The sequence below is a fragment of the Perna viridis genome, chromosome 6 (genome assembly GCF_037379345.1).
Source record: "Perna viridis isolate PV_CMFRI_1.1 ecotype Kerala chromosome 6, ASM3737934v1, whole genome shotgun sequence".
NCBI lineage: Eukaryota > Metazoa > Mollusca > Bivalvia > Mytilida > Mytilidae > Perna > Perna viridis.
Window position 1 is genome coordinate 45,986,701 of NC_142450.1, and position 518,550 is coordinate 46,505,250.

General features: G+C 32.6%; 20 protein-coding genes, 1 long non-coding RNA gene and 1 pseudogene across 64 annotated transcripts; 11 read left to right on the forward strand and 11 right to left on the reverse strand.

The window, feature by feature from the left end:
• Positions 1 to 951: 951 nt before the first annotated feature.
• Positions 952 to 4,142, reverse strand: LOC148615262 (uncharacterized). Its single transcript, XM_088590016.1, has 6 exons — positions 4,125 to 4,142; positions 3,825 to 3,951; positions 2,995 to 3,126; positions 2,117 to 2,230; positions 1,536 to 1,652; positions 952 to 1,173 (listed from the first exon to the last, which is right to left on the reverse strand). The coding sequence occupies exons 2-6, from the start codon at positions 3,931 to 3,933 to the stop codon at positions 1,007 to 1,009; spliced, it is 639 nt and encodes a 212-aa protein (XP_088446142.1). The 5' UTR covers positions 3,934 to 3,951; positions 4,125 to 4,142; the 3' UTR covers positions 952 to 1,006.
• Positions 4,143 to 28,979: 24,837 nt separating this feature from the next.
• Positions 28,980 to 32,053, reverse strand: LOC148615263 (uncharacterized). Its single transcript, XM_088590017.1, has 5 exons — positions 31,869 to 32,053; positions 30,810 to 30,941; positions 29,977 to 30,090; positions 29,766 to 29,882; positions 28,980 to 29,227 (listed from the first exon to the last, which is right to left on the reverse strand). Exons 1-5 carry the CDS (start codon positions 31,975 to 31,977, stop codon positions 29,043 to 29,045), a joined length of 657 nt encoding a protein of 218 aa, XP_088446143.1. The 5' UTR covers positions 31,978 to 32,053; the 3' UTR covers positions 28,980 to 29,042.
• A 13,477-nt stretch (positions 32,054 to 45,530) lies between these two features.
• LOC148615264 (UBX domain-containing protein 11-like) lies at positions 45,531 to 69,158 on the forward strand. 8 transcript variants are annotated; one of them, XM_088590018.1, is made up of 17 exons: positions 45,531 to 45,805; positions 47,701 to 47,736; positions 48,818 to 48,874; positions 50,245 to 50,282; positions 52,948 to 53,106; positions 53,949 to 54,026; positions 54,927 to 55,021; positions 56,385 to 56,445; positions 56,737 to 56,810; positions 58,151 to 58,280; positions 58,837 to 58,973; positions 59,907 to 60,074; positions 61,272 to 61,461; positions 62,196 to 62,299; positions 64,285 to 64,352; positions 66,109 to 66,258; positions 66,488 to 69,158. In XM_088590018.1, the coding sequence occupies exons 1-17, from the start codon at positions 45,750 to 45,752 to the stop codon at positions 66,627 to 66,629; spliced, it is 1,743 nt and encodes a 580-aa protein (XP_088446144.1). In that variant the 5' UTR covers positions 45,531 to 45,749; the 3' UTR covers positions 66,630 to 69,158. The 8 variants fall into 8 exon arrangements, with proteins under 8 accessions (XP_088446144.1, XP_088446145.1, XP_088446147.1 ...); XM_088590019.1 differs by having other exon boundaries at positions 52,951 to 53,106; XM_088590021.1 differs by lacking the exon at positions 53,949 to 54,026.
• Positions 69,159 to 74,425: 5,267 nt separating this feature from the next.
• On the reverse strand, positions 74,426 to 88,338 carry LOC148615265 (uncharacterized). The gene is made up of 3 exons (XM_088590028.1): positions 88,256 to 88,338; positions 83,799 to 86,488; positions 74,426 to 76,765 (listed from the first exon to the last, which is right to left on the reverse strand). Exon 2 carries the CDS (start codon positions 86,394 to 86,396, stop codon positions 83,805 to 83,807), a length of 2,592 nt encoding a protein of 863 aa, XP_088446154.1. The 5' UTR covers positions 86,397 to 86,488; positions 88,256 to 88,338; the 3' UTR covers positions 74,426 to 76,765; positions 83,799 to 83,804.
• Positions 88,339 to 89,468: 1,130 nt separating this feature from the next.
• Positions 89,469 to 102,642, reverse strand: LOC148615266 (U3 small nucleolar RNA-associated protein 14 homolog A-like). Of its 2 annotated transcripts, none has more exons than XM_088590029.1 (14): positions 102,563 to 102,642; positions 100,655 to 100,717; positions 100,023 to 100,084; positions 98,426 to 98,490; positions 97,374 to 97,504; positions 96,838 to 96,915; positions 96,347 to 96,424; positions 95,374 to 95,496; positions 94,976 to 95,070; positions 94,243 to 94,366; positions 93,816 to 93,893; positions 90,972 to 92,155; positions 90,371 to 90,470; positions 89,469 to 89,756 (listed from the first exon to the last, which is right to left on the reverse strand). In XM_088590029.1, the coding sequence occupies exons 2-14, from the start codon at positions 100,700 to 100,702 to the stop codon at positions 89,496 to 89,498; spliced, it is 2,427 nt and encodes an 808-aa protein (XP_088446155.1). In that variant the 5' UTR covers positions 100,703 to 100,717; positions 102,563 to 102,642; the 3' UTR covers positions 89,469 to 89,495. The 2 variants fall into 2 exon arrangements, with proteins under 2 accessions (XP_088446155.1, XP_088446156.1); XM_088590030.1 differs by lacking the exon at positions 102,563 to 102,642 and adding an exon at positions 102,362 to 102,501.
• A 625-nt stretch (positions 102,643 to 103,267) lies between these two features.
• Positions 103,268 to 110,529, forward strand: LOC148615267 (uncharacterized). Of its 5 annotated transcripts, XM_088590035.1 has the most exons (3): positions 103,268 to 103,347; positions 103,946 to 104,194; positions 108,738 to 110,529. In XM_088590035.1, the coding sequence occupies exon 3, from the start codon at positions 108,778 to 108,780 to the stop codon at positions 109,840 to 109,842; it is 1,065 nt and encodes a 354-aa protein (XP_088446161.1). In that variant the 5' UTR covers positions 103,268 to 103,347; positions 103,946 to 104,194; positions 108,738 to 108,777; the 3' UTR covers positions 109,843 to 110,529. The 5 variants fall into 5 exon arrangements, with proteins under 5 accessions (XP_088446161.1, XP_088446162.1, XP_088446159.1 ...); XM_088590036.1 differs by lacking the exons at positions 103,268 to 103,347; positions 103,946 to 104,194 and adding an exon at positions 106,087 to 106,210; XM_088590033.1 differs by lacking the exons at positions 103,268 to 103,347; positions 103,946 to 104,194 and adding an exon at positions 106,094 to 106,206.
• A 1,859-nt stretch (positions 110,530 to 112,388) lies between these two features.
• On the reverse strand, positions 112,389 to 137,000 carry LOC148615268 (24-hydroxycholesterol 7-alpha-hydroxylase-like). Of its 2 annotated transcripts, XM_088590031.1 has the most exons (13): positions 136,769 to 137,000; positions 133,015 to 133,150; positions 132,383 to 132,529; positions 130,776 to 130,870; positions 129,707 to 129,792; positions 129,423 to 129,513; positions 128,652 to 128,747; positions 123,035 to 123,125; positions 120,408 to 120,538; positions 118,317 to 118,412; positions 114,844 to 114,932; positions 113,544 to 113,634; positions 112,389 to 113,102 (listed from the first exon to the last, which is right to left on the reverse strand). In XM_088590031.1, exons 1-13 carry the CDS (start codon positions 136,961 to 136,963, stop codon positions 113,031 to 113,033), a joined length of 1,416 nt encoding a protein of 471 aa, XP_088446157.1. In that variant the 5' UTR covers positions 136,964 to 137,000; the 3' UTR covers positions 112,389 to 113,030. The 2 variants fall into 2 exon arrangements, with proteins under 2 accessions (XP_088446157.1, XP_088446158.1); XM_088590032.1 differs by lacking the exons at positions 120,408 to 120,538; positions 123,035 to 123,125 and having other exon boundaries at positions 136,769 to 136,999.
• A 405-nt stretch (positions 137,001 to 137,405) lies between these two features.
• On the forward strand, positions 137,406 to 157,839 carry LOC148615269 (protein OSCP1-like). 2 transcript variants are annotated; one of them, XM_088590039.1, is made up of 11 exons: positions 137,406 to 137,601; positions 139,815 to 139,969; positions 141,060 to 141,227; positions 142,321 to 142,401; positions 146,913 to 147,016; positions 147,394 to 147,522; positions 147,891 to 147,908; positions 148,935 to 148,998; positions 149,850 to 149,980; positions 151,860 to 151,932; positions 153,592 to 157,839. In XM_088590039.1, exons 1-11 carry the CDS (start codon positions 137,490 to 137,492, stop codon positions 153,694 to 153,696), a joined length of 1,140 nt encoding a protein of 379 aa, XP_088446165.1. In that variant the 5' UTR covers positions 137,406 to 137,489; the 3' UTR covers positions 153,697 to 157,839. The 2 variants fall into 2 exon arrangements, with proteins under 2 accessions (XP_088446165.1, XP_088446166.1); XM_088590040.1 differs by lacking the exon at positions 147,891 to 147,908.
• Positions 157,840 to 159,772: 1,933 nt separating this feature from the next.
• Positions 159,773 to 161,210, reverse strand: LOC148615270 (enoyl-[acyl-carrier-protein] reductase, mitochondrial-like). Its single transcript, XM_088590041.1, has one exon. It carries the CDS (start codon positions 161,162 to 161,164, stop codon positions 160,049 to 160,051), a length of 1,116 nt encoding a protein of 371 aa, XP_088446167.1. The 5' UTR covers positions 161,165 to 161,210; the 3' UTR covers positions 159,773 to 160,048.
• A 65-nt stretch (positions 161,211 to 161,275) lies between these two features.
• Positions 161,276 to 195,111, forward strand: LOC148615271 (sperm-associated antigen 17-like). Of its 9 annotated transcripts, none has more exons than XM_088590042.1 (42): positions 161,276 to 161,423; positions 165,218 to 165,358; positions 165,572 to 165,763; positions 166,312 to 166,347; positions 167,381 to 167,546; positions 168,085 to 168,273; positions 168,715 to 168,747; positions 170,032 to 170,216; positions 170,397 to 170,547; positions 170,940 to 171,130; positions 171,553 to 171,690; positions 172,220 to 172,496; positions 172,630 to 172,842; positions 173,407 to 173,427; positions 174,883 to 175,029; positions 177,368 to 177,562; positions 178,029 to 178,216; positions 178,396 to 178,550; positions 178,910 to 179,085; positions 179,724 to 179,914; positions 180,722 to 180,844; positions 181,261 to 181,372; positions 181,563 to 181,730; positions 182,137 to 182,304; positions 182,587 to 182,717; positions 183,057 to 183,189; positions 183,518 to 183,696; positions 183,870 to 184,005; positions 184,346 to 184,372; positions 185,291 to 185,481; positions 185,663 to 185,804; positions 186,209 to 187,079; positions 187,297 to 187,460; positions 188,014 to 188,219; positions 188,497 to 188,635; positions 189,636 to 189,737; positions 189,990 to 190,136; positions 190,404 to 190,511; positions 191,677 to 191,822; positions 192,739 to 192,999; positions 193,637 to 194,152; positions 194,770 to 195,111. In XM_088590042.1, the coding sequence occupies exons 1-41, from the start codon at positions 161,331 to 161,333 to the stop codon at positions 194,141 to 194,143; spliced, it is 7,239 nt and encodes a 2,412-aa protein (XP_088446168.1). In that variant the 5' UTR covers positions 161,276 to 161,330; the 3' UTR covers positions 194,144 to 194,152; positions 194,770 to 195,111. The 9 variants fall into 9 exon arrangements, with proteins under 9 accessions (XP_088446168.1, XP_088446176.1, XP_088446169.1 ...); XM_088590050.1 differs by having other exon boundaries at positions 193,637 to 193,922; XM_088590043.1 differs by lacking the exon at positions 184,346 to 184,372.
• Positions 195,112 to 202,989: 7,878 nt separating this feature from the next.
• On the forward strand, positions 202,990 to 205,820 carry LOC148615272 (uncharacterized). Its single transcript, XM_088590052.1, has 4 exons — positions 202,990 to 203,380; positions 203,659 to 203,782; positions 204,346 to 204,824; positions 205,119 to 205,820. The coding sequence occupies exons 1-4, from the start codon at positions 203,226 to 203,228 to the stop codon at positions 205,582 to 205,584; spliced, it is 1,224 nt and encodes a 407-aa protein (XP_088446178.1). The 5' UTR covers positions 202,990 to 203,225; the 3' UTR covers positions 205,585 to 205,820.
• A 2,049-nt stretch (positions 205,821 to 207,869) lies between these two features.
• Positions 207,870 to 354,422, reverse strand: LOC148615273 (uncharacterized). 11 transcript variants are annotated; one of them, XM_088590056.1, is made up of 22 exons: positions 354,219 to 354,422; positions 344,367 to 345,028; positions 308,287 to 308,491; positions 305,588 to 305,690; positions 304,576 to 304,666; positions 293,591 to 293,636; positions 290,418 to 290,487; positions 289,828 to 289,930; positions 247,503 to 247,613; positions 242,796 to 242,909; positions 236,652 to 236,743; positions 231,629 to 231,740; positions 229,971 to 230,035; positions 228,822 to 229,013; positions 225,557 to 225,632; positions 224,553 to 224,630; positions 222,313 to 222,382; positions 218,997 to 219,170; positions 215,049 to 215,212; positions 214,570 to 214,841; positions 211,951 to 212,279; positions 207,870 to 211,740 (listed from the first exon to the last, which is right to left on the reverse strand). In XM_088590056.1, exons 2-22 carry the CDS (start codon positions 344,940 to 344,942, stop codon positions 208,877 to 208,879), a joined length of 5,907 nt encoding a protein of 1,968 aa, XP_088446182.1. In that variant the 5' UTR covers positions 344,943 to 345,028; positions 354,219 to 354,422; the 3' UTR covers positions 207,870 to 208,876. The 11 variants fall into 11 exon arrangements, with proteins under 11 accessions (XP_088446182.1, XP_088446179.1, XP_088446181.1 ...); XM_088590053.1 differs by lacking the exon at positions 354,219 to 354,422 and adding an exon at positions 353,359 to 353,563; XM_088590055.1 differs by lacking the exon at positions 354,219 to 354,422 and adding an exon at positions 348,889 to 348,980.
• Positions 232,757 to 242,802, forward strand: LOC148615274 (uncharacterized). The gene is made up of 3 exons (XR_015923857.1): positions 232,757 to 233,199; positions 239,960 to 240,377; positions 240,868 to 242,802. It is a non-coding gene; the product is annotated as an uncharacterized LOC148615274 (long non-coding RNA).
• Positions 265,373 to 272,122, forward strand: LOC148615275 (uncharacterized). Of its 2 annotated transcripts, none has more exons than XM_088590067.1 (2): positions 265,373 to 265,786; positions 270,580 to 272,114. In XM_088590067.1, the coding sequence occupies exon 2, from the start codon at positions 270,599 to 270,601 to the stop codon at positions 271,886 to 271,888; it is 1,290 nt and encodes a 429-aa protein (XP_088446193.1). In that variant the 5' UTR covers positions 265,373 to 265,786; positions 270,580 to 270,598; the 3' UTR covers positions 271,889 to 272,114. The 2 variants fall into 2 exon arrangements, with proteins under 2 accessions (XP_088446193.1, XP_088446192.1); XM_088590066.1 differs by lacking the exon at positions 265,373 to 265,786 and adding an exon at positions 268,035 to 268,215 and having other exon boundaries at positions 270,580 to 272,122.
• A 2,878-nt stretch (positions 354,423 to 357,300) lies between the features above and the next one.
• On the reverse strand, positions 357,301 to 364,064 carry LOC148615276 (adrenodoxin-like). Of its 2 annotated transcripts, none has more exons than XM_088590069.1 (4): positions 363,858 to 364,064; positions 360,810 to 360,916; positions 359,553 to 359,685; positions 357,301 to 358,804 (listed from the first exon to the last, which is right to left on the reverse strand). In XM_088590069.1, the coding sequence occupies exons 1-4, from the start codon at positions 364,028 to 364,030 to the stop codon at positions 358,711 to 358,713; spliced, it is 507 nt and encodes a 168-aa protein (XP_088446195.1). In that variant the 5' UTR covers positions 364,031 to 364,064; the 3' UTR covers positions 357,301 to 358,710. The 2 variants fall into 2 exon arrangements, with proteins under 2 accessions (XP_088446195.1, XP_088446194.1); XM_088590068.1 differs by lacking the exon at positions 360,810 to 360,916 and adding an exon at positions 360,363 to 360,475 and having other exon boundaries at positions 363,858 to 364,063.
• Positions 364,065 to 367,118: 3,054 nt separating this feature from the next.
• On the forward strand, positions 367,119 to 377,472 carry LOC148615277 (radial spoke head protein 3 homolog). Its single transcript, XM_088590073.1, has 8 exons — positions 367,119 to 367,237; positions 368,417 to 368,574; positions 370,461 to 370,548; positions 371,014 to 371,301; positions 371,470 to 371,673; positions 372,036 to 372,198; positions 372,880 to 373,127; positions 376,434 to 377,472. The coding sequence occupies exons 2-8, from the start codon at positions 368,468 to 368,470 to the stop codon at positions 376,533 to 376,535; spliced, it is 1,200 nt and encodes a 399-aa protein (XP_088446199.1). The 5' UTR covers positions 367,119 to 367,237; positions 368,417 to 368,467; the 3' UTR covers positions 376,536 to 377,472.
• Positions 377,473 to 377,600: 128 nt separating this feature from the next.
• LOC148615278 (uncharacterized) lies at positions 377,601 to 386,148 on the forward strand. Its single transcript, XM_088590072.1, has 3 exons — positions 377,601 to 380,642; positions 384,599 to 384,839; positions 385,219 to 386,148. Exons 1-3 carry the CDS (start codon positions 380,469 to 380,471, stop codon positions 386,064 to 386,066), a joined length of 1,263 nt encoding a protein of 420 aa, XP_088446198.1. The 5' UTR covers positions 377,601 to 380,468; the 3' UTR covers positions 386,067 to 386,148.
• On the reverse strand, positions 384,684 to 397,177 carry LOC148615279 (uncharacterized). 4 transcript variants are annotated; one of them, XR_015923859.1, is made up of 6 exons: positions 397,083 to 397,177; positions 396,164 to 396,309; positions 393,545 to 395,272; positions 393,068 to 393,202; positions 391,915 to 392,661; positions 384,684 to 384,823 (listed from the first exon to the last, which is right to left on the reverse strand). XR_015923859.1 is itself a non-coding variant. In XM_088590070.1 (5 exons), the coding sequence occupies exons 3-5, from the start codon at positions 395,001 to 395,003 to the stop codon at positions 391,991 to 391,993; spliced, it is 2,265 nt and encodes a 754-aa protein (XP_088446196.1). In that variant the 5' UTR covers positions 395,004 to 395,272; positions 396,164 to 396,309; positions 397,083 to 397,177; the 3' UTR covers positions 391,458 to 391,990. The 4 variants fall into 4 exon arrangements, 1 of the variants encoding a protein (XP_088446196.1); XR_015923860.1 differs by lacking the exon at positions 384,684 to 384,823 and adding an exon at positions 386,080 to 388,934; XR_015923858.1 differs by lacking the exon at positions 384,684 to 384,823 and adding an exon at positions 388,989 to 390,125.
• Positions 397,178 to 401,397: 4,220 nt separating this feature from the next.
• On the forward strand, positions 401,398 to 412,489 carry LOC148615280 (uncharacterized; annotated as a pseudogene).
• Positions 412,490 to 419,974: 7,485 nt separating this feature from the next.
• Positions 419,975 to 451,933, reverse strand: LOC148615281 (uncharacterized). Of its 4 annotated transcripts, XM_088590076.1 has the most exons (3): positions 422,801 to 423,026; positions 422,342 to 422,389; positions 419,976 to 421,967 (listed from the first exon to the last, which is right to left on the reverse strand). In XM_088590076.1, exons 1-3 carry the CDS (start codon positions 422,818 to 422,820, stop codon positions 420,806 to 420,808), a joined length of 1,230 nt encoding a protein of 409 aa, XP_088446202.1. In that variant the 5' UTR covers positions 422,821 to 423,026; the 3' UTR covers positions 419,976 to 420,805. The 4 variants fall into 4 exon arrangements, with proteins under 4 accessions (XP_088446200.1, XP_088446202.1, XP_088446201.1 ...); XM_088590074.1 differs by lacking the exons at positions 422,342 to 422,389; positions 422,801 to 423,026 and adding an exon at positions 451,086 to 451,933 and having other exon boundaries at positions 419,975 to 421,967; XM_088590075.1 differs by lacking the exons at positions 422,342 to 422,389; positions 422,801 to 423,026 and adding an exon at positions 433,260 to 433,575.
• A 5,456-nt stretch (positions 451,934 to 457,389) lies between these two features.
• On the forward strand, positions 457,390 to 468,354 carry LOC148615282 (ADP-ribose glycohydrolase OARD1-like). 4 transcript variants are annotated; one of them, XM_088590078.1, is made up of 4 exons: positions 457,390 to 457,514; positions 457,675 to 457,739; positions 458,484 to 458,637; positions 467,988 to 468,354. In XM_088590078.1, exons 2-4 carry the CDS (start codon positions 457,719 to 457,721, stop codon positions 468,260 to 468,262), a joined length of 450 nt encoding a protein of 149 aa, XP_088446204.1. In that variant the 5' UTR covers positions 457,390 to 457,514; positions 457,675 to 457,718; the 3' UTR covers positions 468,263 to 468,354. The 4 variants fall into 4 exon arrangements, with proteins under 4 accessions (XP_088446204.1, XP_088446205.1, XP_088446206.1 ...); XM_088590079.1 differs by having other exon boundaries at positions 457,393 to 457,466; XM_088590080.1 differs by having other exon boundaries at positions 457,399 to 457,462.
• A 29,285-nt stretch (positions 468,355 to 497,639) lies between these two features.
• LOC148615283 (bombyxin F-1-like) lies at positions 497,640 to 502,430 on the reverse strand. The gene is made up of 3 exons (XM_088586226.1): positions 502,286 to 502,430; positions 501,841 to 501,983; positions 497,640 to 500,272 (listed from the first exon to the last, which is right to left on the reverse strand). Exons 1-3 carry the CDS (start codon positions 502,422 to 502,424, stop codon positions 500,066 to 500,068), a joined length of 489 nt encoding a protein of 162 aa, XP_088442352.1. The 5' UTR covers positions 502,425 to 502,430; the 3' UTR covers positions 497,640 to 500,065.
• Positions 502,431 to 518,550: the final 16,120 nt, after the last annotated feature.

Consider the following 518,550-nt stretch of genomic DNA (forward strand, 5'->3'; position numbering starts at 1 on the left):
GTATTATAGTTGAAAGTTTTGAAAGAGGTATGGTGGTACATTTTGCAGATCCAGCTATGTAACTTTGCTTGTATTGATTCTTGTGGAATTTAGGAATCCAGTACATAGACGGTAAATCACAATCATCGTCTTTGGTAGAGAGACCAAAAGAAAATAGCACAGAGTTATGGTTTTCCACAATCTCTTCTTTGGAGAGTGTAGTAGCAGTATAGGTCTTATCACTGCTATTTTTTTCTACGTCTACCTCTGATAATATAATTGGATGTAAAACGTTTTGCAGACAAAAGCAATGTTGTTTTGGGCTCTGTCTGCAGGTACGACAGCATATTTGTGTTGTATAGTAGACAACGTTTTTGCTTCATCGGTCTGTTTGAAAACTGAAGTAGCATTGGCACTCATTGACCTACTTAAAACTTTCATTTGTTTCCAAAATTATAGATTTTCTTAGATAAATGTTTTTCTCTCCCTTTCCTTCATCAAACGTTTCAAAATTGTGAAGCTGAAATAAAAGGAAAGGACAGTGTCGATATACGTTTGTTTTGTTGGAGTAAGTGGTGAATGTAACATACTTTATACGATTGGAAAGCAGAGGTGTAAAGTTGGTGGCTTAAATTATAGCTTTGGCCTTTTAACAGCCCCATGACGCAGACAGCAGCGTAAATAATGTCAAGTTTGATTTATTATGAATTATTGTCGATAAATTTGCTGTGGATGAAGAATTGCTTTCGAACAAAGAAGCTGTTGTTTCTCTAGAGTTTACAAATTCATTTTTGTAAGGTTATTTTTTTTTCTTTTTTGTCAAATACTAATACGTAAATATATAGTCAAACCTGTAATCGAGTTACAGACTAGAGATTGTGTAAAACTTTGTGTGATCGATGTCGAATCCACTCTGTATGGTATTACCTATTTCAACAACTTATTACAACCATTTAAAACAAAACAACACACTTTGAAAGTGACAAGATTTGTTATGCGCCATAAAATTAATCCGATATCTCTATTATCAACCAGGCTCCATTCCTCTACCACCGTCTACGGTACAGCACTTTAGACCAGCACAGCACTCAAAACCAGTGGCAGAATTTACCTCAATGAAGCCCGTGGTGCATTCAGTTGCACAAGCGCCGGTGGATTGAGTATTATTTGTACAAGTACCTTCTGCTGTAACACCTAAATGCAATAAAAAAAATCAAATAATCATGTTTGTTTGGTATGTTATATGAATTGTCAAGATTTTACTTGAAAGTACAAATAACGACAAACTCTCTAACAAAATCAAGTGTGTCAAAGTAGCATAAAGTATAATATTTAGTTAAATAACAAATTATATTAACTACCAAACAAGAAATTTTTCACCGTATTAACCTTTTTTCTAACCCGTTCGAAGACATTTAGAAAACAAACGAAGTAGATAAATATTTGCATTTTGTGGATATTCTGGTTGACATAATGAACTATTGATATTTTAAGATCAGGCGAGTTTCATTAAATTAATAAAAAGAAATTTCCTTTTTATTTACTAAGATACTTACATGTTTCTTTCTTACAACATACGTTCCCATCACAGCATGGAACATCTATTGTATTATTTCTATCACACTTCTCTGCTTTAACACACTCACCATTAGCTGCTAAACATGTACTGTTATCTGTAAATAGCAAACAAAATATCAATCCGTTTTTACATTTAAAATATATCAATAATAAATTTCTCTTATATAACTCGATGCAGAGATAAGAAGTTACTAATAAAAGGGAAATGGTGGATACCAATCACATCGTTTATTTTAAATCCATGTTAGCTACTTAAACTCCTGAATGACTTAAAATACAGATGCTAGCTCCATATTTCTTGAAAGGTACTCGATGAAAGCTTCAAAAACATTCATATGATCAGCGTAAATAACCTTAGTATTTGAAAATATCAAATAGATTAAATAATTCTGATTTCAAATAGGGAACCTTTTTCACGTCTGTCGAAAAAGTATATATCTAGTTTTATAGAGAAATTTTAATTTATTTACAAAATTACATTTAAAGTTACATTAACCAAAAAGTCAAAGTTTAATATTTGAAAAAAAATCAATACGATATTCGTGATGTATATACATACTTTCATCGCTGCATGTTTTTCCCCTACATCCGTCAGGACAACAACATGACGGTGATCCATCTGCTTTAATAAGGCATTCTCCAGTATTGCAGTTATAGTTCGAGCAAGGATTCTCTAAAAACAGAATAATTTTTCGCATTTAAATACATTAACAGATTTTTATTATAGTTTTTTTTCATTATTTCCAACTATTAATTGATTTGATCAATGCTTTTAAATTTAACAAACCATAATTTTTTCAATACATTGACCGACTTATTTTGTAAGGTAAAATTATACCCTCTCCATTTTGAAGCGCCTTATATATATATATATAGTTTTTTTGTGAAAAGAGAAAACTAAATTAACGTGTTTCCATAACTTTAAATTCCTATTTCCGCTGTGTGAATTTTCATGACAAAATCTACGGCATGAGACATAACAAGTCCGTTTTCCTGTCAAATTTGACCCAAACTAAGTAATCATTTTTATGTCACCTACATTGTTTACCGATTGGACACCTATGTAAAAAGAAACTTCAAACAACAGACACTCTAGTGCAAGATTTATCTCAGAATAATTTGGGTAACGCTTAGCTCTCTAAAATCTCCTTCCTTGAAAATCATATTCATGGATTAAATTTGAAAATTATATCAGGCTATCACGTAAAATAAAAATTTAACGGTTTAGGAGAATTTGAGCATTTCAGAGATAAGAACACAGTAACAGACGGGCAAACATGCAAGTTGAGTCCTATACCATCAGTTGCGGTGGTAATATTTCATACAGCTCCAAATCAGAATTTGGTATGAAACACTTTATTTGTATGACTGTATTATCACAGTACAATGCGATATTCATTTCTAATATCTGATATTAATTGAAATGATAAAACGTACCATCGCATCGCTGTCCTCTCCATGAACCAGTACATTCACATTTTGGTATGGTTCGCCTCTTTCCATGTAGGTCACAGTGAGCAGTGGCGATGCATGTGCCTCCATTTGAACAATAATAGTCTTTACATGGATCTGGAGATTGAGTTATAAAAATAACCATCGAATTTAGGTAGAACAAATATATTTATGTGCTGAGAAATGAGAAAACTACCATATTCGATAACTGAGTCACAGTACACCATCGCAACTTATGCATATAGATAATTTGAGAACAAGTAACAAGTCAAACAAGTAAAGAAGACAGAAACGTTCTAAAACAAAATGATGACGGAAACACCAAAGAGGACAGATAAACAGCAAGTCGCAGAACTTGACGAATATTAACAAAATCGCCCCGCACAAACACTACTAGTCTCTTTCGTTGAAGACAAAGTCCGCAGAATTAAATTATATGTAATATAAAATACCGTGACATCAATAAAATGGTTAAATAAAATATATAACGAGAAGATTGTGATATAATCAATACAGTATAATATTTTCATCAGTACTATCAAGTATGACAAGAATCATTGATAGTATGGAACCTGATCAGTTTTGTGTCATTTCTTTCATCTAAGTGAAAGCTGACTCTTGTTTGGTTTTGTAAATAATTAAGAATTTAAACAGTTATTTTGCTTGTTGACCTCCCATAGGAATGATAACTGCAAAACCAAATGTCTGTTTTACAAACCATGGAGAAAAATAACTGTCAAACTTTCCAAAGATTTCTTAAGATCAAATATCGTACATAGACTTGTTTATTGACAAAACCAATTGAAAATACATACCTTTGCTGTACATTTTGGTATTCAAACGCCTTTCGTAAGGATACTTCCATGAATCAACTGTCATTAGGGTTACCAATGCCAACAATACAAATCTATAGACATTAAACATCCTTGGCAACCCTTTAATCTGTGGAACATGAAATAAAGACTGTTTGAATTTAACTGACAAAATCGATTACGAATATTCAAAAAATCTAAACTTGTACAAGACGAATATTTTTTTCTACCTTATCTAACCAACTATTAAATGAAGATCAGAGATGAAATATAACATTTTAATTGAAGTGTGCTTAGACCAACCAATGATCTTCTGCGCAGGTTTCGTTTTAGTGTTTTTTTTTCTTGTTTTTTTTTGCATATATAATTTAGTCGCTAGAGCGTTTGAATGACTCCGAATATGCAATATGTTGAAGAATATATTTTAAATCAAAAAGGTGTGTGTGAAAACGTTAGAAATGATGCCTTCTACCGCAAACCAATATTCCTTCATACTAGAATATTCAAATTGAAATATGAAAATGATCTCTGTCATAGTAAGGCTAACCAATCACCTTGCCAGTTTTATAACATCTTAACCTTTTAGAGTTAACAAAATATACTTTTTTGTAATTTCTAATAAGATTTCAAGCTTTCTGTTTTCATTTTGTAGCTTTGTTCAGCATATGACTCTATCCAGCATTGAACTGTGTTTAACATATAAGTTTGTCCCTTCGTGTTACAGTATGAGTATTTGTGTAACAGTAGTTGACTCAAGCTGTGCCCGGTAATGCTCTTTCATCAATATAACTCATCTTAATTTGATATTTGGTAACCTAATTGAAAATTAACATGATTTTAGCCATAATAAAAAATATTTCAATGCCTTACCCTACAATCATTAAAATATAAAAAAAAACTCGGTGAACTTCTCTGAAAATTTGTTAATTGTTTTGCATATGAATAGTCCATATATTAGCAGTTTTATACGAAAATTGAATTTTGGATTTTTGGCAAAATGGAAGTTTTTATATAAGAAAATAGCTAAAAAAATTTACCCCCTTGTTATTTTGGTAACGTAAAAGCATGGTATCTCTTCTTTAAATAAATAGAATGAAATTTCTTGTTTAGTCTGATGTATTTATCCTTTTAAAGTGCATTTGACTTAATATTCAGTTATTTATTTGAATACATTGTCAAAATGACCCTAAAATATCAGATATGGTTCAGTTTGGCCAATGATTCAGATTTCTAAAAATAAAAAGCAATATTTTGGGGGTACCCAAGGTCTACTATAAGTATATGAGTAAACCGGGGACAATTTAATTATCGACAAGCGTAAAACCATGAAGTTAACTCACTTAGTATTAAGTAGTCATAGAAACGTTCTTTTTATTCTGTGTAGATAATTCATAAGTTCCAATTAATACCCTGCGTTATATTGCATCGTTTTCAGCTGAAGGTCCATTGTTTTTTTATTTGTTTTGTTTTGATTTGTTTTGTTTGTTTTGTTTTTGTTTTTGTTTTTGTTTTTGTTTTGTTTTTGTTTGTTTGTTTGTTAGTTTTGTTTTGTTTTGTTTTTTTTATGTTAAGACTATCATTTATAACATGTAAATTTGACTTAAATTGGTCATTGATATATTTAAACTTTACAAGTTGAACTAAACTTGATACCAATTCCATCCGCCTTTGATCAACTTCTGAATAAGTCCGTTTTCTTTAAGATATATATTTGTCTCTAATCAGTTAAATCTTTTTATCTCTGAGGAAGTGTATTACATATCGGCAAGATAGAACAAATCAAAAATATCAAATTACAATACCTGACAAAATATATTTAATAATACCTGACAAAATATATTTTAAGGATCGCATACTTGAAAAATAATTCATGGAGGTGGTAGATTTGTCCTCATTTTAACATGGGTACATTCAATTATTTAACACCGAGTGATAGCGAGGTGTAACATGAGAATATAAATGCCAAAACTATGTTAAAATGAGTACAAACTACCCCCTAGACCACTCGGTCAGCTAGGCTATATATAATATAGCTTTCGCTGACCGGGTCATTCCTCCTAGTAGAATTAATATAGGGATCTTACTTGGTACACGATGTATGGCGCTGGACTTTGTGCAGGCGGTGTTGCCATAGATGTCACAGCGGTACGAGTTCGAGTCCCGTGGAGGGAACGGCCAAAAATTTGCATCGCAAATTTGACAGTTCTAACATCGTTGGGAATTTTCAGACCCTTCTATAAGTTTATGTTATCTTCCCTGTATCAATTTGATCCGATGGAGCAGTGTAGCGAACAGAGTCGTCACATTTTGAGACGTTTGTATAATATTGATTTGTTGTGACATGCATCATTAATTTGATCCTCTATCCTACATAATAACACCTAGATGAACTTACAATACATCGTGTACCAAGTAAGGGCCCTAGATTAATCCTACGAGGAGGAATGACCCGGTCAGCGAAAGCTATATTATATATAGCCTCGCTGGCCGAGTGGTCGAGGGCACTGGACTTAGTGCAGGCGGTGTTGCCATAGATGTCACAGCGGTACGAGTTCGAGTCAAGCGGAGGGAACGACCAAACATTTGCTGCGTTGGGAATTTGTCAGCCCCTTATATCTATATATACTTTTTGCACTCTAAATATTATTCTGAAATATTTCAGCTAACACATCAATTACTTGATGGCTCAAGCTCTCACACACTTTACCTTGTAATAGCACCGATCTCTTAATATTTCAGGTCGTTGGTACTCAACCTTGTAATGGCAACAATTTCTTCTTCATATTTGCCGGGCACTAAACTTTTAACGACCAGGCTAATGCGTTCTTCTAGGATAGGGACTAAATTATGGACATTACCTTTTATTGTTGTTGAGGAAAACAGAAGTCAAGTCTTTTCGTCGTTTTCTGTAATCAATTTAGGACGAAAATGGCTTTTGCTTTGGTAAATGTTGCATTTCTGGTACAACTGTTTTGGAATGAACTGTCCGAAGTTATTTTTCTGACCAAATCGCTCGGCCAAACAAGATAACAGGTTCTTGTATATCACAAAAGTAACATTGTTATCAAGTCACGTTTCTTTTTTATTATTTGGAGTAAAATCTCGAACCTTGTGTGAGATTGCAAGGCAAATATTCACTTCGTTAATAATAATGTCTCTGACTTCCAGTTTTTTCTGGTCAGTACATGTAAATATGTAAGTTTTATGGAGTTTTTGGTATATTTAATCCTTCAAATATTTGAAGGATTAAACTTAATATCATAATAATTAATTAGGAAGAGCAAATACCCAAAATAAAATCACAAGTGCCAAAAAATGTTAAAATCAAGTGTCAATGGATCAATTGGGAAGCCACAAAAACATAAACTCGCATGGGTTAAAAAAAAACTCATTGACACACATGGTTCTTATAATGAAGAATTACCAATGACGAATAATTAGCTTTTTTTGTTGCAAAGAGTATTCAAAGGAACCAAGGTTATAGCGGTAATCAAAAGAATGCAATCCATGGACAAAGACCAGGCATGGAAAACAGACATACACAACAAAGAACACAAAGCAACAAACATCATACACACAAAGAAAAAAAAGCAAATGACCAACTCGGACTCGACTAAAATCTGGGAGCAGGAACCAGGTGCACCGGTAGGGTAAGCGTCCTCTGCTTTTCTATAAACACCAGCCGAGTTGCTAATATAAAGTCAAATCCGGGGTAGACGAAAGAGGAAAAGAAAAGTATGACACGTTGAACAAATCAGTTTTCATGGTGCAGATGGATACACCATAACAATCCATGATGACGACCATAAAACCTCTGTATTGATGACTTAAATTTTGTAGCAACATAACCCTGTTCCAGAAGCCTATTTGTTAGAATTCTAGTGCGATACAAAAAGTCTGCGTAGTTTCGGCGGCAAGATCTGGCATAACATATGAGTTGTGATATGAACACTCCATACACAGGTACTTAAGGGATGTTGCTACAGATGAGAGGAAAGTTGACAATTCTGATTGAAAAGTCATTACGTTTGTCGTATAGTTTGGTCAATAGTTTTCCTTTACCATCGATTTCTAAGTGTAGGTCAAGATATGAGGCTGACTTCAAAGTGTCTGTAGAATCCTTTATCTCAAGTTCCTTGGGGTAGACGCGATGTATCAAATCAACAAAATTAGGATTGTTTAAAGATAACACGTCATCTATATAACCGAAACTGAGATTTAAGGATCTAGCTAAACGATATTCTTTCTTCCGTATCAGATCAGTTATAAAGTCAGCCTCATAATAGTGAAGAAATAGGTCCGAAAGTAGAGGAGCACAATTTGTTCCCATTGGAATGCCGACAGTTTGATGGAAAACGCGTCCACCACACTGGATAAATATAATGTCGATTAAAAATTCCAGATTTTGTAGCCATCTTCTTCTGTGTATTTGGAATATGATTTGGAATTATTTCTTACAAAGTATGAGGAATCTCTACCAAGAACTATATATTTGTATCTAGTTGTACCATCTTTTTTCGAAAAACAATGATGTATTATGTTATTAAATCGGGATTTTAACTGAGTATGGGGAATATAAGTATACAGTGTTGAAAAATCCAAGCTTTCAATGCTATTACATTCTGATAATAGCCTTGAATTTGTTGTTTCCAAAAGATCTTTCGAATTTTTTACCAGTTTTTTAATTAATACCACTACGGGAGTAACACGTGTTGTGGTAGGACTGCAGACCTTCTTTGACAGCTGTGATTATAGAAGTTGACCATTTTGAAAGGGGTTTGGTGGTACATTTTGCAGATCCAGCTATGTAACGTTGCTTGTATGGATTCTTGTGGAGTTTAGGAATCCAGTACATAGACGGTAAATCACAATCGTCGTATGTGGTAGAGAGACCAAAAGAGAATAGCACAGACTTATGGTTTTCCACAATCTATTTTTGGGAGAGTGTAGTAGCAGTATAGGTCTTATCACTGCTATTACTTTCTACCTCTACCTCTGAAACAAACATTGGATGTAAAACGTTTTGCAGACTAAAGCAATATTGTTTTGGGCTTTAATTTGTCTGGTGGTAAGGCAACATATTGGTCATGTATTGTAGACAATGTGTTTGGTTTGTAACACCGGGGTCTTTGAACTTATGTAGCATTGGCACTTATTGACCTACTTAAAACTTTCATTTGTTTCAAAATTTAAGACCTCATGGCTTTTAACCACTCTGACAGAGAATCAATGTCTTCTTGTTCTCGTTTTATCCATTTTCTTGTGTAGTCCTCCACGGCATTCATAAGAACTTTAAAGTTATAATTCCAATTTATGGAGCGTGGTTCACGGTACTTGGAACCTTTAGAAAGGATATTACGCAGAGATTCGTTTTCGATGATGGATAAGTTTCCCGTAACGACGTGACCGGGAGGACCATATTTGAATGGAGAGTTTTTGCAAGAACAGTCAGATGGTTTAGCCTTGATGTCCTCAATCTCAAATTTCTATATTAGCATTTTATAAATGAAAATTTTGGATGCAATGCGTGAAGTATAGGAATATAAAGCAATATGGACTTGTCTTTGAAATATGTAGTCATTTGCTTGTAACGTTTATGGGATGGTTTATGCTACCTTTGTTGACAAACGGTAGTGACAGAAATGATCATTTTTCTTCATCTCGACTTTTCACACAAATTGGTTTAAAGAGTCAGTGGAAACCAATGTCCAAAATGAAGGCAACAAGTCTGTATAATGATAAGGTAGGGTCAGAAACAGGAATGTCAAGACTTGTTTTGTAAAGGGAGTGTAGTAGAGTGAGAGGTATAGAATAGAGTTTGGTTCTAATGTGAAATCAATGTCTTCTTCTTCTTGTTTATAGATATGATGTTCCGCTACACAACCACGAGATGTTTTGTTTTTCATTTCGAAAGTGACAGCTGTCTTAACTTCATGTTTTACTAATATTTTTTGTTATTTCTGTCCACGAAAAAGTAATTTCAATCATATATTGCATACTGAATAACCTGCAATGAAGTAGTTTAAAGAAAGAATGTACCACAGTCAATGAGTTAAAAGGCATACTTAAGTTAATCAATACAGAAAGACAACTCAGAGGCATCGGATAGCAAAGACATAGGAAAATAACGTTAAAAAGAAACAGAGAAGATCAAAATACACAATGTAGACAACTGAATAAAACACAAGTATATATAAAAACTGAAGATAAGAAACACAAAACAGTTAAAGCATTTGATATCGTATTGAGTTTTCATATCACAACTCATACGTTATGCCAGAGCTTACCGAAACTTTGTGGACTTTTTGCAACGTGCTAGACTTCTTGCCATTATGCTTGCTTGTTGAAACAATACTAAAGTCATCAGTACAGAAGTTTTATGGTCGTCATCGTGAATGGTGTGTCCATCTGCAGTATGAGAAAAGATTGGTTCACCACGGCATAGTTTTCCTTATCTTTTTCATCAACCCCAATTTGACATTTTATCAGTAGTTTAACAGCTGTTTTAAGGAAAGCAGAACACCGGTGCACAAGGTTCGTACTCCTAGTTTTAGTGGAGTCCTGGTCGCTCATTTACTTCTGTTACTTTTTGATTTCTGCTCGAATCTTGATTCCCTTGATTACTCTTTCCAGAAAAGGGATGATAGCAGGTGATTCGGAAGAGTACACTTCACTTCTTTTTTTTTGACATCTTAACATTTATATACAACAGGAATTAGTTCTAAGATTTTGTATTACAGAAGGCCCGATTACGGCGGGTATAGCGTTACAGTAAAATAATAAGAAATAAGTTGTATGTTAATACATGTAACAAGTGAAATGTATGTTCATTAAACTACGTGTTTGCTTATAAAATTGAAATGTATGCTCAAACAATTAAGTTTAAATGGGCCAGTTCCATAACTTTTTAAGGGAAATTCATAATCAAAACTTGTGTGAGTCAAATGCTTCATTTTGTTTTGTTTTGTTTTGTTTTTTATTTTGTTTGTTTTGGTTTGTGTGTGTATATTTTATTTTATTTCTTATATCTGGTTATTAAATCCAGAATTAATTTGTTTTCATGATCCTGGTAAATTAGAAATACATTACTGTATACGTATTTAGATAAATCTCTTCTTACACAACTATGTTTAAATGACAAGACGGAAAACTTTATATAAAAATGTTTTTGTCTACATATTCAAAATGTATCTATGAATAGCAGCTTGCACGTTTGGAGAAAAAACAAACAGATATAACGTATGTGGTCGATTGTTGACATTTGAGAATGATTTTATAGCAAATATTCATATTGAAACTTATAGAAACGTTTGTGTCTAAAAATGAATTTTAAAAAAATCTTTTTTTGTCAAGATCATTTGTTGCTTTTATTGCGGAAGAAATATTTACAAATATTGCTCCCCTGGATTTATTGCCATAGAAAGATGTGGATGTTTGTTATCAGCAATTGTAAATACGAAAAATTATGTCTACATTGAAAATGCACAAATCATAATGGTGAATATTTACAAATATATAGGAAAAAATGAATCCTTTTCAACATGTCGAGAATATAGATAGTCTTTACATAATACAAGAAGTTGATTTTCCTATATTGTACTTAATTATTTAAGTAGAGAAGGTAGTTGCTCTAAATCCATGGTTATAGGGGACAGCCATCTTTGCTACAAGATAATCTCCCTTACTGCAACATTACCAGATGGCAGCACTAATTACGATGTAAATGTAGCACCTTATCTAAAGTAGTATTGAGTAAACAACCCTTAAGCTGTGAAGATTGCACAGTTTGTTATAAATGAAATTGATGAAATTGATAGTGAAAATTTATCTTACATGTAAGTGAAGTTTACATTTCTTTTAAATGGAATATACATAAGATAAAAATGAAACGCTGCTATATGCTTACATTATCTCTCCTGTATCAATTTGATCCGAAAGAGAAGTATAGCGAATAGAGTCGTCACATTCTGAGACGAATATATATAGTGTTGAATTCATCAAAATTTTATGTTATTATACTTAATATTATATGCAGATTTCAAATTTGGGGTTCTGAGACTATTTGGGGAACGTGAGGGGACTTTTGTGACTTGCTTGCAAGCACAACTTATAACTTGTTATTATTATTATAATCCTCCTGTCATGAAAATTCATTGAATTGTCCGCACGTTTTCTCAAAAAATGCCTCATTTAATTGAGATGAAACTTCACATAAAGTTAGAACTACTCTTCGAAAGATGCAGAACTCAAAAATTTTTATTCCAGATGCTGCCATTTTTTTTCAAAATGGCCACCGGACTGGACGTACCCATTTTTTTACACCGAAAATTGGAACATCATATATCTCGGAAACTGCTGATCAGAATTTGACGAAACTTGGTGTATATAATGAGCTCAATAGTCCAAACAAAATTAAGAAAACAATCGCGTACATCTCGCTCGCCATTTTCAAAATGGCCGCCACCGCGATAAAAAATTCAAAGTTGTTCGATTTCGATGAAATTTGATATCCAGGTTCTTTACGCTGTCTCGATCAACAAAAAGCAGTTCATCTGACGATATGTTTCTCAAAAGACAGATCATGAAATGGGAGGCGACTTCTACACTGTCATATAAATTGTTGAAAGTGTCCGCCCTTTTTCTTAAAAGTGGCTGGTCCGATTGAGAGGAAACTTTTCAAGAAGTTAGAACTGCTCATCGAAAGATGCAGAATTAAAAAAAAATTTCCAGCGGCCGCCATTTTATTTCAAAATGGCCGCCGGACTAAAGTACCCATATTTTTACACCGGAAATTTGAACATCAAATATATCAAAAACTGCTGATCAGAATTTGATCATACTTGATATACATGGCCGCCAACGTGGTCAAAAAGTATAGTTGGAGTTTTAGCCTTAGTATTTTTCGGGTGATGCACCCCAATGCGCATGTGGACGGGAGTGACTGATAGAGGGCGGGGAACCGGAAATGGACCTTGGGTGGCCGGAAGTGGACTCAGATGGGGGACCCATGACCAATAAAGGGAACATGGGGACCTTTTGAAGTAGGGAAGAGGGCCTTAAAGGTTAGGAGGGGGAAATGACCGCCATAGGTATCCTCATTAAGTGTCTTAATTAGCGTCATTATATATCATGATGTAAACAGGCAAGTATTTACCTATCTTTGTTCATATTTTTTTTCTACATTTTCATTTACGTTAATTCTATTTTTTGAATCGGCATTTTGAATAGATGTTGAATTTTGATTTTATTTTATTTGTGTTCAATGGATTGTGTATTTTGAATAGATGTCTCACAGATTAGACAAATGTTTGAAACTTCCCATTTTACTGGTGATTTCAATAGCCCATGTATTGATTTTTAACCGTTTTTATTGTGCTTTATGAATACATTACAGGTGTAAGGACGTGTTGTGCAATGTTTATCTCTCGGCCATTAATTTTTATTGTTGTAATTATTTTTGTTTAATTATGTTTAATATTTTTTTTGTATTCAGTTTGAAATTTTGACTAACCACTAATGATTATCCTGACAATTGTAAGGTTTATAATTGATGTTTACATTTGGAACGTTAATAGTTTTTGAATTGTGTACTGCCTTTCATTTTCATTAAAATTAGATTTTTAAAGTCGACCATATCATCACCTATTACAGACACACTCAACCTTTTTCATCGATTTTATACGTGTTATGGGGCTCTAACGGGTAAACCGATTACTTTTTTTCAATATATATATGTTCAATGTTTACATGTTGCGTGTACTTGATTTGACCCGTTATGGGGTTGTATTGGGTAAACCATTGATTTGTTGATTTATATATTTTTTATTCATGTGTAGTTTGTTTCCTACGCCTTTTGTTTAAGTTTGAGACTTGTGTGCTCGTTTAATGTTTTTCTTTTGTTATTATAAGGAGATTGAACTTTTTACTGCTATAGTATTTTCGATATTTCCATGTCGCGTACACCCTTTGAACGTGTTATGAGGCTCTCCCGTTATGGGGGTAAATCACTGAACTACGGAATTTTATTTTTCTCTCTATAATTTCATCCGTGGTTTGTTTTCTTCGCCCCTTTTTTTATGTTTAAGTATTGTATGTTTTTTATAAGGAGATTGAAATTTTTACTTACACTCAAATTCCTACCCACGCTATGAGGCTCTGATAGTAAATATATTTGTTATGCTGTCGCTAACGGTTTTAATAGGTATCATCGGTTTTGAGCACCCTGTTTTGTGAGGAGGACTTTCTTTAGTATAGACTTATTACACAGCAAGATTTTTTTTCTGTTATATTTTATTTACAATTCTTTTTTATTGATCCATTCGTCGGGGTGTCGTCTGTATTTCAAATCCGGGTCCTGTTCAATGCACTGTTCCATAAAGTGTTCTTCTTCCCCTTTAAATACCACTTCACGATCCGATTTTCTTATGATTCCGTTTTAGTATGAGGCTTCTTGGCGTCCGAGTATCATTGGCAGCAAGGCCGCGTTTTTTTTTGTTTTTTGTTTTTTGTTTTTGTTTTTTTTTCACTCTATTTAATATTCACTTCCTTATTTGTTTACATTACTTCTGGTCTTTGAACTAGGTTTTCATTGTACATCCCATCTCATCGTATAAGGTTCTGACATCGTAGATCAATATGATTCATGTAGTTGAACTTTTGTAACTTTCTTGATTTATTAAGGTAGTTGTTTCTTATACGAGGATGCACGATACTCCGCTCAGGTTTCCACTAGTATTCTGACGTTGTACATTTTACGTTCTTAATACATCTGAACGATCTTTGTTCCGAAATCCTCTCTACACAGTTCCATTTATAAGTATCACATCTGTTTTCTGGTCGACTTTTTACCTTTCCTCCAGCTGGTCTACCACGAGGTCTTTTCGGGGTCTCACTTTCTTTTGTCAGTTTATTCCTTGGTTTGCATTGTGCACTTTCTTTCGTCAATTGCACGTGTATGGTATTACGACTGGTGACCTCTTCTAATTGAATCCCTCGACAGGGAACTATCTTGTAAATCTTTATTGCTCCGAGTGTGTTCATCTCCTTTGCCAGTCGGCCAAGAAGTGACCACACATTCTTTTTCATTTCTATTTATACTTTTTTTCATCCAAGAACACATCCTGAATTTCCCATGTGAAAACGTTGCCTCTCAATCTCAACTTGTCGGGAGTGCCCTGTTTCGTGTCGATCAATAAATATCCGTGGGGTTTGGCGGTGGCATACTCGTACGATTTTATAAAGTAGTTTGTCTTTTTTGGAAACATGTTTTGTTGGGCCACGGTCATGGCCTGTGATACGTCTCTGGGATTTTTAGACAGAACCAGGTAATGGACATTCAGATTGATGGTCCTGTGATACTTGTTTTTGTTGAACAGATTCTGGACCAACAACATGACACTTATATTTTTATAGTGAGAATATTTCTTGAAGAGATGCGAGTTAGATTCGGTGACCGAATTCATCATATCGTCTAGAACAATGAAGTGTCTCTCTCTGGGATCCAAGGTGTCAAGGTCCGGGAGTCCTTGTTCAAAGTCGACATCTTCCATGGATCCATAAATGGTCTGGTACACATCGTAACACCAAGTTGTCCGATCGGATCTAGGCATCATCATGTGTTTCACGTTTTGTACGAATCGACGTACAAACATTGTTTTTCCACTTCCGATGGGGGCTGCTATGACACTGGTAAAGGGATGGGCCCATGACATGAAATGGTCGTCCAAGTATCCTTTGGGTACGTCGAAAGCAATGGGGATCGCCTGTCGGGTCTATGAAAATGTTTTCGCTAGCTGGGTCCTTGGGCAAGCTTTCTCGAGTTTCATCCTGGATCGATTGGCGTAGCCCTTTCGTATGAGGGTCTTGGCATAGTCCATTCATCAAAGTATCTTGTTTTTTTTTTTCTTTTCTCAAAGCATATTGGTGTAGTTCTCTCATCAAAGTATCGTAGTCCAATAAACCAGTTTGCATCGATTCTGTCTTCCTAAGGTTGTTTCTTGCTGGACAGGATGCGTATGTAGACTGTATTGGTCTGTTTGCATGGTTCTCGTAGCGTGATAGACGCAGTGATTTTTGTGATGGTCTAGAATAAGGAGAACACCTGGTTTCATTCCGATGGGTTACATCAATTAAAGCCTGGTATCGTCCATGAGTTTTTCCTAAAATGACGTTTCATATTATACCTTCTTGTAAAGATCATCTTGCATTCTGGACAGGTCGTGGACATCTTGTAAACGACGACCTTCTTCTTCGACAACTGAGAACAAAATGATAACAAATCTTTTTTACATTTATTTTTAAGACTATTTTTGCAAGTCTTCTCGCTGATATTCCTTTCATACTCTAACCCCACCTTTTGAGGCTATGTTTGGTTCTTTACTCCCCCCTTTCTTTCTTTTGACCCCCTAATATTGACTCTTGACTCCTACTCTTGACTCTAACGACTCTTGGCTCCGACTCTTGACTCCTATCCCGACTCTCACGACTCTTGACTCCAACTTGACTCCGACTCTTGACTCTAACGACTCTTGATTCAGATTCTTGACTCTAACGACTCTTTACTCCGGCTTTTGACTTGTACCCCCGACTCTAACGATTCTTGACTCTTACGCCCGACTCTAACGACTCCCGACTCTAACAACTCGTGTCTCTATTCTACTGATTCTAATCACCTACAATTGTTCCTTCACTCGTCCTAACCTTAACTATGTCTATCTTTAACTCTAAACCTTTAACCTGACATGAGGTTTAACACTAGATTGTTATTTTCTGCCGAAAAATTAATCATTTAAAAAATAAAATTATAATAATAATTAACTTCACTTTTTGCATTGGGTTCGTGATTTTATTAAACATCCAGGCAGTTTATTTTGTAAAAGAACAGTTTCTAGACGAATTTTAGTCGTGACTAAAGGCAAATCTTTTCTAGAGATTGTAGCAATAACGTGAGCAACGTGAATGTGATCTAAAAATAATGGAAAGGGCAAAAATACAAACTATCACAATAAAGTGATGTGTAATGTATCTTCATTATGTAAGGAAAATAGATTGGTGAATGATATTTTAACTGTGCATTTCCTCATGACAAATTTCTAGTTTTGATTATTGCGATACTTACAGGAGGTCTAGTCTTGTATTCTTTGCCCCATAGTCTTCTATAGTATACTTTAAATTTTCATGATTTTTATCAAGGATTGTTATAGTATTCCACTGTAAAAAATCCTAGTTTTTACTCTATTAACCGATGTTGTTGTAAAGGTATGCATAAAATATATTAATCATATAATCATAAGTCGTTCAATAGAAAAGGCAGTAAGTACATTTGATTTCTAACAAGGTTTCCTAATATATTAAGTAGGGTTTTTTTTCATTTCTGTATCACATATTTATATACCCAAAGGAAGGAAAAAAATTCCACATACAAATTATATCTAAAGCTTATAATAGATTATAAAGAAGGAAATGATAGTCATATTTTTGAGTTTATCATAAAATTGTATGTAAAATTAGCGATTGTTAAGTAACGCCAAATAGCTCATAAATATGTGTGTTCAGCGACGATCGAAACAAGGTTAGACATAATCAAAGTAAAACATATATTATTATGTTATGTCCGGATAAGGTGCTTAAATAACACCACGCGACCTTTATGCAAATATGAATAACATGTATCATCATAATGTGTGGTAGATAATCTACAAGTAAATGTCCTTAAAATGTGATACGATGAAATCTAACATCGTAGTAAACTTAAAATCTACATGAATAGGTAAACAAAGATATACACAAAATTACTGCCAACTAAATTAAAGTGTTATCATTAAACAATAAATAATTTGAAATTTTATCTAAATTAAATTGCATATAATTTTTGTTAGATTTCAAGTTTCAAGGTTTAAGTGAATTTCATTAAACCCGGAGTAAAATCGACAGTAAACGTGCAGTAAATTTTTATATCAAAGGAGAAAGAAATTTACTTTAAAAATAAACTTAATTAAACGCTAGCATTCATGAAGTGTTTCTATGTGTAGGTCATGATATGAGGCTGGCTTCACAGTGTCTGTAGTATACTTTATCTCAAGTTCTTTGGGAGGTGGATGCAATGTATCAAATCCCCAAAATAAGGATTGTTTAAAGATAATACGTAATCTATATAGCGAAACTGAGATTAAATGATCTAGCTAAACGACATTCTTTCTTTCGGGTCAGATCAGCTATAAAGTCAGCCTCATAAGAGTGAAGGAATAGTCAGCATGTAGAGGAGCACAATTTGTTCCCATTTGAATGCAGACCGTTTGTTGAAAACCGCGTCCACCACACTGGACAAATATGTTGTCGATTCAAAATTCCAGCATTTTGTAAACATTTTCTTCTGTATATTTGGAAGATGATTTGGAATTATTTCTTACAAATTATGAGGAATATCTACCAAGAACTATATATGTGTATCTAGGTGTACCATCTTTTTTTTCGAAAAACAACGGTATATAATGTTTTTAAGTCGGGATTTTAACTGAGTATGGGGAATAGAAGTATACAGTGTTAAAAAATCATAGTTTTTAATGCTATTATATTCTGATAATAGTCTTGAACTGATTGTCCCTAAATGATCTTTCGAATTTTTCAGGATCCACATTGAATTAATACCACTACAGGAGTAACAAGTGTTGTGGTAGGACTTCAGACCCTCTTTTTAACAGCTGCGAGTATAGAAATTAAAAGTTTTGAAAGAGGTTTGGTGGTAAGTTTTGTAGATCCAGCTATGTAACGTTGTTTGTATGGATTCTTGTGGAGTTTAGAAATCCAGTACATAGACGGTAAATCACAATCAACGTCCTTGGTAGAGAGAGCAAAAGAGGATAGCACAGATTTATGGTTTTCCTCTTCTTTGGAGAGTGTGGTAGCAGTATAAGTCTTATCACTGCTATAATTTTCTACGTCTACCTCTGATGATAAACATCGGATTTGAAACGTTTTGCAGACAAAAACAATGTTATTTTTGGGCTTTGTCTGCTGGTACGACAACATATTTGTCATATATAGTAGACAATATATTTGCTATCTCGGGGTCTTTGAAAACTGATGTAGCATTGGCACTCATTGACATACTTAAAACTTTCATTCGTTTCAGAATTTAAGACCTCATGGCCTTTAACCAATCTGACAGAGAATCAATGTTTTCTTGTTCTCGTTTTATCCATTTTTTTGCGTAGTCCTCCACGGCATCCATAAGAACTTTAAAGTTATAATTCCAATTTATGGAGCGTGGTTCACAATTGTTGAAATAAAGAGAAAATACTTTCAAAGGTATGGGTGCTTTGAACATTCCATGAACTTAATTTGATAGGAACTTATTGCGACACATACACGATTTAACAAGTACACATTAATGAGGAAAAAATCATTTCCTTTACCTTTTTTGACCTGTAGTGTAGAATCTTTGCTGACTGAAAAAAAAATACATATGATATTGTCATTTTAATGTTTTATATGCACATCGAGTAAGCCATAGCATATTTTATGTATTAAAGTATGCATTAAATAAACACAAGAAATAACGATAAAGAAAATGCAAATAAAGCACACAAAAAAACAAAACAAGAACAGGTATTACTCATGTTGTAAATCTATAATTTCATTAACTCCTACATATAGACGGAATATATTTTAAGATTTTGACATTCTCAATAGGCTATGGTTAAAACTTGAGCATCTGAATAGATTCGTAATGAATTTAATGCAGATTAATGAATCATACAAACTGACATAAATGATAGCGGGAAGTACTGCCCGTTATCGTACTATATTCATTATCTGTCGTTGTCTCTATATTAAAAAAACAAAAGAATGTCTATTTTGACATAACATGATAAGTATTGTAAAAATTAAAGTCCAAAACGACCAATGAAAATTTGTATTACTGTATATAACCTTCTATAACTACTTTTCTGTGTTGGCAAAGAATGACAAAATTGATAAAAAAAAAAGCGGTGATAGCAAGCCCCATTACCCATTTAAATGTCCGTCAATGAGGTTTTTATGACAAACAGGAAACATGTAAGCGTGATAAATGTGGAACAATTTGATGCTTCGTGTAGAAATAAATGTCAAAACCCTCATTATTTTCGTTTTGAACTGGAGCTGTAAGTTGGATCCATTGTAAATTCACCTTAAAAACCAGGAAGTTCTATAATTTGATTGTTGTTCATGTCAATTTACCTTCCGCAATTTATGAACAAATGGTAATGCGATATTTTGGCTTAAAGTTCAAACATACTACAAAAAAATGTATATAAAACTATGAGAATATGTCCTCACTTCACAATAAAGTGTTATTCATACAAAATACCGATCTACGAAAAGTACCTAGTACTTACATGTACGATAAATATACATAAAGATATTCTGTCAGTACACAGACATGCCAAATAATATGAGAATGCATGTCCAAATGTCCAACCCGGACCCTGTTAAAACTTTAAAACTTGTTCCGGCTAGACTTGTTTTCGGTATACCAAAGTTCAAAGATATAACGGGACTAATGATAGCTGGTTTAGCTATGTTTTCGGACTTGTAAGGATTCGGTTCAGACATGATTTACTGAAAATAAATTGTGCTCTTACAAACCTTCAGTCGTTGTTAATTTCACACATCCAAACACGTGATGGCATCTGCAACAAAACAAGAGGTCGGTACATATAATAGCAACCAAAACAAAAACATGTTTTACATATTTTTGTAGAGAGAGAGAGATTATCAAATGAAACCAAAATTGAACTTTTTTAAAGTCTTAAACAAAGATTTTTTTATGCGCATAAAATGTTACTGTACTTAAAAAACGAAATTAGATCACGTATTTTTGTTTAATCTGCTGTCGAAAATATCATATATGTAACATGTTTGTTCCAAAATAAAAAAAATAATTCTAAATCATCTTCCAAATATACAGAGGAAGATGTTTACAAAATGCTGGAATTTTTAATCGATTTTTGTCCAATGTGGTGGACGTGTTTTTCAACAAACGGTCGGCATTCCAATGGGAACAAATTGTGCTCCTTTACTTGCTGACCTATTCCTTCAATCTTATGAGGCAGACTTTATAGCTGATCTGATCAGAAAGAAAGTATTTCGTTTGGCTAGATCATTCAATCTCATTTTCCGCTATATAGATGAGGTATTACCTTTAAACATTCCTAATTTCGGGGATTTGATACATCGCATCAACCCAAAAGAACTTGAGATAAAGTATACTACAGACACTGTGAAGTCAACCTCATATCTTGACCTACACTTAGAAATCGATGGTAAAGAGAGCTTGCCGAAAGAATGCAGACTTTTTGTATCGCGCTAGAACTCTAACAAATAGGCTTTTGGAATAGGATTATGCTGCTACAAGATTGAAGTCAGCACTTTAAAAAATTTATGGTCGTCATCATGAACTCGTGAATGGTTATTGTGTATCCATGCACCATGAAAACTGATTTATTCAATGGGTCATAGTTTTCCTTTCCTCGTTTGTCTACCCCGGACTTGACTTTTTATGAGCAACTCGGCGGGTGTTTCTAGAAAAGCAGAGGACGCTTACCCTACCGGTGGACCTAGTCCATGCTCCCAGTTTTTAATGGAGGCCGAGTTGCTCATTTGCTTTTGTTACTTTGTATGTATGATTTTAGTTACTTTATGTTCTTTGTTGTGTATGTCTGTTTTCTATGTCTGGTCTTTGTCCCTGGATTACATTCTTTTGATTACCGCTATAACCTTAGTTCCCTTGATTACTCTTTCTGTTCGTTTGCATATAATATTTATCTGGTAAGAATTGTTTTTGGTGTTTGCGCATACATGTAACACATTTTTTGGTTTATTTCTAAATTTTGACCAAAATGTTAAAAATGAACAGTAAAAGTTTTGCTAATAAAACTTTACAAATGAGCATCGCTGAGTAAAATATATCATGTGAAATAATTATGTCTCAAAGTTAAGTGTCATTATTGGAAAAAAAATATTTAATAAATCTGCATCATAATTTGAAATTATATTTAGATGCTAAAATTTAATAAAAAAAATGGAAAGGAAATCTTTGGCATTTTTATTTATTTTCATTTATTTTAACAGTTTTACGTTTTATTGCAATAAAACAAATAGTTCAAATTTCAAATATAGAATTTTCCTGGCGGAGATATTCTGCAAAATTCTGATTTTGTCTTTTAACTGTTAATCATACGCCATCCAGTGTTTTTGTAATTGAAAATTTTGACCCAGGTTTGAAAGGATATGGAAAACTGGTAAAGGTCATAAAAAGTGGCCATGAAACACAATCACTAATTACACAAAATGGAATTAAATGCAAATTAATAGGTGCTACTAGTTTTTAAATCTACAATTTATTTTACTTTGAAGCTTATCCACATGAAATTATTTTATAATATTGCATATTGATATATATAAAAAAGAAATTGTAGTTAATAACTCTTAGTAAAAAAATCTTTAAACCCGGGCATCCTTACTATTTCAAACCTTATATTGATATATATATATATATATAGCGGGGTCTGAAAAATCCCAACGATGTTAGAACTGTCAAATTTGCGATGCAAATTTTTGGTCGTTCCCTCCGCGGGACTCGAACTCGTACCGCTGTGACATCTATTACAACACCGCCTAGACCACTCGCTGGCCGGGAATTTTTCAGACCTTTTTATACGTTTACATATCTTCCCTGTATCACATTAATCCGATGGAGCAGTGTAGCGAATAGAGTCGTCACATTCTGAGACGTTTGTGTGTGTGTGTGTGTGTGTGTGTGTGTGTGTGTGTGTGTGTGTGTGTGTGTGTGTGTGTGTGTGTGTGTGTGTGTGTGTGTGTGTGTGTTTTCTCTTCTAAAAAGGTTTTGAATTACCTTTTTTACAAGATTAAAGAAATTATTATTCTTGAATTTGAAATTCTAATTCTATAGGCAAACGAAGAGAAAATTTAACTTTTTTTTCATATATTAATTTTCTCATTTTTGTTTTTGTCATAAACAAGTGTATTTTTATTTTATATCACTTTTTGTCTGATGACCTGCTCTGCAGTCTCAAATGATATTGAATTTTATAAGTATTTTCAATTCTGAGTTTTCATTTATTTTTTTTTTACACCTCATGTTTTTAAAAACAATTTCAGTTAATTGGGACTAATTAGTGAGGCTTTAAAATTAAAGAAACAATTTTTTATGCATGTTTAATTAGCGTAAAACTCTTTTGAGGTTCCTATTCCCTTTAATTTCAATACATTTCAACCCTGCCTTATTGTACATCCAGTAGTTCTAGCATATCTCCACAAGTACCAGATACCATGTATACAAAATAACAAGTATGTATTACTTTGTATTTGCTTGAGTTGATTTGTTTTATTTATTCTTTTTTTTTAAGTAACAGCTGTACAACTTGTTCCAAATTAACAAACGTAAAATCTAACCAAAATAAATCAAAAGTGGTCAGTTTAACAAAATTGTTGCTGTATTTTGAAAATGCAAAAACTATACCTACTTTGCATTATTTTAAATACATTTCTATACATCATTTTAGATTACACACCATCAAATCAACTGATGAGCATTTGGAACGTACTTAAAAAAGTTCTACTGAAATATTGCCGCCTGTTCTCAAAGCACTGTGAAAAAAGTACTCATTTTGTTTTTTTTTAAATGAAACTGTGTCTACATAAAAGAGTAATCAAGGGAACCAAGGTTATAGCGGTAATCAAAAGAATACAATCCAGGGACAAAGACCAAACATGGAAAACAGACACACACAACAAAGAACATAAACTAAAATCATACATACGAAGTAACAAAAGCAAATGAGCAACTCGGACTCCACAAATAACTGGGAGCATGGACCAGGTGCACCGGTAGGGTAAGCGTCCTCTGCTTTTCTAGAAACACCCGCCGAGTTGCTCATAAAAAGTCAAGTCCGGGGTAGACAAACGAGGAAGGGAAAACTATGACCCGTTGAATAAATCAGTTTTCAGCCTTCAGTTTTCATTTTTTTTATGCATATCTATTAGCACAATTATCTTCTTGTGCAATTATACTTCCACTTATAATGATTTCTGAATATAACCCATATCATGAGTTAAAAAACTTGGTTTTCCCATGCTATTTTTAATTTTTCACTTCCGATGACAATGCCTCTCTCCAAGTCCCCGTGCCATTAAGAAGATTGTGAGCTGAAACATGCAGAATCATGCTAAATATTTGGTCGTCTGAGTCCTGAGATGCCAATTTTAAAATTTAATTTAGCATTGAAGCCAATCGGAAGTGAGATATTTTTATACGATCATAGGTTTAGATTGAAAAATAGTGTCACGTGTACCGAGCGTTTATACTAAAACATATTGTTTCTCATTTCTAAATTTCTCAATGGGTTCTTTTAAGGATCTTCATTCACTCTTAAGTTAAACTGTCCTCGACGTCAGAACAGTAAAACTTATTTATGTAAACACAATGATATATCTATTCTCTATACTCAAAATTAATCTAACTAAATCATAATCAACTCGATAGGTTTTACCTAAACCCTTAATAGAAACTTCCCATTGAGTATGCTCAGTGAGTTACTCAACTGAACATTTATTGAAACAAAATGAGCAAAGTATCATATGTAACTCTATTTTTATTTAATCCTTGTACATGTAAAACACGATTAACTTAATGGTACTTAGACGATTAGCGCGAGACTCGCCAAAAGATTACTAAATGAATAAACTTTATATCGCAATTAAGACGATGTCGATCGCTATGCGAGACTTCCGTCTAAGCTTTGTGACCACCAGATCTAAAAATAGAACGCATTAATTAACTAACTAAGGGGTTTTTTAACGTCCTTGACTACCCTGTCGGGTCTCGCACGGACGAAAGAGCGCATTAATGATGATAGAGGTTTTTTAACGAACTTGAATACCAATACAGGCCTCTCATGGTCGATGTTGGTGGGTTAGTAGAACCAACTGGTGTTGGTGGCGAAGCCCAGCCTTCGGTGTACCTGACCGAAGAACTCAGTCAGAGTTATGACCTACTAGCGACTGGGCTGGTCTGTTGACGCCCTGGCCTACTTCATGACCCCACGTGGGCTCGAGAGCGTTTCCCCATTCTAACTGTTTGGGATTACGTCAACGTTAAGAGTGTTTTTTTTTCGTTTCTATGGACGATAATTATTAATAATCTCGATTTTCATTTTTTTTTTTTTCATTTCAAGCTAAATATCAAATGGTTTATCATGAGTATAAGTTCGTAGCTTTTTAGGCAACTTAAATCTATCGATATAATATAATGAATGATCGGTTTATTTGAGTCAATGCATAGAAATACACATGCACTGATAAGAGGTTAGAGGTCAGCTATTTTTAATTGGATCGTTAATAAAAACCAAATTAATTAGCATATTTAATTCACAGTAAAAGTTGTTTATTGGATTTGTTTATTGGCTTACATAGCATATAATTAAATATGATAATTAAAAATACTTATAAAATGGCTCTAACAATCTGCATTTGAAACTTAATGGGGTATGCCAGTGATATATATTTTCCCTGCGGTTGTGGAAGATAATTTCAGATGCTAACAGGTTTTACAAACCTATTAAAAGGTTCTGGCGACTGCTATATCAATTCTGATCTTCGATCTAAATTGATAAAAATGATTTATTGTATTTCCACGGAAATATCTTGTATATATGATGCAGAGTGCACCACTGATCTGTGTATGGGTGCAAGAATCGTGTTAGGAAAGTAAGAGGACTTAAGTTCTTCTCGTTTTCTGTCAGCATTACATTTTCGTTAGGCATACATCCCCGCTTGGTGAATATACAACTACTTTGCACACCATTTTGAGGACTTGAAATATAGAGTTGAACAAAAATAGTGACACTCTGTGTATTGTTCTTTCTTTGCCGCTGGGCTATATTAATAAACAAGTCCAGTAGACTTCATTATGACCAACAGATAGCGTGGGTGGCTTCTTTTATCTTTACATGGTTCGGCGACCCATGACATAGGTGTCGACGCAGATGATGACTTCGATAATGATTGAAATTTAATTGAATTTCATTTGTTTTACGGATTTTTAAATAAAACAATTTACATGGAGTATTTGCCACAATACAGAGTATATAATAGGTGACCCTAGGTGAGTATAAAGGAGCTTTTCTAATTCGGACAATATTTTTATAGGTCAGTTAAAATATTTAATTTTCGCAAAAAAGATTTAGAACACGAGGAAGCTTCAGCACGAATCCCTTATGGGTTATCAATTAAAATTATTAAATACCAATTTAAAAAAATAAAATTATCGTATTATCCTCTGTACTTGCAGGGACTTAATTTAACACTTTCTGGTACTGGTACACTTTTCATGAGTAGCGTTCCGGAAAAAAGGGATGAAATCAATAGTTTCATTAAAGATCGAGATCGGAGCAGTTTAAATCTAAGAATATGAATTTAATTTACTTTATGTTTGTTTGTTTGTTTGTTGGGGTTTAACGTCTGAGCAGCAATATTTCAGCTATATTCAGACGATGAACATGAAATGAAAAAAAAAGGATGGGACACAATGACAATAGGGTCGACAAATTTTGATTGCCACTGGAAAAAGGGGGGGATGGGTAAGGTCGGGCAATTTAGCCTCCTGTGGCGGAGCGCAAAGGTTCCTACTCCTATCGAATACCACAGCAGGGTTCTTTAACGTGCGAGGAACGTGGCATCTTTCCCAACACGGTGCACCACTATGGTTTGCGGTCAGGTTTTCCGTATTATAGCCTGACAACCCCAGCATGTAACACGCCAGGGGTACCCCATTCCACCGCCTGGGGCACACATCCCAGTTGCTCTGTGGGCAGAGCGCCTAGCCCCGGCTAGGTTTCTGAGCACTATTTAGTCGCCTTATACGACAAGCTTAGCGCTGCTGCAGGCCTATTCTTTTAACACCCGGACCTGCACGGGGCAATTTACTTTATGTAAAAAGTTCAATCTTACATGACAGAACATAATGAAATATATCTATTTAATCAGAAGTGATGTCGTCTCACTGTGGATAGTCTTCATATTTGTAATAGTTTAATAATTAAAGCATTGTAGTTTTATAACTGGGATAGAAGAAGTTTACATAGAAGATTTTGGTCGCCCGTTTTTCTAAATTATTATACTTCATTTCAATTTGCTGAATTTTGATTGGTTCAATACGAGGGTAATAAAATGCTCCCTCACATGTCAAATTTATGCCATTATTGATAAATTTCTATACAATGCATTCTTGACCTTTTTTTGTTTTATTTTGTTGTTGTTGTTGTTAATTATGCTTGGTAAAAACTTAACAGTTTGACAATAACAGACGGTAACTGTTTGTTAGAGGAGAAAAGGTCCGTCACCGATACACTGAATTTAGGTAAAAACGGGGGCGTGACCCAGTTCACGTTTACAGTTTCCAGTGAATGGAAACTTGAAAGAACATATGACAATTTTAATTAAGAAAATGAAGACAATAGGTAACCATAAAAAACTGGCTACGCCTCAGGGTGACAACGATTGTCTAGGGGTAACAACCTGCTCTATCACCCTCTCAGCTATATGTTATTTATGTAATATCACATGAAGGGAAACTGATTGACGGTGAAATTTTTGAAGTTAATAAGTTTGCCATGAGATTTTCTGTTTTTTTTTTTTTTTTTTTTTTTTAGTAACAAGCTCCATAACAATTATTTCTGAAGATCTCGATATGTTTCATATGCAATTGATCGTATTGAAATGATAAGCTGTTTTAAGTTTCTTTATACATCAAAGTTCGAAAATTTTCCCGTGCATTTTGATACTGCTTGTGAGATTGTGCACTCCGTTTAGGAATAAGTTCAAGTGGTTGAATTTTAAAAGTTCTATGTCGTAATTATGGTATTCAAATGATAGTATCCGGAAGTTTTGTATTTTTTGGTCTTCCAAAACAATAAAAATTTTATGAAAATCGTTTATGGAGAAACTGGTGGTCTGACCTACGTACTGGATGCCGCAATTAGGTTTAGGTCAAGCTTTCAAATAGACTAAGTTGTTAGTCTTCCATGTAAAGCAAATGAGCACGTTCTTCCACTAACAGTTGGCCTAACTTTACTTTCAAAAACTAAACAAGGTAGGAAAGTTAATTCCTAGCATTGCACTTTGTGATTGGTGGGTAGCCAAATTTGGAAGCATTAAATATTTTTGCAATTACTATTATTATGATATTAGTTGTAAGGGTAGAACCTTTCAATTAGATCGAGTCAAAGATTGTGACCAAAGGAAAGAATAACCTGAATACAGACTTCGTGTCGTTATTTGACTTTTTAGTTTATTTTGAAGTCGTCCCTCTGCTGCCGTGGATTTTATTATTTTGTTTATTATTATTATCCAGGCCTTTCGGAGATTACTCGAAGAAGTGCTTACACTTATGAAAGATCTTTTGGTGTAAGTACTTGCTATTTTTATAAAGGTTATACGATGATGTATTTGTTGCATTTCACCATATCTGTTCCTTTTTCTACTACATGTATATAGTTTGAAGGGCTGCTAATTATAACTTTTAAAAACCGTCATAAAATTCAAAGAAAAGACATAGGAATAAAACAGCACCAACATACAGAGACAAAAACAGGGTTGACTTCAGGATAAATGAAAGTGATAATGGTAATAAACATTGAAGGGCAACATAGATCAGTGAAATCATTGAATAGTATGTATGATTGGAAGGAGAGAAGAAATTACATTTGTTTCAACTCCAACTCAGTTAAATTGAAGACCATACACCTCAAGCGTGGGTTTACAGTTTACTGGTTCGCGCAACACTACAGACAAACCCTGTATACAATAAAAAAGAACGGATATGATGAAACACAACAAATGCAGCAGCGTATTTTAGAATCTTCAACGATTTTAAACACGCATTAAAGAAAGCTCTGAAAGGCAAAAGTAATAAAATTCACTGTAAAAGAACGATGTGTCACGTTTATTTATTGAAATTATAGCTTTTTAAGATCTCCGAGTTTTTTTTACTATTCAGAACTATTAGACCTATTTCTCTGATATACTAGTAAGATTGGTGTGAACATTCATTTTTCTTTATACGATCAATGCTATTCTGTAAACGTTTCAAACAAAAACTATATTTATTTATTTTATTATAGATTGCCAAATTATCGATAAACGATGATGCATTTTGGGTATTTATCCGATATTTGTCCATCCCCACCCACCCCCATCGGTATCTTTGGCGCTTCCACAGCACTGAAGACCAACACAGCACTCCATGCCTGTGTCAGATAGTATATCAATCAAACCAGTGGAACATTCAGTTGCACAAGACCCGATGAACTGATCGTTATCTGCACAAGGACCTTCTGCTTTTACACCTGAATGCAATAAAAAAAAAAAAAAGTCATATAATCATGTTTGTTTGTAATGATATATTATTTTTTACAAATTATCATAATACTATTAAAATATTAACTGAAATCTCTAAAATAAACCATTGTGTAAAGTTAACATAATATATTCTATTTAGTTAAACAGCAAACTATATCATCTACCAAACCAGATACACCATTCTTCATTGTGCTCACTTTAAAGGCATTACAAAACGAACCAAGTGAACCATTACTTACATTACATGTATTTCTAGTTAACATATTTTTTGTAAATGTTCATTCCCAAGTAGCAGGGCAGATTTATTATATATATAATTATGTTAACCATAAATTTACCAAACTGTAAAAAAAGACTTTTCAAGAGAAATGTTTCGATTATGGATAAGAACAAATAAATCTTTGAAAGTGAAAAATAAATATTCCTGTTCATTGTATGCCTAATTTCAAGAGCGAATAATGTTTAAAATTCTGGCGTGATTTATCAAACAAAAAATCCTTACTATTGATTTACTAATATTCTTACATGTTTCTTTCTGACAACATACATTTCCATTACAGCATGGAACATCTATTGTATTATTTCTGTCACACTTCTCTGTTTCAACGCACTCTCCATTGGCTGCTGAACACGTACTGTTATCTGTTATTACAAATAAAATTTTTAATCAGTTTTTTTTTTTTTATATTTATCATTACTACAATTTTCTATAGTAATACGTCATGTATATACATACTTTCATCACTGCAAGTTTTTCCCATACATCCTTCTGGACAACAACATGACGGTGACCCATCTGCTTCAATAAGGCATTTTCCAGTATTGCAAGTATAGTCCGAGCAAAGGTTCTCTGAAAGTCAGATTAATTGTTTGCATTTAAATGCATTGACAGATTATTTGTCATAATTATATACCACGTGTAGGCAAAGAATAATCAAGGGAACCAAGGTCATAGCGGTAATCAAAAGAATGTAATCCAGGGACAAAGACCAGACATGGAAAACAGACATACACAAATGAGCAACTAATATTCCTATATCATCTTTGTGAAATTTCCTTATAAATTCTACAGGTCGAAATAGAACTGTTTAATAAGGCACACGCTTGTCAACTGAGTAATTGTATTGTGTGACCTATTAATGGGGTACCTATGTTAATTAAAAGTTTTAGCGTTAATAACATCAAAAAACTTTTTGGGTAAACCATGCTCTCTTAAAACCTCTTCACATTGGTTTAACCCCGCCACATACTTTATATGCCCGTCCAAAGTCCGGAAAATGTAGTCATTTGGTTGCCTTTATTATTTAATGTGCATTGTTATTCGTTTTCCGTGTTTTTTTCCACAGATTAGGTCGATTTTCATTTTTATGTATAATTTTACTTCATTTATTTTGGAGCCTTTTACACCTTGCTTTATGGTATGGGTTTTGCCCATCATTGAAGATCATGTGGTGAGCTGTAGAAGTTTAATTGTACGTTGCTTGGCATTTAGTTGATAATTGTCTCATTGGTAATCATACCATATCTTCTATTTATAAAGTGATATTTATCTAAAACAAAAAAACTTACCATCGCATCGCTGTCCCCTCCATGAACCAGTACATTCACATTTTGGTATGCTTCGCCATTTGCCGTATTGTTCATAACTAACAGTTGAGATACATTTGCCTCCATTTGCACAATAGTAATCCTCACACAGATCTGGAGATTGATGATTAGGAACAATTGAAAATAGCAGGAAATTTGCAAGAAATATACCATGAAAGTCTTTTTGAAAACTGTACGATTCACACATCGATTTTTTTACTTCGAGGAAGTTAACTGTAGAAACCAACATCGATCAAAAATCACCTATCACCAAATACATTTGCAAAATTGAAATCTGCTCTAGCTAATTAACTGAGTCACAACACTCAATCAACACTTATGCTCAAAGGTTATATCTGGACTGTAACACAATTAAAACACGTAACTAAGGCAAAAGCGAAGTTCTAGGACAAAACAATGACTGGAACAGACAGACAACAAGCCACTGAACAAAAAGAATATCAACATTAGAAACACGAACAACACAAACACAACCAAAACCAGGGGTAAATCAGTTGCTCCGACACAAACCACACAAACACAACCAAAACCAGGGGTAAATCGGTTGCTCGGAAACGACTACACAAAATGAACAAAACCGGGGTTTAATTCAGTTTCTCCATGCCAAACCGCACAAACACCAGTAAATTAGATACTCCGAATTCGAATTATACATGTGTACGCTGTTTACGCTGCGAAATACCGTGACATCAACACAGGGGTAATTCAAACTATGTAACGAGATGATTGTGGTATAATATGATTACAGTATAATAGTATTTTTACCAGTATTATCAAGTATGTAATGAATTCATTATATAGAATGAAATTCCAACTTAAGTAATTTAGTTAAACATTTTGTTTTTAATTTTCTGAGTTTTGTTTTTGGTTGCTGCCTTCCCCCGTTACAATGACGATAACGGAAAACGGAAAAACAAATGGCTGTCATACAAACAATGGATATTAACTGCCTTAAGATATCTTAATATCAAATGTCGTACATAGTCTTGTTTATTAACAAAACTATTCGTAAATTCATACTTCTGTTAAACATTTTGATATTCCAACGCCTTCTGTTTGGAATCCTCCTTGAATACACAGTCATCAGGATTACAAACACCAACAATACAGATCTACAGACACCATACATCCTTAGCAAACCTTTAATCTGTAAATCATAAAACAGATACTAGTATAATATGAATGATAAAATCAACAAACATTGAACATCTAAACGTGTACCAGACAAAATAAGTGGCTTATCATACCTTATCTTGTCTACCAATAAATGAATACGCCGGATGACAACTATAGTCATTTTGTTTGAAATGTGTTTGACGTGCTAAGACCAACCAATGATTATCTGTTTCAGTTACCATTCGTCAGTGTTTTCTTGGTAAACATTATTTACAGTATTACGCCTTCTTCTGTTGAAAGATTCACGATATATTGTCAATACACTACACTAAATGAACCTTTCGTACGATCATTTTACTCCATACAGATATCGTAAAAGGAACATTACACACGACATGTACAGTTATACACCAGACAGTACAACTTTCAAGAAACAAAAAAAGGAACGAAGAAACAATGTAAACACAATCAAAGATATAAAATCATATATGATGTACCTGGGTTTAAGTCACTCTTTAGGCATATATGAATTAAAGCAATTTTTAGTAGACTCGGAGTTGCTTATTTACTTTTGTTACTTTGTATGTATTATTTTAGTAATTTTATGTTCTTTGTTGTGAATGTCTGTTTTCCATTGTCTGGTCTTTGTCCCTGGATTATATTTTTTTTATTTCAGCTAGAATTTTGGTTCCCTTGATTACTCTTTGGAACTTATAGAGTATACGTATAATGACTAAACGAAGTGAGTAAACCTCACATTGTATACTTCTATTGATATTTCGATTATCATCATACGATTAAAGAAAAAATACATTGTCATCAAATACTTGGTGACATTCTGTCATTTTAACTTGTCACCGCGTAGGCTCTAAAGGGAAAGGATCCAGTAGCAAATCCCGTATAATTATGTTACGGTGCATCGTAAATTAAAAGTCAACATGATCACTAACAAGACACTCCTGAAGGATAACCCTGTCTATAAATCGATATTCATAAATAAAGACCTTACTACAATGCAATTTAAGTTGTTTAAGTATGACTTTGTAAAGAATATCTTTTTTTTAATTGCGACGATAAAATCATTGTTTCACGAAAAAAAAGATTGTAATAGAAACACCTGACGACTTTTCCAAGATCAGCGTGGATTAGGTGGACTACAGAATTTTTGGAATAGGGGTTCTCAACGATTACAAGAAGGCCTTTGGAAGCACTGGGTTCGACAGCTCAGATATGTAGTGATATATCGTGTCATTCTAGCTTTTGTGTTGAAGTCATTACAGGAAGTGCAGTCTGTTTATTATTTAGTAATGAAAATATCAACATTACAAATTAAGGCATTGCCTATTTGTAACCGTTGGAAAGGAAAAGCAAAAATCTGGTAAATATTGCATTTGTGAGTGAAAATTAATATGAAAATTTAAAGTGCTGCATAGCATTATAGTTTGTTGCAAATGTATTCAGCAAGAATGTACTTTTTGGTATATATCGCCAGGACATATCTATATTGTAGTCCATACTGCTGAGAAAGACCACAACGCTTGTCTAGGGGTGATTTCAATGCTCGTGGAGGCATTAAAACTGATTTTATTCTACTCTACTGGACAAATGCGTGTGTAATTCTGTCCAGTTAGAAGACTTTACGTAATAACTTAGATAACAATGTTGATATGTGTGATAATGTGCTATTACAATTATGTAAACATTTTGAAACTCTTACAGTTCAATGGTAGATTAGGAACAGATAAGAAGAAAGGTTCTTTGATATGTAAAAATTTCTACTGTTTATTATTGTGTAATATTACCTGATTTGTTTTCTTTTGATTCTGACTTTCATGTTTTACATTTAATCATATGATTAGTGACATGCATATTACTTTACACATAGAATTTTTATGTAACCATATTGTTACATGTGCCATTTAAAATATTGATGCTGACTATATTGTAACACCTAAATGGGACAATGATAACTGTTAATTGTTTAATGATGCATTTAATGCTGATGGTATCAATGACTTGTATGAGCGACTTGATTTTCCTGATGTTACATCTGTTACCAAAGTCATGTTTAATGATCTTATTGTAGAATGTAATGATATTCATAATGCTACCGGTAGTACTAATATGTTAAAAGAAATAAATGTTTCTGAAAAACTTGCAGGAAAAAACTCGCTTAAGCAGATGGTAAAAAAAAGAATAAATATCAGAAAGCCAATTGTTACAATGGGCTTGTCAAAACTGTCTATAGTATTAATAATTTTGTCAAGAAATTACGAAATCTTAATCGGAATGATCCAAAGTCTTCCTTGTCGTTGTTAAATAAGTCAGGAAAATATTAATAGTAAAAAAAAGTAATGAAAAGGTGTCGAGTGTTAGTTATCTAATGCTGTTATCACTTAACAAGATGTTGGGTTCTAAATGCAATGAAGAGTTGGAAAAATAACAAATCATGTGGCATAGATTTAATTTTGAATGCATTTCCAAGCATTTAAGTGATAAAATATTTCTTATATATTTGCAAAGCTGTTATGTTATTTTAGAAGTTGGTATTTTGCCAGATTATGGTCAGTTGGCGTAATAACATCCCCAATTAATAAAAGAAAACAAAAAGGTGATGTCATTGACACTGATAATTACAAGACTTGCTTGGTAACCTTTTTACCGCTGTATAAAAATAACATACTTAATTTTTATCTTAAAGTATTAATTTTTTTCTGTGAGAAACAGGCAGGTTTTAATAAGAGTTATCGTACGGATTTTGATTCCATTAATAGAAAAGAGTAATCAAGGTTCTAACGGTAATCAAAAGAATGCAATCCAGGGACAAAGACCAGACATGGAAAACAGACATACACAACAAAGAACATCAAGTAACTAACATCATACATACAAAGTAACAAAAGCTAATGAGCAACTCGGACTCCACTAAAACTGGTAGCATGAACCAGGTGCACCGGTAGGGTAAGCGTCCTCTGCTTTTCTAGAAACACCCGCCGAGTTGCTCATAAAAAGTCAAGTCCGGGGTAGACAAACGAGGAAAGGAAAACTAGGACCCGTTGAATAAATCAGTTTTCATGGTGCAGATGGATACACCATAACGATCCACGAGTTCATGATGACGACCATAAAACTTCTGTAGTGATGACTTCAATCTTGTTACAACATAACCCTGTTCCAGAAGCCTATTTGTTAGAGTTCTAGCGCGATACAAAAAGTCTGCGTAGTTTCGGCAAGCTCTGGCATAACGTATGAGTTGTGATATGAACACTCCATACGCAGGTACTGAAGAGATGTTGCCACAGATGAAAGGAAAGTTGACAATTTTGAATGAAAAGTCATCATGTTTGTTGTAAAGTTTGGTCAATAGTTTTCTTTTACCATCGGTTTCTAAGTGTAGGTCAAGATATGAGGCTGAAATCACAGTGTCTGTAGTATCCTTTATCTCAAATTCTTTTGGGTAGATGCAATGTATCAAATCCCCGAAATTAGGATTGTTTGAAGATAATACGTCATCTATATAGCGGAAACTGAGATTAAAGGATCTAGCTAAACGACATTCTTTCTTTTGGGTCAGATCAGCTATAAAGTCAGCCTCATAAGACTGAAAGGAATAGGTCAACAAGTAAAGGAGCACAATTTGTTCCCATTGGAATGCCGACCGTTTGTTGAAAAACACGTCCACCACACTGGACAAATGTGTTGTCGATTAAAAATTCCAGCATTTTGTAAACATCTTTCTCAGTATATTTGGAAGATGATTTGGAATTATTTCTTACAAAGTATGAGGAATCTCTACCAAGAACTTTATATTTATATCTAGGTGTACCATCTTTTTTTTGGAAAAACAACGATGTATAATATTTTTAAGTCGGGATTGTAACTGAGTATGGGGAATAGAAGTATACAGTGTTGAAAAATCATAGATGTTAATTCTATTATATTCAGATAATAGTCTTGAACTGATTGTTTCAAGATCCTCATTGAATTAATACCACTACGGGAGTAACAAGTGTTGTGGTAGGACTGCAGACCCTCTTTGACAGTTGCGAGTATAGAAGTTTAAAGTTTTGAAAGAGGTTTATGGAGGTTTAGAACAGCTTCATGGAATAAGTTACTACAAAATTTTATTTATGCTGTATGAAAGTACTAAATCTGGTATTCGACAGTGTTCGTTCTCAAATGTTAGATTATCCCCAAAGTAATTTTAAGAAAATGTTGGCAGTTGCTGGTCATATCATAATTTATACATATTGTCAAGAACAAACGCGTTTAGTTTTCCATTCATAAACCATGTCGGATGTTAAAGAACACCATAATGGCAAATATTTCTGAAATTCTGATCACACTGCAAGAGTACAATCTGTACCATATGGAATAATAACGTTTGGCTTCATAAGTCTGTAAGGGTAATCAAGGGAACCAAGGTTCTAGCGGTAAACAAAGAATGTAATCCAGGGACAAAGATCACACATGGAAGGAGTAATCAAGGGAACCGATGTTATAGCGGTAATCAAAAGAATGTAATCCAGGGACAAAGACCAGACATGGAAAACAGACATACACAACAAAGAACATAAAAAACTGGGAGCATGGACCAGGTGCACCGGTAGGGTAAGCGTCCTCTGCTTTTCTAGAAACACCCGCCGAGTTGCTCATAAAAAGTCTGGGGTAGACAAACGAGGAAAGGAAAACTAGGACCCGTTGAATAAATCAGTTTTCATGGTGCATATGGATACACCATAACGATCCACGAGTTCATGATGACGACCATAAAACTTCTGTAGTGATGACTTCAATCTTGTTACAACATAACCCTGTTCCAGAAGCCTATTTATTAGAGTTCTAGCGCGATACAAAAAGTCTGCGTAGTTTCGGCAAGCTCTAGCATAACGTATGAGTTGTGATATGAACACTCCATACGCAGGAGCCAAAGGGATGTTGCCACAGATGAAAGGAAAGTTGACAATTCTGAATGAAAAGTCATCACGTTTGTCGTAAAATTTGGTCAATATTTTTCCTTTACCATCGATTTCTAAGTGTAGGTCAAGATATGAGGCTGACTTCACAGTGTCTGTATTATCTTTTATATCCAGTTCTTTTGGGTAGATGCGATGTATCAAATCCCCGAAATTAGGATTGTTTAAAGATAACAAACATACACAGCAAAGAACATAAAGTAACTAAAATAATACATACAGAGTAACAAAAGCAAATGAGCAACTCGGACTCCACTATAAACTGGGAGCATGGACTAGGTGTAACTTTGGCGTTTTGAATGACAAATCCATCCTTGCAAAAAACGTGGATATTATGCCTTGCGAGTCTAAATATCAGCGTTTTAAAAGATAAAAACGATAATACGACATCTTGCTGCTCTATAAAGACTTCATCATAAAGAAAAATAATATTCCATCTTGTGATTCTGTAAATACCAGCGTTTTGGTGACAAATCATGTATCATAAAATGATAATGTTGTGCTTTTCGGGTCTGTAAATGTTGGTGCTTTGAACGCCCCACCAAGTATCATACAAAACATGCACTTGACAGGCAAAATAATTATCGCAATGCACAATAAACCTGCCCTTCCTCGATGTTACGCTCCTAGGCATCCGTTCTTCTGGCGACTAAATCTGTTCTGGAATACTTGATGTGATAATGTGTAGTTATAACTAAACATATAAGAAAACAACGGGATGAAGGGAGGGTGTTAAGAATCATTCTTTATTCGTGGTAACAGATGAATGACATATATATTATAAATCCTTGTCGAAAACCGGATTAAAATTCTGAATCTGAATCAATGTTACATGAACATGATTTGAACTTTCACTAATCTCGCTATATTGTTTACCCGATAATCAGTTCTTAATAAAAGATTCAATAAAATGTTCCTATGTGCATTGCTAAGCCCAATACCCAAAAAAGCACGAAAAGAGAGCGAGATACACCACTAACAAAGACAACTTATATTTTTATCATAGTACATGTATGTTACTGATGTGTGTCATTGTTTTAAATTTCATTAGCAACCGAGTTTACCCGCTTTTCGAGTTTTTTTTCTACTGCTACAAAATATATTTTAGCGCGCATTAATATCTAGGCTGCTAAATGAAAGTATAAATGTTTTGTTTGTTTCCATATTTCACACTTCTGTAAAATATGTTTTGTTTGTTATTCCTTAAATTACTGAGTAAAGTCGTTTTTTTTTTAAGAGTTTTCTCTACTATATGTTTTGTGCAGTGCTAGTATTACCATTTCTTCTTGATAGTATCTCTCGCACAATGTCACTGCCGTGTTAGAAAAATAAAAATAAAGACCGTTCTCCATTCATTAACAACGATAATGACTTAACAGATGAATGCCATTTATATATATATTATAAAGGTCCAACTCAGGATTCAGTGTTACATGTACGTGAATTGAACTTTCATTAAATTTGCTTTATCGTTTACCCGATTGTCAGTATTATATATTTCCATCTTACATATATTTGGAATTGTTTATAATGTATATATCTTAATTTGTTCATGAATCAAAGTTTTTGTTACATTATATTAATTTATGTTCCAACTATTTGTTCACATACCATGGTCAGGGGTCTTGAGAAATAAAATCTGAAACTTGGAACTTGTTCTACGTTATAAAATAATAGTTTTGGACACTGAATTCCAAAAGTGATTATCTTTCGTACCCAACTAAAATATATTGTCTCTTTGTCATAGTCGCTATAGCAATTCTCTTTATACTGATATTGATTTGATGTTTGTTATTTGGCGTGAAATCACGAACCGTGTGTGAAAACTTTTTTATAATAATGACACTGACTTCCAGTTTCTTGTTTATCAGTAAATGTGTAAGCCTCGATTTCGTGCTTCCGCCAAAATCTCGTAAATAACAGCTGTCGTATTTATATTAAAGTTTTCAATATATTTTTTGTGTGTGTGTTTCATGATATTAGATTGCAGACATTAGTGGATGACAATGACTTCGAAGGGTATAAATTGTTTTGTTTTAGACTTTTAAAGAAAAAAAAAACAAAAATAATAATAAGTATAAATTGGGAATCGCGAATAACAAAAATAATCACGAATGTAGAAGAATCAAGAGGCATTGGATCAATTTGGAAGCCACAAAAAAACAATTAAGGACATGATAAATAATTTTAGCTTGTTTTTATTCTAAAAAGAAGTCAAATTATTGTTGAATATAATTTTATGATTTAGAAATTATTGATGGAACTTTCTCTGTTAATAATTACATAAACTAATGTATGGAATACAATTTTACATGAAGAAAAAGTGGGTAGTTTTTCATGTTTGAATTTATTTGTCAGTTAGTCCCGTCTCTACTCTTTGTACATTCACATGTACTATTTTTTTCAAACACGTTAAAACTTAAGTTTAACTTATTCTAAACTCAGTTAAATCTCTCTGATTTTAAGCAATGTTCTTCACATGAAAGTCCCAGGAGTACTTCAACGACTTATAATATTAAATCAATGTCTTTTTCTCTTTTTTTATCAGTAGGATGTTCCACTTAACAACTGTGACGTGTTTGCTTCATTTCTTCGAAAGGGACAGCTGTCTATACACAATTCGAGTTTATTTCTGTCTACGAAAAAAATTACTTCAACCATAAGGTGCACACTCGATAACCTGCCAGTTGTTTATATCAAGTGTGCACCATAGGCAATGAGTTACAAAAAATACCAAAGCATATCAAAACAAAAGAACACTTCAGAGGCACCATATTGCAAAGACATAACAAAAACAGGAAAAAATAAAACATGAAAGATCAAAATACACAATGCAGACAACAGAATAAAACGCAATAACGTGTAAAAATTGAAGACAAGAATTGCAAGATAGAACATAATAAAAAAAAGGTGTAGCATTTGCAATAAGATTTCCAACAAAAAAGCTGACAGCAGATGCTTCAGAAGGGTATTTCTTCTTTTGTCTTTGGCATCTTCACATTCATATGCAAAAAATTGGTTCTATAAATCTTCATGCATCTAGTAATATTAGTATGTAAAGGAGCATATTTTCAAGAGTTATTGATATTAGGGTGATGAAAGTATAAAATAAAATAAAAATGCGTCATGAATACTAATTCTATTGGTCATATCCACTAATTATAAGGTACTTGATATCCCGTGAAACATATACCTTGATTATTATTTCACCGACTATGACCTTTTTAGATGATGGTTCAATTGTAGGAGTTAGTTACTCCTTACAACGTTCTTCAAGAATTAGAAAACACTTGACCCCGACGGGTTTAATTATTAAGAGACCAAAGGTTTAAGTACAGTGGCCTAACCCAAGTTCTGGTAGACTTTAGACCGTAAGCAGAGTTGTTCCAAATGATCAGATACGAAAATAGCTTACTTTATACTCTGTTTGTTTTATTAGGAACTATTCGGTCGTTTTGTTTGCCCTAAAGCCACCAGTCCCGGAAAATTGCACTAGGTGTGTAATTTCCTGTCATTTGAAGTATTATATCAACTTTATAACTTTTAGGAATCGTATTATTCTGTTGATAGCTTTGACTTTCCAATCCTAGAAGAAGATGGTCTTGAATGGGTTCTGGATCTGCGTCGGGCAAAGGGGTTGACTCTCTTAAGCTCAACGAAAATTGCAACGAGATAATGCATCGACTATGCTATTTTCAGCCGAACTCAAATGCCCAGCTTTGAATAATTGATTAATTGATTGATTGATTGATTGATTGACTATATTTATTTCCTCCATAGTTTAAGATTTGATACTTATGAAATAGAAACAAATTTCATCTTGTCAACAAAACCTTCTATAGACCATAGGTCATAGGCCTACGTTTGCATTACATGATTCTATAGGAATCCTTTTTGAAATATTTTAGAATACATCTTGTGAAGTACCTTTGTGTTACTTGTGGCAATACCAACTCATATTTAGTAATTGGACCCCAAATTTCACATGCGTTAGGTGCTGTTGGTAAAATGGTGCGATTCCATGTCGAACAGTTTGTTAGACAATTTCCGTCCACAAAAAAATCTGATACACCATTAAGCATACACTCTGGAATAACACTATATTCAATGGTAGAACGTTGTAAAAGTATACATAGGACCTTCCCTATTATTTAACAAAGGAGCTACCTTCAGGGTTTTTTTTCGTAAAAGAGTAAACAAGGGAACCAAGATTCTACCGGAAATGAAAAGAAAGTAATCAAGGGACATAGACCAGACATGGAAAACAGACACGCACAACAAAGAACACAAAATAATCAAAATTATACGTACAAAGCAATAAAAGTAAATGAGTAACACGGCTCCACTACAAACTGGGAGCATGGGCCAGGTGTACCGGTATAAAAAGTCAAGTCCGGATTAGACGAAAAAGGAAAGAAAAACTATAACACGTTGAACAAAATCGGTTCTCATGGTGCAGGTGGACACACTCATAGAACTTATGTAGTGATGACTTCAATCTTGTAGCAACATAACTCTGTTCCAGAAGCCTATAAGTGTAAGAAGTCTAGCGGTACAAAAAGACTGCATAGTTTCGGCAAGCTCTGGCATAACGTATAAGTTTTGATATGAAAACTCCATACACAGGTGCTGAAGGGATGTTGCCACAGATGAAAGAAAAGTTGACAATACAGAATGAAAAGTCATTGCGTTTGTCGTATAGTTTGGTCAATAGTTTTAGGTTTAACGTATTTTATTCAGTAATAATACAATTCAAATAATAATAAGTAAAATAATTATATGACAATGATTCAGAAACAAGCAGAGCTTAAAACATGGACGTATTGAAATTACGTAGTACATTGGCACGCTCACAAGTTTTTTTTTTAAATATGCTTTCCATAGAATATGATATATGGGGGAAAAGAAGATTGAAATGTATTATAGGTACAATGGTTGTATTTAGGTGTTCATAAATCTTTCATTGTCTATTATTTACGTTTGTACATTTGTAAAAAAATGTTTTGTTCTAAAGGAAGAGCATATTATCAATAGTTTTCCCTTACCATCGATTTCCAAGTGTAGGTCAAGATATAAGGCTGATTGACTTCATAGTGTCACTAAAATTATTAACGACAATACGTCATCCATATAGCGGGAACTGAGAATAAACGATCTGACTCACGTTCTTGATTATTAACAGTATGGGATTAAACCTACCAGAGTAAGTATCCGATAGACCAGGCTGTTGGAACACATGTACTGCCCCTGCATTATACTTGTATCGATTTGGTCTATTACACTACAGACATCCTCAGTAACTGATGCTGAAGTTGAGGAACTTGGAGTTCTCTCCTTCACTAACTGGTGATCGGCACTGCTTTGAGCGTTTGGCATTGATTCAGCGCGGCGTGTCTATGATTTCCCCAGTCTGTCTTCTTCAGATTTCCCTTTCTTCCCTGTATTTTCTGTGTTGAAGATGCCGTTCTCTTCCTGTTTGTTGGCTTCATGATATTTACCATATAATAACTCTAATGTTAGGGGGATACAAAAAGTTCTGACCGTAACAATATTGCCAAATTATCTACCTTTAGGGAACGTGAGTTATCTTGTAACGATAATCCTTCTTACTCGTTAAGGATACGATTTTCAACTATTGTCTATTCTTTGAACCTCTTTTTTCACAAATTGAGATATTCGACCCCTCATTGCATCAATTCCTACGTAAAATCAAAGTCATTTTTTTAGTATTGCACTATCTTGTCTATTAATTAGCACTCACAAAGCTAGTTTAATCCCGCCGCAGACATGCGCCTGTCCACAGATGTTGGTCATTAATGTGTCTTTACGCCTCTATTTCACTTTTTAGTTTATTTTGATGTGACATCGTCCTGTTAGCGTGGATTTTATTACTTTTGTCGTCGGGACCTTTCAGAGATTACTTGAAGGTGTTTTATACTTTTAAGACCTTTTGGTGATCTCTGAAAATATTAAGTTAATGGGCTGGTGTATTTGTTGCCGTTCACCATTTCCAATCTTTTTGCTGCTAGGGCGTTAAACCCCAACAATCAATCAATCCATTCTTGTTTCTATTGTCAGGCTGAAATTAGGCTCTCAATGCTTCTCATGTTATATCTTAAGATATACGTCCTCTCTTGGTTATTTTAAACAATGATCTTGTCAGAACTATCAAAAATATTGTTTTTTACAAACTTCGCGTGTTACTATGTGCCCTTCTCTTTCCTTCTATGCTGCTCGGGCGTTAAACCCCAATAATCAATCAATCATTGCTTCAGTCTTGTCTCACTTCTAACGAGCCGAACCGATGTTTTAAGGACCAATTTCTGCCTCATAAAGTATGAGATAATCTCAAAAAATATTTTACTCTTGAGTTTTCTTCTAAAACTTGGCTCCAGTACGTTCTAATGTTATGGCATCTGTGGTTATTCTTGTTTAGTTCGTTCCTCGTTCTTTTCGGCAGTCTAACCTTAGCCAGTTGAGTCACTATCGTGGTTGAGTTTCATTGAAATTGTAGGCGTGGACAATAGGAGCGATATAGGTTCTGCCTTTCCTCGGTGACCCTAACATTCATCTCGGTTAAAACCTGGCACTGGTCGCTTCCCTGTGAGTGGTATGGCCTGGTACGGGTGCGAAATACAGTACATGTATGTCACTCTAGCATTTAGATAGTCTTCATATCTGAAATTGTACGAGCTTTTTTATATAAAGTATCAATGTTCTAATGTTAATTGTGAATTTTTTTTTTTTTGTAAATCTAATTTCTGTAATATTTTATAACGTTGTAATGAGCCAAACAATTATTTTTACTTCTATTTCACATTATGGTTGATAGCATTCTAAATTATAGAATGAAAAAGAATGTAAGATATGTCTTTATATACTATCTTTTTTTTTCTGAAACCATAGAATTTTTGTAACAGAAGTATTTAATATGCTTTGTAAACACCAGTTAAATTATATATTACTATCCTTACCGTTCCATTTCCAGTAGTCGTAGATTTAAATATTCTGCTTTTTGGTTAAAACTCTCTCTGTCGAGAAAAACAAACAGATATTTTTGAAAGTACAAAAAAATCATCATTGAAAGTAAAAAGTTTCTGTAATGTGCACTTCACAATATTGTATTAAGCTTAATTGTAATACGTGTTTTTTTTTTCTCTCTCAAAGTTCCTTCTTTTTTCTTTCACTGTTATTAGTTATATTATATGCAATTTTTCATTGTCATTATTTATTAGTTGGGCAAACTATAGTATATTTGAATTGTTTAACTTCATTTTAATATGGAGACGGAGTTTCATAAGCTTTCTTTGCTTGTTCCGAATCCTAGGTCTGTACATGATGTGTACTTTTTGGTATAATAAAATATATTTAAACTAAATTACGTAAAAAAGATACCCGAAATGGTTCTGTCGGAAAGGGTGTGTATGTATTTAGGAAGCTGTGTCATAGCATTGACACATAGTTCGTTTCATATATATGTCCCTGGTCACAGGAAGCTCGCCCATACCCACTAGTCGAGTCATAACAAAGCCGATATTTGAGTACAAGAAGCTCCGTTCCTCATAGACAAAGCTAAAAATCATACTATAAATTTTATGTATACTATTGGCTCCTACAGACACTTGGGTAATGTTTTTTTTTTATCTCTCAGCTTCCCCATTCAGCTCATTTTTGTCATTCTTTTTAAAATGTTCAACTTTGGCTTTTGTGACTCAAATTGTTTAATTTTCATCAATCTTTATTACTGAAATTACATTGTGAATATCACGTCAAAGCAAAATCAAAGCAAAAGGTTTTAATGCAATGTTAGGAATAGAAAAGGGAGAATTTAACTATTATAAGTGTCTAGCTGAAAATCCATTTAGACAGATATTCCCATCCGTGCGCGTTGGGTTGAAGTGTGAATAAGAAAAACGGGTGGTTAAAGGGTTTAAATACTAAATATGGAAACATGCATGAGTTTCCATTCAATTGAATTTCTTAAATTAAAAAAAAACGATTTTTTAATATTAGAAATTGATTTTCTAATATTAGGAAATGGATTTGTTGTAACCAATTACGATTTTCAGTATTAGAAAATCATTTTGTAATTATATTTCAAAATATGACTGATCGTGCAAAGTGATTTTTTTAAATATTAAAATTCCTTTTCTAATATAATAAATTCAATTTGTAATATTACAAAATGTGTGATATTTTATAATATTACTAAATCAGGAAGTTGCAATATTAGAAAGCTTGTTTTAATTACAGGTCTATGGTTATAGCAAGGATTTATATATAGCATATTTAACTCCTTGGTTATAGGCATGAACAACGCAGTACAGTACGGGACATTGCAAGATTGAAAGATGTATATGTTCACAAGGTTCTTCTATATTTAACTCATTGATGTTCTGTTTAATTAAATTTCTAAGACTCGCTCCATATGCCCATGCAACCCAAGATTTAATAAGCTCTTTGCACATATTCAAGTACCAAAAGAGTAATTAAATGATAGTAATACTGAAAAAAAACCTTGTATTCATATTTTTTTTTTTGTTATTGTTCAAGGATATACGGATTTTTTTTTACTCCGTCTTTGAGCTTCTTTGTTACACAATATCCGGTGGCAAGTAAACAAACAAGAAACGTGATTAATCGATTTCAAAGTGAATATTTTTGTTTTTATTTAGTTTCAGTGGGCATATTTTTATTGCAAATCGTTATGTAACCAGTAAAGGTATTTGCATAATCAGGTGTGAGGACCATTTTAGCCAAAATTTTAAGAATAGAGTGAATTAAAGATGAACAGTGTCGACAGGAGAAGATGAGCTCACCACTTTCCAGTTTGAAGAAACCACACAAGCAACCCTTACTCCCTGGGTAAGTTTAAAGTCTTTTCTGATAGCAATGCCACTTGCTTCCAGTGAATAATTTTGAAATGGCTTTCAGCAGAAGGTGTTGAGTGTTTATATACCTGATTTAATTTACATGTTAATTCCCCATTTACATCAAATCTGGAAGAAACTGGTTTACCATTTATACTATACAAATAAAGGATATATGTTTCCAAACATAAAGATGTCATAAATGCTTCTGTGATTGATTTATCATTGATGAATTCTTCGTTATAATTGAATCAAGTTTCTGTTCTGTTGGCTCCTATTGAAGTGTCACCCAATCTTACATCTGTTGACCATTGTTAACCTCAATATAATTGAAGAACTTTTCTGGGATGGAAGTGAATAAGAAAGTGATCTATTTTGTTCATGTTGGATCCAAGCTGAATGGGAATGTGAAGATTTAAAAGCCAAGTAATGCTTATTATCAAAGGCAATGACAAAATACTTAGTCTTGCAAATGGTTTGATGCTCTGCCCTCAAAACTTCATAAGTGTTTACCCCTAGACTTGTACATGGGGTACATGAACAAAAATATTCGTAGCTGTAACTTGAGGCAATCCTAACGCTTACATGTACAGTTGTTTTGATTTCTATGTTCTTTTCTTACATGTACTAGAATTCCAGGATCAACTTAAGTAAATGAAACCAATACTTTCAAGGCACATTTTTTCAATAATTTGTTTTTGTCCTTTAAATATTACCGGTATTATTATTGTTATTATTATTTGGATATTAAGAGTCACAGTGAGTTTCATTTACTGACATGGCCAGTTTCACTGAAGCATGCAAACTATAGACTCTGACAGTCATGGAGAGTTTTATTGACGCAATGACATTAACATTGGCAGACTTCGACAATTTCGTTATACATTGGCTTTATGCTTAGGGATTGGGGTTTGGGTGTCAATATAGGAAAATGTTTAGGGTTAGAATAAGGAATTCATTTGCATGTAGATTCATTACACATTTTGTACATGTACATGTAAATGTAAACATCCTAACTGCTTAGTAGGACTGTAGGCTGTTTTGGAAATGTCAATATCCTAACTGCTTACTAGGACTGTAGGCTGTTTTAATGTACATTTATAAAACATATCAACAATGCCACTGTGCCATCTTAACATTATTATAGGCAGCATGTCAATAAGTCAATGTCACATTATGTAGTCTACATGTCAGTGCATGAATATTTCAATATGTTGAAACGTTTGAATATATGTCCATTTCACCATTCTTTCAGATGCATGTAATATCATTGGTACATTGTATATGATTACCTACAATTTTATTATTCACCCAGGGAGTACTTTATTCTTTATCCACTTGAGAATTATGTTAAAAATAAATCGTGATACAGTTTCTTCATCCTTATCAGTGATAAGGTGATTGAGTAAAGGGAATTAATTAAGCCAGAAAAAGGTAGTCATTGTTGTTGATAAGATACTGCTTGTAAGTATAAAAGCATAACAGATTTTTCAGCTGTAACAGTATCATATAAACAGCCTTAGATGGTCCAATAATTCTATTCACAGTGTATTTCAGTAGCTCATGGCCTCTTAAATAATAGCACAGTCAGTTGACCTAAATTTTTTTTCCACTTTGAAGATTACCAAATTATGACTATCTCAACTTCAAATCTGCTCCTCCATCAGTTTAAGGCAGTGTGTCATGTGAGAGTGCTCACTAAGTTCTTTCTTTTCACTTAATACATTGTACCTGATACTACTTAGAAAGTATACAGTGTTGTAATTATATTGATAACTCAAAATTGAGTAGAACACTAGAACGCTTTAATATTGCAATTTAACATTAATATTTTTCTTGGGTAAAACTGTTTTGATGGAAAGTAAGAAATAACTTTCTATATGTTAAAAGGAGACCAGATATGGAGCCTCTCAGTTTAACAGACAGGTAAGGTATTTGTTGGTATGGTACACATGAGTGATTGGAGGGGTTATATAATTCACATGTGTTTGATGACAGTCGGTCAGAATAATTAATATTGTGCCTGTAAGAAGTTATGGCCCTCTTTTAACCTGGTAGATTAGTCAAAATCGTCTTTATAAGTTAAGGGGCAAAGCTTAGCAATATTGGGTCACCCGAACATATTGAATGTTAAGTATGAAGTTGCCAAAGCTATATTTTCATGCTGAGCTATTGTCATAATTTTGTCTCAATTGTGCAGTAATTATTTGTAACAGAAAAAAACATGTCACTGACTAATTTTATTTTTCTTTTACTGACTGTTTAAATCAGATGACATTTAAGTAATTCCGATAAATGGAAACTAACTATGTGTTCAACTAATACCAATTTGATGTTTATTGGAGATTGAAGATGTCTTTGCAATGTAATTTTTTATTTTTAATTGTAATAAGTTTGATGTTACAGTATAAACTAATTTTATAAACTAACTGTTTATTTTGATCTTAGGTAATTTGTACTTACATATCATAGTTTGTGTTAAAGTATTGCCATTTAGGGGGGTGGGGTGGGGGGGCATTGACACAGTTAAAATATAGATCTATTTCAGAATCAGGCAGTAATTACTGTGTGTAGTAAAGTAGGTGGTTATTGGGAATTTTTTATCATTTCATAATATTGTTTTTTAGTCATAAATTCTATTGAGAAAACAATACAAAAGTATGCACTAGTAAGGAATTTAGAAAACTCTAATTTTTTTGCTTTTTTGTTTGTTTATTTTCCAACTATTTGACAATGTCATGATATTATTTCCTGAATGACAATATAAAAAAATGTATCTGCATTACTCTATGTGTATCCAAGCGCTATTATTTTGCTGCAAAAGGAAAGTTTCTACATATTATGAATGTATTTCAGAAACTGCAAAAATAATGTTAGTAACCGGTAAGCACCATCACCACCTACCAGATACTTAACTGAACATGTATTTATGTGTCTTATTATTTATTATAAGACAATGATAAACAAGACATTGTTGATAACCCTTTGATTCTTTGTAAATGCATAGGTCACCAAAGCCTTTGAAGTTAGAGGAATTGAGTTGGTTAAAAAAACCCAGGACAAGGTACATTACATGTACATGTGATTATATGTGGTGTTTGCATGCACTTGTAAAACAATTCATGATGTTACATTTGAGTGGTCCATGGGTATGTTTTAATTGTTTCACAATGAATTTGGTCATTATTGGTCTCCTAGGGAAGCCAAAGGAGACTATAGGTTATGGTTTTGGTCTGTCAGTCTGTCAATCTCTCAATCTTTCTACATCATTCACTTGTAGAAACCTCTAGTGAAGTTTATTTAAATCTTTGAAGTCTTTATACTAAATAGAAAATTTAAGGGGAATACTTGCTAAATGCTAATTAAAAATAAATTTTGCTAGTAGAAATTGTTATCCCTTTGCTAAAATTTGCCGGTGGAATTCTATATGTATTTAAGTTCAGTTCCGAAATATCCCAAGAAACCTAAATTTAGCGAATGTAAATTAGAAAAACTTGCAAATTTTATTGAGTAGAAAAAAAATTCAAAAATTCAATCCCTGAATATAAAAGGAATGACACAATCTGACTGTGGATCTGCTAGTATCAGGAGAAATTGACCTGAAGGTAATAAGGCCTCATTTTGCCTGTTAATGGAGGATTAAATGTTATTGCTGCAGTAAAACATTTCTAGATAGAACTGTATACAACACTCTTAGTTACCAAATACTCTTCTCATAATACTATAAGGAATTCATAATTTTCACCTAAAAATAAAGTGGAGAATCAATGATATATTAAATAGCTTGAAGTATACATGTACATTTAAACTGATTTATTTTGAATATTATCAAATTAAAGTACCAGTAGTATTGACTTACTTTTGATGTAAGTATTTCATTAAGATATCATTTGCATTGTACTGAAGTACTTTGATATGTAAATCTTTTGTTTTTGTGGATTTTTAAGTCAGATGAAGTTGAGATTTCTGTAAGTTACTCTTATCAGTTTAATTGTATGACCTACATGTACCATATTTTTCAGATTATTAGTTGATAATTTTTTTTTCAACAGTGTTCAATCATGACTTATTTTCAACTTCAACTTTTGTAAGAATTCTTTAAGAAAGATGTTTATTTATACAATTCATTCAGTAAGATCTTGGTGTCTTTTTCAGATTTAACAGATGTATACACAGAACTGCTTACTAAATAAATATTGTATGAGTCTTCATTCTTCTACACTATTGGGTCATGTGTGCAACAAGTCCAATATGTAAATCCGTAAAATTACTTTTAATCAAATATTATTTGAATCAGCTGCTAATGTGAAGCATACAAAAATGAATAAGGATTATTTATGATTTCATGTTAATGATGTATTAGTAACCACTGAAACATTAACTAACATGAATATAATACAACTGATTTATAATAGTATGGTATCTTTATTTCAGGTCCAGATCATTACCATTTAGACATCCAGAATACAATGGTATGTTATTGCTGTTGGGTACTTGTGTGTCTGCTTTGTTTTTTTTTATTTTTGCAGGGGTTCAAATTTACCTTCAAGAGTGGTAGGTCTAGCACTTTCCAAAGTTCAAAATCAATTGTCCTCATGAGTTAAATGAATAGTCTACAATTAAGTGTCAATGAAAAAGAATGAAGGTCCAGGACTTACGTAATTAGATTACAAAGGTCCTATGGCAGATATTGAGGGTCCTGGATCTCAGACCATCACAATTTTGAATCCCTGTTTTGTTTTTATTTTTTGGTGGTCCTGGGAGGGAGGAACCTTAAGACAAATTGTTGATAAGTTACCTTCAACATTTGTTTTTTTTTTGTCGTAATCTTTAAATACTATGAAAAAGGTCATTCATTTGGACTGACATCCCTGGACACCAGCAGACATTATTTGTTCGATTACTAATTGGTATTTATTATATGGCTAATGATTCTTGGATATGTGTATTTGTACACTGGGTGAAAAGTAGTCAATGTCGTGAGACTTTAGAGATTCTGGTTAGATGTAATACTTAAGGTGGATGACTAAAGGAATCATTATTACTACATGTATTTTGTTTATGATGATACATGTATTTAATCTCTTTAATTGATTATTTGAAATAGTTAAGGAATTGCTGTTATAACTTTTCATTCTACAAAGAAATAACCTCTGTCACATGGTTGATACAAAATATTCTGCATAGCAGGTTATTTTTAAGTGTGCAAAAACGAGCATTGAGGTTATTTCAAATAGGCCAAAAATTCATGAATGTCATTCCTTATAATTTAATTTTAGTATTAAAATTTAATGGGTAAATCACCAAAAAAGGTTGATGACATCATTGTCACATAACAAAATTTGGTCTATGAGATGATGGACAAATTTAAAAAAAAAAATCCACTCCGAAAGCGTGTTGCATCTGAAATTGAATTATTATATATGATTTTATTGTGTAGCCATTCAAGGAAGGAGAAAAGGTGGACACAGATGTGTGTTTGGAATAATTTTATACGTGTATAAATATTAGAAGCCCTCCAAATAATGATACCTATATAAACTCTAAAACAGTGCATCCATCCATCACACATTAGAATATTTATATGAAAATTTGCCTTTCCCACATAACAAATTGACTTAACCTACTGATTTATATACTTTTAATACTCTACCAGGCAGATGTTGACAGGACTCTTAGAAATGGTTGTCATCTTTACTTCAGTATGTTATTTTGGTTATTGTAGGATACTTGCAAGGGGAAGTAATCTAAATATGAGATAAACATTGACAATTACAGTATTACCTCTACTGTAGTGTACCTTCTGCAATTGTTTCTGGTTAATTTTCAGTGGCTGTATGATACTATTTTATTTAAAGTTCCTACAAATGTATTTCATTCAATGATTTGAGAATCAATACATAGAAATAGGGTTCATTTATAAATACAAGTGATCAGCTGATCTTACTATATCAATGAGCTGCTCACAAAAAATATGAGCATGTAAAAACACATTCAAATAATATAAGGCTTTTTATTAAACCAATATACCTTTATCTTTACATAATATCACATTGCAGATCAGAGCTGTGTTTGAATTAACTATAATTTTGAATAGATTTGCCATGGATTAAAAGGTCCCTGATTTATCCTGATATGCATTGTATTAAAGCGTCTCTGTACTTGGTAAATTAAAAAGTTCAACATTGATATTCATTCAGTATTTTGATAGATGAAATTAGAGCTTCACCAGACCTGCTCTACTTGTTCTGTTAATGGAAAATATACATATGATATGACACATTAGAAAGGATGGATTAAGGAAAGAAATTTGTGCATTGAACTCTTTTCTAAGTTCTTTGTTGTTTCCCTCTTGTATTAAATATTCTTATGATAGCATATTTAAATTACTTCAAATAAGATAACTGGTATAAATATATGAGATTTTATTGCTGTTAAGTTTATAGTGGAAAGCTTAGAGCTTTTGCACTTTATACTTCATATTCATATTAAATGCTGAATATAAAATTCAAAATAGAATAGTGAACATTTATAATTGAATGGATGAAAGCTTATATATATTGGATTTCCAATGAGGATGAATATAAATTGATTTTTAACAACAATATTGGTGATAGAATTATTGTTCATCATAATAAATGTTTGCTCTATAAAGATTTCTTCTATAAACCATGGCTTGGATCTTAGATAGATGGAAATATTTTGAATCAAGTAAGTTTCATAAATAAATGTAATTCCTAATGTTTCTGATCTTGTTACTTTGTTATCTTGCATTTGCAAATTACAACAGAGTACTGTAAACCCACTGTTTATCTGCCCAGAACCATTTCATGTAAATTCTAGAATCAACATCTGTTGATTGATTTTTACCTTAACTTACATGTACTACTACTTACGAAGGGAAAACTTATGTTTTACACGTTCAAATGTCCAGACCACAGTGGCCTCATATTATTTTTGCATGGCCTTTGCTGTTGTTTTAAAAGTGTCTCTTCCTTTGTTGATACAGTAATGGGAAACAAAGAGTTAAACTGCAGTTTTTAGGTTCTGTTTGATTTTTTAATAGTTTTGCTGTTTCTTTACCAAATATTTATAAATATGAACATGATGTAATTTGATCAGCTGCTTGTTCTTCAGAAGATGAACACAAACTTCTGGAAGAGATCACTACTAACATGGCTACAGCCAGGATGAAGATGAGAGACCCATTCATTGGAGGTCTACCTAAACTGGACACGTCACGAGGCTTATTGTCAAACCAGAATACACCAAGGATGTCTAATACATCTTCTTTAGGTAGGTTCTGTGCTATCTTTTAGGATTAAAGGGGACCATATGGCAGCTATAGGGTAAATATAGCTAAATAAACTTTTTAACTAGTTTTAGTTACCCACAACATAATAGCCTAAAACAGAATTGTATGAGTTCTATTTATTGTATTTGATGATTTTATTAAGTAGCTATCTATTGGTTGTAACTAGGAAACATCCCAGTCTCAAAACCTGATTGATCTAAATTCAACTGCAAATTAGAAGTCAGTTTTCTTAAAATCAGAATTGACTTTTGTACTTTCACAAATGTGTTTAGATCTTTACTGTAGGAGCTTACACTTGGATATCTGGCATAATGTAATATAAAAAACTACATGTAATCCCCAAACAACACTGCCTAATGATTTGGTAGGGTAAATGAATGTTGAAATACTTGTAGTTTGATGAAAACATGATTGTTCATGCATGTAACTGATAGTGAGTTATTCTCTTTTTATCAGCATTATAACAAAGATACATGTACTTTGTTTGGTATATATAGCATAGCTAGGGACTGAAGTAGAAAACAAAATAATTGTTAATAAGATTTACATCACATGTAAATCTCTCATATCAACAGCTCTCACAAAATATCAGACCTAATAACTGGTGATGGACACAACATGTGATGGTGTTAAGACTTTTCATGTATTTATGTACCAATATAGAAAAGCTGATAGCTTGATAAATGTTAATTCCATCATGAATTTTTTCCTCAACTTTTGTGGTCATTGATATACATTTAAAGTTCTCAAGAAACAAGGAAATACACATTGTATAGGAATCATAATAATTGTTGTGGTGATGGGTTTCATTGTAATGTTGTAGAAAGACCACCAAGTGCTTCATCTTCGTATGATCGTTACACATATGATACACACCATACACATAATACATTTTTAACAGGTAATACAGCTACAGCTGCGTAGTGTCTAGCAATGATCTTTCAACTAATGACCCAGTTACTGACAACTGTATGGAATTCTGCTTCTAGTTTCTCAATTTAGAATTTCCTTTCTTTCCAATGGCTGTTTAAAAACTTTTTTTGTTTTTATTCAAATCAAGTATTTGCTGCTTTTATTGAGATAGTCATGATAATAGAGCTTGTCTTAATTTTCAGAATAGAAATTTCAAATTTTAAAGCTTTTAAAATTGTTTCAAATTTCAATGGCAGTGTCTTATTTAACTAACTTTATACCATTCACTCTTCTCACTGTGTGCTGTATATTCATGTGTGAAGTTAGTTTGCTAACCCATTTAGATATTTTGTGGTGTGTTTTTACAATATGTACTGGTATATACATGTATACATGTGTCCAGTGCACTTACTAATAATATGATCAATTAATCTACAAACTAACAATGAGGAAAACATTTCTAAAAGATATGAAGTATCCAAATTTTATGGATATGTACTTAATTATCATTTATATTTTAGGATTTTTTTTCTTTTATTTGTTTGCATATTATTGAAGTAAACCAACTTTCTTTGAATGCATTTATAGGAATTTAGCAGTGATATGTTACCCATTTTTTATCATGCTTCCATAATACAGTTAATTAAATGATAATATAGTTTTACTTCCCCCAGTTCCTATTACCTGTTACATGACAATGAAATCATTCTGAGGCAAAATTTCTGAATTCTAGAAGAATGGTCAACCTTTGCTCAAATTTTGAATCATAAAAGGAGATCCCTAATTTGGTAACAATAAGAATAAGGATTTTTTTTATTAAGTTTATAAATTTTTTTTTCCTTAAATGTCTTTTTTATTTCATGTTTTTATGGTTCTTTTTTTTTCTAAGCTCCAAGTGACCATGACCTCATGTCAGCCATGATGAGTAAGATTACAGCATTGGAACAGAGGGTTATGTCACAGAGCAAGGAAATAAGTGAAAAGGTAAAGATAAAAGTCATTGTGTTCTAGGCAAAGCTGTGCCTAGAACATATGAACTAGGCAAAAATGTATCTTGAACATGTGAACTAGGCAAAAATGTGCCTAGAACTGGTGTACTTGACAAAGGTGTGTCTACAAGAGGTAAGCTGAATAAAGGTATGTCTACAAGAGGTAAGCTGAACAAAGGTATGTCTACAACAAGTATTCTTTACAAAGTTATCTCTGCAACAGGTAAGCTGGACAAAGGTATGTCTACAATAGGTAAGCTGGACAAAGGTACATGTATGTCTACAACAAGTAAGCTGGACAAAGGTATGTCTACAACAGGTAAGCTGGACAAAGGTGTGCATAGAACAAGCGAACTAGGAAAAAATGTGTAAAACAAGTGAGCTTGAAAATTTTTCAGAAGAAATTCTCCTTTTGGCATCCCAGTTATTTTTTAGTGTATTAGAAATTGTGTGTGTAGTTGCGATTGTTGGGCAAAGGTTTGTTTAGAACAGGTAACTTGACAAAGGTGTGCCTAGAACAGGTGAACAGAGCAAATGTGTGCCTAGAACAGCTGAACAGATGTAACATGTACAAATGTGATAGGTAACTCTGTCTAGAACAGGCAAGCTGAGGCCAATGCTTGGCAAAGATGTGTCCAGAACAGGTTAGTTGTGGCTCATGCATTTTATTCTGAATAATATTCATGTTTGCTTGCATTTACTAATATAACATATAAAAATAGGAGGTGCGATATGATTGCCAATGAGATAGTCATCCACCAAATTCCAGGCAACAAACAATTAAAATTCTACAGGTCACCACATGGTCTTCAATGATGGGCAAAACCCATACCATAAGGCAAGCTGTAAAAGGCCCCAAAACAAATGATGTGAAACTATTCATGAAAAATGAAAAAGTTGACCTAATCTATACAAAAAATGTAAAACAAATAACAATGAACATAAAAAACAACAGCCTCTAGGCTACAGGTTCTTGGCTTAGGATATGCACATAAAGAATGTGTTGGGTTTAAACATGTTTGTGTTTCAACTCAGCTCTAACCTAGGACAGTGGTGGGAAAATACAGCAATGAAATGAACTATAAAATCGGTAAATTTCAAATTTAACCTCTTTAGATTGATGCAGAATACTAATACCTTAACATATAGAGCTGTACCTACCTTGAAAGAATACTTACTGTTTCTGTAAGCTAGTTCAACATCCAAAAGCAACGGTATGATGTATAGTGTATGGTACTTCTAATACAATGTATGATACAATGTAAATGTTATCCCTAGGAACCACTAACTTGGTTATCATAAAAAGTTAAGGTATACTAATTATAAGTATAAAATATTCTTATTATTTCTGATTAAAGGACAAAAGAATCAGAATTTTAGAAGAAAAATTACAGATAGTACAAACAGCTAGAAATACAGGTATATTCAAACTTTTTCTGAATTAAATTTTGATCTTTTTCATGGCAGCATTTGTTTTACTTCCTTAATTTCAGTTTTACCCAAAATATCAATTTTGAAATCAGATTGAAACACTCCAGCTGTTGTTTTATTACCTTATAGGGAAGATAAAGTTTCTGTACAAGTATATTACAGGAAATCATTTTACACAACAGTGTTTTTATTAATGTGATTTGAATTCCATTGCTTTAGTTATTGTAACTTTTTCTTGTTTTACTGAGTTGATTATTATTTTATTTGTTCTAATTACAGAAGAAGATGAGAGTAAAACACAAGCTTTAGAGAAGAAATGTCTGTTACTCCAACAAAATGTTCATGAAATGGAGGTAAGTAGATAAATGATATGGAACAAAGAACATTGCCTGTAAGTGAGCACATTGTTTCTTTTTTTCCAAAATATGTTTATTTAATGATAGGTTTTACTATAAGAGATCAATACTGTAGACACAAAGTTCAAAAGTTCAAAGTATTTTATTTTACCAATCATAAGCCAACAGGGGTAATGACAAAACAATATTTATGATTAAATACACAGATACATGTGTAAAGACAATTCAGGACTCACAATAAGTGTTTTTTTAAACAGTCATGTATAATTTTATCATTAAAACAACAAAGGATTATTTGTATGATAGTGTATTTTGTCAGACCAGGGAAGCAGGGAAACTACACATTGTTTTCTAGAATAGGAAGAGGTAGTTGAAATTCGTCATGAGCAGTGATAAATTTCAAAACTCATATTTCTGCATGTTTCAGACATTTCTAGCAGACTATGGTATGGTATTGGTATTTTACCAAACCTATATTTCTCCATGTTTCAGACATTTCTAGCAGACTATGGTATGGTATTGGTATTTTACCTAACCTATATTTCTCCATGTTTCAGACATTTCTAACAGACTATGGTATGGTATTGGTATTTTACCTAACCTATAGTTCTGTTTGTTTCAGACATTTCTAGCGGACTGTGGTATGGTATGGGTATTTTACCAAACCTATATTTCTCCATGTTTCAGACATTTCTAGCAGACTATGGTATGGTATGGGTATTTTACCAAACCTATATTTCTCCATGTTTCAGACATTTCTAGCAGACTATGGTATGGTATTGGTATTTTACCTAACCTATATTTCTGCATGTTTCAGACATTTCTAGCAGACTATGGTATGGTATTGGTATTTTACCTAACCTATAGTTCTGTTTGTTTCAGACATTTCTAGCAGACTGTGGTATGGTATGGGTATTTTACCAAACCTATATTTCTCCATGTTTCAGACATTTCTAGCAGACTATGGTATGGTATGGGTATTTTACCAAACCTATATTTCTCCATGTTTCAGACATTTCTAGCAGACTATGGTATGGTATGGGTATTTTACCTAACCTATATTTCTCCATGTTTCAGACATTTCTAGCAGACTATGGTATGGTATGGGTATTTTACCTAACCTATAGTTCTGTTTGTTTCAGACATTTCTAGCAGACTGTGGTATGGTATGGATATTTTACCAAACCTATATTTCTCCATGTTTCAGACATTTCTAGCAGACTATGGTATGGTATGGGTACTTTACCAAACCTATATTTCTCCATGTTTCAGACATTTATAACAGACTATGATGTGGTATGGGTATTTTACCTAACCTATATTTCTCCATGTTTCAGACATTTCTAGCAGACTATGGTATGGTATGGATTGGAGATAAGAGTGATCCTAACTCTGATGTATATAATGATGATGATTTATTATCTTCACCCACTGAAGGGTCTGATGATCTCAAACTTTGGAGGCAGGGTAATTAAAGAAATTTTTATATCACTTGATATCTACTCCACTTATTTAAGTAACAAGCCTTAGTGAGTTTATTATTTTTGTTGATTTTAAATAATGTGAGGTGATACCAAACAATGATAATTAATTTCTATTTTTTTTTCTATGCTTTATTGGAGATTATTTCTTTGTAAGTAAAGTAAATAACCTCAATGTAGGAATATTCTTTAATTTTTTTTCCTAAAGTAAATGGCTGTCAGGATGCACATGATAGATAGAAATAGATATTACTGATTGACCAATAGGATATCAGTATATATGGTATCAGTGAAATAAGTAAACTTATCAAATGCAACCAATATTGGCATTTTTAATGTAATTCAAATAGATACTTAACACCATTATAATAGAATATCAATATATGATCATGTTTCCAAATTTTTTTTCCTGTATCATCTACACATTACTTTACCAAGAGTCAGCTATTTTTAACAAGTAAGAATTGATGATATAAAACAATCAAAGTTTTGGAAATATCAGTATTTTTAAATGTTTTTAATGTTTCAATCATTTATTACAGATACTTCACTGGTAGGTGAACCTGAACCTCCTGCCATAGACTTTGATAAACTGCTGGAAAATATTAAAGATCTGAATGTATTAGCTGGAGAAGGGATATCCAGAATACAACACACCACTGATGGTGCTAGACTGAAGGTAAGGGATGGGGTAGGGTAAGATATGAATGTGTTGGCTGGAGATGGGATATCCAGAATACAACACACCACTGATGGTGCTAGACTGAAGGTAAGGGATGGGGTAGGGTAAGATATGAATGTGTTGGCTGGAGATGGGATATCCAGAATACAACACACCACTGATGGTGCTAGACTGAAGGTAAGGGATGGGGTAGGGTAAGATATGAATGTGTTGGCTGGAGATGGGATATCCAGAATACAACACACCACTGATGGTGCTAGACTGAAGGTAAGGGATGGGGTAGGGTAAGATATGAATGTGTTGGCTGGAGATGGGATATCCAGAATACAACACACAACTGATCGTGCTAGACTGCAGGTAAGGGATGGGATAGGGAAAGATCTGAATGTGTTACATGGAGAAGGGATATCCAGCTGATGGCTAGAATATAGTTTATAAGATGAAAATATAGAAATGTTTCTTTGATCTTTACAGCACTAGTTAGTAATGTAATAGTTTGTTACAAGAAGGAAGTATCATATATTTAGGCTGTAGTTGGTGGTGTTGTACACAGACTAAGATTCTACTCTGTGTTTTCCATAGGAATACTTATGTCATGACCGAGTTATGATCTCCTAGCTGATATAATTTTCACACTGTTAAATTTGTTTTCTTTAAAAGATTAAATAGGTTATTAGTCTAACCTGTAGCGCTCTAACCAAGTATAATCAGCCTGATTTTCTAAAGAGAATTGAATGTATCAGTAGTGATATCATTGAAAAAATACTTGTAAATCCTTTTTTTTTATGAAAACTAAAATAAAGTGTACATTGAATTATGTTGAAATGCCATGCTATAATTGAGTTCAGTGATGATGGTTTATCCATGCACTATTGATAAGTGTTACTTTTAGATTTTGATTAAAGACGTAGTTTTATTATCTTACTGTAGATGCCAGACCCTGTAGATTTGGCAGTGTATGCCAATGGTATAATGATGTACAGTGGGCCATTCCGTCCATACACAGACCCACAGACACAAAACCTTATAAAGGATATTATGGATGGTTATTTCCCATCAGAGCTCCAGTCACGATACCCAGATGGTATTCCGTTTATAGTAAGTACTTTTGTCTTCTAAGGCCACTCAAGAACAAGTGACTTGAAATTATAATTTTTATCCACTAATCCTGAAACTTGTTTTTACATTTTGCACCACTTTAAAGATAACTTGCATATATTTAGCACCTTGTCTCCAAATAATAAAGAAAATATAAAAAAAAAACTGCACCTCAAATACATATATGTGCACTGAAATCTGTCTTAACTGAACCCCTTTTGGACTATAATTGGTTCTGTTTAGATAGGTTTTAAGTTCCGTTCTTTGTAGCAATCATGCAAATTCAAATAAAATTGATACAATAAGATTTTAAAATATAATGATATTTGACATATTTTGATAGAAGAAGTATAAAAATGAGTATTTCAACTTACATTACATTTTTTGTGACAGGTAATTTATTCTTAGCCTTTTGAATGTTTTTTTTCAGTGGGTTTGTACAGAAAATTTGAATTTAAATATTTTATACATTTAAATTGATATAAATGAACTTTAAAATGTGTTTGGTTTAGACAGGTTTTGGGATTATTCAGGGTTTGGTTTAGACAGGTTTTGTGATTATTCAGGGTTTGATTTAGACAGGTTTCCTTGCATTACAAAAACAAAATATTGATTTTGAAAAAGCTTATTTTCTGAACCTATATTTCTATGTATGAAGTAATTATATTATTTTTATAATCAAGTTTTAATATGACAGCAACAAATATTTTGCAGTTTTATAATGGTATTACCCCATTGTTGTCATTTGAGGAGGCATCCTCTATGCCATCTGTTAATTTTTGTTTGAGTAAAACTTATCTGATCTTTTTGAAATTTTGACACATTGTTCCTATGGACATGTGGGGCCCTATAGTATTTTGCACAACCCCCATTAAAAATAAAGGGCTAAAAGAGGAAATTGGCGTTATCATTAGAAATGGTAGAAAAAGTTTCCTCATGAAAACTTCTGCTTGCATTTATCTATTGGAATTAATTTCTTACTTTTTTGTTGTACATGTAGGGATCGAAGGCAAAGATTTTTGATTAGCACCTTAAAAGCAGAACTTTTTTTCTGCAGTTAAACAAGAACTTATTTCGAACCATTAAATACTGAACTTATTGTGAGTTGTTTTTTTCCATCTTTATATAATACCTCTTCTCTTCTACTAGATTTTATGAATGTACTCAAACTTTATGTTTATTTTGTGATTATTGTAGGTAAAAGATTTCAGACATACTCATTTTGAAGTTAAAAAACCATTGAAGGCATTTAAAGGACCAGGTCAAACATTGGGAGGAGAAACTAAACCATCCAGACTGGTAGCCTCCAATAAAACTACTCAAAAACCTAACACTCCTGAGGAACCAGGCCATACTATTAAGGTGTCTGTTACCAGTAAACCTCCAGGTGGGCATAACCTTTATATTATCTTAGAAACTAGGGAATGCTATCCAATAAACCTCCAGGTAGGGAGGGATAACTCTTGTATCACTTGTGAAACCAGGCACACTATCAAAATCACTAGTTTCTAGTAAACTTTCAGGTAACTAATTAATCACCAGAGGAACCAGGGCATACTATAATGGTTTCTATTGCTGGTAAACCTCCTGGTAGTGGTAACTATCTCTGAGGAACTTTGGAATGCTCTCAAGGTGTCTGTTACCAGAAAACCTCCAGTTAGGACGGGATAACTCATGTATCACTTGAGGAAACAACGCATGCTTTCAAGGTGTCAGTTACCAGTATATGTCCTGGTAGGAAGGGATATCTCTTTTATTCCTTGAGGTAACAGGGCATGCTATTATGGTACCAGTTATAAGTAAACCTCCAAGTGGGGAGGAATAAATCTTGTATAACCTGAGAAACCAGGGAATGCTATCAAGGTGTCTGTCACCAGTATATGTCCTGGCAGGGAGGGATAACTCTTGAATCACCTGAGGAACCAGGTCATGCTATTAAGGTGTTTGTTACCAGTAAACCTCCAGACTTGTTTAAAAATCAAAAGTTTTAATTGGAAAAATCCTGTGTCAAGATTTACTAGTTTCATCATATTTTTTGTGATCAGAATTCTTTGATCAGGTACTGTTGGAGTAGATATAAAGTGTTAGTAGACTTTTTTTTTATATTTATCTTTTTTGCAGGTAGAACTTTATCCAAAGACCAGTTCCTAAATAAGCTTCCTAAGTCTGTTGTAAAAGGAGGCAAGATTGTAGATATAAGAGGTACTCTGAATGACCATTTAACAGTAAGTACCTTATTCCTAATAACTTTATACCAACTGTTGTCCACATGTTCAATAATTTATTTTCAAAAGGGAGATAATCCTGTCAATGACATCAATTAGAACTCCTCAACCTTTCTAGTTTCACAAAAAAAAACCTCGGAGGCACTAGGTGGGAGGATCTGTTCAGAATTTGACAGATCAGATTCTAAAATTATAGTTTTACTGGTTGAAATTTTTACCATTACTTTTTTTCCTAGCTCCTTGCTTCGTGCCAAAATTCTTAACAAAATTCTGGCAATTTTTTCAAGAAGAAATTCTCCTTTCTGCATCCAAGGTTATTTTTTAGTGTAGCAGAAATGGCAGAGTACTGTAAACATATTAATTTTCGCGGTTGCTTTAAGAACACGAAAATTAGTACCCACTGTTATAATCATGGTTTTGACAATTTTGAATAGAAACATCGTTTTGTGTAAGGGTCATATCATTCAATGCAATCAAGTATGAATTTATACCAAGTTCATTATAAAAATGTATACGGTAAAAGCATGTGGGTTATAATTTCTAAATTTGTGATCTTGTTTTTATAATGGTATGTATCAATGACCATAGAGTACCTGTCAATCAAAGAACAAAATGTCAGTGTCAAACTCACCCTTCAGGTAATAACCAATAAAAGGTAACCATTAAGCCCTACAAATAGCTACGGCTTGGGCAATTAAGTGAGTTCTTTTTAGTTTTAGAAGTTTAGAAGAATATATACACTGTTAGATTAAAATGGCCATAGGAAACTATATGTGTACTTGTCAATTTGTTAATGTTGTATTAATGGCCGTTATTAATTTACTGAAACATTAACAATAAAATAGCTGATCAAAAAAAGAATCACACACTGCCAAGACTATTGAAAAACTTTACTTTTTTCAACCTTGAAAACTGCAAAAATTAATATCCGCGAACATGTTGACTTTTCAGAAACCACAAAAATTAATACCTTTACAGTAGTTCAGATTGTCAATGATATATTACTGTGAAAGTATTTTTATTGATGGTACCAATTGTCTTGCCCTGTGCAGGTCCGGGTGTTAAAAGAATAGGCCTGCAGCAGCGCTAAGCTTGTCATAAAAGGCGACTAAATAGTGCTCAGAACCCTAGCCAGGGGCTAGGGCGCTCTGCCCACAGAGCAACTGGGATGTGTGCCCCAGGTGGTGGAATGGGGTACCCCGGGCGTGTTACATGCTGGGGTTGTCAGGATATAATACGGAAAACCTGACCGCAAACCATAATGGTGCACCGTGTTGGGAAAGATGCCACGTTTCTTGCACGTTAAAGACCCTACTGTGGTATTCTCCCGGAGTAGGAACCATAGGGCTCCGCCACAGTAGGCTAAATTGCTCTACCCTACCCACCTCTCCCTATTTCCAGTGGCAATCAAAATTTGTGGACCCCATTGTCCTTGTGTCCCATCCCTTTTTCATTTCATCATCATTTCATGTTCATTTTATCATCAATTTCATGTTCATCGTCTGAATATAGCTGAAATATTGCTGCTCGGACGTTAAACCCCAACAAACAAAATTTTCTTGGTTTAGGGAAAAATTTTTGGTTTGTTAATTCTTAAATTTTTTTATTTGACAACTTTATCATACAAAGTAATGCAAAATTTCCTATCTGTTGGGAACCAAGAAAATTGGTACCCAACAAACAATAATACTTTCACAGTTAGGTCTTTGATCATTATACAGGGAAAGTAAGCTATTCGCCAGCAGTAGTGGAACATTTGTAGCTGTTTAGATATAAGTCGCATAGATATGAGAAGAAATGTTTATTACTGAGAGATAATAGAAACAATATCCAATAATGTTTAGAATATGGCATCATTTACCCTGCATTACTTTATAATACAAAACATGCACCAAATATCAAACTGGAATAGATGAGACATTTGACCCTGTAGGTCGTTTAGATTTTTTTTATGTGACATGCTATTATTATTTTATATTTTACAGGGAGATAAGAAAGAGAAGCAAGCAGTCACAGTTGTAGAGACAGATACTGTTAATGATTTGAAGAAAAGGTAATCCACATAGTTTTACAGCACAAACAATAATAATGTTCATTGGATACAGTTTGTTTTCTTTTGATTTAATAATCTGTGTTAAACAGTTTACAGAATAACAGGGATTTCAACTTTGTATCAAACATAGATTCAAGACCCCTTTAAATGATAGAAAGTTTAAATCTCCTTCTCAGTTAATCAAATGAGGACAAACTATCTCCCCAGAATATCATCAAAAAGTTCTGTATAAGTTTTGGTTAAAATAATGGTGTTTTTATTAGCCTTACAGTCTTCTTGTTAGTACTTCTAGAGTGCTTTTCAGACTTGCATTAGTACTCATTCTTCAAAATTCATATGCTGTTGATGGAAAAGCTTCAGAATTTCCAACAGGTATACTGTCTCTGTAGGATCATGGAGATGTAACGACTTAAAAATTCCTGCAGTAACACATTTTGTATTTTCTAATATGAATATGTTATATTTTATAATTTTCAATAATTTCTTTTATAATTTCTCCAAAAAAATGGAACTATCATTGAAGTCTTTGATAATTATTAGCTCACCTTGCCAAGTGAGCTTATGCCATCACTTGGTGTCCATCGTCGTCGTCATTGTCGTCGTGGACAAATTTTCAAAAATCTTCTCCTCTGAAACTACTAGACTGACAGATTTTAAACTTGGCATGATTGTTTCCTAGGGTGTTCTGCACAAAATGACTATTGGGATTTTCGATCCATGAAAAAACATGGCCACCATTACTAAAAATAGAACATAGAGGTCAGATGACAGTTTTTTGCAAATAACTCAAAAAGCGTTGCCTTTAGCAAATTTCTGTCTGGGTAATATTGTTCAGCATCATGAGATGGATCTATGCTGAAATTTTCAAAGTGATTTGTCAACTGATGCAGGAGTTATGGTCCCTGAAACAGCTTTTTTTGCATTTTGCATGTGCAACTTCGAAAATCTTCTTCTCAAAATCCATTGCACAGAATTCAATGAAAGTTAGCATATATGTTCCTTAGGGTATCCCACACAAAATGACTTTTGGGATTTTTGATCCATGAAAAAACATGGCCGCCATTACTAAAAATAGAACATAGGAGTCAGATGGCAGTTTCTTGCAAATAACTCAAAAACCGTTGCCTTTAGCAAATTTCTGGGGTAATATTGTTTAGCATCATGAAATGGACCTATGCTGAAATTTTCAAAACGATTTGTCAACTGATGTAGGAGTTGCGGCCCCTGAAACAGTTTCATTTTTGCATTTTTCGCATGTGCAACTTTAAAAACCTGTGAATAGATATGGCTGCCTATACTAAATATGGAACTTAGGGGTCAGAAGATGATTCAAAAATTGTTGCCTTTAGCAAAATTCTGGTTCAGGTCATGAAAATGCTATTAAAAGCATTTTGATTTTAACTTAGCCTGTTTCATTCCTTGAGTTTTTCAAATAAGCAAATGGTTAACCAGGTGAGCGATTCAGACTCTCTTGAGCCTCTAGTTATATTTTATGATGGTATGAAATCCATAGAAGTGGAACAGAGTTACTATGGAACTTAGTTCTATTCATTAAACTATGTATTGATAAATTTTTAGGGCATCAAATCCCAGATAGTTTGACATGAGATACACATGCCCTCTTTATTATGCATTATATGTACATGTACCATCAAATGTAACTGTGTCATCTACACAGACAGTCAAAATCATTAACATAGGTCATTGAAAGCATTTAAAACATTCAATATATTCTTAACTGTATTGCTATCTACAGGTTGGAAATGGAAGAATCAATGAGACCAGAGACTCCGAGAGATATAACAACCCTTAGGATCAAATCAGAGACTGGAAATAATACATATGTGCTAAAAATGAAGTTTACGGAAACAATTGCTGATGTTAGGAAGTACCTAGATTCTCAAAGGTAAGATTTAGGGGAAATATTAATTTCTTTTTTTGGGGGTTCTCACTTTAATTTAACAATATCATGTAAAACTCTTCAGAGTGGTGTATATTTTTTATTTAGATTTAGTTCATTGTGTAAGATAATACAGAAAGAATGGATGGAATTCTTTGCCTTTGTAAACTGAGTTGTCTATAAGACAAGACATATGATCTGTAATATTTATCTAGTTTTATTTCTGTTTTTACAGAAGCCCTGCTGAATCAGGATACCATATATGTTCAGCTTACCCCAATAAGACCCATGGTGATAATAGTAAAACATTAGAAGACAGTGGGCTGACCCCTAATGCTGTCCTACATCTCCGTCCAAAGAAAGGCTCTATTACATAACTACTGCTGATATAGAGTAGAATACCATAGAATGTTCTGGCAACTGATTGTTCTTTGATAGACTAGCCATGTAATTTGTCTTTCTGTTCAGGAAGACCATATGTGCATTCAGAATAGTACCAATGATAACTCTGACGTATTGTTGATATTATTTACCACAGTTAGACCATAGGTTATGGTACCATTGTCAACCAATATTTTTGGTTTTGTCTATTTGGCTATCCATTCCAACATGCAATCCAGATTAGGGTTAGCTTGTTTAATAACCAAAGGAACGAAAGGTCATAGGTCAATGGTTATTAATGGTATAAATGTACCAAGGACATTGCTACCTAGAGCACTGGCTTTGGCTTACTTCAGTGTATAGTTTATAAGGTTTAGTTAAGGCTATGATATGCAATAGTGACACTTCTGCATGAAATCAATTGCATTTCATTAAGGCCATGTAAAGTTAATTCAGACCTTCCGTGTTCTCATTTGAGACTGTCACATTTCTCTATTTTATTGCCATAACAGTAAAATAAAACAAAAAAAAACTTCCCTTACCACTATTTCTGGCTATGAACAATGTAAAAACATTGTTATCATTTTTTTGGGGAGCAATAAAAAGATGAAAAGAAATGCCTCCTTCCTTCATTTTCTTTTATGAAAAACCAACCTGAGAACTAAGCAATTAACTTTGCATAGCCACAGCTGCTGTATTTTACTGCTGACATTGTATCACATGACATTACTGTTGAACCAATGATGTTTCTGTTTTATTTTTGGTTGTGTGTTAGATCATTGGAATAATTTTTAATGTTCACTATTTCATGGTGTAAACTGTACTCAATTAATTATACCCCCACTCCCCTATATTGTAAGTCTGTCCACCCATCAGTCTGTTTGTTACACTTTTTTCCTAACAGATTTTTATGCTTCTACTGGACGGAATGCTAAGATATTTGATATATTGCTTTCTTATGATCATTTGTACAGTGTCTCCCCTTTTCAGGTTCATCACTCTCCTACTTCCTGTTAACCAATCAACTTTATAGTTTTCTAGGTGCTGCATATTGGAGATTTTTGTTACAGAATTCTCAGCTTCTACTGTTCAAAAGGAATGCTTTGATATTTGGTTTATTGCTTCTGCATGACCAATTGTACTGTGTTTCCCTTTCCCAGCTTTGACTGAAATGGTTGAGTGGGGTATTCTTAGCACGATGTAGCATGCAACATTTTGTTTTATGTTTGATCTTCCTTATATAGCACTCTATTTACCAAGACATTTTTGAATTTGTGCTTTATTATGTTTAACTTTTTTGAAATCATTTGTGGTTACAATTTTCTTCTCATTTAGGATGCAATAACAGTTTTTATACAACCAGAAAAATTTGCCATCATATAATGGTATCATTCTGTCATTGTCATCCAGCATCTGGGGACAGTTTGGTTGATAAAGGTATTTAAGTGTATGTACCTCTTTCAAATTATACCACTAGGTGCGATGCAACAAAAGGAAGGGTTTGGATTGATTTTAAGGGGTATGACTTGAACTTCTTATGAATTAGGGGCCAGTAACAAGTATTTCCTGTTGTCTGGATATTAACTTGTCTTTAAATGAGTGGATCCTATGAAATTGTACATTATATTCCCATGAAGGAAGGATGGGATTCTTTTTGGGTTTTAACTTGTACTGTTTATGAATAAGGGGCCAAAAAGGGGCTACTTTCATTCTGATGATTTTTTATTTTTTTGTCAAATATTTATTTCCAGTCAAAATTCAGAGTTTGAATGGTGTGTCCGTATTTGTCTTAACTGTTAAATGTGTACTAGTAACTGCTGATACTTCATGATTTATTTGTTATAATGTGGTGTTAATATGTTTTGTTGTGTGACAACATCTACAGTGCTGGCATGCCATTACATTTTTTACAGATCTACCACGTCTCACATTGAGAGTTTTTAAGATTACTTACAATTATTGATCATTCACATTTTAAGGCTGAATCTAGTCATTTTAAGCTTATAAAGTTATCACTAGAATTTATTTGACCAATGGCTTTCATTCAGTGCCATTAAACTTCAATGTTTAACACCTGAAAGTTACACTCAGCACATTTGATTACATGTAGTCATTATTTTATGCTTACTTCACAAAAAGCACTATTGAATTATACTAGTATGATACTTAAGTGGAAACTTATGGAAAAATGTTAAAGAGTTTTGCTTTTGTTATTGAATATTTGATATCTTTCTTAACACTTTATGTGTGATATTGTTTTTATGTTGCAAAAAAAAAGTGAAATGAAATAAATATTGTTGCTTTAGATTAATGCATGTACCATGAAATCCTTGAAATTTTAGGTAGCACTATTAAATATGTGACAATGTAGGTTTCTTTTCTTTGTGTGAGTTAAGCTCTTTTTTCATTTATATTGTGAAAACATGATTTCATTACTTACCGAGATATTCTGTAAGCTGTGATCAAAGTTTTGTAAACTGTTTTTAGTTATAGCCTCATTAAAGGAAGTAAAATAGTGTAATAAATGTTTTGTAAGCCTATACACTAAAAAAAGCCTTGAGCAATACTATTGATACTTGCTGTTACCTATCAGACAACGTATAATGACTTTGAAAATCCTGTGTTTATTAAAGGACTTGATAAGGACTGCATATGTACCAAATTGATCAAAGACCATCAAAGAATCTAGAATATGAAAGATTGTTTGTGTCATTTACGTGATATTATATGGCCTTACATGTACTTAAAATAACACACTGTTTTATTTAAAAAACACATCACTTTGTAAAACTAACATGAATTTTATGTTATGGTCCATGTCGAAGAACAGATAGTGCCCTACTTGGATAATGCAATAAATTCTTTTTGTTTTTTTCTTCATATGCCACATTTTATACACATTTTGCCAGATTCTTAGACAGAGAAGTACTCAGCAACTGTTTGGTGCCTGTGATTAATCTTTATAAGGAAGTTTAAAATTTACTCCGATTACCTCCCTTTGAGTATCAAAATGACTTGAAATTGCATAAATTCTTGTAGAGCTTTATTATGGACATAAAATGGGAATTCTAGAACCTGTGCTACTTATCAAAATTAAATGCAAAATCATCCTTTCCTCCCACCATGCTTAAAAATGGTAATTTGTTTTTTAAAAGAAATTTGTGCAGATCTCATAGTGTAACTTCCCAAATCAGTATCTGGGATGCACACATGTACACATTAAATTGTTAATATTTTTATTATTTTATTTAAAAATGAATGGAAACCTTCTGATACACTTGGATACAATACATACTTTTCCATATATTTCTTCTTTTTTACCCAAAATATATGAAAATATGGTTTTGGGGTACATTCTTTATCTTATTTAGGATTTGTTTAAAAAAAAAATACAGGCAAGTCAAATGCATTTTCACAGTAAAATGGATGTAAACTTCCCCCATGACATTGTAATGAGGTCCTCCCAATGTTGTATTGATCAAAATGTAGAAATATTTTGATTTTTCTATGTGTTTCTGGGTCGAGGATATGCACCCTACTGCACAAAAATCATTAATTTCACATTAAATGTACTGGTACTCCCCCATAAAACCAAGATTAGGAGGACCTCCAGAAAGAACAGTTTACATGAACTTTGGAATAAAATTTCCTTTTCCCATGTCTGTATAATTTTTTTAATCTAAAATAACAGAAAAATGTATCTGCAAGGAAATTCATATTTTCACATATTTCAAGAACATAAAAAAATGTGTGATGAAGTATGCAAACTATCCAAAATATTCCAGTTTAAAATGAATTGAAATGAATAAATTGACAGTCTTGTGTGTGTCCTAGATCTTGATTTGGCAGAACTTTAATCTTTTTAAGTTTTTGGATTTTTTTTTTATTCCTTTTTAGGCCATAAACATGTATTTTTTTCATTTGATTTTTGTTAAGTTGTGTCAATCAATTTTCTTGACCATGTTTTTGTCCTTTGGTTCTTCCTTTTTTTTTTGTTCCAAGAAATTCTGTAATGTGAAAATACAACCAGAAACTCTTCTATTTCAATGACTTTAATAGTTTTTTCTATGAAACAACAACTGGTCAGCAGTAACAATGACTAATACTGAAAAGTTTATCACAGACAATATAGCAACAGGATCAGATAGAAACATACATACAGGTACATCACTGATATGTGTTGGAACAACAGTTAACAAATGCCACGAAAATAACAATTAAAATAACGTAGAAATTATTAGGACAGGATAAATGAAAAAAAAAAGAACTCTACAGAATGTGATGACAAAATATTATTCAACTTAGTGTCGGGCTAATAAAATTATCACTACATACTTCAATAGAATAATTTAAGGAGGGAGACCTAGGATAAGGGACATAACTCATGAAATCAGTGATTTGTTTGCATCATACTCAATTTCACCAAAGCCTCTCAAGCTTTCGTTGGAAGCATAATAAAATGAATCCAAGTTAATTAGATGCTTACATAAGATTGATGTAAAATGCTGAATACAAACATTCCAATGATTTTTAAGAGTTGTGTCCCTTACCCTAGGTCTACCTCCTTAAATTACAAGTCTTTGTAAGAATGAGGAAAGAATGGAAAAAAACCTTAAACATACATTGTGAAAACCCATTGATCTTAAAATATACTTTCACTCAATGAAGTACCAGTAATCTCTATTTGAAATGATCACTATTCGATCTCAGCATCATGGCAGCCAATGTTCATTTATAGTGTATTTCAATTGAATTATAAATCATTTTACCAAAATAATACAGATTCTTTTTTTACTTTTTCTTCATTCTGATGGTACAAATATAGTCAAATATAGTTAAATTTCAGCTACTGCCTGATTCTTACTAAGACTTGTAATTAAATATAGCACAGATAATTAATAAACTTAAGTTGACATGGGTATCTATACCTATCAGTGGGACTTTAAGTATAGTCAAAAATAAGAAAAAATGTTTTGATTAAAGCCTATAATATTGAGAAAACAATTTTAGATACTGATTTCCGTAGAATAAAGGAGGCAGTATTTTAGCAGGAGCTCTGGAATTTCCATCTTTCTGTAATTCAGAGCAAGTGAAATATTTGCTCCAGAAACTTAACCAACTATATACCATTCTCTTTTTAACAACAATTTATTGCAAGTCAGGATTGAGTAATCTATAGTTTTTACTTTGAGTACGGGGAAAGTTACTTGCACATGAAGTATTTTCAAGAAAATTTGATATCTAAAATAGGATTTTTTTAGTCTTTCAGAAGTTGCTGAATATAATGGGATGCAGTTAAATATTGGATAAAAAACATTCACTGAATAAATATTTCCTTACAACCGATTAGTTAAAACATTTAGAAATGGTTTATTTTTAATTAAACAAATTGTGTTTATACTCAAGCAGTTTCTTTCCTTATTAGTTTATCTCCCTTACCATTCATTGAGCCAAAATAAAAATTAAAACAGCAGTTTTAATTATTTTCGCGCAACTAGAGTCTCTGCCTCTTAGGTGTCATAATGCAACTTATGATATATCACAAAAAACATAAATATCAGAATAAATAAATTAGATAGTATTTACAAAGATGGTTCCTGACCACTCAGAGTATGTTATTATATACAATGTATAAGAAAACTTCAAATCTCTATAACGACATTAACAACAATCAACAAAAATGTAACATGTATACAGTAAAACGAAACATGTATACAGTAAAACGAAACATGTATACAGTAAAACCAAAACATGTATACAGTACAATGTAACATGTATACAGTAAAATATAACAGTAAAATGTAACATGTATACAGTAAAATGCAAAAAGTAATGCCTTAAATGTTTATATAAACTAGAAGCTAAAAGAATAGAAAATATTAAAAAAGGGAAACCGACTACAGGTAAATATTGAACTAAAACTATGACAAACAAAAACAGGAATTTGATAAATCTTGTCCTAATATTGACAGAACTTTATTTTAAGGTTTCTGTGTCATTAAGTTTGTAATATTATAATTTAAAACTGTGAGGGAAATTTCAGAAGTTTTCCAGCTTATCAAAGTTACTCCATAGAGGCAACGTTATGGTAATATTTTCAAAATTGTAATTTAAGGTTATAAGATATGACATGTTGATCTGTATCAAATAAAACATTTAAAATATCATTAAATATCAACTTCCTTAAGCCTAGAACATTCAGCTAGAAGTGTTTATAAAATTACATTGTAAAGAGATATGAATGTTTTTCTAGGAACTTTAAAAGAACCTCAAAGGATTTTCCATGATGTTAATAGCCCAATGCATGGCATATTTAGTATTTCCAATCCATGCCATGGTTACAATGTATGAGCAACTGTAGACAAGATACACAGTACCCATTAAAATGATATACACTTGACAACCCCCTGCAAGGTTGTAGACAAACTCAAATGGTGTTCAGGTTAAAAGGTCTCCTTTCTTTAAAAGTACAAACAATTCAAATATTCTTGAAATGGTCATTGAAATCTCATTGATCCTAGAGAAATTTTCAAGTGTTTTCTATTAATATGCAAATACACTTTAAAATGTAAATATATTAATATAGCAACCCTAATTTCCCAGATCAGATCAATATTTACTACAAACATCCCTGTAACGAAGTGCATCTATCATAATTCACTGTCACAATAACCAAAATACCTAAAGTTTAAACACACTAGTCCAAATAAAGGTCTGGTAGAGAATCAATGAATGAAAAGTTAATCTAGTGTGAGGGTATAAATTATAAAAAAATAACCGTTTCTAATAATCTGTGAAAGAATTACAGAACTTTGGAAAAATTTTGGAAAAGTTGCCTTTACATTGAGTGTTATGTAGAAGTTTGGGGACTTAATTTAAAATAATTGGAACTTTCAAATTGGTTACATGTTGTTAAAATTTCAGTACAGAAAAAAATTAAAGAACCTTAGTGAGCGCGCTCACATATCCCACGCGTTTCAATGTTGTATACTCAAGTAAATTTGTTTGTAAGAGATACATGTAGAAAAACCCCGATAAAAAAGAATAAGAGTGTTTTTTCAGACCTTTATCTTCTAACTAAATTCTGTTACTCAGAATGGTAGTTTCAAACTCCAGACTGTGATTTCTTTGAGTTTTTGTTAATCCAAAGTAAATCTCATCACAGCGGAATAAAATGTTCACTTGACCTGTAATTTATCGTGGTGAACTTATATACCAAAAATTATGTCATGATTTGCAAGCGTTTAGAAAGAAAAGTCTGAAAAATGGATATTTCTGTGAATTAAGCTAAGTTCAAGGCCTGTAATTTCAGTAATCATCAGTTATCATGGTGAACTTATATACAAAAAAAAACCATGACAACATCTCCAAGCATTTAGAAAAAAAAAGTCAGCAAAACTGTTAGTTCTTACTTTGTTGTGTTGGGTATAATAATTTAGCTACTGTGAAAGTACTTATATTTGTGGGTATCAATTTTCATGCGTAAGGGAAAAGCACAAGTTCATGGATCCTTGACTTTGTGGCGTTGATGTTCCTGTCATACTACAATTAAAAGTACATAATCTTTTTCATTGGGTACCAAATTTCGTAGTTTACCTTACCTACAAAATCCACAAAAATTGGAACCAAATAATAACAGTAGTTTAAAAAGGGAAGGCTAGTACATAGTCAAAATTAAGATTTCCTTTTCTGCATTCTGTCCATAAGATCTTCAATAACATTAAATGTATAAAATGATTGAATAATGCTTTATATTTATTTGTTTTTGGATGAAGAAATTTGGAAACCAAACTGTTTATTGGAAAATTCTATTGCTGGTCACTGCTGATAACTTGGCTTGATTAAAACTATACTCACTTGTACAAAAACATTACAATTTTCAAATGATCTACATTTGTGTCTCTTAAACCCCTGCCTATCATTAATTTGGAGCTGTATATAGATATCTATAATACCATTAACAAGATAGAAGGATAATTTAAGTACAAACATTTCCTAACTGTTAGATAATACCTTACAATGTTGACATAACGATTTAAACAGTCTCAACAAGACATGTTTGGTTTTTAACAAGAACTTCACCTCCACAGTTTTCTATACCATGGTCTAAAATGATTCTGATGTTTGTCACAAAATTGCGTAATATATAATTCCTATGAAAGGTTTAAATCTGCTTTGATTTGAAACAGATTTCAAAGAATTAAGATCTCTTCTCATAACAAATCAATAATGAGTAATTTCTGTCAATTTTATAATTGGTGGTGCATTTAAAAATTTCCGGAGTTGGTCTACCTTTCATTCCAGAGTTATATCTGTGATCTACCTTCATGGAGTTTCTTAAAGTAAAGAAAATTCTCCACAATACAAGGTCTTCCTTTCCGATTGACACAAGACATATCAGGGCCTGCAGTTTCTCTATTTTTTTTAATCTTGAGCTTATCAAAATTATTGTTTTATAATTAAACTGATATGTATTGAATTTGCATGGTAAAACTTAGAAATTTTACTTAAATGATGAAATGAATAAATAACAATGATATAATAAAAAAAAAAGTAGAAACATTTACATAAAATACAGAAAATCAAAAAAATTATGAATAACAAAAAATAATTAAATGACTACCCGGTATGACATTGTATATATAATAATTAACATAGTTAATTATTTAAAGCAAGCATGTAATATGTACTAATTGCAAATATTACAAATTTAAAGCTCAATCATACAAATGAATAATCTTAAAAAGAAGGCAGAAGATTCATGACACAGTATGAGATACTCTATACAGTATAATGCAACCAATCTGTGCTTTGAATTTAATTTCAAAACTTAAATGGAAAAAAGAACAGTGCAAAAATTTAAGGTTCATGTCATCTTTGAAAGATATGATGAATGTTGTTTATATATCTCCTTTAAATACTGTCAGAATCACAGAATACATCTGTAGGTGTTATAAACAACACTGTGTTTAATGACAATACAACTAGATATACTGTTCATAGAACAAATGGTCATTCTAAAAATTTCCAAAAGTAAAAAAATTTTATTACTTTATTAAAAAAAATTGGAAACAGTTCTTTAAATTCTACATTCAGCAGCATCACTATCTTATTTTAAATACACATAACCCTGAACAAGTTGGCCTGTATGACTCCTGAACAAGTTGGCCTGTATGACTTTATACAAATTCTTAACACAAACAATGAATTTAAAGCTCTGAGGAAACAGTGAAAGACATGCTAGTCAAGTATACATTTTATATACCAAGTGGGATCACTGGTGAAACTTACACAGTACCCTGGCAGACACAAATGCGCAAGTATTATTGATGCTAACAAATGTATTAAAGATTAGGTGTGGGGTTCCAAAAATCAAAGAAGTGACCTAATAGAGTAAGGCACAAAAAATATAATTTGTGAAAAATCAAGATTTCATGCAAAAAAATCCAATTTCAGGGCTATTGTTTTTAGGTTGGGTGCATCCCCATCTGAATCAAAGCCTGACTAACTTAGAGGACACTCTATAGTTTAAAATGAGAAATAGTTTCTATAAACATAAAGATGCAACAGCAGGTTTTGCCAGGAAGTTAAATTAAAACTTGCATTGTGAAAAACTACATATAAAGACCTATAATGATAACTTATAACAAATCCTCAGAACATTTCTGGATGAGTTGGCACATCTGACTTTTTAAATTGATATCTTCTATTTTTTTAGCTTTGTGAGTTCAGGTTAACCATAATTTTGTTTTCCCTACAGTGAAGCCTTGAAAACTACATTCTTTTATTCAAATAACACTCCTACACCTTGAATTATGGTGAATAAACTTCAAACTCTCAGAATGTCATAAAGTAGTAGAATGTTTTTATTTGAGAGTCAAATGTCGACCACTCAATGTCATTTAACAGCAGAGATACTGTCATAAAATATCTATAAAAAATGTACTCTGCCATTAAATTTGTACAAACTTATCCACTAAAAATACTTAAATATTTAAAAACTTTCAAAGTTGTCAAATTCAGCTTGAATCTACAGTGTAGTAAGTCACCAGGCACAATGGTACATGTAGTCTTTATAGGCTTAGAATGAAATCTCAAAGGAACATCTTCGTGGATATCAACTACATCTAACCTTAAATACAAAAAATAAAAAAAATATAAGTCATGAAAGTAACATTAATTTACTGACAGCTTATAAAGTCTGCACTTTAAACATGAGTCAATACAATGTATGAAATTATTATCCACCAGTATTAGAGATAACTAAGATCACAGCAAAAAAATCACATGATCTAAAGATCACAGCAAAAATCATATGAACTAAAGATCACAACAAAAATCCCCTGAACTAAAGATCACAGTCAAAACTAACTGTATTACAGGTCCCAGCAAAAACCAACTATATTAAAGGTCACAGCAAAAAACACATGTATTAAAGGTCACAACTAAAACCATCTGAACTATGGGTCACAGCCTAAAGAATCAAAACTAAAGGTCACAGCCAAAACCATCTGAACAAAAGGTTACAGCCATTACTATCAGGACCTAAGATGACACCCAAAACCACTTGTACTCAAGATCATAACCAAAACCACCTATATTAAAGATCACAGCAATAACAACCTGTACTAAAATCACAACCAAATTCACCTATATTAAAGATCACAGCAATAACAACCTGTACTAAAATCACAACCAAATTCACCTATATTAAAGATCACAGCAATAACAACCTGTACTAAAATCACAACCAAATTCACCTATATTAAAAGTTGCAGAGAAACTGCTTGGACTTAAGGTCACAGCCCGATGAAGCTGTACCAAAGATCAAAACCAAAACCATCTGAACAAAAGGTCACAGCCATTACTACCAGGACCTAAGATGACATCCAAAACCACTTGTACTCAAGATCATAACCAAAACCACCTATATTAAAGATCACAGCAATAACAACCTGTACTAAAATCACAACCAAAATCACCTATATTAAAGATCACAGCAATAACAACCTGTACTAAAATCACAACCAAATTCACCTATATTAAAGATCACAGCAATAACAACCTGTACTAAAATCACAACCAAATTCACCTATATTAAAAGTTGCAGAGAAACCGCTTGGACTTAAGGTCACAGCCCAATGAAGCTGTACCAAAGATCAAAACCAAAACCACCTGAACTAAAGGTCACAGCAAAAACCACCTGAACTGAAGGTCACAGCAAAAACCATCTGTACTAAAGGTCACAGCCAAAACAACTTGTATTAATAGTCACAGCCAAAATTAACCATCAGTTCATAAAGGTCATGCCCAAAACAAACCACAGTACTAAAGGTCACTCAGTATTTAATGCCACTGCAGGGAAACCAATTACTGGTACCATTACTTTTGATCACTTAAATTATTAAAAAATATCTTTGATATCAAAGTTACATTTGTTTAATAGCTAGCACTAGAAGTCAACCACAGTAAAAATAATTTTCAAGTTTGTCAGATCAAATACATATTAAGTCTAATTTCTTTGAATATACAACTGATTTCAATACATTAAAAAAGTATTTTGACCAAACTTTTTGGTATGAAAACCTTTCAATACAAATGAGATCTGTTACAAAATGGAAATTTGATATGTATCTAACAGATCACTGCAATGGCTCATTGACTTCTGACATGTGATTGAACAGTTTGACCCATCAAGATCTAAAATTAAATATCAATGCACTTTAAGGCAATGTGATCCATAACCACTGACGAAACTTTCATAGTTGTCACAAATTTGTATCATATAATAAAAATAAAGGATTTTGTTTACATTGGTATGATTCACTTTGTTTTCTTTACAGATTTGAAATAAATCCATTGAGAGCCAAAATAATTGCAACATAATTCAGACAGACAGACAGACAGGCAATGACAGACAGACGGAGGGAATGAAGGATGGACAAGGTAATTCCAATAACTCACCCATTCCTTGAGAGTATAATTAATTTGAAGACAAAATATAAGACCCCAAAGGAATGTACAGATATGATAAAATAATGTCCTGCATGGTTTTGAGAGGTTGCAACTTGCATACAAAATTATGTATAGACATTTATATGGGCAGTGGTGGATTCAAGGGGGTTATTCCAGGGGTCGGAATTCTCCTTTTGTTGATTTTGGACAAAATTTTGCCAAAATTCTTTCCAAATCAATGGATTACTTCTGACGCCTAGGTTGTACCAAATGATTTGCATAATATCAAAAAATGGAAATAATAAACATTTAGTACATCATTTTTTAGATGTACATTTTTAATGTAGGTTTATATACGTTTGTTCTCCCCTTCCTGGTTCCTCTAACTTCACAGTTATATTTAGATAGACATGCACGAGTCACATGACTTATGCATGATGTCATGGAATTTTTTAGGCTGAGGCAGTTGGACCCCAAATAAATTTCAGTGAATTTCACTTGATGGAATTTAGCTTTCAAACTTAATGTTTATTCAACATACCATTACTGTTTAATTATTATTTTGTGCATTTTTTCACAGCATGTGTTACGTAAATCACATAGTATTTTATTATTATATACGTACTATGCCTCCAAAGGCAAGCAACAGGGGTTGCAATGTGCATCGTATTTACCATATAATTTACCAGAAAATTGGACTGCTGATCAGCTTAAAACTGAACTTTCAAGTCAGTAATTTGAAACCCTTACAGATATGCCATAGAAAGGTGCATCATTTTCTATTTTATGGTAACAAATCATGCATAGGCCATTGAATAAATATATCTCCTCAATTTGTGCTGTACTGGAGAACAAAATATTGATTAATCTAAGTACCGAATATTAATAGTAAAGACCAACATTCAAAAGACTAAAATATTTAAATGTACATTGAATAAGGAGATTACTTCAATTTGTCACCAATCTGGGTCAATTTATTACATGTATAAGACCTTAAAAATGAAAACTAAAGCAGGTTGTGTGTGGTGAATTAGTCAAGCTCCAGTGGGTTTAAGTTGGTACAATGTATAATCTGTCAAAGTTTGGAAAAAAAGATACTTATAATTGCCATAGCTGACAAAAATAACTTAAGATCGTGTTACCAATATTGTATCATGTTACATTGGTATTTTTATTAGAAAATATAATTTTTCATTTTTATGAATAAATATCTCAATGAACCAAGTTAAAAATATTCCATTCAAGGAAAAAAATTAGTTGTCTTATAATTATGTCATTTGGCTGGAATCTTGTAAGGAAAATTCAAGATATGTGTAGCAACATCTGTTACCACTCAACATCTATAAAAACAAGATAGCTACATGTAGCTATATGTCCCCCGCCATGGCAGATTAAGGTAATGAAATATAACTATACACTTTTATATAGAGAAGAAGCTAGTTGTCACAGTGGGAAGAGTAAAATATTGAAATGCAGAAGTAATGGATAAATGATATAAAAAATGTATATGGTTTAGATTTAGATATTAAAGTTTCAGACGAGTTGTGTCCAAAACATCTAGATCCCATAAGGTCTTCAACTGTAGAACCATGCTGAAAATATTGTAAGGCCATGTCCATCTGTTGCTAGATGGCAGAGGACAAAAAACACAAAAATTGAATCATACAAGTTTACTTTATAGATCCTTGATCTAGCAAGCAATTTTAAACCATCATTCACCAATTTGGCATGCATCTTTAATTGTTGTTTACAGATTTGAAATTAAACACTTTCTTACAATATTTAAAATAATTATGTTCCCTGCAGAACAAACTGGTTACATAAACATCACTAATGAAAACATCAGGAGAGAAAAGTTCATTTGTGTGGACTCATACACATTATTAGAATAAAACAAATTGATGTCAATCCTCAAATAAAAAAAAAACCATGCTTATTAATATTTTATGACACTAAATGTTTTACTGGCTGAATGACAGTTTTTACTGTTCCCACATTTTGTTTTATTTGTTTCATATTTCAGTACTTTATCTCTGTTGTAAAGTCTCTCAGAAACAACTATAATATCAAGTTCCTTGCATCCAACTTTCTGAAGCTAAGAAACCAAAGCAGTTGCAAAACAATGAGGAATTAGAATGATAAAGAAAATTTAAAGAATTTCTGATAAATTGATCATAATATTCTAATAAAAGTTTAGAAATTATACACAGTACACAGATATCACGATCAGAGTGTCACCAGTTAAAACAAATCTCTGCAAATGACAAGTACTGCTGCACTGTCTGCAGTAAATTAAGTTTTCAGATCTGACAAGTCATACATGTCTCCCTTTAAATAGGTACAGCTAGCTGAACTGTTTGAACATCATGAATGATGTGTCTGCCCAGTTCAAGGACAAAGTCAGGACACAAAACATCAAAGCAATAAATCAGAGCATTAAGTTCTGCATACTCTAACCTAATCCAATGCCAAAGTCAACTAAATGCCAAAATTTTAAATTTCTCGAGAATATAATATGCAAGGAGCATACAGAAACTTACAAGTCTAATTCAAACTCATTGAGACATGTCCTATTGTGAATTAGTTTATGACATCACAGATTGAGAATCAGTGTTAACTTGACATACTATCAGCTGATCTGTTGATCCTCATACAAAACAATCTGAAGAAGCAGCATACAGGATTTAACTGACACCTGATCTTTTATCTGATTACCTCCCCTGGTCAAAACCTATATGATAAAATTGAAGCTTAATCTTTGATGAAAACAGCAGAAAGAAAAGACAATAATTCAGTGACCAATCTGACAATATATATATATGCTTTACTTGCTGGAAAATGTTTTTGGTTTTGTATTAGACTAATCCCTAGGGTATATTGCTTACAGGTAAAATTCCATGCTTCAAAGACATCTATATACCCCGGCTTTCCCTGCCGTAATCTTAATTTTGGACTAACCAGCTAGAGTCTCTATTTCTAACCCTGAGTGTATGATTGATTTAGAAGTCATTACTTGGCCGAACTGCATGATGCAAGGATTAGACAAAATACTGCCATTTCACAATGTACTTGAGGTAAAAATAGTCTCATCAATGAAGAATCTTCAGTATACCAAACAAACATTAATCATACAACCTTCAATACAGTGACAATGCTAAAATTATTAAGCATGATCTGTTAGTCAAGTGGAAACTCAGGAATGCATCATTCTAGAACATCATCCATTATTTTTTTATACATGTGTATATATACTTATGATCAAACCAAACAGTTATACTGGGTATTAACATACAATGTAGAACAAAAACATAAAAATACAAGAAAGAAATAAGAAGGAATACTGTCATAACCTTTTTCTTTGACATAAATTATTGATATCATCTGTCAATACCAAGCTAAACATGAAAGTCCTAACAATTAACAAATCAAACAATTCTATATTGAATTATGTTATGTTGCATGACCATTACCATTGACATGCAATGCATATAACATTCAGACCAAGTTATTAGTATATTATATTATAATCACTATAGAAACATACATAAAATGGATTACTGGTTATCATTTTCCTTTTTACTTGTAACACTTTCACCATATTCAAAAGTTAGGAAATTGCTCATGGTGCTTGGTAGTACATGTACATGTATAAATGTAGGACGGACCCAATGTTTTTTGTTAAAAGGTTTTCCAGCCTGATAAAATTTGTATCAGATGCTTAGAATCACTGTCTACATGTAATCTGCATGTGCATGTATATACATGTAGTTTTAATAACTGATGTCCTAAATAAACTTCTTGCCCATTTATTACAGTCTGTGATAGACTCAAAATTACAGTACATGTACACTGTATATCTACATTTAAACTGATGTCATTTTGAATATCAGAAACTTTGCAATCTCTACCTGTTGAAGAAAATATGACTGCAGGGTCACCCCCATAAAAACAGTATTATATTACATGTACATGTACATGCATACAATGTATGTATACTGGAGCTAATGTTCAAATATAATTGACATGTATGCACATGTACATGTACCATGTGTGGTTCTTATCATATTGAGCTATTGTCATTAGACATTATAAACTCTGGCCCTCAATACTGAAAGGCACCTTAATTGCAGATAACACATGTACAAAATGAAGGAACATTTTTCCAAAGCATTAGAATGTTTTAATAGAATATATCACAAGCCATGTGAGTATCTTGCCATACTGTGCTCACTGTGATATAATTCTATTTAATTCCAAAATGCCATGATTCTTCAATGACTAACCCCATAAAGGTCATGGTCTTGTTTTGGCCCAGTGCCCTCAATGTCTGTTACTCTTAATAAGGATCTATACAACCATTTCTTGCCATTGAAGTCCTTGAACACGGGTCTATATTTGCATTTGTATTTCACATTACGAAATTAACAAGAACTCTTCAAATCATTAAAAGAAAATTATTATTGATAAGACATCTGTACACTGATCCAACCTTTCAAAGATATGTATTCATGGTAACAATGGACTTGTCAATATCACCTTTAATAAAATTAATAGTTTTTATGGACTGAATAAATACTTAAACTTGCATCAAAAGACAACCCTGAGAAAATCTGGTAACCAAAATATAATCAAATGTGTATCAATAGACAACAAAAAATGGTACTGAGAAACTTCAAAGAAATATTTATGTCATCTTAGGTAGGTAATTAAGTTCTTGACAAATTTGAAAACACAAATAAATGTTTTCTTTATGGTTCAAAACCATATATACATGAACTATAAAAGCTGACCTTTTATTCATTTTTAACAAGGTATAAGATTCAAGCAGTTTAACTTTCCAAACAGCACTTGACAATTGTGTTTTATTACTTACAATTTTAAAGGTACATGTATAAAAAATGCATATTTACATGTATGAACTCCTGAGTTACAATGCATGACTATATATCCCTTAAATAGACAACTGTCCAGTACTGAAATTTGATTCCATACTTTTTATATGGTAGATATTTCATGTCAATTAACCTTAAGTAAAACTTCTGTTAACATGTACAGTGTACATTTGTACATATTTTACACATTCAAATAATTTGGGTTTAGCATTTTCACGACTATTCTTTTAACTATGTACAGAGACTGTCATGATACCCTATTTAATTTTACTACAGAGATTTCTAGTCAATCTATATCAATATAGTACATGGACTCACCTATTGTTAACTGTTATTATCTTGAGGCTTGATAGGCCCCCACAATCGTCTCTCCCACTCCAGGGCCCCCAGAGGTAGATGGCCACTTGTCTTCCTATCTCCTGATACTTTATCAACCTTAAGTAAGGCTTCTTTTAACAATCTCTGTGTTTCCTTCACAACAATATGAGGATCGAGTGTAGAGTTAGCTGTCTTTAACGATACGTCACTAAATGGAAAACAAAGAAAAAAGTCACCAATGATGGGAGCAGGTCCTTTGACTCTTGTTCTACCAACCTGTTTGATAGAATCTCTTCGTATACTGAGGCGGGATGGGTTTGTATTACGTTGCCCAGTTTCACGTCCATTACCCTGTTGTAGCGCCCTACTTGGCTGCATATGAGTAGGAGAATTAGAAACAAACAGGTCAGACCTGCTAAGACGACCATTTTGTCTTGTTCCATATTTGCTGTTATTGTTGTTGTTAAATCTTGAAACATTAGAGTTGGGATTATTTCTAGAAATATTTCGTGCAATATTGCCTTGTTGTTTTGGAGACATTTTAGGCATAATAGAGTTATGAGTTCTGTTGTAGCTGGGCATATTGGTAAGAGAGCTACTGACTTTTCCATCATTAAGCTGCATCCTACTTCGAGTTCTGTTAGGCAGATTTGACATAGATTGTGAGTTTGGATTGGCACTAACCCCAAGAGCAGATATTTTACGAAATGTTGATGAGTTTCCAGTTGGTCGAAGAGATTTAATTTTAATAGTTTGACTAGTTTCAACAGTTTCTGGCTTTTTCCCAACATTATTCATGGTGCCATTGACATCTACTGTTCCCAGTCTCTGCCTTTGGGAAAGCATTCTTGATGGATATCTTTTAGAATCATTAGGAAGTGAAACCAAATCAGAGTTTTCACTTGACCCAGAGAAACTTGAAATTGCACTATCTGAAGTAGCAGAACTCTTTATCGAACCCTTTTCCTGCCTGAAGGTCAAAGATCCCTCTGACCTTGCAAAAGATGATGATGTTGTTTGTCTCTCTGTCCTTGGATACCTTGAGATAGCACTACGAGAAGTTTTATTTATACGCCCTGAAGAGTTAGCTCTTAATATGCTGTTGTTGTTGTCATCAGGATTTCCTATATAAAACTTAACTTTCTCTTTAGCCCCTGTCTGTCCATCATAATTTATTCTCGTGTCAGCACTTTTTGAACGTTTAATGACATTTTTTGAAGCTTTAGAAATGGAATTATCATCAATAGAATGTGAACTAGATACCCCAGAACTGGCAGAATTTGGTCGACTGTCATCTTTGGTAGATACAAGAGGTAAGCCTAAACATTCATTGGATTTCATTTTAGACCCTTTATCATCAGAGTCCTGTTCAATGTATGGTAGAGTTTCTCTTTCCTCTACAGTTGAATGCTTGCTAAGAGTAGTAAGATTTTTATGGAATGATGTCCCCCGTTGTACCCCACTTCTGTGACTAAGCCTGCTACTGGAAGCATACCTATCAATAGGATCACTATTCTTAACCCTGCTACTTTGTCTCCTCATTTTCTCTCCACCTCTCTGGACATCTGTATCCTTAAAGTTCATCATCTGTATGATGTCATGTAAGAGAGGTTTCTTGACTAGCATGTCTACCTGAGTATCAGCATTGAGAGATGGACTAAAGTTAACTTCGAGTAGCCATGGCTTCAGATTTTCATCTATAAGAATGTCAAATCCATACAGCTCAAAACAATTAGAACTTTTAGGCACCTGAGGAGCTTGTATTAATGTGGTTAAAATGACAATATTCAGAATTCTTATCCACAATACACTATCATTGATGTTGTTTTGATGAAAATAATGTCTTAACTGAGTTAATGTCCACTTACAACCTGGTCCAATATACTCCTTGTCCGTGGAATAGGACGGGCTGTGCTTGTTGATAGAAGTGTTTGTCAAATGAGCAAACACATTTGTTAGAGAGTTAACATCATATTTCTCTGTACTAAATCTAACAATGCCCTCTTCATAAATGTAGATAGAAAGAGGATGAAAACATGGAACTGTAACATAAATACGAAGATCAAACTTATATCCACCTATCAACATGGGATTGGAGATATACCTCTGTACTACAGCATTGCAGTCATACTGCAAATCTGAGATGTCACGGAATATAAAGATTCCCCTTCCTCGTGACATGTCAGCTGGTTTACATATCCACAGCAATGGTTTTGCATCATTCTGTTGCTGTTTGAGTCGACCATACTCAGCAACATACCGGGTATAATCATTTGGTAAGTTAAAAGCAATAGGACTGAAGTTATATACTCCTGTACCATGAACGCCTTTCATACGCTTCAGATTCCTTGCTAGACAATCTTTTTTAGTGATGCCAACTGACTTCGGATAATGATTCAATCTCTGCCATGGTTGTAAAAAGTCATAATCACAGTTTCTGAATCTTGATGTTCTCCACCAGATATTCCAATCATCATCATCTTGTTCATCCTCATTAAACTCTATCCAACCCCTTTCCAAGAACATTTGACGGATGATTTCTGGTCCCTGACCATGATCATTCAGTCTAAATACCAGGGCTTTAGGTCTGTCTGACATTCCTCCTAATTAAACAATTACTGGACAACTTGGTTTATTTTTTCCCATTTTAGAATCTCCTGTATGCCACCATTACTAAAGTACTTTCAGCTCTTAAAAAAAGCAATAAATATTCAAATAATGCAGTGTACACAAATTGGTTTACAGATCACCAGACTGAATCTCAAAATTTACATTTATCTATACCAAAAGCCTAAAAAATATCTTTTTTTTCACCAGCCTGAGGCAATTTTCACCTGGTACATATACATGTAGGTCCTCCTAATTTTCTATTTACTGAATTGTTCCTTAGCTGACTATTTTGAAAGATGTAATAATTTTATTAGAGTCCAAGTTGATACATTGTATATTATTATTAAATGAAGTTACTTTTATAAGAAAAAAGTAATTGAGATATTAGTTTATTGTTTCATGATACCATTTCCTACATGAAAGCAACATATCCCTCCTAAAATAGCTTGTCTCTGTGCTATTACATCAATATATATATATACATGTAGATGTCAAGTTTCTTGATAAAAGAAATATTCTCTTTTCTCAATATAGAGTCACCTAAAATTACTTGTGTCAAAAATTAAGTTGTTAAATTATAAGGAATATTTATTGTCTTCCAGCTCAATTTCAATCTTCTCAAAAAGTACATGTTTTATGGTATGACAATTTTGTAAAATGTAAAAAAAATCAAGAGAAGGCCTTGTGATTCACATATGAGGAGTGCTAGAGAAAGCAAAACTTTCATCTTTGAAAATAAGAAGAAGGCATGCCATGGCTGTTGAATGTTTAGAAATTTTATAAAAATTGTCACCACTTTGTCTTAAATTGATTTTCTAATATAGTAAGTATACCAAGGGTATGAACATCTACCTACATTAATAAATAGACAGCTATTTTTATACAATGTATGTGATGACCAATCTTACGATATAGAATTAATTTCTAATATTAATTAGTTTAAGAATATTTTGAAGTCCTGGAATGGAAAATAGTGTAAATGAACAGTTTGTTCAGATTTTTTAACTTTCATCTAGGTCATTTCCAGTTTTATCCAATATGCTTTCATAATTTCGACTTGGGCTTATACAATCTGCTTTTAAGTATACTAAGCTTCAATTATATGCTCTAATACTAAAATGAATCTTAGCTTCAAACAAAAAACGATGTACATCTGTTAATTAATGCTTAACTTGAAACTCCAGCTTTCATATGCTTTTGGCTGTTTGTAGTGCTCACATATGTGCTGCATGCTTTGTTATTTATTTTTTGTGCCAGTATGTTGATAAAAAGATCAAAATACGAACTCTTAGTAAAGATGATTCATTTGTTTATAAATTTATTAATTCATTTAGAAAAAACCTTCAAATGTTCAAATTATTACAAATTCAGACCTTTTAAAATTACCAAATTATTCCACATAGACAGTGAATGGATAAAATGTCAATTACAAGGACTTTGATAGCAGTATAATATTTTCATCATATCCGTAATAAGAAGTGGGGAAGTGGCAATGGCCGGCAAATGCTTTCAAATGGGATGAATTAAAACGTACAACATAATTTGATAAAAATAAATCCACCAAAGACATGTACTAAAATCAAAAATTTTAGCTGTGTTATAACAGAATTAAGTCACTCATTTTTTCAATACTATGAATAATCTTATTATAAAACTTTCAATGGTTAATCCGATTGTTACATTAAAAACAGTATTGTACTGTCAAATAATAATAATAATATTAATAGTCATGTTCAAAATGGTATATCTTTGAATCTAGCATGTCTATTTGAAATTGAGAGGAGACAATTTCGGAAGAAAAGTCATCATTCATTTAAAAGAAATGGAAAATGGTATATTTTTCTTACCTGTATGAATAGCATTTAAACTGAAACACATGTTTCAGGATCCAATTTTTCTTCAAGTCCCCATTTTCAATGTTGACATCACGTGACATAGCGACATCCAATTAGAAAATTCGTTCTAAATACATTTTGGTAGAATATCTTGGGGCACCTTGAAGGGTATATTTTTCAGATGATGTGCTTGATTCATCGTGAATTACATCAAATATAGTAAATCAACAGTTTGTTTCTATGTGATACCAATGAAGTGATAAAAGAAATTGATAAAGAGTTCTTTAATATTTCAAGATAATGAAGAAATTAAACTAAAGAGAGGTAACTCAGAAAGAAATAGATACCTTCATGAAATCATTCTTAATTAGCCATGTATTCTGCTTAAAAAATGTTTGTGCATATAAAGTGAATTACTGAGTAAATTCTGGCATCAATTAAAATAACTGAGTACACAATTTTGTAGTACTTTTCAATTCCTTATAAAGCTGTTCATTTTTGTTATTCATGAAATTATGTTTTATTCCATTAAGAAGTTGGTAAATTTCATTTCAAGATTAGAGTAGTTTGTACACATTTTCAGGACCTGCAACTAAGATGAAGAATCTAGCTCCGATAATTTATTTTTGTACTGGTAAACAATGTATATTTTTGTTCTCCATTTTTCATCTTTACCTTTCATTAACACAGGTTCCATATGATGTATTTCTATATGATACTACACATTTTATTTCTTTCTTCTGATTTTTTTAGGATTATTTGTTTGCTATTTCATTTAGTCAAACAATAATTTGTTGTGGGTGGTCTTGTTGTAGCTGTTGTTGTATATCTGATGTTGTTTTAATGTATCTAATTGTTTTTGTTTACCTCTGAGTGCTCACCAAGGATACATCTGCTTGTAATTTGTTTATGTCTTGTGTACATTCTTGTGTATCTTTGTGTTATAACCTCTTTCCTGTCTGGTGTTTATCCCTGGATAACTTTCTTTTGTTTTCCGCTAGAATCTTGGTTCCCTTGATTATTCTCTACAGAGCTAGTGTTTACTTCATAACACTTTCAAATAAAGTTTACTTGACTTTCAAACATGTTTTTCTTCATAATATAAATAGAAATCACAATACTAAAGTTCTTGATTCAAATAAAGAATAACTATACACCCTTTGGACACAACACAAAACATATCCATTAAGACAGCATTAGTGAAATAAAAAAAAACGTAACAAAATAAAATACAGAATTTATTAGAATTCAGTCATTTCCTCTTTCTATTCTTTGAGTTAGCTAATCCATCAGAATTCTGACGCAGGTCATTTTCCGCTTTCCTTTTCATTTTCTCCTTCTTAAATGTTTCTTCCTTATCAATAGGGGAGATAATTGATCCAAGTTTTGTCACTACTTTGGGCTTCACTAACTGCTTATAGGCCATTTCGGTGTTCCATGTTTTTCCTATAGGTGCTCGTATACTCTCCTCAAATTGCTTGACATTGGTATATGGAAAAGGTAAATCACTGACCTAGTAATGAAAACAATAATATAAAAAATTTTTAAAAATTTCAGATCAATATGGATGAGAGTAACCAACTTTTGAGCAAGCACAGTTGAATACTGGCATTGATGCTTGGTTGAGTATTGTGTGCCATGTTCATTCAAGTATTGTCTTACATAAAATAGGGCATTAATGGAACATTAAATGATACTCCACCATGTAATGATGAAAAAAGGGGATGGCAAATTGTTCAAAATGACCTAACTCAAAAACTCTATTTGGATTTTGCTGAATATTGAACTTATCTTGTATTTTGTGTCACTAAACAACAGTGAAAAGTTGAAAAAACAGATGAATGGAAACACAATTTTTTGGAGGGTATCACATAATACTTTGCCACTTTGTGTGCTGGGGGTTTAAAAACATAAAATGAGTACTCACAAACCAAAAGCTAAGTCTAACAATGGCATACACAGATAAGTATCTCAATAATATACACAGATAAGTATCTCAATAATATACACAGGTAAGTTTACCAATAACATACACAGGTAAGTTTACCAACAATATACATCAAACTTGGTCTAGTACTAGCCTATATGTCCAACATAAAGTGCAGTTGAAAATTGTTATACATATACCTGATACTTAGAAATGGCAACATCTTTCTGCTCACTTATAATAACATTCCCAAGGTTACTGTCCTTTCTTGGGGGACCTGGAGGAGCTTTGATGATGAATCTAAAACAAAAAATGTCAGCTTAAAAACTGAAAAGAAATGTTATCATCATTTACTTAAAGACAGACTCCTCAATTTTGCATTACATTCTTAACTGATAAATATGCCTATGATTGTAGTATTGTGATATGATAGTAAATACAGTGAAAGAGAAGAATCTCCACTAATATTGAAACAAATATTTACCTTCTCTTACTCTGCAGTTACAATTTTGCAGCACATCTTCTTCAAATGTCGCTTGACAAACACTTTTTAAAAGTCATTAAAGTCACTAAAATTCCCTTCTTATGATTTGGAAGCCACAACTATGTATCAAATTTTGAAATTATAGTAAAGAAGTTCATTTCTTTACTTGTAACATTCCAGACAATTTTTCAAGACTAAAAAAGCAGTAATTGGGAGTAAAATGAAAATAGTTGTGCTTTGAAGCAATAATAACAATACTGGATTCCTTTCTTATATCAGACATTTGTAATGAAAAAAATTGCATCCAGTTTAATTACCTTTTCTTTTTACGTTTTGACATTTTGACCCCTGTGCCTCCCCATTCACCCCATCCAGGCAGAGTAAGATCAATGTCTTTAGGTTTGTCTCTATTTACTATTGATTTCTTCTCTTGGGCAAACTCAGCAACAACATCATCATCAGCGAAGGCTTGAGCTATGGTCATCCTCTGTTTAGCGTCTTCGTCAATATCATTGTCATCTTCCACTATATTTGGAATATTTGACTTGTCAAGTTTGGATTCTAAAGTCAGCAGTTTCTTAGGATCTACATACAGATCCTTTTCTTTCTGGAATTGTTTCCCTTCACCAGACATACTTTCACAATTTCTCTTATTATTTGATTTTCCTTTTCCAGATTCTATTTTAGGTTTTCTCTTGTTAACGGTTTTGAACACATTATCTGTATCTGACATGTCATTTTCAAAATCTTCTAAATTCATTTTCCGTTCTCTCTTCTCCACAATGAAAGTTTCTTCTTCCGCAGAATCTATTTCCTTCTCCTCATTCTTACACTGCTCTCTCTCTTCACTTTCTCCATCCTCTATGGTGCTTTCTTTTTTCTGTTTCTTCTTCAGCTTTTTCTTTTCATGTTTTTTCTTGTTTTTCTTTTGTTGCCTCGTTAACTTCTGTTCATCACCACCCATTATCTTTTCATGAATTGTTTTAAGTTTTGTATTTTTCACAGTTTTTTTCTGATTGTTCTCAAACTCTTTAAATAAGTCATCAATATTGTCAATGTCTACTTTCATTTCCCCTTCACTTGGTTTGCTTGTTTGAACATGTGTATCTAGTTCCACTTCCTCGGAAATACTATCTTCATCAGAAACATCTGTTTTTGAAAAATTCTTTGCTGTTACATCATCATTATCTTTGTCCTCAATTATAACCTTTTGAACAACATTTGACATCAAAAATTGTTTTTCATTCTCAAGTTCTTCATTTTCAACATCAATTTCATCCTCATTTCTGATTTCCTCAACTTTTTCATATCCTGTAGGTCTGGGGAGAGATAGTGCTTTCATCCACGGATTATCTGATGATGCCATGGCACTATCTATCATATTTATCTCATCCTCAGAATCCATACTGACACCACCGTCAGAATCACTGTCACTAAACACCTCGGTTTTCTGAGTCAATTCTTTGTTCTTTTGTATCATGTCTTGCACAGACTGGCGAGCCTGACAAAAACAAATTTCAAATAAAAACAAATTGATCTCATTTCAACAAATGTGGTTTTCAAAAAGTTTTGATAAAACATAAAAAAGTAAAATCAACAACAATTATACATCTGGTAACGTAAACAGTTGTAATAATGTCATATATTCAAAATAAAAAAAAAAAACAGATTATAATTTCATTAAATATGAAGTAGATGTCTGAAAGGCCTGAAATCAGATCCAAAGATATGGAACTCATACTTGATGCTGAATATCAAATATCAAGAGGCTGCAATTAGTAGTTGCTGAGAAAAGTGTTATAAAAAAAAATCCTTGCCTGCCAAACCAACATTCACCATCCTATAACCCAATTTTCACATGTGAAATTGGGCTAAAATATCCCCTCGGTTTACTGATACACAATGAAGCAGTTTATATTTAAATTCATATCAAGTCCATAATTTCAACAGATCATTTCAAGAGAAAGAAGAGCACCCAGTTTTATAGTGATGTTACCATGTCTTCATGGACAAAAGCAAGAGCTTAACAGTAGATAGATAAATAAATAAAAAAATAATAAATAGGTCTCTCTATTTATTTTATGGGACAAAATCAATGTTGAAAGATTATCATATACTATAGAGACTTTTTGGTACATGAATATAGGTAGTCTAGACATTTTATAAACAGGTTGAAAGTTTGAAGACACCAAAGGTGCTTTCCATTATATGATTAGTTTCACTTGAACCACAGATTAATATTCCATTATTGATTTGTATGCAGTGGTTCGTCTCAAATGACAAACCAGATGAACCAGAAGTAGAATCAGAGATAGTTGGTTCGTACCCAGTGGTTCGTCTCAGATGACAAACCAGATGAACCAGAAGCAGAAACAGAGATAGTTGGTTCGTACCCAGTGGTTCGTCTCAGATGACAAACCAGATGAACCAGAAGTAGAATCAGAGATAGTTGGTTCGTACCCAGTGGTTCGTCTCAGATGATGAACCAGAAGTAGAATCAGAGATAGTTGGTTCGTACCCAGTGGTTCATCTCAGATAACAAACCAGATGAACCAGAAGTAGAATCAGAGATAGTTGGTTCGTACCCAGTGGTTATTCTCAGATAACAAACCAGATGAACCAGAAGTAGAATCAGAGATAGTTGGTTGGTACCCAGTGGTTCTTCTCAGATGACGAACCAGATGAATCAGAAGTAGAATCAGAGATAGTTGGTTCGTACCCAGTGGTTCGTCTCAGATGACAAACCAGATGAACCAGAAGTAGAATCAGAGATAGTTGGTTCGTACCCAGTGGTTCTTCTCAGATAACAAACCAGATGAACCAGAAGTAGAATCAGAGATAGTTGGTTCGTACCCAGTGGTTCTTCTCAGATAACAAACCAGATGAACCAGAAGTAGAATCAGAGATAGTTGGTTCGTACCCAGTGGTTCTTCTCAGATAACAAACCAGATGAACCAGAAGTAGAATCAGAGATAGTTGGTTCGTACCCAGTGGTTCTTCTCAGATAACAAACCAGATGAACCAGAAGTAGAATCAGAGATAGTTGGTTCGTACCCAGTGGTTCTTCTCAGATGACGAACCAGACGTAGCATTAGAGATAGTTGGTTCGTACCAGTTACTGGAAAACAAGTCAATTAAGTGTCCAATATGTAACAACAAACCTTGTCACTATATTTGCCATAAATCATCTGTTTTCTCATAAATTTACTTCCTCCTCTGTGTTTCAAACTCATTCTCTCCTAAAAAAAAATAACAGCTTATAACTAGAAAGAAAAACAATGACACAATCCAATAGTCCACAAAATTAAATAAATGGAACAGTCTGTTTTAAATGGTTATGCAAGTTTAAAAAAAAAAATTCTGGGTGGTGGTCAATTTTAATAATATGTTTCCAATAAAATTATACTCATATGAAGACCATGAAATATATTGTAGAGTTTATATTGAATAAATAAAAACACTAAAAGTCTACACCAAGCAATAAATTTTACATTGTTCAACATGTAATACATAACTACACATTGAGATATATGGAATAAAGAAACAATCAAACCTAATACTTAATAATATTAGTACTGTATATTTTACCTCAACCCTCTGTTTATCTACTGTATTAATTTTTTCCATGTAAGCCTCTGGATCTGTTTTCTGTAGTTCTTCCAAAGATTTCTTCTCATTCTTCATTCTCTCTTTTTTCAATACTCGATGATATCTATATTAGAAAAAAATATGTTAAATTTCTCTTTTTAGTACTTTGCCAATACAACATACCTAGGTGTTAGATAGTCTTTGTAGTAATGCAGTCTTTATGAAATAAATTTGTGACCAAAACCAAAATTTGTATAAGCAGTCAAAAACTTTCAAATTTCTGTCCGACTTTTTGTCAGTCATGTCCATTGTCAGATGGTATTTCATAATGACTGGTAAAGCATATGGAAGTTTTAACTATTCAAATTAATGTGAAAGCGTAATCAAGGGAACCAAGATTCTAGAATATGAAAGTAATGGTAAAAACCACAAGAGATTGTTAAAAATGGATACAAAGTAAATACTTGATCAAAATTTGTTATAGTCAAATATATTTAACTTTTTAAATTACAGTAATTCAATCCAAGGGGTTCAAATTTATTTTCAAGACAGGAATGTCCTGGACTTTCCCAAGATTTAAATTCAATTGTCAACTTGAGGTATACAAACAGTCCTCAATAAATTGTTGATGAAAAGGTTCAAGGTCAAGGACTAAGGTAAATGAGACTAGTTTGAACTCCTGAATCCAAACTGATTTTCTTACTTTCCTATATAATTAAAGATTTCCACTTACTTTTTACTTTTAATTCTTTTCTGCCATTTTGCCTTAGCTTCTTTATAAGACAGTAATGCTCTATGTTTCCTTAGTTCTGCTAGTCTTTCCTTAGCCTGTAAGTATAGTTCAATGATGAAAAGTGATTATTAGTTGTTTCACTATTGTTTAGTATTCATAAAAATGAATTTAAATTGGAACACCTTAAGTTATGAGCTACATTTAAAAAAAATGGGTACTGTACCCCTACCATCTATGTAAAAAGGATCAATGTGCACTAATCAAAAAATTATATTTTAAAAGAAATCATCTTAACTAAAATAAAAAAATGTTAACCATGTAAAAAAGTAATCACATAATCACAATCTTCAATGTTAAATATTGATTTATAGCATTATTGCCCAAAACCTACGTCTCACCTCCTCTATACTCATTGCCTGAAGTGCCTTCTCTTCAGCAGGAGTTAACTCCCTTTTATTAGATACAACATTCTCACTGCTCCGTAGTAATGCAGCTACCTCCATCTCTAGAGATGTTCTTGGCTGAAATAGAAGTATTATGTTTAATAAATAAATTAGAGTACAAAACATTTATATTTGGATATTGTTTAGGCCACTGGAATTTATAATTAGTTATTGTTAGGTCATCAGAATTAATAATTAGATATTGATTAGACCATTGGAATTTATCTGTGGATATTGTTAAGGCCATGAGAATTTATAATTGGATATTATTTAGGCCACTGGAATTTATATTTGGATATTATTTAGGCCACTGGAATTTATAATTGGATATTGTTTAGGCCACTGGAATTTATAATTGGATATTGTTTAGGCCACTGAAATTTATATTTGGATATTGTTTAGGCCACTGGAATTTATAATTGGATATTGTTTAGGCCACTGGAATTTATATTTGGATATTGTTTAGGCCATGAGAATTTATATTTGGATATTGTTTAGGCCACTGAAATTTATAATTGGATATTGTTTAGGCCACTGGAATTTATATTTGGATATTGTTTAGGCCATGAGAATTTATATTTGGATATTGTTTAGGCCACTGGAATTTATAACTGGATATTGTTTAGGCCACTGGAATTTATATTTGGATATTGTTTAGGCCACTGGAATTTCATTTCTTGATTCTCATGTTATTTTTCTTGTCATGAAAAACAATTGAGGAGAATGCATCCATATTTAACATTTTATTGCTACCAAAAATTGTTGAGGTTACTTTTACATTGGTAATTTATAGCAAGAAAAAAATGATAATGGAGGCAACTTATTATTTTATTGATATTGTGATAAAAATGGATATAAATGAAGCTTTCTTCAACAGATATGTACAATGTGTTGATATTCCTGATATGTTTGCCATATTTACACTTACCTTGACAGATTTAGCATGTGATTCAGTAGTATGGACCTTCAATGTTGGTCTGTCTAGTGGAAACTTCATCTGGTCAGCCTAAATAAAGTAAATAAATAACACTTTTAGACTTAGAAATGAACATTGCATTGTTATTTTCTCCAAATTAAAAGTCAATCTGATATGTAGCCTATTAATATAATATTGAGTCTGTGCAATATGATATTGATGTTACAAAATACACCAAATACACACAAAATTTAAAAGTTAATAAACTGTGAAAGTACTGTTGTTCATGGGGTACTAATTTTCATGGTTTTTGTGGGAAGAAAACTTGTGTTTCTTCCCTAGTCCACAAAAAACTGGTATCCACAAATTAAAGTACTACACAGTAGTGTTTTACAGGTCAATAAATATTGCAATGAATGAAGCATTTTGAAACCAGAATGATAATTAGTTTATCTCTGTAAGGTCAGTATCAACAACAATAAGAATTATCTCCCTTATTTTACCTGTCTATTTTTGTTGACAATAGAATCCCACTTTTTAAGTACTTCTGACGTCTGTTCATAGGCTACACTTCTTTCTAACTGAAAATATAAATGATCCAATATTTTAAGCACAGAAAAAGTGACAGATATAAATTACTTCCACTTTTCAAATATATTATTCAGAATTATGTTTGGTAATTAAATGCAGAAAGTAAATATTGAAATTATAATGATGTCTTTTTATTACTACTTTCTTACTAGTAGCGACTAGATTGTTTACCGACTGAGGATTTGTGTATTTTATGATTTAGGTTATTACTCATGCATTTGTTATGTTTCAACATATCCCTTCTTTTTAACACTCATACTGCTCAGTGCTGGTCTTTTTCAAAACTACCCAATCCTCATTTTATAAGGAAAATAAGTCACCTAATTCAATCAGGAATTTGAAATAATGAAGTGTATGTTCAAAATAATAATGACTAAATTACAGGGATCAAATGGTCTTAATTTAGTAATCAAGTACATTAGTGATCTGATGTGATATAAGAACAAACCTTTTCCTTCTCCTGTCTAGGGAGTGGTACTGATACAACTTGACCTTTTTCTTCTACATGTTTCAGTTGTTTCTTCATGGACTTGGATGAAACTGTTCCCAATAACTCAGAAATGTTTACCTTGTTTGAGTCTAGAAAAAAAGTTTATAAGTAGATCTCTACATACACCACTATGTTCTGAATTGAACTCTACCTAATTCAACATCATAATCTTACATAATGTTATTACTAACTTTGCTCTCATCATTATTAATAGGGTTTTTATTTTCATGATTTTGGTGGGCAGTATGGAACCATGAAATCCAGAATTCAACAAACATTTATCTCCATGGATGAAAGTCAACTCAAATAGAAATACTTTAACTATTGTCATAGTACATGTGCCATTGAGGCAAAAGACAAATAAAGCAGGCCACTATTATCTATTACACGTAGCATATTTTTTTTGTTATTTTGCAAAATCATAAAGACATTTAAATTTTCTATTAATTAATAGTGTTTGAAATGATGTAAAAAACTATTTTAAATTATTTTATTACATAAAAATTAGAATGATTTTAATTAAAAATAATGTGCAGTAAAATTATTTCAAAGGGGAGATAAGTGGCATGAAAACGTTCTGTTGAAATGTTTAAAGAATTTTAGTTTTTTTAATATTGCTAGAGAAAGAGTTTGGTGACCCCCAATTTTCGTTTTGAAATATGAAAGAATGTCGGTTAAGTATTCTTTATATAAAGTTAAAAGAAATTTTATCCACCAGTTTTTTAGAACTTTTCAAAATATTGAAAATTTTGTACTCCTCAATAACACTGTAGTTAAAGGTTTATGAGAACACAGATCATCATCTCTCTTACATTTGACAAGTATAAAAGTTACCCATGAATTATTTCTAAATATTAAAATATATGTACAATAATAACATGTCTTTAATTTCATGAAAAAATTACACATAATATTGAAACATATTTTTAAATATCACAAAAAGATCCTAGATTCAAGTCATAAATCAATCTTCTTTAAAAACACACACAATGCATTAAATTAAGTATTACCATTCTGGGAAAAGTTGAATTCCGAGATCTGAGAGGCATGGACTGTTCTCTCAAACAACTTCTGCCTGCAATAAAAATACTAGACAAGTACAAACAAAATATCAGGCTTTTATTCCACTGTATACTCTAAAAAAATTTAAATCTTATGATGGCAGTAATATTAATTGTTTATGCTTCATATACTTTCTAAATCCAATTATTATACAAACTAATTACTTTTTCGTGAAAATATGTTTAACTATCTTTTGAAGAAAAAAACGTTTGGGGGTAATCTAAGATTTTGTTTTGTTTTTTATTTAACCATAAAAACGGAATTGCGTAATGGCTCTTCCATCAAAACATATGAGGTACCCAGGAAAGGTGCTTTAATTTGCTTCTATGGTAGGTTATTTTTTAAAAGTTCAGTGTAAGAATTCAAAGCATGAAAAATCTTAATTTCCTTCTATTGGTGGTTGGTGCCTTCCCTGGGTACCTCATATGTTTAAATGGAACAGCCCTAACAATATCCTGGTGTTATCGGTTCTCAATAGCATAACAATGTTGTTTACCTATTTGTTGAATTCCTTATTAAATAGTTACAATTTTTATTATTTTCATTATAAGAACTGATCTTTCTTTTTATTTTTGCAGAAGATTGGCAAGATTGCATGTTTACATTGTAAGAAAAACACATTTTAGTTAGGTGACCTATTAATGACTTTATGGGTACTATGTCATCAGTGCTCGATAGGGATACAAATTTTTGTATGGAGGGCATGAGAGACGTAATTGGAAAGCAAAAATAAAGAAAATAAATAATTCAATATATTTTCATAGATATTTCATATTTTCAGGGTCCACATATTACTTCCAGTGAATGTTATATATTGATTAACCAGTACTGCGCACCACACAATTTTTATACTGACATAGCCATGCTTATATCCCAACTGTGCATGACCGCTGAATATATGACCTACCACTTTCAATAAAATTTGTTTACATTCAAAATGTGTGTTGTGAGAAGTGGGCGCTTAAAATATAAATTTTTTGGGGTTTAAGAGAAAGGTAAAATAAAGGTGCACTAAAGTTTATTGGTATTATAAATACCTTTATATGCAACATAGCGAAATCAAAACCTGATAGAAGCGAGGAAGTGTTCAGTAGGTTAATTCTTTGTGAATAGACGACACCTGCGATTTCGGGTTTTATGTCATATTGCCTATGTGCATTACTATCGAGAACTCATAACTATCAAGAACAGATGAATGCAAGATACTTAATCTAAATAGTTTCATAAATTTAACATAAATTGCCCTATTTTACATCATAAAGTATTGAACTCAACTATTCCATTTACTGTAAATGTTTTAATTTTCGAGGTGTACTAGTTTTCGCCTTTTTCTTGCGGTGGGATAAAACCATGAAAATTTGTATCCATGAAATTCATTTTTAACACTACAGTATATATAAAACTAATCATTTTTTGAAATTGTGAACATTGACATCCACAAATTTGTTCACTTGACAGAATCTGCAAAAAAATTAGCAACCGTGAAAATTAATATGGTTACAGTATTCAAGAAATTATTAGCAAAGTAGTACATGTAGATATTACCTCCTCTTCCCATCCAATGATGTAATGGCATCTAACAGTTTCAAGTGTTTTTTGTCATCATCCTAAAATAAAATCATCATGTAGAATATGGTTATATTAACATTAACAAACATACATGTATTACAATAAATTGGTGAAGCCAGTCCAATAGTTCAAGGTTCACATGAAAGGACTACAGATATACTTGATTCAAAGATGGCCCCTGGATCAACAATAATTTGCATGACCATCTTCAATTAAGAATACTAGCAATCAACAATTTAGCATGATTTTATGGGAAACTTGCACATAAAAAATTATAGTAAAAAGGGAGTCATTGAGAAATAATGTAGGACTACAAAATTTGTAACCTTGCTAAACCCAGGACAGTTATTTATCTTTTCTAATTTTTTTATAAAGCAATTAGTTTTATATTTTCATCTTACTTTTTGGATAGATAGGTCAAAACCATATTTTGATTTGTCTTTAGTTTTGCTAGAAATTATTTTTATTTTAGTATCTCACATCAACTTGTAAGGCACTCATTTTAAGAAATCATTTTGACTTGGTTTGAGTGACAGAATATCATAAATGCAAAAACAAAGCTTCATATGTAACATTGTAGCAGTAAAAGTTTTAGTTAATACATGTACCTCATCTTCACTGGCACTGATATCAGCTTGATTGTTCAATTCCTCCATGTCTAAGAGTAACACCTAAAATAACAACTCACTTCACTGTTTAAACTATTTTTATTATTTTTCACATCATAGTTTAATGTTTCAAAAGGTAGGGTTAAACGTAATGCAAAATAGTATGGTTTGTGTAATGTCCTTTTTAAAAATTAAACATAGCACCAAGCCCATATGAATTCATTTTACAGAAAACTAATTTTCATCCTTCATTGTTGTTTTTTGTAAAATTCTGAAATCAGTCACATTTCCAGTTGAGAGTTACACACGTCTTTTTCCACTTGAGAGTCACACACATCTTTTTCTTCTTTTCTTTTCATTTTTGTTGCCTCCAAAAGTCACTTCGAGCTCTTAGAATATAGTTATAAAGAATGAGAGGATTTTATTTCCATTCCAGCCAACTAATGCTATCTAAGTGTGTTTTATTTAATTTTGACCTCCTGTTCACTAACATGATTTTTAAGGTCAAATTTGACACTAAACCCAATTTTGTAAAAATGATCTACATGTAGAAAATCCAGAATTCAAACTTCAAAATAAGTGTTTCAAGACCATTCCTTCAATTTAAAAAAAACAACATTAAGTCGAATATGCCAGATAAGTCAAGGGTAAGACATGTGCATTTATATTGTAGGTGTCATCAGAGATCCGAGTTGAGGTTTGTTTTTATAAATACATAAACAAACTCTAGAAGATACATGAACGAAACTCTTTTTAACTGGTAAGACATTATCGAGTGTTGTGGAGTTAATGGTCTTTAATATGCAAATTTATACCCATTTACAGTATGTCATAACACATTCGCACGTGGCTCAAATTATAATCAATTAAAATGTTATCTAAATGGCTAATTGCAACCAAATTTAAGGTAACATTTTTTTTTTTCCAGGTAATTTATTGTTTATTAATTGCTGCACGTAATTATGACCTATTCATCAAACTGATTTCCCACTAATTTGACACCTGGGTCCCCATGCTTGACATTTTAACCATTTTGTATACATGATGATCTAAAGCTTCAGAGCAATTGACACGCAATTCAATGAAAATAATTGAACTCACAGACAAAGTACACTTAAACAAAAAATATAAATATTAATTTAATTCACAAATTCTATACGAAGTAACATCGCTGGAATTATATGCTATGAAAAATAAATTGCTCAACTCGGATCTCTGCTGACACCTACGATATAAATGCATACATCTGACCGTCAACTTATCTATGTTCTTTCGTTGATTTTAATCAAAATTAGACAATGTGATTTAAATTCCACATCGACTTTTAGTCTGAAAAATACAGTACTTGCATTCATCTATGTAACACTCGAATCTGAACCAACCTAACAGACTTGTACACTTTGCGAACATGATTGTTTCAGGAGTCCATGTGACATGTCTAGAACTAGATTATAAAGGTATTGTGTCACCATACAGAATCAATTTATTTGAAGTATTACAGGGATCAACACCATAAAATAGAACAAATTACACATTTAAGGTCCAAAAATATGTCAGGTTCCTGCTAACCTATCTACCCTGGTTTTTTGTACCTACCCTAAAGTGCTAAATATTTTATGGTCATTTCAGCACAAGCACTGTTAAAGTCTATATAGTTCCCCATTAACTCAATGTAAGATATTAAAAAAAAATAATTTCCATACCTACCTATCTTATTTTTTTCATGTTGGTAGCTGGAAACAAGACTTCTATTATTTATTTGCCTTTGCCTTGTTATAGTTATGTATCAATTCCTTTAGTTTTGCAGGTTCCATGAAAAGGTAAGCATCTGAATGGTATTGTTTTTTTTTGTGGGGGTGAATTCTTAAATTCTTTTAAGTCTAAGTATTCTAAACATATTGAACAAACCTGTAGGTTGGGAGGCAAGTTATCAAAAGTTTATTCGTAACCGTTTTCCATGTGGCGGAAATTTAATGCCAATATTAAATTATAACCAAATCAGGAAAGACCCCGATTCTTTTCCGGATTTTCGAATATAATATATGATGGTGGGTTATTAAGGTTGTCTTTTTATTTGTATATGATATTTAAAAAAATTAAACTTACTTAAATGTTATATCTATTGCATAGAAGGTGTACGACTTCTCAGTCTTTTTGTCGAAAGTAAAGTTACCTTATGCAAGGGTTTTTTTTGTGTTAGAGTTTTCGTGATTCACATTTCATGAGTACATTCACCTGAGTACAATACGACAGAATTCTTCTAAGTGGCAAAGCTCTAATCTTCCGTATTAAACCATTTACGAACAACCCATGGGGTATTTCTAGAAAAGCATAGGAGACAATTTAAGCGAATCCAGGTCCTGAGTATTGGCTCATTTTTTTTACTCTATATTGTATTAACAGTTGTGACACGAGATGTTTGGGTATATTGCTATAACAAAAATGAAACACGTGATTTCATTTTTGTTTTGTCTTTGGTATTGCTTTTAAAACCGTAGCCAGTTATAAATACGTGCATGATTCCAATTTTGAGCATAATAATGTGACTGACAAGATAGGATAACCCTTTAAGTAGCACGACTAGTATATACTGGTTAATGTGTGCTGCTTATTTGATTGTTGAACCTGGTTTGTTTATTTTATTGGTTGAAATCCTTTCTTGTTTCTTCTTTGTTAAACCTGGACTTGAATAAGTAAGTATGCTAGAAAGGCAATAGTTAAACATGGACTTGAACTAGTAAGTATGCTAGAAAGGCAATAGTTAAACCTGGACTTGAATAAGTATTCTAGAAAGGCATTAGTTTTCCCATTTGTACAGAGTGTTAGTTAAAGAATCTACTCGTAGTCCCTGTTTTTTTTTCTTTTGTTTTGTTTTCTTGTTTTTACCGCTCTTTTATTGAAATTAAATCACCGCATTTTTTTCACTAACAAGATATGTACAAGAAGATGCATACATGATAGATTCATGAAAAACATCTAAAAGTTTGATATTTTTGTCAGTGCTGCTTTACTTGTATGTTAACGATAGGCATGTAATGTGTGCATTTAAGTAAATTTATGAGTTGACAGTTCTGAAGTATGCAATCAACAGATCTAAGTACAAACAAATAGTCAGAGAATTTCTTTGACAAATGCGATTCAGTTCCTCAATTCAAAATAAATTACATTTCGTTCGGGACCGGAGACAATAAATATCTTTTGAGATTATTCAGTGTCATTTAATTTATCTCTCTACACTTTAAAAAGACAATATACAAAGTATATGAATTATAATTTGTATTTACTTAACAGAGCGAGCCTACGTATTGATTGGGAGTAAATCACAGTAACGGTGGAACAGGTATGGGAGATCTCGACACGTTTCCCCGCTACAATAGCCCCCAACCTAATACAGTATTGACCGAGACTATGTTAAGTCCATATATCGTGGGGTTATAATCGCTAATATACTGTGACAAACTGATAGATTATCGTGACAGATCGGGATTATCAAATAAATATTGTAGTAGGGGGTTGTCATTCTAATCATCTGTAAAAATGGTAAGTGCTTAAATTCTATCACGCTATTTAAGACATAATATTTCATTTTTAAAATCTTGATTTTATGTCAGTTTTAAAATTGTATTTTTTTCATGGTACCGGTATTTGTCAATGATAAAAACTGCATATAATATGGTTGTTGCGCTGAAGTATTCAAAATGTCGAGACAACAATCTTTTGCATTGACGACTTTGCGATGAAATATTCGAGATTCATCGCAAGTGCACTGGAGTATTCATTTCACATTCTATTGAATAGCTCATCAGTTTGGATAGGAGTTATAAGAAAGAGTCACAACCTACATGTATATAAAAGGAACATGGGAACTAGAGTCTAACGGACAAAGTTATATGACAGCATGGGGATGCAATAAAAAATAATCCTTGGTGTGAAGTTTCATATCAACATAGGAGTGCAAAAAAAAATTACCCTTTGACGTGCCAAAGGCGAAATGGGAACAATTAAGTGTTACTATATGTTTTTTTTAGCAATTAAACCATATAGACACTTGTATATGTCGATTTTTTATTGTTTGTTGGTATGTTAGTTTATATCATTTAATTTTGTTTTGTGAATAATTAAGTGAAATAATTTGGGTTTCTCTATTAGTATTTTTTCTACGAATGCCCTTTTTATTTTTAGTTTATTCTCGATTTCAATCACCTGTTCCTTTTTTATTTGATGGATACTATGAATAAAAGCTGTGAGGGATAAAATTCAAATAAAATATGATATGAATTAGCACTTTGATAAAAAATTAACTCGAAAATTATGTACCAATTTTTATAAACATACAGCAATGAAGAGGCAAAGATGGTGATGCTGCATCTCCAAAATAGATGCGGTCCTTCTCACTGCAGTAGTAAGACTGAAGATGGCGAAAAGATCTTGTCATGACACTACATATTACTCATAACTACCCCTAAATGCCTTTACAACGGGGGCACCTACTACAAGGGTAAAAGTAGTGGCGCGTCTACAAACAATAAACCGGACTATATACATGTAAACATTTCCAAAACACGCTGCATACATTGAAAGATCATCTTTAAAAAAAAACATTCCTGGAATCGAAACAATCCTTCAAAACATCTTTTTCTATACAATCGTGGAAAAGGCCGACATCACCACTACTAAGCTAGCCGATGTTCCCAATCAGAAACTGCATCTTAGCTCCTGCCAACAGATCTGCAAAAGGAGGTTTAAATTGCTCTCAGCTTTTGCTTTTCAGGCGTATATCATTATACGCTGGGCAATCAAAAAAGACATGTCAGTGTGAGAGTGTAACAAAAATTGGTGTGAAGTTTTTATGTCAGTGTGAGGATGCGACAGTTTTTATGTCGGTATGTGAGTGTAACAGAAACCTTGACAAAAAACTTTAATTATATCAGTATGGGAGTGTATACATAAAAATAATATTGGTGTGAAGTTTTTATACCAGTATTGGACGTGAAAGCAACATCAATATGATATTATGGGATGGTAAACACTGAAGTCCATATATACATAATATAATACTCTTGCTTAGAAGTAGCAATTCAACTATTTAACTGAAATTTTTTTTCCTCTTATTAAAATTGTCCCCACAGACGCATGAGATGGAAAGATGGCAACCTTAATTGAAGCGATAAGACACATAAGGTGCTGTAATGGGCGCCTCTGGTGTTAACATCGTCGCTAGCTTGTTCTAAACAAGTTAATAAGGATCTGTGTGATCATTTTATTGTATTTAATACTAATTTCTTCCAAAGAATTAAATGACGATATCATCAGTTAGGTATAGATAACAATGGCTGGTCAATGATACATGTAAAGTTATTGTCTTCACAGTAAATCTCCTACACTATAGTTAAGGTTACAGTTCTAATGTAATATGATTCTTTACTAGTTAACCAACTTGTCATTTGTGTAATGGCTTTAGGTTAGAATATCATTTTGTCGAACACGAAACAATTGTAATAGGTTTATATAGGAAACTTGTATTGTTGGAAACTGGATATTTCCATATAGACGTAGGTACATGTACACCTTAAGATTTAACTTTTCCATTTGAATAAAACGAGTTTTCTAAAACTTTTGATAAACGTGTTTGTTTGCTTGCGTATTTGTTAGTTAATTTTTAAAGTAATATTTAAAAAAATTTACAGGAAGTAATTATATTTTGTATGTGTACGGCAACATGGAATGGGACTAGCATGGTTTTTAATTTCTTGAAAGTGTAAGAACATATTGACTTGTAATCTATTTTCATAGAAAATCAACACCCATGTACAAGGTAGCAAATTGTACTCTTAAGAAAAATTTTGCTGATTTACCATCGTCTTGAATATAATACAGGAATCTAAACACATGGAATTTTAACCCGCAATACTTCTGGCAAAATTAAAGTAACTGTTTTGATGGTATTGTCATTCTGTGGTTTGTTCTGAGATAGCTTTCTTTAACTGTGAGCATTCTTTAAGTGGAGATCTCATTTTTGCAATACACATGTATATGATTAGCATTTTATTATTTGTCTATGTAGTGTATATTGAGGTATTTCATGGAGAGAATCGGACTTATTATTGAGTAAATATTATGACTTGCAGTTTTTGACTTCATTGTTTACCTTACAATAAAGGGGGGTTAAGGCTTTATAAAACTATTTTAACCCTATCGCAGATTTCATGAGCCTATCCACAGTCTGATTTCGGTAATTAATATTACTTTTTAGTTTAAATTCAAATAAGTGTTATATTTCTGTTACCATGGATTTATTACTTTTGTTGTCAGGGCTTTTCAGGGATTACTTAAAGGTGTGTGTACACTTCTTGATGATGGTGATCTCTATAACTATTAATTCTTTTTTATCTAGGCTATACTAAGGTGCGTTTGTTGCGTTTCAAATCATCTTCCAAATATACAGAGGAAGATGTTTACAAAATGCTGGAATTTTTTATCGACAACATATTTGTCCAGTGTGGTAGACGTATTTTTCAACAAACGGTCGGCATTCCGATGGGAACAAATTGTGCTCCCTTACTTGCTGACCTTTTCCTTCACTCTTATGAGGCTGACTTTATAGCTGATCTGATCCGAAAGAAAGAATATCGTTTAGCTAGATCCTTTAATCTCAGTTTCCGCTATATAGATGATGTATTATCTTTAAACAATCCCAATTTCGGGGATTTGATACATCGCATCTACCCCAAAGAACTTGAGATAAAGTATACTACAGTCACTGTGAAGTCAGCCTCATATCTTGACCTACACTTAGAAATCGATGGTAAAGGAAAACTATTGACCAAACTTTACGACAAACGTGATGGCTTTTCATTCAAAATTGTCAACTTTCCTTTCATCTGTGGCAATATCCCTTCAGCACCTGCGTATGGAGTGTTCATATCACAACTCATACGTTATGCTACAGCTTGCCGAAACTACGGAGACGTTTTGTATCACGCTAGAACTCTAACAAATAGGCTTCTGAAACAGGGTAATGTTGATACAAGATTGAAGTCATCACCACAGAAGGTTTATGGTCATCATCATGAACCAGTCGTGGATCGTTATGGTGTATCTATCTGCACCATGAAAACTGATTTATTCAACGGGTCATAGCTTTCCTTTCCTCGTTTGTCTACCCAGGACTTGACTTTTTTATGAGCAACTCGGCGGGTGTTTCTAGAAAAACAGAGCAGGCTTACCCTACCGGTGCACCTGGTCCATGCTCCCAGTTTTTAGTGGAGTCCGAGTTGCTCATTTGCTTTTGTTACTTTGTGTGTATGATTTTAGTTACTTTATGTTCTTAGTTGTGTATGTATGTTTTCCATGTCCGGTCTTTGTCCCTGGATTACATTCTTTTGATTACCGCTATAACCTTGGTTCCCTTGATTACTCTTTCACCATATCCGTTTTTTTTTTCATTGAATAAAAGCATCACTATATCTTTTGTTTTCGAGAAGTGATTTTTTTAGACGATGAAATAAAAACTTGTTTTAAGCGCACTTAACACTTCAGCATGGGAATATTAGAATTATAGGCACACAATCTGTGCATTATGGTTGCGTGATAACCATGTGATCATATTGTATGTATCCAAAGCTAATCAGTTTAAACCTAGTAATAAGATGGTATCAGGTTTGGGGAATTCATTGGGTAACTACAGGGTCCGTCCAATTGTGTTGTATCAATCTATCTATCACAATATGTTTATAGCGTGTCCTTTACAGGTACCAATTTGTAAAAAACTGTTTTATTATTGAGAATAAACGGCGATGATAAGAAATACTATACACCAAATAAAGACTTAAAACTATTTGTGGTCAAAGGTTGTTTTCTTAAAATTATGTACCTCATAAACCCACTTTCCAGATAGAAAGGATTATTCCTTAATAAAGGGAAGGTGAAATATTGGTACTGAGGTAGGATTCAAGATTCCAGATAATTGAAGCGAATTCCCAAATGACATCGCACGATCCTTCATTTTAACGTTGATATTTTGAAAATCAATATTGTTTTGGTTACTCTAACTGATTAAATTAAATTAATCTTTTTTTTTCAGGATCTGGAAATAATTTCCCGTGTGTTGTGTTTTAGTAAACATGAATAGCGAAGTTTACCGTCTGAATAAGGCCAGCAAGAAACGCAGTAAAATCGAAGAACTCCTCCTCGTCGATCACAGTGATATTTATTTTGAAAACGAGAAACTTGGTGACCGACTTAACAGATATCTCTTCGAACTTAGAAAAGACTATCATAAAAACCTTCTGCTAAGGGAAAGTGAAATAAAAGATCTCATCAATGAAATTCAGACATTTAAAGCAGTGTTACAAACCTCTGAAATAGGGAGAAAACTACGCGAAGAGGCAGACGAAACGAATGAATCTGAAAAAATAGTTTATCATTCAGAGACAGGTGAGGAGGAAAGAGAAAACAACCTGAAACGCAGACTGAGAGCACTAACTCCTGACGCTTCAGATTTCCAATCTTACAAAGAGCGTCATCACGTACGCATTAAAAGTAGCCTGGAAATTTTCCCAGAAGAGCCAGAAATCCCCAAAACAAGGACACCTTCTCCAGAGAGTGACAAGGAGACAAAGAAAACTAAAACCAGACCACAGACTCACCCCGGTCTAGGACCTCGTTCTAAGTCTAATCTTGTTAGCTTCAAACGTCGCTCTTCTAATATTCCAGACGTTGACATTACCGACTGTCCACAAGAGTGGTTCACAACTGTCGTTCAAGCCTCAGACGCCGTACTTGCACGAGTGCGCCGTCAGAAATCTGCTCCGCTTCATCAACAGCTCAAAATGCTTCGGAGGAAGATAACAGAAGAAAATGAGGAAGAAAAAGAAGACACTGAAAGTAGTGATGAACCACAAGGATTAAAGGTAATTTGTGACACACCGGTTAGGCCTGTTGTAATGTCATTGAGACAACTGAAAGAAATAGCCAATATTGATAATCTTGCCGAGAAAGTTCCGAACAAATATGAGATAATTATGAAAGACCGACTGGAAAAGTCAAAACTACAGTTTGAAAGACTTGACAATAGATGTAGATCATTCGTTGAACGAATTCGAATAAAGGCCGAGGAGGACTTAGCTAGTGAACCAGATGAAGAAGAAAACGGTTCTAAAAAGGTGACTTTACACGAACCTTCATGACGTCAATAGTAAGCCACATTACTTCTAGACAGCAATGGGACAAGATGTTTAGATATTGCTCACATTTAACTTATATATGTTACCGAGAAATATATTTTAATGGAAAACAAAATTCAAAGACAAGACAATGTTAATCATGAATCATGCTTCTAACACAGCTTAATTGGCTTTCCTAGAAACTATCGGTGATCCCCTTGCTTCCATTTTCTGAATCGTCAATTATCATTCCTACAAAATTTCAATAAAATCTCAATCTTATTGGGTTACAAAAATAACAGATCGTTGTATTGGTTTCTTAAATAAGAAAAAACAAAGTAAAGTCTTAACTTCAAGGAATGTAGCTACAGACGTATATAGAGCGAATAGAAACATAAAACATATTCGGGTTTACAATTATATTTCATCTTATAAGATATGCCTACCTATGTCAGTAAGTAGTTTGTTATTACATAATACTGAAACTATGTAAATTTGAAATTACTCATTTTTGCAAATAATTTAGTAAAAGTGGGACATATGAAAACATAGTAATATGGAATAATATGAAAATGTTTGTTTACGTGCGTAATAAAACCCATAAAAATATGATATCCAAAATCACTCTTTTCATATAAATGTTCTTTGAAAAAGTCATATAATTATCATGTGAATTAAATTTACTTGTTTTAATAAAATAATCCACTAGTCCTAATACATTTTTTAATGATGGTCCTAAACACAGAACAAGCATATGTTTTCTGTGTATTTTTCAAAATGTATGAAAAAGTGTAGCAATCTTACCAAATAGAAAAGGATTCTTAAAATCTCAAACCAAAACATGCTATACAAATAAATTGTTACAAAATTATCTATTTATATCAAGTGGCACAGTTCTACATCAAACAATAACTTTGAACCTTTGTAAATAATTAATCATGCCCAATATCAAGTGACAAAAAAAAGTTTCTGTCTCTTGTAAGACCAATATAAGTATTGCTACTATAAAAATGTATTATAAATTCAAAAGCCAATGCTAACTTACTTGCTTGGGAGTCAAAAATGCCATTCAACTACACACATATTTCGTTTTAACTTACAAAAAGACATTTGTGCACAGGCAACAAAGTTACCTTCCTGAAACTACAGGTTAAGGGTATTAAAGATTTTTCTGGTACTTTAGTTGTTAAAGTGTTTAAGGCAGTAAAGTATTGTTCTTAGTTTGGAAGTAATATAAGATTTTACCCTTGTAATTCTTAATTTGGAAGTAGTAAAAGATTTTACCCTAGTAACTTTATCCAGTTCCAAGCAATATAAGATTTTACCCTAGTAACTTCTTAATTTGGAATACCGTCTTAACTTCTTAGTTTGGAAGATATATATACGATTTTACCCTAGCAACGCTATCCAGTTTGAAAGTAATATAAGATTTTACCCTATCCAGTTTTGTAATATGTATGAATGATGCCATTCATACATTACTACTTTTTGTAGGTTAAAACTGGTCTGGAGCTGGTATGTCAGTTATCTGTTAGTAGTTCTTTGTTTGTTCATTCATGTAACATACAGTTTCTTTATTTCTGTTTTAACAAAGCACTCAACCTTTTTGAACTGATTTTTAGGTGTGTTAAATTAAGTAATATTTTTTCCCCACAGTGGCCAGATTTAGAAAGGGGAAGGTTGTGATCTCATCAAAGTACTTTAACCCTGCCACATTTTTTGTGCCGGTACCAAGTCAGGAACTTCTGTATGTATTGTTTCGTTTCCTTTTTCAGTTCACTTTTATGTTGCTGGAGTATACAGGGGCAACTATTTTGCTGTACCTGTGTATAATGTTGTTTTGGGTTATCTGTAGCCTGCCCTGTGGTGTGAGGGTTCCCTTGTCCTTCATTGAAGCCCATGGGTGGCCTTAATCTGACATTTTTCATGGGGTAGTTGTCTCTTTGACATAATCACCATTTCCATTCTCATTATATGACGTCCTTTTATTAATTACTGAGATATGACATGATTATAAGTTTATCACACGTTTACTGAACTTTACATCAGATATGTTAGGTTTAAAAAAAAAACCACTTACTGTTAAATGGCTGGACTAAAGCATTGGTTACACTAAAACATTTTAACAATTAAAGTACCAGAATACTGTTACTTAGAAAATTAATAGTTTCAGATTCCTAAGAACAAAAAATGTACCATGTTTTGGTTAAAACCAATTCTTGATGGTGCACAAATTGGTAACAAAAACTGATTGATGCTCTGAAATATCTTCTCAAAAGCATTAACTATTGGTTATGACGGTACTATTTTCAAGGTAATAAAATTCCTAAACAAGAGAAGTGGGATACCTGACAACTCTCTTCGAATAACAAACTTGACTTTTGAGATATAGTTAAAAAGTTAATATTGTTTTTCTAAGGATCATATTTGGTTAAAATAAATTGAAGGATTTCCAATCTATATTGTTATCTATGGATGAATTGGATGGCACTGCCACATTATAAGCTTGATGGCTGATAGTAAGTAAAAGTACAAAATGGTTGTCATCAAGAAAACAACACAAAAATATCTACATTTTTCAATTTTTTTTATTACAAATATATATAAATAGTTGTATCACATAAATATGATGCATCCATACCAATGAGTCAGTTGACTTTTAATACTGAATAAATAAAATAGATTAAGTTCAATTACACAGGTCTTAGTTCAGTCATAGAACTGGGTTTAAGTAGCGTAGGTCACAGAACTAAGTTTAGGTAGTATAGGTCACAGAACTGGGTTTACGTAGTATAGATCACAGAACTGGGTTTAGGTAGTATAGGTCACAGAACTGATTTTAGGTAGTATAGGTCATATTGAAATGTAAAATGACATTTTACAATCATGCTGAAGGAGAAAGGTGTTTTATTGTTACAGAATGAATAAATGGACACATTGGCCCTTCCTTTTCTAATGTGGGTTTTCAATTCACAAACCAATTTATTTCTATCATTATTTAACAAAAGCTGACTTGTGTTTTCTCCCATAAATGACAATTACCCAGGAACTTTAGTGCCATATTAGGTAGTGTAATAAAATCATGGCATCATTTTGGGCAACTTGAAAAAAAAAACCTTTAATTGCAAACTAAAAACTCTCTAAACACTAATGAACCATGAGCAAAAATTACAATATAAGAAAAATGAAAAAATGAGCATGACAACCCCATTTCATGTCCTGAGTCTGTACTCTGCTGGACATGGCCCATCTGGCTGTTGTGTTCCAACTACATGCTTTTTACTCTAAAAAATCAAGACAAAAAAAAGAAACCAAATATGAATTTAAGTGTTAAAGTAACCACATACATGTACATTATGAATTATTTCATTAATCAGAAATACTTATTTACCATAAGAACCCACTTGATATTTATTCACATATCACAAACCTTGATTAGTCAGTATTAACTTGATACGTCAACAGTATTAGTCCAAGCCTAGGTAAACGGAAAGGCACTGTGTTTCTTGAAATTGAAGTATTAAAATTTGGGCCATGCTAATAGCTAAGAAAGGTTTTCGGTACATACTGCTCTTATCAGACCATGTTGTTAAAGGTATGACTGGAAAATTACAGATGTTCTCTACTACTCTTTATTATGATCTTAGACACACTTTTTCATCTCAATATAATAACAATAAACAGTTAATAATAGAATAATGATAGTAACACTACAATGGACTTACCGGTTCTGGGACTGACTTCACCAAAAGTTTACATTCAAACATCTGTAAAAACATGGCTACATACATCTGTATCTCTAGAAGAGCATACCACCTGAAAATAAAACAAAATAGAGCTGATATCCTTACAGTATTCTACTACAAATTAATCAAACCTTATTGTATTCAGGTAATATTGTTTATTGTCTCCACCTCAATGCAAACTGTAAAAATGATAAAATTCATTCATCATACTTATGAAGATTCAGAAAAATATTTTTATAGAAATGATACATCAATACTTTATAAAACCACACTTGTTTTATCAAATAAATAAATTATATTTTCAAGGTGAGATAATTTGAATAAAATGGACACTGAAAAATGTAAAAACCCATTATTACTCCATTGACTTAAGATGCATACTATCTCTAATATGGAATCAAAGCTATTGACTCCTTTCAATTTTATCAAACAATATGTTCGTCTTCTGTACTTACTTTTATATAAACAAGAGACACCCAGGAGCCTGATTCACTCACCTGGTTGAATTCTGCCTTTCAAGGGCAATAAATTTAACAGAAAGTTGCCCAATTATTTTGACTCAAGAAGTATTTGGTAGGACTTATCATAAGGATCATTTCAGCCATTGAAAGAATTGGCTAAACTTAACGGTTTTGGAAATATATGCAAAAAACTACTGTCTGACCCCTATGTTCTATTTTTAGAAACATTCATACCAAGTTTGGTTCCAATTGATCAAACAGTGTCAGAGGAAAAGATTTTTGAAAGAAATAACATTAAAAATAGCAAAAAATGTTGAAAAAGGGCAATAACTCCAACATGGATTAAAACAAAAATTTGAACACAGATAGACCTCATCATGCTGCACACTTATACCCATTTCAGAATTCAGCTAAACCTAACGGTTTTGGAGATATATTCGAAAAACTACTGTCTCACCCCTATGTTCTATTTTTAGTAACATTCATACCAAGTTTAGTTCCAATTGATCAAACAGTGTCAGAGGAAAAGATTTTTGAAAGAAATAACATTAAAAATAGCAAAAAATGTTGAAAATGGGGAATAACTCCAACATGGATTAAAACAAAAATTTGAACACAGATAGACCTCATCATGGTGCCCACTTATACCCAACGACAACAAGGGCGATGCCGGACGCCAAGTGATGGCAATAGCTCACATGGCCTTCGGCCAAGTGAGCTAAAACACTTCTTATTTTATGTTCAATATTGATCTTAGATGAAAATTTTTTTTAGTTATCATCATTTTTAGAAAACATGATTTGTAGTATTTCACCAACCTGCCAGGACATTGATATCTTCCACTACCAAAGGCAACAAAACCATCCAGGAATACATTTTTTTCTATATCAGCTTCTTTCCACCTCTCCTTAAAATCAAACATTCATTGTAACTGTAGTTTTGTTCCATTTAAAGATATTTTTATCGTATCTTTTATTTAAAAAAAATAATGAGACAGCAATTTAATATTGATTTCCTTCATTTAGGATTCGTTTAAACCATTTTCCTACTCGAGACAGTAAAATTTAAATTGTCAACACAAGAGCTTTGGTAAGCATGTTAAGAAACCAGTTTTTTACAAGGAGAGTGGATTCTACACTGTAGATGTAATATGCTGGTTGATCATGACTTCACTAAAAGGAGAATGCATATGCAATAATTTTAATAAAAATGAGAGAAATATTTAATCTCAACAAGGCATCTTATTTTCAAATAAACTGAAAGCAAAGGATCACCAAGCCTTTTATAAATGTTGCCTAAAGATTCTGTTTCACTAATGTCTTTTTTTTATTTGCCTTATTTTGGCCCTTGTTAAAAAAAGTTGTGCTTTTTAAGTTGAATGTAAAAAAAAAACAAATTGTTTGATGATGTTAAAATGAATTTCAAATCAAATATTTACAAAAAAATTTAACAAGTCTCCAAAGAAAAACACATTATCTCAGGAAATGTGAAAAATAAGCAGAAATTAGAAAAAGGTAGGTGCATTCTATTTTTCTTTTTTATCATGATTCTTCAAGAACTTGCCTTCACTACCGGTACATTTTTGTCGAGTTAGTGCCAAAGAAGAGTAAACACATCTTTTTGTTTCATTTTTGTCAATGAAGCCACGACAGTGCCTGAAATCGACGTAGGCATCACATGAAATCTTGCTTCCTTAAGCTTATATCATATTTTACAATAGCACTTACAAGCATCCGCAATCAAGTTTCTAGGTACAGACCATAGTCAATGGAATAGAGTGAAACGTGAAATAGAAAGGATTAAAAATAATCTTAAAATACAAAGTTTATCAAAACCAGCATGCAAGAGAAATTTTGCATCTTTCATTTCATTTAGAAGTCCGTATAATAAGTTTGCACTATTTTACGACTTGTTTCATTGGACTGTTTGATCATGTGGTGGCAGTCGAACAGTTGCCAACCATCCCATGAGTATTAATTTTTTATGTGACCTTAGGAGAAAAGTAATTTCACTGGTTCCCTGCAGGTCAATAACATAAGTGACCCTAGGATCGCTAAATATATATGTTTGTGAGAAACTTGTGAAACAAAAATATTACTGGGTTGCCAGGTTAAGGAGAAAAGTTGCTGAAGCTAAAGGGCACCCATTCGTGAAACAGTTTTACTACTTTTTTAAAGGTGGGTAACTTCACAAAAGCATCCCCTAATGCACACATCATTCTTTCTACATAAATCCTGTATGAGCTGCGAAAAAATTTTGATTATCTTTAGTTTTTTTTCTACACCTGTGGCCGTTAATTATAATCAGTACCAAGGCATCACCCTTCACCAGATGATCATCATGTCAAGTTCTGAATTTTTTTTTTTTTTAATTTGCTGAATTATTCCAAGATGTAGATGTTAAACAGCCTTAAACAAAGGTTCTTATGCAGAAACATAACATTATTTCAGCAAATATGTAATGCTACATTGTGGAAATATGGTGCAGCATATATGAATATAACAAGTTTTGTTTTATATATACCATTTAAATAATTGTCTGCTTCTGTAAAAAAATGTCTACTTCACTAGATAGTACTGTTACATGTATTTGATACTTTTGAACAAAATTTCTTTTTTTTTCAAATACCTTGAAAGAGAACATCAACTTATAATCATATGTAATACTATGAAGTACATGTATTATTTCAGGCATTCTACATTTTAAATCAGATTTATATTATAAAATATTGTAATGTAATAATGGGAAACTTTTTAAATCATCAATGTACAATAATTGTAGTCTTCTTTATACTGAGTAACATTATGATAAATAGATAAAAAAAAACTATAATTAACTCTTTTCTAATGCTTTGTCCTTTTTTTACTGCTTACAACATGATTATAGTTGTGTTACTAACTTAAGATTTGAACATCAAATATATAGATATTGTATGCCGTACATATGTACCAACCAACTCTTTTCTACATATTGCTACTTGTAAACAGCATCAAAATAATTGTACATGTAACAAGCTCAGTTTCCATAATTATATTCCTATTGTTATTTGTTATCTTAACACATAAACACATAACAATTAACAACACCAGTTGAAATATATGTAATATATCAGTTCTTGTCTTAGTTTGTTGGTAAAGATTTTATTCACCAAAAGTCTTCAGTTTATGTCCATTTGGAATATTTCACACCAATGCAGTTAATTAGAATGGGACTTGCTAATTATCTGATTTAGCCATCAAGTATATGGAATCCAAAATACTGAAAGATACAAGCTGTTTGAATACCCTTTTGAGTCTCTCAGGACTGAAAAGATGAAAAGTTGTGGGTAATTTTTCTCCCATTTGTTTTGTCTAGGTGTCATGACTGCTCAGTTTATAACTTTCTTTTGAAAAAAGCTTTGTGTCTAACAAAGTAAAAATTCAGCAAGAAATCTGTGAGCGATGGCTCACTACTGATACCCCCGCTTTCAACCACGTTATAAGGAAAATAAACAAAGTCTTAGGTAAACAGGAAGCTGTTGTCAACTTACTTTTTCAAAATGGATCCTACCATATAGTTAAAAGAGGGAAAAAAACCAAACTCCTCAGTAAACGGGAAGTTTTTGTCGAATTTTCCGAAAAATGGATCCCAATATAAAGCATAACTATGGAAAAAATGTGTTACAATTTCAAGCCACTGTGATGAGTAGTTGCTGAGAAAAGCACCACAAAAATGTCAATTTTCAAAATATAAAGTCTAAAATAAAGTCCTCTATTAACATTATCGTACCATATGACATACCTAAGTACGAATACAATGTGCTTAAACCTCAAGCTACTGTGATGAGTAGCTGCTGAGAAAGTTCGACGAAAAAATTTCAACTTGCAAAATATAATGTTAAAATAAGCAAAGTCCTCAGTAGAGGAATTTCTGAAAATAGATTCCACCATATGGCATAACTACAGGAAGAATATATTAAAATTCCAAGCCGCTGTGATCAGTAGATGCTTAGAAAAGTGCTACAAAATTTCAACACAGACAAGGGTAAAACTGTATACCTCTCTGATTCAAAACAGAGGTTCAAAAATTACTTTTCCTATTTAAATAGTATACAATCCAATTTTTATGATATGAAAAGTGAACAGAGCAAACTATGAAGGCCTTCATTGACTCAGTACTTCAGTACTTTGATTTAATTTGTTAAAGCTTTCTGAAAACATTTATCTCTAATTGAATAGATATATATCTCAAATTTTTTTTCAATCATTAACATTTTAAACAAAAATCATGTGACTTTTCTGGTATGTCTTACAGGATTGTATTTCCATGGTTCTGGGAAATATTTCTCATTTCTGTGAGCCCAAAATGGTGACAGCATCAACATGTCTCCTTCAGGTATTTTCATATCCTGTAGAATAATAAGTAGTTAGACATACAAAATTCATAAAGCAGATTATATCATTAGCTACATCCTAAGAATATCTAAAATAAAAATGTATTTATTGTGCTGTGTAAAGTCCTCAAACACAACAAGAAATAAATCTAAATCATTTTCTGTAATACATGGAAAAACATATTTAATATGAAAGTGCTAGACATAAACATTTTTCCTGTTTTGCAATGAATTGGAGAATAAAGAAAAAATGCAAAATACTTAAATGGTCCACAGGCATTTTAGCAAAAACATCAACAGGAGTCAAAATTACTATAAAATATTATGAGAATGAACAATTAAAGTAGTTATCACAATCACACCAAAATATGTACATAAAGAGTAACTAAAAAGCATTTCCATAAATGTAAAATTTGAATGAAAGGTCAATTACACTAACCTATCCCATGGCCAATATGTAATAAACTTGTCCCAGGGTGCAATTAAAAATCTGCATATAGAGAGAGATGTACATTATAAAGTTCCAATATCTACAATCATTTTTGGAAAAGATCTAATAAGATGTCTAAACAGTAACAATCTGAATTTTGGATATTAAATGAATGTTAATAGATAGCTTAAGTGTAATAAAGTAAAGATTATTTTACAATAAACTTCCTTAATTAATTAAAAAAAAAAACATTTAAAATAAATGTTGAACACTATATGTATGATCAGAAAAAGTAAGAGTTATGCAGCTATATAATGCCATAAAATAATAAAGTATGAAATTTTATTACAGGAAGTGGATACGACCAAATGTACTGGATACTAAACAACATGGGTGCAACCTTTTGCAGTTGACAAACAAAAAATGTGTAACATACAAGAAATTCACCATAGCCTCTTACATGGTATTAAAAAATTGAGAGGAAACACTTATTTGCCCCTAACATATAATGCATACCCTTAGTTGGGACTGAGTTGCTAGCCCTGATAAAATGTCCCTCAAGGTCATTTCATCTAGCTAAATGGTTGTTTCCCTTGCCCTGGTTATCAATTTTCCAGATTGTTTTCCAAAAAGGTTTCACCCTAATTATTAGTATATCTATGGCTTTTTAGCCTAAATTATCTACTCTCACAGATTGTTTCATCCTAATTAATTTTTATTATTGGAATATTTTGGCTGTAGCTTTATTTTGGTAACATTTTTTGAAAGTGCCAAAATTAAACACACTACAGTAAAACAGATGGGGAAACTTAGAAACCTAATATAAATCAATGTATTGGTCACAATGGAGGTCAGTGATTTTTCATATTGTAATATGTAAGCAACAGACAACAGGTGTCCGACACAACAATTAAATTCATCCTTCATTTATCCAGGTAAACAATAAATCTGTTGCTAGTAGTATTAGATTTCTTTCTTGATGATGAAGGATTTTTTGCAAAAAATAAAACACTTATCATTCAGAGCCAAGCAAAATTAAACAGCAAAAATATTACACATGCATATTTTGAAAGAAAACCACAAATATATCCCAATTTACAGTATATAATATGTATATTTCTGATTATCTATTCCCGACAGGTTGTTTCACCATGGGTTAATGTTCTACCAGCTTGTTTACCACTGATTATATATTTCCCAAAAAGGTGAATGGATATTAGGCTGGTCTGGGAATAGGGACAAAACAATCTCAAGTTGAATGGCATTGGGGCCAAACAACTTCATATATATATAGCAAACTAAATTTTTGATCAAGACGCCCGATTCCCCAATATAAAAATTGAAAGTATATAGTACAAAAGAATCATTGCTTTTTATGAATCTGTTTAATTGACAATGTAAACCTGTTGACCCCTAATTAGAAAGAACTGGTAAACAAATACTGATCCCTCAAAACGATTGAACCTTCATTGACCCTTAACATATTCACTGTATGTTCACTTGTGGGTTCTCACCCCATTAAAAGATTGTTTTTGAAAACAATTTTAACTACACATTCTTGCTTGAGAAACCTAGCTCACCCTCAATGTAAATGATTTGACAACGCGCCGAGTGATGATTCCAGTAGGCCGTAATCTCACAGCTTCTAAAACACACCATTTTAAATAGGGTAATCTTCTTAGGTCGTCTTCTTTAATGGTTTGTGAAATCCCTTCATGAAAGATAATGATTTCTAGAATGTTATTAAATATAAAAGCTTCAATCATGCAAAATATCATTGTTACAGTCATGTCTCCATTGGACAGGACCATAACCCTTAGCTATCAAAGATAGAAAATATTACTGTTTTCAAATAGCTATGTATAAATGTGAATCCAGAATTATGAAAATGTGCTATACCAAAATATGTCTCTATCAAACTTGTAGAACTTGTACTGAAGAATTAGTTTAAGTTATATATACAAATGTAACAATATTTTAACAAAAGGATGAGATAAATTAATTTGTTTTACAAATTTAATCCCTTTTCTGCATTCACAAATGATCATTTCTCAAGTCCTATTGCCAAAAAATATGAGGTCAATCAGTTACTCATATAAAACTAATTACAATCATAAAAAAATTACTCTGACCTCAGACTTTTCTATTTGGCAAATAGAAAATTGAGTATGCACCCCTGTGATACATATAGCAAATGTTAAAATTGGTACTGGGTGTAAACTAACTTAAATCCATAGCAACCAACATGGCTTCTCATGGAAGACAAAGATTACCAAAGAAAACAGGGTATCCTCAGGTCATTGTGTCAATAAATACTTTAATGTGTATCAAATTTAGCTAAATAAACTCACATTTTCCCTCACATCAATAAATTAAGTATAAATGAAAAGAACAGACAAAAGGATTGATGTTTCAGTGACCCTTCTTATAATCACTCCTGGTGATCTCAATCTTATACTTTCCAAAATACAATATTTCAAATATCGGCACTTTTTCAAATTTATTTCTGTTGTAGCCAAAGATGGACCTATGTAAAACAAAGAAAATACAATTCTTTCCTATATATGGAATAAAAAAATCAAACCATAAAAAAGGTACATTTGTATTAAAAATATTATATAAGATTGTGTTAGAAAAGACTTTAACAAGTGATCAAATTGAAGTAAATATTGTTGTATCAAGAACTTACTTCATTTAAATTTTCAAAATATTTCCACCACTTATTTTTCAATTCTATCAATGATACTGTTATAATAGACTGAACAGATAACAGTACATGTAAACCACTTCTTACTAACAAACATACATGTACATTTCACCCAAATTGAAAGAGGTGACACATTTAGGTGACTACAACATTCAACCCTGTTTTACTGAGTCCAGTTGTTCAAAACTTTACCCGCCAGATAACTTTTTATCCAGTGGACAACTTGTATAGGTTGTACTGGACCTATCCAGTGGATAAATATTTTGAACATCTGGTCTTTTACAAAGCTAACACTAACTTTAGACTGTAAGTAAGGAAACTGCTGCTCACACATTAAATATCAATTAAACATGAATTACTCTATCTTGAATCAAATTGTTACCTTCATATCTTATAATGAAGAATAAAGTTGATCATACTCATTTCTTAAAACTCACTAATTTGAGTAAGGACCAACTTAGTAACATACAATGATAAAATAATCATCAGTACCCAATGTGTTATACACAAGAAAAGAAATCCAATTTATTATTTATGGCCACAAACTATTATATTTCACACTTGTTATAAAAGTTAAAAATGCATTCAATAATAGTTCAACCTATTCTGTAATAATAAATATTTTGCCCACTTCATATCTTGATGAAACATGGTATGATTTAAATTTGGAATTATTTTGGAATTTAGAAAACGAGGGAAAAAATAATTTGAAAAACTAACTCTTACTCAGAGGGTAAGTCATGCAGGCATGGCTAAGGGGTAAAGTTATTTGGATAATAGAAGGCAAAGAAAACTTGCTAACCCCCTTACATATGGTGGCAGGACTAACCCCTTAGTTGAGGCTAGTTTTACAAATTATTTTTTATTTGTTTTCCTAATGCCATAATAAGACCTAATAATGGGAATCAATTAGAATTTAACTTTTGACCTTAGAAGCACTGAGAGCCTGATATCGGTCTGACAGGAAGTTAACTTGTAATGGCAAGGTAATATAAAGCAAGGATCTTTTTTAGTTTCGTATCTTAAACAACATAAAATGTTTATGGCTCAAATCTTAAAGTGTTGTTAAACTATGAAGAGTTGATTAAAACTGTAAAAGACATTATTATGTATAAATATATCAATATATTTTACTTCGTCCTCTTACAGGTTACACATGCCTCATATTATACAACTATCAATTATTGAACATTAAAGGACTCACATCATAGAAAACAAAATATCTGTGAGCAATAGGTCACAATTGATACTCCTGCTTGCACTCTGACATGATATCAGGAAAAAAGTGTTACAGAAACATGGAAACGCAGACACATGGACAAGGATAAAACAGTATACCCTCCAATCCTTTGGAGCAGGATATAAAAATAGTACTCACAAAGAGTATAGAATAACTAATAGCTACTAAGCATTCCAAATTGGAGGTGAAATTTAGTGCATTTCCTGATTAAGTGCTAAAAGGAAAACCAAAGTGAGAGCCAAATTAGCTAAAGCCCATACCAGGTTGTCCAAATACTTCAGTTAACTCTGCTCTCAGTTTTTTCAAGACCCTTTCATCATGCAGTATATAAGCTAAGGTCCAAAATGTAATCTGTTTATCAAATAGAGTAACACACAATCAGATATTGAAAACATTTACAAACATTGCTTTTTTTTTATTTAAGTACAGCTCTGCCTAAAAACCTGGCAGATGCTTATAAAGGGTGCTTCATGCATTTCTTTATACCAAATATTTTTTATTGCAAATCTTTCTGTAGGCCCCATAGAAACTGTATTTGCAAATATAAGTAGTCAACTGGAGATATTAACACTTAAATTTTAGTTATATTCTACTACAGAAAAAGTACAGGAAAACTTCCCACCAGAATTTCTACACTACAACCAGTGAAAAAATATTTCACAATAAGTAGCAGATCCAAGCACATGAACATATTAAGAGTTGTTTTCAGGACCTAACAAATGGATTTATACAGTTTCATTGATTATCTTAAGATATGATGAATCACCCCCTGCCTGGTTTTTAGGCAGAACCATACTTAACAGCTTTTTATGAGTGTATTCAAATCCAATAATACACACATTAGGGAAAAATAAACTTTCCGTGAAAATCAAACTATTGTAACCAACAAAATTCTAGTGAATTTTGTAACACATAAGAACATGATAGCTGATATTTCAAAACAACAATTTATATAGAAAATCTGTAATTAATTTAGTATGTTATTACATCTACTAACTGGTATATCATTAGCTAGTGAGGCCTAAAGTAACAACATCCGTAGTTCGTCTACTTACAGGTATAGAATTAGCTAGAGAGGCCCAAAGTAACAACATCCGTAGTTCGTGAGGCCTAAAGTAACATCCGTAGATCGTGAGGCCTAAAGTAACAACATCCGTAGTTCGTCTACTTACTGGTATAGAATTAGCTAGTGGGGCCCAAAGTAACAACATCCGTAGTTCGTGAGGCCTAAAGTAACAACATCCGTAGTTCGTCTACTTACAGGTATAGTATTAGCTAGTGAGGCCCAAAGTAACAACATCCGTAGTTCGTGGGGCCCAAAGTAACAACATCCGTAGTTCGTGGGGCCTTAAGTAACAACATCCGTAATTCGTGGGGCCTAAAGTAACAACATCCGTAGTTCCTCTACTTACAGGTATAGAATTAGCTAGTGGGGCCTAAAGTAACAACATCCGTAGTTCGTCTACTTACAGGTATAGAATTAGCTAGTGGGGCCTAAAGTAACAACATCTGTAGTTCGTGAGGCCTAAAGTAACAACATCCGTAGTTCGTCTACTTACAGGTATAGAATTAGCTAGTGGGGCCCAAAGTAACAACATCCGTAGTTCGTCTACTTACAGGTATAGCATTAGCTAGTGAGGCCTAAAGTAACAACATCCGTAGTTCATGGGGCCCAAAGTAACAACATCCGTAGTTCGTCTACTTACAGGTATAGCATTAGCTAGTGGGGCCCAAAGTAACAACATCCGTAGTTCGTGAGGCCTAAAGTAACAACATCCGTAGTTCGTCTACTTACAGGTATAGAATTAGCTAGTGGGGCCCAAAGTAACAACATCCGTAGTTCGTGGGGCCCAAAGTAACAACATCCGTAGTTCGTCTACTTACAGGTATAGAATTAGCTAGTGAGGCCCAAAGTAACAACATCCGTAGTTCGTCTACTTACAGGTATAGTATTAGCTAGTGAGGCCCAAAGTAACAACATCTGTAGTTCGTGGGGCCCAAAGTAACAACATCCGTAGTTCGTCTACTTACAGGTATAGCATTAGCTAGTGGGGCCCAAAGTAACAACATCCGTAGTTCGTGAGGCCTAAAGTAACAACATCCGTAGTTCCTCTACTTACAGGTATAGTATTAGCTAGTGAGGCCCAAAGTAACAACATCCGTAGTTCGTGAGGCCTAAAGTAACAACATCCGTAGTTCGTCTACTTACAGGTATAGAATTAGCTAGTGGGGCCCAAAGTAACAACATCCGTAGTTCGTGGGGCCCAAAGTAACAACATCCGTAGTTCGTCTACTTACAGGTATAGAATTAGCTAGTGAGGCCCAAAGTAACAACATCCGTAGTTCGTCTACTTACAGGTATAGCATTAGCTAGTGAGGCCCAAAGTAACAACATCCGTAGTTCGTGGGGCCCAAAGTAACAACATCTGTAGTTCGTCTACATACAGGTATAGCATTAGCTAGTGGGGCCCAAAGTAACAACATCCGTAGTTCGTGAGGCCTAAAGTAACAACATCCGTAGTTCGTCTACTTACAGGTATAGAATTAGCTAGTGAGGCCCAAAGTAACAACATCCGTAGTTCGTGAGGCCTAAAGTAACAACATCCGTAGTTCATCTACTTACAGGTATAGAATTAGCTAGTGGGGCCCAAAGTAACAACATCCGTAGTTCGTCTACTTACAGGTATAGAATTAGCTAGTGGGGCCCAAAGTAACAACATCCGTAGTTCGTCTACTTACAGGTATAGAATTGGCTAGTGGGGCCTAAAGTAACAACATCCGTAGTTCGTGAGGCCTAAAGTAACAACATCCGTAGTTCGTCTACTTACAGGTATAGCATTAGCTAGTGGGGCCTAAAGTAACAACATCCGTAGTTCGTGGGGCCCAAAGTAACAACATCCGTAGTTCGTGGGGCCCAAAGTAACAACATCCGTAGTTCGTCTACTTACAGGTATAGCATTAGCTAGTGAGGCCCAAAGTAACAACATCCGTAGTTCGTGAGGCCTAAAGTAACAACATCCGTAGTTCGTGAGGCCTAAAGTAACAACATCCGTAGTTCGTGGGGCCCAAAGTAACAACATCCGTAGTTCGTCTACTTACAGGTATAGCATTAGCTAGTGGGGCCCAAAGTAACAACATCCGTAGTTCCTGAGGCCTAAAGTAACAACATCCGTAGTTCGTCTACTTACAGGTATAGCATTAGCTAGTGGGGCCCAAAGTAACAACATCCGTAGTTCGTGAGGCCTAAAGTAACAACATCCATAGTTCGTCTATTTACAGATATAGAATTAGCTAGTGGGGCCTAAAGTAACAACATCCGTAGTTCGTGAGGCCTAAAGTAACAACATCCGTAGTTCGTCTACTTACAGGTATAGAATTAGCTAGTGGGGCCCAAAGTAACAACATCCGTAGTTCGTCTACTTACAGGTATAGAATTAGCTAGTGGGGCCCAAAGTAACAACATCCATAGTTCGTCTACTTACAGGTATAGAATTAGCTAGTGGGGCCTAAAGTAACAACATCTGTAGTTCGTGAGGCCTAAAGTAACAACATCCGTAGTTCGTGGGGCCCAAAGTAACAACATCCGTAGTTCGTCTACTTACAGGTATAGCATTAGCTAGTGGGGCCTAAAGTAACAACATCCGTAGTTCCTGAGGCCTAAAGTAACAACATCCGTAGTTCGTCTACTTACAGGTATAGCATTAGCTAGTGAGGCCCAAAGTAACAACATCCGTAGTTCCTGAGGCCTAAAGTAACAACATCCGTAGTTCGTCTACTTACAGGTATAGCATTAGCTAGTGAGGCCTAAAGTAACAACATCCGTAGTTCATGGGGCCCAAAGTAACAACATCCGTAGTTCGTCTACTTACAGGTATAGCATTAGCTAGTGGGGCCCAAAGTAACAACATCCGTAGTTCGTGAGGCCTAAAGTAACAACATCCGTAGTTCGTCTACTTACAGATATAGAATTAGCTAGTGGGGCCTAAAGTAACAACATCCGTAGTTCGTGAGGCCTAAAGTAACAACATCCGTAGTTTGTCTACTTACAGGTATAGAATTAGCTAGTGGGGCCCAAAGTAACAACATCCGTAGTTCGTCTACTTACAGGTATAGCATTAGCTAGTGGGGCCCAAAGTAACAACATCCGTAGTTCATGGGGCCCAAAGTAACAACATCCGTAGTTCATCTACTTACAGATATAGAATTAGCTAGTGAGGCCCAAAGTAACAACATCCGTAGTTCATGGGGCCCAAAGTAACAACATCCGTAGTTCATCTACTTACAGATATAGAATTAGCTAGTGAGGCCCAAAGTAACAACATCCGTAGTTCGTCTACTTACAGGTATAGAATTAGCTAGTGAGGCCCAAAGTAACAACATCCGTAGTTCGTGAGGCCTAAAGTAACAACATCCGTAGTTCGTCTACTTACAGGTATAGCATTAGCTAGTGAGGCCCAAAGTAACAACATCCGTAGTTCGTGGGGCCTGAAGTAACAACATCCGTAGTTCGTCTACTTACAGATATAGAATTAGCTAGTGGGGCCTAAAGTAACAACATCCGTAGTTCGTGAGGCCTAAAGTAACAACATCCGTAGTTCGTCTACTTACAGGTATAGAATTAGCTAGTGAGGCCCAAAGTAACAACATCCGTAGTTCGTCTACTTACAGGTATAGAATTAGCTAGTGGGGCCCAAAGTAACAACATCCATAGTTCGTCTACTTACAGGTATAGAATTAGCTAGTGGGGCCTAAAGTAACAACATCCGTAGTTCATGGGGCCCAAAGTAACAACATCCGTAGTTCGTCTACTTACAGGTATAGCATTAGCTAGTGGGGCCCAAAGTAACAACATCCGTAGTTCGTGAGGCCTAAAGTAACAACATCCGTAGTTCGTCTACTTACAGGTATAGAATTAGCTAGTGGGGCCTAAAGTAACAACATCCGTAGTTCGTGAGGCCTAAAGTAACAACATCCGTAGTTCGTCTACTTACAGGTATAGAATTAGCTAGTGGGGCCTAAAGTAACAACATCCGTAGTTCGTGAGGCCTAAAGTAACAACATCCGTAGTTCGTCTACTTACAGGTATAGCATTAGCTAGTGAGGCCCAAAGTAACAACATCCGTAGTTCGTGGGGCCCAAAGTAACAACATCCGTAGTTCGTCTACTTACAGGTATAGCATTAGCTAGTGGGGCCTAAAGTAACAACATCCGTAGTTCGTGGGGCCCAAAGTAACAACATCCATAGTTCGTCTATTTACAGATATAGAATTAGCTAGTGAGGCCCAAAGTAACAACATCCGTAGTTCCTCTACTTACAGGTATAGTATTAGCTAGTGAGGCCCAAAGTAACAACATCTGTAGTTCGTGAGGCCCAAAGTAACAACATCCGTAGTTCGTCTACTTACAGGTATAGCATTAGCTAGTGGGGCCTAAAGTAACAACATCCGTAGTTCATGGGGCCCAAAGTAACAACATCCGTAGTTCGTCTACTTACAGGTATAGCATTAGCTAGTGGGGCCCAAAGTAACAACATCCGTAGTTCATGGGGCCCAAAGTAACAACATCTGTAGTTCGTCTACTTACAGGTATAGCATTAGCTAGTGGGGCCCAAAGTAACAACATCCATAGTTCGTCTATTTACAGATATAGAATTAGCTAGTGAGGCCCAAAGTAACAACATCCGTAGTTCCTCTACTTACAGGTATAGTATTAGCTAGTGAGGCCCAAAGTAACAACATCTGTAGTTCGTGAGGCCCAAAGTAACAACATCCGTAGTTCGTCTACTTACAGGTATAGCATTAGCTAGTGGGGCCTAAAGTAACAACATCCGTAGTTCCTGAGGCCCAAAGTAACAACATCTGTAGTTCGTCTACTTACAGGTATAGCATTAGCTAGTGAGGCCCAAAGTAACAACAAACTGTAGTTTGGTTTGTAATCATCCTGTACCAACTGTAACAGGGTCTGCAGTAATGTCTATGAAAAACATGGGTTAATTGGGTTTAGTTCTCAGGCTATAAATCACAATGTTGTATGGATTTTAGGTTTTATATTTTTACTGGTGTTTTATGTAGCATGTGTAGCTTTTAAAAGAGAGAGGGGGTACATTACTTTTGAAATTGAGAGGCCTGTATTCTATATGCTTACAATATAGAATCAATTAGTGAGCAATATGAATAAAATTAACACACTACAGAAATATAGAGATGAAGATGAAGTACTTGATATTTACATAGTAGTATTGAAAGTTTCACTACAACAGCAGAATAGCACTGAGACTATTACCTGTGGTATCAGGATATCTGCTCAAGGAGACTAGATAGTAGCAACACACCTCCTCTTTAAGGACATTTTGTTTCAATTTCATAGGCTTTTAAATCTAATTTTTATTTTAATGCAAATGCATCCTAAACCTTTTTAACATTTTAGAATAGATGAGTTGTCTATATATTGTACTTCAACTTATTTAAAAACAAAAACAAAAAAAACACTAAATGCAAATTACACAGGTTTTAGTAGTACTGTTAATGTATCTGTACTGTTTTAATTATACCAGAATTACAGACTTCAATTTACATTTTAAATGTAATTGAGACTTGAATTGATTCTACTCTTTTCTAAACTATTCCAATGTTATATTCAAAACCCAACCTCTTCCTCATCCCTGGCTTTAGTTCCTTGTAACTTCTGTACCACACCACCAAACAAAGTCAGCAGGTACTTCTTGGCTGTACACCAGTCCCTGAAAAAAAATCTTAACTTTGATCTAGGTTTTATATTTCAGGAATTGGATATCTTTAAAAGTGACCAAACATTTGCACTTTAGTATTTATTTTCATTATGGCTGTTACAAGGATAACTAAAAAATTCTAGTGAATCAATATCAGATTGTTGATTTATACAATTGTGTGCATTTTATTATTTTTTTTACTTACTTTAGAAAGAACGGGGGTAACCTTGCCCCATACTCAAAGTGATCATCAAATATGACAAACATCTTCTCTAGTTTCTCAAATTCCTTCTGTAACAGACATTAACAAATCTTCTAATTCTTGTAAACAACACTTTGTTGATAGATGGTTACAATCCTATAGGCTTTATGACTGTGGTTACAATCCTATAGGCTTTAGGACTATGGTTACAATCCTATAGGCTTTAGGTCTGTGGTTACAATCCTATAGGCTTTATGACTGTGGTTACAATCCTAAAGACTTTACGACTATGGTTACAATCCTATAAGCTTTAGGTCTGTGGTTACAATCCTATAGGCTTTATGACTGTGACCACAATCCTATAGGCTTTATGACTGCAGTTTCAATCCTATAGGCTTTAGGTCCGTGTTTACAATCCTATAGGCTTTATGACTGTGACCACAATCCTATAGGCTTTATGACTGCAGTTTCAATCCTATAGGCTTTAGGTCCGTGTTTACAATCCTATAGGCTTTATGACAGTGACCACAACCCTATAGGCTTTATGACTGTGACCACAATCCTATAGGCTTTATGACTGTGGTTAAAGGTGACAATTAACCATACACAATTGGCTTCGTAACAAAGTTTATATGTAGTTGTATGTACTAGCTCACTTACCTACAGTTAATGTAGGCCATATACACCTTAACAAGTTATCAAACCAATATTGGATTAGGCAAGAACTCCAGGAAAATGCAAGGCTGTGCCAAACATTTTTTCCAGTTTGAGCCAAAATTGTATATCTATATCATGTTTTTTTTTATCAAGTCAATGTTTCATTGTTGACTTTATACTGCAAAAATAATTTCAAAAGAAAGGATTATTGACAAGAAAAATCCAATTAAGTCCTGGAGCAGGTTACAACTTGGTAACTTTAAAACACTTTCACATTTGTGACACCAAAATAACTATATATCATATGTTTAATAATACTATAATGCATTTTGACTGCTCAAATAGAAGACTGAAGTATAAAAAATAGCCTTATACCACAGAAATACTCAATACAATACAATGCTGACAATTTTACCTCATTATCAACAGGTAGCATATCCTTTCCAAACAGATTGTTCATCACAGATGCATACATTGTCTTTCTGACCAACAAAAGAAGATCACTGCTTCCTGTAAAAAGACAAACAAAAAAACTACATTAAACAGCAATTACTAGGGAACTAATTCCTTTTAAAATTCCAATATGGTCATCTTTTCTATTCATAACAGAGGAGTAAATGAATGAGAAGTTATATTGCTCACCTAGAAACAACAAACAAACTTTTCTTGACAGTTCAAAGGCAAAAGTTCTTTCATGGAGATTTGTACATTATTCAGCAATTAATGACATTCAAAAGTATTCAGAAATGAAGGAAATTATACGATTAAAAAAACAAAAACAAATTGTTAAATTTCACCTTCTGTGGAATCTATACTCAAGAACTTTATATCAAGTTTAACCTTACATGTTGTTCTATACCTTGTCATAAGAATAATTTTATTAACTAAAAGTTCCTTAATATAAATTAATACAGTTTTCAAGATACTAGTATAAGCAACTTGAAGTTGCATGTGTTGTTGTGCTAGGTATATCCCCACTAGTAAAGGAAGTTGAGAATGTAGAGAAACCAAAATCACATAGAACATATGCCCTATCTATATGATGTAACACACTAAATTTTAAATCAATCTATTTATTGTGAGTCAAATTTTTAGTGATGAACATTTCCTCTATCATTCCATACAGTGAAAAGTGGCTAAGTCCCATGAAACAGGAATTTGATATCCGACAGCACCTAAAATGGCTGACAATGTTTGCCCCATCTATATGAAGTTAAATGCCAGATTTGAAATTAAACCATCAGTTGGGAACCAGGAAAGTTGCTACAAATGATAGATGGACAAAGTGATTCCAATGTACCACCCATTCATTTAGTGGGAGTATAAAACAAAGGAATCAATAGAAGAAACTGTACAAATTCATCCCTATAAAGACTTCCCTAGGTGTTGACAGTCATTCTATTGATTGAAAGTTCCTTCCTTAAACAACAAAAAGTACCAACTAATGACCTGACAGATAGAAGTCAATTTTCAGTTTCCACAAGGTCCTTGTGTTTAATAAGATGTATTTTGAAGTTGTTTTCTACGAAATTTTAGAAAAATGAAATAAAATAAAATCCTGTCCTACCAACCCTTTTTTTCTGACTTGTAACAGGAAACAGAGGTATAATTTTATTTCGTGTTATATATCCCAAGAATGCTAGTAACATTTGTAATGTACTGACTGGTTTCAGAGAAGAAAATTCTTAGGCAAAAGTAAACATGTCTGAAGACGATGAATGCAAAGTGATGGCAATATCACCCTTATAAATCTTTGGTCCAGGTGGGCTCTTTATGTGCTGCTGATTGTATTTAAAGAAGATAAAACATTATCAGTACTTTTACTCTCGATCAATGGCACATGCATAGTATTAAATTAACAAATTTTAATCCTATGTTGGTGCTATACTTTCTACAAGAAACTTATTGTCTTTCAACTGTTTTTTTTTCAATTTCCCTTAATGCTACCCAATGTGAATGTCAAATCTTACATTTTTGCAAATAAAAAAAGAGCAGCAGGTATCTAAAGTTTCAGGATAGTACCTTGAGGGCCAAGTTTTGCCAGCTGATCATTAAACTCCTGACAAAGCCCATCACAAAAATAAACTAATCTGGAAGAAGCCAATCTCCCCTTCACTAAGTCATGTATCTTGGTATGATAGGTAAAAAAGGAAGTTTTGCTGACAGAGGCTGCAATAAAAAAACATTGATGGTTATAAATGTATTTCTTCTCAACATTGTATGTATTTCCTATTCTTATGTGTTTATAACAGAATAAAAATAAAAACAGCAAACATTTTTTCATCAATGATCATATGCAGTTATGCAGTGCTATATTTTCATCATTCTGCTATGTAAGCACTGGATGAAACTCAATGTCCATGTTTCATATCGAAAAATAAAAACATAATTAAACTTTGTTTTCAGTGATTTTCATTGAGATCATGATTCACCCAATTTTGGCATAAGACAATTAAAGTTCCTAGAGAGCACTGTACACAGAATACTTCAAGAAATTAATTTGGGGTAAATTAAAATCCAATACTAACATTGAAAGTGCTGATTGATATTTATGGTAATAGCTTTAAAAAGCAGGTGATATTTCTAATAAAGGGAACTGATCAAATGATCATTCAAACCTTATTTTTTTTTTTAGTGTATGAAAATAAACCTACCGACATTTAAAACAGGATCTTGCACTGCTTTTTGAAAGTCCACAAAGGGTGACTGGAAAAAATAGTGGAAATCTTCCGCCTCTGTTATAAATGTTAAACGTTCACCAGCTACATACAAGGTAAATATAGGTCCAAGCTGTAATTAAAACTACAAATTATTATATTTTTTTTCGAACAAAATTGTGTTGTCTATGAAAACAAATGTATTAAACATTAAAGGTAAACAATATTACAATATATACTTAAAGACCCTATGTTTCTTATACAATTTAATAACCCATTCCATACCAAGCCTTCCCAAAATAGGAATGTTTGATACATATGTACTGAGAAAATTATAACAACCTATACAATAATATTTATGTATATGACCTGTACAATAACCACAATTCAGTTTGATTTCCAGTCAATTACTGTACAGCAGAAGTTTTTTTCATAATTTTTATCCTTTTTATTTATACTACTGATATAACTGTGCTGTAATCCTTGATTATACATAGTATTATCTGAGCTTTTTTAATTATTTTATTTTAAAAGATTTACAATAAACATAGACCTGTATTCAAAATAGCAAGAAATCAAAATCCTGCTTTATCACATGCTCGAGAGTGGATTTGATTATATCAGATTTGTAAATAAAGAGTAATTACTTTTAACAACAGGGACTTTATCATACATCCTCTGAATTTATGAAATACTGGTGACATTAAGTAAAACTCTGAACTTCACATCATTAATTTCTTTCATAGTTAAAAAAAGTTTTTTGCACAGAAGTGCAAGACATGGCTGTGTTAAGTTGCCACAAAAGGATAAATTGATAATACCCCAATGATCAGGGCATAAAAATATAACTCCAGTTGGTGTAAAACACTTCATTTTCTATTTTCCTACCTTCCGGCACCAAGTTTAAGCACAATAATTCAGTTTTCTTAGGGAACTTCAAATTTATTTTCATGAATGTATAAAGGATGCCATTTTTTACAATTTATTTGTAACAACCATTTGATTAAATGTGGACTGCAAACCCTTTGTTTTCTATTTTCAAGCTTGTATGCAACATTATGGCAAGCCAAAGTGGACAAAAATAAGTGTTTTCTAATACTAAAAAATGAATTTTTAATATTACCAATTCATTTTTTAATATCACAAATTGAATTTCTAATATTACAAAACCCTTTTTAAATATTAAAAAAATCATTTTATATATTAAAAATTCAATTGAATTTCTAATATGAAAAAATGATTTTTTAATATTAGAAATTGATTTTCTAATATTAAAAATGGATTTGTTGTATTCAATTACGATTTTTTAATATCAGAAAATCATTTTGTAATATCAAAAAATGTGACTGATTTTGCAATATTGCAAAATGATTTTCTAATATTACAAATTCATTTCCAATATTACACATTCAATTTGTAATACATGTATTACTAAATCAGGAATTTGTAATATTAAAAAATGAAATTTTAATATTACAAAATGAATTTCTAATATTAAAAAAATATTTTCTAACATTGAAAAAAATGATTTTGTAATATTAAAAAATGATTTTCTAATATTACAAAATATTGATTTTTGTCCACTTTGGCTTACCATACAACATTTTAAAACATTTTCCTTGAAAGGTTTTAAAGTTTTATGATACAAAAGTTAACTTTTTTTTTATTTGTTCTAACACATTTACATAAATGGTCATAACACAAATAATAGAAACAAAGTATGTAATTTCTGACACCAACAACAAAGAAAAAAGAAAGATATAAAGTTTGATTAAACGTAGGAAGTTGCACAGTGGTGACTCAACTGTGAAAAAAAAGTAAATAGACATCATAGAAAGAGTGCTTGTAAAAAATTACAGTATAATTTGGGGTTTAAAATTAATTATTTTGAAAACCGAGTATCTTAACATCTCATAATCTCAACAATTTAAAATTAGGGGTCTTGACATTTACTGATATATTCAATGAAAGCCATTTTTATAGCGACATTTCTCTATTGCTAGAGAGTGGACACATTCCATATTTACAAATTGTTGACCTATCAGGCGTGTATCTACAGACATCAACATAGGAAGGCCTTTGGTTTTGTCTATAGATAGTTTTATAGAAAGATAATTTATTGCTTTCACCTAAACTACTATTTTGGTTTTGTAAGGTTTGACCATGGAGTCTTTGTTTGATAATAGATAAGATATTTTTCATATTGCTATTATTATCAATTAAGTAGCCAAAACCAAGTTTCTTTATCCATAATTTAATTGTTGTTATCCATTTATTTGAATCTGGGATATTTGTATATATTTTGTTTACCAAAGTATTCGCTGAATTGGAGATATATCCTCAAAATTTTATTGTTAGTATTTTTACTTTCTGTTGTAAAGGGTGTCTATTAAGCTCAGTTAAGCATGCAACATTTGTTGCTTTACTATGTATTCCTAAAATTTCTTTAATAAATTTGATATGTAAGTGTTCAAATGGGTCAGTATCATTAAGATTGCAATATGCACCCCAAACTTCACATCCATATAATGTAATTGGACTTACAAGTCAAATAGTTTTTTCAATAAACCACTAGCATTATTAAGTCTCATGGTTTTCTTATTTTAAACCAGGCTTTGCGACCCTTTTCCATTCATAGTTTTGTGGACACATTTATATTACAGTTGTATTTAAAAGTTATTCCAAGATAGCAGTATGTTTTTACAGTTTCAATATAGGTATTATTGATTTTAAAACTGTTTAAATGGGTTTTCCCATTTGAATTGAAGACCATAATTTAAGACTTTTGTTCGTTTGCATCTAGTTTCCATGATGAACAATTTTTTTCTAATACATCTAGAGATTTTTGTAGACCACTTTCGGTGTTTAACAGTAAAATAATATCGTCTGCATACAAAAGAAAATTAATAGTAAGATCACCCAGAACAACTGGATCAGTCTGAGATTCATTTAGATTTGTAACAAGATCATTAATGTATAGATTAAATAAAATGGGTTTAAGAACATCCCCTTGTTTTACTCCACATTTTGATACAAATGTTCTACCTAGGCCTTGTTTAAACTTGATTTTTCAACTAGGGTCTCTCTATACATAGAATATAACATATTAAAAATTTGGGCAGGGAATTTATTTTTACAAAGTTTATAAAATAAACCTTCTCACCATACTGTGTCGAAAGCCTTTCTTAGATCTATAAATGCTGCAAAAACTTTCTTTTTCTTTGTTTTATATGCATCGATTATTAACTTGATTGTTAAGATGTGGTCAGTAGTTCTGCACTTTTCTTTAAATCCGATTTGATTTTCGCATATGAGATCATTATTATTTATGAATTGAATGATAAATGGACATATGACACATGTCCCTTCACTATATATGGAAATGAATATTTTCCCTTTTTAAATTTTCAATAAGATGCAATGAACAAGAACATCCATAAATACGTTTATTTATCATTATTTTATAACTTAAAATCATACACATTTTATACATACATGTAATTTGATAGTTTCAAAGAATATTGATTATTATTATTATGCAGCTCAAACTTGTGAAAATACTTTGGGATTATAGTTATGTCTAAACTTAAAAAAAAACCAATTGGTTTTAGTATACAAATCATATTTTTAATTATGTTATCTTCCATAGCCATATACTATTGATAATTTTGTGCTAATTCAATATTGTATTTTACCTGAGTACCATGTATACTGTATTTTAATGCATATGTATAATTTATAGACTTTGTACCTTTCGTTTCTGAGCGATGTAATTTAAAGGGCTCTTCCCAAAATCAATTGCACAGCCCAACCATGGAATCCAGCCTTTACAAAGCGGTGGAAGGGGTTTAGATTTTTTCCGTTTCGCTTGGTAAAAGCAAAACAAAAGGGGAATGACCAAAGTTAAAAGCAGACCAAAAAATACTGGTGGTAGTTCAACTATCATTCTGGGGAAGCTATAGGTAAAAATCCGAGGTGTTATGGACGACTATTTGGGTTTCTCGGTAAAGTGTTCATTTCTTCACCGAAACACAACGAAACAGAACACAGTCATAGTGATACATTTACCAGCACACTACTAATCTAATAAAATAAATATGTATTCATTTTATCCATAAATCTGTCTTCCAATATACCTGAAAAAGGTTAATTAAAAATACAACAGATACTTTATTTAGTACAGATTACTTGATTTTTTGGCTCTGGGCTTGAATTTTTCAGAAATAAATTAAATTGCAGACTTTACAGCCTAACGCTTTTTTACTGGCATAAAAATATAGCACAAGAACCATATGACTCGCTTGTGTAAAATATTTAAATCCGGATTTCTCTCATCTCCCTGGATATTGGTTTGTCTATTATAATTTTAAGTTCCGAACGTCTCTTGACAATGTCCTTGACATTCTAAATAAACGAGCACTGACAGATTTCTGAGGAACATTATACTGCATTTTACTGATTATACTATTAAGATGTCTTGCAAAACATTGCCATTGCTTTTCATAAATCTAGGTGGCGAAATGATATACATTTTAGATCAGCGTCTTCGAGCCCAAAATATAGCGGACGAGAAGGCTAAAAAAGGTACGAACTTCTATATTTGTAATAATAGTACAATGCCACATGTGTGTCAAATTCTAGGATGACACTTTTAATATATTGTTTTTTGATGTCATTTGTCTAAATTTTGCACAAGGGTCATTTCCATTGGCATAAACTTAACTTCGAAAAGAACTTAGCATTTTCTCTCTTCTTTTGAACAAGGATTTTAGAGTAGACAGGATTGGAATCGTATGCTCTCTCGTTGTATCTCACCACACAGGATTTAATCATACTCTTCACTTATATTTTCATGTTTCTTGTAATTGTTGCTTAATACTCTCGATATATGGGATAAAGCACGGATGGTTTTTCCGAAAAAATGTCTTGTATTCATTGATCAATACCCCAGGCTCAGTATCAGAAAAATGTCAACTTTAAGTCAAAATTCGAGATCACAGAGAGTATTTTGAAATTCAGATTAGCATTGTAGCCTTCACTTACAGGATGTCACCATTTTGAAGTACATATTCAATCTGGTAAAATCTCAATAAATGCAGATAAACTACATGGTTTTTAAAAACATTTTTTTTATATACATCAATAGTTACCATACTATATGAACAAAATTAGCTTTAAGTCAGTATATGGGACCATAAGGGAGGAGTTTTAATCTTTCAAATTAGTTTTCCTTTACATCTAGACAAATTCATGAATAGTCAAAATTAGGTCAAATAAAAGCATTGACATCAGGAGAGAAGGGAAGGCTACTGCTGTAAAACTCCTTATACATGTATACATCCTTGGACCAGTTCTGATCAATTTGAAACAAATTTTATGATTATTGTTTGGGTTTTTGAAGAAGGAGTTTGAATTTTAAATGAGGAGAGAAACTGAGGGGATGGGGTGGGGTGGGGGAGAGGAGGGGGGTACTTAGCCATCTAGAGTCAAAACCAAGGTATATAAAAATGATGCAACAAAAGCAGGGACAGCTACATGATAAAACTCCTTTTATATACACCCTTGGAAGAAAGACTGCACTCGAAGGTTAGACCAGGTTGAAAATTTGATAAGAGATTAAGGTCTGGAATAAAAATATTGATCAAAACAGAACATTGAAATAGTCTGGAGGCAACTTGAGGTGGGATATTTAAAAAAAAATTTCAAACCATTTGGGTCAGAATACTTATATCTATCAAGATGAAATGTTGAAGCAGTGGAAATCATTGGCTATTAACAGGGCACCCTCAGCATCAATGAAATGCAACATGGGTAATCTCACAGTTAATCACTCCACACATCATATTAATTAACATATTATGTTAAAGTGTGGAACATTCCAATCCTATATTTAACTCCTTGCTTTGAATATTAGACATGCACTGCCAGGAATGCTCCCAAAACCAAAGGACAGGAAACTTAACTAATCTAACAATCTGCAAACTTTAGCCTTTTATACAAATCTGGTAATGGCCCAAATTGTTGTGTAGTCCTTAAAAATTGCAATATTAAAATAGGAGATGTGGCATGATTGCCAATGTCTGAGACACTCACCCACCAAATACCAAGCAACAAACAAACTTCTACAGATCTTCATTTGTGGACAAAACACATACCATAAAGCAGGCTGTAAAAAACCTAAAAAACAAATGAGGTGAAACTATCCATAAAATACCAAAATCAACCTGTATTGGTGAAACTGAAGACCTCATTGAAGTAAACACTTTGGTGCCATCATTTGTTTCTTTTGACTGTTTTGATACCTTGGATAATGATACGATTCAGATTGTTTTTAATCAACAAATCTAGCAAATGTTTTCAAAAACTGGTTTGGTTCCCAATCGGATTTACAGTAATTGATACATGTAGCAGTACTTTTGGTATGTTTCCTTCATTTTTATATTAATTAGTGTATTAGAACCAAAATTTTCATTGAACTATTTTGGACTTCTCTATCATATAGGCTAATTAGCTCCCATAGGTAGCATATTACTACTGTACATGTTAGTGATAATTTATTTACAAAACATGGTGCCTAGTGTTGAGCTTTAATCATCAAGCTAAATATGTAAATTGGAACATTAGGTCCAGCAATATAATATTGTTGACTTTTCTTTAACTATCCCATCCTCTTTTTGTAGCGTTTGTACCATTAAAACTAAAGTAAAGTGCTCCGTTTTTTGCCATAATTTTTTTGCTGTAGCACTGGATTCTGTTGCTTGTTATATTGTGTTTGTGGATTTCTTCATTTTTTGTAGTACTACATGACATTATAGCAACAATGTTCCATAAAAGGTTCATGGATGAATTGTTTAAACCACAACCATTATATTCCAAGAAGGCGATGAGAACTGTATTTGACAGATTAGCTCATGCTTCCATAATGAGACTTAATGCTGCTAGTATGGACAAGGTGGGTATTTTGTAGAACATGATCAATATTTACTACAACTAAACAATTCATCATTTTAATCAAGTCATAGCCTTCTTAGATTTAAACAAGGTAAGGGGTTTTCTCTGGGTTGATAGTTTTTTGCACCAGCCTTTGAGCCAAGCCTAATTTTTTTTAGGCCACTTAAAAAGATATTTTGATCCAAAAAAGATTTTTTGCAATGAAAATGCCTTTTTGAAGCATCATTTAATTAGTATGGTATTTTTTCTTGCTACCTGTGGGTTAAATTTAAAAATCAAAGTACTCATGTATCAATCAATTTATATCGATTGTTTGAATATTTACACCTAAAATAATCATCAAATTGCAAAAAAATGGATAAGATAAACAGAAGAAACCAGGATTGACTTCAAACTATCTAAACACCTCAGGCTTCTTGTTATTAACAATAAATTTGTTGATTTTAATTCACCATGATTCTGATCAGGAATGACATTAAACTCATCTTTAAAATATTGCACAAAATTTCATGTGGTATTGGAGCACTGCACCAGTTTGCATTATATTAGGTTCATTGTTGGTTTACCTCGATCGTGGGTCCAATGTACATTGGTTTGAAAGAGGTTGTTTTGGTTTGAGATAGACAAGATGGTGGACAAGAATGAAAAATATGTTGTATAGTACAGTGTTCTAGGATTTCTATTTCCTGTAACTCAGCGCAAGTGAAATTTGGGTCAGGGAAAGTTAGGTACATTTGTACTTTGTTACACTTTCCTGTGACAAGTTGGAAACTTCATATGCTGTAAGGATTTGTTTTGTTAGGAAAGCAGTCATTGACTATGGGAAAGTTGATTTTATATGGAATCTTGAGGAAACTTCAATTTCTGAAAAATCTTAGAACACTGTAGTAGCTACATTCTATGTTGTTGTCAGCTTGTTATTGAAATGTACACCTAACCACATCATTTTGGCAACTAGGTTATCCATTCTTTAAAATTGTCCATACATGTACTACTGGTAGTTACTGAAGGGATTTATCAGAAGCTTACTGTATTGAAATTTATATTGCTTCATTATTCATACTGTGCTTATTCAATTTTTTCCATTTCAGTTGTATGATTTAATGACGATGGCTTTCAAATATCAAGTTTCAATGTGTTTAAAACCAAGGGATATAATCTTAGTGACCCTCAATCATTTAGATGCCATGAGAGGATTTGTTGGTGAGAATACAGACATAAGACAACAGCTGGAACATGTATATAGACTTCTTATGGAGGTGAGTACTCAGATAATTTGGTTAGATGAGTTTATTTAGAAAGTAAAAAGAGGCTACATTGTATCTGCTGAGATGAGTACTTTCAGAATATTTATAGTCTGCTTTTTGATAATGTGAATAGAGACCTGCAATTTGATTGGTCAGCTTGACAGGGGATATGAGACCATATTCATGTGATAGACCAGGGGATATGGAAGTGGGTCTGGAAATGTTATGTTTTTTTATCAAAGTGGAGGTAAAAATAACTGCACAGTCATAATTTGGTGGGGAGTCAATGTCTTTTCAAATAGAAAGTGTGAATAATTCAGGAAAAATAACATTTTCTTACATAATATATGTGTAACATCAAAAACAATGTGACAATAATGATGATAGCCTAACAATGTGACAATAATGATGATAGCCTAACAATGTGACAATAATGATGATAGCCTAACAATGTGACAATAATGATGATAGCCTAACAATGTGACAATAATGATGATAGCCTAACAATGTGACAATAATGATGATAGCCTAACAATGTGACAATAATGATGATAGCCTAACTAGAAAAGAAATACAAAAATGTTACTCAAACATTTGAAGACACTCCAGTAAAATATATTTGGATATTCAGATAGGATATGGTCTAATCTTTTCTGTCATTTTCTATATACTCTTCGCCTACTTCTCGGGGAATATGAGCCCATATCCCTGTGATACTCCAAATACTTACAGTCCTGCTAGAGAATGAATTTGGTGTTTCCATTAGTACAGCATGGGCTTTGCATTAATTGACCTAGATACATGTAGTATAGGGTACTCATTTAGTTTCCTTTAAAAAAAAAAACTTATTATTGATGCTTTCAAGAATAATTATGAGGCAATGCCCTTTTGCACATACATGTACTTATTTAAATTTTTTTATTGCACTGAATTTGGTGGTTTTATTTAGCATGACAATGACTCCAATAAATGGTTTTGGGGTACTTATTTATAGTCAGATCTGTAATTTTTCCTATACTGTTTAGCCTTACTTGGACAGCCATTACAGTGTACCTCTGATGGGATACACATTCAGTATATTACTCCGTTTCTGTTTTTATTTCAGAGTTTTGCATCATTAACCTTAGGAGAATATCAGCTAATTAGACAAACATTACTTAATTTTTTCCAAGATATGCACATTAGGGTAAGTGTTAATGTTATCTCAAGTAGGATGGAAACTTTAGAGATAAGGATCACAAAAACTGGTCTTCAGTAATTTTTTCTTTAGATTTTTTTCCATTAGTTCTTGATATCTACTACACATTATTTATCAAAAAGTTGATTTCAATGTATATGCAGATGCGGAGTAACAATAGCCTTTCTGCGTCTTGTGTGATGGAAAGTGACCATTGATTATGATATATACATGTACTATTTAGTATACCTAATAATTTCCAGTCTTTGTTCAGATATATGTAATGGAGTTCCTTTCATGACTTTCTTATGAAAAAAAAAAGATCTGAAAGAAACAACTGGAGAAGTTTGACAATTGATATTAACTCCTATAGAATCACAATCAATGATAACATTTCTCCTTTTATACTCTACTTTCTCACATATCAAGTATAACATATTGATCTAAGAACTAAAACCTCTCATAAACTGTTCATCAATACTCTTGACAAACCAACCATAGAAAATAATATTGGCAAATAAAATATCTCGTTCATTTCTTTGTGAGTATCCCATAACTACTGAGGATGGTCAATTATTGGTATTTATAATTAATGGACAAGAAAAACCATGTGAATTAATGAGCTATTAATATATCAGTTAATGGCTTAGATGGTAAAAATCTGAACAAAGGATATCCTCATCTTCAGCAATTGATTGTATTGTTTTGTTTCTACTCAATGATATTTGTCAATAATATTCTTACTACTTTTATATCATTATTGCTGTGATTGTATAAATGTGATGTTCAGTGAAGTTATGTGTTCCATAAACATTTTTAGTTATTAACTGATAAAGGACTCTGAAATTTTCCATTTACATGTACAAACCTTTTCATGCCTGAACTTTAAACACAGTTTCCCTGATGGAGCTTGCTTTAGTCTTTACTTTATTGTCTGTCTCTGAAATGAAACAAACATAAAATCAATAAGATTTACTGTAGTTTACTTTTTTAACCCAAAGACAAACTTGAGTGAATCTGGAAAGGTAGAAACAGTTGAAATTAATGAAATGTCAACCTCGTGTATTGCAAGTTTAATATTTATCAACATTGTTGTTATATATTGAATTTATTGGTCTTGCTGAAGGTTGTGCATGTTCTCATTAATTGTGTGATCCTGGGTGATTCATGGTAAATACACTGCAGGCAGTAACTGTTTTATACAGGAATCTGAAACTTTCTGAATGTTACCCTGCTTGCACTTCATTAATGAAGAAAAGATGCTTTCTTAACACACAACTTTTTATTCTTCTTCAAGGTATTGTTAACCTCCATTAAACTTCTGGAGTCATAACTTAAGGAGATGAGTTATTTGTGTTTTGGGGTATTTTATAAGAAAAAATTTACTGTCATTGACACAAAAGAAATATTGCTTGTGTCAAATTTTGATCTGAAATGGAAACCTCTGCCAACTTTACAAACTAAGATTATAGGATCTCATGAAGAAAAAATGTAAATACTTAAGTACTATATGTATATCAAGTTAGGCTGAGGATGATTGACTTTAACAGGTCACTACAGATCCAATAGTTATCCTTATGTAGGTTTTGTAGTTTGTAAACGTTATGTATTACCATGAATCACCCTTGATACTGGACTATGATCCTCATCCTTTAAATTACTGAAAATGTACATCAGATTTTATTAGATTTCTTTAATTTAGAAATTATGGCACGGATTTAAAACTGTTGGATGGTAGTAATTTATGAAATCTTGCACTTGAATAAAACATATTTGTCTAAAATTTAATTTCATGAGAAGTGCCTTACTTGTATGGTTTTCTAATGGTTGAAGGAAACATACATATAGTTAAGTCAAAGCTAAAGAATGTACTCGTATGTTAATTTAACTATCAACATGTTTCTCTGTCAAAGATGGCATCTTAAAGAGGACAATTTTGGTTGGGAATCATTTAAGTTAATTCCATAATAATCCACCCATCACTGACTGGTTTTACTCCTTATGTTATAGACGAATACCTGCATGTTGATATTAACTCCCTTATATTGATCCAAGGTCCTGGTACTTAATGATCCAGTAATTTAACCTTGATCCAGTAATTTAACCTTGATCTTTTGTCTTCAGATGTTTATATGGTACATATTCTTTTAAGATTTAAATTTACCTTGGGGGTTTATTCTTTAAACACTTTAATTAGATAGCTTACATGTAAAACAAGCAAGGCTAAGAGGTATTACATATTGATATTTTGAATCAAGTAGAAATTTAAGATAAGAGAATGAGATGATGTAGACAGATCAAAGCAGGGGAGGGGAGAAAAGGCCTATGCCATCCTTATATTCTGATAGATGATGTAGGCAGATCATCAAAGGAGGTGAGGGGAGAAAGGGCCCATGCCTTCCTTATATTTTGAAAGTGTGGTTGGCGACTGATATGTAGGGAAAACTAGAAATCACAGACCCCTGTTTGGGAATATTTGGATCTGCCACCGCTATGACTACAACCCTCATTACTATTTAGTTATACAGGTTTGGGCCAATGCTGATCCAAATAATCAAATGATCCTTACAGAACAGATTGACTTAAAAGCATGCTGCATTTGTCACTTGTTTTTTTTTAACAGCAGATTTACTGCCTTTTCTAGATATCAGTATTCGTTCAGTTAATTGGTCTAAATTGATTTTCAAAAACTTACTTTTTTGTAAGTAAGAAAGCTTTAAATTTTAGCCATTTACAAAATCCTATAGTATCTGTAATGCTTATATACAAGTACATGTATATGCTCTGAGGGAAAAAGATGATTTATCCCAAGTAAGGAACCCAAACAGAAGACATTTACAAGTATAAAAGCACCAAATAACAATTTTATTGACAGGTTATATAATTACCATGAGACATTTAAATGTTACTGTTCCTTAAGATTTACTCCAGGTGATGAGTGTATTATTGATCTGTTCCTTGAGATGTGTACATTAGTATCAGTATTCCATTACAATAAGTTCCCTGTTCAGATAAGGAATGAACAAGAATTGATTTCTGGTAGATCATATCCATTAAATGAATCCTCTCTTCATGTAACAAAATAATGTTTGGTATGATTAGGCTAGCACCTAATTTTTTTACTGATTTTATTCAAACTTTGGTGAATGGTTAGAAGCTTTAAAAGCTTAGACAGAATTGATTGTCACAGAGATCAGTAAAGGGGGGTCTGCGTTTTTGGAGGGAGACTGCAGTAAGTTAGAAATACTTTATTTACGCTTGATGCCTGCTTAGGACATCCACTTTTGTTTCAATTTCCTTCAAACTACAGTGAAGGTTTAGTAGTTTATAAAGCTTAGATAGGAGTGATTTTTACCAGATAAGTCACTTGTGGGAGGAGAACAAGAATTGAAGTTTGAAGCATGTAGCCTGGATGTCCCCTCCATTTTTTTTTATAGGTTTTGTTTGAACTTTGGGGAATAGTTAGTAGTACAGAAGCTTTGATTGGACTGATTTTAACAGAAATTGGTCCAGTGAGCCACTTTTTGGTATGGGGAATTAATTCTTCCAAAGAGGGCAAATATGTGCTTGTGGTGTATTGGGAATTTGTTCACTTAGGTTCTTCAATTTTCAATATTTATAGTCTAAAGTATGGTCATCAAATATCATTTCTCATAATTCAGAGAAGATGAAAATCCATAGACCAAATATATTATAAATGATATACCTAAACTAACTCTTGGATAGAAGATGGCTGCCAGGTTAAAAAGGGACATGTAGAAATAAGAGAAATAATGTACTCATTGGGCAGGTTTCTACTCAGCTGTATTAAGAAAAACTTACAGTTAGTTTAGGTTTATACATTGCATATATGTTTGTCTTAAACCTATAGTATAAAGTACATGTAGGTTATGATGTTGAGGTAACTCATCATACTCATTGATCATCTGTTCATGTCTGTTGGTGTATAGTTCATGGATGCCAGAATTCTGTTGATGTTGTTTTATAATGTATCAGTGCTTGTTTTAAAGCACTTCAGACCCTGAATTATTTACTGGTGTATTTACACAGTGCTATAATCCTATTCTCATTGTTGTATATACCATATAAAGTGTTGGGCAATGCATGTATTGATTTATTTTAAAGTTTAAAACTACATGTAAAGGAAACTTGAATACCAAATATTGATTCTTTCGTTTCATTTAATGTGGTTTAAATCAAAGACTTCCGATTTTAATCCATTGGCTATTGCCAGTATTTGTTTCCAGTCAATAATGTTGACTAATCATTTTGTTATTGTGAAGACTTGAAATTTGTTACATTGAAAATCAATTGAAATACAATTTTTTTGCTGACCTTATAGTGAATATGTTTTAAGGTTAATTAACATGTGAAAGTGATATATTTTTAAGGGTCTATGTTTTCTAAAAAAAATGACGTATTGGCATAGATATGATAGCATTAAAGACAATTTCAGCCAAGTGAGATAATTGAAACTTGTGTATGTTTACAAATTTTTTATCTGTTTTCCTTTTTTAAAGGTTTCTATTTTTTTGAAAGACAAAGTACAGAATAGTAATGGTAGATTTGTATTACCAACATCTGGAAATCTTCCTCATGGAACAGAAAATCCTGGTCTCATCCGGTTTGTTATTTTCTGAATGTGAGGTTTATTGATAATAGGTACACACAGGAATTGCATACTACTCAATGAAACTGATATTAAAAACTCAAAAGATTACAAACAAAAGCGTCATACTAAGTTGTTGGTACAAAGGAGTTTACAGATAGCCTTATTATGAAATAATCAGGAAAAAAATCATGATACAATATTGACACATTAGAACAAAAATAATATGCCAATGTTATAATATCATAAAGTTTGATAACCAACATGAAACAGAATGTTGGCTTATCCTATTATCATTTCAGTTTATTGTGCTATATAATGGTATTAACATATCTTTACCAAGATACAAGGGTCAGATAATTCATTGTCTTCTAAAAATTTGTCCATTTAAGATACTACAATGAAAATGGCAATGAAATTAAAACAATGCAGTTCCATCCAGGAGGGTCATACCAGGGGTCAAAAGGTGAAGGGTCATTTGACATGAAAGGCAACAGAGTCACTAAATTAGGGACAAATATGTAAGTTGTATAGAAATATAAGCATATCTCTGCAAAAATTTTCCAAGATATGGACCTTATTTGGGTGTAAAGTACAAATTGTGAATGGATACAAATTCCTGTACTCTCTCAATTCAAGGAAATGAAAAAATGAACAAAACAAAACATTTCTCCTTTTCATATCAAAGTTCATGTAGAGTTCAGAATTTTTTGGTTACATTCAGATTGTTACTTCCAGCTACATCGCTGGCTGTACTCTTTAAAGAACAAGCTCTTTTCTAAATTAATTCTCTTCAAGATTTGATGATCTAAAGAAACTTCTTCTGGTAAAGTACACTTAGTTTGTTTTTTTGTGTGAGTGGTGAGTTTTTTTTCCCTGATATTCCAAGGTGTGACTCCTATAATAGGTAAGTGAAAGCCATAACTTGTTCTTATTTGGTCTATTTCCTTTTGTTTATGTATATTACATGTAACTTGTTTTACCTAATTTTGGATTGTATTTTTGAAGTTAAGAGTTTTTAAAAGTTTTTTTTTTTTTTTAATATTTTGTGCATTTCTTGTAATTTTTAGTGACATCAGAAATGTCTTTTATTATTATTCAAAGTTGAAATTGCACACATATTATGCAGGTTAATGAGATTAGATGTGAAAATTTGAATTCATTTTAGATAAAAAATAAGTTTGTGTTCATTACAATATAAAACTTTTTTCATATCAAGTTAAATGTGAAATTTACATTTTAATGAATATAAATAAGGTCAAATTTTTACTATTTTCTGCTGTAGTATTTAGTCATTTCAACTTTAAAGTTAAAGAAACATTTTTTTTAGGAATGGTATATATCTATAATTTACGGAAAAATTGTGTAATATCTGAAATACATGACAAATTCAGAAAGGATTCATGCTTCATATATGTTGTTGTTGTACTCATTTATATATGGACTGGGTCATTAGATTATTCTGAGGGAAATACTAGTATCAAGACCAACCAGTGTATAAATGAGTACATCACCATTATATATGTAACCTAACATGAATTATTTTACACAACACATTCAAATTAATGGAGTAATTAACCATGTGTATATTCACCATTTCAACTTTTTATACTTCTTCTTTACACAGTTCAGAACCCCATCTTTTTATATAATCAAATACAGCAGAAGTCACTATACAGATTTTAATTTGATCTATGATTTCTGCAGAAGTTTGGTGAGGCAGGTGGTGCTATAATTGAATAGGTCCCTTTCTCATAAATATTGCACACCATAATTTTCATTATAAATTTAACAAGTTTTGCATTGTAATTTACAGTAGAAAATTCCATGTATAATATAGTAACAGTTATTTTTTATGTATTATATATGCTGATGTGGTTTTTAGGATACACGCAAATTCTATATTGTATCTTTGTTATTTATGACTTTGTAGGTATTCGGTATCTAGACCAGTAGAAACAACAGGATCATCCAGAACAACAACCAGTTCAGATTTAGTATGTATCAAGACTTACTTCTGTAAATGTTCGTATTTAGGATAATAGGATGTAGTGAAATATTTGATTAAACGATACTACTGCAATGACACAACTCAATTCAGTTTGTGGGAAAATGATTAGATATTTGTGGGGGATGTTGATTCCTATGATTAGATATGTGTGTGTGGGAGGGGGGGGTTGATTCCTATGATTAGATATTTGTGGGGGATGTTGATTCCTATGATTAGATGTGTGTGTGGGGGGGGGGTTGATTTCTATGATTAGATATTTGTGGGGGATGTTGATTCCTATGATTAGATATTTGTGGGGGATGTAGATTCCTATGATTAGATATTTGTGGGGGATGTTGATTCCTATGAGGTTTCCTCATTGTTAGTGATATCATGGAAATTTCTTTTAAATAAATAGTTGTGTACAAAGCAGATATTTATTTATTATTCAATTAAATATGACCTGTATTTTTTATCTTCAGTATAACTTGGCATGAACTTTAGATATTGCAAAAAATAAAATTGCACTCAGCCTTACAAAACCAAACCAAAGCAAGTTCTAGATTTCTATATTTATACATGTATGGATGTTATTTAACATCAGTATTATAACTTAAAAAATTCTAAAGCAGGAAACCTCCTTCTTAAAATTTTCTTAAAGCATGAGATTTACCCAGTTTTTGTATTTGTGACATGTTTTGTCAAGAATTGAAGTAATTCATTATGATTTTAAGCTGAAATTCAAATAATATAGGCAAACAGGAGATTGTTGAATTTTTCATGAAATGTCCGGAGGCTACCTCTGAAGACGACAGACTTGGGAACACACTTTGATATATAAACTTAATACCATTGCAGGAATCAGCGACCCCAGACCCTAATGCTAAAGCACAATTAGACTTATTAGCTAAGTTAATAGGAGGGAACAATAGAACTGGTAATAAAGCTGACATCAGGTTAAATCTGTTTAAAAATGATAAAGAAGAGGAGTAAGTAGATAATTTATTGAGAATTATTTATCAGCTACTGTATCTGTTTTTCATTGTTCTTGCTGCCTAATGTTTTTTATCTTGGACAACTGTGGTGATACAAAAAATTATTGGCAATTTCAGATGAAAATGTTACGTAAAACAACTTTGACGTCATCAATAAACAGTTATGACAGTTTTGAATGTCTAAATATAAAGTTCACTGTGATATTTTCTATCTTGACTTCAAACCTAGTTATTCTGTATTTAAGTAGCAGTCTTTATAAAAATCAGACAGAAGGTGATTCATGCATGCCAAAAACCCACCGAATTCAGTTTTATTTCTTGCTCAGAAACAGTTACCAATCACATAACCAGTTTTAGTTTTTCATTTGGTTGTTGCACTTTTGAGATAAAAATTGCATAGATTATACATGAAATTTGCACTTTGCAAGAGTTATTGTCCTTGATTAGATTTCATTTGGTTGATTTTAGTGGAAGATAAATGCATGATTTTCTAAACAGAACAGATCTGAATGCATAAATGATTATCATTATGTGAATGTGTAGCATTTATAGACTGAAAAAAACATTGTTTGTTCGGTGGGTTTTTCTACACCATGAATCACTATACCATTGATAGGGTTTGAATTTCATGTGGACTGGTACTTAACAAGTACCTAATTATTGTATGTAGGGGAAAGTGATCAATTTCTCAGTTACAAGATCTGAGTGATATGGTAGTTGAGGTAATTAGGAAAATGTTGCCTTCCAAACAATGTGAAATTCACAAGAATAGTGATAATACCATAACTGTTGAAGTAATATTCCTTATTTTTGAACATGTTATCCTAAATTACCTAGTTTGCAGCAGTTAACACTTGCAGTTTATAACCTAGGTTGTAACTTGTTTGATCGATGGTAAAGGAAAACTATTGACCAAACTTTACGACAAACATGATGACTTTTCATTCAGAATTGTCAACTTTCCTTTCATCTGTGGCAACATCCCTTCGGCTCCTGTGTATGGAGTGTTCATATCACAACTCATACGTTATGCCAGATCTTGCCAAAACTACGCAGACTTTTTGTAATGCGCTATAACAAATAGGCTTCTGGAACAGAGTTATGTTGCTACAAGATTGAAGTCATCACTACAGAAGTTTTATGGCCGTTATCATGAACTCGTGGATCGTTATGGTGTATCCATCAGCACCATGAAAACTGATTTATTCAACGGGTCATAGTTTTCCTTCCCACGTTTGTCAACCCCGGACTTGACTTTTTATGAGCAACTCGGCGGGTGTTTCTAGAAAAGCAGAGGACGCTTATCCTACCGGTGCACCTGGTCCATGCTCCCAGTTTTTAGTGGAGTCTGAGTTGCTCATTTACTTTTGTTACTTTGTATGTATGATTTTAGTTACTTTTTGTTCTTTGTTGTGTATGTCTGTTTTCCATGTCTGGTCTTTGTCCCTGGATTACATTCTTTTGATTACCTCTATAACCTTGGTTCCCTTGATTACTCTTTCTAATGGATTCCTGCCTCAATGTATAGTATTGGTTTGTATTGTTAGTAAAACACCATTTAGTTTGGGATTATTTGAATCACAGACTAGACCAGTTGTTAATGACATCGCAGTACCAAACCAAGTTACATAAAATTTACTGGAAGAGACCAAACAAATTAGAAGGCTCGTTACAAAAAAATTAAATTATGGATAGGTTACTTATTTTGGCTCTTGAGCAGCACTCAGTTTGATCTTGTATCAGTGTTTTGCACCTTTCATGCAGTGTGTGATTTTTTTTTATCTGAATTTTTTCATACTGTTAAAAAAGATACCAAAACATGTTTGACCTTCTAATTTTATTTTGAATTTCTGCTTCTGTTTTTTTTTTACAGAGAAGCTGAAGCAGCATTGATGAAGCCATTAGAACTGTCAGAGTCTAAAGTAGTCAAAATAGATGCTTCTAAGGTAAGCAAGCTGTGTCATGTAAACATGTTAACTTCATATATTGTTTATATATACAGAGCTGTCATGAGTCAAGGAGACTTGTTAATTTCTTTATACATTAATTCAAATATGAAATTTAGAATTTCATTACATCAGATGTGGGTTTCCTATAGAACAATGATTTTTTATTTCACATTAATAGAGAAGTGTCAGTACAACAATGGTAATTAATCACAACAGAATTAGAACACATCACTCAGCTGGCTTATAATTGTTCAGCATGAATATCTATTTGTTATTAGAATTATATTGCATGTTTAATATTGATTTGAATTGCAGTGTGATTCATTGAAGTACATATAAGTAGAGGAGGCAAAAGAGTTTTTATGTTATTTAAAAATTGTAAATTCCTTGAGTGACTTGTGATGTTTGTCTGTTTGTGTATGCATGCTTTTTTTGCATAAACTTCCAAAATATAGTTCAACTCCTATTCTTAGTGATTAACAATGTATGCAAGTTTTTAATCAGAAGTGGTAATTTAAATTCCACATACTGTTTGTCTTTATTTTATGGTTTTTTTTTCAGTTTTACTGATTTTTTTAATTGGAAGAAATTCCAAGATTTAATATGGAGTTATACATGATTCTAGATACTTAATTTTACTACCCATATCTCTAGTGGACACTCCTCACTGAAGGAAACTCTATGTTGATTCTAGATACTTAATTTTACTACCCATATCTCTAGTGGACAGTCCTCACTGAAGGAAACTCTATGTTGATTCTAGATACTTAATTTTACTACACATATCTCCAGTGGACAGTCCTCACTGAAGGAAACTCTATGTTGATTCTAGATACTTAATTTTACTACACATATCTCCAGTGGACAGTCCTCACTGAAGGAAACTCTATGTTGATTCTAGATACTTAATTTTACTACACATATCTCCAGTGGACAGTCCTCACTGAAGGAAACTCTATGTTTATTCTAGATACTTAATTTTACTACACATATCTCCAGTGGACACTCCTCAATGAAATTCTATGTTTATTCTAGATACTTAATTTTACTACACATATCTCCAATGGACACTCCTCATTGAAATTCTATGTTTATTCTAGATACTTAATTTTACTACACATATCTCTAGTGGACAGTCCTCACTGAAGGAAACTCTATGTTGATTCTAGATACTTAATTTTACTACACATATCTCCAGGGGACAGTCCTCACTGAAGGAAACTGTATGTTGATTCTAGATACTTAATTTTACTACACATATCTCTAGTGGACACTCTTCACAGAAGGAAATTCTATGTTGATTGACACATTAACTGTGTTCTACCTAATCATCAATAAAACAGAGGACACTATGAACCAAAAAAAAGTTTGTTCCCTCTCACCCTACCTACCCATAAAAATTGGCCCATCCCGAATAATTTTATTACCATTCTCAGACAATTTTTTTTTATTTTCAAAGCAACATTTTTCACTTCTTTGATTATCATTTTAACAGAATCATATAAACTTTGGGGAGGGGAATTCCCTACTTACCTACCCAAGGTCAGGAGCAAGGGTTGAAAGGGAAACAAACACTTTTTAGAATGGCCTTAGTTAACAAATGTCAATGATAACATACTTACTTCTATTGTCTGCAGTATTAATTTTTTTCTCCAGAAACAGAAGAATGAAGAGTTGAGTAAGATTATGGGAGAACTAGCTGTTAATTCAAGTTCATCTAATGACAATGATGATCTACTAGATCTGATGGACCAAGCCTAATACCACCTGCTGTTTGTGATGATAGTTGGAAATATTAACAGTGTGAAAAAGTGTACCATGTATAGTGTATGAGTGAATCATGTATGATGGTGACTGTTCATTATCAATATGCAGAGTGAATGAGAATATGTTCTCATTTAGATTTATCAGATGGTTGTTACTAGGCTGAAAATCTGCTTTGTGTTTTTGAGGGAGTGTGACAATATGATTATCAGCTCTGTTGGAAGTCAGATCTGTTTGAAACATGACAATATGATGATCAACTTAGGAAATCAGATCTGAAAACAATTTGACTGCTTTCATGTGATATATGCCTTTACAAAATGTTTCCTTTTTTATCACACATGATATCATTCTCTATTCTTCCTATTACTATAGAGTCATTCATAACTACATTTCAGATGTTTATCTGTGATGGAACTAAATATTCATTTTGACTATTTTTGGCACAAACGATAATGGTTTTCATGGGACAGTTTGTCCCATTCAAGTGCACATGTACTTGAAAGTGTAGATGTGTGAAAAATCTATTTAAATTTGAGAAAAATTAAATAAATTGATATCCAAAATAAAATGACTCCCACAGAGAATCCTATATATCATTAAACTGTGTTTCAGGATCTAGATTAAGATAACCTGCTTATAGATGCAAGATTATTAGATGTCTTAAGGAGCTTTATAAAATAGGGTTTTTTATGGCATCCATGGGGAAATATTTTGTTTCAGGAACAACTGTAACATAAATAGAAGGTTTCTTGGATTAATTAAATATATTTTGTTATTTTTGATTCAGTTGTACTAAAAAGAACTGTATATCAAAAAGTTCTGTGAATGAAATGTGTCATTTGTGATTTTTTGAGTAAATTAAACTTGTTCGTTTACAATATACCAATTTCACATTCGCCATTTGTGTCAAATTTACTTGAAATGTATGTAGTTAAATGCTATTTTCAAGGAACTGTTTTGGATTATTATCTTAAAATCACTTAACTCTCTGACAGGACATTTCTGCCTTGTATAATCTTGGGAAATCTGGCTGTTTATAAATTTTGTAGTACTAGTTAGGTGACCAAAATTACTTAGTAGTATCTTTTTTCATTATGAACAAGTATTATTAGCGAGCTCTACAGTTATTACCTGTGCTATCAGTATCTTAAGGTTCCCCAATATACCAACAGAAAAAAAGTCCCGGAAGTAACAATAATAGACTGCCCTTATGGAGAAAATTCAAGGTTTCCATGAATCAAATAAATGAAAAATATAGGTTAAGAATAAGTTTCAGTAAAAATTACTTCATCTTTTTTGATAGTTTTTGAGCTTTTTCTAATTCATTTTATTTATTAAAGAAGTGAATATGGTAAGTTTCAAAAAAGTTTGGTACAAACGTGGATGTACGTTCATGTATCTCCATTGTTCCAGTTGTCAAGAACCTAACACTCCTCGGAAAAAAATATATTACTCAAATGTATTTTCCAGATCAAAGCATAGTCTTTCTAAGATAGGAAAGGTAATCATTTTCTTTTTTAGAATTTACAGCTGTCAGTTGTGTCTGAATATAGTTTACATCACATGATATGTGTAAAATATTCCCACCATCTGTGGAGAACCATTCTATTTCCAATTACTGTATAAATTAATCTGACCAGCTAAAACTAAAAAGTGATGTTGCTAGTAATGCCCTGAAGGATTAAAATTAGTAAAGTATGGCAAAGTGCTACTAAGTCATCAACCATTTTGAAAGCAAGGGGAAAAATGGGGCTGGGATCTTTTTAAAAAAAAAATAATGTTCAAAATTTTGGAAATTAAACATTTTTTTTTACTCATTCGTTGAAAAAATAGTAAACCACTTCCCCCATTATTCTACAAGGCAGATTTTCAAATGAAAATATTGATATCACTTTTTGCTGAAAATAAATAAAAATATTTTGCTTGGAAAAAAATCTCATCCAACACCAACCCCACCACACCCCCTTTATGGCTTAAGGGTTTTAATGTCTTTGACTATTCTTACTTATCTCACACAGACAGTGCAAGTATGGTAAAGGTCACAGTGCTCACTGAAATAGGCAATGCCTATGCCATATAAAAAAAAATGTATAGGAGTTTTGTTACTTATCAGTTGTTTGTTAAGTATTATGACATATTCCTTTTTTTTCATCACATCAAATTCTTAAAATATACCTGGTTTGTCCTGCTCAGCTTTTTATCTGTTCAGAGTATTTTTTCAGTGCATTATGTGCCAAATTATTTAAGAGCTTATATGACTGAATAATTTTTTCTTCATTATTACTGTTGTTTTTCCCTGATATTTGGTGTCATATTGTGGTATATGACTTATTGTGGGATCCGTCCATATAAAACATATCACCAGTGGAGCTATTGTTAATCTGTCATGTTTGTATCATTCATTTTATATTTTTCCTGTCTGAGCATTTGTTTTTTTTTGTTTTTTGTTTTGTTTTTTTTATTATTTTAACATCTAGCTGTCTGTTATTCATTCACCCCAATAAACTTGTTACTTTATTTTATCCTCGTTGACACGTTATTTTGAAGTGTTCTATTGTTTAAGTTCTCATTTTCTTAAGAGTTTCAAGTTTTACATGATATTGCGTAGGACATTATGTGTTAAAAAAAAGATGCATGTTCTCAAATTTCATTATGTACTCTTAAGCAATATACTTCTTCGACATAAATATAGTTTTACTTCGATATCTTAATTGTGTGTTTACTTTTTTCTGATACTAGCTTTTTTCGAATTTGTACAAAGTGCACCTAAAAGTTGCCATTTGATAATGGTGTGATATTTTGTATCTCACTCATGTACGTGTACATGTATAAAATGGCTAAGGATTAAAGTACAGTTACAAAATATTTTCATTTGTTGAATATGCACACCATTCTTCACTATTAAAACCTTCACACCAGTTATTGTCTGGTACAGTTTAAAACAAAACCATATTCAAAAAGACAGTAGATGTATCGGTACAAACTGTGTATGATGTTTATATTTTTTGAAGTATTGATTTGAGTGCTTTGTTTTACTTTTAATGTCACCTAAATTTAGTGGACATCTCGACTTTTTCCTTTTTTGTGAATTCTTGACTGATGACAGTATTGTTGATCTGTCAATCTAAGTACCTTGTAAACTATTTGTGAACAAATCAGTATCATACTACAAATTGGGATAGATCAACAAAGGTTTGGAAAATCTAGTTATCTGTTTTGTCACTAAAGGGGTAAATTTACTAACTCAAGTTTCAGGCCTACTATTTTGCCAAAATTTCAAATTACTATTTGAAATTTTCTATTTGCCTATTTTAAAGCTAAAATACTATCTGAATACTAATATACAGAAAATATAAGCTGTTGTGTCACAATTTAGTCACAAGGAGGGGACAAAACTATGATTGTACAAGATTTTCAAAGAATTTTCATAAAAATGAGAGGATTAGGGATAGTTTTTAAAACAAAAATATAGAGCACAAGCTATGAACAACAAAATCTTTTGTCAGGAATTTTGATAGTACACAAGGCTATTTTAGTATAAATATCAAAGAGTTTGACATGTGTGCTCTATATTTTCTACATAAAAAATGTCTCGTGAAATAAAGTATTGCAACATAATTAGGCTAAATTCTCTTATTTTGCTTTATTTCAATCTACAATTATAGTGCAACACATGCATTAACAGCAGTGAAACTTTGTTTTAAACAAAGTCACATATTCAACTAGTGAATTATGCAAATTTCATATTTATTTGAAACACTTTTGTTTTTGGCACTGATTTTGATATTTTCTGAACATACTCCTTTGCGGGTATAACTTAAGTACCAATATTCTGTAAAATGTATATTGTGATACCTAAATATTATACTACATTTTTAGCATTTTTTATTAAGATCAAAGGTTAGTTGCCAATTGGTTGTTTTTATTTTTCATGTAAAGCTACATTATTTATTTTATGTACTTCTGAGAAAACAAATAGAAGTTGATAAGAAGTAGCACCACCATCGTTGAAAAAATAATTCATGTGTAACTTACTTTGTTTTACTTCTAAAGATACATTATTTTTGTTATATTTTCTTGTATACTGCAGTTTATTTATGGTAATTCTTATTTCTAATAAAATACAGAAAAATAGTAGTTCCTTCTTCAAGAAAGAGGTCTTGTAAAATGAAATTAAGTTCACTAAACAAATTGTCTCCCCTTAGTTACTAATGGATAGAGTTAACATGAAGTTTTGTTAAGTCAAATAAGAGTAATTTTAGGGTCAATACTCATATGTCATGGGTCAGTGACTATTTTTCTTTTGTGAAGCACCATCAAATGCTTTGAGACTTCTGCTTTTTTATGTTTGAAAATCCTCAATTGAAATGCCACTATTGTAGTTAGCTACATTATATTCAAAACTCCTTCACATATGAAAAATAAAAGCACACTTTACAATTGTACTGTACCTTATATAATTACATGTACTGTGCAATTATTTTCTCAGCTTTAGAAATACTTAGCATATGTGTATGTAATTTTTGTGTCAGGACAATGTCATAAAGTGGTTATAATTGTACATGTACATGTTATGTTGCATGTGTGCTTAATTAACTTATGGGATCTATTCTTTAAAGACAGATAATTTTTTACTCCTTTCATGTGGTTTTAGAGAAAATTCTATGAAAAATTTAATTAATGCAACAGATTCCAAATATCAAGACAAAAAGATGTCAAGAAAAAAAGTAACATGTATAACAATATCTACCAAAAACTAAAAATAATCATGGAGACAGAATAAAAGAAGAGTGAAGCAATATAATGACTATTAACTGAACATAGGGCAATAAAGAACAAACATAAGCTAGATTGTAGGAAGACTACAGATGGATATAGGATAGGTGGATCCTACGGATGCCCCTCCTTTATGCTTGCTAAGTTAAGATTATATAGTAAAAAAATGGAAATCACTTGAACTGTGAACCCCTCAAGGGTCTGGTTGGCATGCTTGCCTCAAGTGCAGGAGATCATGGGTTCCATCCCCACCTGAGCCACAGCAAAGATTTTGAAATTTGTTATGACTGCTTCTCCAAAAGAGCCCATATTGACCACTGAATTGGCTTGAGTCAGAATTAAGATACCACAATAAAGATTCAGCTCATCCCATCAAAGCAGGCTCTGTTCAATTTGTCAATGGTTTTGGTCCTGAAAGGCATGAAATATCTTCATGTACTTCAAGACATTAATTAATCACTGGAGTGGGCCCCCTCCACTTTTGGAATTTCTGGATCCACAACTGGAATTAACTAACTATAAAACAATGCATATGTAGCTTGTGAACTATTGTGCAAAACTCATTTTTAATTAAGGCTATTGTAAATAAATTACGATTTGTGTACGGCCACAAAAAAAAATTGCATTGCCCTTAAGTTAGTGACTATATTGGTGGTTCATGTTTGCTTGTGGCCAGGCTATGACTAAATGTCTTCCAATATATTGGTCAGATTTTGATATTTGACATGCACTGGTTTTATCCCTAAGGTGATATGTCAAGTGCCAAGATTGGTGACTTGTGACCTACAATGTATGGTTGAATTTTGCGGTTTGGTTTTTTAATGTAACACATCATGATTTGGTTGTGACATATTTGTTTATTAAAACTATAGGATTTTGACATTTTACATATGGGTAAACAACCTGCAGAGCGTTTGCAGGGTTGAAGACCTTTGATCTTTAAGCTAAAAATAAATTGTGCTTCTCTTTAATCAAATAAACTGGGTCTTGGCCGTTGCAATTTTATCTTTGAAATAAGTTGTTTGATTGGCTTGTAAGGTGATCACTTCAAATCACTATGGTTGGTTACAGTACTCCTTTAACAATGCTACTTTTGCCTTTGATTAAAAAAACTGGGTTTCTAACAGTCTGTCTGTACAAATTTTCACCAGACACAGAGATGCCTGGATCGCATCACATAATATTCAGTTTCTCAAGCTGATTAAAATCAGCTGTTATGATATGCTACACTGCCTTACGTAAGATTGTTCAGTTTCTATACCTAATTCAAGACATTAAAAATTTAAAAATTAGGAATAATTATACTTTATTTCACAGATTAAAAGTATCTTATACACTGTATAATAGCATCCTGTACATGCACATGAATAGTTAAAAATTACTTTGTTGGTTTTTTAACATGAGTGTTTTAAATAAGTATACATAAATGTCATGTCATTTTTAAGACGTGTCTAGTCCATGGAATTTGTGACTTTATAAGTACCTTAGCATTTCATAAGGAACAAAATGCACTTTTGCAAATTGTTTTCAATTCCAAAACATGGTTATAATATTGATTCAAGTTTTCTATTCATTGATTTATTTCAAGAACTTGCTTCCTATCTTGAAATCCTTCCATAGACTTCTGAATAGCTTCACTGAAGTTTTCCAAAGAAACTAATTCACTCTTTGGAGGTAACAGTTTACAGTTTCTTATCATGGAACACAAGTCTGTATACATTTTAACTTTTGCAATACTGTTTTTATTCAATACATTCCACTGAGTATTCCAATAACCAACTAACTTCACTTCTTTAAATATCAATGCTCCTGTTGGTATTAAAACTGGTTTCTTTGACATACCACCATATGTGACCATTGTTCCTCCCTGGTTCAAAAATCTTATTAATTCCGTTGCACTTTTACCACCAACACAATTCAAAGCTAACTTTGGCTTATGTCCATAATAACTGATTAACTCCTTCATTGCTGGAGTACGAACAAACTCTTCGGTAACAACTTCAGTAGCACCCAGCTCCTTTAAACTAAATGAAAGATCGTCAATATCTGGCCTATCTCTGATGATATTTATAGTCTTGATTCCCCACTCTTTTGCAAGCTGAATGACACACTGTCCAACAGCACTATTTGCTCCATTCTGAATGATTACATCACCTTTTTCTAGATGTTCAAAGTCCTTCAACATGCGATAAGCAGTACAAGGGTTAACCATTATAGTAGCAGCACTAAGAAGTGGTATGTCATTGTCAATTTTCTGAACTTTACTTTCATCTGTCACAGCATACTCTCTCCATGTACCCCAGGCTGCTTCTGATGGAATCACCCAGTCACCTTTCTTCAGATCTTTAACATTATTCCCTACTTCAACTACCTCACCGACCCCTTCATTACCAACAAAAGCGGGTAGTTTTGGTCGTATATGATATGTACCTTCGATAGTATTAATGTCTGATGGATTAATAGGAGCCATCAACATTTTTACAAGTACATTATGTTCTGATGGAGTAGCAACTTCACATTTTTCTATTGTTAGTACTTTCCTTGGATCTCCAAACTCTTTGAGTATTACCGCATTACATTCTGCTATATGTCCAATATTCCGTGCAAAATATTTCTTTAATAAAAATGACGGTTTTGATGTACATTGCCTAATTATATTAATTTTTAAGGGTACCTGACAAGCCATTTTTACGGGATAGTCCGACTTTACTATCACACAAACGTAAAGTCCCGAGAAGTTAAAACAAACGGAAGTTATCTTCTGTTGTCGGAAGTCATTCTTGCGCAGGTGCAGATTCTTAGCAACCCTCAAACAGCTATGGCGGAAAAAGTCTGATTATTTACCTTTCAGAATGTCTAAGGCAGGAAAACGAGCTAAAAGTGCAGCTGGCCAAGGAGGGGCTGCGAAGTGGGAAGCGGCATTACTTGCTGCACCTTTTGAAGAGGTTAGATTGATTGATGTGCCACTAAAGTATAGTTAAAAAACAACAACAAACAGCATTGAATACATGCATTGCATATCATCACCAATGACACCATGTCAGTAATTTGTCAAGAGTCAAAAATAATACGAGACTGTTGAAACCTATAACGCTTAAAAATCTTCCTTATGATAAATGGTTTGAATTGTTCTAAAAAAAATGTTATGTCAACTTACGGTTCAAAATGTTTTGGGGCTAATTAATTGTCCAGCATTGGTAGTTATAGTATACTGGGGAACCCCCATTCTGTTGGTCAAAATAATATTCTTCTGATCCAGTTACCAATTTGACCAGACGACGCTAATATTATTCAGAAAAATAAAATTCAGAATTCTACTTTCCACTTCTGTAAATTATCTTATGTGCATGTCTTTATTTAATTATTACACCTGTGACTTAAAGTCAAATGTCAATCATCTGCCATTATTGTTGTCGTACCCCAAATCCGTGCATTTCTGGTTCAGAGATTAAACAAGTATGGGGAGCCAAATGGGATACGATTCCACTAAATAAATAGAAATATGCAAGTATTGGATTTATTGAAAAAATATAGCACTGGACAAAAATAACTTTATAAAATATATTTTTTAGTCTATTTAAAGAGAAATATTTATATTTGAGAATTCAAACACTTCATTCTTTAAGGCAAATTATTTCAAAAAGATATTTATCTTATTTCATTTCCTATTCAAATAATCATTTGATTTAAATTGATTAAGAATTGAAATCATTTAGAATATTTTAGATTACTTAAAATTGATATACTAGGTGATCTCAATCATTAGATTATTGAAACTGGCTAATTTTTAATTGATAAATATTTAAATATTATTATATAAGTATTTCATATACCATTTTTCATTTGATAATTCTAACTTGGAAAATTAAATCATTTATACATTTGAACAACTTTAATAAAATCATCAAAAACTGTAAAACAAAAAATATCCATTCTGTATTGCATTGAAGGCAGATTTCTAAGCATCAAGCTGATAGCTTAAATTTGTTAATTGTGAAAAATTTCTAGTATTAAATACTGTTTAACTATAAATTTCCATTGAATTTTTCTAAGCACAATGTTTTTAAGGTGAGGGAAAATATGTTTGATATTTTAATTTGTCAAATCCTTAGAAAATGTTCATTTTTTGTTAATCTGGCTTTTTATAGTTAATTAGTATGACACATGACGTATTTTGGTCACACAGTGTCCTAGCTAGGACAAAATGGAGGAGTGCTGTGCCCCTATCATGCCCGTGCCCCTCTGCCCCTATTGAGTGCCCCCTTAGTGCCCATTTACAATTATCTGAATGGCCCTTTAAGATTTCCACTTGTTAATAAATTACCCCAAGCCAATTAAGAAGTGTCACATTCGTTAACTACATCCTGTCATAATTAACCCTCAGGTAATTATCGGTGATCAATCAGCTGACCAGGGTTATCGGATAATGATTGACTAATAGAAAATGAATCCCGATTGGATCTATAACAATTTTATGGACAGCCAATCATTGGTTAATAATTAATTTTTACTGCACAATTAATTGTACAAATACACGTATTTTCAAGTTAACAGGTCTAACTTTTGTAAAACTACTGGTGTAAACAATTGCATGATGCAAATGTTTGTATATTCGAAATGTCAGTTACTTCCCTTATAATTTCAATATTTTAAAAAAATTTTCTATATCTTCAACAGTAAAGGACATATTCCATAAGTTGTAATTGCAATAGTTATAGGAAATAATATTCCTTCTACTCACTTTTCATGGTGCTGATGGATACACCATAACGATCCATGAGTTCATGATGACAGCCATAAAACTTCTGTAGTGATGACTTCAATCTTGTAGCAACATAACCCTGTTCCAGAAGCCTATTTGTTAGAGTTCTAGCACGATACAAAAAGTCTACGTAGTTTCGGCAAACTCTGGCATAACGTATGAGTTGTGATATGAACACTCCATATGCAGGAGCTGAAGGGATGTTGCCACAGATGAAAGGAAAGTTGACAATTCTGAATGAAAAGTCATCACGTATGTCGTAAAGTTTGGTCAATAGTTTTCCTTTACCATTGATTTCTAAGTGTAGGTCAAGATATGAGGCTGACTTCACAGTGTCTGTAGTATTCTTTATCTCAAGTTCTATATAGACAGGTCTTTCAATACAATAAGGATGTCATGCATATCTGAATCATGCAGTCAAATTTACTCGGTTTGCAAATTATGATGCAACCCTCATTTTCAAAAGTTGGCAGGCAAGCAATAAGAATACAAATTACTGACTTAACACAGACATACAAAATCAATGATCCTTTTTTGTTGAAAAAAAAAACAATCTGTGCATTAAAGTGCACTCTTTCCTGTGCCCCTCTATTTTCAAATCCTAGCTAGAACACTGTCACATGATTGTTGTTTGGGAAGCTTTACTTAATGGCAGACGAAAAATCAATATCGATTGATTGGTTTCATGCATATTTTCTACTTTTCTAAAAGGGATTAAATAATATGGCATACACAGGTTTTGGAAAAGTTGGAAATACTCTATGTTGTTCTTAAAACTTGGAAGTTACCTGGAATACAGGCAATTTGATCTTTCTTGTTGTCTTCATGAAACAGGTCTGGTTCAGTATCTACAACCTCTGACCTGTGACCCAAGCATGTGGAATCAGTTCCATACAAAAAGGGATATTAATAATACCACGGAATTAGGTATACATCGGAAAGAGGGTACAGCAGTATACCTATAAACAGCCATACCATTGAATATTTTGGTCATCTCTTATTGTGGAAAAAGCTATATATGATTCAATTTGAAGCTACGGAAGTTTTTCCGAGTCTGGTTTGATTCTCAATTGCATTTACAAAGTATATGAAAATGAAGCTGCCAGGATGCTTTTTTCATGGTCCTGAAATTACGTGAAAACTGGATATTGATGCTTTTTCTTGCTGTTAGCATAGTGGACCTTTATGATAATACAACCATGTATTAGATAGTTTAAACCTGAAAGCTAAGGAAACAAAAGCAACAAGAGAATCCTCAGCAAAGTCTCAGAGCTGCTTGGTCCTTATCAAATTTTATTTCAACTTTCACATGTTTTGCTGTGATGTCATGATAATATATTCACACTTGCGGATACCCATCAATGAAACTAATATATTTTCATGTTCTTTTGATATTGAGCTCGCCTTCAACTGATAGATTACTGACCTAACAAAGTAAAATTGCATTTTTGTCTCTGACGTCAAAAGGTTAATCGGAGACAGATCTGAATTAGTGTATTCATGTGCTGGTAACCGCTCTTCTGTCGTCTTAAAGAATTTTTTTTTACCCACACTATTTCATTTTACTATTTTTGGACTACTCTACTATTTAGCTCCTTGTGGGCACATATTATGAAACAGGTTAAACATGCTCTTGATGAAACAAAAGTCCATACCCTATCCCCAAATGAGTCTCAGGGCTGCTAGGTTTAATCAAATCTTAGTTTAATGATTTACATGATCTGTTATGAAGTCATGAAAATGCAGGATATAGAGTAAATTCCAGTGACAAGTTCTTTTTTTGGCATCTTGAAAATTTTGTTTACCAATAGTGTATATTAGATTAATTTTCATTTTATTATTTTTGAATTTCTCTACCATTTGACTTCCTTTGTAGAACAATAATTGATAAATAGAACTTAAACATCAAAGAAAAAAAATACTGATCCAAATGTACTTATATTTATTTGTTAGTTTGTAATCCTCTTTTATTTATAGGAAAACTGGAAAGCAAACATAACATTTGTAGTAGGTAACAGAGTTGAAGATTATACATGGATAAACATACTAGGAGAGACTGTAGCTGCTGGTTCCAGAAAACTGTTCAGTATCATCTCAAGGGATGTGCTTGAAAATGAGGTAAACAAGTCATTTGCTTTAAACTGTAAGAAAAGATACAAGATACTATCTAATACTTTCAAATTAGAATATTTATCAAAAGGACAATGTAACACTTGTGACATTCAAAATAGTATAAAAATTGGTAAAGACAAAAATGAGGTTTTGCTTCATAACAATTCTTTGTTTTGATGTAAGTTTACACAATGTACATGTACAATTGTATCTTTTAAGGTTAGAGAATTGGGTAATCCTAAAGGAAAGAAGCCTAAAGAAGTACCTCAACATTATGAAGTGACAGAGCCAGTCAAGACAATACTGGATAATAATGATGAGATCCCATTGCCTCTCCTGGCCAAACTTCTCAAATTTAAATTATTGTGGATAAAATCAAATGACCAGAAAAGAAGAGAACAAGAAAGGAAGGTATGAAGAGTTTTGTTTTAAAATCACTATTTTAACCCAAAATCTCCCTCTTTATAAATATGTATGTACCTTCAGTTTTTTTCACTTATTAATTGATTCACAGGAGAATGGCATATTTAAAAAAACAACTTTAAAAGTAGTGGAGCAGATGACTTTTAACATTTAACAAATTAGGTATGTCATTAATGTATAGATAGGATAATAAGTGTGTTTAAAATGAGTATATATGTATACTTCCATATTTTATCTTTCTGTTTAAACAACACATGCAGGTTGATCTTATAATAGAGGAGGGTCCAAAATTAACAAAAAAGGTGAGATAGTAGAAAAAATTGTCCTGATGCAATGGTAGATTGAATATTCTTTTCAAGTCAACATTTTATTTCTTCCTGAGTTTTTTTTTCTGATTGCAGGTGTAGATAAATTCATTTAGGTACTATGTGGTACACTCCCTTGTTTAATAGATTTTTTGTTTATGTTTTGTTTGGTTGATAAACTTTAGAGTTCTTGAAAGTAGCATTAACATAGTGATGTCAATTTGTTTGAAGACAGAGATTTTGAGAAATCAACAGATAAATCTGGATGTAAGATCAGTGTTTTGCTTAGTGGTGCTGGATCTGTCAAAGACACATGCATACATTTAGATTGGACACAACCAGTCTATACTTGTTTCAAATTCCGAGAAGCTATTTTCAAATTGCAAATGCATGGAAAGAAATACAGTGTTTTGTGGGGCTTACAATTTTTCCCTTCAGGATGTGACTTGCTTTTAGAGCTATTTGCTTATGTTTTCTTACAAAAAAATGTCAAATTGTTTAAATTGCAAGTTCATTGGTATTTAACTAGCCTCATTTCATTCCCTACCTTTAGCAGCAAAAATAAATATCATTTTAAAGTCATTCATGTTCTTTGTAATATTCCTTATAAAGTTCATATTGAAGTTAGTGTATCTTTGACCACACCATTACCAATAGAAAATTAAAGGTTGGATAATAGTTTGGTAAAATTTCTTTTGTTATTGAAATTGTTTAGGTTTAATTCATTGTATTTCTTCAGTTTCTACAGCATTGTCTTAAGAATTAATTGCTAATTATTTATGGAACAAACTGTATTTTTGAAGATTTGAATCTCACTCGTGTATATTGCCAATATCCTTGTAGAAACTGAAAGTAGAAACTGTGTTACCATTTGTCATTTTCTGTTAACATTAGTCATCTTTTGCATGGAACTGTTATATTTCACCATATATACATTGAGTGATGCATGTTTCATAGATAAGCACCATTTAAGAAAGTGTGTTTCTTCATTGGAAAAAGTTTGATGAGTTGGTATTAATCTATCTGATGGCACATAGTATTATTTTGTCAGTTTCAATTTATGCCCTTTCATTTTCAGTGATGTTTTCCATATCAGGGAGTAATTTTTAAAGCCATTTTAAATGTTATTAGTTAATACATGTTTCTGTATCTGAAAATCAATTTCTGTTTTCCATTCAGTTACAGTTCAATATAAACAGATTATAATTTTCTTCTTAACTCTAATGCTAAAAATAGTTTGAAAAAATTCTCTGCTGTAATTGAAATACATGTAATTTTAAAAACTGTTCATTCATTTTAGGCAGCTACAGATAAAGGGAAAGAAAAGAAAGGATCAGCCAAGAAAGATAAACCCAAGTCTGCTGGAAAAGGAAAAGGAGGAAAAAAGACTCCAGAACCACAATCTGCCAAAGAGGGATCAAAACTGAGGAAAAGAGGAGAAGAAGATGATACTGGAAAATATATTGGTAAAAATTCAGGGTTTATTTTATGGATAAATTTTCTGTTGTTGAGGTTACACTTGGATGCTTTATCCAGAACAGTGATTTAAAAGAAGAAATAAAAAAGAAACATGCATTAATTATAAGTCAATGAAACACTAAAAATCTGAAAAGAAACTAACAGAAAACTTGATATAAACAATAGAAGAATTATAACGAGAATAGGTATGGTGAATATGTCAGAGACAACAACCCAATCTGGATGAAAATGTCAGCCCAAGGCCACCCATTGGTCTTCAATGAACGACAAGGAAACCCTCGTACACCTGCTTTCTTAGCGCTACTTATGTATATACAGTCTTAGATTCTAGGAGATGGTATACCACTGAATGATAACACCACCCAGATAAACTTAAATAAAAAATATCATTTATTTGTTTGACTATCTTGATTTCATTTTTGACATTTCTACTGTGATGCTAGATTGGTTGTGATTAAAAGTTACCTCATCCTAAACCATAGTGGTTTTCTGAATATTTTACTGTATATTTATGTGTATTTATAGATGATGAACCTGATGATGGAGCACAACATTATATCATAGTATACGGATACAACAACCAACATCTGTTTAAAGAGCTTGCTGAGCTGGGAATAAATGTTGAGTCTATTATGAAAATAAACTCTCAGGATTATGATAGATTTGAACCAAAAGAAGAAGAGCCACAAATAGAAAAAGATGAGAAAACACTAGGTAGAATCACAGTTACTTCACTATATTATAAGATCTGGTTGGATTGAAATTTTTCTCCAAAACTATTTTGTTCTTTTTAGTTTGAAGTGAAACTATCAGTTATCTTCATATTTACAAGCAGTTTATTTTCTCATTCCTTATTCCACCTGTGTTTTGCTCTGTCAACAATTAATGACTGATGGCCTTACAGATTCTGTAAAAAAAAATCATCAATGAACTGGTACATGTATCATAGGACCAGTACAGGTTAAATAAGTGATTTTCTTTACGATTTATCTTTAATATCAATCATAAAACCTTGGTATAAATATAACTAAACAGTTTGATCAGAGATAATATCAGTATTTGCAGGATATGTAATAGAAGAGTTTTCATGCCACATGACACTTTTCCATTCAATGTCACATGATCATTATCATCCATATCATTGTTCACTTTTAGCCAGATCTAGGTCTCCATGTAAAAAACAGATGGGTAGGTAGATAATGGTTTGATGTTGCAAGTGTAAGCTCCAAGTATTTACTATATGTTTATATTGCATTTGTTCTTTTCTTACTTTACAGTATACTTTTTTTAGGAATGAATTTGTGATAATTGCTTTATTTTTTAACCTTTACTTAAAATTTATTTTGCATGAGGAATATTCTATACTTAAACCAGTGATTCAAACATTCAGTTCCCTATTCCATAGGTGTACTTTACTCAAATTATCAGTAGGTTGCCGAATCACAGATTGCAAATTCCCATTTTGCGGAATCCCAAATGACCAACTAACCACTTATAAAAAGTAACACTACTGTTACATATTAGTATTTATCAGATATTTGTTAAGTTAGTTTGGATCCCATTAATTAAGACTGACAAAGAACAGATACTATACTGACAGCCTTTATTGATCAGTTAATTGTTTTAGATTGATGGAACTGTGAATACATGTAGGTTAATTTTTATTTTAAACTCATCTATGCCAGAGTAGTGTTGAAACTGATGTTAAATACAGAGTACATTCTAATGTATATTCTATAATGTTAAAGCCTGTGACCTTTTCCTCAAGATGTTATATTATATCTTTTTTCACATTTTTCAAGTCAGAAATTTTGGAATAGGCAGATTTGACTTAGTAATCTGGGATTTGGCAATTTTGGATGTACCCTTTATAGAAGGCATGCCTTTCATTAATTCAGTATCCCAACATTTAGTTGAATGTCATTTCCCAATCATTTTATTGACAAACACATATCAATCCCAGCATTTCTCATTTACTTGCAAGGTGTCATTCCCATACACAATATCTCATTTATTTCTGTAGATCATGAGAAACAGTTTAAAAATATTATTCATGTTAAGTTGTAAACTTGTTGGTATATACTGGTAATAGTTGGTTTGCACAGGTTTTGGGAGTTTTTCTCATGGAAGCTAGAATTATTTTTATGGCACTAGGATTAGAAGTGGAATCAGTATTATTGCAGCAACTATACATTTTTTTTCTGTGGTTGTAATTCAAGAATTTTATTTGGATCTCAGTGATAAAACTAGGCATAAATTTCTCTGACTTTACTTTTTATTTCATTCATCATGTAATTAAAAAAGTCAGCTGTTTGCAAAACCTTATTGAAAATGTTATTTATTTTTAGTGTCCTTAGTAAATGAATGACTCTTAATTCCAAAATTATCTAGAGTTTTTAATGCTTTTAGTTATCTACACATCTGGTAAAATGTAATACTGTTGAGAAATTATTTACTTTTTTTCTTCCACAGCCTTAGAGGAGGAGGAAAGGAAAAAGAAACAGAAGATGAAGAAACAATTAAAGATATTCTGGAAGGATGTGTTATTACTTCTACAGAGACCACCTGATGAATCTAAGCTTCACAACATTGCTAGACTTGATTATGAAATTAAAAATCTTATTGTTCCTGAAAACTTAGAAGATGCAGAACAAAAGGTTTCATTCAGTTTAATTTAACAGATTCACCAATTATTAATGACATAAATAAGAATTACACATATTTAAATATTAATCATGAATGGGATGTTATGCATATCATTAGCATTGAACGATTACAATAAATTGCAATATGTTACCAATGTCAAAATTGTATTTTGACCTATGATTTTATTTTAGGCAAACTTTGGGACAGCTATATATGAAGACATTGCTTGTATGATATATGACTTGATTGATTCCAAGAGACAGTATGGCAATTACCTGGAAAACCTAAAACTTATAAATGTTCCAGTTTTTGGACAACCCTCTCCAGCATCTCCTGGTGGTGGTAATGTTTTCTTTTATTAGATAGCCAAATATGGATATGTATCTTATTTTAAAAGAATAGAGTATTTAATTCTAAAAACGATAACTTTAATAAATTGAAATTGAACTTTCCATCATAAAAAATTGTTCAATATGTTTCATAAGTAACCACAATAGATCATTTCCATGTCAAAATTTGAAGAAAAAAATGTCAGGTTTTAATTGTTTTTTTTTCTGCAATTTTCTTCTATTGGTTCCTTTTATTCTCCAAATTGAATTCTCTGTTGTACACCAGTTATTCTCAATGTGTGATTCCCTATGTATTCCAAAACATTTTTGTATAGTTAACTTTCTTTGAATTTTTATTTCAAAATTATGAGAAAGATGAGTGAAGATTTCAGTTATCTATTACAGATGAAGCCAAGCCAGTGTCAGGTGCCCCAACTCCTGCTGCAGATAAAGGTGCTGCTCCTCCATCAACATTGGTTATACCAGAACAGGAAACTGTCACACAGACAGACATGAGATTTTACAATGATCTAATGAACTGTATACCCCAGGAATCTGTCACAGTACCCCTAGTTCTACACTGTATGTTGGAACAGGTCAGTACATTCCCAACCCTGGGGATTTATTACAGAAACATGAGAATATAATGATTGAATGAACTGTATACCCCAGGATTCTGTCACAGTACCCCTTGTCATACAGTGTGTGCTGGAGTAGGCCAGCATCCCTTCCCTATTCTGAGATACAAAGGAATGGGATATTCCTGTAATTTACGAAATGTTGAATTATGATGTGAGTTTTGAAGCATCATTTTACAATTTCATTTGAATTTTATCATATGATATATAGTATTAATTGATTTTTTTTGCTCTGGTTTTAAATAACACCATTTTCTTTTATTTATTTTTTCCTCTAGTTTTCAGTAAAACCAACACACTCTACAAAGCATTAGTTTGATTGGACAGTAAGAACTGGCTATAAATAAGATTTTCTAAGTTTAATTTGTTGTTTTTTACAGGTTGTAGCTACAGAGAGTAATACAGACCCACCTACAGAACAACTTCCTCCAAAGAGAAAAGATGGTCTGAATTCTGAACTGGCTAAATACATCAGTGGGATGGCATTTAAACTTGCTCTTACAGAGGAAGAACATAATGTAAGTCTCGGAGAAATATGATATACATCAAATAGACGGTAAATTGTACCTTAGTAGGAAATTGCCAAGATCAGACTTGATTGTCATTAGAATAGCTGTACCTCAGATCATCTGTTTTAAAGAAAAAAAGAAGTTATAAATCAATTGTGACAGTTTATATAAAACTCAATTACTGCCATTATATTAGCTACAGATATGAGAGGGTAAAATCTTAGGCTTTAAAAAAGTTTCATCTAACAACACCCATATAAAAATAGGAGATGTGGTATGGTTGCTAATGAGACAGTCATACACCGAAAGCCAAGCAACGAACAATTAAAATTCTACACAATCTTCAATGATGGGCAATACCTATACCAGTTGTAAAAATACCCAAAATAAATAAAGCAAATCTATTCTTAAAAGACAAAAATTGACCACATTTGATAAATATTAATTCTATTAATCTGCACTTTAAATGCACATAAATTTAGCTAGTTTGACTAATTCAATGAAAAGACTAGTTTTGTTTTTTTTTTTATTATTATAGATTCTGTCTGATGTATTTGATCTACCAGAACGTCCCCCAGAGAAACCAACAGGCCCGCTGCTGATCAATGTTAATGATAAAATCTCACAGAACTGTCAACATCTTAAATCTATTTATGGATTTGATGCTCAAGCTGTTGAGAAGGAAATGTTAGAGAAACTTCCATTCTCAGCTATGTTAGACCTGCCAAGGCCGACATCAGCTGTAGCCAAGGAACGTGCTGCTAGGTTACAAGAATTAGTTCATTTCTGTGCTACTGGTGGCCTTTCACAGTCAGGTATTGTACTTTTCTGTGTCATTGATTTAAATAATAATATGAAGTATTATTTTTTTTCATAACATATCTGAAATTTTTGAAAAACTTTCATGTGCCATAAATTAATGTATTTATTTATCAATCTTCATTTCAGAGATCGACAGAGCCTTTAAACAGTTTGTATTTGAATGTATGGACTGGTCTACAACTGATCCTAATGGATTTATTATGAGTAAGACCAGTGAGGGAGTTGTCCATTCGGCAATCCCTTGGGATGATCCATACCCATTTTTCAAAGGAATGATACCACATCATCTGAAGTCTATAATGAAAGAACCAATGTCAACTCCCTCTGAGGAACGATCAGGTAAATATAGTCTCTGTATCTCTATAGTGTTGTTGTGTGTGTGCGTGACATCTCAGATAACAGCGGTATTGATATTTTCACCTGTAATTCACAAAAAAATGTCCACTACTCTCCTAGGTTTTATGTAATGAAAAAAAAATTATAAAATGTTTGTTTTATTTGCATAATTTTGCAACAAACTGTTAGCAGGAAAAGTTTTTGTCATGCTCTGTCATGATGATGTATGAATGCTTCAATCAGTATATCATCACTAAATATATGACAATAAATGACTATGTATGATTTGCATGTAACTTCATAATCAGGCAGTTTATCTATTGATGAAATAAATAATATCCTTTAAAACCATATGACAGCATGGTAGGTAAAACAGACATTGTATGAGCATGCTCTGTTATGAGTAACAGTATTAATAAATTAAGAAACACTGTTCATGTATTAATTTTTTGCTCTAAATCATTTTGCTGAGAAAAATAAAAGCAGGCTATAGACATAAGCTGGATAATATCACTGCTTTACTTGACATGGGCATTATAATGGTTGCTTTATTTTCTGTGTGTACAGTGAGAATTGATCCAATTCCTAGTAAGTTTTATCATATCATTAATACTGCATAATTATCTCTAGTCAACTGAATTACTGTAGTAGTCTGATATCTACAGTATTACCTTACAAAGAACTGTCCAATATTGGACCTGAAAAGATACTGCTCAGTGATTTAGTTGACTTCTCTGCTTCATAAAAATAACACACTTGTATGGATCATTCATATGGCTGAAACTTTAACTCAATTTTGAATAATTTTTTGATAAACTTTAAGAGACATAGTTATGTTTAAATTATATTATAAATTCTGTAATCTTTATTTTTTTTAACAATTTAGTAGCTGAATGATAAGTATTTGCTTTTCACATGTGATTAAGTAATTGTATTCAAAGTAACTGTAAAAGAACCATATTTTATTGATTTTGTTTGTATCAACTTATTCAGTGATGAAAAAGACAGTTTAAAGCCATAGAACATGAAATGATCCTTAACTGAACAAAGCATGACTTATAAAAACATCTTTACTTCTTACCTTTGCACATTCCATGTTATTCAGAATTCCTGCTTATATTTATATTATTTTATTTCATTCAGTTTATATGATCACTTCTTTTAACATTGATAGAACCCACACCTTACAATTGTATTATAGTAGGTTTTTTTTCTAAATTTTATTTTGAACATTAAATGATAAGAACTAATTTTTTGGTGGTAGAATTTGATAATTATTTTTCTATATTTAATCCATACATTATTTGTTGAGAAAATTGATATATATAGCTTTAATATTTTATTTCTTATTCTTAGGTTATAATAAAACCTTTTATTGTTTTTTAGGAATGTTGATTTATTGTTATAGACCCTGTATTGCTTTTAGTATTTGTTAGCTGCATAGAAATATATCAGCTTTTATTATTATGCCATTTCTATAGATCCACTGGTGGTGAACAGGGTTTTATCCTTGTCTGTATGGTATTGGAGTGTAAATAATTTACACGATGACTTTATTTACTATACATCTAGTAAAATGTTCTGTGAAACAATATTCAAACTTACATTGACATTGATAAATTTAAATATAAGTTCAACATCAAAAAACTTATCACTGTCAAAAGTCTCAAAACATGCATTTTCCTTAATTAAGTTTGATTCAGTTTTTTTGTAACCAATTTTGTAAAAAAAAAAGACAAGTGCTTTTATATGAAGAATGAGTACATTGTTCTATTACAGTATACTATGATTGAATTATAGAGATTTATTTATATGTATGCATTTATGTGCAATCTGCCATATTTCTAAGAAGATTGTTTTTCCCTTTATTCTGTTTTTTTTTAACATTGATAAAGATTCTAATGAATTATACTGTATGATTGAGATACCTAGTATATGCTCCATTTCTTAATGTCATGTAACATTTGTGTACTGGTACATTTTGTTTGAACAGGGATATATACTGACTGACTAATTATTGGCAACACTTATATTTTTTAACAGGAATAGATTCTGATTTAATTGATTACTCTATATCTGGCACATCTTCCTCTGATGCTACTCCAGCTGTGTCGCCTATCCCACCAGCCAAGCATGTCACCGATACCAAAACCAAAAAACGTCCCTCTCGATCCAAGAAGAAACCAAAACGTAACTTGTGATTTGCTTGATGTAGTATCTGCCCAGCATGTTGTAGTCTATGGCTTATTATATCCATGCATATAGTCAGTGTTGCCCTACCTTTCCAATCAAAAGCTTCCTTCCCCATCATAGTATCAAAAACCTCCTTTCCCCTCCTAGTATCAAAGCATCAACTCCATACCTAGTATCAAAGCATCATCTCCATACCTAGTATCAAAGCATCATCTCTGTACCTAGTATCAAAACATCATCCCCCTAACTAGTATCAAAGCATCATCCCCCTAACTAGTATCAAAGCATTAACCCCTTAACTATTATCAAAGCATCAACCCCCTAACTATTATCAAAGCATCATCCCCCTAACTAGTATCAAAGCATCATCCCCCTAACTAGTATCAAAGCATTAACCCCTTAACTATTATCAAAGCATCAACCCCCTAACTAGTATCAAAGCATCAACCCCCTAACTAGTATCAAAGCATCAACTCCATACCTAGTATCAAAGCATCAACCTCTTAACTAGTATCAAAGCATCAACCCCTTAACTAGTATCAAAGCATCAACCCCTTAACTAGTATCAAAGCATCAACCCCTTAACTAGTATCAAAGCATCAACCCCCTAATTATTATAAAAACAAGCATTCCCCAACTTGAATCAAAAGCATCATTCCCCCACCTAGTCACAGAAGCATCATTCCCCTGCCTACTAGAATCAAAAGCATCTTTCCTCCACCTAGAACCAAAAGCATTATTCCTCCACCTTTTATCAAACATTATTCCTTTACCTAGAATCAAAAGCATCAATCCTTTACCTTGAATCTAAAGCATCATTCCTCCACCTAGAAGCAAAAGCATCATTCTTTTACCTAGTATCAAAAGCGTCACCCCCTACCTAGTATCAAAAGCGTCACCCCCTACCTAGAATCAAAAGCATCATTCCTTTACCTAGAATCTAAAGCATCATTCCTCCACCTAGAATCAAATGCATCATTCCTTTACCTAGTACATTTTGTATCAAAAGCGTCACCCCCTACCTAGTATCGAAAGCATCATTCCTTTACCTAGTATCAAAAGCGTCACCCCCTACCTAGTATCAAAAGTGTCACCCCCTACCTAGAATCAAAAGCATCATTCCTTTACCTAGAATCTAAAGCATCATTCCTCCACCTAGAATCAAATGCATCATTCCTTTACCTAGTACATTTTGTATCAAAAGCGTCACCCCCTACCTAGTATCGAAAGCATCATTCCTTTACCTAGTATCAAAAGCGTCACCCTATACCTAGAATCAAAAGCATCATTCCCATACCTAGTATCAAAAGCGTCACCCCCACCTAGAATCAAAAGCATCATTCCTTTACCTAGAATCTAAAGCATCATTCCTCCATCTAGAATCAAAAGCATCATTCCTTTACCTAGTATCAAAAGCGTCACCCCCTACCTAGTATCGAAAGCATCATTCCTTTACCTAGTATCAAAAGCTTCACCCTATACCTAGAATCAAAAGCATCATTCCCATACCTAGTATCAAAAGCATCATTCCTCCACCTAGAATCTAAAGCATCATTCCTCCACCTAGAATCTAAAGCATCATTCTTCCTCTTAGTTCTCGTAGTATCAAAAGCATCTGTCCCTACTTTTTATAGAAAGCTTCCTCCCCCTAATTAGTATCATAAGCATCCTTCGACCAAAGTAATTCATATTGTTATTGATGGTGCCTTATGTATGTTGTTGTACTTGATACATACTGTAATTTCTTTTACTTTTAAAAAATGCACCTATACTTGATACATAAAATCATAGAGAGATGTTCTTTCTTTGAAAATTTTAAGAATGTAAAATTTTATTAGAGATTTCCATTAGTGGCCACTTAGTAATCAGAGATAGATCAGCTTGTAAGGCATGTTATACCTGGACAGATTGAGCTAGAATAGAATACATCAGAATGTATTTAAAAAGTTATATAGATACATGAATGTATTTATAATGCTACATAACATAACCAGAAATATTGACCTTTCTTCTGTTACTTTTGTATAAAAACTAAAAACAATCACAGTGAACGGATTGATTCAGTATTCTTAATGTTCAATACGTAATAGAGTGTATGAAATTTCATGTACTGTTATATGTTAAGTCAGATTGTTATGTTTGCCTTATAAAGGACAGAATCAACACACATTCCTGTGATAGTTCTTAAGGCTTGTTTTTATAATTTTCATTTCAGGTTATTAGATGTACCTTACATGTTTATATTGATAATGTTATATTTGATGTATTACTTCACTGGTAGGCAAGTCTAACTACTAGTATTAGATATTTACTTTTTAAAATGTAAACATTACAGGAGCTGCATCCCCAACCCCTCTTGAGGAGATGGGACTTGTGCAGAGGAAAAGTGATGTAGGTGTACAGAATGGTATGTCTCCTGATGGATCCCGACCAGGGTCAGCCGATAGTGGTAGGAGTAGTAGGAAGGGTATATTACGTCCATCATCACGGTCCAGTACACCCGAGAAGAGGAGGTCCAGAAGTAACTCAGGTTAGTTGTGTCACCATAGTAATCAATTATACTGGTAATATCATCAGTCAAACGTTCTACATATGGCAAAATTATTTTTCACTGGCTCTCACTCTTTGAGATCTTAGTAGACTCCATGTAATCTGATATCTGCCAGTTGAATATATCGGTCATTGTAATATTATTTCAAAACACAAAACCATTTCTCACATACTTTGAACATATTCTATTGTATAATTGACTTTTGTAAAATAGTAAAATCAGCAAATGGGATTGTAATTCCTAAAAAAAAATGTCAAAAATGATACATAACTGAATATGAAAGGGTCTAATTCAGTAAAGAAACTTCTTTCAAAGAAAAACTTTTTTGTTTCAAAGATATTTGAATCAGTAATCTTTTGTTGCTTGCAGGTTTAAAAAATACTGTTTCTATTTGTATGACTTATTTTGAAGTTATAATTAACAAAGATTTTATTCTGTTTACCAGTCGTACATTTTGAAAAGGATGATGCTGGAAAGCCAGTACGTCACATAGAACAAGATGATGAGGAAGTCATTGAGCCAGAACCAGATAAGAGCACAGAGGATAGCATGCATGAAATCGTTGATGCACAACAAAGACGACTGGATCAGTGGTGCTTTGCTGAACATCATGAGAAACATTCATTGCTACAGGTGAATAAATTATTAGGTTACACAAGGAATCTCTTTTTGTCATAAGTTAAAGCTTCATAAAGGTATACTCTTGAAGCAATCATTTTCAAAAGTATTTTTCCCTTTTCTTTTTAAATTTCTTGTAGATTATTGGAAAACAATATATTTATATATAAAAATAACTTGATGTTCTACTTCAGATTTTGCGAGAGGCTATATATTACTTGCCATTTGTGGATACATATTACAACAAGAGAGATCACTCTATGATGGTAGTTCTTCACAATCCTTACTCTCTAGAGCTGCAGAACCATGTAGACTGGCACACAGAATTACATTGTAATTTGGGGTTCAGGTGAGTACCTGAGTCATGTAGACTGGTACACATTTAGGATTCAGGGACTTACTCTATTGTCACCATCGAGACAATTTTTTGTTTGTTTGTTTTTGGGTTTTTTTTATATAACAAGGGAACACTGCATCATTTGAAGTTTTTGAACATTTTAATTTTGTGTTAATTTATTTTAGACAATACATACACAGCAACAAATTGAAAGTTAAAACAATGAATCAGTGTGTAAATTTTCCTTCCTAAATAATGAAGAACAGAACAGTTCAATTAGATACCAGTTTATATAAACTTCTATCTAAATTGTTTTACACAATCCATCTTATTTATTTTTTTTACTCTGTATATGTCTGAATTTTCTCCAGGAACTACAAGGAATATATGGAGGAGTCTATAGCTGATTGGAACAAAGAAGAGGAAGCTAAGTACCAGGCCAAACTTCTCTCACAGGAACTAGATAAAATGAGGTCTGATGAGGAAGAGGCAGCTAAAGCTGAAGCCAAGGCTGCTAAACGAGGCAAATCTCCTGGCAAATCACCCAGTAAGTAGGCAATTAATTCATATTAATAAGGTAAACCTTGGAAAACTTTCTTTTAAGTTGGCAACAATTTAAGAGTCAATCAATGCTGCATTACTGTAAAAAAAAAATTGAACATGTGAAAGTAAGAACAGATACTTAACATGTATAAACTGATCGTCAGTGATGACTTTTAACTAGATAATAAGTAGGATAATTAATTGGAAAGAGTGAATAACCAAAATATTATCACAAGTGCCGAAGAACGCCTAGATTTAACAAGGGCTTGGAACTTGCTCCATGCATGAGTTAAATCCTCAAGTATTCTTGGCAGGAGTGATCATATTTTGGTTATTCACGATAACCAATTGATTATCCTATTTATTACATAGATTTTCTTCATAATTTATCAATATTTTCAACATGAATTTTAAATTCTGTGATTGGTTTATGATATCAAAGTTGTGACGTTTTGGCGGGAGAAAGTGTGTGAGTGAAATTACAAAATTTATTTAACAGTATAAAATATTAAAATTTATTGCACTGGGAACATTCAATAAAACACTGCTATCTATATAATAAATCTTAAGTATTAGTCATTTTTCTGTTATATTATCCTAGTAAATGTTACCAATAGTAACCTCCTTTGATCTGTTTCACAGGCAGATCTAAGAGTCCAAAAGCTGGATCCCGAGCCAGTAGTCAGGAAAGGTCATCATCTGCTGCTAGTAACATTCTGGTCAGAGCTAATTCGTTGAAGGCTTGGAAGGATGAGCAGGATAGAATTAAGGCAGAGGAAGATGAGAAGGAGAGAGCCAAGAGTGCTAAAAGGTCAAAGTCACCTGGGAAAAAGGTAAGAAAAATAATTTATAGGTTGTTGTCAGAACTTTTTTGAGCTACAAGGTCATTCAGATTTTGATGATGTTAAAAAAAAATAATAGTATTAATGAAAATTCAATAATGAGAGCTTTGAATTCTTGCATTGTAATCAAATTATATTTTTCACAATGATAAGAAAATGACAATAGTTTTTGATGATACTATATCTATAGATTCTCCCTTTGTAATAATGAGTTGTTTATTTTATTTCTCTACTTATGATAGTCAAATCTTAATTTTACCAGTGGAGTAATCCAACAATGGACTGACAGAGAATCACTTTTCTATTGAAATCTGTAAAAAACTTGATAAATGTTAATTGGAGGGAGCTCTGTTTGTTGTAACTCAATTAAAATGTTCAGCATGATGAGAAATATCCATAGCCAAATTTCAGGAAATTCTGGAGTTATTGCTTATTGACCTTTTTGCTGAATTTGATTTTTTTTATTTTCTAAAATCTTTTCCTCTGAAACTACATGACAGAATTCAATGAAACTTGGTAGGATTATTTCCTAGGGTTTCTGCATTAAGAATTTGCTTTTATTTTAAATCCCTCAAAAACATGGCCACTGCTAAAAAATGTAGGGCTCAAACAACTAGAGTGATTTTCTAATACCTCTAGTTAATCAATGGCTGAGAATGGGAGAATTTGTTTTTACTGTCAACTAAAAAACAAGATAATGCATACATATTGTGATATGATGGTAGATGCCTGTATAAGTAATAGCAGATTAAAATTATGTCCATATGGCTACTTAAAACTATCAACTTTTTGATTCAGGATGATAAGGATAAGAAGAGACCAGGTTCTAGAGGTAGTGCAAAGTCTAAATCATCCCAGGAGAAGGCTGCTGAACCAGAACCAGTCCAAGTCTCTACTCCTGTTCCTGATGAGTTCTGGCCTGTAAGTATAGTCTTATGCTTAGGCATATTTATTTCACTGGGGTTCAATTTTTTCATATGAATAGTACATGGTACTTGCATTGGCAAAGAACATGGTTAGAACAAGAAAATAAACCAGTTATATTATATTTCCAAGGACTACTGATCAGGATGAAGTGAAAATACTGATGAAAAGTAAAACATATTACAATGACAACACACAAAGACGAAACCTATGATTTAATGAGTGTGTTTGGACTCCATGAAAAACTGTGAGCCAGAAATTGATACATAGTTTCATGACATAATCTATCTAGGTGTAATAACTTCTTCTGTTGTCATGGATACTTTTGAACAAATGTTTTCAAGCAGAAGATTTCTTTCCCTTAGAAAAAATTAAAAGTTTTATCTTGAACATTTGATATATGTATATTTCAGTTTACTGGATATGATGTTGGTAATAAATTGATCCATGTTTCTGGTATAACTACTACACTGTTCCCATCAGATGGCGGTCAGATCAGATCAGAGAGAACAGATTTTGTCCAAGGTAATTTTGTTAATTTAGATATTCATTCTGCATAACCATTAATTTGAGTAATTATTATTATGATGGATTGGTTTGTGTTGAAGCTTTTTTCCTATGATAGTAAAGGATAAAATGATCATGAAATATTCCTTTGAAAATATAATTCATTTTCATTTTTTAACAAATCAATATTTTTTTTTTATCCTGATAGGAACATCCAGTGTTAAAGCTACTTTGTTGAAGGATGGACATTGTTTCTCTGTACATATCTTGGATCCTAAAGAGCCTTCAGAGGAGAGCGATGTAGATGATGATGATGATGATGAATCAAAGAAAGATGAAAAGGAAAAATCTGAATATGAGAAATCTGAGAAAGATGGTAAGAAAAAAGGCTACATGTTGGGTAGTTAAATGAACCCTTTTAGTAAACAATGAAACATTCATTCTGTGACACAACAATTTTAGCCAATTGAAAAAATAAAACTTTCAGTAAAGGACTAATAGTATTATAATGTTGTCATTTTTGTTTTTATTTTTTTGGAAAAGGTTGTGGGGGGGGGGCAATTGTTGTTTACATAAATAGAACTTTTTCAGACTTAAAACTGACTTTACTTCATCTCATAGGTTTTAATTGCAATTAGAATATTTGATGTCACAATACTTGAAATGAAAATGCATTGTCCATAAAATAAAGGCAAAGAAAACTTTATGATCTAACACAACATTATACCTTATCTATGTTTTATACACCCCTCCTTGTGTTCATACCAGTTACATATTTACAGATAAATCTATGAAAGATACAGAAAGTGTTGGAATCAGAACTAATATGTCGACTAAGTCTGAGGATAAGAAAACAGCAGTTAGTGCCTTTGGGTCTATAACAGCTCAGTTGATGGATGGAATGACCCTGGCTCTCAGTCAGTATGGAGAAAGTGGGGCATGTCAAGATGGTAAGAAATTCAGATTTAATTGAGCATTTTCAATTTATCATTTAATTCCACTGGCCCTTTGGCAGTCATTTTTTTTATTATAATGGCCACTGTATAGGTAACTATTGTATATCTGCTGCATTCAGTTTCCATTATACTTTTGTGTGATCAGAGAGAAAAATCTGGCTCATTTTGTTGATGAATAAAATGATTAATAATGACTATAAATGTGGCACTTAATTGAGACAACTTGTTTTATGGCAAGAGTACCATGAATCTCTATTCTTTTAACCTATATTATAGGTAAAAAATATGAGCCTAAAGAGTATGTACCACCACCAGCCACTCCAGTTCCTGTTCCACCACCTTCACCTAGTAAGAGTAAAAAGGGAGATAAAAAAGGATCAACACCTGAACCTCCACCTCAGGTGCCTGTAAGTATAAGATTAACTTAATCATGGAGCTACATGTTTGACTTGTTATGGAAAAGAAGAGGAACTGTTCTCAGGCAGTTTTCTGTGTGTACTTTTTAGTTCTTTTGCTTTTTAGCCATTTGATGTACATTTTTTGTACCTTTGGTGTTCTCAGGAATGTTTTATCTATGGATTTCTCCTTGTTTATATCCCTCTGTATTGTTACTTCATCATGGCGTGTTTCTCTAACAATCTTGCAACAGAAAATAAAATTGAAGCTTTCACCAAAGAATTGATAAAATTTGTTGGCACGTTTAGTGTTGTTTTATATTGTACATTTATGTTTGTTGCTTGTTTTAGCCACCCGATGAGGATGAAAAAATAGAAGAAGAAAAGAAAGATGAAGAGAAACCTATCACACAGCCATTCCAGCAGTTATATGTCACCTGTCCAGATGGCCTTAATGTCAAATATCTTCTGGAGAGTTCTATTGGTCAGTTTTCTATATGCAGTGTGGCATAATTCCTCAATATCCATAGCAATCAGGCTGTACTACATATTATTTATATTGTCTTTATTAATATGAATATTATATAACATAAATAGACAAATTTACAATTTTGGAAAATTGAATTACACATTTGATAGGGTATCAGGGCATATTTTTTTTTCAAATAAAAAATGTGGAATTGCAATATACTTCATAATAATTACCTTTTGATATATATAGTTTCTAAAAAGTTAATCACTAGGTATGATTTATAATTTGTAATAACGTTTAATAAGGAATTTTGAATGACTATGGTATAATTATGATTTAGGTATGAAACCAATGTCAGATGATGACAGAAGATTACTTGTAAAACAGAGTTATCCATTTAAAACCTGCTGTGACCAGGAATGTGAAGCCTCAAGAAAGAAATACATCCAGTCTGAAGTATCAAGGGTTATCACTTCAGAAGGAACTGTCATTAAAAACATGGTGGATGGCAGTGTTGAGGTATTATGAACTGGATAAATACCACTATGTTATGTCAGTAATAAACTTAGTTTGTACAACATTCTATTTAGTTGAATTAAAGGATATCCTTTATCCCAGAATCATGCAACTTAACCCATTCATTGATATTTTTAAAATATTTCATGACTTAATCAAAAGGAGTAATTTTGTAGGTGTTGTATGCAGATGGTACAATAAGTATCCATACTGGTCATTGGCCACTTCCTCTTAAAACTCCCAGTTCTACACCAAGACGTGCTGACAGTGCTCGCAGCCAACAAGAAAGAGTAGAAACACCCACCAAGAAGAGTTAGTATAATTATTTAAAAATAGCATGTTTTTTTTAAATGAGTGGAATGCCACTTGTGTTGAGTTTGATTCTAAATCAAGTTTGCTATGATTTGAAATGCACTTTAATTGCAATTGTGGCAGTTTTTGAATGGCTAATTGAGTGAATTATAAAGATACATTTTTGGTGCTATTTTTTAATTTGATCATTAATTTGCTGTGGTGTGGGATGAAGATTAAATCAATAAAACAATTTTTCTCATTTTTATACACTTAAATAACTGATCTGCATGCTAGTTTGAGTAAAACCCTGATATTGGTCATTACTTTATTGTAAAATACTTTCTGACGCTGATCGTAGGTGATTCTGAAAGTAATCCTGGAAGTGGTATGTATGGAGTTACCTCCCTTCAGTTTTTTCCTTTTAAACTTAATTGTGTGCATCATCTGATTGTTGCTTGAAATTTAAATATATCTGAAATTTCTAAGAGAGAGGTAGCTTTATGTGTTTTCATTCTTTAGTTTGATTTATTTGAAAATTCTCACATGTTGTGATACATGTATATACAGGGAATGATTCCATTTGACCTTCCCTTTATTTAACTGTTTACCCTAAACCTATTTTTAACCAATTACTACATGGGGTAATACTGGTAATTAAATAACTGTTAGGCTTATAAATTATGGTTTGAATTATGAAGTCTTATAATAATATTGGATGATTAACTGTCTCTAAATTCCCTTTTAGGATTTATAAGTAAATTATAAAAGTTCAGTTTTTTTTTGTTATGGGCCTTGTTGCATGAGAAGACCATTCCATATTATCTAAAGATTTTTCCCATAAACTGTTTTGTTCAGACTAACTGTTATTTTATTTGTTGAATTTACACTGATTTTGCTTTCAGAGTTTTCGTTGAGTTATTTTGATTATTTTAAATTCATTTTGTAGCACATTTTTATTTAACCTGGCTATGAACTTTGTGTTTAGTATTTACCAATATATAAAAATATTTTAACACAGATTTTTTTAGGCTGTTTATATAATATACACTTAATAGAATAATAAATAGTTAGCTGTATAACAAATCCATGATTTTTGTTTATTTTTAAAGTACATGAAAAACTTCTCTATGATGCATAAATTCAAATGTTATCCTTACTATAACAATTTTTAAAATATATGCATACCATAATGTACAAATATAACAAGAACTTAACCCTTGTAGTCACATACTTCTGAACAACTGATAGTGCTCAGCATATATTTTCTTATTGTGTTGGTGATTATGATTAATTTCTATTACAGCAGCAGGGAAAGCATCGAAGGGAAGTAAACCAGTGCCAGAAAAAACTGAAGAAGAAAAGGAAGAAGAGAAGGTTGGAATATGGACAACTACATACCCCAGTGGAGAGAAAATCCAGTCAAAAGAAGGTGTCGACACAGAGGAACTTAAATCTGTCATGATCTGTGTAGCTACTGACCCTGAGACCAACCAGGTAATATATCATATGAAGAAAGTTTTAAATCATTGAATCATTTAAATCCACTTACAGAATCCCAGAGCATTTTTAAGACACTTCTTATGTATCTTACATATCACTTTATCAGCATTTATAATCATAACTGTTATATTCTGTCTGTAAGATTATAACTAAAGTAAAATATCTTTATCTACAGACAATGGCCTCCAGAGATGATCATGTTATCACTATTAGTTACCCAGATGGCACCACTATTGTAGAACATGCTGATGGAACTCGTATAACAACATACTACCGTGAGAACCAGATCACTAGAAGTGGGGAAGAATCTTATGAAGGTAATGTTGAACAGTGCTGAAGTAATAAAACTGTATATGTTGAAGGACCAATCAGATCTTGCTGTTTAGTCTTGAGTTGAACTCCATGTTGAAGGTTTAATACTGTCCACTTGTTATATTAGCTATTGAACAGTTTGTCATATCACCTCGTAGGTCCTTGTATCATAGGCATTCCCTCTGTGTCTTTGCTTCTCTATTGTAATTCCCCTGATAAAAAAAATTTAAAGCTTTAAGAAGCTGGGATATGTTTTTTTGCTTTTTCACATATGAAGTAGAATATGAAATGTCTTACATTCTTTTGTAATTTATTTATAGATGTAATGTTCATTTTTTTTAATTATTTCTAATTAGTGTGTTCTATATGCATTGGTGAAATTATAACATTTAAGTTGATTTAATTGCAGGTGAAGAAAAAGAAATAGAGTTACAGACAATAAAGTTTGTGAAAGTTGAATGTCCAGCCTATGCTACAGTAGAATTCAACAGTGTTACAAGTGAAAATCTGACAATATTTGGTAATGGAACAACTATTAACGTGTTCCCTGATGGATATTATATGTTACATCATTACGATGGTGGACGTGTTGAGGTAGATACTGAGGGGATGGTGACATATTACCCTCGTCCTAATAAGATCACAGAACAGATGATACCAGAGAGAGATCTCCAGTATGTCATGAGGCATAATGCTGACATAATTGTAGAAAGTGTTGATCCTGAGGGAAATGTCTTCAATGTTAAGTCCAATGGAGATTTTGCTGTAATGCCCATCAATGAAGATGATCTATCAGAAACAAGTCAGGGCAGTGATAGGAAACTGATGACATTCAAGGAACATGCTCCAAGGTTCTTTATTGTTCATGCTGATGGCAGTGGTACTGAATTGATGAGGTATCAGGACGTTGCTGAATACCTTAATAATGCCGAGCAGAGTCCAGCTACAGCTGTACTTCGTGATGATCTGCCTGACTACCCAGGTGTCACCGGCATTACTGTACTCAAACCATACATTGGTGGTCTGTCAGATATCTGGTTCAAGAAATACGACCAGGAGTCTATCATTCCACAAGGCATTAGAAGTCGTGATTTGTCTTCACTGCCACCTAAAGAGTTCAAAACACCAGGACCTAAATATGGAACCACCTTGGGCCAAGGGCTGAATGTTGGCACTGTGTCTAAACAGCAGGCCAGAATTCCTATACTGAAATGTCCAAACAAATTAGAACTCAGACAGCTGATACAATATAAACCAGTTTCTAACCAGCTCAGGGATCAGTAAGTATTGACCATTTTATAAAAAGCAATTTTTACAGTTTATAAAACATAATAATATCTCCTTATTAAAGTTAAAGAAAACTATAATTCATAAGTTTTGTTCTGAATGAATAATAACTACACATAGTACCAATTTAAAGAAAAATCTTGTGTATTTATGAATTAAAAAAGACTTTGTATGCATATAATATAATACCAATATATTACATGCTTACAGACTGCAGGCTGGACTTAAGGAGTATGCTGAGTTTGTTATCAATAGAAATAAAACAACTGAGTTTATCCAGCCAATAGACCCCAGGACTGATGAAGAGAAAATACATGCTGCAGACCTTCAGGAGATGGGTCTCAATGCTACTTCCTCCCCTATATTTGAACCAGGTATGAAAATGCAGATTACAAAATACCTGTATGAGCATGAGTGAAATTTTCAGGAATTGTTGATTTTTTTAAATGTTTTAAATACAGAACAATGACATTTTTTAATTCAAAACCGAAAATAACACAATGAGTTTTATATGGCAAGATGTGATGTTCTGTGGGGAAGTTCAAAGCTGGCAGTATTTTGTTTGTCAATGATGTCACTGTTGATTTTATGTAACATACTCATACACAATTGTAGATATTTTATGGTATCACACCATTAGCATGAAATTGAAAATATCAGGCAGTAAGAACACTAGAAAAACGATAAAGTTGAAGTTAAACATTTATAATAATCTAGCTTGTTTTCTGTAATCAGTACAAACTTTCTCTAGTTCTACCTCCAGTTCATGGAGTTGCTTGTCTGAGACTAACCACTGGGTACAAACCAAAAATGGAACACAAATCTGTGGAACAAACTGTGTAATGGAAAACTTCTCCTGTCTTTGAATTTTTTGAAATCATCATTTCACTATTTTATATTTCTATAACCACAATTGTCACTTTATAGATAATGTGAAGGACATCTATGAGAAGGCAATGACTCCTCCTGCTCCCAGTCCCCCTCCAACACCCCAGCCAAAGAGGACCAAAGCTGACTGGGAAAGGGACCAGAGAGAACTAGCCGAGGAGCAGGAAGGGAGAAACTCACTCAAAAATAAGAAAATACCAGCTTACTTTGACAGTGAATTTGGAAAAGCATTTTTACTATCACAGGTATATTAATTTCACATACAATTCAAGTTGAAATTGAAAGTTGTTAGCAGGAACAAAAATCTGATGTAAACTCTTCACTACTTGTGGTAATTAAGTACAATTTATCTACATATTTGATATTGAAATGTTGGTCTTACATTCCTTTTATAGTGTAGTAGGCTTAATACCAATAAATCTTTGAAAACAATACCTGGTTTCAAGAATGATTTAAAATCAAAGTTTCTTGTTTAACACTACTTAACAAAATAATTGACCTCAATTTCCTTATTTGTTCAAGGCCAAAGATGTAGATGACATACTGCAACAGTTATCTGAAGATCCACGTAAAGATGGTACAGAGGCTGTCCGTGGTAATTCCTCTAATCAGAGTAACAAGGACCAGATCAGCCCTGTCACTAGTGCACATCCTGCTAGGTGTAAGTTAAATCTTGTCAATATACAAACACTGGTGCACATCCTGCTAGGTGTAAGTTAAATTTGGACAATAAACATCAGTCCAGTCACTAGTGCACATTTTGTTAGGTGTAAGATAAATTTTGGCAATAAATAAACACATGTTGCACATACTGCTAGGTGTAAGTTCTGAACACTAAATAAACCCTTTTGCACACCCTGTTAGATGTAAATTTAATTTGGACAATAAACACTAGTTCTGTCACTATTGCAAATCTGGCAAATAAACAAACTTGGGACGATCCTTTTTTTATGCTTAGTATCGAGAATCTTCCTTTTACTTACCCCATGTCTAAATATTGAGAGTTTCTTCATATCAATGTGAATTATATGTAATTTTTTAAGCTCCTATTTAGCGTTGCCAGACTTTTGTGTATGTTGATGGGCCTTACATGAGGAATATCAGGATCTGCATGTAGGGTTCAGCATTGTTATCACATTCGAAGTTTAGTTCCAATCTACACATTTTGTTAATCCTTATTCTAATATGGCATGCTTTAGACCACAGCCATGGTAATTAAATGATAAACATATGTCAACATCATAGACGTATGATGCTCTAATTTTAACCAATTTTACAGACTCACAATGGAATTTTACTCCAAAGCAGTTGCCAATTCATGCAACATGGTTGTTTATATCCCAAAATATGGAGATACTAGTCCTATTAGAATCGAAATAAATCATGGAAACTCCATACTATCATTGATATACCACAGGCTGGCAATTTATGTTGTTATATAACCCCACGCTATCACTCAGGGTAAAACAATACGATCTAAAATTGGGCAGCCCATAGTAAAACAATGATAAAATAGGAGTGTCCATGATTTATTTCTTAAAATATACATCCCTTATTTTAGTCCTTATCAGCTATGTTAAACCTGCTATTTCATATTTGCTTTGTACACATTATATACTGGTGGATGGAATATTATTTGCACATTATATTTTGATTTTTAGCACTAGCTGCAGTCACATCTGGACAGAGTGATCGGTCCAGTGCTTCCCCTGGCGAGCCCCTTACACAAAAACCTGCTCCAGGGACCCCAATGTCTTACTCAGGTAATCATTTCACATTTTTTCATTTCTTTAAGTCTTGCATAACAATGAAAAATAAGATTTTATAACAGTGTTTCAAGTATTACATCAAATTTTGCATGCAAGGACACAATGGTTATACATTAGTCAGCTTTTCTTTACTTGTTTTGTATTTGTTTTATATTATCCATTCCTATTTTTTAGTAATGTAAACATAAAAACTAGTGTCCCCCTTTTGGTAGAGAAGATTTAAAATGATACTGCCTTGATTTACAGTATACCCTGAAACTGTGCCTTCTAGAGGAGGTATACGCCCAGGTAACCCCACCCCAGCACATGCAGCAGGTCAGGGGTCACCAGCACCTATCAGGCCAGACAATCCTACCCCAGTACATGCAGGAAAAACTGTTGGTGGTAGGCCTAGTATGTATTATTGGAAAAAGCATTGTTATCAGAAGCAAAACTTATTATTTACTTTTTATATTGTTATTAGGTAATTTGAACTGGATGCTTAATGTAAATGATGGTAGATTCATATTTACAATATATTTCATTGTAAAATAGCTTTTTGCATAACTGCACTGCTTTTTAAATATACAATACACTGAGCAAACATATAGATGCTGCTTCTTTACTCATATTGGTACGGGATTTAAAATTGCACTATGTCATTTATTTTCTCCATTTTAGCCAATCCTACACCTAAGCATGCTGGAGGTATGGAATCTCCCTCGGATCTGCCATCTCAAGTTGACTACCCTGCAGTAATAATGGAACATCCCACGCTGGAGGAAGGGTGTAAGTCTGAGCATAGTTTCTTTCTCAAATCACTTATGAAATTATGTAGATGCAAAAGGCAATACATGATGATATAAACTTTCAAAGTTAATTTTGTAATTTATAACTCTTTTCTTAGGAAAAAAGGAGGACGTTGTTACCATTGGACTAATTGTGACATAGGTTTTTTTAATCTTTTAGAATAGTTTACAAAAGGATGAAATTTTCTTTATGAGGGTCATGAAAATAGAGTCTAAAATAAATTGTATTAAATGAAGTTAGAAATAAAGTGAGTACCATATTTTGGTGTGTATAATGCACATTTATGTATTGTGTGCAGTGCAATTTTGAAGGTCAAAACATGTGAAAAAAAGTTTTTTTAGACATAGATTGCAGTAAAATTTTGTAAGACAGAAGATCGATATTTTGCACTTGATCGGTCAATTTATGTACTTTGATCAAGTATTTCCTACGTAAATGTGAAGGAAAGAAACTTATTTTCACACTTTAACATCATGTTAAGATCAGTAGCTACATAAATTGGAAAATTTTAATTTTGAAGCATGATAAAATTGACACAGGATGCATGAAATGGCTTATAAAACAAAATCAAAGGTCGGGAAAATTGGACATTTCCAGTTTTGGTTGTTACTCAAATTTTGTAATTTTTCTTTTCAAAACATACTTAAAAGAAAGAAAATTGATAGAAACAATCAACATAAGTTTCAAATTAGCCATTTTTAGCTGCAAAAGCTTTCAATAAGGAGGGTTTGACAAAAAAAGGACTTTGTTACTTATTGGTTTTCAGTCGTTTCATTTTAATCTCTAAGCATGTTTTAAGAAAGAAATATTGTACCACCTATATCTGAAACATGTTATTAATACATTCAAACTTGATTTGAAGACAATATCTTTTAAAATTCAATTCTTAAAGATGTTTTTGATAATTATATAAACTTTCTTTCAGTAACTTATCACTTCCAGTTTGTTTGTTTACATTACGCAATCTCTTTTCTCTTATAAAAATCTTTTATTTCTTGGCCAAATCTTACATATTGAGGCATAATACAAACTCTCATTGACTGGAAATTAAATATGCACATAATACACACCAAAATACAATTCTTCAGATCATGACAATATTGTAGAAATGGTTGTATATATAGTATGTTTTGTCTGTCTACAGATACCCAGGATGAGATTGTTACTGGAGGGGACCAGGATGATAACATGATCCGAAGTCTGAAGATGGATGTTACAGGACAGCCTCGTAGGAACCCAGTACCTGTACCTCCTAAAGGTGGAAAACCTGGGGCTATACCTAACACTAGGGTAGGTCATATATAACCTGGTGCTGTATTTAAAACTAGGTTATGTCACATAAAACCTGAGGCTATACTTAACACTAGGGTATGTCACATAAAACCTGGGGCTATACTTAACACTAGGGTATGTCTCATAAAACCTGGGGCTATACTTAACACTAGGGTATGTCACATAAAACCTGGTGCTGTATTTAACACTAAGGTATGTCACATAAAACCTGGGACTATACTTAACACTAGGGTATATCACATAAAACCTGGGGCTATGCTTAACACTAGATTATGTCACATAAAACCTTGGGCTATACTTAACACTAGGGTATGTCATATAAAACCTGAGGCTATACTTAACACTAGGGTATGTCACATAATAACCTGGTGCTGTATTTAACACTAGGGTATGTCACATAAAACCTGGGGCTATACTTAACATTAGGGTATGTCACATAAAACCTGGGGCTATACTTAAGACTATGGTATGTTACATAAAACCTGGTGCTGTATTTAACACTAGGGTATGTCACATAAAACCTGGGACTATACTTGACACTAGGGTATGTCACATAAAACCTGGGACTATACTTAACACTAGAGTATGTCACATAAAAACCTGGGGCTATACATAACTTACCTTAAGGGGCATACTTAATCACGTATGATTTGCATTGAGAAAACATACCACATTCTGTCTTTAACATGGCCAGACAACTAATTTAGATTAATTCTGAAAAACAGAACCAACAACAACAACAACAACAGGCATTTAGTATAAAATAAAGGACCTTGAGTTATCAATGATATCCTGTTTATCAAGTTCCCAGATACATGGCTAGAGAGAATCATTTAAATATTTGTTCTTAGTATTAATTGTGTGGTTTGAATGTAATACAAAACTTTAGATTTGGTTTCTGTTTTATTTTTAGTTTCAAATGGTTGAAGATCCAGTTAAAAGAAAAACAAAGAACTCTCTGACTGTAGGCTCATCAGTCAAAGGTCAAATGGAGTTGAATCAGATGAAAGGACTTATACTGCTGCCCCTGGAGGCAGACTTTGGAGTGTTGAAGGAGGGCAATACATACAGCTATACTGTCAACTTGAAAAATACTGGTGTAGAGTCATGTCGGTTCAAACTAAAACAACCACCCCCTTCAACTGGTCTCCGAGTGGTATATAAACCAGGACCAGTAAGTGTTAATATATAATGACTTAAGGTAGATCAAACCTATCACAGCATTCTTTTCTGTTTTCTTGTAAAATCATTCAGAAGTATGTAATGAGCAAATAGTGTTTGAAAAGATGCAAAAAACTTGTCTTCAAATTATTCAAATAGAATTTTTTGGCATAAACTTTTATATGGTAAAATTACAAACATTAATTTTATTAATCTTCTTTCAAGGCGAGATAATTGACATAAATATTTTCTGTATAAATATAATGAGAATTTTAGTTTTTTTAATATTACAAAAACAACTACAGTGACCCTCAATTTTCTTTTTGAAAAATGAAATAATGACAGATGACTGTTCTGTATACAAACTTATAAGGAATATTATCGACCAGTTTTTAGTATCAAGAGAAACTGTGAAAATATATAGAATGTTGTAAAAATTGCATTAATTTAGGCTCAATTATCTCTAACATTGAGTTTAGTGTCCTATGTTTTTATCTTAAAATTTAACAGTATGCTTGTTCAAGGTCAACTTTGAGCAAAAATAGAAAAATCTATCTGTTAAAATTATTATGTATAATCTACAGAAAGTTTCTGATGAATTGAATAAATATGAAACATTGCTGGATATATATTTGTCAACATTTATTTAGATTGCAGCAGGAATGAAGAGAGAGTTGAATCTAGAGATATATGCTATAGCTGTAGGAGTTGAAGGTGAATCAGGGGTTGGTTCAGTAAGTCATGACCTTGAGATTGTCACAGAAACAGATGTCCTATTCCTACCAATATCAGCAACAGTTCTAACAGCCTATGAGTATGAGAACAGAGAACCCAATAGTCCACATGGAGTTCAGTCTCCTGGTACCAAACTGGTTTCTCTCAGACCCCCAGCTACAACGGGTATCATCAGACCTAGGAAGGAATCAGTTCTATCAGGTAGGGAACCAGTACGACGACAGGAAGTCATGGCTGTTCAGAACACCCTCAGACCTGTAAGGCCACCACCTTATAAAAGTATTGTACGTCCAACAGAGGAAGATTTGATGTCTGGTCAGAATTCTTTTAGGCACTCTCGACCTCCAGCTTACTCTGGTATCCTGCCTCACACACAGGACCAGTTAATGTCGGGTCGATCCTCACTTAAACCATACTATTAGGTTTTGGTGGTAAGTGGGTGTAGATTTTTTGCTGGTGCTACAGTGATGTCTGTAAATATGTTGTTGGTGTTGGAAATAATAAGTTGCTAGTATTTTTTGTTATAAGCTACAGTTAATACATATGCAATGGTGCATTAGTTCCATGCATGAATTCTGTACAAGAGCTTAAACTGTTAATATTTGCCAGATTTGTTTTTTGTTTTTTTTTGTTTTTTTTGTTTGTTTTGGTTTCCTAACCATATACACTAGTTGATATATAATGTGGTGACTTGAATTCCATTGCCATTCTTATGTCTGTTGTTCAGTATATCAGTAACTTATTAAGGGAATGCCATGCTTCTTGTTTGGTGCTATAGATTTGAAAATAGATTTGCTATAGAACACATGCATTTTTTTGTTCAAGATCTTTATTTATAACTATTTTCATCTTTATTTGTTAAGTGTAGAAATTTTAGATGTCTTTATTAAATAACATAATATTAAAAAAAATAAGAAAAAAAAGCAAATTGCAGATTGATTGTAATTTTTACAGTACTTCATCCTTACAACATTACTATGTAAGATGAGAGACTTTTCTGATACATTGTATTTGTTATGGTATATAGTTTTTGTTCTTCCATTTTCAGGCACAGTGTAGTAAAAGAAATAGAGTGTCTGTTACATGTGATACTAGAAGATAATTTCAGTCCAAGTTGCCTTGGGACTGTGATATTGAGCTGTCCAGAGTGATTTATTAATTGTGATGCGGTCCATCTATTTTATATGATTGTGATTAGTAATTCTGTGATATGAAACTATTTACACATTTAATATATTGTAAAAGTACTGAATTTTTATGTGATTGTTTGATGTAAATTTTCATCGAGATTTTTTTCGGCATTTGTTACCTACTTTTTAGATTTATTGAAAAAAGGGTGGAAATTTACATCACAACTTTTGCTGGATTTATTAAATTATCATGTCTAAAAGTATTGTTTGTTTTTTTCTATGCACCCTGTAGCAAATTATAATATGGCTATTTTTAGGCAAAAAGATTCTAATTTAAGCAGATGTTATAAATATATAGATAGATTTATTCAGACATCAAGTATGTACTTTACAACATAATATGAATACAATAAAATATTAACAGTAACATCATAAAACTTAAAACCAGTTACAAAATCCTTATCATATAAAGACATGACTTGATAGATAAAGTTAAAATAGCTTATTTCCAATGGGGTCCCTTGTTTAAAAATACAAAAAGGAAAATATAATAATTGATAAATGAATATCAGGTTATATATACATATAATAATTGTAGTTGTAGTTGCAACAATATTTTGCAAAGAGTCACATAAATCTAATACATTACAGAATCACTATTTTCTCTGTTTTTGGTTTCTTCATGTAAAAAATGTCTTTACTGCTGATTTAAATGGAGATTTGTTGGTAATATTCTCTATTGTTAGGCCAAATATAAAATTCCTGTTACATGTCTGAAAAAGAAATGGGTCAGTAGGTCAGGATTTTTTATTGTATTTTATTTACTTATTTTTTCCCAAATTTCACTCACAGAAATCATCTTATTAACCACCTGGATTGTGGAAATCGAAAATTGATTACCATCTGTAAAATGTGGGGACTTTTGGTGGTACTTTTTATTGTTTGTTAACCTGAAAATAAGTCTGTCAAGGCACGAGTTCTTCAGGTAAAGGGTAACTTAGGTACAATTTTATTTGGCCTTAATGGTAAGCCATTCCAGTCATGTATAGCATTATAAGAAAAACTTGTTTGGAGTTTTTAGAACGGAATAATTAAAATTTGAAGCATTTCTTGTATTATTGTTATTCAAACTTGCACAGAGATATTCAGAAGCTTTTCCATGAAAAATATTAAATACATGATTATTTTTAAGTTGGATGACTCTGTTACATACAATATGTTTATTTTTTCTAAAATCTAGATTTCTTGCACCAATATATAATATTTGATACAATTTGTACACAGTTTAAGTATTTATCTATATATACCAGTACACCAAGAGATTTAACAAAATTAGTTGAATCAATAACATGATTATAACAATTAATAACCCAAAATTGGCACCCTGCAAAAAGTGTTTACATAGCAAATCAAGCTATCAGTAGGCTTTTGTTATACATTGGTCTATCAATCAGTAGAAAATATATAATGCATTGGTCAAGTAATCAGTAGGCAATATGTAATACATTGATCAAGTAATCAGTAGGCAATATGTAATACATTGGTCAAGTGATCAGTAGGCAATATATAATATATTGGTCAAGCAGTCAATAGGCAATATGTAATACATTGGTTAAGTAATCGGTAGGCAATATATAATACATTGGTCAATCAACCAGTAGGAAATATGTAATACATTGGTCAAGTGATCAGTAGGCAATATGTAATACATTGGTCAAGCAATCAGTAGGCAATATATAATACATTGGTCAAGAGTAATCAGAGAACCAAGGTTATAGCGGTAATCAAAAGAATGCAATCCAGGGACAAAGACCAGACATGGAAAACAGACATACACAACAAAGATCATAAAGTAACTAAAATCATACACACAAAGTAACAAAAGCAAATGAGCAGCTAGGACTCCACTAAAAACTGGGAGCATGGACCAGGTGCAGCGGTAGGGTAAGCATCCCCTGCTTTTCTAGAAACACTTGCCGAGTTGCTCATAAAAAGTCAAGTCCAGGGTAGACAAACGAGGAAAGGAAAACTATGACCCATTGAATAAATCAGTTTTCATGGTGCTGATGGATACACCATGATCCACGAGTTCATGATGACGACGATAAAACTTCTGTAGTGATGACTTTAATCTTGTAGCAACATAACCCTGTTCTAGAAGACTATTTGTTAAGAGTTCTAACACGATACAAAAAGTCTGTATAGTTTCGGCAAGCTCTGGCATAACGTATGAGTTGTGATATGAACACTCCATACGCAGGTGCTGAAGGGATGTTGCCACAGATGAAAGGAAAGTTGACAATTTTGAATGAAAAGTCGTCACGTTTGTCGTAAAGTTTGGTCAATAGTTTTCCTTTACCATCGATTTCTAAGTGTAGGTCAAGATATGAGGCTTCACAGTGTCTGTAGTATCCTTTATCTCAAGTTCTTTTGGGTAGATGCGATGTATCAAATCCACGAAATTTGGATTGTTTAAAGATAGTACATCATCTATATAGCGGAAACTGAGATTGAAGGATCTAGCCAAACGATATATTTTCTTTCGGATCAGATCAGCTATGAAGTCAGCCTCATAAGAGTCAAGGAGTAGGTCAGCAAGTAAATGAGCACAATTTGTTCCCATTGGAATGCCGACCGTTTGTTGAAAAACACGTCCACCACATTGGACAAATATGTTGTCCATTAAAAATTCCAGCATTTTGTAAACATCTTCCTCTGTATATTTGGAAGATGATTTGAAATTATTTCTTACAAAGTATGAGGAATCTCTGCCAAGAACTATATATTTGTATCTAGGTGTACCATCTTTTTTGGAAAAACAACGATGTATAATGTTTTTAAGTCGGGATTTTAACTGAGTATGGGGAATAGAAGTATATAGTGTTGAAAAATCATAGGTTTAAAAGCCATTATATTAAGATAATAGTCTTGAACTGATTGTCTCCAAAAGATCTTTCGAATTTTTCGGGATCCACATTGAATTAATACCACTACAGGAGTAACAAGTGTTGTGGTAGGACTGCATGCCCTCTTTGACAGTTGTGAGTATAGAAGTTAAATGTTTTGAAAGAGGTTTGGTGGTACATTTTGCAGATCCAGCTATGAAATGTTGTTTGTATGGATTCTTGTGAAGTTTAGGAATCCAGTACATAGACGGTAAATCACAGTCATCGTCCCTGGTAGAGAGACCAAAAGAGGATAGTACAGATTTATGGTTTTCCACAATCTCTTCTTTGGAGAGAGTGGTAGCAGTATAGGTCTTGTCACTGCTATTATTTTCTACGTCTACCTCTGATAATAAACATTGGATATAAAACGTTTCGCAGACAAAAACGATGTTGTTTCTGGCTTTGTCTGCTGGTACGACAACATATTTGTCATGTATAGTAGACAATGTTTTTGCTACATCGGGGTCAAATATGTTATACATTGGTCAAATGATCAGTCAGCAATATATAATACATTGGTCAAATGCTCAGTCAGCAATATATAATACATTGGTCAAATGATCGGTCAGCAATATATAATACATTGCTCAAGCAATCAGTAGGCAGTATGTTATACATTGGTCAAGAGGTCAGTAGGCAATACATAATACATTGGTCAAGAGGTCAGTAGGCAATATATAATACATTGGTCAAGAGATCAGTAGGTAATATGTCGTACATTGGTGAAGAGGTCAGTAGGTAATATGTAATACATTGGTCAAGAGACCAGTAGATAATATGTAATACTTTTTTTTCAGTAATATGGCAGGTTTTTCATGGCAGAGAGTAAATAAAGTCTCTTTTTAAAAAACATCCACACTCACTGTAGTGTCCCGCGTAGCATTTGGCAAAGCGTTCCATTGAAAGGCAGCAAGTCTATCAAATCGTCTTTCACCGTATGACTTTGTTCGGGTAGTTGATGTTTCTAACAAAGATTGAGATCCCGATCTCAAAGATCTATAGATTTTAATCAGTTCTTGGATGTAAAACGGAGCTTTGCTTGTAAGAGCTTTGAAAACGTACAGCAACAACTTGAATTGACAACGGTAAGAGACGGGGAGCCAATGGAGAGATTTCAGCACTGGGGTAATATGACCTAATTTCCTTTTCCTTAATATATCTAGCGGCGGGATTTTGAATTCGCTGTAGCCTTTGAATTTCACCACTTCGGAGTCCATATAAAAGTACATTCCCGTAATCAAGTCTTGATATTATCATCAAGCAAACAGGACTTTTACATGCGTCTTCTGTGATGTAACGACGAATAAGGCCAATATTGCGAATCTGATGAAAGCAAGATTTTGATATTGCACTGATCTGTTTTGTCATCGAGAGTGTTTTGTCAAAGTAGACTCCTAAGTTCTTAACATAATCAGTATTACTTACGATGTAAGTAAAACGAAGACTACAGTTCGAGAGGTCTTTGGCTTTATGTTTTGGTGCGAAAATAATCAGTTCGGTCTTATCTTCATTCAGCTTTAGCATATTACTACACACCCAGAAGCTTATATCGGAAAGGCAAGATTCAAGTCGCTCAGATATCTTGTTCCAGTTATCTAGCGGTTGTACAACTAGATATACTTGCGTATATAAGTTCTTCTTGGCATGTGGTGTTAAATGTGGATTTTAGTCTTTCGAATTGTCTTCTGCGCCTCTTCCTTATGTTATACTTTCGCCTTCTAATCTGATCTTGTCTGGTTGGCACGGATATCTTGATCTTCAATTTAGCCAAGTTGATGATCGGATGCTATATCAGCATCTCGATAAGCTCAAACTGCTGTCATGTTTTTTCACCATCTCCTGGTGACTGTAATGTGGTCTATCAGATTTCTAGTTTTCATCTCTGGAGACATCGGGCTGTTTTATGTATATGCTTGTGAGGGAGTTGGAATGTCGTGCCTCCTAGGACCAGATCGTTCTGGGAGCAAAAATCTGCCTTCTGAGTTCTCCATTATCGTTGATGTTACCAATTCATTACTTCCCCGTGATGTGTTCTCTCCCTGTGTTATCTTTTCAAACTTTGGCATTCATTTCACCTATTACAATCGAGATGCCCCAAGTGTTGTTCTTGGGTAGCTTGGAGCTGGTTGTAAAACTCTTTTTTGTCTTCTTCCTCTGCTACGTTGGTAGGAGCGTAACATTGAATGACTGTTACTTTTTGTATCTTTGACATAAATCTTGCCACGATAAATCTTTCACTAACAGAATTCCATTCGATGAATGGTGATTTGGCCTTCATGTTGAGTGAGATTTCTACTCCATGTTGATGGTTGCCATCCTCGTTTTGTTGTCCAGAGTACGTACAGTCGAGTTAGTATTGAAGGTAGTATGACCGCTCATGATGATGTCTATCTAACTTCGTCCAAAAATATCAAGGTTGTAGCGCTCCATTTCTATTGCAGCCTGAGCAGCTTTTCCGGTGTCGTATTGTGTCTCCATGCTCCAGCTTGCAATCATCGAGGTAGTCTTACGGGATAAAAGTTTCATCGGCGAATGAGAAATTATAGTTAAGTGAAATCGAATGTATTTTGTAATACATTTACACATATCACAAGTATATTTCAGGAATGCTGCATTGGTTTCAGATCATATAGTGAAAATATTAATTAGTTTCGTAATTAAATGTATTATGTAAAAGATGCATATATAAAGAACGGTATATACATGTGATGTATTATCTTCAACAGATATAAAGTGCTATGGAGTAATATTTACAGTTTAATTTTTTCTTTCTTTTTTTCTACCTAAACTTTTTCTCATGAAAAATAGAATACAACATTTTTTTTCATCATTAAGCAACTTCATTTATATTTTTTTCTTGTCACAGCAAATTTTTTTCTTTTATTTTTCTTTAAATTAATATATTTTGTTTTCAAAAACATCCAAGCCCCCCCTCAATATGAAAATGGTCGTTGCCTAATCAGTAGGTAATATGTAATACATTGGTCAAGCTGTCAGTAGGCAATATATAGAACATTGATCAAATAATCAGTAGGCAATATGTAATACATTGGTCAAGTAATCAGTAGACAATATGCAATAAATTGATCAAGTATTCAAAAGGCAATATGTAATACATTGGTCAATTGATCAGTAGGTAATATGCAATACATTGGTAAAGCAATCAGTGGGCAGTATGTATTTCTTTTGTCCAGTAATCAGCAGGCAGTATGTAATATATCATGCCTTTCATTAAGAGGTGGTACCAGGTACTCTTACCCTTCTAAGCTACCGGAAGGTTCCTCCAGAATTTCAAAATTTCATAAAATTTTAAAAAAGAGAATGATGAAAAGGAACCCCTCACAAAATAGGTACCTTAATTGCAAAACATTAATTAAAGTCCTGAATACATTGATCAAGTAATCATTAATCAGTAGGCAAAGTATAATACATTTGTCAAGGAGTCAGTAGGCAATTTATATTTTAAAAATTGGTCAAGTAAACCGTTTGCGATAGGTAATACATTGGTCAGCCAATCATTGGGCAATATTTAACTCTGGACAAGCAATCAGTATCATATCCTACTGGTCAAGTAATCAGAAGGCAATATGTAATACACTGGTCAGTCAATCACTAGGCAATATGTAATACACTGGTCAGTCAATCACTAGGCAATATGTAATACACTGGTCAGTCAATCACTAGGCAATATGTAAGTGTTGAAGCAATCAGTAGACAATATTAAACACTGGTCAGGCAATCACTGTACATTGTTAATATGTGCATTCATTGATATTTACATTAAGCAATATGTAACAAAGGGCAATCACAATTTGTAACGTAAATGTTTAGCCCAGAACAAGCAACAGTCGAAAACTGTAAGTGCCACACAAGGCAAGCATTGATAGTATTATATTCAGGGCAAGAAATTACAGTTGATAGTTAAGCAAATAAGACAATCAATGACAGTAACAACAGGCAATACAATATATACCATTCACAGTCATAGGTCGTATGCACTTTATAACAAAAAGGGCATGCTTAAAGAACTAGCAGAATGTTACCTTTATAACAGGGCCAAGCTTTAAGAAATAATAGAATGTTACCTTTATAACAAAAGGGGCAAGCTTACAGAAATATCAGAATGTTACCTTTATAACGAAAGGGGCAAGCTTTAAGAAATAGCAGAATGTTACCTTTATAACAAAAGGGGCAAGCTTACAGAAATAGCAGAATGTTACCTTTATAACAAAAGGGGCAAGCTTACAGAAATAGCAGAATTTTACCCATTGGGCAAGCAATGAAAGTACATGTAGTTAATATGTTCCACTCACGACAGACTGTTACCATTCACACATAAGACTAGTTTTGTAGATATGTAAAACACATGTCAACTTATAACATCATTACACAATGTGGTACACTGAACAAAAACAGCAAAATATTTAACTGACTGCACACAGCATGATGTTGCGCTAAGACCCTTTGAAGTTTTTTTTTTTCAAGTACTTTACGGTGAAAAGTTAAAATCGTCCGCAGAACTCCTAACGCATTATAAAAACATTTAAAAAAAATATATTAGAATATTCTTTGTTATATTAAAGTATAATTGTATTAGGATATATGGTATTCGAGCTTAAGTACATTGTACGTCACCGTTCAACTTGGGTTTTTAAAGATAATTTTAACATAAATTTGATGTATCCAAGGTAATATCTTATTATACTTTTAGGTTTTAGGTTTTTTTTTATCAACATCTATAATTCATTTTAAAGTTGAAAATGAATTTTATGTGGTAAGAAGTACTAACCACTTGAGCTGTATCCCGCTTAATCAAATCGTCGGTGTTCTCTAAAAGGTAAATAGAGTTAAGCATCAGCAACTAAAACTGACACAATGAAGTTACTAGTATTTAAAATAGGAAATTTTAACCAAGTTGAATATATAAACTAAAACTTTTTATTATATACGACAGGCGTGTCTTCCGTTTGTCAATAGATGTACATTTTATATATAACTGTAAAATGTATAATACATGTATTTGAACGCCGTGAAGCCTCCATGTAACAGGGGTTTACAGATATAACTACTGTCTCAAACGTGAAGCCTCCATGTAGCAGGGGTGTACAGATATAACTACTATCTCACTATTGTTATCAACTATATTTCACGTGATTGATATTATCTCTTCAAATCCTTAGATAAAAATATTTATACATTGTCAATAAATAGCAGGGATGTACTGAGATAAAACTACTGCCTCCAACGTGAAGCCTCCATGTAGCAGGGGTGTACAGATATAACTACTGCCTCCAACGTGAAGCCTCCATGTAGCAGAGGTGTACAGATATAACTACTATCTCACTATTGTTATCAACTATATTTCACGTGATTGATATTATCTCTTCAAATCCTTAGATAAAAATATTTATACATTGTCAATAAATATGGAAGAGGAAGGAGAGTCCAGACAACAAAAGAAAGTTCGGATATTGGCCAAAAAGTTCGTCAAAAGATTCTCAAAAGGATTCGGCAGTGGAGTCGTATTGTATACTGGCGTTAAAATTGTGTCTGCGTTGTTACGAAATCCGTTTCGGGAAAGGTAAGTGCATTCACCGCATGACCCTAGAGGGAAAGTTTTTTTTTTGCTTTTTTGTCTTGTTTTTGTTTTTATTATTTTTTTGTCTTGTTTGTTGTTGTTGCTTGTTGTTATGTTTTCATTGTTTTGCTTTGCTTGTTTTTCTGTTTCTGTTTTCTCCATTGTGGTTTGCTGGAATACGATTGATGATCCTTGTTAAAAATGTCACGTTTAAAGCAACTCAGTTGTTTGTGTTTTTCTTGACTTCATTATTTTGTGTTATTTGTGAATCTTTACTTCAGATTTCCTGCCGTTCTGAAGGAGATAATATCTACTGACTGCCTTAAGCTAGCATCCTTTTTTGGTCTTTATCCAAGCGTTTACGAATTTGTCAGAGAAGTTCTTCAGTTAAAAAGGAATAAAAAGGTAAGCTGGTGGTGTATTTTTTAATTGTTCAAAAGGTTCGAGACCTTGGCTAATGTGAACATCCTGATGCATCATACCCACACAAACAAGAAAAACTAAAAACGCAAACATAAATACGACAACCCCAACAACCAGAGAACGGTAAAAAATGTCGCTTCGTCACTTGAACACGTTTCATAGTTCAGTTTATAAAAAACAGTATTAAATTGTATTTTTGTCAGCTAAAATTTTCAATAATGATGTGAATCATTTTACGGTCGCAGAGGATACGCAGCTTTGTTTGCATCATTACAAAGACTAGAATTGCGAGAAAGATCATTTATTCAATATTTGATTTCTAGCAAGAACATATTACACAATAATGAATAACCATATGAATAAATGACATTACAAGATGCAAAGGTGGGGCCTAAAAGTGACAAATATCCCTGCAAAGGGACCCCCCACCCACAAGTATTAAAACTGTATATTGATTTATAGTGACCCTGTAGAATAGTCGTTGTGTTGTAAGTTGTACTAGATCTTTCTATATATAGATCTCGATAGATATAATCTATTTTTAGGATGGATGGAATAACTGTATAGCTGGTGGCATTGCAGGATTAACTATCATCATAGAAGATCCCACCAGACGACAAGTGGTGACACTGTTTGCCATCGCTCGTGCATTCGGTGCACTTATATCTACCTTAGTTACCAGAGGACAAATTCCATATATACAGTTCAGTGAGACTGCTCTGTTCTCGCTGTGCTGTGGTTTTCTAGTGTATGCCGTGGCCCTGAACCCACAGCTTTTATACACAGGATATTACTACTCCGTCCTTAAGTGGTCCAGAGACTATACAGACAAGAAACTCAATGTCTTATTCAGAAACCCTGGGCCTAAGTTCTTAACCTGTTCTGAGGTTGGACTACACGAAGACAGCTGCACGAGACATGCTTTTAAAGATTTTTTTCAGAGTATTCCAGCATTCGCTAAGTTGTATTTTCCAATTCACGTAACACCGGTTGTTATCTTCAGAAGAAAATTACTATTGGAGAGGTGAGTGGGTTTAGTAAACCGCAATAAACTTTGGCATTGCAAACTGAAAAAGAAAAGGAACATAGCGACAGTCAAAATATTTTTTACCACACTAAATACCATTGTACTCAATTCACGAGTTTGGTGCCGGTCCCAAAACGCACAGTTCACTTTTAAGAAAAATAAATTTGTGACTAACTTAGGTTTTCATGTGATACTAACATTTACTACGTGTATCCCTTTTAAGTTTTAAAGCTTCTGTTTTGGGAAACGTAATAGTTGTCCACATATAAAAATTGTGTTATTTACTTTTAGACCAAAGCGAGTTCTGAAGTCGCTGGTGAAGAACACAGTATTCTCGACTGCTTTCCTCGCCACAATGGTCATGTTGGCCAAGTACGTCATCTGTTTGCTGAGGAACTTACAGCACCAACCTCCACCATTAAAGACCCACATTCCAGTTTTAGCCGGTTTTGCCTGCGGGTTGAGTGTCCTCTTAGAACGGGCAAACAGGCGGAAAGAATTGACACTATTTCTCATCCCACATACACTGTACGCGTTATATCAATGGGCATTACAGAAGAAAGTCATCAGACATATACGATATAGTTCTGTAGCTTTATTTAGTCTTTCTATGATTTCTATCATGCACGCTTATGAGCGAGAACGAGACTCACTTTCTATGTTATTGAATGGACTATTAAGGTACTTCGTTGGTGAGAGTGAAAATCGGATACCAAGACCCCAAAGAACGAGGAACTTAAGTGACATGGTTGGATAGGCATTTGAAAACATAGTGATCATCACATTTCTCTTAATCAATTTGTAAGAAACACGGCTTATTATTTTATGAAATATTTTGAAATGTTAACAATGCATGGATTTATTACGTTGTTGTTGATATTTTTGTTGTTTTCTTTTCTTCTTTTTTTTTTGTTATAGACTATTGTTGCATATATGCTTTCTCGTTTAATTGTCACATAAAATCTCACAAAATAATAAAATACTCAGTTTTAATGGTTTGGATTGAGTTATTCCTCTTAGTTCATATTTTGGATATGGCTTCCAAACCACTTGACGAGTGACTGGGGCACAAAGAATAAAATTAAAATAGTGGTAACATAAGTAATTTAGGTTAGGGACCCAGAACGTTCAACAATCTTAGAATATAATCTAAGAACAACGACCAGGTGAAAAAAATAACCAAAATAACACATATATTTAAACAAAAGTCAATGAGCAACATGGACTCCACTAAAACTTGGAGCATAGGCCAAGTCACGGGTTTGGAGTAAGCACTTTTGCTTTTCTAGAAAAACCCACCAACGGGATACACAAAGGAGTAAAAGAACACTATGGCAAAATGAACAAATTGTTTCTCCTGGTGCAAACGATTTACGAGTTCACTTTTGTAGTGATGACTTCGATGTTGTAGGGACATACCATTGTTCTAGAAGACTAATTGTAAGATTAGCACGGTACAAAGAGTCCGCGTAGTTTCAACAAGCTGTGGCATAGCGTCTGAGTTGTGATATGTGATGCAAGGAACAGATAGGCAGTGGTGAACACTGAAAATGTCCATGCTTGTGTACTACAGAATTCGTTCAAACTTTGAAGGTGTTTATTGAGATGTTATGCAAATTTTCTCAACGGCATGCTAATTTTTTTGCGATCTGAATAAAGTGACAGTAAGATTTGTCAGTGGTACTTTGCTTACGCAGCATCTATTCTACTTCTGTTTGGCGTATATCTTTAATTTAATTCGCCTAGAATGTTTTTGGGTGTACAAATGTTGTTTTTGTTTTTGTTTTTTTATAAAAATGTATATCAAAGTTATTTAAGTCCCGTCGACCTTTATTGTATTTGGCGTTTGCTCTTGCTCAATACCACTTGTATGGTGATTCTGAACTGGCAAGGACCAACGAATTCACAGATCACCGTCACTTGAACTTAGTCAGAAATTTAGACCTCAAATCAGTTTTTTTTTCTGTCATTTACGATTACTCCTTTTCGCGTGTTATCAGCTATTGACGTCAGTTGTACATAATGTGTTTAAATTGGTGCGGTTCTTTTGCTGATGACGATAAAAACAATCTTGGACCATCTTAAGCCATTTTATATCATTTCTGTTTCTAGATCATTAGCTTTAATTTTCTACATAAAAACATGGGGACATTTTTTTAATTAATCAAATTATGGTATGTTTGTTTCGGTAACAGAAACTTTGAAAACCAGAGCTTTTACCCTCCCGACGAGAGCTCACTTGGATATAAACGTGTTATAAGAATATTGTTCTGATTATTGAAGTCATTCGCTGTTCTGCCTAGCCACATGCTGTAACGCTTTGGTATCTCTTTAATACATGTTTTTGTCCATCACCGTCTCCAGTGTTATTAATTGAATTGGAATAAAAACAATATATACATGTACTCTTGCTTCCCTTTACTATTCTTGGACAAGAAGCCTTGACATGAAAAATCCATTAGGATCTTTCTTAAAATTAAATTCTTATATGATACTGTATCAGATATATATATTTGATGTCAATGTCTAAATGTCTGTTGAGTAACATTATGTCTCTGATAATACTGAATTGCAGAATGAGATTGCTGAGTACTGAATTGCAGAATGAGATTGCTGAGTACTGAACTGCAGAATGAGATTGCTGAGTACTGGATTGCAGAATGAGATTGCTGAGTACTGGGTTGCAGAATGAGATTGCTGAGTACTGAACTGCAGAATGAGATTGCTGAGTACTGAACTGCAGAATGAGATTGCTGAGTACTGGATTGCAGAATGAGATTGCTGAGTACTGAATTGCAAAATGAGATTGCTGAGTACTGAACTGCAGAATGAGATTGCTGAGTACTGGGTTGCAGAATGAGAGTGTTCAGTTTTTGTCTAGATTTTTGTTTTATTTTTGGTTACTTCATGTTATTTATGTTGTCTTCTACTGTTTACAAGGTAAATAATGGTTACATTAGATACTAATGAGTTCCAGCAGGGACTCCCTGGTTTGGGTTATTCTGAATAGCTTTGTGAAATACCAATATGATAACAAAGATAAATGTTTTATATTATTTTATTTTGACCAAGTTATGGGTTTATCATGACTTGATACAACAGTATCAAATGTATATATATAATAATAATAATAATGTTCAGTAAACAACCCTTTGCTGTCTACAGCAGTTCCCATGGCAACACAATAGTTACCATGACAACATTGCAGCAGGTTAATTGCATAGATAAACATACAGAATTTTGTACATTTTCCTTCATTTAGAGGTGTCATAAAAGAGTTCACAACCTATAGGTAACCTTTATAATTGCATAGGAAGGAAATAAACCCTCCATTTATATTAAACAAGAAAATCAGCTATTTAGAAGAGGAAGTGTAAAATAAAAAAAATAAATAAGTATAAAAACTATACGTAATAGCACTTTCAATAATTACTTCTTTACATCTGATTGACAATTAACTGCATATTCTACCAAATATAACTTGGCAAAAAATAATTTGTTAATTGTTTTAATATGTACAATTTAAAATTTTGATTGACAAGAGAAAGACTAAACAATTTCTTTTCTAAATTCTTAAAAATGTACAAAATTACAAATAAGACATAAACAATATACACAACATGTATTTTACACATGTTTAAGACAATATCTACACATTTATTTACACATTACACATTTACAATTTGAGTATTATATCATTTATTACATAAAATTGTAGATATACAATTTTTTTCCACAGAGTATATCAACCATTTTACGAGGTATTTTTCTAGTAATATATTAAAATGATCATTTTAAAAATTCCCACCACAGAATTATCCCACATTCAACCATCTTCTTTAATTCCAAGCAAGTTCGCTAAATTTGGTTAATATTCAATAGATTTTTCATATTAAAAACAGGATTTTTGAATCAACAAAATTTCTGTTTTAATATGAAAGGCTTTGTTAAAAGATATAAAAAACAGTATTTTTATCCCAAACTTTGACAGAAATATTCCTATAACAGACAGACAGACAATGGAAGACACAACCAACATATATCACAGTTTATACAAATGTAACCTCTGTATCAACGTAAGTCCAGGATTCATGATCTGACGAATGATTTGGTGAAATCTGTACGTTTCCTGAACTTCGACTAGAGGCATCAGAGTCATCACTGAAACTGTCTCGTGCTTGGGGGCCACCCAAACGTCTGTGTGAAACAGATGACGTAGTCAAAGGAATGTTTGCACTATTTTCAGTATTTGAGCTGCTACAACTACTGTTACTTGAGGAGCTCATACGAGCATTGTCGCGACGAAATGGGGGAGGAGGCTGATAAGGTGGAGGAGGTGGGCGACTTTCTGTTGCCTGAGAATTACTTGGCGACATTTGTCCTGATCTGTCATAAACAGATCGTAAGTTTTTGACACTCCATGGCAACTCAGTATCCCTTTTAGGGGTATTATCCCTTGACAAATTTTGTGAGCTTGTAACATCCCTTGATGCTGATGGAACTGAGTCTCTTTTTGATTTCCATACAATAGTATTCTTTGATTCAAATTTGTTGGTTGCACTACTGCTTTGTTGAGCACTACTTCCCCTAGCACCACCAAGATAACGAGGTTTGGGAGTTATATCTCTTCTTTCAAAATCTCTGGAGTATGAATTAGAACGATCCTGAGAAAGTGATGAATCCCGAGATTTGATAGAGTATCGTGACTCAACCGATGTATCTCTACTCTGTTCATTTGAGCTTCTCCGTGATTGAGCACTATAACTTTGAGCAATACTGTCTGAAGTTTTGGGGAAGAAGTGTCGACCAGTGACAGGACTGGAATCTGATCGATCACGACGATACGGTGGAATCTGTTGGTTTTCTGTAACAGTGTCTGATGAACTATTTGATACACTAGATGATGAATAATTTAATTGTTTATTTGGAGCTGTATTCCTATTAGCACCAGTTGAAAGTCTATCATTAGCAAGTGGTGATTTTTCTCTAGTTGGACTCCTATGAGCCCACATACCTGCTTTATCAGATGAGTCACTGTAACTGCGATGTAAACTACTTGGGGACAACAAATGACTGTCCTTAGAAGATTTACTGTCAGGCACGTTATTAGTACTTTTTTGTTCATAGGCTTTCATTGACTCCTCGTAAATCTTTTTTGGATCTTTTTTACACACTATTAATTCCTCCTCACTACTGTCAGAAGTCTCACCTTCACTCTCCTCCTTTTCATCAATTACCTCCTCCTTTCTTGGAACATCTTTATGTTCCATGTTTTGAACACTAGGGCTATTCAAATGCTCCTCCATGTATTTGCGTAGTGATTCTTCATACAATTGTTTTGCAAGTAAACTTGCCTCTTTCTGCTTTTGGCTATCTTGTTCTGATATTTCCAAAGGAATTCCATGCTTAATCATAAATGTTCTCTGACAAGCCTCATCATAAGAAGGCGGTTTTTCTGGTCGGCTTGGAGAACTTGATAGTGTTCTATTGATATCACCATCACTGTCACTTTTAACTAAAGGAAATGGATGTGTAGTTAACTTTGGGACATGAAGTTCTGAATGATGGTAGTCTTGGTTTCTCTGCTCACTCCCAGAGCTACCAGAATCAGTACTATTCCTGCGTACTTGAGATAAAATGGCACTGTCATGACTTGCACGCATTGGGGCTATTTCACGTTTATGCTGTTTCTGATGATTTCTTAAAATGACGCCAGGAGGTGGCGATGTACCAAGTCCATATTTTGTAAATGCCTTCATGGGCATATTTTGTCTAATGTCATTAGTAGAAGCACTAGAACCATTTTTCAACATAGGTGAGTAATGTTCACTGTCTTTTTGATCGTGAAATTCACAAGCAGTAAGCTGATATCTGGGTCTGATTATGTCCTCAGCTTCTTTAAAACTGTCTGATCCTGAACCCTTACTTGCATTAGAATAGTCCAGAGGAAAAGATCTTCTAACAGAAACATTCTGTTTAGATGAGTCAGAATTGAACACTTTATGGGAGGTTTTAGGTGACACTGGTGGTGACACAAGGTAGTTGGCACTTTTCTTAGAACTGTTTGACCTCTTTGCACTACTCAAATGACTACCAACTGATGCATCATCCTGACTCTCCTGAATTCTGTTGCTACACGCACTCCAAACCGAGAATTGTGATTCATGTGAAGGTATAAATGATGAACATGATGATGAATGAGGAATACCACTGTCAATTGAACTACCGGTAGAAAGTCTTGACTGAGGTGACATTGGTGGGTTACTTTCTGTTACAGAAGATTGTCTTGTAAGTTTCCCACTGTTACCATGACGCTGAGTTTGGATTTCACACTCAGATACATAGTGTTTATTGCTAGATTCCTTATTCTCATCGAAATACAAATGAGCACCACTAGAAGATTTGGTTAATGTTCCAAAATCTGCATTATGCACATGTAAAAACTGAGTTTCTCTTTCTATATCTACCATATCTTCAAGAGATCGTAAAGACTCACAAGAGGCCCGTTTCAATTTCTGATAATTCTCAGCACTATAACTTTGGGTCATATGATTTCTAGCACCTTTATCAATGTCTTTTTCCATTAAATATTCACGTTTCTTATTTTTTCGTGGAGGTGGCTTTGGATTTTCAAATGCAGTATCGTAACTCCGACTCACAGTATTTTCTGTATATTTCAATTTCTCAGAATCTCTTTCCATATATTGTGAAACACTTCTGTTATAATTTTTCCTTTCTGACAAATTTTCAGTACTACCATCCTCATCGTAAAGCTGAGCATCACTCAGCGTTAATCCTGAGTCTCTACTAAGATTTGAAGGAGATAGATGACTTTTCACAAGGTTAGGACTATGATCCAGATCTCCGATGTATAAATCACTATCTATAGATAAGTTGTCTGGTCTCATACCACCTGTAAAAAGTAATATATCAATGTACTATATAATTAAACACACCTAAAATTTGGAGTTGTACCATATATTTCTTCTTTTTGTTGGAAGTAACATACATTCCTATAAGCAATTAGAGTTACCTCCCTTACAAAACAAATCAGTTAAGGATGTTAGTTTTTCAATTTCATCTTTTTTTTCCAAAAATGCAATGAATTATGAGATAAACTTACTTCCTGAGTCCTGTGCACTAAGGTAGCTATGCATGCTGTCTGAGTCTGTACTTGAATCTCTACACTTCTCTTCACCAAACAGATGGAGTGTCTCGTCACCAAATACTGCACCACAATTATCTATGAGGTACATTATTGCCTTATGTGGTGTTTGATTTGCCATTGGATCCTTAACTTGTTCCTTTGACCAAAGAATACTTGGAGTGATGCACACAGCTAGATTGTATGATGTCATCATGTTCTCACTGTGTTTATCTTGTATGTGGTGTAGAACACAGATTAAATGGCGTAAGAGGTCAAAATTTGATGGTGGAATTTTGAACAACAACCTGCAAAAAGGAAAGATGTTCAGCATCATCTATATACCTTTCTATCATTTAGATAGCAGTGTTTTATCTATGTTCCCAGTGTGATACCAGTAAATTTCAATAATTCACAATGTGAAATAAATTCGGGAATTTCACTCTCGGACTTTCTACCGCCAAAACATCACAACTTTGATATAAATCCGCCTACCGCAAAATTTAAAATTCATGTTGAAAATATAAAATATTATAAATAGGACAATCCATTGTTTATCACGAATAACAAAAATAAGATCACTCATGCCAAGAACACTTGAATATTTAACTCATTTGCGGAACAAATTCCACAAACTTGTCAAATCTAAGTGTTCTTTGGCACTCATGATAATATATTTGTTATTCCAATTAATTATCCTATTATTAATGAGCAAAGTTACACAATTATGCAAGTCGAAATTTGCAACAACAGAAGTTTTGATTTTATTTTATTTTGCCTTAACTTTCTACTATCAGAGCCGTTACCCTGATTCAAAGTATACACAGAACTCATCAATTCTCTTTAGTTTTCAACTATTACATCTTATGTAAAGGTCCATTTTCATTCAATCTCAAAGTTAAGTGTTAGATCTAGATGCAGACATTTTATTTTATTTATGACATTGTTTGAAATTTTTTGTCTCTTTGTAGTTACTACACCTATAGAACAATAATTATGTGATAATTACAGGTAAGCCTGAAGGATCCTAGATAATATCTGGTATTCAACAGGAAAAAGAGAAATCAGATTTCTGTGATAACAAAAAATCTCTTTTTATCATAAGCTATAACTCCAGGCATTTGTATTAAATAAGTAAAATCATTTTATCCCTTTCTATTTGTTAAAGCTGTTTAAATGTAAATTTTATTCAAACATTGTAATTTTGTGTAATGTTATTTTACACCTGAAATAACTTGCCATTTACCTTGACAAAGGGAAATAGTTACACATTATTTTTTCCTCCCTAAAAATTGTCCATAAAATTGAGTTATTAATGTACACCTGTCTTTCAAAAAGCAAACTGAAATGTCATATTCAGTTGAAGGGTTTCTGTTTCAAGTTTTGATAAGAGAGAGTCACATTAACATTTTCTTAACATCAATTAATACTGTATGTAATTATTTGCAGTATAATCTCTTCATTAAGTAGAAAGAATTTCAATTCGAGTTGATGAAAGACCAATGTGTCCTAGAACTGACCTTAAAAGAATGGTTTTCTAGGTGTGGCTCTTATTGGAAGTTTTTTTTTGTGCTTATCATTACAGTAACTAAATTCTCACACTAAAATAAACCATGCCCAAAATCTTATAACAGTAATCAGTCACAATTGTGAGAATTAATTTTTTTTGTAAAGACATAACTTAAGTGTCAACATCCTTTAAAGGTAGTTAAGTTTTATGGATGCTAAATATAAAATCAGATATGGTCTAATAGGTAGTGACATCAACAGTTTTTATTATTTTAAGAAGTTTATGGTGATGAATTAAGACTGGTGGTACTTTTATATAATGTAACTTCACTCCTTGTATTAGGTTAGATAAGTGGGAACATAAAATGCCTTAAAGCTATCGTCAAATAGATACTGATCTAAATGTCCTCATGTGTTGAACCTTTACCTTTAATTAAATCAAAATTAAACTTGGAAATTCACTCCCCTTAATTACTGTGATTATACTAATTGAACTATTATATAGGTAAGAGTGAGGTCACATCGGTCAGGTCGTAGGTCAAGCAGGTCAGATTCACTGACACTTATGAATGTTAGAACAAATTTGACATACCTCAACAAGGACACGCTTTTTTAACACCAATTTTTTTAATGTTAAAATATTTTACACATATAATTTCCTTTATATTTTATTATAAAGCGGAAAAGGTCATTGGATATATTTATTAACGCTTGGTAAATTTAATAATTACAATTACTATGAACACACTTTATTACTGTTATTACCGTAGTTTGAGGTCAATGACCAAACATTTGTATGCTTTTTACTGAAGAATTTCTATACTTGCCTTATTGTTTAATGACAATAGAAATTTTTGGTCTGAGTGCACTATACCTAAATAAGGAGTTAAATACTAGACTTATCTTATACTTAAAGAAGGGTGCTAGAATTTATCTTATTTTATCAGATACATCAGACAGACAGTAATCTGAATTGTTATAAGGAGTTTGTGAGACTCTATCACCCTTTGTATGAGTGCCACTGTAAATGATTAACTAGTTACTTTCTTGGTATTCCCCAGTCCTTACAGTATTTCTATTGATACTTACTGTTTAACTTTGTTCATCTTGTTTGGAGAATCATCCTGCTCACTGAGAGCCACCCATTCATTATAATGATCCTCCAACAGAAGGCAGTGAGGTAAACTACGGAGATATTCCTTCAGGACAGCCCCAACAACCAACGTCTGAAGGTTGTCATCCAGAACTTCCTCGCCTTCATCAAGTTTATCATGTATTTCCTTACACTTCAGCTGGTTAGCTGATTTTCTCAGAATACCTTTTGTGTAAGGGCCATCACGGTACATAATTCGAAGCAAGTTCTGAAAAGATCAAGAAGAAACCTTCAGTTACAAAGTACTAAGTAGATATTATTTCAACGTAAAAAATACTTTTCTTTGAATAAATTCAATTTCAATAACTAAATTCTTTAAAATGTTGTTTAAAACATGAGCCTTTGCAACTTTACACTACTTTGCAAATATTGGATGATTTAATATACATTGTGTATGATCTTTTATGAAGCTTACCATCACTGCTTTTGGAAGACCCTCTTCCGTCACCAAATCTTCCAGAGGCTTTCCAAACAATTTCCCAGTTGGTGAAGAATTATTATTCTTATCATCCTTTCCTCTACGAAAAATACTGAAAGGGGAACGCCGAGATTTTTTCATACTCTTCCCAGAATTTTCATCTGTAAAGAGAAACACATTGAATAGAATCAGTTATTCTGAAATGTATAAATGTAGCAAGTTCAAGTTACAATGAGAGTAAGTAATGAAATACATGTACTTACAATATCGTACAAAATCCAAGTCATCAAGACTTTTGATTTTACGAATTCTAATATGCTTGGAACGCATACTTCCTCACAAAAACAAAACTTGGCTTTCAATATCCAATTTTACATTGTAAATAGCACAAAGACGAATCAGATGAATTCCTAAGACATTCAGAATATTTCCATCTTCACAAAACATAAAAGAGACAGGAAATAGTTTCCTCTTTCCTGAACATTATTGGGTACATGACTGGGGTATATACAGTGAATCATGTACAGGTCTATGATTAATTGTAATTCTACCTGTATCTATCAATCAAACCAAGTCAATTTGTACCTGAAGGCTACCTGCTGAACACCTACGTAATAAATACAGGTAAATTAGTCCCCTATCATGTCAAAATCATAAAAAATACACAACCTCTGGACTAAAACTGACCCCTATTGGTATTACATGTATATAAAGTTTACATGTACATGTTTGCCACCATACAAATGTTCATGTACAATGTAGGTATTACAGGAAATCTGTCACTGCAAAGAAAATATGGTCATATGACTTGTTTAGTGTTTTTTTCTTCTTTTTTTTTTCAGGAGGTACGGGGAGGTGGAAGTTCTATCTTATCATACATATATCATATAAAAGTGTCAAGTTGTGTTTATTTGCAATAAATTTAACCCTTTAACAAGTTATGGCTATAAAATGTTTAAACAGCCTTTTTTGGAGACCACAAAAACTCATGTGGAGGTACTGTTAGAGTTGACAATTTTCACCTCCTGCCATTGGCTATGTTTACTGTTAAGAGTTGACAATTTTCACCCCCTGCCATTGGTTATATTTCAATACAATCCCATCAATAAAGAATTACATCACAGACACCCTGATTACTTCCCTTTATACCATGGCAGTATTGTATAACACAACACAATTATCAATGAAATAGTTTAATCCCTATACCCCCCATTCATACAGAAAAATAAGTGCTAATTGTCGTCTAATAATATAACCACTTATTCAGGACTAGAGAAGAAAACCTTGAATGGCGATAGATCTGAGAAACTTTAAAGACGTTTAGATATTTCCTACGTAATTATTTGGATAATTTTAAACAATTAAATTGTATATATTGGATCTCACGCGTCAGATTTTCTAATTTGGTGCACAACTAGATCATGATTTGCACTTAAAAATCTTTACAAAGATTAAATCTAGATTCAACCTACATGTTCCCTTACCTTAATTTGTTAACTTGTGGTAGAGAATTGCTAGTCAATTCATACAGAATCCCTAGTGTTATATACTGAGAACATGGAACTAAACATGTGTGTATTACCCATTACTTACTAAACATGTGTGTATTACCCATTACTTACTATAGATAGTTCTATTTTTTTTCCTTTAAATTTTACATGTCAAGTTGGGTCGACTTATCTCCAGCTTAATATCAGTGTGTCACTATTGTGGTTTTTAACATGTCTTGTTCAATTCCTAATTACTTATTTCTGGTTAAATGAAAGTCTCCAAACAATTACTGTTTTTTACAAACCAAACATGCAAATTTTGACATTATTGAAAAACAAGTAGTGGCCTTTACACATGTCATAACATCTATGACACAGTGTTATCTACGTCAATCATCTCTCCTCAAGTAAACAAAAAAATGCTGTTGTTTCCACAAACTATCACTTTAATTATAAATCTATCAATATGAATATTAATAACTGAATATGATTATTTTTTGGTTCTATTTCTGTCATGAGATGTCTTGCTATTAGGGAACATGAATACTAATTTTTATGTCAACAGATTTTCTATTTACCATTAGGTATGTATAAACAATTCTGACTAAACTACAGTGATTTTAATTTATCATTTACCAATTGTCCATAATCTAAAGTAAAAAACATCAAACATTTTTCCCTTAATTCTTCGAGTCAAAACTGTCAAGATACATGATGGGACATGCATGTAAGTGGACTTTTCCATGGCTGACATACAATTGGATAAAATCATTCCAGGTGAGAAACTGCTAATTAGATTTGTATGTTAATCAGCACTCAGGTGATTAAGCATGTAAAGTTTTTCCTTTTATCTTCTGTCAACACCAGATTATAGATTACCTTTTATCTTCTTTTTGTTTAAAATTCCTTCTAATCATTAAGAGGATTAATTTGGTTTTGACTGACATGAGAATTCATGGTACATGAAACATCTTATTATGGATAGGTCAAATTTTAAGGTCAACTAATTTTCTTATTTATAAGTAGGTACTATAATCCTAGCTGTAACAACTCAAGGATGATATTACTATTAAATTAAACATACATGTACCAGTACAATATAGAAACTAAACATACATGTACCAGTACAATATAGAAAACCTATAAAAATGATCAGTTCAACAAGTTTTCCACTGGATTCATTTTTATTCAATACATTGGGGTCATGACCCTTTAAAAGTATGGGACAACAGAGATCAAAATTAATTCACAAAATTCCTCCACATTGTCACATAATAGAAATAAAAAAAATTGAAACAAAAAATGCAAGGGTCCTGTCAATAAAGTTAAACATGTTATTTAATCACCAGTAGTATTTGTTTGAAGTAAGAGATTATCTGTTAAAAAAGATTAGAAGACAAAAAAATTTTGATCATGAACAAATACTCCAGCTATATACCAAATATTTACAGAGAGATATTACTAACAGCAATCACAGAAATCTAAAATCTCTTTACTTTTGTTTAATTTTTACACTAATCTGTTAAAAACTTGACATACCATGATCTAAGTGACTTTCAAAAGCTAAACACGACAGTAGAAAGACAAAAAAAATGAATGATCGCCAAACACTCTTACGTCACAACGGTAGCTAGCATTTCACTTTTTCTATTCTCATACTAACAGCCGAAAGTTTCTTTTTATGTTCCATGAGCCGTTAAAATGGTATCGATTAATAACAATTATATTGGGCAATGAAGACAATAGAACTGAAAGGACAAACTTAACAGTGAGGTTACGAAGGATATGCTATATTCTGTTAAAACAATATGGTGGAATATAAATCTTAACTTAATGACTAAGTACAAATTAGGTTTGTTGATAAAACACAATGTAATTAAACTATAAATTATCAAATAGGGACCATTTAATTTTGACAATGTAACACACTTGAATGCCCTGAGTAATAATAATCTTAGAGTCGTTGTTGCCAACTTATTTACTATGTTACTATAATGGTTATTTCAGTGGTTTTTAGGATCTTCACTGGAAATACAGTCACATTTAAATGTTTCAAGATTTGCACCCTAAAGCAACCAATTACTATAATCCAATGCATTCTGATATTAATCACTCCAAAAGAAATTTTTTTTTTTTTAAATCTTCTAAGATTCAGCAAGCTGGTAAAGTTAAAGAAACTTGTTAACATCCATCAGTGAATGAATGGTATAAAACATTTGTTCTTGTTGACAAAGTTGAAGACTCCTTTACATAGAGTTGTGGAAGGCTGACCATTTCTGTGACATTAAAACATTATGTTGTGACAGTGTGACATGATATGGGATGATATATATCCAGTATCTTTACTATAGTAATGCTACTTGGGAACTTTAGTCCAGAGGTTTTTTCCTAAAGCACGCATCAAAATAAGCTTATTTCAAAGCATCATAACATCAATGAAAACTGTATACATTACCTAGTGTGTTCTTTTTGTTGGATTTCCGATGTTTCAGTATAAATTCAACATTCGTTGGCGAGGATGAGTTATGGTCAAGAATTTCTTCATTGCTTGGCAAGGAACCATCACTTGTCTTAGACTGATAATTGTCTCTCAACTGACTCATTTTAATACTGTATGGTAACTCATGACCTGCAATACAAACAAGTGGTAATAAGTACTAGTCTGTCAATAACTGGTAGTCCTTATGCTGTAGAAGCAAAAAAAAAATCAGCTACATACATCTCAATAATAAACCAATGCATTCTATTACTTTGTAGTTGGTGACAAAAACTGTATTATTGGGATGCTGATTATAAATATATTATAAATATATTGTAAAAATGTTTTTACACCAAGTTTTAGCCCTTCACAGTTGGTGTACGTTTCCTACCTTCATTCATAAACAGGAGCATTGTGTCATTAGAATCAATTTCCAAAGAATTTTCACAACTTAGTATCAGCATTTCACGTAATCCAAAATCATTATGATTTAGTTTATATCACTTTCAAAATGTGTATCAAATCCAAAAAGAAGCAAAATGTGTAGCAACTAAAAATACTATTTCCACTACCAAATAGTTTACTTGTTAATACAATAACTGATCCAAAGTTACCTATTATCTGAAATGTAGAAGTGGGTGGAGCTAAAGATTCAAACAGCCAATCAAAAACCATGTTAACCTGTCAATCAATGACCCCCACAGAACTCAGGTAACAAACAAGTGATTAAGTATTACACAATATATCAACCCCATTATATTTTTGTCAAAATATTTTTCGTTTTAGGACATAACAAGAGATCACAGGTTACTCCTTTGTATTGTCATTGAAATCCCCACACAAGAATTTACTACAGTTATTTTAATTGATATTATGTTACATGACAATTGTAGGAATTTGTCATTATTTATTTCCAAAAGATGTAATGTACTCCTCCAAGGTCACCCTATCCTTTTTTTGAAAGTCTTCTGGTAAATTCCACACCACGAATTAAAATGTACAATCAAAATATGAATTTTCAAGAACTTATGAGTTTTTGCTTAAGTTCACCTTCATAATGTCACATCATAGTTCCCCAAGTCCATATGTTTTTTTTCAATTAGTTTAATTTGCATAAAATTAATTAAGAGAGTACTTTTACTGGAGACCTTTTCTAGAGAATTCTTTTCATCTTTAATAAATGCTCAATGAAATGTCCATATTTGTTATGCACAAAACATCTGTTGAAATGAACAGAGATACATTCAACAATAAGTATGTAGCAGCACTTAAAAAATAATTTGTTACTTTCAAACAGAAAAGTTTCCTCAAAATATTTGAATCATAAAAGGAATATTTCCTGCTTCTTGGATTACATATTTTTGTATACTGCAATTTATTTTTATATTGTCCCTTTGTTTAAAATAAGATCTAACCATATAAGGGTACCCCACCGCCCATTAAAAATATACATGTTATTATAATGAAGCAGACAAACACAACATAATCAGGACCCTATTTATTTCTATATGTTTACTATAAAATAATAAACAACAATGTTTAGTAGTAAACAAACAATAATAAACAGGTATGTGTGGCATTTTTACTCGCCGTGATATCACGAGAGTAGATAAATCATAAAACCGCCCTTCTCCTGTCGTTGTTAATATCTATAGAGTGGCGAATACCTCATTTATTATGCTGGATTCATATTACTATTGAGATCTTAACAGGTGAATTTTGAGCCCTGGAGAATTTTTTTTTCAAGAAAGGCACTAAATATCTTCTTGTGATTCTGTTTCATAGGTTTCTTCAGGATTCTCAATTCAGTTTTATGAACACAGACCAAAGATTGTGTGTTGGTGGCTAAAATGAATCAAAATGTTTTCCCTCTGTGAAACAAGCTGAAAATGAAGAATTTCCACAGTTGTATTTAAGTATGAAAGGTTAATAAACTGAGATGTAGGATTTTTTACAAACATTGATTTGGCCAGAATGATTTTGCTTTCAGTTTAGTCAGAGTGCAATAAAACACCTTTAGCAATAGAGTCCATAAACTTCTACAGTGGTCTTCTCATGTGGTTGTACCAAGCATGTTAAGGGTTTTGAACTTAAGGGTAGGTTTGGGCAACGATACATTCCATCCCAGCATTCCTCTCATCCACCCTGTCTACCACTGATACTTATTAAACCCAACAGTAACCATTATCTTGACCAAATTCTTATATAGATCTTCTATGTACCTAATTTTAAGATTAGTGCCAAAATCTTCTGGAATGGAATCTGTAACACTGCCAATAATTTGGTATTCTGTACAATACAGACCCCCCTAATTAACGTTACTATTGACTTAAAGGCCTTAGACAAGATACAATCACAATATAACTATATTCTTTAGGACAGAAATAAGACACAGTGCCTATCCCTAGGTCAGAATATACATATATGGGTCATTAGGTTATAAAATTATATGCATATTGTGGTTTAAATTTTGACCTGCTTATAAAGTGTCAACTTTAAGAAAAAAACATTGCAAAAAAAAAACTGCTACTTTCAACACAGTTTTAATTTGGAGACAACTTCCTAATTTTCAGTCTCCTTAACCGTGATTACATGTTAACACATGAATGATAACTTGTGACATTGGTCAAGTTTGTCTTATGGTTATTACCATAAAAATAGACCTTTATCTTCTATCGTCATTTGTTGACAAAATGATATGAAGAGTACAAATATAATCAGTAAAAATTTGTTTCCGTGAAAATATCCCCTAGAGAATGTGTCAAGTACAAAACTGATAGAAATTGTACTGCAATAAGAAGACAGTCAAACACTTCAGTGGGAGTTAAATCAACAGTAATCTATAGTATCAATTCTATTGTCAATAGTACATTTAGTCTGAATCATTTTCAATGAGAACTTGATTGTCACATTTTTAAAGATGACCAATTGAAGTGGCTGACCAGGGTGTTTGTATAAAACAACATTTTTTCAAGTGAACTAGTAATAAACTTCAAGATGTTATTGTTAGAACATAAGGTGAAGGTGGTGACAGACCAACAAACCTGTCATTAATGGGGGGAGGAGTGTAGTCAGATGGAAACTGACCTTCTGCAAACTTATTCATACATGAATGTTAAATGTATTCCAAACAAAATCCCCTTTTATGCACTTTATAACAAGTATTACAAAACAATTTAAAATATATAATCTAACACTGACTAATTTTTCCCTTATACTTCCAAATAATTTGAAATTACTGCAAATAGAAGGAATATATATGCCCATACAGATATGATGATATTTTACTTACCAATTAAAGGATAGGGACTGTCTTCCTTGTTACAGCGTACCCATAATTGATAATCCTTGATATCAGAATCCTGTCGAAAGAAACAACATTTCAAAGTTTCACGAGAATCCTCTACATCGTTAACAATATATTTACCCCTTCTACAGAAACAACAAGCTGGAAACTCTGGGTTAGTCTGATCCTTAACTGAATTCACCACATATTTACCCTTTCTACGCATCACCGAGTCATGAAAGGAGAAATTTGAGGAATCTTTATAAACATATAGTGCTTTAATATAGATGGTAATCATAAAACCTGATGAAATGTGTGACAGATCCAGCATGAATAGAATGGAAAGTTAATTGATGTACTTTTAATTCACAATAAAAGCACAGATTTCTATGTTTGTACATTTTATGTATTAAATCCTTGTACACCAGAACATGAAGAGGTAACACACTTTTAATTCCTAGAATAACAATCCTGAAGAAACTTATATGAGTTCATATCTAAAAGTTAGATATTCTTTGAATAATACCAAAAAAAAAATTCATAAACCACCAAAAATTTCCACAAAAATGTAAATTTATCTAAAATAACATTAAACAGTGTCTCAGTATCATATCCTCTGCATATTTAAATCTGACTCACTAAGGTAATGCAGAAATAGCCTTAAAACAATTCATAGTTCACAGGAAAAAAATATCTCCATACTTGGCACACAGTACAAAACTTGATTTCTCATTTTTAGATAACAAAATTTTTAATTAGAATGTACACTAAACTACACAACAATCTCACTGATCAAAGATAAAGGTTCATCTCTGACTAGATAATTTATATATCTCTGATGTAATTCTCGGCAATTAGTCAAATCTTGTCCTCAATATAATGTGGTAAGATCTTGTACGTGATCGGCCAAGATTAAAAATATGCAGAAATGGCAAAAAATTACCATTTCATTTATCTTACTATTATAACTTCACTAAGGACATTTACATAAAGATTTGATCTGTGTCCTTACAATCTCCTTCTATCATACACTAAATGTAACAAACCCCAAATCTAAAGTGACATTTATAAGTCAGAATCCAACATAATAAAATATTGGAAAATATTCAGGACAAAATTTGTCTCTGTCAATTTGGATATGATGTACACATAAACATGCTTTCTATACACCACACAAACATTCTGACATGTTTTAGTACAGAGACATCACAGGAATGTTGACATTCACAAACTTACCATGTTTGTTTTCCTTAAAAAATTACTATTCCCCAAGACTATGTCTGTAATTCATTGTGACACTTGTGGGTACAAGTAGTAAAATTGTAAACTTAATATGACCTTTTAAGGGTCATAAGTCATGGAGGATCCTACACAGACTATTGCAGTGTCAAACTTATTTAGGGATGCACCCATCCTAACTTAGAGAGGCTTCGATGAGTGTTCCTGACTCATTCACTCTTTGGAAGTGAAATATGTCCATATTTTGTAATTATTCAAGCAACCTTCACATGTCAATCCACAAAATAAACAAAAAAACATGATCATTCTCATAAATTGTGCTAATTACAGAAAAAAACTGTGACCTTTATTAACAACCTTTACTGGACATACTAATAAAAGCTAAAGTGACCATAAACACTGGTATATTATTACTGGAATCTTGCCAAATGCTAAACCTGTTGGATGAGATGATGGTATCAGAGGAGATACAAGAAAATTTACTGATAACTCAAATGTTTACATTTAAATTAGGTATAAATAGTCTGAAAAAAATTATGGCCCAAAATCGGGTCATATTTCATTTTATAAGAATTTGAACATACTTTTGACACAAATCCAGGGATATATCTTGTGTCAAAAAATACTAAATATAGCTTACAAATATAGTAACAAAGAAGAATGAAAAATTACTTACTAGTGTGGCTTATTATATAAAAAAATTTGGACCATTTAAAAATAAAACCCTTTATAAACATTGGTAATAAGACAGTATAACAAATCAATTGTGAATAAAAAAAGACAACGAAAATTTTTTAATAGTTGATATATACAGAATCAAATATCATTATCAGAAATAGACTTAACCTATTTCTGATGCCACCTGAAATTAAATTAGGTCAACTTTTAAATATAAGTAGGAAATAGCCATAAGATATATAAAAAACAAGAACAAAAAAAACAAAAAAAAAAACATATCATAGAAAAACAGCTATAAAAGTAGGGCTCAAAACAGTGTTCAAACTTACAGATAGATGTGACTGGTCCATACATTTCCTCAGGACAGTTTGGGCCTCCATACTAGACTCAACATCAAGGGTGCATGGCTGTAAGATGACAATATATAATCAATATTATCTTTTAGCAAAAACAAAAAACAAAAAAAAAACAACAATTTAATTTCCTATTTTTAGAACATTTAACATTATCGTATATTGTATATTTTATTATAGTGTCATATACCAATAATTACAGATCAATTAAGTATTTCTCCATCTAAGAAATGGGCAAAATGTGTACAAGGTGTGGCACATGAAGGGAAAAAAACCCACAGATTTTATTGCATTACCCAAGTATTTATACCAGATAACCACCAGAAATAAACATCAAAGTGTTTGTAAAATTTGCCTTTTTAAGATATTGGTAGGTCAAATTTTGTTGAAATGCACTATGGAAAAATGACAGGAAAATTTTTCTGCACTTTTTCCTTATACAAGCAGTAAAAAGATATGTCAACAATGTAAATAGCTTTTAAATTCTTTTCTAGATGTATTGAATGTATTTGAGACAAAAAAAGACATAGTTATGAATTATGATGTGCCACCTATTGCTTGATTCTTACACAGAATGGTACTTAAATTTGTATCTGCCCATCACTGAATTATGAGAAAGTTACAAATAAAGATATATAATGCTACATTTAAACAAAATAGAACAATAAAAACGGCAAAGTAGTGTAATAATAAGGTCATATTGGTCAACACATTTAAGATGTTGACCAATGACCACTTACAGCATCATTTCTATGAATAGTACTAAATATCCTATTTAAAAATCCAAGTCCAGAAACTGAATGCATTATTTCTTAACCATCCTAAATTATCAAATCATAAAATATATGTAAATTCAAAGTCTTTTTCATACAGACCCAACACCTTCACTAATTAATATCCATAATTAGTATTTAATTAAGTAAGCACCTGTCACTCTGTCCAGGTAAAAATCCTTTGAAGTCTACCTGTAATTAACTCACCTCTGATATCTCTCGACTGACAACTTTTAACTTGATAACCTGTGGTTGTTCTTTAACTCTTTCATTTTCTATTTGTCTAAATTAGAAAAAAACACAAAAACAAATACATCTTTGGAATAACTTAAAAAATTATAGTGTGGAATATTAAATAGATACTATAATGACATTCTTACATCAGAGCTATTGAATTTAATAATTCATCTAAATTTTACAACTTTTTGTATCATAAAAATGCCATCATTTATTTTACCTTAAAAAAAAACAAATAAAAAACAAGAAAAACTTTTATCATTGTGTCGTTGATACATCATGTTATAAAAAGTTTAAAAAAAACCCTTAAATATGAGGTACAAAGGTGAAATAAACTATTGTATGTCTCTATCACACCAATAAGCTCATATCTTTACAAATAAGTCACATTATGTTATAAGTATAAAAAAAAAGATAATTTATAGTCTGATATAACCCTTATAACCTATGGAAACATTTGTAATATAGAACACTCCTGTTGTAGAAATGAAAATTCCCAAACATTGCAAAGACTTACATTGAATTTTCAGAACTCAAGAGTCCAAAACTAAACCTTATATCGTCAGTGAAATTACATTTTACGTTGCCACAACCCAATCCCTTAGTCTGAGAGTAATAATAACACATGTAATGGGTTTTAAACATGGAGTGGTGTCACAAGAGGAATTACATGGTCAATATTTCTGTACTGTCTATTGTACATACCATTTCAATAATATTTTGTTTCCTGTGTTTTTATTCCTCATTAATGCATTATTAACCTTATCTATTCCTCTATACCACAGGACATTTGTCAGGAGAATAGTTTAAAAACAAGGTAAGTATCACGTAGAATATCTCTCCCCCAACCAACACCACAAGTACAATCATACTATTTGTTAAGATATTCACCTTTCTGTTAATTTCACTGGTATTTTTTCACCTCATGTGTCTTATTAGGTTAAAAACATAACAGGTTGTTCCTGGGCAGATGTATGTTGAATTATTTCAAAGCCTTTCAACCTCTGCCAAACATAGTACTAAACCCACCTTATCATTGAAACTTAGTAACCTTGGAAGATCAATGCAGCTTCTTGATGAATAGCAAAGCTAATACAATAATCATATACGTCCTTCACCTCTATATTAAAGTATATTACCATGTTCACCTCTAAGAGAGGTCAATGCCAATGGTGTTTATAAAGAATCCTTTTCATGTTTTTATTTCGCATTACAATGTTTGAACCAACTTAGTGTTTTTAAATTAAAATAATTTGGAGGCATTGATCTTGCTGACTAGAATCATATCTGAGGACACCACTATGGTTACCCCACAACTATAGTCATAATTGTTTACAGATTTTGTTCCCTGTTGGTAACAGGTAAGTATACAACCATAGTCACAATAAAATATTAGTATTACTGGAGTGGTGCATTGTTTGGAACAGGATATGTTTTATTTAAGTTTAATGTACAAGAGTAATCACGGGAACCAAGGTTATAAGAGTAGCCTTGAGATAGAAGCCTGATTTCCCACAAAAGATCACAACAATTTTTGTAATAGAACATAAATGATCAACAGAATCTACAAATTAAACTAGAGATGTTTCTTTATAAGACATTCACAATGCAGTAAAGGTTTACATGACTTCCCCTGACAATCTACTAGTTAAACTAGAGACGTTTCTATATAAGACATTCACAATGCAGTAAAGGTTTAAGTGACTTCCCCTGACTATCTACTGCGTTTTATTGTATTATAACTTATTGTTTCATTCATCACATTCCCGTCTAAGTACCAGTATGTATGTAATTATTAGTGTAGTATTTTAGAGAGATCCTACTAAGGACCAAAAACTAATGGTGCTTTGCTTAGCACAATTGACTTGACACTTTCTTTGAAATAGGTTTTAACATTTCTATACATCTCATATTTCTAACAATTTCCTTAAACTGGACCAAAACACTAACAAATTCAGTAGTACTAAAAATGTCATTTCCGATGATAAAGCTCTTTTCCAGTTTTGTTCCTCAATGTAGTACAAATATCTTATTTACTTCTTTTGAACATGGGCCTTCCTTATTCGAACCCAACTAAAATTATGTAGAAATATTTAAAGCCCAAGTTTTTGTTCCCCACCTGATTCCACGATGTCATTGTTCACAGAGGATTTTACACCCAGCTATAACTATTGATAAATGACAACATGCTGATTGGAAAGTATTTTTTTTGTGTTTTCAAGGTCAAAAGTGGCAATGTCAAAGTGACATATTGAGGTAAATGAAACAGTAAATCATGGTGGCTGCTTCAATCCCTTTATTTCTCATAACAACAATCTGAGATTGGAGTTAGGTATACATCATTATAGTGTATCTAGGTAGCATTTGAAGGTTTAATAATCTACCAAAAATAGAAGATGCAAAAAAAAAAATGGTTACACATTCAATGTCAGGGTCAAGACATTTGTAGTTAAAAGTTTTGTTAGATTTCTATTATGAAAAGTATTTATCTTCAGTGTGAAGTCACCATTAAACACACTACCTAGCACCAAGAATAAAATCACTCATTTTTATCATGACTAAAATTGCTTTTCATCAACTTTTCCTGTATTTTTACAGGACAAGAGACCCTTGCCGAAAATGGTAGGTCCTGATGTTTATTTCCATCCAGATTATATAAGCAGACATTATAATGACATTTAAAGCCAGGAGTTACACCATAGAGGTGCAGTGATTCACCGTAGCATGATTTGACTTCTGACTTCCTTGTTTATTGTTTGCTCCTATTAAAGTCAGAATTTACAAGTTTTTATTTGGCATTGTAATTAGGAAATTATTACTTTCAACATTAATATTAAAGGTTAAGTGGTTCCTGATGGAGTCACAACAAAAAATGTACTATAATAAAATCAGAAAGGAAACAATATTTGAACCAATACATTTTCTAACACTATGTCAAAAATAAGGAAATGTACTCTCAAAGACAGTCGTAGATTTCTACAGAGAAAAAAACTAGAAATAAAATACAAATAGAATGCCTATAGACTTTTCTACCTATTGACAACATTATATTTCATTATATTTTTACCTCTTTGATTTCTTAACAGTTAGTACTAAGGACCACCATAATGTTTGTCAATGTGAGAAAAAAAATGCATACAGAAATATTGATAGTACCCATCTGTTCGAGACTTGAAAAGCTAGTCAATGATGCTAAAACCCCTTTGTTTTTTATTGACAGTATATGGGTACTTACTCCTGCAGTTTTGACAGCCACTGTTGTTTCAGATCCAATGTTTTAAATGTTGCTACATAGTTACACAGAGGCCATCCCATAACAAACGATAGCTCTGTAGATCTGGTTAGTTCTGTAACGTCAGTAATACAGTCGGAAATCCAGATCTCACAAACTCTTACTCGATGCTTCAGTTTAAATGATGTAGATGTTCTGAAAAATGGTAACATATTCATTGAATGTTACTTAAACTGGTTAAAACGAATAGTAAAAAAATGTGAAGTAAAAACGACAAATAAAAGAGAAATATTTTTAATAACTTTGTGGGGAGGGGGGATACAATGCAAGAAAACAGTCACAGCAGAAGAAATTTGGGATCAGCAGAACCTTTCAAATACTACTTAGTTTCATTAAAGAAGTTCTATGTTGTAAAATATGCTTAAAAGATTTTTGCCACGTTTTTTTTCATATTTGAATAGTTAACATAAGAAACACTATACCAGGTCCCTGAACAGAATTTGTTTGGTCTATATACACTCAGAGAGAAACAAAAACAAACAGAAGCCATATGCTTGGCTGAAGGCCATGGTAATGTACTATAAACATTCCAAATAACAGTAGCTCTGTTCTAGTATCTATAATAATATTGACTTTAGATAGGACCATACAGACTTTCACCCATGCAGTAATGTATGGGATATCGTATCATTGACCTAATTATAATTATTATCATTCACGATATAAATATATGGCTTGTATATCAGAACATGAACTTGAAATCAATGTCATGTTTAACATTGTAAGTTAGGATTATTAGCCTACAAGGATAAATCTTCTTCTAAATGCTGGGCTATGAAAAAGGTCAAGAACACATCTGATACCATAAAGAGCAAACAGCATGTGAAGTTAAAATATATATCTTTCTGGCCTAACAGATAAGTTTTGTAGAAGGATGGTTTTAACTTCTACTGTTCCTGTCTGGATATCAATAATAAATGCCTAGTTAATTGATGACAGGCTTTATGACTGTCTTTTTTAAAGACTTTTCCATGTTTTACAACTGAAAATTTGCATAATATTACAAATTAAAATTTTTGGTTTACCCACAAAAATACAAAAAACATATATTCAAGGTAAAGTTCAAATTAAAAAAATTTAAGAAATACTTACTTCTGTTTAGCGACAAGCAAGAGGTCATTAAAAAGGAACATATATCTGTCTTGTATCTGTAAACCCTGCAAAAAAAGGAATCCTCCATTAAAATTCTTTCTAAATATAAACCCTGCAAAAAAAAGGAACTCGCTATTAAAATTCTTTCTAAATATAAACCCTGCAAAAAAAAAGGAACCCGCTATTAAAATTCTTTCTAAATAACATTCTATTAATCTTATCGTCTGACTCCATTAACACATGTATGTAAAACATGTCTCACCAAAGACCTCCATTTTTCACAACTTAAGTGGGAAGTCTGGGTCACATTTTTCACAGATATTCATGTTTAAATTCTCCATTTAAAAAAAAGCCATAACTGTCGGTAGAGGCTACAGTACTTATTTCTCTCGCTAAGGGTTGGAATGATTGTACTTATTTCTCCAGCTAAGGGTTGGAATGATTGTATTTTTGATGATGTACAACCTAACAGTACTATCAGTTTAAGAAATGGAGTCGTTGTACCTACCAGTATTAGAAACCACTGGGATAGTTACACCATATTATAGAAAATAGCACAGTAAGACCACTTTATCTTTAACAGTGACAAACGATAACAATATAAACTGTTAAAAATCTTCTGTCTTTTCATGTACCTACATTCCTACTGTGCAATAAGGAGGGCATCACAAGTTTAATCTTCTTCATGATTTATATACAAATCCCAAGATCAATATTCATATGACCTTGAAATATGAATTTCACCCAAATACCCTTTAATCATCTTTTATTGTGGTTAACTTTATAAGCATCATAATGATGGAATGATTGCCTGAAAGGAATTAAGTTGATATATATTTTCCAGAACACGTCCCATTCATGGTTTAGTTCCTGTAATCTATGACTTTGGAAAAGAATACAAAATACTGAAATCAATCATCTCTATATTAAAGGCATAATCAATGGAACATTTGTGTCCCATGTCAACTATACGAGCAGTGATACTGAAATCAACCCTCATAGGTTTGACAGGGCCTAGTATTGAATTGACCCAAGGAACAAAAGAGTGAGGTATCACTGGACTAGGATAAATAACAGCTAATCAGGTCAAATGGTTAACATATTAAGTTAAGGCACTCATCTGTAAATAAGTCAGTGATGACTTTAGCTGATACCACCTCACAGAGATAATTAACACATCTTAACATGATTTAAATCTTGCCACAGAGAAATTGTACACATATTTTAAGCGTAAATGCGGTTCCTTATTTTAATTTCAACCGAGATAATTTTTCATCAGAAGGTGTGTTTAATACTTGTCCAATTGTTTTACAATTGTGTCTTTGACATTTCATTATATTGTAATGAGGTCTAGGTTTTGTTTTTGGCCAGGTGTACAACCACAAAAATGATGTTTTTTTCCATTTTATAATATAACTACCTTGTCTTAATACTCTATCAATAACACGTGAATATATAATGTCATGTCTTCTTGGGACTTATCAATACTCCTTCGACAGAAACAAGACCAGACCCACATGCCTTGTATATACTTTTTCAAGAGTCTATAAACATTGTTATGGTATTTATAGAAATATATGACAGAATGTATATTTAATCAACCAAACTTTTAATATAAAATACTAATGTGTGTTTTATCCCATAAGAGTATAACTTACTGTGGCAAATTCCACTTGTCCTTCCATAATAAACTGTCTGTTCTCCTGACTCTGAATTCGAGAGGTGGGACTGGCCAGATCAGACTCTTTTTTACCCATGTTTGCACCAGCCCTGAAAAGTAAAATAATTATGTTCCTTAGATACATCTTCCAGAAAGCCTATGATGAATTGCCAAAGGCTTTTGAAGTTACAACCAATAGACCCTAGCTTTAGTGTTAATTAAGAGGTCACTGAGCATGCCTAATATATTTTCCATGAGGATGTTTTTTCTACCGTAAAGCCCTACCTCCTCAATGAGTATGTCATACAAACTCATCAAATATCCCACAATTAATATGAAAGTTGGAGGGAATCAAGACACTTTAAAAAGTAGGGGTGCCAGGCAGGGTTTATCAGAAAAAAGGGGTGCTAGGACATTATTTACCATTTTTTGTCAATTTTACTCATGAAAAAGACAAATTTTCCAATAAAAAGGAGGCAAGAGCCATTTCCCTGCACCCCCTGGATCCACCACTGGAAATGATCTACTGCTGAAATAATGCTTCTTTGATAAAACTATCTCAGCCATACCAGAATGCATTTCTTCTTTAGTAATAGCCTTTAGAAAATTATTTAAAATATTTATTACAATATTCAGTTACTCATGAGGGAGTTACTAAGATATCAGAACTGAGAACAGACAAAGCTATATGTTTCCGGAAAAAAAAATGTCCTCATGATTTCTTGTTGAAGAACAAAAACAATCTTCAAATCAACCTTGTAAACCATCATCCGTCACAATACTAGATAGGTCTTAAAACCACAGAAAACAATTCTAACAAATAAGACCATCCATTACCTAGAAGTACTCTAAACCATACTTATGTACTTCAAAGAAAAGGTGTTCTCCATTGTGTGAAAATTTCATTCATTAAGCTAAAAGAAGAGGAAAACAAGATATTAAGTCATTGAGAGCTGAACCTTGTGACATGCACCATAAAAATTCCATCGATCTTCATGATTCTTCTTACAGTATAGACGTGAGAAAACAACAAAGTGGCGTAAAAAGTTTTCATTCATCAGTGTGTTTTTTTTTAGTTTAATGTGACTATTTTTATTGGTCTAAGAAGGTGTGACATTTCATTATTCCTAGCCCATGTTTTAAACACAACTATTTTATATCATGTGAGAAAGTTTGGTTGGTCCTATATTTTAAACAGACAATAGTTTGATTTTAGACCATTAATCTAGATTTTGTGAAAACTTCATTGATAAAATTCCTTCAGGTTTGTGTAGGAGTTCCACTGAAAAGGAGAGGAGAGTTCATTCATATCCTAAATCATTTAACAAAATATTTCTGATTGGATAATCGTTTAAAAGCCTGTTGTACAAACACCGTAATACCTTTGTTATCGTACAAATCCAGGACATATTTTTCTTAAAACTTTCAAAGGAATAATACACACTTGAGAGATGAATGAATTAAAGAGGAGTATGTGTAAGAAAAAAAAACATGTTTTATCATTGTGGTGCAAAGCTAAACAATCTCTGGACTGGATTCCTTATCATTCACAATAGTAGCAGGATTTAAGTAACTAAAACGATGAGTATATATACGGTATAATTAGGTAGAGAGTCAGTCGTCAAGATTATCACAAAAATAGGATTGATGATATGAACAAATGATCCGATGAAACCTTTCTAAACCAAACCCTGAACTGTCTATAAAAAAGACTTAACAAGAGTCATTTCTTATCAGTTTCAATGCACCTTGAATCTGTGTAAACCAAACATCCCCCAAAAAATCCTTCAGTCTAAAAGTATAGATATACTAAGAAAGGTTTGCTTGTATATGTAAAGTTAAGAATATATGAAGAATAATATTAATTAACACTGAAGTACTGCTACAGACCAGTTCTTTAATAACATTACTAAATATACCAACAACAAGTAACAAAGAATTGCAGATTGTCACCTGCCTTAATCACTTAGCTCATATTAGATACACATTGATATCGTTCTAAACCACCAACATTTCACTGTACATTCTCATATTACATACACACTTAATCACAATGAAGCTAATGAGAACCACAACATTAAAACTATAATGAAAATATTTTCTGAAGAATAAAATGCAGATCAAAAGAACAAATCGGTAAGGTTCCAGTTTGGCGGAACCTTGATATAAACATGGGCAATTATCTTCACTTTAACTTTATAATTAGAAAATTAATCTGTCCAAAGACGGTTAAAGTTGTTACTCTGACCTAATGAGATTATGTTTATAAAGAACAAAATCTATTCTTTAAGAGGTGTTTTGAGAAGGTATTATGTACTGGTAGGTAAGAAGGCTTTTTATATGGGTAAGCCAATAAATTAATCTATATCAGTACATCAAGTTTATTTTCTGTCAACACTTTCTATTAGTAAAAGTAGGCCACAAAGAGGAATAACCCAATATATTATACCAATCACTGTAAACTGAAGAAATAACCCAAATTATTATACCCATCACTGCTCATGTAAACTGAAGGATCTCACAATATTGTACACTAATAGTAGAGAAGTCTAAGAATGATAAAAATATAGTTAAGGATCTCATATACTATGGGCCTCCAAAAATTCTGCAAGATGGGAGAAAGGGATTTCCTGGACATGAAACTGAAATATATCACATTGTCAGAATGGAAGATGAGAAAGGTCAGCCCGAGCAGAATAATTTGGGATATGAACTACGTTGCTCTGAGAGCTTTTCATCTACCACACATTATGGAGAAGTAACAAGCAAAGAGAATATGGAATTTCTCAGTATCATGTACAAGTAATGTACTCTTAACATGTTGAGTGTCAAGTATACAAAAACAGCACAATTTTAGTCCTTTCCAACAATGCTTCAAAGGTATACATAATTAATTCTGTTCACTAGTTCTCCCCGTTGAAAAGTCAATTTATTAACCAGTCCTTTCCATTTGAGAAAGTTAGTACCTTTAAAACACATCACTTAACCTCCAAACCCTCATTAACACAGAGCGAGTCACTAAAACTACAGCTATATATGCTGAGTAGGCAGTAATTTGCTGGTGAAAAATGGTCTATTTTCTCCAATTATTTTTACCACAATTCAACTAAAGAGCTTGAAATTAAAACTTTGGTAATTCTTGTTTTAAATATATAAAACAGGAGAGGTCTATATTGTGATGTTTAGAACAATATCTGCTGATCAAACAGGACAGAATTCCCTCCATCAATAGATAGTGTACCTACAAACAATAACAAGCATATAAAGTTCTAAGGTCTTGATCTATACAGATCATGTCATCCCAAATTTTGTTTCTCCAGTTACAATACAAATCCATTAAAGAAATCAAGGCCAAAATATAAACGCATGGTTGTAGTGGGATAATTTTATAAAATTACCTTAAATATTAACTTACTATCAAATCTGATAAAATAACCTATAAACAATGTAAATGAAATATAAGTAGCCCTAAGGTCGCAATATTTAATCAAATAATATAAAATTGAACACATGTTCTTAAATCTGAGTTCAATATTATTTCTAAACGGCTGACTTATATTTGCATGCAATATAAAATATTTCTGTAGATCAAATAAGTTGAGCTTTGTACTCAAAGTTATAAAACTAAGTAGTTGTCATAAGACTGAATTTCAGTCCATTGTAAATTCTATGAATAAAGTGAAACCATTTAATTTATTAATTGGCATCAAGAACATAATCAACTATGAATTAACAATGTGGTCCATTTAGCAGCAATTATATAGATGTCTAATGTAGGTAAGATCCATTCAATGTTGATATGTTAATTCTACAACTAAAAATGTGAAAGGGCCAGATGTTCAAAGTCAAAGACTGATGGAAGACAAAACATCATACTTAATACAGAATTTATAGTGTAAATGTTTATAATCATTCAAGAAAAGAGATATCTAATTCAGTTCACAAACAGCAAAGTCATCCCAATTATCTATGGTTAATAAAAGTTAAAATGGTGAGACAGAGAAAATAAATACAAAAGGAATAAATACCATTACAGAGTCAGTTATCAGTAGTATTAAGATGACCAAACATGGACAAAGGTACAGGAGCAACAACTTAGCACTACAGGTATGACTTTACTGGATGTTAAAATAGTAAGTGTATCATGGGATTGACAGCATAGTCACGATTCTAGGTAACCACAAAGTCTGATTGCAGTAAGCTGGAGATAGTAAAACTATACAAATCAGAGTGATTCAATTTATTAAGCCCAGTGGAACAAACCATCAACTATACATTAGGATGATGTGAAAAATTCCACGGTCTTACAGCAACTGAACACATCCACCCACCATTGAAAAGCTGGGATTAGTCTGGAGTAGATTTTGATTAAGTTTGCAGAACTTCTAACAGATTGTCAGTTTATCCTTACATCTTTTTGATAAAGTCCAAACATTTATGGTGTGTAAGGACTGATGATTATTTTGTTGACATATTTGGTCATCACCTTTAATTCATTGTAAATATTTATGTAAGATCATCCTTTGAACCCTTTACAACAGACAGGTTTTGGGATCATTTAGGATTTGTCTTCCTTTTAATAACTCTTTAAACTTATGAATAAGAAGATAAAAATGATGTAATAATCCAAGATTCAGTAAGTACGAAATGTTTTAAGGTAAAAACTTGAAACTAAGGAAGAGCACATCAGGAACAATTTGATACTGGTATATATATTGTACAAGCAAGGGTAAACTATGATGAAACTTGCTGCTGGCAAAATTATTTATTGGTTTTTGATGAGGTGAGAACAATAAGTTGAAACAAAAAATTAGGTAATCAAACGCACCCTATCCTGTTTGATACATAAAAAAGAAATGACATGCATTAACTAAATTTCAATTTACTTTTATCTGCTAATTTCATGGTTTTGTTGGCCTCAAGCTATATAAGTGTAGTTCATCTTTACCATTGAGTTAGAAAGCTAATTGGCAACTACAGTTCAACTAAACACACCCAAAATACTAATTATAAGTACATACCATAAATTACTAGAACTTTTAGATTTTCCCAGTGTTTTAAGAAGTACAGCACCTGGTGCAGATCTACGTCGCTTTGTTGAAGATGTCCTCTTCTGAAATATAATAAGGAAAATAACAGCACAGAACAATATTGTATCTTCTCTGAACTACTGCTATGACTGTCTTGTCATGATTAAGCACTATTTACATGGGAAAGCAGGGAACAGACAGAAAGACACCACAAAAATCCACTGCTTAAAAAAAAAAAAAATGTCAAAAAAATTGCAACAAACAAACTTAACTCATTCACTCGAATCATCAATATCTAACACATTTTAATTTTAATCCATACATGTACATCTAGTATTGAACCAACATGCTGCAACCGTTTCAACTTTACCATCCTAGCTACACATCAATAATGACACAGTGATAACATATCCAAAACACACTACTGAATACAATTATTTTTTTATTCAAAATAAAAATGTGACCTTAATCCTTTCTTATCTCCCTTACACAACAGTTCTACAATTAAAATCGCCCATAGTCAAAATCAACACCTACCCACTAACAATTTAAACTTTTTTTTTACAAAAATTTGTCAAAAAATCTGATTAACTTGAATCTGTTATCTTATATTTAGTAGATAATGACCATCTTACCTCCATTGTAAGAGAAAGATTCTTTATACTGAGGTAGACATTATGAACCAATGACCCGTTTACTTTTTACTTAGCCCTGAGATGTTTTGTTTAAAGAATCTCAAATAGTGATGAAATTGTGTAGGTCCCATCTTAAGCATTCTTTTTCCATTGTGTGGGACAACAAAAAAGATTTGAACATTAGAAAGAAACCCAAATCTACTGTTTCCATTTATAGTTTTAGAAATGAAATACAGTAACCAGTCTGGAATTTCAGTTTATGTTTTCAGTTGGAAGGAACAAAATATTCTTACATATTTGTAGGCTTATTGTTAAATATTCTATCATACAGAATGGTTTGAGAAATAAATATTGGTCAAAGTACAACATTACCGGTCATTACCGGTACATTAAATTGCTTCAGTTTAATGATGATGACTTTAAATACATTCAATGTTATTTTTATAAAACTATTCATGTGACTTCAATAGAATAAAATTTGGGATCATATTATACATCTGAATTGAACATTTGACATTGTTTTTTGCTGTCCAGGCTGAAATTGTGCTGAGATGATTATCTTTATTCTAAAATCTCATCAAGTTGAGCAGCCATATTTTCAGTATAAGATACAAGGTGTATTTCATTTTTCTAATTTTCAATATTCATCTCAATTTGCTTATACAAATGTCTTACAGGCTCATCTTTGCTCTTCAGTTTGCTAAGAACGTACAGTCATTCCCGGACTCTGTCCATCTACACCGACAGTGCTTCAATCTGACACTCATCCCCACTACAGTTACAGTGCTATGTGCTGACATTCAGTCCCTGACTCTCTGTACTGCTACACTGACAGAGCTTCATTCTGACAGTCAGTCCCTGACTCTCCATCCTTCTACACTGACAGTACTACTTGCTGACTCCATCCCTGTACACTGACAGAGCTTCATTCTCACAGTCAGTACCTGACTCTCTATCCCTCTACACTGACAGTGCTACTTGCTGACTCCCTCCCTGTACACTGACAGAGCTTCATTCTGACAGTCAGTCCCTGACTCTCCATCCCTCTACACTGACAGTGCTTCAATCTGACAATCAGTTTCTGATGGTCTGTCCCTCTGTACTGACAGTGCTTCACTCTGACAATCAATTTCTGACTCTCCATCCCTCTACACTAACAGGGCTTCATTCTGACACTCAGTCCCTGACTGTCTGTCCCTCTGCACTGACCGTGCTACATGCTGACATTTAGTCCCTGATTCACGTCCGTCTACACTGACAGTGCTTCATTCTGACACTCAGTCACTGACTGTCTGTCTCGCTGCACTGACAGTACTACATGCTGACATTCAGTCCATGACTCTACGTCCCTCTACACTGAACTGACAGTGCCCTATAGGCTCCCAGGTTCTTACCTTAACTTGTGTATGATATAATCCTCTGTCTATAGCTACGTAAGTTTTATTAGTATCTGTCCACATAATAGTTAAACCCATACCAACCAACAAACACAGAGACATTAATGTAATGTTCAGAAACTATTGGAGTATTCCATCTAAATCTATCTTTGTCATCATACTGAAGAATTGCTGAACCACTATGATAAGCTGAAGCCCACACACAACAATGATATAACACATATCAAAGAATGTGACAAAAAACTGGCGTGCCTTCGTAAGAGATAAAATAGAATCAAAATTCTTCATTGATTAACTTGTAGCAAAGATATTCACACAATTAAAAGTTACAATCATATAAATTCTAATACAGTAAGATATAAGTGAAATTCTTTATGCCTTCAAAAGAGGTATAAAAAGAATTCAAGCATCTGAGCACCAGTCAAGTAACTTGGAATGTCTTAGTAGAAAGTATATGTACAAAAATTCAAATACTTCAGGAGCTAATCAAAAACTGAAGTTACGAGTGAACGTTTTAATATTTTAATCTTGTCAGTGTAAAACCAACAAAGTAATGAAGGTTACAGATAACAGCCTATCTGAAGGAGACAATTTGTAGATTTGTCACTTGATGGTACTAGGTGTTGTTAGACAATCTTAATGTCACTTGATGGTACTAGGTGTTGTTAGATCCTCCTAATGTCACTTGGTGGCAGTAGGTGTTGTTGGACAATCCTAATGTCACTTGATGGTACTAGGTGTTGTTAGATCCTCCTAATGTCACTTGGTGGCAGTAGGTGTTGTTAGACAACCCTAATGTCACTTGATGGTACTAGGTGTTGTTAGATCCTCCTAATGTCACTTGATGGTACTAGGTGTTGTTAGATCCTCCTAATGTCACTTGATGGTACTAGGTGTTGTTAGACAATTCTTATGTCACTTGGTGATACTGCATGTTCTTCGACCCTCCTAATGTCACTTGGAGGTACAAGGTGTTGTGAGACCCTCCTAATGTCACTTGGAGGTACATGTACTAGATGTTGTTAGACCCTCCTAATGTCACTCGGAGGTACGTGTACTAGGTGTTCTTAGACAATCCTAATTTTATAAACCTGTAATACAATCTTAACTTTGTAGCATCATCATGGACTGGTCTCACAACTTGAACAAAGAACAAGACCATCATAAAAAGTCCTTCTAAATTGTGGGGGACAAGTTCTGGTGCATCTAACATCTCACAACTTGAACAAGGAACAAGACCATCATTAATAGTCCTTCTTACTTGTAGGGGACAAGGACTGGTACAACTAACATCTCACAACTTGAACAAGGAACAAAACCATCATTAACAGTCCTAGGACCGGTACATCTAACATGTCACAACTTGAACAAGAAACAATACCACCATTAATAGTCCTTCTTACTTGTGGGGGACAAGGACCGATGCATCTAACATCTCACAACTTGAACAAGGAACAAAGCCATCATTAATAGTCCTTCTTACTTGTGGGGGACAAGGACCGATGCATCTAACATCTCACAACTTGAACAAGGAACAAAGCCATCATTAACAGTCCTTCTTACTTGTGAGGGACAAGGACTGGTACAACTTGAACAGGAACAAAACTTTCATAAACAGCACAAGAAACAATGGCAGGTGTATCAAACCTAAAGCATAAACAACCCATCATATCAGCCATTGAAAGGTAGAGACACAAAATTATCAGTGTACTAGAGTGTTTTACTTTGCCTCTCGATGGAAAGGTGACTTCTAAAACCATCAGCAATAATATTTCTGTTATTCTTTTTGCAATAATATTTCTAGGCAGGTAATAGAGTTTAAAGTATTGTCCATAAGAGGACAACTTATACTCACATCAAACAATAGAAAGAACTATATGACAGCAAGCTAGCTTATACAAAATTATGATTTATAGACTAAAAGTTTATTTTTACTGAATGAACTTAAAAAAATGACAGTCAATCATAGCAACACCTTTAGAGTACATCCCAATACCACAAACATAAATATTAGCAAGTTGGCAATTATATGAGGCAGGTACAACCAATATTACTTGGACATGTACTTTTTTTATTCCATTCAGATGTGTGTTTGGGGGGGGGTAATGATTTGCTTCTTCAAGACAGTCTTAGATCTCTAGATGTCAATTATAATCCTTTAATTCCAAATTACAGATAGCACTACTGTCTAAAGCTGTCTTAATGGTAGTACATTGGAACAAATATGCTTAGCCATACTGGTTGATGTGTAAAATAACAAAACAAAGAACTTGAGACTTCAAACATTGAATATACTGATCAGGACTAACAAGGAATCAAAGGGTGTATTCAGAGGCTATCACTGAAATACCAGGTTCTCAAATCATACTGAATGACCAAAATAAGCTAACATATATCTGACACTGTACTCTGTTAGTTTACAGAATAAGTCATATACAACAGAAACTTTGTGTAATAAGTTTATATACAGACAATCTAAATGTCATATTATCACATTATATTCCATTGTTATCCATCACACTCTTAGCCTTAACAGTACCTTGTTTTGAAATCATTTCTTAATCACAAAAAATGTTCTAAAAATACATGGCTATAAATCATAATGAAGCCATGAAGAGCCATAACATCAATCATGGAAGGTTTCACAGAAAGTGTAGACATTAGTTACAACTCACCTTTATACAATTACAGCCTTTGTTATGTCACTAAATTCATTCTTAATCCAGTAATTGAAACAATTTTCACTTCTTTCTGTTTACCAATGGTACAATTTGTCTTTGAATCTCACCAACATTACCAAATAAAACACAACAACCAATGAATATCCGATTGACCTTTTGACAAGGTAGGCCGAGACAACAGTGTTTACAAAGGCACTATAATATTCAATATAATTTGAGCATTTAACGGTACATATTCAGTTTTGATGAATATCTCTGTACTTCTTTAAATCCTAAGTAAGCACTCGATCATGAGGTTTTTGAAATATGATGTGACAGCTATGGCCTTCAATATTTAATTTCTCCTATCACAAAACATTCAAGAAAAATGTTTTATTAGATTGAATTATTTCTCCAAGATGAAGTTACAGATAATGGAGTCTGTCACCATTCAATACCAAATCCATTCTAAATGAACTATACATCAAACTTATTGTAGATTATAAAAACTGCATTTCCTTGAGCCAAAATACACATATTAATCCATTTAATATGAAATCTTACAGATTAAAATTGGTTGGTATTCCATGTAACCTTTAAACAAACGATTCTGAGACCATAAACAATTAGTTCAAGTGCCTCGTGGCGGCACTTTAATGGATTAAAATCAATTCTTTAATTTGAACAAATGAAAACTTAAATTGAAAGAATTATGGCAATATTATTCCGAAAAATTTCTGCTATTCAAAACGTTCGCTACTAAATGTATAGAACAATGAAGAAAGTAGTCATTGAGAAAGAATTTACATTTTCTATAGGACTCAGGCCCCTAGTCATGTAGATATTATAATTGATATATGGTAGAAAGTGTCAACATTTTATGACAATAGCAATATCTTGTAAATACAGGATTTCCATACAAAATATAGTTTAATTTTATGCTAACATTATGCTATAAAATGTTTTACATTAAACATTACTTTCTTACCGACCAAAGCATATAACACAACTACACTCCAACAATAAATCATAATTCCTTTGTTTTATGAAGATTCTGAGAAATGATTGACTTTACCTATCTTTGACCAAAACTATATCAAACACTGGGTATAAAACTAAGGACCAACCAAAGTGACCAGATATGTCCTATAGGGCTATAAATACAACACTCAAAGACTACCACATCAATCAGGATCAGTAAGATCAATACTATTAACTCAAACATCATTAAGATCTACTTTTGTTTTAACAATAGCATCAGTATTAGTTGCTTTGTTTGTAGCAACTCCTATAATCTTAGTCATTAAGAAACTATATTAATTAACAGTAATTCTAAATGACCTCTTTAAAGCATTTACTTTTTTAAATTATAAGTTTTTTCCCCAAACCCCTATTGACTGTCCCACCATTTTGGATTAACTTTCCGTTACCATGGAAACCTACCTGTTGCTTTTCGTCATTGAGCTGTAAGTCATCGTTAGGAAACCGTAACTGAATGCTATCCATCTTTGTTTGGTTTTCAGTGGTCCCCAGTTCATCCTCATGTTCTTTTACCATCTAAAAACAGAATTTATAGTTCTAAGGATATCATTAACTTCTAAGGCTCTACTTGACATATACTGTACTGGTCAATATAATTCATGTCAAGAGGATGATATTAACCTTGGATATTTCCCTCCATCAATATTGATTGTTATATATATATCAAAATAATAATTAACCCACTTTTATCACAATTATACTTAAAAACAAAATCTTAAAATGTAGCTTAAATAATTTACCATTCTGTAAAAAATGTCTGCCCAATAAAAATTTATCCAAATATTTATATATTTATCATTGTGACTTCATTGCGACATTTAAAAATTGACATTTGACATTTATCATTACAAAATCATCCGTAATTGGACAAACAAAAATATTTTTACTGATCTGACCAAACAGGTGTAAAATAGAGAGGTACATTTCACATGATACTGTTCCATAAAATTAATGGATGTACCCAACAGGTACATCACCATGAAATAATTCGAACTTGTGAGTTCCGCCAAAAACTTAATGCCTAAATAATTACAGAAGTTATCCAAAAATATAGGGTTATTTCAACCTCGTCACAGACATTTTGTTATAAAAGTTAGTAATAAAAACATAGAAGCATTGAAAAAGACCAGCAAAAACCATAAAAAAAACAACAAATCAGAAGTTGATATTCATAAATGCATTTCTGCTCCAAAAATCAAGGGTCACTCTCAGTGACTATATTTGTAATGACAGTTGCTGCTCAGTAAAAGGATATGGAAGATTCATAACTGATAGAAGTGCAAAATAAAGTTTGTATCATTACTGGAAAGAAATTGAATCAACAGCTTCAGATGACAGTGAAAATAGAAATAAAAATATAAAAGTATCTATCAAAATAACAAAACAAAAAGCACCCCATCCCTGAATAAATGTACTTCTTTGTTATCATAGAAATCATAACTGATATCCAAGAATTCTAAGGCTTTCAAATACATACAAACTTGTGACAGCAACATATTCATCAAATAAAAAAAGAGACCTAACACCCCAAGAGGAACATGGAAATTCTTCTACTAAAATAAACATGTTAATTACTATGAATTAGAAGAGCCTCGAGAGGACAAATACACAGAATACCAACCATCAGATCATACAACTTGAGGACTGTTCAACAATAAAATTAGGACAATACCCATGTCACAACTTCACTGACTATGTGACTAACAGGATATAATCTGGACATGTTGACATCAGACTGAAACCTGGCCAAATAGAGTACCAGGTGAAATGACTATGTACCATCATATAAGGGATAAACCCTGGTCAAATACAATATAATACAGACCAACAATAATTTCCACAACATACACAATACAGACCTCCAATAAACAAAGAGGATAATCTGACAAGGTGCTAACAGTGATTCAGCCAAAACTACAGACACCATTAGATGTAGGGTGAATGACCAAAGATAAGGTATGAATATGACACCTCTTTTCTATCTTAATCTGTTTAATAATTATATATACAGTATACTAATCTGTTATGGACAAACTGATCAGTGAATGTCACTTCATATGTGGTCCATACATTTTTCTGGTGGGATCTTGGTATTTTAATTGTTGGACACTGTTCAATTCCTTATCAAATTATATTTGGAATTCACAAAAACATGCATTTATGAAACTTATGGCTGAGCTTAATTTGCAATTAAATATTTTGCCAACAGTTTGACCAGTGCCTTAACATTCATAGCAGTCATAATGAAACCAAATATTTTTGTTTGTGTCAGGTGATAAATCCTATCTGGGAGCACATGTGTAATTACAAACACTCACTTCTATGAAGACCATATAAAAGTTTTTTTCTTAGAAGACTAAGAAGACACTAAAAGTTTTTCCTGAAGCGTATTTGGCATGCCACAAATGTTAACAATGTTTATGTTAATGAAACATGATTCTTGGAAGATACATTTTGTGGTCAACTTTTTGACTATTAATTGCTACTTATCTGCAGTAAGCTATGTAATGCAACATTGTTCAATAGGAGAAATTTATCAAAATAAATAAACATTTTATCAATCATATTTCTGGAACATTAACCAGCCAAGGACCACCCTACAGCATAAACAGTTTATTTCTGTGACAGGCCTCTTTGTAAAGTATCAGTATTAAAATGATATTGCCATTTTGAAGTATACATAAAGAGTTATTATGTTGTTAAAGATTTTTTATGAATACTTTATGAATAAATCAATAAAGGGCATGCCCATCTCTATTCACAACTATGTGGCCGTGACTTTGAAAAATAATATGCTCATCATGGACGATTTTTTGTGATGCTATGATGATAGTAACAGATTTGTACATTCATGATTCAGCAACACAATTGTCTGACACAACTACCCCCTCGATGAGACAAATGGACAAGACCTGATTGGTAAAATTTCAATAAGTCTTGCCAAATATTATACCAAAATATGTTCATCAATTCATTTAATTCATTACAACTTAGTTAAACTACCAAGTCAGGTGGAAAATCATCTATTAGGTGCATTGTCATCAGAAGAATATGGAAGAGTACTTAGTAACCAAAGTCCAATGGTGTAGAACTTATTCTCTAATGCATCACATCCATCACGTATACCATACAACTTATCAGAATATTATCAGCCAAAAAAAAAACCCAAACATTAGAACCATGGAGTTCAATATCCTCATAGATAGAAACAATAACTAATATAGACCACATCATTGGTACTCTGTTGCTGATCTTAACCACTAAATCTGAATATCAGGGTTCATGGATTACTTATTTAAAACCACAACACTTTCCTGGGCTGATACAAATAACAGATTTTTGAGTAAGGCAGTGCAAACTTCATTGTGAAAGTAAATCACCATTTTAGAACATAAACTTAACAAACCACCATGTAACTTATAGCCTTACGGTTCAACAACAAATCATTGACCTCCCATCAATCAGAATTATATAACCACAAACTAAAGGCATTTTTTTTTTATAGGATGTGGTTTCATGAGTCAAACCAATTTTATAGAATTCATTCCTTGATAAAAATTTCTCTCTTTGCCACAAATCACTTTAAAGAGCTATCACACCTCCATGATGTAGTAAAAATCTTGCCAATTCTTTACTTGGTATTATAAATCAAAATGAAGGAAGGAAATATTTGACCAAAGAGGAAGAGATTGTTCATCTTTATTTACCATTATAAAGTAGCTTTGATAACTTATACTTATTTTACTTCTGAGGAAATAGAATCATATTATATATTAACATGTCCATGTAGAACAGTACTATTTTCCCCATCAACAATCTAAGTGAAACTTAAAAATACACCCTTTAAAACAATGATGGAGATATAAACTGACTTTTTTCTACTTTTCCTAACTAAAAGTCTGACCTAAGTTTAGCTATAACTGTTTACTTTTTTTCCTATTTTAAGCAAAGATTAAAAAAAATCATACAACTTACATAAAATTGTTTTCAAAAAGCATAATGCAATTTTGACAAGTAGAATAATGTTTTTAAAAGTCTGCAATTAATATAAGATTTTGAATATCAGCACAATGTGTCCACTCCTAGTGTCAGGAAGTATTTACCAATGCATGGTGCAAAAAAAACCCAATCTAAAATAATGAGAAACAGTACCCATATCAAAGAAAAATGCCCTACTTAAAGCTTTATAAATATGAAAGTTCAATATCATTAGGATCAACACTTTACACTTAAGTCCAAGTAACAATGTTCAACATATAATATAGCAGTTCTCATTAAGACTTCCAATACTGACAATTCATGGTCAAATTTCAAAAAAATTAAAACTACATAGCAAGAGAAGCAAGTTGACTGACTCTTCAGTCATTTGTATAAAACTTTCATTGTGTGTGAAATAACATTTTCTTAGGACAAATCTAGGGGTATAAAATTACTGTCGGCAATATATGTTGGTAAACATTTAAAGGAAAATAGGTATACAGGCTGGATACAACATACATCATATAAATATAATTTCTTAATTACCATAACGAGTCCAATTACATGCCACAGGCCTTGACAATATCATAATGAATGAAAGACACATTCAATTCTCATAGTTATTTTAAAAAAAGAAAAGGTTTCAAAAATATGTTTACATCAAGCGTAATGAATCAAACATAATGAGAGAGTCAATGAAACAAAATGATTTATTTGTCACTAGCCAATACAACAACAATTTCTAGCATGAAAAAAATGATGAACATACATGACAAACAACAACTTTTCACTGCGAAGAAAAACCAATTTGGTAAAGGACAAATTAAAGAGGTCAATGAATGCAGATACTATAATATGATAATAAAACTGGAAATTATATATACAATCTTAGGATGCATGACCTGATTTGATGAAGATACATGATAACCAAGAAAAAAAAGTTTGCATAGAGGCTGTCGACTATCTAGACCAGTCCATTAAACCCTATTCCAGTCCTGGAACAAAATTTATCAACCAAACAGGTGTTATTGCTAAGTATTAAAACAATAGATTTATCAAATTGTACTTATAATTTTAAAAAAGTAATTTGTGACTTCAATACAGTTTTTTATTGAAATAAAATAATCTTACATTTTTTACACGTGTGGATGCTCGACTGAGTTCCTCATAATCTGGATGTCCAGCGTCTGTTTCATCGAGGAGATCATTCAAGTATTTATCATATTCAGGGATTCTCTGTACCTGCAAAACAAACAACCATAATTCAGTAGTCATATCTCAATACATGTAAGAAAAGAAGAAAACAAGCAGCCAATGCTTGCCATGCTTGTGCTGCTGTTTTTTCAACAATCTGCAACCCAGAGGTGGCAAGGAGAACTGTTAAAAAATAATCAACGGTGTCATGAACTCACCTACTCCCTGCATTAAGGCAAATAAATAGTGATTAAGATAAAGTTAATTTCAGACCAATGTCCAGTGTAATATCACTGGCCACTGATGGCCAACCAAAAAAACAAAGAGAGGAGAAAGCAAGCGTTTACCATTGTTTAGATGAATTAATGAACCTTCTATATGCAGGTACAATGAGGTCTGCAGGTCTTCTTAATCTCTGGGTTACAGGTATGAAGACTAATCATGGCAGGGAACTCAATCAATAATAACATCACTAAGGGTTTTGAACATTTTATGATTAAAAAATTAAATTAGATTCATCAGACTGAACAGATTAAAATTGACAATTACTGGACTTACCGGTACTAATTAGGAACTTTAAAACAGATTTCCTCATTTGTTTACAATATTTCTACCTCCAATACAGAAGATTTTTTAAGGGATGAGTGAATGTGAAAAGAATAGGATATTTCAGGATTGGTATAGTGTGACAAAACCACTGAATCAATTCCAGTTTTTACCTGTAATTTTTGAACAGGTGACATATTTCATCACTATTACTCCAGTGCTAAAAATCTTTTGTACTAAAGTTGTAACAAATATTTTGAGGAAACGCAAATACAATTTACTGTCTACCTCTAATTAGACTTGTATATAGAGAGTTCAAACAGGTGAATGGGGTGATCCTTGAGATATTATTTAAATGTTTGTGAGAAAATAAGTCAACACTATAGATAAAACATGTAAGAATCGAATGGCCCTTGAATTAAAAAAATAAAGCCCTTCCAACAACAAGAACAATTCAGGATTAACATGGCCCTACCATGAATCATCTATCCCAATAAAATCAGATTATAATCTCTTGATCAAATTTGATTAAATTTGAGAATATTTTTGGGAATAAATATGGGCTAAAGACCTAGGCTGCCCTAAATTAAAGTACAAAGATATTGATAAGAACTACTACAATGAAACTGCAAGTTTCCCAGGCTGTATGTTACACATATTGCAATGACTCCTAACCCTCAATGCTAAGCAGTATATTCAGCAAATCTAATGTTATTTCAATAAATTCAGTCACTTATGAAACAATTTACCCAAATGAGGCTATGAAAATAACCTTATAATGAGCTTTCATGGTATAATTATACCTGCATACTATTTATTACAGTTTTTATCAATAACAAATACTGCTGGTGTTCTCATGAAGCTAAATAGTTTTATAAACAATCCTACCATGGATTTTATATCCTGTCAACATTAAAGAAACCTTCCTGTCATGTAACTGATCTAGGAATCAAGGACTTGTCCTGTCTCTGGGGACAGAACTCTTCACGTCAATAAAATATAATCAGCCAATTTTCTCTTTCATCTGTACAAGAAAACCCAAATTTTCTCGGATATAAAGTGGTAATAGCAATTGTCCATTAATAGGTTGATGATAGCGACTATAATAAGATTACAGGCTCAACCCATCACCTTCACCGATAATAATTGTATTACTGACGTCACACGTCACAATACATCAGAAAACTATTCCAAATTCATGCCTATAAGAACCCTATATTTATTACAGAAAGGATAACCAATGAATTCAAATTTTAATCGTCAGGTTTGATAACTTAGTAAGGATTTGAATTCTATTTGTGAAATTGGTAATTTAGATTACTTCATGTGGTATCTAGCACTTTAGGTATATTTTATAAGATATGATTTTATTTTCTCTCGTCACTAAGACACCAATCATCTTAAAATTGTGTAGAATGAATTCTTAATATAGGGTAGGTTAGATAAAGTGGACAATTTCTTCCCTACCATAATCAAAATTTAATCTTTATATATCAAGGAAATAAGAAAATGTACTAAGTCTACCAAAAAGAAAAGATTAGACTAAGTAGGTACCAAAGATAGCCAATAATACATTAGTAACAGTTCTGTATCTTGGCAGACAGTTTTCTTATGAACATTTATCAGTACTTTTGCTGCAAGTACAAAAGTGTTATGGTACGTCATAAAAAAAAACAAGGCCCAAATTTCAATAATCATGTAAGCACATTTGAAAACATGGATTAAAATAATATTTTGCAGTATATAAAAGGATAATAGTTCAAATGAAAGTTACCCTACAATGAACTTAGGCCAAGTTATCTCCCACAGTAACTTTTATTTACAGATATTGTGCCATTGAGAAATGTCTGGTACACAAAAAAACACAGATTCTTAATCTGTTTCTCAAACAGTATATTGCATATTATTGTTTACAAAGTGGGTGTAACATATATAATGGAATTCAACTGAATATGTCTTAGATAAACCGATATAACCAATCTGATATTGACTGAACCTCAAACTTCTGAGCATCTTCTCTGCAGAGAAATAAAACCAATATAATATTGTAAATACTCATTACTTGTTTGATACGTCAACAAAAATGGTATATTTTTGTAATTTCATTTTTAAAGACTCCACATTGTTGACCATTTCCCCTTGTCTATGACCCTGTAGTATGTACCATTAGGTACCATGGTACTATTTCAGATCATATAATTGAATGGTTTTTTTTTCTGAATGTCATTAAAGACAATAATATTTTTTATTCTCAAATCTTAAGGTCAATGGCAGGTCAAGGTCAATATTTAAGAGATTCTTTTACTAATCTTAATACATGTACATTGGAAATTATTTCTAAGTTCAAAGTCAGGTCACAGTTATCACTTTTTTTTCAAATTCTTTAGTTATATATTTAACAGGTAATATTCACTCCTAGACAATGTCAGTTTACAAGTAAGAGGAGTAACTCTTTAGATCAAAATATTTTTAGTACCTCAATGAAACACTTACTAATTACCTACAAAACTACTGCCATAAATCCTTTTGCCAGGTAGATTTCTTTCAAACTTTATTTTTTACATTATACAAGACAAAATAGGGAATGCTGAAGGTAGAAGGAAAGAAATAAGTATAATATTCAAAACAGAGAGGGGGAAATACAGCTATCACATTATTTGGTAAAATGATTTATCATGAACTGTAGAAGAATAATTTCAAAAAATTTAAACAAGGGATTACCAAGTTTTTAATCATTACTTTTCAAACTTTCAAGATAATCATAAAATATACACACATATGAAGCTTTCATGTACCATCCTAAAAAAAATTACTAATGCATGAATAAGTTGAACATCAGAAAAAATATCGATCATAATATGTTTCTATTTAGGATAAAACTTTGACCCTCTATAAACCATTCCCTCACATAAGTCCATATCTCTTTCATTTCATTCAAAGATGGGGATATTGAACCATTTAAGCTTGAAATTTGAGCATTAGAATATGTCTACCTTCTTATAACCACAATCATTCTAAATATCTCATTTAAACTGTCATAACTGATGAGGCTCTGAACCAATCCTAGGACCACTAGTAAAACTTGACCTAATTTTTTCTCATCTCAGGTAACCAAGATACCCACCACCCAGATAAACTTGTAACAGAAAATATTCATTCATTCAAACTCTCAATATTTTGTCATTTTGCCATAGACTGTTATAAACCACATGATAATTCTTATAATCTTATAAAGTTATTTTTATAAATACCTTTGTTTAAGAATGAAATAAAAGGGGAGGTAACTCTAAAAGTAAACATCATTTAACTTTACAGAAATATAATTACCACAACTCATGAATTTTGTTGACGTAATGTTGTAACATGACATTTGAAAAGTTCTTTTCATAGAAATCTTGTCAATTTGTGTGTTTTGACTGTCAAATTTTTTTCCCACCATTATAAAGTATAAGTTCACTACAATTAAACAGTATATGCACCAGACACAACTGCAAGAACTAGATCATGTAAAATGGACCATTACTTATTGGTTGCTAAACTGATTTTTATGACTTGATGCTTATAACTAAATGCAAAATAGATTTAAATACATTTACATGTGTATTGTAGGACTAAAACTGACACAATTACGTCAAATATGTGTATTCTGTCATAATTTTGTCATAATTATGTCCATATTAACACACAGTTTGGACAAATAAAACTGTCCATACCATATCCCTGTCACATGACAACATTAATGTCTAATACTGATTTATTGTGACACAGAAGTGGTCCTTTACCATAAATACTTTAAATCAGAAATTCATGACAGAAGTTCTAATCACTTAATATAGTATAGAAGGTGGAAGTAACTCTGTAAAAGTGAAAAATGTACTTTTTAGCCCTCAACTGCTTACTGAAAATGTTAATTTAAACATTATTTTCTTCAAAACTTTAAACTTTTAAAATTTCATTTAAATATTTTTTCAAAAAAAAAAAAAAAGAATTCTTCATACCATCAAAATTCTCATTGTTCAAAGGTAATCCTTCATAAAAATGAATATCGTTTTCTAATTTAAATTCTATGAACACCACGTAAAATGACATAAAAGTTTAATAAGAGATGTCACCTCAGAATGGTGGGATAGGCTTTGTACAATATGGACAATTAATGAATTATCATATGTTAAATTGGTATACCATGGCATGCTCTTAAGAATAATTACTGTGTGATTTTGTCTGATTACCTATCTGTCAAATCTCTTACAGGTACAGTAAATCGTCATAGAGACATCAACAGACAGGTGGAAAGAGAAAATTGACATAATTTTACAATGTAGCCATCATTAGTTTGGATTATGACATATTTTAAAATTCTACTTGAGGAAATAATTAAATATTGACATACAAATTCTCTGCCCTTCATAGTGAAGATAAAAATGACAATATTTATCTTATCTTTAACTATCCTTAATGAGCTTTTTTAAATAAACAGATAAATACTATAGATGAAAAATAAATATATATATATTCACAATTTGAAGCAATTAAACTTTTCTAAAGGCTTTCTCACCTTCAGTGGTTTACAATGAGATTAGGATTTATATCCACAATGTACAATATTCCTAGTCTCATATATTGTAGGAGAATTGGGTATAATAAAAATACCACTTTTCTATGTAGGTTATTATAACCCAACTGATGCTGGCAAAATCAAGTACCACTTTACTGGGACACACAGGTTCCTCCTAAATTAACAAAAATAGCTCAAACTGAGGTATGAATTATTATTTATGATATTTTAAATGTTTCTCTTCTTTTGATAAGAAAGACATGAAAATTTTCTTCATAGAAAAGTTTGGCAAGTTTTCCAAAGAATCTTCATTTCTATTAGGTATAAAATTTCATGCTATTTGATTGTTTGCATTAATTTACATAAATTAACCAACAATTATGATACTGAATGGTTTCTATAACTAATAGGAACCATGTTTCTGAATGAGGATACATTAACAGGATCAGTTATTACCAGGTGTTGATTTATATTCTTACTCATTTTTTACTCATAAAAAAGAAAACTGGGTTAATATATTACTTATAGTTTATTTTGATAAAAAAAACAGCAGTTATAAACAACAAAATTGTTCTACTTATCAAAATATTGTTGGTAGAATTTGAAAAGTAAATATAAGAGTAATCAAGGGAACCAAGGTTATAGCGGTAATCAAAAGAATGTAATCCAGGGACAAAGTAACAAAAGTAAATGAGCAACTCAAACTCCACTAAAAACTGGGAGCATGGACCAGGTGCACTGGTAGGGTAAGCTTCCTCTGCTTTTCTAGAAACACACGCAGAGTTGCTCATAAAAAGTCAAGTCCAGGGTAGACAAACGAGGAACAGAAAACTATGACCCGTTGAATAAATCAGTTTTCAGGGTGCTGATGGATACACCATAACCATCCACGAGTTCATGATGACGACCATAAAACTTCTGTAGTGATGACTTCAATGTTGTAGCAACATAATCCTGTTCCAGAAGCCTATTTGTTAGAGTTCTAGCGCAATACAAAAAGTCTGCGTAATTTTGGCAAGCTCTGGCATAACGTATGAGTTGTGATATGAACACTCCATACGCAGGAGCCGAAGGGAAGTTGCCACAGATGAAAGGAAAGTTGACAATTCTGAATGAAAAGTCATCATGTTTGTCGTAAAGTTTGGTCAATAATTTTCCTTTACCATCGATTTCTAAGTGTTAGTCAAGATATGAGGCTGACTTCACAGTGTCTGTAGTATCTTTTATCTCAAGTTCTTTTGGATAGATGCGATGTATCAAATCCCCGAAATTAGGATTGTTTAAAGATAACACGTCATCTATATAGCGGAAACTGAGATTGAAGGATCTAGCCAAACAATATTTTTTCTTTCTGATCAGATCAGCTATAAAGTCAGCCTCATAAGAGTGAAGGAATAGGTCAGCTAGTAAAGGGGCACAATTTGTTCCCATTGGAATGCCAACCGTTTGTTGAAAAACACGTCCACCACATTGGACAAATATGTTGTCCATTAAAAATTCCAGCATTTTGTAAACATCTTCCTCTGTATATTTGGAAGATGATTTGGAATTATTTCTTACAAAGTATGTGGAATCTCTACCAAGAACTATATATTTGTATCTAGGTGTACCATCTTTTTTGGAAATACAACGATGTATAATGTTTTTAAGTCGGGATTTTAACTGAGTATGGGGAATAGAAGTATACAGTGTTGAAAAATCATAGGTTTTAATGCTATTATATTCAGATAATAGTCTTGAACTGATTGTCTCCAAAAGATCTTTTGAATTTTTCAGGATCAACATTGAATTAATACCACTACGGGAGTAACAAGTGTTGTGGTAGGACTGTAGACCCTCTTTGACAGTTGTAAGTATAGAAGTTAAAAGTTTTGAAAGAGGTTTGGTGGTACATTTTGCAGATCCAGCTATGAAACGTTGTTGGTATGGATTCTTGTGAAGTTTAGGAATCCAGTACATAGACGGTAAATCACAATCATCATCCTTGGTAGAGAGACCAAAAGAGGATAGCACAGATTTATGGTTTTCCACAATCTCTTCTTTGGAGAGAGTGGTAGCAGTGTAGGTCTTATCACTGCTATTATTTTCTACGTCTACCTCTGATAATAAACATTGGATATAAAACGTTTTGCAGACAAAAACAATGTTGTTTTGGGCTTTGTCTGCTGGTACGACAACATATTTGTCATGTATAGTAGACAATGTTTTTGCTACATCGGGGTCTTTGAAAACTGATGTAGCCTTGGCACTCATTGACCTACTTAAAACTTTCATTCATTTCAAAATTAAAGACCTCATGGCCTTCAACCACTCTGACAGAGAATCAATGTCGTCTTGTTCTCGTTTTATCCATTAACAATCTGTCTAGGTTTTTACTAGGTTTTTACTACCACATAGAGGGATGGTCATTTCACCCTTAAATAGATAACCCTATTAAAAATTTACTCCCCTAAATACTTAGTTAAATGTCATTTAATTCTATCACCCCAATAATTTTGATAGAGGGAGGCATTTGGGTGTATACTGAGCTTATACTCCCTTTCTTTGTTATCAATTAAAATCACCCAACCCCACTTCACGAGGATTCTCTAAAATTACCATGTAATAGAAATTTAGGCCATGGTAATTTAGGTCCCTCAACGTTCAATACCTTTAATATAAAAATTCACAAAATTACTCATAAATTTGTCTGTATTAAAAAAATAAGATTCAGAAAGGCTGTTATAAAACCTTTGTTCTTCAAATTTGATATGCTTTTAATATGAAATATTTGATCTTAATTCATGTCTATTCAAATGTGAAATGATTTGATTGGGCAGATAAAACTAGACTACTGATGGAGAAACAAAACTAAACTGAAATTCATTTGACATAATTCTGACACTACCTTGCCAAATAAAAGTCTTTTATTAGAAAACTTCAGATTATATCTAGTAAACTTTTGAGGAAGTATGTCATACCAGTGTCACTCTGCCAACATTGACCCTTAGTTAAAGTGGGGGGCTTGATGTATGAGTGTGTATAAGGGGAAAGGGGGGCAAGATGCTATTGTGCTGAAGAATTTTACACCATACAAAAAAAAATCCTACAGAGAACATGTCAGATTTCATGACAAGATTCACCAGTGGGTGCACATATGCTGGAATGCAATCTTGGTCAACTGATTCAAGGATTTGCAAAAGGTGTGGTGGACACGTTTTTCCACGAGCAGTTGGCGTTCCAGTGGGAACGGGTTGTGCTCCTCAGCTGGCTGACCTGTTCTTTCACTATTGTGGGGCTGACTTTATAGCTGATCTGGTCTTAGGGAGGGAGTATCATTTGACTGGATCTTTTGGTCTCAGTTTCCGCTGTATTGGTGACATGTTGTCTTTGGGCGGTCCTGGTTTTAGAGATTTGGTGTGTCGTGTCTACCCCGGAGGGGGGGGGGGGGGGCTTGGGATGAGGGATGCTGCAGGCACTGTGGGGTTGGCCTCGTGTCTTGACCTGCACTTGGAGATCGATGGTAAGGGAAAACTATTGACCAAACTTTACGACAAACATGATGACTTTTCATTCAAAATTGTCAACTTTCCTTTCATATGTGGCAACATCCCTTCAGCACCTGTGTGTGGAGTGTGCATGTCACAACTCATACATTATGCCAGAGCTTGCTGAGACTGTGCTAGAGTTCTAATAGGTGGGCTTCTGGAGCGGGGTTATGTTGCTACAAGATTGAAGTCATCACTACAAAAGTTTTATGGCCGTCATCATGAACTGGTGGATTGTTTCAGTGTATCCATCTGCGCCATGAGGACTGATTTGTCATAGTTTTCCTTTCCTCTTTTGTCTGCCCGGACTTGACTTTTTATGAGCAACTCAGCGGGTGTTTCTAGAAAAGCAGAGGATGCTTTCCCTACCGGTGCACCTGGTCCATTCTCCCAGTTTTTGGTGGAGTCCAAGTTGCTCATTTGCTTTTATTACTTTGTGTGTATGATTTTAGTTACTCTGTGTTCTTTGTTGTGTATGTCTGTTTTCCATGTCTGGTCTTTGTCCCTGGATCGCGTTCTTTTGATTACCGCTATAACCATGGTTCCCTTGATTACTGTTGCAAAAGTGTGAAAAATGGTACCTTACCTGCAGAATTGATTTTTAATGCTATATTATGCTTATCATTTTTTTTAAATAGCATATACATTCATTTGACAGAATCTATGAAAAATTAATATGTAATTAATATTTGCAAATAATGATGAATGTGATCTAAAAGTACGCAATTGATTGTTTTAGATAAGTTAACCTGATCAATTGTTTATCTTTTTTTTAATTTGTTGTAATTTCTAATTTCACTTATTAGAAAAATAAAATAGTTGATGCACATTTAGGGAATGTAAAAAATATGATTCTGAACAGGACTGCATGTACTTATTATTTATGTAAGGTATATTTCTTTCAATGTCCTTTTTGCCCTCAATATTTAAAGCCCTTCCTTATGAAACTGACATGCTAAAGTCTGTGTAGGTGAAAAGATTTTGTAAAAAATATTCCCAGTTTGACATTAATAGTAAAAAAAAACTTCCAGAAACATGAAGCATGTTGATTTATCTGTTCCAGTATTCCACAATGGACTATATTTAAATCTACAGTAATATATTAATAACTGTTAATTATCATGCCTTAAGGATTACGTAAGGAGCATGTCGAGGGCATAAGGTACACAACTTCAGATCTTACAAACTTATAGAAAGCTATCTGTCAGATCTCAGGTTACAGAAATACAATTCTTGTAAGGAGTACAAAACATGTACTGATGCTATTGTGCTGAAGAATTTTACACCATACAAAAAAAAATCCTACAGAGAACATGTCAGATTTCATGACAAGATTCACCAGTGGGTGCACATATGCTGGAATGCGCTCTTGGTCAACTGATTCAAGGATTTGCAGCATTGAAAAATAATAGAAAGGACAATATCCAGAAAGATATCAAGGAGGAAAAAAATGCTAGATGTTGCTGACTAAAGGGCAAGATAAAAACTTTCAAGGACTACTAGTTAAATCAAACTCTGATATGTCAAACAAACAACCAATTTATAGAAATTCCAAAATAGGAAAAAACGTTTCTCAGGTTGTAGTTAGTAACAGCATAATGGTTATATTAGATAGCTGAATTGTGGCAATTTGAGAATGCTCCCCACCAACCAAAAAATATAAATAACTCTCAAAAATGACTTGCACTTGGTAATAAAAAGTACAGAGCAAAAACTTACAGAGACTTTCTGTATCACATGTCCCATGATTCCTGAACACTCAAGCTACAAGTTCTTATAACTGATCATCATATAAAATTCCATAGTATTACACAATAATTCATCCAGATTTGGCAGTCTCCCATTTTCCCAAATGTAACTTTCATTTTCGCCTGTACTGTTTACAGTGTATGACTTCACCAGTATCTACAGTATATTGCTCAAACAATTTTCTCATATTATGCCCATGTTAAAGACATAATCTCATATATCCAATTGTTTTCTAGTAGAAAAATTACAACCTGTAAATCTACACAATATGTACACAAATACAATTTACTATAGTCATAAACATCCATTCACCTTCTATTGTATCGGAGACATTTAAAACTTTATTGTCATGTCCTTTCTTGTCTTATAGAACTATATAAGGTCTACAGTGCTCTGTTCCTGCTTCTAAGAACAATCTCAGGTCCACTGTGCCTGCTCTTCCTTCTAAGCTACAGACCACTTGAAGTTTTTGGAAAGATCGATTTTTGAAACTGCCTAGATACAGAACCAAAACATTCTACATGAAATCTTCTATCACTTTAATACAACTATTTTTTCACACCTTCTAAAGACCAATTGGTCTCAAAATGAAAAAAAAACCTTGGGTAGACACTTTTGTTACCATGTAATAAGTCTTGAACACGTTTTCAGCATGTCTATATTTACAGAATATTTGCAAATATCTCCACTGTCTCTCAGAAAAACAATATTTAAATTATATAACATTATTGATTCATCTGACACAGACACATACAAATATGAGAATATATGTTGTCACCAGGACAAATATCATATCCATTCAATTAAACCATCAGAGGTCAAATTCTCCTGCTTCTCAATAGTTTAAAGGTCAGTATTCAATGTGATCAAATTTCGCTGCCATAAGAAATCTTTTAAAAATTAAATGATGAATGGAAAGTCATAAGGATCAATGGATCATGGTATAAAGTGTGTCAATATGGTCTTTATAGACTGTACTAACTCTCTATGATCTACTGAGCCTATATCTCCAGCAGTACAATGGCAAAACAGCTTTTGTAGACTTTCCTGCTGAACAGTCATCAACTTTCTCCTCATCTTCGTCATTATAATGGGGTCATTTACATTAATTTTACCCCAAAAACAAAATTTATAACAGTATGAATATATCAAAGGACTAAATATAAAAACCTTTATGAAGCATGAAGCTTAAGTTCTGACTTGTCTGACTCTTTATTGTCTCAGTGTACAACGATTACTGTTAATGTAGTTTTTTTCGCTATTTTCACGATGGATAAATTTAGTGATAAAAGTAGGTACACATGATATTGACTCTAAAGTGCTAATGATTTTTTTTTAACTGCAAAAATTGATACCACTGAAAATGTTCAAACTACAGAATCTATGAAAATGATCAATCACAAAAATGAATATGCTAACAGTATTGGTTATTTGAAAAAGAATTTAAAATACGATAAACATTTTATTATTATATAACTACATTGGTTAAAACCTGAGGACTGTCACTGCTATAGATTCAGGTGGAAAATACAATTATCTACTTATAAAACAATGCACTCCAGTACAAAAAATCTAGTCTGACCCAATACACTTGTCAATTTAATCCTTGTGAAAAGATATTCATTGACATAAAGTGTGTACAATCATTTCCTTAAAATTATAAATGACATGGTCTCCTGCCAGTTCTTGTCTACATTAACCCCAATACACATCTCAGGAAAAAGTACTACAGCACTTTAATCTGATATTAGGTTTTTTAAGGAAAAATGTTATTACCAAAGTCATATGACCTAAGAGCAAATATTTCAAACAATAAATGTAAAATGTTGGAATCAATTAAACTCTTTTTTTCAATATTAGAAGTACTTGCCATTCAATTCATAAGGATTTTCTATTTAACATGCACATATTCATGTGAACAAGTCTGACCTACCAAAAAGGTCCTGAAATCTCCCACAGAGCAAATATATAACAAATTGGGTTCACTCACGTCAATAAAGTACAAAAGTGCATATATAGTAAAGGGGAATAACTTGTAATAGAATAAAGATCAGACAAAGATGACACGTAGAGACAAATTATCAATAAAATTTTAATGGAACCAAGAAAATATTTAAGAACAATTTTAAATGAGTAACCTTCAGTGTTTCAAATCCTCAACAGATAGCAAAAAGTATTAAGAAAACTACATAAAAATCTGTGAAAATGATCTCCTCCCTCACATCATCCTAAATAAACAATTAACCAAGGACTACTTTGTTAATAACTTATGAATCAATCTTCATTTAAAAATATTACTTTGTGAAAATTGCTATATGCCAAAACTAGGGATCCTTGGAACTATACTTCACTCAATCTATTTATAGATTCCAACGCTTAAGGATGTCATTATTTAATGTTTACAGTAAAAGACACTTTTTAGCAAGGAATCTATAAAATATATAAATAAAGGAAGAAAACTTACCATACTTAACTACAACTAAACTAATCTATAGGAGTTTTCTTAATCTTATTCAGAAAAAAAACAATATCCGTGGGAGAGACTACCAACAAGAGAAATTCCCCTTTTTAGTAATTTAGATTCAACTTCAGTTTACTTAAGCATTTCCGATTAGTTTTCAATAATGTAAAAAAGGCAGATTATATGAATGTTTGTTATGACAAATAACTATAATACTTACAAAAGGATCTAAGAAGACATCATCGTCATCATAAAATTGTCGTAAAAAATCATCCATACTCATAACTAGTCAGATTTTTAACATTATATCCATGAAATATTGTAGATATCAAACTATCACAGTAGAAGTTTAATCCTTCCTATAATTATCTAAAACCTCAGGAAAAAGTACTATGATTTGATCAAACATTAATCATTATTATTTTGACGTAATTCTGAGTTTTATAAAATGATTGATCATACAACAAACCATAAGTCTAAATCAACAGATGGATCTGTTATGTTTCCGACATTTTATCTCAAAATTCACAAATCATAAGAAATTACATTGCTGAACAGAGTCCGGTAGAAAAACATTGTAAGATAATCAGATATAAAATCCAAGCAGGTAAAATATCAGATTCTAGGCAAAACTGGTCTTTCCTCACCAAATTGTAACACACTTTAAAAGTTCCATAATGACCTAAACATACCTATAAACTCTAATGTTCAGTGTGATCTACATACCAAGTCCAGTGGACACACAACAAAATATATTCTACACTGACAGAATTATGTTGTTATAAGCTGTTCATGAACTCAGTGCTCTACATCTTTAAAAAAAGATGGAGGCAGACATGTTGGTTTATCATTGGTACATTAAACTGATCAACACCCAGAACACAATAAGAATAAAACTGTACATGTGACACTAGTCACACGAGAAAGCCCGCAGACAGATTTACCAAACAGACTCATGTCAAACATTAACACTCTCTGGTCCAGTAACCTTATTCTATTTTCCTTAAACTCTCAGCGTGAGGTAATGAGACAATCGGATAAAACATTCTAGTCCACTACCAGCTTAATGAGGGTATTCCATTCATCTTGTATCCTTTCAAGTCCACGTTGTCCTACTTAAGTAAGTTGCTTATTCATTGTGCACTTTATTTATGGCAGATCTTATGTATTAACCTTGTGAGCATGTTAGCACTACATGTATTAAATTCTTGAGCATGTTAGCACTACATGTATTAACCTCTTGAGTATGTTAGTACTAAATGAAACCTTTAATAACCTTTAACATTTTCTCCTCAAAATCTCAGATCTTTTTTTTTCACACACATTTAACAAATGACATGTTCATTGCCAAATACTTTTAAGCCAAGATCCTTTTTACGGTCAAAACAAATGGATGACAAAACCCATCAGTTGTAAACCTGGCCTATACCTACAATTATCCTTACATGCCCATCTATTTTATATAAAGTAGATAGCTAATCATGATGACAAAGCATTTCACACACTCTACAACCATTTCAATACTTATGGCAAGTAAACCTTACTACCATAAAATATTAAATAACAAATTCTGTGTTTCTTTGCCAATCTTTTCTATCATTTTAAAATCAGTTCTGCCTTAAGTCAAGAAACATCCAAATAAAGCAAAAAAAGATTTGAAAAAAACCCCAAAACTACTATTTGATCAAGACTTTTTGTAAAACTGTCAGAGCACACACTACCGACAATGTAATGTAATGGACTCAATGACATGTAAAACTGTCAGAGCACACACTACCGACAATGTAACGTAATGGACTCAATGACATGTAAAACTGTCAGAGCACACACTACTGACAATGTAACATAATGGACTCAATGACATGTAAAACTGTCAGAGCACACACTACTGACAATGTAACGTAATGGACTCAATGACATGTAAAACTGTCTGAGCACACACTACTGACAATGTAACGTAATGGACTCAATGACATGTAAAACTGTCAGAGCACACACTACTGACAATGTAACGTAATGGACTTATTTTAGACTCAATGACATGTGAAACTGTCAGAGCACACACTACTGACAATGTAACGTAATGGACTTATTTTAGACTCAATGACAGGCTAACAGTACACTACTGACCATGTAACCTAATATTCAAACAAAACACAAGTTGGAGTTTCTTTTTTGCATACTAAAATCACATGTATTATTTCTATTTATTACCAAATGTTTAAGGAAGTTTTCTTTCTAAATTAAAAATCTGTTACATAAATATTCAGGATTTCATACACCTGCAGCTTTCCATGGTTCTATCTAATAATATGAAATTATGACAAGAAAATATTGTTTTAATATCATTTTGTCAAAAGATTTAATTTTGTGAAGTGTTTTAGACACCTCATATCTTTACAATTTCATGACGTCAGAAATGCTGTACTTGCAATTTGTTAAAACACTACCATTGCATTAAAATTTAATTTGTACAACAAGGAATTTAATTTTTCCCACAAAAAACTGGGAAAAAACAACAAAACTGACAAGATGATGTCTCAAGTTGGTCACAATAACAAAATCAGTCTGACAGGGAACTAGTGGGTTTCAATAAAACACCCATGTAACTCAGATATGTGGAGGTGTACAACAAAACAGATTCTGACCTCTGTATCTTTTTATAGCAACAAATATTTAGCCTGCACTGCACTTATGAGTCCTGCACCAAATGACATAATATAAAACCTACTGACATCCACCTTAAAACAACATTAAGATATTTGCAAACTAAATGCAAACCAATAGTTAACAGAGACAAATTGTGCTATCCAGGAACAACTTTATTCACTGATTTATGCAGAACATGGACACTACATGGATTGATGACAGATTTCTATCTGTACTTGTGCATACCTTGAACATATTTACATACACATTTTTTTAAGCATATCTTTCAAATACAAATGCACTGAAATTCTCATAAGTTTTCAATTTTCATATTTTCTTTCTAATGGATATCAATAAACATAAATATTATTTACTGAAGTGAAATAAGGTAAAACATGTTATAATCGGTAACTACTACCTCTGTATACACACCAAGATAAACAGCAGAACAATCTATAGAGTTTAAAATTCATAATAGTGACATTTGTTGCAGTAGAAATATTTGTGGTTTTGGTAAATGGTATTATCATGGATTATGAATGGCGTGCCATCTCCTTCCACAAAAAAATAACATTAACAGGATAGGAACGTTAAGGTTAAGGTCACATGCTGAAAGTGTAACCTTGAAGTGTTATTGAATGACAGTACAGGCTGGTTTAGCATTTTTCAAAGTCTAAATTGTGGTGTTGATAATTTTGATGAATAAATCTGAACTTTTTTAATATTTTGGTCAATATTTTAATCTGACAATGCATACCATTTCAAAGTAACCTTTACTAACATTGTCCCCTTCCACAGATATTGGTTTGCAACCCAACTAAACTGGTCAACCATTATCAAACTCATATTTTGTATTCGTGTAATAGTTCCATCTTTTCACCTGCCCCAAACACACTTATCATTTTTAAATGGCTTAATATGTATGTATAATAATCTATAAAATCTTGCCAAAAATGTCCTCTGTATTTGTTTAGATTGTAGGTGTGACATCAATAGCTGATCACATTAGAAAGTTCATACACATGAACAAAACCAGCATATGTCTTAGTTTTTGACATAAGACACTACCAAAATTGAGACTGACACTTTGTACCATGCTGTAACTAGTGTTTTAAAATCAAATATGTATTGGTGTCTTACAACATATTGTTTGCAGAAAAAGTTTTAATTCCTTTCAAAACCAGCATTCTACCTATATGTGTATGTGTTATAATAACAGTAAGAAAATTTAGTCTAAATATGCATATTATTTAAGAAATATATTAGTATAGCTCACTGAAAGCTTGCCAAATATTTCACCACCAACAAACAGGGTACGGATCAACACGACCCGTTAAAACATCTTTAGAAAACAGGCCGTCAATAAGGAAATTTCATAGTGTTATATTAAACTATAATTTTAATACATTCAACTTCAAAGTAATGTTAAATGTCATAACAGCCTATGGAATGCAGGAAAACATATGGTAAATGAATTGAAGAAAAAGACAACCAAAAATGACCAAAGCTCAAAATTTAGCTATTAGACTGATAGCATAGGGTAAAAACAATATTTCATATAATTTTTGTTTCCAAATAACAATTACTGGTCATTCAATTGCCAATGACAACATGTTGCTACTGCAACAAATCTAGAATTTATCAAAGGAATCAACTTTAAGAGATTTGTAATAAATCCAAGCCATGACTATAAGTTTTGTTACACTTCAATTGTTTCATAAATTTTATTTCTATGAAAAATTATGCCAAATAGTTTACATTTGGTAAGATAGTAAATTTTGAACCTCATACTACCATGAGACTTACAGTAACTTGAACCAGGTGTAAAATACCTATGTTTTACCTTGACAGGTACTAAACAGGTGAAAAATTCAGTGGAATTTGTATTAGTAACAAGTGATAATTCTGTATAGGCTTTGTTCTGTAAAGATTGTGTAAGGCTATTGTAAATCATCCAAAATAAACAATCAGTAACAAACACCATCAAAATGTAGCAATAGTGGCATGTTTGCACAAAAATAAAAGACAACATGCATATTTGAGGTGCACCTTACGTGTTGGTAAGTGGTGTGTAATTACATTCCAATTACCTTGGTTATACAACACTCAAGGGTGGAGATTATAACAAGTAATACTACAGTTAGATAATGCTGGGTAGCCAGGAATTTAAGTGTTCTAAAGCTTTGTTCAGGTTAAAAATGTAGTATAAAGGGTTGATGACACTAGCCAAATTCATGTAACAATTTATATATTTTTGAGGATTTAGTTTTTCCATTTTTCCCTTAGAAGATTCAATTTATCTTCTACAAATATCTCACAAACCAGGAGCCACTATATGAATTTGAAGCAAAGATCAATTGTTGAAACCAGGAAAACCCATCATTTTCTAAGTCAGCAAGAAGTTGTTCAGAAAAATTTGCTACTGCACACTAATGAATTATAATGTCAGTATTATTATTGGTACTTATCCTTGAACAAATTCTGCAATGTGCATATTCAATCAATGTAAATACAGGACTATTGAGAATCTATTACTTGAAGCATATCTAAATAAGAAAGAATTTGAGAAGTAATCAATATTTGGCCCCAATAAATCATATCTATCAAAGTTTGTGTAAACATTGGGTAATAACTATACTACAACACTGGGGGTAGAATCTACAAACTGATATAAGGCCCAGCAATATCTACTACAAGTCCTGAGGGGCCAGGATTATGAAAGGAATTATGAGAGGTAAGGTCAAAGTGCAGATTAAGGTAAGTGCTGGTAAGTCTCTATTTAAGGTAGGCCCTGGTACATTACAGACTTATCAGGTTATTTGGACAAATTGTTTTTATGACACAATCCCAAATCTTGATGACAGTCTGATATTTCAGGTATTTTCAAATAAGTGGTGTATGGTAAGATTTGGGAGATGTTTATGTAATGATAGTGTAGTTGAACTCCAAATACTTTATATTTTTTTAACTAGAAATTTTGAACTTTCTTGCAAAATTTTTCCGTCTTCTTTGGTCTTGCAAAAGAAAGATAATATATTTATGTAAATTCTGTTACTGCCACATTTTTTTCCCTACATGTAATTATCAGTATGCCCACCCAAGGGCAAAATATGAGACCTTAACCAAAATGGGCCCAACCAAATACTCTGATCTCCTAGTGGTTTAAATCGGTTGGTGTTGTCTTTCAAAGATAGATCTAAATATAAAGTAATAATTGACAGTTTATAAACTAAGAATGAATACATCAATGGATTGATTTCTAATTTCAGTATTCTATAATGCCATGGTTCTATCTAACATGGCAAATGTGAAACACTGATTTTCTTTAAATATCATACGAACTCATTCTGAACTACATTTTAAATCTAGGAACTTGGGAATAAATGTTTTAATTACTGGTCCATGTGGTTTCAAATAATTTGATCATATGTAACTCATAATTAGGAACAATTATACCTGGATAATTTGATCATATGTAACTCATAATTAGGAACAATTATACCTGGATAATTTGAGAATAGTGGCGACACAACTGAGTATTGATATTCACAGGATTGGCCGATTTTCTTTATCACCAACAATCTTTTATAAGACACCACTTGATCATAAGGGGATCAATAAAAGATAATTGAATGAATTTGTAATTTGCTTTATGAATGAATATCTAAAGATTATAATTTCTTACATTGATTTAAACTTAGCCTTGGATTTCTCAGATGTGTGCCAAGTGGGGGAGGTAGTCATGATCTTATTTCTGTTGCCTTTGTGTCAATAAATATTTGGTGATCTAGGAGCGAAACATAAAACATGGCAAAGTAAATTGTAATGAACCTATAGGTTATATAAATAGAAATATAAAGAATCAAATTTAAATGAATGAAAAAAATGTCAACATGGTGATATTTATTTTGGAGTTGTACTATGACCATGCAGAGAAATTATTTGCAATTCAAATTTGCAAAATCATGTTCTAAACTTTAATTTAAACTGGAAAACTTTAGTTCAGCTGTTTGCATAACATTTTAAAGATGCTTAAATAATGTTATAAAAATAAACATGTACTAAAAAAATGTCAAAAAAAAGAATTTAATTAACTGCAATATGATATGATATCAGTAGAATATTTAAATATCTTAGTTAACTTTTTGTAAATCATGAATCCCTTATATCAGATTTATTGCAATTGGAGTTATCTCCCCTACCATAGGAATTTATTTTCCTTTTTCATGAAAAATAGTTCCTACTAATGCACAATTTACTTCATATAAGGCAACAAAAATTCTTCTAAACAGTGAACTTAAAAAGATGGCCCCCTTAAAGTATAACTCCATTTACCAAAGAAAGTCTTCCTGTAGATATTGAGTTTTTCTAGTGTTAAAAGTTTTAAAAATATCAATGAGATTGGATTCGGTAGAATAAAACAGAGAAATAAAATGAATAATGAACCGATGGTCAATTTCAATATTTTAGGAGGCAAAAATGCAAGTAAAAAATCTATTAGAACCCCAGTTATAGATACATTGTTAATATCCTAATCTTGTGACAACGTACAGTACTTACATTCAGACTCAGTGAAGATAGGAACCTTATCAACATCATTAATCACATAGAATCAATGCTTTATAATGCAGATACATGTATAATTCATATAAATTTATATAAATATGTTATTTCATCTCTAAGTATAAGTCATTCTTTCATTGTTTCAAATTGAGGCCCAAGAAGGAACAACATCACAAATTTTAAACACATTGATGTTTTAATTTCCCTTTTTCTGTGCATGTAGTACTAAAATATAACAAAATATTTTATCAATAAAAAAATTAAATTCTAATTTTAAATTTTTGGCCTTTTTTCTATTTGCCCTTCAATGGGCCTCTGCAGACACATGACACTATATTGACATACAAATTATGATTTACAAGTTTATAATTTAATGTAGAAAAAAACAGCACAGTGCCTTCCAGACAATTATGTAGTAATTTGTCAAAAAATTAAATAATAACTAAAATATTATTAAACTTCAGAAAAAAAAAACATCAAAAGATTTGAAAATTATTAACAAAATAATAAAGGGAAAAATGAACAACACAATGTCAACAGTTTATTAGCAATACCACATTTGATTGTTATGAAAGGGAAGACAATTCTAAAAGGTTTGGGGTAAATAGTGGTCTGGAGTATGTAACTTCAGTCATCATACATTTCTTACATGTATTTCAGTATTATCACTTTCAGTTATAATCTAATTTTAAGGAGATGGAGAGATGTCTAAACACAATAACTAACAACAAAACCTCAATAATGACTGAATATTTTAACACAATTTAGCCAGTAATTCGATCACGAGTAAATGTTACCGCATTTAAGATTTTGTTTGTTCCTGAGCTTTATTATGTAAGCTCACGACCTCAACAAATGTAATTTCATCTAAAAAATGGAACAAATATAAATTTTTTGTCACGAGTATGACACTACACATTTATAATAGAACCAAAATATGTGACCTAAATTTTATTCTCCATGTTATAAATGAATTATACCCACATTCTACTTAAGAGCATATCACACACCAGCTAAAAAAATAAATGAAAACTGGACAGTATCCAAAGAAGAGCACCACCAGATTGAATCAATTTACCTGAAACTTAATCAACTTCTAGCTAACCAAGACAGATAGGAGTAAGAAGTCATCTAAAATATATATCTTCAAATATATCCATATTTACAGGAAGGGGAGTCAATACTGATGTTAGAGTTGCCAGGTTTACTGTAAGACACATTTTTAAAAATGATTAAGACGACATAAGAAAAAAAGTGGCATTCACAACAAATATATTTACAACTAAATCAGACATATATCAACATATATTTATTTCAATTAGTCTATGTAACTCTATCCCCTCTTATATCACTCAACGACAATATACTGGACAATAACTCTATCCCCTCTTATATCACTCAACGACAATATACTGGACAACAACTCTATACACAAGTTTATTTCTATTTTTTAACAAGTTTTAAGACTGATGGCTCAATGGTCCAAGTTAAAGGTGAAAAGTAATGGTGAGGTATAATAGGTGTATCTAAAACTGAGAGGAAATACATCATCTGTAAACAAGATTAACTCCTCTCCCCTGTAATTATAGGTTTCATATGAGAAATGTGATATTCTGTCAACATTTTTTATGGTTGACACCTGTTTACTTACTATTTTAGTGTTGCCATTTCTGTTATAGATTGTCATCTACAGTCACTCATGAAGCTTCAATATTTACTATTCATGTATTTTTATCAAATAAGAAAGACCTTGAACCTGGAGTAACCTTTTTTTTTTTTTTTTTAAATTTCTCCATGAAAATAGTATATAAAGTCAAAGGTGAAGGTCATATCAAAATTTCATAATTCTTTAAAATCAAAGCACCAAAGGTGCTGAAATTTGGAAGTTGCTTGGTGTGCAACCTGCAAGATAGGTTCCCGATGTTTATTTTTTAAGCAATGTGTTAGAGTGTCGGTCATGACATGGGCTAAGGTTTGAGAATGTTTTGGTGTTGAACACATATTTCTCTTGCAACCTGCAGCAAAACAAAACAAAGATGTACACAAATATCGTGAAAATAAGATATGTATTTGTTTACGTTCTTGAGACCTTAAACTTGAAAAAAGGCAGCTGATGACGTTGATTGTGACGCTTCTTGATAAAATGATTTTGATTATAATACCATTCACAGGGCATAGTTAAAATCCAACACCACCCAAAGAGAAATAACTTCAATTAAATTGTATTGGTTATTATTTATCTTCTTTGAAATTACTACGCGGCCAAGCGCAAAAAATAGTTTGGCGTCTCGATTTACCAGTTCGACAATACTTAGCTGAAAATTAACACTTAAAATGTTTGAAATATCATTCATTTGGGATACTGGTGAAATATCTAAAGTTTAAAAGAGAATCACGCACTAATTTGAAGAAAGCATTTCTGTCCGTGAAGTTATCTGCCGGAAGCCCTTATGTCATTCTTATACTAACAATACTCGAAGCCACTGACGTGACTTCCGAGTAAAAAGAAAGAAAATAGAACCAAGAGCAATAACCCTTGTCTACTGACCAAGAAAATCTATTAACAACTCATTAAACTGCATTAATAGCCATCTATTTGTACTTGATCTATAATGCAGAACCAATTAAAGTGGAATAAAATTTCCATTTGGTTATGTTCTATTTTGATTCGTCTGCTCTTGTCCCCTAAGTAGTGAAGTCCTCATAAGTATGAATGAAATAATTGTAATAAACCACTTTCCATGGTGTACATCTACTCAATTTTATGCCAGGAATTCATAATGGGGAATTCTTTTATATCCTACAAGTTATTTTATTGCTTGGTATTGTATAAGTTTCGTTGTACTAGGAGTTATGTTATGCATAATAATTTATATCCAAATTCACTACTGTATGGATTCCAAAGAATTCTGTTGTACAATTCATTACTTTATACAAGTAATTAGCATTAAATCTCCATTGTAGCTTATCTTGGTTTTTGTATATGACTTTGGGGCAGTTCTGGAACATTTCTGAATTAACAATAGACAAACCTACATCAGAGAGCTATATCAAAGTAACATCAGAGAGCTATATCAACGTAACATCAGGGAGCTATATCAACGTAACATCAGGGAGCTATATCAACGTAACATCAGAGAGCTATATCAACGTAACATCAGGGAGCTATATCAACATAACATCAGAGAGCTATATCAACATAACATCAGAGAGCTATATCAACGTAACATCAGAGAGCTATATCAACGTAACATCAGGGAGCTATATCAACGTAACATCAGAGAGCTATATCAACGTAACATCAGGGAGCTATATCAACGTAACATCAGAGAGCTATATCAACGTAACATCAGGGAGCTATATCAACGTAACATCAGGGAGCTATATCAACATAACTGCAGAGAGCTATATCAAAGTAACATCAGAGAGCTATATCAACGTAACATCAGGGAGCTATATCAACATAACTGCAGAGAGCTATATCAAAGTAACATCAGAGAGCTATATCAACATAACTGCAGAGAGCTATATCAAAGTAACATCAGAGAGCTATATCAAAGTAACATCAGAGAGCTATATCAACGTAACATCAGAGAGCTATATCAACGTAACATCAGAGAGCTATATCAACGTAACATCAGGGAGCTATATCAACATAACTGCAGAGAGCTATATCAACGTAACATCAGGGAGCTATATCAAAGTAACATCAGAGAGCTATATCAACGTAACATCAGAGAGCTATATCAACGTAACATCAGAGAGCTATATCAACGTAACATCAGGGAGCTATATCAACGTAACATCAGGGAGCTATATCAACGTAACATCAGAGAGCTATATCAACGTAACATCAGGGAGCTATATCAACATAACTGCAGAGAGCTATATCAACGTAACATCAGGGAGCTATATCAACATAACTGCAGAGAGCTATATCAACGTAACATCAGGGAGCTATATCAAAGTAACATCAGAGAGCTATATCAACGTAACATCAGGGAGCTATATCAACGTAACATCAGAGAGCTATATCAACGTAACATCAGAGAGCTATATCAACATAACATCAGAGAGCTATATCAACATAACTGCAGAGAGCTATATCAAAGTAACATCAGGGAGCTATATCAACATAACTGCAGAGAGCTATATCAAAGTAACATCAGGGAGCTATATCAACGTAACATCAGAGAGCTATATCAACGTAACATCAGGGAGCTATATCAACGTAACATCAGGGAGCTATATCAACGGTAAAAACAAACTATGATCAAATTGACAGGAAGACTTCTATATCAAAGAACACCTAATAGAGAACACATTAGGGGTTATGTTCTTGTTTTAGCACTATGAAAAGCAATGTCTAAAGCTTAATCAATTACATTATTTGTAATGAATGATAATTCTTTAAGAAATTCTGCATACCATTGTTCAACTTGGGTTATATCACAATAAAGATATATATAGAAAGTAATTTTGAGTTAAGATCTAACATAACAGCATACATTTGTCTACAGCAATAAGAAATACATGAAGGGAAACTCAAGTCATACACAAGAAACAGTCAGGACAAATCAACAACTAAAATCTGAACAATTATCCTTGGCCTTTCAGGACACTTTTAAAGAGTAAATATTTATGAGGAATCAATGTTTTTTTTCCAAATGCATAACAAACATGTTCACTAATGCCAAAGTACTATAAAGGTAAAAAATATAACCTTTCAAACCACTGAATAATAGGAAGTGATTGGTTAGTTCATGGCTAGACCATTTTAATTTACCACTAATACTAAACATTTCTATATAAGATTACCATCAAAAGTTGACACCTCTAGAAACCTTTTCTGTTAACCTATGTGTGAACTTTGTTTTACAAAAATCAGAGTACACCATTTTTATCAGGGTAGATAGTATCTGTCCATTTAGATTGTAATCAACAGTAGCTGTAATAGAGTGATGGATCGCCTGTCAGTTCACTAAAACCAAAGTATATTCATACATAAGTTAATCCATAGAGTGACACTTGTTGGTCTCAAAATACTGTTTACTTTTTGAGTCCAACAATCAGGCCAGTTTAAAGTTAAAGTACTGTGGAATGTTAAGTTAGGAATTCAAAACATACACTGATAAAGGTCAAAGATGTTCAGAACTAATAGTCCTGCAAGAATTTAATCTGTAGAGACAGCTTAGACAACCGGTTTTAGCACTTGACTTTATATAGAGAAGTCTTGGGGATAGGGGGACTTGAACAATTGGTGGCACTTTACATCCAGGACTGATACCACTATATCTCTATGTCCAGCTAGTTTTAGCATTCTTGTGGGACTACTATGAGTGTTAGAGGTTTCATTGATTGTGTAGCATGCATCCCCAATTACCAACAAAGTCTTAGAACAGTACTCTCACTAGATGAATAGCTTATTGTCTTATAGAATAAAGAAACTGCCTACCTATATTAAGTTGAGACAGACACACAGACAGACAGACAGTATTACCATAAGGTGGTCATTAAATAGTCATTAATTGGCTTTAACTAAAAGTTTGATGATGTAATGGGATAATATAATGACAGGCACAAATATGAATTCATAAAAGAGCTTCACTAAGTACAGCATAATACGACTGCAGCATGCTGAACTCTGTTAAATTAGAGCAAGTTTGGACACAATATTAGTTTTGAAGAACTCAGCATCTTGACTAACAACCTGGTAAAGACAGATCAAATTTCTTCTCTAATCTGGTTAAGACATATTGGAATTCTTTCGTAACCTGGTTAAGACAAATTGGAATTATACCCTAACATGGTGAAGACAGACTGAAATTCTACCCAAACCTGGTTAAGACAGATTGGAATTCTTTCCTAACCTGGTTAAGACAAATTGGAAATCTTTCCTTATCTGGTTAAGACAGATTGGAATTCTATCCCAACCTGGTTAAGACAAATTGGAAATCTTTCCTAATTTGGTTAAGATAGATTGGAATTCTATCCCAACCTGGTTAAGACAGACTGGAATTGTCCCCTAACCTGGTCAAGGCAGATTGGAATTCTACCCCAACCTGGTCAAGACAAATTGGAAATCTTTCCTAACCTGGTTAAGACAGATTGGAATTCTACCCAAACCTGGTTAAGACAGATTGGAATTGTACCCTAACCTGGTTAAGACAGATTGATGTTCTTGTCAAGTGAACACAACAAAATATCATTATCTATACATCATAACACATTTAATGGATAAATTATGATAATTTTTGACAAACATCCATATTAAAGTAAATACTTTTACCAGACGTAAACAACACTGTATTCCACTGTTAGTTAAAATATACAATGTATTTATTCTATAAAGACAGGAAGAGAAGAAAATGTAGGATAAAAATGTAAACATATAATGCATATAATGCATCTGCAAAAATGTTTGATATATATGCAAAATGATCGAAAATCAATTCAATATTTATTTCTCAATTGGGTCCAAATTGAAATTTCAACTATCAAAAAATATTCTCCCACATATGTGAGCAAACTTAAGTTCTAGATTAATGGAAACTTTCACAGATCCTAAGTAATATGGTGAAAGAGAGGAATAACCTTTCATCCACATATTATAGAAATCCTCAAAGTCTGAAAATAACTAGAAATATTACAAAATATTACCATTATTTCTTCACAGCCACAGTCTCAATTGGGTCCAAATTGAAATTTCAACTATCAAAAAATATTCTCCCACATATGTGAGCAAACTTAAGTTCTAGATTAATGGAAACTTTCACAGATCCTAAGTAATATTGTGAAAGAGAGGAATAACCTTTCATCCACATATTATAGAAATCCTCAAAGTCTGAAAATAACTAGAAATATTACAAAATATTACCATTATTTCTTCACAGCCACAAAAATAATTTTAGCAATTTAAGTTTGAGTATGCTTAGAATAAATGATGTTCAGTTTTTGAAGAACAAACTTGTAATCAGGAAAGAACTTGTATGTTAGAAGTTAGTTCGAGACCATGAGCAAACAACCACATTGTATACCCTAACAAAAGCCTTGAAGTTCAAAATAATATAATGTTCCATCATAAACCCAAGTATGTGGTATGTCACCATCAAGTTCCATCATAAACCCAAGCATGTTGTATGTCATTATCAAGTTCCAACATCAACCCAAGTATGTGGTATGTCACCATCAAGTTCCAACATCAACCCAAGTATGTGGTATGTCACCATCAAGTTCATCATAAACCCAAGCATGTGGTATGTCACCATCAAGTTCCAACATCAACCCAAGTATGTGGTATGTCACCATCAAGTTCATCATAAACCCAAGCATGTGGTATGTCACCATCAAGTTCCAACATCAACCCAAGTATGTGGTATGTCACCATCAAGTTCATCATAAACCCAAGCATGTGGTATGTCACCATCAAGTTCCAACATCAACCCAAGTATGTGGTATGTCACCATCAACTTCCATCATAAACCCAAGCATGTGGTATGTCACCATCAACTTCCATCATAAACCCAAGCATGTGGTATGTCACCATCAACCCAAGTATGTGGTATGTCACCAACAAGTTCCAATATCAATCCAAGTATGTGGGATGTCACCATCAAGTTCCAACATCAACCCAAGTATGTGGTATGTCACCATCAACCCAAGTATGTGGTATGTCACCAACAAGTTCCAATATTAATCCAAGTATGTGGGATGTCACCATCAAGTTCCAACATCAACCCAAGTATGTGGTATGTCACCATCAAGTTCCAACATCAACCCAACCTTAGATGTGTTTTATTATATATTCTTACATTCAGACAAGTTTGTCATGCTCTCTGTCCACACGTTACATACAAGTCTTAGATGTGGTTCTATAATGTGACAAACACAATCACATTGTTTACTTCTAATCATAATATAATTAGCATAAGTAATTAAAATTTCCAGGAAGTGCAAATAACATCTGATGTTAAATAAATAGTTCTCTTTAGTTTTCTGTTGTTTTGCATTACAATGGGGTTCAATAATATCAGTAAGGTGATGTTAACCATTGATGAATTATCTGATATAAGAATACTTTGTAATACTTATAATTTTTTTATTCAGAAATCTTTGAACATGTACCCATGGACCTAGAAAGTAGGGGTGAAATAGTACATATAAATATTTATATTTTAAATATTTTCAGACTGTAATCCTAATTTTTCTCTGGTCAAGTATGAAATTGAAAATAAAAGTTTTAATATTTTGAACATGCCTCAAGAGATGTTTGAAGTGAATCAGAAGACCAGCTTATATAGACATGATGGTTCAGTACAGGATAGCGACAGGCCACAATCACCCTATTATTGATGTAAATAATTTGGAATACTTTATATAAACATCATTACAGCCATAACAAATCTTATAAATCGTATTTTTACAGTATTGCTATCAAACAATCCCATCAAAAAGTTTCTAAGGTTGTCTAATACTTAAAAAAACATTTCCATTATTACATGTACTTAGCACACAGATGGGAATTTCGATACATGTAGTATTTAATTGTAGGATTAAGTCCATGTTTAAAGAACTAATTACAAAGTATTTTTACAACTACTATTGAAATGTTTTGACTCTAGAAATATTTGTTGACTTAAGTAAGGACAACTTGATGGTTGGCCAGCTAATATTTTTCTATTTTCCCTTCAATTTTTAGTTACTTAAGTGTTGTTTGGTTGTTCCAGTTAACAACTGATATAGTATGAAAAAGAAACAAATTGTGGTCTAAAATTGACATATAACTAGCAACAAAATAACTATAATCATAAAAATATAAAATAATACCAAATCATGACCAGTCCAGGTAATTGTAAATGATAGCCTAAAAAATCTATGGCCATCTTAGCACATCTAATTACTGAGAAAATTTAAAGGTATGGGGTCCCAGATGATGTAATAATCATCCTTAATACTTCTTAATTCTATCTTAAACTTATCAATTATAGCCTTTGTTAGACAACCTATCTTTATAAGTGACACCTTCATTTTTTGTAATATTTTTCTTCTACAGGTTAATAATAAGAATTAACAAAGCCCTAGAAATATTTTCTCATATTGATCATGTCAACTATAGAATAAGGCAGGGATCCAAGATCTGGTGTACACCACCCTCTAAAATTGGGAAAATTTCGTTTGCACAAATCTAACAAATTCTACCCCCACATTTTCTTGTTTTGGGTTCACTGTACATTTAACTTTATTTAAGTCCCCCCTAACATGAAATCCCAGGTCTGCCCCTGTATATATAGGTAAACAGTTCATAAAAAATCATAGCCAAATTATTAGAAACTTTGAAGTCAAGCATCAAACAATGCAGTTTCTGCAATATAAAATACAGAGAAGTTACAATGTAATTGGTGAAATACCTATGGATCTATTTCTAGTAGTTGGTGAAATATTTCTGGATCTATTTCTAAGAAAGACATTTTTGTTGCCATTTCCTCTCAAATTATTGCATGAATTTCAGCGATATCTTATTTTTGTCATGAATTCGTACCTCAAATAACAGCTCAAAGACAGAGTAATATAAGTAAAACTGCTTAGCCAGTTTATAGAATAGCTCATACCTACAATTAGCCCATAATAAATCCCTTTGAAGCATTGAAGCTGATTGGGTTTATTATATACATATTTACGTGACCACAAGAGTACTTATTCAAGTCAGTTTATTGGCCATTTGATTGACAGTGTTTTAAGTAATTTGTATTATCTATATCAAAACAAATGCAGATCAATAGAAAACTTTACAATAAAAAGGTTCTGAAGTCTTATGATATGGGCAATCCTGGGTGTACTAAGCTAACTTATGTTTGACCGAGGGTATAAAACATCACCTAGATCATGTGTACTTGTAAATAAGGTTCTGTCTTTAATCTAAGGGTTTAATCCAAACACTCTAATTGATAATCTTAAGTCAACAATCAGTATTTACAGACTATATTAAGATACCATACCTCAAATTCACTGTCTACATGTAGGTCAGGAGAAATAAAACTAAAGACTATATCCTGGAAAGGTATCTCCTCAAAAGAGCTATTCAAGGCTTTCTTTTTCTTGCTCTTTTTCAAATGATCATCCTTGCGATGACTTCTTGGAGAATGCAGAGACAGTATCATGGCTGCTTTCATACGAAATCGTTGGGAGGAGGATAGGCGAGGAGATACCTCATTAGTTAATGACTGCTGTGAGGATGAAAGTCCAGGAGATAGATCCATTGACTGTACAGATATACTCGGCACTTCATATGAAGAAATAGGTCGTCGCCTTTTCTCAATGTCTTCCTCAATTCTTGAAAGTCTACGCTCTAGATAAAAGTCATCCTGTGTACGACTCCTTGACATATAATCTTCCTTAGGTTGTCGAATAGAATGAACTGGTTCCCTGAGAGAAATATGAACAGGTGGAAGAGGAGCTCTACGCTTCTTTCCGAAGTTTATAGAATGCCGTACTCTAGGAAAATCACCAGGTGCTGAGACAGGCGACATGTCTGACAAACTGTCATGGCTGTCTGACCCAGATATAAGATGTAGACGTTTGCATGTAGAGTAAGCAACATCATTCAAATATTCACATGAAGAACTTAACGATTCCTCATCACTGAGCTGTAAATATATTCCCTTCTTATAACGTCCACTAGGAACACTATGTATGGACAGAGTGGGACTGTCTCCCTCCACCGTGAGATGTTCACTATCTCCATACTGACTGTAAGCCATGGTCAGTAAGGTTTACTCATGACCAAAGAGCTTTCATCTTATTAACATCCAACAAAACAATGCTACGCATCCATCAATCTTAAGTTACTTCTAAGTATAGAGTTAAGGAATCCATTAGAATAAAAATAAAAGGTTCAAATCCTCAATGAATGGACATAAGATACCTCTATCCAAGATTGTAGAACCTAACACAATGGACGATAGATATCAATCTAAGACACAATGTGATACTAGATATATAAATAATTGTTAAATTCCACAAATACAAAGGAAAATTAGGTATCACAAGTCAATTGGTGTGATTAAAACTCACCTGGTCAGCCAGGTAAAAGTCAGGTAAAGTAATTAGCACCTCAGGTACAAAAAAAAATAAATTGTGTCAAGATCATGAAAATACATTTCCAAATTGATGTTCTTCTTGTAATATACAATAATTTTGCATTAGTTTGCCAAACATTATCTGCAAAAGATCCCTACTGAACACACCTGACAAGTCCCATTAGGTATACATAATATTTCAGGTAATTACAATCTGACTTTACTACTAACACCAATAAAGAACTTGGTAAACAATTATCTCCAAATTTATGTATACATACTTGAGAAAAGTAATATTTTAAACATAAGTCCATTCACTGTAAATTATCCTTAAATCTGAAATTAATATTCCACTGTGTTGTCCAGGTCACAAGTTATGAATAACTTATCCATTTATCCCTGTGATTTATCATATGAGACCATTTACTTATTTTCTAAAGATGAACAAACTTCAATAAAAAAAACTCAGTCAATTGAAAACTTATCTTGTGTCGACTAAAAAAATGTCATCCATGATAAATAACGTACGTAACATTTACACTTTCTGTAAATCGAGACCTAATCCCTTCAGTCTATAGTAAACCATCGTTAAATCCACTGAAAGGCTTGTATTTGTTCACACTGACTTAGGTACTACCCGTCCAAGTTTTAAATTTCTTCCCAAAGAATACAAGTTCCACACCACAACATTGGCCTAAGTTATATATGTAAGTTTTCTTGCTGCTCTAGCTACAAAGAATGCTTTCAACTTCACACCCCAAAATACACGTCATACATGTGCTTGTAGGTGGAAATAAATTATGAAGTAAATTTACTGTGGTTTTCATCTTTGTTGAATGTTATCAATATATATGTGACTTGATGCTCCATTGCTCTAAAGATATCGAAGAGAAAAAAAATTCCATTCAAAAGTTATGAAAATTCACCAGGCCATAAGTGATGGTCCTTTAATCCACAAGGAATCGTTTGACCATGACCAGAATAAAAGTGAGTCCAGCAGAGTTTTATCTATGTACCATTGTTAACCTAATGTTTACTAAATACTACATCTGTTTGAACAAAGATTTATAAAAACAAAACAACTATCTCATGTATAAACTGATTATATCAAATATTTAGTCCACACTTGTCAAAACTTATGTCCAAAATTAAAATCAAAATTAAAATCAACGGCCACCTGTTTTTTTGCTTTATCTGCTGTATAATCAATTACTCATCACAACGGTGAATAAAAAATAGATATCTGAACAATCTCACACTGTTCCTTTACATGAATATATTAAGTCTACAAACTCTACATGCATAATTTCATTAAGACTTGCTTTGTATGAATGGCATGTAGTAAGAGTCTGAATATCCTGTAAACTTCAAATTGGTATTCATCCATAAGGTGACATGTGTTCTCTGGCTGGGAGGCTTATGGAAAATTAAATCGATGTTCCTGTCCAAAAGCTGTCAATTCAAAACACACTGAAGAACTGGATGGATTCCCCTAACCTAATAGAAGTCTATCATCTAGAACATCTCCTGTTACTATATAGCTTAATAAAGATGCTAACTTGAGACAAAACATTTAGCAGAAATCTGCATGTCAACAAAAATCGAAGGACAGATTCTCTGAATACAAAATATTTATACCATCCACCTACCACCAGAACTTATTACCTTTCTATGTCTATATTTATTTATATCCAATATTTTTCGTCTGACTATAGATGACACAGCCACTGACATTGATATGATTTGTTGTTTCTCTCTTCTATCAGAAAACTTCCTTAATTACATTTTTTTATTTGGAAACTTGTAACTTTTCATCATCTTTTTGTGACTGCATGGTTTGTGTCAAATCAAGTTGTTAAAGCCACATAAAAAATGATATTAATAAAATTTTCATAACTCTTTATCATTTGAAATAAAGAAATAAAATTATGACGATACTGGTAGATCAATGGGTATTAGCCCTACAACATTCTTCTCTACTTTATTTTTATTAAATAATCGGTAAATTTACGACAGCTATGTTTATGTGTTTTTTCTATAGATCCATAATCTCTGAATTTATCCAGACATATTTTAAACCAATGTGACAACAGACAGCTCCATTGCTATTAAAGACATAATCCTCAAATTTGAGTGTTTACTATTTTAAAACATGACTATTTTGAAATTGAAGAAAAACATTCAGGTTTTTAGATTATTATATGCAAGAATTTAGTTATTGTTCACTACACTATCTATATTTCATTTAAAAAAAAAAGAAATTTCTGTAACTTGTCAATCAAATTGCATTGCTGGTCACATGGTTTGAGATAAATGGAATGCTTTCACATATAAGAAAAAAAAAGTACCATGATAGATAAACTCAGCTCCCCCTATTGTACCTCACTGAACTTATTTTACCTGTATAAAACTGATCACCTCTGATCACTCAACCAAACACTAAATAAGAGTCTTATACATGTATCTGTCTATACAAAAATATCTCATAAGAAACAACCATTCAGTGTTCATGATAAGTTTTCAATTTTAAATTCTTTTGACAATTTTAATTACAGAATTTGTCAACTAGGTGTTGACTAGATACAGGTGGACATTCCTAAAATTAGGAACAGAGACTTGACTTCTTTATCAACCAGTATCTAAAGAGTCGACATAAAGTCTATGATATGGTAGAATATGTTTATCAATTAAGTAATATTAATTAATATATGTGATCTCGTCATCCTCTGAGAGATAACATTAAACTTATGAGGAGGGCAAATTTCATTCCATTTAGCTTTGATAACAAGTTCAACGGCCGTCAGCAAGGTCTTAGAAAAATACTTGGCTGCATTTTTCACCTCATTTACATCTTCATAATGACAAAAATATCTTCAATATACATATTAATGTGACCATTGACAAAGTTTTAGAAATCCATATTTTTTCAATTTATGGTTAGTATATTTTCCACCCATTCATTTACCTCCTCTTTATTGGCTATAGAATTCTTTTAATAACAGATATTTATACAGTAAGTGCTGAATGAATGATCAGATTGTCCAAATGTTAATGAATGAGTATATCTATTTCCTTAATGACGCCATCGATCTTCCATACAATTAATCTATTGATTTTAAAGGAGACTGTTTCATCACGATTTATTAACTACATGTAATCTGGTGGCAAACAACTGTTCAGCATAATACAGTTGTAATATATCCTCCCTGAAATCAGGAGAACTAATTCTTTTACTAAGTCTTTTACTTATAATCCCCAAAAAGGAAGAAAATATCGATGTAATCCAAATGCTTCATTACTTACAACAAATTCACCTGCAAGACATCTCTTGCCTGATTATGCAGATCTTCTTTGATATGTTTAGGGCAATTAAATTATCAGGCAAGGGAATGGTGTGGCAAAATAACTTTAAACTTAATCACACTGGTTATGTATGAACCACATTGACACACAGGACATTGCATCCAGCTTTACCTCGTAAGTCAAGTCCATAATTTACAGAAGTCCTAGTATGGGGTAAGTCCATAGTTTACAGAAGCCCTAGTGTGAGGTACAGAGACAAGGTATCAGTCTTGTATTACATATTCCTGAGTGGTGTACGTCAAAACATGGAGGCTAAAAAATATAGTGCGTTTCCTTTTTGCCTTTTCCTGTTTTTGTTTCTTGGCAAATGGCTATCATTTTTCATCAAAAGTACAGTGTAAATATCAAGCTATGACACAATAAACTTGTTTTTGAGGAAAAACAGTATTTTCATGAAAAATAATGCTTCAGAAAAGGGATCTATTTTATGAACTCAAAATAAAAGTGAAAGTAAAAAGTCTATTTTTAGTTTGATCTGTCCTGGTGTACCAAAGTTCATGCCTTTTTTTTGTTAAATGGACCTAAAAATTATTTTTGACATTTCCTTAATTGAAAAACATGGTTAAAAGTTAGACTGAAACTCCTTGTGTATTTTTTTTTTTTAAATCTTGAAAACTTAAGGTATACTACAGAAGCCTATGGGGCAAAGAATACAAGACTGAGACCTGATAACCACAGTTTCAGTTGAAAGTGAGATTTTTAGTATGTGACTTTCAATTATCCTAGAAGCTTTCAAACAACAATATATCATATTTTATATTAAATGGAACAACCTTAAATGGAATAAAGTGATGCAAGGCCTCATTTTTTACTTTTATGGCATATTTTTACTAAATCTGGAAATTAGCAATGTATTTATAGATTAAAAGATGACCAATGGATTGCAATTGTTATTATTAAAAGTTTTCTCAACACAAGTATATAAGAAATAAATAGGGAGACTTAAATTGCTGAATTATAAACAGTTTTGATTTTTTTACATTTTTAATACTTGAAGTAGAGACTTGAAAATGATGGAATTGCACTTGTTACACATGACATATAAAAACTAAAATATTTTTTGCATTTTCACTTTCATTCTACTTTAACTGCTCAAGAAGTGCTGTACTACAGCCATTTCATTGATAAAAAGTAAAAACTGACCAATAAAACATTTTTTATCTCATAAAGCACCATTTCTAATGGTACTTCCACTCGAATTCTAATGCGGCTTATAAAAAATTGGTGGTAATGACATAAAAACTGAATTTTCTTCAATAGTGTGTGAAGTAAGTAGAAACTTTGATGTTTTCTGTGTATGTTATTTACTGTTCTTGAAAAATATCTATCTATGTCTGTGAGATATTTCTCCTGTTGTTATTACCAAGTACATTTATACATGCCCAGGGTACCAAATGTGACTGGAAATCAGCATTTAAGGGAACTAAGGTGTCTTTTTCATCGAAATAATGATAAATATACAACATTTTGACTCTATTTTACCTTTGTGTAAACAAGAACTTTAACTCTGTGCAATTGGCTGTTTCAGTAAGCAGATTTTAAATTATATAGAGGCTCCCTTGTGTTAAGGCTAAAAAAGGGGGGTCCAAACTTGACTTTTTGTGAATATGGGCCAAATAAAATTGAGATTTTGAAACAATTTTGTATTCATAGAATAGTTAAGGCATATGTCTTATCAATACGGACCACATTTAATGTTTAAAAGGGTAACTAAATTATTTTTTATCAAAACTTGTCTGTTTTTGCAAAATTTGAGATATTTGACTTAATACTGTTAAAGGGTACCTATATGAAAATTGGAACAAAAATTCACAGGAAAGCAGGAGGACAGAGATGTTTTGTCTTTAAGCTGGAAATTGAACACAGTTATAGAAAAACAACAACATTTAAAGATATCTAAAACTTTTTATTAGTAATAGGTATCAGTCTTGTATTACATATTCCTGAGTGGTGTACGTCAAAACATGGAGGCTAAAAAAATATAGTGCGCTTCCTTTTTGCCTTTTCCTGTTTTTTCCATTCTTGGCAAATGGCTATCATTTTTCATCAAAAGTACAGTGTAAATATCAAGCTATGACACAATAAACTTGTTTTTGAGGAAAAACAGTATTTTCATGAAAAATAATGCTTCAGAAAAGGGATCTATTTTATGAACTCAAAATAAAAGTGAAAGTAAAAAGTCTATTTTTAGTTTGATCTGTCCTGGTGTACCAAAGTTCATGCCTTTTTTTTGTAAAATGGACCTAAAAATTATTTTTGACATTTCCTTAATTGAAAAACATGGTTAAAAGTTAGACTGAAACTCCTTGTGTATTTTTTTTAAAAAAATCATGAAAACTTAAGGTATACTATAGAAGCCTATGGGGCAAAGAATACAAGATTGAGACCACAAGGGTCAGGTTAACCAAATATCACAACATCAACTGATACTGACCTATCTATGCTAACCAGGTGGCAGCCGATTAGCCAATCAAGATACCAAGAGACTAACTGGTACATACTATTGTTGTAATGTTTTGTTTTCAATTTCACGTATCAGATCTAAGATGTTACCCTAAACCTTTATTTTCATACCCTTAGGTATTTAAAATAAATTCCATTACCACCGAACACGGAACCACTCAGAAATATTCACAAATATTTTAGTTGATAAATTTGTTATTTATCTACGATGATAGACTTTGTTTATCAGTCTTAATTCAAATTACAAGGACTCTAGAGAATGAAAATCTTCCTTATGGTTCTATGACTTGATGGAACAGAGACTGGTGACAAGACCCATATCTACTGGTATGGCAATGGAGATAGATTACATAGAAAAGACAAGAGAATGCTAATTAAAGGACCCCTATCTCATGACTTAGATAGTAGAGGAACAGCAACACTATATCATTATTAATGTCTTCTTCTAAAAGGCCATAGAACTACTCATGACTGTAATACCCTGAGGATCTATGTCTACCACAAATTGTGATGATTTTTATTTAATGTCTAAGGTTTTAGTATAATAACCTTTCTGTCTATAGGATTTATTTAGTTCTAAATGTTTAAGTCATAAATGTAAGAAGTTAGGGAACAGCGCAACATTCAAGCTTGATACATGTCTTAATAAAGATGCTGATTAAATGTTTGACACTGAGTTAAAGTGGTCTTTGAACTTTAGAAATTAAAACCGGACATTTACCTATTTTGATTCTATATACAAATGTAAATGCTTGATTTGATTCAACATATCAAAGAACCTCTAAAGTCCTTTTTTGTTGAAATCAAACAAATTTATTAAACTTTTTGACTTTTTGAACCAACTTAACAAACCCAAAAATCGTATATAACTGTACAAGAAAAATGCTTGTGCTTGGCTCCTTTTCAGCACCCAATTCCTAAATAATTAGGACCACTACCTCAAAATCAAAACTTCCTTTTATAATACAGAGGCTTGCCAAGTAAATGTTACTATTCTGAAATAAAAGAGCCATAACATTATAAATGCTGTGAATAGATAAAAAAAAAAGCTATATATGTTACCATCATCAGTACAAGGATTTTCCCCTGATTTTACCAACTGTCTGAGTCACTAGAACTAACAAAATAAACAGACAGTATATAACAATGAATGTGTTATTCTGATGTAAATCTCATTCTTCCCTGATCTGTATAATACTACTATAGTACTATATAGGTTAGTTAATCTATTTCTGCACAAAAGAAATTGTTACTTTCTAAAAAGAGAGTATCAGGTTTACTATCATATTTCATCATTTAATAGCCAGCCTAATACATATAACTTGATATTATTAAAATGAGTTTTAAGTCAGGTTACCAGGTCCTTTTGACTATTTTATCTGGTAAAGCTATCACATTTCATGCAGCCAACTTGCCCAACAAAGTTGAATATGACACAAGCAGATCTCTAAAGCTGATTGATCAAGTCAAAATATTAAAATTGTATATCAAAGCAAATGTAAACAGGTTCCATCAATTTGTGGGCAAATTAAGTATATTGCTTTGTGTAAACTTCAGCAAAATGGACAGAGTAAGTTAGGTATACAGTTTATTCTAAGCAATTTGTGATGAGATCATATTAATAATACAGATTTGTAATGCCAATTAAGATTGATTTTGAAGTTTTTTTTTTGGTTTTCATTTTCAGTATAGAACTTTTGAGAATTTGCAGATAAATACCAAAGATGAAAGTAAACAAGGTGAAGACAAAAGATGGCCGTTACTACAAGGACATAACTTTCTATCAAAATTACTAAAACATATAAAAAAAGAATAAAACCTACCAGGAAAGATCTAGATTTATGGAAAGTCCTCCAAAAATTATGAAAATTCATATTTCATATATTGTGTAAGTCAATTCCTATGAGTTACACTCTCTGACCCCAGACTGACCCGAAACTGACATTGTATCCTTAACATTGACTTTAGGGGCCGTTCTAATTTTAACTTTAATAATAGAGTGACATAACTTTTATGTTCACATTTTATTGCAAAACTGATCAAGTGAGAAATTTGTGAACTTAGGTGACTGGAATTTAATGTTTCACAATAAATAGACAAATAACTAACAACAACACACGAGCAATAAAGGTCAATGACCGTGACATTTGACCTTTACATTATAATATTGAACCTGGTACATTAAATCTAATGGAAATTAGCTTTGAACCAATAACAAATTTTTTAATATATTTTTCACAAAAAATGTTTTTAATACATTCTGATAAGCTATTTCATTTTTAGTTTGTTCAGAGTACCATACTTTTGGCTATGATTTCATGTGTCATGACAAAGAACAGATTCCTATCCTATAATCCTTAATAACCAATACCTGTATACTGCTTATAAGTACTACATCCCATCTGAAGCTGATATGAAACTAAGTGTTTTTATTATATATTTCAGGTGTGACTGATATAAAAACAGTAATAAGCAATTAATCTCTATCATATGGCAGCCCTGAGTCCTTAGCAACTGTCATCCTGGGTTTCTGTTGAACCTGGTACCTTTATCAGCTCCTAATTTGACATTAAGTACTAAAATGACACTCAAAGTGTCACAGATATCTAAAGGTGCAAATATAAGTCATTTATCTTCAAAATATATAATAAATTTCTATATATCTGGGAGTGTTTGATTACCTCCCTTTGTTTCATTATCTGAATATTTCCTTATCACTTTATTACAGAATCCTAATAAAAATATCAGTAGTTTCTGGTTGTAAACAAACATTCTTGTATACACAATCAATAAACAAAACCATAGAACAGTGTGAACTGAGAGATAGTTCAATAAATATTATTGTTGGGTAAGGCAGTAAGAGGCACTATGTACTGATATGGACTATCCTGTGTGTTACCACAGCTTCTACTAACCCCTGGGAAGAACCATGAATCATATGGTCAGTTTATTTGAACAATATATCAGTTTACCTTTACTGGATTTGTCAAAGTATTTACCAGGGACATACACAGCATAAGGATCTGAGAAACCACTAAAAAACAACATTACCATGTAGTCTTTACAAATACATTGTAACAATTACATGTAGAAATAAATTCCCCCATCCTCTAAGCTCAAATGCTTCTGATGTACTTTGTAAACAAATAACAGATAACAAAATGGTTTACTTTAGATATCATTATCAATTCAGTCAAGTATTAGATAGACCAGACATCAGTTGACCACCATAATAAAGGTCTTTGTTCTCTACACAGACAATATCTATCCAAATCTTGTTCTTGGTATAATATGAAGATATTAGTAACTTCCCTAACTGTGAAAGTTGTCAATAGATAAAAGAACTAATCATGTGCAAGTTAAAAAAAAAAACCCTGAGCAACAATTCCAGTAGTTCCTACTGTTTTACTGGATGTAACTCAGCAACTTACTTTAAACCTACTTGCACAAGGGTAGGGTGCTCATATGGAGTGTCCAGAGCTTAGTTTGACTGAAGCTATGGAGCGTCTGGAGCTAAGTCTGATTGAAGCTATGGAGTGTCCAAAGCTAAGTCTGATTGATACTGTGGAGTGCCTGCAGATTAGTCTGATTGAAGCTATGGTGTCCAGAGCTTAGTCTGAAGCTATGGAGTGTCTGGAGCTTAGTCTGATTGAAGCTATGGAGTGTCTAGTGATTAGTCTGACTGAAGCTGTGGAGTGTCCAGAGCTTAGTCTGATTGAAGCTATGGAGTGTCCCGAGCTTAGTCTGATTGAAGCAATGGAGTGTCTGGAGCTTAGTCTGATTGAAGCTATGGAGTGTCCAGAGCTTTGTTTGATTGATGCTATGGAGTGTCCTGAGCTAAGTCTGATTGATACTGTGGAGTGTCCGGAGTCTGTCTGATTGAAGCTATGGAGTGTCCAGAGCTTAGTCTGATTGAAGCTATGGAGTGTCTGGAGCTGAGTCTGATTGAAGCTATGGAGTGTCCCGAGCTTAGTCTGATTGAAGCTATGGAGTGTCCTGAGCTTTGTCTGATTGATGCTATGGAGTGTCCAGAGCTAAGTCTGATTGATACTGTGGAGTGTCCGGAGTTTGTCTGATTGAAGCTATGGAGTGTCTGGACATTAGTCCAGAGCTTTGTCTGATTGATGCTATGGAGTGCCCAGAGCTAAGTCTGATTGATACTGTGGAGTGTCTGGAGTTTGTCTGATTGAAGCTATGGAGTGTCTGGACATTAGTGTAACTGAAGGTATGGAGTGTCCAGAGCTTTATCTGACTGAAGCTATGGAGTGTCCAGAGCTAGGTCTGACTGATACTGTGGAGTGTCTGGAGTTTGCCTGATTGAAGCAATGGAGTGTCCAGAGCTTAGTCTGATTGATGCTATGGAGTGCCTGTTAACACCATAATAAACAATATCCATCCTATTATTAGTGTTTTTTCTCCTCTTCTAAGAGCTACACCTTGCAGGTGTCTTGCAAGAAGCAAGAACTTACCCTTCTAGTGCACCTAAGCTAACGCTAGGTTTCTAGTGAGGTTTGTGTTGCTTGCTTCTTTGAGTAATATTTGCAGTACTTCTCTCATGTTATAACTTCATATTGAACTTTTTGATGTTCTCAGATTTTGTTTTTTGTCGAAATTTTCTACCATTTATCTGACATTTTGGTATTCCTACTTTTTTTCAGTATGATAAGTATTTACCTTGTATTGAACACAACCTATCAGTCCTAAGGCAACTGATGGCATACCAAAATACAACTGATATTCAAGGTCAATGTAAAAAAATAACTATCAGTATTTTAACAAAGTCTGCTATATAATGTATCTCACAATAATACATTTTTATTATACAGTTTCATTATAAGTTTTCCAGTAACTGATTAAAAACTAAGGGTAGACCACACAGCCATATGTAACTTCATCAAAACAACCCAAGGACTAAACTTGTTTTGCTTGTATAGCAGAAATTTTAATTTGTGTTTATCATAGATGGTTATTCACATTAGAAACTGTGAAATATGGTAATGTGTTTACATTATGGTAATCTTCTATTTGGCTATGGGCTGTGAAAAATGAAATTGCATATCAAGAAAGATAACTCTGACATCTCTGTATATTATCTCTTAAATTGATGAAGTTTAGAACATCTTCAATTATGCTGTCCACTACTACAAACCTCATTAAACGAGGTCAACTAAAAAGGACAAAATTGACAAAACCAGACAAAATAAACAGTAAAAAAAAAAATCTGGATTCAATAAAGCAAAATTTTGCAATAAAGCAGAAGAAAATCATGTATACTACTAACTGCAATGACCTCTAGTTTTATTGCACTTACTGGTAGATGTAATAAACTTTCTAATTTGTGAGTTGTCTGCCCTTTCCTCACGTTACAGAATTCTAGAAATGACTGATCTGATGTGTAACAATCCTCCAGTAATCTATAAAAAAATCAATAAAATTTTAATATAATCTGTTAATTTGGTTGATTATTGATTATCTTAACATACATATAAGATATTAAGCCAGTGCATAGAAAGAATTGTAGATATAAATACATCATAAAAATTCCAAAGAGATTATTCAATATCTACCAAATAGTATAATCTCTATTACTCCCAAATTTTATTTGTAAACATTTTTTAATGAACACTTTTTTTATTAACAGTAAACTTATTATTCTAATATATTGTGGAAGGATTATTTTCAGTAAGGTAGCAGTTTTTATGGTTTTGCTTCTTCAATCAAACCAGGAATTCAAACTAAAGGTTGAGTTTTAATTGCTAACACTAAGCTCTCCTGAAATCTAATATTTCAAACTCCATGAACTAACAAAATTTGACAAACCAAGTCAATCCACAAATAAGGACTTCTCTCAGGACAAGTTTGTATATACCGGTAATTACATGACTATTTTCTCTGACTTACTTTCTGGCTTTGGAATAGTTTTTCAGATAGTCTTCATACAGGTTCCAAAACTTACTGGTAAATAAATTTCCTGAAAACATAACAACAAGACTATACATATTCAGCAGAGACTGTAATCAAATCATTGATATAGGAACGGACTATCATAGAAAAGACCATGATCATTATATACTTCCTGACATGGGGAAGGAGGTGGAAGTAGTACAGTATCTAGGTAAAGGGCGTTATATACTTCCTGACATGGGGAAGAAGGTGGGAGTAGTACAGTATCTAGGTAAAGGGCGTTATATACTTCCTGACATGGGGAAGGAGGTGGGAGTAGTACAGTATCTATGTAAAGGGCATTATATACTTCCTAACGTGGGGAAGGAGGTGAAAGTAGTACAGTAGCTAGGCAAAGGGCATTATATACTTCCTGGTGTGGGGAAGGTGGTAGGAGTAGTACACTATCTAGGTATAGGGCATTACTTCCTGACGTGGGGAAGGAGGTGGAAGTAGTACAGTATCTAGGTAAAGGGTATGTAACAATGTAAGTCTCGACACATGACTGTGGTTTCATGAGAATGGGTAAACGTCTTGAGTCTACCATTCAAATACATGGAGATTCATCATCAACATAGAGTTCAGTTTAGTATAAAAAGCAAAACATCTTTTCATGTAAATATACTGATAATAAATTACAAATACCTACTGCTACATGATAAAAATGTTGAAGCATAAAATAGTAGGTTTTGTATTGTAATGCAGTGATTAGAGATTTCAGAAATAACCAATAAAATGCAGATTGGTCTATGGATTTCAATGAAAATGAAAGTAGAATGAGACTAGGAAATCCTATACATAGTATCACATGATACTGAAACGTTATCATAGAGTAGTTGTGGATTGGTTATTTAACCATCATAGAGTAGTTGTGGATTGGTTATTTGAACCATCATAGAGTAGTAGTGGATTGGTTATTTTAACCATCATAGAGTAGTTGTGGATTGGTTATTTAACCATCATAGAGTAGTTGTGGATTGGTTATTTTAACCATCATAGAGTAGTTGTGGATTGGTTATTTTAACCATCATAGAGTAGTTGTGGATTGGTTATTTTAACCATAACTACCATAACAACAGTTTCTTCTGTAAATCTAAATACATTAAAGACAATAAAGCAACCTCATCACAAGTGAAAGGCATCCAACATTCATAGTCTATAACATGTTAAATCAATGGACAACAAATCTCAAGTTAAAGAGACCTTTCACCTTTTCGTCCCAATCAAAACAAAGGTCCAAAAATAATTGATAGAACACAAAATTTCACACCTGGTAAAGTCCAGAAATCTTTGTTCAATTTAGTGTTAAGCCAGTTATCAAATATCCTTAAGGAAGAATGAATTCTACATCAGTTTGGTTGGTATCATGGAATAGATAAAGTCAATTCTATCAATGTAGTTTACATTGATTTGGACATTTCATCTCTGTGACATTGTGGAATATGAACTAGATCTCTGAATATTAAGTACTTCCTTTTATTAAAGTGACACAAACAGTTTTTGAAACTCTTCTGAAATTATATAACTTTAATATTATTCACTCAGTCCAAATAACATAGAAAAGGGGCATAACTCAATATTTCATGGCAGATTTTGAGATGTTGGAAGTTTTTATATCCTGTTTGCAGTAAATACAGTATGTCATCCACATTCCATTGAATTGTAACATTAAAATGTCAAACATTTATATTTTATCATAAAAAACACATGTATTATGTTATGGAAATCATAATTTTCTCTCCACCTAGAAATAAATTCAGATGTTCATTTAATGTTAATGTGAAGTTTTCATCGATAAGAAAAAAAATACTCCAAACTTAAATAACTCATGTATGGTGATCAATGGGACTGCAGTAATTCATGGTTTAATTGTGTATGGTGATCAATGGGACTGCAGTAATTCATGGTGTAGTTATGTATGGTGATCAATGGGACTGCAGTAATTCATGGTGTAGTTATGTATGGTGATCAATGGGACTGTAGTAATTCATGGTGTAGTTATGTATGGTGATCAATGGGACTGCAGTAATTCATGGTGTAGTTATGTATGGTGATCGATGGGACTGCAGTAATTCATGGTGTAATTATGTATGGTGATCAATGGGACTGCAGTAATTCATGGTGTAGTTATGTATGGTGATCAATGGGACTGTAGTAATTCATGGTATAGTTATGTATGGTGATCAATGGGACTGCAGTAATTCATGGTGTAGTTATGTAGTTTTTATAAGATGTAGATAAAATATGCTGGAGTCGTGTGGAACATTGGTAACCATTATAGAGTAGTATTGAAGAAAACATTATAAAAGCATAAAAGAGGGAAAACATGTTAGCAATAGTTTTCTGTACGACTGATTTTATTACCTCTAATTATTCATTATGCTAATTCTAAGAATTTTACAGATTCAAGGTCACTAACATAATTACAAGGTTAAAGAATAAATACTAACATAAACAAGTCATACATCAATTATACCTCCTGGTAGATAAAATCATAATTTTATGTAAATATAAATATTCATCTTTCTGGTTGGAATGTGAACTTAAGAAGCAAAACATCTGTATCTATCCTGCCTTCAGTATTTATCTAACTTTACATGCAATATAAAACATCTTGTGGTCCTGTTGATGTAAATGTTGAAATACCATTTTGTTATATTCATTCATACTGATTTTTAATATCTATTTTTATTCTGTAATATTTCATTCATAAAAAAATGTACCTGAAGTAATTCCCTATATAGAAGCAAAACATCTGTATCTATATAGGGAATTACTTCATGTTGTACATACACCAAGACACTTATTAGATCCTTACATCATTTAGACTTAAGACTTTCCCTAAATAAAATACAGACATGTACTTACGGAATGCATTGTGCGGTTAAAAGTTCTTTTATGAATGAACTATTACAGAATAAAAATAGAAATTAAAAATCAGTATGAATGAATATCACAAAATGGTATTTCAACATTTACATCAACAGGACCACTAGATGTTTTATATTGCATGTAAAGTTAGATAAATACTGAAGGCAGGAAAGTACACACTGGTCATACAGATACTTATATAAAGATGGGCTTGATAAATATCCTTGCTACATCTATATCATGACTAAATAACTTCATACCTATTTGGGAACTGGAACTGACCCAAGTCTGTAAAACATCTTCTAGCTGAAAAATAAATAAACAAATAGTTTGGAAAAGTTAAATAATTTTCTCTCAAAATCTATGGTAATCAAATCTGTTCAGCAGAAACATGATATTGCTACTTAAATAAACTGCAACAATAATACATCAGTAAAATTTAAATTTTGTAAAAAAAAATGTTATTTTTAAAAACAACAGATCATATTTTCCACCAAAATGAAAGACTACATTAATTGTGACAATGAAAGTGATTCACTACTTTTATATTAAAATCAAATCTTCAATGTCAGCCCACTTAAAAGACCACTCACAGAAGATCTAAAAACCTTCCAATGTAGGTCAAGAGGTCAGTCCGAATGCACTTCTGCTTCCCTCCGACCTATTTTATAATGGAATCCTTTAAAAGTGATAAGCTTGATAATGACCATTACATGATTAATATATACTTCAAATGCATTAAAATTTACCCATGTCTACTGAAATGATGTTAGCTTTTCTATATGTGGACAAAGAAGTGACTGAACTTCAAACTGATAAATATGGTCATGATAAAAAACATTCACATCAGTCATACAAATTTTCTCTAATGGTCTTAATACACATGTTCCCATCAGTCATAATTTTATTTGTTGATTCTGATAAACATTTTCTCATCAGTCACACAATTTTCTATATCGATATAAAGGTGTTCACGTCACATAATTTTCTAAAAGACCTACTTATGTGACAAAGTTGTTGAAGGCTTCCTTTAAAGGTAGTCTGTAGTTGCTACATGTACATTAATTAGTAGTGTCATCTTTTCATGACAGGTATGTTTTTCACTTTAGTTCTTTTTCACTGAGTTTTTTAATACAAAAATCAGGTTTATTAGTTTTTGAGCAGGTACAAAAATTTTAATATGAAATACAATATTTTCAATATCATCAAAGTATTTACTAATATGACCCCAGAAGAAGATAATATTACAAGTTTTGGTGTCCAAAATTTTCCACTGTAATTTAATCTACCAAACAATAACTGAAGATTTCTTCTCAGGGAAAAGCTCAACTTTGGATAAAAAAAGTCATGGATGAAAAGACCAGAATTTTATTGGAAAAAAGGATATAGAGAGACATATGCTTTTTACTGTACATGTACTATTTAATTATAATGGATATCAATTCTGAGATAACATAACATTATAGTATACACAACATCAAGACTAGTTTGTAGCTGTCAGGATTAAAAGGATTTGAAATGTTAAATGCATGCGATTTTTCAATACTTTGAAAGATCAAAGTTAAAAAAAAAAACAAAAACAAAAACAGAAAATTTGCCCAAATATGATATAAAAATGCATATCACAAATGCATGAGAAGTGAGACTTGAGTTGCTGAATTACTAAGAATATTTTCATTAAAAAATAACTGTCTGACCTATCAGAAGATTAAATAATAGAACTATTTTATCCAATAGAATCTTTTTTACATAGAAATGACACAATCATATCAATTTCACTCCCTTGTCTGACATTCTCCCATCTTATAACTATATTAATAAGGTCAAAATACACAGGTTAACCCCTACTGAATTGACTTACCATGATAAAACTAAATTAAAACTTAATATAAAGTACTTAATTGTTTCATTAAACATATAATTTACATATTTTATTAAAATGATAAAAATCACAGAATTAAAATACAATATCAAAATGATTATTATCAGTGGAAAAAAAGTGGATTTTTTTTTTTTTATTTCCATTTTGACCACAAAACTACAAAGAAAATTGTTTAAATAACTGTGGTAATCCACAAGTCAAGATCATTACAGTGTAAGAAGGTCCCTAACCTACATATCTGAAACATGTTGCCAAGTTTTAGGTAACTCTGACGAGACATGGACCATTACTAGGGATAAACTCGGCGCAGTCTGACATTACAACAATACACTGCACCCACTGTTCTAATCCGCTAACCAAATAATAGTGGCATAGGAATATGAAATCTCCATAAATCATGTCAACTCAAATTTAATTGACTACAAGAGAGTCCAGATTAAAGAAGACTTGGCAGGAATGCAGCAAATTGAACTATTTTAGTCAACCATAATGCTAACTTCAATACCAACTATAAATAAAACTATTTAATTTACAAATCTGTAAAACACAGCACACTGCAACAATTAATCTGAAAGTAATGCAAAGATTTAAAGATGTAACAAAATATTGGTTAATGTCAGTAAGCCGATCAGCATTAAAGGTAGAAACCTATACATAAAATATCAAATAAAACTGTACATGGTCTAGGATACCTGTATAGCACCTGTACCAGGTGCAGGACATACCTTAATACATCACAAAACCTTAGACAATTATACTGTACACACTGTAACACCAACAATTCCACTAAGGACACAATCTATTGAAGTCCTTTATGTCAACAGTATCTGACAAGAAAGCTGTTTGAACTTAATAAAGAATTACTTCCAGAACACAGCTGTTTTGTCTGGTTCTTATTTCTACTAACAAATATGAACAAAAAATAAAGATGGTGAACATATACATCCAAAGCCAAGAAAACCAGCACTGTCATGTAGGACGTGAGAATGGGATCTACAAATGACCATCAATGGAAATCAAAACGTAAAACTGATACTTCAAATGAGGTAAGGACTAGAGTAAGAATACAATCCAGTATTTTACAGGGTGGTCTATGATACTGTTTCATTACATTCGATATATAAATAGGGATAGATATATATACAAATACTTTGTTAAGACTATGTATCAAGTTTGTAGTCAGAGTAACAAACACAAAATGGAATGACAAGAACAATAATATAGCTTCCAGAGAAAAATGATCCATAGACAAGGTTCATCATTAGTACATCAGTATAATTAGAGATACCAACATAGAACACATTACAATGGGTGGAGCTAAAGATTTTGAGAAGGAAGGGTTCAAGAGTTCCTGGCTATTATTATCATCATCATCTCATTTTTGCCGAAACAATGCCAAAACTAAAAAAAATTCTAACATAAAGGTTTTTTCCGACCCCCAAACCCTCCCCTGTATCCACAACTGTCATACTCATCAGCACTAACAGTACTATCAACTCCCTCTAAATCCATATTTATGAGTATACTATAGAATATTTAACTCACAAGGTCACTTTAACTCCCTTTTAATACATTTTGGTTACTTATACCAAATATCCTGAGAAATAACCTACTTATGCCACCTGTTATAAATTTGAAAAATAAAAAACAAAGAATTAGAATTTACAATGAAAACAAGATGGGAAAAAAAGGTTTCTCAATTGAATATTAACAGAGTCAGAAAAACATAACCATCAAAACATGTCCTGAAAGTGAATTAGAAAATAAACAATGGACGTGAGTACTGTCAGAAAAATATTCCAAGTGACGTCAGGCCAGATGTAAGAAACATATCAGTTAGTTTACAGGGTGGTCCAGGGTAGAAAATGATATAATCTCATGTTAATATGATAGATATATAATTACATTGACACTCAGTGAGGACATTATACCTGTAGTATGTCTACATAATCTATACTCGATATACTAAAGTGTACCATTAAAATGGGATGTCAAGGACTGCTAACTTTGTAAAACAAAGCCAATCAAGGTCCAGCTTAATGAGAAAGATTTTTCCCAAATCCTACTTCAACTCAAATTTCAATTCAGCTGATTTAAGAGAAAATTCAAAGATTTGAAGATTCTTTTTACAATACCCAAGTCGGACCTCTTCTAAGAATGTTTATAGGAAAAGAACATAGAAAAACTCCATACCAATATTACAGAATAGACTCTGTACCAATGTTACAGAATAGACTCCATACCAATGTTACAGAACAGAATAAACAGAAGATTATCACTAGTACAGCAGTGATCAAGTTAGGGCTAGTTATCATATTCTGTATACCATCACAGAAAGATACCAGGTTTGGAGAACAGCAGATGTTACTTACCCTACCAGAGCACCTGACCCATACTCACAGGTTTGGTTGAGTCTTGGTTTCTTATTTTCATTTTTGTTTTATGTGATTACTACTTAAATTTATATACATTGTTTTTTTTCTGTCATTTTTTTTCTTGCTTTGTCTCTATCCCTTCACCTAGAGCTTTGAATATCATTCTCTAGATGTCACAATATGTCAAGACCTCTAAAAACTTAAGTAATGACACAGTCAACTTATATATCAGTCAATAAGAAGTTAAAAAAAATCTGTTGAAGTTCAAGTTGCTCACCACTTTTTAAATATTCTTAATACAATGTGTACCTGACAAATACTGTATGTATTTTTTAAAACCTCTGTAAAAAGACTACTTTTTATTCCTTTATCAATTTATCTGTGATTCAGGTCTTTTCTTGTACATATACTATTAAATAAAATAAGTAAATCACCATTAAAGTTCAAAGATCAAAACCATGGAAACACTTTACAAGTACAAATAACCCAGAAAGCACTTCATACCCTCCCTAGAAATCATAAAAGAGACCCCAAAATTCAGTCAGATGGAAAAACAAAATATGAGGTCACAACCGCATCATGTCATAAAGAGTGTATGAAATTTTCATCAAATCCACTCAGCTGTTGTAGAGGAATTGATGATTAGAACTGGCGGCAGGCAGTCAAACAGACAAACATAAGAATCGACAGTATAATCACCTCCCCTTTAACTGAAGAATTAATGATAAAAGACTGTTTCTTAAAACTTAAAAGTCAACTGTTTGAATATGTTTAAAACTTCAACATTAACACCATCAACTTTATTTGGTAGGAAAGATTTCAACAAACAAATACAGCATAACGAAAAATATAAAATGCATAATACTGAGTATCCTAACGTCTCTTTTTGTGACTGATATCAGAACAGCTATCACAATTTCTGTGATTTCTGATCTGTTATATAATAAAACATGAAAGCTATATAGCAATCTTACCTTGGAAGGTCCAGTGTTAAAAAAATCCACAAAAGTCAAAAACTACTCTATCATGCGTATTTAACGTAAACTAACGCAGCGTGAAACACAATGAACCATCATCAGAACTGCTGTAAACATCAGTACACAATATTGTACTGGTCCGAATCACATGACTGAACACAAATTCAATTTAATCAGTGAAAATGGACAAAATAACCAAGGACATGAGAACACCCTTCTTCTCACTTAATTACTAATTCTAATTAAAATGGTTTAAATCATAAAAAGTATGATTAATTATATGAAAAATGACTCATATATTCAATAGGGTTCAATAAACACAATTATGCCCACAACTTAATGCCATTCTCTCAAATTAAAAGTCCTCTCAAATCAACATGTCCATATAGGGTCTCAACAAACTGGAGTGCGACAGTCAACCACTGAAAGATATGATAAATGGGAACTAAAACCAATCTTTCTCTGAACTTAAACACTTGTATTTGGTATAGAAACACAGAATTTAAACCCTATCAATGCAAGGTTTTAAAACTTAACAATATATTTACATATACTATCTGTGTGATTTTCACCAACTATTTGAATGCCAAAGCCATTTGATCTTATGATAAAGAATGCACCTTTTTTTCCTCTGTGTGCATAGACATAATACTAGGTACAGAATGTTTTAATTGGTGTGATTGAAACTTTGGATGACAGGTTTTTTTTCTTGAAGAGACAACTTTATCATTTTTCTGATGTAGGAATTTAATTTTATTGAAATTTAAATGACATGTTTTCTGATTCAATGGGATAAGGCATCATTAAAATGGTTCATATCTTAAACATTTCAAAAGACATATCATAGATAGGAGAAATTGTTAGTCTAAACTTTTCAACAAAAAATAATCAGATACTTTATGGGGTAATCTTTCAAAACTTTGTCAGAAATTATTCTGTCTAAACATTTTAACACAATTTAGTAAGAACTTAGCTTTACTTTTTATCAACTGCTAGCTTGATTTTTTTTATCTTTCCTTTACTTATTCACATGGAAGATTTCAGTATAAATCTTCACAAAGAGATAGAAATGGGACATTTTTTCACCTACTTTGCAGGGGTCAACTCCAACTTTTTACTCATAAAAAGCCAAAAGATAGAAATGAGACGTTATTTCATTCAAGTCACAGGACAAAGAATAAAATTCTTCCACCCACCCCACTTTTTTGTGGACTCCTGGATGAATATCTTGCTGCTGTGAAAGTACTTTAATTTGTTTTATTTTTTATTTTATTTTTTTTGTGGATAGCAATCTTCATGGATTATGAAAGAAACACAAGGTTGTGGGTTCTGGAGTATGTCGTTTTTAAGTTTTGAGGTTTTCAGGATACACATAAATGGGAATCTTCTTTTTGTTAGGAACTAAATTTCATTGTTTGGTCTACCCAAGAAAACCATGAAAATAATGTACCCACAAATAATGGTACTTTCACAGTATTAAATCTAGTGAGTTTTAATTATTGCAGCTGTTGAAGTTTGTCAAATTTTTCTGTTGCAATAATTCTAGCATTTACAGAACTTGGCAGGATTATAAAGTGCACTCAATGTAAACATTACAGAATTATGATATGTGGTGAGCTGTTACAATAAAAATGTATTAGTCAAAATACAACGTAAGTTTTACTAGTTGACAATTTGACAATTCCAAAATTTCAGAGAGCTACTCAAAATTACTCTTTTTTATTTTCCTGTGGATCAATTTTCTCACAGACCATGTGATGTTGTAGTTTGCATTACCCTAATAACAATTTAAAAATCAAATGTGGAGATGTATGTATTTTATTAATCATTATTCTATAAATGTTGCTGATCAATAAAATCATAGGTAATTAAATGAGATACACCTGTTGCAGGGTGATGAAAGTAAAAATTGAAAGTTTAAAACAGCATATCTAAAGAATTAAAAATTGGATTCTGCAAAAACTCATGACTTGATCTGAAAAATGAAAAAAATCTGTAGAGCTGTTCTCAAGTTGTCACCTAGAAATCACAGGGGTATGGACATAGATGGACAAATAGCTGACAATTAAAACATAGGATAATACATTATACAATACGTGTTGTTCAGAATAAAAACAGCAATTTTTAGCAAAATGTCTTGTACCAATAAAAAATCTTCCATGATAATGTTATGGTGACAAAAAAAAATTACAGATTACTAATTTAATAACATTGCAGAATTCAATTTAGGTTGGGATAATACTTCCATATTAATTTCATAGAACTAATTTCATCCATTATTTGTTCTTTGGGCAAAATAAAAAAGTTTCTCCACACTTTGCACAACTAATAAGCTCCATACAGATCAACTGTACCGAGACATTGGTCATTTGTTATCTCTATCTTTTACAAACCAGAAAACCTATAATACAAAAAATTATGCAAATATGAAATATATTTAACAAAATATGGACAAAATATGAGCCTAATATTTACATAAATATCATCAAATGTGACAGGACACCAGTGAAGAATAAAAGTTTGACCAAAGAAGATTATCCTGGTAATGTAAACCAATGCTATGTCCACTTCACAGACGCTTTATATGGCTGTTGACACCTGCATGGGTCCATTTCATAGCAGTAACATAATCTGTCATGGATGGTGCCCTCATAAAACCATGGTCATTCAAAAGAAATGTAATTTTGAATAACCTCAGTTACACTTTAAATACCTAGGAAACTGACACTGATAACCTTAATGAATATTAAAGTTTAGCTATAGAAAACTCTAAATTTAACACAAATTGTTGAGTTGACTTCTGTGTGAACTTTTGTCATTGACAGTCTGATGCAGGAGTTTATTACAGGAGAGGTGTGATACATGTATCCCATTACAACAAAGATCAAATCTGTTTACACTATATATACTATTACCACACAAACCAATGCCCTGAAATGACCATGTTACTTCTGGGTGTTTAACAATAAAAATGGCCAGATATGGCAGTTTTATTGTATTAAGATTGCAACTTTATTGTTGAAAATAAGTAAAATCAGTCCCATAAAAGACCACCTATACTGAGGATACTGGTGAACAATGTAAAGATGGAATATCTTACTGGAATGTCACTTAGTTAGCTCTAATGAAACCTGAATTTTCAAATCATAGACAAACCCTACCTGCAAATAAGTAGCATGATCATATGGTATCTTCTGCTCACTGGGAATGATAGTGGAGTAAACTAGTGACCAGTCAGCTAAAACACACAATACTCAGCACATAGACAAGTAAATTACATTTGTCATTAGCTAATGATTGATGGGATCTCTAAATCCACTTATATGTTTCACAAGGAATTTTATACAGATCAGATACACAAAAGGCAACCATTAAATCAAAGAGGAACCATGACCTCTGACCTAAAAGGTCATTCTGGAGACCTGACAATGTACTGGGGAGTACCTAATAATTTCTCTATTGATAACTGATTGTAATCAAACACTGATGATTATTCAATTATTTTCTCCTTGTTTCCTCAATTTTAAACCAATTGAAAAAAAATGTTGGTATTTACTGTTTAATTGGATGATTTGTTGACATGAATCTATGTACTGTATGTACCTGGTTTCTATAACAGTTTATTGTTTCTAAAGCATTCATTCAATGTTCATTTCCTTCTTATCAGAACATCATTATTTTTTTTTCCATTTTATTTTGAGGTGAAAGGTACAATACAGTACAAAAACAGCTGCCAAACAACCATACCTAAAAATGTCACATTACCTAATGCATTTAAGACCAAAAACTCTTAAAAAAAAAAAGAAATCAGAAAACAAGGAAAAACATCAAAATTAGACCCCAAAAAAATTAAATTAGACCAAAAAAAAAACATTCTTCACTTACAGCATGGCATGTTTAGTATACTCTTTGATTTGACTCATAAATTCTCATAATTAAAAAAAAATATACCATGGCTAAACAAAGGCATCTTAAAGATAACACTAATTTTCCTTGTAAAATTTATATGTCTGTTAACAAAATAAACATTTAAATACCTATCACCCATATCATTCAATTTTCATGAAATTAAATATGAAAAAAAAAAATTACACTGAGGAACAAGTCAGTAACAACAAGAGCTATAACTCCGGAATGAACCATAAATCCATAACAACAAGAGCTACAACTCCTAAATGAACTATAAATCCAAAAATTATAAAAATCACATCAGACCTTCATTTCATGAATCAGTTCTGATGGCTATAAGGTGCCATGCAAACTTACTTTGAAATTTACAAAGCTTAAAAATATGAAATGATACAATAATTTCAGCTGTTAGATGAACTCAATCTTGTACATAGATAATCAACATTATACATGATGTTATAACACCAAGAATTTCTATTAATCATCCCTCGATAAAAGTACACAGGAAAGAGAAGAAATTTGTGGTTAAACAAAAAAAGATACATTATAAACAGCACTAAGAAATTAAACAAGAAATGTTTTGGTTTCTCATTTTACCCTGTAATACAATGGGGTTTATTTGTTCACAAAACAACTTCCCACTAACCACAGATCTACTAATCATTTTTAAACTAATTATTTTATAACAATGACTTTCCTTCTCAATTTTATTTCTGGATTTTTAACGTAGGTGATCTGTTGTGTTATAGTACAATAAATAATACTATTTATGGAGTCCATGTGGTGAAGATCTCTGTTAAACCTAACCATTCTGTGGGCCTTATTTACCTAACCATTCTGTGGACCTTATTAACCTAACCAGTCTATGGGCCTTATTTACCAAACCAGTCTGTGAACTTTATATAGCTATAAATATCTCAGTAGGGCTGGCATGAAAATTTATAAAGTGGCAAAGGAGTTGTGCTTACAAGAACCTTTAAGTTTGATTATCTCCCTTTGGAGTCATCAAACAATAAGAATTTGGGCATTGTCCTTGTGCAACAACTCGATAAAACAAATGTCAATTTATTGCACCAAAATAATTCCCCTCCCCCCACCAGAAAAATTGTGCCAATGACTACCAATTGTGCCAGTTTACCTGTAAAGTATCTTTAAAGGTAGTGATACCAAATATTTCACAATAAGTATGTAAATAAAATATAAGTTCAGAATATATCTAAAAATGTCTAGAAGATGGAAACTTAACAATAAATTAGAATGACAAAGTTAAATAAGAATCAGTTTCCATAGGTGTAACCCACAAAAATCATAATGAATTCAAAATAATTATGTAATTTTAAACTAAAGTACAGTTCTTCCCATCTAATTTGCATATTTTTAAGACTTGGCATTTTTATAATTTAATCAAAAATGAGCATGGTTTATAAACTGTGTTATTAGATCATCAAACAAGAGCATAAAATGACTGGCAGTGATAGTTTTTAACCAAATATGACACACAAGCAATTCAAATACACAATAAATATGAATAAAAAGTTGCCTTTAAGAACAGCTTTGTAAATTAACATACATCAATTAAGATATTACATGAGATGGAACCTGCCTTTAAGGCTGTGTTGATCTTTGGGTTTTTTCAATTTTATCAAAAACAACACAACATCAGTTTCACTACATTAGAAAGTATTCCATCCAAGAACTTCTTGTCTTCCCAGAGATAGCTTCAGAATTTTTGTCAAATCAAAACATTACTGAGATATAGACAAATGATACTTTATAACCCTACAAGTTTAATGGAAGAATCACAAACCTAGCTGGACTGACATATCTTTTGTTGTGGGCTGTCAATTTCCCTAGTTTTTCCCGATTTAATCAAAACCATAAATAACAAATGTAAAATTTCCGTTCAATACAAAGTCACTCTTATGCAATTAAGGATAAAACTTAAATATTAATCAAATAATTTATTCAAAGTTATATATAAAGTATATATTATCTTCATTATCTTCAGAGGATTTTTCTAATAACTTTGAGTTTGGATGAATCTTAGTAACAACACCTAACTCATTCTAGGATCTACAACACACTTGACCTAAATCACTTACTTTAGAGGTCAACATTGCACTGATAGACAGCACTGGTTCTATCCCAACAAATAATATTTTGTGATCTTCTGCTGTTAAGGATGAAAATTTTCTAAAAAAAAAACAACAAATCTATAAATCAGTGTGTCATGGGAGACAACTCTAGTCAAAATAAATCATGCTTGTAAGAGAGTCAAAATAGATTTACTTAAGTCTATATTTCTACAAGAAATATTTAATAAAATTTCCAAAGTCTGTCACAGTTTACAATCACAGCACAGAATCTGGACATTTTTAGGATGCCACTTTTTTCAGTTTTCTGGAAAAGACGGACAATATGCACTATTGCCATGGTGTTGATTTTTTCATTGCTACTTATCTTAGTGTTGATAAAAGTAATAATAATAGGATAATTAATTGGAAGGAGTGAATAACCAATTGATTATCCTATTTATTATATCGATTTCCTTGATTATTTGTTGCTATTTTCAAAATAAATTTCAAATTTTGTGAACAGCGTTCACTGCTATCTATATAATAAAAATAAATAATAATACAAAATAAACAATAAAATTAAGAAGTTGCAAAAAGTTGATGACCAACTCTCAAAACAAGAGTCAATACACTTCACATCATCTCAAAGTAACAGACTTCTTAAGATAACATTGTGACAAGCTGAATCTGAGAACATGCAAACAAAATTATTAATGGGGAACAGAAAAATGTAGAAACAGGATAGATGAATGAAGTTTTCCCTCTCTTATGATACTATTCTAGCTTACATAAAAGCTTACAACCAAAAGCAACAATTTAAGCCTAGGGTCTAGGAGGGGGAATATTATGTAACACTGGCCATGGATACAGCTAGGTTCTTTGTAATGGACTTGTCTGATAATCCATCCTCTTGCCTAGGTTATTCACTATACAATGTTTTTTTCCTGATTTATGTTTGTTACTGCTTTTATAGTGTGTTTAGTTGTATATAATTTATCATTCCACAGTGGCAGAGGCCAACTGAATCACACTGACAAACCTTAGAGGTTCAGCATATGTATTGAGTATACTCCTCAGCAGGCGACCATATTCCCTCTCAGTTTTCTGTAAATCACTGACAATATCATGCCGGGAGTCTGCTTCTGAAATTTTGAGGAAATAATGATGTTTAAAATGTGTCTCATACCTGCAGTGAAAGTACTTCCATGTTTTAGCCACAAGTCCAAGACCTGAGACTTGCACAACTACATTAGCTTCTTGTTTGTATGTATAGTTCTCATTGGGCCAGGAAAATAGTCCAAGACCTGAGACTTACACAGCTTGGCCACTGGCATTAGTGTGTAGTACTCATTGGGCCAGGAAAATAGTCCAAGACCTGAGACTTACACAGCTTGGCCACTGGCATTAGTGTGTAGTTCTCATCGGGCCAGGAAAATAGTCCAAGACCTGAGACTTACACAGCTTGGCCACTGGCATTAGTGTGTAGTTCTCATTGGGCCAGGAAAATAGTCCAAGATCTGAGACTTACACAGCTATGTAGGCAACTTACATGTGTGTGTAGTTTTCATTGGGCTAGGAAAGTACTGTAAACATACTAATTTTTGCTATTTTCCCAGTGGACAGAAAACTGCAAAAACAGTACCCACAAAATTAATTTTGAACACCTTATAACACTAACTACTTTTTTCGAAACTGTGAAAATCGATACCCGTGAATATGTTCATTTGACATAATCCACAAAACTTAGCGAACATGAAAATTAGAAAATTAATATGTTTACAATAGTCCAAGACCATGAAACTTACACAGCCACACTGGCCTCTTGTATAGGTGTGTAGTTCTCATTGGCCCAGGAAAATAGTCCAAACCTGAGACTTAAACAGCTACATTGGCCTCTTGTATTGGTGTGTAGTTCTCATTGGGCCAGGAAAATAGTCCAAGACATGAAACTTACACAGCTACATTGGCCTGTTGTATTGGTGTGTAGTTCTCATTGGGCCAGGAAAATAGTCCAAGACCTGAGACTTACACAGCTACATTGGCCTCTTGTATTTGGTGTGTAATAGTCTTTGGGATCATATTTTAACTGAAATCATGGAACTGTTGTTTGAGATATTTTAATAAGTAAAGAAAAATAAATAGATGTACTCCATGCACTTTGGTCAGGAAATATTCTATTCACCATGGTGTTCTAACTACTTATACAAACAATAAGACAATGAAATACCAATAAATATGAAAGAATCCATTTCTCATCTACTGAGAAATGATACACATGAAGTGATTAATATAGGTTAATAGTCAATCTTGTAAAAACAAGTCAATCATTTAGATAGAATAAATTCTCTACAGACATTAGAAAGCAAATTAGTTGGACAGATATAAAAATGAGTTTGTGAGTAGAAATAAAGTTAGTATATCATCCCAACTTAGCAAATAGTAAACTGTACTTTGTAGTTTGATGAAGTTTGAGATTTGAATTATCTACCTTTAACCATAAATTGGGGGAAAATATTAATCATTTCAAAATGTCAAAATTCTATGAAAACCATATTATATGACAATAATCTTTTTTTATGATACAATGATGCATGTATGACAATGATACATGTATGACAAATTAACAAATTAAAGAAATATGAATACCACATTTATTCACTTTGTAAAAACAAAATTTTGCCAAAATGTCACAGACTGTAACACCAAAACCTAATACTTTAAAGAGTCAAATTATATATCAGCAATTACAAAACTCCTACTCACACTTCATAACAAGGGTGTCAACACTTCAATATTATAATGTTCTGTTCTTTGTATTATGATAACTATCAACCTGAAGGCCACAAATATTGTAACAAAGATATCACAAGTTTTATCATTGTCTTGATACTTTTATTGCAAAATTATGCACACCCATTTTTTATTCACTGTTAGGAAAGAAACAATGTTATTATCAAATCATGTTATCCTTCAAGTAATATAGGGTAAAAACTAAAGACTGAAGATCATGTAGTTATATTCAGTGATAATATCAAGGAGTTTTTAAGGCCATAAAATGGTTACTATATAAGACTAATCATTTCTTAATCTTTCATGCTTTCACATGCTTCATTAATGCCATTATTCACAATATAAATAAAAAAGATCTTAATTTAATTTTCAGCAATTCTTTTCACTTAAAAGTTTTCCCACAAAAAAAAGTTTTGGACTAATAAGATAAAAATCACAAAGCTAAAAAAGTTATAATCAGCACCAGTGTTAAATACCATTGTTTGTGGGTATTATTTTAATTTCGTGGTTTAGCAATTATTTTTTGAGCTCACAGGAGTTTAAAGTTTGAATCATAGTTAACTATACAAGTCTAGAATAAAGAATGAAGTAGATATTGTGGTTAAACCACAAACTTTAGGTATCCAGCTCATTCATATAACAGTTCTTGCAGTTGTTGAATATGGCTTAGATGTACAATCAATATATCATGTACAGTATTATATACCAAAACATTCCCTAAATATATATAAAAAGAATATTATTGCGACCTTAAAATTTAACCTTTATCTTTCTAGATTTGAAAACAAACAAAAAATATGATTCTAATTTTTGGCAAAAAATCTTTTAAGGTACGTGTAAACTAGTGATTATAAGGGTACATGTAGCATGAAACATTATCTGTGAACAACCTTGTATGAACTTTACATAATAGATAGATAAATGTAATTGTTATCTACATATACCTACCATCATTATATCCCCGTTCTTCCTGTAGACCAAGTTCTTCAAACACATCCTCCAAATCAGGATCCACACATGGTGACCCAGGAGTACCGTCATGGTCTAAAATGGCGCGAGTAGAAGCCATGATAAGACGGTAGCTGTTAATCCTCTGGTCCATGGTGGCCTGGTTCAATAGTACTTCTATCCCGGGTCCATCTTCACCACTTAACTATAAATAGAATCAATATAAGAATTGGCCATGATAAAAATTTTGTTTATTGAAAAATAACATAAATTTTCCATGTGCATATTATTTATTGCGCGAAATTAATTTATATGAAAATAAAATTTCTCCACTCCCTTATTAAAATCAGTGAAAAGTTCTCAGATATTGACAAGAACTCAGAAATATCACTGATATTACAACCTGTAACATTGTTTTCATTGCCAAATTTGTAACAGGTTGTAATCCATGAAACTTACATTTTTGAGTTTAAAGAGTAATATAAAAACAGTAGATGTAAACAACAATCCACCACATAAGGCATGAGATGCAAAACTAATTATTGAATATGGTCCAAAACTCTCTACCTCAATAAATGAAATACAAATCTAATCACAGTATGCAGACAGTACAAAGCTCTCTACATAAGTAAATGCATACATATTTTTACCTATCCTAAGGTTTAATCGAATCTTGTTTCAGAGACTCACTAGTACTGGCAGTTATACCAAAAGTTTCTGAGACTCACTAGTAATTGTAGTAATACTACAAGTTTTAAAAATGCACTGGTGGTTGCAGTAATACTAATATGGAGTAGGCATTGCCTAAATCAGTGAGCACCGTGAGCTTTACCATACTTGTATCGTCTTTGTGACACTCATAAAACAAAGTAAAGGACATTAAAAACCCCTTTTGCAAAGAGGGGTGGGGATTGGATGACAATTTTTGTGTGGCAAGTGCAATATTTAAATTTATATTTCAGCAGCAAGCGAAATCAATGTTTTTAATTGAAAATCTGCCTTGTTAAATAAAAGGGAAAATGTTTTTTTTTTCTTCAATTCATGAATAAAAAAATGATTTTTCAAAGTCCCAGCCCCATCCTCCTTTAACCCCTTGCTTTCAAAATGGTCGATAACTTTGTAACACTTGCCGTACTTTACTACAATATTTAACCCTTAAGAGCATCTCTAGTTACACCCTTTTCAGTTTTAGAACATCAGATTAATTTGTACAGATACCGGAAATGTTAGAGTTCTCCACAGATGGTGGGAATATTTTACACATATCATGTGGCGTAAACAATGTTACGACACAATTGACAACTAGCAGTTGTAAATTCCAAAAAGAAAACTATTGCCTTTCCTATCTTAGAAAAGCTATGCTTCGATTTGGATAATACAATCAGAGGCGAGTTAGGTTCTTGACAACAGCAACAGCGGGACAGCGGAGATACACAAACGTACATCCATGTTTTTCCTGAACTTTTTAAAAATGCATCATATTTACTTCTTTTAATAAGTAAAAAAAAATAGAAAAGACTCAAAAACTATCAGAAAAGATGAAGTTATTTTTACTGAAATGTAAAATCTTAACCTTTATATTTTTACTTGTTATATTTAAGGAAATGATGAATTTTCTTTGTAAGGACAGTCATTTTTTGTTACTTCTGGGACATGACTTACTTTTCTTAGTATATTGGCGAACCTTAGGAAAATTAAGATAGTACATGAAATAACCGTAGAGCTCATGCTGGCTACATGTTTCAGAAATGCACTAGTGGTTGCAGTATACAACTAGTTTCAGGGATGCACTAGTAGTTGTAGTAATACTACAAGTTTCAGAAATGCACTGGTGGTTGCAGTATACAACAAGTTTCAGAGATGCACTAGTGGTTGTAGTAATATCTGAAGTTTCAGAGACTTGACACTAGTGGTTGCAGTAATACTACAAGTTTCAAAGATGCACTAGTGGTTGTAGTAATATCTAAAGTTTCAGAGACTTGACACAAGTGGTTGCAGTAATACTTCAAGTTTCATTCAAGTGAAGGCAGTAATATTAAGATGCCCACTAATGGATGCAGTAGTACTAGTCTCAGAGACTCATTAGTGGTTGCAGTAATAACAAAAGTTTTAGAAACTCAAAACTAGTGGTGGCAGTAATACTAGCAGTTTCACACACTTACAAGTGTAGGCATTAGTAATAGAAAGTTTAGATGCCCATTAGTGGATTGCAGAGAATCACAAGTGTTAGCAATTATAATGCTAGAAGTTCAAGGTCAGCAACTGCCAGTAACAGGATAACTAAACTTCCTACATATAAATCCCAAGAATATTTTTAAAGTGCAGTTCTCAGAAAGTTGTAATATATGTAAAGTATGTTCACAGTAGACAAAGATACTACACTTCCTGAAAACAAGTATCACAGTTGACAAAACTGTAAGTCTTAAAAAGTTACTAATTAAAAGCTTACCTATTTTAATACGATGCAATCTTCAAAATTTAAGAACATATGTACTGAAGCAAGAGTAAAATCTGTTTCTAGTTTTGTTAAAAAAATATTCCAAAGAAAATCACATCAAAATTTAGAAAAAAATCAGATGTAGGTATAATTATAAGTTGACTCCTGCCAAGAATTATCCCTCTGGACTCGTGAGGTTATATATGTCGATATTCCTCCAAGCACAAAATACAGATTTAAATCTAAGTACAAAGCTATTGAAAGATCTTAACTTTCTCCTAAGTCTAGCCCTTCTAATCCAGCTCATACAAGATGTTAATATTCAATAACACACTCAAGTAATCAGATTAATTTATCTTAAATCTGCCCCAATCAAGAATATAGGTTATATACTGTTATCACACAGAAGTTTATCTGGCATGTTAGTGGGAGTAAACTCCATTATTGGTTCATTGTGAGAAGTTACTTTACTTACCACTTTAGGTTGGGTAACTCAATAAACCTAGTTCGCAGTTAACTTATTTCACTTCTACAGTTTCTTGTCATCAGAAATTAAGTAATGCCGTTCTCACTTCCCTTAGTACTTCAAAGGTTAAACACCATTAAATAAAAATGGAAACAAAAAGAGAAATAAACACAACAAAGCAACACAACCTACTTATTTCTAACTTCGTTCTTCGGTCAGATTTCAATGTAATTATTCTATCCCCAATTCTAATCCAAGATTATTTCAGACCTTTAGTCCAGAAAATAATTTCATTTTATTTTCTCCTTTAATAGGATGTACCCAACATTTAATTTCTGATGATAATCAAGATTCTTAACACCATGAAATTGACAATCAAATGACCTAAAATTAACATAGATTTGAATTAAACCATATAAATAAAGGGTCAGTTTGTACAATTCTATTCTATCTATAAAATGACCATGGTCAATACACATCAATAGTCAGGTTATGGCCGAGTTATTCCTCATGGTATTATTAAATACTGATTAAATAACAATAAAATAAACTCCAGGTATGGTATCATTTTCTCGTTAGTACCTGGCTTAAGGATTATTATGTAAATAATAAACAAAATATTTCTTTATTAGTCAATAAAGAATTAAATCTTTGTAAACATAAATCTAAGGTTCGCTCTAGTACAGAAAGTTTTAAGTACTTCACTGTCTAAGATTCAGGCAACATGTGTATACAGCATAGCACATGAAGGAAAAAAAATGCAGAGATTTTATTACACTATCCAAATAATTATACCTCACAGCTTTTTTAAAATTGCCTTTTTAAGATATTTAGTTGAAAAGCACAATGAAAAAAGGCAGAGTAATTTTCCCACACTTTTTCCCCATATAAGCAGTCGTAAAATATCTACATCACAAATGCTTCACAATAAATCTAAGTAGCCTTTCCATTGTTTTCTAGATGTATTGAATATATGAATATATTTGAGGCAAAAAAAAGATCAATTTGAGAAAATGATGTGCCACCCATTGCCTGATTTTTACAAAGAATGGTACTGAATCTGAAACTTGTGACCATATTGATACAAACAATACTATTTAAGAACCAGGATAATCTTTCTGCCCCTATAACATTAGAGGTTAGTACCATCCATTATTTTTTGATATACAGTTACATACCTATTGGCATCTTTGTCATACATTCTTAAATCGATGAGGACTTCAAATCAAAATGTGCAGAGGCAAAATCAAAAATTTCTGTTTCCAGCTACCTTTCTTACCCTAGTTTTTTGTGCATACCCTTGCTGGTAGCAGGAAACAAAACTATTATTTTTTTGTTTTTGCCAAGCTAAGATTAAGACAAATCCAATGTCAAGTAAGGCAGTCATCTACTTGTAACTCTCAGATAAAAAAACACAACATTAGGCATGACCACCAATAGCAGTGACACAATGATTGGTCTTGTACACATGATACACTGCACCACTGTACCTGGCTCCAATAATAAAAATAGGAGGCAGGCCCCATGACATATTCTGGATGAAGCTGGCCCACTTGACTACAAAGTGGCAGGCCCAATAACTTGAACTGAATGAGGCAAGCTCGATCACTTCACTGGGATAAGGCAGACCATCCAAATGAGCTGGATGAGGAAGATCCATCAACTTGACCACTAACAGATTATCACCTTCAATTTCCTGACTGAACAACATGTACATACAATTATAAAAAGTTATGCATTTTTTAAAATCACATTTAATAATGTGACTAAATTCTTTCTGTTAAGTCTTTGGAATGCAAATTGTAAATTTTAAAATATTTGACCAATGACAAAATCTTAATTAATCTTACCAAGTACATGTTACCAAAAACCTCAAATATTTGAAATGTTAGGCCAGAATATCCTTTTAAGAAAGTGTGGCGCTCGACACAATAGTCATAGGGTAAAGTATACCACTTCTTATTTATGCAGTTCATTAGCATAATTTGTCACTGGATACAGTTATTACAAATGATCATCATTAACATGTTGAGCTGAACACAAAAAAACATCCCACTTACAAACTGAGTTCATGTCATATTAATTGTTATTGAGAATAAGGTGTTGACCAAAATGTTCCAAATTTGAAATTTCTTTTTTACTCATTTGTTGAAAAAATTAATGATTCTATATTTTCCCCATTACTTAACAAGGCAGGTTTTCAAATAAAAGTATAGAATTCAGTTGCTGCTAAAATAAAGATAAAAATTTTGCACTTGCAGTTCTCATTAAACATCATATCCCAGGTTATTGGTGCCTAAGATAGATATAATTTCAAGGAAGCTAAAAAAAATACTAAATTTCATTGACTCTTTCAAAATACTGCACAATTTATATTTAATGAGTATCAGTTTCTTCCTTTACTACATTTCACTACTAGGCGTAACTAATATTCCAAACCACAATAGGAAGGTTGCTATTGATTTTTGGGATTATAGCCCTAACCGTTTTAGAATTAGAGGCCAAAAAAGGCAAAAATGCTGAATACAGGCATTTCATAGAACATCACTATAAAACTCCAGTAATGTAGCATATGAATGTCTATGACATTGTTCCACAACATTCTATACCACAATGGCAAGACTTAATTTGATTTTGGGGGTTAAGAATTGTAGGAAAAAGGTGCCAAAAAGGGGTCCGAAAAATGCATTTTTCTTATGTGCATATAATAACTTGAGTAAAAGTGAATGGATCTCGTATCATTTTACAAGGTACCATACCACAAAAGGAAGACTTGAATTGATATTTGGGGTTGTGATTTGAGCCAAGTAAGAAAAAGGGGCTACATAGGAGCCAAAAACAAGTTATTTTTTCTGATTTGTGGGCAATAACTTCGGTGAAAGGGATTTGATCATTTGAAATAATATCATAAGGTGCCATAGCCCCACAGGAAGTTTAGTACTGATTTTGGAGGTTTTGACTGGAACCATTCAGGAATAATGGCGAAAAAGTTACCACTTCAGTTCTGGTTAAATTTTCATTCTACATCAAATGTCTAATCGTAATCAAAATTCAAAGCTGTATCAAGTTTAAATGGCGTCTTTACTTGTCCCAAATAATGGAGTCGTATTTGGTTGCCCCTTGCGAAACATTTTATTTAGACTAGGAGCTCAAAATAAAAAAAGAAATTTTTACAAAAATATTTATCCTAATTTCACAAAAGCTTGATATGCAAATTGCCGGATGGAAATTAATAACAATAATAATAATAATAATAATACTTTATTTCAAGAGAGTTACACAGTTAGTTTACAACTAATCTTTCCTGATGCCCTAACACAAAAACAAAACATATAAGGATAATTAATTGGAAGGAGTGAACAACCAAAATATGATCATGAGTGTGGAAGAACACCTGGATTAACGAGTGTGCGGAACTTGTTCCACACACAAGTTAAATCTTCCTGCGTTCTTGGCACGGGTGATCATATCATTGGTTACTCACAATAACAAACTGATTATCCTATTTATTAAATAGATTTCCTCCATTATTCATTGCTATTTTCAACATAAATTTAAAATTTTGTGATCAGCGGATTGATTTCAAAGTTGTGACGTTTTGGAAGGAGAAAGTCGGAGAATGAAATTATCGAATTTATTTCAGAGTGTGAATTATCAAAATTTATTTCACTGGGAACATTCGATAAAACACTGCTACCTATATAATAAATGTACATACTTTCAGGCCCCGTGCAGGTCCGGGTGTTAAAAGAATAGGCCTACAGCAGCGCTAAGCTTGTTGTAAAAGGCAACTAAATAGTGCTCAGAAACCTAGCCGGGGGCTAGGCGCTCAACCCACAGAGCAACTGGGATGTGTGCCCCAGGTGGTGGAATGGGGTACCCCTGGCGTGTTACATGCTGGGGTTGTCAGGCTATAATACGGAAAACCTGACCGCAAACCATAGTGGTGCACCGTGTTGGGAAAGATGCCACATTCTTCGCACGTTAAAGAACCCTGCTGTGGTATTCGATAGGAGTAGGAACCTTTGCGCTCCGCCACAGGAGGCTAAATTGCCTGACCATACCCATCCCCCTTTTTCCAGTGGCAATCAAAATTTGTCGACCCTATTATCCTTGTGACCCATCCTTTTTTTTCATTTCATGTTCATTTTATCATCCATTTCATGTTCATTGTCTGAATATAGCTGAAATATTGCTGCTCGGACGTTAAACTCCAACAAACAAACAAACATATTTTCAGTAACAGTATTTGGTTTTCTTTTTGAGATACCCAGCAACAACAAAAAAGATGTTGATGGATTGTATGGACAAAGGGTAAACTTAACTGGGACTTAAACAGTGCAGTGTCTTCACCAACAACAATCAACAACAATATTAACAATTACATTATTATTATTTTTAAAAATGAATGTTTTTTTTAATAAAAACTAAAACCAAAAACAGAAAAAAACTGCCTTAAACATCATGAACTATGTGTAAAAATGTAACATTTGTTTTCAGAAAAAAAAGAAAAAAAAACATACATGTACATGGTATGTTAAGGACAGACATTTTAAAGAGCCTGAATAGTTCACCTGACTTGATAAGCAACATTCTATTTTTTGTAAAAGTGGCTGTGTTTTTTCTTGGATTAAAATTGAACAATCAAATGAATTTTCATTGAATTCTATCTGTTAATTTTTAGGAGTAATTTTTTGAAAGTATTAATATTAAAAATAGCAAAAAGACGTCATAAAAGGGCAATAACTCCAACATGGCTTAACAAATTTACATGAAAAGTTGGCCACAGATTGATCTGTTGAACAGTTGAACACTTAACTATTGTCAGAATTTTGATAAACCTAACTCTTTTTAAAGATATGCGAAAAGCTTCTTTAGGAATGGTGGCCATCAAAAATCCCCACATTAGTTCTATGCAGAATACAACATTGGGCAAGGTGAGCTAATAATACATAATGTATTTTTTTTTTAAAGTCATTCAAATGGATATGCTCTTCATTTAAGACTAACAAGTTTATCACTTCTATTTCTAAGTATATAATACATGTACATGTAATATGTTCTTCAAATGTTACCCATGCTGGCCATAAACATGTATAAAAACTTGTGATTTTCATATACTTTAAAACTATGAAATTTATGTAGCAACTTTTCCTAAGTACACGAAAAATTCTTAACTTACATTTATATGCTCAGTTTCTGAACTTGAATGGCACCTCCTTCCAAAAATTCGTCGAGGTTTACTCCTCTTAAAACTCATGATACAGAAACAATTTTTTAGAACAGGCAGTCAGTCAATGTTCAACTTCCTTTTCATATGAAAAATGTGATATTATGCACTTAAAGAAGATTATGCTTTGTTAAAAAACATAATATCACAGAATTTCACAAAACAAATAAAATATGTAAAGAATTCCGTAACAACAAAACTCAGACTTGAATCTGCCAAAGTTGATTGAATACAGAATGAGTTTATCAGCTAAACCTGAGTGAATCCTAATGTTTACCCAACATATTACATACAAGTACTAATGAACCTTTATATCACACTGATGTAGCTTACAGTTTTATATTGTTATCAGGACATCATAGCATATCAGTCAACTAAACTATATTTATTATGAAGAGAAAAAATATTCAACATATTAAAAACTAATGAACTCAAATGATCCCTAAATTACACAAAATTGAAAATGAAAGGGAAAGAACTTTCTGTAAGTAACATCTTTGTTACATAGAAGTTTTATGTCCTTTGGTTATAACTCAACAACTCTTATTAGACTCTATAAAAGAAATTCACAACAACAAAGTAAATATCATGGGACTGTGGGCCAAAGCTTTACATAAATTCTGGTAAAAAACAACTGTTCTGACAGATTGATGGAACAACAACAGATTTCCAAATTTTTTTATCAAAGCCAAAAAAGTTACAGTCAGTAGTGATTTGTAACATCACAAAAGTAAAACAAGAGGCTCCCAGGAACTGAATCGCTCATCTCGTTAAATTTTTGCCTTTCAAGGGCAGTAATTCTAATAGAAAGTTGCTCAACAATTTTGATTCAGTTTTGGCTGAAAACTGCTAAAAACATATCTTTTGCCTTCAAGGGCAATAATTCTAACAAGGAGACTTTTCTACACCTTACAATACAGATCATTTACAGAATTCAAACAATTTGGCTAAACCTAACAGTTTTGGAAGAGTAATCAAGGGAACCAAGGTTATAGTGGTAATCAAAAGAGTGTAATCCAGGGACAACGACCAGACAAGGAAAAGACATACACAACAAAGAACATGAAGTAACTAAAATCATACATACAAAGTAACAAAAGCAAATGAGCAACTCGGACTCCACTAAAAACTAGGAGCACGGACCAGGTGCACTGGTAGGGTAAGCGTCCTCTGCTTTTCTATAAACACCCGCCGAGTTGCTCATAAAATGTCAAGGCCAGGGTAGATGAAAGAGGAAAAGAAAACTACAAAACGTTGAACAAATCAGTTTTCATGGCGCAGATGGATACATTGTAACAATCCATGAGTTCAGTGTTGGAGATATATACTAAAAACTTCTGTCTGACCCATATCTTCTATTTGTAGTGAAGGTGGCCATGTTTTTAGACAGATCTAAAATTCCCATATCAGTTCTATGAAGAGTACCCTAAGGAACATTCATACTAAGTTTGGTTCTACTTGGCAAAGTAGTTTCAGAGAAATTTTTTTAATGTAATAATATTAAAAATAGCCAAAAAACATCAAAGAAGGGCAATAACTCCAACATGGCTTAACAATATTACACGATACTTTGACCACTGATATATCTCATTGTTCTGAACGTTGCTAAACCCAACAGTTTTAAAGATACATGAATATGCAAAAAACTTATGTCTTACCCCTTTGTTCAATTTTAAGTAACAGCGGCCATGTTTTTTTGACAGATAAAAAATATCCACACCTGTTCAATGCAGAAAACCCTAAGGAACTTTTATACCAAGTTTAGTTCTAATTGGTCAACGAGATTCAGAGGTGAAGAGTTTGGAAAAATTGTTAATGACAATGGATGAGGATGACTGACGCCAAATTCAGGTAGTATACCCACAAGCCAAATATCAAAATTGTATAAGGCAAAAAAGTTACAGCCTGAACATGATTTGTTACAGACTGACCTCTACAGGGAGCCTTGAAATGATATTTCCAGAGTCAATATTTCATGGGGTGATATATCCAGTCAATATTTCATGGGGTGATATTTCCAGAGTCAATATTCCATGGGGTGATATTTCCAGAGTCAATATTTCATGGGGTGATATTTCCAGAGTCAATATTTCATGGGGATCAAAATATCATATTAAACATGTGTCACTTGTGTTGCTAAAATTTATCAACAAAAATCTAAAAAAAATTTTGCAATATCATTTTTTGTTTTGTTTTAACTTTTTAATAATTTCTTACCTTCAGATCATACTAATGATTTTTTGTTGTTAACTTAAAGCAGAGACATTTAAGGAAAAAGATCCCATAAAACAAACAAACAGTCCAACAGACAGTCAACATGATCTACTTACATCTGTAGATGGTTTTAAGCAATTATATCTATTTACATCATCAATACTGGATATACAATTTTTAAAATTCCTTTTTATCAAGAACATTCCATCACAAACATTTCATGAAACTTCAGACCAGAAATCACATAACTGGAGAAAAATCCATCAAACATGCACTTTCTAAACTAGGTCTTGAAATTAATGGAGACAGATAGGGCATTAAAAGACTTGGAAAGTTTCCAGAGAGAAATTACAAACTTTTACTTATTGTTTTCTGTCAATTGTCATTTAATTTATCACTTAACATGATCAACTACAAAACAATAGAAGGGTTCCGAATGATTAGCTCTGATTTGATCACTTCCATATGTGTAGTCTAATAGAAAACAGTATCAAATGTCTGGTTGAAAAATGCACTTTCACACACTGAAATATTTAATTACAAATTAAAGGACCAAAGTAATGAACAGATAGTAAGTTAATTATGTTTGGAATCAGTTATCCAGTCCTTATCATATTATCTATATTCTATTCTAGTTAAGAACTTTCTGTATGACTCAATACTAGACTTGACTGTTTTTAGTGACTTCCCATAATCTCCCAGATTATAATCCTTGTCAATCTTATACTTTAACACCCAATTAAATGTAAGAACAATGTATAATGGTATAGGCTTATTGATCTTGAACATGATAACCTGTAAAACCCATGTCAGTTAGAATTTAATCAAGTTTTGTTAAAATCTGACAAGTCATTCTAACACTTGACTCAAGGGGTCATTCCAATACCAAACCTTACACAGTTTAGTTTACAATTTAGGACAAAATGAATCAGTTTCCTTCTTTTGGCTGTTATCCATCCTATAAAATAAATTAAGGCTTTTGTATTAGATTCACTCTATCAGAAGAAAATGTGCTCAGTTATAAATCCTTGCCTGTATATACAGTCTCTGTATGGGATAAACTTCCAACTTGCCCAATACCCCATTCCCCACTGCCCCATTACCTTATTCCCTATAGCCCCATTCCCCATTGCTCCATCCAACATTGCATCAACTTATTTCTCATTGTCAAATGCCTTTCCCCATTCCGAAAAGACAAAGTAAAGTAAATGTTTTATCAAACACATATAATGGATAAGGATGCAAAAAGTTTTTTGCCATCAATATTGATTTTAGAATCTTGCTGGCAAGTTCAAAAATCACCGAAATCACGCGATATTTGTTTGTTTGTTTGTTGGGGTTTAACGTCCGAGCAGCAATATTTCAGCTATATTCAGACGACGTGATATTTGCATTGCTTACATGTATTATTGACACTACAAACTACATGACAAATAATCATGCACAATATTCTTAAAAATATAGATATATGTATAAATTGTGAATGAAGTTGATTTCTAAATTATTCTTAAAAAATTTAAAATTGTCCAGATAAGGTTTTTGTTGATTGTTGTTATACATATATTTCAAACTAAATTCTTGAACATGAAATATTTTTCCAAATTAAATGAGTGCCATCACAGTATGGGCTATGATACATTTATTTCAATCAAATTTCTCAAAAATGACATGTCTGCAATTTGTAAGGGTGTGAACAATTTTAATTACAATAATGGTCCAAATTTACAGTTAAAAGTATTAAAAATGGCAATATTTGTATCTGATTGGTGGTTGCGACACTCATATTTCAGTCAAAAATCTTCAAAAAGACATCTTTTTGCAAACTGTATGTGTGCGAACAATTTAAATATACCTATTAGCCTAAAATTAATGTAAAAAAATGTTAAATTGTCTATATCATTATTATATTGATGACTATAATACATATTTTTCAGACCAAATTCTTGAAAATGAGATATTTTTTGCAAATTGAATGAATGTGAATATTTAAAATATCCTTACTGGTCTTATATTATTGTTTAAAATGTTAAAATGGTAAAAAAAGTATCATGTGTGATGCTTTGACACATCAATTTCAGTCAAATTTCCCAAAAATTTCATATTTCTGCAGATTGTATGAGTGGGAACCATTTTAATTTAAAAAGTAGTCCAAAGTTATTGTTAAAAATATTAAAACGGGTAATATTTGTATCCGGTTGGTGGTTGCAACACTCATATTTCAGTAAAAAACCTTCAAAAAGACATATTTTGCAAAGTGTGTGGAAACAAATTGAATATGCTTATTAGTCTCTAAAGATTGTAAAAAATGTTAAAATTGTCCGGGCTGTGATACATATATTTCAGACCAAATTCTTCAAAATGAGATTTTTTTTTGCAAATTGAATGAGTGTGAACACTTGAAATTACCTTTATGTCTTATATTATGGTTTAAAACGTTAAAATTGTCAAAATAGGCTTCATATGTTTGGCTGTGACATATTGATTTCAGTTCAATTACTTAAAAATGACACATTTCTGCATATTGTTAGGATGCGAACAGTTTTGATTTCAATAATGGTCTAAAATTCTAGTATAAAATATCAAAAACGGCAATATTGTTATCCTTTTCGAGGTTGTGACGGACGACATATTTCTGCCAAAATATTGAAAGTTAAGGGAATAAACATTTTATTATTTTTTTTTAAATGGTCCTGTTATTATTGCTTAATGTGTTTAATTTGTCAATATTAAAATCATACGAGTGTCTCCGACATAAAATTATTTCAGTATAAATTTTGAAAAAAAAATTTACGTTTAGAAATCGTAGGAGTGCAAACATTGTCAATCAATAACAAATGTACTTCCGGTTAATATTTAAAAAAATGTCAATGAATAATGAACTGCGACACCTGTAATAATTAAAAATTGCTCTAAAACAATTTTGTTTAAAAATTATTTTAATTGCTGTCATAGAATTATGATATGTAAGTTGCTGGCGAAAAAAGGCAGAACAATTTGTTTGATTGACCAATCAAAATTATTCCCTCGCCCCATTCCCCTATTCATTTACCCCAATCCCAAAGCCACATTATCCATTGCCCCATTCCCCATCGCCCCATTCCCAGTTACCCAATCCCCCATCCCCATTGCCCCAACCCCCATTCCCCATTGCCCCATTTCCCCATACCCCATAAAATGGGAAGTTTATACCATACAGGCACTGTAGTACCAAGCTTTCATCAAATTCTAATGCTATGCTGTATATGCTTATATAGCAATGATTCATCTTCACACAAAAAAAACCTTCTTCACAAGTCATAAACTGAAGAGTGACCCACTGATGGAACAACTGAATAATAGATGTAGAAATGGAATAAAATGTACCACAGGAAATAAATGTCCTTCAGCATACAAACACTTAAAAATGATGCCCTTTAAAGACCATTATTTTCTAAGATCTAAACCTACCCTATATAGCTGACAATGAGTATGAAAGCTGGTGTCAAAGTACCATGTAAACAATTAAGTACAAATACCATTCCCTTTTAAATACCAATAAATGTCAGCTTTGTTACCAAGTTTGGTGAAATTGTTCTTCATTTAGATTGACTTGTCATACATTGTTTACAAAATAGAAATTGTCAGAACTTACTGAGATAAATGAAAAGTAGTTTCATCAGTAACTAGAAAGAAACAAGTACATGCTAAAATTGGTTTTATAAACATTACTGTTTCTCTCTGCTCTATTTTGGAATGGCTTTTTCTCTGAACTATTTTGGGATGGTTTTATAAACATACTGTTTCTCTCTGTCATATTTTGGGATGGTTTTATAAACATGCTGTTTCTCTCTGTTCTATTTTGGGATGGTTTTATAAACATGCTGTTTCTCTCTGTCATATTTTGGGATGGTTTTATAAACATGCTGTTTCTCTCTGTCATATTTTGGGATGGTTTTATAAACATGCTGTTTCTCTCTGGCATATTTTGGGATGGTTTTATAAACATGCTGTTTCTCTCTGCTCTATTTTGGGATGGTTTTATAAACATACTGTTTCTCTCTGTCATATTTTGAGATGGTTTTATAAACATGCTGTTTCTCTCTGTCACATTTTGGGATGGTTTTATAAACATGCTGTTTCTCTCTGTTCTACTTTGGAATGGTTTTATAAATATGCTGTTTCTCTCTGTCATATTTTGGGATGGTTTTATAAACATGCTGTTTCTCTCTGTTCTATTTTGGGATGGTTTTATAAACATGCTGTTTCTCTCTGTCATATTTTGGGATGGTTTTATAAACATACTGTTTCTCTCTGTCATATTTTGAGATGGTTTTATAAACATGCTGTTCCTATCTGTTCTATTTTGGGATGGTTTTATAAACATGCTGTTTCTCTCTGGCATATTTTGGGATGGTTTTATAAACATACTGTTTCTCTCTGTCATATTTTGGGATGGTTTTATAAACATGCTGTTTCTCTCTGTTCTATTTTGGGATGGTTTTATAAATATGCTGTTTCTCTCTGGCATATTTTGGGATGGTTTTATAAACATGCTGTTTCTCTCTGGCATATTTTGGGATGGTTTTATAAACATACTGTTTCTCTCTGTCATATTTTGGGATGGTTTTATAAACATGCTGTTTCTCTCTGTTCTATTTTGGGATGGTTTTATAAACATGCTGTTTCTCTCTGTTCTATTTTGGGATGGTTTTATAAACATGCTGTTTCTCTCTGCTCTATTTTGGGATGGTTTTATAAACATGCTGTTTCTCTCTGTCATATTTTGGGATGGTTTTATAAACATGCTGTTTCTCTCTGTCATATTTTGGGATGGTTTTATAAACATGCTGTTTCTCTCTGGCATATTTTGGGATGGTTTTATAAACCTGCAGTTTCTCTCTGCTCTATTTTGGGATGGTTTCATAAACATACTGTTTCTCTCTGTCATATTTTGGGATGGTTTTATAAACATGTTGTTTCTCTCTGTCATATTTTGGGATGGTTTTATAAACATACCGTTTCTCTCTGTCATATTTTGGGATGGTTTTATAAACATGCCGTTTCTCTCTGTTCTATTTTGGGATGGTTTTATAAACATACCGTTTCTCTCTGTCATATTTTGGGATGGTTTTATAAACATGCTGTTCTCTCTGTTCTATTTTGGGATGGTTTTATAAACATGCTGTTTCTCTCTGTTCTATTTTGGGATGGTTTTATAAACATGCTGTTTCTCTCTGGCACATTTTGGGATGGTTTTATAAATATGCTGTTTCTCTCTGGCATATTTTGGGATGATTTCATAAACATGCTGTTTCTCTCTGTCATATTTTGGGATGGTTTTATAAACATGCTGTTTCTCTCTGTTCTATTTTGGGATGGTTTTATAAGTATACTGTTTCTCTGTTCTATTTTGGGATGGTTTTATAAACATGCTGTTTCTCTCTGTTCTATTTTGGGATGGTTTTATAAACATGCTGTTTCTCTCTGTTCTGCTTTGGAATGGTTTTATAAATATGCTGTTTCTCTCTGTTCTACTTTGGGATGGTTTTATAAACATGCTGTTTCTCTCTGTTCTATTTTGGGATGGTTTTATAAACATGCTGTTTCTCTCTGTTCTATTTTGGGATGGTTTTATAAACATGCTGTTTCTCTCTGTCACATTTTGGGATGGTTTTATAAATATACTGTTTCTCTCTGGCATATTTTTGGATGGTTTTATAAACATGCTGTTTCTCTCTGTCATATTTTGGGAATCAAAGCAACTTTGAACATTGAATGTTATTATTATTGAAATACTTAGAAAACTTGTTCAGCCTAAAGGTATCATCTATTCATTTTAATGGACCATGTTGAGATGTGAAGGGCTCCAGACTACTGGGTGGTACATTTCTATTAGGTTACCTACATCTTCAATAACTATATTAACAACAGCAAACTCTTGCAGTTTGAAATTGAATTATCTTTACTCCCGCCAAAAATGACAGAAAATAGCTTAGGGTGTTTCATAATAAATAACGGTAACATATTGGTCATAAAGTGGTAATTTATTACAGGAAAAACTAATGTTTTCTACAATAAAAATAATTGGCATGTCTTAACCTGTCATAATAATCTGTACCATAGATATATCCTTTAAAAAATGGTATAATAGGAATTCATAACTGGACTTCATTCAAGACAAATACTATTGTGGCACAAGAAAATACAGCCTTGAAAGAAAATACATAGCCTACATTTGACTTCATAAATTCAGGAGAAAATGTAATAATGTTAGAAGAATAAGACAAGCACCAAGTCAATGTAAAATGTGACAAAGTGAAAATGAATCCCCACCCCAATCCTAGGACTAATTTATACTGATTTTTAAATTCAGAGAAGTCAAATCCTTTTATGAACAAAGCATGCATGTAAAATTGAAAGTTTTAACACAATATTTTATACTCAATAAAGACATAAAGGAGTAGGTACTATAGGGTATCTATAATGAAGTCTAATACTAAATCATTTAAAAGAGATAAAATCTCTACTTAAATTAGAATTGGATGGAAAAGTGACTGCTGATATAATGTTATTACTATTTTTTTTCAATAAACCAGTATAGTGTATGACCCCCTATTTCCAGATAACAGGGATTGCTAATCTAAAGCAAGGTATAATAAATAATCAGAAGTGAAATATGCAAATCAAGATTATGGATTAAATTTAACATTATACAAACATCCCAAATAAAGTAAAAAGTAAGGAAAGCTCATTAAGACAAAAACCTTAAATAAAAAGTTAAATGAAAAACAAACACATATCTAATGAACATTTTTATTTTTTAATTTAACTTCTTTTTAAGTTTAAATCAACCACAATTTTATTTCTTCATTAGAATTCAACAAGAACAACAGACAGACAGAAATAAAGCCACTTGACAAAGTTTGCTGCATAGAACCTAACATGGTTATCCAATACATCTGACCTTAGGGATCCTATATATTGAAATACCAGATCAAAGGAAATCTGTTTACTTCAAATACTTGACCTTGAAGATCCTGTATTACTGTAAGGATGGACATTTTTAATTGGCTTAATTTTCCCTACAAAGTCTATGAAAATGTTTTTGAAGGCACTAGTTTACTCTAACATTCAAAAGAACATGTTTTCCAAATCCTTTGATGTGAAGGGACCTGCTTTATCCAAGCCTTTTATGTGAAGGAACCTGTTTCATCCAAGTTTTTGATATGAAGGAACCTGTTTTATCCAAGCCTTTGATGTTAAGGGACCTGCTTTATCCAAGCCACATTTGATATGAAAGAACCTGTTTTATCCAAGCCTTCGATGTGAATGGACCTGTTTTATGCAAGCCTTTGATGTGAAGGGACCTGTTTCATCCAAGCCTTTGATGTGAAGGGACCTGTTTTTGCAAGCCTTTTATGTGAAGGTACCTGTTTTATGCAAGCCTTTGATGTGAAAGGACCTGTTTCATCCAAGCCTTTGATGTGAAGGGACCTGTTTTTTGCAAGCCTTTTATGTGAAGGTACCTGTTTTATGCAAACCTTTGATGTGAAGGGACCTGTTTTATCCATGCCTTTGATGTGAAGGAACCTGTTTTATCAATGTCTTTGATGTGAAGGCACCTGTTTCATCCAAGCCTTCGATTTGAAGGAACCTGTTTCATCCATGCCTTTGTTACAAAGGCACCTGTTTCACCCAAGCCTTTGATGTGAAGGGACCTGTTTTATGCATGCCTTTAATGTGAAAAACCTGCTTTATCCAAGCATTTGACATGAAGGGACCTGTTTTATCCTAACCTTTGATGTGAAAAAACCTGTTTAATCCAAGCCTTTAATATGCAGGGACCTGTTTATCCAAGCTTTTTATATGTGGAGGAACCTGCTTAATGTGATGTGAATGGACCTGTTTTATCCTAGTCTTTGATATGAAGAGACCTGTATTATCCAAGCTTTTGGTGTGGATAACCTGTATCCAAGCCTTTGATGTGAATGAATTTGTTTTATCCATGTCACTGATGTGAAGGGACCTGTTTTATCCAAGCCTTTGATATGAAGGAACCTACTTTATCCAAGCCTTTGATGTGAAGGTAGGAACAGTTATAGTTTGGTTAACATATTGTCAACATGTTACCTCTATTTCTCACCAAAGGTTTATTAATGAAGATAATTAGTTAATGGTCATGTAATGTCATCTAACATGTGTAATATCAAAGCTGTGGTTTGTATGGGATGATTCACTGCTGATTTTTAGAAAGGGGGGTTCTCTCCTGCGTTTAAATTTCTTCTGATATCTTTTCTGGTATTTATCCCAACCTCTGAGTGAGATTGACTAAAAAAACTTATTCTTTACAATATTCAAATTAAAAGAAGGCAAAAATACTTATAGCAAATGTAAAGCAAGGTTTATTAATTTGTAAAAAGTGTCTTGACAATTTTATTATTAGGGCATGTTGCTATAAAGGATTTCAGAATAACTGCTTAAAATCATATTTCATAGCAAAATAAGTTTATTACACTGCTTCAAATACAAGGTCTTCTGTCAAATAATTATAAAAAAAATATTACAAAAAGTCACTCTTGAGTTCTAAATGAAATATAAAAAAAGGATAAACAGAAATATATGGTTTACATTTTATTTCTATATAAAATTCTAAAAAAAAAGGTTTCAGTGTAAGTATCATTTTAATTTCCTTTCTGTAAAAAGTATTGTTAAAACATAAAAATGTTTATACTATGAGGAAAGTAACACTTACCAAAATAATAAAATTAATCCAGATTTAAACAAAAATAAATTAATTTGTGTGGATACTTCCAGGTTATCAGACAGGTACAAATGACAATAGGTATTAACCCATCACATTATGGACACTCAGGTGTTCTGGGGATGTGTATTGGCCATATGATTGATTGATCACCAATGAGGTTCCCAGCAGGGTAACTTTTTAATTAGACAAGACATGGATTAGTCAGAGATTATTACAATGAAGGTATTAATACATTGATGTGGTACAACATGGTTGATTTAAATGTTTCATTGAAACAAGTCATAAAAGACATGGCATGATGAATGGCCACTTCATACATGTAGAAATGTACTTTTAAAGATCATACTTAAGACTAATAAAGCTTCTCTTTTCTGTTTAAAACAAAAACAAAACATCATAATCAACCAATCAATAAGTCAAACAAATGGTTAGATTTATGGCAATAACAAATAAACTCTTATATACTGCAGTTACTGTACTATTGTACATGTAGGTCTGGTAATGATTTTAGTGGTCAAAACAGCTACCAATTGTAGAGTGGTAAAAACATAAAAACCAACCATAGAATTTCAATTAAAGCTTTCATTTAAAAAAAACAATTGCAAAAAAACGTTGAAGAGCAAAAGCCCCAGAATTCCTGTAAAATTTGTTAAATCAAATTAAAGTGCAGTATGTTGTCACTAACAATCCAGCAAAATTTGAACAGAATTTGTACAGTGGTTTCCAAGGATTAGCATCTACAAGTGTTCCCATAGTGTAGCCTGCACAAATACAAAGTACCATAATTCTTGCAAAATATGTTGAATCGAAATGGCTGCATTATATAATCACCTACATTTCCCGAAGTGTTCCTATAGTGTAGCATGGTCAAATTCAATGAAGACCCATAACTCCTGCAAAACTTGTCAAATCAAAGTGGTGCAAAACATTACCAACTACATATGGTGACTTTCAAGCCAACAAAATTTGAACAAAACCCATTGAGCAGTTCTGTAGAGTTGGGCCAACAAAGTCAAGTCTGGAGGACCCATGTGGGGACCCATGCAAGGACATGGGTATTTGTATGTCCCCTTCTGCATTGTCGTAGACAGCTATGTAAGAAGCTATTTTCCCTATAACATTTTAGAAAATGGTTCAAGAATACAAATATTCCACTCAGAACAAAGCATTGTTTTTAAGTAAATTGTTCATCAAAATCTTTTTTACATTCTCAAAATAAAATGTCAAAATTCTACTAGACAAGTATCAGTCGCCTTGACTATAATTTGTGCCAAGATGACTGTTCTTTATTAGAACATGTTAACAACAGAGAGGATCAGAGCGCATGACCAGGGGTTACATGGTTTGTCTTCCTTAAAAAATTCTCATTTACCAAGGAATGTAATATTCCAAGCATCAACTGAACTCAAATAACAAATCGCATGCATAACTTGGTAATTTTTTGGCACAGGTAAAATTCACAGACTGAAGAACCATTGAAAAGCCAAGGACCAGCATTAAATTTATAACAAATTGACCAATTTTAAATCAAATTGGTTTATGCTGGTCAAAAAGAATTAAGAAAGGTAATTATCATGTGTAAATGGGATCATTCTAAAGCTTATAATCTGATGCCTAGAGCAATAACTGATGTGTACTGGGGTGACACCTGTAATTACAGGTAAAACACCTGAGTATTGTCATAATAAGTAAACAATTGATATAAATTGACCACAAAAAGTTAATAATACAAACAACCAACTAATGTAAGTTACATGGAAACCAGAGAGAGCTATGTTTACTTTTATTGTATAAAGTTAAGGCCAATATTAGGGATATGACAAAACTCCAAGGTTTCTTAGCAAGATTATGTGAGTCTTGTATTCTTTGCCCCATAGACTTCTATAGTAAACCATAAATTTTCATGACTTTTTTTTCTAAAAATAGACAAGGAGTTTCAATCTAATTTTTGACCATGTTTTTCCATTAAGGAAGTGTCAAAAATAATTTTTAGGTCCATTCTAGAAAAAAAAGGCACAAACTTGGGTACAACAGAACAGGTCAAACTAAACATTGACTTCTTCTACTTTCACTTTTATATAGAGTTCATAAAACAGATCCCTTTTCTGAAGTATTATTTTTCATGAAAATACTGTTTTTCTTCAAAAACAAGTTTTTTGTGTCATAGCTTGATATTTATCCTATGCTTTTGATGATAAATGATATACATTTGCGAAAAAACAAAAACAGGAAAAGGCAAAAAGAAAGCACACTATATTTTTTAGCCTCCATGTTTTGACGTACACCCGCTCAAGAATATGTAATACAAGACTGATACCTATTACCAATAAAAACTTTTAAATATCTATAAATGTTGTTGTTTTTCTATAAGTGTGCTCAATTTCCAACTTAAAGATGAAATATCTCTGTCCTCCTGCTTTCTTGTGAATTTTTGTTCCAATTTTAATATAGAGACCCTATAACAGTATTAAGTCAAATACCTGAATTTTTCTATAAAAAAAAAGACAAGTTTTTATAAAAAAAATTATTCAGTTTCCTATTTAAACATGAAAGGTAGTCTGTATTGATATGACAAATGCCTTAACTATTCTATGAATACCAAATTGTTTCAAAATCTCAATTTTTTTTGTCTCCTATCCATAAAAGGTCAAGTTCGGACCCCTCTTTTTTTAGCCTTAACACAAGGGAGCCTCTTGATAATCTAAAATCTATTGACTGATACAGCCAATTGCAAAAAGTTGAAGTTATTGTTTACACAAAAGTAAAATAGAGTTAAAATGTTCTGTGGTTTCCATTAATTTAATGAAAAAGACATTTCAGTTGCCAAAAATGCAGATTTTCAGTCACATTTGGTATCCTGGGCATGTATGAATGTACTTGGTAATTACAAAAGGAGAAATATCTCACAGACATAGATAGATATTTTGCAAGAACAGTAAATAACAAACACAGAAAACATCAAAGTTTCTACTTGCTACACAGACTACTAAAGAAAATTCACTTTTTATTTATAAGCCACATTAGAATTTGCATGGAAGTGCCATAAGAAATGCTCATTTATGAAATAAAAAATGTTTTATTGGTCAGTTTTCACTTTAAATCAACAAATGGCTGTAGTAAAGCATTTCTTGACCAGTTAAAGTAGAATAAAAGTGAAAATGCAAAAAAAAATCAGTTTTTTCTTGTCATGTGTAACAAGTGCAATTCATCAGTTTTCAAGTCTTTACTCCAAGTATTAAAAATGTCAAAAAATCAAAACTGTTTATCATTCAACAATTTAAATCATCCAATTTAATTCCAATCTAGTTGTGTTGAGAAAACTTAAAATAACAGCAACTGCAACCAATTCATCATCTTTTAATCCATACAAAAAATTGTTAATTTCCAAATTTAGTAAAAATATGCCATAATAGTAAAAAATTTAGGCATAGCATAACTTTTCTTAATTTATAGTTGCTCTGTTTAGCATAAAATATGATATATTGTTGTTTGAAAGCTTTTAAGATAATTGAAACTCACTCACTAAAAATCTCACTTTCCACTGAAACTATGGTTATCAGGTCTAAGTCTTGTATTTTTGCCTCATAGGCTTCTGTAGTAAACCAGAAATTTTATGACTTTTTTTTTTTTTTAAATAGACAAGGAGTTTCAATCTAACTTTTGACCATGTTTTTCCATTAAGGAAATGTCAAAAATATTTTTTAGGTCCATTCTAGAAAAAAAAGGCATGAACTTTGGTACACCAGAACAGGTCAAACTGAAAATAAACTTCTACTTTCACTTTTATTTTGAGTTCTTAAAATATACCCCTTTTCTGAAGCATTATGTTTTCATAAAAATACTGTTTTTCTTTAATGTTCACCCACTCAGGAATATGTAATACAAGACTGATACCTCAATGCAACATTAATAACACAGGTTAACTTGAGTTACTTCCCCTTTTACATTCAAACATAAGAAAAAATAAATGCTTAAACAGAATCACACTGCTCATGAACATTTCGTCAGGATTTTCCAATGCCATTTGTGGGGCTCACTATGCCTCCTAGTTCCAATGGAATAAAACATGTAAAACTAGATGAAAACTTGTCTTGATTTTCAAAATGACTAATACTCAGGTCTTGCTATTCTCTCCGTTATAGAAACCTGAAGATTTCCTCTTCTGATACTATCGGAAAGACAATGGCTATATTCTAAGCCATTTACCTTAAAAAAAAATCAAGTCTCCCTGAGGTAAAAGAAATGTTTTGATAAGAATAGAAACACTGTGAGCAGAGCTCAGTTGGTGATACCCCTGCTCTCCTGCCTAGAAACCATATAGGAAACTCCATAAGTGATTTAAGGCATTTAGATGGAGAAAAAAACAAAATAGAAGAATCACAATGGAACCATACAATAAACAATCAAATTCCATTCGGAGCTTTCAGAAGAGTTGGGAATTAGAAAATGGTTCCCCTATGGTTGACCAATGACAATGTTCATGTTTAAGCAACAAAGAATCTATGAAAGTTTCCTCAAATCCATGAACGTATTTCAGAGAAGTTGCAGATAAGAAGTTGACCTCCTTGGACAAATAACCAAGTCTATGTTTCACAACAGGGTACCCCTAAAGTCATTCATATTGTAAAACAAAATAAGAGGTGCACAATGGCATCATGTTATAAAAAATCTGTGAAAATTTCCTCTAACTTCATTCATCAGTCTCATAGTGGATTAGAACTGGGGATGGACAGGTGGTTGTACAGGTTAACAAAGGAACAGATTAACAGACAAATGGATCGTGTAACCTATTCAGATGAAAGGAAGTATAACGATGAAAGGACAGATTGGTGTACTGACAGTTTGTAAGGGTGATTTTTTTCTCTTTCAGATTTTTATAGTATTCAAGTTTAAAAATTACCAAGTTTCTTTTTTTTATCCTTATATATACTTAATTTATGAAATTTACAGAAACATATTTTTATTGTATACAACAACTGAGTGCAGAACAAAACAAAAAATTGAAAACTTCCAATACCTTCAAACTTTTGATGGTGGTAGAAAAAGCAAGATGGTCAACCCTTATTGCTATGGTGATTTTTCGATCTCTGAATAAAGGGACTACAACAAAAATAGTGTTCGAGTCCTAGTTTAAATTAGAAATTACTGAAAAACTTGAAAAGCTTAGTATTGTCAACTAATGGAAAATAAATACTATCGTTTTCCCTCGATTCAGGCATTAAGGAATTACATTCTGACTAAAGTTAATGGTAACAATATGAAGTAAAGAGTCAGTACAACTTACCTTTCTGACAAACAATATATCACCATTAATTGATTTTTCAGTGTAACAATTTTGACAGCAATAAAAAACCAGTTCTTATTGATTTTTCTGCAGAAGCTGGTTTCAATTTTCTTTTGATAGATTTAAACACCCCCATTAGCTGTATAAACTTCCACATAAATAGTTAACTTATCTTGTCACAACATCCCATGTAGGACTTTATTCCAACTAGATAAAAATATCGAACAAAGTATTTGATAGATTCAGACTGTTTATTACTATGTAGACCTCTAAATCAAAATTAGAAATTTGAACAACCTCATAAATGTTAATTCAAGTTTATCATAAACTAGAGTTATCTCCCCTCCTTTACAATGTGTATGGCAAAATAAAAAAATGAATAAAAAACATAAAATAAAGCATTAATGGTAAAGCTTGAAAACAAATGTTTGAGCTTGAAAACATTTTACAAAGTAGTCCCAATATTGCACCCCACCATTCTCCTTGTTTAGTAGAGGTATACAAAATTGGTGTCATCTGAAAGCTGAATGAATCAGCAATACTCTAAAAACTTCATTTTCTTTATTCAGTGTAGGGTAAAACAATTCTGAACAAAAACTCTAGGCCCCTTGATATGGCTACATTTCAAAATGAATATAGTGATTTCTGCACCTGTCTACTTTCACTTTACCGTTCTTTCTTAGAAGGCACATAAGGTATGTTGATATTTTTATGAGAGTTAAGGTAAAGGGTGACCATCATAATGATACCCCTCTAGCACTATCAGTACTAATGTAAAAAAAAATTTTGAAACTTATAAAAAGCTGAAATTAACATAGAAAGTAATGGAGACCAGAAATAGTGGTATGACACCTATTAAGGAATATGGCAAAAAATAGCAGTACTCAATTTTCATAGTTTTGGGGGAACATTTAAGTGTTTGACGCACAAGGAATACTTAACAGACCATTCTTGCCTTCTTGTCTTCTTTTTTTGGTTAGTAGCCTCATAATATGCAAGTTCGTTGAAATTTCATAAATTTTGGGTCATATTTCAAATTTTGGGGTATTTTTCTCAAGTTTTTTCAAGGGTCATTTTCTGCCTAAAATCTCTTTGCAGGCTAGCAATATATAGATTTATTAGTCATTGTGTATGCTAAGTCTGTTTTTAACGGCTGGTGATCTAAACAACTTTGTTCGCATATGAAATTGAACTTTTTAGTCCCAATTCCTGGTAGTTAGGACTTAACTTTGTAATAATATCCTTTGTGATAGTATAATGTTACTTAAATGCAGATCTAGGAATGCATGTTTGTAATAAATTTTCAAATTTTCAGTGTTAGTTTGTGTGTTGGTCAATTTTTAAAATTTTACCTTAATAGCAGGTACAGATTTCCCTTTTTTTCATTTATTCAGGCTATCTCTTAGCAAATAGTGCTGTAAGTACATGTTGAGTGTTAATGTTAACCAAAATGACCATTTTGATTGAGCTACTGCTTAAAATATTGAAAATTAGTCGTCATGGAAAGAATGCGGTGAAAGGTCTGTACACTGTGAAAACTGTAAAATTTGATATTTTTGTCAGATTTCTAATGTAAAACACCATTAAAGCATCCTTATATATCATTTTATTTACACATTTCATGCCATATAAGCCAAATACCAAAAGATTTACCCTCCAGTACCCATAATTCTGATTTTTGTATTTTGGTCAAAAAAGGGGGGAGGGCATGCTAATTTTGGGAGAGATTTCTTAGTTTTTACATTTATCCGGTATTAATTTTGCTACCTTTGCATATAATTGATACTTTTGAGTTGCTTTTTTATAGCTGAACCCATATTTAAGACTGAAACACATTATACTTGCCTATTAGAGATAAAAAATTGAAATGAAGTTTCAGTTCCAATTTCCCATAGAGTTTGTATAGGGTATGGGCGCATGGTTTTTTCCCGCAGAGTGACCCAATACGCCAAAACATACACTTTCTATATACCGTTCTGATCACAATACTCTATTCCAACAGATATAACAAGAAAAACAGAAGACTTGAACATTTATTTCTGTAATAGGTGTAATACCACTATTTCGGAAACCAGTCGCCTGAACATACCAGAAAGTAGTTCGTAATGACACGAAGTAGTCCCAATATTACACCCCATCATTCTCCTTGTTCAGTAGAGGTATGCAAAATTGGTGTCATCTGAAAGCTGAATGAATCAGCAATACTCTAAAAACTTCATTTTCTTTATTCAGTGTAGGGTAAAACAATTCTGAACAAAAACTCTAGGCCCCTTGATATGGCTAAATTTCAAAATGAAAGTAGTGATTTCTGCACCTGTCTACTTTCACTTTACCGTTCTTTCTTAGAAGGCACATAAGGTATGTTGATATTTTTATGAGAGTTAAGGTAAAGGGTGACCATCATAATGATACCCCTCTAGCACTATCAGTACTAATGTAAAAAAAAATTTGAGCCTTATAAAAAGCTGAAATTAACATAGAAAGTAATGGAGACCAGAAATAGTGGTATGACACCTTAAGCCCTGCAAAATGTTGGACTTCGGTAAATCATATTACATTTCTGTCAAAAGAAAGATATATAAAAACTATTTCTAACAAGTAAATTATTTCTCACTTCATATTATCACTAACATTTAGCTAATCAGTTAAACAAATTGTCAAAATGAACAAACGAGACTGAACATCAATTTAATGATATCAAATTTTTACCTGACCAATTTTTCATTTTATCTTACACTGAATAATGATATAAAAAATAATGTTTAGCATGATGTAAAAAAATGACCAACATAAACTATTTTACATCATTATAATCGTTGATTTTGTATTCATAAATCATTCTTTAATAAACACAGATATATGTACATGTAGTTCCATACTAAAATGCTAAGAATTTGTAGAAAAAATTTGACTGCACTCCCTAAATAGCTATTTATTTTCTGCACATGAATTCTAACAAATGTAATAACAGCTATCTGCCCACTGATCTGACAAAACTTATTTCTTTGTAATAATTTTCTTACATAACAGTGATTTTAGAAGATTTTTATTATCAAATTAAAGTTCAGGTCTTTGCCAAGAAAACGGTGAGAATCAAAATAATAGTACATTCACTTGAGATTTGTATAAATTGAGATGTCTATAAGGGAGAGCATGCAAAATAAATTATCTCCCTTTGAATAAGATAAATTGATAAAAAAGTTGTTCTCAAGTAAAAACAAAAATGATTCAGTATCACATCACTAAGCTTCAGACTTCTTGAATACATTTGATCTAAAACTGTTACAAATTGTGAAATAATATTTGTACACTGTAGGCTCTAGAAGCTAGAATCACTCACACGTAGATATCGGAAAACCTCTACTTTAATACACTTGTAGCCTAGTCATGACATAGTTTGTTTTTTTATACCAGCCAGTTTACCTATCAGAGGCTGTATAATACCCGGCAACACTGAAGTGCCAATCATTTAAAACATTTCATTCATTTTATCTTCAAAACAGTAAAAATCATATCACAGTACATGTAATAGCATCAATAAAGGTTTGTATATTGTCTACAGCTAAAATCAAAATGAAACCTTTAGTAAAGCTTTCTTAATGATTTAGACAGAAGTAGAAAATTAGGTACATACCCAGAGTTCTTTAAATAGTCATAACAATGATTATTGCTCCAATACTATAACTGATAACATAACCCATAAAGCATACTAACTGCAGGTGTTTTCATCGAAATCTTGAAAAAAGAATTTATTTTTAAATTTTAAAAAAAAGCTGAGAAGGATGCAAAATGATGACAATTGCTAACCAAGACCAAGGGAACCTCAAAATGAATGTCTAGCACACTTAAGTACAAAGTCGATAAAAATAAAACAGAAAACCTCAGAAATCACTGTCACTGTAAACTGTTTAATAAATGTTGCTATAAAATAACTCTTATCTTCTAGACATAATGGTTCAAAATCACTTTTATATACTATAATTCCTGATATTACATTAAGCAAGAGTTATATACAATTTACAGCAAAAGCCATTTGATTATGAAAATTTCTCACATTGACAGGTTTCCATAACCAACGAGCTAAAGTTGTAGATTCTGTTTCTCTTAATTTTTCAAAACTTTTTCAAAACATCATTCAGCATCTGTGTCATGGCAAAATTCTAGTTATCAAATTTCTATCAGATGTAAATAGTTGTTACAGGAGAAAAAAGTTAGAAACATCACAGCTTTGCTTTTAACCAATCCAATTATATAGACAATGGAGTACAATCACACAACAACCAACTGCACTTTTCTATTTCAGCCAACCAGCACCTGAAAACTTCAATCTCTCTAAAGATGAGAATATATTTCTCACACCATAAAGGAGTGTGAAAATCAATTAAAAATTAGAGAAACATGGACTGTAACAGGAAGTCAAGTCAAAGGACTGTAACAGGTGTCAGACAACAGATTTTTACAGGCAAAGGACTGTTACAGGAAAGTGTGCCAATGGACTGATTTAGGAAAATTAGACAAAGAGCTGTTACAGACTAGTATAACATGAGACTGTTACAGGCAAGTCAGGCAAAGGACTGTTACTGTTACAAGCAGGCCAAACATGAGACTGTTACATGTAAGTCAGGCAATGTTTGTTACAAACAATCAAGGCAAGGTACCATTACAGGACACTGTTACAGGCAAGTCAGACAAGGGACTATCACAGGCAGGTCAGAAAAAGAACTGTAACAGGCAAGGAGTTACTGGTAAGTCAGACAAAGTACTGTTTTATGTAGGTCAACAGGGTGATGTTACAGGCCAGGAGCTGTTACTGGTAAGTCAGACAAAGTATTATTTTATATAGGTCAACAGGGGGATGTTATAGGCCAGGAGCAGTTACTGGTAAGTCAGACAAAGTACTGTTTTATGTAGGTCAACAGGGTGATGTTACAGGCCAGGAGCAGTTACTGGTAAGTCAGACAAAGTACTGTTTTATGTAGCTCAAAAGGGGAATGTTACAAGCCAGGGGCTTTACTGGTAAGTCAGACAAAGTACTGTTTTATGTAGGTCAACAGGGGGATGTTAAAGGCCAGGAGCTGTTACTTGTAAGTCAGACAAGGGACTTTTACAAGCAAGTCAGACCAGGGCCTGTTACATGTAAGTCAGGTACGGGACTGTTACTTGCAAGCCCATGGGAATTCCAATAACTTGATGATAAAGGGTTTCCCCAAAGCAAATGAAATGTTGTCTAACAGGAATTCAAGTGCTGTAAGCATATCAAAAAAAGTCCAATTAACATAGTTTTTATATTTTTTTGTTGCCAAAAAATGATCTAAAAGAATTTGAACAAATATATTCACATACTGATTTATTACATGACCATTTGATAAGACATGTGAATATTTGTTTTATGAGATTATGCGGAAGTGTAGTGTATAAAGTTGAAAAATCCAAACTTTGAACAGATTCGAAAAGATCCACATAGCCATGTAATTTATCAAGCACTTCAAGTGAGTTTTTAACACTCCAAAAGTACTTAATTCCACTATTTTCATAAGCTTTGTTACAAAAATTTATAATCAGATATTTTATTGTATTGAGTGCACTAGTAAGTAAAATAGAAAGTCTAGTTGTATAGCAATGACTTGAAAAGGAAATGCATCTATAAGGTGATATGTAAAGTTTGGGAAGCCAGTACATAGTAGGATCCTCCATGCTAGTAGGCTCAGCTTGTAAAGAGGTGGCGAGGAGTTCGCGTTTGTTCACAAGTTCACTTTCTGAAAATTTAGTCCGTTGGAATTTTGGTGCATTCGTAATTTCTTTTTTGCAGAATTTCAATATACAATTTACAACAATAAATAATACTATTTACAGCCAGCAGGAACAAAAGCAAATTCATTGCTGAGTTCTTTTAATATGTTTGGGAAATACTGTTTTGATGCTGTTTATTAGGAGTAAAGTGTTCCTCCAAATATTTTATCCATTTGTCTACTGTTTTCATTACTGTTTTGAAGAAAGAATCTAAAACTTTCAAGCATTACTTGGGAAATGTAGCAAGTCAACTTTTTTGCCAAAATAGGAGGTGTCAACTATAAAAAGCCATTTTTTCTACTTTCACTCATTAAAACTATTTTCATGTTGTTCTTAATAAAAAGTGTGTAACACCATAGAGTAATGTTTGATCTATTTTATATTTGCCAAAATTTTATTCCAGTCTCTAAAGAAATACAGTATTTTAATATTCAATATGTTTTAACATTTCTTGTAGACCTACTCATAAACATTAAATACAAAACTGGTACCTTCTATTCTATTTGTACCAGTACTAAACTGTTTTACATATGCTGTTTTGATACAATGGTTTTCATATGAATGACTGCACTAATTTACAGTATGTTAACTATCCATTAACACATTAAACTATGTTATTTTTTTATATAATTTGTATCAACAAGTTTTCTCTGATTATCAAATTTTACTCATCATATAAACAATCTGCCAAAAATGTTGGCTGTCTTACAACATATTATCTATAATTACATCTAGATCTAAAATAAAATAATTATTTTTCCCTTGTGATAGTAGTGTAAATGATATAGATTTATTTTCGTTACATCCCAGCAGGTGCTATCACTCTGTACCTTATGATATGTCGGTCAGTCAATGTCATCTCATCGTTATAGTACCCCTACCTATATCTCCAGGAGCTCAATGATGATCTTTAAGTTCACCTAATGTGCTAAGACAGCCAACATGTGTGGCCTTAAGTTTTGAGTTTGAACTGGTTTTTGCTATTAAACAAATGGAGTTATCTCCCTTAACTGAATACTGAAGAAACGTGTCAATTTCCATATAAAGTGCCTATTCATTTAATCAGAGGGAGATCCTGGAATCCCCCATTTGTAGCTTAAGTTTGGTAATTTTGCAGCACAGAACTATGGCAAAAATTAGCAAATACAGTAAAAGCCTAAAATACCCCCCCAAAAAAAAAAAATAAAAAAAAAAAAAAAACCCTTTCTAAATACCTGGATTCATCCCTATTTAATGAAATCATACATTTTGACCATTTGTGTAATTTGTCATAATTCCATCGAAATCTAACAATCCTTAGGAGATTCCATCTAACAGTTCAAATGCACAAGAAATCTTAACAATTTTGTTATTAAAGAAACATAGGTTTTCACATTATTTACTCAATGAAGGTCAACTAGATTCAATTATTACTTTACATGTAATTTAAATCAATTCACAAAGTTTAAAATTAACATAAATGCTCAACTATATAAAATACATGTCTTTAACTACTAACATAATTTACTTGTCAAAAGGAAGATTATCTTCAATAAATCATTTCAAATATTTATATTGAATTTTCCACTTGAACTTTTGACTTCATTTTACAAAAACAATATTTTTAATTTTTCAGTGTTTACACATAATTTGAAATGTAATGGACCTGTACATTGACCTTTGACTAAGTAGACATGTACATGTATGTCCTCCATCACTGTATAGACCTATCAACTTGTTTACCCTTAACAGTAACGGAGATTCATGGGCAAAAATAAATGGGAAGGATCCATTTGTGTTATCCCAGTATATTATTTTAAGTCTGAAATGCTTTAAAATACAAAATTAAATTACACAAGTAATCCATCCAGCTAATATTCATAGTCTTTTTGGATTAGATAGTGGAATGCAACAAAGTATAGCAAGCTCAGAGGTACAGCAATCCCTGTAGTCAGGAGTGAGAGAAATAGCTTATCAATTGTAAAGCATAAAAAGTATGATGGTGGTAAAACAAGGCACAGAGTTACTTCATGAATCGCTGAAAATAAGTACAGGTTTTAAAGACAAAATTGTACTAATATAATACTGATGTAAACATATAGTTGTTCTGTTACATGATAGAATACTGGACAACATCTTATAAAATAGTCACTTCTTTATAAATTATTTGGTTTGAATTACCATTTCTATTACTCTAACATTTCTCTAAATTAACATAATATGACCAGAAACAAGAAGATATTACATTTTCCTCACCTTATTACCCAATATTCGCAAGGATTACTTTGGGGAGGGTCATGGGCCATTGGCCCTAAAAAAGCAAAATGATAGAAAGACATTGGTTGATGGTCAATCTTTTGTGTCAAAATAATGCATTATTCATATTATTGGTTTATTGTATTATTTCAAATCACTAATACTTATCACAAGAATGGGTCATTGACACAGTATGAGAAAATTCAAGACTTATCACTGATTTGCCAAAGATGTCACATTGAACACATTTCTTAATAGTACTTGTAGATTAATACCCACATAGACAATTATTTGCAAAACATAGATTACATGTACTAAACAAAACTCCATACTATGTACCCTGAGAGTACAAAGATGCGAAAAATAAACCAAGATATCGATATATCAGCAAATTTACATGATAATATATCAAATAATGACCATCACTGCAAAATTATTCATAGACCAGATAGTGTATTAAAGGAACAATTTCTGACCATTATAATTGACTTGAGTAACTTTCCCACATACATGTACATTTGCTATTCCTATGTAGTAGTACTATTACATGAAATTTACCCATGAGAAAGTTTATAATATATAACAATTTAAAATCTCTTATACCGGTAATAAAGTTTTACCAGTGGGTTTTCAGGCAATTTTCTATACTTTATGTAGGATAATTATGGTAATTAGATATTACGTTACAAAGGTCATTAGGTCAATGATAAATTTGGTCAAATTCAGCCCGAAAAATGGAAGCTACATTTTTTGTATTACACAGCCTAAACATTTATTTCACTTCAAGATATTAAATTTTCACATGATTAAATGACATTAAAAATATTTACTCATAAGCTAGGTGCAAAAGAATTAAAAAATAAAACAGAAAAAGTTACATAATGAAAAACTTTAAATGGTTACTAAATATTTATAACAATAATACCTTTACTCAAGATTTCTTTGTTCAATTTCTATAAAAGTTATTTTAAAGGATCTTGTTTACAATATTATATCTCCTTCATTACAGGATTACTGTCTACATGGTATACTCTACCTAAACATGGACTTATATATAGTACTGATAGCCAAACTATTATAATTATATACATTGTAAAATAAATTTAAACAATTTGAAAATATTTGTAATATGGTCTAGTTTTGATAAAAGATTGATAAAAAAAAAGTAACTCTTTAGAAATAATGCAGAACCTACTGATAATAAGTACAGTCCTTTGATTAAAAATGCCAACATATTTCGGTATTGAAAGGAAATTTAATGAAAGCAGGATCGTATGCGTGTATTGGATGTTCCCTACCACTGATGATATTTCAAGTTACCTATATAAAAAAAACCTACAAAATAAATGCATCCAGAAGGTCTTCTATGATTGAGAAGTACATGTATGTCCTGTAACTTCAATAAAACATCAACACTTCATAACAATAAACCAAATATAGAAGATATATGCCATGCAGTTCTAGAGGAGATCCATAAAGTCATCGATTGTTAAGAAATCTTAAAAAATAGTCTACGGTAAGTAAAAACAAAAAGTCTGATAACTAGTTAAACAATTGTCCAATTAAAATTATGGTAGTGTATGCACATCTACAATTCATAAAAAACAATCTTACCAAATTTGAAAAGAATTTGACAAGTAGCTTCAGAACACATGTGACCAAAAAGTAAGTGTAACAGACAACAGAGGCTTAAATAAGTAACGGTATGTGCATGTTCAAATCTCATTACTGAGTCTAAGTTCGGTACCTCCTTCAGAATGTGTTGAATCAAAATGGTGGTTCAGAATAAATATCTTCAATTCATAACAATCCAACTAAATTTTGAAAGAATCCTACAAGCAGTTTTAAAGATGTGATCACATAGTAAATGTAACAGATGGACATAGTCATTACTACATGTATGTCCTTAAGTCTGTTGGTGGAGAGGGAAAAAGATAACCTCCCTGGTATATATGTATGTATGTATGTAAACTATAAAATGTGATACTAAGGAGCTATACATATTTCCAAGGAACTATATTCTACCACAAATATTATAAATACATACATGTACATATGTGAAAAGGCATTTCATGTTCTTTTCATTTTCATCATTGATTAAATTATTTGATAGAAAGTATTCAGATTTAAATGTTATGATAAGTCTGTTCAGTGCCTTTTCATACAATCTCTTAGATTTACCACATTATATAAACATTTTTAACCTACTGATTTATTCCCACAAAAAAAAAAACACAAATTGCTACCAGTACTTGAAATTGTTTAAGTTAGCATGTACTTTATATGACAACTATTTCAGCCCAGCAAAATCAAAATGATCTGACTTTTCCAAATCAAAGGCAAAAGACAACGAAATAACAACAACTGAACAATACACATCTTGGTAGGTAGTAAGCCAACAAAGAAAATTCAGGCAATCTAATAAAATCTCTTTATAAATTTCCACAGACAAGAGTAAGAGTGATTTGAATATTAATCCCCTTAAGAATGCAAATAGCTCAGTCTAAGGTGACCTGTCAATAGGAACCAAAGGCATGTGAATTATTGGCCATAAAATAAAGATGAAATGGTTTTGTTCGTGCTTGTACTTTCTATGCACAGGACTTACGCCATGATGAGTAACCACTATATTGAATTATACTGCATTATAATCCTTAACATAGCCATGTAATTTAATTGTTTATGTTAAGTTACAAATTCTTCATGGATTCATATCATTTGTGTGGTAAATTTTTGGAAAAGTTTAGAATTTTTTAATACTCTTAATATGCTGCCGGAAACACTGAAAATTTAAACTTCAGAACGATTTCAAAATTTATTATCTAATGACTAATTTCAAGTGCACTTGAACTTGTTTGTTCTCCTTATATTAGAAATAACCTGAAAACCAAAACAGTACTTATTTGTGACATCAGTTTTTTGATACAGGCTAATTTAAATAATGTTAATTTTGTTCCAACCATCTGTCAGGAATTTCATCCCAATTTGACACAATGCATTTAAGGAGCAATATGCCCTAAACACTCCTAATTATATCAACATTAAACTTGGCTATGTACATTGAAGTAAGATTTAAATTTCTACAAGGCATCATTTTAAGTACCTGTTTTAGATATCAATGATACTATTTTCTAATTTTAAATGGTCAAAGATGTTTAAAATAAGATTTATCAAACCATAGCATTTCACTGTGTACAATATAATGACTGAGTATTTCTGGCAGGTAAATACATTATAGTACTTGACCCTTTCTACAAGTTCTTCACATAAATAAAATATTATGGCATAGTATAAGTTCTAAGTTACAAATATTCGAAGCAATATCACCATTGGTGTAAAAGTTTAAAACATTACTACAGTAATTCAAACTTCAATAAAATTTGATATACTGTATTCGTATAGAGAAGTGCAACATGTTTCCAAACATCACCATTCAATCAGTTGGAGTATAATCTAGTCTTACCAAATGAAGATAGGGGTTCAAATACTCAGACCAATAGTCCAGGGATTTTGTGGGTAAAAAAAAAAAACTTTTCTAGGATTATTATCAGCTAATCCAACCAAACTGTTAATTACATGTACCTCCATATTCCCAATATTTCCAATGATAATATCACATCAACTTTTATCATTTTTACTGCAGCCTTAGTACTTACTTTATTAAGAAATATTTCTACCTACCATTTTGGTTCTCTCATCACTCAGATGAACTACTGCCACAAAATACTCCTTTGAACCTTTTTTAGTCTTGACCTTTTGTGGTTTGATGTTGACTGTATGTTCTGTGTGTAACTGTGTTACTGCTATAGATGCCCTCCTTTTGTATATGGCAGCACTTGCTCTAATGCCTTCCTCAGGGGAACTTGGTCTAATGTCTTCCTCAGGGGAACTTGTATCTGTTAGGACTTGTGTTACTGTCTTCCTCTTCCACAAAGACAGGACACTACCATGATGCTGGCTTGACAGTTTATCAGGAAGAAGTAACTGACTGTTTGTTTCTGAAGAGACTACTGCCACAGATGCTCGTCTCCCCCACCTTGACCTTGATACTGATGATTTCATTTCAATGTCATGATCATCTGCATGTTTTTTTAAAGCAGCATGTATCCTCTCTGTAGATTTCCTTTTCCATTTAGAATGCAGTGTAGCACCAATGTAAAGTGGGCTAAAAGAATCAAAGGACCATTTCTTCTTTTCTTTAACTAGTGGTTCTGGAGACAGAACCCCTGCAAGGGAGTGTCTCCTTTTCTCTGTCATACTGCGGTATAATATATTGTCAAGTTACCATGGAGTCAGATCTACTGGAGAAATCAGTTTCAATGGCTGTATTACTTGGTTTCTTTCTGTAAAATACAAAACTCTATACATGTAGGAGAATACATGAACTAAACAATAAAGTCTATGAACGTTCAAAGCTACCCTACTATTAAAACACTCCCTTATACAACAACCTGACCATAGAATTAAACTCAAACAGGCTAGGTTAATTCAAATTCTGTATTTTGGCAGGTGTAACATTTGGCATTTCTGAAGCAAAAATGTATATGAAAAATGTAGTGCACTAAGTATTTAAACCAAAAGTAAATAGTCCGCAGAACTTATTTTGGTGTTTTAAGGCAGATCACTAAAATACACAAAAATTTTCACCTTGTAAAAATAACCCACTACATGGTAAAACAAGAGGTTAGAATTCAATTAAGTGATACCAATAGCTGAAACAAGACCAGTAAGTCTCGGTAAAAAAAGTAGTAACCTTGACCTTTGACCTACATATCCAAAATTTTAATTAGGTTACAAGTTACTATTTCTTATTTGAAAAGCCCTGTGCTGGTGTGGGTCACCAGTGGCAAAAGACTAAGCCCGGAGCAGGACTAAGCTTGTCGTTGAAGGCAACTAAATAGCACTCAGAACTCTAGCTGTGTGCTAGGGCACTCTGCCCACTGAGCAACTGTGTTGTGTGCCCAAGGTGATGGAATGGGGTGCCCCTGGCATGTTACATGCTGGGGTCGTCAGGCCATAATATGGAAAACCTGAATGCAAACCATGGTGGTGCAACATGTTAAGAAAGATGCCACATTCCTCGCACATGAAAGAACCCTGCTGTGGTATTCATTAGGAGTAGGAATCTTTGCACTTGTACAGGAGGCTAAATTGCCCGACCATACCCACCTCTCCCTATTTCCAGTGGCAATCAAAATTCATTGACCCTATAATCCTTGTGTCCCATCCCATTTATCTTTTCATCATCATTTCATGTTCATCGCCTAGATATAGCTGATAATCAATCAATCCTACTTGAAATTATGCAAAAATGTTGATATGAATTAATTTTGAAAAAGAATATTTTAGTAATAGTGATTTATTTAACAACTATAAATCAATAAAAGTAAGTCTATCAATATAATTACTTTCTCAGTTTCTGTGAAGTTTCATCATGATTCATCCAATTATCAAAAATTAACCTATCTGGACTGATTAACAAACAAAAAGCCTAATTCTATACAGTACTGCTTTTGCAAATGCAGGGGGAGTGATAGTTGTTTATAAGTGGAGATGCATGATATGTACCATGAACTAAAACAGCCAATGAGGTTAAGAACATATAAATCTGCTACATCCTGAACTATATAACTCAATGAAAAATATTTACATTCAATAAAAAATAATAACATGCTATTCATTTCAATACACATGTGCAAGTCAATACTTCACATTGTAAATTTTTTGCTTTAGTCAACTTACTCAAATGCTATTATATGGTATTATAATTATTTAGAACATTTTACATTTATATAACCCAAATTATATTTTTTGTCTATTTTTACTTTGTCAAATAATAGTAATACACTCTTGGTTACTTTGTATAGTTAATAAATATCTTGTTAATTATTACCGCTGTTGTCAGTTTGCTTTACTTGCATCCCTGTTGTTAATAGTTTATGTTACCAAATGCATGCATTGCTTCTTTGGTATGCACTTACCAATTTAAAGAATTCCTCCTTTAAAAAAAACAGTGCTTGTGGGACTAAATTTTGAAAATTGTCAGTAGCTAACTGAGATTTAGTCATTATATTTCATTGGAATCTTCAGATAATGATCTCATTAATATATGGCCACTTTTATGAGACCTTTATTTTCCACTTAATACAAAAAAACAGTCATACAAATATTGGTATAATGATAATATGAAAGTAAAATCTCATCAGCACCATTAAAATCAAATACATAAGCTTAAATTGTACCCCAAAAAAAATTGTTACCAAGTAACTCGTTCAAAGTTCAACCTCACTATTATCTTCTTAATAAAGGATGCACCATTACATTTGTACCTTTATAATTAGTATATCTTAGTAATCTGTATTAATTCTGTCCCTTAATAGTAGGTCCATACAAATACAGGATATTTTTCTCTCATTCACTGATCCAGGGGGTTAAGAGTGTTGGAACCTTTTTAAATAAGGCATGGTGCAGTAAGACAGATACGTAGGTAAGTCAACTTTTTGGTGCATGCCTGTCAATTACTGAGAAATCTCCAAAGCCGAAAAAACAATATTATGTTTTCGATCACCATTCTAAAATTTTGTAGGGTTGGTAGGTAGGGATTTATTTTTATTCTTATTTAAATTTTGAAATGAAGTAAGTCATAATGACATCAAATTCAGACTACAATGAAAACCAGACTAAACATGTTATAGACTTAGTCCATGGCCTAATACGTTTTGGGATTTGGTGCTGCAGACATTTTTTATTTTGATGGTGGAGGTCAAAACAATAGTTATCTCTAGCGCCAAATCCCATAAGGGATTATCCACAACCAAGAGCACACTCACGTCATGTGTGTTTACAATTGATTCTAAATATAAACAACCAGTATTTCTGATTGTTTTTCCATCTAGGATAGAAGAAAAACATCTTTGGCCTTATTTTCTTCTTTTTTTCAAAATGTTAAATATTTTTTCAATGGAAAAATGTTCATAAATCAGCCCAGGAGGTAGGTAGTTGAATATGGTTCATATTTCTTCACATTTTGCTGGAGGAAAAACTTGGGGTCCAAGGTTAAATAGCAACTTTTTTTTTACATATCTTTTAGGAGTTCATGTTCCATACATGTACGCGTATATCCTATATATGAACTTTTTGAGTGTACAAGCAAGTATATTGGAAGAACTCCAACGATTTTTAGTTTAGCTATATATGTATATGTAAGAATGCATGTACTGACAACTCTTTATATGATTTTTAATAAAATATTTACCATAAAAAATCTTTTATAATACTTTAAAAAAAAAAGTATTATTTCAGTTTGGCATTATGTTGGATTTAAGAAAATAAGTAAAAAAAAATTATACAACTTACCCTTACTAAGGGGGTTAGTCATGCCGTCATGACTAAAGGGGTTTAGTCAGTTTTCCTTGCCTTTTGTTAACCAACTAACCATACCGCATAGCCATGACAGCATGACTAACTCCCTTTGTAAGGGTTAGTTTAACAAATTATTTTTTTAGTCATTTTCTAAATTCCAAAATAATTCTAAATTTATATAATACCTTGTTTTAAGTTTACTTACCATTTTTTGTTTAATTTCCAATTTATAGAAAACTATCACATTATGACTTTATGTACATGTTATTGTTTGTAAACAGTTTATGAATTGTACAAGTATGACAGGTCTATCAAGTCTACATTTGTTAAATCAAGTATGTTTTATACGTGTACAAAAGTACAAAAAGGGTTAACTGGCTTTTGAAATCAATGCACTTAAATACATGTATAAACATGAACAAAATCTGAACTTGACTGACAAACCTCAATATTATTTCTTCATTGGAATGGTAAAATTTGATTTTCAACATTTGAGCTTTGGCAAAATAAGTGGAGAAATAGAAATGAGGTTGTAATAATCTCCTTTTTTGAGCTCATTTTATTATGATATTGTACATATATATGCATGCAAGTTAAAATACATTGTACATGCAATGTTCTTTAAAAAATGTTTTATAGCCATAGTGATGTCAGATGATGTTATTGTTAGAATATTCAATAGACACAGATTTTGAATTATACAGAAAGATTTACTGTAAGATTATAGATGTACAAGTAACAACATATACTCAATCAACAAACGCAGGCATTTATATACAACAATGTTATAAAAAACAGCATTTTTGATAATTTTTGTAAAGTATAAAAAATAAATGCCTACCCTTTTTCTTATATTTGCAGATGGACAGATATGGATGAATCGCCCTTCTGTTAAAAGGATGACGGTTTTATTAAGTATCGAGACATTAATACTACACACCTAAAAATAACAAAGTTTAGTTAAATTGTGAAGAAGATTTACAGGATTGTGAAGTGCTGAATGAACATACATGTTAAGTTGGTTCTGAAACCAAATGATACTGGCAGTGCCTCTGGATATATTTTATACAGATGCAAAACAAGTACTATAGTATACAGTTTTGTCCAAGGAAACACTTTTCAGGCTACAAATGTACATAACTATTTAGAAGTTGATAAAATTGTTTGATACTAGATTTAGTTGAAATATTGATTTTGAAGGGTTAACTGTGAGCAAGTATCAATGGATTTAGCCTTAAAGTTCTTCATATACTGGTATTGTAATTTTGTTTCATAAGAATTTCAAATGTTTTCTGTCGAGTATGTTACTTTAAGTGGGAAATGTTTTCATTATGCAGTTTTATTCTCCTTTGCTATAGAACTGTTTAACTAGGACTAATGTAAAAACGAAGACATTATAGATGTAAATTCTAAGAAAATCAGACACTAATTTGGTCCTAAGGAAGAGTAATTGACAGGCTATTTAGGGAATTGAAAATGGAGCATGTCCAAACCCGAATAAGCCTATATATATGTATATATTTATTATAATAGTGCCACCCCAAAAGTTTGCGATCTTATATTGGTATGGTACTGACAGCAGCATCATTGTCAGCGGCATCCATGTTGTTGTCTATATTCACTTGGTCTCATACGATGACATTAGTTATGGTTGATCAACTGTTATGAAATTTTGATATGAATTTACTAACTACTAAAGGAAGGCTCTACTTAATTGGAGTTAATGGCCCCTGCCATTTTAAAATTAAGGCCATCCATGTAACTGACAGATACCACAATGTTGGTTTCTTTTAATCTAAAAAAAAAAAGCTGAGAGTCCAGATTAGAGCAACAAATTTTACCAAATGAACCAACATAAATTGAAATGGTCAATCCTTCACTAACACATCCATGCAAGTACACCTTCAAGAAAGAAGCTTTGTAATATGTATAGGACTTGCCTTATGGATATGGCAAGCCATTGTGGAATTTATTCCCCACTTATTGATATCAGTAGATATTTAGTAACATATGTTAATGGATATTTATCAACATGTGCATAATTTAATTATTGATATCAATAAATGGAGGAGTTTTCTAGACAATGCAAGTACTTTCAAGACAAAATGTATGTATGTTCAAATTTGTTCTTCCCGCAATACCAGTCTGCTTCCATAGTTGCTCCTCAGGCAATACCAGCCTGTGTCTACACTCGTTTCTTTAAAAAAAAATCGGAAAAAATGAGAACATTGATAGGCTGGGAATCCCCTTATTCCTGGAACCCTTCTCCTACAACACGTGAGCATATCCGCACTCCAACTTTGGGATGGCACCAAGTCGGAAAATAGCAGGGTAATATCTAGAATGTCATGTTCAGTATCTGGACCACCTTTTTTTCTCTGGATATGCCCTGGGTTTTCTACTATCTTTTGTGTTGTTGCTTTTTTACTCAAAGGTAATATTAAAGACTCATAGGAAACTTATAAATTCAGTAACAGTTTGTTCATTGACTTTGAGATTCTTGTCAAATTCATCTAGCTTTCCCGCCAAAAGGTCAAAATGATGAATCCAGTGCAGTTCCGATAAAGTTAGCTAAGAACCAAATGCGAACAAATGTAGGCCCGACATACTCAGAGCAACGGTCCGTTAGTTGGTCCTGCAGAATGAAAAGTTCTACCTGTCTATGAATGTTATATTTCCTTTTTCTTATATAAAACGATTTTTATCAGACTGCATTGAGATATCAAAAATTACAATCAATCAAAACAGGACGGTTTTGGTATTTTTTCTGACCTGACTAAAAATTGATTTTTCTCTCCATGTCCTGTCCTTGATTTAATCAGGAAGCTTATGTTACTAACACATCATTATTAATTTTTTACTCCAGGTCGTTGCGCCTTGCCTAAAAAATGATGTAGACTGAACATACTTTAGTTTAAGCTGGTTTTCAAAACGGTGTTATTGCTTTTGTTTGTTTTTATCAATTTAGGTCGAAGATCATAATTCAGAATCGATATAGAAGTCGCCGGAGCCTATAGCTTTGTAAAGCCTCTTAGCATCTGCAACTACCTCTTACATCGCCGCAGGGAAATAATTCCATTGACATATACCCCAGCCTGTTATGGTTAAAACACAAACATTTAAGTACCCTTTACCATTATTTCTGAAATATCAAGATCAACTTCATGTTATTTAGGCCAATGAACAAAACCAATACACAACTTTTACTCCGAACTAAATATGACGATTAATTTGGTTTGAATTAACAACGATCCAATTAAATACAGTTAACATCTAACCTCTTTTCAGTACATATGGCTCATTTCTGCACATTAACTCAATAATACCAGTCGTTTTCGATATTCAAGATGTCTACGAATTTTAGACGCATAATATATATAACAAGAATGGTCAAAGAGACAATAGAAGTCATACAATAAGGACACAACCCATGTCATAACCAAAACTGCTTTTAAATATAGTGTTTTAATTTTCATGTAGTAAAGACCCTATCAGTAAATCAAGGTTACAGACCACCAATTCAACCAGTGGGCATTTGGAACGTACGCAAAAAAAAGTCCTACGCAGAAATTACCCCCTGTTTGTCATAGTGCTGTGAAAAAAGTCCTCATTTTATTTTAGAAAATTAAACTGTTTCTGAAAGGAAAAACATTTCTGTACATTTTATAGGTTTATTGCTTCTTGTGATGTGAAGCCTAATCTCTATAATAATTTCTAAATGTGTCCCTATCTTGTAAAACACTGGGATTTCCCATGCTATTTATAGACCCTTCACTTTCGGTGACCAGTACTGCATTGCAAGTATGCTGACCCCACATGCCATTCTAAGGATTGTGAGCTGACATATGTAGAATCATGCTGATATATAGTAGTCTGCAGGTTAAGTTAAGGTAAAGTCCAGAGAAGCCATTAAATATTTGAAATTAGCATTGAAGCCTATGGGAAGTGGAATTAGTGGTTTCTAGCCTCAATGTTAACACCAAAAATGCTATTCGTAACGACTTGACAACAATATCATAACTATGTCACTTACGGATGAGCCTATTCAACGGTTATTTGATGTTAAGCAGGGAAGGAAATCATCCATACTAGGATGGAAAATATAAAGAGTGGTGCTGAGTACAAAAAAGGGGCGGTGATTCCAATGAAGGAATGGGTTATAGGCTATTCTTTGCTATTCGTTTTGCAAAATTTTTAATTAAAGGGTTACCCAATCCCTTAGTCCATCTTGATACATACGTTACTCTTCTGTGCATATTAGAATAGCAACATTTATTTAAAAATTGAGTCGTTCTTTGCATAAGAACGTTTAACCGAAAGGGTATGTTATACTATTTATGGCTACCGAAGACACTCTTATACCATGTATATCCCTCGATCTAGACAAAAACAAAACAAAAAACACAAAAAAAACAAAAAAAACAAACTACAAACTGACTGTTAGCTTGAAAAGAAATTAAGTATCGATCTAAATCTTCACAGATTTAAGTACGGTAATCGCCTCGATCGTGACGAGGGAAAGGAGATGACAAATAAACATGGAACTTTGCTTAAACGGTGACAAAGTAATTTTGACAATTTGCAATTTTCCCACGAATGGCATCAGTCTGCGGTCTGGTGTGACTGATATTTGTAATAATTTATGTAGTTGCACATGCGACAGTTTGTAACACTTAAGCCATAATTATCATCTGACAACTAACTACAGCTAGTTGTGAGGTGACAAGGGCAGGACTTATTTCAGGGATTGTGACTCCACTTTGAATGATTTGACAGACAGTTTTGACCTCGAGTTCGCTAAATTGAATTTCAACTTGAAAAGGCCAGCTAGTAGTTTGTAGTTCAATTATGCAAGATATTAGAGATTTTTGTGTTCGTTCATGTAAACCGACAACGAACCTAAATATTATGCAAACTGGCGCAGTGCTAAGATGTGAATTAAATTTATTGACTGTCATTGGTAATCAGAATGGTAAATTTAAATCAAGAGTTAAATTTTAATAATTTACAACAACAATTGAGTGTTTAGATACGCTTGAAGTCGATCACGGTTCTTTCCATTTATCGTATCCCTATTTTTGCAATTTGACAATTATTTAAAACAATCGATATAAATTGATTCAGTACACCAGTACTTTGATTTGATTGTTTGTTTCTTTGGGGGGGGGTTCGGTTTGCTTCCTTACTGTAGTTGTTGATTTACAGAAGGTTTTATTAAACGAGAAAATGATTAATGTCATAATGAAACTGTGAGTTCTATTTTTTTTTTAAAGAAAATTAAATCTAAAATTTATGGAAATAAATATCTTACCTTCAAAAGTTGCAGTTAAATCTTGAATTTAGTAGTCTACATGAAATACACGGTAAATCTACTATTGTCTATCGATCTTAGAGATAAAATCACTGACTATATTTTCAACGGCCGCTTACAAACTTATCTATATAGCTATATAGTATTCTGGAATCGTACTAACTTTCCGTGTTTTATTATCATTACGGACTACCAAGAGCCTCTTGGACGAGTTTAAATTTTTAAACCACCCTTTCGATTTATTCAAAACATAAAATGCACTTTACAATTTCAATTGTTGCTAATCTGCCTTTGCCAAGTATTCGCTTTAACGGACTATAAAACTAGATTGACAATGTTAAAATGCCCTTTAATATGATGGTATTTTCCATTGCTTATATCAACTTATACGATTCCCCCTTTAATTGCCTTTGAATCCAATACATAATATAATTACTCTAGTTTCGGCTTCAGGTGAATTCTTTTATTTTCCACCTTAAAACGGACTTCCTTCGACACGCAACACTCAATGCAGAATATAATATTTCATAATAATAATATATGATTGCCCATTAAGAGAAAAATTAGCGATACAAATAATTTAAAGGTATCTCGTTAACAAATAAAGAGGGTACAGAGGTTTCTATATATTTACAAATATAGAGCTATCAGGGAAAAAACAAACCACGCACAAACAGACATCTTAAGTTTTTCATTTTAACTAATATCAAAGAGATATCATTGTAAGATAAATAGACAAACAGAGTTCTGAAGGAACTCAGAAAAATATCCTATATTACAGGCAGTGCGGACTGGTACTGATATTTGCAGCTTTGGATGTTCGGTACCTAACATTAAAAGTTTTCTTCTGTTTTACATACCACTTCAGTAGCCCGGTACAGTCAGGTTCAGTATGCGTAAATAGTACGAAGCAAGACGAGCGGTCCGATGCCTAAATCCGCAATTGTGTATTCCAACACTTTATATATACATGTATATCACTTTCTCCTGTGTATTGCGTCCTTCTCTCCGCTATTCAGATCATATGATTAAGATGAGAAGTTTCGTGATAAATCTATTCTTTTTGCATATTTTTCGTCAGAGAAATAAGATTTAAACCACATAAGGTAAAATATTGACTCCGTACTAAACCGAGAATCCACCACCATATACACCCTCGGTTTGAGAAAAGATTAAGTTCATATTTCCGTGTTAAAATGTAATATAGGGTTAAGAGTAAAGTTTTAAAATATTTTTACCAGTTGGTAAATTGGTTTCCCAATTATCGATAATTTCTTTCGACCAAATACTTCGATCGGAAGAAAACGAGTTGTGCCGAGAAGTGTGGTAATAAACCAGACCGTTTCAGTACAATAGTTATATGACTTATTGAAGTTTCAAGACGTTATTCCCTCTCGCTACAGGAACTGTGAGGAAAATTCTTTGTAATCGATACGTGCACAAATGCTTCCTCTAGTCAAAATAATTTAGGATTCAGAACTAAAACAAAAATAATCAAAGTAGGTATTATAAGATGGCAACCAAAGAACTAGAAAGGTTTTAAAATGAACACCACACTATGGATGAATACTAGTACAAATGTAATCGGTAGCTTATTATGAAAAATGGTGGTTAATTCTCATCTAGAATTAAAACCAACAATTTTTGAAGCAAATATATAACAACACAAACAAATCATAGGAATATACTCCAGTTATACATAGCAAGATAGACCAAAATGCCGCAAAGGTAGATAATCCAACCTTATAAGTTTTACATGCAATATAGAGGAGGAGGCAACTAAATTATTTTCTTTTAATTCAAATGATACTACTAATTCTTAAGGAATAGGCCTATTATCATAGGTTTAAGATGTATTTGGATTAAGACAGTGAGAAAGTGTGTATGGTAGTAATAAATGCCTGGGCAGAAAAGAAGAGTTTTTTCCTGAGGTTGCAACCTATTATCAATTTAAAATGTAAATCTGTATAAAAATTATAATACTAATAATTTATGTACAGTAAATAGCATGCGAACAGATTTTAAACATTCAAAATGATTTTATAAAAATGTAAGTCAACTTGATATGAGGCTTATTTCAAAGGGTAGTAGAAAACATAACCAGTCTGTGTCCCTTCTCTCCTCAATAGACATGAAACATTTACTTTTATAGGGGCTGGATTTTGCTTCTTGTTTCAGTACTTTGGATTTGAAAACTTCTTGTATATACCTTTTAGCTCACCTGGACGGAAGGTTCCAGTGAGTTTATGCCATCACAACTTTTTACATTTTGCTCAATTACATGAAAACCCATTGACAAATTTGAACCAAACTTGGCAGAATTGATGTATGCAAAATCCTTTACAAAAGATCCTCATTTGGTTCTGTTCAGTAGGTGGTTACAGTCACTCAAATTTGCCACTGAACCCCTATAGGAAAACATTTTGGCCTATATCTTGCTTTTACTAAACCAGTGGTTACCTAACTTGACAGAAATAATAATAATGACAACTTTTACATCTGATAAAATTTGGGTTCTGCTTGATTAAACAAGATATCTGCAAGAGGCCATTTAAGCTTCTGACTGGCCAAGTTTTAAAGATCAACTCCTCTGAAACCACATGTGCCAATGTTTTGAAAATTGACAGGTTTAATGACCTCAAAACTTCTACAAACAATTTACGTTTTGTGTCGCTCAAGTTGCTCACTGGGTGGCTGCAGCCACTCAAAGTTGCCATGAAATCTTATGGGGAAACACATTTTAGCCTATATCTTTGCTTTTAGTGTGGCAATGGTGAGCAAAACTGACAGAAATAATAATAGGGACAACTTTAATATCCAATAAAATTTTGATTCCGCTTAATTAAACAAGATGGCCACCAGAGGCCATTTAAGCTTTTAATGATCAAATGATAAGACCACATGGTTTTAGGTGAGCGATTCAGGCTCTCTTGAATTTTCTATTTAGATCTTCCTTTTTATTTGATTCTAATGCTGCTGATGAGAAGTAACTCCTTGAAACAGGTGTACAGCATGTAAACAATTTTGATTTTATGATTGGTACTTTTGTATTTAGTACACATAACGGGTATCATTCAGTGAACTCACTCACAGTTCAAGTTGTTGGTGTTAAGTGAGGAGTATCTGAGTCTTTTTCAAGAACTTGAACAGTGAGTACACTGAATATCTACCTTTCAATAATCCAGAAATATGATTTTTACCTCACACACGTGTACATATGACACTGAATCTTCACAATAAGTTTTACTGAATTCTATGAACAGTTTAAAAGAAACTGCACTTACAAGTGAAATGGAAGGCAAAGAGAGACAGATAAGGTGATTCCTATATACCCCTGACCTACCTGGAAATGTAATACATGTATATGTATAAAGAAATCTGATTTTTTTAAAAATAATTTTACTGACAAAATATTGACTCTGTTTATATTAACATTTAGACATTGTCATATCTTAAATAACATTAAAAAAATGAATAATGTGCAGCTAATAACAGAGGTGACTTATATCACCCGATTCCAAATTAGATTGCAAGGTAGACAACTATGAGATAATGATGCAAATACTGAAAAATGTATTTGCTACATAAAAATTGAATTTCATTCATAAAATAAAAAAAATCTACGGCATAAAAATGACAAGTCTAGTAAAAACTTAAATTACATTTCTGATGCATCTTTGTCTGATTTTCAACTGAAGTGAAATTCAGCACCTACACATGGCATTTTATTTTTCCTAAACAAATTTTTACATATTATTTCCTAATAACTATCTGTTAAGGATAATGAATAACAAAAATCACTGATCACAAAAACAAAAGTCCAATGAGTGAATATAATTAGTGGTGTACAATATCTACTCTCCACTTTAGACAGAAGTGGTCATATTTTTTAATTCAATTACTGATTTTTCTAAATGGCACATGTAAATCCGAAACTATTAGTGATGTTATAAAGCATTTAATGGTACACCACAAAAGAAGAGTATTTTGACAATTTTGTATTCATAACGCCCTAAAGTTAAAAGAAAGAAGTGATTTCACATACTGACATCAGGACAGTAGAAAGTTATTCCACTTGAAAATTCAATGAATCACTCATATCTAAAAATCTATATTTAACATTGTTAAGTTAAGTTATAAAAAAAGGAAAAACACATCTTACAGTAAAACATGGCCTAAATGTTCCAGATTTTACATCATACAATGGTCAATCCAAACTACAGTTTGTCGACAGTCTCTCAAACAGTTGATGAAAATAGTGTTCGTAAGTCCTGTCATGTCAACAATCCTGGATATATTTTAAAAGTATAAGCTGAAATTACTTTCCATATCTTGAAGAATATAGCATGTATACATTGCCATATAAAGCAGCAATAACACTTAGCAGTAACCTGAGATAAATATCTGGCTGTATAGGATGACATGGGATGGCTATAAGAATCCAAGTAATATCTTATAGTAATTGGTGACATTATGAATTTCCCTGACCTAAAATTAACAATAGAAAAAAGATGTGATAAGCATTCATATTTGAAATTAAATACCTATACTGTAAAATAAAATACAAGTGGATTCAGTACAAATTATCTCCCCTTGTTACCAATTCTATAAACCTTATTTATAATGATAGTGTAATTACATGGTTAATTTTTGTACTCAAATCTCTGATGTCAGTGTTTAGGATTCCACTTTCCCTTCATCAAGGGCAGTGAAATTTACCCAAGACAAGTAAATTCTTGGTGTAAACTCTAAAGTAAATCTCACAGATGGAAAATCTCACATAAGTTGAGGCTACTGAATTCCATCATGTGCAACAAAACCACAAACATTAATTTCACAGATATGTCACAGAATAAAGTTGTTCAATACATTAGGTATAAATAAAACGATACACAATATAAATCATTAAGGTCTAAATGAAAATTAATAAAATATCAAATTGTAGGTGATGAAAGTAGGTAGATATATATTTCTTTGATTGAAAAAAACGATACAACAAATAATCTACTGAAATTACTTCAGAAAAATATTTTTTATGACTATTTCCATTTAATCAATACTAAAATTATTATTTTATTGTTTTAAAAATAAAAACACAAGGTTGAAAGCTGATGGACTTATTACCACTGAGCATAACACACATTTAGCTTTTTTTTTTAAAATGATATAAATTCTTTTTGCGATACCCTGGTGTATTATAGGTCATTATAAAATTTAATGGAGGATTAATGCAAGCCCTCTCTAAAGTGACCTTTATCATTAACATTTTTGTTAGTAGTAAAAAGATTTATCCAGTTTATTATGAATGTCTCCTGTGAGTGTTGTAATGTTCCATCTAAAATCAATCTTTTGTCAAGCATCTCTAGCATCTGCTACACCAGAGGGCACTGATATCTCCCATCCATCCATATCCTTAGTTACAATCACCTGACAACCTAATCTTGACCTGCAATTAAAAGTAATACAACATATTTATTGGTAAAAATGTTGACATACAGCAGTGCATACTAAATTTATCAAATTATCAAATTAAATGTATGTCAATAGCTTGACAAAATGCATTGCAGGGCACAGATTGATACGACTGTAGACGTCAAACCTTGAACATTCAAACTTGATACTGCTTTGAATATTGATTATCAAAGTTTCCACTTTTTTGGCCCCTTATTCCTAAATGATTCCAGTAAAAACTGCCAAACTCAATCCTTCCTTTGGGGGTATGGCACCTTGAGGTACAATGTGAAAGTGATATATTCCCTTTCACTCAAATTATTATGCAGAAATCAGAAAAAAAACTTTTTTTTAGCTCCTTTAGAGTCCCTTATTCTTACTTGGCTAAAATCACAACCCCAACAATCAATCCAAGTCTTCCTTTTGTGGTATGCACTTTCTAGTAAAATTTCTATGACATTCATTCATTTTTACTAAAGTTATTGTCCAAACACTTTCAAAGAAAATTTAATTCCTTTTTGAAGACAATCAACTGTTGCCTAATATGCTGTTAAAAATGCTTATTGAGAAGTCAATACATTTCTAAGGTGTGTATCTTGTCTTTGTTAATGGCATTTAATTTTGTATTGGAAATACAATATCAGATGTAAAAGTTACAGTTTACAGGTTCAAAAATCAATTAGTTTATTGATTCAGATTGTAATAAATTTCCTTCTACAGTATATGTGGGCACATGGACTTACGTATCTGTTAACCCAAATGCAAGGTCTAACATATCTAATTCTTCATCAGTGGGCTTTTCTGGAATCAGCTTATAATCATCAGGCTTAAATATCAAATGGCAGGTTGAACATGCTAATGTTCCTTCACAAGCACCTGCAAAAATATTGATTTTCATGTAGAATGTATCAAATATGGTATTAAAACAGTATGAACAGTGAAATACAACTTTAACCTGCTAAGTCAGCATTAGTCCGTGTCATTTACAATGCGAAATCTGACAAATAATTACTAAGAGTTGTTAATTTTCTTGAAACAGTGTTAATTTGTCAGTAAGAAAGTGTAAATGTCTAATGGAAATATAGGCTGATATTAGGTACTTCAGTTCTCATATTTTCTAATTTAATTTGTTAAAAAGGGTGATAGCTTATTTTTTGCTAGAAACCAGTCTCTTTTTTTATAAAATTTATTTAAAAAAACATACTTGATAACCCTTATGCTGGACACTTTGGCATTTACCAATAAATACATGTATTCAAAATTTCAAAATTAACAAAACACATACATGTATAGAAAAAAATGAAACACCTTTATCTAAAGTTATCAATGAAGCCAAGGTATATCCTTTTCTGTAATAACATTTTTGTGTATACATGTAACTAGTTAACATTCAATTAAATTTCGCAATAAACAACAGCATTTGAAGCAGAAAGTAAAAAAGTAAAAAATAAAGCCAGTACATGTATTGACATTACACAAAGTAAAGTGGTTAAATTTTCTACTTGTTTATCTTTTCACTAATGATAAATGATTAAATCACAGATAGTACAAACCAAAGCCATCAATTTCTAAATCATTATCAACTATGATATCCAGGAGATTGTCACCAACTTTGGCCTTCACTGAATGCTCGCTACCATCCTCTAACTTCAAATGTACAGTCACTCTGAAAATAATTCCAAAATAATCAGCATCAAATTTAACCACTTTCTTGGAAGATGGAAATAGGAACGAAAATATCGCCATTTTGAAAATACTGTGTTTCACTGAACTTGTTACAGGGAAGTATTCACGTACATGGAGAAAATTGGAAAAGTCAATACAACTACATGATCTGACTTAGTCTTGAGAAGTCTTAAATCATGTATACTAGAGACAATTCAAATCATGCTTGAAAATACTACTTTAAACAGTAGCATATTTTTTTGTTTTGAAATAAATATGATGTGTGAAACACAATATTTTACCTGACCTCTGATAGATAAAATTTAAAAAGATACCTTCTAGTTCTACCTGATTATCGATAGCAACATCAAGCAGATTGCTGCCTATAACAGCCTTCACCTGTATATGATCTCCATCACGATCTATGAATGTAATGACTACTCTACAATAAAAACAGGTTAAACAACATATACATGTACATGTATGTACCAAGATTTGTCGTATTTAGCAATCAGTTTCCTTTTTTAGAGCATTTAAAGAAAAATTGGGGAAACTATTTAATTTCAGAATATTTGGTTAGATACATATATACATGTATGTACTGGTACATGCACAAGTTAAGTAGTTCCACATACATGTAACTTTCTTAAACATTTTTAACCAATTTGAATGAAAATTTGTGTTTCATACTTTCAGAGTTTTAATTGTTCTGTAGAAAAGAAAATGTACAGTATGTGTACAAATTACATATTCTGTACATACACAAATGAAAAAGTATGTGAGATTATATATTTTTCTGAAATTTAATGTTCCCTCACCTGAAATCATAAAGGTGACCCCCAAAAGCCATTTAAATGAAAAACAAAGTAAGAGATGCACAATGATATCATAAAAAAAAGAATGTGTTTCATCGTAGTCTATTCAGCCCATTCATTTAGTCCCTCAATGGTCCATAAATGAAAAAGTCTATTCAGCCCATTCATGTAGTCCCTCAGTGGTCCATAAATGACGAAGTCTATTCAGCCCATTCATGTAGTCCCTCAATGGTCCATAAATGACAAAGTCTATGCTTTGCATTAGGAAACCCCAAATTAAAATCATGATAAAAAAGAAATACCAGGTGCACAGTAGCATCATGAGATAAAGAATGTGTGAAAGTATCAACAACATTCAGTGGTTTCTGGGCTGGGGAATGATAGATGGAAGAATGGACGGATGAGAGGATGATTACTTTAATTCCTCCAGCTTTTCATAAATAATACATGTAAATTGACAAAACTATAAAAAAAAATTTCTTTTAACTATAAATTTGAAAAATTAAATATCCTACAAGTAGCCTCAAATGTTGTTTCTCAAAAAATGATACTTAAAATTACCCTTGGAACAGAACAAAGCAGGCAAGTCTTATCAGACCGGATTCCGATAAAAAAAACCAATGAACCCACTGGTCAGCTACCATTCCATTCCAAAGGCAACAAGCTCTGCCTACACTATCATTTTGTGTGGGTTGCAGGGTCAGAGAATATTGTGACTATGGTATGGTTACCATTTTTAGTAACTCTTGGCCAGAATTGGCATAACTACTGAATGAAGTTTACTAAGAATTTCTTCTTGTTTTCTCAAGATAGTTTAGTATATACAACATAACTGATAAAAGGTTCTATCACTGAAGTTAAACTAACAATGGGAGGCCAACATAGAAAATAGCTCCAGATAATACATGTAAATCACAAGAACTGACAAAAGGGTATACACCAAAGTATGTAACCCGCATCTGTACTAGTATACAAATGTTTCCCTGTACCCAAATACCACATGTACATGTATTTTGCATATTTCTTCATTATCACATTATCTTTACGTCTGAAAGTTCATACACATCTACAAAATGACATGATGTCCAGGCAAGAATCAATGTTTTTTAAAATGCTTTTCGAAAATTCAATTTTATTTTTTCATACATATTTCTGTTTTCAAAAAGCCCAAAATGTGTAACCTGAAATTACCTCACCCAAAATCAAAGTAAGATATTTTTGTTATCTGTACAATATTAATTCAATTAGGATATCAGACCCTGACAATTTTAATTCAATTTAAAATTAAACCTCCGACTCTTCTTTTAAAAAATAATTTTGAAATTTAGAACTTCACCTGAAGTCTTTCTCTGAGAGAATTTTAACCTCTGAATATTTTTTTAGAAAAACATAAAATTGAGACAGGAAAATGAGAAATAGTAAATTATTAGTTCGGTATGATACAATGTACGTGTAACTCCCATTTGCACATTTTGGGCCTTATGAAAACAGAAACCATCTACAGTGTACATGTACATGTATATCCAAGGATTTATATATAGCAAGGATTGGAATCTTGCACAATTTTACATAGTACGATAATAAATATGTTGCATGGGGCAATATACAGCGAGATTACCCATGATGCATTTCGTTAATGCTGAGTGTGCCCTGCTAATGGTGGATGATTTCCATCGCTTCAACAGTTCATCATGATAAATGTAGGTATTCTGACCCAATGTGGGTTGAAAAACAAATAAAAATATCCCATCTCAAATTGTCTCCAGACTTTTTCAATGTTTTGTTTTGATCAATACCATGATACTCAAGACCTTAATCATTTGTCAAATTTTCAAACTGGTCCCACCTTCGAAGGCGTACTTCCATCCTCATTAAAAATTCAAACTCCTTTTTCCAAACCAAATCAATCGTCATAAAATTTGTTAAAAATTGATTAGAAATAGGATGAGGGTGTATACAAGGAGTTTTATAGTTGTAGCTTTCCCTGCATTTATGATATCAACATTTATACAAGCCTTTGTTTTGACTCCTGACTGCGTAGCCCCACCATCAAGCCATTCAAGGGCAGTTACCCTCCTCATTTACATTTTAAACTCCTTCTACAAAACCCGATCTATCATCATAAAATTTATTTCAAATTGATCAGAAATGGTCCAAGGGTGTATATAAGAAATTTTGTAGCTGTAGCCTCCCATTCTTGTGTGATATCTACGTTTTTATTTGACCAACTGTTGATACAAAAAAAAATGGCGACCGCCTGTTGATATAAAAAAAAATGGCGACTTTAAATATTTTTTTTTTAATTTTGAAAAGAAATATGTGTGACATAAAACTCAGAATACAATAAAAACACAATTCGCAAAAATTGAAGTACAATAAGCTTAGTCGATCCCCAAAAGCACACGTGTGTTTACAATCGATTCTAAATATAAACAACCAGTACTTCTAAATCCGTTTTTCCATCTAGGTTAGAAAAAAAAACATATCTTAAGCTTTATTTTGGCCCATCTTTATCCCTGTACTGAACAGGTAAAATAGCAATTACGAAACAACGTTTTTAAAACATACGTTTCTTTCTTCGGCTTTGGTACAGTAGACGAAAATCTTTGAATCGATGTTATTTTGTGGAACTTCGTCCTCTTAGAAACTGAAGGGACGGTCAATGATCGACCCGCGCATAACGCAAACTTTGGAATTAAACACAGTGATCTTCTAAGGCCTGTCATTAGTGTCAATGCCATTGAAATCTTCTGACTGGTCCGAAGATTGATTGATAAATACTTAATTGAACGTAGTGAAAGATTCGCGGGAACCAGTTAGTTAATACAATTTCAATATAAGATTATATGGAACGAACATGATATGCATTCTTACATTTACTATAATAACTTATGTATTAACAATAGAAAAACTACCTTATTAATTAATTGGTGTATTTTTTACCATACAAATATTATCACATATTTGATGACATGTTTATGTTTATGTCTTTTAAGTTATGTGCATGTAACATTTTTAACTGCAGTCCTATTTCATATAAAGATATCTGTATCGATTTTAAACATTTGGAATTCTTATTGTACTTTCATTTCTGTGAGAAAATTTGTCGACCCCATTATCCTTGTGTCCTTTTTTATTTCATCATCATTATCATCCATTTCATGTTCATCGCCTGGATGTAGCTGAAATATTGCTGCTCGGGCGTTAAACCCAAACAATTATTCAATCATTTGATTTTTTACGTATTTTACATTCATATTTTTATGTAAAGAAATCTGTATCAATTAAATATTGTAATTTCTATTCCACTTCAATTCATGTATAAAATTCTAGAAATTTTCATTCAAAATTTTAACGAATTTAACCATTTCTATGACAGAAAATCTGTAAATTTCTGATGATTAGAATTCCAATTATACTTTGATTTATGTGCTATTTTTTATACTTTTCAATCAAAATTTTATGACTTTTCATAAAATTTCATTCGACATCATATCTCCCGTTTTATAATCTAATTGCTTAACTCCTTGGTATGAAGTCTTGCATTTTTTGTTAAATATTAACCGCAAAATAGCCAATTAACATTATATAAGCTATTTTGCCGGATCCGGCAAAATAGCTAAAGGACATGAAATAAGCTATTTTACCAGATCGGGCAAAATAGTCACGGCCATTTTTTTTTATTCATATAGTAATTTACCGGCAATAGGGACTTACTATTCCCTACCGGTAATGTGCATTTATACAGTAAAGCACAGAGACCAGTACTCTGTCATATAAGCTCTGTACGACTTTTCAACCGACTAGAGTTACGACCGTTTTGCCAATATCAGCCACTCGCTTGGTCGCCAGGGTTGTGGGGTAGGTGCCTGTAAAATTAACCTTGACATATGTGAAGCCCGAACCGCCCAAACCACGCCACCCTACACCCTGCGAAAAAAATCTTCCCATAATATATGCAGGAGATGCAGAGGAGGGACAGACCGTAAAACTTTGTAATGAGGACTTAGACAAAAATAGTTCATTCAGGACTATGAAATTATGTTGAACGAAAAACAACCTATGACACATTAGTGTATTAAAATCGTTCACCAGTTTGGCATCTTCTTCTGTGTATATAGAAGACTGTTTAGAGTCATATTTGACTCAAGAAGAGGAATTGTTGTCTATTACTTTACTAGACTTCAATTGCAGGTGTGAATGAAAATCGGAGTTAATGCCGTTGTATTTGGACATTGACCTGTAATCAATCCATGGTTTGGATAATAACTGAATCGAGAACGATTTCTCAACAGATCTTTTGATTTTTATTATAATCCACATATAATTTTTATCACACCAGAGAAAACATGTGCCTTAGTAATACTGAAGATCATTTTGAAAATTGTAAGAATGGATATCAACAATTTAGAAAGAGTCTTGGTGATGTGCTTTTCCCATTCGCCTAATAAGCTTTGTGTGTACGGATTCATGTGTAGTTTGGGTATCCAATACATTAACATATGATCACATTTGTCATCATTGTACTAAGAGATTAAATAAAGATAAAACTGCCTTGATTATCAATAACCTCTTGCTTTGATAGCGTAATCTTGCTACTGTGTTTCTTCTGCATCTTCTCCAATACAAAACATTGAAAGTAATTGTTGTTACATAAAAAAGATGTTGTTTGAGGCTTTGTCTGCATGTACAACATGTTTGTCTTTATCTTCCTGTTTTCCATTTGTGACAAAGTCAACCCTTTGAATTCCGGTTACCGATAATATGTGATTCACGGTATACAGCCCTTTAGTTAGAACTATGAAAACCTTATCATTTTGGAACTTTATAGACATTACAATTTATATACTCCTTTATAAAATATTTATATGTTGTTGTCTGGTTTTTTTCTTCTTCTTCAAATTATTTGTATATTTGTTATGCATCTTTTGGTAAACGAGAATAGGTGTGGCGTATATGTCAAAGAGACAACCCTACCGGGATGAAAATGTCGGCTGAAGGCCACCCATTGGTCATCAAACAACGACGAGGAAATCTTCATAACACAAGGCAGACTGCAAAAACATCACTTTACACAAGTACAGCAAAGGAGTTGCCTCTATATATACTGCATAGATATACGTGTAGTACTAGCACAGTGTGCTCAAAAATTTTTAAAATTACATGGTTGCCACAAATATGTTATTTACACATATTCCTCGAAATGATGTAAAAAAAGTAGTACGGAATTTTCTAAAAATATTTCTTTCTTAACTGACCTTTTATCAAGTTCTGCATTTCATTCCGCACAAATCGTATTATGAACCATAATTTTCTGCTATATGTTTTCTTAAAATCCAGAGCATACATTGGACGGGCGTGTCTGGCGTTCGCACGAAATTTTGGTAATTTTTTGGGGGGAATTTCGATTTTTTCACAAATTTTACCTTAATAAATTTTTTTCGACATTTAATCATATTAAAGCCCCAACCTTAAAAATATCTCCGTCTGAAATCATGGATCCACCTGTGACATATATGTTAACTATTTAATAATATTTGGAAATTGGGGCATTTTGTGTGTGTATGTTATGTGGGATTTAATCATGAGTAATAAGTCTGTACTCTTTGTCCCAGTCATTTTACACGAGATTCGTTTTTTAACATCCTTGCTTACAAGTTCGTTCCGCGAAATCAAATGTGTAAAATTATATTATGCAGTAAATTTTATTTTTTAAATAAAATATTTATATTCGTGGCTATAAATATTTTGTTACAACAAATAACATTATACATTGATATATTGACTCATGGTAATTATCTTATTTTTTTTTATAAAATATCATATCTTTTTATTTTATTTGTGTAGCGATTCGCCTCGTAACTGTTGTATCATGGCAACGTCACTCTAAATATTTTGAAGGGAGGTAAGAAACGATCGGAACAAAAGGCTCGGTGGATGATCAGAGGGTAAATACAGTCTTGCATATTGAGTAAATCACAAACACCAGGTTATATTTATAGCATAGTTAAATTTGCTACTCGTCAAACCTAAGTAATTTAAAACTTCATCACAAATCAAGTCACGGCAGCGAAGTCATGTTAACCACTGGCCCTGTCAATCACTCAGGGGACGGACACTCATACTTAATCTCGAATATTTAGTAATGTTCATTTATTTGCATGTTAAACACAAATAGACATTATACCAAAAAGCAAAACTGAGTGTATGTATCAAATTCAAGACTGCAGTGATATAATTTGTAGCATTCCTTACAAGAATGTGAATAGTAAGTAATGTAATAGTTATACAAGTTTATTTGGAACTACTATATCAACTTGAATACATGCACGAATAAAATGATAGTCCACAGTCCTTAAATTCCTTTTTTATATTTTAATGTATTTTTTACCAGTATAAACCTCAAAAGTCTGTGCTAAAATATACATCTATTGCTAAGCTCAAATACTGTTTGAAGACAAAATTTTAATGGGATTAAAGTTATAAAGATCAATTGTTGATACTAGTTTGTAGCTCCCCGTGCAGGTCCGGGTGTTAAAAGAATAGGCCTGCAGCAGCGCTAAGCTTGTCGTAAAAGGCGACTAAATAGTGCTCAGAACCCTAGTCGGAGGCTAGGGCGCTCTGCCCACAGAACAACTGGGATGTGTACTCCAGGTGGTGGAATGGGGTACCCCTGGCGTGTTACATGCTGGGGTTGTCAGGCTAAAATATGGAAAACCTGACTGCAAACCATAGTGGTGCACCATGTTGGAAAAGATGCCACGTTCCTCGCACGTTAAAGAACCCTATTGTGGTATTTTCCCGGAGTAGGAACCATAGGGCTCCGCCACAGGAGGCTAAATTGCCCGACCCTACCCACCTCTCCCTATTTCCAGTGGCAATCAAAATTTGTTGACCCCATTGTCCTTGTGTCCCATCCCTTTTTCATTTCATCATCATTTCATGTTCATTTTATCATCAATTTCATGTTCATCATCTGAATATAGCTGAAATATTGCTGCTCGGACGTTAAACCCCAACAAACAAACAAACAAAACTAGTTTGTAGCAAAAACTCATACAAATTAACTATAAGAATCTGCACGTGCATGTTATGCTTGCTTTAATATTTGTTTGTTTTACTTCCAGATAGTTAAATTTTTAGTTCATATAGATCTGTGATTACATATACACACCTCAATGGCAGCAGTTCTACCACAGAAGCCGCAAGGCACATACACATTTGCCAGTCAGCCTCGTGCTGTACCACAAAGAAAGAAGTACAGAGAAGCTGTTGGTGTGGAACAGTAAGTGGTATTGTTTTTTCCAAGGTTGACTTGTGTTCATTTTAGGCAGTGGCTCCGCGTCCATGCATATGTGGACAGGGAGCCTCTTCAGGCTAATTGTCCACACATCTGGTTTGCATCAAAAATATACAGAATCATGACGGAAACGCCTGATTCGTTATGTTAGTGTTGTTGAACTAATTTGCAAATGTACGACTATTAATGTTATTGCGAACTGTGTTCACATTTAATAAACTGAACAGTTTTCTATACATGTTATATACTAGTTTGACTGCCTATTTGATAGTGGGAGCAAGTCCCTGTGCATACAAATGGACCAATTTTACGTTGGTCAGACACAGAACAAGTGACAGAGAGTTATGTTGACTGGTGCAAAAGCATATGCATCGTCTTTACCAGATGTTTAAAAAAAATAAAATCTTGGTCAAAAATATAGATATCCCACGTGTTGAAAAACGCATTGAATGTTCTTAACATTTTAGTTTCTACAAAGAAGGACCAGTGTGAATGGATATGTTTCATGTGTTAATGAGAAATTGTGGGAGTTCATAATACTATAGCTTGTGATTGCTGTCTGGAATGGCAGCATTATGATTTAAAATGTGCCGGACGGAATCATGTGCCAAAACAATCTTTCTCAATGTGCAAACTTTAGTTAAAACAGTCTTTCATGTTTGTTACATGTGTATTTTGTATTAATTCTGAATGAATTTTAATTGTTTTTTGTTAAATCAGTTACAATTTAAATTGTTTTTGTATCATTTTGAATATATTTGTATAAAAAGAATTTCTCACAATTTCCATATTACTAACGTTTACAAATGAACCATTTCCATCATGATTCCGTGTGTTATTGACTCAAACCGGTTGTGTGGACTATTAGCCTGTAGAGGCTCCCTGTCCACAATTGTGTGGATGAGCAGCCACTGCCTTCATATAATAGGTTGTTAAAAAACAATCTGCATTGACTTCGTCAGTTGCTTATTTCTGCTATAAGTTGCCATGATAGATACATGTAGATTGGCTGTTTTTTAATTTTTGTCAAACATAGATACATGGAATTAGCAAATTTCTGCTTATGCAGATTGAAATGGTAAAAATTATGCTTTCCTGATGTCCCTCATATTTAAGTTAGACCAAATATATTACATGGTGAATTGGTTTTCTGTCATCTTGCAAAATCGTACAGAAGTGTGTATTTTCAATGATAAATAGTGTTGAAAAAGATGCAAAAACATTGTCTTTAAATTATTCAAAAAGATTTTTTGGCATAAACCTAAATTAGGCAAAATTACAGACATGAACTACATAAACTCTCTTTCTAGGAGGGGGGTTATTGGCTGTGAAATGTTCTTTAAAAAAATGTAATGGGAGTTTTATTTTTTTATTAGTACACAAAAGAAAAAAAAATTTGGTAACCCCAAATTTTCTTTTGAATTTTGAAATAATGTTAGATAAGAGTTTATTATGCAAATTTGATCCACCAGTTTTTTAATGATAAGCAAAACTAAAAATTCCTCAGTATATCTATATAAAATGTAAAAAGTCGCTATATTAGGCTCAATGATCTCCAAATAAAATTTGGTGACCCATATTTTAATCTTAAAATTTTTCTGTATGTTCATTTAAGGTAATCTTTGAGAAAAATTAGGAAAATCTATCTACTAAAATTATTCTGTGTGATATACTTTAAGTATTTTACATGTACTCGTTATCTGCCAGTCTTTCACTTATTAGAATTGAAGTTCATTGCCATATAAATTTTACAAAAAAATCATATTTGTTGAACCATAATGAAAATTCTCAAATATAAATAAAGATGAAGAATCTGAACTTAAGTAAACTTTGCTTTATATTTTGTGTAAGCATGGTAATTTCCTTTTCAGAACTGAAGGCCCTCCTTTATATGGGAACATCATGTATGACAGACGTATTGTACGTGGAAACACATATGCCCAGCACACACTACCTGCAGTAAGTTGTCTTTCAAATTCTTTTTAATGATTTGAACAATTTTTTAAGTATATGGGGCTAAATTTCAGGGGTAAAAATGAAGAAATAAAAGCTGGTAGCAGTGATCTTGTTTTTGTTGAATATTTTCTATATTTTCAACTAAATTATACCCAAAAGTTTGGTAGCCCAGCTCAAAATCTAGTAGCCGTGGGCTATTGAGCGACTGCTAATTTTTATCCCTGCAGCTTCAATTTCTGTGATTTTTGTGTGAGCATAAAATTAGATACTTACTGTTTGTATTTGTTGATGTATATATTTGTAGATGATTATGAAAATTGATATCTGTGGATATGACACTCAATAAGATATTTGAAAATTAACCATGAAAATTAATACGTTTACAGTACAAACAACATTCATGCTCAAAGTTCATCTTGAAAATGACTGATTGCTCTTTATGATTTTTAACTCACTCTTTTTCATTAGCATGCACAGCCAGATCCTATTGAAATACAAAGACAACAAGAAAACAGACGACGAGCCATTGCCAGAAAGAGGGCAAAAGAACAGCTTCGTCCCAGATCCCCTGATGCTGTTGAGGGTAGAAAGCATATGGATGTACAAACGGAGTTATATCTTGAGGAACTGAGTGATCGTGTAGAGGAAGCTGATGTAGAAGTACAAACTGATGCCTTCTTAGACAGACCTCCATCACCAATGTTTGTCCCTGCCAAAACAGGCGTTGACATGACAACACAAATTTTAGATGGTGATGTAAGTTTTATCATGACTTATTTCTTTGTAAATTGTAGACAAACCTTTGTGCACTTAAATTATTGCTATTTCTAATTAAATATGATAAGGAAAATAGGATGAAATCTTAAATTTACCGTTTTCTCAGTAGGTGTCTTGTGTCTGCATAATGCTATATTTTTTTTTCAGCTATTTGATTTTGACATTGAAGTCAAACCAATCTTAGAAGTGCTAGTCGGGAAAACAGTGGAACAGGCTTTATTAGAAGTTATGGAAGAGGAGGAATTAGCCAATCTCAGGTCACAGCAGAGAGGTTTTGAGGAGTTGAGGAATGCTGAGTTAGTAGAACAACAAAGATTGGAGGAGCAAGAGAGGAGACACAGGGAAGAAAAGGTTGGTTAATTATAATAAAAAAAAAGATTCACCTATGGTAGCAGTGAAAAAAAATAGTGGATATTTAATCCTATAGTTAAATAGGTATTCGAGCTATTATTTGATTGAACATTTGCTCTGTAATTCAGTTGTTCTGATTGTCGCTCATGTGAAGGAAAAATCTCCTTAGGAAAAAAACTGGTTGATAGCAGTACCAAACAACTGAGAAATATTATCCTAGAATTTTAAACAGTTAAACAGTTCTTTGAACAGATTTAAAAACTAAAATTCTGTAAAAGGGAGGTAATAACTTTTTGTCCTATTATGTAATTAATGTTGAATGGTTGGGCTTTGTGAATATGATTGCTTTACTAAATTTTCAGGAAAGAAGGATGAGACAACAAAGAGAAATTGCAAAGAAGGAGAAAGAAACTTCAGATAAAATTGCTGCTAGAGCCTTTGCCCAGAGCTACTTGGCAGATTTGGTACCTACAGTTTTTGGTACATTGTCAGACAATGGCTACTTCTACGACCCTGTAGAGAGAGGTACATATTTTATGTTTTCATTTGCTCAACTAATGACATGAACTCCCGGTTGCAAAGCAGTGATCAGTTATTTAAATTTTACTGAAACATTTAACTTCTATATGTAAATGTTTGATTTATTTCTTGACATTGTTTTCTTCACTATGATTGTCAATTATACCTACTTTTCTTCACTTTCATTGTGATTGTCAATTATACCTACTTTTCTTCACTATGATTGTCAATTATACCTGCTTTTCTTCACTTTCACTGTGATTGTCAATTATATCTGCTTTTCTTCACTTTCACTGTGATTGTCAATTATACCTGCTTTTCTTCACTTTCACTATGATTGTCAATTATACCTGCTTTTCTTCACTGTGATTGTCAAATATACCTGCTTTTCTTCACTATGATTGTCAAATATACCTGTTTTTCTTCACTATGATTGTCAAATATACCTGCTTTTCTTCACTGATTGTCAATTATACCTGTTTTTCTTCACTATGATTGTCAAATATACCTGCTTTTCTTCACTGTGATTGTCAATTTTACCTACTTTTCTTCACTATGATTGTCAATTATACCTGTTTTTCTGCACTATGATTGTCAATTATACCTACTTTTCTTCACTATGATTGTCAATTTTACCTACTTTTTTTTCACTATGATTGTCAATTATACCTACTTTTCCTATTATAGATATAGAACAAGGTTTCATGCCTTGGTTGATGGACCAAGTCACAGACCACTTGAAGAAATCAGAACTTGGAAGAATGGTGCTTGATGGCATTTTACGAGAGGTCGTTAGTAAACGTATGGACATTTATGCCAGAATTGGTCAAAAACCTGCTGCACCTCAGCAGCAAGTCGAGTCACAGCAGAAGGAGGATGCACCACAGGATACCACCTCTAATGCTGTTCCACCATCAGCTTCAGCAACCTCAGAGGTAAGGATCTAATCTTAAGTGTGGCACTCCAATCAGTGTCACTGTCCTCAAAAGTAAGGGTCCAAACTTTGGTTATGGACTTCCATAATTACAGTGACCAGGAGTTAGAGTCAAACCTTGGGTGAGGTTCTCCCATGCCTTATTGGACAGCAGAGGTGAAGGATCTATAAACTTTGGGTTAGATTCTCCAGTCAGTATCAGGACATTAGTGGTAAGAGTGCAACCTTTGGTGACAGACTCCTTTCAGTATCAGTGATCTAAGAGGTAAGGGTCTAGCTTTGGTTGTGGTACTCCCATCAGAGTCAATGACCTCAAAGCTATGGGTCCACTTTGGGTGAGGTACTTCCATCAGTGTCAGTGACCTCAAAGCTAAGAGTTCAGTTTGGATGAGGTACTCGTATCAATGTCAGTGACCTCAAAGCTAAGGGTCCGGTTTGGATGAGGTACTCCCATCAGTGTCAGTGACCTCAAAGCTAAGGGTCCAGCTTGGATGAGGTACTCCCATCAGTGTCTGGACATCAGAGGTAAAGGGTCCAGCTTAGGTGAGATACTCCCATCAGTGTCTGGACATCTGAGGTAAAGGGTCTGACTTTGGGTGAGATAATCCAATTTGAGTGACCTCAAATGTAAGTTGTTACCCACAACAGTTTTAACGTCCTCAGAGGATCAAGCTTACCTTGAAATCTTTCTTAAATCTGCTGTTCTCAACAAAGCTTCTTTTTTTATGTAATTCTTATTGACTAAAAATCTGAACAACAATCAATGTCTCTATTTTAACAATGGACTCGGACCTTTTTGAACTTATTTTTAGGTGTTATTAATTGTGTAATATTTTTCCACAGTGGCCAGATTTAAAAGGGGGAGGTTTGTGATCAAGCCAAAGTACTTTTACCCTGCCACATTTTTTTGCGCCTGTCCCAAGTCAGGAATTTCTGACCTCTGTATGTATTGTTTCTTTTCACTTTCAGTTTACTTTTATGTTGCTGGGGTATATGGGGCAACTATTTCACTGTACCTGTGTATAATGTTGTTTTGGGACAAGCTGCAACCTGCCCTGTGGTGAGAGGGTTTCCTTGCTGTTCATTGAAGACCAATGGGTGGCCTTGAGCTGACATTTTTCATCCTGGTGGGGTTGTTGTCGCTTTGACATATTCACCATTTCCATTTTTGTTATATTTATTCTGGTTTCTCTCACATACGCAGTGTAAGAGGCCATGGTCAATATGGCTACTTATTTTATACGTCATTTTGATGTTATGTAATTCTTGTCTTATATTATATATTAGAAAATAAAAAGGAAAGAAAAAAAAGATTTAGGTATCTCTTAAAGTTTTGAAATACTTTTGGAAGAATTAATATTTCTGCAGTATATAATAATGATAGACTTTGATTGTAAATTGTGTTCGTGTGAAGTACAGTGTACTTTCATTTTTTTCAATAATGTTTTTAAAGTTACTACCCAGAAACCAAATAAACAGTAAACAATACGTTAGTTTACTGATGGTGATTTTATACTTTTCCACTTATAATTTGGCTTGTGAACTATATCAAATAGTACCCATAGTAAAATAAATAAATCACTTAGGCTTGTTTATTACAATTGATAATATTTTTTAGATAAATATATAAATAGATAACATGTAAGTTATTTATTATGTACAAACCAACCAGAATAGAGCAATAATTGTATACATTGATTCCTTGGTAAATTAATTGATAAGATATTATAACTTCCTGATCAGAACACCATTATTGATATGGTACAAAGAGATATTTTAAGATATAGCCATGTAACTAATGTGATGGACAGTGACATAGATGGATGAGCCTGAGAACCACTATATACCCCTGACTGGTCAACTGGGCATATAGAATGTTACAATTATAAAGTTAGATGTACAGTTGTAAACACAATTCTTTTGTTGTTAAATATTCTTTGTGTTCAACAACTGAATGGACTTTTGAACAGAACTGAATTAAATGGTATTCAAGATTTATTGTATTGTTGACAAGTTCACTGAGCTGGAAACAAGATTACTTTCACTCACCTAATACAAGAAGACCCTGTCTCTCATTCTTTACTGGGAGATCAGTTGGATGGTAATTAATTCTGTTATATAATTCTAGTTCATTATAGCATATATTGCCATGCAGGGGTATTATTTTTTTGTCAATAGACTCGCAACAATTCCTAATGTTACATTTATTGCCCAACCAGGGGAAGTATTGTTCTGTCGAGGTTCATGACGTTTATTATGTCTGAAGACAGATACTAGCTTTCTCTCATTAAGACAAGACATGCTGCCGATACAGGAAGGAAAGTTAGATTTCTCGCTCTACCACATGACAAATTCCCATGATGTACATGGTGTTGAAGATGCCATTCCAAACCACACACACTCGTGCACACCGTTAGAAAAATAATTCCCTTTCAATGGAAGCAGGTGACAATTTTTCCACATGGATGATTACAGTTGACAAGATGTATCAGTGCTGATCAGTTTTCTTTAGAGGAAATTAAACAATATGGACCTGACGTTGAATCTCACTTGTCCCTTTCAGCTGAAGAAAATAAACTTTGAATGATAATAACGGTATGATTTGTTGTGGAAGTGATTAAAGTTTGCCTGAAGTGTTATGATCAGCTACTACTTTACAATGGTCCTATACAAAACATAATAGGGGTTTAACAATTATGGAATTGATTTGACACTTGGTTAATTGGATACTTAAATACTGGGAACAAGTGCTCTGATCCAAGTAGTGATGCATCAGTTCTGATGACAGATCATACAACTGACAATGTTAATAAGCTCTCAATGTGATTATGCTCCATGTCAAATAAAAATGAAATAAAAAGTAAATGATGTCTTTTCCAGTCTAGTCAACTTCTGCAGGGTTATTAAATTGTTCTTGTTAAATTTAGGCCTTATTAATGTAACTTTATTTTTTTTATAAGTGCTGTTGATTTCTTGCTGTTATAATGATTTACATGTAAAAATTATTGAGTTAAAACATCATAAAAGTATTTATCTTCATCACATATTTAATGGGGTGTAATAACATTCAATAAAAGTTATGTAAAATGAAAAATAAAATTGTCGATAAAAAATTAATGTACTTTTAATTAAATAAAGATAAAAAAGAAAGTGACCCTTAATTAAATCGGTGGACACCTTTATTAATTATTAAAATGTACTATTACAGATCTAAACCATAATAATGATATGATCGTAAATAAATTTAGACTTCCAAAAATATTGGTGTGAAATTATTTATTTCTCAGTGTAATTTCTTGATTTTCAGGGTGAGAAACCAGTAGAACAAACAGACTCAGAGCAGAAGGCAGATGAGGGAGGGGATGCAGAACAGGAACAAGGAGATGATGATGCTGGAGGAGACGAGTAAAATCACTCATCGATGACAATTTTACTTAATTATCAATTTATTAACTTCAAATTTGTTTCAAATGATTTAGTTTTTACGACAAAGTCTTCTGTTAAAAATATGAATAAGTTCAATATAGTGCTCATTGATGATTATAGATCTCCATGAGCACCGGGATATGGAGTAGAAAGAGGAGTCTCCTTTTAATTTAGCTTTCTTTTGTAGAAAGGAGAAAGTCAGAAGTTAATAGTGAGTGTAGTTAAGTTACGTAACAGAAATCAAAGACCTACTTCATAAATATAAACTGGTTCGGTATGATTATAGAACTGCCAGTATTGATATTTGTAGCCTTATGTTGTGTACATACCATTATCGCCTCATCCATGTTAGTCTTATGTCGTGTTTGTTTTAAAAAAACTTTTTAACTTCTCTTTTGTCCAAAACAGAACATTCTGATTATTTGGGATTTAGGCTTTGAAATTTCTTGTCTTTCTTTTTTTGTCATGAATTAAAATGAAGCTGAGCCAGTTATTTTTTCATTGTGACAGTTCTTAAGAAAAGTACTTTTTTTCAATCAAAATTACATGAAAACTTGCATTTTTTTGTTGTTGTTGACAAGTTAACTTTGGTTTAAGTCAGACTGTAAATCTGTTTTGTTTTTGTAACCTAGTGAACTGCCGTTTCTTGTTCCATCCTAACTGATCTGTGATCTTTGTACATACTATTGTATACATGTTTATGATAAAGCCGTCCAATTATTTATTATTAGAGAATTTATATTTTCTTTACATTTGCTTCTTATTTCTGAAATGGGAGAGAAATAGTTGTTATTAATGAAATAAACATACAGCAAACTTTATTAATTGGAACATTTTTATATCTTAAAATTTAAGTGTTTTTATATTATAGAGTTGTGCTCAAAGTTGAGATACCAAAATAATAAAACTTTTGATTGAAACTAGTGTTGAAGTTTTTGTCTTTTAAGTTTCATGGAAATGCAATTGGATTAAATTGGTCATAAAAAGACATCTCCAAAAAAAGGTCCTGCCTTAAACATGTGGATACAATGCATTGTAAGTACACTTTTAGAAAGGAAAAAAAAACATTAATTTAATTACTAACAACATATCAAAATAACACATACAATTAAAGTCCTCAATCTAGTATGAAGAATCTGACCTCTAACCAGTAGGAAATGGCCTCATTTTTGTCAAACATTTTCAAAACAAAATAAGGATGAATTTCTAATATTAATCAAAGAGTTCATTTCCCAATCTAATGGATGAACTGTTATGGTAGTAGCTAGTTAATTAGTTAACTGAAATTATCTATGTATGAACACGACCAAACTAGGCAGAAAGTTTGAGAGGTATGGTGAAGCATTACCATCTGGTTCCAAGATCATAGTTCCTGATTCCTTTTTCATCATTTAGACTTATTTTGTATACACAGAACTACTCCTTACCAGGCGCGGATCCAAGGACTGGCGTACTGGGCGTACGCCCCCCCCCTAAATAGGTAAGAAAAAACATTTTTACCACAGGTTTCACCTAATATTTTTTGCCTTGTTTTGCACTGCATTTAATTCAATTAACGCCCCCCCCCCAACTCAAATCCTGGATCCGCCCCTGCTTACCCCTCGATCTCGGAGCAAATTTTGTCTTTGCAAGAAAGACAATAAATGTTTCCTTTGTTAGGCTGGATGTTTTTAGGAGAAAATAAACTGAATGTGGAAGTACTAAAACGATCGACTTCAAACCGGTGAGAAACTATCGTCCATTAAACACATGCTTGTGGAAGTAACAGAAACTCTCTCAATCTGAATGTCAACATTTTCCAATTAAAGTCATATAAAATTGAAAAATTATAAACAGGTCCTTACAGGCATCAATTGAGACCATATTTGTATCCCCAGGACGCATGTCCGCACGTGCGTTGCAAGCGACTATGAAACTGATTCGTGACCAATCGACGACTGATAACAGAGGAAACAAACACGCGCACGTGCTAAGCGCGCGATTCCTATCCCTGTCAACAGTTGCTATGTCGGGTGTTCTGCTTTTTATTGCATATTGATCAAGGTCATTCAATTTTTTAAAAAGTTTACCAGCATAACTACATTGACTATGAATTTAAAAGGTGATAAATAAAGAAAAAGAAACGATGTTTCGCAATTTCAGTTACCGGTATTCACGATGCCAATTGTTTCTAAGCGTTTTACATTTGGTAAAATCCTTTACTGATTCAAATTGAATAATTATAATTATATCCTATTTGCTGGACCTTTTTATACTAAACTAAAACACTGATACTGACATGTATGGCTCCAGCATCTCTCTCCCACTTTTCCCTCGACAACCATATCATATTTTTGCCAGTTTCTAGGTCTATTCATTAAAATAAAATGTAGAGAATTATTATAATTCATATATATATTATTTTTAATAAAGCAATAATTTTCTAAAATGTCAATTTTATTTTTTGTTTTTTGTTTTCATTAAATATAAAGAAACCCTACTTACAGATATAAACGATGGTTGCGTTGGAACAATAAAAGCAAAGTACATTTAGGATATCTAAGCAAATGCTATAATCAAACTTATTAAGTTTATTAAGAAGTCTTCATGAAATTTCATATGATGAGCACATTACGAAATTAAAGAATTGATACGGCACCATTTCTTTCTTTATTTTATATAAAATCCATATTATAACCTTCCTGAACAGTAAAATAGTTATTTTTTTAATTTACTGAAAAGTTCAAGTTTTTTTCTGATTTTTCCTATAAAGTTACGATTAGCCTTTTAACTTTGAAGTTTTTTTCTCTAATGCACACCGATTAAAAAAAAACTTATGGTAAGAGGTACGCAAGTATGAGCAACTACTGACAAACGGGACAATTACACTGACTTTACACCATAGACTGGGTGCTGAACAAGACAAACTGAAACGGAATTTTCTTCCTTGAGACAAAATATTTATACTTTATTATCACTTCCTGTACAACGTATACTATAAAACAGAACAAAAATGATTTAGAGTTAGTGATACAAATACAAAGAACAAAAACAAACAACAAATAAACAAACGACATTTAAAAATACAAAATATACGAGAAAAAAAACACGATCGAACTGTTCTTTAAGTTGCATTCGTTTGAAGTATTTTACTTTGTGAACTATCAAGACATTCTCCAACGTTGGAAGGTAAAATGTATTTTATTGTACAGAAACATGCAAATGAAAGGTTTAATCAATTATACAGAAATTGTAAGAAAAAAAACTGTCAAAATGTTAGTTCGAATGCCTCTTGAAATTGTTCTACTTTTTTTATGATCTATGGTACATAAACCCCGTCGTTGTTAAATTCCAAATTTCGGTAGGAAAAATACCAGTTTCACATGCTAAAAGATAGATAATAACCTTTATGATATTGTGGAGATAACGGTATATCTTCCTCCGTGTTGTGTTGGAGGACACCGGCTGTTGACCGGTGTAACAACTTGTTACTTAATATTTGTATTTCAGATTATAAGAACAAAAAACTAACCAAATTGTTCATTTTAACAAATATTTAACTTTCAAACATTTCTTTATTGTCAATAATTATCAAAGACGCCAATTTGATCGTTTTGCATTAAACCTTGTAAATTGATAAACAGATTAATGAATTTTTGAATTAATTGATTAAAGGATACTAAAGGAATAAAATAAAGTGTGATTTCAAGAAATGAGAAAACGGATTGGTTGTCACTGGAAAGTCTAAACGACGCACGCGCGCCGATACTGAAAGCAACATCGCAGCTTGATGTGTGGCAAAAAGTTCCCATTGTCATGGAAACGTAAAAACTCTCTCACAGATGTTCGAGTTCCCACTTTTCACTTTCATCAATAAAAATCAAAACATGACTATATATAAGGTTTTTTCCCGAACATTACATGTTATATTGCAAGTATGCTAGGGTGCAGTGATTCTAAAAGTCCCGACGGCCACAACCCAACAAACTTCAACACTGGAGTCATTGCCGTAACTGACATTCCGGAATTTTCTGTTGGTGGTCCATTTCCTGGAAATTTCACGTTTGGACAAAATTCTGTTGATGACCCTAGAATAGACTTTATAATAGAGGTATGTTTTATTTTTAAACATTTTGAAATAAAAAAAAAATGAACATGGAACCAATGTAAATTATTCTGTTTAATTTGGTAACTTGGAGACCGGAAGTTTCAATATGTATAAATTCTTTTCGAAGTTAATTTTGACCAAGTTTAATTAATAAGTACATTTGTAAGTAGCCTTTTTAGATAACTTGAAACTATTTTTTTATAGCAGACTTTTGTGATAAATGTCAGTCGACTTTGAAAAGAATATTATGATCAAAGTTTCGGAATATTATATAAAAAGTATTCTGGTTGTACATTTAAGGACTGCGAGCATAACTTGGTAAAAAATTAAAAGCAATCCCTATCATTGTATTCATCAAAGCTATTTAGTTTGGAAATATTTTAATTGCGGACTGTGGACTACGTTACAGCACAGAGTTACCCGAGAAAATAACCATGCCCCAGATGAGAAATAGAACAGCAAATTAAATTATATATTTTTTTAAAATGTATATTTTTTTTTTTACTATGTATTCTTTTTTTTTTAATTGTTTTTGTCGTTGTTCTTGATGATATATCTTTTCAATCTATTCTTTGAAATAAGAAAAAACAAATAGTTTCATGAAATAAAATAAATACATGCCAACCAACAGAAATAGCTTGCTTGTATTTTTTTTCCATCTGAGAGCTTTAACAATGTGTGTTTGCTAAATTTACAACATAACTGATTCTGTAGTAAAAATATAACATGACTCTTTTTGTTAAAATAAAAGTTTAATCCAATCCAATTATTTGTATGTACCGACTATGAAAAGTTACTGTCATTGACAATAAAAGTAACAATAACGTTTCTTTACTCTTAAGTTGGACAACACAGTATAAAACAAATTTCACCATTTTTGACATTGTACAAAGAACACAGAGTATACTATATCTGTATCTGCAGATATTTTGAGACGTCAATTTCAAATGTAGTGTGATAATTTCACTAGTCAACAAAAACACAAAAAAACCAAACACGCTGAATAAAATGAATATGAAAAAGCTCCACAAAACATTTCTGTATACATTCGATATAAGGTTATAAAAAAAAACATAAAAAAGAACATAGTGTCAGGAAATGATTGCAGCATTATTCTACCTGCAAACATAGCGTCAGGAAATGATTACAGCATTATTCTACCTCCAAACATATTATAAATTGTAATTCTCTTGTAACAATCTAGAGCCTGTATGGGTGGAGCAGTATAGAAGATATTTCAATTATATTTTCTGTCCTTTATTTAATAATAACATACATATATGTAAAATACTGATGAAAATGTTATATTCGTTGGTACTTTATTTCTTTCGACATCCCCTAAATACAAGCGACTGTGTTTAAAGATCCACCTTTTCGGTGTTTATTCAGGGCACATTTTTTTTGTATATATGCCGACTACTCTTTTCTGTTTATGGATATGTTATATTTGCTCGGCAAACCAAATATAAAGGACTCTTTAGGGCGACCAGGGATTTTCATTATAACTGAAACCATTTTAAAGAATACAATTGCGTAACAGTCGCGTATATAAAAAAAAGTGAAAAGACTCGCAAACGTGCTTTCATTCCTGATTACATTTTTAAAAAAATCCGTAAGCTAAAATGCATGATTGTTTTAAGTTACAATTTTGTTTTTAAATTTCAGTTCTTCTATTCAAAGGGATGTGTTAAAATCATTTAAATCGTCAACTTCTAATATGTACACACCGTTTAGAAAGGACTTAATTTTTCCCAAGTGGGACTCTGGAGAGGAATAAGGATTAACTATTTTCATATCAAAATATAGGTGTCCTGCCTGAAAGATTTTCTGAGTAAATCTCTGTATTTTGCACTTTCGTGTAGAAACTGTTTTAAAATGACAATGACAACATATACTGATTTCAAATAGTTTTAATAAAACCGCACAAATATTTCAACTGTGTAAACTTTAATTAAAAGTCCAATTCTGCATTGAAATAATTTTTTAAAACATATATATACAATTTGTCAAATCAGATCTAATCGAGAATGTACTCTCAACCTTTTAGTGCATTCAAAATTCTAAAAATACCCTTAAAGATCCTACATCCTCCCTTCAAGCAAAACATCATAATCTTACTTCTCACCCGTAATCTTTGTCTTTTAAAGGCATATATGAACATTTTCAAGGGCACATTTGCGTAAGAATAGATACAAATATTAACGAAAAGGGCCTACTCCAATGAAAGAAGCCCTTTATCAATCTGCATATGACCTTTAACTTTGAATGTCAAATTTTATTTTTATACTACTAAAAAGACTTCCAGAAAGAAAGGTATGACTTTTGTTCCCCCCAAAAAATCAATGAAGTTAATAATTTGGCTGAAATTTGTTTTCAGATTAATTGATCTGAACACGGCAAATTAGCAACGGAATGCGTGTCGTTTATTTACAATTACTTCGGTATAATAGTAATATAACTCGCTGAAACCCCTACGTCTTGTTGAGAATTACTGATAGTGCGTTAGTACAACATGGAACGTCTGTTGAGTTCACCCTTGAAAAAAATATAAACTTCCATTTGCCATCGGATTTGTATACACACTTTCGCTCAAGATACTTCAAGTACCGCTGCACAAACAGTTTTCTATGTAAATTGCTTTTATCTTGAACTGCACGGCACTTAAAGTAAAATTAATCCTCCCACTTATGACAATCATTTACACAAGAAACGTCAAATTATTTACAGAGTATTCTAATTTGTCATATTCTATAGTTAACTCGACAATAAAGCCATCATAGGAGACTGACATGAGTGTTATTAACTTTCATTCCGAATATTTATCGCACACCTTTCCTTTCGGAATCTAATTGCAGGTTACGATAACGAGATCAAATGTTGCTTCAATGCGCGTGTCTTCCTAGAAACGACCAGGGTTAACAAAGGTCGACAAAATGTCAAGTCCTTTGTCATATTTGTTGACCTCTATTTGTTAAAGCTTAATATTATTCCGATTGAATAAACTATGCAATTTCACGAGAAATGGAAACGCTTAATTTTCCACCTAGTACACGGATATTGTTGACTTCAAACAATACGTATGCTGTGGCCGTAGCTCTCTTAAACAATATTTTACAACAAGGAGTACTATTCAAATCATTCAAATCATCGATAAACACTATATCCATAATACTTTATGAAAGAATGTTGCAAATGAAATGTACATTGTCAGCATACGAAAATGCATGACAGTGACTTTTCATACATATAGTCCATCGTAACGACTGTAGTACTGGCGGCCTACTTAAGCTATCCATACAGTATATAAATTTGATTTAGTTATCACCAGGTTAAGTACGTTAGCATGTGAACTGAATGATAGAAGTTAAGAAGACATAACAAATCAAGCCCCTATCCCTAAAAAACCAAATAACAAAAAGAGTTCTAAACGGACATTAAATTTCCAGTTGAACTAAATCATTTAAGCAAAATTGCAGAATGACTGAAGACTTATAGCTTAGGATTTTAACACATTTTCTAAGCGACAGTTGAGAATTCCACATTAAAGTTAAGCTTTCTTTAAACGCGAATAAAACAAAATACTATCTGCTAAATCGGTTTCAAACTTCGATACTGTTGATGATGATCAGAAAAACAAATAAATGTCTGCCAGTACTTCAGAATTTGGCAACATTGTGGCTCCTGTGACACCCAGAGAAGAAACCAAACCCTGCTTTAACAGAAAAATATCTTTTCTGTAAACATATATAATTCACAAGAAAACAAAAATGAAAGGATTCAATCAAGTGTTGGCAAATATATAATTAGTTATAGTATCTGTATGTTTGAAAATGTTTTATTTGTATTCAGCAAAGAATTTTCATTAGCCACGCGCCAATTCTAATATCAATATTCAATATTTAAAAGGAAACTATAAAGTACCAGTCAAACAATTATATCAAAAGATTTTTACTCAACAGGTGAAGCACAAAGATGGGCGGATTTCCATGGATTTCGAATCATCCAATCAGTGGATAAGATATATCCAGCCCGCACGAGACCGCCACGAGCAGAACGTGGAGTTCTATAAAGATCAGAATGGCACCATCTTTCTCCGGACAACTAGAAAGTTGAAAATGGGCGAACAACTCTATGCATGGTACAGTGAGCCATTGGCCAGATTGACTGGAGTTCCTTTCTTATCTCTGCAAAATATAATAGGTAAGTATTTTTTTTTGTCTGAAGTAAATGTATAATTGATACGTGATCTATCTTATATAATCGTTAAAAAAGACAAGCAACCCACTAATATGCGTAAAGAAAGCACATCTACAAAGTATACCTAACATTAGAAAAGTAACGGGAAAACATCATGGCACATCGAAATATAGTTCTGCCAAAATATTTTTTGTAAACTAGGAAACTTTTCTACCAGTACACTTTAAATTAATTGTTCGAACACCGTCTTTCGTCAATTTCATATCTTTGTGGATACTGTTTTATGTATGTCCTAAAACGTATTATTTCAATAGTTTTTTTTTCTCTTGTTTTCTAAGAATGTTTTTATTCTTACTGTTCTAACCAAGACGTTTCCTTCCAGGAAACCAACAATATCGATGTGACAAGTGCTACCTGTCCTTTAGATATCCTAATCCACTCAAGTCCCATATGATGCTGAAGTGTAAGAGACAAGAAGGCACACTGGCGACTAATCCTAACACTAGTCTTAGTGCTCAACAGTTCTCCTCTATCCAACATATGTACCCAACATTTGACTACACATATTTCTTGAGGAATTTGTCGACTGCTACAGTTTGTTCAATGGAAAACCAAAGTTTAAAGAATTCATGGACAATACAAAGATCGCCAGTATTACCACATACAGGAAGTCACTTGCCACCTGTATACCCAGTTACGGTCATGGATAGTATCAGTCCCAAACATTGCCCGTTACAAGCTTGCTCACAAATGTGCTATAAAGTACAATCTACATATAGCGACTTGGGTCCTGAGAGGGGCAATCATGCCGATACAATCAACAAAATTGCTGTACCCCTCCCGTCAGAGGTTAAAGGAGAGCCACTGGATATTTTACCAAAGTCATTGCTCACAAAATGTAAAAGTGGCCATATATGCATCTTTTGTGGAAAGTTTTATTCACGGAAATATGGTCTCAAAATTCATCTTCGAACACACACTGGTTACAAGCCTCTCAAATGTAAAATATGTTTCCGGCCGTTTGGAGATCCCAGTAACCTTAACAAACATGTCCGTCTGCACGCAGAGGGAGACACACCATACAGATGTGAATTATGTAACAAAGTACTAGTGCGCAGAAGAGATTTAGATCGTCATATTCGTTCGCGCCATCCAGAATCTGTAGGAACTTCCGGTGTTAACGACTCTTTAAAACCGAGTGACACAGAAGAGGACATTATTGTTACATAGTTATTTAAATCCACTGCTTATCATTTCTCACGTTTTCGACTTTAGCTTTTAATTTTTCTGAATTTTTTTACCTAATAATTTACTTTAGTACTATTAAACATATTCAAAATGACGAATAATTCGGGTGTAATGATTTTATTTGTTGTGTATCAAGTGCATTTTGATTGGTTCTTTTGGTAACCAGACAACACATGGCATTGTAGTACGGCACAAAATGCTACAACGCCAATTTCTCTTTGGTGTGATTTAGGTGTGAAAATAGATAATTATGAAAGAAGCCCGTAATACAATACACAACAAAAAAATGAAATAAACACTGTATATATAGCGCTGAAATAAATAAGACAAAGAAAACGAAAAGCAGAACAAACTGCTAACACTACATAACTCTTTAAAATATAAAATATGAGTATACTATTTGTATAATTACAGAGACAACTAACCCAGCAGAAAAATGACATGATTACAATTGGAACAAGTGGGCAGAACTAAACATACATAAACAGCAAACTAATGAAAGCAATACATAGAAAACATGGTGTATACAAATTATACTAAACAACAAAATTACAAACTAAGAAACCTGCAAAACAAACTAAAGAGAGACTTGGAAATGGGTCAAACAATTCCTATCTTAAAATGTCAAAATGGTGAGCAAAAGATAGGTTTAGTAGCACCATATAGGTGTGAATAACCCAAGTATAAAAGAAATTGAAAATAAACGAGACCAAGAAGTAAGTTTTAAATTTTAAAAAGTATAACACAAAAAAAGGTTGATAAAATTATGAACAAAAATAAACATAAAAAGCTACTGGTGCTAGTGGAATTCTAACAAAGGTTGTAAAGCTAAGTAAATTTGTCATGGGCTTCAAATTACTTCACTTATAAATGAAAGAACTGAATATTGTGTTTTCCCTGACAGACTAAAAGAAGCACAGGTCACACCAACATACAAGAAATACGATGCATTTAAATCTAACTAGTGTGTTATCCATTATTTCAAATATCTATGAAAAAGTAATATAGATCCAACTTGATAATTTTTTGGATAAAATATTTAATCCGTATTTATGTGCGTTTCGCAAGGGACATGGGTGCCAGACCATCCTGTTAATACTGCTGGAGGATTGGAGAGAGTCCCTTGATAAAAATGACTATATGGCAGCTGTTATCATGGACCTTTCTTAGGCCTTTGACTGCCTTCCACACAAAATTTTAGTGGATAAATTGCTTTCATATGGTATTACACTACACGCTGTCTCTTTACTTAAATCTTATCTGACTGGTATAAAATAGCAAATTAAACCCGGAAACATTCTTAGCAGTTGTGCTGGCATTCATAAAAGGGTACCACAAGGCTCTATGTAGGGTCCCCTCCTTTTTAATGTATTTTTAAACGATATTTTCTACCTCATAAAATATGGATCACTCTATAACCATGCGGACGATAATACTCTGTCATATTTAATTCCAGAATATGGAAATCTTATATCAACTCTTGAAATGGAGTACTATGCGGACAATACATTTTCAAGTCTAGACTATAGAAATTTGCCCTTGAAATGGCGTCAAATCGGTACATATAATGGTTTAAACTGAACAAAATAAAGGAAAATCCCGACAAGTTTCAAGTAATCGGAGTTGGGAAAACACCTTTGACATACACAACAAATGAAATTCAAAATTCAAAATTAACTTATGAAAAAGTAGTCAAATGGTTGGGTAAAGAAATTGACTACCATCTGAAATTTGACGTCCATATTGGAAATGTTTGTAGGAAAACAGCCAAACAACTCTTTGTTCTAAAACGATTGGGCCCATTTCTTTCCAGGCTTGATAAAATTACAATCTTTCATACATTCATTATTAGCAATTTTAGTTTTGCCCTTTGGGTTGGTATTTCTGCTCGGAAAATGAAGAAAGCGCAGGAAGGAGCAGTCCGCTTCGTCTATGATTATTACATCTCGTCATATTTGGATCTAATACAGAGAGCTCAGCTGCCTACTCTACAGATCTGTTTTAGTTTAAACATATTTTATTTGCATATAAACAAAAGGGATTGAACAAAAGTGAATCACACTTACGAGGTTCTCTCCTAAATACAATATAATATACAATAACAAAATGACATTGAGCATGCATCAACTGTGTATACTTATAATAATCAGTTAAATTTAAAGATAGAAAATAAAGAGAAAGAAATAGAAAAGAAATAAAAAAAAAATTGACAGAAAAGTAGTGGTGATGATGATGGTGATGATGGTGGTAGGAGAGTGGGTACACAAAGTAATATCTTACAAGTTATTAGACAACAGAAAATCTCTCAGAATCTTTGATAAAGGCTAGAACGTGCTTCAATAAACTTATGTTTTGATCATATGTTAATTCCAAACTACCACGTGTAAGAAGTTCAACATCTATTGTTAAAGTATCAGGAATCCAGTTAATGTGGTTTAAAAGGCGTGCTCTTATTTCATCATATAACGGACAATGAAAAAAGAAGTGATTAACATCTTCCATTCTTCCGCATCTACAAAAAGGTGAACCAACTATATTCATTCTGTGCAAGTCATGCTTTAAGGAAGATACAGAATGTCTTAGCTGGGTCAGAATAATATTTAGTTTCCGTGGACCAAAAGAAAAATGCTTTGGAACTTGCAAGATATTTGTATTACTTTTAAAAGATCTGTCGCATCAGAACCATGGTACTGGAAACATTCAAAATCTTGAATAACTTAACTCCAAATTGTCTCAATAACCCGATCAGTAAAACACAATCCAATTATTCTTTCAGGTACAGCAATATTTTGGATATCCCATGGGTAAAAACTTCTTCTTTTGGCAAAAAATCATTTCGGTCTGCAGCTCCTGTATTATGGAATAGCATGTCTGAATATTTCAGGACTGAAAGTAGTTTCTCATAATTTAAAAGCCTGCTTCAGCCACGGAATGGCTCAGAATGTAGATGCAGTGCATGCAAGTAATCATATTTTTTGTCTATGCTATTTTATTTTTTTATTTTGACTTGTATTCATTTGAATTGCTTGTTATTGTACTGCTTATGCTTTAATGCTATGCATGCTAAACTATGTGTTTTTAAATTATGTATATGTACATAAACATTTGTTTTATGCTATGTATATGTTATTTATTCCGTGAAAAGCTCATGAGAGCTTATATTTGTAAGTTATAATCATACCGAATCAAAACAATTTTTTTACGTTTATGTCATAAAGTTCTTATCAGCCTAAAATAATAAACTAAATGTACCATATGTTCTCCCACTCCATTTGTGGAGCATTATAACAATTTTTCACATTTATCCAAGAGGAAAGGAACGCACTAAATACCAAAGTAAAATGACACATAGAAGTTGCCTGTAAGTAAACTGAGTAGAGTTTTTTTTTTTTGCAAACATGGCTATAGGATTGATACACACATGTACTATAAGTCAAATGCCACTGACAGTCTACTTTTTTACCCGATAGTCTCTTTCGATTTTACGGAGACTGTATGCTCTGTCAGTGGTTAAAGGTCGTGAGGTCTTTAATTTTGAAACGAATTAAAGTTTTAAGTAGGTCAATGAATGCCAAGGCTACATCAGTTTTCAAAGACCCCGATGTAGCAAAAACATTGTCACCTATACATGACAAATATGTTGTCGTACCAGCAGACAAAGCCCAAAACAACATTGTTTTTGTCTGCAAAACGTTTTACATCCAATGTTTATTATCAGAGGTAGACGTAGAAAATAATAGCAGTGATAAGACCTATATTGTTACCATACTCTCCAAAGAAATGATTGTGGAAAACCATAAATCTGTGCTACCCTCTTTTGATCTCTCTACCAAGGACGATGATTGTGATTTACCGTCTATGTACTGGATTCCTAAACTACAGAAGAATCCATGCAAGCAACGTTTCATAGCTGGATCTGCAAAATGTACCACCAAGCCTCTTCCAAAACTTTTAACTCATATACTCGCAGCTGTCAAAGAGGGTCTACAGTCCTACCACAATACTTGTTACTCCCGTAGTGGTATTAATTCAATGTGGATCCTGAAAAAATCCAAAGATATTTTGGAGACAATCAGTTCAAGACTATCATCTGAATATAATAGCATTAAAACCTATGATTTTCAACACTGTATACTACAATTCCCCATACTCAGTTAAATCCCGACTTAAAAACATTATACATCGTTGTTTTTTTCCAAAAAAAGTGGTACACCTAGATACAAATATATAGTTCTTGGTAGAGATTCCTCATACCTTGTAAGAAATAATTCCAAATCATCTTCCAAATATACAGAGGAAGATGTTTACATAATGCTGGAATTTTTAATCGACAATATATTTGTCCAATGTGGTGGACGTGTTTTTCAACAAACGGTCGGCATTCCAATGGGAACAAATTGTGCTCCTTTACTAGCTGACCTATTCCTTCACTCTTATGAGGCTGACTTTACAGCTGATCTGATCAGAAAGAAAGAATATAGTTTAGCTAGATCATTTAATCTCAGTTTCCGCTATATAGATGACGTATTATCTTTAAACAATCCTAATTTCGGGGATTTGATACATCGCATCTACCCCAAAGAACTTGAGATAAAGGATACTACAGACACTGTGAAGTCAGCCTCATATCTTGACCTACACTTAGAAATCGATGATAAAGGAAAACTATTGACCAAACTTTACGACAAACGTCATGACCTTTAACTCAGAATTGTCAACTTTCCTTTCATCTGTGGCAACATCCCTTCCTCACCTGCGTATGGAGTGTTCATATCACAACTCATACGTTATGCCAGAGCTTGCCGAAACTGCGCAGACTTTTTGTATCGCGCTAGAACTCTAACAAATAGGCTTCTGGGACAGGGTTATGTTGCTACAAGATTAAAGTCATCACTACAGAAGTTTTATGGTCGTCATCATGAACTCGTGGATCGTTATGGTGTATCCATCAGCACCATGAAAACTGATTTATTCAACGGGTCATAGTTTTCCTTTCCTCGTTTGTCTACCCCGGACTTGACTTTTTATGAGCAACTCGGCGGGTGTTTCTAGAAAAGCAAAGGACGCTTACCCTACCGGTTCACCTGGTCCATGCTCCCAGTTTTTAGTGGAGTCCGAGTTGCTCATTTGCTTTTGTTACTTTGTATGTATGATTTTAGTTACTTTATGTTTTTGTTGTGTATGTCTGTTTTCCATCTCTGGTCTTTGTCCCTGGATTACATTCTTTTGATTACTGCTATAATCTTGGTTCCCTTGATTACTCTTTATTACATGCAAAGAAACATAATAATTTGTGTGCACAATTAATTTTTTTCTGCACAAACTACGTATTCATATGCGCTTAAAATATATTTTTTGTGCAAAATATCTAACTTCAGATCACCAAATAATATATTTAAAAATTATGATAAAGAGGCTGTTTGTATGATCCTATCGGCAATCAGTATTGCGTCATTGTTTTGTTGTAACATATCTCTCACCTCCTTAAAGTTGTAAAAAATCTTAAGGTGTCCATGCAATAACCAGGCAGCGGATTGCAAATGACAAATTTTGTTTAAAAAAATCATCAATTTCATACCATAAATGCACCCTTTCTCAAAGTTGAATGTTAGTTTTGAATAATTGCAACAGTTAAAGAGAAAACCTTGAAATTCATTGAAAAAGGAAGATAACTTTTCATTTTTGTGCAAAAATTGGTTGCTTTGTTAAGGAACTTTAAAATCGTTTTCCGTGCCATCCATGGTCGCATTATAAAAATCTTTTTACTATTTGACACACTTATGACATAAATATTACATTGGAACAATATATTCAGTGAAATAAAATTTACCATGTGCCAACAATATCATAAGGTCTGCCTGATTTTTACGTGGGTGGCCTCTTAAGGTTTTCTAAACAAGGGATGTCTATTCCTTGGGTTGGTTTGCTACTTTTGGCGCAATATTTCTAAACGATGATTGTAGATATGGAAACGAGGTATGAACACCGGAGTGAGCCATTTGAGGAATGATATTAGCGGCTGTCATCAATAATCTAGCATCTTGCGCAAAGCAGTTAGGATTAAGATAAGGGTATGAGGTTGGTACCAGGTATCCGATATTATCGTTATTTGTTGTCCTTGGTTTATTTGTCTTGATGCCAGAACCTGACGTACTGACACTGATGTCACTAGGTGGCGCTGGTATTTTATTAACGTCAGTTCTATCAGACCGAGGTAAAACTACAGCAGTATTGATAGATCCTATAGAGCGTTTAAGATTTTTAAACTTGTCGGTCAACTTAAAGAGTGTCTCCGTTGACCGGACATTATCTGAGGTGAGATTTACTGGCCTTGGAACGTCCTCCCTGATTCGTTTTGGGTGATCATCATTGTCTGAAGAATCAGATTTCCGTTTGATATCCACTGTTTTTGTTTTGGTTTCCTTGTGTAAATTTGGTAGTGGTTGAACGTCTGCTACTACCGTTACTGGGCTATTTCCGATCAGAGATTCTGGAGAGATTTTTATATTTAGAGAAATCGTCGGAAACGAAATTTGTCGAACATGGTCATCGTGTAAGACATCTCCAGTGCTTGATTCTGAAAGAAGAAGAGATAAACACATTTAATCGTAAGGAAAATCTCTCGCAGATGAAGTTCATTGAAATTTCTGAACTCATATCTGATAGGTACATTAACAGTGACTATTAGTATCTGGGAATCAATTATTAATCTAATGCTTGTTATTATTAAAGTGTATCAGGCAGTGGGTGAAAAAAATGGCATAAAAACATCCTTTTGAAAGTCTAATTTGACTATTTTACTATCAGAATCAAGGAAAAAAGACAAGATTTTCCATATCATTTTGGTAAATTGAGTTATAATTATAATTGAGTTATAATAATACAGATTCTTACAAAACTGTATACGTAATTACACACTTTAACTTACAGTTTTTTTTCTATTTTTCATTACTCGATACACTCACGTTAAAATTGTTACGTACCATCTGAGATATCAGAAATCACTGACGTGATCCATTTTCTCAATTCAGTTTGGTCATCTTCATTCATACAGCTTAAAATGTCTCTAACTTTGGATTTGGCATCTAGTAAAGACACAGTTCTTGTATCCTCCTGCTCTGTAAAAGCATACAAATACAAATGTAATGCAAAATATTTTGTATAAAAATATTGAGGTATTGAACAATCTGCAACGATTCAACATTGATATAGATGTGTTTCAAAGTTTAATCTACTTGTAATGTATGTGTAAGTATTGATATAAGACAGTATCAAATCTAAATAGCAGACATGTGAAGCTACTGTATAGTCCATAAATATTCCTCATCTACTAAACAACTAACACATATCCAATACACAATTTCAATAGACGAGGAGATCGTTTGAATTTAGACAGTTGATAAAGTGACTATGTAGTGGTACTTCTTTAACTTAATACATCAGGTACAATCAGTACTCACCTTTCAGCTGCTCTTGCACGTCGCCTCCACTGGTTTCGTTTTCGGATAATTGACTGTTACTTTCGACTGTATCTTCACGGTCATCATCATCGTCTCCACTTGTTTCTGGTTCATAACTTGCCGCGTACTTGTCTCCAATCTCGCTGTTATTGCTTTTGCTAAAATGGTTATCGACATCGCTGATTTCAGTCTTTATACAACCAGTAGGTGAAGCTGAAGTATTCATCGCAAATAACTTAGAATGCTTAGTGTCTGCCATCAGAGCTATAGAAGGCAATGGTCTTTCCGATCTGGTATTACTCGAAACCATTCCATAGCTCTCTGAGAGGATGTACTCAGTAGGAGCATTCATAGTTGCTCGGGGAAGTCCCGTGATATCACGAATCATACGGACAAGATCGCTTAGTTTATTAACACCCATTGCACATGTTCGATACCAGGCCTGCAGAGGTGATGGCTGCATGCTGGTAATCCCCAGATAAAATGGGGAGTTCTCGTATCGCATGTTTTGAGGTCGTTTTTCCCAATAAAGATTGTATATATCGATTGGATTTCTCTCCTTTACTTCGGGTTGTTCCCAAATACAAAGTCGGTTTCCATGATGATCATATTTACTATGCGCAATAGAAGTTTGAACGTCCACTGGTTCATATATTAAGAATTTCCTTCCGTTTGGATCTGTCTTGAGTTTAATGTCGCCCCACATCAAGTTTTTATGGTCAATAGCTTTTCTAAGTCGAAAATGGACAATAAAAAGAAAACACAGTGTGTTAATCACAGACATGGGTGTATATGGTCCCATCTCATGTGCAGAAAACAAATGGTTAACCTTGTCTAAGGTCAAACGTCCAAATGGCTCTGGTTGTTTCTTGCTACCCTTTCCAAGTTCACGTAACTTTTGCTGTTTGAATTTTAAGGCATTTCTAGTATTGGTAAATGCCGAGTCTCTAGTAACTGACTGAGGATAATTTTTTAATTTGAGATACCTCTCTACGCTACACAGCATACCTCTTAAACTTGCGGGTTCGTATTCATTCCCATCGTGTTTCTTGACAACAGAGAAAAATGCTGATAGATATCCGTCCAAATGATTTGGTGGAATAAGCTCAGGTGCACGAAACTCGTTTATAGATCTAAGGTAGGTAATAAAAATTCGAATGTCTGTGTCTGTTTTTCTCTGCGTATTTTTGTTTTCCATCGAGATTCCCAAATCATCTTCACCGTCAAAACCATCTCCGTCAACAATCGTCGACAGTCGTCTTTCTGTCGACCTCCAGACGTCCATATGATCGTCGTCATTATCCTCTGAAAACTCATCTTGACTATCAATCATTAAACTACTTGTATTTCCAGGAGAAGACATCGACCGTTGATCTTCTCTGGAAACGTTTTCTGTTTTAATTGTTGTCTGCGATGCTGTGCTGGATTCTGGCACCATGACTGTTTCTTGTGGTTCCATGTTGAGAATGTCTAGTCTACTATCATCATATTAGCTGGAATGATATCTGAGGTGTGCACCAACACAGTTATATCAGTACTGGGTCATGATATGGAGGAATACGAATGTCTTATCAACATATAGTGAAATATCTCTCTCTAACAGGTGTTATCATCCCACTTCAAAATTTTATCTCAAATACAATGTAATATTGGTCCTACAAATACAGATACAAATCATCTAGGTCGTCTTAGTATCTAAAAGTCACTGAATTTTGTAGACACATGGATCTGAAAACGTAAATAAGAGACGTTAACCAGTTATTGACTATTTGATGCGAAACCTTAAAGTGACAAAGAATATATATATATCGCTTTTGAAGTACTTAGGACTAGCCAATTTACAGACTCTTTTCATGGTTGGTGACGCGATAGTCTGACGAATATTTGAGTTACCGATATGAATAATTAAAAAAATTACACATTTCTATTTCAAAACATAAATTAAGCAAATAAGTTACCTCTAGATTTTTGTTTTGTTCTTATACAACATTTCTCAGATACGTTAAAAATAAATGTTTATCGTTTAAACTGTTTTGATGAAATGGAAACTGACCAGCGATCTCAGATGCACTTCTAAGGCAGCCACAGTTTAATTTTTCTCGGGGAGGGGGTATGGATTCACCCCAAGACAAATTGTTTTTTAACCAATTTATTTTTTTCGCAGCAAGTCGAAAACATTTTTTTTCTTCAAATATAGATCTAAAGGTAAAAGCTATTAAAAACTGAGAGTATAGCACAATTTTGTTTCAAACTGCTGACGACAAATTATTTTTTCTCAAAACATTGGAAACAAACTTAACATCAATTGCCCAAGAAAATCGAAAATGAAATTGTTGCTGCCTTAGAGCTTGTTGACCCCCTGCCCCAAAACTAAAGAAGTCATATGATTGTGTTTTGATGCACTTTTCTGTAATGTTTTGAGAAGACTTCACCAACAATGTAGACTAAATTAACGTGCATTGTGTGCCAGCTGTGATATACCCACGATGTGCTATCTCGACGAAAGATAGTCCAAGTACCAATATCCGAAAATACTTAACATAACACGATAAAGGTCATATACTATTCGGTTGATAAAGAAAATACGTAAGACTTGTTCTTAAATATGTACATACTCACTATGATTAGTCTTGTATATATATTTGTAAGAAAAAAGTTTGGGAAGAGCGTTCATATGTGAGAATGGATACTGTATATAGAATCTAGACTGTGCACACCTTTGTGGTGTAAGGGTCTAATATTATACCAAGGAAACTGGTATTTTCCTGAAAATTAAATGATAACGTAGGTTAAACTTTTGAAATTTCGTAATGTTACCTTAATACTTACAGACAAAACAACAAAAACAACGTCTGCTGTTCATGTGTAATCCGATTTGAAATAAAAATTACGTGGAATAATCAATAATGATAAACGTCATTAAGATATTTTCACAGACTGGCAGCATGTGATATTTCCGAATGTTTTCATATCTTTAAAGTACATGACCAACTTACCACGGTTCTAATGTTAACAGTCCCGATCCACTGCACTTAAATACAATGTATATGTCAGGGTATAAGCGTAAAAATAAATAGTTCAAGCCTTAACTAAAATTATGAAAATATCCATCCCTGGCCATAATTAGTACTAATGGGCGGGTCGGTGGGGTCGTCAATGGAAATAAAGACCGAGCACAGCAAGACAAGTACATTTTTGGTGGTAGAATTTGATAAAAAAAAATAGATCATGTATAGAGTCGACAACCTTTCAACACGAAAAGCAACATATTTCGCATCATTACATGCATAACACCACTATTATATTAAAATTTTACACATTTAAAACTTTTTTTATTGGACAACTCTGAAACTTCGTGATAATAAAAGTAGAAATGAGACGAAAAGATGAAAAGGAAACAAGTTTCTGTATGAAATAAACCAAGAAAACAAAGAGAAGCATTTCACAAAGAAAAAGTAAAAAGTTCAAGTCACAGTAGGCCCTGCACGTATCTTATATTTCACAACAATAATGTATGTAGGCATATTTCAGTACTTACAAGTAATCTTGTCCGGCTCTACTGTTGGTCCTTATTTTGAATACTACATGTATTATGTTTATGTAGACATTCATTTCGAGGACAAGTATGGCTTGAAGTGGCGTTTACACACGATCAGATGATATCAGTGTTATCATATACTTAATGTGTTATTTCATGGCAACAGTAAAGCTATCGTGTCATGCCGGTGGCATTATTTATTAACATATTACATATAAATTGATAGGAAATTTAAAACAGAAATCTATACTTGTCTATGGCGTTTTTGTTGCTGTCGATGACTACAATATAAAGTGTTTCATCAGATGTTGATTATTTATCATTCATTCATGACTAATTCATTTTTCCTTTTCCGGACACGTAAAAGCGAGTACGTTCATTATTCTTTTTAAACTGCATATTTTGGTTTTTGAAGCAGAAGCAATAGTTACATGTATAGACAAAGAAATGAAAACTGGATCAAACATGTATCAAATAGTTCTTCTAGTTCATATCTCTTTAAGTAAATTAATACTGAAGCATTGTAGCGGTAATTCCTTAAACAAATAATAACAAAATCAAAGCAAAACCACCACCCCCTCCCCCGACCCTATCACACAAACAAACAAGAAATTTAAAGGACGACTACTTCACAAATGATAACAATCCTTTTGCTATAGTTTTTAATTGATAAGATGTACATATTTAGCTAACACTTGTAAGAATTCCTGCATTTACTTAAATACCGAATGTTATTCGTAGTTGTTTAAAAGTTAGACTTTTTTTCTAAAATTCCCATGGAGAAATATCTTTAACAAAACGAAAAATCATTACCACAATTTCCTTCAGACATCCACCGTTTTCCTTGATGTAGAATGCTTCGATGATTGAGATGATTCGCCTGAATTATCCTGATGATTTTGTTTTTCTCGTTCTATCATTTCTTTGATAGGTTGTGCATTCGCAATTGCAAATTCGACAATCTTTCTATGATAAAATTTTGGTCGAATACTTTGTCTTTTCTTTGAATGACGTTTGATTTGACTACTCATCAACTTGTCCATATAATCCTGTGACACTAAACACGCTCGAAAACAGCCTTTACATTTGTACGGACAGCCTGCTTTGTGTCGAATTCCTCCGTCTTTTGAGTATAAAAGTGGTTTCCAGAGAGACCCACGAGACAAACTATCTTCTTCAGATTCTCTTTTCCCACCAATTTCTAAAAACATCTGCTTCCGATGATATGCTGACTTGGTTCGCCAATACAACGGTGTTGTCTGTTTCGTCTTATCGCCAATATCGACTGCACTCAACACTTTTTTTGCACACGATGGTGCTGATCTGACCCGTGTCACGAAAGCTTCTCTCATTTCATGTTCAGTTTGAAAGTCACTAAGCATCCTCATTTCTTTTGCTTCGACTTTTGCTATTCCTAGTGCACTATCTTTCTTAATGTCACTTTTGGGTAATTCCAACGATTTAGCATTAATAGATAATTTGTCAAAATGTAGTTTTTCGGGTTGGCTAGTAGTTGGTCGCTGTAAAACAATTTTACCAGGCCTTGTGCCATGACAAGTATGTGGTCTTTGATTCAGAGGTTTTTGTTTTGTGTCAATGCTTTTAGGAGCACTCCTACCGCAAAATCTACCAGTTAATATCTTACTACTAATTCTTGCAGTGTCTGTTGAGTGGGTCTGAAATACACTATTTCCTTCTAGGATTTCATCTTTTCTAACCTCCTGCTGTTCGGCTTCAAAATGTCTACGACCAAGAACAGCAGATGCACTCTTTGCTCGTTCTTTTAACTTTTCCTGAAGACTTTTATTCACAGGACTATACGGTATTTGTTCCCTTTGTGGTGACATGGTAATTCCAATCGGTGAAAACCACGAATTCACGGAGACGCCATTGAAAACCTTTCTGAACTTTCCATCAGAATCAAGCACTGGATGAGAAACTCTTAACTTGCAGTAGACATAGTCTATACAGTCTTTTAGAGTATTCGAAGTCTTCTCATCTATCAGCATAATGTGAAGTGAAGAAAACGATTATCTAGAACCAATGGTTTACGGACGGTAATGTGAAGCTTGCATGAATTCAGACTATTAACATGGGCAAATAACACTTACGCTTCTGATTTTATCATCTTAAATACACTTTAAATACGAGTTGATGTAATGGTTAGCAACATGTAAACCAAAACATCACCAAGGAAATCGGCATAGCATTAAAAACTCTCGACAAGAAAATTAAAGAATTAATTGCTAACAATTACACCATGCATACTGAAAACCGTTCTCATTCATGGACCCACTAATAAGATGTTCAATACCTAATAACTTTATCAAGCATATACTAAAATAAAATCTCATTGAAATAAATGCCTAGAAATGATAAAACATTTCACTACAAGATTAGCTATCTAAAACATTCATCAATTTTCTATTTATTTTCTTTCATGGAAAACAAATTCAACACGAAGTCGCAGTTACAGTCCTGAAAAGAAACAGGAAGTGGTTAATTAAAGAACTTGATGTTCGTAACTTTATTACTTTTTATCACGTGATAACTGATAGCAAATTGTGAAAGGCAGCAAGTGGAGTGAATCAAGCCTGAAATAATTCCATAGGAGTATTACATAAAACATAACTGGAAGTGACATGGAAATTAACTTCAGTGTTTTGGACCATAAAAGAAGGAAAGCGATTCTAGAACACATTACTGCGGTATATCCTTGACAATCCAAACTCATAAGTATTCTTGAGTTTAAGGTAATAAAATCGAAATTCAACAGGTTCTTTTTTAGCTTATCTCCATTAATTTTGGTTGAGCCTAGTAGGTATATTCACAGTTTCAGTTAGAGTTATCTCACTCTGTAATGTGACGACTCTATTCGCTCCACTGCTCCATCGGACCAAATTGATACAGGGAAGGTAATGTAAAGCGATACGAGTTCGAGTCCCGCGGAGGGAACGACAAAAAATTTGCGTCACAAATTTGACAGTTCTAACATCGTTGGGAATTTTTCAGACCCTTCTATAGAGTATGTAAGTCTCGTCATGTGACACCGTGATTTCACGAGATTGGTACCTAGTCTACCATTCAAAAACATATAGCTTTGTCATTTAGAGAGCGTTGAATTCAGTGTTAAGGGCAAAAATCTGTCTGTGTAAAAAATACTGGTAAAAATGACAAATAAATATTTCTACATGATATGTGTAGTAAGAAAAAAACATATAACCTAAAAGATTTTGCATAGTTATACAGTGTTTCGAGTACCCGGAAGTAAACAATAAAATACAGATCGGTCTTCGGTTTTCAATACGTTCTACATCGGAAATTCCGGTAAAGAAAATGGAACTAGAACGACTTCACTCAATTACACATAGTGACGAAACAGTTTTTTTTTCAACTGCGGAAAAATAGGAGACACAGAGTAATACAAAATACAATTAAATGACATATGTATCAAAAACATTTTCCGTTTTCCTGCTGAAATCGTTTGAAATCGTTTTTGTTTTCATGCATAAAACTCTCATTTTTCATGACTGTGTTAAAATTCTGACCTTGAACTTCATGAAAATAAATACCTTTAAATCGAAGGTGGACAATCAATTGATTTGTTTTTCTCCAAAGATGAAAATATCAAATATTTGTTATTTAAAATATCATTATATGAAAATCCAGTCCGAATTTATACATTTTAGACAAGATCAACAGATTTTTCATGTCAGAAGTGAAAGCTTGGGCTTGTGTCATTGCGAGTATTGGTTTGGAATCGTATGGGAGAGTATCGATCACAGAGTTATGTCATCCGAAGTAGCACCAGACAGACCCTACTAGAACAGGTGATATAGAGAAAATCTAATCCACCCATTTATGTTCTAATGTAATGCATGTTTAACTCATTATGAAATTGATTTTAGAGAAAGATTTTTTTCTGTATCAAAAGTGAAGATACATATCCATGTATGTACAAAGTTTCTTAAGAAATCAATCAAATTATGCGCAGATTTAAAAAAATCCCTTTATTTTAAAGTAGTGTTTCCTTTGTAATTTTAACTTATTTCATTCTTATCATTGCAGAAAATTATACCAAACAAACATTCATTGTTTTGAAAACATGAGTTACATGTTGTGATCTGTAATTGATAAAATAAGGTATGTGCCACCCACTGCCTGGGTTTCTATGGACGTTCTCATAATGTAAAGGATAAAATAAGGTATGTGCCACCCACTGCCTTGGTTTCTATGGACGTTCTCATAATGTAATGGATAAAATAAGGTATGTGCCACCCACTGCCTGGGTTTCTATGGACGTTCTCATAATGTAATGGATAAAATAAGGTATGTGCCACCCACTGCCTTGGTTTCTAAGGACGTTCTCATATGTTTCAATACTATCAATACACATCTTCATACTTGAAACAAAAAAAATAGTTTAATTGGTTTTATTTGCAGTAAAATAAAAATAAAATTCCACTATCGCAGAATGTTTAACACTCAGCATTAGTTGAAAGGGAAGTCACCCGATTTAAGAGCATATCGCATTCGTACCATTTCGGATGTTGAAAGTAAGTCAAAATCAGTGACAGAGAATATTTGACCATTAGCGACTTTGAAGAATTCAGTCTTTGATTTTCTACTTGTTCTTCATATATTTTTATAACAGGTGTTCGTGTTCTATGCGTTGGTCTCTTTCAATTTATATATATATATATATATTTTGTTGTTGTTACTTTTACAAGTGCATGTGGACACAGACTGGTATGGCCCGAAGAGCAAATTTTAATATACATACGTTTTGTCTTGAATGTGTTTGCATTGGCTAGAAAAATCCGCCATTTATTGATATCAGTAATTGATTACATGAAGTTGAACTTTGATTGCATCTACATAGGATGAGAATTTCGCCAGAATCAATATAGCCCTTTTTGGTCCTGATTTGTCCAAATAGTGTCCAAAGCAATTTGAAATAGGACTAGATAAACATTGGGAACATACGATTTCAAGGCTGATATAAACATCAACTGCAAACGCGGAAGTGACAGAACGTGTAATCGAATGGGCAATCGATTAGAGTTGGATATAGTGACATAGATATCCAAAATAGTTCCTAAAGTATCCTAGAAAGTAGTAAACCCATACATAATACTTGTAGTAAATACTGTAGCTTATGATAGATATCCCTTTTAGTTGATGATATGATTCCTATGATAGGGAAATATAAGTATGGATATTACAAAATGTCCAATGTATCAGGGTAGGCCTCTGTGAATTAAAAAAAGTTCCACTGCAAGAAATAAAATATTTGCCAGATTTCTAACATTACCAGTTGAGCAATTCAGGCTGTTCAGAGTTCCTTTTTGTAGATACATAACGGAAAATTATAAATGTACTCTTCAAATGCAGGTATTACGACTCGCGAATATGCATCACTCAATTGCTTCTAATAAATTATACTTATGTAGTAACATGTAGCAGCCATACAATGGATAATTTTCGGCATTTTATGAATGCTTGACTGCTTAATTGACCAAAAATATAAATGGTCGATTTTTGTTTGTTTTTGTTTTTGTTTTTGTTTGTTTTGTTTTGTTTTTTTTTTTTTTGGGGGGGGGGGGGCGTGACCTATTATAACTCGACAATCATTAGAAATACATGTATCTGAAATCTGATTTAAAAATGCAGGCAGGTATTTTTATAACGAATCCAATAAAAAAGAATCAGGCCAAAGATTTTTTTAAAAAGTCGTTTTTTGAGGTGTGTGGCCATATTACTCGAAAATATGCTGATACAATTATTAACCAGAATTAAATCACGAACACAATAAAAAGGAAATAATCAAAATCGGACGAAAAACGATCATTCTACATGGGTTTGAATATAACACGTATTTTTTATCCTTGTTGGCCCTTATTTTAAAATGGTAGGGGCCATAAACTCCATATTAAATAGGAGCCTTCTTTTAGTGTTAATAAAATCGTGTCAAAATTTCATAATAATTGGTTAACCATAACTTAAGTCATCGCACGAAAACCAAGTATACATGGACCAAGACGACAAGGACGCCACTGTCAGCACCATACCAATATACGATCGCATTTTTTGCGGTGACACTATTATATTAAATATATATACATATATAAGCAGATTCGAGGTTTAGACTGCTCCATTTTCAATTTTTTCACATTAGTCATACTTAAACAGTTCGCTGGCAAAAGAGAATTAAACTGCATAATGGAAAATATTTTGAAAGCCAAGGGCGTCAAGAAACCCCATCAGTCCCTCATGTATTACAAATACCATATATGAGTGCAAACCGAGTCTAACATTATTGAATATAAATGGTAGCACGGCAATTAAACCAAGTATAGGAAAAGTCAGCTGATGTTCAGCGTCAGTCATATCGTGCAATTGATTGTATAACCTGTGTTACTTAAGAGTTATAGTGATTTTAGTGATTTATATCTGCAAAGACAGTCAAATTATCTGCCAGATGCAACGATGTCCTAGTTTAATAATGCACGATATGAAGGGTTAACGAAGGAAAGTGCTATCTTTTTTTCAACTTTTCTGTTATAGTGTTATTTTTTTAATAAGAAAAATGTGGACAACTCGTATAAAAATGACTACACATATCTTGTTTGTCAGTTTTGCTCCAATATGTCAGGTATGAGTTATTATGGTTAAAAATGTGGTTACCTTAAATGAATGAGTATGTTTTTGATATAAAACTAAATTGCAATATTTGACATAATTTATGTTTATTTTCAATCGTTTTTTTAAGTCTTATTTATCATTAATGAAATCAGTGTATTTCAAATAATGTATGGTAAGAGTGCCTTTAAACTCAATTCAAGTTTAAAAACGTACAATAAAGAAAATTACTGACAATATCAATATTTTTTTGTTTGCCTGCATTTCAACATTCTAATTGCCTTAGATTTAGCATTTTTTATTGCCAAATATTTCAGCAAATGTATTGGACATAAGTTATTACAACTTACAAATGTTCTTTGATAATTAAAGTTTACATACATCAACAACAAAAACATCTACATCAAATATCAATTCATACGAGAAGAACATAAATAACAATTTGATTTATAGTACGTGTAATACACTGTCTATATGGGCTATATGAACATACTGAACGTTGGAATTTTAAGAAAGAAATCAAATATAATTAAACACATGATAGAAAAGGGAGAGAAAAAAGGGGGAAATAGTGTAAGAAGGATATTTAAACGGTTCGTTTGTTGAAGTACCACTGTTTTCACATCTTGACAATTAAATACAGAAGTATCCCCAAATAAAACTGCTTCGATATTCTATATAGGGGCTACAAGCCTGCGTCCACTATAGCTGCTATGGTAATATTCAGATCATTTAAAAAAATAAGAGTAATTTTCAGCCTGTCTGGCCTCGCTTTAACTACACACTCAAAAAAAAAAAAAATAATAATAAAGAACAAGTTTTTATTTATCTACCCACAATTCAACCAGATCATTAACGAAGATCTGCATTTAAGAACGTAATCGACGACGAAGTCTTGTGTGAATTATGTTCAAAAAGCGATTTCCAACATGATAATAAGTCGGTAGTTTTGGGTATAAATCAGCAATATTTAAAAGATGCTGAGGATGGTAATATTTAAATCATAAGCATTCCATTGTCTTATGAAAGAGTTCGAATAAGACTGAGGTCGTGTTAATGGAGCCCTATAATCACCAAAGTTACTACGTATCTATAATTCTATATAATTGGTATCAAATATTTAGAATTTAGGAACATAGGTCCCTACGGGTTTTTATCAAATCAGTAGTCAGACATGTGTTTGGTTTTGAGTGCTTCTTGTATATAATACACTTTCTCAAGTATTGATTCAAAAACTACTGTTGAAAAGTTACTCCTTGATCACGTGTACAGCATACCAAAATTGTCAATATTTATATGATTGGTATTTTTAAATTGGGTAATTTTTTTTTGTTTTTTTTGTTCTTACATATACATACAAACTAAACCTTCCACGTCCATCTTAATGAAAGAGAAATGTTTTAAAAAGTGTAGCACGAACATCACAGTGAAAATAAATGGTTTTCTGCCATTGAATGCGGATGTTTTTATATCGGCACTCGCTTTTAAAAAGCAGTTTCTGTTGACAATTCTATGTGCAAAATTCTTTTAAGTTATTGTATGAAACAATAAACAAAAGTTCAACACTTCTAATTAGAAAATAAATACTGGTTTTGGCTGAAAGAATCGGCAGCTCAAACACCTGCTATATAGTGTCCATGTCAATTAACCGAGACAAGACAAAACTGTGTGTAGATCGTTCGTCATGCAACTTAAGAATCAATTTTGCACTAAAAACTATTTTCAACATTAATGCATTTCAAGCAGTATATGATGATTTATTTATATGAATTGTTTTATGATTAATGTTGTTACACACCAAATAGAAGTAATGTGAATATTGAAGTCGCCTTTCATCTACCAAGGTTAACATTTCTGAAAGTTTTGGAAATTTGATTTTTCTTACACTCTGCGGATACATGTACACATTCAACCTTCATCATGAGGGACTGACATACACATTTTATTTTTCCTATCATTTCTGTCCCGACATTGGTGTTCAGCGATTGACCAATTAAATGCCATGTTATAAATTACCCACTTTCGAGTCGCAGCTTCTGATTTCAAGTATGTAATTTAATTTATTCATGATGGTGTGTATATCATATGAAAACTAATGAATCCCTGGAAGCGAAGCAGTTATCACTGTCTTCCGATTTAAGACTTAATATAAAAAAACCTCGCATACTTGCATGCAAAATGACCAAAACCAAGGCTATATTAATTATGTCGCTTTAAGTCATTTGCGACCTAATTGACTTTAAGTGTGTCCAATTGTTTTACTGAAACCGTATTTGGTTAAGAACTTGGTAAAAATAAAACTAGCGCAAGAGTAGAAATAGAATGGTAAATATTTAATTAATTAACGCAGCATTGTTGAAGAACTGAAAAGCTCCGAATTAGTGGTTCACGATCCTTAACATATTTTCATTCTTGATTAAGCTGTAGGACTTGACTTGCATTACCGATCTGCTCACGCTTGACAGTGTGACGCGGGTGTTAATACTGTAGTTAGGTCACGTGACTCTAAGGCTCTGCATAACCTTTGTGTAGCTGAAATCGTATGTAAGTTTATTTTATATATTAATATTTCGTTTTGAGTATTACCTATGGATTATTTTCTAGTCAATTTGTATTTATATTAAGTTTGTATGCATACTTATAAAGAAAACAGAATTAAGAATAGCCGTTCCTGTTCACAATACTGTATATATAGAAAATGTCATACAATTAACTTTATTGTAACGAACTTTAAATGATCTGGAATGTGTTTTAAATTGCCCGACCTTACCCATCCCCCTTTTTCCAGTGGCAATCAAAAATTGTCGACCCTATTATCCTTGTGACCCATCCTTTTTTTTCATTTCATGTTCATTTTATCATCCATTTCATGTTCATTGTCTGAATATAGCTGAAATATTGCTGCTCGGACGTTAAACCCCAACAAACAAACAAACAAACATAAATCATATTTTGTACTAGATAAGTGATGGTAATCGATCAAATGTTTACTCTAAAGCAATGCTTTAAAAGGACCGATATTATATTATACACATATATGTATTAGTTATATCTCATTTATGAAAGCTAGAGATGGTATAGATTTAATTCTTTCTTGGAGTAACATAAATACTGGAGAATAAAATTCCAAGTAGAATTTTATATTACACGATTTTACGAATGCAATATATATTTTACGAGGGATAATATTCCCCAGTATTTACACAAAACCCTTCTACTATAAAAATCCTTGATTTGCACCAGTGAATAGGGAAATGTACGCTGACTACGCATTGCTTTCTGTTGGGGAAATTATATTGCTGTACAATAAGAAGCATTATGTGTACATGTACAAAATTACTGCCTTTAGGGAAAATTTCCTTCGTATTAAATCATAAAGATAGGATCGATGTCTTTGTGCAACTAGTGTAAACAAAAGTTACCCGATAAAAACAATTGTATTGATAGAGTTGATAAAGTAGAATGGAGAAATCAGGCAAAATATCTCCATCCTTGGAAAGAAAAGTTACAGAACAATTCTACAACAACTTGTGGTAAGCATTATACAAACTGCACCTTACGTATATCTTTTTGTCGATTGATGAGTTTTAGGTACTAGTTCAAAAATCGGATTTCTACGCCCGAATTGGGTAGAAAATAGATAAATTTAGAAAAGAAGAGCAATTTTTAAAGTCTTAATTCTTATATGATTTGGTTATTAGGGAAACGTTCATATTCCTGTAGTGTTTCTTGAAGTTTTGTTTTTATCTGAAACGGCGATGACACTACTTCTTTCATTGTATATGACGGCGATATCCATGCATTAGGTAAAACATCTTAACACCTCTAGATATCTGATATTAAATCAGTCTAGAAACTACTAAGGTTAAAAATGAAAAGCGATGGTATATTACAAATTGTAGCTAGCTTGTAACTCCACAAATTCAAATAAATGTATTACAGCAACAACCGATTTTGATGCAAATAAGAGAAGATGGTTGGTCGTCGGAATATGTCTACATTCAGAAATATGCCCTGTTATTAGAAGATTATGAAACCTTTCCTGGAACAACTCTACTCATCCATGAAAGTAAACAACAACATTCACAACCAGACACATCCAAACCAACTACAGAGATTTGGAATAAATAATATATACCTTAATTACGAAGGAATAAACAACAACAAACAACAGTACGGCAGGGATTATAGAAAATATGACTATAACGTTCTCAATGAGGTTGATTTGTCCAAGATATTTCTACATGATACCCACATTACCAAATACACAAAATTTGTTGAAGCATGTGATGCCTCAGCTTTACTTGGTATTCTTACCAACATAGATTGCTTCCCACAGGCTGTTAAGTCCCGTGCTGAAGTGGTAGGTACTAGCATTTAAGGTAGAACAAACCTATGGATATATTTTTCTGTCATCTTGCAAAATCATACGGAAGTATATATTTTCATTCAGCAAATAATGGTTGAAATCATGTAAAAATGTCTTTAAAATATTTGAAAAGAATTTCTATATAAAACTATTTAAAAAGAATTTCTAAATATGTTGTTGAATTAACAACATTACTTATAAACGCTTCTTATAAGGGGAAATAATTGGCGGGAAAAGTAACAGGAATTTTAAAAATATATTACAAGAAAAAAGTTCGGTGACCCCTATTTCCTTGAAAGTTTTCTGTATACAATTTTTTAAGAAATTTTATATATCAGTTCAAATTGTGAAAAATACCTACAGATTCTATTTAATATGTAAAACAACTTAGGCTCAAATATCTTTTGTGAAACACAACAAATGCCTCCATCATATAACTTAAGTACGATATAGTAAATGCTTTCAGAGATCACTAAAATGTCTTAAACAAGTGTCAACACACCTTTAAGTATGCTCTGAAATGCTTTGACAACGAAAGTGTTGACATCCACGGTAACAGAACGATAAAACTTCAAAATAAAACTAAAAAGACAAATAGCGACACAAAAATACATTAATGACCAACATATATATATAGAAAGGTCTGAAAAATTCCCAACGATGTTAGAACTGTCAAATTTGCGATGCAAATTTTTGGTCGTTCCCTCCGCAGGACTCGAACTCGTACCGCTGTGACATCTATGGCAACACCGCCTGCACAAAGTCCAGCGCCTTAGACCACTCGGCCAGCTAGGCTATTAAAATATAGCTTTCGCTGGCCGGGTCATTCCTCCTCGTAGGATTAATCTAGGGCTAATCCGATGGAGCAGTGTAGTGAATAGAGTCGTCACATTCTGAGACGTTTGTATAATATTGATTTGTTGTGACATCATTAATTTGATCCTCTATCCTACATAATAACATCTTAATGAACTGTCCCGTACTACCATACATCGTGTACTAAGTTACAGCCCTAGATTAATAGCCTAGCTGGCCGAGTGGTCTAGGGCGCTGGACTTTGTGCAGGCGGTGTTGCCATAGATGTCACAGCGGTACGAGTTCGAGTCCCGTGGAGGGAACGACCAAAAATTTACCCTACCGGTGCACCTGGTCCATGCTCCCAGTTTTTAGTGGAGTCCGAGTTGCTCATTTACTTTTGTTACATTGTATGTATGATTTTAGTAATCAAGGAAACCAAGGTTATAGCGATAATCAAAATAATGTAATCCAGGGACAAAGACCCGACATGGAAAACAGACATACACAACAAAGAACATAAAGTAACCAAAATTATACATACAAAGTAACAAAAGCAAATGAGCAACTCGGACTCCACTAAAAACTGAAGAAAAACTTAATGATTCATATTGAAAACAAATACTCAATTAAAACAACGTATTCTTATAATTACCAGAAAAGCTGGAAACCAGTTTAAAAGATACTATACCTGGGAATATCAGAGGTAATCTATATTTTAAAGCTTTATTTGCGAATTGCTCAGAGTTATATTTATCTAAGTCATGAAATTATGCTCAGTGATCTTCGCTAATTTTTTCTAATTTGTAATTTGCAATTTTGTTTAAAAGTCGGAACATATATGATTGGAGTATCACTTCTTAGCAGTTTTCTGCAGAGCAAGCAGTGTTACATGAGTCAATTTGCTGTGACAAAAACTACTGAAAGTGTATTGATATTTTTTTATTGTTAAAAAAACGACTCAGGGCCACGAAAAATTTATATCGGCAGTGAGCGTCATAATGACACATGTATCCAAGGAAGCTTAATTAAAATAAAGTTAACATTTATATATTGAACAGACCAAATAAGAGAGAAATAGAAAAATGGAAGGAAGCAGATAAAAAATGTGTCCAAACAAGGGCAGCACTTCATGTCCTTAAGTGTGTCCGTGAAAACACCTGTGTAACGGTGTCAGGGCCAGCTGGATCCGGGAAAACATTTACGACAAAACACACTGCATTTGTTCTCCAGGCAGAAGGCACTTCTGTAGTCCCTGTTTATATACTGTCACAAATTCAATCATTTTACCAGCCAGCCGAACGTACAGTTTTTATTGTAGATGACATTTGCGGTAATTTTACAGCCAATCAGCAACAAATAGAGTCCTGGAAACAAATGCTTCCCGTCATCAAGGCCATTCAGACTAAAGGGATCTCTAGAATTATCGTATCATGTAGTCTACAAATATTTAGAGATGAAAAATTTCAGATGTTAAGGCCTTTTGTAGCATGTGAATGTAATCTGGCAGATAGTGAAATGCGTCTTACATCCATAGAACGACGGGCCATTGCTAAGCAGTACAACTGTAAAAATGCTTTGCCTTTTATAGCAGAAACAGCCTCGTGTGAATTCTTTCCTCTGATATGTTCTCTGTTTCACGAGAAAAATCTAGACGAATTAAAAAGCGTCGTTAATAATCCATTTTCATTTTTCCAGGATGAAATTGATACTTTATACAGTTGTGGTGATGATGGTCGTTACAAAGTGTGTTTGGCGCTCTGTGTCTTGTTTAACAACAATATAGAGAAAGCGTGGTTCGAGCAGAAAACACTACAAGCACAACGTGCCTTGATGCAAGATTTGTCAGAGGCATGTGGACTTGATAGAAATTTATCAAAAATTAATCTCCTTAAAACAAAAGAGTCCTTATTAGGAACATTCTTTGTGGAAAGCATCGGCGGTTACAGAACTCTCCACGACAAACTGTTTGATGTATTAGCATTTTATTTTGGATTGAAAATTCCGAGATGCATAATCGGTCATGGTTCTATTGATATAATACACGAGAGATTTGTGTGTCTTTCTTTACAGGAAACGACATCAAGCGTTGAATTTGACATTCCTATTCCTGAGAATTGTATTGAGGAATATTTTCAGAGAATTGTGTCTGACTGGTCAAATTGAATCATTACCCCTATATTCCGTAATCGAAACTTTCAGGACGCCTCATTTAGACAATCAGTTCTGTGTTTTCTAGGCCAGTTAAACCTTGATAAACAAGAACAACTAGTTAAAGTCATAGACGTCTCTGTTGAAAAGGTGAATGTTGGTGATGGTAAAACCTCTCTTATTGCAGCATGTATTAATGGCAATGGTAACATCGTATCAACACTGTTAGAAAGTAATGCAAACATTAATTTAACAACAGATTTTGGTCTTTCACCGTTATATATAGCATCTCAGTTTGGCTATACAACTGTTGCTTCAATGCTTTTAGAAAGAAAAGCAAACCTTAACCAAAGTATCCACAACGGAATGTCACCTTTAGCAGTAGCTTGCCAGAACGGACATTTTGAAATCGTTTGTAAATTGGTTGCAGAAAATGCAAATGTTAATAATTGTACACAACACGGTGTTTCGCCGCTCCATCTCGCTTGCAAAGAGTCCCATGTCAATATAGTTAAATCGTTACTAGATAAAAATGCTGACGTAAATTTAGCTGACAAACACGGCTTAACACCTTTGCTTTTAGCATGTGGGACTGGAAATTTGAGTATTATTCAAGCACTATTTGAAAGTAATGCTGGCGTTGATATCTGTAACTTTGAGCACGGATCTCCACTCATAATTGCTTGTAAGTTGTCAAATGAGAGACTTTTTAATTTTCTTCTTGACAAAAATGCAAATGTTAACCAGCGAACAAGTAGAGGCGAAACACCTCTCATTTTAGCATGTGGAAATAGAAATGTTGTCATGGTGTGTACGCTATTAAGTAGAGTGGCTGATATAAATACTTGCAACAACAGAAATGAATCTTCTTTGTAAATTGCATGCTTTAACGGTGACAAAAAAATTGTCCAAAAACTTATTGACAATAATTCTGATGTGAATATTTGTAACAACGAAGGGCTATCGCCGTTATTTCTATCTTGCCATCTTGGTTTTACAAATATAGCATCACTTTTGCTGGAAGAAAATGCACATATCAACAAAACTGACAGAAACGGTGCTACGCCATTAGTAGCTGCACTTAGGGCATATTGACATTGTTAAAATATTGCTTGAATCCAACGCAGACACTGAAGTTAAGATGTATGACGGTGACAATGCATTATTATCAGCGGTTCGGACGAATAATGTAGGTATAGTTAGATTGCTTCTTAATCATGGCACAGATTGCAATACACAAATATATTCTAAAGACTACATATCATCCTTTGTTTTATACGATCCACACCTCACCTTAGAAGAGGAAAAACGTGTTTGGTACAATGACATATTGAGAAAATCGTTACCTTCAGTCAAAGCGACAATTGAGTTAAAGTCTAAAGACTTCGTTTTTGTGGTTATGTGCAGGAAGTTCAGCATTGCATTTTGCTTCCTTCATGGGGTTCTGTGAATTGACTAACGTTCTTCTTGAATATAAAGCTAATATAAATATAACTAAATATGACGGTACGACACCGCTATTCTATGCATCCCAATGCGGGCACACAGAAGTGGCTCAATTATTGTTAGATAATGGAGCTAGTCCAGAACTTTATAGAAGTGACGGGAAACGTCCATTAGACATTGCTACTCGGAATGGATATTTTGATATTGTATTTATGATAATGAAGCACGAGTGCATGTTTAGCGATATTAAGATTCTAATGGAGAATGTCAATAATAGCGTCTAGGTGATTTTTGGTAGATTAAAGACATGAAACACGAATGTACTTTTATTATGACTATTTTCGTAATTTTCTTTAGTTGTACAATAACCTCAAACAAACATTTGCTTTGTTAATTTATTATCACTTTTGATCACACAATATAACTGTATTAGAAAATAAAACAAAATAAGTATTTAAATTTTAGAAATATTCATTTACGACCAAAAAACCTTATTGGAAAAGTTATTTTAATTTGTTAGAAAACAATAAAGTCAAAATGTAGTTTTCTCCAACAGATTTTTTTTCCACATCCTGTTCAAATTTTGCTAGCCACAATATCACGATCAAACGTGATTTGCCCTTAAAATGAGCTATCACACCGATATTTTCATTGAGTTATAAAAGTTTAGTGCGCACATTACCTAGGACTACAGCTGTTTCGATATCACTGTCTCTGACACTATCTTTTTGAAAGACAAAAGCAGATATGAAACAAATTAATTTTTATCTAGAATTTCATGATGACGTCTGTAAAACTATTTTTGGTAGTGATGATTTTAATCTAATAGCACCATAATCCTGTTCAGAAGCCTAATAATAAAAAATCTAGCACGATATAAGAAGTCCGCGTAGTTTCGGCAAGCTCTGGCATTGAGTTGTGAGTTGTAATATGAAAACTCAATACATAGGTGCTGAAAGGTTATTGGCATAGATATCAGGGAAGTTGACGATACGTCATCGCGTTGGTTGTGTAGTTTAATCATGATATTTTCCTTTCCATCGATCCCTAAGAGTAGGTCAAGATATAAGGCTGGTATCATAGCGTCTTCTTTGGATATTAAAAGTATTGTTGAAAGGTAAAACATAATCTATATAGAATATAAACTAAAATCAGAAGAACTGGCTGAACGAAGATCTCATTTTTTGTATACGTTCAGCTAAGAAGTCAGCTTCATAAGGCAGATAATAGAGGAGCAAAAATTGTTCCCATTGGAATGCCAACCATTTACTACACTGGAAAAATATGTTATACATAAAAATGCTAGTATTTTGACAACATCGTCCTCGGTATACTAATATTTAGAAGATGATCTGGAATTGTATTTTTTTGTATTAACTATAAAGAATCTCTGCCAAGTGCTACGCATTTGCAACTAGGTGTTTCAAACAACGATGTATAATGCTTTTGAGTTGGGATTTCAAATGAGAATAGGAAAGAGAAGTATAAAGACTTGAACTATTTCTATTTATTTCATTGAAAGAAAATCGTACGCAGAAGTTAGTATCAATGATTAAAAGAAGATTAATGTCACTAAATGATATGTTTTTTTTCCATCGTGTGTTTTTACTCCTGGCGTTATATGTTTATACACTTAGCAGTCAAGTAGAGAAAAATGTAAAAAAATTCAAAGTAAAAAACCTTTTCTGAATTGCTTGAGAGAATATGAATTATCTCTCTTTTACTACCGTACTCACCAAAAATATGGTCGTCACAACCAATTCTAATATGAAAACTGATTTGTCCAACGTGTCACAGTTTTCCTTTCCTCTTTCGTCTACCCCGGACTTAACTTTTTATGAGCAACTCGACGTGTGCTTCTAGGACGTTTACCCTACCGGTGCACCTGGTCCCAGTTTTTAATAGAGTCCGAGATGCTCATTTGCTTTTGTTGATTTGTGTGTATAATTTTAGTTACTTTGTGTTCTTTGATTACTTCTTAACAAGCTTTCAGGTTTTAAGGCCTCAACTGTGGTCGATTTTTGATTGCTATATGAGCAGCACTCGACTTATTGGGCGTGGCTTGTGTGTGTTTACTTTGTATGTATGATTTTAGTTACTTTATGTTCTTTGTTGTGTATGTCGGATTTCCATGTCTGGTCTTTGTCCCTGGATTATATTCTTTTGATTACCACTATAACCTTGGTCCCCTTGATTACTCTTTTAAATAACTGACAGCCTTAATCATGTAAACAAACACATCTAATATTCCGATGTGTATCAGCTGTTTTCATCCATTTCAGTAGGCGAATGAACATCAAATTCATATTTAATAAAATATTAAACGTTAAAATTACTTACACACATACTCGGTAGCATTCACCACGTGCCACGTGCGCCATCATGTATGAAACCAAACAATAGCAATCGTCAATGAATGAAAGATTGTATCTGTCCATGTGTAAACACTGTGACCTTATAATGCAAACGACTATTGCCATATCTAACATCGTTCTACTTAATTTGCCTCTTCCTTCATTATGAAAAATACAAAGCATAGGTTCACTAGCGACCATTTCAACTGACATAGCTAGCGTAAAGTGTACAGCTAAATATGGGCAATTGGCGGGTCTAAGGTAATCATAATAGGTAATGAAAATGTAAAAAAGTACCGTTTTTGTCCTATTAGAATCGAAGTAAATTACGCAAAATCCATTTTAGCTATCCCCCGCTTCCATTACGGTTCATTATATCCGGTATATTTCAACCTAACTGGGCAGCATGAAATTGCCACCGGTCAAAAGCTGTAAAATCCGTAGTCAAAACAGTACAAACAATTTGAACAATAAATGAGTGAAAATGAAAGGAACTAAATACAATTAAAATTAAGTAAATGCAATCGTGAGTTTCAAAATTAATCTTGCACTTGGTGGGGAAGATGAAAATATTAAGATACAAGTATAAACTACAGAAATTCAATTTGTTGTCATTATGAGAATCCATCATCTATTATCTGTTTTTCAGGAACAGAATATTTCTCAATAAGATATTGCTATTAAACTTTTTTAGGCAGCGTATACGACGTATTTTCCTATAACTATGGTCCGAAAACCTATCTCCCATTGATGGCACATTCAGAATCAGAAAAGTCGCTACTAGCTCTGACATACCTTAACAACTGGGAAATATATACACACCATATGCAGGGGAAGCTGCTACACCAAAGGAGATGCTGTCGAAAATATTAAAAACGCACTCAGATATCTTTTCCTGTGTATTTAGGAAGTGATACTACTCATAACATGGTTGTATTCAGTTGACGAACTCGTGTTAACTAGCATATAACCGCTTACATTATTTCGCTACCCCGCTGTAAGAAGAGTCTTCCTTGGGTAATTTCTGAGTGGGTCAAACCAATCGCATGTCTTTTCCGTAACGACTCTACTCTTCGGTACCTACTTGGGGAGCAATCAGTCCTAAGTGGAAAGTTTAAATTAAAAAAAATTAAGAAAATGAATAGATAAAAGTTAAAAATATAAAATAATAAATAATTACAAGAAGAAAAAAGAAAACTGAAACAAAGAAAAACAACTTACAGCACTTCAGGAAAAAACATCCACATTTTCTAAGGTTATCAGGAGAGATAGGCAGTTCTCCTGCTTTCCGTTGAAGGTCAAGTTTGATGTAGAGAAGACATCTATACATCATGAGCTCACTGATCATACTCGTAAAAAACGCTATGACGGTCAGTCAGATAAAGTAATACTTCTGAAATGTTGGCTTTTAAATTTTGGCAACAAATCCTAGTCACAGTATTCCCGGTGAATGTAGTAATTTTTGGACGCGTAAAATGTCTGTTAGCCTCTATTCCTATGATCGTTAACTTGACTAACAAGTCTCAAGATTATAGATGCTTCTCACATTTTCATATCATATATTCCTGGTTAGCCATAGGCCATGTGCGTTATTGCCATCACTTGGCGTCCGTCGTCGTCGGTAACAATTCTTCAAACATCTTTTCCTCTGAAACTACTGAATGGATTTGGATGAAAATTTATATGATTGCTTCTTAAAGTATAAAATTATAGTTTGGATATTTGATCTGTTACAAAATAGTACCACCGTTACTAAAAATATAACATAATTGTCAGACAGCAGTTTTTTTTTGCATACACATATCCTAAACCCTTAGGTTTAACCAAATTCTGACAAGGAATTAAAGTGTTCACAATTATGAGATCTATCTGTGATGTAATATTGGTGAAGATTTGTTGACATGTGTTCGAGTTATTACCCTTTTTATGTTTGTTTTTGCTGTTTTTTTATGCTATTACTTTCAAAAAATATTCTCCTCAGATTCTACCGTACACAATTTAAAGTTGGTATTACTGTTTTTAAGGGTATCCTGCAAAAATGAACATGGATTTTTGATTGATGAAAAAGTTTTGCCGCTGTTACTAAAAATTGAGCAAAGGGGTCGAAATAGAGTTTTTTTGCAAATGACTCAAAAATTGTTGAATTTAGTAAAATTCTGATGGAGGGTATTATTCACCATCGGAAGACGAACATTTGCCAGGATTTTCATAATGATTTGTTGCCTGTTGTAGGATTTATGGCCCCTGAACTGAAACAGATTTTTTGTCGTTTTAATGTATACAACTCTGTGAATTCAATTGCAACAATTTTTTTTAAAAGTTGGCATAATTTTATAAGGGTTTTCTTAACAAACTGATTATTTGAAATTTTTCGTCAGTCTAAAAACATGGCCGTCGTTACTAAAATAGAACATAGAGGTCAAAGTGCTTTTATGCTATTTTTTCCTCAGCTATAGAAGAAGAGTAGTGAAAATGAAAGCTACCCATAAGATAAACATGATATTCTGAGTTAACGGGCAGTATTGAAACTATTTTTAGGCGGCCATTTTTCAAAATGGCTGCCATTTTACGACCAATTATTGCCAGGTGCTCATATTCCATCTTAGGAAATTAGGTGTTTTAAATTGAATGGTGATGACGAAAGATCGTTCGGGGAGGCCCACTTATTTTAATACTTGCATTGATTTCAACGATATTTGGTTTATATAGTAAACATGGTCTCCTGATATGAATGGTGATGATGAAAATTTTGGATGGCTATGTTTTAACTTCATTTTATGTTCTTTTTCACAAATGTATACTGTGCAAATGCCCCCTCAGACCTGGTAGAATAACAGGGCATAGGGGGATCCCTGCCATTTTTTCCCAGAGGTTTTAAAAACACTTTGAAGGCATTTCCAACATTTTACAGTGATTTGGTACTCTTTTGATCTTCCAGCATTCATCAATATCTGCTCTTATCAGCAATATTTTGTCAAACATGGCAACAAAACATAATATCTTACCTAGTTAATAGGATATGGCTTCTCAGTTGAATGATTCGGGCTCTTCAAGTCCTCTTGTTTTTATGATTGAGGTCGTTATTAATGGATACAGGGAATTCATTCCTATCTTTAAGGTCATTGAATTGTTTAAAGGACGACTTAAATCTATGGAAAACATATCCCAATCCTAATAGTAAATTTGTCATACGCTGAGCTCTCTCTAAGAAAACTGCATAATGATCGCCACTTTTTGGGGAAAAACGTATGAGTTGACAGAATTCATATACTAGAGCCGCTGAAATGTTACATAAAGGAAGGGATAGTTGACCATACTGAAATCAAGTCGTCGTGTTTTCATAAGGTTTGGTTAAAGGCTTTTCTATTTTGTCGATTTCTATATGTAGGTCAAGGTAAAAGACAGACTACTACGTGTGTGTAGTGTCCTTCATTACAAGTTATTTTCAGGACATTATACGAAAATAGTCACCAAATATAGGATAAAATAACATCAATAAAACAAAAGTTGAAGTTAAAGCGTGGTACCTACTTACAAACATCTTGTTGGAGTTAAGTATTTGATTAAGTCTGCCTGTCTCGTATGATATAAAGAAAAATCAGAAAGTAGTGCTTTATGGGATGATTATTATTTATTATAAAACGAATCAACCAAAATGAAGTATCATGTATATCAATACGTTTAACATAGTACTGATTTCAATAAGGATTTTTTCTATAATAGACTGTTTTTTTTATAGTTTTTTGTTGTGTGTCATGACACGGTATCCATTACTGCAAATCCCTTGTTTTAATTTATACGACAAACGCGATGACTGTTCATTCCGTATTGTCAACTTAACTTTCATCTATGGCAACATCCCTTCAGCACTAGTATATGGAGTTTATACGTTATGCCAGAGCTTGTAACTACGCAGACTTTTTATACCGCGCTAGACTTTTTATAATTAGACTTCTGGAACAGGGTTATGTTCAATATCTCTATGTCATATATCAAATTAATATGAAAGTATATTGGTAAGCCTGCATTTAGTTTTTCATATGGAATATAAGTCGTGTTGCTTTTTAATTTAGTATTACGCAGAACTGAGAAGATCAAAACATATTGACGCTCCGTATGAAATGATTTTTGTTTGAATTAATTTTTTATGGATTGTTTGCTATGCATCATCTATTTTACTCTTTGAACAATCGTCTAATTTTCCTCATGCTGAGCCTCTGCCCATTCGTTCTATTCGGTCGGTTTGTTAAATGGATTTCAATAATTAAAGATTCATTCACTCCTGGCCACCTACTAAGCAGATTATCTCAGTCATTCCATACAACCCAGTTATATAAGAAATGAATATTTTATACTTACAAAGGATTAGAATTGTTCTCTTTCAGTCGGGTATAACAATACATATATTACAGTTTCTAAATACTGAACAATCCCTCTATCTATGGTCTCATTTTGAACTTTATATGAATTGTTCAATATCGTTGACATTATTATTCAGCGAACTAAAACCCTTGTGTCATTTCATTTTACCTAAACACGAACTATTCTTAGCTTGCATTATACCGCCACCCGTCTTTGTAAACTTTCAACGACCTTGTTATAGTGTTTGTATGTTATGTTCACCAGAAATATATAGCATGTAGCAACACCTATCTAGCCATGAGCGTGAGTGATGATATAATGTTAATTGTCTGCTTACAGCTGATAACATTTTTGCATTTCATGCCTTACTAAAGAATTAATTATTTCGTATCTTTGTGTTTGACCATTTGAAACATTGCAATCAGATGGGATTGACGCAGTAGTTCTTGCCATTAGAAAATAATATTCTCGTTATATTCTTTGTCAAGAGAAAGATTTGAAAAAAAAGATAATATGGTATCGAAATATTTAACAATTGACATGACAGTACCAAGTGAGTTTATACAAAATATCCTACCCGTAAGATACTCAAACAATGAGAAGGCTCATTACAGAACAAATAAAATTATTCCAACATGACATACATGGATATGAAATAACGATAAAATTTTGCACTTTGCAATTGTTTTTGTACATTATTTGTTATATAGTTAGACTTTCAAATTCTTTCCTTCTTAGATGAGTAATAGAATTGTTAGATAGATATTTATTTTATTCTCGTCAACTATAAATACAACGGTACTGAGACACTACATAATAAATATTATATACAGGGGTCGAGTGCGTCGGGAGGGTGGCGTTGTTTAGTTTAACGTACAAAAAGGATTAGACACAAATACATCTTACTTATGAAGTATTTTCCCGTTTAAGAAATATACAATAATCTTATGAGCATGCGCATAGAAAAATATATTTTTTGAAAATTAATCATATAAATTGGTGGTGTTGTTGTTTTGTTAGTCAAATTCTATTAATATATAGTTGTAATTAAAGCAACCAGAAACAATTAACAATATATGAAAATTTTAATTTACCATAACTACAGAAAACATGCATAATTGGTGCAAGTATTTTCAATGAACTCTAACATATACAATTTATTATTCAGTTATTACATTAAACAAACAAAACAAAAGCACCTTACGAATGATTCTTCATTATTAGATAATGATGCATTATAGAATATAACATACGGACAGACTCATCACAGACAGTGAAATTTCAATTTTTTGCAACAAAAGACACGCCTTTCTGTGATGTTTAAATTAAAAAGAAAAAGTCCTTTCAAACTACTTGCAAAATGTCTTCCTGAGAATCTTATAAATATGTCTACTCCGACTCATAAAACAAGAAATTGTTTACATTGAAAAATGAAAGTGAAATTAACAGAATAAACTTGTCATTTAAGAATTGCATAAACTAGTTATAAAGCGCTTGTACTTTTGCATGATAATTCTTTAGTTTGGTTCAAGGAAAGTGAAAATTACAGAATAACTTGTAATTCAAGAATTGCACAAACTTGTCATAAACCGTTTGTACATTTGCTATGACAACTCTTTACATTGGTTCACAAGACCATGATATGGACAATTTTCAAATTTGCATATACTATCAGTATGATGGTCCTCTATGGAAATTAAAGTATGAACATCATTTAAATGGTCCTTAATTTTTTTATCGGGATCCGCGGCTGATTTGATCCTCTCCATAGGTTTCTTTTTCTGTTTTTTCTTGAATGTATCTTGTCGTTTAAGTTTTCTAGGTGGATTTTGATATGCCTTGATTTGATGAATAGAGTCTACTTTTATAGACGGTAAGACTATTGGATCAGACTTATCGGTTGTGATTGACCTTGAATCAAGTTCGTCTGTTTTATGTGTTCTAGCACTTTTATTGCCACTACTTATCTTCGGAAGAAATAAATGTAAAGTTGCATGACTTTCAGCAACTTTAAAATCTACTTTGATGGAGTGATCGTGATCCTGTTTTTCATCCGCAGCTTCCTCTTCATCTTCAATATCACTGTCTGCTTGTTCTGTCACATTTTCCAATTCCGGTTCTCGGGAACCAGGAATACACTTCTCTTGAACGTCTGGTCCCGACCAAATATCTTTTTCGGTTAACGCATCATCAGTTATAAAAGTCTGAATATTTTTCTTCAAAGATCTAGCAGTAACTTCCGGCGTCGCGAAATCGTCCGAGGCGAATGTCTCGGTTTGTACAGATACGATTTCTGGATCCTGTCGTTTTAGTAATGAGATTTTCTTCTCGTTAGCATTGACATTTTGCTTTAACAATGTCTGAACAGTGTCATGTTGAGCAATAATTTCCAATTTTTCTGTTGCCTCAAGTAGGCGACGGAATGTGGGTGAATGGCTTCGTCTATGGAAACCATACTTAGAGGGAAATAGGACTTTTTCCTTTTCTTCCTTTTCATGTATTCGTAATCGGTACTGAAGCGGTTTCACCAATTCGGACAAAAACCTCACGTCATGTAAATTGTTCGATTTCTCACCATTAAGACCATGAATTTTGTGTTTTCGTGATATTATCGAACCGGAAGTGATATTCGACCAGCCGTTACGTAGCCGCTTGGAATTGTTCGCGTTATCTTGTTGTTTGTCTTCACGAACAATGTACTCGCTGTTAAAGCGTTTAAGTGTCTCTCCGTCAACTGGTGGTCCTTGTAAACTCAGACCCTGCAATCTGTAAGTAGAAAAGGCAGATATTAAACATTTCGGAAAAATAATAGAAGTTTTGGACAACGAAAGACAGCATCATATGTAATGGAACAAATGAGCTTTGCATTCTGTTTTAATTGAAATATAAATATATATTTGTGGCACAAATGATATGTTCAAATATTTTAGCTAAAACAAAGATTGAATCTTCATATCAAATTCAACATATAAACGAACCTATCGATTCAGTTCATTTTATATTATCACTTATAAAATAGTTTGAAATACAAGTCAATTTTTGATCAAACATACTTTCATTCCAACGATTACAATGAGCATCATACCGTACAACGAACACCACAACAGATCGACAGTAATACAACAGAGAACATGTCTTACTCTATATATGGACCTACTGGTATCACTTTAGTGTCCATGCAATAGCAGCTTGTGAATGTAAGTCATAATTAGCCCATCAACAAGTAGCATATCAAAGGGTATCGAACAAAATTGTTACTTCAGTAGTTAATGAGTGGAAAATCAGAAGCGTATGATCTTTGGTATATGTTAAATTGTCTTGTATTGATGAAGTACAAAATAATTTCCCCAGAGTATTGTGGTTTCATTAATATAAACTTGAAAGAAAAACAAATCAGTTGTTGGTTCAAAAGGACTATGTTTTGAAATTGTTTAGAATATTTGATGCTGAATGTAAAAAAAATATAAATAGATACTTCGAACAACGTGAAAAATCATTACTTGGGAACTAAATGCACTTTTATATTAATGCCAAAACCCTGTGTATGAAATGTCAACTTCTACAAATCTCTTGATACAGTTGCTGTCGAACCACCTTACCTCCACAGAAGACTTTCCATGGTAAATCCATAGAGAAATACAACATTATATCCAGCTTGTCAGGTTTGTGGAATTATATAGGAGATTTATCTCTGCGTGTTTGTCAGTTTTAGGAATAACACCATTAATCCGTGGATTTAGTCCCACAGTTACCCGCTCTCTTATCTATGTACCCAATCAATAACAGCTCAAAACAAACCTTTATTACAGTGCCAGAGCATTCTAACCCAACGGAAATAGTTTAAGATTCTTTCTCCAATTAAGTGTTTAAGTCATTACAGGAGCTGATTAATACAAAGGAATTCTGTAGATTTAAGTTACTTGTAATTGGTTGAAAGTACAAACAAATTAAATACATTTTGTTACCTTGCCCTGATAAGGAATATTTAATAAAATCAATTAAGTTGACAGGTTAATACATAAATATAGACTACTCCTTGTTTAGTCTAATATTCACTAAGACCCCACTGGACTTTAAAACTTCGGACAAACACATTAGCACGAGAGTTTTATTAAATTCTTGATGAAACCACTGACAATGAACAAAGATTTAAATATTTATAATTTTCAGTGTGAATAACTTAGTTTAATTATTATATATGTAATTCAAATTGATATTTTACTCCAATATTAGCGATTATAATCAATAACGACTCACACTTTGTTCTAGTCAAAAATAATTAAGGATTTCCTTTTAAATTTCAAAACGAGCTGTTGTAATATATATTTCTTTTCAAGGATCTCTTTTGGAACGTATACAATTTGATGCTATCTTTTCTTGGTGACAAAAAAAATATAAAATAATGACAGATCAAGCTGATTTCGATTAAACCTTAAAGAAGGTTGCAACTATCGCTAATTTCATTGCAACCAAAGTTATTTTAAGAAAATAGTACAATATCAATAAATGTATTGTCGTATACTAGTGATGCAAATTACATAAAACATTTTGCATTTTGAAAGACTTGCTAAGTATTCATCAAACTAATAATAAAGGGCATCTCATTACGGTTTATCATATCAAAACTGCATAGATTTTTGTCTGCAAACAAACTCATAACGATTAACGTTATTACGAATAATGATATGACAGGTAAAATAAATATTTATAAAGAGCAGTAATCATCTTTTGAGACCTGATTCTGAGTGTCCATATCACTTTCCGTCATAACCTCACGTTTAATTGGAAAAGAAATTGAGAAACATTATTTGCCTACCTTTCATCGAACTAACGAAACCGGTAAACTTTGTTCAGAAATTCAAAAAAACCTTAAAAATATGAAGCATTTCCTCATCCCAGTATGACTATCTATGTTTTCAATGCAAAGGAAAATCTCTAATCGGGATTTTTATGATATACCTATTCATTTTATAGAGAGGTGATAGGAAATAACGATTTGTTTACAGAGTCATACTTTACAAAGGCAATACTCGTGAAAGGTCATAGTCAAACACGTCTTGTAAACACAAAGTCAATCAAACTATATTAAAATAACATGTAGTTTCCACAGATATAGTCATATCATGTAAAATTCCATTGCACTATTTACTTTCAAGCCAATTAGAATGGTAATATTAATGTATTCTTGGGCTTTTTTAAGTCGATAAAAGGACATACGGTCATACATCGACCATAAAACCTAAGTTCACAGATAGTTTTGACATTCGTTCATCAAATCTTTGATCATGGAGACAAATTACTTCTATGTTAGATTTTTGTAATCGGGCACATGCTATGATAATATGTAAAGTTAACCAGCTTTAAATGTTTCTGTCCTTTCGGGGGGTATTTGATCACATTCGGCAGCGCAAAAAATCATAACCTATGCAAATTTATCAAGCAACACTATCTATTTCGGTTTCCTTATTTTACAATATGATCCCACTTTCTTTCAGTTATACAATTGTTACTAAAACATAATAAATATTGTGTACATAATTATTTAGATTGTCTGTACCTTTGGTAAAACTATGGACAAAGATCCAATAGATAGCTTGCAGACACTAGTATCAAATACACAGTTACTTTACAAATGTTGGAAAAATGAGCAGAGAAGGGATCAGAGTTCAGGGTAAGTGACTACCACATAGGCAGTTTCAATAAAAATTGATTCCTTATTTTTATATACAAAAATAAAAGCGATTACACTTAACAGTTAATTTCATCGTCACGAACAAACTTGGTTATAATTGTGTTCACGACTAAAAAAATCAACAGTGTGAAAGACAAATTCTTCAACACATAATGAAGTATACAAAGCTATATGGTTTCTGACAGTAAAGTAAAACGTTATCTCCTATATATTATTAAATGACCTCACACAACAAGAGCGAAACATTTATAACTAACTACAATTTAACTTATACGTATAATACAAGAAAACCGTTTGGCATAATTAGTTCTAATTTGTGACCTTTAGTTGCTTCCTATTGGTAATGCCAAGACTTCAATAATCAATGAGTATAAAGAAACGGTTTTATCTATTTAAACAAAATCTCTTTTAATGTTGTGCTTTCTTTGTTTGAATACCCGGAAAGACACAACTGATGCATATAACATCGATCTTTAAAGCAATATTTGAAACAAAACGCCATAAAAATATTCAGCAGTTCTCTATCTGTTTTCGACTAGAAAACTTATTGAATATTTCATGTGAAAGCGTCTTGATTTTATTTGAATCGATTACCTTGTAAAATGATTTTTTCTTTTTAAAAATTCGATTGGTTTCTCAAATGAAACGCACATTTCAAGGTAGAAACCACACTAATAGAAACATTAAAACTGCTTAAAATAATACTCGAATGATGAAAAATACATATAACGAATCATTTGTCCAATATTTTGGATTTTCGGAACCTGTATTAGCCAACATTATGGATTTTTAACACTAAAAGATTAAATGTGCTCACTGATGTGCCATTTCCTACGGGGAAGGTCGTTAAAAAATACTGGAGCTTGACTGAAGTTTGATGTAGCCAAGAATATATGTGGTTTGTATACTAGTACCTGTCATACGCTTCTAAAATACTATAGAAAGGGAAATGAGTACCCAAAATCTTATATGAACAATCCTTGTTTCAATATTATTTATAAAATTTGATATACCAAAATGAAATTGAAATTGAAAGGACAACTAAGACGCCTTCTTCTGCTTCATATCTAGACCTTAACCTACACGTAACGTTAAAATCGAAATCATTTTTATAGCAAGATTGATGATGACGTTCTAATTGAAAACACCCCCCTTTCTTAGTGGCATTATACCAACATCTCTAGACTGTCGCGCATATGATTTGTACATCGACTTTCTTTGTAGAGCAAAATAAGCATCTAGTAGAGGTTTATATTCAGTCTGTTGATAATTATATATAATTACTACAGAAGTTTCATGGTCGTCAACTGATTGACGATCGATTTGACTGACCAATATCTATCTCACAGATGAGACGTGATAACTTTAATCAGTTAGTATTCACGTCTTACTCGACGAATAACAATAGGATAAATAATTGTAAAGAATGAATAAATAATAAAAAAAAATCACGAGTGCCGAAGAACGCCTATATATTTACAAGTGTGCGGAACTTTTTCCGCGCATGGGTTTAATCTTCAATCATTCTTAGTACCATGTTTGGGTTATTCAAGATAACCAATTGATTGTTCTATTAGTATATATAGATATTCTTACTAATGTATTGCTTTTTCACCTTAAATGATATATTTTTATCTGCGGATATATAAAATCGTATTGCGACGTTATATGTTATTGCATTCTATTCTGTTTTCTACATTGCGTATGTGTTTTGTCATGACTTCGAATTATGATTCCACCGTTTCTGAGTTGTCCTCCTGATGCGTTAGTATCTGCAGATATTATAACGATCATTGCTATTATTTACTTTCTGAATACATTTCAACTTGCATTTTCATTTAATGAAAAAAGCATGTAGTCGAAGAATTACATGCTTTGTGTGCACTGGTTGTTCTCTGACGCACTTGATTATTATCGGGTATACTTTGTACTGGTGAAACAAGAAAGCTAGCTGTAGTTCTCCGAAATTAATTTTTCAATAATAACTGAGCAAATATTTCAGCTTTAATTTATTCGAACGTTGGAAGTTCTTATTGACATAATTCAGCTTCAGTTTATTCGAACGCTACCTAGAAGCGTTATTGAAAAACAACATTCAAAAGTATATTTCGTATTAATACCTCATCTGTAATTTTAATGATAATTTCTGTCATATCCAATAGAGTTTAGGTAAGAAATCTGTCTGGAACCGTTTCCGGAAGGACATTTATTTTTGTACTTAAGTACTCTAGTGTCGTTAACCTGTCATGTCATTCTAATCTTCACAAATTACCAAGAATTAAGAAAAAAAACAACTATAGTTACTGGTTTATCAATTTAAGTATAATGTTGTTTTTTTCATGAAACTCGAGTAATAAGGTATTAAACGATTTTGCAAATCTCTTTGGGTCAACAAACGCCTGAACAGGAAATCCACGATATAGAAAGAAGGGTAGAATTAAAATATTTATCTTGATAACCCATATGCACAAAACGACGTTAGGCACAACGCAATTATTAGATTAATATAAATAATAATCCAGACATGTTGCTATTATGAATTAATGCTAAATATGAACGAGGATTTATTTGCCTTGATTAAATTCCATGATATCTAAGTTGGAAGAGTAATCAAGGGAACCAAGGTTATAGCGGTAATCAAAAGAATGTAATCCGGGCTTAGTAATTAACGAGCAAACAAGGAAATTGCACAGTAATAAATTCTTAGTAGTTTAAAATATCTAAAAAAAAAATATTGAACCACCCTTATGACGTAACAGCATAAAGTGAAAAAAAAAACCAAATTTTAGTTGTTAAAAAAATACTGAATTTGGACACGTGATTTTTTTGTAATTATTGTAATTGTGTATCTATCTGCAACATGAAAACTGATTTATTCAACGGGTCATAGTTTTCCTTTCGTTTGTCTACCCCGGACTTGACTTTTTATGAGCAACTGGGCGGGTGTTTCTATAAAAGCAGTGGACGCTTACCCTACCGGTGCACCTGGTCCATGCTCCCAGTTTTTAGTGGAGTTCGAGTTGCTCATTTGCTTTTGTTACTTTGTGTGTATGATTTTAGTCACTTATGTTCTTTGTTGTGTATGTCTGTTTTCCATGTCGGGTCTTTGTCCCTGGATTACATTCTTTTGATTAACGCTATAACTTTGGTACCCTTGATTACTCTTTCAAAAATATACTGATGTTAACGAATTTTCGTATTACTCCCGCTTTTTCAGCAGGATATCAGCTATTGACAATTTCACTATTTTGCTGTAAAACTAATGAACAAACATAATATTTTGTACTCTATATAATAAATTTGCCGTCATGCTGGAGAGGGACACGCCATATCGGTCGGCAAAGTCACGAAGCTGGTCGTGGAACACGCGTTATTATAAACGAAGCTCTGTTCTTTTACCTGTCATCAAATAGGCACAACACAAAGACGTATATGAAACGTAAAAGTAAGGTTTTATAATAAATATTTGGTCCCATACACTTCAGGCAGGGCGGAGAATTACAACAAACGGGTCCATGCGTTTAACTTGCGGGATGAAAAATTATCGTGATTGTTGCAGAGTTCAGTCTACCCTTCTGTATTAAGAGTAGATACAAGGTGGACAAGACAGAGACATATATTTCCGTCATGACAAGTTCATTTGTAATAACTGCGATGAAGACAGTGGTCGAATCGAATCGTTGAAAGGCAAAATACCTTCAATACCAAATAAAGTAAGGACATGACGAGTTGTGGTAGCATTCATCCCAAATAAAACTAAAACCTTCGTTGACAACAATATATGGGACAAAATATATCTTTATTAAACAATAAATACAAAAATAACAATTATATATATGGGAAATTTCGGTATACTGTACACGTGTTTCAAAGAGTAACCACTCAACAGCAGCATAACAATCAAATACAAGGAAGATCTAAATCCAAACATTATTTGTATACAGGAAGTACTTAAAACCAAAACTTTCTAAATAGGGTGTCAAATCCATCACCAAGTGGTTCTATCATGTGCAATACCAGTAATGAGGCTCTGGTATTTTAGGTATTTTGAAATTTTGAAATACTGTAAATTTTGATAGAAAAATATGATACAATATGTTGTCAGACAAGTCTGACTACTGGGTTAGTGATTACCCTCGAGGACTTTGGAACAATGGAGCATGTGAAAAATATATTTTCTGAGCAAATTGATAAATTGGTCTCTTTTCTCACAAAATAAGTTCGCACTAATTAAATAGTGTTTGTATTTTAAATCATTTAGATGTTATTAGCTCTTGTTGTTGTCTTATGCTGCATTTGTGCTATATTTGCTTGTTCCAATAAAAGCTGATAATGGAAGAAACTGAAATGTTTGTCATGACATTTTCGTTTTGCTCGACATTATATCATCGCTAAACGAAAATAATGTCATGCTTTTTAATTACGAAGTTTTGAAAAATACTTTGATTTAATCAAAAAGAAGTCTTTACATACGATAGTTAACACGTTGCGTGTTCAACTACAAAAAAGGCACTCGTAAATGTATTTACAAAACTGTACCTGTAAAATTAGTCGTTATTTATAACGCCGCTACACTATTTCCTATTTACTAATACTACTAACATTACTGCAAGTACCGTTGTCTTATTGGAAAATATACTGCACCATGATTTGTTTTCAAAAGTAACTTATTTCAATGTTAACAGATTTGATAGGAAAAGTAACTTAATTTTAATAAATTCACAGCTTATCAATTATTCAAAAACAAAATGTGCTTTTTGATCTAAGTCCTTAATCCTTATACCATATGGACAAAAAGGACGAAATAAAAAAAGCAATTAAAAATCGGTTAAGCTGAATTTATACCAAAAAATGTTTCAATGCCAGTTCTTTAATAGTTGTTTCGTTAAATTCTCATTGAAAAAAAACAGTATTTAATAGTCTGCCCATGTAGAAACAAGGTAGATCATATCGAACTTGACACTTACAAGCTCTGATGTGTAGCTTCTTTGACATGCTTAATGACTCATGATGGTAATTTATTAAATAAAACTATTATCATGAGAGGGTGTTGAAATTAGACTGAGGTACATTTAATTGAAGTAAGTTCTTGGCGCATGATCAGCTGAATTCAATTTCAAGATCAACTGGTCCGCGATCATATTTTGTATTGTCCCATATGTTATGGTGATTTTTTATCAGAGGCATTTAATTTGTCTTTTTCGGATAATTTTCCACCAGTTCCATATTATTTACACCATTAAACTTTTTAAAATCAAACAATATCTCCCGAGTGGGAATCTCTCCGTTATTTTATGGGACCTCTTTGTGACCCTGGATTGACGGTGTCGAGGGGCTTCATTAATGTAGCTAGAATCTTACCGGAATTTTTATAGGACATCTTTGTGACCCTGGCTTGACAGTGTCGGGGAGCTTCATTACTGTAGCTAGAATCTTACCGGAATTTTCGTTCTTGCAATATGACAGGTGCAGCTGGCAGAGTCTCATGTTTAACCTTCCGGAGTACCTGATTTGGTTGGAGTTCACATTGTTATTGTTGTTTGTGCGATGTCTTTCTTTCCTTGTCTTTATTTAATGTAATTGTACTTTATTCAATGTGTATGTAGTGCATTTTGATTCCTGTTGTCACGTTTAAATCGTGTCCTGATATTCTAATGTATATAAACTGTCCTATAATTGACGCTTCGGGTTTTTTTTTACCGATATCTCAACAGATCAAATTGGCAAATTAATCAGTCAAAGCATGTATTAAAAATTTTGCATGCTTTTCATCTTTTCTGTTGTTGACGTTTTTAAATATTCAGTAGGGCATTTTGCTACCTATTGCGAAATATTTATTTTCGACCGTAAATGCACTAATTCAATAAGTCAAAATATTGTTAAATCATCATTATCATGATCTGTTTGAACTGTAAAACCATATAACGAGAATGGATATGGTGAATATGCCAGACAATCACTCCACCGCTTGTTTTTTAACAATGCGTCAATAAGATTTATTAGCCTCACTACTTGTTGAGAGTTACTAATTTGATTAAGACTGTATTCCTGAATCTTTTCTCATGCATATCTCTTTTTTCCATTCGTTTTCTTTAACGAAAGAGTAATCAAGGGAACCAAGGTTACAGCGGTAATCAAAAGAATGTAATCCAGGGACAAAGACCAGACATGGAAAACAGACATACACAACAAAGAACATAAAGTAACTAATATCATACATACAAAGTAACAAAAGTAAATGAGCAACTCGGACTCCACTAAAAACTGAGAGCATGGACCAGGTGCACCGGTAGGGTAAGCGTCCTCTGCTTTTCTAGAAACACCCGCCGAGTTGCTCGAAAAAAGCATACCAAAAGTAACGAACCATTGCCCATAGTTGAGATTTTAAACGTCTCGAATGTTCGTTGGTAAAATGACTTTTTAAAAATCCTTTATCTATGTATCAGAATGGTTTCTGTTACTTGAGCTCTCTATATTGATTTCAAATGTGCAATTTATAAACGTATTTTTCTTTTAATATGGATATTTCAAATGAAATGTTGTGATAGCAGTAGATAGACGATAATTGTCCATTTTATCTTCGATATTCAATTTCGTCATTTGTGTATTTCCCTTATGAAACTATGGCGACAATTGTGAACTTTGATATGTTTATAATGATTTTATTGAAATTGAAAATGACATGCAGTTATCCGACTATATGGACACTTGAAAATGCTAATTCACAGTAGGGAAAACGTGGATTACGATTAAAAGGTTCAATAAATTACAAAACACGTATTCATCAAGATAATACGAATTCTTAACATGATTTATTTTCATATGTTCTCATTGTATAAGTTATGAATTACTTTGTGAATTATACACTTTTAACATGTAAATGTGATATTTTGGCAGTTAGTCTAGGAACAAAACACGAAATGGGACGTTAACATTAAAATGACCATAAATCGGATATAAAATATACGAAATGAATCACTTTCAAGTTTATTTTCAAGTGCAGGCAAAAGGTGTACCTATCTTGTTACACGATAAAACCTTATAATTGTAAAACAGACAATAAAAAAAATTAAAACAAAACAAAAACAACCAAACCAAAGAAGAACACAAACAAACAAGCAAATTTAACATCTTGTTTATATCACCGAATTCTGGTTTCGTATATCACATTACACTTTACATAAGTACCTTTTCTAGTTATGATTTTAAGGTTTTGTCCAAGATATGCAATATAACCAACTTCGAGACAATTTAAGCGTCATGAATAATCGTGTATTTTTCTCAAACTTGGTTATGCAAACATCATACTTGGTTAAATACAATGCAAACCTTTAATTAGATTACCCATCACTTTCAGTTAAAATATAGAAATTATTTTGTAATCAAGACGTTATTTAGTATGAGACAGAACCATTGAATAAAAAGTAACTGTATTCAAAAGAGTAATCAAGGGAACCAAGGTTATAGCGGTAATCAAAAGAATGTAATCCAGGGACAAAGACCAGACATGGAAAACAGACATACAAAACAAAGAACATAAAGTTACTAAAATCATACATACAAAATAACAAAAGTAAATGAGCAACTCGGACTCCACTGAAAACTGGGAGCATGTAACAGGTGCACCGGTAGGGTAAGCGTCCTCTGCTTTTGTAGAAACACCCGCCGAGTTGCTCATAAAAAGTCAAGTGCGGGGTAGACAAACGAGGAAAGGAAAACTATGACCTGTTGAATAAATCAGTTTTCATGGTGCAGATGGATACACCATAACGATCCACGAGTTCATGATGACGACCATAAAACTTCTGTAGCGATGACTTCAATCATGTAGCAGCATAACCCTGTTCCAGAAGTTTATTTGTTAAACTTCTAGTGCGATACAAAAAGTCTGCGTAGTTTCGGCAAGTCTGGCATAACGTATGAGTTGTGATATGAACACTCCATACGCAGGTGATGAAGGGATGTTGCCACAGATGAAAGGAAATTTGACAATTCTGAATGAAAAGTCATCACGTTTGTCGTAAAGTTTGGTCAGTAGTTTTCCTTTACTATCGATTTTCAAGTGTAGGTCAAGATATGAGGCTGACTTCACAGTATCTGTAGTATCCTTTATCTCAAGTTTTTTTGGGTAGATGCGATGTATCAAATCCCCGAAATTATGATTGTTTAAAGATAATACGTCATCTATATAGCGGAAACTGAGATTGAAAACAGTACAAAAGAAACTATGATATTATATCCATTCTCTATTAACAGTCACGGTAAACTGATACAAAATAAAATATGTTGTCCGAAAAGAACCAGCCAATTAGAAGTCTTATCACAAATCAAATTGAATCATATATAAAGTGAGCAATAAATAATACCTAGCTGCTTTTTTAGGAGGTAGTCTACTGACAGTAGTGCCAACCCTTCGATGAAATCGATTATCTCTCTGAGTACATAATAATTCCCTTATCAAAACAGACACACTGAAGGGTCGTCTCCGAAAACCTCTCACATCATCACGAGCATCAAAGCCGGGACCTCTGGAGGTTAACATAATTCCTAAACACTGTTGTGGTCAAGTTATCATTTTGTATGTCCAAAAAGCGAATACAACACAGCTCTAATAATATTTACAAAAGATCTCAATATGGATAAAGCCATATCTTATTTAGACTGTACTAATATGTATATTATAACTGTTACTTAAGTATAGGATATGTGAAGTGTGCCTATCCAGCCTATTGTTTTACCAAAATATTTACTTTGTTCAATTCATAAAGGTTTTAATCTTTTAAAATATGTAACAATTGAATATATTTTTATCTTTGTATTATTCGATCAAAATGAAATTTAATATGACAGAATTATGAAAATGATCTCTATTACGAGGGCAAAATGAACAGGTTAAGGTGACACAAGGGAATACGCTGCCTATTGAATATGTGGTTATATTTTACATACTGTTAGTTATGACATGTGATAAAGAAGATATAACTCTCATTCAATAACCTTGTATAAAAAATATAAACTTATATATTGGATACAATTGTTATTTATTAAGTTCACTGCGCCTGACATCTTTAGCAGTGTCCGTGTAAAATCGTGAACAAACATAAACCACAAGGCATACTTTTATGTAACGTTAAAGAGTATTATTTTGGCTAATATGAGGCAGATGTAACAGCTTAATATGTATTGATACTTTTAAAAATAAGTATGCTTTTTACAGTTTTACATCAACTAGGATTTATTTTTCTTTACAAGGGACAAAGACCAGAAATGGAAAACAGACATACACAACAAAGAATTACCGCTATAACCTTGGTTCCCTTGATTACTCTTTTAATGCTATTATATTCAGATAATAGTCTTGAACTGATTGTCTCCAAAAGATCTTTCGAATTTTTCAGGATCCACACTGAATTAATACCATTACGGGAGTAACAAGTGTTGTGGTAGGACTGCAGACCCTATTTGACAGTTGTGAGTATAGAAGTTGAAAGTTTTGAAGGAGGTTTGGTGTACAATTTGCAGATCCAGCTATAAAAACGTTGTTTGTATGGATTCTTGTGGAGTTTAGGAATCCAGTACACAGACGGTAAATCACAATCATCGTCCTTGGTAGAGAGACCAAAAGAGGATAGCACAGATTTATGGTTTTCCACAATCTCTTCTTTTGAGGGTGTGGTAGCAGTATAGGTCTTGTCACTGCTACTATTTTCTACGTCTACCTCTGATAATAAACATTGGATGTAAAACGTTTTGCAGACAAAAACAATGTCTGCTGGTACGACAACATATTTGTCATGTATAGTGGACAATATTTTTGAAACATCGGGTCTTTGAAAACTGATGTAGCCTTGGCACTCATTGACCTACTTAAAACATTCATTCGTTTCAAAATTAAAGACATCACGACCTTTAACCACTCTGACAGAGAATCAATGTCTTCTTGTTCTCGTTTTATCCATTTTCTTGCATAGTCCTCGACGACATCCGTAAGACCTTTAAAGTTATAATTCCAATTTTTGGAGCATGGTTCACGGTACTTGGGACTTTTAGAAAGGATATTATGCAGAGATTCGTTTTCGATAATGGATAAATCTCCCGTAACGACGTGACCAGAAGGACCATATTTGAATGGAGAGTCTTTGCACGAACAGTCAGGTGGTTTAGCCTTGAAGTCCTCAATCTCGAGGTTCTGCAATTGGCTTTCATAACTGAAAATTTTGTGGATGCAATGGGTGAAGTATAGGAATATGAAATAATTGGTATGGATTTGTCTTTGAAATATGGGGAATTTTGTTGGTAACGTTTTTACAGATACGAAACTAATAATGATCTTTACTCTTCAAGTAGAACGTGGAAAGGTAAAAATATCGATTGATCAATATGAACACATCGAATGGCGAAAACGCATTGAGACGATTTTCAACCCTCAAGGACATTCACACTAAATGTGAACCACACGCAGCATGGCACGTCGCTCTAGAACATCCACAGTTGCGTTGTCAAGCTCATTTCGCGGTATCAACTTGCTGTCTGGTGTGCGAACTTGCTTATGCAAGAAATGTGGAAAACTTTTCCGTGATCCTTGTTCACACGTCTTGCTATCATGTGGCTACACAGAAGAATGCAGACAAATTCTGGTGTGATGTGATAAACCTGAACCCCATTGCATTTAGTGCCTACTTAAGAAACATAACAAATGACGAACTTTTTCGATGTATATTGCCAAGTAACACTGACGTTGAGTTAGAAAAAAAAGACTTCTTCAGCATCATCTGCGTAAAGTTTTTTTTTCATAACTCATGCAGTCTTCTTCAAAAACAGACTGATTACATGAAAATTGCCAAAGTAACTCTTTTTTCCTTTTTTTTATTACCATAGTTACTTTATTATTCTTTTTTGAAATTTCTATCTTACTTTTATCAGTCGTTTTCTCTCTTTCATTCTTCCTTTTTTTCATCGGATAAAATTGATAGAGGGAAGATAACGTAAGCATAGAAGGGTCTGAACAATTCCCAAAGATGTTAGAACTCTCAAAATTTTGCAAAGCAATTATTGCTTTGCAAATTTGATAGTTCTAACATCGTTGGGAATATATCGTTGATATATATATATATATTACAGGTTAATTTACTGCCACGATATGCTCTATGGATTGGTAGTAAATTAATCAGTAGAATCATGATTATTACAGAGCAGTAGAATTATGATTATTAATAATAATTTCACTTTATCAGCTTCATAAGCATTTATTTCTTTAAAATCCTTGTCATAAGAACAAAAAGCACAAACAAAAACAAGAGTATACAGAGAACAAACTAATAATATCAATCAGTTGTATTGAAAGTTTATCTTAAAAATTTACTATAAAAAACCGAAAGGAATGAGACATTTATCATCACCGCAAAAACTAAAAAAAAACCTTTTCGGATGTGCGTACATTTCTAAAGCAAGATCTTCGGTAAGTCCCTTCCTCGTTGAATTGTATATCGTTCATAAAAATCTAAATTTTACTTTCGAGAGTATAATCAAGATTGGTTAAAGGAAACTCGGTTTGTAAGTGAATATGGTTGTACGGTATGTATTTACTTCAAACCGACTTACTGTAAGGTATTTAAAAACGAAGACAAGAACCCATAACAATACTCCAAGAATTTATTCCAACATTGAACTAAATGCTAATACCTTTGTTTACCTCATTTTCACATTTAGCGTATTTTATAAAGACGTCAATTAACACTACACTAGTTAAGAATTGGCTATGATAAAATTTTGTCTATTGAAAAATAACACAAATTTTCCATGTGCATATTTTGTTTATTGCAGTTTGCGCAATAAACAATATGCACATGGAAAATTTATAAATTTATTACTTCATATTCTTATAAATTAATTTTAAAACATATTTTTATCTTTAAACATGAGAAAAGTAGCTCTGAATTTAACTGAATAGGGGCGTGTCACTATTTTTTTTATTCATTGAGATATAATAAAATTATTTTAACCAATCAGATTACAGTATTTATCTCAAATTAATTTATTGCTAAACAATATTTAATGAAATTCAGAAGAGAGGTTACAACAAAGTCAAAGAATTCTCTCATAGGAAAATTGATACCTTTAAATTGTGCACTATTGTCAACTTTGAGAAAATAAGGCCACTGCTCTAATAAAAAGCAAAACTGTCTATCTGTTACAATTAATAATACATAAAAATTATAAAACTCTACATAAAAAATAAAACTTTACATCTAACTGAAACTATACACATCAATTAAGTTTGTTCATCAGACACAACACTGATGAGAAACAAAATTAACAAGTAAAATCCCACTTTAAGAGAATTTCTGCTAGCTATTCACACACAAATGATTCGATTTACTTTCATTTATCTAGAAATTATGCAGAATAATACACTACAATGTCAAAGATTTCTTTGTGACATAATTAATATTTGGTATTCTATGATAATAAACACTTGTCATTAGCGAATTACTAGATAAAAAAATATAGCAGCAACATGTAATATAATTCTTGGTGAAATGATAACGCTTGGTGAAATTTGGGACTTTTAATGAAATGGGGACTCTTGGCGAAATGGAAACTTGTTGAAATCAGGACTCTTTGTGAAATGGGGAGTTGGTGAAATGGGGACTGTTGGTGAAATGGAGTCACTTGGAGAAATGGGGAGGGACTCATGGTGAAATGAGGACTCTTGGTGCTATGGGGACTCTTGGTGAAATGGGAACTTGTTGAAATCAGGACGCTTTGCCAGCACTCCACAGTATTGTAGAACTGCCTAATTTTGGTCTTGTAATCTGATGCTTTGTAACATTTATCACTTTAAAAAATTGTCAAGCATCTGTAAATCTCTCTATATATATAGAAATAGCTCAAGGCAAGGCCTTAAGGATGCAGCAAAAATTTTCTGGAAAAAAATTACCCACAGCATATAGGGTTACCATGGAAACCATGCAAAAATATGCGAAAATTTGCAAAAAAGTTCATGAAATCAGGTTTAAAAATATCAAATTTCCCGCAAAATATCTGAAATTTTTATTTCATCCCCTGAAACTGTTCAAACTTTTTCCTTCGAAAACCCCTTCCTCATATGGGCATCGCCAGTTAGATTTTGAGTATTTCACTTTGTAATCCACTTATTAAATTTAGCATTGTGAAAAATTGACTTACTTTCACTTTCACAATGAAGTCAAATTGTCATTGAAAAAAGTCCTCTTTTTCAGAAAATGCTTTATCAAGCAACCACAGGTTTCCATTTATGTCATTTTTCACCTCTAGCCAAAAGTGCAAAACTAAACTAAACTGTGGAGTGCTGGCTTTGTGAAATGGGGACACTTGGAAAAATTGGGAGGGACTCATGGTGAAATGAGGACTCTTGATTTGTGAAATTGGGACGCTTGGTGAAATGGGGTTATTTGGAGAAATGGGGAGGGACTCATGGTGAAATGAGGACTCTTGGTGATATGGGGACTCTTGGTGAAATGGGAACTTGTTGAAATCAGGACTCTGTGAAATGGGGACTGTTGGTGAAATGGGGACACTTGGAGAAATTGGGAGGGACTCATGGTGAAATGAGGACTCTTGATTTGTGGAATGGGGACGCTTGGTGAAATGAGGAATCTTGGTGAAATCAATCGAAAGAATATCTACTTTGGGTGTAGTTCATATTATATTAAAATATCGATTGAAAATAAAAATTTAACAATAAAGTGGTAAGATTTCATATGTCTATATGCACTGCCATAAACCGTGGCTTTGATTTATATATAAAAAGCGTTAAAAACAGAACAATTTTGTCTTTGTCCTGGCATAAAATGATTTGTTAGTACAAGGCCATTAATCGATAAATTTCAATAAAAACAAGATGTAATGCAATGATATTAATTAAGTTTACAAACAAATGAATGCTTTCATTTCATACAGCTATTGTGTAAATATCAATTTACAAAATTCCTGACTAAAGTAATCAGGTGCAGAAATATACCAAAAAAAGTTAATATCCTTTCTTTATTCGCTAACAATATTACATTTTCCATACCCCTTTAGATCGTGTATAAAAATGGAAAATTAAAATTCGGCGACAGAAAATAATTACAATATTTTCAATAACATTAAATCTTGTTTCATGGATGATTGTTTTCCCGTGTAACATTTCATTATGTGTTAGATACGAAGACACGCGGAAAAAGCATGTCATTTTCCATTACATAGTTCATTACAACGCTACGATCTAATTTCACGCAGTAGAACGATGCCAATAGGATTAAAGGCGTTAACTAACAACAGATTGTCTCTTTCGCAAGTAACTTTACATGGAATCACTTTATAATTCAAGCTTCCCTATACTAAATATAGACTCTATCCTACGCTTTACATCAGATCTTGATTTAAGAAACGGCATCTATCGATTTGTTGTTTTTTTTTTATATCGCTAGTAGATCTTTAATTTTAAGTCAAAAGTAACCTTCATAATAGACATACTTTGGCCTGAATATTTTAAATATGAGTTGTTCATAGACTAACAAGATCTACAAGTTTGTCCGTAAAATGTTTCACACGTATAAAAAACTACCTTCAAGCCGTTCTCGAAATATAAACAATGTATTTGCTGGCAGAGTGTAATATTACTACCGATAAAACTGATGACATAGAAGAAGCAAGTACTAACTTTAGAAAAGATAGCCGACGCATTTTCTCGCAACACTCACGGGCGGATTCAGGCGGGGGCGTGGCGGGTGTGCGTCCCCCCTAAAATTTGCAAAGCATGGGTTGTCAGAGGTAGATTTAGAAGGTTTTGGGTTGAAACTTTAATTTTTCGCTCACTTTACCACAAAAGATATCTTCATTTCACCCACTCTAAAAAAATATTTCAAAAATTTAACTTCAAAAATTTTTTTCGCCTCGCTCCGCTCGGTTAATTTTTAAATGTGCGCCCCTTAATCAAGTCTAAACTACATCCCAACTCTAGAATCGATGCGAGGTTGCAAATTTGGTCGCTCCCTCTTCGGGATTCGAACCCCTTCTCTTCTCTGACATCTATGGCAACGCTGCCTGGACTAAGTCAAACGTTCTAGACCACTCGGCCAACTTATAATATTGAATTATGAATAATCATAATTGGATATGGCTTACTTGTTAACTAATAAATAATCGAATTGCGGAACGTAGCACTGTGTCAGGGGCGGATCCTGGATTTTAGATTAGGTTTGTTTGTTTGTTTGTTTGTTGGGGTTTAACGTCCGAGCAGCAATATTTCAGCTAAATCTTGTCTGAATATAGCTGAAATATTGCTGCTTATATTATATATTTGCATCGCATATTTGCAACCTCGCATCGATTCTAGAGTTGGGATGTAGTTTAGACTTGATTATATATATATATATATATATATATATATATATATATATATATATATATATACGTGATTGAAAATAATCCGGACACCAATGACCCTCATGGAGCATTGAATTTCACGGTTGCTATTACTTTTGTCCCAATGAAATTCGAGGTTGTAAGGTCAGTCGGTTACGTTGCCATGTTTAGGCATCACGGGTATCACGTGATGTCAAAGCGAACTCAATACCAACTGTGTCGGAACTAGGAATGCCGAACGTTTCTTGAAACATGTTCATAGAATTGACTATATATATATATACGTGATTGAAAATAATCCGGACACCAATGACCCTCATGGGGCATTGAATTTCACGGTTGCTATTACTTTTGTCCCAATGAAATTCGAGGTTGTAAGGTCAGTCGGTTACGTTGCCATGTTTAGGCATCACGGGTATCACGTGATGTCAAAGCGAACTCAATACCAACTGTGTCGGAACTAGGAATGCCGAACGTTTCTTGAAACATGTTCATAGAATTGACAAACTTTAAAGGTAAATTATAATGTAAACATCTTCATCGGATTGTGATCTATCAGTCAAAAGTTTTATAATTTCTGAAACAAAACCTTAAATCACCATGTTTTAGTTAAATTTAAAAGGAGTTGTTGTTTTAGGCTTATATTTTTTTTGTCCTAAGCGTTAAGGCGTGAAAAAACGGTCAAAGCTTTATCATTTTCTATGTATTATCCAATTGCTTTCCACAAGTTTTTGGGATGTATTTCTTTCTTTGTCGCCTTGTTACCATGTTTTAGGACAACCTCGCGTAAATGGCCTGTTAAGGTGCAGCGTTCAACAACAAACAGCTTACTCTAAATTTAGGAATATGCAGATTTGGTTTACACTATGAAGCATATTTTAAGAGCATTCTATAAAAGGAGAGTATTTATAGGTGTTACCCATAGTACCGGAGACATAATTAAATATATATTACATAAGCACCACTCTGCAACTTGAAGTTGCAGAGTGGAATATAAACCACTCACTTTTTTAAGCTTATTTCACTTTTGTTCAAATATAGTAAATATTGAAAATGTCATGTGCACTTGAAAGAATAGAATTCAAATGTCAAAATTTCTTACCTCTAAGCGATTAGAATTATCAATGATTAATATAATACAATCGTTTTAATACAATACATTAAAATCAATCATAGTACCTTTCTATGTAGACGGATACGACTTTAAATCCATTATGGCAATCACAAACGTCATCTGTCACAGACTCATTTACGATAGCGGTAAAAGTAATGTCTTGTAAGTTTACAGCAGCATATCCAAGTTTTCAGAAATGAAAGAGAAAGGACCTTACGGTCGATTTTACTATTTTATTTAGGTTAAAGCGTGATTCCTGAGATCAAACGATAATGTATTTACTTTCTTTTATCCGGTTAACGCGATTGTTTAATGAACTGTAAAAGAAACAATAATCCATATATTTATTGACCTGATATAATTCAGGTTAAACTGTTTAAATTATAAATATAGTGTTAGATTACGTGACGGGATATTGGTCGCTCCATACAGAACCTGTCTGGCATTGACAACAACCATAAACAAGCACTTTCAGGCCATTGTCTCAGGATTTATAATTTTGTCATCAATACTCGAGATTTTTCGGTTAAATTCGATATATCGACCTAACCTAGTAGTAATTTGTCATCACTTTTCATACGTAGCTATTTTGGATGCATTTTAATCTCACTTGTGGTGAGTATAAGTTGTTACAGAATCGCCTACATCATATACATTTTGACAAATTTATCAAATCCAAAAAATCAAGACAACAAATCCAAAACAATGTACAAGATACCATATCAGTTCATATTCAATTTACTCTACAGCTTAGAGAATGCGTATCATCACCCTAAAAGAGACTCATTGTGCCATTTTTCTCGTGTCCATAACTTTTCTAAGCTGTCTTAGCTATCGTAGTACCACCGCATTACTACATATAACTCTTCTCGGTGGACCTTAAACATTTGCGTGACAATTCGTTTTAATTCTTTTATTTTCTAATATAGAATACTACCCTAAAAATCATATTTGTATCTTGATTTGCCTCTGTTTTAATACAGTGCAAACGGGGAGTGCAAATTACCAGGGTTCAACAACTAACTCTAAATAGAAATATGGTTTCTCACCTGGAAGCATATTTCAACATATAACGAGATGGAAATGGTGAATACTAGTATGTCATACCACCGGGATAAAAAAATGTCAGCTCAAGGCCACTCATGGGTCTTTAATGAACAAGGAAACCCTCACACTATAGAGCAGGCCACATCTGGCCCCCTAAACAACATTATACACAGGTACAGAGAAACAGTTGCCCTATATATTCCAGGAACACAAAACTAAACTATAAGTGAAAATGAAACAATACATGCAGAGGCCAGAAATCCCTGACTTGCGGCGGGGTTAAATTACTTTGGCGTGGTCACAACCCTCCCCCTTTTAAATCTGGCCATCATGGAAAAATATTACACAATTAAACACACCTTAAAATCAGTTCAAAGAGGTCTGAGTCTTTCGTTAAAAATGAACAAAGAAAGAACTAGTAGTAGTAGTTAACCAACATATCAACTCCAGATCAGATTAAACCTACAAAAAGTTATGTCCTCATCACAGGTTAAATCAATCCCAATTCATCCCATGCAGAGTCTTTAAGAGGATTCAATAAAAGAAATGTTTGCATGTATATAAATAATACCCATAATACTGAAGACATGTTGAAAACGTATTACATAAGTACCAATGTGAAATTTATTAACCGAAAACCTCTTTTAAGCTTGATTCAGTTTTTGTTTAGTAAAACGTCAAACACTTGAGACAGAAATAAATAACGCTGAGCGGTTGGAAAATGTTAAGACCATCAACAAAATACGAAAAAAAGAAATATAACGAAATTCAAATAAAAACAAGATTAACAAAAGAAGAGATACCTGACTAAGGACATGCGCAAAAAAAGCGGTAATTTTGAGACCAGAGCACGAGCATATGAACTTTTAACCAGAGCACGGATGCCTGTACCTATGATTAGAGAATGGACGTGTGAACACTAATCATAATACTTATAACCAGAGTACGGACGCAAGAACTCTTAAACTTTACACCTATGATTACAGCATGGACGTTTGAACACTTATCATAATACTTATAACCTGAGTACGGACGCATGAACTCTAACAAGAGCTTGGAAGTAGGAAATCTGTTAGTAACATAATATATGTATTTATGACCAGTGCCGGGGCACATGACGTACCTTAAACATTACTTATAATCAGAGCATGGACACATGAACTAAAACAAATGTACATATTACAAGAGCATGGGCACTTCAACTCTAAAATAACACCTACGATCAGAGCACGGGAGATTATACTCATGACTAAGACGTTGCGCACGCTTTTGCGGCTGTGTTGAAAAACACATCTATTAAAACTACAAATGACTATTGTAAACAATCAAAACTGGGATTATGTGAAAGCTGTATACTTTTGAAATCGGGACAAATAATAAGTTCTGAATATTTGTCACAAATGGTACTTCTAATTCTTTATAATCAATTAAACTTTCCAAAAACCCATAAAAAACGTCAAAATTCCGTATGTCAGGTGTAGCACAGTGTAGGTTAAAAAAAGCTAAATAGTGAATTGTGCTATAACAGAGTGTACGAAATTCGCCAAATTTTGCATGGAAGAATAATTTCATACGTTCTTTTTGAGATAATTATCGAAATTGCGTTAAATTTAGGCAAAAAAATATTCAATGCAAAAATGAAAGTGTTAATTGGTAAATGGTAACATTTCTAAAAGTGATAAAGAATTCTGTTATTAATGTAAGAACTTATTTACACAATATTCTTTTCCGATTAATGGTTCCTAAAAATGTAAATACTTTCAGCAATTCTACGTCGGCATTTGATAAAATTTTCAGTACAAACAAAAAGTTACGACTTTTTGAAAATGTCTAGCGAAATGTCAGATGTTAATACTTTCCGGGTTCGTTGAGAAAATGTCATGCTCCAACGCAATTCTGCAATCAATTGGCACTTTCTTCTATGAAATAATGATATTTTGTAATTGTACATACACTTTGGAATACACGTATTTCATTTTTTATGGTTTTAAACGGATAAAATTCGAACAAAATAAATGTCTAGCGATTTGTCGAACTTTCACTTTTTGAACGTTTTGAACGGTTTCCGTGGATCGGGAAATGGGGAAATAAATCGGAAATAATTTCCGCATTAGATAACAAGAACTAGACACTTATACTCGTCTCTGCAATTACAAGTATAGAACATGCAACTGAAAGAGACAAAAAATTCGAAATCAAAGGGATATGAAAATGAGTATCTATATTTTGTGTTATTAACAAACGAAAGTTAAAGAATTCGATCGGAGTAGAATGACTGAAAAGCAAAATAGGGTTGACAGAACTTAAAAAATGTATAGAAAAATAGAATGCTAATAATGGCTAGAAACCACTAATTCCACTTCCCATAGGCTTCTATGCAAATTTCACAATATTCAATGGCTTCTCTGGACTTTACCTTCACTTTAACCTGCAGAGGACTATATATCAGCATGATTCTACATATGTCAGCTCACAATCCTCAGAATGGCATGTAAGGTTAGCAGACTTGCAGTGCAGTACTGGTCACCGGAAGTGAAGTGTCTATAAATAGCATGGGAAATCCCAGTGTTTTCACAAGATAGGGGTATATTTAGAAATCATTATGGAGATTAGGCTTCACATCACAAGAAGCAAAATGCACCTATAAAATGTACAGAAATGTTCTTCCTTTCAGAAACTGTTTAATTTTATTAAAGAAGATGAGAACTTTTTTCACAGCACTATGAGGAACAGGGGTAATTTCTGCGTAGGATTATTTTTGCGTACGTTCCAAATGCCCATTGGTTGAATTGGTGGTCTGTAACCTGAATGAAATGAATGCAGAAAAGGGAGTCATAAACATTTTTTATTTTGGAAAACGCAAATGAGCAAATGAAAATAAAATCAATGAGCGGCTATCTAATGGGTGTTGATGGAAGCCCGATTTTCCGATGGATAGAAAGCTCTTTCAATCGAAATACTAAGTTGTGAAAGGTCCAAATTCTGCTATTGGTACATGTAACATAACATTGCATGTATATCAAAATGCACATTTTAACTTATCGCAGGAGAAAGTTGCTATGTTCCCTCTATAGACAGACAGAGTGTGCATTCCACGCTGCGGTGCACAGGCATGTGGAAATTTAATTTACTGGTAGTACTGATAATCAAATTAATTAATCTTTTCGATTTTCTAAGAAATGTTCAAGATTGCTACCAATCAGAAATTATTGTATATTTTGCTTTACTGTATCCGTGTTTCAATAAGCAAGCAAGCAAGAAACGAAAAGGGTCAACAAACGTCGAATTCTGATGTTACCGTATGTGCCGCAATAGCGTGCGTAATGTCAAAAGATAACGTTTCCAATACAAAATGAAAATGATAGAGCACAGAAATATCATTTTTCAAACTTAAAATGAAACTTTTATAGAACACCGAAATAAACTCCAAAGATGCACTGAAGCTTGTTGTTCACCATGATAATATTATTTGAGTTAATCTAGCGATTAATGATAGAGTGCTGAATATAATCAATGTGATTTTTATATGTTTCATCCAATACATAAGAGAAGTGAGTACACCACCGTTACTGTTGCTACCTATATATATGCAATAAAGTTTTTTTTTTTAAATGAACACTGGTACATACGGCATTACTATTGATATGGAAGCCTACTCAGTATCTGTTCTAGGTCTCTATTCAGTTGATGTTTGTCTTAAATACCTTTAATAAGTGCTTAACTCCTGCGTCAATGGTACTTATAAAGCTTCTATCAAGGTGTAGAATTATAAGTCTATTATGTTTACTTTCTACCTACAGATTTATGCATTTCATATAAACACTGTTTACTTAGGCAGGAAAAGTTGAGGTCAAAATATATTTAGGTTATAAATATATAGATTTCGTACTAAGCTGGGACATTAAATGTGCTAACTCTATAATTATTTTTTGTGAGAAGGACTGAAATTATAATGATATTGACAGACAGTTTTTACTTCAACCCATGAGCGTTTTCTTCAATAATTCAGAACATCAAACGTTGGAATTGAACATTCCGAGTAATGTTATATACTTACTGCTGAATAAAAACAGCTAAACTATCATTTACATGTAAGCTCTTCTAAGTATACTTTAATATTGTATGTTATACTTTTCGCAATCTTTTGCTAATTAACCAGATAGTTGTTAAAACAATATGATCCAATGTTTGTCGTTAAAAAACTAAAATTACAATTAACTACTGCTATACTGATATTAAAATTTAAGTTAATTTGTATTGCCGCTCAAATACTTGTATTAAATCATTTGATGGCCACATCCGGTCTGTCAACTCAACAAAACTATCATGAAAAACAAGCATTAGTAATATATTTATAGTTACCATGGCAATGAAAATTTCAATGAGCAAAGAAAGGGAAGGAAAACTATCTAAGAATTAATATTTTTAAAGTACCTAAATCTCTTTTTCAGTTTTTAAGAAATCTTTACGTCACATTTTTATTACCATATACATATAAATGGATTAATAAAATACGATTAGTATCAAACCAAACATATGTCAAACCGGATTATTAAAATAAGAAGGATTAACTTTCTACATGTCTGACAGCTTACAAATAATTGGTAATAGGAATTAAACATTATTAATATTACCACATCACTGATTAACTTCAAATTTAAGTAAAATATTTTCCTGTTCATAATTTCATAGCCTTTTATTAGTCATAATATAAGGAAGTCCATTAAAGTTGGTGGCATTTTAATCAAGCCATTAGGACTTTCAGATAAGATAATGGTATACAAGTGTAAATGTGAATACACTAAGTCTATGAATGTTCATATAAAACATAGTGCAGATTTGTTTTTAGTAATTTATCATTTTAAATAAATTTTGCTCTGAAAATTTTAACCAAACCATCGGAATCACTTTTGATTGAAACAATATCTTTGTAACTACCTATCTAAACCAGGACTAAATAAAGTCCAAACTGATACATGTATCCACAAACCCTCACCAGGACTGTATAAAAGTCCAAACTGATACATGTATCATCCAGCCCTCACTATGACTGTATAAAAGTCCAAACTGATACATGAATCAACCAACCCTCACCAGGACTGTATAAAAGTCCAAACTGATACATGTATCATTCAGCCCTAACCAGGTATTAAAGTCCAAACTGATTCATGTATCCATCTGCCTAAACCGGAACTAATAGAAGTCCAAATTAATACATGTATCCACCATTCTACACCGGGACTGAATAAATGTCCAAACTGATATATGTATTCACCCATCTAGACCCGGGCCCGTGTGACATTCTCTCAATATACAAGTACATGTTTTGTAGTCATAAGAACACAACTAACTGGAGACTTATATTTTCTGTTTTAAAAAGATGGATTTGAAAAGTATTATAACACGGTGGATTGAGTAAGTTTTAGATACATCTAAATTTAAAAAAATTCGATTTGCTTTTAGCTAATAACCTATAATTGCACATGATGCTGGTGTTCTCACGAAAGAAGCAATGAGAGGTCATTTAAAGGACACTTTGGTATCAACAGATGGTTTGTACTTATCTTATAGTATTATTGTATCATGTTATTTAATTACTTTTGGTGCTCTGGTTTCATTTCTCTATCATTAACATTCATTAGTTAACACAAGATTCGTTTTATAACCCACAAACATATCGGTTTCCATGGAATGACCGAAATGATTTTATTCCCTATAATTAGTCAGATTTTAGTGATTATTGCACGGGTAATAGTATATGATAAGGCTTATAATTTTTATTGGCAATACTTGTATTACTTCGTGGGTGTATTTTACCGTGTACATGTATAACCTTTAACGGTACTTTACACGGAGAAACGCATGAAACGTCGTTTTAAAAGGTTAAATAAAATGTAAAGAACAGCGTTGAAAGATCGTCGATCTTTGATTGTACATAAATGATAGGTCAGTGAATACATTTATCACAAAATCTGCCCCATATCATGCCCTTTAATTAAGTTCTATAGAATTGTTAAAATACCTACTTCTTGAGTTTAACTGTTCAAAAGTCATATGAAGGATACATTGTAAAATATTCTAGAATTAGGTTTTCTTGTTTCTTACCAATAGACCTATGTATAACGAGATAAACCCCTACGACATCTCATTTTACTGGCAAATGTAATTAAATATTAATCCAGCAATTCTATACCAAACCCAAAACTGTAAATTGAAATATTAATTTTAACAATGAAGTAATTTGTTATTGATTATTGACATTGTTCTGCTTCACGTGAGAAACGTTTTATCTGAACACGACTGGGAAAACCACAACTTGATTTACCATTCTAAATACTGATATAAAATCAGCTTAATTTAGTTTTTCTTAATCTTTGGGAAAATAGTAGGGTCCTAACATTGATAATATGAACATATTCAGAGATTTTAAATATGAATTTAAAAAAAATATCGAACTGAATTTTGCTTCTTTAGCAAAACGACAAATATATTTTTTTATAGTATTGTTTAAAAACATATTGCAGCATGAGAGGTATTTGTAAGTACGACACAATATAAGATAGATGAGGATAACGTTTATTTTTAGGAAAAAGGGAGGGAGGGGTGTACAAGAGTAATCAAGGGAACCAAGTTTATGGCGGTAATCCAAAGAATGCAATTCAGGGACAAAGACCAGACATGGAAAACAGACATACGCAACAAAGAACATATAGTAACTAAAATCATACATACAAAGTAACAAAAGCAAATGAGCAACTCGCACTCCACTAAAAACTGGGAGCATGGACTAGGTGCACCGGTAGGGTAAGCGTCCTCTGCTTTTCTAGAAACACCCGCCGAGTTGCTCATAAAAAGTCAAATCCGGGGTAGACAAACGAGGAAAGAAAACTTTGACCCGTTGAATAAATCAGTTTCCATGGTGCAGATGGATACACCATAACGATCCACGAGTTCATGATGACGACCATGAAACTTCTGTAGTGATGACTTGAATCATGTAGCAGCATAACCCTGTTCCAGAAGCCTATTTGTTAGAGTTCTAGCGCGATACAAAAAGTCTGCGTAGTTTTGGCAAACTCTGGCATAACGTATGAGTTGTGATATGAACACTCCATACGCAGGTGATGAAGGGAGGTTGCCACAGATGAAAGGAAAGTCGACAATGCTGAATGAAATTTCATCACGTTTGTCGTAAAGTTTGGTCAATAGTTTTCCTTTACCTTCGATTTCTAAGTGTCGGTCAAGATATGAGGCTGACCTTACAGTGTCTGTAGTATCCTTTATCTCAAGTTCTTTGGGGTAGATGCGATGTATCAAATCCCCGAAATTAGGATTGTTTAAAGATAATGCGTCATCTATATTGCGGAAACTGAGATTAAAGGATCTAGCTAAATGATATTCTTTCTTTCGGATCAAATCAGCTATAAAATCAGCCTCATAAGCGTGAAGGAATAGGTCAGCAAGTAAAGGAGCACAATTTGTTCCCATTGGAATGCCGACCGTTTGTTGAAAAACACGTCCACCACAGTGGACAAATATGTTGTCGATTAAAAATTCCAGCATTTTGTAAGCATCTTCCTCTGAATATTTGGAGGATGATTTGGAATTATTTCTTACAAAGTATGAGGAATCTCTACCAAGAACTATATATTTGTATCTAGATGTACCGTCTTTTTGGAAAAACAACGATGTATAATGCTTTAAAGTCGGGATTTTAACTGAGTATGGGGAATAGAAGTATACAGTGTTGAAAAATCATAGGTTTTAATGCTATTATATTCAGATAATAGTCTTGAACTGATTGTCTCCAAGAGATCTTTCGAATTTGTCAGGATCCACATTGAATTAATACCATTACGGGAGTAACAAGTGTTGTGGTAGGACTGCAGACCCTCTTTGACAGTTTGAGTATAGAAGATGAAAGTTTTGAAAGAGGTTTGGTGGTACATTTTGCAGATCCAGCTATGAAACGTTGTTTGTATGGATTCTTGTGGAGTTTAGGAATCCAGTACATAGACGGTAAATCACAATCATCGTCCTTGGTAGAGAGACCAAAAGAGGATAGTACAGATTTATGGTTTTCCACAATCTCCTCTTTGGAGAGTGTGGTAGCAGTATAGGTCTTATCACTGCTATTATTTTCTACGTCTACCTCTGATAATAAACATTGGATGTAAAACATTTTGCAGACAAAAAACACAAAAACAATTTTGTTTTGGGCTTTGTCTGTTGGTACGACAACATACTTGTCACGTATTGTAGACAATGTTTTTGCTACATCGGGGCCTTTGAAAGCTTAGGCACTCATTGATATACTTAAAACTTTCATTCGTTTCAAAGTTAAAGACCTCACGGCCTTTAACCACTCTGACAGAGAATCAATGTCTTCTCAAAATATGTTCTGAAAGGTGATTCCTTATCACTCTTATATATTTCAAAAGACTGTATACTTCTATAACAGTTCGAGCAAAGCAAGTCTCTTGGTTTTCATGATTGCTACGCGGATTTTTTCCAGCATGAAACTTCGGTTATCCCCCAAACCCTTTAGTGATCGTATCTCCGTATAGTACATTAAAGGTATACATAGATTATTCTATGACTACGACAGAAAAGATGTTATCATTATTGCGATTACACTTACTTTTTCTTTTGATGTTTAAAATAAATCTCGGTTTGTTGTCTCGTTGGTCCTAATATCGGGAATTTCTTCTCTGCTAGCTTTTCTAGTTCATATGCAGAGACCTCCGAACATGGGCGACTTAAATTCCTTGGTGTATTTTCAGGAACAGGTTTTCCTCTGCTCTGAGCCTTTTTATCAGGAACAACACTCCAAACATCGAAATCAGTCGTTCGATGCCGAACAAATTTTACATTTTCCAGTCCTTTTCCAACAAAAACAACAGGGTTAACAACAGTTTGTTGTCTATCAAGTGGTATATTAGTAGATGTTTTCTCGCGTTTCATCACTGTTGTCCCTAAAGATGTACTTTGGCGTTCAATAGGCACGTGCATATTGAACGTCTGCAACTTCTCAGTTGATGCCACAAATCCCTGTCTCAATTTTGAAATCATTACAGAGTACACAGTATACTTTCCATCATTGAAATTTACAGTCTTCTAATTTGGTTAAAATCCACTATAAATCTCTCTAAACAAACGAACAAATCCGTCGCTTTATTAAATTTGTTGACCGAGTTGTACATTTCTAATATTTAGCTACCAAAGAAAGCTAATATTTTAATAACGACACCTTTAAGTTCCCAACGAAGCCTTGTTGATGGAATTTCATACAATTACTGTTGTCTTTGTGTTCGGTTTTATGTTTTGTTTATCCAGAACATACAAAAAGTGACGATGCTTCCCTAAAATGACCTACATTGTAATTTCCATCAAACAAACATCTTGTCAAGATTTTTTTTTCTATTCCAGATGACACAATGGGATTACAATAGCATATATCTCACAGATGAATGGACATGTCAGGTGAGAAATACCCTTGATGATAATACAGTAGCATTTAAATGCCAACCGGTCCGTATAAATAATATTTAAATTATTTTTTATTCAATTTTACACGACAAACATGGGGACTGATTATACGGTATTATTATAAGGTAGATATAATGCCGTTTCGAAGGGATTATAAAGGGTACGAAAAGTTTGCTTTTGTTTGGTGTTTTAATTCCGATTTAATTGTAATCCATATCTGTTGACTTTTTTCTTATTTTATTTAGTCTATCAACAATTCATATTAAGTTTGAAAGAATTTAGAATCATTTCGATGAACTCCGCAGATTATTATCTTCATTAAGTTCATGTCATGAATTCAATGACGTTAGGTTATAACGCACAGCCTATATTATTAAAATTTAAAACGAATCGAGATGGGTTTTGAAGATAAAGTGAGCAAATATTAAATTCTTATAGACGTGATGATACCCAGACAGATAAGAACGATCTTCCCATTTGGCTCAGTGTCACATATATTCATAGCAGGGGTCCGTCAACCGGGGTTAACTGACTTATGCTACAAGTATAATAAAATATTTTAAAAAGTGCTATAAAAAGGTCTGCTTTCTTTTATAAACTTGTAATCTTGTCGAGAATGATTGTAGCAAGTACAAAGAAGGAAAAGAGTAATCAAGGAAACCGAGATTCTCTCGAAAATCAAAAGAACGCAATTCAGGGACAAGATTCTTGCGAAAATTAAAAGAACGCAATCCTGGGACAAAGACCAGACAGGGAAAACAAACACACACTACAAAGAACATCAAATAACCAAAATAATACCTATAAAGAATCAAAAGTTAATGAGCAACTCGGACTCCACTGAAACTGGGAGCATGGTCCAGGTGCACCGGTAGGGTAAGCGTCCTCTGCTTTTCTAGAAACATCCACCGAGTTTTTAATAAAAAGTCAAATCCAGGGTAGACGAAAGAGTAAAGGAAAAAAACGACACGTTGAACAGATCGGTTCTCATGGTGCAGATTGATACTACGTAACGATCTACGAGTTCATGATGACGACCATAAAACTTCTGTACTGATGAATTCAATCTTGGATCGAGCAACATAACCCTGTTCCAGAAGCCTAATTATAAGAATTCAAGTGCGGTACAAAAGGTCTGTGTAGTTACGGCAAACTTTGGCACAAAACCACGCGGGCACAATGCACGGGTTGTGATATGAAAACTCCATATGCAGGTGCTTGAATGATGTTGCCACAGATGAAAGAAAAGTTGACGATACGGAATGAAATGTCATCGCGTTTGTCAAAAAATTAGGTCAAAAGTTTTCCTTTTCCATTAATCTCTAAGTGTAGGTCAAGATATGAGACTGACTTCACAGCGTATGTAGTATCCTTTATCTCAAGTTCTTTTAAGGTAGATGCGATGTGAAGGAATAGGTCAGCAATTAGAGGAGCAAAATTTGTTCCCATTGGAATGCCGACCATTTGTTGAAAAAACGCGTTCACCACACTAGACAGATAAAAAATAATTCCAGCATTTCAATTCATCTCCGATGTATTTGAAAGATGATTTGGAATCGTTTTTTTTTACAAAGTATGAGGAATCTCTACCAAGAACTACGTATCGTATCTAGTTGTACCGTATTTTCTGGAGTAACAACGATATACAATGTTTTTGAGCCGGGACTTTAACTGAGTATGGAGAATAGAATTGTAAAAGGTTGAAAAATCATAGGTTTTAATGCTATAATATTCTGATAATAATCTTGAATTAAGGGTTTCCGGAAGATCTTTCGATTTTTTCAGGACCCACATTGAATTAACACTACTACGGGAGTAACAGGTGTCGTGGTAGGACTGGAAACCAACTCTGACAGCTGTGTATAAAGTATAGACAGCAGTATAGAAGTTCAAAGTTTTAAAAGAGGTTTGATGGTACATTTTTCAGATCCAGCAATGTAGCGTTGTTTGTATGGACTCTTGCCTTGTGGAGTTTAAGAATTCAGTACATAGACCATTGTAGATCGCAATTGTCGTCTTTAATAGAGATACCAAACGAGGAAAGCACTATCTCTACTTTCTTTAGAGAGCATGGTAGCAGTATAGGCTATATTACTGCTATTATTTTCTACGTCTACCTCCGATAATAAACTTTGGATGTATTGCGTATCGCACACAAAAAACAACGTTGTTTTGGGCTTTGTTTGCTGGTATTTGTCATGTAAGGATGGCTACATCGGGGTCAATGTCTTCTTGTTCTCATTTTATTTATTTTCTTGCATAGTCCTCCAGAGCATCCATAAGAATTTTAAAGCTATAGTTCCAGTGGCGGATCCAGGGGGAGGGTGCAGGGTTTTGGCACCCCCTAATATTGGAAAATTTGTTATTTTCATGTGTAAAATTGCCAAAAAATGGCAATGTCCTAGTACCCCTTTTTCTGAGTTACCCCGGCTGGCACCCCTCCCTTTCAAATTGTCTGAATTCCAATTTATGAAGCGTGGTTCACGGTACTTGGAACCTTTAGAAAGGACCTTCTTAAACTTTTTAAAATAAAATAAATGTGAAAAATTGTTAATATGTCAATTGAAAATACCTGTTTTCCTGAAAAATTGAAAGAGGTACGGGTTACACCTTTATTCAAGAAAAATGATCCATTGTCAAAAACCAATTATAAACCTGTTAGTGTCCTTCCTATATTTTCTTAAGTTTTTGAAAAGATATATGGAAAACAATTAACTGATTATTGTGACAAAATATTTGATCCTTTTCTATGTGTTTTCAGACGTGGTCATGGATGCTAGAGCACCCTACTCTGAGTATTAGAAGACTGACGAGCTGCTCTTGACAAAAACCAATATGTAGCAGCAGTTTTGATGGATCTTTCTAAGACCTTTGATTGCCTCCCCTATGAAATTCTTCTCGATAAATTATCAGCATACGGTGTTTCCATAAATTCAGTCTTCCTCCTTAAATCTTATTCATCAAACAGAAAACAGCAAATTAAAATTAATAATGTTCTGAGCTGACATTCAAAAAGGTGTATCTAAGGGCTCCGTCTTAGGACCGTTGTTGTTTAACGTTTTAATAAATGACAAGTTTGATAAGTTAATCTCTACTCTTAAATCTGAATGCATCTCAGCAACTAAATGTATTAAAAAGACTAGGCTCTTATGTGGATCGTTTAAGTATACTAACTGTATTTCATACTTTTATTTTGAGTAATTTCAATTTTTTCCCTTTGGCTTGGCACTTTTGTACAGAAAAGAATTCAAAAAAATTAGAAAAAGTGCAAGAGAGAGCACTTCGTTTCGTATGTAAGGACTATAACAAGTCACATCAGGAGCTCCTCATCAAAGCTAGGGTGCCTTCACAGCAGATCAGGCGGATAAGAACTATGGCTTTAGAAACTTTTAAAATTTTTAATAATATTGCCCTTGTATGTTTAAAAAAAATCTGGTAAATGTAAAAAAAAAAATACAAATATTCTTTCAGGTATGAAAACGTATTGGTTGTGCCTCAGGTAAAGTGAAGCAGATACGGTAAAAAAATCTTTAAATTTGCTGCGGCAACACTCTGAAATAGCCTTCCCGACCATTTCAGGACAGAAACCAGTTTTCCTCATTTCAAAAGCCTAATTTAGCCCTGGAATGGTACGGAATGACGCTTTTCAGCATGCAGGTAACTTTCTGTTATATATCATGCTTATTTTAGCTATGCGTTTTTGTTTGGCTTCTGCTTGAATAATAGTACTTCTGCTTTAGATTTAGTTTCTGCATGTTTTTATACTTTTATGCTTAGTTTTCTGATATATTATCATGTTTTAATAATTTCATGTTATGCTTATTTTGTGCTTGATAATATGTATTGCTTTGTGTTTATGTGTCCTTGCCCTGTTTTATGTTATGTCATTGTTTTATATTCGGTCAAAAGCTCCTTAAAGCTTGTGTTTATATTTATTGACATGACGAATCAAAATAAAGTTTTCTTATCTTATCTTATAACCTTACGGAGAGGTTTTTATGTGTCAATCTCCACAGGTTGCACATTGAATTCATTGATGAAAAATGTGTGTACATTCCACTCATCGGTTTCAGATGAGTTCTGATGAGGAGATGCTTCGTTTTATTGGCGAATAACAAAGTTCACGTTTTATATCATAAAAAACAAAACAAAAGTAATCAACATGTAAATGCAAACTAGGAGAAGCACGATGACATTATCTAATGAAAAAGGTGTATATACGTTATATTGGATTCAGCGGTTTCAGATAAGATGCCGATAGAAAATAAAGAACGGGCGTACGGACTTCATGATATCATTATATACCTTCTACCTTGACTGAAAGCTTATGAGTTCACATCATAATTATTTCAATTTTTGAAATAAACCCTTCCTAACTATTATAATTGTTAATTAGTGAAGACAAACAAAACTGAACTTCTGTCAAATTTGTTTTTAATCCTCGTGTTTCTACAATCATCTCGAAATACCTTTATTTATCAGATGGCATTATACTGCATGCATTTTAAATTATGTCTTAGGACCTTGTCCGAGGAACAAAAAAATAATAATAATAAACGGTGACGGACTCCTGGTCCGCCGAAACTATCTGTGACAGTGCCCCAGGGCCGCCAAGCTTTCAAGACGCAAATGCGTAAGATTTGGCAAAGGCTTAAAGACAAAAAAAAACAAAAAACAAAAAAACAAAAAACAAAAAAAACAAAAACAAAGGAAATGACGCCACATCAGCTTCAAAATGCGTTTACCAGACTTGAGAGGCCTGGTACCCCAAATACCTGTCATAGTGTGCTTAGTTTTATGTTGCATATAGAACGCTTTTATAAGCTTAAAGGTTAACTCAAATGTTAATTTTAATTATATGAAAAGAAAATAAGTTTTAAAGACTGCATTATGATAAATGAAGACATATTCACAATCCACTGTGGTTCACGCGTTTATGACTGTCTAGGTACGAGATCACAATTAATTTCCTTTCTCTTTTCGTTGTATAGTTCCTTTTCTTTTAGTGTGTTTCTTCCTGATTTTTTTCTTTGTTGTCCTAAACTTTATTGCTTAGTATTTGCTGCATAAATGTAGGACAAGGATCAAGTTTACAAAGGATTTTTTTTCATTCTGTAATTTTATGTGGAAGTTGTGATTTGGTCTTGTGGAAGATAAAAAATTAGGACATTTGGCAGTGGTCACTTTTCATATCTACGACTACGGGGTCTCCGAAGCAAAGGTGCTAAAAATTAAAAAAAAAAAATATTGTGAATTTTTCTGACACTCTTATAGAATTCTGCTTTTATACATGTTTTCATATTGGTGAAGTTTTATTGAGTTTGAAGCGGTGGAATTTTTTTTAATGTCAAAATGGGTCTGTTGAAATGCACTACGAAATTAATTGTGTTCTTGTACCTTTATTTATAATTTACTGTCGCGATTAGTTCCCTTATCATATAAAAATCTGTCCTGTATTCAAATGTTTTTGCACAACAACCGGATGTTTCTTCTTTCGTTTCTTCGACAACTTTCAGTTCACCAGATAAAGAAAGTGCTTAAATCTAAAACAGTGTATATTACATGGCTCTTCATCGAGGAGGTTTTAATGTTTCCAATCCCTATTTTATTAATCTTCTGTCTTATGGAAATTTTGAATTTGACTAACTAATTTAATGAATAGTATTCTATACATTACTTCGTTTTATTTTTATTTTTATGACTGTATAATATACCAATGATTTATTTCATTTCTCAACCAGGGTGTGTGCAGTCTGTACATTAGAATCTATTGCGACACAGTGCCATGGCTGAGGGTGGCGGTCATGTAAGTATTATAACACATTTCACTTTTGGTATGGTATGATAAAGTAAAACAAAATTGACTTTTGATAGACCAAGCAGCCTGTTTCCTGTTTTCTACTTTCAACATTTTCTCAAGTAGTCTAGATTTATCATTTTTTTAAATTAACTTTTTTTCACCGATCATAAACATCTCTGTGGTTTGAGCAATTTATTGCATTTTTGGACAGTTTTCTTGAAGCACAGGAGCTTGCTCCCACTATCTAATATGCAGCCCCACTATAACCTACAAAAGGGTGATCATAGATTTAGGGGTGCCTTGCTGCATTTAAAATTGAAATATATCACTATTTACTACTCAACAATCACTTGACAAATGATTAATCTATGAATAAACACAGGTACCACCATTAAATACTTCTAATTAAATCAACACTATAATTTGAACATTCTAACTCCACAAACATTAACTTGATAATCTTTAATTCTATTCATGGTTTCTTCCTCCTTCCTACGATTAGCAAACTAGTAATAACAATCAAATGATAACTACAATATGTACTAATATCATTGAAGTCATTTGAATACCGAAATTGACCACAGCTTGAATTTTTATTGAAGTTTTCAGGCTTCGTCTGAACATATTTCAGGTTATATAATTCAAATCTGATTCTTGTAATGGTATATAATCTCCATGGAAATAGTGTTATATAAATATTGAACCAACACTGAAGAACTTGTGGTACTAATATAATTGTGTTATGTTTAGGGGTTTAGTTATGAAGAGAAGAAGGGTGACTTATTTGACTGTGCTGATACTGACTGTTTAGTGCACTGTGTTAGTGAAGATCTAAGGATGGGAAAAGGAATTGCTGTATTGTTTAAGAAGAAGTTTGGAGGAGTTGAAGAATTACAGGCCCAAGGTAGTTCAAGACTAAAAATAGAGTATCTAATGGGACAATCAAAACCATGTTGCAAAAAATGTTTTGGGGAAAAATCAACTTAAAATGTCCATAACTTCAGTGTTAATGATCTGATCAAACTGATATTTGAACTTGTTCTGTATTTTATGATGCTTAATAACTACAAAGTATATACAATGTTTGAAAAAAATCCTTCAATATCTTCTAAAGTAATTATCAGGTAACTATCAGGGGACACATTTTCTCAGAGGGCATCACATAATACCTCGCCACATCACTAAGTATCAGCTTTTTGGTGATGTTTTTTTTTTTTGTGGACTTTCTTAAAGTTGATTTTCTGTTATGAATCATCTTAGTTTTTGATATCAGTGATACCTTGATATAAAAAATTGATTGTTTGATATCAGAAAATAGTTTCTGTTTATTGATATTAACAATTGAAATTTTATTGATATCAGAAATTGTATTTTTAGTTCACATGAACCAAAGGTTCTGATAAGCCACGTTGGAATAATTGCCTTTTTGTCAAGGAAGGCTATTTATAGGCTGAACTTGACTTAGAGATTGTTGGCAAGTGGGATTCAACCATAAGTGGGAAATGGCCACATGGAACCGCCTAAATATTCTGCTTTCTGTTCTCTCTACCCTCCCCCTTTTCCACCTTGCAAATTTATGTAAGTGTATCGCTCCGCCGCCGATCAATACATGTACATGTATGTGATGCTTTATTTTTCGTAAGAGATGGAAGTATTGTGACATCAAAGCTTATGCAATATTTGTTGAATTGCAATATTTCTATGATTATGTGCTTATTTTGAACTATTTGAATTTTGTCTTAACGAGCAGGACTATTTTTTCTAATTGACCTGATGTGGGTCAAACACGGTACCTCCAATAACCAAAAACAATATGGTGTCGGAAGGACAAGTGACTACATGTAATTTCAAAGTACCGACGCCATATTGATTATTACTGACTTTAGTTAGGTATCTAGAAAGTGCTGGAATACTAATAAAAACTTATTTGCAACTGTGTTTAAATAACTTAGTGAGCAATTATACCACCCAAAAATGTGTTTTATTTAGGTTTTCGGATTTTCAATCTGGTTTTCGGTAACATTCACAAGAAGATGTCAGAAGTTTTTAATGACATTTTTTTTGGACCTACAATGTACACTCCTTGAGTTGTTAGTATATTGTTTATGTCTACCATTACAAGATGGGTCTTGTACTGTAGGTTTGAAAGTGTTAATTTCTGGTCAATCTTACCAAGGAGTTAAATATAGACTACTATCATGACTATAAAAATCTATTGAGAATGTCGGGAGCTTCTAATAACAGATTTTCGGAGCTGCAAATGTACGATTTTTGTGATATACAAAAAACGTAAGTATAGTTTTAATGTTTATGATTACAGTGAGGAGGGTGGGGGGGATTGGCATCCCTCCTTTTTATGGGAAAATTATAATTTTCATGTGTAAAATTGACAAAAATGGCAAATGATGTCCTAGCACCCCCCTTATTCTGAGGAACCCAAACTGCCACCCCTCATTTTCAAAGTGTGTGGATCTGCCTGTGCCAGATCCTGAAATTTTGAAAGTGTTCTATGTATAGTGTTTGTAAATTACAGGTGTTTTTGTGAACAATTTTGATAAAAAATATTTTTACATATGCTAAGAGTTTTTAAGTTGTTCTATATTGTTAACACATTGTACTGTTAAATACATGTAGATCCTATATATATCATGTGTGTTTGATTTGATTCCAGGAATTTAAAATGCAAGCAATGTGTACATGTATATGAATAAACATACAAATATACATGTAGCAAACAATATGACGTATTCAAACTAGAAAATAAACATTTGAATCTTGGAATTGTTAAATTAGTATGATTTCAAAGCAGAAACATAAACAAATTCTGTTTCAAAAGTAAGAATGAAAGGCAATATAATTAAAATTAGATCTTAATTGCTCTCCCTTTTTTCTATATCACATGAAGTCATGCGGCAAAGAAAAAAGAGGGAGCAATTAAAATCTAATCTGAATTAGATTGGGATGACATGAGGCCATGTGGCATATTTATCACATTCAGTAGTTGATCCTGATTTATCAAAAAGAGGGATATCTAGTAAAAATTAGGTATTAATATGTAGCCAAACAAACTTTTAGAGCATAGAGAGTCCCTGCTTATGACATTCCAGCTGAAAATTTTCCTAAACATGTTAAAAATGATTTGATTACATTTTGATTGTATTAGAAATTGCCCCATTTTCAAATATTCAATCATTATCATTGTGGCTGACCTGTGATTTAAATACCCTATATACACCCCTAGGCCTAGACCTATATTGCATATCCTATATCACACCCCTAGAATTATATTGCATACCCTAAATCACAAGCTTAGACCTACAATCGCGTACTCCTAGACCTATATTGCATACTGTACAAGTGTATATCACACGCCTAGACCTTTATGGCATACTGTATATCACACCCTTAGACCTATATGTATATCGCATACCCTATATCACACTGCTGGAATATATAGCACCCTTAGTCATACATAATGATATGCACATCATATACTGCGTATCACTCCCCTACACCTACATATGCATTGTATATGGCATACCCTATATCACACCCCTACACCTATATGGCATACCATATATCACACCCCTAGACCTATATGGCATACCATATATCTCACCCCTAGACCTATATTGCATACCCTATATCACATCTCTAGACCTACATTGCATACCCTATATCACACCCTTCACAGAACACACTTGAAGTATAATTAAAATATGTTTTAATGAACATGACATGCCAAAATCTGTATCTGATGCAGTATCAATCCTCGACCTATATTACCAGGGTTTGACACTAAGTTTTTTAGCTAGGTAACCCAAAGGACTTTCTGAACAATGAATTAGGTAGTCTTCAAAATAATTTTGCGGCCCTGTCTTTAGGTATAGTAAGATTTTAAGAATAAATTTAGGTAGCCCAAAGGACTACTCATTAAAATTTCTAGGTAGTCCTCTTTCAAATTAGGGTGGCACTGGACTACCAGACTACTGTTAGTTTCAAACCCTGTATCACTCAACGACCAATGCCCTAAGTGGGTTGACATAGGAGTCTTGTGTCGATACCGCATGTGATACAGATTTTGGCATGCAATATTCAGTATGGAATTTGCATGTGTATTATATCCATATACATGTAAGTCATAATCGATTATCAATATGTTTTTTTTTTAGTGCATTGTCAAGATATACATTTAGAATGCAGATCTTAAAGTTAGATACAGGATTTTCATGACACATGAAAGACACAGTTAATTAGGTTGGAAATTGTATGTCCATGAAAGTGGATTGAAAATATGATGGATATCAAGGCACCCAAAAGTAAACCTTTCCTAAGAGCTGATTTTCTGGGACATTCATACATGTACAATGTATTAGGTAAGTGAAGGTATACATAAGTTTGTTCATATACTTCCAATGTACACAATGATTTGAAATTTTCAGAACTGGTGATAGGTCTACTGTAAACATTGCTAATGTAGAACAGTTGTCATATGTCTTAGCAAAATTTGCAGTTTACATTTGTATGTCTGTGAACAGGAAATTTATACTGAAAACTAAAATACATGTGCATGTACTCTAACTATGGTTACTAGCATATGCAGTACAGTATTAATTAAAGATTTCATACATAAAATTATGATATTTGTAATACAATAATACATGTATCAAATTTATATACTTTACAGTGTAACATTAATTGCTCATAAATAAATCAACATACAGCGATGGATCCAGATATTTTGAAATGGGGGGTCCAGACATCATTTTAAGTCATCAGGTAACTAGAAACCATACATGGGAGAAGCCCTAAAGCAATATCATTAGTAAACTTTCCAGTTTCTGTATTTAGAAGTTTTGTCTAGTACATGAAATGACTTTAATTTATTGTTTTAAACTCACCACTTCAAACCACTTTAATGATCTTCCTAGTTATGAGGGGATTTAACAATGACCACCTGTCAATTTGGTGAAAAGTGACCTATTCTACTCTTACTTATGTTACCTGTTATTGACAGTTATTGAAACAAAGATGTGCTCATGAAGCACACTACTACATTTTTGTAAAGTTTGTTATGTTTTATTTAAGATGCATTTGAATTATTTTAGAGAAAGAAGTATTTATTTTTTCTTAATTAAGGCAGCTGGTAGAGATATTTTAAGAATAACATTTCAGAACACTTAAATATAATATATATTTATTGTATTAACTTTTTATAATGTAGGACAGAAATTATAATTTCACAGAAATGCTGTTTGCAAAATTTCAATCAACCAGTACTGACTAGGTGGCTTAAAAACCAGTAAAAACCTGGGACAATGATAACCACCCAACCTTTATTTTTGCCTGATTTTGCACACAGTTATATGTACATGTAAGAATATTTCTCATCAAGAGGAGGTTTCTGTACTTCCATATGATGTGGCTAAAGTCAAAGGCACTGTTATCATTTTTTCCTTGATTTCTTTTCAGTTGTAATCCTTTTTAAAGTTTCACTAGACGTATTGAGAAGAAAGCAAAAGCTAAATGGACTATTTTTGTGCTGGGACACTGTTTAGGCATGAAACAAAGTTCATGATTCTCAAGTGCTGGTACATGTCAACATCTCTTAATAAAAACTACAAATATGAAGTCTGATTTCGTGGCACTTATTAGTTAGCAAAACATATGAGTTACTTGTATTTTAATGTAATACATATTGGTGAAACATTCATGCAGAAAAAATGAAAGAAATGCACATACATTATTGAAGGCAGACAGGTATAAAATTCTATGCTTAAGTGCAATAATGATACATCATAAAAAGTGGTACTCATGGGGTATGGGTTCACTAGTAACCTTAAATTGCTATAATATATGAGGTACAAACTAAGTTTTTTTAGTTTAAAGATCTTTAAACTGCATAGTAGTTTTGATAACAAGAGTTTGTATCCTTGTTTGGATTGAAAAATTCTTAGAGAAAAGTAATTATTTATTGTGAAATAGTGTATATTTTAGACATTTTCAACTTAGGGCCTAATCTATACACAATGACAAGGACAAGCTTTAGTAAATTCTGTTTGAAAACTAACAATATTGACATATATTTCATTTGATCTATTACAAATCACTGTCAAAGATAGCACAAACAAGTTTTTTGCTTATTCCTCCCTTGAGATTAGGTCCTTGGTCAACCTAGCTTCCCTAGTCCACAGGATTTATTTCTATTCCATGCATCTCCAACCCGAAATTTCAAAAGATTTGTTCTTACTTTGAAAATCCATCTAATATAGATCATATTTTCGAAGAAATGCTGGTTTAGGTGTAAAGCATCAAGAAATTTGAGGACATGAATGTACACAGCCAGAAATACCAAAATCAATAAAAGAAAAAAAAGATCCATAAATACATTAATAAACAAGCAGTATTGATATGCATTTCATTAAACAGACGGTTCTCTTTAAAATGACTAAGTTTTTGATCGGTTTATTTAGCTTGCAATTTGTTTACATGAATATTTATGAGGTCTTCCTTGACTCAGTGCCTCAGCACTTTGATTTTAATGATTTTTTTTTTTGATTCATTGAAAAACATGACCGCCGTTACTAAAAATAGAACATAGGAGTCAGATAGTAGTTTTTCTCATATTTCTCTAAAACAGTTAGGTTTAGCCAATTTTTTTTTTATTTTTTGCTGAAATGATCTTTATTATAAGGCCTACAAAAGTGTGACTCAAAAGTTTTTGCCCTTTAAAGGTAAAAAATGTTGGTTTTTTTTTTCAGTTTTCAGCCAATATCTTCAAAACTCTGATAGATAGAATGAAACTCAATTACTGAAATATCCTTTTGATAGGCCTGCGAGAGTTTGCGGGGATCAAACTTGTTGGACAACTTCTTGTTAGAGTGATTGCCATTGAAAGGCAAAAAATATGTTTTTCGCTGTTTTCAGCCAATATCTTGAAAACTGTAATATAATGAAACTTTCAGTTGATGAAATGAACTTATGATAAGTCCTTCCAAAGTCTTCATTGAGTCACATTTGTTAGACAGCTCCTTGTTAGATTTATTGCAATTGAATGACAAAAAAATGACCAGGTGAGCGATTTAGGCTTCTGGGAGCCTCTTGTTTATATCAAGACCTCATTTTTTACATCAATAAAAAATTATTATTAACAATTATATATATATATATTTCCAAATCAAGCTCGAGAGCTTAGCTTGACGTATTATACGGGTCCAGGGTTAATCAGGGTGTAGTATGGAACAATGCAATTTCATAATCTTTACTTATCACACATTTAAATCAGTAGTACAAAATAAATCTAGGTGACTATTTCGTCACTTTTGCTGTAGTTTCTTTATAAATAAATTGATTTGTAATCAGAATCTTACTTTCTTAATTGATTATTTAACCAGTGACGACGGGTTGACATCGATGATGCTACTGTTGAAGACTTGACATGAACCAGTTATCAACTTGCCACTTCTGGGGAAAGGGGGGGGGGTCCATGTGACTTCCTAACGTGTGACAATAAAATATTGAATAAATAGCAAAACGACACCTCATATAAATGTTATATTCGGATGGCTCCATGCAGGCGTATTTCTTAACAACTGAGATTTTCGTGTATAAACATAAATATAGGCCAGTTTTTATACCGCTAAAACAATATATTTCAAATTAAGTTGAAAATGGTTTGTGGATATTCAAGTTTGAAGGCTATAGTATGTTGGCTGAGATAACTCCCGGTGCACCCCACTCATCAACCACAATTTGAATTTCAGGTACCCTTATACCTCCCATTTATGAATATTTTTGTCGCCATAAAATAAACTGAAGCAATTTTATTATTATTATTATTCGTCAGTGTTTGTACCACGTTGAGCTAAAAATCCAATTTTTAGCTCACCTGGCCAAAGGCCAAGTGAGCTTATGCCATCACTTTGCGTCCGTCGTCGTCGTGGACAAATTTAAAAAAAATATTTTCCTCTGAAACTACTGGACTGACAGGTTTTAAACTTGCCATGATTGTTCCTTAGGTTGTTCTGCATACGATGACCTTTGGGATTTTTGATCCATGAAAAAACATGGCCGCTGTTACTAAAAATAGAACACAGGGGTCAGATTGCAGTTTTTTGCAAATAACTTAAAAACCGTTGCCTTTAGCAAATTTTTGGCTGGGTGATATTGTTTAGCATCATGAAACGGACCTATGCCAAAATTTTCAAAACGATTGGTCAACTGATGTGGGAGTTACGGCCCCTGAAACAGTTTTTTTTTGCATTTATCGCATGTGCAACCTTGAAAATCTTCTCAAAATCCATTGTACAGAATTCATTGAAAGTTGGCATTTATGTTCCTGAGGGTATCCCACACAAAATGACCGTTGGGATTGTTGATTAATGAAAAAAATGGCCGCCGTTACTAAAAATAGAACATAGGGGTCAGATGGCAGTTTTTTTTTACAAATAACTCAAAATCGTTGCCTTTAGCAAATTTCTGGCGTGGGTAATATTGTTAAGCATCATGAGAAAGACGTATGCCGAAATTTTCAAAACCGTTCATTGACTGATGTAGGAGTTACGACCCCTGAAACTTAGGGGTCATAAGACAGGTTTTAAAAAAAAAAATAAAAAATTGTTGCCTTTAGCAAAATTCTGGTTAAAGTCATGAAAATGCTATAAATGGCCATGTTTCCTGCATTTGACAATTTAGTTGATTTTAACTTAGCTTGTTTCATTCCTCAAGTTTTTTCAAATAAGCAAATGATTAACCAGGTGAGCGATTCAGGCTCTCTTGAGCCTCTAGTTTTGTTTTTGTTTTTGTTTTTCTGACTTCTTTTCTAACAAAGTAATTTGATTTATTTTGGTATTACCAGGCACCCAAATAATCAAATGGCTGTTTAACTGCAAAAAAAGAAACAAAAATAATTAAAAAAAAAAATGCGTGAATGGTCAGGGTTTTGGAGTAAAATATATAAAAAAAGATACCCCTACCCCACCGAAAAATTGCTAAAATTAACATTTTTTTTCCAAATCAAAACTCCTCGAGTATTTATGTTTCAGTTATGATAACTTATTTAGTATTTTCTATTTAGTATAACAATTAAAACTTCTGATTTTGTGTATGTCTGTGGTGATTTTCATTGGTAGATTTTGTCTAAAATTGCAAAAACGGATTTTCGATGTTCTCATAAAATTTCGCATAAATTCCACTCTTCAAGTTTTAACTACAATAGTTATAAAATCGTAGAAATTCGGATTTTTAGAACATCATATTACCTTCTTTATCACCGGTTATAGTAGTTTTTTTTCTTCATACCGTATTTCAAACAAGCTTTTGTGTGATACAGTACATTTATATAGTATCTTAGCTTTCAAATGAGCCCAAGTAATAAATATTTGTACTTTTCCAAGTCCAGTTAGTCAAAAAATTTCCACACTAGCCCGGAATAAAATATCTCAACATGAACTAAAAGGTAAAATTAACTTATGAAGTACGGAAAAGGCATGTTAGGAACTATTGGTTTAGTTATCAATATAATCAATATATCTGCTCATTTCAGTCGCTTATTTCCCAGTTTCAATGTGACAATAATGACATTTTCATGAAAAAAGAGAATTTTCAGAAATTCATATTTTCTTCCAATTCACCTGTAATGGGCATTTTTTTTCCATATACTTGAGACGCTCGGATAATTTGGTCACACAATCTTGGCTTTTTGTATCAATAAGGTACAAATACAGACTTAAACTGAAATAGAATCCGAGAATATTCTTTGGCGACAATTTGATTCTGTATTTGAAAAAAAAATAAGGATACGTGAAAATCACGAAGTTGTTGAGGAGGAACACGGTGGACCCTCCCAGCCAATGGACTATTAGTAATTGTCGACTACATGAATCAATTAAAACAAAGGATGCTCATTCAAAATTATGGTTTTAGAACTCAATGCATGACTATATATTATGTTACTTAAGTCCCCAGTTTATATGCATGACACAAATAATGTCATTATGCTGTCCATCTGACTTGAACGAGGCCAAGGATATGATACACGAGAAATTTCGTGACACAAATGTCCACATTTCTGTAATAGTTAAATATAACAAGTATTATTCGAGAGAAAAACATTTTCTGAATCAGATGAGAACGTTGCAGGAGAAACGAACATCAAAAAATGTTTAAAATTTCAAAAATCACTGATTAAATTTGTTCAGAAGAAAGAATCTAGGGAAATACAATAAAGGTGTAAGAATTACTAATATTTTATAGGGAAGAAGACTGGGGAAGTTGCAGTTCTGAAGAGAGGCAAAAGATTCGTCTATTATCTCATTACAAAGGTCAAAGCCACTGGCAAACCAACATATGACAGTCTAAGGGCAAGCTTATGTGAACTTAAGAAGCACTGCGTTAAAAATGGAATAAAGTCACTGGCAATGCCAAAAATTGGTTGTGGACTTGATAGGTTGGAGTGGGAAGAAGTTTCTACAATGATCTGTGAGATATATTCAGATGTGGATATAAAAGTTACTGTTTATGCGTTATGATGATTGCCATTTCTATGTTTCATGTATAACATTTATTACTGGAATTCGATTTATTTCAGTGGTTTGTTTGCAATAAAGAAATGCTTGAGTAATGTTGAATTTAACTGTTATTTTTGGGGGGATAATATATTCCATTACTTGTATTACCGGTAATGATTTTGAAGGTTGATATCGTTCTTTATACGGCTGCAAAACTATGCAGTTGTAAAATGGTATTGTGATGTCATTGTTATTGTTGCCCGTAGACCCTTCGTTTATAAGTGTAAAGAGCTTATTGAAATTATACCACAAAGTGCCATACTACAATAGGAAGGCTTGAATTGATTTTTGTTTTTGCGACTTGAACCATTTAGGAATTAGAGGCTAAAAAGGGCCTGAATCATGATGTTGGGACAATAAATTGAGTAAATGTGAATGGAGTTCTTTGAAGTTGTTCCACAAGTTGTCATGCAAGGCTGGGATTGATTTTGAGTATTGTGACTTGAACTGTTTAGAATTGGGGGCCAGAATGTAGCCAAGACAAGCATTTTCCTGATATATTGACAATAGCGTGACTTTAAGAAAATGGATCTCTTTGAAATTAAAGCACAATGAGCCATACCACAAAAGAAGGTTTGGTGTCAAATTGGGCGGTTGTTACTTAAACCGTTTAGGAAAATGGGGCCAAAAAGATGCAAGAACCAAGCATTTTCATGATAACTGAAGTAAATGTTAATGGATCTCTTCGAAGTTGTACCGCAAATTGTCATACCACAAAAGGAAGGCTGGGATTGATTTTAGGGGTTGTTACTTGAGCAACTGAAATTAGAGGGGAAAAAAAGCATTGTCCTGATGTCTAGACTGTACTTTGATTCACAGTGCCATACAATAAAACGAAGGCTTTTATTGATTTCAGGAGTATGTGACTTGAACTTTTTAAGAATTCGGAGCCAAAAGGGGCCACACCATTTCTGGTAAAATAATTTTAATCCTAATTCAGATCAGTATCAATTTAGCTTAAATGGTTTGCCCATACTTGTTGGATTTTGGACCATGTGTTCTATTTATCAATAGTACGTGTACATTCTTTGAAATTGTACCACTTGGTGGCATACGAGTGCTACAAAAAAAAGGCTGGGATTGATTTTGGGGTTGTGAAGCAAACACTGTAGATAGAAATTGGCACATTTTTTTTAATGTAAATTGTACATGAACAAGCTAGTAATGAGGCATCAAGATTAATTGGATAATTAATTGGAAAGATTGAATAACCAAAATATTATCACGAGTACCGAAGAACGTCTGTATTTCACAAGTGTGCTGAACTTGTTCCGCGCACGAGTGATTATATTTTGGTTATTCACGTTAACCAATTGATTATCCTATTTATCATATAGATTTTATCCATGATTTATCAATATTTTCTACATGTATTTGGATTGATATCTAAGTTGTGACGTTTTGACAGGAGAAAGTCCGAGAGTGAAATTACTGATTTATTTCAGTGTGAATTATCGAAATTTGTTATACTGGGTACATTGGATAAAACAGTGCTATCTATATATTAATATTACATAATCGACATTTATTACACTAGGAACATTCGATAAAACACTGCTATCTATAAAATAATATTACATAATCGAAATTTATGACACTGCGAACATTCGATAAAACACTGCTATCTATATAACAATATTAAATAATCGACATTCATTACACTGTGAACATTCGATAACCGTGCTATCTATATAATAATATTACACAATCGACATTTATTACACTGGGAACATTCGATAAAACACTGCTATCTATATAATAATATTACATAATCGACATTTATTATACTGGGAACATTCGATAAAACAGTGCTATCTATATACTAATATTACATATTCGATATTTTGATGATGCTTATTGTAATGTAGTGTATTATTTTCAGATGTTTAATGTTTTTTTTGTTGGCATATAAGAATTAAATACACTGAAGAATTTGTAAGATGTATATACATTAGATTATAGGAGAGTGAGGGTGAATTAGTCTTGCATTTTACAGTTTGATGTTGGTGATTGTTTCGTTGTAGCTATGATGATTAGGGATTTTGAAAGAAATGCTGTTACTTTTAAGTCACAAAAACAATGATTGAATTTTAATTAAAATATCTTACCCCGAAGTCGACTTTTTAGCTCACCTAGCCGTAAGCCATGTGAGCTATTGCCATCATTTGGCGTCCGTCGTCGTCGTCGTTGTCGGCAACAATTTCTTCAAACATCTTTTGCTCTGAAACCTCTGAATGGAATTGAATGAAAATTAAGATGATTGTTCCTTGGAGTATCCTTGACAAAATGACTTTGGAGTTTGGATGGGTTAACAAATATGACCGCCATTACCAAAATAGAACATAGGGGTCAGACAATAGATTTTTGCACATATCTCCAAAACCGCTAGGTTTCACCAAATTCTGACATGGTAAAGTATTAAGCACGATGAGATCTATCTGTCGCCAAAACTGTTGACCCATGTTGGAGTTATTGCCCTTTTTGGACTTTTTTTTTCTGCTGTTTTTGATATGACTACTTTCAAAACTCTTCTCCTCAGAAACTACTGTACAGAATTCAATAAAATTTGATTTTTTTCGGTTTTTCTTATGGAATCTTGAACACAATGGTTGTTTGGATTTTTCACCAGTTTAAAAACATGACCGCCATTACTAAAAATTGAATATAGGGGTCAGACAGTAGTTTTTTTGCATATATCTCCAAATCTGTTAAGTTTAGCCAACATCTTTCAGTTGCTGAAATGAAACTTAAAATAAGGCCTACAAAAGTCTTCAGGGGTCAAAGTTGTCAGACAATTCCATGTAAGAGTTTATGCCATTGAGAGGTGAAAAATGATTTTTCTTTTACAGTTTTCAGCCAATATCTTGAAAACTATGATAGATAGAATGAAACTTTCACTTGCTGAAATGAATTGTATGATAAGGCCTGCAAGGATTCTTGTGGAGTTTAGGAATCCAGTACATAGACGGTAAATCACAATCATCGTCCTTGATAGAGAGACCAAAAGAGGATAGCACAGATCTATGGTTTTCCACAATCTCTTCTTTGGAGAGAGTGGTAGCAGTATAGGTCTTATCACTGCTATTATTTTCTACGTCTACCTCTGATAATAAACATTGGATATAAAACGTTTTGCAGACAAAAACAATGTTTTGGGCTTTGTCTTCTGGTACGACAACATATTTGTCATGTATAGTAGACAATGTTTTTGCTACATCGGGGTCTTTGAAAACTGATGTAGCCTTGGCACTCATTGACCTACTTAAAACTTTCATTCGTTTCAAAATTAAAGACCTCACGGCCTTTAACCACTCTGACAGAGAATCAATGTCTTCTTGTTCTCGTTTTATCCATTTTCTTGCATAGTCCTCGACGGCATCCATAAGAACTTTTAAGTTATAATTCCAATTTATGGAGCGTGGTTCACGGTACTTGGGACCTTTAGAAAGGATATTACGTAGAGATTCGTTTTCGATAATGGTTAAATCTCCCGTAACGACGTGATCAGAAGGACCATATTTGAATGGAGAGCTTTTGCAAGAACAGTCAGGTGGTTTAGCCTTGAAGTCCTCAATCTCGAGGTTCTGCAATAGCCTTTTATAATTGAAAATTTTGGATGCAATGGGTGAAGTATAGGAATATGAAATAATTGGTATGGATTTGTCTTTGAAATATGCGGGAATTTTGTTGGTAACGTTTTTGTGATGGAGGATTTTAGCCAAATTAATTGCATCTATACCTTTGTTGACAAACGGTAGTGGAAGAGATGGTCGTTTTTCTTCATCTTGACTTTTCACACAAGCTGGTTTAAAGAGTCTGTGGAAACCAATATCCAAAATAATGGAAACAAGTCTGTATAATGATGAGGTGGGGTCAGAAACAAGAGTGTCAAGACTTGTTTTGTAAAGGGAGTGTAGTAGAGTGAGAGTTATAGAATAAAGTTTGGTTCTAATGTGATGAAATCCAAGAGGTTTTTGAATGAAAGGAAGGAGACCATCTATGGAGACATCATGTAACTTGGGTGACGTATAGTGGCGATGGCCATGACTCCTTTCCCGTCTTGGATTTTTGTCAAATAAATTCATCACATTCATGCTATTGTTATATTGGCTTGAAAGGTTTCCTATACTTTTGATGTTGTCATTGCATCCGTAAGGTATTGCAGTACCTAGTCTGCGTATCCAGTACTCCTCTCTTTCCCTACGATAGTTTTTACTTAGAACGGGACTGTTCGTAGGATGGTAAATTTTTTTTCTAAAATACGAACTTTCATGGAGAGGATTGAATGATCTTGTTGATTAAAGTGTTGATAAACTGTCGGGAATTTGTTGGTGTTAATTCCCGAACGATGACCGCACATTCTTTTATTTAATTTCAAAATATGAAATATTTGAATAAAGAACATGCATGGGTAATTTTATACTCTTGTTTAATGACAAAAGGTCACTTTCTCAATTGGTTTCATGGAACAAGGTACCTTTTTACCTACTTATGTTGGAATTAGGCAACTCTGATAAATATGGTTAGTGTCTTATAAATGGATTTAAAGATTTCATTACCCTAATAGTATTTTACACACAGTCTACAATGTTTCTATGTTTAAAATGTCAAACATGTACCAGTAGCCTTGGCAATTTGTTCTTCTATTTTCATTACATTTCTAATAAATAATTATTGATCTGCTTTATAAAGGCTTTCAAACAATTATGTGTTGTTTTAATCACAATATATTATACAATTAAGTTTTTGGTAAGGAAATTATTTGGAAATTTTGCTGCATTTTTTTATTATTGCAGACTTCTGGCAATTTTGTCCTCCTGTTTGCTTTCACCTTAAGATTACAGAGCACTAAGTTCTTAAATGACCTGACCTTTTCCTTCACCCTTATGAGGCTGACTTTATACCTGATCTGATCCGAAAGAAAGAATATCGTTTGGATAAGATCCTTTAATCTCAGTTTCCGATATATAGATGACGTATTATCTTTAAACAATCCTAATGTCGGGAATTCGATATGTCGCATCTTACCCAAAGAAATTTACAGACACTGTGAAGTCAACCTCATATCTTAACCTACACTCACATATAAATCGATGGTAAGAGAAAACTATTAACCAACTTTACGACAAAGGTGATGACTTTTCATTCACAATTGTAAAACTTTTCTTTCATGCGTGGCAACATCCATTCAGCACCTGCGTATGGAGTTAGCATATCACAACTCATACAGTATGCCAGAGCTTACCGAAACTACGCAGACTTTTTGTATCGCGCTAGATTTCTAACACGTAGGCTTCTGGAACAGAGTTATGTTACTTCAAGATTGAAGTCATCATTACAGAAGTTTTATGGTCGTCATCATGAACTTGTGCATCGTTACGATGTATCCATCTGCCATGAAAAAGGATTTCTTCAACGTGTTATAGTTTTGTTTTCTTCTTTCGTCTACCCGGACTTGATTTTTATAAGCAACTCGGTGGGTATTTCTTAAAAAGCAGAGGACGCTTTTCCTACAGGTGCACCTGGTCCATTCTCCCAGTTTTTAGTGGAGTCCGAGTTGCTCATTTGCTTTTGTTACTTTGTATGTATTATTTTAGTTACTTTATATTCTTTGATGTGTATATCTGTTTTCCATGTCTGGTCTTTGTCTCTGGATTACATTCTTTTGATTACCGCTAGAATCTTGGTTCCCTTAATTATTCTTCCATGAAACTTGAGATCTGCGCTTTATCTTGAGTTTTTCCACTATGATTCTTGATGACAGTGAGTTCTGCAGTTAGCCTTCTCATCTTTATTCCTGAGGACATTGTGTTTAATGAGCCATCCCTTCATGATCTATTACCAATGTGTTCTCTCATGAGATATCCCACCATGATACCTGAGCACTGTGTGTTCTCCCATCATGCATTAACATTATGTTGTCTCGTAACCTGCACTGTTTCTTGAGCAGTGTATTTTCTAATGAGTTATCTAACCATGATACCTGAGCTCTCTGTTCTCTAATAAGGACATTTATGTTGTATACAGATACATCTACCGGGTATCTACTTCTATCTGCCTTTCCTTATTTTTCCTATTGATCTACATGGTATCTACTTCTATCTGCCTTTCCTTATTTTTCCTATTGATCTACAGGGTATCTACTTCTATCTGCCTTTCCTTATTTTTTTCTATTGATCGTATCCATCCCTCATTTAAGAGTATAAAATGCCATACCTGAGTGGAGTCAGGCTTTTTTATTGTATAATATATTTTATTGCGGGACAATTAATTTCAGGATTCCAGTATATCAGGGGAACAACTGCCATGAATTATGTTTATCCTAATGACCTGACAAAGGTAAAATGTGCTCGCGCATGCATGTACATGTAGTCTTTACATTTATTTGGTTGATGGTCCTATAAATTTGCATGTGCACAGTTTGTTTTTTTTCATGTGGTATATCAGTTATTACTATATCGCAATATTTTTCAGAAATTATATATTTTATGTGTTAAAATATCTTAACTCTTTTAATGATATATTTACCTGACTTTGTATAAAATCATGGTTGATGTTATTTCAGTATAGTGTAGTCTGGCAATTTTCTTGTAGTCGTGCCTTTAATACATATATAACTGTTTAAAATGAGAGGGAAAGTCTTTTTAAGTGTTATCTGTTATTTTGTGTAATGATCCATACATTATATGTTGAGTTTCTTGAATGTACATGTATAAACATCTCTCTGTATCTTTTGGCATGCATTTATGCTAGAAATATTTGAAAGATTGCTTTGGTCTTGCTTCTCAGCGGTACATATCATTGTCCCTTTAATTAATTATGAAATTTACAAATATTTATTACGACACATGTATAGTGCAAATTTACCTTTGAAACGTAAAACAGTGTCCAGAAGCACATTGTCTATAGTTTGCATTGCTATATGAGAAAATGGCGGCAAATTCAAATAAAACTGCACTAAATTCCTCTGAAATAAAAGGAAATTTTGTTTCATTTGGTACATATCAGCTCATCTGGACTAATTGACGAGGTGAGCTTACCCCTAATGTCTGTTGTTTATCAAGGTGTGTAAACTTGATTCTATTTCTGAAACCACTGCATAGAAATGACATGGCAAAGGAATCTTACAATAAATCAGATTACTATTATGTTTGCTTGAGAAAAAAGATACAAGAAGCAATGTAAGCTTCTGAGATCAACCATTTTTAGCTAACCTTGCCAAAGGTCATATGAGATGTTGCCATCACTTGGCGTCCATAGTTGTAGTCGGTCATCGTTAACAATTTTTCATATCTCTTCTCTGAAACTACTTGACCAATTTGAACCAAACTTTGTATAGAACTGATATGGGGATTTTTGATCCATAGAAAAACATGGCAACTATTACTAAAAAATAGAACATATGGGCCAGACAAAAGTTTTTTTTCATATATCTATCCAAAACTGTTAGGTTTAGCCAAATTCTTTCAACTCCCGATGATGCTTATTTTAAGGCCTATAATAAAAGTTGTCAGACGATTCCTTGTTAGAGTTATTGCCCTTGAAAGGTAAAAAAATAACCAGTTGATCCTCTTGTTTATTTTTGGTTTGATTTTGATTTTTTTTTAATGGATTCCTTATGTAAATCACTGCCTGTGTTTTCAAGCAGATTTTAGATACTCTTACGATTTAAGGGATCACCGCGGCCACACCCAACAAAAGCAATTTAACAAAAAAATTCCTCCGATTTTGAATTTTAATATTAGATATATAAGAGTCAAATGGGCCACGCCCAAAAAAAATCCACTTTTTTTGTTCGTTGCTTGACTTTTGGTGGATGACTGTAATTAAGCAATCACACAATATTTCCTGTTTTTATATTTTTAGATTTTTGTCTGATTTTGAATGTTTAAAATTTAAATTCCTTATGAAACCCCTACCCAGAGCATCGCTCAATCAGATTCAGATATAAGGGTCAAAGGGCCAACATCCACCTTCTTTAAATTGCTGATATGATCCATATCATAAAGCCTACAAAAGTCTGCAGGGATCAAAGTTGCCAGACGACTCATTGTAAGAGTTTTTGCCCTCCAAAGGTGAAAAATGAAGGGTTTTTTTTTACAGTTTTCAGCCAATATCTTGAAGACTATGATAGAAAGAAAGAAACTTTCAATTGTTGAAATGATCCTCATGACAGATCCTACCAACGTCTTCCTGTCAGAGTGAGTTAAAATTGTTGGATAACTCATTAGTAAATTTGTTGCTCTTGAAAGACAAAAAATAAGCAGAAGAGTGATTCCAGCTCATGGGAGCCTCTTGTTATGGAGTCGTGTCTCTTTAAACTTAGAGATTTACTATAAATTATCATGTGTCAACTTGTCATTACAGAATTTCATAAAACTTTATATGTAGCAGGAACACTATAAATAATTGTCCATAATAACAACAAAAGATAACTGAAAGTATCGGGAAACTATCTCACAATCTACATGTATGTACAATAAGTGCATGCTGTTATGAGTAAGATCATGTTATTATAGTCAGAAATAACATTCAGGAAATCTATTTCCGATTTAGATCAGCGGAATTGAAGAGTTTAATTCAAAATTAATAGGAGAACTGTAAAATAAATTTCTGTAGCGCCATAAAAATATTAATATTGTGCTTATCATTTAGCTAAACTGTGCCATATTCACGGGCAAATTCAGTATTAATTTTGTTTCATTTCGAAGTTCACTATATCTATAACAAAGTAAGTAAGTGATGTATTCATTAATACCACAAATACAATTTGGAGAAGCCAAAGATTCCGTACAAATAAGTGTCTACTTTTCAATCAGTCAATTGTGAAGAATTGTCCAATCTACCCAGTATAGAAATGATCCGGGAAATTTCTATTGTATTTTTGTAAATTATTCAATATCTTTAATGAAGAAGTATTTCGTATACATTGTGGTATTTATTCAACAATTTAATTGATGATGGCAGAAAATACTCGAAATAAATTTTTGAGTTCGAATCTTGGAAATATTCTGAGAATGACGCTACGTGTTGTGTCCATGTCGTTCTGCGACTAAATTAGGTACCAAACTCCTTTAATAACCCGGTATTTTGTTTGTCGGAATGTTTTGGAGTAGAAATGATTTATGATGTTCCCGCCTTACCGAAGTGTTTTCAAACCTAGTTTCCTCATAGATATATGGATACATGTTTCTTTGCTCCTGTGACGATTCTATCAGAATCAAGTTGAACATTCTTACTATTATCTGCAAGAGACTGATCATTGCAGTTCCAAATACCAAAATAGGTCTAATGAAACTGATATATATTTTCTAAATCTATCGACAGAGAACTTAGGCTTCCTTATAATATTCGGTCTTTGATATACCTTTTTAATAACGTAATCTATGTGGTCGTGTGGTGTTTATAACTTGTCACTTCTTGAATTTCGTGATAATTTATTTTAAGTGGGTGTAATGGCTTTGTACCGATATTTTTTTGCGTGAAATGACCGGTTTTTAGCTTAAACTTAAGTGTTTGTATTTGTAAGAATCAGGCAAAATAAGAAAAATTAGAAACATATATCGGTTTTACCTATTGTCAGTAAAATTATAGAGAGACATGTTTTTAATTCTTTTTATAATAATTTATCCATAAATAAGTTAAGTACTAATTGTCAGTCTGGTTTTAGCACTCATGTGAAACTGTTTTAAATAGTCTAATTGATCGTTGGTTACAACATAGGAAAGTCAACAGGTGATTTATTTATAGACCTGAGTAAAGCCTTTGACACGGTTAATCATGTTGTATTATTATATAAACTTAAAATGTTTGGTGTTCGTGAAAATAGTTTAAAATGGTTCAAATCTTATTTGTCATTTAGACAACAATGTGTTGGTTGGAACCTAGGGATATTACTATAGGTGTACCTCAAGGATCTAACTTTAGGCCTTTATTTTTTATTCTATTTGTTAATGATTATCCTAATTGTTCGATTTTTAAAGATTTTTAAACTACAGAAAAAAAGTTGCACGTATAATTTTGAATGTGCATAACATTATGACACCATCTAGTGTATTACTTAACAGATTTGGGTGGATGTCAATGCCTGATTATTTTATATACAGAAAAGCTATCTTAGTGTTCAAGTCACTTTATCAATTAACACCTGAATATCTTTATGTTTTTAAAGATATATATGAGGTGAGCTCTAGAAACACCAGACAGAACAAAATAAATTTATTATATATATCAAAAGCTCGAACAGAACATTTTGTTGTATCAGGTAGCTTGTTATGGAATAATTTACAATCGAGCATAAGAAACTGTTCTACAAATGAATGTTCCAAATATTAAAATACGTAAAACACCGAGACTTCATTCCTTTCATTGCATATGGCAGAACCTCTCGGTGATGGATTTGGCTTCCTCTTTCAATAGTTCTGGTTATGAGTACTTCTTGTATACAACTATTTTGATTATGATCTTCCTACGTATTTGATTTTAATGCTGCTGATGAGAGGTTACTCCTTGAAACACGTTTACAGCATATCGAAATTTACAATATAAAACTGGTATATTTTTTGATTTAAAGGATAATTACTTTAATATGTCGACCAATAACTAGACATTACGCAGTGAATTCCTATCATATACATGTAATATTACCTACTTCAAATTGTTATTTCATTTAATGTGTATTTTATACTTTATATTGTAAATTATGTATATAATGCAGGACCATATTGTAAACTAGTATTCAGACTAAACATGTAATTCTGTTGAAATAAAAGACTTTATTATTTTATTATTATTATTATTATTATTATTATTATTATTATTATTATTATATGTAAAAAAACAACCTATCTGACAATGTAATATCACTCAAAGATACTTTCTCTGTTTGAAAAAAAGACCATTATTTGATCTCTGCATCACTGGCTTTTAAATTTGTCAATAGATTCTTAGAAAAATGGCTGAGTATCTGCGCCCTTGAAATGTTCATTTTCAATGCATTCCAATGAAATTGTAACTCAGTGGTCTAGTATGATATAGAAAATTTTGTCTGTTTAACTTGATTCTGGTAGTGCAAATATTCAAATAACATAATCAAAATGATGTTTTTTTTTTCACACCATATTTCACCTACTGCCTGATTCTTACAGGGACTGACGCTTAACTAACCATTTTTCAGACCAATTGTGAATTATATCGATGTCTCTATTCATAGTTTCTGCAGAGTCTGTGGAATTATCTAATTGTATCATCAGCAAAATTCTTGATAGACGCACCGATTTCATCCACATTGTCGTTGTATTAAGAGTAATTTTGTAATCATTGTGGGGTCATGGAACATATAGAAGAAAATTTTTTTTCCAAGTAATGACCCTCAGTGGGTATGTACATTTAAAAACAATTATATATAACTATATAACGTTCTCCTCATATCTTGACCTACACTTAGAGATCGATAGTAAAGGGAAAATATTGACCTAACTTTACGACAAACGTGATGACTTTTCACTCAGAACTATCTTTAACTTTCCTGTCATCTGTGGCAACATCCCTTCAGCACCTTTGTACGAAGTTTTCAAATCACAACTCATACGTTATGCCAGAGTTTGCCGTAACTACGCAAACTTTTTGTATCGCGCTAGACTTCTTACAATTAGGGTTCTGGAACAGAGTTATGTTGCTACAAGATTGAAGCCATCACTACAGAAGTTTTATGGTCGTCGTCATAAATTCGTGGATAGTTACGGTGTATCCATCCGCACCATGAAAACTGATTTGTTCAACGTGTCATAGTTTTCCTTTCCTCTTTCGTCTACCCCGGACTTTTTACGAGCAACTCGGTGAGTGTTTCTATAAAAGCAGAGGATATTTACCTTACCGGTGCACCTGGTCCATGCTCCAACGTTATAGTGGAGTCCGAGTTGCCCAATTACTTTTGTTCCTTTGAATGTATTACTTTGGTTATTTTATGTTCTTTGTTGTGTTTGTCTGTTTTCTATGCCTGGTCTTTGTCCCTGAATTACATTATTTTCATTTCCTCTAGAACCTTGGTTCCCTTGATTATTCTTTATATTTCCGCTAGAATCTTGGTTCCCTTGATTACTCCTTTATAAGAAATCATTCTGACAATTGTAGGTCCATCTCTAACAAATTTTAGAACAAATCAACTCAGAAATTAACTCGAACAAGGCACAATGTCTTTTGGGAATTTGCTATAAAGGAAAGCTTATTCTCTGTGCACCGATGGTTTCTTCGTATCCAAATGTAATGACAAAATTAGTCATAAAGAGTAATCTAGGGAAACAAAATGTTTGAATGTTTAACTTGAAAAAAATCGTTATAATTGATTTTAGTATATTTGTGAAAAGAATAAGTAATTCAACCAGAAAGAGATTCATCAGTATAATAACAGTGACCTAATTATATCAAAAATATATAAAAAATGGAATATACGAATTGACTGTTTCCTCGTGCTTGACTTTACGTGCAATACCTTTTTTAGATTTAATGACACCGATTCGGGGAAAACTATCCAGGAGGGCTTCTATAGTTTGATGTCAATTATTACGTACGAAGTTAATATATTTCTCTTCTCACAATTAAAGAGTGCTAAATGATATTGATTTTGTCTTATGTTACATTTTCAAGTAAGCAATGATTTATTTAAAGATGTGACTAAGATTTAAATTTTATTTGTATACTTTTGTGTTTCTTTAGAAGAGTGTTTTATAAGTCTGTACGTTAGATCATTTTGAATGAACGTCATTTAAGTAGGTATGTAGTAATATATCAAAGGATCTAGTATAGCATGGTCAACAATTAAAAACAATCCTAATTTCTTATCAAACCAGTCAAAAATAAGATTTATCGGATTGTAAACTCGTATTTGATGGTTCTGTTGTTAGCAATGTTTCTTGTAAAATATTTGGGTGTATATTTTGACAAATCATTAGGTATAGAAAAACAAATAAGTTCGATATCAAGATTATATTTTCGTCAGATCAGAAAGATTGGACGGATCCGCAACTACATCACTGAAAATGCTTGTAAGACACTGATAAATTCGCCAGTTGCGTCACGATTATATTATGGAAATACGATGCTTTACGGACTATCATCTAATCTGATAAGAAAGCTGCAGAGGATGCAAAATATATCAGCACGACTTAAAACAAGAACAAAGGAGCACGATCACATAACACCAACTCTGATCCCTCTACATTGGCATCCACTATATTACCGTTTCCAATATAAAGTCATGATTGTATATTTTCAAAGCTATTCACGGAACCGCTCCCGCATATTTACAAGAATTAGTTACTCGATACCGGCCGGTTCGCTTGTTACGCTCGGGGAACAGTAAGCTTATTAAGCCTCCACGTGTCAGACTTTCGGCGAAAGACGTTTTGACAAGGCTGCCGCTACGCTTTTGAATAGCCTACCTGACAATTTGTGAAAATGAACACTCACTGGTGTCTTTTAAAAAGAATCTCAGGATTTACCTTTTTCGACTTGCATATCCAGATGCTAAACTGTTCATATTGTGTTTTGTTTTTATCGAACATTTATTTTACATGTATCTAACCAGGTTACATATTTATTGTAGTTACATGTATTTTTTACCTTTTTCAATATTTTTATCAATTTTTGCGTTTTTGATTGATTAAATTTTTTTTTATATCTTTATCCTAAAATTTATTTCAGAATATATATATACAGATTTCAACTATTCCTTCATCTGTTTCAATTTTAATTTTGAATTGAATTTCTTAGGTTTTATACTTCGTTGTTTTCTTTTTTTCAAGGGCTTTCATATATTATAATTATCTAGATAATGATTCATTTTCATTTTGAATTTTATAATAATGTTGTACTACATATGTAATGTAAAGCGCTTAGTGTAATATAGTCGTAAATAAGCGCTATATAAAAGCTTATGTAATAATAAATAATTTATTCCTTCATCAAAGCCATTATTTGAATTGTGGACTGCAGTACAAAGTCTGGAAATTTGGTGATAATAGTTGTCACTACACTTTTCAAAACAAAAATGGTTGTAGCCATAGATTATTTAATGTTAACACGTGATGCATTTTCTTCAGTTAAAAACTTTACTGTTGGGCAGTTTACAAAATTTTCATATGCACCTATTTGCAAAACTTAAGTTCAAGGGTTTTTAAATCATTCATGTACATGTAAAACCACAAACTACGATTCGATACAATTAAATGATGAATGCATATGAAATATATCTTGTGAGTATAAACTTGTGTTATTTTTCTAAAAAGAGGTTGTGTAATGCAAGAGTAATCAAGGGAACCAAAGTTATAGAGGTAATCAAAATAATGTAACCCAGAGACAAAGGCCAGACCTGGAAAACAGACATACAAAACAAAGAACATAAAGTAACTAAAATCATGTATACAAAGTAACAAAAGCAAATGAGCAACTCGGACTCCACTATAACGTGGGAGCATGAACCAGGTGCACCGGTAGGGTAAGCGTCCTCTGCTTTTCTAGGAACACCCGCCGAGTTCCTCATAAAAAGTCAAGTCCTGGGTAGACAAACGAGGAAAAATAGTACGGGGCATCTCATCTCGGTGTTATTATGAAGGATAGAGGATCAAATTAATGATGCATGTCACAACAAATCAATATTATACTAACGTCTCAGAATATGACGACTCTATTCGCTACTCTGCTCCATCGGATCAAATTGATACAGGGAAGATAATGTAAACTTATAGAACGGTCTGAAAAATTCCCATCGATGTTAGAACTGTTAAATTTGCGATGCAAATTTTTGACTCGAACTCGTACCGCTGTGACATATGGCAACACCGCCTGAACGAAGTCCAGCGCCCTAGACCACTCGGTCAGTAAGGCTACATAAAATATAGCTTTCGCTGTCCGGGTCATTCCTCCTCGTAGAATTAATCTAGGGCTGTAACTTTGTACACGATGTATGGTAGTACGGGACAGCTCATTTAGATGTTATTATATAGAATAGAGGATCAAATTAATGATACACGTCACAACGGTACGAGTTCGACATTTGCGCACCTGTTCTTGAGAGAATCGAGTTGTGTTTTTATAAACTGTTGTTTTATATCATTATTTATTGTTTGAATCATTTTTTTAGTACGGCCAAAACCTTGCGTGAAGCAGGGAATGTTCGTCAGAAAAACCAAGTAAAATAGCAGTCCGCCTAACAATCATACAGTGGGTGATTTATCGATGTAAGATATTTTATCCAAAAAATGAAAAATATTTTCACCGTTACCATAGCAGCGACCACTCCTTAGCAACCACCAATTTAGTGCCTGATTATCACAAAAATATCACAATTTGAATGTAATTTTATATATCTAATGGTGGAAATTTGCCAAACTACATAATTGTATTAATGAAGTGTGTCTTAAGGAAAGCAATTTATATTTATAAGTTATATGATTGGTTTAGATCTGGTTACCATAGCGACCAAAGTTCTTAAGTTTTGACATTTTGAAATATACGAAAATAGGCTATGTTCAGATCCGTTTAGTCAGCACTAGAAAGAAGATATTATCCAAATGTATGTATGGATGTGTGGCAAGACCTCCCCACTGAAACATATCATCTAACCCCAAGGTCAAATAACAAAAATTTTGGAAAAATACCATACAAAACTTTGTCTTGGCCACAACATTTTTTTTTTCTTTTTATTTAGACATCTGATATTTGGTATGGGACTAAATTTCATTAAGGCGAGTCATCACGTACTAGAGTGGTTGACATTTGAACTTGACCTTTGACTTCATGGACAAATAACATACCAAATTTTGACTTAGCGTTAATGAGGACGGATGTCGTATGACTGATACTAATTTTTTTTTCATTAATTTCTATATATTGAGAGAATACAATTAGATCACAGAATAATATTTCCTGTTTTTGTTGATCTTCTCTTGACATGATATCCTATTTGCATTTTTTAGCTCATGTTTTACTGACATGCACAACTCCTTATCAAATGTCCCATGATTACATTCTTTTGATTTCCGCTAGAATCTTGGTTTCCTTGATTACTCTTGTAAACATGCACATGTAGAGTCTTTTTTATCGAACATTTCAAAATGTTTTATAATTTTGTTGTTTAAACATAATGTCACAATACTGTGGCTTACTCAACATGGAATTTGGTGGCAGAAATTTAGATAAGAACAATTGGGAAATCAACGTTTATAAATATATCATAGAAATATTATAAATGGATAACTAGAGACTCAAGAAAGCCTAAATCGCTCGCCTGGTTTACCATTTGCTTATTAGAAAAAAACTTGAGCAAATGAGAAAAGCTAAGTTAAAATTAACCGAATAGCCAAATGCAGGAAATGGTTTTAATATCATTTTATGACCTGAACCAGGATTTTGCTGAAGGCAACAGTTTTTGAATTATTTTCCAAAAAACTGTGTTCCGACCCCTATGTTCCGTTTTCAGCATAGGCAGCCATATATATTCATGAACTAAAATCAAAAGTCATTTCAAACACAAATACACTAAAGAATTAATATGATTTATTTCCATTAAATGATCTGAAATGGTTTAAAGAATACGATTTTCAAAGTTGTGTATGTACATTTGAAAGAAAGGAATTGTTTCAGGAACCATAACTCCTACATTAGTATACGAATCGTTTAAAAAAAAATCGGAATTGGTCTATCTTATGATGCTGAGCAATAAAATCCCTACAAATTTTAAGTTATTTGCCAAAAAATGAACTCTGACTCCTTTGTTCTATTTTTAGTAACGGCGGTCATGTTTTTTCACGGATTAAAAAAGTAACAACAGTCATACTGTGTTGGATACCTTGAGGAACAAATACGCAAACTTTCACTGAATTATGTACAATGGTTTTAGAGAAGATTTACGAAGTTGCTCATGCAAAAACTGACAAAAACTGTTTCAGGGGCTGCAACTCATGAATCAAATGATAAATTGTTTTGAAAATTATGTCATAGGTCTGTCTCATGTGGCTGAACGATATTACTCTGCAAGAATTTTGCTAAGGGCAACAACCTTTGAGTTGTTTGCAAACAAATTTCCTCTGACCCATATGTTCTGTTTTAGTGACAAGGGTTTTGTTTTTTCATGGATCAAAAATCCCAACAGTCATTTTGTGTGGAATATATATATACCTTACGAAACAATTATGCAAACTTTAACTGAATTAACCCCAACGGATTTTGAGAAGAATATTTTCAAAGTTGTGCATTAGAATGTCAAAGAAGCTGTTATAGTGGTCATAACGCCTACATCACTTTGTCATCAGTTGTCAGTTTCCAGATCTGTCTCTTGATGCTGAACAATGTTAACTCCAGCCAGAATTTCGCTAAAGGCAAACGGTTTTTGAATTATTTACAAAAAAATGACTTTAGACACCTATGTTCTATTTTTATTAACAGAGGCTATATTTTTGTTCAATGATCCCAACGGTCATTTTGTGGACAATTCTCTATAGGTAAAGATTTTCAAAAATTCGTCGACGATGCTGACGCCAAGTGATGACATAATTTTACTTGGTGTTTGGCCAGGGGAGCTAAAAAGCAAATGCTTGTTTACTGGCCTGTTACCCTACATCTGTTACGTGTAGCTGTCCAGAAATTATGTGTGAACTAAACATGGGTAACCTATAATTATACATTTCATCTTGTCTTGACATTTAAGAATCCATTGCATAATTAGAAAATGCGAACTACTTTTATACAATATAGTAAACAAGCTGCTACTTATTATTACCCATACCTGAGATCAGAAGTAAACTTTAACCCAGTCAAAGAAATGTAAAATATAGGTTGCGGTCTACGTAAAATTATGATGGGTCTATGTTGACCAAATATTAAGTTTCTAACACTGCAAAGAAGACAAAAATCTAATTTTGGTAACAACATCATGATTTAGTATCATACCTCATTAAATACAATAGGTAGGATCACATAACTGAAGTTATATACTGATGCATCAAGGATCGTGCATTAGCTTCCAGGCAAAATTGAACTATCTGCAACCTATATTTTACATTTCATTGACTATGTTAAAGTTTACTTCTGACTCTTTGTATGGGCAATACATAACTAGAAGGATCATGTAACTTTGTATACTATCTTGTATAGTTCATATTTTCTATATTACAATTAATTCTAATGTGCCACTACCAGATGAAATATGTAATGGTAGATTTCTTCTAGAACCTTGGTTCCCTTGATTACTCTTTCCTATGTTTGGTTTATTCATAGTTTCTGAAATGCTACACACCAAAATACAATATGTTGGATACTTAAGTGAATTTGTTCGTAAGAGAAATACATGTAGAAGGACCTAGATAAAAAAGGAATTAGAGTGTTAAATTAGGCAATAGAAAATTTAGCAACCAAATAAACCTTAAAAAAGATTTTTGAATTTTTTTTTCAGGCATTAGAAAAGAATGTGACAAAATAAAATTTAAAATAGATTTTTGAAAAAAAGTTAACAATAACAGCAGATGACTACAACAGACACAAAGTGGTGGCAATAGCTCACACTGACCTTCGCGTCAGGTGAGCTTAAAATGTACGATAAGAAAACAAACTTTTACCTTCTAACTAAATTCTGGTACCCAGAATGGTAGTTTCAAACTCCAGACTTTAAATTTTAAGTTTTAATTAATCTAAAGTAAAAATCATCGGAGTGGAACGAAATGTAAACTTAACTTGTTACTTAACATGGGGAACTTAAACCAAAAATGCATGTCAATATTTGCAACTTCTTCAAAAAAAAGTTCGGAAAACTGAAGATGGACTGATGAACAGTCGGACGGGTCAAAACATTATACCCTGTGCAACTTCGTTGCGTGAGGTATAATTACTGAAGCTCATCAGAGTTCTTCTCCTTTAAAATTTAGAGAATACATTGTCCATAACAGAATGATGTTTCAATGATTATTAACCCTGCTACTTGGAGTTAAGCACAATCAGGTAATAAAGGGCAAGTGATTCTTTACATTTATGACATTATACGAGGTAAAATATTGCATAAAATGAGTCATTAACTTAAGCCATAAGGTCAAAGGTCAAGTTCAAACGTCACAAACCTTGATACAAAATGCTCCGCCTTAGCGTGAAATAGCCACATACCTAATGTCAGATATCTAAGTAGAAAGTCAAAAAAGTTATGGCGAAGACAAAACTTTGGGTTGTATTTTGCCAAAATTTGTATGTTGTTTGACCTTGAAGTTACAGGTTGAGGTAAAATATCACCTACTCTGGTACGTGACACTCCACCCTGAGAGGACACCAACATACCAATTATTAGAAGTCTAGATCAAAAGACAAATTTTGTATGAAAAGCGTCCAAATTTGGTATGTTATTTGTCCATGAGGTCAAAGGTCAAATTTAAATGTCAACAACCACTCTAGTACGTGACGCCTTGAATTGAGAAAATATATCCCAATACCAAATATCAGGTGTCTAAGTAAAAAGACAAAAAATTAAGACCCAGACAAAATTTTGTATGGTATTTAGCCAAATTTTTTTTATGTCATTTGACCTTGGAATCAAAGGTCAAGGTAAAACATCATCCTATCTAGAACATTACACTCTACCTTAATGTGATTTACTTACATACTAAACATCAGATATCTGGGTAAAAAGACGAAAAAATATTATGGCCGAGACAAAGTTTTGTATGGTATTTTGCCAATTTTTTTACGTTACTTGACCTTGGGGTCATATGTCAAGGTCAACAATTATCTACCTAAAATATTACTCTCTGCCTTGGTATGATATACTTAAATGCCAAAGATCAGATATAAAAGTAAAAAGACCTAAAAGTATTGGCACAGACAAAATCATGTATCATATTTTGCCAAAAATTTGTATGTGATTTGACCTTGAGGTTAAAGGTCAAGGTCACCTACTCTAATATGCAACACTCTGCCCTGAGAGGATATACAAACATGCCAAATATTAGAAGTATAGGTCAAAAGACAAAAAGTTATGGTCTGTACAATGTTAGTATGAAAAGCGTTAAGAAGAAGAAAAGTCTTTATGGGTGGTGATGTCGGGTCCAGTTGAACAAACAACAAAGATAGGTTACATATTTTTGATATGTTTCAGTGGGGTGGTCTTGTCACACATCCATGCATACATTTGGATAATATCTTCTTTCTAGTGCTTGCAAAACGGGTCTGAACATAGCCTATTTTCGTATATTTCAAAATGTCAAAAATTAAGAATTTTGGTTGCTGTGGTAACCAGATCTAAACCAATCAGATTGCTTTGTACTTTATTGTAAATTGTTTTCCTTAAGACACACTTCATTACTATAATTATGTAGTTTGACAAATTTACATCATTAGATATATAAAATTACATTCAAATTGTGATGTTTTTGTGATAATTAGGCCTTAAATTGGTGGTTGCTAAGGAGTGGTCGCTGCTATGGTAACAGTGAAAATGGTTTTCATTTTTTTCATTTTATTTATTGTTTATCCAATATATGCAACTGATTTAAAGTCAATTTGGAGAAAATATCTGACATCAATAAATCACTTATAGTGGAAATTGCATGATTCTTGGGCATACTATTTTAGTAACTTCATGTTTTTGTATGTTGTGAGTCTATATATTTATTTGTCTACTCTTTTTTTTCATTACCGCTTAAATCCCGATTCTCTCAATTTCCCTTTATCCCGATCTTTATTTTGGGTTCTGTTTTTCAATTGTTGATGTGTCTTCTTCTAAGTGTTATTTGAGTGTAAGATTTTTAATTTATCAGATTTTATTTTGATGTTCCGGGTTTTGATTTTACATTTTGAACGGATAATTATATTGACATTCATCAGGAGCAATTCTAGTTTTATTGTCAAATTATACTCTTTTTTCTCCTATTCAAGCATTCTATTGATACTCTTTTGGAACATTGATATGTTGCGTCATTCATACATATGTGTAAGGCATCAAGACATCACGCATAAACTATTCAACTTCTGTAATTATTATCAGAGTTTCAAGGGCAATGGCCTTTGTCATCGGAAATAACACGACAAACATGACTTGCAGTGCTAGAAAGCAAGGCGTCGTTGTGTATCCGAATGTTGTTTGTAGCCCCTTTTTGTTATCTGAAGTGGTCTTTGTGTTACCTTTTATTTCGCAAACCATGGACTTTTTCGACTTGTTTCTTTCAGGTTATCAATGTTATCATTACCTGATGTTAGTTTCTTACTCGAATTATTTTTTTTGATTTCCAAAGACCTAAAATTTCTCTTTCAAATATTGTCCTGACGCTTGAGTTGTTAGTACTGGGTTAAAAGAACATCTGTGTTCACGTCCAACATAATCTGTACCAAATTTCTGTTTATTTGCTTTATTTCGCTGTATGAAATTTAAAGTTCCTGTCATAATACACTCTGTGACCTTTTGATATTTTCATTTTTTTTTTCGTCCCATTCATCTTTTAAAATTTCATAATTGGGTATATCTTATGAAAATAAATTACAAGAATTCCAATTACCATATACCCCTATGTCAGAACAAAAACCTACACGATACAGATATAAAACTATTAAAACTTTTAAGGCGAACCTTTAGTTTTCTTTTTTCGGTGTGTGTTTAAATTTGAAAAGGAAGACGGATTTATTTTTATGGTCGTGACTTGAGCCAAGTAAGAGTAAGGGGCCACAAAGGGACCAGAAACAAGTATTGGTTTTTTTAATTTCTGGCTTATAACTTCAGTTAAATGGAAAGTCAATTTTATGTCGTAGGTACAAAATAAACTCTATTTCCAACACCGTTTCAGGATTAGATATCGTTTTTTCACGGAAATTCACTTAAACTTTTCCAACTTTGATATTAGGGCTTTGACTATCCTGTTCATAACGACAGCAACTTGCATAGTATCCAATTGTAATATAGAAATTGTGCCTCGTCCATATTAAGGACATCGTAAAAAATTGTTTTTTTTTTCATCAGATAAACATTGTAAAAACGGTCATCGGTTTTCTTCTGGAACAGTTTCGATTTGATGAAAACAGCAATATTGTTTGTTAACGGGATCTTAAGAAAAACGTAATTCTGGATCTACTCCGCAGTATTTATGATATTTTAATATGAATATTCATTTCAATATTATTGATAAACCTACATATTATAATGGTCAATTTGGAAATCAATTTTTACTTGATCACCGACTCAATCCATTTCATTGATGGTGTTATATTTATTGATCGCAGCGATAATGACGGAACATATTTGAGTATTGACTCAGGTTTTACAAGATTCCGAACCAATACGCGTAAGAAATGGGATAATGAAAAGAGGATTACAAGAAGATGATCACTGAAATAGAAAACACGGATTGATAATCGCTTTATTACAGTCGCCAGTAGCATAGACAGGGCTTGCGGTACATTAAATATAATTCACTACCGCATCGGTTTGTGTTACTTTGCGGGGTCGATATAACGGTAATGTGTGACAAAAAAGTCATACATTAAACTCCAACCTACGGAGAGAGATCCGAAAGTGAGATCGTTCACGAACAGAGACTTTGCTCTCAGAAGTGTCTAATCAGAAATAAACTTTACAATAACTTGGTATTAACTCAGAAGTATCTGATCAGAAGTAAATTTTATAATATCTTGGTGTAAATTCAGAAGTATCTGATCAGAAGTAAAACTACAAACCAAATGTAGCATATTAAATTTTGATTTATATAAGGCGAACTTGATTCAAAATGCTACATATTCATGCCGTTATGACCCTGAAAAATTGGAGCTTTTTATCTTACACTGTGACAGGTTGACTTGCAAAGAAGAGGTTTATTAAATGATCTACAATTTATACAAGCTATCGTTATTTTGGAAGTAATGCTTTTTTGTCATGGACATAAATATTTATTAAAATAAATTACTTTCGAAAATGTTCAAGTGTTAAAAATAAAGGTAAAACGGTTAACTTTGTAATATCATTTATATATTGTAGTTGATTAGATTAAATTGTTTTAAGTTTTCCTTTGCCTTGCAGTTTTATGTTCTGGTCGCCTCTTGATGTAATTTTATTTTATATTATTTTATGATAATTTAGTTTCAGAAGTAACAATCTTTCTGATTGGATAAAAATATGTTCTGGTCGCCTCTCGTTGTAGTTTTATCACATTTTATTCTATAATAATTTAATTTTAGAAGTAATATGCTTTTTGATTGAATAAAAAATGTCCATCATCTCATAGACCACATCTTGTATATGACTTGGATGAAGTCATCAACCTTTCTCAATGGTTTACTCGTTGAATTTTGATACTAAAATTACATTTTTAGAAATGAATGTTATACTTTTTCGGTCTATTTTGGAGTAACCTCAATGTCTGTAGTGCACACATAAAATATTTAGTGTGTACCAAATGATTGAAGTTATTTCCTCGTAGACCTAAAAAGTATAATAGTCATTCCTTAAATAACTTACAAAGGACCATGTAAATAAAGTTGTATAAACTACTGCTTAGTTATCAGCGGTCCCAATGTTTCATGATGTTTTTCTGGTGAAATCATAATTATGAAATTATTTCATTTCTATATAATTATGATTTGTTCATTGCACGTAAAGAGGATGACTTCACTTTGTCTAATCCGTATGTTTTTGGAGAAACAATGTAATATGTTTAAACAAATGTAATTATATTCCCACTGTCTTTAATGTGAGAAATGTTAAGGAGCGAGTAATTAAACTCAATCATTTTTTTCTCTTCTGATTCATTCATATGTAATTATAATACTAACTTGCACATTAAATCTGGGTAATAATGATTTTCGCGGCTAGATTATGAATATATAGGCTAATGTAATGGTTAGAAAATTCTCTAACCTGACTTTTTTCTTATTGTCAACCTATCGGCCAAAAATTCACCAAGGAAATATCCCGTCAGTTCGGAAATCAGATAAATCAATTTTATGTTTCGATCAATTTATAATTTTGTACTTTTTCAAAACTTCTATGAAACATGATGCAAAAATTTGTGTTAAAACATGTATACTCGAATTCACCTCAGCCTGTTTGCAGTTTTTTTAGATTAATTTTTTTATTACTCATAAGTTCCTTTAAAAAAAATGCCATTTAATTCATGTCGTTCTGTACTACTACTTTCATACAATTATTTCTCGTTCTTACCTCCGAGATTGAAAAAATTCAAGAATTTTGCACTGAACGTAATGTTTAAAGGTCTTTTGAACCGACAATTCATAATCTATGAATGGAAGATGAAACATTAAAAGCATTATTAAGTTTGCATGTTCACGTTGATATGCTGACACGAATACCAAACATAAACAACGAACTGTTATAAATGTTGGTGCCTCTTCTGTATTTCCTATCCCATTTGAAGAAATTGATACAACTTACAAAACGCGATTAGACTCATACTAAAACACAGATTCGTTAAAATAAAGGTATACATGTATCTGTGGAATGAATAAGGATGTCTTATCAGATGGTATCAACAACTGAAAAAAGGTGTACCAGAGGAAGTACTTACACATAAATTGTAAGGGATTCCTACATTGTAATATATATGAGTAATCAAGGGAACCAAGGTTATAGCGGTAATCAAAAGAATGTAATCCAGGGACAAAGACCAGACATGGAAAACAGGCATACACAACAAAGAACATAAAGTAACTAAAATCATACATACAAAGTAACAAAAGTAAATGAGCAACTCGGACTCCACTAAAAACTGAGAGCATGGACCAGGTGCACCTGTAGGGTAAGCGTCCTCTGCTTTTCTAGAAACACCCGCGGAGTTGCTCATAAAACGTCAAGTCCGGAGTAGACAAACGAGGAAAGGAAAACTATGACCCGTTGAATAAATCAGTTTTCATGGTGCTGATGGATACACAATAACGATCCACGAGTTCATGTTGACGACCATAAAACTTCTGTAGTGATGACTTCAATCTTGTAGCAACATAACCTTGTTCCAGAAGCCTATTTGTTAGAGTTCTAGCGCGATACAAAAAGTCTGCGTAGTTTCGGCAAGCTCTGCCATAACGTATGAGTTGTGATATGAACACTCCATACGCAGGAGCCGAAGGGAAAGTTGACAATTCTGAATGAAAAGTCATCACGTTTGTCGTAAAGTTTGGTCAATAATTTTCCTTTACCATTGATTTCTAAGTGTAGGTCAAGATATGAGGCTGACTTCACAGTGTCTGTAGTATCCTTTATCTCAAGTTCTTTTGGGTAGATGCGATGTATCAAATCCCCGAAATTAGGATTGTTTAAAGATAATACGTCATCTATATAGCGGAAACTGAGATTGAAGGATCTAGCCAAACAATATTCTTTCTTTCTGATCAGATCAGCTATAAAGTCAGCCTCGTAAGAGTGAAGGAATAGGTCATCAAGTAAAGGAGCGCAATTTGTTCTCATTGGAATGCCGACCGTTTGTTGAAAAACACGTCCACCACACTGGACAAATGTGTTGTCGATTAAAAATTCCAGCATTTTGTAAACATCTTCCTCTGTATATTTGGGAGATGATTTGGAATTATTTCTTACAAAGTATGAGGAATCTCTACCAAGAACTATATATTTGTATCTAGGTGTACCATCTTTTTTGGAAAAACAACAATGTATAATGTTTTTAAGTCGGGATTTTAACTGAGTATGGGGAATAGAAGTATACAGTGTTGAAAAATCATAGGTTTTAATGCTATTATATTCAGATAATAGTCTTGAACTGATTGTCTCCAAAAGATCTTTCGAATTTTTCAGGATCCACATTGAATTAATACCACTACGGGAGTAACAAGTGTTGTGGTAGGACTGTAGACCCTCTTTGACAGTTGTGAGTATAGAAGTTAAAAGTTTTGAAAGAGGTTTGGTGGTACATTTTGCAGATTCAGCTATGAAACGTTGTTTGTATGGATTCTTGTGAAGTTTAGGAATCCAGTACATAGACATATAAAATGCATCACTTTGAATGATAGAAACAAGTGTTGAATAAAAAGTGTAAGTAATAAGGTATTATAGTACATAAAAATTTATCAAATCATTAATGTGCTAAAACAAGTTGAAATATTTTTTTGTTCTTTACGATCTTTTCAAAAAATAAATAACAGTTTAATAATGTTTCAAGTCACTGTCTTAACAAATATATTTCATATTTTTGAAATATTAAAGAGTAATCAAGGGAACCAAGGTTATAGCAGAAATCGAAAGATTGTAATCCAGGGTCAAAGATTAGACATGGAAACCAGACACACACAACAAAGAACATAAAATAACCAAATAATACATACCAAGTAACAATGGTAAATAAGCAACTTTGACTCAACTAAAAACTGGAAGCATGAACCAGGTGCACTGGTAGGGTATTCGTCCTCTGCTTTTCTAGAAACACCCGCCGTATTGCTTATAAAAGAGTCAAATCCGAGGTAGAGAAAAGATGATATGAAAACTATGACACGTTGAACTAATCGGTTCTCAAGATTCAGATAGATACACCGTAACGATCCACGAGTTCATGATTACGACCATAAAACGTATGTAGGAACATACCCCAAATCGCAAGAGTTTCAACTTCATGAACGAAATATATAAAAATCTATATAGTTAAAGTACTCACAAAACATCCTGAAGTTCAAACGATATAGGTTATAGTCAATGAAAGAATTGTAAGTTTAAAAAAATAAGTAAAACACCGAGGCTTCATTCCTTGCATTACATATAGTAGAACCTCTCGGTGATGGATTTGGCTTCCTCTTTCGATAGATCTGGTTTTGAGTACTTCTTGTACACAACTAATATTTTGATTATGATCTTCCTACATATTTGATTTTAATGCTGCTGGTGGGAGGTTACTCATTGAAACACGTGTACAGCAGATCGAAATTTACAATATATAAAACTGGTACTTTTTGCATTTAATGAACCCGCCAACTGGGACTCTTCTTCATATAGGAACATTGAGAATGAGAACTGACGAGTAAACTGATTCACAGGCAGTTTGGGCACGGGTGGCTCCAACCACACACTTTTTTCTAGAAAACCATCATTTCCATTTACTTTTTTTCCCATTTCATGGTTGTCTTAATATCTAAGTCAATTTTGTATTAGATTGGGGTTTTATGTATTCCTTCGTGGTGTGGTATTTCCAATAAGACAGTCAAGAAACGGACAAAAATAATATAATTAATCATATTAAAGAAATAGATGAAAATTACAGCTCACGAGAAAAAAATGGGAATGTCGGATCTATCCGTGCCCTATGTGCCTGATGAACTTACTATGCTTCATTGATAAAACCAACCTTGTTTCTTCTGACACATATCGATTGATAATATTTTCACACCAAAAGATGCTTTTTTATAAAGAAAAACTTATCTAGTACATTCACAGTTGGAATAAATTTCAAGTTGAACTTAGATATTTTACTAACATGAATTACCTGAAATTTATCACGTCTACAGGTTATAAAATTTTATCATAGGATAGGTTTTCTAATGAGACGCCTTTTTCTTTTATGTTGTCACAGTTTCATTCTGATATAGTGATATACAACTGACCTTTTCTTATGCAAATTATACTTGCAGTGTTCTTTCATATCAAGTTCGCTTACCATTTCCCAATTGTTTTGATAGAATAATTTCACCAATAATTCCATTCAAAGTATTGCATAATGTAATGTTTATGACTTTTCCCAACAGCTTACCTAGTTAGTAAACCAGTTTATTCATATTTCTCACAATTGTAGTCTGTCGTTCAGATTTTAATCAGTGTAGTTTGTAAATGGCCCTTAAAAGAGGATAGTTACTACATATATTTAAAAGTAATTCATATTTCTTTTACTCAGACTTTTTCTTAACTGATCAACTTTTGCGCTGAGATTTGAAGTTGCTGTTATGTTTTCAGACGAGCGATACTAGATGCAAAGTAAACTGGAGCATTAAAATAGAAAAACAATCCAGAGACATAAAAATCCTAATATTTTAAAAATGGAAGCAAAGAAAGATGTACTTTAAAGACAGTATATAAGTTCATTCCTGGTTCAAACTTTATAGACTCTTTAGTTTTAACGTATAATAATGAATATATCATTTTATTTTTTGTTTTATTGGAAGATTTGTCATTATTCTGTTACCGTTGATTTTATTCCTTTTGTTGTCAGTGCCTTCCCGAGATTACTAAAAGTTGAGATAACACTAGCTGAAGTCCTTTTGGTGATCTAATTTATACGCTGGTGCATGTGCTGCGTTTCACCATATCCGTTCTTTTTTCTATTAAAGCAAATATGACAATATATTTATAGACAACTAGATTTCAGCAACAAACTCGGTTAAAATCATCTCCATACAGTACGACAGCAGTAGATAATATTTTTATACAGCCACTTCTTTCAGTAGCGCACTAGTCGAAAGAATAGCGAGGTCATTTCAACCTGTCAAATGTTTTATATATTGTCTGTATATATCTTGTATATATTAAGCTTTAATTTTTAAATTTAATGCCATTTTTAATAAATGTTCAGTTGTCAAAGAGTAATAAAAGGAACCAAGATTCTGGCGGATTCTAAACAAAAAAATTAAAGAAGGGAAATTCATCATGCAATTTTTACGTTTCAACATTGTTGTTCGTCTTTTTAGTATTATCTAATGTGCTTTTGTAATGGATTTCCCCTCTTTGATATTTTTCCTTTTTATTAGCACTTTGGTATCAGTCGCTTTTGATACGTAAAGAAATAATAAAAAAAAATAAAAATATCCTGACACTCTACTTTACCTACTCAAGGGATTGGTGACTTTAGTCTTTGTTTTTAAAGCCAACCTGCCCAACAAACTTGCCTAAACACAGAAGATAATTCATTCATAGTGTTATTGATATATCATATATATTGAAATGTATATGATGTAGTTTACCGGTTCACCTGGTCCATATTCCAAGTTTTTAATGGAGTCCGAATTGTTTATTTGCTTTAGTTGCTTTGTACGTATTATTTTGATTATTTGATATTCTTTCTTTGTTTCCCTGTCCGGTCTTTGTCCCTGTATTACATTCTTTTGATTTCCGTTAGAATATTGGTTTCCTTGATTGTTCTCTCATACTTGAAACATTTGAATTAAATCTCAAATCCTAACTGATCCTAGTAAAGCAATGGTTATATTTAAACTTAAATCAGTATGTGCTTAACCTTTTCCATGACTTCTTGGTTCTTTTAGTGCTCTTTTAACATGTGATACTCTTTGAAACACGTGTACATCATACCGAAATTTGAAATATTTATATATTTGGTATTTTTGGTATTTATAATAACGAAAGATGGAATACATGTAGATTAAAATAAATATTTTATTTTAACTGCGAAAATACTTCTCCGACTATATATAACAAATAATAAATGAAATATGAGTGAAGGGAATAATGCACAAACAATACAACTGAACTTTCATTACAAATATAATTGATACAGGATTAATGTGATAGTAATGATGAGAGAAAAATCATATATAAGATTCAAATTAAATAGTGACAAATTCCTAACAGTTAACAGACTATCACTGAATTATCATTATACGAGACATCCTAACAGTTACCAGACTATCATTTAATTACCATTATACGGGACATCCTAACAGTTACCAGACTATCATTTAATTACCATATATAAAATACATTCCCATTCCGACACAATCAAGCAAGTCCTTCAGATTATACATACAATCATTATTACAATCAACAATTAAAACACCCTTCGTTTAAACTTGTACGGTCACTCTACTTTTTACAGTTAGGTACGTTTTATCTTTCCTGTTTACGGATAGGTTAAACTTTTTTATCTTTAGTTATCTTTAATTTCGTTTACATATTCTTTAAAGCTGCATTAGCTGTCATTTTCGTAAATCTTTGTTTCTGTTGAAATACATCTTAACTTTGAATTATTTCTACTAATTTGTACTTTTCCTGTATAACTTCTTTTGATATCCACAAATAAAATGCATTAAATACATGAAAATTTGAAAACGAATCAAGAAGTAGATGGAATGAAATGAAAGCAGGACGCGTGCTTACCTATGTATCTCTTATTGTTATTTTTATTACAAAGGTTAAGGTATTTTAACCCAGGTGAATGTCTTGTCGGAAATCTTCGGAAGTAATGGCAAAAAATAATTAGATCAGAGCTATCGATCTTCTCTGATTTAAAAAACGTTGTTTTCACAATATTCTGTAGGTATTATCGACATTTATTGCTTCAATTGCATTACTACAAACTTATTTCATTGAATCAGCAAAATTCAGTAGAATCAAAACTGAACCAAATGTGGCCGCTAATGCAGCTTTAAAGGAAGATAAAGTTAAGTACGAATGTACAAGATTGTAATCATGTAGTTCTACGACGGCTATAAATCAAAGTAATCCAACTTAACTATGGATATGATAAATTTATACATAATTTATTTGAAATCAATGACCCCTAATAATAATAATACATACATTTCAAATTAGTATCACTTGACCGGCAATACTTTATCTTGACATTCACAGATAAGATCTACCATAACCGCTAAGAGGTATACTTTGATTTTACTTTTTACAGGTTAAACTTGATATTGTGTATTACATTACAGGTCAAATTTTACTCTTAACAGGAAAAAATCAACATAAAGACAGATAGGATAGTTGAAAAATGTTGATTTTTCTTATAAACCGCATCAGTTTTTGTTTTCTAAAAATCATAAGAAATATATTTGTCTTTCACATTCGTTTCAATCGGTTTTTTTTTTTTTTTTTTTTTTTTTGTGTGTTTTCCTTCGGTACCAAACCAATATTTTTCTTTTGCTCCTTATGTTTGTTTTTAACATTAATAACACATGTTTGACAATGTTTCGCAGGTTTTCCTGTTAACAAAAGAACTGACTAAATTAATATTCTCCAGTAAGCTTTGACATTTGCACAACTTGAAATATATTGCGTTTAACTTGAACATGACTTCTAAATAATGACAAAGTCTTAGTGCAGTTTGTATGACCTTATCAGAACCAGCTTTCCTAAACACCCTAATACAACAAATATGTACGTAAAGACTAAACAGAAACAGTGAATATTAAAATTCAATTTACTTTCGGTTTACGACTTTGAATGAAATAGAACATTTCAAAACATTTGATAATCATTTCGGATATAGAAGCTATCACAATTTTGATATCAAAAACTTTCATATTTAAATAGACATTTTGTATGTTATATTTCGTGATCAAGAAGAATTCTATGCATAAAAATAGTAGTTTGCTAGTATGCATAAATATTAACTTAACATGCTAGACTATAAAAGTAACATCAATGCTTTCATAAATACATATATGATACCCCATAGACCAAAAATATTCAGTATCTAACTAATTCCTATACACGAATAATGAGCTATCTTAAGCGTGCTTTATTTATAACTAAAAATAAGTAAAAATAAATTCCGTTGTCAGAAAAGAAACATATAAAAATCAGTAAAGATAATCAACTAACAGAAAAAAATATTTCATAACAGTGTAATTGAAAAAAAATTGTGTCTACATCCCATCACAAATCATTTTAAAATAGAAAAAAATATATTGAAAAATAGATATGTTCCACTAAATGGTCATTTTTAAAATCTGGCTCGGACATAATGAGAATGCAATAATAATTTGAGGACAACTTGTCTTTGGCTTAATCATTTAACGTTGTACATTTATATAACGTGTTTGTCATAAAATGTCCAAAAATTACGGTTGTCTGAATGACTGCCTAAAAGGTTGTCGAGTTGGATTATGTCCGACAGCTTGCAGGAAAAACCATCTGTTTCTCTGCCTTGATCTGACCCCGCCTGCTCTGATTGGATGTGTAGTTGGCTCTGGCTGTAGTAGTGGGGATGTTGTTGTAGGAACAGTTGTTGTCACCGTTATTGGTCTGATAGTTGTTGTTGTTTTGGACTAAAGTATAAAACAATTAAAATTCTTATAATGGTTATTTGAGTAAGTATAGATGAAGTAGCCAGCAACGATATTCACACCTATGTTTATATTATTCTATATAATTGTTAAAGTACAAAGAAATTATATCTAATGCATTTCCTTGTATTCTATATCAATATTCGTGATTGATAAATGATATATAATTCGTTGTTTAATTACCACAGACAAGACTTTAATGCTGTGAAATTTTCGTCTACCTTATTTTCTGCAGAGAGCATTATTATTTTTGCACAGAAAAATACACTTATTTTTTGTTTAAGAAATATCAAATCGCTACGTATACTTGGAGGAAAAAGCGATTCACAAAAACAGCAAAATAAATAGCAATATGACTTTTGTTTCAGTCTAGTAATTAATGTGAATTTTCAATATCATGTATCATGTCATTTTGCATATTCGACGGAAACACCATCGAAGGCTCTATTTTGGCCTAAGAAACATCAACCAAAGTGATATATTGTACAGAGATGGTCATGGGCAGAAACATCAGCCAATAAAAAAAGAACTGAAATGGTGGAACGCAACAAAAGCACCAACGTATAACCTAATACAAACTATTACACACTTCACAGACCAATAAAAGGTCTTCAGTAAGTGTAAAAACACCCTTAAGTAAACTCTGAAAGGCTCCAACAATAAAAGTAATACAATCCACTTCAACAGAACGATGACAAATCTTCAAAATTGAGCTGTAAAGTCATATAACGACACAGAGACACTTTAACGACCAACATCTCCTGACTTCGGACTGATGTGTGAAATCTGCGATGAGATTAAACTAGTTTTACGAGATCTGAACCATCCCCTTTCATGTAAGGTAAAATTTGAACATAAACAACAACAAACACACCATAAAATGCATTAAATAATACATCCAATACCTCAACATACACCATATAGACAAAATGAGATATCCACCTAAAACATTCTCGCAGTGAATGACAGATAGCTCATAAACTGAATAATGATAATACCATTAAAACTACCAGCATGAAAAATAATCAGTCACTGCAATTTCAGAATGGGTATGGGCAGAAATATTAGTTCTGGTTATAGATTTGATCAGAAAAATTAACCAATGGCAAAAACATCAGGCTATTTACTGGCCTAAGATGCGCTGCAATGGTCTAGGGCATCGGACATGATGTTCAATACTGTGCTATGGTTTTCTTCCAATATATTTGCTAATAAAGAGATCTATGTGAAGGCTGATTTATATATCTTATCATGCAGACACCCATGGCTGCATCATTTTGACACAATTTGCCAATATCAATATCATATGCATCATTTATTTGATTACGGCCCTAATAAAAAAAAAAACTGCCACAACTTTTAGCACTGATGTACAGCCTGTTGTTCAAATTCATGGTTCTTTTTAAAGAATTATTTCAGTATTCCTAATTCTAAAGAGAACAAAAAGGTGAAATGAGATAAACATGTTTATATTTCATGCTGGAACATTTACCTGCTTCAAAGGTTTATACGACAATAAGAATTATTTTCAACAACATATTGATACTCACAACAACATCATGCAAGCAGTAACTTTGAAGTGTGGGGAAGTCACAACTTTTGATGCAGCATTCGTCTGCTACTCCTCTTTTGCCGACTAGTATTGAGGTAAGGGTATGATATCTGTCTGATGAAATACGATTATTTGATGTACCTAAAGTTAGAAACAAAAGAAGTAAGTGCCAATTTATATTATATAAATAGTGAGAGGTCGTCTTAAAATGTTGTCATAGTCGACTTGAATTACGACAAAATACCAAGAACTTCTCAATGAAAAGTAGGTTTTACAACAGCTATTGGATCAGCATTTAGGGCAATTTAGACACAGGTAAACGTCCGTTACCTATCCATCACTAATGTCTTTATATTCGAGGACGAAATGCATATGCAGACGACTATATTGAATAAAGCTCATGATATCACTAATAAGTTTGCAGTTAATAAGATTTTACTTACGTTTATTATTTACGGAGTAGAATTGTCCACCACAAATTAATTCAAGCATATTAGTCAATTCATTCCCACAATACTGTTGTTGACTCGTCACGCTTAATGGCATCCATAAAATGAGAAACACTACAGACAAAATTGGCATCTTCTGGAAACACTGAAATACACAAAACATTTTATCTCCATTGGTTTAATATATTTTTTTAATGATGAGCATTCAAGAGAGCTTCAAAAATGACTTAACCAAAAAAAAATCTGTACTTGTAATGGTTAATCGTTCCACTAAATAAAATGTTTACATCTAAATTTTAAGTCTATAATATCTAGTTTAGTTGGATTTGAACCATTGCACAACCTCTATGACAATATAACATGAGCTAAGTACTGAGTTCAAGATTATTCAACAAACTGGCTTTGATATATATATAAGTAATAGAATATTGCATCTTAGGTTAAGATGAATATGATAAGCACTGCAGAAACATACCTTTCGGAGTTATCAATAAGAAATAAAAGCCTATACAAATACTGATTGCACACAATGATAAGCAAATTGTATTACCAGTATTTCATGAGGTGTAATAAAATACTGGAATGTTGGAATTCACCAGTCTTAGTAAGTGTTCATCTTATAGATATCCTGTTCCTGTCTATCCTTATAAATATTCTGAAGATTGTAAAGCACACGGCGTTAGAAAACAATACTCACACCACCTTACTATATTTCTGGCATGAAATTAAATACGCGCCATTTTTGCGAAAACTACATGCATAGAATACCGGTATTTCCTACTATCGAGTAAAGCAAGAACCAAACAAGTTTTGCAACTAGTAATCTAGTAATTTACAGCACTTCAAGTTTCGTCTGGATATTGTTACAAGTAGAATTGTTCTGTCCGTTTCTTTGATTGAAATGGCTGAATACGTTTTAGATACTGCTAAAACCATTAAAATTAAAAAAATAATCGCACCCCCATCCATCGTGCACACTTGTTATAAACTATTATAAGAAATATATAATATATGTGCAATTTTTGCTGTCCAACTTAACTGCCTAATTATCTTTCACTTTTCAAAAATATAATTACCTTTACCGTTACAATATAATGACTGTCCGGGCGGCTGTTTCACAACAACTCCTAAACCTTTCCAGCCACCCAGATGAACAACGTAACCAGTATATGAAAGTTGCAACTGATGAGTTTACAATCTTATAAATGTTTTATATATGGAAAGGTGGGAAGACAACGTGTAATGTGATAATATGAAACCAAAGGTTATATATTCTACTAAACCACTTCCGCAGGTTTTACGGTTTCAACGCCGGAGTCATCGTTTTTCTAACACCGGATTTTGTTAATTTACGGTCATTTCCTGAGAATAGACATTGGTTGAGTTGGTAAATTGGAAATGCTAAAAATTAGTGTCTGATTTGTATTTGATGTTTCTGACAGACTGTCCTGAGGGGAAAGAGCAATAATACAACATATTTCCTTTGTATAAATTCACGAATGATTTAGAAATATGTGTACTTGTTCCTCTAGAGACAGGGAAACTCTGAATATTTGACACCGAATATTGTATGTATCCATATTAAGTTAAAATGCTATTCATTTCAGTGTAATTTATTTATCAACCTAAGTCTTTTCTCAAAAAAATGACCACAATACCGGTATTAGACCAAACAAGACTCCGTTGTGCGCGCAACTTGCGTCAGGGGTTACACTTTCAAATAGGTTTAAGCTACCAGAGAACCATTCACGATCACGATATGGAATAACATGGACAGTCGAACTTCATTCGCTCGAACTACAAGCTGGACCATCCGGGATTTATTTCTCGAACACAATTTAAAGTCCGAAACTTTTCTTGGATTTCTTGAACTCATGGTTCTCGAACACTCGAACTGACTAGTCTGTCCGTTCGGTAATAAATCTTAAAAGAATAATCCTCACTAACTCTCGTCAGCCATTTTGTAAGCTTGGGTAATAAAATGTATGAAAACTGAAATCCTATCATTACTCAAAGTGTCATTTTAGTTAATTACATGTAATATTTAAGTCATCACTAGGCTAACTAAAACGATTGCACAATTCAATAAATTCTTTTTAATCTGCTGATGAGCTTTAAGCCTTTTAACAATGTCCATGTAATGCCCTGAAAAAATTAGGTAAAAAGTTCTCATAAAACAATATTTATAATGATGCAAAAATATGAAGTTTAAATAGCATTACATTAAAATAAGCTAAAATTGATGAATTGACAATAATAATAATCTTATAAAACACCTATTTGCATGGTGACCTGATGTCCATGAGACATATTTTATTTAAATCTAGATTTGTTGACTAAGCATATTTTTTATGTTGGTAAAACATTATTAAAATCACCAACTCTCTTCCTGACATAATTATGTTGTTCACCTAATATTATCTTCTTTTGACACACAACTATCCTCGAGCAACAAATGCTTAGAAACAGTTTTAAATAAAGACTTTTTGTGAAGAAGGACATTCGTAAGGTTCATAAAGTCAAACTCGTGTGAAAGACTGAGACTGACGTATAAATAAAGGATGAGTGGGATTTCATTGTTAAGTCAGATCATGCCTAATATTTCGAGATAATTGAGCCTTAATAAAGGCAATTTTTAATATGAATTTCCTAAGCATTTTTTTTTGTTTTGTTTTTGTTTTTTGTTTTTTGTTTTTGTTTTTGTTTGTTTTTGTTTTTGTTTTTGTTTTTTTTTCTTTTCCGCAAACTTTAAATAAAACAGGTTTTTATATATAATTCTAATTCTTTCTTTCATATGTCAAAAAAGAAAAGTAGGGGTCTCAAAATTTTTTTTTAAATATTAAGAAAAATCCCATTACATTTTACAGAATATTTTCCCCTAATCATCTCCCCGTTGAAAGTGTTTCCCCACCAATTATTTCCATTTGAAAAGGACTTTTTACAAGTAATATTTGTAATTTTACCATAAAAATTAAATAATCTATACATATTATCTTTACATGATTTCAAACACAATTTAAAAATATGTCTGTATAATTTTGCAAGACGACTGGAAAGAAAGATCCGTGTTAAAGTGTGATCTTCATTAAACGTTTACTAAATATAAAGTAAGGCAGAAAGAAAATTGTCAAAAGAACAGAGATATTTTATATGACTAATTAGACATACTCACACTGTCCTCTACTATTCTATAAAGTTAGTCACGGACGAGGGTTTGATGGAATAGTAGGGAAACATGTTTTTTTTATAATGGAGATCGACTTAACATTTATCATGATTGTCATACATCATAGGAAAGAGTAATCAAGGGAACCAAGATTCTAGCAGAAATCAAAAGAATGTAATCCGGGGTCAACGACCAATGGTAAACAGAAAAACACAACAAAGAATATAAAATAACAAAAATAATACATACAAAGAAACAAAAGTAAATGAGCAACTCCACTAAAAATTGGGAGCATGGACCAGGTGCACCAGTAGGGTAAGTGTCCTGTGTTTTTTCTAGGAACACCCACCGAGTTGCTCATAAAAGTCAAGTCCTGTGTTGATGAAAGTGGAAAGGAAACTATGACACGTTAAACAAATCAGTTTTCATGGTGACGACCATAAAACTTCTGTAGTGAACACTTCAATAAATGATAATTTTTGATATTAACAAAATTACCTAAAGCGTATTTAAATCAAGTTTATATGGTACATAATTTGAGCTTATATTGCATATATTGTTTAAATTTCTTTTGGGTCTTTGTGTTCGCAAATAAAAAAAAGTGTAGTGATATTACATATGATTATTACTGTCATTGTTTACTAGATATTACTCAATAAGGAAACCTGAATACAATTAATATGAGCGAGTGTTCTATGGACATTGTCCTCTTGCATAATCACACAAGATCATCAAGACTTCTCCCATTTCTGTTGCCTTTAATCCATTAAATACAAGAATTTCCATCTATCCATAACTAATTATCTGGTACCATCTGCCGCTCGTAGACGTCAGATAACTTAATTCAAACACAGAAGAAGGATCTTTTCACTAGCATGAATAATGCAATTAAGTTTTTTTGTTTTATTTGGGAGTTCGTTTTTATGTTTACGGGATGTTTTAGAATATGAATATGAACATTTCTATGTTTTTTTTTGTTTTGTTAAAACACGACGATTACTACTCTGTTTACTTACTGTGATCTTTTCGATATTTTTTTTACTTTTTTTACTCTATTTTTGTCATTTTTGTTTTGACAAAGTTGTGAATATGATGACATATTTGGCATTTATGTAATTTTTTTTGTAAGCTTATTATCTACTTTACAACAGCTTTCTGTAGCAAATTAGTATTATTGAACTGTTGTATTTACAATAGACATTGTTTTGGGTATTTTGTACGTTATCGGATGTCAATATGTACCAATATCGCTACTACTTTAATGCGTATACATAATAAAATCCACGCTATCGTTTAATTTAACCATCAGTTTATTTGAAATGCCTGTACCAAGTCAGGACCATTGCGGTACCAGCTACTCCGGTGGTATAATATCTATTTTGCCAGATTTATTTTCAACTTTACTTGATTTTAAATCGGATTAGTGTTCGGTAATTTTGTTGTAACAAATTATTTAATTGCTTTCTTTTTGTTATGGGTGATATTCATTGAATTAAATAACAAATATCGTTTTCAAAAATTGCAACCATATATCAAATTGTTTACGTTCTTGTCTACCTAAAAGCACCTAAAACATGTATTAGTACATTAGTAGAAGTTCTCATCATAAACTTTACTTTTACTGGAGAAGTAATGGAGTATACAATCGAACAACAGTGCAAAGCATTTGTACTAGAACAAGTTTTTGTTGATAAAAACGGTGGTTTTTAATTTTAACATTAAGTAATTTGTTTCAACAAATAATTTTGATACTTTCAAAGTTATTTTGAAATTTACTCAGATCTGCATCTAGTCGCATGTTGGAATTAAAAATGTAATTTTGAAAATCATCTATTTAAAGATAAATAATATTTATAGTAACCGAAAACCAAGAACAACGTGTTAGGCTAGCAGCATTTTGAATGAAAAGGATAAAAAATCATATATTTGCAGAATCCGATTTGATTTGAATATTTTATTGTCAGTATAGGTTGTTTTTACCAAATATGGTTGTTATTAGTCATTTTTAGTTAAATGCAATACGAGATGTCCTTGAGTTTCATTTGAGAAACATTGAAAATTATAAACTGTTAACATTTTATCCTAAAGTTTCAAAATAATTTACCGATTTAAAAGTTAATCTAGGTAATTTTTTACAATATTGAGTTGTTATCATTTTGTTTTGTACAGTTCGAGATGTATTTGATTATGATGTTTGAGACATTTAAAACAGCAAAGTGTGAAAACTCAATGTTGATATTAATGACAACTTAATCTTACCGGTATTCGTTCATTAGTACAATCCTGAGTTTTCCTGAATTTAATTCATGCATGTATAGCCATGGTCAACAGGTGTCAGATATATAAATGAATGACTGCAGCTCGGATCAACACATTAATACAATGATTGTTGAAATAATTTGCTGTCAATGACGTCACAGGAACATGGAATTAGTCTCATTACAGATTGGCTGTATACCAGTTTCTTATTTCTCAGAATATTGTGTTGTGAGAATGGGTTTGTTTATTGTTATGACTTTTGATAGCAAGTCATGAATGAAATCAGAATCCCAATGGGCAATACTGAGAAACCAATGAAAACATAGTCTTTTAATTATTGGCGAGACTTACTGCATTTGATGAACCATCAACAACATATTTTATCATGAGATGAGTAAGTTACCAGTAAATGCAGTCCAGTATTTAGTTGACTATTGTCATAGTTACAACAATAAATATAAAGGGGCATTGAAATACTTGTAGTAGGATTACTGGTAGTTTTGCATTATACTATAAATGTAATCAGCCTTATTAATATAATCAATAACCCACTGATGAACATTGCAGAAGCTATCAATTCTAAACAACTCAGACATGTTTAAATTTGAATATTAAATCCTGTTGAATCATTTCTTCGAGTAGATATTCCATGAATTTCCACAGCAATGAAAATCATCCTATTCAAATCCAATTTCTAAATATACATAAACATTTGTATTTGCTTAGCTATCTGTTTATATTAGTTGCTGGGTATGTCTTTATATGAACGGCATAGCGTTCCTCAATTGAAGTAATCAACTTACCTGTATTTATAGTCACTTTAGTAAACATCATTGAAGGGCGTCAGATTTTATAATTTTCTTGATAGAAATCATTTAAATTGGGAACGTATGGTCTCACATATGCAGTGTACAGGACATTTGCAAAGTTTGCTTCTCATATGTTTTGAAAACACCTAAAACATATATGTTTAGGACAAACAAATAATTCACGAAAAAAAGTCAATAAAAATCAAATTGTAGTTATAAGTTTCCCGTAGGACTAAATGTATGAAAAGGGTGCGGTTCATGTAACTAATAAGAAATTCAACTTTTATTTCCATGTGATATTATAGGCACAAACACATAAAATTCCAAATTGGTCACAAATATATGTTGCCATTTCAAAATATATGAAATCATGTAGTATAATTTTCCTTGTGTAAAAATATGTGTTTTATTTAATATATAAGAAAATGTCACTTGATCACACGCTCGTTTCTGGATATGTCAATTATTTAAATATCAGCTAATTGCAAGTGGGTAAATACTTCTGATTTTTGTTTAAAATAAAATTTTTTCTACGCATGTTACATTTTTGAAATGCATGTAATTGATAAAATTAACTCTTTAACTTTTGACAAACTGCCTGTCATGACGCTTTAACTCTGTGTTAAACGTTAAACAATATCACCTATCCGAACGTTAGCGAAATATCTAATAACATGACATGTATGATTTTGTGTACAGAAGTACCACTCTTATCAATATTGCAAATTTCGGTAGGGTGTACGGGTGTTTCAAGGAGTAACCTCTATCAACAGCATTTAAACCAAATATATATACTATATAAAAACATGTTTTGTATAAAAGAAGTTCTCTTAATTTGAAATATCGATAAAGGAAGCCAAATCCAGAGACGAGAAGTTCTGTGAAGTTCGATATAAGAAATAAAGCTGGATTTTGTAATACTGCAATTTCGGTAAATAAGTAATGATGTAAGTAGGATCAGACAAGTAGCGAAATAGACCCAGTAGTTGCTAAATACAAACATAATGACAATGCAAATTTCAATATACTTAACACTTCATTTAAGGAATAACCTACTTGTTGTAGAATGTTATAATTGGTATTTTTATATGTCCGATCATTTGAAAATATTTCACCACAATTGTTAATGTTTTTCATGGAACTTAAATGCCAATTCTCACTTTAATGATCGGCCATTTTCAAAATTGGCAAATTAAGGCATTTTGCGGTGGTTCTTATATACAAGTAAATATATATTTTTTTCATTGAAAAACATCTGCTGATAAGATTAAACAAGCTGAGAAATTGCGGCATATAAATCAATCATTTTACAATGTATTTCTGACATACCCATATTTTATGATATTGTACGGGTGGTCTCATCTATTTGTATTCACTCTAAACGTCTGTGGCAAAATTATCAGAATCAGAGTCAATATTAATTGGTTAGATATCTATTTGTTGGTATTTTTTCTTAATTTGTTCACCTCTAAAAAGACATACAAAACAAATACCAATAACAAAACAATGTCTATAGGTACTTAATTCGACCACTATAACCTTGGTTCCCTTGATTACTCTTTGAATGTTTACCAATATATTTAAAAAAAAACAAATAAAACGTAAAGTAACTACGAACTGAGTGGGAATTTCTACAGAGGAATGCAAGTGGAGAGTTCGCCAATCTCATTGGTGATATCATATTAATTAATTTGCATATCATTAAGTGTCATAAACAGCTAAATAAACAATTGACAATTTCAATATAACAACCCCAATCTTCAAACCGTTATAACTTTGTTGTTTTATATCTAATTTTTGTTCTGTAAAATGTTTCATTTATATAAAATTATTCGCATTTTGCATATGTATTTTTTACTATTTTACTTGAAAAATAAATCTGTAGTAATGTATATATGTAAACTTCTATTCTTATATAAAATTCAAATTCTATGCTTTTATAAAGTCTAATAGCTGAATATTTGTTTCAAAATATCATGGATAAAAAAAAGTTTTATTTGCAGCTCAGGAAATCAAAAGAATTTATCATTTATCTTAAAAAATGATAAAGATATAATGATGTAAAGTTGAAGTTGAGGCCCGATGTCACTTAATGGATCTTCTGCCATCCAAAACCAAATCACAGGTAATTGATGACATCCTCAATAACCTATAAAACAATTAAGGCGGCTCATTGCATGAATATCATGTCTTATGGAACCCTCAAAAGAGATATCGACCTTAAAACCTGATATCCGATGCATTGAGCTGCCATAATTGTATATTATATCAGACAGGTGAAACAGAAAACGCTCTGGGAAAAACATAAGTAAAATCATGAATTGGTCATTAATAAAACGAAAGGCACAGCGTTCAGACGTTTTACTTGCTTACCCCAAGCAAATGCATTGTTAGAGAAATTTGAAGTCTAAAGAAAGTGATCAATTGTCTAGAAATTGATAAAAATGAAATTTGTCATACCATTTCGGAATATCTCTTTTTCATCGATTGTAATTATATATTGATCTTATTACTGTATAGGGTCAGTATGCAGAAAATGCAATTCCATTACTACCACTGTCACCTCCGAATGGTAAACATATTGTGTTGTTCATTTCTTCATTTATGAAGGTGACTTACAACTGAAATTAAGGCAACTAGACCGAATAGCTGATATATGCCTATACCTAAAACACTTCTGAAGATACAATAAAAAGGAATCATTGGAGCTTGCCTTGGTATGAGCCGTCATTGGTCCGAATTGCCCGAATATCGTGCCATTGGCGACATCATCTACGCGTAAGCTTAGTGTTGGGGAGTTTGTTGTTAACAAAATCTGCCATGGCAGTCTCCTCCTTCCGCAACTCTCGCCCACTCTTCATACGTCGGACTGAACTTTGATCGGACCTAGCAGCTCCCAGCCGAATTGGGGGTAATAATATATGTTAATAAACATGTAATTTCATTTTGGCCCTGTTATAGGTTTTGAGGTCTGTCATATTGGTCGAGGCGGTCATATTGGTCCCGAAGCATCGCTGGGGGCAAATACGGCTGTCGAGGCCAATATGATTGACCAACAGGGCCAATATGAAATTACATATTTATTAACAATTTTATTAACCAACTCAACTAGATGACTTGTAGAACAGTTGTGTTCGTGTTTACCAAAAACATGTAGGTTTATTTGCATTATTCAGTCTTAAATATCCTTTTTGTACAAAGTGGAAGATTTTTTTGTGTTTCTGCAGCTTTTAGTCCTGGTGATCAAAGTTCATTAAATCCAATTCTAACTCAAAATGGCGGTATCAAACGACCGGAAGTTATGATGCCGTATTGGCCCTGGTTTGATCCATATTGACCCCGTATAGATGCCCGGTTTGAGTTGGTCAGTTGACATATTTTAAAGTATTTTGGGTAGTTGAATAATAACTTATGCTTCTTCTGTAGCGTTTCAGACTTTACCGGTCTCAAATTACCTGTATTAGTCAATCGTTCAGAACGGGCAACTTTAGTTAAACTATTCAACTGCTTTAAAGTGACATAATTAATTTTGTAAACTTCTTTTATTTTATCTACCAGTTTTCATACTCAATATACTTTCTTCTTTTTACTTTACAAAAGACCCGCTCTATGCCTGCGTTCAAAGATTAAACAACCACTACCGAGTTTCGTCACTTCCGGAAGAACAATTCTGAGCCATTCATGTTTCAGACTCCTAATTTCTATGTAGATATAAAACTGATTGCACAAAACTTAATATGTATTTTATGTTCTAAACCTAATTCTATATGTCAAATGATAAATAATGTTAAAATATAATTTTTACTCATTTCATTCAGCCTTTAAACCTTTATTTCATTCAAATTCGCTTCATAGAGTGAAAAAAAACATAAACCAATACGAAGGCATTACCAAGTGATCACTTTCATGTGTGTCACTTTTAAAAATTCTTAACTTTATTCTGATCAGAATTTTGTTGGTGATTTGTGCCGATTTTGTATTTACTTCATGCAATATACAAAAAAGAAAAGAAGCTCAGTTTAACAGGATCACGTATGAAAATAAATATCTGGCTTTTAACAATGTGACAAATATTCTACAAAATTTGTCAGATGTATTATTTTATTGTACAGAATCATCATATCAGGTTTGTAAAAAATATTCAGATGCTTCATCATTTCAGTAAAAACCAGACATTCTTAGGCCATATGCCTAAACTGAAAAAAGTTAATTGCTTAAGGTGATGTATATGCCTAATAGTACATTACTAGCAAAGCCAAAATGGTTTATATGCCACGAATTTAACTATACTGAAGATAAGTGATTTGGTATTTGTATTATCATGTTGCACACTGTTTCTTGCTTTTCGATAACATCATGAATATCTGTATCTTGTTGTTTTCAAAAGGTTTTAACAGTATTAATAAGTGTAAACTTACATTGCTGAATGAGGAAAGTTGCTGTTGAGGCAGCGTGTCTTCCTGTTGATCATTGTTTGGTAATCGTGTTCTCAATACATCCATTGCTCTTCCCATACGTATTGCTGTTTCGTGAGCTTTGTCACTATGCTAAAAGACTCAATACAGGAAATGTGGATGAATTTATACGCAAAATGTTGTGTCAAAAAATGTGTTTTCCATTTTGAGCTTTAATTGGAGGGTGTGTTATGCTAAACGCTAAACCTATGCTGAAAGTGTTTAATGTTTTCAATGAAGGAGGCGTTTGATCCGATTTACTTATCCGTTTCTGAGACATGCTTTTAAATACCTCTTTTGGGAATTAGATTAATAATGATTGATTTTTAACTACTATAACAAAAAACAAATTCTATGATAAACAACTTCTCCGTGAATAAAAGGATGACATAAACAACCTGCTACATACGTACAGATATTTTTCCCAATAGAAAATAAGTCTTTATATATATATGTATATATATATGTACTAAATGATACTATAATGTCTGGTTGTATATGTCTCGAAGCTGTGCAATGATAGTCTTCTAAAATAGTCTGAATCATAGAAAAAATTATCTGATCGCATATTGAGTTTCTGAACTTCCATTAATTTGTTTTCTGTTGCAATAATATATAATTTAAATGTTTTCCCTCTTATAAGTTCTCTTTTGTATATAATTTTGACAATGTTTTCTCTTATAGTTCTCTTTTGTATACATCTTTTGATAGTTTTCTTTTTTTCCTTATAGTTCTCTTTTGTATATACTACCTTTTGACAGTGGTTTTTTTTTTATAGTTTTGTACTGTATACATCTTTTGACAGAGTTTTTTTTCTTATAATTCTCTTTTGTATACATCTTTTGACAATGTTTTCATTTTCCTCATAGTTCTCCTTTTGTATATATTTATAGTTCTCTTTTGTATACATCTTTTGACAATGTTTTTTCCGTATGGTTTTGTATTGTATACATCTTTTGACAGAGTTTTTTTCCCTTATAGTTCTCTTTTGTATACATCTTTGACAATATTTGAATTTTCCTCATAGTCCTCCTTTTGTGTACATTTTATAGTTCTCTTTTGTATACATCTTTTGCCAATGTTTTTCCTTATATTTCTCTTTTATATATATACCTTTTTACAGTGTTTTTTCTCTAATAGTTCTTTTTTTGTATACAACTTTTGACAGTGTTTTTCCCTTATAGTTCTCTTTTGTATACATCTTTTGACAGTATTGTTTTAGTTTAACAATGTTTTTTTTTATTTCACCTGCCTTTCAACTTATTTTAACTTAATTGAAGAATCTGCTATAAGCTGGTATTTTTTCAGTTTATGATTATAGCTGACAGTACTGTTTTGACAAAAGAAATTTGGTGTCCACACAGCATATAATCATTCTTACAAAAACTGTTTTCCGTAACAAAAAACAATCGATAATATCCTAGTCGAGGGTCCTGCATTCTTTCAGAGTGTCTTGAAATGTTCTTAAAAAATCTGAGTTATCCATTGCTGTAATTTGTACCAAACTTATTGTATCATATTCAGTGCTATGACAAGAATCTAAAAAAAATATGTAGTCTGCTTCATATCTCGTTTATACTGAAAAGTCATAGAGTGTGTAAATCTGAAAGACCATTACTTTTCATTTCCTGCCATTTTTTTGCGTCATTTCATCTGCTAACTGAAATTGTCGAAGTTACACAAACATTTAGAAACGACAAAATTGTATAAGTATATGGAACTACACATCTTTTGGGAGTACCCAAGTTCACCCCGGTATTAGTAGGGTTTGTGTTTTTTTCTTTTCTGTGTGTACTATAGTTAGTTCTTTTGTGTTATACAAGTTTTATTCTTGCGTGTATTCTTCTGTTATTCTATGGACTGAATTGTCGAAGGATGTAATTATATCTCCATCATGCTGATTTACTGTGCACTAATAAATGTGACAAATCTTAAACTTTAACACTTTCGATCATTGACAATTAGGTTTATTTATGTATATAAATATGCATTATTTTAATGTAAATGTAATTAAACGAACATTATATGGGCCAAATTTCGAGTGGTCGCCGTAGTTTTGAACAATCAGTTTTTCCTTTTCGCCAATATTTCAGAAGTATGTTACTAGTGTTAGCCTTCTGAAAAGAGAAAGAAGGAGAGAAAAACAACGCAGGGCATTCAATTCAACAAGTGACCGATTTACAAGTCTTTTACTCTGTTATGCGAACGAGAGCTTTTTAGGGTAGAGGCGATATATACAATTTTTAAAATACAATATGTTACCAATATAGAGGGAACATTCTGCAGCTATAAATTTTGTATATATTTTGCTGATCCAGCTATAAAGTGTTGTTTTTATTGATTCTTGTGGCGTTTGGGAATCCAGTACATGGTTGGTAGATCATAATAATCGTTTTGAGTAGAGAGGGCAAAAGAAGATAGAATGGATTTTAGTTTACCATCATCTTTCCTTTGAAGAGAATGGTAATGGTAACAGTATAGGTCTTACTACTGCTATCATTTTCCTTGTCTACCTCCGATAATTAGCATTGGGTGTAATGTGTCTCGGAGGGAAAAAGTTATTTTGGGCTTTGTCTGCTGGTATAACAACATATTTGTCACGTGAAGTAGACAGTGTTTTGGCTGCATCGATGTCTTTGGAAACTGATGTAAAATTGAGGGTCATTGACCGACTTAGAACTTTCATACGTGTCGAAACTAAAGATCTCACAGTTTTTACATACTACCTACTATGTCAGTAAATCAAGGTCTTCTTGTGCTAGTTTTATTCATTTATTTGACTTATAGATGACGTATTATCTTTAAACAATCTTAATTTTTGGCATTTGATACATCGCATCTACCCCAAAGAATACTACAGACACTTTGAAGTCAGCCTCATATCTTGACCTACACCTAGAAATCGACGGTAAATGAAAACTATTGACCAAACTGTACGACAAACGTGATGCCTTTTCATTGAGAATTGTCAACTTCCCTCTCATCTGTGGCAACATCCCTTCAGCACCTGCGTATGAGTGTTCATATCACAACTCACTTGAAAAGGGTTATGTTGCTACAAGATAGAAGTCATCACTACAGAAGTTTTATGGGCGTCATCATGAACTCGTTACGATATATCCATCTGAACCATGAAAACTCATTTTTTTTAACGTGTCATAGGTTTCCTTTCGTCTTTCGCCTACCCCGGATTTGACTTTTATGAGCAGCTCAGTGGGTGTTTCTAGAAAAGCAGAGGACACTTACTCTACCGATGCACCTGGTCCATGCTCCCAATTTTAGTGAAGTCCGAGTTTCTCATTTACTTTTGTAACTTTGTATATATTATTTTAATTATTTTATGTTCCTGGATTTGTTTGTCTGTTTTCCATGTATGGTCTTTATCCCTGAGTTATATTCTTTTGATTTCCGCTAGAATCCTGATACCCTTGATTACTCTTTGTAAGAACAGTTTAGCTTTAAAGTCCTCGGTCTTGGGGTCCTGCAATACCATAGTGTAGATAGAAATTTTGGGTGCAATACTTGGTGCAATATGGGTTTGTCTTTTAAGTACGGCGGAATTTTGTTCGTGGCATTTAAATGATTGAGGATGTTAGACAAATTAATTGCATCTACACCTCTGTTGACTTGCGATAGTGGATGAAATAAACGTTTGTCTTTGATATTGGATTATGGTGGCGACTTGTCAAGATGTTAAGATTATGTAACATGATATTTTTAAACATTAAGTTGACTTGACAAGATAATCATTAAGCTAACATGTTAATTTAGCCAACACTAAGTCGACTTCACCAGGTTATAATCATGATAATTTTAAAAATAAGATAAAGTTGACATAATTGTCTTGTTTTCTTGCTAAAATGTCGTGATAATGCGCTGTAATGCTTTTTCAAGATATCAAGATAATTTATCATGATATCAAAATAATTCTTTCTGGTTCATCTACTTAACTCGGCAATGACATATTATTTAAAAAAACGGATTTTGGTGATCGATTTAGAAATAATATTTTTTAAGATGGCTTAGAAAATTGAAACAAACGCCAAGAAATGTGCGTATTCAGTTTTATGATTGATCTTACAATTAATGCATGTGAATTTGATTGTTTGTCTTACTAGGATTCATTTAATTTTTTTTTCATTCGGTTTTTAAAGGACTTAGGCCAACTTTTCCGATGTTCTTATATACATGTATATGAAAGTACTCATGGTATAATTAGGCAATTTAAATAATTATAAAGGACGAAGTCCTCGTATAACGACTCCGACATATAATCGGAGTTTTCCAATAAACAAAAACAAATTTTAAAAAATGGTAAAATACCATTAAACAGTTCTGTTTTCAAGCTTAAGAATAAGTATATGGTTCATGGTTATAAATATGAAATAATAGGCAAAGAGTTTAAAAAAATACACCCTCTCCCAAGAAAATCGTCGAAAATTCCTCGAATCCCGATATCACCATGGGACAGTATAGACAAGTAAGCCCTTATAAACAAGTAGAGTATTAAAGCCTGGTTGTAGTAGAGCAATAATCAATTTGTTTGCCAAATATAAATGCTGCGTTAAACTTTTAATAGAGGTTGATTGAATACCCTCTCAAATTCAGGTAATATGAGTGTATCGTTTGTCTGAAAGTAATTGACTATTATTGTTTTATGTCTATCATGCATGATAGCACTATAATACTCATTTCTGGGGTAAGTATATGAATTATTAATTAATACCTATAACAGTTATAATAAGGATGAACTAAATAACAATTTTAAAGTGAACTAAAGCTAATATTTCATTTAAAATGAGAGGCTGATGGTGAAAAATAGGAAATTTCAGAATTGTACTATTCAATCTTTTTAGTTAAGTAATGTGTCTGTAAACAAAGTGAATCAGGCATGACCATTCTTTTCCTGAAATATAAGGGCGGAATCAAATTGCGCTAAAATCACGCACGCTATGGGTGATTGCACCTTTATTAAGGGACACATAAGCAAATTATAAGGGATCTGAATGAAAACGAGAACGGTTTTTTTATAAAAAAAAAAAAAAAAAAAAAAATAGAAATGACTTAACTGAGAAAAACAATTAAGAAAATACTGATGTATAGCATGTAGTGCTGTACCAACTTTAGACCAAGACCTAAAAATTAGTTATTTTTTCTCGTTTTTTCCATCTGGAGAAGTTTGTAATTTTTTCATCCAAAAGCTTTCCCGAGACACACATTTACATTCCGACCAGTTGTTATTATGTTCTATGATCGTAACAACAATGTTATGGAGATCCTCCTGTGTGCGTCTGGTAGATCTAAGATGGCGATTTAGAGAGATGTTTGGTTTACATTTGTAGTCACTGCGATGACCATTCATGCGCCTGTTGAAAGGTTATTCTGTTTCGCCAACGTACTGCATATCTTATCGGCACTGGATAAGGTATATGGTCTTTTCGGTTTTGCAAGTCACGTTGCAAAAAATGGTGAATTCCTTTCCAGTGCAGTAGCTTTTAAACGTTTGAGTGTGCAGTATCTGGGTACAGGTCTTACATCTTTTATCTCCATATGGTTGACACTGGCCCGTTG

What these genes read in the sequence shown, in the direction of transcription:
- LOC148615262 (XM_088590016.1), bottom strand. Translation starts at nt 3,933, where the DNA reads ATGTTTAATGTCTATAGATTTGTATTGTTGGCATTGGTAACCCTAATG. An exon ending in GAGAGGACAGCGATGCGATG is followed by an intron (nt 2,231 to 2,994) that starts GTACGTTTTATC and finishes TTCTGTTTTTAG; the next exon opens with AGAATCCTTGCTCGAACTAT. An exon ending in AAAAACATGCAGCGATGAAA is followed by an intron (nt 1,653 to 2,116) that starts GTATGTATATAC and finishes TGCTATTTACAG; the next exon opens with ATAACAGTACATGTTTAGCA.
- LOC148615263 (XM_088590017.1), bottom strand. Translation starts at nt 31,977, where the DNA reads ATGTATGGTGTCTGTAGATCTGTATTGTTGGTGTTTGTAATCCTGATG. An exon ending in TATCAAAATGTTTAACAGAA is followed by an intron (nt 30,942 to 31,868) that starts GTATGAATTTAC and finishes ATCAATCTCCAG; the next exon opens with ATCTGTGTGAGGATTACTAT. An exon ending in GAGGGGACAGCGATGCGATG is followed by an intron (nt 30,091 to 30,809) that starts GTAAGTTTTTTT and finishes TCTGACTTTCAG; the next exon opens with AGAACCTTTGCTCGGACTAT.
- LOC148615264 (XM_088590018.1), top strand. Translation starts at nt 45,750, where the DNA reads ATGAGCTCACCACTTTCCAGTTTGAAGAAACCACACAAGCAACCCTTA. An exon ending in AAGCAACCCTTACTCCCTGG is followed by an intron (nt 45,806 to 47,700) that starts GTAAGTTTAAAG and finishes ATATGTTAAAAG; the next exon opens with GAGACCAGATATGGAGCCTC. An exon ending in ACAAACAGCTAGAAATACAG is followed by an intron (nt 56,446 to 56,736) that starts GTATATTCAAAC and finishes TTCTAATTACAG; the next exon opens with AAGAAGATGAGAGTAAAACA.
- LOC148615265 (XM_088590028.1), bottom strand. Translation starts at nt 86,396, where the DNA reads ATGTCAGACAGACCTAAAGCCCTGGTATTTAGACTGAATGATCATGGT.
- LOC148615266 (XM_088590029.1), bottom strand. Translation starts at nt 100,702, where the DNA reads ATGGAGGAATTGAACAATCAAGCTGATATCAGTGCCAGTGAAGATGAG. An exon ending in TCAGTGCCAGTGAAGATGAG is followed by an intron (nt 100,085 to 100,654) that starts GTACATGTATTA and finishes ATTTTATTTTAG; the next exon opens with GATGATGACAAAAAACACTT. An exon ending in ATTCAACTTTTCCCAGAATG is followed by an intron (nt 97,505 to 98,425) that starts GTAATACTTAAT and finishes CTTTTTTTCTAG; the next exon opens with ACTCAAACAAGGTAAACATT.
- LOC148615267 (XM_088590035.1), top strand. Translation starts at nt 108,778, where the DNA reads ATGAATAGCGAAGTTTACCGTCTGAATAAGGCCAGCAAGAAACGCAGT.
- LOC148615268 (XM_088590031.1), bottom strand. Translation starts at nt 136,963, where the DNA reads ATGATAGTTGAACTACCACCAGTATTTTTTGGTCTGCTTTTAACTTTG. An exon ending in GGCAAAACTTGGCCCTCAAG is followed by an intron (nt 130,871 to 132,382) that starts GTACTATCCTGA and finishes GTCTTTTTACAG; the next exon opens with GAAGCAGTGATCTTCTTTTG. An exon ending in TTACCCCCGTTCTTTCTAAA is followed by an intron (nt 129,514 to 129,706) that starts GTAAGTAAAAAA and finishes ATTTTTTTTCAG; the next exon opens with GGACTGGTGTACAGCCAAGA.
- LOC148615269 (XM_088590039.1), top strand. Translation starts at nt 137,490, where the DNA reads ATGTCTTGCAAAACATTGCCATTGCTTTTCATAAATCTAGGTGGCGAA. An exon ending in GAAAATCCTGGTCTCATCCG is followed by an intron (nt 147,017 to 147,393) that starts GTTTGTTATTTT and finishes TGTCCATTTAAG; the next exon opens with ATACTACAATGAAAATGGCA. An exon ending in AAAAATGATAAAGAAGAGGA is followed by an intron (nt 149,981 to 151,859) that starts GTAAGTAGATAA and finishes TTTTTTTTACAG; the next exon opens with AGAAGCTGAAGCAGCATTGA.
- LOC148615270 (XM_088590041.1), bottom strand. Translation starts at nt 161,164, where the DNA reads ATGGCTTGTCAGGTACCCTTAAAAATTAATATAATTAGGCAATGTACA.
- LOC148615271 (XM_088590042.1), top strand. Translation starts at nt 161,331, where the DNA reads ATGTCTAAGGCAGGAAAACGAGCTAAAAGTGCAGCTGGCCAAGGAGGG. An exon ending in ATCAACAGATAAATCTGGAT is followed by an intron (nt 166,348 to 167,380) that starts GTAAGATCAGTG and finishes CATTCATTTTAG; the next exon opens with GCAGCTACAGATAAAGGGAA. An exon ending in GACCCCAATGTCTTACTCAG is followed by an intron (nt 189,738 to 189,989) that starts GTAATCATTTCA and finishes CTTGATTTACAG; the next exon opens with TATACCCTGAAACTGTGCCT.
- LOC148615272 (XM_088590052.1), top strand. Translation starts at nt 203,226, where the DNA reads ATGGAAGAGGAAGGAGAGTCCAGACAACAAAAGAAAGTTCGGATATTG. An exon ending in CGAAATCCGTTTCGGGAAAG is followed by an intron (nt 203,381 to 203,658) that starts GTAAGTGCATTC and finishes TCTTTACTTCAG; the next exon opens with ATTTCCTGCCGTTCTGAAGG. An exon ending in AGAAAATTACTATTGGAGAG is followed by an intron (nt 204,825 to 205,118) that starts GTGAGTGGGTTT and finishes ATTTACTTTTAG; the next exon opens with ACCAAAGCGAGTTCTGAAGT.
- LOC148615275 (XM_088590066.1), top strand. Translation starts at nt 268,184, where the DNA reads ATGAAAGGGAAGACAATTCTAAAAGGTTTGGG. An exon ending in ACAATTCTAAAAGGTTTGGG is followed by an intron (nt 268,216 to 270,579) that starts GTAAATAGTGGT and finishes TCTCCATTGTAG; the next exon opens with CTTATCTTGGTTTTTGTATA.
- LOC148615273 (XM_088590056.1), bottom strand. Translation starts at nt 344,942, where the DNA reads ATGACAGAGAAAAGGAGACACTCCCTTGCAGGGGTTCTGTCTCCAGAA. An exon ending in GACAAGTGGAATTTGCCACA is followed by an intron (nt 230,036 to 231,628) that starts GTAAGTTATACT and finishes CTTTTTTTGCAG; the next exon opens with GGTTTACAGATACAAGACAG. An exon ending in TTGCTTGTCGCTAAACAGAA is followed by an intron (nt 229,014 to 229,970) that starts GTAAGTATTTCT and finishes ACCATTTTTCAG; the next exon opens with AACATCTACATCATTTAAAC.
- LOC148615276 (XM_088590068.1), bottom strand. Translation starts at nt 364,030, where the DNA reads ATGGCATTGACACTAATGACAGGCCTTAGAAGATCACTGTGTTTAATT. An exon ending in CCAAAGCCGAAGAAAGAAAC is followed by an intron (nt 360,476 to 363,857) that starts GTATGTTTTAAA and finishes AATTATTTTCAG; the next exon opens with AGTGACTGTACATTTGAAGT. An exon ending in GCATTTGGGTTAACAGATAC is followed by an intron (nt 358,805 to 359,552) that starts GTAAGTCCATGT and finishes TTTTAATTGCAG; the next exon opens with GTCAAGATTAGGTTGTCAGG.
- LOC148615277 (XM_088590073.1), top strand. Translation starts at nt 368,468, where the DNA reads ATGGCAGCAGTTCTACCACAGAAGCCGCAAGGCACATACACATTTGCC. An exon ending in CACAAATTTTAGATGGTGAT is followed by an intron (nt 371,302 to 371,469) that starts GTAAGTTTTATC and finishes TTTTTTTTTCAG; the next exon opens with CTATTTGATTTTGACATTGA. An exon ending in GGAGACACAGGGAAGAAAAG is followed by an intron (nt 371,674 to 372,035) that starts GTTGGTTAATTA and finishes CTAAATTTTCAG; the next exon opens with GAAAGAAGGATGAGACAACA.
- LOC148615278 (XM_088590072.1), top strand. Translation starts at nt 380,469, where the DNA reads ATGCTAGGGTGCAGTGATTCTAAAAGTCCCGACGGCCACAACCCAACA. An exon ending in GAATAGACTTTATAATAGAG is followed by an intron (nt 380,643 to 384,598) that starts GTATGTTTTATT and finishes TTTACTCAACAG; the next exon opens with GTGAAGCACAAAGATGGGCG. An exon ending in ATCTCTGCAAAATATAATAG is followed by an intron (nt 384,840 to 385,218) that starts GTAAGTATTTTT and finishes GTTTCCTTCCAG; the next exon opens with GAAACCAACAATATCGATGT.
- LOC148615279 (XM_088590070.1), bottom strand. Translation starts at nt 395,003, where the DNA reads ATGGAACCACAAGAAACAGTCATGGTGCCAGAATCCAGCACAGCATCG. An exon ending in CGTGCAAGAGCAGCTGAAAG is followed by an intron (nt 393,203 to 393,544) that starts GTGAGTACTGAT and finishes ATGCTTTTACAG; the next exon opens with AGCAGGAGGATACAAGAACT. An exon ending in GATTTCTGATATCTCAGATG is followed by an intron (nt 392,662 to 393,067) that starts GTACGTAACAAT and finishes TTCTTCTTTCAG; the next exon opens with AATCAAGCACTGGAGATGTC.
- LOC148615281 (XM_088590074.1), bottom strand. Translation starts at nt 451,516, where the DNA reads ATGATTTCAAAATTGAGACAGGGATTTGTGGCATCAACTGAGAAGTTG. An exon ending in TTTAAACATCAAAAGAAAAA is followed by an intron (nt 421,968 to 451,085) that starts GTAAGTGTAATC and finishes TTCTACTTACAG; the next exon opens with ATTGCAGGGTCTGAGTTTAC.
- LOC148615282 (XM_088590078.1), top strand. Translation starts at nt 457,719, where the DNA reads ATGGCTGAGGGTGGCGGTCAT. An exon ending in TGGCTGAGGGTGGCGGTCAT is followed by an intron (nt 457,740 to 458,483) that starts GTAAGTATTATA and finishes TGTTATGTTTAG; the next exon opens with GGGTTTAGTTATGAAGAGAA. An exon ending in TGAAGAATTACAGGCCCAAG is followed by an intron (nt 458,638 to 467,987) that starts GTAGTTCAAGAC and finishes AATATTTTATAG; the next exon opens with GGAAGAAGACTGGGGAAGTT.
- LOC148615283 (XM_088586226.1), bottom strand. Translation starts at nt 502,424, where the DNA reads ATGCCAATTTTGTCTGTAGTGTTTCTCATTTTATGGATGCCATTAAGC. An exon ending in CTACTCCGTAAATAATAAAC is followed by an intron (nt 501,984 to 502,285) that starts GTAAGTAAAATC and finishes TTCTAACTTTAG; the next exon opens with GTACATCAAATAATCGTATT. An exon ending in ACTGCTTGCATGATGTTGTT is followed by an intron (nt 500,273 to 501,840) that starts GTGAGTATCAAT and finishes TTTATACTTTAG; the next exon opens with TCCAAAACAACAACAACTAT.